The sequence below is a fragment of the Lagenorhynchus albirostris genome, chromosome 7 (genome assembly GCF_949774975.1).
Source record: "Lagenorhynchus albirostris chromosome 7, mLagAlb1.1, whole genome shotgun sequence".
Classification (NCBI taxonomy): Eukaryota; Metazoa; Chordata; class Mammalia; order Artiodactyla; family Delphinidae; genus Lagenorhynchus; species Lagenorhynchus albirostris.
The window spans coordinates 89,920,998-90,497,713 of NC_083101.1; the positions used below are offsets into that span (position 1 = coordinate 89,920,998).

Here is a 576,716-nt window from a genome sequence, read left to right on the forward strand (position 1 = left end):
TAAGGCAGTAGATTTGAAGCTTTCTCACCACACATACACACACAGAGGCACAAAAGGCAACTATGTGAGATAATGGATGTGTTAATGGTAATCTTTTTACAATGTGTATGTATATCAAATCATTGCATTGTACACTTTAGATATATACAATTTGACTTGTCAATTATACCTCAATAAAGCTGGAAAACAAAATGACTGAAAGGGGAGAGGATAGAGGTGTAAAAGGAGCAAGCTTTTTTTTTTTATGTTATTGCAGTTAAGATGGTATAAATTCAGATTAGAATGGTATAACTTTAGGATGTTAAATGTGATCCTCTGGTAAACTTAAAAGAAAATATCTATAGAATATACACAAAAGGAAATTAGAATGAAATTTAAAGATTTTACTACCAAAAAATCAACTAAACATAGAATAAGACAAAAACACAGAAAATGAAGACGAAAAGGTTATAGGGCATAAAAACAAGCAAACAAAAAACCGCAATGACAGAAGGAAGTCCCTCTTTAATTACTCATTAATTACACTTAATAAGTAATTAAGTGTAAATGGATTAAACTCTCCAATCAAAAGACAGATATTGGCAGAATGGATTTTTAAAATGATCTGACTATATGCTGTCTATGAACAACTCAATTGAGATCTAAAAACACAAAAAGAAAAGGATATATGCAACAACATAGGAGGATCTTGAAGTCATTATACTAAGTAAAATAAGCCAGTTACAAAACGATAAAAATACTCTATGATTCCGCTTACATGAGGTACTTAGGGTAATCAAAATCATAGAGATAGAAAGTAGAATGGTATTGCCAGGGGTTGGGAGGAGGGGGCAAAGGGAGTTATTGTTTAATGGGTACAAAGTTTAAGTTTTATGAGATGAAAAGAGTTCTGGAGATGGATGGTGTTGATGGTTGCAAAACATGAATGTACTTAATGCCTTTCTACTGTACACTTAAAAAAGGTTAAGATGGTGAATTTTAGGTTATGTGTATTTTACCACATTTTAAAAATTGGGGATAAAAAGATGCTCAACATCATTAATCTTGGGAAAATGCAACTCAAAACTACAGCGAGATACCATCTCATACCCATTATGATGCCTACTATCAAAAAAAAAGGAAAATAATGTATTGATAAGGATGTGGAGAAATTGGAACCCTTGTGCACAGTTGGTGGGAATGTAAAATGGTGTAGTCAATGAGAAAAACAGTACGGTGGATACTCAAAAAATTAAAAATGGAAATACCACATGATCCAGAAATTTCATTTCTGGGTGTGTATACTCAGAATAATTGAAAGCAATATCTTATGAAGATATTTGCACACCAATGTTCATAGCAACGTTATATTCGCAGTAGCTAAAATGTGGAAGCAACTCATGTCCCTTAATGGATGAATGGTTATGCAAAATGTGGTGTATGCGTACAATGGAATACTATTCAGCCTTAAAGGTAAGGACATTCTGACATGCTACAACATGGATGAAACTTAAGGACATTATACTAAGTGAAATAAGCCAATCATAAAAAGACACACACTGTATGATTCCACTTATGAGGTACTCAGAGGAATCAAAATCATAGAGACAGAAATAGAATGGTGGTTGCCAGGAGGCTGTGGGTTGGGAAGGATGGAGAATTCTTGTTTAATGGGTATAGAGTTTCAGTTTTACAAGATGAAAAGAGTTCTGGAGGTGGGTGATGGTGTGGTACATAACAATATACTTAATACCACTGAATTGTACAATTAAAAATAGTTAAGATAGTATATTTAATGTTATGTGTATCTTACCACAATAAACCACTTTCAGTAATTGAAAGAACAACTAGGCAGCTAATTGGAAAGGATAAAGAAGATTTGTACAACACTTATCAAGCAACTTGACCCTAGCTGACACTTATAAAACACCCAACTGTAGAGTACATATTCTTTTCAAGTATTCATGGAACATTCTTCAGCACAGTCCATTTTGAGACACAAAACAAGTGTTATAAGGTTGAAAAAGATAGAAATTATACAAGGTATGCTCTCTGACACAATAGTATTAAAGTAAAGGTCCATAATTGACAGTAATATGAGAAAGCTCAGAATATTTGGAAATCAAAAAACTCACTTCTTAATACTCTGTGTCCAAAGAAGAAATTAGAAGGAAATTTTAAAAATATTTCTAACTGAAAGAAAAGAAAAATGCAACAAATCAAAATATAGGAGATGCAGCTAAAGAAGTGCTTAGGGAAATGCTTTAAACACTTAAGTCAAAAAGAAAAAAACGTATGCCAAACTAACAATTGCTTAGGTTGTTAAGAAAGTATAAAAAGAAGTATAGAGAATTACCTGGAGATCCAGTGGTTAGGACTCTGTGCTTTCACTGACGTTCAATACCAGGTCGGGGTGACTAAGATCCCACGAGCTGCATGGCCAAAAACAAAAAAGTACATTTATCATAACGCAAATAGAATGAAGGAAATTATAAAGATAAAAAGCATAGGGAGAGAGCAAGATGGTGGAATACAAGGACATGGAGCTCACCTCCTTCCATAAATGCATCAAAAATATATCTACATGTGGAACAATTCTTGCAGAATACTGGATGCTGGCAGAACTCATACAACCAAAGCTGCAAGAAGGATCACCACATAACCAGGTAGAGCAAAAGAAAAAAAAAAGGAATCAGAAGGAGACCTGCACCCCTGGGAGGGAGCTGTGAAAGTGGAAACATTCCCTCACCCTGGGAACACCCTTCCCCTGCTGGGAGGTCAGCTGGGACAAAAAGGGAGCTTCAGAGGCTCAGAGGAGAGTGCAGCAACTGGCTTGTGGCAGGCAGAACAGAAAGAGACCAGCACAGATGGTCCTGGCCACCTGGCTGCACGCCCCAGCCTGAGACGTGCATCTGCTGTTGCATGCAGGGGCTGGTTCCTGAAACTCAGGCTTCAGCAGACAAACCTGGAGAAAAGACTGGAGTTGGCTGCATGGAGACAGCCTGAAGGGGCTGGAGTGTGACTCAGGCCATAACTGGGGGTGTGCACAGGATGAAGCCCAAATCCCCCATAGAAACCCCATTGTTGACACACATGAAGGGAGGGGCAGGACCCCACCATAGCAGTCTCATTTTCTGCGTGCTCACAGCAGGCACAGCTCCACCTCTCTGAGCTCTGGGAGCATGCCCATGGTTGCCCACACATGGAAGTGGGGCTGAAATCAACCGTGTCTGGTGGCTTTGCAACTTTGACTGATTTATGCTGCTGGTGCCTTTGTAAGCTCAGTGCCTGCAGGACATCTTAGCGAATTACTGGTGCCCCCACGGCTGTGGGAGGTCCAGAGTTAGCAGCTTCAGGCTTTGTGGGTGTACGCACGCAGAGGCGGGGCCAGGGTCTATGCTGATTCTGTAGCACCTGTGGTGGGTCCAGATGTGCGACTATGCATGACTACAGTGGGTCCCAGTGCCTGACTTCAGTTCTGCGCTGGTGGATTTAGGAGCACAGTGCCTGAGAGACATCTGGCCAATTGCCTGCATTCCCACGGCTGAGGCGGGGCCAAGGGCAGTGCCAAAAACAGTGTACTTTGTGCACGTGCACAATGGATAACAGATGACACAACAGAGCGCACTTCCCAGTGGAAACCTCCTGTGGAGGAATGCTCAGTGGCTTCTCTCCCAGCGGAAGTGCTCCAGTTCCACCTACTTCACACTGCAGCTCAGAAACAGATCTGTGGCTTCTACTCCAACAACTAGGGAGCAGACCCTGCTCCTGACAAGGCTATAACAGCCAAAGAGCAAAGAGGAGGCCCTACTCAACATCCAGTGCAAGCTCTATTCAACATAACACCAGTCACACCCCCTATCAAGGGGATAATGGCCAGCACACCCAGAGGAAAGATGTGGCAGGCAACCATACCTAAAACAGCCCTCACACCAAAAATGTTAGATTCATGCAGCCTACACAGGGACACTCCCACTTAAAAACAGCCCTTCAGGACCACAGTAGATAATTGTTTCTCCTAAACTCAGAGAATCAGAGAAATATAAGTAAAATGAAGAAGCAAAGGAGCCACTCCCAATTAAAAGAACAGGAGAAATCCCCTGAGAGAACAAAGAAAGAGACCTTTCCAGTCTACTAGATCCCAAGTTCAAAAAGGAAGTAATAAAAATACTGAAGGAATTAAGAAAGGCTATTGATAGAAATGTAGATCACTGTAAGAAGGAACTAGAAAGTATAAAGAGTAACTAAGTACAATTAGAAAACTCATTTGCCGAGATGAAAGCTGAGCTAAAGACAATAAATAGCAAAGTAATGTTGAAGAACGAATAAGTGATCTGGAAGATGGAATAATAGAAATCACCCAATCAGAACAGCAGACAGAAAGACAAATGAATAAAAAGAAAGAAAGCAATATACGAGATCTATGGTATAATATAAAGTGAGCCAATCTACGCATAATAGGGATCCCAGAAGAAGAAAGAGAATAGGGGATCAAAAAGTATTTGAAGAAATTATAGCTGAAAACTTCTCAAACCAAAGGAAGGAAATAGATATCTGGGTACTGGAAGCAGAGGGTCCCAAACAAGATGAACCCAAACAGACCTACACCAAAACATTATAATTAAAATGGCAAAAGTTTAAGATAAAGAAAGGATTCTAAAGGGAGCAAGAGAAAAACAAAGAGTCAGTTACAAGGGAACCCCCATAAAGCTATTAACTGATTTTGCTACAGAAATGTTGCAGGCCAGCAGGGAGTGGTGAGATATATTCAAAGTCCTGAAAAGGAAAAAACCTGCAATCTAGGATACTCTACAAAGCAAGATTATCATTAGAATAGAAAGGGAGATACAGAATTTCTCAGACAAGCAAAAACTAAAAGAATACAGCAGTACTAACCCTATCTTAAAAGATATATTGAAAAGTCTTCTCTAAACAGAAAAGAAGCCAGAATCTATAGGAAAGAGAAAATCACAACTGGAAAATAAATCACTTAAATAAGCCACTACATAGAATTTTAAAAAAATAAATTGTGAAAGCAATGATAACTACAGTGAACAGAAAAAGGATAAACATGAAGATGTAAAAGAGGACATTATAACAACAGAATGTGGGGGAGAGGCGTAAGAAAGTGTAGGTCTTTTTTAAAGAATGTGTTTGAGCCTATATGACTACCAGTCTAAAGCAAGTAGATATAGTAATTTGTTAATATACTCGAAAAACAGGGTCGCCACAAATCAAAAACATACAATAGACGTACAAAAACCAAAACTAAACAAGAGAACTCAAGCATAATACAAAAAGTAATCAAACACAAAAAGAAAAAAAGAAACAGGAACAGGAAAAAAAGAAAAGAAACAGAAAAAAGAAATACAAAATCAATTGGAAAACAAGGTTTAAAATGGCAATAAAACACATCTATCAATAATTATCTTAAATGTCAATGGTCTTAATGCTCGAGTCAAAAGACATAGAGTGGCAAATTGGACAATAAAACAAGAGCCTACATATGCTGCCTATAAGAGACCCACTTTAGGGCAAGGGACACACATAGACTGAAAGTGAGGGGATAGAAAAAAGATGTTTCATGCAAACGGAAATGACAAGAAAGCCGGGGTAACAATACTCATATCAGGCATAATAGACTTTTAAAAAAGAAGGCCATAAAGAAAGATAAAGAAGGACACTATATAATGATAAAAGGATCAAGAAGAGGATATTACACTCATTAACAGATGCAGCCAATATAGGAGCACCTAAATACATAAAACAAATAGTAACAGCCATAAAGGGAGAAGTTGACAGGAATACAATAATAGGAGACTTTAACACCCCACTGACCTCAATGGATATATCTTCCAGACAGAAAATCAGTAAGGCTAGAGATCCCAAATGAAACAATAGCATAATTGGACTTAATTGATATCTTCAGGACATTACATTTTAAAAAAACGAAAATACACATTCTTCTCAATGCACATGGAACATTCCCTAGGATAGACCACATACTAGGACACAAAAACAAGCCTCAACAAATTTAAGAGGATAGAAATTATTTCAAGCATCTTTTCTGACCACAATGGCATGAAACTAGAAATCAACCACAGAAAGAGAAACAAGAAAAAAAAATACTTATATGGAGGCTAAACAACATACTACTGAAAAACCAATAGGCCAATGATGAAATCAAAGAGGAAATTTAAAAATACCTTGAGACAAATGACAATGAAAACACAACCATACAAATTCTATGGGATGCAACAAAAGCAGTCTTAAGAGGGAAATTCATAGCCATACAGGCCTTCCTGAAAGAGCAAGAAAAATCTCAAATAACAATCTAACCTACCACCTAAAAGAATTAGGGAAAAAAAGCACAAACAAAAGTCAGCAGAAGAGAGGATATAGTAAAGATCGGAGAGGAAATAAATAAAATAGAGATTAAAAATAGAAAAAATTAATAAAACCAAGAGCTGATTTTTTGAAAGGGTAAACAAAATCAACAAACCTCTGGCCGGCCAGGTTCACCAAGAAGGAAAGAGAGAGGACCCAAATAGACAAAATAAGAAATGAAAGAGGAGAAATAACGACTGATACCACAGAAACACAAAAAAACCTTAAGAGAATACTATGAAAAATTATATGCCAACAAATTGCATAACCTAGAAGAAATGGAAGGGTTTCTAGAAACATATAGCCCACCAAAACTGAATCAAGAAGAAATAGATAATTCAAACAGACCAGTTACTAGAAGTGAAATCGAATCTGTAATTTAAAAAACTCCCTGCAAACAAAAGTCCAGGACCAGATGGCTTCACTGGGTAATTCTACCAAACATAACAAAGAAGAACTTATACCGATCTTTCTCAAACTCCTCCAAAAGATTGAAGAGGAGCGAACACTCCCAAAGCCATTCTCTGAAGCCACCATCACCTTTATACCAAAACCAGACAAAGACACTACAGAAAGAAAGAAGGAAGGAAGGAAGGAGGGAGGGAGAGAGGGAGGGAGGGAAGGAGGGAGGGAGGGAAGGAGGGAAGGAAGAAAGAAAGAAAGAAAGAAAGAAAGAAAGAAAGAAAGAAAGAAAGAAAGAAAGAAAGAAAGAAAGAAAGAAAGAAAGAAAGAAAGAAAGAAAGAAAGAAAGAAAGAGAAAGAAAGAAAGAAAGAAAGAAAGAAAGAAAGAAAGAAAGAAAGAAAAAGAAAGAAAGAAAGAAAGAGAAGAAAAAGAAAAAAAATAAATTACAGGCCAATATCTTAGATGCAAAAATTCTCAACAAAATATTAGGAAACCAAATCCAACAGCACATAAAAAGGATCATACACCATGATCAAGTTGGATTCACCCCAAGGTCACAGGGATAGTTCAACATATGCAAATCAATGTGATATGCCACATCAACAAAAGACAAAAACCATATGGTCATCTCAGTAGATACAGAAAAAGCATTTGATAAAATTCAACATCGATTCATGACAAAAACTGTTACCAAAGTGGGTATAAAGGGAACATATCTCAACATAATAAAAGCTATTTATGGCAAACTCACAGCCAACATAATACTCAATGGTGAAAAGCTGAAAGCCTTTCTGCTAAAATGTGAACAACACAAGGATACCCAGTCTCACCACTTCTCTTCAACATAGTATTGGAAATCCTAGCCACAGCAGTCAGACAAGAAAAAGAAATAAAAGGCATCCAAATTGGGAGGGAAGAGGTAAAATTGTCATTATATGCAGAATGACATGGTATTATATATAGAAAACCTAAAGACTCCACACAAAAATACTAGAACTGATAAGCAAGTTCAGCAAGGTAGCAGGATACAAGATTAACAGACAGAAAACTGTTGCATTTCTTTACACTAACAATGAAGTATCAGAAAGGGGAAGTAAAAAACAATCCCTTTTAAAAATTGCATCCAAAACAAAACAAAACAAAACTTTGGAATAAAACTGACCAAGAAGGTAAAAGACTTACATGCTGAGAACTATAAAATGTTGATAAAGGAAATTGAAAATGATTCAAAGAAATGGAAAGGTAGCCCATGCTCTTGGATTAGAAGAATTAATATTGCTAAAATGGCCATACTACTCAAAGCAATCTACAGACTTAATTCAATCCCTATCAAATTACCCATGACATTTTTTACAGAACTAGAACAAATAATCCTAAAATTATATGGAACCATAAAAGATCCAGAATTGCCAAAGCCATCCTGAGGAAAAAGAACAAAGCTGGAGGCATAACCCTCCCAGACTTCAGGCAATACTACAAAGCTACAGTAATCAAAACAGCATGGTATTGGCACAAAAACAGACATGGATCAATGGAACAGAATAGAGAGCTCAGAAATAAACCCACATACTCACCGTCAATTAATCTTCAACAAAGGAGGCAAGAATATACAATGGAGAAAACATAGTCTCTTCAGCAAGTAGTGCTGGGAAAGGTGGACAGCTGCATATAACTCAATGAGGTTAGAACAGTCCCTCACACCATACACAAAAATAAACTCAAAATGGCTTAAAGACTTAAGTATAAGACACGTCACTGTAAAACTAGAAGAGAACATAGGCAAAACATATTCTGACATAAATTGTACCAGTGTTTTCTCAGGTTATTTTCCCAAGGCAATGGAATAGAATAGAGAGTGCAGAAATAAAACCTCACATATATAGTTAAGTGATTTTTGACAAGAGTGCCAAAGATCTTTGATGGGAAAAAGACAGTATTTTCAACAAATTGTGCTGGGAAAACCCAGCACATGCAAAAGGATGAAGCTGGACCCTTACTAATGCCATATACAAAAATTAACTAGGAAGAGGATTCTGGGAAGATGGTAGAGTAGGAAGGACCAAGAATCTGTCTCCTCACCTGGACAACAGTTGCAGTGGCAGAATCTGTCTGATATTACTATATGGGACCTCTGAAGTCTGTTGAAGGATTGCAACTTCCAGGAGAAGGCTTAGATCATAAATTGCTATCAATTTCAGCTCTTAGCATATTAGCAGCTACCCATCAACCACCCACAGCCACATGGCAAGCAACTGTACATATGTTTCTAGAGCAGATTGCATACAGCATGTGGGAGCAAGGGTGGGTAAAAGAGACCCTGTCTTCCAAATACTGGAGATCTGTGTTCTGATTGCTGCTTCTGATCATAAACGTGCAAAGATGTGGGCAGCCATTGTTGTTCCATCTCCTCCCATTGTTGCAATTCCCTCCTCCTCTGGCTTAACTGACTTCCAGAGATTTAAAGGGCTAGCACTCTTCCTCCTGCCCCTTCTTTTTTTTTTTTTTTTTTCTTTTCCCCCTTTCAGGAACCAGACTTTCAAGACTAGGACATTCGAAAACAACTGCATATGTGAGGAAAATTACAATAAAAAGTGACTGTGCATGCCCAAGGAAAGGCTCAGAAAAGACCTAAAAAAACCCGTTAAGTTTACACCTCAGACTGATCCTCAGCACAGAGACAGCCTACAAGAATAAAAATAATAATAACAGAAAGTGGCAAACTCTGGGAGAGGGGGAAATCTCATTTAGCACATTTTTAGATTCAAATGTTCAGTGTTCAGCCAAAAAAAAATCACAAGATATACAATGAAACAGGAAAATATGACCCATTGAAGTAAAAAAAAAAATAATAAGTTAATAAGTCTGTTCCTGAAAAAGAATTAATGGTTGAGGGACTTCCCTGGTGGTCCAGTGGGTAAGACTCTGTGGTCCCAATGCAGGGGACCTGGGTTCATTCCCTGGTCGGAGAACTAGATCCCACATGTGTGCCACGACTGAGTCCACATGCTGCAACTAAAAAGGCCCCTCATGCCACAACTGAGACCCAGTGCAGCCTAAATAATAATTAAAAAATTTTTTTTTAATTTAAAGAAAGACATAATGGTTGATATTATAGGCAAAGACTTTAAAACAACTGTCTTAAAGGTGCTCAAAGAACTAAAGGAAGATGTGGAGAAAGTTTTAAAAAATGTGAACAAAATGGAATTATCAATAAAAAGATTTTAAAAACTGAAAAGAAACCTAAAAGAAATTCTGGAGCTAAGTGAAAAAGAAAAATTCACTAGAAGGATTCAAAGGCAGATTTGAACTGGCAGAAGGAAGAATCAGTGAACTTGAACATAGGACAATGCAAATTATTGAGACAGGAACAGAAAGAAAAAATGATTAAAGTGAACAGAACCTAAGGGAGTCCTGCAAATTGAAAGGACACTAGATAGCAACTCAAAGCAGTGTGGAGAAATAAAGTTCTCAATAAAGGTGAATACATGGGCAATTATAAAATCTAGTATTATTGTAACATGGTTTGTAACTATATTTCTTTTGTTCTACATGATTTAAGAGACTAATACATTTAAAGAAAATAAACAATTATTAGTGTAAAAGCTAGTATTACTGTAACTTTGGCTTGAAACTCCAAATCTTGTTTTCTAAATAATTAAGGAGACTAATGCATTTAAAAGAATTATTAGTTTATGTTTGGGCGCACACAATGTATACAGATGTAAATTGGTGATATCACAACTGAAAAGGATGGGGACAGAACTGTAAAGGAGCAGAATTTTGTATGTTATTTATGTTGCTATAAATTCAAATTAAAATGTTATAACTTTAGGATCTTATATGTAATCCCCATGGTGACCACAAAAAGAATAGCTAAGAAATATGCACAAAAGAAAATAAGAATGGAATTGAAACATTTCACTGCAAAAAAACAACTAAACACAAAAGAACACAGGATTACAGGAAATGAGAGACAAAAATAGCCATAGGACTATAGAAAACAGAGGTCTCTCCTTGTCAATAATTACTTTAAATGAAAAGGGATTAAACTTTCCAATCAAAAGATAGAGATTGGCAGAATTTATAAAAACACATGTTCCAACTATATGCTTCTATAAGAGACTCACTTGAGATCTAAAGACACAGACAGGATGGAATGTGAAAGAATGGGAAAGATATTACATGCAAATAGTAACCAAAAGAGAGCAGGAGTGATTATACCAATATCAGACACAATAGACTTTAAATCAAAAAAGATTACAAGAGACAAAAGAATCTTAACAAAATACTAACAAATATAATTCAGCAGTTTATTAAAAAATTTATACACCATGACCAAGTGAGATATATTCTTGGAATGTAAAGATGGTTCAACGTATGAAAACTGATGAATGTAATGCACCACATCAACAAAATGAAGGGGAAAAGCATGTGATATCTCATTGAAGAAAAAGCAATTGACAAAATTCAACATCATTTCATGATAAAAACACTCAAAAAATAGGAATATAAGGAAACTATCTCCACATCATAAAAGCCATATATGAAAAATCCACAGCAAACATAACACAATAGTGAAAAGTCTTTCCCTATAAGATCATAACAAGGCAACAATGCCTGCTTTTATTACTTCTATTCAATATAGTACTGGAAGTTCTAGCCAGAAATGTCAGGCAAGAAAAAGAAATAAAAGGCATTCAAATGGAAAGAAAGAAGTAAAATTATCTCTTTTTGCAGATGATATGAACTTATGTGCAGAAAATCCTAAAGAACCACAAAAAAGATCTGATAAACTGAGCAAAGTTTTAGGATACAAAATCAATGCACAAAAATCTGTTGCTTTTCTGTACAAGAACAATGAACAATCTGAAAACGAAATTACAAAAGCCATTTCATTTATAATAGCAACGAAGGAGGTAAAAGACTCCTTCATTGCTATTATAATTTAATGAAGGAGGTAAAAGACTTGAACAACAAAAACTACAAAACATTGCTGAAAGAAATTAAAGAAGACATAAATAAATGGAAACACATCCCATGTTTATGGATTGGAAAACTTAATATTGTTAAAATGTCAGTATTACCCAAATCAATCTACAGATTCAATGCAATCCCTATCAAAATCTCAATGATGTTTTTTGCAGAAATAGAAAAACCTACCCTAAAATTCATATGGGACTTTAAGGGACCCCAAATAGCCAAAACAATCTGGAAAAAGAAGAATAAATGTAAAACCTAAAACATTAAACTGTTAAAAGGAAACATAGGACAAAACTTCATGACATTGGATTTGGCAATGATTTCTTGGATATGACACCAAAGGCACAGGCAACAAAAGAAAAAATAGACAAATTGGATTTAATTTAAAATTTAAAAAAAAAAAATAAAAAAAAATAAAATAAAATAAAATAATAAAATAAAATAATTCTCCCAGAATGGGAGAAAATATTTACCAATCACATATCTGATAAAGGATTAACACCCAGAACATAAAAAGAACTCCTAAAACAAAAACAAAAAAGCAAACAACCCATTTGAAAAATGGAGAAAGGACTTGAGTAGACACTTCTCCAAAGAAGATTTTCCAATGGCCAATAAGCACATGAAAATATGCTCAACATCCCATCAGGGAAAAGCAAATCAATACTATGAGATACCAGCTCACACCCATTAGGATGGCTACTATCAAAAAACAGAAAAAAAAAAAAAACCACACAAGTGTTGGCAAGGCTGTGGAGAAATTGGAATCCTGTGCACTGTTGGTAGGCATATAAATGGTACAGCCACTGTGGAAAACAGAACGGAAAATGAAAAATTAAAAATAGAATTACCATATGACCAAGCAATTCTATTTCTGGGTATATATATCCATAGGATTTGAAAGCAGGTTCTCAAAGAGATATTTGTACACCCGTGTTCATAGCAGCATTATTCACAATGGCTGAAATGTGGAAGCAACCCAAGTGTCCACCACTGGATGAGAGGATAAACAAAATGTGGTATATACATATACTTAGCCTTAAAAAGAAAGGAAATTCTGACACATGCTTCAACATGGATGAACCATGAGGATGTTACTGAGTGAAACAAGCCAGAGACAAAAGGACAAATATTATGATTCCACTTATGTGAGGTACCTGGAGTGGTCAGATCATAGGGACAGAAAGTAGATAAGTGGTTGCCAGGGGCTGGAGCAGGGGAGAATGAGGAGTTATCACTTAATATGTACAGAGTTTCCCTTTCATAAGATTAAAAGAGTTATGGGGATGGATGGTGGTGATGGCTGCACAACAGTGTGAATGTGTTTAATACCATTGAATTGTACACTTAAAATGGTTAAGATGCTAAATTTTATATTGTGTGTATTTTTGCCATAATAATTTAAAAACTAAGAAAAGTTACGTTGAATCATATCGCTCCCGTCTAAAAATTCCTCCACAGTAGCGGGGTAGGTTGTGTGTGTCTGGAACACATATGGGAACACTGTACTTTCTGCTCAGTTTCTCTGTAAACCTAAAACTGCTCTAAAAAATAAAGCTTATTAATTAAAAAAAAATTCTTCCATGACTTCTTAGTGCATTTAAACAAAGACCCCGCCTCCTCATCCTGCCTTCCTTTGCCCTTCCCGCCTAACTTCAGTCCTGCTGGCCTTCGGTCCCCTGAGCAGGCTTCTCCCTGGATCACTTCTCACATCCCTACTGTCGATCTGATACCCCCCTCCCCCATTATAGCTCTCATTCCTCTCTACTCTGGGGTGACATGCACAATGCCCCACCATGGGCCTCAGACGAACCAGTGGTATTTTTCTTCCTGGGAATGTATATACAGTGGTCAGTCTCAGGAGGGCAATTTCCACCCAGGCGGCATTTGGCACTATTTGGAGACATTTTTGGTTTGGGGAGTGTGCTACTGCCCCCTATCATAATCCAGCTCTTTTTCATTACTGCCTACAAGCACTTGCATTATCCAGTGATTCAAGGAAGTTCCATTGTGCTTTGGATCTTCTCCCCAAGTCCCCAAAACCTCCTCCCTCACCGACCCCTGCAGGGGCTGGCTCTGGTGACCTGCCTGCTTCTTATACTATACTGGCGAGGCCTCCTGGGCATCTTCTGTTCCCCCCTTCAGTCTCTTGGGGACTTTGCTCTGTTCCTGCCCTTCACGCACCACTAGGTCAAGCTGAGTTCTGAACCCAAGTCTCGACTGTGTATGTTTTCTGACACCAGGGTTTCATCCTCACTGCTTCAAGCGTGGGTCTTCACTCCACCCTGGTCCACTGCTCTCTGGCCCAGGCGAGGGCCAGTTGCAATCCTGCTGAACCACAGGCAGGCTGAGCTGTTTCCTGACCTTCTCTCGGCTATAGAGTTGCTCACCAACAGGGCGCACTGGCAGGGAACACAAAGTCCAGGGCACCCTGCTGGGCACGTGAGGCTCTTCCCTCCTTCACTTTTGCTAAATCAGGTAAATCAGCCAACACCCTCAGCCCAGTCTGCAGGCCACCATGTATCCCCAAGGATGGCCTTTGGCTCTGCCTTTCACAGTACCCCCAGAACAGACACCACCTCCTTCTCCCGATCTTGTGCCATAGTCTTCTACCACGCTCATTCTCCTTGCTCATCACTTCTTAGTCACTGACTGCCTGGAGCACTCCTGAGAAACACCATGCACACTCGGCGTGGCAAAGCGGCAGTGCTACATGCATGTCCCAAGGGGAGAGAGAGAAGAGTTTGGTTTCATTTACTCATTCATTCATCCATTCACTGGACAGGTATTTATTGAGTGCTTACTGAGAGCTAGGCATGGCTGGACACTGGAACACACGGGCACCACAGTGGCTGGGCAGTTATGGGGTTAAAGTCCAGTGTAGGATGGCGGCAGACATTGAAGAAATATACAAACAGGGCTTCCCTGGTGGCGCAGTGGTTGAGAGTCCGCCTGCCGATGCAGGGGACACGGGTTCGTGCCACGGTCTGGGAGGATCCCATGTGCCGCGTGGCAGCTGGGCCCATGAGCCATGGCCGCTGATCCTGCGCGTCCAGAGCCTATGCTCCGCAACGTGAGAGGCCTGCGTACCACAAAAAAAAAAAAAGAAAGAAAGAAATATACAAACAAAAAATGAACTTGTGTGGTGGTAGATATATACATCCTCCCCATCCCCTGGTAACCACCGTTTTACTCTTTTTTTTTTTTTTACAGCTTTGATTTTTTTAAAATTTTATATTGGAGTATAGTTTATTAACAATGTTGTGTTAGTTTCATGTGTACAGCAAAGTGATTCAGTTATACATATACATGTATCTATTCTCTTTCAAATTCTTTTCCCACTTAGGTTATTACAGAATAACCAAGAAGGACCTACTGTGCTATACAGTAGGTCCTTGTTGGTTATCTATTTTAAATATAGCAGTGTGTATATGTCAATCCTAAACTCCCAATCTATCCCTCCCTCACCTTTCTGCCCTGGTAACTATAAGTTCATTCTCTAAGTCTGTGAGTCTGATTCTGTTTTGTAAATAAGTTCATTTGTATCATTTTAGATTCCACATATAAGCAATATCATATATTTGTCTTTCTCTGTCTAACTCCACTTAGTATGATAATCTCCAGGTCCATCCATCTTGCTGCAAATGACATTATTTCATTCTTTTTAATGGCTGAGTAATATTCCATTGTATATATTTACCACATCTTTGTTATCTATTCATCTGTCAATAGACATTTATGATTTTTTTTTTTTTTTTGCTTTTGCGGTACGCGGGGCTCCCACTGTTGTGGCCTCTCCCATTGCAGAGCAACAGGCTCCGGACACGCAGGCTCAGCGGCCATGGCTCACAGACCTAGCCTCTCCGCAGCATGTGGGATCTTCCCGGACCGGGGCACGAACCCGTGTCCCCTGCATAGGCAGGCGGACTCTCAACCACTGCACCACCAGGGAAGCCCGACATTTATGATTTTTTTAAAGATTCCACATACGAGTGATATCATATAGTACTTGTCTTTCTTTGCTTGATTTATCTCGCTTAGCATGATGTGATCAAAGTCCATCCATGTTGTTGCAAATGGAAGGATATTTTCCTTTCTCATGGCTGAATAATATTCCATTGTGTATATATATTATACCATATCTTTTTATCCATTCATCCGTTGATGGGCATTTGGGTTGTTGTCATATCTTGGCTATTGTGAATAATGTTGCAATAAACATGGGTGTGCATATATCTCATCGAAATTCTGTTTTCATTTCCTTTGAGTGTATACCCAGAAGTGGAATTGGTGGATCATATGGGAGATCTATTTTAATTTTTTGAGGAACCACCATACTGTTTTCCATAGTGGTTGGACTAATTTACCTTCCCACCAACAGTATACAAGGGTGCCCTTTTCACCACATCCTCTCCAGCACCTGTTGTCTCTTGTATTCTTGGGCATAGCCATTTTAACAGGTGTGAGGTGATATCTCATTATGGTTTTGATTTGCATTTCCCTGATGATTAGTGATGTTGTGCATCTTTTCATGTGCTTGTTGTCCATTTTTGCCCATTTTAAATTGGGTTTTTTGTTGTTGTTTTAGTTCTTTATGTATTTATATATATTTATGTATTTTGGATACTAACCCCTTATCTGATATTTGGTTTACAAAAATATTCTCCTATTCTGTAGGCTGCCATTTCATTTTGCTGATTGTTTTTCTTGCTGTGCAGAAGCTTTTGAGTTTGATGTAGTCCCATTTGGTGATTTTTGCTTTTGTTGTTTGGCATCATGTCCAAAAAATATCATTGCCAAGACCAATGTCAGTGAGTTTCTTTCCTTTTTTTAATGTTTTATTCTAAGAGTTTTACGGTATCAGGCCTTTGTTTCCATGTTTAAGTCTTTGATTCGTTTTGAGTTAATTTTTCTGAGTGACATGAGATAGGGGTTCAACATCATTGTTCTGCATATGTTTCTCCAGTTTTCCCAGCACAATTTGTTGAAGAGACTATCCTTCCCATATTGGGTGTTCTTGGATCCTTTGTCAAATATTAGTTGACCATAAATGCTGGGATTTAATTCTAGGCTCTTTATTCTGTTCCACTGGTCTATGTGGCTATTTTGTGCCAGGACTCTATTGTTTTTATTAGTGTCGCTTTGTAGTATAATTTGTAATCAGGAAGTATATTACCTCTGGCTTTGTTATTTTTCCTCAGGATTGCTTTAGCTATTTGTGATTGTCTGTGGTTCTACACAAATTTTAGCATTGTTTCTTCTATTTCTGTGAATGCATTTGTTATTTTGGTGGGAATTGTATTGAATCTGTAGATGGCTTTGGGTAATATAGTCACTTTAGCAATATTTATTCTTATGATCCATGAACACAGGCTGTCTTTCCACTTGTTTGTGTCTTTGATTTCTCTTTTCTTTTTAAAATATTTATTTATTTATTTAATTTATTTGGCTGCACTGGATCTTAGTTGCAGCATATAGGATCTTCCTTGTGGCATGTGAGCTCTTAGTTGTGGAATGTGGGATCTAGTTCCCTGACCAGGGATAGAACCTGGGCCCCCTGCACTGAGAGTGCAGAGTCTTAACCACTGTGCCACTGGGGAAGTCCCGTATCTTTGATTTCTTTCTGCAAAGTCTTGTACTTTTCATTGTATAGATCTTTCACTTCCTTGGTTAAATTTATTCCTAGGTATTTTTGATGCTGTTTGAATGGGATGGTTTTCTTTCTTTTCCTGATTTAGTGTAAAGAAATGTCACTGATTTCTGTAAGTTGACTTTGTAACCTGCCACTTTACTGAAATCATTGATTAATTCCAACAGGTTTTTCATTGACTTTTTTTGGATTTTATATATAAGATCATATCATCAGCAAACAGCAACAATTTTACTTCTTCCTGACTCACTTGGATGAATTTTATTTCTTTTTCTTGCCTAATTGCTCTATCTATGACTTCCAGTACTATATTGAATAGGAGTCGTAGGAGTGGGCAACCTTGTCTTGTACCTCATCTCAGAGGAAACCCTTTCAATTTTTCTTCATTGATTACAATGTTACCAGTGAGTTTATCATATATAGCCTTTATTATGTTAAAGTATGTTCCTTCTATACACAGTCTGTTAAGGGTTTTTATCATGAAAGAATGTTGTATTTTGTGAAATGCTTATTCTGCATCTATTGAGATGATCATGTGATTTTTAGCTTTCAGTCTATTAATGTGATGGATTACATTTATTCATTTGCCTATGTTGAATCCTCCTTGCATTCCAGTGATAAATCCTACTTGGTCATGGTGTGTAATCCTTTTTAATGTATTCTTGATTCTGTTTTCTAATATTTTGTTGAGAATTTTTACATCTATTTTCATCAGGGATATTGGTCTATATTCATCTGTATTCTTTTCTTGTGATATCCTTGTATGATTTTGTTATCAAGGTAATGCTGGCGTTGTAGAATGAGTTTGGAAATGTTCCCTCTTCCTCAGTATTTTGGAAGAGTTTGAGGAGGACTGGTATAAATTTTTCTGTACATGTTTGGTAGGATTTATTGGTAAGGTTGTCTGGTCCTTGAGTTTTTGGTTTCGGGAGTTTTTGTTTTTGTTTTTGTTTTTTTTACTGACTCAATCTCTTGACTCGTTATTGGTATGTTCTGATTTTCTATTTCTTCCTGATTCAGTCTTGGTAGGTTGTGTGTTCCTAAAATGAATCCTTTTCTTCTAGGTTGTGTAATTTGTTAGCATATTATTGTTCATAGTAGTCTCTTACAATTCTCTGTATTTCTATAATATCAGTTGTAATGTTTCCTCTTTCATTTCTTTGTTTTTTCATTTCTAATATTATTTATTTGAGTCTTCTCTCCTTTTTTCCTTAGTCTAGTGAAAGATATGTCAATTTTATATCTCTTTTAGAAGAACCAGTTTTTAGCTTTGTTGATGCTTTCTATTGTCTTTCTGGTCTCTATTTTATTTCCACTCTGATTTTTATTATTTCCTTCCTTCTACTAACTTTGGGATTAATTTGTTTTTTCTCCCTAGTTCCTTAAGGTTTAAGCATAGGTTATTTATTTGGGATCTTTCTAATTTCTTAATATATGCATTTTTTGCTATAAACTTTCCTCTCAGAAGTGCTTTTGCTGCATCCCACAAAATTTGATATGTTATATTTTTATTTTCATTTGTTTTGGGATAATTTTTTATTTCCCTTTTGATTTTTAAAATCTATTGGTTGTTTAGAAGTGTGTTGTTTAGTTTCCACATATTTGAATATCTACTCACCTTTCTCTTGTGTTGATTTCTAATTTCATGTGATTGTGGTCAGAGAAGATAGTTGGTATGATTTTAATCTTAGATTTGCTTAGTTTAGTTTTGTGGCCTATGATGTGATGTATCCTGGATTATGTTCCATGCACATTTGAAAAAAATGTGTATTCTTCTGCTGTTGGATAGAATGCTCTCTATATGTCTGCTGAGTCCATTTGTTCTAAAGTGTGGTTCAATCCCAATGTTTCCTTGTTTATTTTCTGTCTGGATGATCTATCCATTGCTGATAGTGAGGTATTAAAGTCCCCTACTTTTACTGTGTCATTGCCTATTTCTCCTTTAAGATCTGTTAGTATTGGCTTAATATCTTTTGGTGCTTAGATACTGGAGGAGTATATATTTATGGTTGTTATACCTTCTGAAATACTGACTCCTTTATCATTATATAACATTTTTAGCTTGAAGTCTATTTTGCCTAATATAAGTATCAGCTACACCTGCTTTCTTTTGGTTACCATTTGCTTGGAATATTATCTTCTGCCCCTTCACTTTGAGCCTGTTTGTCTTTGGAGCTGAAATGAGTGCCTTAAAGACAGCAGATAGTTGAGTCTTGTTTTTTAATCCATCCAGCCACTCTGTGCCCTTTGATTGGTAAGTTCAAACCATTTACATTTATGGTGATTGTTGATCTATGAGGACTTACTACTGCCATTTAATCTTTTGTTTTCTGGTTGTTTTGTATCTCTATTGTTTCTTTTTCCTTGTGCTTCTGTCTACCTTTTTAAGTTGGTGGTTTTCCATGATGATTTGCTCAGTTTCCCCTTTCTAAATGCTTCATGTTTTTTCTCTAGATTTTTGTTATGTGGTTACCATGAGGTTTGTATAAAATGTCTCATAGATAAAATAGTCCTTTTCTGCTGAAAGCAACTTGTCTTCATTTCCCCACACAAATTCCATTCTTTTTCCTCCTCCCACTTTATATTTTTATTATCACAAATTATTCCTTTTTATGCTGTGCCTTGCTTGCCAAATTGTAGTAGCTATAGCTATGTTTAATGCTTTTTTCTTTAATCTTTATGATATAATTAAGTGTTCAACACTCTATTCTAAAATAAAGTTACAATTTTCTGATCCTGTCTATTTACCACCTTACTCAAAGTTTTTTGTACTTTTGTCTTTTCATTTCAGGTAGAAGAGCTCCTTTCAAAATTTCTTGTAAGGCAGGTCTAGTGGTAATGAACTCTCTCAGCTTTTGTTTCTCTGGGAAAGCCTTTATTTCTCCTTCATATATGAATGATAACTTTGCTGGTTAGCGTATTCTTGGCTGGCAAATTCTCTCTTTCAGTACTTTGAGTGTATGGTTGCACCCTCTCTTGGCCTGGAGAGTTTCTGTTCAGAAGTCTGCTGATAGTCTAATGCGGGGCTCCTTGTAGGTTACTTTCTTTTTTCCCTGGCTGCTTTTAAAATTCTTTATTTATTATTGACTTTTGACAGTATCATTTTAATGTGTTTTGGAGGGCGTCTTTTTGCACTGAGATAGTAAGATGATCTTTTAGCTCCATGGACTTGTATGTCTAGTTCTTTTCCCAGGTTTGGGAAGTTCTTAGCTATTATTTCTTGAAATAATCTCTCTGCCCCCTTCTTTTCCTTCATGTATACCCATTAATCTTATGTTGGCTCTCCTAATGGAGTCTGATAACTCTCCTAGTGTTTCTTCACTTTTAAAAAGTCTTAGTTCTCTCTCCCCTTCCACCTGAATCATTTCTAGATTCCTATATTCCAGGTCACTTATTCCCTCTTCCATCTGATCTGCTCTATTTCCAATGCTTTCTAATGTAGTCTTCATCTCCTTTATTGACTTTTTCAGCCCCAGAATTTATTTGATTCTTTCTTTTTAGAATTTCAACACCTTCTGTTTATTAATTTTATTTCTAAGTTCACTGAATTGCTTTCTGAGTTTTCTAATCATTCATTGAATTTCTTCATAACAGCTATTTTGAAATCTCTATCAGGAAGATTCCAATCTTTTGTGACATTGACTTTGGTTGCTGGAAAATTGTCATTTTTCTTTTGTGATACCATATTATCATGATTTTTCACGGTGTTTGATGAAATATGCCTTTGCTGCCACATTTGAAGTATCAAACCCCTTTCTTATTTTGAAAAGATTTTGCTTACTTTGATTTTAACAGTTCAATGGGTTGGCAATTAGAGGCCTTTCTTTTGTTTTACAGCAGGTGGCACTATAGCAAAAGTTTTTGGTTTCTCTTACCTGTGCCGCCTCTTGGCTGTATTTGGAGCACATGTTCCACCTTCTACCTCTTCCGCAAGAGGGGTTGCTGGCACCCACATTGCTGCTTGACCACCAAGGTCACTAGTGACCTATCCAGTTCTGGAGTAGTTGGGGTTGCAGGCCCCCCACCACAGTGTCTCCGGGGATCTCAGGCATTGCTGCAGGGGAGGAGGGTTGTGGGGGCATTTAAAATTTTTTAAGTAACTTCCATTCTGATTTCCATAGTGGCTGCACCAGTTTACATTCCCACCAACAGTGTACAAGGGTTCCCTTTTCTCCACACCCTTCCCAGCATTTGTTATCTCTTGTCTTTTTGAGAATAGCCCTTTAACAGGTGGAGGTGATATCTCATAGTGGTTTTGAATTGCATTTCTCTGATAATTAGTGATGTTGAGCACTTTTTTGTGTAGCTGATGGCAATTATAATACCTTCTTTGGGAAGATGTCTATTCAGGTCCTTTGCCCATTTTTAAATTGGATTATTTGGTTATTTTGCTAATGAGTTGTGTATTTTGGATACTAACGCCTTATCAGATATAAGGTATTTTCTCCCATTCCAAAGGTTGCCTTTTCATTTTGTTGATTATTTCTTTTGCTGTTCAGAAGCTTTTTAGTTTAATGTAGTACCACATGTTAATTTTCGCTTTTTATTGCTGTGCTTTTGATGACATCCAAAAATCCATTTCCAAAGACCAGTGTCAAGGAGCTTTTTCCTTATGTTGTCTTGTAGGAGTTTTATGGTTTCAGGTCTTGTATTTAGTTTTAGATTATTGATTTTAGATTTAGATTATTGATTTTAGTTTTTTCTTTTTTCTGCTATATGCATTCACTGCTATAAATATGCATCTAAACATTGATTTCACTGCATCCCACAAATTTTGGTAAGTTGTATTTTCATTTTTTTCAAAATATTTAAAAAATTACTCTTGAGATGTCTTCTTTGATTCATGTGTTATTTAAAGTTTGTTTTTTAATCTTAGTTCACTCATGCTGCTATAACAAAAATACATAACAACAGAAATTTATTTCTCATAGTTCTGGGGGCTGGGAAAGCCAAGATGAAGGTGCCAGCAGATTCAGTGTCTGGTGAGAACCTGCTTTTTGCTGTGTTCTCACATGGGAGAGAGCTCACAAGGGAGCTCTCTGGGGCCTCTTTTTTAAAGGCACTACTCCCATTCATGAGAACTCTACCCTCGTGACTTAATTACTTCCCTAAGACCTTCACCTCCAAATGCCATCACGATATTCAGGATTAACTTTAAAATTATGAATTTGGAGGGTCACAAACTTTCAGTCTAAAGCAAATCTGCATGTATTTTGGGATTTTTCAGCTATCTCCTATTATTGAATCTAGTTAAATTTCACTGCGTCCTGAGAGTGTACATTGTATGATTTCTATTCTTTTAAATTTCTTAATGTGTTTTGGCACCCAGAATGTAGTCTATCTTGGTGAATGTTCCATGTGAGCTTCAGAAGAATATGTATTCTGATGTTGTTGGATGAAGTAGTCTACAGTTGTTAATTACACCCAGTAGATTGATGGTGCTGTTGAGTTCAACCATGTCCTTAATGATTTTTTACCTGCTGGATCTGTCCATTTCTGTTAGTAGGATGTTCAAGTCCCCAACTATAATAGTGAATTCATCTATTTCTTCTTGCAATTCTATCAGTTTTTGCCTCATATAGGCTGATACTCTGTTGTTAGGGGACTTCACATTAAAGACTGTTATAACTTCCTGGAAAATTGCCCCCTTTTTCATTATGTAATCACTTCTTTATCCCTGATAACTTTCCTTGCTCTGAAGTTTGCTGTGTCTGAAATTAATATAGCTATACTCACTTTTAATTAGCGTTAGCATGGTATCCCGTTACTTTCTCCATCCCTTTGTTGTTCTTTTAAATAATATAGAGATCAAAAAGTACAGTTACAAGAGACTGTTATAACAATATTAGATTTTAGAATTGCCCATGTATTTACCTTTATTGAGATCTTTATTTCTTCGTATGGCTTTGAGTTTTGTCTCCTGTTCTTTCCTTTCAATCTGCAGGACTCCCTTAAGCATTTCTTGTAGGACAGGTCTAGTGGTCATAAACTCCCTTAGCTTTTGTTTATCTGAGTGTCTTTTTTTATTGATTAAATTTTATTGTAAGGAATAAAAAACAATGTAATAAATATATCACCAATCATGTACATATACAGTAATATATACATAGTCATAATTCCTTTTTAACTAATATGTTTGATATAAATGATATTTCTACTGTGCTTAAAACCATCTTTTATAAGTTTAAAGTTTTTCTTTGCTGTCTTTTTCGTTTGTTGGGATTTTCTTTTTTAAATATATATATATTTAATAATCACAGTGTGCATGTGATTTTTAAATTTTTATTTATTATTTATTTTTGGCTGCTTTGGGTCTTTGTTGCTGCATGCGAGCTTTCTCTAGTTGCAGCGAGTGAGGGCTACTCTTTGTTGCAGTGCACTGTCTTCTTATTGCGGTGGCTTCTCTTGTTGTGGAGCATGGGCTCTAGGTGTGTGGGCTTCAGTAGTTGTGGCACGTGGGCTCATTAGTTGTAGTTCATGGTCTCTAGAGTGCAAGCTTTATAGTTGTGGTGCATGGGTTTAGTTGCTCCACAGCATGTGGGATCTTCCCGGACCAGAGCTTGAACCTGTGTCCCCTGCATTGGCAGGCAAATTCTTAACCACTGTGCCATGAGAAGTCCCTTAAATATTTTTTATACAATTTTTAAAGGTTACATTCCATTTACAGTTATTACAGATATTGGCTATATTCTCCGTGTTGTACAATACATCCTTGTAGCTCATCTTACACTCAATAATTTGTACCTCCCACTCCCCCAACCCTATATTGCCCCCTCCCACTGTAACCAGTGGTTTGTTCTCTATATCTGTGAATCTGCTTCTTTTTTGTTGAGTTCACTAGTTTGTTGTATTTTTTAGATTCCACATATAAGTGATATCATACAGTAATCTGTCTGACTTCTTTCACTTAGTGTAATGCCCTCCAAGTCCATACATGTTGCTGCATCTTCTTTATCCATTCATCCATCAGTGGACACTTCAGTTGCTTCCATATCTTTGCAATTGTAAATAATGCTGCTATGAACATTGAGGTTCATGTATCTTTTTGAATTAGTGTTTTTGTTTTTTAAGGATGTATATGCAGGAGTGGAATTGCTTGGTCATATGGTTCTATTTTTTGTTTTTTGAGAAACCTCTACACTTTTCCACAATGGCTGCACCAGTTTACATTCCCATATTCCCCAGTGTGTGAGGTTTTCCTTTTCTCCACATCCTTGCCAACGTTCATTTTTTGTATTCTTTTTAATGATAGCCATTCTCACAGGTGTGAGGTGATATCTCATTGTGGTTTTGATTTGCATTTCCCTGATGATTAAAGATGTTGAGGCTCTTTTCATGGCCTGTTGGCCATCTGCATTTCCACTTTGGAAAATTTCTGTTCAGTTTCATTTTTTACTTGGGTTGTTTGTTTTTGTGGTGTTGAGCTGTACAAGCTGTTTATATATGTTGGATATTAATCCCTTATTGGTCATATCATTTGTAAATATTTTCTCCCGCTCACTATGCTGTCTTTTCATTTTGTCAATGGTTTCCTTTGCTGTGCAAAAGCTTTTGAGTTTAATTAGGTCCCATTTGTTTGTTTTTGCTTATATTTCCTTTAGGAGACAGATCCAAAAAAATTGCTGCAATTTATGTCAAGGAGTGTTCTATGTTTTTCTCTAGGAGTTTTATAGTATTTAGTCTTACATTTAGGTCTTTAATCCATTTTCAGTTTGTTTTTGTATATGGTGCTAGAGAATGTTCTAATTTCATTCCTTTACATGTAGCAGTACAGTTTTCCCAGCACCACTTATTGAAAGATTGTCTTTTCTCCTTTGTATATTCTTGCCTCCTTTGTCATAGGTTAATTGATGATAAGTGCATGGGTTTATTTCTGGGCTCTCTATCGTGTTCCATTGATCTATGTGTCTGTTTTTGTGTCTGTGCCATATTGTTTTGATTACAGTAGTATAGTCTGAAGTCAGAGAGTATGACTCCTCCAGCTCTGCTCTTCTTTATCAAGATTGTTTTTGCTGTTCAGGGTCTTTTGTGTTTCCATACAAATGTTTAAATTATTTGTTCTAGTTCTGTGAAAAATGCCATTGGTATTTTGATAGGGATTGTATTGAATCTGTAGATCACCTGGAGTTGTATGGTCATTTAAACAATATTGATTCTTCCAATCCAAGAACACAGTATATCTTTCCATCCCTTTGTGTCTTCAGTTTTGTTCATCAGTGTCTTATAGTTTTCTGAGTACAGGCCTTTTGCCCCCTTAAGTAGGCTGATTCCTAGGTATTTTATTTTTTGATGCAATGGTAAGTGGGATTATTTCCTTACTTTCTCCTTCTGATAGTTCATTGTTAGTGTATAGAAATTCAGTAGATTTCTGTATATTAATTTAGTATCTGGCAACTTTACCAAATTCATTGACGAGATCTAGTAGTTTTCTGGTGGCATCTTTAGGAATTTCTATGTATAGTATCATGTCATCTGCAAACAGTGACAGTTTTACTTCTTCCTTTCCAATTTGAATTCCTTTTATTTCTCTTTCTTTTCTGATTGCTGTGGCTAAGACTTCCAAAACTCTGTTGAATAAAAGTGGCAAGAGTTGGCATCTTTGTGCTGTTCCTGATCTTAGAGGAAATGCTTCAGCTTTTCACGATTGAGTATGTTAGCTGTGGGGTTGTCATATATAGCCTTTATTATGTTGAGGTAGGTTCCCTCTATGCCCACTTTCTGGAGAGTTTTTTTCATAAGTGGATGCTGAATTTCATCAAAAGGTTACATCTATTGAGATGATCATATGGTTTTTATTCTTAAGTTTTATTCTTAATGTGGTATATCACACTGATTGATTTGCAGATATTGATATATCCTTGTATCCCTGGGATAAATCCCACTTTATCATGGTGTATGATCCTTTTAATGTATTGTTGGATTCTATTTGCTAGTATTTTGTTGAGGATTTTTACATCTATGTTCATCAGTGATATTGGCCTGTAATTTTCTTTTATTGTGGTATCTTCGTATGGTTTTGGTGTCAGGGTGATGGTGGCCTCATAGAATGAGTTTGGAAGTGTTCCTTCTTCTGCAATATTTTGGAATAGTTTCATAAGGATAGGTGTTAATTCTTCTCTAAGTGCATGATAGAATTTGCCTGTGAAGCCATCTGGTCCTGGACTTTTGCTTGTTAGGAGTTTTCTAATCACAGATTCAATTTCAGTACTTGTAACTGGTCTGTTCATATTTTCTATTGCTTCCTGGTTCAGTCTTGGGAGATTGTACCTTTCAAGAATTTAGCCATTTCATCTAGGTTATCCATCTTATTGGCATGTAGTTGCTTGTAGTAGTCTCTTATTGTCCTTTTTATTTCTGTGATGTCCATTGTAGCTTCTTTTTCATATCTAATTTTATTGATTGGGACCCTCTCTCTGTTTTTCTTGATGAGTCTAGTTAAAGGTTTATCAATTTTCTTTATCTTTTCAAAGAACAAGCTTTTAGTAGTTGATCTTTTCTATTTTTTCTTTTTTTAGTCTCTATTTCATTTATTTCTGCTCTGATCTTTATGATTTCTTTCCTTCTACGAACTTTGGGCTTTTTTTGTTCTTTAGTTGCTTTAGATATAAAGTTAGGTTGTTTATTTGAGATTTTTCTTGTTTCCTGAGGTAAGCTTTTTTAAAATTAATCTTGGGCTTCCCTGGTGGTGCAGTGGTTGAGAGTCCGCCTGCCGATGCAGGGGACATGGGTTCGTGCCCCAGTCCGGGAAGATCCCATATGCAGCAGAGCGGCTGGGTCCGTGAGCCATGGCCACTGAGCCTGCGTGTCTGGAGCCTGTGCTCTGCAAAGGGAGAGGCCACAATGGTGAGAGGTCCGCATACCACACACACACAAAAAAATTAATCTTAATTGGAGTATAGTTGATTTTCAATGTTGTGTTAGTTTCTGCTGTACAGCAAAGTGAATCAGTTATACATACACATACATCCACTCTTTTTTAGATTCTTTTCCCATACGGGTCATTAGAGAGTACTGAGTACAGTTCCATGTGCTATACAGTAGGTTCTTGTTAGTTATCTATTTTATATATAGTAGTGTGTATATATCAATCCTAATCTCCCAATTTATCCCTCCCCTGCTTCAGCCTTGGTAACCATAAGCTTGTTTTCTACATCTGTGACTTTATTTCTGTTTTGTAAATAAATTCATTTGTACCATATTTTTATGTTCCACATATAAACGATATCATATATTTGTCTTTCTCTGTCTGACTTACTTCACTCAGTATGACAATCTCTAGGTCCATCCATGTCACTGCAAATGGCATTATTTAGTTCTTTTTAATGGCTAAGTAATATTCCATTGCATATGTGTATCACATCTTCTTTATCCATTCATCCATCAATGGACATTTAGGTTGCTTCCATGTTTTGGCTATTGTAAATAGTGCCACAAAGAACATTGGGGTGCATGTATCTTTTCAAATTATGGCTGAGGTAAGCTTGTTTCGCTATAAACTTCCCTCTTAGAATTGCTTTTGCTATATCCCATAGGTTTTGGATCATCATGCTTTCGTTTTTATTTGTCTCCAGGTAGATATATATATATTTTTTAATTAAAAAAAATTTTTTTTTTTGGCGGTACGCAGGCCTCTCACTTCTGCGGCCTCTCCCGCTGCAGAGCACAGGCTCCGGACGCGCAGGCTCAGCAGCCATGGCTCATGGGCCCAGCCGCTCTGCGGCACATGGAATCCTCCCGGACCGGGGCACAAACCCGTGTCCCCTGCATTGGTAGGCAGACTCTCAACCACTGTGCGACCAGGGAAGCCCTCTCCAGGTATATTTTGATTTCCTCTTTGATTTCTTCCATTGGTTGTTTAGTATCATATTGTTTAGCCTCCACATGTTTGTGTTTTTTACAATTTTTTTTTGTAGTTGATTTCTAATCTCATAGTGTTGTGGTCAGAAAAAATACTTGATACAATTTCAATTTTTTTAAATTTAAAGAAGCATGTTTTGTGGCCCAGCATGTGATCTATCCTGGAGAATGTTCCATGTGCACTTGAAAAGAATGTCTATTCTGCTGCTTTCAGCTGGAATGCTCTATAAATATCAGTTAAGTCCATCTGCCCTAATGCCTCATTTGAGGCCTATGTTTCCTTACTGATTTTCCGTCTGGATGATATGTCCAGTGATGCAAGTGGCGTGTTAAAGTCTTCCATTATTATTGTCAATTTCTCCTTTTATGTCTGTTAACAATTAATTGCCTTATATATTGAGATGCTCCTATGTTGGGTGCATATATATTTACAGTTGTTTTATCTTCTTCTTGGATTGATCCCTTGATCATTATGTAGTGTCCTTCTTTGTCTCTTGTAATAGTCTTTATTTTAAAGTCTATTTTGTCTGATATTAGTATTGCTACACCAACTTTCTTTTGAATTCCATTTGTATGGAATACCTTTCTCCATCCCCTCACTTTCAGCCTGTCTGTGTCTCTAGATCTGAAGTGGGTCTCTTATGGACAGCACATATATGGGTCTTGTTTTTGTATCCATTCAGCCAGTCTGTGTCTTTTTAAAAATTATTTATTTATTTACTTATTTATCTGCATTGGGTCTTTGTTGCTGCGCATGGGCTTTCTCTAGTTGTGGCGAGTGGGGGCTACTCTTTGTTGTGGTGCATGGACTTCTCATTGTGGTGGATTCTTGTGTTGCAGAGCACAGGCTCTAGGCATGCAGGCTTCAGTAGTTGTGGCACGTGGGCTCAATAGTTATGGCATGGGCTCTAGGACTCATGGGCTTCAGTAGTTGTGGTGCGCGGGCTCAGTAGTTGTGGCTTGCGGGCTCTAGAGTGCAGGTTTCAGTAATTGTGTACACAGGCTTAGTTGTTCCACAGCATGTGGGATCTTCCCAGACTAGGATTAAACCCGTGTCCCCAGCATTGGCAGGCGGATTCTTAACCACTGTGGGAAGTCACAGTCTGTGTCTTTTGGTTGGAGCATTTAATCTGTTTACATAAGGTAATTATTAATATGTATGTTCTTATTGCCATTTTGTTAATCGTTTTGGATTTGGTTTTGTAGGTCTTTTTACTTCATTTCCTCTTTTGTTCTCTTGTGATTTGATAACTTTCTTTAGTGTTGTAGATTCCATTTTCTTATTTGTGTGTATATCTATTATAGATATTTGGTTTGTGGTTACCATGATTTTTTGATATAGCAGTCTATATATATATATACATAATTGTTTTAGGTTGCTGATCTCTTGGTTTCAAATACATTTCAAATATCCTGCATTTGTACTCTCCTCCTCTCATGATTATTGGTTTAAGATATCATATTTGTGTGTGGATAATTTCCTACCTTTACTGTATATTTGCCTTTGTTGGCAAGCTTTCCCATTTTGTAATTTCTTGTTTCTAGTTGTGGCCATTTCTTTTCCACCTAGAGAAGTTCCTATAGCATTTGTTGTAAAGATGGTTTGGTGGTGCTGAATTCTTTTAGCTTTTGCTTGTCTGTAAAGCTTTTGATTTTTCTGTTGAATCTGAACGAGAGCCTTGCTGGGTAGAGTATTCTTGGTTGTAGGTTTTTCCCTTTCATCACTTTAAATATATTGTGCCACTCCGTTCTGGCCTGCAGAGTTTCTGCTGAAACATCAGCTAATAACCTGATGGGGATTCCCTTGTATGTTATTTGTTGCTTTGCCTTTGTTGCTTTCAATATTTTCTCTTTATCTTTAATTTTTGTCAATTTGATTACTATGTTTCTCAGCATGTTCTTCCTTGGGATGATCCTGTGTGGTACTCTCTTTGCTTCCTGAACTTGGGTGACTGCTTCTTTTCCCATGTTAGTGAAGTTTTCAGCTATTATCTCTTCAAATATCTTCTCAGGCCCTTTCTCTCTCTCTTCTCCTTCTGGGACTCCTATAATGCGAATATTGGTGCATTTGACGCTGTCCATTTACATTTAAGGAAAATTTTTTTTTTTTTTTTTTTTTTTTTTGTATGCGGGCCTCTCACTGCTGTGGCCTCTCCTGCTGCGGAGCACAGGCTCCGGACGCGCAGGCTCAGTGGCCATGGCTCACGGGCCCAGCCGCTCCGCGGCATGTGGGATCTTCCCGGACCGGGGCACGAACCCGCGTCCCCTGCATTGGCAGGCGGAATCTCAACCACTGCGCCACCAGGGAAGCCCCTAAGGAAAATTTTTTAAAATATAGATTCCATTCTTTTTTTTTTAAAGTATTTATTTATTTATTTAACTTCTTTGGCTGTGTCACGTGTTAGTTTTGGCACACAGGTTCTTCGTTGTGGCATGCAGGCTCTCTAGTTGTGGTGCATGGGCTCCAGAGTGTGCAGGCTCAGTAGTTGTTGCACAAGGGCTCCAGAGCACATGGGCTCAGTAGTTATGGCACACAGGCTCTCTAGTTGTGGTATGTGGGCTCTAGAGTGTGCAGGCTCAGTAGTTGAGGCACGCAGGCTTAGTTGCCCTGCAGCATGTGGCATCTTAGTTCCCCGACCAGGGATTGAACCCACGTCCACTGCATTGGAAGGTGGATTCTTAACCACTGGACCACCAGAGAAGTCCCCATTTAAGGTAATTATCGATATGTATGTTCTTATTGCCATTTTATTAATTGTTTTGGATTTGTTTTTGTAGGTCTTTTTTCTCCCTTTCTTCTTCTTTCATTCTCTTGTGATTTGATGATTATCTTTGCTTTTATGTTTGGATTCCTTTTTCTTTTTTTTGTGTGTGTGTATATCTTTCACAGATTTTTGGTTTGCAGTTACCAAGTGGATTTTGTATAGCCATATATATATTAAGTTCTGATCTCTTAATTTCAAATGCATTTTAAAAACCCTGCATTAGTTCTCTCCTCCCTTCATGACTGCTTTCTATGTTATCATATTTTACATCTGATTGTTTTATGTATCCCTTAACAGCTTTTTGTGGATATATATGATTTTTCTACTTTTGTCTTTTCACCTCCCTACTAGCTTTAGTGTGGATGATTTCTTACCTTTACTGTATGCTTGCTTTTACCAATGAGCTTTTTCATTTTGCAATTTTCTTGTTTCTAGTTGTTGCCTTTTGCTTTTTGCCTAGAGGAGCTTCTTTAACATTTCTTGTAAAGCTGGTTTGGTGGTTCTGAACTCTTTTAGCTTTTGCTTGTCTATAAAGCTTTCGATTTATCCATCAAATCTGAATGAGAGCCTTGCTGTGTAGAGTTTTCTTGGTTATAGGTTTTCCCCTTTCATCACTTTAAATATATTGTGCCACTTCCTTCTGGCCTGCAGAGTTTCTGCTGAAAAGTCAGCTGATAGCTTTATGGGAGTTCCTTTGTATGCTATTTGCTGCTTTTCCCTTGCTGGTTTAATATTCTCTCTTTATCATTAATTTTTGTCGCTTTAATTACAATGTGTCTTGGCATGTTCCTGTTTAGGTTCATCTTGTATGGGACTCTCTGCGCTTCCTGGACTTGAGTGATTGTTGTTGTTGTTGTTTTCCCCCAGGTTAGGGAAGTTCTCTGCTATTATGTCTTCCAATATGTTCTCAGGCCCTTTCTCTCTTCTCCTTCTGGGACCCCCATAATGCAACTATTAGTGCATTTGATATTGTCCCAGAGGTCTCTTAAACTGTTCTCATTTCTTTTCATTCACTTTTCTGTTCAGCGGCAGTGATTTCCACTACTCTCTCTTCAATTCACTGCTTGTCCCAGAGTAAGGTCTGGCCTGCTGTGGGCACACTGGTTCTGCAGGCTGTGGGATTGTGGTTTTCTTGCATTTGGTGTCTGGCCCCTCGAGGGTGAGGCTGGTTTAGAGGCTAGTGCAAGCTTCCTGGAGAGCCAATGCCTGCCCCCTCATAGTGGAGCTGGGTCTTGGCCTGGTGGGCAGGGCAGTGTCTAGGGGCATGTCTAGAGGCACATGAGATTTTGTCTGTGCCCTTTAAGAATGAAGTCTGTATTTTCCCCAGTACTGTGGGGCTTCTGATAGTAAAGCCAAATGCTCTTGGGTCTTGTCTTCCTGGCACGTGATCCCAGGGCTGGGGAGCCTGACGTGGGGCTCAGAACTCTCACTCTTATGGGAGAATCTGTTCAATATAATTATTATCCAGTTTGTGGGTTGCCAACCTGGGGGTATGGGACTTGATTGTATCATGAGTCCACTGCTCCTACCTGTCTTGTTGTGGTTCCTTCTTTATGTCTTTGGTTGTAGAAGATCTTTTCTGGTAGGTTCTGTCTTTTTCATTAATGGTTGTTCTGCAGATAGCTGTGATTTTGGTGTGCTCCTGAGAGGAGATGAGCTCAGGGTCTTTCTACTCCACCATCTTGGCTGATCTGTATCAGAGAGTGTCTTAATTTCTCCCTCACTTTTGCAGGACAGCTTTGCTGGATATAGGACTTTTGGTTGACAAGTTTTTTTTTTTTTTCTATCACTTTGATATATTGGTCCATTGTCTTCTGGCATCCAGAGTTTCTGATAGCAAATTGGCTGATTTTGAGGATCGATTGTATGTGACAAATGACTTCTCTCTTGCTGCTTTCAAGATTCACTCTGTCTTTGTCATTTGACAGTTTGATTATGTGCCTTGGTGTGGGTTTGAGTTCATTTTACTTGGAGTTGGTCGAAATCTTTGGATATTTATGTTCATGTATTCCATCAAATTTGGAACATTTGCAGCCACAGTTTCTTCAGATATTCTCTGTGCCCCTTTTGCTCTCTTTTCTCCTTCTGGTACTCTCTCAATGCATATGTTGTTCTGGGAGATTGTATCCCACAGGTCCCTTAGGTTCTGTTCATTTTTCTTGAATCTTTTTTCTTTCTGTTTTTCAGCTTCAATAATTACCATTGTCTTGTGTTTAAGTTCACTGATTGATTCTATCTTCTGTCTGCTTCAATTCTGCTTAGTTTTTTCATTTCAATTATTGTAATTGAACTAAAATTATTTTAATTATTATAGTTGAACTAAAAGTTCTTGAATTGCTTTTTAGCTTCTCTATCTCTTTATTGTTCTTTCCATTTTATTCATACATCATTTTCTTGACTTTCTCTATGTCTTTCTTTAATTCTTTGAGCATTTTTAAGACAGTTGTTTTAAAGTCTTTTTTCAGAACAGTTTCTGTTGGTTTATTTTTTTCCTTTGAATGGGCCATACTTACTGTTTCCTTATATGATTTTGTCAAACACTGGACCTGTGAATCTAATAATGTGGTAACTCTGAAAATCAGATTCTCCCCCTTCCCAGGGTTTGCTTTGTTATTATTTTTGTTTTTTAGATTTTTGTAGGTCAGTTTTTGTGCTAAGAATTAGCCTGAGGTATAAACTTAAGGTCTTATCTCAGATTGTGTCTTTCCTTGGGCTTACACAGTGACTTTCTAATTTCCAGTATACACAGTTGCTATCGAATGTCCTAGTCTTTAATATGTTTCTCCCAAAAGGGCAAAAGAAAAAAATGAATGGGGTGGCACCATGCTTTTTACTCCCTTAAAAGTCATTTCAGCAGAAGGGGGAAGGGCTTACAATGAGGAGGTGTAAAAATAATGGCCACCTACCTCCTTGTACCTCTGTGATCAGAGGCAGCAATTAGTGATCAGAACACAGATCCCAAATATTTGGATGACATGGTCCTTATTGCCCAATCTGACTTTCTAGAACAAATGCATAGCTGTCTGCTATGAGTCAGGAGGCTGGGGGATGGGTAGCTACTACTGTGCTAAGAGCTGAAATTGACCAAAATTAACTGCAATTTACCATTCAAGTTTGCAATAGACTCTAAAGTTACCAGATAGTTACATCAAACAGATTCTGCTAGTGTAATTGTTGTTTGAGGGGAGATAGATTCCTGGTCCTTTCTACTCCCATCTTCCTAGAATCTTCTTTCTCTCCTTCACTTTTTTTTTTTTTTTTTTTTTTTTTTTTTTGCAGTATGCGGGCCTCTCACTGTTGTGGCCTCTCCTGTTGTGGAGCACAGGCTCTGGACATGCAGACTCAGTGGCCATGGCTCACGGGCCTAGCCGCTCCGTGGCATGTGGGATCTTCCCAGACTGGGGCATGAGCCCGTGTCCCCTGCATCAGCAGGCGGACTGTCAACCACTGCGCCACCAGGGAAGCCCTCTCCTTCACTTTTGAAGCTAATTTTTCAGAATACAGACTTCTTGGTTGATGGGGTTTTTCTCTCAACACCTTACATATTTCACTCCATTCACTTCTTGCATTGTTTCTGAGGAGGAGTCAGATATCAGTCTTACCTTTCCTCCTCTATAGGTAAGCAATTTTTCCCTCTGGTGTCTTTCAGGATTCTCTGTTTTTAATTCTCTGCAGTTGAATATCATATGCCTAGGTGTAGTTTTATTTTGGCATTTAACCTGGTTGGTGTCCTCTGAGCTTTCTGGATCTGTGGTTTGATATCTGACATTAATTTGGTGAAATTCTCAGTCATTACTGCTTCGACTTTTGCTTTTGTTCCTTTTGATCTTTCTTCACTTTCTGGTATTCCCATTATACATATGTTACACCTTTTGTAGTTGTCTTCTGTATTCTTTTTTTTTTTTCAGACTTTTTACTCTTCACTCTTCAGTTTTGGAATTTTATCTTGACATATCCTCATGCTTAGAGATTTTTTCATCAGCTGTATCCAGTCTACTAGTGAGTCAATCAAAGACATTCTTTCTCTGTTACAGTGTTTTTGATCTCTAGCATTTTCAAAATTCTTTCTTAGATTTTCCATCTCTCCATTTACTTTGTCTACTTTACCTATCTGTTCTTACATCTTGTCTACCTTTTTCATTAGTGCCTTTAGCATGTTAATCATTGTTATTTTAAATTCCTGGTCTGGTAATTCCAACATTCCTGCCATATCTAAGTCTGATTCTGATACTTGCTCTGTCTCTTCAGACTATGTTTTTGCCTTTATTATACCTTGTTTTTGTTGAAAGGCAGACATGGTGTACTGGGTAAAAGGAACTAAATAGGTCTTTAGTGGTATAATATAAAATGTGGAAGTGGGGGAAGTCTTCAACAGTCCTATGATTAGGTCTCAGTTTTTTGTGTGCATGTTGACCTGGGATCTGATCTTCATAAGTAGCTCTCAGTTTTTTCCCCAACTTAGGTGGGACAGGATGTTTGGAGCGGGTTGAGAGTGGGGTAGTTCCCTTCTCCACATGGAAAGCTAGAGGGGGTTGAATTTGCATATTACCCTTGCCCCAGGTTGGTTAGACTCTAATAGAACCCAAATAGGTTAGGCTCTGGTAAAACAGTTTCTCCTGAAGGCAGACCTTTTAGGAAGTACAGAATGCTCTGTGTGTTTCAAAATGATTACTTTTCTCTTCTTCCTGCTGGAAGCACAAGGGGATTTTTCTCCAACATTGGCTGTGAGAAACCTGCTAGTGCTCCTGGAGGTAAACTTACAAAAAGTGTGGAGGCCCCCAGTGAATGGGGCCTATGGAGTTTTTAATCTCTCATACTTGTCCACACTGAGCCTCCAGCAATTAGTCAATTACAATTCAGGTTTTCCTACCCAACATTGGTTCCTGCAGATGTCTCTGCCTGAGGGTTTCTATTCCAGTAAGCTGATTCTCTGTATCTGCCTGTCTCCCCAGTTTTTGTGGCAGTAATTTGCCCTGTGACCTCACTTCCTCAACAGAGCTAAGATTTGTTGATTTTCAGTTTGTTCAGCTGTTTACTTGTTAAGATAGAGTGACAGTTTCCAAGGTTTTTACAAGTCAGACCAGAAACCAGAAGTCCTATTTTTAATAGGCAGCACATACATATGTACAAAATTTAAAAAGGAAAAAAGGTTACACAGAGTATACAAGGAATTTTTTTTTTGCTAGCATCACATTTTACTCCTAGTATGTAACTGTTACCAATTTCTTGTATCCTTTCAGAGATACCCTATGCTCATAGAAATATTTGGCTGATTAGATATGTATGTTTGTGTTGTATATTTTTATATGAGTGGTATCATAATGTACACAGTATCTTAAAATTTACCTTTCTCATTTAACAACGTATCTTGGAGACATTCTTCCTTTGTAATAGCTGCATAGTATGTCTCTGATGGATAATTTAGATGTTTCCAACTTCCTTTTTTTTTTTTTTTAATCTGCTATGTGCATTGCAGTTTTGTGACTTTTGTTGTGCTGAGATTTTCTTTTTAGTGGTATTATGTACATTCATAATGTACATTCACCACCCTCCATCTCCGGAACTTTTTCCTCTACCCAAACTGAAACTCTGTAGCTTTTTAACACTAATTCCCTGTTACCCCTCCCCCCAGTCCCTCGAAACCACCATTCTATTTTTGTCTCCATGAGTTTGACTACTCTAGGTATTGATACCTCAAGATTTTAATTTTTAATGTAGACAAAGTTATCAATCTTTTGTTTGATGGATTGTACTTTTCTGCGTTGTCTAAGATGATAATGATGCCCTGGGATGCCCTTATTGGAAGGGTTGGGCCTCCTTAGTCATGCTGTGGCACCATCACCCTTTCCCCTGTACTTTCCTGGAGTGTAAAAGCTGGAGAAAGGAGAAGGTGGATGAGGAGCAGAAATTCTGGGCATCAGACCCCAGGAGAGTGACTAATTCATGTAATAGCATGCCCAACGTCATCATATCCCTGTGTGGAAAGAGGCCAAGTTCCCACCAAGGACTCTTTTTTTTTGGGGGGGCGGTATGCGGGCCTCTCACTGTTGTGGCCTCTCCCGTTGCGGAGCACGGGCTCCGGACGCGCAGGCTCAGCAGCCATGGCTCACGGGCCCAGCCGCTCTGCTGCATGTGGGATCTTCCCGGACTGGGGCACGAACCTGTGTCCCCTGCATCGGCAGGCGGGCTCTCAACCACTGCACCACCAGGGAAGCCCCCTCCAAGGACTCTTGACTCACCTTCCAGTCAGGATACCTTGGAGTTGGTGGGATTACCTGAGGTCAGCAGTTCAGGTGGCCTGAATATCCTGGAGTCCACCCTCAAGAACACCTGCCTAATTCTATGTAGTTGAGCATCCTGAGGCCACTGCATGCAGAGCTTTATTATTTTTTTCTAATTACAAAGATAACTTATACTTTGTATGCAAAATTCAAATGTTACAGACACATGTAGTGTAGTCAGTGCACATCACCTGTGGTCCCATCCCCAAAGAAAATCTCAGTACACAGCAAGGCACCTATTTCTTTTTTTTTTTTAGGTTTGTTTGTTTATTTATTTATTTTGGCTGTGCCAGGTATTAGTTGTGGTTTGTTTGTTTATTTATTTATTTATGTAGGCTGCGCCGGGTCTTAGTTGCAGCACGTGGGATCTTTGTTGCGGTATCTTTTAGTTGCTGCATGCGGGATCTTTAGTTGCAGCATGTGGGCTTCTTAGTTACAGTGTGCATATGGGATCTAGTTCCCTGTTGAGGGATCCAACACGGGCCCCCTGCATTGGGACTGCAGAGTCTTACTCACTGGACCACTAGGGAAGTCCCAGGCACCTATTTCTTGATCATTTTTCTTTTCCATTCAAAAACAAACACCTATTTCTGTATTAAACATACCATGGCCATCTTTCCATATTCATACATAGTGATAGATCTATCTAATTTAAAAAGTATTGAGAATGTATTCATTTAAATTTTTATTACAGAAGTGTTACATGAATACATACTCTGAGTCAACAACATACAAATATAAGAGGAAAGTGACATTCTTCTTTCGTTTCTCCTGCTCTCCTCTTCCCAGATGGGAAAATTTCCTTTCCCTTTTCTTTGCATTTACACACAGACACAACACATACACACACACACTTGTTTCACTTAACCATAGACCTTGAACATCTTTCATGTCAGTACAGATCTAACTCATTTCCTTACTGCCTGTATAATTTTCAAGTATACCATAATTCAGTGGTTCTGGGATTCATGTGGGGAAGTTGTTAGAACACGGGTTGCTAAGCCCCCCTGCAAGTCTTCTGCTGGGGTGGGCTGGTGCAGCCTGAGGCTGTCCTGAGGTGCCCACATTGGGAACCAAGTCCTGTCCATCACTCTTGTGTTTGTACAAACATCCTGTATATGTCTCTGAGCACTGAAGGGAGGGTTTTGTAGGGTAATTTGTAGGCATGGAAATGGATCAAACGGGATTAGCTATAGCTACAATACTTTTAATGACATGGCCAAACTGGGCTCCAACAATGCAGACCCTCTCCTCCACAGTGCACACATCCTGCCTGTGTATACCACCCATATCAAACACTGTGCAAAATTGCTTTTATTTTGCCAGTTTGATATATATTTTAAGATATATACTTATTTTAATTATTTAATTATGAAAGAAGCTGAACAATGAATGCCTTCCTTTTTGTGAACTTTTAATTTTGGATTTTAGATTTATAGAAATGTTGCAAGATAGTACCAAGTTCCCAAATGCCCTATCCCAATTTCCCTCCACGTTAACATACCTAACTATGGTACATTTCCCAGAACAAAGAAATTAACAGTGATCCATTACTAATAACTAAACTCCAGATTTTATTTGGATTTTACCAGTGTTCCCACCAATGTCCTTTTCTGTTCCAGCATCCCACATTGCATTTAGGTGTCTTGTCTCCTTAGGTTCCTCTGGTCTGTCCATGTCTCCTATGACCTGGGCAGTTACAAAGACTCTTGGTCAGTTATTCTGCCAAATGTCTCTCAATTTGGGTCTGTCTGATGTTTTTCTAATGATTAGACAGGGATTATAGCTTTAGGGGTGAGGGGAATACCACAGAGGTGAAGTGCCTTTCTCATCATGTCATGTCATGTCATATCAAGGGATACATGATATCGCATGCTTCCTTCAAAAATAAGAACTGTTTAGTAAGGAAAATTCCAGACACACATAAAAATAGGAAGAATAGAGTAAGTACTCATCACTGGGCTCCCAGTCACTAGTGTTTTGCCACTTTGGTTCTGGATGGCTGTTCAATGTGGTTGGAAGATGAGTTTCCCATCTCACCTTTCTTCCTTTTCTCTTCTCCTCTTTCCTTCCTTCCTCTCTCTCTCATTTCCTTTTTCAAACAGAAAGGTGACACTGATTAACTGTGGTGGGAATCTAGCTGGGACCTAGATGGAGGAGCATAAAACATCTAGGCAAAATGTCCTCATGTAGGAATCCCAGCTAATGATGGCCTTTTGGTCTTTGCTTCACTTCTAGCTTTTTCTTGAAGAGGTGACTGGTCCAGACTAGGGTACCCTTATTATTAGCTTGGACTCTAGGATCTGAGTGAAAGGAACCCAACTCAAATTGTTTAAGCAAAATACAGAATTCACTAGCTCAGAAAATTAAAATCAACTGAGTTGGACTCGATCCTCTGGCTCACTTTGTGTCCCCTTTCTTGCCACTTTCCAGCTGTTTCCCCTCTGTTGCTGCCACCTGTGGTGCCTGGATCACTGCTGACAGCATGTGGTGACCCCCCCAGCTTCTCAGCTGAGGTTGATTCTCCCCACAGTCATTTCAGTGCAAGCCAAAGGCGTGCGCTTGGTTGGACAAACCTGGATTACTTCCCTGCGCTTCCTGAACCAACCACTGGGAATGTAATTCTTGATTGCACAGCCTTGAGGCTAGAATCAAGTTCATTTAAGTCAGACCACACGGGTTAAATAAAGGAAAAGGTACTTCCCCTAATAAAAACTGGGTTGATGCTATAAAAAAGAAGGGAGTGTGGATCCAGGGTATGAAAAACAACTGATAAACCCTGTTTATCTGGGACCCCTTTCTCATGTCTTTCTTTTCCAGCCTTTCCTTCTCCCAACCCCTGCAGATGAGCCCACTCTCCTTTGTGTCCCTCACTGTTTAACCCACCATGATTCTTTCAGAGCATTTGTCCCTTTGATAAGGTGGGTGTGGTCCACCCTATGAGCATCTGTGGAGAATTTTTAAACAATCATAAAATCAAGATTTAATCTTTTAAATAACCATACACTAGTAATTCTAAACAGTGTCAGTGATAAAATGTTCCTTGAAAAAAAACCCCCAACAAACCAAGATACAGAACATTTCCAGCACCACAGAGGCTTCCTTAAGGAAATGGCTTTTTTTGTTGTTGTTTGTTTGTTTGTTTTTGCGGCACGCGGGCCTCGTGGAGCACAGGCTCCGGACGCGCAGGCTCAGCGGCCATGGCTCACGGGCCCAGCTGCTCCGCGGCATATGGGATCCTCCTGGACCGGGGCACGAACCTGTGTCCCATGCATCGGCAGGCGGACTCTCAACCACTGCACCACCAGGGAAGCCCAGGGAAATGTTTTGATACTTAACAATCTGATCCGAATTCTGCATTCACAGATGCTGAGAAAATCTCAGACATGTTTAGAGATGTCTGAGAAAATCTCAGACACCCCCACCTTGTGGGGGTGTAGGAAGGCCTTCTCACCCTTTGTGAGTGTCCCCCCCCACCCCCCCAAGTAATCCCCCAGTCCCCTTGGGGATTACTTACCTCCAGGAGTGGGCTGTTTCTGCCCCCATTTCTCGACCATCCCTGGAGTGGGGCCTGAGCCTACCTGCGCCAGTCCTTTGGGGCCCAGGGTGGGGGAGATGTTCAAAGCTATCAGCTCATTTTCCTGACTCACTAGCTTCATTTCACTACTATTCCCAAGGCCTTGCCAGGTGCTCTAAGCTGTTCTCAGAGTAGGGTCTGCAGGTCTCTCCTTGTTGAACCACATACCTGAGGCTGGGTTTTCTTCATATACTTCAACCCTAGCAATATATTGCAACAGATTCAATGCAGAAGCAGATGTGAGACTCCAGCTATCTTCTATGAAGCCAGACTTTAAAGAGATTTGCAAAAATGTGAAACATTTGCCACTCTTCTCTATATTTGGGGGAATTATAGCTACGTTTTAAAAAAGGGTAATGTTTATTTTAAAATGAAAATAATTTTTAAAAATGTTTTAATTTATAATATGGTAAACATAGAAAGATATAAGCCATATTAGCAAAAACTTTTTGAGGCCTTCAATCTGTTTTTTTTTCTTGGCCACACCACACAGCTTGAAGGATTTTAGTTACCTGACCAGGGATTGAACCTGGGCCCTTGGCAGTAAGAGCATGGAGTCCTAACCACTGCACTGCCAGGGAACTCCCGTCAATCATTTTTAAAAAGTATAAAATGGTTTTGAGAGTAGGAGTCTGAGAATCACTAATCTAATTTAATCCTCATAGCAGCTCTATAAGGTGGTATCATTAGTCCCACGTCAACAGTGAATAAATTGAGGCCCAGAGAAGGGAAGAGATCTGCCCTGCGCTTCACTGCCATTAAGTGGCAAGGGCAGAATTCAGACCTCCTGCTCAAGGTACATCCCTCAAGATTCAACGAAACCTACTCCTCCTGTAGGCAGATAGGGTAGGGGAGGTCCCCGGAAAAAGAAATCCAGGCATGGCTTTCTTTTTAATACATGGACTCCCGTATTTTTAAAAAAATTTTTATTTATTTATTTTTGGCTGTGTTGGGTCTTCGTTTCTGTGCGAGGGCTTGCTCTAGTTGCGGCAAGCGGGGTCCACTCCTCATCGCGGTGCGTGGGTCTCTCACTATCGCGGCCTCTCTTGTTGCGGAGCACAGGCTCCAGACACGCAGGCTCAGTAGTTGTGGCTCACGGGCCCATTTGCTCCGCGGCATGTGGGATCTTCCCAGACCAGGGCACAAACCCGTGTCCCCTGCATTGGCAGGCAGATTCTCAACCACTGCACCACCAGGGAATCCCCTGGGCATGGCTTTCTTGACATAAGAAAAGCCATTTTTGGCCTAAGTCATTTTAAGCCTGGCCACAACGCTTGCCCTTCAACAGGTCTCAGTAATGATCTTAAGAGAAAAAAAGAACAAACTATTATCAGGCAAGAGAAGTAACAATAGCAAAGATGATATATCAGTAGTAAAGACTCTCAATTCTGTTTCAATGGTAAAGAGTAGTCTGAAGTGCTCAACTACCAGATCAGCTGGGACCTAAGGGATGATGTAGACCTTTTCTGACCCTCATGACTTCATTCAACTAAAGCTTGGACTCTGACTGCCCAAGCCCTTTATGAATACACATGTTACCTTAGCTTAAAACTTCCTCAATTTTGCTCTTTGGGGAGACACTGCTTTGGGAAAAAGCCGCAGCATTCTCCTTACTTGTTCCAAGTAATAAATCCTTCCTTCTCCCACTCTTTGTCTTCTGGCTTGACACCCACCAAAAGGCAAAGCCAGTTTTTCAGGTAACACTCCGACAAGAGCGCCATTTAGGAGTCCGCTTGCCTCTTTGAGCTACGTATCCTCATTTGTAAGGTGTGGACCACAATGTTTCCACTTCCTGGGACTACTGGGGTGATTCTGCATCAGGTAAAGAGCAAACGAGGATATTAATAACCCGCTGAGTGAGAAATGTATCCCATTCTACAGAAAAGAAGGCTGAGGCCCCATGACTAAGCGGGCTCCAGCTCTAGGGACCACCCGCCCCCGGCCCGCCTGGACCATCCCCTTCCAAGCTCCCGACTTGCCTGGGCGTCCCCCGCCCCCAGCCCCACTGGGACCCCCTGGCTCCTAGAGCGCCAGTACCGCTCTAACCCCAGCCCGCCTAGACTCATGTTCCCCACCAGGCCAGTGCTGGTCGCCGGGTAGCAGACGGCTCCGCCCGCTTGCCTCACTTCCGGCGCCCAGGCCGGAAGCCTCTCTTCCGGTTCTCAAGATCGCGCTCCGGAAGTGAGTCACTCTGCCAGCACCTAAGATGGCCGCCAGTCCATCCACCACCGTGGTCAACAGAGGAGAAGCGGGAGCGAACCCGGAAGTTGCCCGGCTCGGCCATGGGAGATGTTGGGGGCGTGGCTTCCGGCGGCCAGCGCCTGCGAGTGCGGGCGGCTGGGTCTAGCTGAGGCGGCGGCTGACAGGAGCTCCTCCCCGGTCGGCTGCGGCTGGTTCCTAGGCGAACCCGCGGCCCTCAGCTCGTGGCCCCGCGAGGCTCCAGGGCCGCACCGTGGGATGGACGAGGGGAAGATGGACGAGAATGAATGGGGGTACCACGGTGAAGGCAACAAGAGCCTAGTGGTGGCCCACGCACAGGTGAGCGGTTCACTGTCGGCGCGGTTCAGGGCCCTTACCCTACTCCCGGTGGGTTCCGCGTCCCCCAAGCACCCCATCCGCTCAGGTCGGTTCTGCATCCCCTCAGGACCCATTACCCCCGGATCGGTTCCCCAGCAGCCCTCCTTCCGGTCGGTTGCGCGTTCCCCCAGTGTCACTGCCCCGCGATAAGTTTCGCGTCCCCCCAGCATCACCCCACCCCGTCGGGTCAGTTCCGCGTCCCGCTGGTATCACCGCCTTCCCCCAGATCAGTTCCGCGTCCCCCCAGCGCTCTCCTCCCCCTAGGTTGGTGCCATGTCTCCCCAGCACTCCCCTCCCTCCAGATCGGTTCACTGTTCCTCCAGTGTCACCTTTTCCCCCCGGGTTTGTTCCGCGTCCTTCCAACGCTCCCCATCCCGGCCTCACACGGTGCCGCCTGCGACTGCCCAGCTGCGGTGAGGCCGTCCCGAGTAACCTTAGGGAAGATACAGGGTACGGGCAAGGTCAGGAGAAAGAAGCAAAGTGCTTGGGGTGCTGTTACCTCCCTGAGATGCAGGGAATTGCTGTTCTCCTGCTGCTGTTGTTAATATTAGTGGAGCATTGTCTACAGGTTCTTCTCCAGAATCTTTTAGAATTGAAAGAATTTCCCTTTCTTAATTCAGTAAGGAAGAGAGTTTCAGAGAGTGCAGTGACGACTCCCAGTGAGTTGAATCCAGGAAGAGAAGCTTGTGGATTTGTGTGAAGGCCCAGATCTCTCTGACATCTTGCTGTCTAATGCAACCAGGCAGGAATGTGGTGGGCTGGGGGAGGAGTGATAGGTGTCACTGAGGGCTTAAGAGTATGGGAGTTGCAGTTACACAGAGCTGGGCAGAATCCCAGTTCTACCACTGCCTGGCTCAGGCTCAGTTTCTGCATTTTCAAAGTGGAGCTAGTAACAGAATCCCCTTTGCGGAATTGATAGAAAGATGAGGAGCTGGACAAGTTATGCAAGTGATAACTATCATCCACCTTGGACTTGGCGGTTAAAAGCGCTGACCCAGCCCAACAGCTCCCGTGGGGAGCTCATCTTCCAATGCCTCAGTAAGATTGCATGGTATATCATCATTTTATGTAAAGCTAATTAAGGCTTCTTTTGGCTAATGTACTGAGTTTCAAAAGTAGCCTCAGATGAAGTAGCAAGTTCCAGACTCAGCGTAAAAGAACACCAGGCCTTGGGCCCTCAGATGCCTTCTCCATTGTCCCTGACAAGCATGTGTCTACCCTTCAGGGCAACTGGCCCCTTCCCTTCCCTTGTTGCACAGCCCCAGGTGTTAGGGTCATGTTTCTTTTTCCTTTTTTTCCCCCCTTTTAAACTGAGTCATCAGGCTATCCTGTACCTGTTCTCTTCATTCTTTATTTAAAATCTAAATTTGCTTTACTATGCTCATTCCTGCTTGGTTGTTGTTAGCTCAACATTTGAATTTGAAGATTATCATCACGAGTAGTCTTGTAAGAAAAGGTTCCCACCAAGTGAAGGCGCTGAGTAAAGGGAGAACTCTGACCCTTGCGTGTGGAGAAACCTTTGTGCTTTGCCTGGGCCTTGAGGGAGGACAGAGCCCTGGAAGGCAGCTTTCAGGACCCTGCTGTGCCCAAGGAGAGGGTGTGTGTGTGTGAGTGGGATAGAAGAAGGTGGGTGAGCACCAAGTATTTCTGCTCCCATGGGTGGACTCTCCAGACCCACCTCGTTCATTCTGAAGTAGAGGGTGACCCTCACCAGGTTTCTTTCAGATCGGGAGACGGTCTCTTTCTCAGAGGGGGCATCATCTACTTTCAGAATTGAAAGGTCCTTAAAAAGTGATGAGTCTGTCCCCACTCCTTTCCAGTGTCAGAACCCGACATACCTTCAGCCAGCCAGTCCTGAGGCCTGGCATCTGCACTGAAGGAACATGGCATAAGACACAGACAGACAGCCTTCCAGGCTGGTGGGTTGGGAGGCTTCCAGGAGCACAGGACTTGTAGAAAATGGGGCCTGGATATGGAGGAGCTAAGTGCAGGCCGAAGGAGGCCATAGCGTGGTGTGTGCTCAGGGTTGGGCAGTAAGAGATGACAGTGTGAGGCCTGAACCATATGCCAGTTCTTGACAGGTTGCTGTCAGTTTTCCTGTGGCCCAGTGCTCAGCATCCTTGGGTCCAGCTGTGCAATTTAACCCTTTCCCAGGCACTGGCCCTTGGCCCTGGCACTGACCCTCTGAGGTGCTCTAAGGCTGTGGCCAACCTGACACTACTCTAGTGGGTGCCTGGAGTCCCCGGCACTGACCCTGTGGGGGGTCTTGGGCAAGGACACTTCCCTTGTGGGCATGTACTTTCCTTTCCTTACTGTAGCCCGAGGGTGCTGTCACTTGTTCTAGTGGCTGTGCCAGTTCATGCTGAGCTGTGGTCACGAAGCCTGGCGCTGCCCTCAGGTGCGCTGCTGCCAAGTGGGATTTCTCTCCGTGTGGTGGTGTTGCTTTTACATCTGCAGTGACTCTTCTTTACCTTGGTCTTGTTCGCTTTGGCTTGGCATCCTGTCCTGTGAAGGTCACTGTAAGTCTGGTTTGTCATTTGATCTCGTATGTGCCTTCAGTGTGGAGAGTCACCCAGGGCAGGCCAGGCAGACTCCTCCCCAGGCACTGAGCTGCCTTCCAGCTGCCCTCGCCTCTGGGGTGCAGGGCAAACAGGGGCCCACTCCCTTTATCACACTAAGCTGTTGTGATGTTTTCCTCCTGTTGACAGAGATAACATGAAAGACCCGCCAACCAAGATCTTTTATCAAAAGTTTGTTCCTGATCTTTCAGGTTTTATAGCCTTTCTAAGATTCTGATTGGGCTTCAGATCCTTTCTGCAATTGTTTTGATGCCCTGGGGTGTTTGTCCTGAAGATATGGGGTTCAGGCAGTCAGGAGCTGTGTGTTTCTCTTCTCTTGTGTTTTAGGATTTGTAGATCATACTTCTTAATGGAGCTGTTGGAAGCAAATGAGTTGTTCTCTCTTTTTTTTTTTCTTTCTTTCTTCTTTTAATGGCATATTCCCAAGTCCTGGGCTAAATTTTCTCCTGAATCTAGTATAAGGAGTCTTAACGTTCTGTTGCCTATAGTATTTTTTTTTAACAAGTAACTTATTCTGCATTTGAGAGTTTTAATGATATTCATACAGGTTGATACAGCTGATGTGACTTCTTGGTGATGTCTCATTGGAGAGCTGTGCATGTAGCCCTGTCTTTATTCCTGGGATCACCTGCAGTTGAAAGGTTAGGATTTGTTATTTCCAAAATATATTCCCTTTGGTGGTTTCCAGTCCTGGCCTTGGTGAGTGCTGAGCTCTGCCTTTCTAGCATGTAGGGGTCTGCTGGTCTAGGTCTGGTATCCTAAGGTGGCATGGTCACTTCCCCCGCCCTGACAATACCTTCTTCCTCCTCAGCAGAACTCAGGACAGCAGCTGCCCCTTTTACCAGGAAGGTAAGGAAGGTTTCTATGTCTGCTGCAGAAGGACGAGACCACAGCACTGGGTCACCTACCTCTTGGTTTGTTCGGACACCTGCTCTGTGGCCATTGTGTGGCCTTGGAGAACCTGGGGTCCTTGAAGGCTCCACTCTACGCACCCTCACTGTGCATTCCATGCATTTGTGGTGTGTCTTTATAAAACATTCTGATTCTCTTCTGACTGTTGGATTTTCCATCCTTTAGGGACCATCTGAACACCTCTTCTGCTGCAGCCCCTAAGTGTCCTTCCCCCAAATGTCACCTGGGCTTACACCTCCACTGTCCTGTCCCCTACCTCACAACTTGCATCCGTGTCTGCTTCAGTCCTGAGGCAGCTGTGGGTCCATACAGGCAGGTGAAACATGGGACGGAAAATGTCCTGCCCATTCCAGACACCTGCTGTCCCCACCTGTGGTCTCCACCTCCTGTCTGGCCTCCCTTTGGAGTCCTTGGCCCCCCTTTATGACAGGGGTTTCTAACCCCCGGGCTGTGGACCGGTATGGGTCCGAGGCCTGTTAGGAACCAGGCCGCACAGCAGGAGGTGAGTGACGGGCAAGCGAGCGAAGCTTCATCTGCTGCTCCCCATCGCTGACATTGCTGCCTGGACCACCCTCCCCGCCACCCCCCGGCCTCCGCCGTGGAAAAATTGTCTTCCACAAAACTGGTCCCTGGTGCCAAAAAGGTTGGGGACAGTTGCTGTATGAGATGTCTCGAGTCACCCTCCATCTGTTCTGTCTGAGGCTGTCAGCCCAACAATGCGTCCCACACCTTGTCCCTCTTATCCTTCTGTGGGCCCTGGGGTGTGTTTCTGGTTGTCTCTGGTCAGCAGAGGCAAGTGACTTGGCTTGGTATTCTGTCACGGGTATTCTGATGGAAGACCTGGGCTGTGCCCGAGTGGGGTGTCTGTGGGTGGTGGCCTCACTGAGAAGCAGGGCTGAGCCATTTTGGGATGCCTGGGGCAGCACCCTGCGGGTCGATTCCTTCTGCTGTTGTTGTGTTTATCTGTCTCCCTTTCCCTTGAAAGTTGCGTGATCTCTGCTTCCCTGGGGTCTTCTTGGGGTCCCATCCTGGGTTATATCCTCACTCTGGTGGAAGACCTGACTTGGGCTTGTCCTCCAGCAGTGAGGCTTCAGCGACTGATCACTTCACACCTGTCTTTGCCAAGAGGCCCTGGAGTCTTAATTCCACCCACAAGTTTCCTTCCTTGGGCTTCACATGGGCAGGTGACCCTTTTATATATTGTTTTTGTGGTCTTTTATTTTTATTTAATACCAATCATTTGTTCCTCTCTCTGCCCCAGAAAATACAGAAGGAAGAAAGTAAAAAGCATCCAATGTCTCCCTACTAAGAAAATAATTTTTGTTAACACTTGGTGCACTTCCTTGTATTATATGCTTTTATTGGGTACTTAAGCATCCTTATCTGTCTGTTTTTGTTTTCTGCTTTTTCACTCAACCCTACAGCATAAATATGTAGATAATTCTTCACACAAGTTTTCAAGGCTGCAGAGCACTTAGGCAGCCAGAGTTCCTGTGCTGTCAGACATTCACATTGTTGTGCTTTTAGAGCTGTTGTGAGCCAGGCTTTGCTGATGTCTTGGTGTTTTGAGGACTTGGGTGGGTTCTCAGAGGGGATCGAAGGAGCATCTCCTAGGCCTCGTGGCACATGACATGCCAGTACTCCCCCACCCCTGCCATGGCCTGGGACCCTCACAGCACTGAATGCTTTCTATTCCTTTTATAAGTGGCGTGTTGTACGTTTTGAGGTTGTTTAATGTGTATGTGTTTATATGTGTCATTTCTCCATTCACTGACTTTTTCAGTTTGTTAAAATCTTTGATTTTCATCTAGTGTTCCACGGTATGAGAGAGCACACCATGATTTTCTGTCCTCAAGGACAGAGAAGGTGTGGCCCCGGCCTAAGATTCCCTGTCCTGCTTTGGAACAGGGAAGAGCTGCTTCTGCCCCAGACTGTGCAGAAACTCTTGTTAAGCCCCTCTTCTTAGTCTCACCCCTTTCTCTTCGTTCTTAGCATTTTAGCCTAGACACTATGAAGAGGGTATGTTTTAAAATCTGGTTTCAGATATTTAGTTTAAAAGGAAAGGAGTTGTTTCCTTCACAACTGGTTAAGACCTTGTGAGCTTGCAGGGCCCTGGTGCTTACCAGATTATGTGTTGATTTCAGCTCCTTCGTGGGAATCTCCCTGTGGGTGGCTGGATCAGTCCCACTCCATGCCATGGGTGGCCCTTGGACTAACTGCGTCTTTGTGCCAACCAGGGCTGGTGAGGTTGATTTCTCACCTTTTCTCTGCTATCCACTTGAATAGGTGTTGTCTGGTCCCATGGCCAGCCTCGTGGCATGTAACAGGGCCACCAACCCAGCCCAGTCAGACCTTTACAAGGGGCAGTTAGCACTCGCCGTCCAGAATAGGTGTGCCCACTGAGTGCTTGAGTTTGTGGAGACTGGCCTTCAAGGCTGACACTGCGGCTCCTATGGGGCAGGTGGGCAGTTTCTGGCGACGGTTTTAAATGGGTCCCTAGAGAAAGCAGTTTTCCATGAAGCAGACACAACATGACACTCAGAATTTCTTAGCAGGTCTTGAGAAACAGTGAAGTCCAGGTGAGAAGTGAGTGTGCTTTTAGGGGGGCTGAGTTTCTGGAATGTTGCCTAGAATTAGGGTTTCTGCATATCAGCTTTTGTTTTTCCTTGAATTTTTTTTTTTTTTTTTTTGGTGGTACGCGGGCCTCTCACTGTTGTGGCCTCTCCCGTTGCGGAGCACAGGCTCCGGACATGCAGGCTCAGCAGCCATGGCTCACAGGCCCAGCCGCTGCGCGGCATGTGGGATCTTCCCGGACCGGGGCATGAACCTGTGTCCCCTGCATCAGCAGGCGGACTCTCAACCACTGCGCCACCAGGGAAGCCCTTTCCTTGAATTTTGATGGACTCCTTGGCCAGTTGATGCCCATGATCGAATATTGATGTCTGCCTGGATTTGGGAGGGGTTAGGCCCATGTGCACGTCCTCGACCTTTGCTTCCCCAAGTCTGAGCTTGGGGCTCAGGGAGATGATGGATGTCTGGGGTTTTGAGAAGAGTGTGCGTCATCTGAGTGGAGCAGGAAGGCCAGGGGGTCTGTGGGCTAGGGAAATGGATCTCGTCTCTATGGGCCTTCCTTGCTCTCAGCCATGTTTTGGGTTCTAAAGCTGCACTTTCTGAGCCTCTTCAATCACCAGCTCCTCCCACCCCACCTAGATCCCAGTGCTCCAGACAGTGCCCGAGCTCCTGCACCTCTGCTCTCCTTCTCCTGTTCACTGCTTCTCCCTGAGCACAGTCCAGGTTCCCGACCCAAGCCCTTCTGCCTGGAACTCCCTATCTCCATGGGAATGGTTTCCAAAGTTGTCCACATGGAATTATCTCCCCCATTACCAAGGCTCTACAACACATCCAGGTTATTTCCTTGGAGAATCGCCATTTCAAAGGCTGCACTAGTTTAAAAGGTTATTTTTTTCCATTTTTTAAACTTTTGTTTTTTAACATTTTTGTAATGTATGTTATATGAGCATTGTAAAAAATTGGAAAACCCAAATAAACAGAACTTTAAAAAATAAGTTCCCAGTTGGTGCTACCTGGACACGCGGTTACCTATTCAGAAGCCCTTTCAGACAGTTCATACAAACTCAGCATGCACATACTTTATTTAAAATTTTTTGTTTTACAAACTTTAAAAAATGAAGAGTAATAAATCTACAGAAAAGTGGTCAGATCATATGTGTATATACAGCTTGATTATGACAAAATACGTGGACCCGTATTCTCATGACCAGCCCCTTCTAGAGCCTTTCTTAGGGACCATCCCACCTGCCAGAGATCTTAGTCTTGTCTGTTTTTGAGCTTTACATAAATAGAACTATACCCATGCATCATTCTCTAATACATACACTCACAATACACACACACACACACACACACACACACACGTGTATGTACATATTTATATAAAGATAGGTTAATTCTATAAGCCCTATTCTGTAATCTTTTTCATTTATCAGTAGATGATGACTGTACCTTTGTGTCTGTAAATACGGATCTTCCTTATTTTCTTGTAAATGACGGCATAGTATTTCATGGTCTGGAATATGTCCCTCTGTATTTAACCATCCTACTATTGTTGGATGTTTAGGTTGTTTCCATTTTATTTGGAATTATAAACAGTACCTTTATATGCAGTAGCTAAAATCTTCTGTGCATCTTTAATTAAGATAAATTACTGGGAGTGGGCTGGCTAGGTCAGAGAGCACAGGTTTTCCTGGTTGCTCTGTGTCTCCAGACGTGTGGCCCAGTACTGGCCCCCACCTCCTCCCCGGGGCACTGGCTGCCTGTGGGGCTTCCAGCATCTGCACTGCTGAGGATGGCTCCTTATCCACAGCCACCCACCCTTATCCCCGGGCTTTGGGTGGGTACTAATCAGACTTTGTTTTATTTTCCAATAGCGTTGTGTGGTGCTTCGTTTTCTGAAGTTTCCTCCTAATAGGAAGAAGGTAAGATCAGTGGATTTGCCACCCAATCATTAAAATAATTATTTAAGAAAACTTTGATTTTTTTCTGATGCAGAAGTTTTAATGCTAACTTTAGAAATTTGAATATGATACAAGCATTCAATGCCGAAAGCAGTGTGTCCATCTTTTGTGCTGGATTCAGCACTTTGACCTGCTGGGGTCACTATGGGTCATCATGGTTAGTCCCTGGGTACTGAGCCAGGAGCCTCCCTGACTAGTTCAGAGAGCTCTGCTTGTGGCTGGGGAACCCAGGGCCAGGTCTTGGCTTTGCCTTGGCGATTTTCTTACACCCTGCTGCCTCAGTTTCCCCATCTGTGGAATTGTATCAATGAAAATGAAGTCTGTGATGCTGTGGTAGACAGTCAGTGTTACAAGTCACAACAGGCAGTTCAGATGGAGCCTTGTGTTTCTATTCACTGAGTCAACCAGGCAGAGTACCGTGGACACCCTCAGAAAGCCATTGTTGTTCTGTTGTATGCCTGCTGACCACTGAGTTGCAGTGTTTCTCTACATTGAGGTGGGATGTCATTGTGGTGTTTATCTAAGTGGTCGCAGCGGTCAATATGGCATAGCCCTGTGGGAGCCTTTACTCTTTCATGGTCTGGGGGGAAGGAGGGAGGTCCAGAGGGGCTAGGTGTGAGCATAGGCTCTTATCTTAAAAGGGGAGAAGAGGCAGGAGCTGCACGTCACACCCACACAGTGGGGGCAGGGCTGGTGGTTGTTGGGTGATGAGTAGAAATTGGGCTCAAGATCAGGGTGTAGGAGACATGAGTCACCACCTCACCTCGTTTGAGTTATGGAGAAACAGCCAGAAAAGAAGGTGAGGTGGATGGCTGATGGGTATCAATGGTGGCTGATTGTGCAAATGAAGGGCACACTTGCAGGTTAGCTTCATAGAAAGAAAAGTGGGGACTGTGGGAGAAAGCTGGGGGCTGCCATCACAGTGGGGCTGCAGTGAGATCTGGGGACAGTGTGGTTAGTGCAGAGAAAGATGGCACAGGATGGGAGGGTGCAGCTGCTGAAGAGAATTGTGCAGGGTGGTTCTGTTTCTGTGGAATCCAGGTGGAAACTAGAAACATCTCAGAGGCTGCCTCTAGCCCCCATCCCCTCCCCTCTATCCCCACTCAGGGTCTACAGAGCCTAGCCTCGGTGAAGGGCCAGCGTTCTCTGGATGCCTCTATTTTCAGTTTTTCCTGTTTACGTTTATTGAGGCAATGTCTTCCAAGGTAACAATTCGCCTTTCTTTATTATATAAATGGCACTGTGTGATGCCAGCTGCATTATTTGTGGGGAGTTGTGTGTGTTAATTCTGTCAATAAGAAGAGCTTTTTGTCAGAAGCCCTGTGTCCACAGCTCTACGTACGGAGCCACTGGGCGTGTTCTGGGGTTTTTTGACAGGCTTTGTTCTAATACAGTAGTCCCCCGGAATGCAGACTGTGGTCTGCCTGTTTTATGGTGCCTGGGTGGCAGCTCAGACTGAGACCTCCCCAGAGCCTGAGCCATGTGTCAGGCACCTCCCAGCCTGCGGTTGAAGAAGACAGCCCTCTCACTCCTGAGCGAGACCTGTGATCAACCCTTTGCACTTCTCACCTTGGGTCAGAGTGAGGGATACAGGAATGATTTCCTGTCTCACCTAAATCTCACAGCTTATTGATTCTTTAAGAACCTCTGAGGAGAAAATATTTTATTTCTACATCTAGAAGCTGAAGAATAAAATCTAAACACTGATTTTTGGATGGGACCGATTTTTAAAGTCGAATTCCTCAGAAGGTGTGCACGGGCCACTGGCGGGATCCACGTGTGTTCCTGGTGGGGAGGAAGGCAGGGGCACAGATATGGTTCTCAAACTTTGTTTCACAATCACATGGGGCCCTGAGTACAATGCAGAGGTGGGCCTGGGGGCCCTGTGGGACAGAAGCTCCAGTGAGTGTGGCAGTCTTCATGATGAGGCTTACCTTCCTCCAGGTCCAGGGCCACTGGTGGCTTTTTGTGGCCACATACATGGCAGCCCTGTATGTGACAGGGGCTTGTGGTGGTGTCAGAGTCTAGGAGGTCCCGGTTGTTGAGGTCTTCTTGTCCTTCTCTTTTGCAGACCTCAGAAGAAATATTTCAGCACCTACAGAACATAGTGGACTTTGGCAAAAATGTCATGAAAGAGTTTTTGGGAGAGAACTATGTTCATTGTGGGGTAAGTGATTTTTTTTTTTAATGTAGTCTAAATTCATGGGCCTGTTCTGTATCAAAGTACCAACTTCTCATTTATAGTTTGGAAGTTGCTTAATGATACCACCCCCCACCCCCCACCCGCACCCCCACTGTGTTAGTTACAAAGTTTCCAAGTGCTTTTCTCATTTGTTGCACTGTGAAATAGCAGAGCAGATAGTGTTATTCCCATTTTCTAGCATGAGGTTCAGAGATACTTTCACTTGCTGAGACTCCTGGTCTTCACCATCCTGCCCTCATGGAGGCATTCAGTTTGGTGAGAGCTCTCTAGTGAGGTCCAGGCAGCAACACTGACCTTCAGTGGGCACCTTTGAGCAAGTTAGGGAGAAAAGGGGATCCCCATGCTGGGAGGTGTGACCTGGTCTCGTGGGAGAACCTAGCTGAAGCCCATGTGGGGTGATGGCCTCCACCTACCTGCAGGTGGTCTGCGTTGCTGGCTTTTTCTGGTCTCAGCGACTGAGAGGAGTGCCTGTTACAGGCAAGGTCTGCTGTTCAGACACTCATGGAGAGGGCAGTGTAAGAAGCCACAGTGGACTGGCCCTGTGATCCTGGCAATCCTCAGAGCCAGTGGCCTTGGTCCATGCCTGGGACAGCCATTCTTCTGTCTCCACTTTGATCACTGCTGCTTCTCTGCTTACACTGGCCTGACTGCTTGTCTTAGATCAGAGCCCTGAACAGACTAGCAGGTTTGTCATTTTGAACAGAGAGAGCACTGCCTCTGTTTTGTAAATTCTGTACCTTGTGTCCATCCTGAGAAAAATGATACCAAGAAGGTTGAGTAAAAGTTTCTTTGAAGCTTCAGGATTGCCTAGCAAAGTAGAATTTAAATGGCTCCAATGACAAAACATCCTCCAAGGAGGGTCGTCCTTTGACAGCTTAGGAAGTACTGTGGATGGTGTTGCTTTGGGTCCCTTAGGGCTCTAGTCTAATCTGTAGGCTGGGACTAAGGATCCTCTTCCAGGGTGGCCCAGAGCCGTGGAGCTGGCAGTGTGGTGCTGACTGTTGACTGGGGGCCTCAGCACCTCCCAGTGTGGACTCTCTGAAGGGCTCTGAGCATCCTTGTGACTTGGCCCTGACTCCCCCAGTACACCATCTGAGGGATGACCTGTTTGGGAGTTGTGTCTGTCGTTTCCACAGCATCCTGGGGCCTTTAGGCGTCATCCCTAGGCAGAGTGGGACTACACAGGGGCAGAGGTCACTGGGGCCATCCTGGGGGCTAGCACCGCCCCTAGTGAGGTCCCCAGCTGTCCTGTTGAATTGTGAAAGGCTGAAACCCACCACCTGTGAGAGCCTGAGTCTCTGAGCTATCTGCGTGCTGGGTGCCACCTACTTCTTGGCCTGGACGGTGTGTGAGTGAATGCAGGTATGCCAACTACCAGTGTCCTTCTTGGGGAGAGAGCATGCTCATATGGCCAAGTGGGAGTATTTCTCTGTCTCACAGCACTTGGGGGCTCTAGACTTTTCTTCCAGGAGGGGCCAGCAGTGAAGGAGAATGGTGAAGAGCTTGGGGTTCCAGCCAGTGGCAGCCCGGCAGGTGGGAATAGCATTGGGGTGTCCCCCCAGGGCCCAGGGCATGCTCTAGCTCCAGGTTTGATTCTGTTTGTCCACAGTGCACAAGGCTCTGGGCATATGAGGTGAGCCCACCAGGTCACATTTCGGGAATATTCATCCCGTTGACATACCTCCTTCACGTGAAGACACTGCCAGAGTGAAACACAACCTGCTTTTCCTCCAGGTAGTTGTAGTATCAAGAGAGGACTGCCACTCAGGCCCAGCACTGTTGAAATGTGGGATACAGAGCACATCTCTGGCCTGAACAAGACCATGTTCAGGCAAAATCAGCATTTGTAAATGATGCTGTTTTCTCTGACTGATGGCATGAGCTAGGTTAAAGTGGAGCCCTGGGGAGAGTGTTTCCCTCTTCTGTGTCCTGGGATGAGACATAACTAGCACAGTGGTGAGAGAGCAAGGCTCAGACAGAGTGACAGACACACCCCTTGTACCCGTGCTGCCTCCGGCCCTGCCTGGCTGGTTTGGGGACTGGTCTAGGCCTGTCTTCATGTGAGCTGGAGGCTAGGTGGGACAGGGCATGATGGAGAAGTTGTGGCATGTAAGTGGACAGGATCCCAGCATTCTCATTCTAAGCAGGTATCTTGCGTCACCTTGGGATTCCTTTAGAAGTCAGAATTCTGCCACCCTGGAAACATGGGGAAGATGATGAGCAATGTGGATTAAATAGAAACTCTTAGTTTGGGAGACTGCAAGAAATAGTAGAGAGTAGTTGCTCCTTTGTTTTTGACCCAGAGCACCAAATATTGGCCATCCTGAGTCCTGTGGCTGATGGGTACCCAGGACATCTCACCCAGAGATTAATATTTGATCAGACCCTGTTCCTTGAGCTGCTTCTCAGATGGAAATGTGAGGAGCCTCAGGTTGTCTGAGGAGATAGCTGGTGAGGAACTTCTTGCAGGCAGAGAACTGCCTCAGGCCCCTGCTCTGCCGTCCACAGACGCTGAGAATGAGGATGAGGTCGCCGTGAGAACAGAGGAGCTGGGTGAGGAGCCCTCTGTGGAGACTGACTAGGTGACATGGGGCACACTTCTGGCCACCACCACTGTGGACACCAGCTGCTCTGAGGAGGGCCTGTTCCTCTTAGTGCACAGAAACTTTAGCCTGTCTGTTTAATCTGGACATGTCCTTAAAATAACAGAGCAGCTTTTATTCCTAAATCCCACATACTGAGTATTTTTTTTTAATGTGGTAACATATACATAACATAAAACTTACCATTTTAACCATTTTTAAGTGTGTGGTTCTGTGGCATTAAGTATGTTCACATTGTTGTGCATTCCACACCGAGTACTTCTTATTTGTTCCTACAGGAAGTTGTTCAGCTGCCTTTAGATTTTGTGAAACAGCTTTGTTTAAAGATACAGTGTGAAAGACCAGGTAAGGGTTTCTAACTTACGAATTTATAATATTCCATTTGAAATGTGTTTGACGTTATTACTCATCTTAGGTAGATATAGATATAGTTTTTAACTTTATTATCGGGGGTAGAAATCCTAGGAGCTCATGAATACAATTCTGGGCATCAGATTTGCAGATCACTGCAGGGAATATATGACCAAGAACAAATTAATAAAAATAAAAATGCATTTGGGAGCCAAGAGGGAGCTGAAGGAGTACAGGGAGACTTAGGGAAGGGAAGGTGGGCTCCAGGGGATGCCTGGAGGAGTCCAAAGGAAAACCGGGGTAGACCTGAGCCATGGAGGGTGGGCTAGGCCCTAGAGGGTGGCAGTTCTGCAAACCTTCTCCCAGAAGCTGGCACCACCCAGCCTGCTCATCCTCTTGAGGTAAGGTGAGAGACTTGAATTTTTTTACCTTCCCGCTTCACCTCATGTACTTCCCCACCATCACCATACATACCCCACCCCCCATCACCACACATGCTTTCCACCCATCACTACACATACCTTCCCCTAGTCACCTCCCAGACCTTTCCCAATCACCACAAATACGTTCCCCCATCATCTCCCAAACCTTCCCCCCATTACTTCCCATACCTTCCACTCATTACTGAACATACCCTCCCCCATTACCTCTCATATCTTCCCCCCATCACCACACATACTTTCCCCCGTCACCCCCCAAACCTTGCCCCCCTTTACCTCCCACACCTTTCCCACATCACCACACATACCCTCCCCCATCACCTTACATACCCTTCCCGCAGTCACCTCATGTACCGCCCCACGTCACCTCACGTATTTTCCCCTCAGTACCTCATGTACCTTCCCTACACTTGCTCGTGGCAATAATGACAGTAACCATGTCAAAGCTTTTCCTGTCACAGTCAGAGGCAAAGATGTAAAATCTGTGTTGTTGAGGAGTGAAATGTCTCCTCCTAAAGCACAGCCAGGCAGTCAGGGTGTGCAGTGAGTCAATATAAAATCCTTTTCATGTTTGATTAGGAAAATGAAAGAAAACAGGATGCTGTGCCCTGGAGCCCTCAGTTTGGGGAGCAGTGAGGAGCAGGGCTTCATGGATGGAGAGGACCAACGAAGGGGGAGGAGGCAGCAGCTTTGTTCAAAGCCTGGACTGTGTCTTGGCTCTGTTTTCCCCATCTAGACAAAGACAGACTGAGGCCTGCTGTGGTTCTGCCATCTAGTTACTAGTGCCACACAGTGTCATTCGTTTTATAATTGGCAGTTATACGACGTAACAGTAATAATGTTGTAATAATGACTCATAGTCAGCCTTGTTATGTGGAAGGAGGAAAGCTGACTTCTCCTGGGACCAAGAGGCCATATCTTATGTGACTGTCTACAATATAACTTCTAGCAGTCAGTGCTGAGGAAATATTGGTGTTTGCATATTCTGAAGGAAGCTTTAAAAGGAAGGTAGTGGCTGTTGCCTCCTTCTTCTCTGAGCTCCTGGGTTAAGAGAGTCACAGAATTGGGGAGCAGTTCCCAAGATCACCCTCACTCATGAGAGCTGCATGTTTGGGGGGTCCCCAGGACCAATCTCAGGTCTGATAATTTGCTAGAAGGACCCACAGAACTGTTATCCTCATCGTTATGGCTTATTACAGCTAAGGGACACAGATTAAAACCAGCTGAGATAAGAAGGGTTAGGGTTTTTGCTGGGGCTTGGGCATATAGACACAGCTGACCACCTGTGTGGCTGCCCTCAGCCTCCAGCCCCTCTGGAGGTCAAGCTGGTACTACAGGGCCCAAACTCCTACCACAGATCGCAGCATTATACTCATGTGCCTCTAGGTCCCCAGGTAAACTCCTCAGGCAAGACATCCCAAGGCTTAGAGGTGACCTCTCAAGAGTGGAGGCCAAGGCCAGCCCTCTCTTGGGCAAGGCTGATCCTTCCCCAACAGGAGTCCAAGTTGCCATGGAGTCATCTTGTCTCTCTTGCACTGATCCTCAGTTATTTTCCTTGCTCTGTTTTCCAGAATCTCGCTGTGACAAGGACCTGGACACTCTCAGTGGTTATGCTCTGTGCCTTCCCAATTTAGCCAGACTTCAGACCTACCATTTTGCAGAGCACCGGCCGATTCTGTGTGTAGAGATCAAGGTGAATTTCTGTCAAGGGGGAAATGGTGTGGGGGAAAAGGGAAAGGTGGGTCCAGACTGTAAATCCATGAGTCATCTGCCTGGAGTGCACTTTGCCCATGCTGGGCCCCATGACCTAGGCAGCCCCCCAACTCCCAGAGAGTAGGCTTACTTCTTTCTCCTTCTGTGCATGCCTCTTGCACCGTGCTATTCTGGTTCCTTACCCTGGCCAGACCTGAGGGGCATGGCTTCCCAGACCCCCAGGTTTAGGCTTGTTCTCAGGTGTCATAACAGGGAACTAGCCAGGGACAAGCCCTAGCTGATGGCCACCAGAAGGAAGCATGGGCTCCACTCTGCTTATTTTCCTTGGAGGGTGCAGCTTGCCAGGGCCTCTCTTGACCTCCTTCCCAGCTGTGCCTGCTTGGCTGCTTGGTGACACTGCATGCCATGCTCCAAGGGCTCAGCTTGAGGACCACCCTTTAGACTGGGTGACACTCTGTTCCTTTGCTTCTCAGGAGAATGCTCAGGAGAGACCTCCAGGAGGCATAGAAGCCTTTGTGTCTCTCAAGGCCCTGGTTTGTCGTGGCAGGGATCCTCAGGAGGAGGCGACAAAAGATGTCGCTTGTCTAGTGCAGGGCAGTGATTCCTGGATAAGGGCCAGGCCGCTGCTTCAGCTCTGTGGCTCAGTGTCCAGAGTGGCCACCTGAGTCTCCCTCAAGAAGCCTGCCAGATATCTTGTTATTTGTTTCCTTCCTCCAAACCTCTGGTGGCGACTTGTGGGTCATGCTCTTGGCCCTGAGCATTCACATCTGTGGGTGTTCAGTGTGGACTGATGTTCTGCTTCTCCAAGCAGAGGATGAGTGTCTCAGGCGTCACAAATGATGGACAGTGTGATCTTCAGTGCCCCGACGCTAGGCAGTGGTCTTTCATATTGTATGTGCCCAGAAGTCATGGCTTTTAAAAGGCAACTAGAGTTTCAGATGTTCTGGGAGCCCAGCAGCCACCATATGGGCACCTTCTCCTTCACACATTCTTATCAGAGGGACCAAGCGTTCTTCTTGGAGCTGGAGTGTGTGGCAGATCTGCACTCCTAGAGTCTTTCCCGTCTTGTTCCATGATGAAAACACAAAGCTACTCTTTGTTGTCAAGCTAGCAATTGAGGCATCACTGTTCTTCCCCAGTGAGAGTTCTGGCTTTGGATTCTCTAGTGGCAAAGAGATATTTATGTGATGCAGTGGGGGAGGCATCAATTCCCACCGGGGACTGAGGATAAAAGCAACTTTTGGGAATGTTTATATCTAACACTTGGTGATTCTCCTGGGAGCTGCACTTCATTATCCTGTAGTTATAGGTCTACCTAAAGGTATGTGTTTTCTCCCTAAGCTTTTTTTCTTCCTTACTTGTTTATTTTGCAGCCAAAATGTGGGTTTATTCCTTTCTCCAGTGATGTTACGCATGAGATGAAGCATAAGGTGTGTCGTTACTGCATGCACCAGCACCTCAAGGTGAGAAGAGTTGACCAGCTGGGTTCCCTCCCTGCACAGAGCCTTGTGATGAATGGCTGGGCCACCTAGAGTTTTCAGAGGAGTAAAATAAAACATAGATATTATTTACTTTTTATTTCAAAAGTACTTCATGTTCATCTTTTCCTTCTTAATTGAGATATTTGCATATCCTAAGATTTACACTTTTAAAATATATAATCCAGTGGATTTTAGTTTATTCATAAGGTTGTGCAACCATCACCACTATCTAATTCCAAAACATTTCATCACCTCGAAAAGAAGTCCTGTGCCCATTAGCAGTCACCCCCTGTCCTGCCAACCCCTGGCAACCACCTATCTCTGTGGATTTGCCTATTCCGGACATTTCCTATAAATGGAATCACACAAATTATGGCTTTTTGTGACTCTCTTCTTTTACTTAGCATAATATTTTTGAGGTTCATACACATTGTAGCATTTATCAGCACTTCATTTCTTTTATGGCTGAATAATACTCCATTGTATGGAAACATTTTGTTTATCCATTCATCTATTGATGGACATGTGGGTTTTTTCCTTTTGGCTATTGTGAATAATGTTGCTATAAATGTGCACGTACATGTACATGTTTGAGTCACTGTTTTCAGTTCTCTTGGGTATATTCCTAGCAGTGGCATTGCTGGTTCTTAGGGAAATTCTGTTTAACTTTTTGAGGAAATGGCAGATTGTTTTCTACAGCTATAGCACCATTCTATATTCCCACCAGCAATGTATGAGAGCTCCAGTTTCTCCACATCCTCGCTTGCACTTGTTATTGTCCCTGTTCGTGATTATAGTCATCCTAATGGATAGGAAGTAGTATCTCATGTGATTTTCATTTGCATTTCTCTAACAGTGATGTTGAGCATCTGTTCATGTGCTTATTGGCTATTTGTATATCTTCTTTGGAGAAATGTCTATTCAAATTCTTTACCTGTTTTTGAAATGAGTTGTTTGTTTTTTAGTTGTTTTAGGGGTTCTCTGTTTATTTTAGATGTTAATTTCTTTATCAGATATGTGATTTGCAAATATTTTCTCCCGTTCTGTTGGTTGCCTTTTTACTCTGTTGATAGTGTCCTTTGTTGCACAAAAGTTTTAAATTTTGATAAAGTCTAATTTGTCTTTTTTTTCTTTCATTGCCTATGCCTTTGGTGTCATATCCAAGAAATGTTTACCTAAACCAAGGACATGGTGCTTTTCCCATATGTTTTCTTCTAAGAGTTTTATAGTATTAGCTCTTATGTTTAGATCTTTGATCCATTTTGAGTTAGTTTATGTGTTTGATGTTAGGTAAGGGCCCAACTTCATGTGATATCCAGTTTTCCCAGGACCACTTGTGAAAAGACCATCATTTCTCCATTGAATGGTCTTGGCACCTTTATCTAAAATCTATTGGCCATATATGTGAGGGCTTATTTCTGGCCTTCTATTGGTCTGTATGTCTGTCCTTATGCCAGTACCACACTCTTGATTGCTGTAGTTTTGTAGTAAGTTTTGAAATCAGGAAGTGTTAGTCTTCTAGCTTTGTTCTTCTTTTTCAAGATTGATTGTTCATGATTGTTTTGGCTATTTGAGGCCCCTTAAAATTACATGTGAATTTGAGAATTGGATTTTTCACAACTGCCAAAAAAGACTTTGGAATTTTGACAGAAATTTCAGGAATCTATAGGTCACTTTGGGTAGTACTGCCATGTTAACAATACTAAGTCTTATAATCCATGAACACAAGCTCTCTTTCCACTTACTTAGGTTTTCTTTAATTTCCTTTCAGCAGTATTTTATAGTTTTCAGTGTACAAGTCTTTCACCACTTTGGTTAAATTTATTTCTAGGTATTTTATTATTTTGGAATATTGTAAATGTGGTTATAAGTAGGATTGCTTCCTTAATTTCCTTTTTGGTTTGTTTATTGCTAGGGTATAGAAACACAACTAATTTTTGTGTGTTGATCTGGTACCCTACAACTTTGCTGAATTCATTTATTAGCTCTGGTAGCATTCTTGTAGATTCTTTGGAATTTTCTATGTACAGGATCATGCCATCTGTGAATAGAGTTTTACTTCTTCTTTTCCAATTTAGATGTCTTTAAGCTTCACGATTTCCAAGACAGCAGCTGGGATTTTTGATAAGGATTCCAACGTATTGCAGATTAGTATGGGGAGTATTGCCACCTTAACAGTGTTAATACTCTGTGAACACAGGATGTTTTCCCATTTATTTAGGTCTTTAATTTCTTCCAGCGATGTGATAAAGTTTTCAGCCTATAAATCTATGTGTCTTTTGTTGAACTTATTCCTAAATTTTTTATTTTGGGGGATGCTATTGTAAATGGAATTTTTAGAAATTTCATTTTCAGATTGTTTATTGCATAGAAATACAACTGATTTTTTAATATATATATTTAATTGTGATGAAATACACATGACATAAAATTTACCATCTTACCCATTAAGTGTACAGTTCATTGACATTAAGTACATTTACATTGTTGTGCAACTGTCACCATCATCCATCTCCAGAACATTTTTCATCTTGTAAAACTGAAACTCTGCATCCATTAAACAACTCTACATTTCTTCCTTTCTCAAACCCCTGGCAACCACCATTGTAGTTTCTATCTCTATGAATTTGACTACTGTAGGGACCTCATATATGTGGAATCACACAGTATTTGTCCTTTTATGACTGGTTTATTTCACTTACCATAATGTCCTCAAGGTTCATCCATACTGTAGGTTGTGTGAGAATTTCCTTCCTTTCTAAGGCTGGATAATATACCATATTTTGTTTATCCATCCATCCATTGATGGGCACTTGGGCTGCTCCCATTTCTTGGCTATTGTGAATAACACTTCTGTGAACATGGGTGTACAAATATTTCTTTGAGACTCTGCTTTCAATTCTTTGGGGTATATACCCAGAAGTTGAACTGCTGGATCATATGGTAATTCTGTTTTTAATTATGAGTACAATATTGTATAGAAATAGTAAGAGTGAGCATCCTTATCTTGTTCCTGATATTAGGGGTAAACCTTTCAGAATTTCACTGTTGAATGTAATGTTCTCACTGTGAGTTTGTGAAAGATGTTCTTTTAGAGTTTTTTTGTTTTGTTTTTATTAATCATGAAAGAATGTTAGATTTTGTCAAATGCTTGTCCTGCATCTGTTGAGATGATCATGAGTTGTTTTCCTCTTTCTATTAATATGGTGTATTACATTGATTGATTTTCATATGTTGAACCACACATGTATTTGATTGATAAATCCCATTTGATGATAGGTGTGTAATCTCTTTAGTATGCTGCTAATGTGGTTTGTTAGTTTTTGTTGAGGATTTTTTCTTGAGGGATATTTGTCTGTAGTTTTCTTTTCTAGTGGTGCTTTTGTCTAGTTTTGGTACCAGGGTAATAACTGGCTTCATAGAATGAGTTAGGAAGTGTTTTCCATCTTTTACTCTTCAGTTTTTTGGAAGAGTTTGAGTATTGGTGTTGATTCTTCTTTAAACATTTGGTAGCATTCAGTAGCAAAGATGGACCAGATGGTCCTGGGGTTTTCTTTGTTGAAAGATTTTTTTTAAGTCTTTATTGAATTTGTTAGAATATTGCTTCTGTTTTTTATGTTTTGTTTTTTTGGCCCCAAGGCATGTGGGAATCTTAGCTCCCCGATCAGTGTTTGAACCCGCACCCCCTGCACTGGAAGGTGAAGTCTTAACCATTGGACTGCCAGGGAAGTCCCTGTTGAAAGATTTTTGATTACTGATTCAGCCTTTTGTTATGTCTGTTTAGATTCTCTATTTCTTCTTGAGTCAGTTTTGGTAGCTGTATGTTTCTAAGAATTTGTTCATTTCATCTAATTTGTTGGCATATAATTGTTCATAGCATTCCTCTAAAATTCTTTTTATTTCTGCAAGGTTGGTAGTAATGTCTTTTCTTTCATTCTTGGTTTTAGTCATTTGAGTCCTGTCTTTTTTTTTTCTTGATCTAGCCAAAGGATTGCCATATTTGTTGATCTTTTCAAAGAAACAACTTTTGGTTTTGTTTCTTTTCTCAAATTTTCCCTTTCTATACTCTGCTTCATCTATCTCTGCTCTAATCTACTACTTCTTTCTCTCTGTTTGCATTGGATTTAGTTTGGTCTCTAGTTTTTTAGGGTAGAAAATTAGGTTATTGATTTGAGATCTTTCTTCCTGTTAATATAGGTGTTTACAAGTATAAATTTCTCTCTAAACATTGCTTTCTCTGCCTCCTATAAATTTTGTTATGTTGTATTTTCATTTATCTCAATTTATTTTCTGACTGCTCTTTTGATTTCTTATTTGACTCATTGATGATTAGGAATGTGTTTAGTTTTCATGTATTTGTGAGTTTCTCAAATTTCCTTTTATTATTTGTTTCTAGTTTCATTCCACTGAGTTTGCAGAGTTGTATCTTTTTAAATTTATTGAGACTTGTTTTGTGGTTTAACATATGGTTTCTCCTTGAGAATGTTTCATGTTTACTTGATTAGAATATACTCTGCTGTTGTTGAGTGTTCTATAGATATTTGTTAAGTCTAGTTGGTTTATAATGTTGTACAAGTCTTCTACTTCCTTGTTGATATTCTGTCTAGTTGTTCTACCTATTGATTTAACATCTTAACCTAAACAATCTAACTCAATAACAATTCAACTTCAGCAGTATACATAAACTCTGCTTCTATATAGCTTTGTTGCCTTCCCGCTCTGTTGTGCTGTTATTGTCATACAAATTACATCGTTATGCATTGTATGCTTGTCAATACAGATTTGTAATAATTGCCTTATGCAGTTATAATAATTGCCTTATGCCATGCAGGGGACATTCTGTCTTTTGAACCAGGTAGAAGAAAAAAGTTACAAACAAAATATATTTATATTATCCTTTATACTTACCTATGTAGTTCCTTTACCCAGTGCCATTTATTTTTTCATGTGGATCTGAGTTACTGTCTAGTTCCCTTTTAGTTCAGCCTGAAGATTTCCCTTTAGTATTTCTTGTAGGGCAGGTTTTCTAGCAACACATTTTTTAAGTTATTGTTTATCTGGCAATGTCTTAATTATTGCTTCATTTGAAAGGATAATTTTATAGGCAAGACTTCTTGGTTGATAGTCTTTTCTTTCAGCACTGTGTATGCCATCCCAGTGCCTCTGGCCTCCATGGTTTTCAGTGAGAAATTAACAGTTAATCTTATGGAGGATCCTTTGTACATCATGAGTCACTTCTCTCTTCCTGCTTTCAAGATTCTCTCTCTCTTTGTCTTTGGACAGTTTTATTATGATGTGTCTAGGTGTGGAACTCTTGGACTTTATCCTAAAATCCACTGATTGTTTCTTCTGCCTACTCAGATCTGCTGTTGAGCCCTTGTGACTTTTTCATTTTAGTTATTGTATTTTTCAATGACAGAATTTCTATTTGGTTCCTTTTTATAATTTCTAGCCTTATTAATATCCCCTGTTTGTTAATACATTGTTTTCCTTGTCTCCTTCAGTTCTTTGTCCTTGGTTTCCTTTAGCTTAAAGCTTATTTAAAATAGTTGAGTTAAAGTCTTTGTCAAGTAAGTCCAATGTATGAATTTCTCAGGGACAGCCTATTGATTGTTTTTTTCCTGGGTGTGGACCATACGTTTTTGTTTCTTTGCATGTCTTGTAATGATTTGTTGAAAACAGGCATTTTAAGTAATATAACGTGACCACTCTGGAAATCAGTTTCTACAACCTTTCTAGGATTTGTTGTTGCTGCTTGTTGTAATTGTTATTGTTTTGTGATTTTTCTTTGCCAAGTTTGAGAAGTCTGTGCTTTGTTGTTTGTGGCCTCTGATGCTCCATTAGCTTAGGTGAGCAGCTAATGGTTTAACAGAGATTTCTTAAATGCCTGATACCATTAAGTCTCCCAGGCATTACTGAGGGGCTCTGTGTGTGTACTGGGGCCTGCCATCAACACTTAGCAGGGCGGTTGCAGCTCTGCCTTAGCCTTCACTTCTGCAGAGCCTCAGATCACCAGAAGGTGGTGGCCTTTTCAGGTCTTTCTGGAGCTTGTGCATGGCCTCCTAGATGCCCAGGATATACTGGAGCTTTTCAAAGCCCTGTGTACATGTCCTTCCTCTGCTTTTTCTTTTTAGTTTTAGGTTAGCCTATTGTTTGCTAGAACTGTTAACCAGTATCTCAGGAAGTCATGAAGTTAAACAGTTGCCTCTGAATATTTTTCACAAATGTCCCTGGGGGAAAATGCCCCCCCCCCTTTTTTTTTTTTTTGTGGTACGCGGGCCTCTCACTGTTGTGGCCTCTCCCATTGTGGAGCACAGGCTCTGGACACGCAGGCTCAGCGGCCTTGGCTCACGGGCCCAGCCGCTCCGCGGCATGTGGGATCTTCCCAGACCGGGGCACGAACCCGTGTCCCCTGCATCGGCAGGCGGACTCTCAACCACTGCGCCACCAGGGAAGCCCGAAAATGCCCCTTTTGTAGTTGGTTAGCTCTGAGTCAAGTAAGTGAAGACAGGAAACCAAGAGACAGGTCAAATAATGACCACTCTCTGGAAATGAGGCTTTGGAGAAGCTCCTACACCATTTAGCCTTCTCCAGTGGCTGCCACACTTCTGTTTTCACTGTGATTGGGGATGTTGGTTTTTAGGGTTCCCTTGGTGCTAGACAGAAGGGGTAAGAATAAGGCATTAAAAGTGCCACATAGCTCACTGTTCTTATTTAGATATGGCCATTTTTCTTGTATAATACTTTCCAGATTGTTGTAAGCCTTAGGTTAATTTTCTGGTTTCTGAAAATTTTGATCCTGACTGTTTTTGCCAGTTTTCCCCTTGTCCTTATGGGGGAGAGAATTTCTAGAGGTCCTTAGTCCATCTTTTCTTTGTGGGGTTATAACTTTCTAGGCTCTTAGGAAAAAGAAGGTATGTGAGCCATTCCCTTTAGGAGATGGTTTTCATTGTTACGATTCATTTTCAACATATATGATGGATTTTTAAGAACTGTTTTTTTTTTTGCTATGAAATAATACCTGCTTGTTTAATTGATAAAATATGTAATTTTATGAATTAGGTCTCCTGCCTTCCCAGAGGTAACTCACGTTGTCAGTTTGCATGTCCTTCCAGACTTCTTTCTGTGCCAACAAAAATATACGTGTTATTCAAGTGGAAGTGAGGTGATGCCTTTCCATACACATATTCTCATGTGTGCTCACACGTGCATGTGTGCACACATACACTTTTATAAAGCAAATATGGAGTCTTGCCATAAGTTATTGTTCTGCTAATTGCTTTTTTCACTTAAATAATCCTTGGAGATCGATTGTTGTGTATCCTTCAGGGCTTTTTCAATGCATATTTAGATACATGGCATGTATAGATGCACATATCCTTTTTTTTTTAAGCAAAAGTGATCTCATATGCATTGTTCTGCCAATTGCTTTTCCCTTGAATAAATATTGGTGATTTTGAGCTCTGCCTCTTTCTGTTAGTGGCTGCATATTATTTATTCATTCCTTCATTCAACATGTGACTTGCTGTGTCCTGGCCCATACGAGCAGATGTCCTTTGATTTATTTAGTTGTTTCTAGGTCTTGCTGTCACAGTTAGGTCGCATTGAATCCTTGACCCAGCGATTCCTCATACATTTGCCAAATCAGGGGGCACGCACATTTAAAATTTTGATGGAAACCAGCAAGTTGCCTTTCAAAAGGTTGTACCAATTTATCTCCTCGCTGACAACATGAACTTGCTAGTTGGGTGCACCCTCCCCTTCCTGGATATTATAATTGTAAAGATTTGTTCATCTGATTACCAAAATTCAGCCATGTCATCTTATAAAGGTGCTTGCTGCCGCTTCTCTGCTTATGTGGAGGGGCTGGCAGCTACGTGAGGCTCTCAGAGGAGGGCCGAAATTTCCTGGGGTCACAGTCAAGCCCCCTGCCCCAGCTAGTGATGTGCACTTGGAGATGGTGTCATCTGCTGGGCCCTTCAGCTGCCTTGGTCATCTCACAGTCACTTGGGCTGTTTTGTGTGTTAGAGTTGGAGTGCTCCCCCAGTCCACTCATTGATACCATGTGGTGATTTCTTAACAGGTAGCAACTGGGAAGTGGAAGCAGATAAGTAAATATTGTCCCCTTGATCTCTACTCAGGGTAAGTGAACGCTTCTCCTTTGTCCCTAGTGCTGACTTTCTTGGTGGGGGGTGGGAGTGGGCCGCATTCTGTGAGGTGGGGGCTACTTGACTGCAGATAGCCAGGGCCCTGAGCAGGGCCCAGGGTTCTTGCCTAGGGTCAGTGTTGCCTCCATAGGTTCCTACAGATTACCTGTGGGAGCCAGTGGCTGGGAACGTATTGCCAGAGGAAGGGGCAGAGAGCAGGGTGGGGATTAGGGGCAGGGATGGGGGTACCTCTGTGAGTAGGGCTGGGGAGAATACAGCTCCTTAATCTGCAAAGCTCAGAGACCTCGAGTGGCAGCTCTTGGGCATGTCCCCTGAGCCACGGGCAGGTGAATGCAAAGTCTGCTTCTGTCAATAATACTTTCTCTGCAAAGTGTGCTTTAATTCTGTCAATAATACTTTCTCTTTTTAGAAATAAACAGAGAATGTACTTTGCTTTGAAAAGCTTGTTACAGGAGGCACAGAACAACTTAAAGATCTTTAAGGTAAGAGCTGCTTCTGTCTTATGGCACTTTTAGGGTGGGGCCTGTTGGTGTCCGAACTGAGCTGGATGAACCCATGGTGCTTTGGTCCTTTACAGGGCTCTGTGACCTTGCAGACGAGGGCATCTGGGCTGGGGCTGGCTTAGCATGATACTTTGGGTCCTTTTTCCAAGCCTCATTTCATGGGCATGTCATCCTGGGACTCCTGGGATGTGTGCTGGTGACTCCTTGACCACTGGGTGGCCTCGGGCTCCTTTGACACATAGACCCTGACTCTGGTTCTTGGAGAAAGATGGCCCTGACTGCGTCCCAGGAGCCTGTGTGGTTGAGATGGGAACAGGAGCTGGTGCAGGGCATCCTAGAGGGTGGCCACACCTGTGCCTTTCCTCCCGAGTAACTTAGGGAGCTTATAATTTGGGGATCTCCTTGTCAACTAGTGAGTTCTCAGAGTCCTGCATCCTGATCGTGGGAACGGTTCTGCATGCAGAATATTCACCATCTGGCACTGGCACCTTCTGCTTCCTTATTGCCACCTGCTGCCGGCACCCTGACCAGACTTGCTGAGGCCCTGTGGTCCCCTGGCCTGCTGCTAGCGGGAGGAGGAGGAGAGACTGAGGGACAGGAGTGTGGAGAGAGGGGGTGCGGGGAGAGGGGAGGAGGGGCCCAGATCTGAAGGAGGGCTTGGTGTGGCCTGTGTTGGAAATGTGTCCCCTGGGATCCCCCTGGCCACCTCCTTTTCTGCTTACCACTGACTGCCCCCAGTCCTGGTTATCTTCTTATTAAGTATGACATATAAGCGAGAGTTTGTGACAGGCTCCAGGTTCACAGGCTCTGGATCTGTGTGGAGTAGCAGGGCTGTTGGGTGTGGACAGCCTTGTGCCCTCTGTGTCCTGCTCCGTGTGGATAGTGCTGTTCTGCACACTGGATGCCCCTCAGAAGTGGGCTCAGAGGAGTTGGGAGGGAAGCCTATTTTTGCCTTGCTTCCCCCCATGGTTCAAAAATCTGGTCAGAATGAATCAACTTTACCTTGTCTGCCTCCACCTTCCCAGATCTAGAAAAAGAGGACATTTTAAAATCAGTTTTTATTTCTAAATCTTATAAAGACTTCAGGAATTGTATATTTAAATCCTAAAGATAAGTTCCCTTTCATCTGGGGATTTATTTGGAACCTATAATGAGGCTGGCATTTTGTCCTAAATGGACCCTTTTCTGACTGCCCCCGCCTAGGCTGGCCCACACTTAAGCTGAGTGGTGAGTCTGCCTTGGCCCCTGGATGAGCTGACCTGTCCTGGGGCCTGGGACCTGGGACTGAGAACCCTGGCTATCTGCTATTTCTGTTGAACTCAGCTGGGGGAAGAAAATCCAGAGGTTGAGATAATAGTTTCAAAAGAGATGGATTAAAAGAAGTGATACGGAATGGCTTTTTAAAATAATCCCCGGAGCAAGTCAGTACATTATTGCAAGTGCCAGCATCCCTCAGGAGCAAGCTCTCTTGGTTCTGAAGCTCACGCCTTCCCTTGTTGTGAAATTCCACGTGGGCCACGGTCGGTGCTGCCACCGTGCTTTCTGTTGTTGGAGCCTTCTCCTTGTCTGTCTGAATGTTGTTCACAGACTCCAAGTCTGTGGCTCTGTCCACTAATACTGGACACTTGTGAGATGTGGGAGACATGCGGGGTTGTCACAGAGCCCAAGATGATAGCTCTCTGCCAAATGTCACATGAGGTGCTTGAGCAACCATATTTGTATATGTAAAATGCCCATCTACCTGGATTCCACACACTGGGGAGAAGAGACCTTCTATTGTCCAGGGGTCACTCAACTGCTTACGGGCCTGGAGGAGAGAGTTTCACGGTAGGCCAAGGCTGCCCTTGCACTGGACCGCAAACCAAACTCTGGCCCTACCTCCTGGTTGCAACCCATGTTGACTGGTTTTGGCTTGGTGCTCCATCTTGGCCTGCTTTCCTCCTGGGAGCTCCTGCTTTTCCTTTGCCTGGCGCACCCTCCTCCCTCTGTAAGGCCATCTCAAGGGTCAGCATGTCTTGTTGGTTTCCCCTGGTCCTTTGGCCAGCAGTGGCCACAGTGGTGTTCCCATCTCCCTGGACACCCACATCTGTGAACTCTGATGGTGCTAACCGGGGGCTCCCAGGGGAGGCATCATGCTGCTGAATCCTGGGAACTTGCTGAGGGAGGAATGTCCAGTCCACACTTCTAACTGGGTTGAATTGACCCCCCATCTGCCACCTGGGGGCAGAGCAGGGATCGTCCTCATCGTATTATCTACTACTGCATAACAGCCACTTATCATCTCAGTTTTTGTGGCCAGGAATTAAGGAGCAGCATAGCTGGTTCTGGCTCAGGGTCCCTCTTGAGGCTGCATCCCATATGAAGGCTCAGCTGGGGCCAGGGCTCTGCTCCTAGGATGGCGCCGCCACAGCCATTGGCAGAAGGCCTTAGTTCCTGGCCATGTGGGACTCCACGGGGCTGCTCAGTGCGGCTGCTGTGATCTGAGAAGAGAGTCATCAGGACAGAAGCCACAGCATCTTTTATAACTTAATCTTGCTGGGGGTATGCTATTGCTCTGCTCGTATTCTCAGTCACACAGCCCAAACCTCCACAGTGCAGAGAGGACTACAGAGTATGAGTGTCAAGGGATGGGGGCCATTGGGGACCTACCTGGAGGCTGCTGACCACGCTGTCTCACAGACAGGGAAACTAGGGGCAAGGGATTCATCACTCCCCTGGGATTGGCTGATGCTCAGGGTGTGGGGACCAGGATTTCCTTAGGGGTTTTCCTCCTAGATACCACAGACACCTGTAAAAGTCACAGGGTTGTACCCACTGAGCATCCTTTCATGTAGCCCTGGGAACATTGGTGCCATAAGGAATTTCTTTGCTGGACTTGGTTTTAGAAGGCAGGATGGCCTCAAAGATGAAGATTTCTACACTAGTGATGCTGTTGGCCTTACCCACCCTGGCTGGAGCCTGGCTTAGTCTTTCGCAGAGGACAGAAGCCCTCTGGGATGCTGGCGGCCGATGTCCACACTGGCCGAGAAGTTTGCTCAGGGTCAGATGACACCGTGTGTCCCTCAGTAGCACAGTAGTGTCACTTGGCCTCTTGCGTAACAGGCTAGGGCCTTTGGGAGTTTGTGCTTTGGGCCGAGTTTGCTTGAGCTTGCTAACATCCCAGGTGTTCTGGTCTGAAGGTTTATATCTCAGACCCAGGGCTCTGATCTTTGGTTCTTGAGAACTTTTCTCCTTTTTAATGTTCCAGTGGGATTTTTCTCTTGGTCAGTGACATGGTACATGAGGGTGGGTTTCCCCAGAGGGCTGCAGTATGCCGAGACCCCAAATGGGGGCATGTAAAATGTCCGGTCCTTTGGCCTGTTTAGTGGATGGGGACGGAGGTGTCTTCCTACTGGCCTGTTGGAGTTGACGTTTCCCTGTTTCTTTCCCTTCCTGAAGAATGGTGAGCTGATTTATGGTTGTAAAGATGCCCGCAGCCCTGTGGCTGACTGGAGTGAACTTGCACACCACCTGAAGCCATTCTTCTTCCCATCCAATGGCCTGGCCAGTGGGCCCCACTGCACAAGGGCCGTGATCCGGGAGCTGGTGCGTGTCATCACACGGGTGCTACTGAGTGGCTCGGACAAGGGCCGGGCGGGCGCCCTCAGGTCGGGGCCTGGGCTGCGGGGCCCACCCGTCTGTGAAGCCAGCCCTTTCAGCAGGAGCCTGCGCTGCCAAGGTAGGCCTGGTGGGTGGGCTGGGTGCAGGGGGAGCAGAGCCTGTGGCATGGCCTGCGAAGGTCCTGCCTGGCCTCACGGAGCTTCTGTGGGAGCAGCCTCAGTCTTGTCAGGGCTCCCCAAAGCTGGGCCTCCCTGTCTCTCAGCCCCAGGTGGGGTTACTGCCTTTCTCATCTCCTATCTGGGTTTATAAGTTGCAGCATACATTTGGGCTATAGGGTTTTCCCTAGATATCGTCCCACACATCTGTGCATCCTCTGTGGTTTGCTGAGTGTTTTCTCTACATTGTCCTGTTCCATCTCATTCCAACCCAGGGGATAGGTTTTCCTTGGCCTTTTTCTTAGATGGGAAGAATTGAGGCCCAGAATGTTGCAGTCCCACAGTGCAAGGCCCTTTAGGGCAGGTGGGTGGCCTCAGTGGGTGGCAGTTTGCAGACAAGTTGTGAACACAGACGTGAGGGACCTGTGGCTCTGGGTGCCTCCTTCTCAAGGCCCCATTCCTCACAGACTTGCTGTGGGCTGACTTTGACTCAGTGGGCATCCAGACTTCAGGGCGATCCGGTGACTGATTTGGGTTTTTGCCATGAATGTTCATGGCCTCCTCGTTTGCCACCTTTGTCGCCTGCTGGTGGCTCCACAACACACTCAAATATGTGGCATGCGGAGCCATAGCCAGAAGCTTATGTTGAGGGGCCAACCAGGAAGATTCAGATTATTCAGTTTTTGTGCTGATGATCCCTGTGGGTTCTCAGAGCCTCTGAGGATGGCCGTAGGGGTGTGACATAGGAAGATGGTAGCCCTGCTCCTGCGTGGATTTTAGGTGCTACTGTTTTGCCATACAGCTTCCTAAGCACAAATCACCCTTCTTCTGTCCCCCATTTCGCATTTTTCTTAGTACAAATGAATTTTGTGGGTATTTTTCTTGTTGCAAAAGTGATACCTAGTCATTTCAGACAATTTTGGTAAACTTATGCCCATATTTGGGTACTTAACTGCTAAGTAGATGGAACGTGTTTGGAAGGACACACAGATGGACACTGGTCTGAGGCATTGTTGACACCTGTGGACTTTTCTTCCAGACCTTCCCTGCGTATGTACACAGACATAAACCTGACCCATGGGATGTGCAATGTGTTCTACATACTATTTTGTAACCTGATATTTTTGCCTGATTAGTATAAATCTGTGTATCAGCAGTTGTATTTTTTGCAATTTTATTGACCATGAGGTAGATATTCCACTGTATGAATAGCCTATAATTTTAACAAATCCCTTCTAGTTGGGCCTATGCACTTTCACTCTGTCTTACATGACTGAGCATGTTTTGCCAGAGGTGGGGGAGGTCAGAGGTCAGAGTGTCAGAACTGCACATGGCCACAGCTGCTTCCTGTGACTTGGACCCATACTCATATATTTGTTTGTTCATAGGACATGGCTGTTTCTTTGAAGGGTGGGATAAATGGGCTGGGACTCTGTCTCCCCAGCCCTCGAGGTCCCCGGTGCATGGCAGGGGCCCGAGAATGCTCGAGTGTGGAATAGACCTTGTTTCCGCACCATCCCTGCCATGACAGCTCCCTGCTCAGTGTGGTCACTCGTCTCTCAGTACGGGCTGTGGCTCTGGGCTCCACAGATGCAGTCTTGCAGTTTTGGAGATGTCAACATGGTCGTTTTAAATTTTGTGTCTTGTCTTATTTAGACTGAGGGTCATCTCTCTAAATTCAGATCTGGGCTGGTGTGATGGAGGTTGAAGGATGTTGAGAGGAAGGAGAGGCACAGAGTGAGGTGTGGGTCACCTCCCTTTCTTTTGTGCCTGGTCCTGAACGTCTGCTTGTCCCAGCCCCAGCAGCTCCGTGAGGCAGGGTGCGGCCTGTGCCCGCCACCTTCTTTAGTCCTTGACAGTAAACCTCTCATTTTCCCCTGATGTTCTTGGTAGGAAAAAACACCCCGGAGCGCTCAGGGTTACCGAAGGGCTGTCTTCTGTACAAAACCCTCCAGGTGCAGATGTTGGACCTGCTGGACATCGAAGGCCTCTACCCTCTGTACCGGCGGGTTGAGCGGTACCTGGAGGAGTTTCCTGAGGAGAGGTGAGGCCCAGGTCCAGGGCTCCCCTGCCCTTTCTGGGCCCACATGGGGCCCCAGCAGCCCTGAGGGAAAGATGGGGATGAGGGGAGCAGGTCGGCCCAGTGGGAGGACAGCTTGGCCTCCCAGGAGGATGACTCACCCCAGCTACCTCCCCTCCCTGCCCCCAGATGCCAGGCTCGGCCCAGAGATTCAGTGCCATGTGAAGGAGGACCAGGGTCCTGCCAGATCAGTGGTCATTTGCCCATTTCTAGAAAGGAAAAGCACATCTTGTGAACCTGACAACCCTGCATTAAGCAGCTCCATGTCCTGAGTTGGGCTGAGCCTGCAGGGGGCAGTGCTGCTCCACAGCCAGTGAGCCGTGCTCACCCAGCCGCCGCTGGGCTTTGGCCTTCAGGCACTGCCTTGTCCATCTCCTGGCCATCTTGATGGGGGTTACTAGGGTCCACACCTGTGGCATGTGGTGGAGGCTGGGGCCATTGCCCAGGCCTGGCTTCGCTTCCTCCCTAGCACCCCTTCACTAGCATCTCTTACCTGGACACCATTTGTCATAAACAAGAGATGTTCAGCCTTGGCTCTCCTGGTTCTGGTCTTGCAAGACGCTTCATAACGAAGTTTAGCATCAGGAAGAGATGAATCCATTAATATTCTTTAAAACCAGATGTATGATTCTTAAACTGCTAACAGTTTAACAAACGATTTCCAGGCAGCTTTGTTATCCTGTTTTTTTGTGCTTTGTCCTTCAGAAAAACATTGCAAATAGATGGGCCTTATGATGAAGCATTTTACCAGAGGCTGCTTGATCTTTCCACCGAGGATGATGGCACAGTGGCTTTTGCACTGACAAAGGTGGGTAGATCCTTCCAGAAACACACTGCATGCTTCTTAGGCTCTTAACACTAACTCGGGGTTTTCCTAAGAAGTGTTTCCCAGTACCTACCCCTGATGGTTAAAGCAGAAAAATTGGGGATTAAAAGAACGTGGCTAAAGTTTCCCCCAGATGGACTGGGCCGGGTGGTAATAACGTTACTTAGTTTCTAGGAAGGATTTCCCTGTGTTCACTTGGCTCCAGGCCACCCAGGGCTCAGCCCTCTCTCCACCCTCCCTGTACTGGGGTCCAGGACCTGAGGCCACTGCTCTGTGCTTCCTTCTTAGCAGCCTTAGAACAGGCTAGCGCCAACCATTCCTCTCCTTACAGCCCTCAGTGGGACTCTAGGCCCGGACCCCGCCTGTGGTTGTGTGTGGCTGGCTTCCTTCCTCCCCATACCTCAGGCCAAGGGTCACCCTGGGAGAATCTCTTAGGAAAGAGGCCTCATCCCATTCTTTCCGGTTCTGTAAAATCGGAATTCAGGGGCTCCATGAACTTGGATAGGAAAAAAATTACATCTTTGTTTTCACTAACCACTGATTGAAATTAGTGTTTCCTTCCATTATGAATGTGGCAACAACCACTGTGTGGTCAGCAGGACCCCCAACTTTGCCATTTAGAGAAATCAGACGTTTTAATTTCACACTGTAGTTGCTACAGATATCTCATGATATCTTTATATTCTTCACTCCTGAGATTTTGTTATGTAATACTACATAATTGTTTTAAAAAATAGTTCGGTATTTGACATGGTCAAGCCTCTGTTTTTTATTTTCTGCATTTAAAAATGTTATTCTGAGAGGGATCCATAGGCTTCATTGGGCTGTCAAAGGTTTTGCTAAAATGGTTAAGGAACACTGTTCTAGTGGGAGCAAAGTGACAAAAAGGTAGGAACAAAACAGAATGACCTTCTCTACATCCTCTGGGCAGCTGCCCTGGAGCCCTTAGTTTAACTGTCCTGGTCCTGACAATGTGTCTGTGGTTCTCACTTTTAAGAGTCCTCACTCTTGTCCTTGGGTGGGTGCTCCCTCCCTCCCAGGTTGGGTGCTCCCTCTTCTGCAGCTGTTGGGCTTTTGAGGAGGTCCCCTCCAAAGCCAAGGGCCCTGAGGGAATTAGCTGAGGTGCTTGGGCATAGAGCTGTCCTCAAGGTGGGGAGAGACCCAAAAGGGGGCCTCTATCGGAATAGAGTGACGGACTGCCCTGCATTGTCTGCAACTTGGGTACATTGATTTAGTAATAAGTATCAGTATTCCATTTTTCAAGAGAAGAAGCATAGGACTTTACTTCCTTTTTTACACATTTCTATATTTTTCAAAATTGTAATAAATAAGCATGGATTACTTTTTAATTTTATTGCAATTTCTAAACCTCATATGTAAACATAATCTTGTAAGAGATTCAAGCAATCATTACACAACTATCAGAATGACTAAAATAGTAACATTGAAATAACACTGAATGCTGGTGCAGAGAAACTAGATTTGCAGAGCTAAACATGCATGTGCCCTATAACCCAGCACCTGCACTCCTGGGTATTTGTCACAGAGAAGGGAAGACTCAGGCTCACCCAAAACCCTGTACAGGAGTGTTCATAGCAGCTTTATTTGCGATAGCTAGAAGCTGGGCACAACTCAAGTGTCTGTCAACAGGTGGCCTACAACAGCTTACGTAAACTGGAACCGTTGAGCAGTAAAAAGGAACGAAATCTCAATACACACAACAACCTGGGTGAATCTTCAGAGAAATGTGCTGAGTGACAAAAGCCAGTCCCAAAAGATCACACACTATGATTCTGTTTAAATGACATTCTTGAAATGACAAAGATGAATGGTTGCTGTGGGATGGGGAGGAGGTGGAAGGAAGGGGGTGTGGTTATAAAAGGTCGACACAGAGGGATCTTCTGGTGATGGAACTGCTCTGTATTTTAACTGTGGTGGTAGATGCATCAACCTACCTGTGTGATAAAATACACATACACAACACACAGGACTACATGTAAAACTTGGGAGATTGGAATAAGATCATGGAGTGTATCAATGTCACTATCCTGGCTGTGATATTATACTGTATAGTTTTGCAAGATGTCACCATTGGGGGAGACTGGGTAAAGGGCACTCAGGATCACCTGCATGTGAACCTACAATTATCTCAAAACAAATAATTTAATGAAAAATATTCAAGCAGTGAGTATATTGTCCGGGAAGATCCCATAGGCCACGGAGCGTCTGGGCCCGTGAGCCATGGCCGCTGAGCCTGCGCATCCGGAGCCTGTGCTCTGCAACGGGAGAGGCCACAGCAGTGAGAGGCCCGCGTACTGCAAAAAAAAAAAAAAAAAAATGTGATGTTATTCCTGCCCAAGCAATAGGTGTCCACTGTTAACAGTATGTATCTTTTCAGAACTTCACACTAACACTCACACACACACTCACTCATACCATTTGGGGGATTATCCACATTATACGTGTTCTTCACTAGCTTGCATTTAACCTAACATGGCTTGAAGTCTGTCTGTGTTGGAATATAAGGGTCTGCCTCTTTTTTGTTTTAGGGATTTAGGTTCTGTTAGTTGGAATCTGAAGAAGGTGGAAGTGAAGCTGAAGCTGGGGGAGCAGGTTGAGAATATTCCTAGGCTACAGACTATTGAAAGTTCTTTCATGAATACTGTTTATCTAATTGAGCTTTGTACCTCTGATGAAATGAGAGAGGTGCGAATATTGTATTTATTTCGAAGCTCAGGAGACTGCAGCCCAGTGTACTTCTTGCTTTCTGACTATCGTTTAGTATTCTATAATGGGAGTCAGCAAACTTTTTCTATAAAGGGCCAGACACCACAGCTCTCATCCCAATCTAGAAAACTGATACTGGTGCACAATGGCTTGGAATGGGCTGCAAGGGCCCATACGGTGATTGCTATGGGCAAGGCACAGGAGTCTTATCTGGAAGGTAGAGGAGGGTGTATCCAGGGGGTCTGGTTTGGGGTTGACAAAATGTGTTTAGGGCTTCTTTCCAAGTTCTGCTTTTACATGATCTCTGGACCCCTAAACTGATGGTTCTCAGTCCTAGCAGATCCAACACTCTTTTTCTATAGCAAATACTGTAACTCCCCCTTTACTATCTTGAAATGAAATTCATAGATAATATAACCTACCTAAACACATCTTAACTGTAATATAGATTTTTTTTTTGTTTGTTTTTGTTTTTTTGCGGTACACAGGCCTCTCACTGTTGTGGCCTCTCCCGTTGCGGAGCACAGGCTCCAGACGCGCAGGCTCAGTGGCCATGGCTCACGGGCCCAGCCGCTCCGCGGCATGTGGGATCTTCCCGGACCGGGCACGAACCCCTGTCCCCTGCATCGGTAGGCGGACTCTCAACCACTGCACCACCAGGGAAGCCCCTGTAATATAGTTTTAACTGTAATATAAATGGGGAGGAAAAAAAAGGCAAGTATTTTGTCATAAAATAACATGTATTTAAATTAAAAAAAAAAAAAGGCAGGGGTGGCAGAGAGTAAATGCTTTAGGCTTTGGCCATCTGGTCTCTGTTGTAGCTACTTAGCTCTGCCATCATAGCTCAGAAGCAGCCAGAGACAAATATAAATGAGCATGGCTGCGTTCTAGTAAACCTTCATTTACAAAAACAGGTGGCAGGCTGGATTTTGCCCCTGGCCTGTAGTTTGCTGACTTCTGTTCACTTTTGCTTGTTAGTTTTTATATTCATTTTTTTCTCTGTTGGTTTGGGAGTTAGACATTCTGCTACTGTCATTTTTCTGGTTACTTGTTCAATTTGACCATGCATATTTAAAGACTAAAATTAATAATTTAACCCCCACTCCCTGCCACACAGACATATAATATTGGGTTGGCCAAAAAGTTCATCTGGGATACTTTAATTCCAGTTATCGCTCCCAATTTATATGCAGTTATTGTCATATAAGTTTTTGTCATATAACTTTTCTTGGGCGTATACCTAGGAGTGGAGCTGCTGGGTCAAGTGGTAACTTATGTTTAACTTTTTCAGGAACTGCCAGACTGTTTTCCAAAATGGCTGTACCATTTTACATTCCCACCAGCAGTGTATAGGATTCCAGTTTCTCCATATCTTTTACAGAACTTGTTACCTGACCTCTATTTGTCTTATTCTGTTTTTTTTTTAAAAAATCACAATTTACAGTATTATTTTTTACAGGTGTTTGTTTAGATCTACCACGTTTACCCATATCTTTGCTTAACATTCTTATATCTCAGATCTTTCCTCTTTTTCCTATAAAAGTTTTATTGTGATATGTTACATACCATACAATTTACCTGCTTAAAGTATGCAATTTGGTGGTTTTTACTATATTCACAGATATGTGTAAGCAGCATCACAGTCAATTTTAGAACATTTTCATCACCTAAAAAAAATTCTGTACCCTTTAGCCATCATCTCCTTATCTCCTCATCCCCAACAGCCCTAAGCAACTACTAATCTACTTAAAAAAATTAATTTATTTATTTTTGGCTGCATTGGGTCTTTGTTGCTGTGCACGGGCTTTCTCTAGTTGTGGTGAGTGGGGGCTACTCTTTGTTGTGGTGCACAGGCTTCTCATTGCGGTGGCTTCTCTTGCTGCGGATCACGGGCTCTAGGAGCGCAGGTTTCAGTATTTGTGGTGCGTGGGCTCAGTAGTTGTGGCTCGCAGGCTCTAGAGCACAGGCTCAGTAGTTGTGGCACACGGGCTTAGTTGCTTTGCAGCATGTGGGATCTTCCTGGACCAGGGCTAGAACCCATGTCCCCTGCATTGGCAGGTGAATTCTTAACCACTGCGCCACCAGGGAAGCCCCCTAATCTAATTTTTATCTCTATAGATTTGCCTATTCCAGATATTGCATATGAATGGAATCATTCAATAGGTGGTCCTTTATGACTGGCTTCTTGCACTTTAGCATAATATTTGCAGGGTTCATGTGTATTGTAGCAGGTATCAATACTTCATTTCTTTTTATGACTGAATAATATTCCATTGTATAGATATACTGTATTTTGTTTATCCATTCATCAGTTTGATGAGCATTTGGGTTGTTTTCACTTTTTGGCTGTTATGAATAATGTTGCTATAAATATGTGTATAAATTCTTCTGTGGACATATTTTTACTTTTCTTGGGCATATACCTAGGAGTGGAGCTCAGGAGCTCAGGAATTTCAGGAACTGCCAGACTGTTTTCCAAATGGCTGTACCATTTTACATTCCCACCAGCAGTGTACAGGTTTCCAGTTTCTCCATATCTTTGACAACACTTGTTACCTGCCCTTTTGTTTTTAGCCATCCTGGTGGGTATGAAATTGTATCTCATTGTGGTTTTGATTTGCATTTCCGTGAAGACTAAGAGCATTTTTTAATGTGCTTATTGCCCATTTGTATATTTTCTTTGGAGAAATACCTATTCAGGTCCTTTGATCACTTTTTAATTATGTTATTTGTTTCATTGTTGAGTTGTAGGGATTCTGTATATTGTGGATAGTAAGCCCTTAACAGATATATGATTTGCAAATATATTCTGTCAGAGACCTTTTCACTTTTTTGATAATGTTCTTTGTTGTAAAATATTTGCAATTTAAAAACTTAACTTGTTCATTTGAAATATAGTTGATGTACAATATTATGTTAGTTTCAGGTATACTACATAGTGATTTGACATTGCATACATTATGATATGATTACCATGATAAATCTAGTAACCATCTGTCCCCATACACAAAAAAGTTTTTAACTTTGATGAGGTCCAGTTTGTCTGTTTTCTCTTTTGTTGTTTGTGCTTTTGGTGTCATATCTAAGAATTCATTGCTAAATCCAAAGTCATGAATATTTTCCCCTGTTTCTTCAAAGAGTTTTAGCTCTTAAATTTAGTTCTTTGATCCATTTTGAGTTAATTTTTGTATATGATTTGAGGTAGAGATCCAACTTCATTCTTTGTATGTGGATATATAGTTGTCCCAGCACCATTTGTTGAAGAGACTATTTTTTCCCATAAATGTATGGGTTTATTTCTGGATAGTCAATTGTGTGCCATTGATATATATGTCTATACTTAATGCTTGTACCCTGCCTTGATTACTGTTGCTTTTTAGTAAGTTTTGAAATTGTTCTTTTGCAAGATTGTTCTGGCTATTAGGAGCCCCTTGTAATTTCATTATGAATTTTAGAATCAGCTTGCCAAGTGCTACAAGGAAGCCAGCAGAGATTGTGATAGGGATTGTTGTGAATCTGCAGATTGCTTGCATATGGCCATCTTTATAAGTCTTGTATAAGTCTTTATAAGTCTTGTATATCTTTATAAGTCTTTGTAAGTCTTCCAGTTCGTTAACATGGGATGCTGTTCCATTTATTCAGATCTTTGTTTTTCTTTCAACAGTCTTTTCAGAGATACATTTTGTACTTTGTTAAGTTTATCCCTGAGTGTTTTCTTTTTGCTGTTGTAAATGAAGTTTTCTTAATTCCATTTTTAGATTGATCATTGCAAGTGTATAGAAATACAATTTGTTTTTGTATATTGATCTTATAGCTTACAACCTTGCTGAATTTATTAGTTCTAATAGTTTTTTACTGAATTTCTTAGGATCTTCTCTATATAAGATCATTTAGAGATAGTTTTACTTCTTCCTTTCCAGTTTGGTTGCCTTTTATGTCTTTTTCTTGCATAACAGCCCTTGGCTAGAACCTTTAGTGCGATGCTAAAAGCAAGAACAGACCTGTCTGATTTGTTTCCGGTCTTATTGGGACAGCATTCAGTCTTTCATCATTATGTGTAATGTTAGCTTTGGGCTTTTCGTAGCTATCCTTTATTGGGTTGAAGAAGTTCCCTTCTTTTCTTAAATTGTTGAATGTTTTTATCATGAAAGGATGTTGGATTTTGTCAGATGTCTTTTCTGCATCGATTGATATTTATTATCATGTGTTTTGTTTTTCTATAGATATGACATATTAATTTATTTTTGGATGTTAAAACCAACCTTGCATTCCTGGGATAAACCCCACTTGGTCTATGATTCTTCTTATATATTGCTGGATTCAATTTGCTATAATATTGTTGAGGCTCTTTGTGTCCATTCTCCTAAGAGGTATTGGTCTGTAATACTGGCCTTGTCGAATGAGTTGGGAAGTATTTCAGCCTCTTTTTTTTGGCAAGGTTTGAGAAGGACTGATGGTAATTCTTCTTTAAATATTGATATTTGATAGAATTCACCAGTGAAGCCATCTGGGTCTGGGCTTTTCTTTGTAGGTAGTGTTTTGATACCCAGTTAAGTCTCTTTACTTGGTATAGAAAATTGTGCTATTTCTTCTTGAGTCAGTTTTTGTAGTTTGTACCTTTTTAGGAATTTTTCCATTTTATCTAAGTTGTCTAATTTATTGGCCTACAGGTGTTTACAGTTTTCCTCTTCTTCTTGAAGTATATCTTATAGAAGTTACTTTAGTGAATGTCTTTTGGTAAATTCTCTTTGTATCTGTTTATCTGGATATATTTATATTTTGTCATAGTTTTGAAAGGTAATTTTTTCTAGGTACAAAGAAGAGGTTGATTATTTTTTATTAGCATTTAACCATTTTATGCAACATTATCTGACTGTGGATGTTTCTGCTGAGATGTTTTCTGTCAGTCTAACTGTCCTTCCTCAGGAGGTGATTATTTTCTCTATGGTTGCTTTTAAAGTCTCCTCTTTTTAGATTTGACATTTTAGTGCAATGTGATTAGGTGTGGTGTACTTTTAATTTATTCTGCTTGGTGTATGTTGTGCTTTCTCTATTTGTGGATGTGTCTTTTATTAGTTCTGGAAAATCCTCAACCATTCTCTCTTCACATATTTTCTCTTCTCCATTACCCTATTCTCTTCTTCTGGGACTCTAATTAGATATATATATCAGACCTCATTTTTATCATTTTCTTCAGTTCTACCTTCCCATTCACTGATTCTTTCTTCACCTGTGTCTAATCTGTTCATTCATTTGTTCAATGAGTTTTCCACTTCATTAGTTATATTTTTAATTTCTCTCAAAGTTCCGTGTGGCTCATTTTCATATCTGTTTGGTATTTTTGATAGTTCCTTGTTGCTTGCCCTCTTTTAAATTCCATCTTTTATTTCTTTAAACAATTTATGAATAGTTGTTTTATATTTCTGTATCTAAGTTACAGTAAAATTTTGGAGGTAAAAAATCTCTTGTTATTTTACTGACTCATCCTTGCTGCTTTGTTTGCTTGGGTTTTTAATTATGTATGATTGTGAGCTCATATTTGTTTGATTTTGATCTATGAGAATCTCGGGGACCTAAATAGGGGATGCTTTCCTCCAGAGGAAATATGGATTCTTGACTTAAGGGAGAAGTCTCAGGTTTAGACCCTGTACTCCATGGCTTATTCCTAGAAACCATGCCTGCACTGACATTGCCTACAGGGCAGCTTAGCCTTCCAATTGCTCCTTGCTCAAAACTCTAGTTTCAGCTCCTGTGGGAGTGAGTGTGAGAAGAGGGGATTGGGTTGGGGATTTCCTTTACCTTCTGCAAGCCTAGCAGTGCATTAAAAGTGTTAACAGGGATATCATTGTTTTGTAGGAGGTGCCTTGGAAGTTCTCCATACACCTAAAAGTGTTGTTCTCCTTAATATGGTCATATAATTAATTGTCATTTATTTGGGTGTTATCTTTAATTTGTTACTGTTAAAAATGTTTACATTCACATTTTTGTACTTTAACCCTTGTGCACTTAAGCATATCTTCCAGAGTGATTCTTAGAAGTTAAATTGCTAGATTTATTTTTTATAGATTGTCATATTGTCCTCCTGAAAAGATTTTGCCAATTTATATTCCTTCTTGTAACAGTCGAGGGTCCTGTTTCCCACATGCCCTCTAAATTACTTGATATTTCTAGTATTTAAAAGTTTAATTTTCTAAGCTTTTGTTTCATTAACCATTTGTAATGTTGAAATACAGCACATATAGAAAAGTGCACAGAAAGAGGTAAAGCTCAATGATTTGTCATAAAGAAAACCCTTGGAGAACTACCAGTTAGGTCTGAATATGGAACACTGGCAGCTAATTAGAATCCCTGTTGGTTTCCTGTACAGTTATTCCTCTTGCCTTTCTCCCTCAAGTTAACTATTGTATTGACTTACATACCTATAGTTTAGTTGTTTTTGAACTTTATTATTACAGAATCATGCATATATCTCGTGTCTTGTTTTTTTTATGTTCTATATAACATGTATAAGATTTACTCATGTTATTGCATGCATTTCCATATTTTCAGTGCTTTGTAGTGATCTATTTAAATGGATATCACCCATTCTACTGTTGATGGATATTTGAGTTGCTCCCAGTTTTGACCATTATGAATAAAGTTTCTGCAAAACATTCTTGTACAGATCTCTTAGTGTACATGCACATATGTTTCTCTTGGGTATATTCCTAGGAGTGGAATTTCTGGGTCAGAGGTGTGAGCATTGAGCATATTTAGCTTTAGTAGGTACTATGAAATAGTTTTACCTGTTTATATTCCCTACAACAGGCTAGGGTAGTTCAACAGACTAGGGGGTTCCTGTGGCCCCATACCCTCTCTGCCACTGGGTTGTGGGTCTTTTAAATTTTAGCCATTCTAGTGAATGTGTAACGGTAGCTTATTGTGGTAATGAGATTCAACACCTTTTCATATGTTTATTGGCCATTTATATTTTCTTTTCCATGAGGGACCTATTTAAGTCTCTTGCCCAGTTTTTTGTATGGTTGTCTGTCTTTTTCTCATTAGTTTGAAGGAAATCTTTATGTATTCTGGATAGATGCTCATTGTCAGATATGTGTGCTACAGATATCTTCTTCCACTTGCCGTTTTACTCTCTTAATAAAGTCATTTTCAGAAGGGGAGGTCATAATTTTAAGGTCATTTAATTTACATCTTTTTCCTTCTTTAGCAGTCTTTAAGTTTTATCTACCTTAAAGTCACACAGATATTTTAGAAACTTTGTTTTGCCTTTCACATTTGGTGGGTACCTTCTGCAATTGATTTTTGGTATGGCATGAGGTAAGGTTTTATTTTCATATGCGGTTGTCCTAGAATCATAGGAATTGTCCTGATCACTCTAGAGTCATAATGAATCTTGATACCCAGTAGAGTAAATCCTTCTACTTTCTTCAGGAATGTCTTTCTTTTAATTAATGCCTTGGCTCTTCTTGACCTTTTGCTTATCTGTACAAATCTTAGAATCAACTTGTTCAAAAAAAGAAACAGACTCACAGATAACAGAGAATAAATGAGTGGTTATCACTGGGGAGAGGGATGAGGGAGAGGCAAGATAGGGGTTGGGGATTAAGAGGTACAAATTACTATGTATAAAATAAATAAGCTACAAGGGTATATTGTACAACACAGGGAATATAGCTAATAGTTAATAATAGTTATAAATGGTGTATAACTTTAAAAAGTTGCGACTCACTGTGTTGTACACCTGAAGCTTATATAATATTGTACATCAGTATACCTAAAAAAAAAATTTTTTTTTAAAGAATGAACTTTGTTCAGTTCTACAAGGAAAAGCAACAACAGACCTTTTGGGATTTTGATTGATTTGGCATTAAAATGATGACAAGAGTTGACATCCATACAATATTAAGGCTTCCAACATGGGCGTTTTCTTTTTATTAGGTGTTATTTAAAGTCTGATAAAACATTTTATGATTGTCTTTAGAGAGATCTTATATTTTATTAGATATATTCCTAGATATTTGATGGTTTTAGATATAGATGGTATCTATGTGGATATATAGGAATGTAATTGATTTTTCTACTTTGACCTCTTTATCTGTCAACCTTGTTGAAGTCACTTACTAATTCTAACAATCTATAGCTTCTGTTGGATTTTCATTATATATAATATATATATGATTATATACAATCATATTGTTTGTGAATTTGATTTTTTTTCTTTCCGATCCTTATACTTTTCACTTATCTATTTTGTTTTGCCTAACTGCATAGTTAATTTTTGTTCCCACTCTCAAAGAGAAAGTATTTACCATTAAGTAAATTGCTTGCTGTAGGTTGTTTTGGGTGTTGCTTAGTTTATTTTTAAAATAAATAACCATTATCAAATTAAGGAAGCTCCCTTCTATTCCTGATTTGTTAAGAGTTTTTATCAGGAGTGGGTGTTGAGTTTTTCAATGCTTTTTCTGTTTCTGTTGAGAAGATCATGTGACTTTTCTCCTATTTTCTTTTAATGTGATTACAGGTATACCTCAGAGATATTGTGGGTTTGGTTCCAGACCACCACAATAAAGCAAATATCTTAATAAAGCGAGTTACATGAATTTTTTGGTTTCCCAGTGCATATCAAAGTTATGTTTACACTATATTAAGTGCACAATAGTATTATGTCTTAAAAAATGTATATACATTAATTAAAAAATATTTCATTGCTAAAATATGCTGACCATCACCTGAGCCTTCAGCAAGTAATCTTTTTGCTGGCAGAGGGTCTTGCCTCGATGTTCATGGCTAATGACTGATCAGGGTAGTGGTCAGGGTGGTGGCTGCTGGAGGTTGGTGTGGCCATGGCAATTTCTTAAAATAAGATACCAGTGAAGTTTAACACATTGGTTAACTCTTCCTTCCATGAATGATTTATCTGAAGTATGAAATGCTCTTTGAAAGCACTTTACCCACAGCAGAACTTCTTTCAAAATTGGAGTCAGTCCTCTCAAACTCTGCTGCTGCTTTATCAACTAAGTTTACATCATATTCTCAATTCTCTGTCATTACAGCAATCTTAGCAGCATCTTCACTAGTAGATTCCATCTCAAGAAACCACTTTCTTTTTGCTCATCCAGAAGAAGCAAGTCCTCATCCAGTAAAATTTGCTCATAAGATTGCAGCAATTCAGTCACATCTTTGACTTCAGAGTTGAAACACCTGGGTTTGAGTCTAGCCTAGCAGTGCAGAGTGGACAGGTCATTCTATGTCTGTTTCCTTATCCATAAACTGGGACACTAGCAGTGCCTGCCTGTGGGGTTGCTGTGGGGATGAAGTGAGTTAACACACAGTTGGTGATCCCTCTGTTTGCAGTGTCATTCATGGAAGCTGCATGACATTCTAGTGTGCTATGTGATCTGGGGACACTTCGTTGCTCTAAGCAGGGCCTTGGTGTGTGTCTGTATGCCGGTATCTTGAGGTATAGAGTGATATGCTCAGTGCTTTCAGTGTGGCTAGCACATCAATAGCTGACGCCACTTACTGCTTTTTCTTCCAGGGTGGGCTGTGATTGTCTTGCCGAAGACAAGCCCTAGGTCCCAGGTTTTGGAATCAGGGTCCATACACTGCCTGCAGTGAGAGGTCAGAGGGCAGCACTGGCCTCTAATGAGCTCTTTGGGACTGGGTCTTCCTAACCTACCCCCAGGTCTGGGACCAGTTCTTGGACCTCTCCAGTGGGGAAGGGTGTGTGTGGCAATGCCATGGAGCTGACCTCTCCTTCCCCTGCAGGTTCAGCAGTACCGGGTCGCCATGACAGCGAAAGACTGCTCCATCATGATTGCACTCTCTCCTTGTCTGCAGGATGCAAGGTGAGGCACCTGCTACTGTGTCATGTGTCCTTGGTCTAGCAGGGTTTTGTGGATTGGCAAGAGAGTTGGTGTCCCTATATTTAGAGAGGCTCTGGCAGGATCATGTTTATTAACAGAGGCCAATTTCCAAGGCCTACTCGATATCATGGGGATTATTAACTCTTGCTCTTTAGAAGTTTGTAATACAGTCAAAAAGACATTATTGAGAATAATTTTAAAAGCTTGTTCATTCAAGTTTACTATTATTTTCTAAGACAATATCTCAAGGGCTTGGATACTGTGGTCCAAATTCCTTTCTCTCAAAGAAAACCCCAAGCTACCATCATGGCTCAGAGGCCCAAGAAGCTGTAGGTTCCTGTGGGCCTTATTTTTCCTCCTTTTACCAGGTCCTGATGTGCCGACCTTTATAGTCATTTCAAAGCCTTTAAAACAACATTCCATTGTTCTGCTTCCTCTTTGCAGCATCTTCTCCTGGACATCATTATCCAGTCCCCTCTCTGCCTTTTTTAGGAATTCAGGATGAACCTGATAATCTTCTCTCAGTGATTAGATGGCATCTTCAGCATTGATCTTCAGGGTGCCAAACCCCACACACAGTTTTGCAGAATGTTTCACAATCATCTGATGTGTGTTCCTGGGTCAAGATGATCTCGTCACTGGCTGCCAGCCACCCGTTTTTCCGATGCTTTTGAACTAAACATTCCCAGGAGTCCTGCTTCTTGGCAGGCACAGAATTGTCCACTTTCTGATAGGAAACACAGAGGGACATTTATAGGGCGTAACTGAAATATTTTAAAAAAAAAAGGTTGTTCTATTTAGTTGAAAACTCTCATTATCCCCTAAGAAAATGCCCCCAGTGGTTAGTGACAGGAATCCGTTTGGATTAAGCAGTGTTGTTAGATGAGAGAAAACCACACAGATGTGATTATCTATTGCCCTTCCTGAAGCAAGGATGCAGTCAGGATACAGAAATGTGAGGGGCTGAGGGCCAGGAGTCCTGACACCCTTGACCAGCTGCTCAGCAGAAACCGAAATGGTGGGAGCGGAGCGGGGACACGTGTCTAGAAACTTTTGAGCCGTGTGATCACCAGTGTCATCCCCAGGGCAGAGAAGCATTTCAGGTGTCAGGAACCTCAGGCCTGGGCTCACTGGAAGCTTGAGGTCAGCAAACGGTCAGACTCTCCTCAGCAGTGGCTCTTGGGCCATGCTCCCACCAGCCTCTGCGTGATGGACTCCTCTCTTTATTCATGTCATCTTATTGGGTGTTGGTTCTGATGTGATGTGAGGTATCCTATAAAATTGAGGGCCAGATGTTCACTGTCCCAGCCCCGCTGTGTGGAGCTTGGGTTTCAGGCCCTGAGACTGAGACTCAGAAGCAAGACCTTAATTTGTACCCATGTTCTCTGCTGTTCAGGAGGGAGTAGCTAAGACCCCAGCAAATGAGCCAGGGATTCGTTTTTCCTGTAAATAGTATTTCTGAGCAGGAATTGAGCTAGAGTCTAGGCCTTGATTAGGCTCATTAAATAGGAATGTTTTATCTGCCTTCCCTCTCCCAGGCAGGAGGTTTTGAAATTGGTATTTTGTTTGCTTGTTTTGTTTTTGTAATAATTTTGAAATCTAGAAGAGTAGTACACATGGAGAAACCCGGACTCCTGAGTACTTCTCTCGGGCTAAACTGAGCTCATATAATGTATCTAACCAGTCATCTGGATGCATACTATGTGTCAAGCACTCTGAGAGCTAAGTGATATATGTAGCAATCTTAGTACAAACTTCAGAATTAGCCTGAAAGTGTTTTTTAAGTACAAGTAATTGCTCATATTTCATTATAAGCATACAACTATTACAATATTTAGAAAGACCACAACTAAACCCTAAGAAACAAAACACCAAACACTGCAGATACAATTTGAGAATAAAACGTGAGACTAGATCTCTCTCTCCAAAAGTGAAAAAGTATAAAGGAGCAAGAGTTTCTCACCAGACGCTAAAGGACACGAAAAGAGAAGTCTGTCCTCAACATTTTATCCGTTTGGCTGTTGAATAGCCAGATCTACTTTCCCCATTTTCTTAGGTTTTGTAATACTTGGCTCATGATAAAGTAACTTTCTTAGCATTCGTTTATACTACTGGGATATGGTGAATATCAATCGAGTATTCTACATAATTGCTTTTCCATCTTTCTGCACATTAACTCTCTCTTGTCTGGTGTGCTGGCGGGTATCACAGTAGGTGCCTCTCTTGCAGAAGTTTCTAGCACTAGTACATACAGTTGGCATAGACAGAGATGGAATGCATATTGATGCACAGAATGGGTGCTCTTTGTGGGTTGGGTTGAGAGGATTTGGGAGGTTTGTGTATTCTGAAATTGTTCTTTTGCTTCCAGCTCCGATCAAAGGCCCATTGTCCCTTCATCGAGATCCAGGTTTGCCTTCTCCGTGTCTGTGCTGGATCTTGACCTCAAGCCCTATGAGAGCATTCCTCATCAGTATAAACTGGATGGCAAGATAGTCAACTACTATTTAAAGACTGTACATGCCAAAGACGCCACCGTGATGTCAACTAGGTTCAAGGAAAGCGAAGATTGCACATTAGTTCTCCATAAGGTCTAACTTTTTTCCTGTAGTGGTTTTGAAACTTGAACATAGAATGTGAAGGTTGAATGATAGAGTTTCTGTTGTGTTGGGTGACTTTTGGCTGTGAATGTTTTTGCTTTTCAACCCCTGTTCAGGTGGGACTGCCTCTGGGAGACACAGAATGGAAGAGCACTAGAGACATCTTCCAGGGCAAGGAATGTTGGACGTGAGCCCAGCAGTGTGCTGTGTCCAGGAGGCCCCTCTGGGCAGTTCTCCCTTTCCACGCAGGGCTCACGTCTAATCTCTAAAAAGCCTTATAAGACCCAAGGTTTGGATCTCCTACCACCAGAATCCTAACACAGAAAACTTGAATTGTCACATATACCTTAGAGTTTGGACTTTTAAGAAAACACAGATACTACTGGAACTTTCCCAGCTGAGTTACTTGGTCACTTTTCCAATGCAAGCCATGTGTCAGCACAGGTTTAGTGGTTCCCTGCTGTGGAGAGCAATAAGTTGTTGATATGGACATCAGTTTTGAGCAGTGGACTCAGAGTCCCTGTGGAGATGCCATACCCACCACTCTGCACAGGGTCAGCAGGGAGCGTGGCACTCAGGGCAGGGGTTGACACCACTCATGCGAGCACTGACTTTTTTTTTGTGCTGAATGATTTTATCCTCTTTAACTTCAGGGGAGACAAGGTGTTCTTTCCCACCTGAAATTGCTGCTGTGGGAGCTGGAAGCAGAGCTGCAACTCTGAGCTGCTGTGCCCAGCGTGGGTGTCATGGGGTGGCTGTGCTCCTGCCAGCTCTGGGTTCCTGGCATTTTTGGGTGTTTGGGAAACCTCAGCTACTTCTGCCAGAGCCAGCATCGAGTTTTCCCTCCTTCCCCATACCTGTTCCTCCCTTGGGTTTCACTAAGATGTGTGGTGTTAGTGGCCTTGAGTGGTGCTGGACCACCTCCCCATCGGGGCTGCCCAAAGCCCTGCTTCCGCAAGACTCCTGGCTGGCACTATGAGGGTTCTTGTTGGGGTCACCAAAAGTGTGCCCAGCTGCTATGAAAACTGTTGGGAATCTTGGCTTCAGTTTTTTATTCTATGGTAGGTTGTATAGATTATTTATATCATCATTTTGAGGGACTAATGAAGGCTTATTGTAATATAATATTAGTGAAACCATGGGATTGTATGAAAATACTACACAAAAAATAAGAATATTTTGCTGATTGTAAATTTTTGTGGGGAATTTTGTGATAAATTGAGAATTATGCTTATTAGAATCAAGCCAGCTCTTCCAGAATTTATTCTCCAATTCTGTCCTATCATTTACTTCTTACTACCATTTACCACTTACTACTTAATTTTACACTCAGAGGTTCAAAAACATATTCAAATGACACACATTTCTCATTCATGTGGTGTGTTGGGGTACAGGGGCTTTGGAGATTCCACTCATAGGGATGTGCATGGAGCCGCGTTCTCATGGGCAAGTTGCAGGCTCCAGAGTGTGTGGAAGTAGGCAGCTTCCAGAGTTGTTTTGGCCTGAGGTTCCTTGTTGCTGGCCTGGGGTGAGGATGGTCTTGGCCAGGGTGTGTAGAGGACCCTGAGTGCCTGTGTGCAGAGCTCTGGAACGCCAGCTCCTCAAGGAGGTGGGCTGGGTAGCCTCCTGTTGCCTGTCCTGGCTGGTCTGGACTGTCTGAAAACCATCACCCTCTACTTGGGAGGAAGAGGTGATAGATGAGTGTCCCCTGCTAGGGGGTCTTGACCCAACCCTTTGCTCTTCTCACACTCCACCACGGCCCCTGCTCTGAGGCTTTCATTTGATCGAAACAATGTTTTCACCCATTCTACTTTAAACTGGCAACTCAGGTCAGTGCAGCACTTAGACTCTGGGGGACATTAATGAAAACACTGTTTCTTCTGTGCAGAGGGACCAGGGGTGCTAAGGTCCTGTGTGAAGGGACAGTGCCGTATTTGCTGTCTTACTGTGTTTTTTATGCTAACTGCTCTACTTTTTTTGTGGAAGACCAAGAAGAGTGAATGTCAGAGGACTTGCTGCTGAGAGGTGCTGCGAAAGCCTCCAAGTGCTGCTTTCCAGAGCCAGGAGGCGAGGAGGGTGGTGTGGCTCCCCAGAGGTTTCTGAGGGATGTCTAAGAGATGAGGCTGCATTGGCAAGCCCTCCAAGAGTCCCTAGGTGGTGGGTGACAGGAGGAGGGCCGACCTTTGAGATGGGCTGGGGCCACCTCTGCCCTCATATTCATACCATGGGGGGCGCACAGTGGCTCCTCACATCCCAGGGTGGGCAGTCACTCCTGTACTTCCTCAGATGTTGAGTTTACTTTTAAAAATACACTATATGTGTCACTTATTTGGTATTTTGAATTTAAATAACTATTTATTTTTTATGTCCTGACAACTTATATATAATGTGCCATAACTGCATAAACATGTTCTAGAGGTAAGGTTTCTAAGTGGAAAAGAGCAAATTTTTATATTCAATAAAATCACATGCCTCCAGGTGCAGCATCTTACTTCTACGTGTAGTTTTTCACTGTTTGGGAACTAGTTGCTTGCCTCTGTGTGAAGTGATTTAATCAGACTTTCCAGAGTGGCTTCAATGCCCAGCACGCCCAGTAGGGTTCGGAAGCTGAGAGGAGCAGTTTCTATGACTCCGTTCTTGTCCAGTTCCAGGGCTGTAAAGAAAACAAACTGGGTGAGAAACTTCACCGAGACAATGCCCTCATTCTCTGCTGGCCACACTGAATGGGAAGGCAGGACGACTGAATCATGACCTTGAACAGAGCACTTACCCAAAGGCCTGCGGCAGAGACATTGAGCGCTCAGCCTAGGAGGGCCGTGGGGGAGCAATCCCCCTTGCCTGTGCTTTTTGAGTGATTATGGACAAAAATATTTTGAAAACTGATTTAAAAAGTACATTAATGAAATTTTTGACTTTGATTCTTGCCATATAAACCCAGATGAAATAAGTAGGTGTCTGTGTTGAGCATAGTGAGAAATCACCAGAACATCCCTACCTTGCAGCGGCACTTTGGTGAGAAGATCCAGCTTTGGCAAAACCTTTCCTTCTTCATCTATTTGTATCCTCCAAACAATTACTAGTTCAAACCTGAAAGAGGTAAGATGCATTGCTAAGTGCTCTTGAAATCAGACTAAACTGTATGCAGCACCTGCCTCTCTCTAGAGGAGAGGATGCCCACCCAGGCAGGAGTGCTGCTGTCCTCCCAACCATCCTGGGAGTTCCTGCCCTTCCCCAAGGCCGTGCTCAGACTCTCCTGATATTAAAGACCCACAGATGAAGAGAGAATATGGCCAGTGAAACATGAAAAGATGTTCAACATCATGAACAAACAGGAAAATGGGAACTAAGACCATAGTAAGATACTGTTTGTACCCACTGCATATTAGCGTGATCATACAAGTGAAGTACAGGATATAGAGCAATAAGAGCTTAAAAATTACTGGTGGGAAACATAAATTATACACTACTTTGAAAAGAATTTGGCAGTGATAGCTGAATCTGCCCTATGACCCAGGAATTTCACTTCTAGGTATATGCCTAAGAGAAGCTTGTGTACTTGTGTGCCAGAGGACATGAACAGGAATGTTAGAAATAGTGGAAAATGATGAATAACCCAAATGCCCAAGACCTGAAGAATGCAGAAATACATATATTCACCTAATGGAGTGTAAGCACTGAAAATGAATGAACTACAGCTACATGCACCATCAGAGGTGAATTTTGGAAATAATGTTGAATAAGGCAAGTTCCAGAAGCTTACATAGCTACAACACCATTTTAAGAAGCAAAACATCATTAGGCACAGGTCACAGAAGCACATCCTGTCCATGTGCACATAAAGGTGCCCATGGTGGGTGGAGGGAGACCCAGATGAGTTCTCCCCTCACTCAGTGCTTGCTGACTCCCCACATTTCTTGAAATAAGTTGGTGAAAATAGAGCTCCACCCCTCGTGGCCTCCCCTCCTTGGCCTCCTAAGGACCCCAGCAGTGAGACTGGCACCTTTTCCTTATAGACCCCGTCTGTGTTTAGAGTCCCCACATGGTCCCCCTTGTGCTCTCCTGCCATCGGCTGCTTATCTGTTATGACTCCACAGACATATCTCAAGATGTCAGTTAGGTGGTTTACATTTGTTTTCTATTTGTAATCCTCATTTTTAACAGGAAACAACCGTCTGGGTGTTGGGGAGGGACTTGGTGGGGCCTGTGCACTCACCCTGGTCGGCTGGGGTTCCTGATGCCCATGCAGCTGGAGGAGGCCCCCTCTGAAAGGTGCACAGCCTCTGGGTACTTTTCCTGTGGGGAGAAGAAATGGTTAGAGAAATCTGTGGGGCGCAGGGACGCTGTTCCAGGTGACTGAAAAGAAGCAAGAAACCCTTTTCAGGTGTGTCTCGCATTCCCTGAAAGTCTTTAATTTTCAGGTGTGCCATTTTCTCATCCAGGCATCATGGCGTCCTGGCCATGGCCGTCCCCACTCCTGCCTTCTGTGGTCATCAGCACTGCCTGTTCTAGATCTCCACTGACACACAGCCTCCAGGATTCCACACCATCAAGTGCCCAGTGTTAACAGGTTACAGAACTCCATTCTGATTTCACTGGCTTGTCTACCCAGGGCCCCACAGCGTTTGGCCGACCTGCTTCCTTTGTCTGTGTCTTGTGACCACATACAGCTTGAGGAGGCTGGTCAGGCATGCCGGCCAGCTGACCCACCAAGGTGATGGTGATCCTGATGACTGAAGTGAGGTGCTGTCTGCCAGGTTTCTCATTGTAAAGCAAATGTTTTTCTCTAGAGTGCTAGCATTTGGCCTTAAAAGCCTTTCAAACTGAGGCCTGTGGGCTGGTCCCCACCACAGTGGATGCTTCCACCATCTGTCCTCACACTTGCTGCCGAATGGCCCTAGCCTGCATATTGGTAACTGTGGGCACTTGGCTCCTGCACAGCCCGCACGGGGCCACCTGGACTCTCCCAGTGACCTGTGTGTCTCCCCCAGGCATGGTGTCTGGCTATTCTGGATAATAGGGTTTCAGGGAGCGTGCTCTGCTAAAAGTTAGCTTCATGATGAGATCGTGTACCATTTTAGAGTCAAAAGTATCCTCTGTAAAATGGAAATGAAGTCGAATTTCACGAGTTTCTAGGCTTGCAACTCTAAAGTAGGGTTGGCTTTTCCCTCCATGTAATGTAATAGTTCTGGAAATGTCTGCTTCTATTATTTGTAGGGGGCTCTGGGAACCTCTAGTATTAGACTTGACTTGTAGATCGTTAGAATAACAAAGCTTTGCAAGAATCTGAACAGAATGTTCACAACAAATAGAGTAATGAGTGGCCCCATCTTCTCAATTCTTGGAAAAACTTATTTTTGTTTGTTCTTGTGAGAACAGATTGCGGGGTTGGGGTGATATGATAGAGACTAAAAGTAGGCTCCACAGTAAGATTCTAAGTTCCAAAAGGGTCAGCTTTTGAAAGACACATTTTCTTTCCCTCTTCTCACAGCTCCTGCTGTAGAAACGGATACCTGGACTGATGCTGAAATCACATGTAAGCCCGGCCATGTCCCAAATCCAAACCCAAACCCAGCCACCGTGGCTGCCCCAAACCTCATGGAAGGAAAGTGAGGTGCGGCTTCCTCTGAGAAATGTCTGATCTAGCAGCCAGTCAGAGAAACCCCTCCTCCTGCAAGAGAAGGGGCAGGGCTGGAACTGTGGGTGAGCAGAACTTGCCTGCTTCAGAGGATGGGGCCTTCCTGAGGATGCAGGTACTTGATGGGCTGAAGAAAATCAGCTCCTGTCAAATGAGGTCTTGTGGGGACAAAGACGTGTCATAACCTTTAAAGGGCCAGCCACATATCAGTGAGTTTGTTGCCAGCGTGTGAGGCCAGTGTTCTCAGACCCCTGTGTGAGAAAGATGCTGATGGAGCAAGAACACGTCCAAACACCAAGCCATTCTGACCAAAGGCTGGGTTGGGCCTGGTTTAAACTTAGATGATTTCTAATTTCAGTGAAATAGTTTTTATGAGAAAATGTATACCTAAGTTTTTTAAATGGAAAGAGTGCTGGGTGATTTTTAAACCTCAGCCTCTTCTAAATTAATAACAGCTGTATGAGGAATGTAAAGGAGAACATGTGAATGTGGCAGTGTAACTTCCAGGCTGAGCTGGAAGCACATGGCCTGGGCCAGTTCCAGCCTGAGGCTCAAGGGCTTGGTCTGCTTCCAAGCAGACCTCACAGCCTCTCTAGGCCTTCTCCTCATGAGCAAAAAGGAGGGTTTAGATTAGAAACTTTCTCTAAAAAAAATAAAATTTACTCTCTTTAGTTTTTAAAATAAAAAACCAGAAGTAGAAACACTAATGTTAGGAAGAGATCAGGCATTTAGTATGTGTTTCTGGAGACCTTTTAGGGGCTTGTGTGGAAAGTTCCCTTTTATACAAGTTAATAATATTGCCCTGTTTATCCAGCTTCATTCACTTGTCTGGTGACCTCAAATATTCAAAGCTGACAGGAAGAAAGCAACTAAAGGCTGAAGAGTAGCCCAGAGACGCAACATAAATAGCACAGTCTAGATACCGTCAACGATAGTTAGAAATACAAAGGGTGGGTCTCGTCCACATGAGACATGTACAGGTGGCTTTGAGGGAGAAGACAGATAAGTTGTGAAATGTGATACAACTCTAAATGCAAAGTGGGCCTGAGGTCATAGCATAAGATCAGCATATTTCAATAGCGATTGAAAGTTCTACATATTACCATATTTGACATTGAGAAAAGCCAACTGAATCACCAAGAAAGGATTAAGATGATGTACTCTGATAAGGCAGCAATCTGGCCAATATATTTTAGAATATTTAACATGAAAAAATAGCTTCACACAAAAAAAGTTGACTGGAAAGTTATCAGCCTGACCTGGAAAGCACCTTAGATACTTCACATGCTGCCACTGGTGAAACTAAGGTCGAGGTCTTGTACATAAAGGGAGCAAATGGGAGGCCTGTGCTTCCCAGTGTTGTTGGGAAGGCTGGGAACAGGCTGCATGGTGCGGGTCCTTTGCACACACTGGGCCTGTCAGCCTTCCATAGGAAGCTTGTTCTAAGCGGTAGATTCAAAATGGATGTTTATTTAGCTGCTTGCCATATGCCTGGACTTTTCAGTCAAGAACTCTCCTGGTGTTTATGATAGAAAAAATGGTAGCTGTGAGAAAGTTGCCAATTTGTTATTCATCCCAGTTTTCTACCTGAGATCTACTCTGCTGTTGGAATGGCTGCTGGATGCTGGTCCAAAGGGAAGAGAATTTTAAACAGAACTTCAGAGAAAACCAGCCTTGTGTTACGGATCAGTCATACCATCCCGCTTCACCCCCCACCCCCACTTAAATGAATGGGAAACCTTGAGTCTTTAGTTTAAATGTACACTTGAGTGTCCATAGATATACTAATTCATCTTGACTTTAATATTTTCCCAAAGATTATGTCTGTCTGATTCAGTAATTTTTTTCCCTAAATTGAGGTATAATTCACATTAACAAAATTCACTCCTTTAAAGTGTATAATTCAGTGAGTTTTGGTATAGTCACAAGATTATGCAACCATCACCAGTTTCTAACTGCGGAACATTTTCATCCCCTCCTCCCCTGCCCCCGCCCCATAAAGAATCCCTGTTCCCTTTAGTTACTGTGCTGTTGGGGAGAGGTGGGCATGGGTAGGAAGATGTGGGACTCCCAACACAAGTCAGTCTGTGGAAGTGCCCATGAAGATGGCAGAGGTGGAGGCCAGGTGTGGGGCAGGGAGCACAGGCAAGGCTCAGGGAGGAGGGAGTGGTTGACTGTGGGGCTCCCTCTGTGGTGCTGGGACAAAGGTGTTGGTGGGGCCGTGAGGAATTGTGCTGGATTCTGGTGGATGAAGAAGAATCCAGGATGAGGAAGGACACAGACACAGGCTGTTCCACAAGGAGCGCTTGTTGCCAGGAGAAGCAGGGAAACAGTGGAGCTGCCAGTGAGGGATATGAGGTGCTGGAATTGGGTGTGTGCAGATGGGAATGGGTATAAAGGATGATGGCCAATCCTCAAATCATCATGGCATTGGGACAGACTTAGGTGGATGGTGGCAGAGGCAGCTGATAAAGTTAATTTGTAAATCAGGACCCATAAAATGGAAGTTACCCCTGAGGCCTGGCCCACGGCACACATCTAAAGCTAAGTCAGCCTGCATATCTGGACAACACCTAACCCCAATCACAGTCCTCCAATTCAGCTTTAATGAGCTCACTACACCCTAGAAAATGGGATCTCCTAGCCAATCCTGCCTTGTTTTTGTGTGGGCTCTTTAACAAGGCTATAAAACTCCCGTGGGAACAGTGTCCCCCTGCTTGTGAGGCCCTGGACTTCCCCAATTCATGGATTTTTTCATTTGAATAAAACACATCAAACTTGTTACTAAATTGTATTGCTTTTGTCACTTGACACAGTACACAGACTCCAAGTTGCTGGGTGTAGGAAAAGGAGGGAGAGCCCATCTGCCTGTAGGCCTGGGTTGGGGCATCACCTGTAGCAGCTCTAGGCTGGGGGCCTGTGCAGCTCTGGGAGGGTGTGCGGCCAGAGTCAAGATAGGCATCCACACTGTGCCCCACACCCAAAAATCCTGAGACAACTGTTCCAGTTGTTCCCAACATCAGAAGGCTTAGAAATGCCTACAACATCTGCACTTAGAAGACAATGTGCTCTTATTTTAAAGATGAAGCTAACAAACGTTAAGTGGTTCCTCTGTGCCAGTCACAGTTTCTTTTTTTTTTACATCTTTATTGGAGTATAGTTCCTTTACAATGGTGTGTTAGTTTCTGCTTTATAACAAAGTGAATCACCTATATGTATACATATATCCCCATATCCCCTCCCTCTTGTGTCTCCCTCCCACCCTCCCCATCCCACCCCTCTAAGTGGTCACAAAGCACTGAGCTGATCTCCCTGTGCTATGCAGCTGCTTCCCACTAGCTATCTATTTTACATTTGGTAGTATATATATGTCCATGCCACTCTCTCACTTTGTCACAGCTTACCCTTCCCCCTCCCTGTGTCCTCAAGTCCATTCTCTATGTTTGCGTCTTTATTCCTGTCCAGGTGCAGTTTCTTTACACACATTTTACATCTATATAATCACAGATGTCACATATGATGTTATGGAGTGAACAAGTGTACCATTTTGGGGCCTCTGAGGCCATTCTGCCCGGGTGGGACCCTCTGTTATCTCCCTGCAGGCTCACTCACAACCATTACACCCACAGTCAGTCGTCCGTTTCTAGAGCGAGCAGTAGATAAGATACCCATCACCCCTGGACACTCAGTGGGCATTTCCCCAAATGGGGCCATCTTCCTGCTTTACCAAAACATAACATTCCAACCAGAAAATTTCAGATGTCCCCAGCTCCCCTCTGTGCCCATCACAGCCCCTGCCCCCACCCCCCAGTCTCCAGTCGGTCCCTGCTTCAAGTCTTGGGGGTTTGGAGAGTGAGACGTCTTGGGCTGCAGATGGGCCTCAGCCCAGGTCTGACGTCGCCTCATGATGCTACATCAGGAGTGCCACAGAAATGCTGCTGTGCTTTTGGGGTGACCCAAAAGTCACCCTTTTCCCTCTGTAACTGGTATTTTCCAAGGGGACATCGTGAGACCAGGCCACTGTCTGGCTCCTCAGTCAGATGTCCACTCACCAGCCTGGGCCTGCTGCTGCCTCACAGCTGAGTCAACCACATGAGGGTTGCCAAAGGGTGACAGTCTGTCTCCATCATTCCTTCCACATTGACGAGAAGATTTCCACCAGAAGAACGAGCTTTTACTTCTCCCTTATTTATTTATTTTGTCAGTATTGACCCTAATTTATTCAACAGGTATCAGTGTTTCTCCAAGGAGCTAAGACCTGGGCTTATTGCTCCCGGGGCTTCAGTGCATCCAGGCCCTCTCAGGGGAAACAGCTTGGTAAGACAGGTTGGTGTGACACACGCACACACCATAGCCCCTTCAGAATCCTTCTGCACATGCATATTAACAAGCAGGCGATCACCCCAACACCTCGGTCCACCCCTCAGAATTCTCTAGCCTTCTTTCTTCTGTGGCTCTAAAATCACTCTATTCCCAGGAAGGAATAAAGTTTACACGTATAATCCTTCTACAACTTCCCTGTTTAGAATGGAAAGGGGAAGGTTAGACAAGCAAAATCAGTCATATATACAGCCAAGAAACATACACCATGCAATCAATCTGAAGGCAAGTGTACCCTTAAAAGATCAACCCCATTAAGATTACTAGACAGTAAACATCACTTCAGGTGGGGATACATGTCCAAACAGTAGTTCTGTTTTTAAGATTGTTTATTTCATTCTAAGCTAATTGGGTAGCAATTGTATGCTTTTAAATGTAGTCTGTTCCCTCCTAGACTGATAATTAAAAAGGCAAGCCAAGTTGGTTTCTTTTAAAATAGTCAGAAGTGATAATTAAGAAGCTGAACACACACACACATATAAACATAATCAATGCTAGAAACTCTTTAGAGGTAATTTCACAACTTTCTCTTCATAAAGTTTTTAATATGTAATTATGCAAGCAAAATAATGAAATGCAAGCAGATGATGAAAGTAATATTCCAGATATTCACTGGCAATTTTATCATTACTAAGGTTGAAACTCTCTCATTATTTCATAAATCTCAAAGTAATGTCCAAAGCATTGAAACTGATTATAATTTAAAGTAACTATGGTCTAATTAAAATTTTTTCATTGAATCACAGACTTTTTGAGTTTTTAAGGTGTTTAGTTTCTTTTTCAAAAGACAAATTACACACCCATACTGCCACACACAATTTATCGATCTCTTAACATTTGCAGGCCCTATGCACTTGACGTGCATTAGCTCATCAAATGTTCACAGCAGTCATATGAAACCATTGGTATAATGCCCATTTAAATGAAACTGAGGGGACTTCCCTGGTGGCACAGTGGTTAAGAATCCGCTTGCCAATGCAGGGGACACGGGTTCAAGCCCTGGTCAGGGAAGATCCCACATGCCGCGGAGCAACTAAGCCCGTGCGAAACAACTACTGAGCCTGCGCTCTAGAGCCCGCGAGCCACAACTACTGAGGTCTGCATGCCTAAAGCCCGTGCTCCCCAACAAGAGAAGCCACTATGCAATGAGAAGCCCGCGCACCGCAACGGAGAGTAGCCCCCACTCACTGCAACTAGAGAAAGCCTGCGCGCAGCAACGAAGACCCAACGGAGCCAAAAAAAAAAAGTAAATAAATAAATTTAAACAAATAAATAAATAAATGGAACTGAAGCTTGAAAAAATTAAGATACTTGCTCAAGATTGCACAACTAGTAAACTGATTCAAACCTAAGGAAATAGGTTTCCAAAACCTGAGCTCATAAAAATTCTACCATTTAACATTTCTAAATTCAAATATAGTTGTAATACACAGGTCAAGTGTGATTACAATCAACTTGTAACAGAATTCATGCTGGCAACTGATTTTGATGGTAGCAACAGAAACATTTTTGTTGGGAAACATAATAGCCCCTACAGGTTTGTTCATATATTCCATGTGGTATAAGACTTAAGTCCCCAACAGTAAAGGGCTCCTGATCTAGTGAAAGCAACTTGTTGTGTCTATTTTTTTTGAGGGGTGGGAGGGGGTGGCCCACACCATGTGGCTTGTGGATCTCAGTTCCCCAGCTAGGGACTGAACCCCGGCCACAGCAGTAAAAGCCCGGAATCCTAACCACTAGGCCACCAGCAAACACCCCTGTGCTTATTTTTATTAGAAGTCCACAGTTTTCTCTCCAGAGGAGTCAGGTTGCAGAGTCCAGGCCCTTTCTGGAGGTTCCTAGCTTTTTCACATAGGCCTTCTGTCAGGGTGAGGACGGACTGACTCTCATATAGACTTTCTACTAATTCTTCTCCTATCCATAGTCCCTCTATCAGAGCTTCCACAGAACAAATCAACTTCCTTCAAGGGTTAGGTCGCAGCTTTCTCTGGTCCTCATCAAACAACACACTGTTATCTGCTTCCTGTATGTTACTGCTGCCTTCCTCTGGCCTATTCTTCATCCTTGTGCAGTATGTCTTTTAAAACTCTCTACTGTCATTTCAGAAGGGTTTTAGCAGGGTGCCCAACAAAGGCAGTGTGTTTCAATTGTCCATTTTTGAGGCCTTTCATGTTTATATTTTCAATTTTCCCTCATACTTGATGAATAGTTTGGGTATAGAATTTAAGGTTTAAATAATATTTAAATTACATTTTATATATAGAGCTAATGATATATGTCCAAACTTGTATTCTAGAGTCCTATGTTAAAATGCCTTCAGTTTTTAAAAATGGGAAGAAAATATATGAACCATTGTCAACTCATGTCCGTAGAAACAGAGGAACCCCCCCCAACCAGGACAAAATAAAATAGGGCACAAATAATTTATGTAAATAAAATTTTAAATGGTTGAAATTTTGGGGGCTTCCCTGGTGGCTCAGTTGTTAAGAATCCGCCTGCCAATGCAGGGGACACGGGTTTGAGCCCTGGTCTGGGAAGATCCTACATGCCACGGAGCAACTAAGCCTGTGCGCCACATCTACTCAGCCTGCGCTCTAGAGCCCGTGAGCCACAACTACTGAGCTGGCGTGCCAAAACTACTGAAGCCCACTCGCCTAGAGCCCGTGCTCCGCAACAAGAGAAGCCACCACAATGAGAAGCCCGTGCACCGCAACGAAGAGTAGCCCCCGCTCGCCACAACTAGAGAAAGCCCACGCACAGCAACGAAGACCCAACACAGCCATAAATAAATAAATAAATGGTTGAAATTTTGTATTACATCAAATCCTGCTGGTTTAAAGAAAAATAAAATAAAATGAATATTAGGCATGAGAATTAAAATGTGAGAGGGAAAACAAACCTTGGTAAAATAGTCCAAAGGACGCTAATAATTTATTCTATTTGCACAATACTTCTAACTTTGCCAGGTCTTTACATATTTAATCACAGGATGACTTTATGAGGCAGGAATATAAAATTATGTCCATTTTAAAAATAAGAAAAAAAAAAGGCTCAGAGACTTGCAAGGCTGCTCCAATGACCCCAAGCTCAAAGTAAAGAAGCCAAGCTGAGCTGGCCTCCTGACCCCAATGCCTTTCTCCAAGCAAATTTCAGGTGACCCACTAAATTAGGAAATTTAGAAAATTTAGAAAATTCTAGGAAATTAGAATCTGTCCTTTGGCTATTTTATCTTTAAAAAAAAAAGCTTGACTTTGTTGGCCCACATCCTCTGTTTCCATTTTCTCTTATTGCTGGGCGCATAATCCACCTTGGACAGTTGTGCAAGCCTCTGGGGTCCTGGGGCCCGAGTTCCCCTCCAGTCCATCAACACGATGTCTCTCTATTCCCAAATAAAGCTAAAGTTTGTGCAGGTCTTTTCCATTTCTTTGGTCAGCCTCAGCCTCTGGTATCAGCTCAGTGCTGATCAGAGTGAGGGAGGTCAGAGTGAATTCACCCTAAAACCAATAAGGCTTATAGGCTTCAGGGACCAACACCCCCCTCCTCATACATGGGCTCCTTTCAAGACCCTCTACTGAATTTTTATTTTAAAAACAAACTTTAAAAAAAGAGTTTTAGACTGACAGAAAAATTGGGAAGATAGTACAGAGTTCCTATATCATTAACATCTAATATTGGTGTGGTATATTTGTTACAATTAATGAACCAATCTTGGGACATCACTTTTATAACTAAAGTCTACACTTTATTCAGCCAGCTTAGTTTTTACTTAATGTCCTTTTTCTCTTTCAGGATTCCCACCCAGGATCCCACATGACATTTGTGAGAGAGAGAGGAAAATTCACCTAGATTCTTACTCTATACACCTCCTTATGTCCTGCCATGGGTGTAAGTATTTTGCTTATTATTATTATTGTTTTTAATAAGGGGCTCCCATTTTTCCCTTAAAGACTCAAGAGAAAACGCATAGTTGTTTTTGGGGTCTTAGAATAACACACGTCTTGTCATCTGGCCACAAATGATATAAGCATCCCCTTCAGGACTGGGCAGTAGGAAGGGGCCAGCTGATCCTGGGCTTGACTTGAGACTCAAAACAGGTAACAGGAGAGTAGCAAACATGGAAAATGCTTTCATGTATGCATTTCTCTACAGACCATCCATGAACTGGCAAAACGCATTCTGTAACAGTTCAAATTTTCAGCATGGAATATCTCTTAAATTGATTGAGGGCAGAAGGATTTTTTTTGCTACCTTGTCCTGAAACTGCTTTATTCTCCTAGAGGAGCTCTTTATTTATTAGTTTTTTAAATGTTTGTTTATTTATTTAGGCTGCTCCGGTCTTAGTTGTGGCATGCGAACTCTTAGTTGTGGCATGCACATGGGATCTAGTTTCCTGACCAGGGGTCAAACCCGGGCCCCCTGGACCACCAGGGAAGTCCCTAGAGGGCCTCTTAAGTAAAAGTATTTCAAGTTCATCCTCTCATACATCATGAGGCCTACACACATGATGAACTTGGATTGACTAATTCATTCACTCAGAATGATTTGCAGAGTGTCTACTGTGTGGAGCTATTGTGGACTGTAGACCCGTTTTTCTTTGCCTGGCAAGCTTTCTTATTACCCCTCCTCTGGTAACAGACCTGTCCCTGTTCACAGGATTGGCTCAGGTCATCACAGACTGTCAGCTCCTCACAAACAGCATATGATGTGTCCTGGGCCAACTGACAGGTAGATGCTGGGAGGACAAAATCTTTTCCTACAGGGGTTGCTCAGCAGACAGCCTCTTCCAGGTTGTATGAGGCCCGTGTGTTGTCCAGAGAACCAGCAGAGAACCGTGCAGAGATGAGGGCCTCACAATGGCAGGGAAAATCCTCTTATCTTGGTGTGATCCCCAAACGCAGGCAACCTTTCTTTGATTGTCTGAACTACTCCAGCCCTCTACTACTACTGGAGTGACTAACTTTCCCTTTTTAAAAAAATATTTATTTATTTTTGGCTGTGTTGGGTCTTTGCTGCTGCATGCGGGCTTTCTCTAGTTGCGGCGAGTAGGGGCTACTCTTTGTTGTGGTGCGTGGGCTTCTCGTTGTGGTGTCTTCTCTTGTTGCAGAGCACGGGCTCTAGGCACGTGGGCTTCAGTAGCTGTGGCACGCCAGCCCAGTAGTTGTGGCTCACGGGCTCTAAAGCACAGTAGTTGTGGTGCACAGGCTTAGTTGCTCCGCAGCATGTGGGATCTTCCCGGGCTAGGGCTCCAACCTGTGTCCCCTGCATTGGCAGGCGGATTCTTAACCACTGCACCACCAGGGAAGTCCCTAAATTTCCTTTTTTGCTAAGCCAATGTGAGTTAAGATTCTGTCCCATCCTCTGTCACTTGCATTGAAAGAGCTCTAATAAAAACCACGGGCACTTTGTTAAATGCTGGGTATGTCCTGAACAAAATAACACTGAGCATCAGGAAAGTACAAATAAAAACCACACACCTGAATGGCTACAAACAACTGACAAAAGCAGTGTTGAAACTGAATTGAGCAACTGGAACCCTCACACCCTGCTGGTGAGAGTATAAATGGGCACAGTTACTTTGAAAAACTGTTTGGCAACACCTCAAAGCTGAACATACATCTACCCTAAGATTCAGCAACTCTACCCAACATAAACATGTACATGTGTCACCAAAAGACATGCACACAGCAGCACTATTTACAATTGCCAGGACCTGGAAGGGCCCAGGAACAGAATACTGGGTGAATGCTTTGTGGCTTACCCACAGGACGGAAGGCTACATGGCAACAAGGGGAATGATCACCAGTTATACTCCACATGGACGGACCTCATATGGACACCGTATGCAGTGACAGGTGCCAACCCCATCCTGTGGAGTCCTGTGGCAGGTAGGTGGGCCCTGGCCCTGGCGGTGTGGAAGAAATGACAGAAGGGAGCACAGGGGCTCTGGGGGCTGCTCTTTGCTCTGCTTCCTCTTCTGGCCAGTGGTTCTATGATTTTGAAAGAAATTATCCAACTGTATATTTATGATGTGTGCCCTTTTCTGTGTCTATATATTTCAACAAAAAGTTAAAATACAAAAGACAGCATCTCTGAGCCCATGAAGCATACGATCTAGTGGAGAAGACAGACATTAAACAAGTAAATACACGAATGCCTCCCCTCTGCCACTGCCATCCAGCATGGAGAATGCTTTGTTCTTTTCTTCATCTGGAAGCTCTGTTGCCATCAAGATTACTTTGCTGTCTCTTTTGCATCTTTTCCAACTGTCATGTCTGTCCTGAAGAGCAGTGACCATAAATGCATGAAATATTGTGTACAGATGTTCCAGGATTTGGGACAAAGAACATAAAATCTATTTTCTTTTACCTGATCTTCCTAAGTTAAGACTAGCAATCTGCAAGCCTTTCTTTTTTTTTTTTTTGGCGGTACGCAGACCTCTCACTGCTGTGGCCTCTCCTGTTGCGGAGCACAGGCTCCGGACGCGCAGGCTCAGCGGCCATGGCTCACGGGCCCAGCCGCTCCGCGGCATGTGGGATCTTCCCAGACCGGGGCATGAACCCATATCCCCTGCATCGGCAGGCGGACTCTCAACCACTGCGCCACCAGGGAAGCCCCCCTTTCTTGATGTAGAAGTATCTGAAATATTGTTTTGGGAAGCAGTCAGTATGCCTTTTCTTGGGTCACAATTAATAGCCAAGGGCACATCTTTTTGTTTTTTTTTGGTTGCTGCGCAGCATGTGGGACCTTAGTTCCCTGACCAGGGATTGAGCCCGCGCCCCCTGCAGTGGAAGCTCGGAGTCTTAACCACTGGACCACCGGGGAAGTCCCCAAGGGCAGGTCTTTTGATAAGTATTTTCTGGATTTTTTTTTTTCTTGAAGGTCTTATCTTATGCACAGTAAACTTTTATTACTCGTATGTGTGCTCTGGATAATGTTTTCAATGCATTCCCACCCTCTGGGTATTTCAATGTGTGGAAATGCTTAAAGTTGTCTGAAAATATGGAGATCTTACTGTTGACTCCCTCTTGGGTCATTTACACAGAAGTGCAATTGTTTAACACTTCTCTGTTCTGAAAATATGGTCACATGATTTTGTTCAACTGGAATTAGTTGAATCACATTTGAAATAAAGAAGGGCCAAAAGCTGCAGCTTAGAAATTTTTGTTACATGAAAATTTTACTTGTAAAGATATTTGTTTGAACGTTTATAAGCTTTCTACTTATCTTTCCTAATCTCCTTCTATTAAAGTTCAGCTAACTTGTACATTTAAATAATATTTGAAGAAACATACTAATTTCCAGAGGCTGAGGCTGACCAAAGAAATGGAAAAGGCCTGCACAAACTTTGGCTTTATTTGGGAATAGAGAGACATCGTGTTGATGGACTGGAGGGGAACTCGGGCCCCAGGACCCCAGAGGCTTGCACAACTGTCCAATGTGGATTATGCGCCCAGCAATAAGAGAAAATGGAAACAGAGGATGTGGGCCAACAAAGTCAAGCTTTTTTTTTTTAAAGATAAAATAGCCAAAGGACAGATTCTAATTTCCTAAAGGTCATACTTTAGCCTCAGACAAACACATATTCCATGCTGTTTTAAATATCAAAAGCTGTAAGCAGAGCATTTACACATTTGTAACAGGAAGAGGGTTCTTTATTTACAAGTGCCATAAGCACTGAATACTAACCAGATGTAGTTTACTGCCTCTTATAAAGAAGAAAACATACGAGACGAAACCAAAGTTTGAGCTTGAAAAAAATCTTAAAACAAGTGGTTAACAATTTGTTATACTAACAGAACTAGAGAATTTGAAAGCCCTTTGCTGAAGCATGCCTCCACTGACACGCTATTAGTGAACTTGCTTAAGCAGGGCCCTCTTGTTTCTTCCAAGAGCACTTGCAAATATATGGGCTTTTCTGCCCACACCTTTGTATGTGAAAGTGATGGTGTTCTGGTAGGATGTTCCTAAATGACTGGCCTGAAGACCCTGACTTATGCAAACATGGTTATGAATGTCTGAAATCATTTAATTAATTACAAGAGGAAGGTGATTACCTCAAGCATGCTTTTCCGAAGTAACCAATCTTCAAGTTCTTGAGGCAAAAAATATAATCAGCCTTTTCTTTTGGGGGGTGGGGTGGGCAGTGATGGTGATACTGTGCAGTTCGTGTTTATCAGAAAAATACACTATTTTAAACATGTTAAAAACACTGTAATCAAAGATTGGATAAAGACTAATAGAATCAGGAAATGTGAACATATGGTTATTTTCAATTTAAATTACAACTAGACTTTGTAAGATAAGGTAGTTTAGAAAGGCATTCAACAACAATTTGAACTATCATAAATAGCTTGAAGTAAAATAGTTCAGTGTGAAAAACAGATCTGCAGGATGCTTAGTTTGAAATATACCTTAAAACCATACAAAACCACTTCAGATCCACTAGAGTACCTATTATAAAAAAGACAGACAGTGGCAAGTGTTGGTGAGAATGGGGAAAGTGGAAACCTCAGGCATTGTTGGTGAGATGTAAAATGGCACAGCCACTTTGTAAAACAGTTTGACAGTTCCCTTTTTCCTCTTTTTAAAATGTCCTTTATAAATTCTGAGATGATATATTCACGTACAAAGTAAAGTTATAATTGTTCCTTTAAACGCAGTCCCTCTTTTCACACAGAATCCTGTCATTCAAATCTTTCTGCACTGGGACAAACAACTGAGGATATCTGACAAGGTAATAACATTCTTCTCTTTAAATATAGCATCTATTTCATTCTCTCTGTCTGGAACTCTTATTAGATTACACTGAACCACCTAATTCCATGCTTTTTAACTGAACTCATTTGTTTTCCATCTAATTATCTTTCTGTTCTTTGGGTGGTTTCTTCAAATAAATCCTCTAATGTTCTCTTTAGTAATATTTAACGTGTTGTTTGACTTATCCACTGGTTTCTAAATTTTTTAAATTCTAATCACGTTTTAAAAATTTAGAGTCAATTTGTTTCTTTTTCCAATAGGCTTTTGTAAAAAACTGTCCTATATTTTAAATTAGATCTATTTGTTTAGTTATTACTTTGATATCTTAAACCTTGTACTTTGTAGTTTTTGTCCAGATTGTTCTATAATTCTCACTTAACAGAAGTTTGTTTTATACAATTAATGTATAATTTAAAAATATTTTATTTATTTATTTATTTTTGAGCTGCGTTGTGTCTTAGCTGCGGCATGCAGGATCTTTTGTTGCGGAACCCAGGCTCTTTGATGTGGCACGTGGGCTTCTCTCTAGTCACAGCACGCAGGCTCTGTAGTTGCGGCGTGTGGGCTCTTTAATTGTGGTGCGCGGGCTCCAGAGCGCATGGGCTCAGTAGTTGTGGTGCACGGGCTTAGTTGCCCCGCGGCATGTGGGATTTTAGTTCCCCGACCAGGTATCGAACCTGCATCCCCTGCATTGGAAGGTGGATTCTTAACCACTGGACCACCAGGGAAGTCCCAATTAATGTATAGTTTTTTAATGTGCACTTGCTTCATCTGGGGTCATTTTTGTCTGTGACAGTTATGTATGTGTGAGAATTTCCCTCCAGGGAAGTTTCAGGGTGGCTTCTCTCAGAGCCTGGGGGAGTCCCTGTATCTACAATTTATATTCCTTTCCAGATTTGGGCTTCTACCTAGCCCACACGTAGGCAAGGTAAACTGAGACCTTGTATATATCTATGCCAGGGATCTGAAGAGGTGAGTTTCTCCACCTGCCAAGTTCCCTGCAGCTTCTTTGGGGTGGCTGGCACTCTTTCCTCTTCCTCTTTCAACTGACGGAAGTCTTTGAGGCCCCAAGCTCTGGGAGGAGGATCCACCCCAGCATCTGATGCAGCCCAGGTTGTCCTCCATCTCTGACCCAGGGCCCAGATCTGCTCTGAGATGCTGTGGGCTGGCCAAAACCAGCTCCTGCTCTCGCTTTGATTTTTCTCCTTATTTCTGGCTCTCAGGACATTTTTACTTCTTTCTTTTGAGCTTGACTATGTACTTAAAACATGTTGTACTTAATCCAGAATTTCTGTAAGATTAAAATGGCAGGGGAGGGTACATATGGCCATCTCGGCCTGCCGTATTTCTTTTTTTTGTTTTTTCTTTGGCCGTGCCATGAGGCATGAGTGATCTTAGTTCCCCGACCAGGGATCAAACCTGTGGCCCCTGCAGTGGGAGTGTGGAGTCTTAACCACTAGACCACCAGGGAAGTCCCTGCCGTATTTCTTTAAGTCTCCTCTTGCTTTCTTCTTGGTGAGAAATATCACATTTTCATTTCTCTTTAATTATACAAGTAATTAACAAATGCATTCTCACTTTAATAATTAAATGGTTAAAGCTAAGTTAAACTCTTCTTTGATGTAAGCCCAATTCTAGTCTCCATCCCTCTCTCCCCAGATGAGTATCTTGCAGATCTCTTCTCATATTACAGATCTCTATGGACCCACAGCAAATAGGAAAGTTACACCTCAATTAAAAATGCCTCAATAGAGAAAATTTAATAAATACAATCATACTACACCATATTGTTTTCGCATTTCTTTTTTCTTTTTTTTTTTTTTTTTGTGGTATGCGGGCCTCTCACTGTTGTGGCCTCTCCTGTTGTGGAGCACAGGCTCCGGACATGCAGGCTCAGCGACCATGGCTCACGGGCCCAGCCACTCCGCGGCATGTGGGATCTTCCTGGACCAGGGCATGAACCCGTGTCCCCTGCATCGGCAGGCAGACTCTCAACCTCTGCACCACCAGGGAAGCCCTGCATTTCTTTTCTTCACTCAACAATGTGTATTGAAGAGCTTTTCCTGTGAAGATAGAGCTGCTGTGTTCTTTTTGATGACTGTGTAGTATTCCACTGTGAATAATTTTCAAGGGTGTGTCAGCCTATGAGGGAAAAGTTCCTCAAAGGAAGGGGGTGGGGCTTCCCTGGTTGCGCAGTGGTTGAGAGTCCGCCTGACGATGCAGGGGACGTGGGTTTGTGCCCCGCTCCGGGACGATGCCACATGCCGCAGAGCAACTAAGCCCGTGCAACACAACTACTGAGCCTGCGCTCTAGGGCCCGCATGCCGCAACTACTGAGCCCGCATGCTGCAACTACTGAAGCCTGCACACCTAGAGCCGTGCTCAGCAACAAGAGAAGCCACCGCAATGAGGAACCCATGCACCTCAATGAAGAGTAGCCCCTGCTCGCCGCAACTAGAGAAAGCCTGCACGCAGCAACAAAGACCCAACGCAGCCAAAAATAAATTTTTTAGAAAATCTCAATAATCACTTATAAGTATTGTTATAAATGAAACAAACTAAAAAGAAATAATCAGTAAATATTTACTGACAGATTAATAGGCACAAAGCTTGCCTTAGGCTACACAATAGAGCACTCCAACAGTATAAAGATGTTCTCTTCAGGAAGTAAAGATAAATACATGCTGATTGAAGAAAGTTATATTAAATTTTAACAACTTTTCTCTTTCTTACAAAAGCTTTACCTGGGATTGTCTATGTGAAAATACTTTTGTTAAATATGTTTAACTCTGTACTATATTATATCACCAACACCCAGCCAAGCTTTTATGACCTGCACTTGCCCTAGAGATCATAGTTGATAGGACTAGGGGTGAACACATGACCCAAGCTGGCTAAATCAGGTTTTCTGGAAAAATCTGAAATTGAGGGCCATACCACCAATCTGGGAAGTTGCTTGAACTGAAGGTAAATAGGCTTGGGTTCTTTGAGATGGGCCATTGGCCACATTCCTGTCAACACAGTGGGAGCTGTCCTGCAGAAGGCAAGACCTGAGAGGAGAATGAAGTGAACATACAGAAAATGGTAGAGATGATTTAACTCAGAAGAAGAAAGCAAGATGAGAGTCCGTGAGGACTGCCTGGACCATGAGGGTGACCTCATTCCTGGTCCCAGGCCCTTGGGAATCCTTAATGCCCTTCAATAAGAGGGTATTCTCAGTGTCCTTTCAATACACCCATGTTGTACTTAGGCTTATTTGAAGTTTCTATTACTTGCAATCAAAATGTATTTACAAACAAAATGGTCATTTCAATTCCATTAGTGACAATAAAGAGTATGGGATGGATGAGGGAGATATTTTTGCAGAAAGACTATCTAGGTCATCATGAGTGAACATAGACATTAAAAGAGAGGCAGAATCAAGCTCTGAATTATTTGTTCTTTGCCTTTGGTCAGTCTCCTCAGTCCTGAAACAGTTCTTTTTACACAATTTTTCCAGCTTTACACTTATTTTCCTATGGAGAAGATTCAGTGACCTCTTCATTCTGCCATATTTGGAAGTTCTACCACAAATGACTTTTAAAATTTTATTTAAATTTTATCTCTTTGCCTCTTTTTGATTAGCTTTTAAAAATTTTGCTTTTTCCCATATATTAGTTGGGATGTCACATGCTCTATTTCTATATGTCAAATGGTTACCTTAGATATTTTATCATGCATACTCATCAAAGTCCAAATTAATCCATGTCTCAATCCTCCTCACGAACAAAGGACTTTACAGCATTTTAATTTCAGTCACACTTGTACTTTTGAATTCTAGCTTAAAAAAAAAAAGACTTCCCTTGACATTATTATGACTTTATTATATGGTCACTGTTTGCTGTATTTACCATATTCTTTGCTCCTATTGCTTCTTACATCTCAAACCTTCTTAGATCATTTTCCCTCTGCCTGAAGAATATCCTTTAATTCTAACATGAACATCTGTTAGAGGTGAATTCTCTCAGTTTCTAATTGTATGACTTTCACTTTTATTTTTTCCAAATTTTATCGAGATATAATTGACATATAAGACTGTATTAGCTTAAGGTGTACCATGATTTGATATATGTATATATTACAAACTGATCACTGCTGTGACATTTTTATGCATATTTCTGTATACACATGTGCACACATTTCTTTCGAATATATACCTAGGAGTATGTGTATCTTCAACTTTTACAGATAATATCAAAGTGTTGGTACCAATTTACCGTCAAACAGCAGTATATGAGAATAGCTATTGTTCCATATTCTAACAATTGGTACTATCAGTCTTTTTACTATTAATCATTTTGGTGGGTGTGCAATGGTATCTGATGGTGATTTAAAATAGATTTTCCCTCATTTGACTAGTGGAGTTGAACATGTACATGCATTTATTGGTCATTTGAATTTTGGGATCAGTCTGTTCAAATTGCTTGCCCATTTTTCCCTATCAGTTTTTGGAGTTCTTTACAAATACTGCCTGGGATATACCAAATTCTCAATAAGACACACTTGCCATATAAACTACTTATGATTGATTTTGCCATTTAATGTACCAAGATATATCCCATATCAGTAAACACAAATCTACTTTGTTATTTTTAAGGCAATAAGGCAAGCCATTGTATAGATATACAATATATTGTGACTTAACCAATTGTCTATTGATAATCTTTTAGGTTATTTGTAATTTTTCACTATTTTATATACTACAATGAATATCCTTCTAAGATATTTTTGTACATTTTTAGAAGCAGAATGGTTTAATGTTGAGTAAAGGCTGATAAAATGACCTATATAAAAAAATCTATCAATTTATATTTCTACCAACAATGTGTAAAAGTGCTTATTTTGGAAAGAGTTTGAAAATTCTCTTCTCTTAGTTCCTGTAATTCTTGTTTTGTTTATGGTTTCCTTTGCCGTGCAAAAGCTTAGAAGTTTGATTAAATCCCATTTGTTTATTTTTGCTTTTATTTCTATTGCCTTGGGAGACTGACCTAAGAAAACATTGCTATGATTTATGTCAGAGAATGCATCACCCAGATACCAAAACCAAAGATGCTACCAAAAAGAAAATTACAGGCCAATATCTCTAATGAATATAGATGCAAAAATTCCCAGCAAAATATTAGCAAACTGAATCCAACAACACATAAAAAAGGTCATACACTACAATCAAGTTGGACTCATCCCAGGGTCACAAGGATGGTTCAACATATGCAAATCAATCAATGCAATACACCATATCAACAAAGGAAAAGAAAAAAACACAAACGATCATCTCGATGCAGGAAAAGCATCTGATAAAATTCAACATCCATTCATTATAAAAAATCTTACCAAAGTGGATACAGAGGGAACATATCTCAACATAATAAAAGCTATTTATGACCAACCCACAGCCAACAAAATAGTGAACAGTGAAAAGCCTTCCCACTACAATCTGGAACAAGACAAGGATGCCCAATCTCACCACTTCTATTCAACATAGTATTGGAAGTCCTAGCCACAGCAATCAGACAAGAAAAAGAAATAAACCAATCCCTTTTAAAATCACATCAAAACAAAACAAAACAAAAAAACCACTTAGGAATAAACCTGACCAAGGAGGTGAAAGACTTATATACTGAGGAACTATAAAACATTATAAAGGAAACTGAAGATGATTCAAAGAAATGGAAAGATATCCCATGCTCTTGAATTGGAAGACTTAATATTGTTAAAATGGCTATCCTAACCAAAGTAATCTATAGATTTAATGCAATCCCTATCAAATTACCCATGACATTTTTCACAGAGCTAGAACAATTAATCCTAAAATTTATATGGAACCATAAAAGACCCAGAATTGCCAAAGCAATCCTGAGGAAAAAGAACAAAGTTGGAGGCATAACCCTCCTAGACTTCAGACAATATTACAAAGCTACAATAACCAAAACAGTGGTATTGGCACAAAAACAGACACATGGATCAATGGAACAGAATAGGGAGCCCAGAAGTAAACCCACACACCTACGGTCAATTAGTCTTCAACAAAGGAGGCAAGAATATAAAATGGGAAAAAGACAGTCTCTTCAACAAGTGGTGCTGGGAAAGTTGGACAGCTGCGTGTAAATCAATGATGTTATAACACACCCTCACACCATGCACAAGAATAAACTCAAAATGGCTTAAAGACTTAAACATAAGACATGTCACCAGGAATTCCCTGGTTGTCCAGTGTTTAGGACTCTGCACTTCCAATGCAGGGGGTGCGGGTTTGATCCCTGGTCAGGGAACTAAGGTCCCACATGCTGTGCAGCACAGCCAAAAAAAAAAAAAAAAAAAAGAGACCATAAAACTCCTAGAAGCAAACATTGGCAAAACATCCTCTAATTAGGTCTTGAAATCCCCCCTACCCTCATAGAGAAATCTTCTCCCTCTCTTGAATTATTGTAATCATTTCTTAAATGGAGCCCTGTCCCTAGAATTGATACTTCCACTCAATTCATAAGCCAAACTACAGAGTTATCCATCTATTGATAAAATGCCACACTGGTTATGCTCCTCTCCTGTGGCCTTTGGGTAAAGCTCCAAACCTCCAACATCCCTTTTAGAGCCTGTGGAGATCTGGCTGCTTCTCTCCTGCACTCAGTCCTCCACACCTCACAATCACTTTCGCTTCCCAAAAGATGCCAGTTTCATCAGGCCTTTCTCCTACACTATCCCCTCTGGCTAGAACATTCTCTCTTACCTTATCCCTCTGTATACAAACTCTTATTTAACTTTTAAGTTTCAGTTTAAATATGTCTATAGTCAAATTTAATCTTAGGTTTGAGATGACTCCTAGACATTGAAACAGATATGTCAAGAAAGCAGCTAGAAACTTCCAGCATACAGATGGTAATACAGATGATCAAACTCACCTGGAGAGAAATTATAGCTAGAGAAGAGGTTTCAGGCCTGAGATCAAGTCGATGAAGAGGAGGAATCAGCAAAGGAGATTATTAAGTGAGGCAAAGGAGTTGGGCTGTAAAAACCAAGAGATATGAGTGTTGGAAAGAGGGGAAGAATCATTTCTGCTGAATGTTGCTAAAAACTGCTCTGACAGCTCCAGATGGGTATCTCCTGCATATTTCCAATACCACCCCACAACCCAGCCACAGAAGTGATCATACTGTTTAATACCAAGGCAGCCATTTGTCTGATCCCTTAGTAGTAAGAACTGACTTTAATTGACTGTAAGTAAGAACTCTGTCAACCTTATTTATCGTTATAGATTTCAGCAGTGAGCTCAAGATGCACTCAGTAAAAAAAACTTGTTGAATGACTTAATCACCGGCACACATACGTGTAAGTCCTCAAGGAATTTACATACATTTGGGGAAAACATATGGAAACCACTATTTATAATACAAAGCAGGGTGTAATCAGTGCTGGCAAAGTAGTACAGCCAGCGTGCAATGGTTGAACTGTGGAACGGGAGAAAGCTTCCTGGAAAAGATGTTACTGAAGTTAGGGACTGAAGAAAAGAGCAGGCTATCAGAAAGTGGAGCCTTGAGGTTCTTTTTTTTTTTTTTTTAACATCTTTACTGGAGTATAATTGCTTTACAATGGTGTGTTAGTCTCCGCATTATAACAAAGTGAATCAGTTATACATATACATATGTCCCCATATCTCTGAGGCTTGAGTTTTTAAAACAATAAAAAATTGTTGTTAATTACCCAATTGTGGCAAGGCAGAGATTATTTACATATGTGCCTGTGAGTGGCAACACTCAAACTCTTCACTCTGGCAGAAATGTAGGATAAAGATGAGCATTGTATTTTAAAATACTATTATTTATGCATTAGTTATCTGAACAGGGTATGACCATGGATAATTTTAGTCTTCTTTACATTTTCTAGCAATTTCTAAATTTACTATTCTGCTATAATTTGCAGAGAGGGGTTTAGTTTTATTCTTTTTAAGACCAGAGTTTCATCTGGGCAAATTGAGAAAAGAACTTAATTCAAAAATGATATCTTTGTACATACACAAAAAAGTCAGTAATTTCCAGAATACTATTCATAAAAATTCCACAAATCTTAGAAGAGTTTGTAAACTGCATTCACAAATCTGGCAGAATTAAAATTAAATTTCTGTTTAAAAATGGAAATACAACATAATAAATGAAGTTAACATTAATTTTTTCCTACTCTTGGATGCTGAAAGATTCTAATGGAAATGAAAAAGATGAGATCACCCACCAGTAATGGGGAAAAAATGAGGCCATGGACAAACACACTATGTTTTGATTTATTAAACCACAAGCAAGCTTCACTTTATCCCCCATGAGTGATGGCTTAACCGGTTGCCAAAGTCTTCTTTTCCACTAAATACCTTTGTAAATATTGTGGTTACTCTGATTTATAGCCACCTCCTTCAGACAGTGTATCAGTAGAAAAGAATCCCTTTCCCAACAAATGTTAAAACTACCATCTGTGTAATCGTCTCACAAACCTCACGCTATGCATGGGTTTCAGGGTTTGCAGGAGGAAAATTATAGGAAAAGACCAGTTCTGGAGGCTCTGTCTGCGGTGATTCATCCCAAAGTGGGAACGCCATATCCAGAACGCCAGAGAGAAACACCTGAGTTGTCAACAGGGGACTTTTTTAAAGATAAGAACCTAGTTCCAGAGAAGGATGTGACTCACCCAGTCCTCCCTGGGAGGCAAGAGGCCAAGATGAATTCTGGCCCTGATGCCTCTGAAGTGATGTTTACCACGTCTGCTCTCCAAACACTCAGGCAATCTGGTTTTCATCTCGAAGGCGTCTGACTCCTATGGCTTTATGGGTGTGTGGAGCCATAATGGTGATGAGAGTCGGTTTCTGCTGATGTGGGCTGCAGAATATAGTTCTACCCATCCTTCCATTTCTGCTGGGGGAAGGAGCACTGCAGGGGCAAGCTGTAAAGTGACTCTAGCTTGACTGTTGTGGAAAGAAAGAAATAAGACTAACTTGAAGTCACTCTTAGTTCTCCCATTTCTCAGCAAGTCAGGCAAATCATTTAACTCTGTGAAGCTTTAGTTTCCTCATTTAGCCTCTGTAATACTTCAGCTTTCTTCCTCTGTAAACTGGAGGATAACAAGGTACATCATTGGGTTGAAGGATTTATTGAGCACTGTGTCCAGCAGAGAACTAGGCGTCTGGCACACAGTGGAACTAGTTAATGCTGCTGGTCCCTTTGTTTTTCTTCCATCCCCATCATGTATAGGAACAGGAGAGGACCTGATTCTGCCAATGCACATACTAAAAATGTCTATTCCTAGGTTATTTTGCAACTCTACAAAACTATCTAAGTGTTATAATAACATGCATTATATTTTTAGCTTTGAATGCACACTCTTACGGCAAAAAATGACTTACTGTAGTTTTTAAGAATGGAAATTAAACCATAAATACCAAATGTATTTTCTTTGCACAAAATTTCTCCTCTACAAAATTTAACCTAAACTCTCTTGAACTCTTGTCAGAATATTACAAGTGTTAAAACAGGTTAGTTTGGATAAGCAAAACAATATCCTGGCTATAGGGACATAATATAAACTCACATCTCCTTTCAAGCCTAAACTTAAATAAACATCTATAAAAAGCAGAGACAAAACCAAAATTTAAAACCTCTCTGAGCAGTAAAACCAGCAATTAGGTAAATCTTGCATTTCTGTATTTCCATGAGTTATTTACAATAAGGAATACAGTAGGAATAACAAATTTTGGAGGGTAGATAGTACATCTTGTTATTCTGGATGTGCTGATGCAATGTGTGGGAGAGATCTAAGCCAAGTTGAACAAATGGAAGTTGGCAATTTGAATATAAAGCTCAGGAAACAGTTTAGAGCTTAGAATAGATCTGTAGCTTATTGGTATATGTTAAAGCAATGTGACTACTGCTCATTTATGTTTGCTTAATGGATGAACAAGATCGTGAGGGAGAGTAAGGACAGATAGAGAAGAGGGCTATGGAGGATGGGGAACATCATTGTTTACAATGTGTAAGTGTGTGGGGTAAGGGCAGTAAAAGATGATGAGAAAGAAAGTAAGCAAGATAGAAGTAAGAACAGACTGACTTCCAAGAATAGGGCAATCAATAAGAAAATGACAAAAAAAAAAGAAGGCTGATTAGATAGCTTCTGAGGGCCACTGGACATTTGAGAGGACACTTTCACAACAACCATAAATGCCACAGCAGAATCGCAGTAGTAGCAGAATTTGTTAAGGAACAAATGGGAAGTTGAATACATGGAGGCATTTCCTGTAGATATTCTTTTAAGAAATTAAGGAGAAAATGAGAAGATAAAATAGATGGCAGTTTGAGGACAGCCAGACAGGATATAGTAAGATTCTTTCTGGCTTACAGAAGCTGAATATATTAGTAGGTGAAGAAGAACAAATTATGATTATGCAAAATGCCATGTTACTGATTCAAGGACACCAAGATTCCATTGAGACACAGTCACTGCCATCATTGAACACCTGGGCATGAATGTTACACTCTCGAGACAGTTGAGTCATTTAGGTTTAGGTCATGAATACAAAAGAATGGATACCTGGGAGGTGTGAATTCATACACAAGACCAGACTGGCAAATATTAAAGGTCTCCTCCCGATCCACAGATAAGTTTATAAAGATGCTGCCTTCAGTCATGTATGAGAACCTACTTGCTTCACACACATTTATTTGCTGTACTTTTTGTACCCAAATCAGATTATTTCAGAATAGTTTCCTTGATTTGTATTACACTACAGTAGCACTTCGCTTATCTCAAGAGCAAAGTACATTTAGAAACATACGATATCACAGAGGACATCATTTTTGGGAATTGTGGTGTATCACATAACCACTACACCTAAGTCCTTACCATATGATTTCTCCACTCAGAATATTTTCTTCTCTGAAAACTATGGTTTCCACTCATGATATTTCTTAGTTTGTAATCCTAGTCCCACACTTAGACCTGGGTGAGAGTGTATCTCTGGAGTCTCTGAAATGGGCTCCACATTGGTCTTCCTCTGGCTCTCCCCTTCCCACTAAGCAAGGGGCCCACATGCTTTCTTACAGCTAGCACCTCCCCCTCAAGATCATGCTGTGGGTATGCACCTAACACCCCAGAGTTTCCTGCCCTAGTGTCTCAGTTTTCAGGGCCCATGCAGGCCTCTTCCCTGGCTCTATCACCCTAAGGACATACCCAACTGCTAGTGTGAGCAACCCTAGGCCCAAAGGGTTTGCTTGTGTGCAGTTGAGGAGGAACTTGGAAGCATGGGCTGGGTGTCCACACAAGCAGGTCAAAACTTGGGGCAGAACATGACATGGGGTAGGAGGGAAATGGCCACCATCCTGCTCCTTCCTGAGCCACCATATTCTTGTGGAGGCAAATTCTGAGAAGTTCAGCTTTCCAGGTAGTTATAAAGGATGCTGGACAGGGTAAGAGAATGGAGCCCCAACATAATTTATTTAACTATTTCCTAGCTTGATTTATAATTTTGCACATTTGTAATATCATATATGAACCTTCACCCATACTCTTGCCTTAATCCCTTCATCCCTTCCAGCCTCCCCAAATGATTGTTCCTGCAGCACAATAGGAAATCAAACTAAGATGAAATGAAGAAATGATAGGCCCTAGGAACACTTGTTATATCAAATGTAATCTCTTACACTTTACTCAAATCTTAATACAAGGAACGGCACTAATTCATTAGATTTTTCCCTTATCAAGACTCAGCAGGGACTTCCCTGGTGGTCCGGTGGTAAAGAATCCACCTTACAATGCAGGGGACGCAGGTTCAATCCCTGGTCAGGGAACTAAGATCCCACATGCCGTGGGGCAACTAAGCTTGCGTGCCTCAACCAGAGCCCACGTGCCGCAAACTATAGAGCCCACGCGCTCTGGAACCCACGCACCACAACTACAGAGCCCACACGCCCTGGAGCCTGTGAGCCACAACTAGAGAAGAGAAAAGGCACATGCCACAACTAGAGAGAAGCCCGAGCACCACAATGAAGAGCCCGTGCACCACAGCGAAAGATCCTGCATGCTTCAGTGAGGATCCCACATGCCGCAACTAAGACCTGATGCAGCTCCAAATAAATAATAAAATAAATAGATAACAATCTTGAAAAAAAAAGACTCAGCACCCCAACATCCTCAAGTGGCATCATTCGTTCACTTGAGTTTGTCTCCACACCTAGAAGTAATGCAGAGAAACCCATCAATGTGTCCTCTGCCCGGTATGCTAAGCATGGGGTTGCAGGGTCTGTTCTAGAGATCTGGGAGTTCAAAGGAGGGATGCAGAATTAGTAGACTGGAGGACCCATGGACAGAGAATCTGACCTAGAACTTGCCTCTGTCCATGTCACCTGTTTTACTAAGAATGGCCTCTGATCAAACTCTGCTCAGGGAGTGAGGGAAGTTCCCAGAGACAGGTGGACCTCTATGGTCCCTGTGGTCTGACAATGCCATCTTAAGAAGGCAGAAGCAAAGACACATGGAACCTTAGCATTAAAATGATATCATCGAGTCCATGTATCCCTGGGATAAATCCCACTTGATCATGGTGTATGATTCTTTTAATGTATTGCTGGATTCAGATTGCTAGTATTTTGTTGAGGATTTTTGTGACTATGTTCATCAGTGATATTGGCCTGTAATTTTCTTTTTTTTGTGGTACCTTTTTCTGGTTTTGGTATCACAGTGATGGTGGCCTCATAGAATGAGTTTGGGAGTATTCCTTCCTCTGTGATTTTTTGGGAATAGTTTCAGAAGGATAGGTGTTAACTCTTCTCTAAACGTTTGATAGAATTCGCCTGTGAAGCCATCTGTTCCTGGACTTTTGTTGGCTGGGAGTTTTTTGTTTTTTTTTTTTTGCCGCACTGTACAGCATGCGGGATCTTAGTTCCCTGACTAGGGATCAAACCCGTGCCCCCTGCAGTGGAAGCATGAAGTCTTAACCACTGGACCACCAGGGAAGTCCCAGTTGGGAGTTTTTAAATCACAGTTTCAACTTCAGTACTTGTGACTGGTCTGTTCATATTTTCTATTTCTTCTTGATTCAGTCTTGGGAGATTGTATGTTTCTAAGAACTTGTCCATTTCTTCCAGGTTGTCCATTCTTTTGGCATATAGTTGCTTGTAGTTGTCTCTTATGATCCTTTGTATTTCTGTGGTGTCCACTGTAACTTATACTTTTCCATTTCTAATTTTATTGATTTGAGCCCTCTCCCTTTTTTCTGATGAGTCTGGCTAAAGGTTTATCAATTTTGTTTATCATTTCGAAGAACCAGCATTTAGTTTCATTGATCTTTCCTACTGTTTTCTTCATTTATATTTCATTTATTTCTGCTCTGATTTTGTGATTTCTTTCCTTCTACTAACTTTGGGTTTTGTTTGTTCTTCTTTCTCTCATTGCTTTGGGCATAAGGCTAGGTTGTTTATTTGTGATTTTTCTTGTTTCCTGAAGTAAGACTGTATTGCTATATACTCCCCTCAGAACTGCTTTTGCCACATGTCCCATAGATCATTGTGCTTTCGTTTTCATTTGTTGCTAGGTTATTTTTTGATTTCCTCAGTGATCCTGATCCATTGGTTGTTTAGTAGCATATTGTTTAGCCTCCACATGTTTGCGTTTTTTCAGTATTTTTTCTTGTAGTTGATTTCTAATCTCATAGAGTTGTGGTTGGAAAAGATGCTTGACATGATTTCAATTTCCTTAAATTTACTGAGGCTTGCTTTGTGGCCCAGCATGTGAACTCTCCTGGAGAATGTTCCATGTGCACTTGAGAAGAATGTGTAATCTGCTGCTTTTGGATGGGATGCTCTATAAATATCAGTTAAGTCCATCTGGTCTAACATGTCATTCAAGGCCTGAGTTTCCTTACTGATCTTCTGCCTGGATGATCTGTCCATTGATGAAAGTGGGGTGTTAAAATCCCCCACTACTATTGTGTTACTGTTGATTTCTCCTTTTATGTCTGTTAACATTTTCCTTATATACTGAAGTGCTCCTATGTTGGGTGCATATATATTTACAATTGTTATACCTTCTTCTTGGATTGATCCCTTGATCATTATGTAGTGTCCTTCTTTGGCTCTTGTAACAGTCTTTATTTTAAAGTCTATTTTGTCTGATACTAGTATTGCTACACCAACTTTCTTTTGATTTCCATCTGCATGGAATACCTTTCTCCATCTCCTTACTTTCAGCCTGTACGTGTCTCTAGATGTGAAGTGGGTTTCTTGTGGACAGCACATATATGGATCTAGTTTTCGAATCTTTCAACCAGTCTATGTCTTTTGGTTGGATAATTTAATCAGTTTACATAAGGTAATTGTTAATATGTTCTTATTGCCATTTCGTTGTTTTGGATTTGTTTTTGTAGGCTTTTTTTCCTTTCCTGTTTTGTTTTCTTGTGATTTGATAACATTCTTTAGTGTTGTGTTTGGATTCCTTTTATTTATTTGTGTGTATACCTATTAAAGATATTTGATTTGTGGTTGCTATGAGGTTTTGATATAGCAGTCTATATACATACATAATTGTTTTAGGTTGCTGATCTCTTAATTTCAAATGCATTTCCAATATCCTGAATTTGTGCTCTCCTCTTCTCAAAATTTCTGGTTTTGATATCATATTTGTGTGCAGATGATTTCCTACCTTTACTTTATGTTTGCCTTTACTGGTGAGCTTTTCCATTCGTAAATTTCTTGTTTCTAGTTTTTCAATATCCGTAAATCAATCAGTGTGATACATCACATCAACAAATTGAAGAATAAAAACCATGAGATCATCTTAATAGATGCAGAAAAAGATTTTGACAAAATTCAACACCAATTTATGACAAAAACTCTCCAGAAAGTAGGCATAGAGGGAACATATTTTAACATAATAAAGGTCATATATGGCAAACCTACAGCTAACATCATAATCAACAGGGAAAAGCTGAAAGCATTTCCTCTAAGATCAGGAATAAGACAAGGGATGTCCACTGTCACCACTTTTATTCGACATACTTTTGGAAGTCCTAGCCACAGCCATCAGAGAAGAAAAAGCAATAAAAGGAATCCAAATTGGAAAAGAATAAGTACAACTGTCACTGTTTGCAGATGACATGATACTATACATAGAAAATCCTAAAGATGCTATCAGAAAACTACTAGAGCTCATCAATGAATTCAATAAAGTTGCAGGATACAATATTAATACACAGAAATCTGTTGCATTTCTATACACTAACAACAAGAGATCAGAAAGAGAAATTAAAGAAACAATCCCACTTACTGTCACATCAAAAAGAATAAAATACCTAGGAATAAACGTACCTAAGGAGATAAAATACCTGTACTCCAAAAGCTATAAGACACTGATGAAAGAAATCAAAGATGACACAAACAGTTGGAAAGATATACCATGTTCTTAGATTGGAAGAATCAATATTGTCAAAATGACTAAACTACCCAATCTACAGATTCAATGCAATCCCTATCAAATTACCAATGGCATTTTTCACAGAACTAGAACAAAAAAATCTTAAAATTTGTATGGAGACACCAAAGACCCCCAAATAGCCATATCAATCTTGAGTAAGAAAAACGGAGCTGGAGGAATCAGGCTCCCTCACTTCAGACTATACGACAAAGCTACAGTCATCAAAACAGTATGGTATGGGCACAAAAACAGACATATAGATCAATGGAACAGGATAGAAAGCCAGGAATAAACCCACACACCTATGGTCAATTAATCTATGACAAAGGAGGCAAGACTATACAATGGAGGACAGACAGTGTCTTCAACAAATGGTGCTGGGAAAACCAGACATCTACACATAAAAAAATGAAATTAGAACATTCTTTAACACCATACACAAAATTAAACTCAAAATGGATTAAAGACCTAAATGCAAGACTGGATACTATAAAACTCTTAGCAGAAAACATCGGCAGAACACTCTGAGATAAATCGCAGCAACATCTTTTCTGAGCAGTCTCCTAGAGTAAAGGATATAAAAGCAAAAATAAATAAGTGATACCTAATTAAACTCAAAAGCTTTTGCACAGCAAAGGAAACCACTGACAAAATGAAAAGACAACCCACAGAATAGGAGAAAATATTTGCAAACAATGTGACCGATAAGGGATTTGCCTCCAAAATTTACAAAGAGCTCATGCGACTCAATATCCAAAAAACAAACAACCCAATCAAAAATGGGCAGAAGACCTAAATAGACATTTCTCCAAAGAAGATATACAGATTGCCAACAAACACTTGAAATGATGTTCAACATCACTAATCATTAGAGAAATGCAAATCAAAACTACAATGAGATATCACTTCACACCGGTCAGAATGGCCATCATCAAAACATCTACAAACAATAAATGCTGGAGAGGGTGTGGAGAAAAGGGAACACTCTTGCACTGTTGGTGGGAATGTAAATTGATACAGCCACTGTGGAGAACAGTATGGAGGTTCCTTAAAAAACTAAAAATAGAACTACCATATGACCCAGCAATCCCACTACTGGACATATACCATGAGAAAACCATAAATCAAAAAGAGACATGTACCACAATGTTCATTGCAGTACTATTTACAATAGCCAGGACATGGAAGCAACCTAAGTGTCCATCAACAGATGAATGGATGAAGAAGATGTGGCATATATATACAATGGAATACTACTCCGCCATAAAAAGAAATGAAATTGGGTTATTTGTAGTGAGGTGGATGGACCTAGAGTCTATCATACACAGTGAAGTAAGTCAGAAAGAGAAAAACAAATACCATATGCTAATACATATATATGGAATCTAAAAAAAAAAAAAAAGGTTCTGATGAACCTAGGGGCAGGACAGGAATAAAGACGCAGACGTAGAGAATGGACTTGAGGACACGGGGAGGGGGAAGGGTAAGCTGGGGTGAAGTAAGAGAGTAGCACTGACATATATACAGTACCAAATATAAAATAGATAGCTAGTGGGAAGCAGCTGCATAGCACAGGGAGATCAGTTTGGTGCTTTGTGACTACCAAAGGGGTGGGATAGGGAGGGTGGGAGGGAGATGCAAGAGGGAGGGGATATGGGGATGTATGTATGCATATAGCTGATTCACTTTGTTATACAGTAGAAACTAACACAACATTGTAAAGCAATTATACTCCAATAAAGATGTTTAAAAAATACAAAAATGGAAGTATTTAGAATTAAATATATTAAAAGATGTATACAGTCTCTCAAAGAAACTTATAGAACATTACTGAACACAACTGCTTACTTGAAGGAACACCGACAGGTTAAATTTTTGATAATTTGGGAACAAAATGAAAAATGACATAATGGATGGCATAAAAAAAAAGAATCCATGAGTTCATGCTGATAGCAAAAACATTCAAAAGGAGGGTGGGAAGGATGGAAAGCTCTTCTTCACAAAAGAATGCCACCAAATAAGAAATGAATGATGGAATTTCAAATCACTGTTTTGCAACCTCCATAGTAAGAACTGATCTGCAATGGATGCTAAAATCATTAGGTGAAAGATTATAGGGAACAGATTGTGTCATATAATGTCATCCAGTAGGTTATTTATTAATTTCAAAGGAAAAAGGTCCCTTTTCAAAGATGAGATTTGGCAGACATCACCTTAGTGAGGAGATCAAACTTAACATCAGGAATAATGAGACATCAGATCAAGTATGTTCTGAGGTCAGCACTGAACAGGGAACAGTACCTTTCATCCAATACATCTGCCAAAAACTTTAACCAAAATCTAATCATGAGGAAAGAATAACCTATCCAAGTTAAAGATTTACAAAACAATTTACAAAACGTTGTTCAAAAATGTCAATGTCATGAAAGACCAAAAAAGACCAAAAAAAGAAAAAAAGAGAGAGAGAGAGAGAACTGGAGAACTGCTGCTTTAGACTGATGAGACAAAACATGTCGGGACTTCCCTGGTGGCACAGTGGTTAAGAATTGGTGGGCTTCCCTGGTGGTGCAGTGGTTGAGAGTCTGCCTGCTGATGCAGGGGACACGGGTTCGTGCCCCGGTCCAAGAAGATCCCACATGCTGCGGAGCAACTAGGTGCCACAGCTGCTGAGCCTGTGCTCTGGCGCCTGCGAGCCACAACTGCTGAAGTCCGTGCGCCTAGAGCCTGGGCTCTGCAACAACAGAGGCCACTGCAATGAGAAGCCCACGCACCGCAATGCAGAGTGGACTCCGCTTGCTGAAACTAGAGAAAGCCTGCGCACAGCAACGAAGACCCAACGCAGCCAAAAATAAATAAACAAACAAATAAAGATACATGTCAACTAAATTAAAAAAAAATGGGCAGAAGACCTAAATAGACATTTCTCCAAAGACAACATACAGATGGCCAAGAGGCACATGAAAAGATGCTCAACATCACTAATTATTAGAGAAATGCAAATCAAAACTACAATGAGGTATCACCTCACAACTGTCACAATGGCCATCACCAAAAAATCTATACAATGAATGCTGGAGAGGGTGTGGAGAAAAGGGAACCCTCCTACATGGTTGGTGGGAATGTAGATTGGTACAGCCACGATGGAGAACAGTATGGAAGTTCCTTAAGAAGCTAAAAATAGGGCTTCCCTGGTGGCGCAGTGGTTGGGAGTCCGCCTGCCGACGCAGGCGACGCGGGTTTGTGCCCCAGTCCGGGAGGATACCGCATGCTGCGGAGCGGCTGAGCTTGTGAGCCGTGGCTGCTGGGCCTGCACGTCCGGAGCGTGTGCTCTGCAGCAGGAGAGGCCACAACAGTGAGAGGCCCGCGTACAGCAAAAAAAAAAAAAAAAAAAAGAAGAAGCTAAAAATAGAGTTACCAGATGATCCAGCAATCCTACTCCTGGGCATATGTCCAGAGAAATCCATGGTTCAAAAGGATACAGGCATGCCAATATTCATTGCAGTGCTGTTTACAATAGCCAAGACATGGAAGCTACCTAAATGTCCATTGACAGATGAATGAACAAAGACGATGTGGTACATATAAACAACAGAATATTACTCAGCCATTAAAAGAATGAAATAATGCCATTTGCAGCAACATGGATGGAACTGGAGATTATCGTACTAAGTGAAGTAAGTCAGACAGAGAAAGACAAATATCATGATATCACCTATGCGGAATCTAAAAAAAAATGATACAAATGAACTTATTTACATAACAGAAACAGACTCACAAACTTCGAGAACCAACTTATGGTTAGCAGGGGGGAAGGGTAGGGGAGGAGGGATAGATTGGGAGTTTGGGATTGACATGTACACACTGCTACATTTAAAACAGATAACCAACAAGGGCCTACTGTATAGCACAGGGAACAGTGCTCAATATTCTGTAATAACCTAGGGACTTGCGTGGTGGTCAGTGGTTAAGACTCCATGCTCCCAATGCAGGGGGCCCGGGTTTGATCCCTGGTCAGGGAACTAGATCTCACATACCGCAACTAAATATTCCACATGCCACAACTAAAGATCCTGCATGCAGCAATGAGGATCCTGTGTGCTGCAACTAAGACCCAGAGCAGCCTAAATAAATTCTGTAATAACCTAAATGGGAAAATAACTTGAAAATGAATAGATACATGTACAACTGAATAACTTTGCTGTACACCTGAAACTAACACAACATTGTTAATCAACTATGCTCCAATATAAAATAAAAATTAAAAAAAAAAGAAAATCCCTTAGCCCAGGAAAAAAATGATATCATCGAGTTCAGTGTCTGAGAATTACCTTCTGCAGCATTTCCAGTAGAATGTCATCTAGTTTCTACTAGAATCCTTTCAGTCTAGTGGACTTAGCATTTCAGTAGGCAGCTCAGTTGGACACTTCTAGTTATGAGAAAGGGCTTTTGTTTTTTAAACTCAGCCCAAATCAGCCTGTCTGTATCATCTGTCCATTGATTTTGGTTCTAGTCTCTGGAGCACAGCAGAACAAGTCCATGGCCTGTTTTAATATCTACAGTCTCTTCTGTCTTTGTTCCTCAGTCCCTCTAAATTCACCTGGCAGGGCCACTTCTCTCAAAAATCAAGTAGCCGAATGTGAATGAATTCTTGTGCTACTTTCTGTTCCATTGGTCTATTGATTTTCCTTGTGTTATTACCAAACTGTCTTAATTACTGTAGCTTCTTATAATAAGACTTGATATTTAGGACAGAAAGTCCTTTAGCCTTGTTCTTCTTCAAGAATGGCTTGGCTATTCTTTGGCCTTTGTATTTCCATGTACATTTTAGAATTTGTCTAGTTTAATAAAAACAAAAAAAATACATCTTTTTCTTTAATTCTCTAACCATAGAAAGACACAATTGATTTTTATTTATTAATTGTATATCTGGAAAACATGTTAGATGATTTAATAATTTTTCTGAAAGTTATTTCAGATTTTCTTTTTCTATTGAGGTAACATTGATTTTTAACATTATATAAGTCTCATGTGTACAACATTATATTTCTACTCCTGTATACCCTGCAATTTGCTCACCACAGAAAATTTATTTTCCGTCTGTCACCACACAGTTGAGCCCCTTTACTCATTTCACGGTCCCCAACCCCTTCCCGCCACCATTTCAGATTTTCTATGTATACAACGATTTTACCTGGGCTAATCAGAGATTTTTCCTTCTTTTACTTAATTTTCTTTTAAAATAAATTTATTTCTTTATTTGTTTTTGGCTGCATTGCTGTGCGCTGGCTTTCTCTAGTTGCGACGAGCAGGGGCTATTCTTTGTTGTGGTGCGTGGGCTTCTCATTGTGGTGTCTTCTCTTGTTGCGGAGCACAGGCTCTAGGCGTGCGAGCTTCAGTAGTTGTGGTGCGTGAGGTCAGTAGTTGTGGCTCGTGGGCTCGAGAGCACAGGCTCAGTAGTTGTGGCCCACGGGCTTAGTTGCTCTGCGGCATGTGGGATCTTCCTGGACCAGGGCTCGAACCGGTGTCCCCTGCACTGGCAGGTGGATTCTTAACCACTGTGCCACCAGGGAAGCCCTTGATTTTCTACTTATACATTTAAAACATTTTTTTCTTTTTCTTGCCTTACTGCACTGGCCAGGACCTTCAGTGAGCCTGCTTGTCTTATTCCCAGAAAGGGAAAACTTTCAATATTTCAACACTGAGTATTTTTTAATAATAGCTTTACTGAGATATAATTTATATATCATTAAATTCACCCTTTTAAAGTACACAATTTAGTGTTTTTAGTATTTTCATAGTTGGGAGCCATCACCACTACCTACTTTTGGAACATTTTGGTGACTCTATAAAGGAACCCTGTACCCATTAGCAGTCACTCCCCATTGTGCCATCCCAACTCTTACCCTCCTCACCCCAACAACCACTCATCTACTTTCTGCCTGTACGGATTTGCCTATTATGGACATTTCATATGAAAGAGCCATACAGGGCTTCCCTGGTGGCGCAGTGGTTGAGAGTCCGCCTGCCGATGCAGGGGACACGGGTTCGTGTCCCGGTCCGAGAAGATCCCACATGCTGCGGAGCAGCTAGGCCTGTGAGCCATGGCCGCTGAGCCTGCGCGTCCAGAGCCTGTGCTCCGCAACAGGAGAGGCCACAACAGTGAGAGGCCCGCGTACTGCAAAAAAAAAAAAAAAAAAAAGAGTCATACAATATGTGGCCTCTTGTGACCGGCTTCTTGCACTGAGCATAATCTGTTTGAGGTTCATCCATGTTGAACATGGATGCATCAGTGCTTCATTCCTTTTTATTGCTGAATAACATTCCATTGTAGAAACAGATCACACTTTATCCGTCCATCAGCTGATCGATATTTGAGTTGTTTCCACATTTTGGCTGTTATGAATAGTGTAGCTACACAATTCAAAATTCGTGTACAAGTTTCCATGTGGATTTATGTTTCCACTTCTCTTGGGTATATAGCTAGGAGTGGAAGTATGTTGTTTTTTTGTAGATAACTCTGACAGACTAAGGAGTTCCCTTCTATTTTAGTATGGTAACAGCTTTTTCTCTCTTCCTTCTTTAAACATTAAGGTGATAATATAATGTTTGGATTTTATCCTTAAATCAACCAGGTATTTCTTAAATAAACCTAGTGTAGTCATGATATATTATCCTATTTATATACTGCTAGATTTGGTTTGCTAATATTTTACTTTTTTTAAAATCTATGTTCACTAGTCAGACTGATTTATAATTTTCCTTTCTTGTAATGTCCTTGTCAGGTTGCAGTATGGTATGGTTATGCTGACCTTAAAGAATTGTTTGGTAGAATTTGTTGATTAATATAGGCCTATAGTATTCTTTGTGGGAAGGTTTGAATTTATGGTTTCAATAGTAGACAATTCAGATTTTCTATTTCTTCTTCTGACAGTTTTATTAAATTGTCTTTTTCTAGGAAGTATCCATACTGTCTAAATTTACTGGCATAAAGTTGTTTATAATATCCTCTGATTTTAACTGTTTTCACTCTGTAGTAATAGAAATTTTCCTATTCCTCATACTGGTGATCTGTGATTTTTCCCTTTCTCCTGCATCAGTCTTGCTACATATTTTATTAGTTTTGTTAAAAAAAATTTTTTTTTGGCAGTGTTGATCCTGTCTCCTGCATGAATTTTTCTATTTCATTGATATTTTTGCTTTTAATTTTTTTTTTTTTTTTTTTTTTTGCGGTACGCGGGCCTCTCACTGTTGTGGCCTCTCCCGTTGCGGAGCACAGGCTCCGGACGCGCAGGCTAAGCGGCCATGGCTCACGGGCCTAGCCGCTCCGCGGCATGTAGGATCTTCCCGAACCGGGGCACGACCCCGTGTCCCCTGCATCGGCAGGCAGACTCTTAACCACTGCACCACCAGGGAAGCCCTGCTTTTAATATTTTTGACAAACACCGCCAGGGCAAAAAGGTGCTCATGAACCCTCTCAGATCTAAACCCAGTGATTCCTTATGGTCTTTTTTTTAAATCTCATTGACGATTTTAAGATGTTTTTAAATAGTGATCCAGCGATCCAGTTTTTTAGTTGTCTTTGAAGGGAAGGTTGGTAGAATCATCTAATCCTCCAATATTGGATATAGAAAACTGAAAATTTTAACCGTGTATTTAAAAAATTTATGCTACTTATATATATTACCTATTCAAACATACAAAAATCATTTAAAAAATAAAGTGGCAGGTAAATGGACATTTTACATATTTCCGGTGGGAGTATACAAGAATGTTTTTGGAAAGCAATCTGGAAAAATGCACCAAAACTCAAAAAGGGGAAAAATCCAAATGTCCACTGATAGGGGAATGTATCATGGCATATTCATACATTAGTACTCCACTTAAATGTAAATATTCCTCTGAGAGGGTAAATTCAATGAAAGCAAATGAAGCACTGTCACACTTCAGCGTGAGTTAGCTGAAAAGGCATTTAACTATGGCACTAGCAAGGGATATAGAACAGGCCTGAAGCAAGATAAGACTCCCATTTCTGAGAGGGGAAATTTAGCTTTATCTGAGCAACTACACCCTTAAAAGAAAGACTAACTCATTGAAAATATTGAAAAGGTGACTTTACTCAAACACATGTTTTGGAGTTGGAACCCATGCTGGCTGTGCTTGTAGCCTGGGCACTCAGGGACCTGTTGACACCCTGTTTGGTGACCAACACCGAACTCTGCAGAGTGGCTGTCAGAGCCAAGCTTTAGAACATAGTTATGGCTGCAGTAATAAAAAGGAGGAGAGCACCAATACCAGCATTTCCCATGTACTACTGTGGTTAACATAGTTTCTGCAGGACTCATGTAACAGTCCATTAACCCACAAGATTTTAGAGCAGGGACCTCAGAAACTGTATAATCTGGTTCTCCGCAACTTTGCCAATCTTGGTATGATAATCTTGGCTATTCCTCTATGCTGCTATTTAAGTTTCTTCTTTTTCTGATTGTTTAAAGATTTTTTAAAAAAAGTTCTTTTTTTTCTGATCTGGTTATGAAAAGCTCAAAACATTATAAAAGTACAGAATTACATACTAAAATCCTCCCATAATTCCATCACCCAAAGATAACCACTAACAGTTTGTTGTTTATTTCTTCCAATTTGTTCTCTAGGAAGATGTTAAATTGTATACATTAAAAGAAGGGAACATAATAGCACGTGTACTATTTTAAAATTTCTTTCTTCCTCTTGGTATATTGTGGACAATTTTGCATGTCTATATAACAGTTACTTCGGTCTCTCTACGTAGCTTTATGGCAGCCTACTGTTCCCTATCAGTATATAACTGGTTAATTCCCCTCCCCCCTTGGGAACAATACTTCAAAGTACTTTCCTAGAGGCACACTTATGCAGAGAAAGATGTGTTTCTACAATGGATTCCTAGAAGTGATATGCTGGGACAGAGTATAGCTATTGTTAATTTGTCCTGTTTCTTATTTATTTATTTATTTCGCTCTGCTGGGTCTTAGTTGTGGCACATGGGATCTTTAGTTGCTGGCATGTGGGCACTTTTAGTTATGTGGGATCTAGTTCCCTGATGAGGGATCGAACCTGGGCCCCCTGCCTTGGGAGCGTGGAGTCTTAACCGCTGGACCACGAGGGAAGTCCCTATCCTGTTTCTTTTGAGGACAACTTAACAATAGGTATACTCAGTCCCAGCATTTCACTTCTAGGAATCCATTATAGAAGAGTTTCTCAGACTCACAAACTTAGAGAACAAACTTATGGTTATCATGGGGGAAGAGTGGGGGGAAGGGAGAGTTAGGGAGTTTGGGATTGATATGTATATACTGCTATATTTAAAATGGATAACCAAGAAGGACCTACTGCATAGCACGAGGAACTCTGCTCAATGTTATGTGGCAGCCTGGATGGGAGGGGAGTTTGGGGGAGAATGGATACAAGTATAGGTATGGCTGAGTCACTTTGCTGTGCACCTGAAACTATCACAACACTGTTAATGGCTATACTCCAATATAAAGCAAAACGTTTTTTTAAAAAAAATATGTTTCTGTTGCCCTAAGCAAGCAATGTGTCCAATACTGCATGTCATCCACATTGTTTTCCTCCCAAAACAATGCATAAATCAGGACACATTTTTTTTTTTTTTTTTTTTTTGCGGTACGTGGGCCTCTCACTGCCGTGGCCTCTCCCGCCGCGGAGCACAGGCTCCGGACGCGCAGGCCCAGTGGCCATGGCCCACGGGCCCAGCCAACCCGCGGCACGTGGGATCCTCCCGGACCGGGGCACGAACCCGCGTCCCCTGCATCGTCAGGTGGACTCTCAACCACTGTGCCACCAGGGAAGCCCCAGGCCACATTGTTTTTAAAGACTTTTTCTGTAGAGCAGTTTCAGATGCACAGAAAAATTGATAGGAAGGTTACAGAGGTTTCCCATATATCCCTAGTCCCCCCCATCACACAGCCTCCCCTATTATCAACATCCCCCACTAGAGTGGTGCATTTGTTATAACTGATGAACCTATACTGATGCATCATAATCACCCAAGTCTATAGTTTCATATGGTTCACTCTTGGTGTGTACATTCTATGAGTTTAGACAACAGTATAAACACGTGTATCCATCATTATGATATCATACAGAGTATTTCCACTGCCCTAAAAATCCTCTGTGTTCCACCTATTCATTCCTCCCACCACCAAACCCTGGCAACCACTGACCTTTTTACTGTCTTCATAGATTTGCCTTTTCCAGAATGTCACATAGCTGGAATCACATAGTACATAGCCATTTCCGAATTGCTTTTTTTTACTTAGTAATATGCATTTAAGGTTGCTCCATGTCTTTTCATGGCTTAATAGCCCATTTCTTTTTAGCACTGAATAATATTCCATTGTAGGATGCACCACAGTTTATCCTTTCACCTACTGAAGGACATCTTGGTTGCTTCCAAGTTTTGGCAACTATGAATAAAGCTGCTGTCAACATCTGTGTGCAGGCTTTTGTGTGGACATAAGTTTTCAACTTATTTGGGTAAATACCAAGGAGCATGACTGCTGAATTTTTCTAGGAAACCACCAAACTACCTTCCAAAGTGGCTGTACCATTTTGTACTCCCACAAGCAATGAATGAGAATTCCTGTTGCTTCACATTCTCACCCGCATTTGGTATTATCAGTGTTTTGGTTTTTGCAATTCAAATAGGTCTGTAGTGGCTTCTCATTCTTGATTAAATTTCCAAAGCTCTTTTCTGATTGTGGGTAGGTATTTTGGGGTGGAGATGAGGGGAACTCCTATCTCTAATGTTAGAATCTTTGCAAATGTTTGGTAATCTTGGGCTACCTGCATATGTTAAGAACACTGACCCAAAGCTCTGAATGTGTGGGTGGAGATAGTCAACTTTGTGCTTGTACTGGGTTGAGCTAGTCTGGATTCTGAAGATGGGGGTTCCCTTTTCTACTAGACACCCAGGGCCAAGTGGAAGAGAACATGGGTTCAATTTGGGGGTAAATGTCTAATACTTTGAACAAATGATGGAGACATCAGGAAGGTTGGGGTCATATGCCCTGCTTCTCTTGAGTACAGTTTCCCAACGAATCTCACCATTCCCAGGATCTGTAATTTCTAAACCTGCAACACCCTCAGAGTTACCCTGTCTCATACGTGTTTTGTTGTCGTCTGCCAGACAGAGCCTATGTACCTTCAGTTTTCAAGGAATTTCTCAACATTTCTTGTCTTCTAATAGTACTAATTATTTTGTAGTGCAGTGTTACATTTTTAAAAACAAACATAGTTTTTTTTATTTTTAGGAATTTGGGTGGCCCATGTGCTCAGTCCATCATCTTGATTTGATCTATCCAGGTCATGTTAAGATTTTGGAAAGACAAAAATGTATCTTCTCTCTGTCAAATAATTTAGACCCATGAGGTAAGTAAGAATTTTAAAAAATAGATATTATAATTATCTAGTCTACGACAGGCATTTTGTATGTGCTATTCATTCTATCTGCACAAAAATTTGAAAGATAGGTATTACCATCCCAGCTGTACAAAGAAAAAACTTTAGTCACAAACAGCAGTAACTCACCCAAGGTCCTCTATAAGCAGCACTGTGGGCCAGGAACCTTGATCTGTCTCTGACCTGCTTATTTGCAGATGAAGAAACTGAGGCTGAGGTAGATAATTAATTTGCCAGTTACCTTAATCAGAAGCCTCATAGCTCCCTTGAATATTTTCTTCTTATTGCTTAAGGTTGGAAGTTACATAATTTCAATGACATTAATATGTAACAGCTTTCTGTTTTGTTAACAATATTGTGTGTGAGACTGGTGTGGCAGGCAGAGAGCCGATGAGAGAGTTAAATAACATTAACCCAATTAAAGGCATTCCAGGAAGGCATAGTCCTCTAACTTGGAACGTTAAGATTTTTAATGTAATTAGTCTATGAAAATCACGCATTTCTTAATCAAGCTCCCCTTTTGTGCTTCCAACTCCGCCTTCTCAGCCTACAGACTAATGCTTTTCCCCCCCTCTGCTGCTTTCCACTTTTCCCATGATTTAGAACAAATATTTGCCTTGGTAACTATTTTCCCTGGTTACTCTCTTGGCTGATTTTCTGCACAAAGAACCGAAAGGCATGTATCCCCAAGGGAAGCAGTTATTTTAGATTTTGCAAAGAAGTCAGTTAACAATTTTCAACAATCCCTTCTTTGTTTTAAAGAAAGCTCTGGTTTTGTTTCATTTTCATCTGGAGACTTAAATGACACCAAGCAAAGCCTACTTAGTTTAGATTTCCAGGTAAAATGTTTTAAATTTTAAGTTTCTACTAAAGCATGTGGAATGGTTTTAATATTTGGCTGTTTTATGTTGCAAATATGTTTAACCCTTGAGGAAATAAGCTCTTACTAATAGATTTTAAAAGTTTAAAGTGTACATTATTTTGTTTACTTGTTTTTTTCAGGATGACTACTTCCGAAGTATTTAAAACTTTATGAAATTAGGATTCAATATATTTTTATATGTTTAAATAGAATTACATGCTCAATAGAAGTATAAGTTGGTTTGAAAATTTCATTCTTTTCTATTTTTAAGTCCTAAAAGAGCATAAAGGATTAATTAAAAATGTTTTTCATTATAAGCCTATAGAGTGAAGTTAAAAGGGATAATAGGCATCTCATGGCTTTGTGTAGAAGTTTAAAATTTAATTTAAACCCTTTTAAAGCTTACTTAAGACAGATGACGAAGAATTTTAATGGAAAAAAATAATAAGTTAACCAAGATTTACAGATGATATTTAATGTTGGGATAAACACAATAAATGCTAAAATGAAAGAAAATTTTACTTGATCAAAATAATACCTACAGTGATTAGACCTATTGTGTCATAAAAGTTTACCTCTAGAAACATATTCACTCAATTATAAAGTTGTTTTTGGAATAAATATTAAATAAATGTGAAATTCTATAAATCACTGAAAATAACAAAGGCCGAGGCATCAATGATAAAATTAGTATTGAGAGGCCATTTCATAAACATTATTTAAACATTTCAATTAGACTATTTAGATTCTGATTTTCTTAAAATTAAGATAGCTCTGTAAATTTATTTTTGTACATATCTATTTAGATTTCTGGATAAGTAAAAGTGAGCCAGTTTGGGAGGGGGGTGGAAGACAAAGAGGGATGGGGATAATGGGAGAAGGGTGAGCTTGGGCAATGCTCTGCTAAGTAAGAGGCTCAGGGACAACACAATGCCTGAGACACTCATGGAAGTTTATCTCCAGAGCCCTTAGATCCAGGGCCTGACTCCTCATAACTCTCACCTACCACAGGATGGAGAGTCACATATATGACTGTCAAAGCAAGAAAATCTCCATGTACAGATTTTATGTAGAGCACATTTTATGTAGAGCACATTTTATGTATGCTCTCTGTCAGAGCTCACTTCCCCCGCCACTCAGCAAATTCTACTTCTACCCTGTCTCACAGTGCAACTTTTCATATTGCTTTCCCCTGCTGCTGTTGCTATTTCTTCCCAACATATTACCTTGCTCTCTGAATGGGCTTTGACAATTTTAGCCACCAATCAGCTAGGGGATTTGCTCCTCCCTTTATTTTGCATGTTAGTTTTTCTAAAACTAATATAGATTATGAAAAGTTGTTCTAATATAGTTTCATTTCAGTGACCTACAGTAAAGGGTTTGAAATTACTGCAGTAATTAAAGTACCTATATACTGAAAAAGAGATTGCATGCTGAGGTTAGTTGACATGAAAATAACTTAGAGGCTGCTATTTGTTGAGCCAAGGGAAAATGGTGACAAGTCAGCATATGATCCAAGTACATCCTGACTACAGGAGGATAATTCTGGCAGATGAAGTTATAAAAAGAACTGAGATTCAAGAGGGCAAACTAAGCAGATATCACTCTTTTCCTCTTACCAAATACCTAGACATAAGAGAAGATATATTACAAACAAATACACACATGGATATATAGCTGCAGTAGGAAATAAGAAGGGGAGCTTCTGGTGAGACAGAAACTGTGAGGAATCCTTCAAATACAGAGAGAAGATGGGAATGAATTTAAAGAGAAAAACCATAGCCTTGAATAGGTATGGGAGAGAACTGTGTAAAAAGAGCTTGTGTGGAAAAGAAAGAAGTCATTAGAGTAAAAGATCCTAAGAAGGATACAATAAGGAAAAAAACAAAACCCGTACATTATAGTAGAACTTCTGAATATTAAAAATGAGTTCAAAATCTGAAAAAAAAACTTCTACAGAGAGAGGAAAAAAGACTTACTACAAAGAGATGAGAATCAGATTCAATTTAAACTTTTCATCAGTAACAGATATAAGAAACAAATGGAACAATAGCTATGAAGTATTGAAGGAAAATTATTCTAAAATCATAATTCTATTTCCAACTAAACAAAATGATATTTTCTGACATATATGAATTCAAAACTTTTACAACCCAAAACATTCTCTAAAAGAAAAATGATATATTTCAGGGAAATAAAACTAATCTGAGGGAACTCATGCTTCTTATAATGGCAGACTATGCAATTCAGACCATTCAGCCTACTGAGAATAATTAGAAAAAAATAGGAAAAAATAACAGGACCAATATTTGGGATAGGACTGGAATCCTAAGAGGTCTGGAACAGCTTTTCTTCTGGAGGCATCTGTGGAACCAAAAGAGGTGACTGAGAAGCTTAGTATAGCTTTAAAACAGCCTCTCAAGTCAAGACAGAAACAAAACTCAAGGAATGGGGCCAATCAAGCAGCAGGGGTGGCAGGCAAAAGTGATGCAGATGAAATCACCAGGTTTTGGTTTGGGACTTAAAGTATAATTATTAATTAGTTATAGTGAAACTCAGCTTCAAATCATTCAATTTATGATTGTTAGTGCCCTTAACCTCATGTCTGAATGTAAATCCTTTTAGGATAAATAATAAATATATCATTGTAGGCTTCAAAGTATATTCACAATTTTTCATATACAATGGTTGGCAATCAAATGCCATCAGGCATAGGAAGAAACAGAAGAAAATGGTTAAAAACCTAGAAAGAAATAACAGACAATAGAAATAGACATATAGAATGTCCTGAAATGGAGTTTTCAGACTCAGACTTAAATAAATGTGATTAATAAGTTCAAAACGTGAAAAACAAGATTGAAAATTTCAGTAGAGAAACAGAAACAATAAGAACCCACTGAAAAGCCGAAAAACTAAAAAAACACAATAATAGAAAAATAGAAGTCAATGGATGGATTTAATAGCAGATAAACCATAGCTGAACAGATAATTAGTGAATGGAAGGGAGGTTAGTGGAATAACCAGAATCAATCACAGGGTGAGAGAAGGATAAAAAATACAAGAGAGGGAAAGTGACATTAAAGACATAATGAGAAGGCTATCATACGTGTCACTGTAGTTTTGAAAAGAAAGAGGAGAGAGAAGTAGGAGAGTATTATTTGAAGACGTAAGGGCTAAGAAATTTCCAAATTTGATAAATATCAGTCCACAGATTCAAGAAGTGCTATGAATCCTATATAGGATAAAACCAAGTAAATCATATCTATGTACAACAGAGTAAAACAGCTGAAAACCAAAGCCAAAGAGAATATCTTAAAAGCAACAAAAAAAGTTACTTTTAAAGGAGAAATAATTAGATTGACAGATGACTACTCAACACAAAATATGGAAACAAGAAGATATTGGAATGAAATCTTCCAAATGCTGAAAGAAAACACTTGTCAATCTAGAATTCCATATTTAGCAAATACATCCTTTCAGAATGAACATAAGATATAAACATTTTCATATGACCAACAAACAAAAGAACTGGTCATCAGCAGTCCTGCACTAAGGCAATTACTAAAAGGTATTTTTTAGGAAGAAAATAATCCTGATAGAAGACTGGAGATACAGAAAGAAATAAGAAGAAAGAAAAAGGATAAATGTTTAGGAAGATCTAAATCAGTGGTTCTTAATTGGAGGCAGGCTGAATCCTTCCACCCCCAAGACACATCTGGTAATATATGAAGACATTTTTGGTTGTTATAACTGAGAGGAGGTATCTACTGGGTAGGAGCCAGGGATGCTACTAAATATACAAAGGCCAGCCCCCCACCACAACAAAGGAATTATCCAACCCAAATGTTAATAGTGCTAAGGTTGAGAGAGCCTGATCTAAATGAACTTTCAGCATAAAATAATAATAATCTTTTGAGGGTTTAACAAATATAAAGAATTAAAATATACGACAAAAGTAGTATATGTTCTAGGATGAGGTAAGTAAAGTTAAAGTCCAGAAAGAGGTAAAGGTACTAATTTATATTAGACTTGATAAGTTAAGGATGTATGCGGTAATCTCTACAAAGAACTTTATAGTGAAAAGGATACAATTACTAATGGAATAATAAAAACTAAGCAATCAATTAAAAAGAAAGCAAGCAAGAATGGAAAAAAAAACACACAAAGAACAGGCAGGACAAATAGAATGCAAATATTCAGAAAATATATTTAAATTCAAACATATCAAGTGTTACAGTAAATAAAAATAGACTTTCTATTCCGATTAGAAGATAAAAATTGTCATATTGAACTAAAAATGATACGCTAATAGAAAATATATTGAAAATATGAAAGGCTGAAAGTAAAATGATGCAAAAAATATATTAAGTAGACATTAATAAAAAGAAAGCAGCTACATTAATTAGACAAAGTAGATCTTTGTCTAGAGTTACAGACAGTTACAGTTACACACTACTAGAGTTACAGAAAGTACCTAATGATAAAAGCACCAGAAATATATAACAATTCTAAATGTGTATATACCTATACCATGGCCTCAAAATATATTAATAAATATGACCAAAGTGACTTATATTAAATTTCATCCAAAAATAAACCCAAGAGACAATATAGTTAAAAACAACAGAAAATCTATTATTACATTATTTATAAATTAAAAATTACAATTAAGAACATAAAAGTGCTCACTTTGGCAGCACATATACTAAAATTGGAACAATACAGAGAAGATTAGCATGGCCCCTGAACAAGGATGACATGCAAATTTGTGAAGCATTCCATATTTTTACATAGAGAACAGACTTGTGGTTGCCAAGGGGGAGGAGGGGAGGAGGGGAGGGAGAGGGATGGGCTGGGAGTTTGGGCTTGGTAGATGCAAACTATTATATTTAGAATGGATAAACAACAAGGCCCTAATGTATAGCACAGGGAACTATACTCAATATCCTGTGATAAACCATAATGGAAAAGAATATAAAAAAAGAATGTATATATGTTTATAATTGAGTCACATTGCTGTACAGCAGAGATGGGCACAACATTGTAAATCAACTATTCTTCAGTTTAAAAAAAAAAGAAAAAAGAACATTAAAAATATTTCCAGAAGATATATGCACAAGAGTGTTTTGTTTTGTTTCATTTTTTGGCCACGCCACGCAGCTTGTGGGATCCTAGTTCACTGACTACAGATTGAACTCGTGCCCTTGGCAGTGAATGCTCAGAGTCCTAACAACTGGACCAAAAGGGAATTTCCACAGGAGTGTTTACAACAGAGGAAAAGTGGAAAAAATTAAATATCCATCACCAAATTGTTTGTTACATAACTTATGAAAATAGAGTGCACAGACCAGATAGATTTACATACATTGACATATATGTCCATATGACCACAATTTATTACTGAATGGAAAGAAAACAGATTGCAGTATATCGAACAATTCCATTTATGTTTAAATATATATGTTCATATATGTTTAGAAGGTATCATGAAAGATACCCTTAAACTAGGGGATGGGAAACTATGGCCCATAGGCCAAATTCTGTTTTTCAAAGTGCCATCAGAATACAGTTGTGGCCATCCATTTACTTGTCTATGGCTATTTTTGGCTACAATAACAAAGTTGAATAGTTTTAACAGAGACTGTTGTCCTGCAAAGCTAAAAATATTTACTCTCTGGACCCTGAAGAAAAAGTAGGTCTACCGTTGTACTAAACTATGAATTATCGTTAAGGCAACTTGTTTTTTATGCCTGTGTATCATTTTGAGTTTTTAAAAATTATGTACTAGTTTTAGAAACTTAAACACATCTTAAAAAGCATTGATAAAAAAAGATTAAGAACTCAGGAGAAAGAAAACTGTGTGAACATGGCTTATCTTTAAATCTCTTATGGGCCATGATATGAACAACAAATTGTAGCTCAATCTAAGGAAGACTTTTCTGACAGAGCTGTCTGAACATGGAAGATAAAGAACTTCCCATTACTGGAAAAGCAGATGACTTCAAAGATTCATTCAAAATCTGAGTTCTATACAGTGAAGCACCATTATAAATGATATAGATTGCTAGGAAGCAAAAGCATCACCTGGCCACAATGAAAACACAAACTGAAAGTAGGATCATAAATCAATGAACATGCAACTCTGACTAAATAAGCATATAAGCATACCACAGAGATGTTGTGTGTTTGGTTACAGACAACCACAATAAAGCTAATACTGCAACACAGGGAATCACACAATTTTTTTTGGTTTCCCAGTGCATATAAAAGTTATGTTTACAGTATACTGTATTCTATTTAGTGTGCAATAGCATTATGTCTAAAAAGATAATCAATGTTCCTGTCTTAATTAAAAAATACTTTATTGCTAAAAAAATGCTAGCCATCATCTGAGCCTTCAGAGCATAATAATCTTTTTGCAACAGTAACATCAAAGATCACTGATCACAGATCACCATAACAAATATAGTAATTTGGTAATAATGAAAACGTTTAAAATATTGTGAGAATTACCAAAATGTGACAGCATGAAGTGAGCAAATGTTGTTGGAAAAAAGGTGCCAATAAACTTGCTTGATGCAGGGTTGCCTCAAACCTTCAATTTGTTAAAAAATGCAGTATCTGTGACGCATGATAAAGTGCAATAAAACGAAGTATGTCTGTACTGTCTCCACAGTTTTGTCTTTTCCAGAATGCCATGTAGTTGCAGTCACACTGTACTAGCCTTTTCAGATTGGCTTCTTCCACTTAGTAATAAGCATTTAAGATTCTTTCATGTCTTTTCATGGTTTGAGAGCTTTTCTTTTTAGTGCTGAATAATACTCCACTGTTTGGATGTAACAGTTTATTTATCCATTCACCTACTTAAGGATGTCTTGGTTGTTCCCAAGCTTTGGCAGTTATGAATATAGCTGCTGTAAACATCCATGTGCAGGTTTTGGTGTGGATATAAGTTTTCAGCTCATGTGGGTAAATATTAAGAAGCATGACTGCTGGATTGCAGGGTAAGAGTATGTTTAGTTTTGTAAGAAATTGCCAAACTGTCTTACAGAGTGGCTGTATGGTTTTGTATTCCCACCAGCAATAAATGAGAGTTCCTGTTGCTACACACCCTTACCTCACAATTTGTCAGTGTTTTTGATTTTGGCCATTCTAACAGGGTACAGTGCTATCTTGTTGTTTTAGCTTGTGATCTACTATTTTAAAAATCCAGATTTGGGAGAAGAAAGTAGAAATTCTGGATGATAACTGTGGATTTGTCTAGTTCTTGCAGCTATACCAGTTTTTTTCTTCATGTAATTTGAATCTGTACTGTTCAGTGTATAAAGGCTTAGAATTGTTACATCTTCATGAATAGATCCTTTTATCATTACATAATGGCTCTCTTTATTCTTCTTCATCTTATATTAATATAGCCATCCACTTTTTTTATTGAGTTAAATATGTCTTTTCTTAAAACTTTATTTTATTTATTTATTTTTTTGGCTGCATTGGGTCTTCATTGCTGCGCGTGGGCTTTCTCTAGTTGAGTCGAGCGGGCCTACTCTTCATTGCAGTGTACAGGCTTCTCACTGCGGTGGCTTCTCTTTTGTGGAGCACGGGCTCTAGGCATGTGGGTTTCAGTAGTTGTGGCACATGGGCTCAGTAGTTGTGGCTCGCAGGCTCTAGAGTGCAGGCTTAGTTGTGGCGCACCGGCTTAGTTGCTCCACAGCATGTGGGCTCTTCCCGGACCAGGGCTTGAACCTGTGTCCCCTGCATTGGCAGGCGGATTCTTGAGCACTGTGCCACCAGGGAAGCCCCCACTTTTCTTTTGATTAGTGTTACCAAAGTATATATTTTTCCATCCTTTTAATTTTAATCCATTTGTATCTTTATTTAGCATGAGTTTCTTATAGGCAGCATAGAGTTGGGATTTTATTTTATTTTGTTTTATTTTATTTTATTTTGTTGTGGTGGGTCTTAGTTGAGGCTGCAGGCTCCTTAGTTGTGGCATGTGAACTCTTAGTTGTGGTATGCATGTGGGATCTAGTTCCCTGGCCAGGGATTGAACCCAGGCCCCCTGCATTGGGAGCATGGAGTCTTAACCACTGGACCACCAGGGAAGTCCCTAGAGTTGGGTCTTAATTTTTAAAAATTCAATGTGGACAGTCTCTGTGGCAATTAATGAATTCACATTTAATATGATTTACATGTAATATGTTTTGGATTATTTCTATTACTCCACGTTATCACCTTTATTGGTTTATTAGCTATAACTCTTGTTTTTTTGGTGATTACCTTAGGGCTTATAGTATGCATCTTTAACTTATTACAATTATCTTCAGTTGATATTCCACTTTGCTTATAGTATTAGAACATAACAGTATATTTACACTTCCTCTTTCCTCCTTTCTGCTTCTGTTGTCATACATTTTACTTTCACTTAAGGTAGAAACCCCAAAATACAGTATTATTATATTAATCAACACAACTGTTAAACAGATGACTGTATTAAACTAGCATCTTTTAAAGAGATTTAAAAATAAAAAAGAGTATTTATCTACATATATGCCATTTCCTGTGATATTCATTCCTTTGTGTAGATCCATAATTCTATCTGATATAATTTTCCTTCTACTTTAGCATTTCTTACAGTGCAATTCTGCTGGTGATTAATTCCTTCAGCTTCTCTATGTCTGAAAAAGTCTTTATGTTGCCTGTGTTTCTGAAAGACATTATCACTGAGTATATAAGTTGATTTTTTTCAGTACCTGAAAGTCATTGTTCCACTGTCTTCTGGCTTGTACTGTTTTGAATGAGAAGTCTTTTATTCTATTCTTAACTTTGTGTCTTTTTCTCTGGTCACTTTTAAGATGTTCCCCTTATTACTGGTTTTAAAGCAATTTGATTATGATGAATATTTGACATAATTTTCTTCATATTTCTTATTTTGGGGGTTATTGATCTTGGATATGTGGGTTTATAGTTTTCATCAAATTTGGAAAATGACCAGTCTTTATTTCTTCAAATATTTTTGTGCCTCCCTAGTCCTTCAGGGACTGGAACTGGACATAAATTGATCTTCTTGAAGTTGTCCCATAGTTTGAAGATGCTCTGTTCATGTTTTTTACTGGTCATGTGTGTGTGTGTGTTTCATTTTGGATAATTTCTGTGACTATGTTTACAAGTTTACTAATTTTTTCCTGCAGTGTCTAATGTGCTATTCATCCCTTGCAGTATAGTTTTTCCTCTCTCACATTGTAGTTTACATCTTTAAAAGTTCAATTTGGATTTCTTTAAATATCTTTCCTCTATGTTCTTGAACACGCAGATTATGGTTTTAATAACTTTTAATGACCTACTTAATAATTATGTCAGCTGTGCTATGGATGGGTTTCAATAGATTGATTTTCCTCATCATGGGTCAACAATTCCTGTTTCTTTGTGTGCCTGGTAAATTTTTGCTGGATTTCCCAGTACTTGTTGGGTGCTCTGGGACATAGTTAAGTTGTTGCACACAGTTTGATCCTTTCTGGAGGCTTGCTATTCAGTGCTGTAAATGGGATCAGATCAGCCGTTAGTCTAGGGTAAATTGTTTTCTCTGATGTGCCGATGCCCTTCTGAGCACTCTGTCTGATGCCCTTTGCAGTACAGGTTCTCCACTATGACTGGTGGACACACAGAGTCTGCCCAGCCTTTTCTAGCCTAAAGGATGTTTTCTTTTTGTCCTTCATGGTAGTTCTTTCTCAAGTGTTGAGTAGTTTTCTCATACAAATGTGCTAATCATACTCGGTTGAAGACTTGATATCTTTGGAAGTCTTTTTCAGGGTAGCTCTCACCTCCCTGTGCTCTGCTCTGCAAACTCTTGCCTCTCTGGCATCCCCAGGACCCCAGGTTTTTCGGTTTCTTTTTTCAACTCAGGGAGATTGTTGGGCTCTGCCTGGGTCCTCACCCTGGTCTTCAGCCTCGGAAGGAACTCCCTCTAGGCAGTGAGCAGGAGCTCAACTTGGATTTTCCCCCTCTCAGGGATTTCTGTTCTGTGCTAATCCATGTTCAAGGTTTGAAAAAGTATTCATTTCTCAAATATGATTTTCAGCTTCACCATGTGCAGGGCCCTGTACTCCTCTTGAGACCAGCTGATTAAAAGTTACTCTTTGTCCCTCTTACCTCTTTATAACTGATAGTAGTTTGCTGTTTGCTGTTATTTTTATTTGGTGCAATTATGCTCTTTCCCCCCAACAAAGAAAATTAGAACAGTAGAGAATAAAATAATAAAATATAAGAGCTGGGAAAATGAATTGTGGATGATGTTAGTCACAGAATGACTTGGCAGAGAGGTGGAGAGAAACCTCCTGAGTAACCTCTGAAAACCTACAACACAGTGGTCCAGAGAGGGGTCGGCACACTATGGCCTGGGGGGTAAGTCTGACCCACTGCCTGTTTTGGAATTTGTGTACACAATTGTGCACATATAATGTACACAAACTGTGCACATATCACGTACACAAACTGTGTACATATCACATACACAAACTGTGTACATATTGTCCACCTTCATGTTACAAGGGTCGAGTGGAGTAGTTATGACAAAGACTGCATGGCCTGTAAAACCTAAAATGTTTACTATATGGTTCTTTATAGAAAAAGTTTGCTCATGTCTGGTCTAGCAATAAAGTACTAAAAATTATTTGATTCTGACAGAAAAATTCTAAATTCTGACTTGGCAGTAATACTATAGCATAGAGCCCATATATTATATGTGTTATATCTCACAGGCTTGCTGCTGAGGGATATAGGCAATTATAGGCCAATTTTCTGAGGTAAAAATTTAGTCACTAACTCTGAAATTCTGTTTCATTCTCATCCTAGGAATCAAATAGTGAAAAAGCAAGCATGAAGTTTTCAAGCTTGTATTGTTTTCTTCTGCTTCTCGTTATTCAAACTGACTTTGGACAAAATGAAGAAACTTCTAGGAAGGAAAGAAGGAAGATGTATTATAGAAGACAGAGAAAAAGTTCCTCGCCCATCCACAGATCCAGTAGACAGCTTGGAATTCAGCAAATGAGGATAGTTACACCAGCAGCAACACTTCCCGTGGTTAACTTGGATTATAGTACGGAGGAAAAGTTTGAATCCTTTTTAAGATTTCCCGGAGTAGAAGCAAGCTATAATGTGTTACCAGGTAAGAAAACAGTAGGAGAGAGGAAGAGAGAGAAACTCCAAAAAGAAAATTTTTTAAAAATTCAAGTTATTATATTATCTTTCGGTTTAATCTACAAAGATAAATTTTGAAATAATTTAAAAAACCATTCACAGAATATACTTATAATACAAATTATTGTAAAACAGAAAAAATATTACTTATCCTATAACTACATTTATAAAATCATAGTTACTATTTTGGTTTATTATTTCTAGTCTGTTTACTATGCCATGTATTTAAAATAGTTGTAATCATAATATAGTAATATACATGTCAAAACTGCTTTTTCATTTATCATGATAGATCATCTAGGATATAGAAATAAATGATTCAGATGAGTCTATGAACTCACGGCTATTAAATATTTTCAACCAAACATGAAGTTAAGCCACTGAATTTATTTTATATAGACCAAACTACTGAATTTTTAAAGTTTGAAAAGATTGGAAATTCTTCCGAAGATTTCAACTAGGCATTTTTAAACACTAATATTTAGTTGGTCCACATTTTTCCAGGTTTGGAAGGAAAAAGTAATTATATTATACATATGGTACCATTACATAAAACTTTCAAAAGAATGTATCACCACATAATGTTCTGTGACCAATACTTCATACATTGTCTCAAGAAAACCAAATGCTTCTAAATGATGTTATTTCCACGAAGTTAACAGAAATAACATACAATTACCATGAAAAGAGACAATTTAGGTCACATTTACAACATGATTGAGAGAAGAAAGAGCCTGGAGGCAGGGAATTTAAAATGATGATTATAGGGTACCCATAACTCTTAAAGAACGATGAGGTCAATTTCCCTAATTAAGTGGAAAGATATCCAAGCTATAATAATAGAAAATAAAAAGGTTGAAAAGTAGTATGCATAATGTGATCTCAAATCTGTTTTAAAAAATATGCAGCATAGGGTGATGTGCATTAAAAGGTATAGAAGATGTATACGAAAGATTTCTAAATTGTCCTAAAATGTTTTCCAGTGGTCTTACAGTACAATTTAAAAAAATTGTGGGTTTCCCTGGTGGCACAGTGGTTGGGAGTCCGCCTACTGATGCAGGGGACACGGGTTCGTGCCCCGGTCCGGGAAGATCCCACATGCTGTGGAGTGGCTAGGCCCGTGAGCCATGGCCGCTGAGCCTGCGCATCCGGAGCCTGTGCTCTGCAACGGGAGAGGCCGCAACAGTGAGAGGCCCGCGTACCGCAAAAAAAAAAGAAAAAAAAATTGTGGTAAAATACACATGACATAAAACTTATCATTTAACCATTTAAAAGTGTACAATTCAGTGGCATTAAGTATATTCACAATGTTGTGCAACCATCACCATTATCTTGTTCCTGAACACTTTCTTCACCCTAAAAGGGAACTACATATATATTAAGCACTTACTCCCCATTTTCTCCTCCCCGCAATCCCTGGCAACCACTGATCTTTCTGTCTCTATGAATTTGCCTATTCTGAATATTTAATATAAAAGGAGTCCTATAATATGTGGCCTTTGGTGTCTGACTTCTTTTACTTGGCATAATGTTTTCAAGGTTCACTCATGTTGTACAGTGTATCAGTACTTCATTCTTTTTTTATGCTGAATTATATCTCATTGCAGAGAAATACCATGTTTTGTTTATCCTTTCATCCATTGATGGATAATTGCGTTGTTTCCACCTTTTGGCTACTGTGAATAGCACAGCTACGAACATTTGTGTACAAGTTTCTATCTGAATTCCCGTTTTCAGTTCCCTTGGGTATATACCTAGAAGTGGAATATCAGGTACCTAGGAGCTGGGTCATGTGGTAATTATATGTTTAATTTATTGAGAAATTGCCAAATGTTCCCCAGAGAAGCTATATCATTTTATATACCCACCGGCAATATACAAAGACTCCAATTTCTCCACATCCTTGCCATTATTTTCCATTTAAAAAATAAAGCCATTCTTGTGGATGTGAAGTGGTTATCACATTGTGGTTTAATTTGTATTTCCCTAATGACTCTCAGCATCTCTTTATGTGCTTATTGTTCATTGTATATCTTCTTTGGAGAAAAGTCTATTCAAGTCCTTTGTCCATATTTTAATTGGGCTGGCTTTCTGTTGTTGAGTTATAAGAGTTCTTCATGTATATTCAAGATATTAGACCCTTACCAGATATGATTTGCAAATATTTTCTCTCATTGTGTACATTGTCCTTCGACTTTCTTGACAATGTTCTCCAATGGACCAAATTTTAAATTTTGATACAGTCCAATTCATCTATTTTTTCTTTTGTTGCTTGTGCTTTTGGAATCATATCTAAAAATCCATTGCGAAATCCAAGGTCATGCTTTATTTTATGAATATTATATTTTACATCTTATATTTAGGTTTTGATCCATTTTGAGTTAATTTTTATATTTGGCATGAGGTAGGGGGCAACTTCATTCTTTTGCATACGGATATACAGTTGTCCCAGCACCATTTGTTGAAGAGACAACTTTTTTCCCCATTGAATGGGCTTGGCACTTTTGTCAAAAATCAATTGGCCATAGATGTAATGGGTTTATTTCTGGACTCTCAATATTCCACTGGTCTATATGTTTATCCTTATGCCAGTACCATACTGGTATAAGCTGATTATTGTAGCTTTGTGGTAAGTTTTGAAGTCTGGAAGTGTGAGCCCTCAAAAAATTTTATTTTCTTTCAAGATTTTTTTTGGCTATTTGGGGCCCCTTATAATTCCTTATGAAATTAAGGATTAACTTTTCCATTTCTGCAAAAAAGGCTGTTGGAATTTTGATACACTATAGTACTTTTATAATCAGGAGACAACTCCTGATTATATCTATTTTTTTTTTCCAGGGGAGAAATTGGATGGGTGGGATTAGTTTACTGTAAGTATCCAAATGAGAGATGGGTAGGGCTTGAACAGGGTTGACACAGCAGTAAGGGAAAGAAGGGGACAAATGTGAGAGCTCATTTGCGGGGACAGTGGCTCAACAGATGGAAAAGAGTTATCAGGAATAACACTAGGATTGGAAGGAAAACATCCCCTCTAATATTCAAATTGACTGTCTAATGGCCTGCTTAGTTGACACACATATCCATGTATCTACAACACTCTATGTAGAGAAAACAATATACTAAAACCCACTGCACTGTGTACTTTAAAAGGGTATTTGAATTGTATTTCAATAACACAACTATTCTAAAAAATAAGAGATTGTTGCAATGTCTCATCGAGAATTCAACGTAAAAAGCACCACAAGCATACAGTCTTATTTCACCTCTCCATCTGCACATCAGGAAGGGTACAATGTGGGCTCATTCATCATTAGTGCTGTTCCAGCTCTCTGCTCTCTGGCATGTGATGGAACTATACTGCTTTTTCTCTTCTGAAGTTAGATGTAGCTGTATAATTTGCCTTGGTCAATATAATTAGACATGTTTAGAGCTTGTGTGTTATTTGCAACCTCACATTCCCACTGCTGTGCTGGTCATCAGGGCAGCCTGCTTGGAGATGAAGCCTATTTTTTATCCTGACAATATCTACATTGGACACATAGCAGGAACAAGAAATAACTGAGATTTGGGGGTTGTTTGTTGCTGTTGTATAACTTAGCCATCCTGACAGATGCAGGATGGAAGTACGATTCAGGCTCAAGTTACCATGAGGCGGTCACTCTCAGAGCCTAAGTAAGAGGGGTTGAGAATACAGCATGTGAAAAGCATTTCAGAGGGTTACACCTGTAAGATACTTTTATCCTCTGCATGAAAGAACATAGAATGTTATTCTTGTGTGGGTCTATCACATTGGGCTCACTTCCATTCACAAGTGCTAGTAATCATACAAGGAATTTAAATGTTACTGTTCTCTTCTAGGAAAGAAAGGACACTGTTTGGCAAATGGGATGATCATGTATAACAAAGCTGTATGGTCTCCTGAGCCCTGTACTACCTGCCTCTGCTCGAATGGAAGAGTCCTTTGTGATGAGACCAAGTGCCACCCTCAGATGTGCCCCCAAACAGTTACACCTGAAGGAGAATGCTGCCCCGTCTGCTCTGATACTGGTACAAATATTTAGCCCAAACAAAATATCACATGTGATTTAGTCTTTAACTTCCATTTGTTTTTATTTTGTCACTACCTTAAATTTTAAATTATGATAAACTAGTCATCAGGGTACTTAAAATATTGGCACAATGATGCTAAACATGGAAATTATTTGGGAAATTGCATGATAGGGGAGAGAAAAATAAAACATCTTGGCTTTAGAGTTCTAGCTCTATTAGAATGAGTAAACTCAGACCAGATCACATTCCACATTTGACTCGCAGCATTACAGATGTAGTGATAGAATTTACATAGCAAACAGCTCCCATGTTCTTAGTATGCGTGAAGAACTCTGCTTAGTTCCTTACATGCATTATCTCACTTAATTCAACTCAGTGTGTTTACAGTTATCAACCCAAATGAAGATGAAGAACTCATGGTGAACAAAGGGAGGAGTGGTTTGCATCTAGAGAAAATAAAGCCCAGTTTTCCCAGTCTATGTGCAGTCATTACTGCTCAGGTAATCCTAGGGAAATAAAGGGCAATGGCCCTGGAGCAGTGGCTTTCTGTTGTGGCACTGCTGTGCACAGAAAGATCACACTATGAGGTTTTGTTGGCTGCTCACTGTGCCTTATCTATGAGGCTGATGCAGTAGAGGACTCTAGGGAGGAAGCCTCAGGACTCCTGCAAGAAAAGCCTGGCCAATAGCTTATGAAATAAATAAATATGTGTTAAATAATTCGATGGGAAGGGATACAGATATTTTCTGTTGCCTATGATCAAGGTAGATTGTTTCCAAGCACACAGGATGATCACAGGGTGGTTACCTACAAAAGTCTCCTACCAGGAAGAACATCAGAACATTTAGGAACTGTATTTTGGTGTATACTACTAATTATTTTACTAAGCTATTATGACTTTAAAAAACGTTAGAAAATAAAAGTTTTTAATGAAACTGACTCCTTGGGATATGAAACGGAAGATTTATAAAGGCAAGATCCAGAAATTCTCAGACATTTTTCAAAGGACTTGAACTATTATTCTTGAAATGCTGTGGTTATTTTGGAAAAATAAACTTGGATATACAGAAAAGATTTTAAACGTTTCAATATGATAGTTTTAGTTTCATTTTGCTAATTTTTTCCTACTCTCCTTTTGCATGTTCTGTCAGAGATGTGAAAAAAATAACTCACAGACTTTATAATACATACTGACTTGAAATCTCAAGTAATTCCTTCACATAATTATATTTTGAGTTCTTTTTTGGGGGTGATTTATGTATGGCATTAAATAAAATCATAGAAATGATTAAGTAAATTTTTATATTTTGATGAAAGAAAATCTATGTACTGAGCTCACTTTTCCCTAAAACTCTTCATTCAGAGGGTGAGTCTAAAATCCGGTCTTTGTCAAGTCTTCCCCACTTTCTGCCAAAGATAATAACAGCTAAATACAAATGTAGATAAACATTCTACTATTATATATTATGCTATCATCATCATGGAATAATAAAAAGTACTCTTGTGCATATGTCTAGGTTAAAGAAACATCATCTAAATCCAGGACATCTTCTATAGGTCTCAAGAAGTAAAAATAATTTAAGTACAGAGTCTGGGAGGAAAACAGAAGAGAATTTTCTATAACTCTAAATTTCAGAGGATGCTCTTAGGCCCATGGAGCTGAAAGAAAATCAGACAGATATAATAAATCTATAAATAAAAGCCAATTTCACTACCATAAACAAGTAAAAGGTACATCTCTTTCACTTTTTTATGTCTGACAGTGTACAAATTCTTACATTATCAATAAGCCCAATTAACTGAACAGTATCTACTATAATGTACAAATTCTTACATTATCAATAAGCCCAATTAACTGAACAGTATCTACTATAAAGTTATCACATCTGATTATATTACAATCTCACAATAGGACTGCTTATGGTAAGCAATATATGGTAATATTATTCCCTCTTTAGTCACCAGATAGCATGATACTTTAGTAAAAATAAGTATTAAGGCTCACAAGGAAAAACAAGAATTGCCTATAAAGTCTTACAAAACAGAAATAAAGTTTATTTATTTCTACTAAAACTTCAAACAAAAATTTCAAGATACATTTCACATTTAAACTGCACTCATATACCTACAGGAAATGTTATTTACTAACCTAATTTTTACTATGATTTTTCCTTTCATTAATACCACAACTTGCCCCTGCTGTCTTCTCCTTATGTGGTCAGTAGCCTCCTATTTGCTACTCAGTAGTATAGCATTAAATGACAGAACTGAATTTTCTGGTGATTCTTCAGAACAAAGAGAACCTACCAGTTTACTTCATAAGCAACAGCCATCTCCTTGGGTGGAAATGCATCAAGCACTGAGAAAAGAGGAACTTCAATTTGAGGAGGAAGAAGAAATTAAACAAGATGAAGATAGGGAGCAAAAGGAAAAGATCCCTAGACCTGGAGATTGGGGGAGACCTCCCAATGAGCGACAGAGCAGAGAAGGGGGAGAGCAGAGACCTGGAGAGAAGGGGAGGCAGGCCCATCAACACAGAAACCCAGCAAGGGAGAATGAGAATGAGGATGAGGACGAGGATGAGGACGAGGACGAGGACGAGGATGATGATGACGCCGTCAGAGGAGATATGTTCAGGATGCCCTCTCAACTCCCAATCCCAGCTACCCCCAGGGGCATACCACCTCTGCCAAGCAGGTGCTCTCTGTCATACAAAACTATCTCCTGTATCAGCGCCGACCTCACACAAATACCACCGCTAACAGCACCAGAGATAACAAGTCTGGAGCTCATAGGTAAGAGATGTTGACGTTAAATTGATTTTGTGGTTAACTCCCATTGTCCTATGAATGTTATATTTTAATTTTATAATATAAGTTGACCCCAAACAGATTAATTTCACAATCTTCAAACATAAAAACTTTGCAGAAGAGATAGGTGTTTACTGCAGAATAGCACCATCAGGTATAAAGTAAATTCCTCCAAGTGAAACCATGATTTCCTATTGACTTTTTTCTAAAGCCAGGTTTAGAAGGTATAATTTATATATAGTAAAACATTATTAGCATGTTATTCTTTGAGGGTTTTTTTAAGATTTTTTTTTTTGATGTGGACCATTTTTAAAGTCTTTATTGAATTCGTTACAATATTGCTTCTGCTTTACGTTTTGTTTTTTTGGCCGCAAAGCATGTGGGATCTTAGCTCCCCAACCAGGGATCAAACCTGCAGCCCCTGCATTGGAAGGTGAAGTCTTAACCACTGGACGACCAGGGAAGTCCCTGTTATGCTTTGAGTTTTGACAAATGCTTACAGTCAATACCACAATCAAGATATAACATTTCCATCACCTCACCAAATTCTCTCATGTCCCTCCTTTCACCAGCCCTGATGTTTTCTGTCTCTAGAGTACCTTTTCTAGGATGTCATAGAAATGGAATCATACAGCATGTAGCCTTTTCAGCTGGACTTCTTTCATTTATCATAATGCTTCTGAGGGCTATGCAGGTTGTGGCGTTTATCAGTAGCTGGCTCCTCCTTACTTCTGAAAGGTGTTCTGTTGTTTGGACAGACCACAGGTCTCAGGTGAAGAACATCTGGATTATTTCCAGCTTGGGGCAATTATGCATACAGTTGCTATAAACATCCACATATGGATGTTTGTGCCGACCTAAGTTTTCTTTTTCCTAGGGTATATACCCAGGAGTGGGATTGCCGAGTGCTACAGTAAAAGCATGTTTAACTTTATAAGAAACTGCCAAACAGTTCCTTAAAATGGCTGTGACACTCCTTCCAGCAATATCAGAGAGTTCCTGTTGTTTTCCCCCCTTGTTTTAGCCATTGTGGTAGGCATGGAGTGGTCCAGACTTTTTGCCTACATTCTTATAGGGCCAGGAAGAGCTCTGAGTGAGGAATGGCAGGACAGATACGTGTGTGAGGCTGGCTGGTGGGGAGACTGGGACAGTGAATGAGTCTTGGCAATAAGGCCCATGCTGGGGATAGCTCTGAAGATGCAGGGGTGAGAGAATCTGAGTGGGGTTTCAGATGTGTCTTGGGGGAAGTAACAGAAATAAACTACCACAGAAATAATAAATGATCGTATAAATAAATACTCAATGGTCACAGCGTGACCCCTTTAATCAGGATAGCCAATCTGCAATAGGACATTTCTGGTGTTATGGCCTTCCTGATACCATGTTCACATGACCTCCTAAGGAATTCTTCTCATGCCCAGAGTGTCCTGCTCCAGCAATGCCCCCTCCTTCTGTAGCCTGCATGCCAGGTGTGCTCTGCCATTAAAACAAAACAAAACAAAACAAACTGTGAAAGTCTAAAGTCTTATGAAAGATGAATGACCTGTGCTCAGTCACAGTATCTTGGTTTTATAAGAAGGTCACCACATGATTTTTATAGTACTCACTATTTCTGATAAGCTCATTTTCTGGCTTTAAAAATCATTGACTACTGTACTTAATTAAATGTCAAACCAAAACCCCATAAATTAAAGCATGCAGGAACTTCTATAGATTGAAGTCACAGAATTATAACATAAGATCTGGAGGCAATCTGAGAGATTATCTCCCCAAGCTTCTTACTTAGAGGAAACTGATGCTCAAAGAAGGCAAGTCACATGCCCAGGGTTTCATTGTAAAACACAGTATATTTCTGGTCCAGGGTCTAGGAAATGTCAATAGGGAAATACAAAGAACTATAAAAATCAGTTTCTATAGCACCTTCCATAAACACATCTTTGTTGTAAAATGCATAATGTTAACAGAATTGTCTACCAAACCACATTCTGGCTGTTTTAAAGCAGCTTCATCTAAAACATGATGTACTAGAGCATGACAAGTCCTTAGAGTGAAAATTTTGACCATATGAAATAGTCTAGTCCCAGTCTTGTTTTTTTCCTAAACACTCATTTTCTTATTTAATACATATTGTCCTTGCTATAAGTATTGCTTTTCCTCCAGATAAAGCTCTCTTTTGCTATCTATGCATGTGCATGTATACATGTATTTATAGGCACATAGGCCTAAAACACAATTGCTACGTGTCCTAGGCAATTCTATCACCTCCATTCCGGATGAAGCATTTAATGGATTACCGAATTTGGAAAGGCTTGATCTGAGCAGAAATAATATCACCTCTTCAGGCATAGGTCCAAAAGCATTCAAGGTAAATAACATGCTCTGACTTCTAACAATCCACGTGGATGGCTTTTTCATAACTTGTACTGTCAGTGGGTGGAGATGGAGAAGGAAGGAAAAGTAAAATGTTTTACTGGAGTTTTCTCTGAAGAAAGTTTCTGATGTCCCTAAACTGTAGTCAAGTTTTATCTTGAATACAGTATATTGTTTTATAGGTTTCTAGCTGTTTTTCCTATGCTTTGTCCTTAAAGCACCCACAACAGCATGAATGACAAAACTAATGTTTTGAATTTATAGAGGAGTTTCTCCCTAAGTAGCAGAAAACATGTTGAAATATGGTCTCTTAGTACATGAGGTATTTCTGGGAAAAAAGGAGAGCTTATCTGGAAATTCTGTTAACATTTTCAGGCCAGCAATACAAAATTTCCTTATTTTGTGCTATCTGCAAAATCTGATAAAGGATACTTCAGCAGGAGGGGGTTCTAGAAAGACAAATGGGCTCAGATGAAAATTAACATGGGGATACGCTAGGGAAAGAGAAAAGCATAGAGTAAACCTTTGAAAGAATCAGATTTAAAATTTTTTTCTAAAAGGGAGAAAACAGAGTATCAAGGACTTTCAGAAAAACAAAGGCAGAAGAAAGGAGGGGTTTATGTGTGTAAACAAATACTCATAAATGTGTGCGCTTAAAGAAGCCCAAGTAAAACAAGTTACATGCCAGGAGGTCAAACTTTATCCCCTTGGGTGGTCTTCTGTCCACTCTTTGGACAAATCACTGGCCTCTTACAAGCTCAGTTCCTGGTTCTCATATAGATTCTGGACTGCAGACGAGAGAGCTCCAGACACTTGGTGTCCACGTTCATGTGAAAGACCTGGAGTCCTGCCTCATGCTAGTCGTCCTGATAGAACAACAGTTGGGACTTGTGCATTTCCTGTATTTGATCAAAAAAGAGGACACTGTAGGAAATTACCTTTTTCTTGTTTTGGGATTCTCTGTCCCATTTCCAAACTGCTGAAATTGACTCTGAGCACCACTGATGTAAATCATTCTGTAACTTTGGTAGTGTAGGTTAGTTTGGCTAACAAACAAAGGTGGATATGCACTCTCCAGACAGTCAAAACTGTTTGGGTACCATATAGAAACAGTTTGTCACATTTGTAGCATTTAATTTTGAAGAATTTCCACAATCGTTAGTGCTATTTTATGACTCTGTCTCTACTTAGTATAGATGGAAAACTGAGTTCACAAACACATTGAAAGGGTTCAAATTGCTGTCTTGTTAGCATCTATGACAGATTCAGATTATTGCATGTTTTAATTAACTTTGTGTCTACTGCTGAGAAGTTGAAAACCTAAGATCTAGGAAAATATGACTGGTCCAGTGGTGATAGGAGCGTTCTCTTGCTTTCTAAAGTCACCATAAAAATATGGGTGAGTGTGATGCAAAATCACCAAATGTAGTTTGCTGAAAATACCAGGGAATAAATGCTATTAACAGGACCAACATCTACGTGGCAGGGAGAATATGGGGATTCTTGTCTAAGCCTGAGCAACTGAAGGTTTGTGAAACTTTAGTAACTACCACAAACTGACCATTAAATGACATATATGACTGTACATCTGTGACAAGATAAAAAAGTAATTTTGAGATTTGCCTTTTAAGCTTCTAAAGAAGTTAATGCGCCTGAATATGGATGGAAACAATTTGGTAGCGATTCCTTCAGAACTACCATCTACATTAGAAGAACTTAAAATCAATGAGAACAATCTTCAGGTTATTGATGAAGAAAGTTTATCAGGTATTTAACATTTGACTTTATGATATGTGTCCATATAACCTTTCTTCTGTAGTTGTGTGGAAATTTTATTTGCAATATTGCTAAATGAATAGCTAGTAAAATTTTTTTAGGTCACGTTACCATTTTAAGTTGATAAAATTTATTTTAACTATTGACTGGTGAAACTTAAAAAAATGTATTTTAAACTCCCCGTTGTCTTAAAAATGCATTTTATAAATAAACTTTCACTGATTTCAGGTTTTCATCATTCACAATACAATAACTAAATTACAAATCCATAATATCCTAAGAGTTACACTAACATTCCCCACACAGCCAGGTGTTCTGGTGCTGTGTTTGTACCGATGTTCTTGGTATCAGTGGTGATAACACAGTATCATGGCTTGTTGAACGGGTCTCCTTAGATGCACAATACACTCCATACACAACTCCCACTGTCTCTGAACATTTTGCTATTTTTAACTTGACATGTTTTGGCAAATGAGAATTATGCATAAAATATAAGTAAATGAGCAACTATGTGAGGCTGAGGGGTAATCCTACAAACAAAGTACATAAACTTTAGCACATGTACTCTATATGGCAGTCACTTTGGCTTTGACAGTCTTGTTCCCTAGAGGGCTGCTCTGGCACTTGTCCATGAGACACATGCACCCCACAGGGCAAGACAAAATGATGCCCATGGGTGTGTGGTTGCCACGACAGCCTGGCTTTCCAATGGATGGGTTTTAGTGAAGGTGCCCCACATTCTGTACATTTGCTACAACTGGAATTTACTCTTAAGACTGTTTCTGGACTAGCTGGATAACTAAAGTTGTCATATTATGAACTCTGTATAAAAGAGGCAGTATTACATTTACCTTTCTGTGAATTCTAGCTATGTCTTTATATGCTTCTTTAAGACAAAAACTGCCTAATTTTTCTTTTTATCTTCCTAACAGTCTAGTGTAGTTCTTGAAGTATAGTGCTTAACATTTTTTATTTGATTTGAAATATATTTATTAGGTTAATGTTGATAACCAAGCCTTTAAAGGAATAAAACAATTCCATTATTTCCTTTCATTCCTCAAAAAACTTCATAAGGACAAAACACTTCTGGTGATGGGGAAAAAACAATAATGAGAACTGCCAAATCTGAGGATTACGGAGTTATGGAAATACTCTATTTCCAGATGGATTTCGGGGTACTTAACAAACAAAATTTGAAGGTCTTTTGTCATATGGAAAAGACATTAGAAAGTTCAATTTCTAACTGCTAGGTGAAACAGACCAAAGGAACTTGGTCTGTTTAGGACAAGTGTACTAATGGGTTATATGTGATCTACATGTGAGATGGTATTTCTAGCAGTGTTATCAAAATGACATGTTTTAAGTCCTTATTTGGAAGGTGCTCTCACACATTCCTACAACTGCTTCTCCACACGCACTTCCCCCTCGTGAAAAAATTTCCATATTCCCAGAGGGTTGACTGTGTTCCAGGGTGAACACTGGCCTCTTCCTTGATCCACCTCCCATCTCTACAGTCTGAGCACCTCACAGGCCTTGGCCCTGTGCAGGCGGCCAGTGAGGAGCCTCTGCAGTGTCACCTTGTCCAGAGAGGCCCCTGTAGTGTGTGGCCCAAAGGCCTGTGTCTTTAGTCCCGTTCCAGTGCTGGTCCCTCAGGTACTGAGTTCTTAGTTCTGCTCTAATGCTGGCCCCTCAGGTACTGGGTTTTCTCTTGACTGCTGTAGCCACTGGGGCCCCTCAACTCCTGTGAGTCCCACTGCAGTGGATGGTCAGGTTGGCTGGCAGTGAGCAAGGCAAGCCCAAGCACAGGCCACTGCCAGTGCTGTGACACTGCTTTTCTGGGTGGAAGCCCCTGGCTTGACCATCAGTGGTCTGTAGCACTTCTGTTAGCTCCCTCATGACCCTTCAGCTTTTATATATATAGTTCCAGAGAAGTGGGGAAGCAGGGCACTCCAGGGAGAGAAGCAGTATGTACAAAAGTGTGAAGAAACAAAACAATTTGGATGCTATGGGAAATCCAGTTTCATGGATCTTGGATGCAGTGTGTGATGGGGAGTGAAGAACAAAAGATGATGTGAAAAGGTAGGAAGGAACCACACAACAGACAGCTCTGCACATGCTATGCCAAGGTGCTGGGAGTTCATCCAGAATGCACTGAGAGATGTGCATACCCACTATAGAGAAAAGGAAGGTCTTAAAATTGAAGGGAAGGTGAAAAAATAGAAGGGAGGGATAACAGGAGAAAACTGGACATGCTAAAAAATGTTCCTGTCTTCATTAATGTTAAAAACAAAACAAAACCCATGATCATGGTGTCCTTTCTAGCAATGATGGTGGTGTGGCTATCCAGTCAGAATATCTATGAGATCAAGTTCTCACACAAGTCTACCCATGTCTATAACCTGTTATGTAGCTCCCCGCCCACAATGGGAAGGACTTCCTACCAACTTCCTGCTAATAAATCCTCTTTCTGCCACAGTCTAACCTACAAGAACCTTCTCTACCTCCATCCTGTTGCCTGTTACATATAGGAACGTACATACTATCTATGTATATACAATATATACATAAGCCAGAGAATAACCGTAAAGTAATGTATAATATTAATTTACATTGTTGTGTTTTGTTTCTCTTTCTTGTGAGGTCATGTAATGACCACCAGTCTACTTCTATTATCTATTTTCCTCTGAAAACTTGTATTACATTCCAAAACCTCAACTATGTACTAGATAATTATGCTGGATTCTCAGTATCTGTAGTTGTGGAAATTAAAGAGTTTTGGTTATATGAGGAAATAGAATCACTTATCATAATTTACTAGTTGGCCTCCATAATTCCTCTCTGTCCTTCAGCTGATGTTAAAAACACCAGCAGATTAATATTTTGTCATGCTGTTCCCTATCCAGAGGCTGCTTGTTGCCTAGAGAAGGAAAGTCAGACCTTATTTTCTGGTGCACAAAGGCCCTGCACAGCCCACCTCTGCCCTCTCAACAACCTTCATCCCCTCTTGCATATGGCTGGTCTCTTTCTTACTCCTGAGCACACCCATGTGGGTTCATGCTTCCATGAGTTCACCTGGCTGCCTCACCCTCCCATGTCTACCTACATCTTTCTGTCTTGAGAATCTAGCCCCACTCACACTTCCGTACCACTCAGGTATACACTGCCACCTCCTCCTTGTCATGTTCTAGAATCTATGATCTGTACTGCTGATGGTAGTATCTTTTGTTTATCCTTAGACTATGTTTTACTTCTCTGATATGCCTAAGAGTAGGATCTGAGTTGCACAGAGCATTTCAGTGCAGTATCCATGACTTGAGTTGAATATGAAAACATCCCCTATTCTGAAAATTTTGGCCACTGAACAAACTCCAAAGTTAAACCCTGAATGTCTGACTCAGATACCTCTGGGTATCTTCACTGCTGAGCTGTCCATTTTCCTTTAAGTTTCCAGTTGATTTGGTCATACCACTCCTGAGACCAGTAGAAACAATTTAGAAAAATCTTGTTTGTAAAAAGGCCTTTCTTGGTAGCTCAATCTGAATGTGTGGAGAATTTTTGATCATTCTCCTTTCAAAACGTCCATCTGGCTGCACTGTCTGCCAAGAGTGAACACTGTGATGGGAATTCACTGCTAAAACTCTCTTGTTCAGAGACTGAGGGTTTGCCAGGCAGAGAGTGCTCCTTCAGTGTCCTGGAAAAAGGAACCACCCATTGCATTACATTCCTCATACATCCTTGATTATGCTGCCATTTCATACCTGTCTGTCTTTGCAAATACTTCGAATGACCCTCTACAACCTTCTACTTCTCATCTGCCTGCGTTCCAAGTCACTGCTTGGCCATTGCTTCCTCTGTGGGGTGCCCTGGCCCCCCAACTCCCTCCTCTGGCTTCTGTTCCTTATACAAACTTTCCTTTCCATACTGTACATTCTTGACTTCCTTTGTCATAGATTAATTGACAATAAATGCATGGGTTTATTTCTGGGCTCTCTATTCTGTCCCATTGATCTATGGGTCTGTTTTTGTGCCAGTACCACACTGTTTCAATTACTGTAGGTTTGTATTATAGCTTGAAACCAGGGAGTGTGATATCTCCAGCTTTGTTCTTCTTTCTCAAGATTGTTTTGGCTATTTGGGGTCTTCTGCGTTTCCATACAAATTTTAGAATTATTTGTTCTAGTTCTGTGCAAAAGGGTATTTTGATAGGGATTGAACTGAATCTGTAGACTGCCTTAGGGAGTATGGTCATTTTAACAGTATTAATTCTTCCAGTCCATGTACAAGGTATATCTTTCCATTTGTTTGTGTTGCCTTCAATCAGTTTTTTTTCATGAATGTCTCTTGGTTTTCTGAGTACAGGTCTTTTATCTTCTTGTTTAGATTTAGTCCTAGGTTTTTATTCTTTTTGATGGAAATGGGATTGTTTTCTTAATTTCTCTTTCTGATAGTTTGTTGTTAGTGTATAGAAACTCTACAGATTTCTGTATATTAATTTTGTATCCTGAAACTTTACTAAATTCATGTACTAGTTCAATAGTTTTTTGGTGGCAGTCTCTAGGATTTTCTGTATATAGTATCATGTTGCCTGTAGTGGCAATTTTACTTCTTCCTTTCCAACTTGGATTCCTTTCACTTCTTTTCCTTGTCTGATTGCTGTGGCTAGAAATTCCAACACAATGTTGAATAAAAGTGGTGAGTTTGGGCATCCCTGTTTTATTCCTGATCTTAGAGGAAATGCTTTCAGCTTTTCACCATTCAGTATGAAACTGGCTGTAGGTTTGTCTTATATGTTGAAGTATGTTCCCTCTATACCCACTTTGTTGAGAGTTTTTATCACAAATGGATGTTAAATTTTGTCAAAAAAGCTTTTTCTGCATCTATAATAAAAGATCATTTGACATTTATTCTTCAATTTGTTAATGTGGTGTATCACATTGATTTTTATTGTGGATATTAAACCATCCTTGCATCCCGGGGATAAATCCCACTTGATCTTTTGAATTTGGTTTGCCAATATTTTGTTGAGGTTTTTTGCATATACATTCTTCAGTGATATTTGCCTATATTTTTTTCTTTTTTTTTGTGTGTGGTGTTTTGGTTTTTGTATGAGGGTTACAAACTTTCATCATACAGCACAACAGTGATTTCTCTACAGGTCTGCCTCTCCTAGACCATGCATTCAGCATTGAGTCCTGGCTGATCTGAGCATTTGGGATCTGCAAAGTACTAGGGAAAAGGCTCTAAGGGGGCAGGGGGTACAAATAAAGAAGCTACAACATCAGTCCTCCAAATAAACTGAACATTTCACATGATATTTTGAAAGCCTATAGAAATTACATGTTTTTTAGTTATCCTAATGTCCCAATAATTTTATTTTTTTATAGACTTAAATCAATTGGCCACCTTAGAATTGGAAGGAAACAGTCTCAGTGAAACTAATGTCAATTCTTTAGCTTTCAAACCTTTGAAGAGCCTATCCTACCTGCGTCTGGGAAGAAATAAATTTAGAATTATACCACAGGGTCTTCCTGCTTCTATTGAGGTACCAATATCTTACTTATAATATTTTATATTTTAAATACAGTACACTATGACAAAACAAACAATATATTTTAAAAGGTTATTGTGATGCATATTAAACTCAATAGTTTTGGTGCTATATACAGAATTTACTATAATCTGAGCACTGTTTTCAAACAATACAAAATTATGAGTCAAAATTATAACTACTAGTAGAAAATCTTGATAAAGTGAAAATTGGTTCTGCCGACGGCTCTTGGGGAGAGAACAGGGAAGATGAACTGAGTATTCAAACAGAAACTACAACTTGCAAAAAGTACCTTGACTTGCAAAACTGTCTCAAACTGGAACTGTGATATTCATCCCAGTCTGTTCCACCCAGAGTCCCACATGGACTAGCAGTGACCCTGTGAAGATGGACAAGATTTGCAGAGAAGGCTGCTGACTGTGCCAGCAGCACCCACCCCCACCCCCTTCCCACAGCTTACTAGTTCTAACTAGCTCCTACCAAGGGCCCAAGCACTGTCGTGTCTCCATCCCCTCTGGAGACACTCCCTGCTGCCCAAGTGTGTGGTCTCTCTTGCTACAACAAGGAACACACTTAACTAAGGGGGGACTCTGGGGGTCTTCCCTGCTGAGTGTACGCCCCAACTTCCTGCATTAAGAAAAGAGGCCTGCCTGGCAGATCCAGCTGACTCCTAGGCCACCTCCTCTGAGCTCTGTTTCTGCCGCATACACAATCAGACAGCAGGACGAAGCTTCCCACTGCTGTGGATGCAGTGAGCCAAGAGAGGGCCGTTAATCTCAATATGATACTGCTGCTACCACAGCCACCATGCTTCCTCTTCCTACTTCCAGATTAAGATAGACCTTTAGAATTTACCAAAATTGTAAAGATTGAGGTTCTATAACCTGGCTTTACCTCAGAATCACTTGGATTCTAAAGAAATACAGATTCCTGGACCTATCCCAGACATGCTAAATCAGGTTCTTTGGAGAATGGGGTCAACAATTCATATTTAAAAAATTAAAATTTTAAATAGATAATGCATGCACACAGTAAAACACACACACAACACTTGAATAGTGCAAAAGAGCAATGTGTCTGTATTCACCTCTGACCCTCTCATCCCTGGTTTCTCTTTTCAAAGACCCTCTCGCTAGCTTCTTGGGAGGTGCTGCCCATGCAAGTACATGTACTGTGAATCCTTCCAATGCACTGCTTCACAGCTGCAGTTTCAACGTATAAATGAGTGTGCTCTGATTTAGGTTGGAATTTATACTTTAAAAAGCTCATGAGTGATTCTAACATACAATCAAGTTTAGGAACCACTGATCTAGTTCACCCCTAAATATGTATGAAGGTAAAAGCAAAAAGCTAAAAATCACTTTACTCACTTCCAACAATACCAAAATTAAATGACAAAGAGGGGGAAATTACTACAACAGGAATAGAAAGTTGCTCTGAATATATATACCAATTGTACTTCTGAATTCCAACAAGATCCCTGAGTGAAAAATTCCTTGTAATGCCAAATGAATTTAACTTGAAGGCAGCTAGCTGTTGAAAACTTACTAATGGTTCTAGCAAACTTCACCCTGATGTTAAATGAAGGCTCTTAATTAACTGTTAATTAAAGTAATTATAATACAAACAAATCTAAAAAATGTGAGCCTAAAAAAATTACAGACAGCATGGACTGGTAGGAAGCAGGCTGACCTAAGCTGGGGCCAGCCAGCATGAGTTTCCCTCATGTATTAGCTGTGTAACCTTGCAAACATCTTGCCATCTCTCCAGGCCTGAGTTTCTCTACTGCTAAATGGTGATAATTTCTACTTATTTCCTACTTTCTAGGATCTTGAAGCCCAAATGAAATAATTTATGTGAATAAGTTTTGTAAATTAGAAAGCTTTATACAATTATTATGGTATGCTATATCATATATCATTTTATGGTTAAAAAATAATTAAATAAAATTCATTTATTCCATAACCATGACAGACAGTACATTTTATTTTACTAGTTAGAAAATCTGACAACTTAAAAATATAAACTCATTTTGAAGTGCTGCAAGACTCTTTAGCTAACACTAGTGACAACAGTCTATAACCTGATTTTAATTCTGTGAGATTGAATATATTTATCAACTAATATGAAAAAAATAAGTCTCTTCTCTTAATTATAGGAATTATACCTAGAAAATAACCAAATTGAAGAAATAACTGAAATTTCTTTTAATCATACCAGAAAGATCAATGTCATTGTACTACGTTATAATAAAATTGAAGAAAATAGAATTGCTTCTTTAGCCTGGATAAATCAAGAGTAAGTACATGCTACAATCTGACTTTCTTAGATGATTTCTTTCCTTTGCCATTATTAAACAGGGTATGAACATGGGCAAGTGAGGGAGGTGACAGCATTCTTTCTTAGTGAACCTCCCCCTACATAAAACTTGGCTATTTGCACAGACTTCAAACCACTCATGATATGACTGATGTTAGGATGGCCATGGTCACTGCTGCTGGGGACACCCTACAGTGTGCAAGTGCTAAGCCCAAGCAGTGTGACCTTAGGTCTGATCACTGTTCTGCTCTCTGCTGACCTCACAGGCAGTCATGAAGTTTAAGTGAGATAATCCCATAGTGAGGAAAGAAGCTGCCCTCCTCCCGCCTTCTCCCTCACCATTAGGTGGAAGCACCAGCATTCACTCTTCTATACCACACTGTCTTCACTCCTTCAAACTATTTCTCTATTTCAAGTGCTACAAAACAGACTAAAGAATGCCTGACCCAACAGCAGAAGCAAAAAGTAGAGCCCATCTTCCTGGAGAGGAATCAGTGGCCCCAGGCTGTAGCCTCAGTGAAGGGCAAAGTGTGGAGGCCTTGCTCATCAGGAAGGAGAGGATTAGCTACACAGGGAAGCAGCGTCAGGCCCTGGCAGCAGCTGCATCAGAGCAAATCTGGAGTCATGTGGTGAGGGAATGAGGGATCTGAGTGGCACCATGGGGACAGGCATCTTTCAGAAGCAGGAGAGAGATGAAAAGAGGCCTTGAGGGCCAATTAGGTTCAGCAGGATGTGGCAATGGCAGGGCAACTGAGTCTTCATCAGGTGAAAAGTCTTCATGGGGTGGGCAGAAGCCGCAGGTAAGGCTCTGAAAAAAGCCAGATAGTTTACCACATTTCCCAGATCTTCTGGCTTATTAACAACCTTTTCTAGATGCCTCATTCTCACCCCAAGTCCCAGATCCCAGGTCATCAGATCAAATGTGGAACAAGAATGCAAAAACCCCTCAACACTGCTACTTTCTTGCTGGAACCAGAGATGATTTTACGGTTTGATGTCAGCTTGGACTCGGGACTTCATTTCTGATACAAGTTTGACCTTAGAGATATTTGGGGGACCTCTTTGGGTCTCAGCATTACCCCTGGGATATGAGTTTTTCTCTCTGAACTCTGGTGCTCCTCTATTAGAGAAGAACTCAAGCAGCTGTGTGGTACCCGGGTAAGAGCACTAGCCTTGCAGCCAGACCACCATACAGCCACACTTGCACTGGGAATCATTACAGCACACTGAGTACTGGCAGGAAAATGGACAAGCATCTTGACTGGCTTGTCAAAACTTAGAGCTTACAGTCACTGCCCTGAAGTCCCCACTCTGTTTACTCTTTTCTAGAAATCTAGAATCAATTGACCTCTCCTACAACAAGCTCTACCACGTCCCCTCCTATCTACCCAAGTCGCTGCTGCACCTTGTGCTCATCGGCAACCAGATAGAGCGCATCCCTGGCTTTGTGTTTGGTCACATGGAACCAGGCCTGGAATACCTGTACCTGTCATTTAATAAACTTGTGGATGATGGCATAGACCAAGTTTCCTTCTATGGGGCTTATCATTCTCTGCGAGAGCTGTTTCTGGATCATAATGAATTAAAATCTATGCCACCTGGGGTACCAGAAATGAAAGCACTACATTTTCTGAGATTGAACAACAACAAGATACGGTAAATTCTGGCCTTTTCAAGTATCCATTTAAATTGTCATGGGTGACAAAATATAGGATTAAACAACAATGACATGATGTCTGGAATTTACTTTAAAGAAAAAAAGTGACAAGAGGTTGCATTAAACAAGATTGGCAAATGTTAATAATTGTTGAAGCTGGATGATAATAGGTATGTAAGGATTCACTATAGTGTTTTTTCTACTTTTCTATGTATGCAAACTTCCATAGTAAAAAAATGTAAAAATAGAGTATGATTATATAATACCTAGAACCTTAGAGGCATGTTCAAGTGAGGCTTCAATGCAGACTATGGTGCTAATCCCACCTCCATATGTAATTTCAAACACTGTAATCTGTAGAACACAAAACCTAAGTATATGCTAAAATTAAAATTGCTTCTATCAAGATTTTTCTGAAGACAAAATTCTGAATAAATTTATTGAGACTCAGCTCCCTCACTTCTGAGGATACATTTTTCTGTGTGTGTTCTGTCTGCTGACAGAGTCATCACCCCTGCCTAGAAAGTATGAATGTCTCAAGAATTAATCTGGAACGCTTTGTTAGTGCAGCCAACGAGGGAGGCAGATCCCAGAGCTCTGTGGGCCTGTCCTTGGAGATTATACCCCTTACTCTTTTACCTGTCTCTACATTTCCAAACACAAACTCCTGAAAAATAAAACAAAGAAAGAGTCAAAAGTTTATAGGGGAAGAGGTGGGGATGGGAAAGGCTTTAAAGATTCAGAGTCAAAATTTTTGGGCCAAAATAATTCCTAGGTCATGCTTATATGCTTCCTATTGCATTGCATCAGGAGGCATACAATATCTGTTCCATTCTGGTGGGATTTAGGCAGTCACGGCCTGATATCTCCATTATAACCTTTCTCCTCCACCACTGAACCAATGGTTTTTTCACTCACAGATGCTTATTGCTTGCATCTGTTATTTCCTTAGGGGTAATAAAATGGTGAATTTCTATTTTTGTCATTCTTTCCACATTTTATAGCTGGACTTCCTCTGTAAATAATATTCTCTTTTCAGTTAGGGCAACTTTGTTACTCTGAAAGGTAGGCTCAGTTCTTTTCTTTAAACTGCCTAGCAGAGTAAGAAGTTGGTTACATATTTGTAACTGTGTGAGGTGATGGATGTTACCTAAACTTACAGTGGTGATCATTTCAACCACATACACATACATCAAATCATTACGTTGTACACTTTAAACTAATACAATGTTATGCCAATCTTTATAAAACTGGAAAAAATTATATATATGCATTAAACATGAAGGAAAAGGACTATAAAATATATTAAAATTTTAACAGTGGCTGTCTCAGGATAAAAAAGAAATTGGTGCCTAAATATTTTTGCTTTATTAATTTGTTTTTGGCTTCCTCTCTTTCTCTGGAGAATCAATATGAACTTATGGCTTTATATATTAAGAATGTTTCAATCAACTGCAATCATTGTTCTTAAACTGTCCCATCTTTGGCCAATGGTAGCCCTTCGAGTTGGTTCCTGTGTCCTTGGATAGGCCTCTGTAGATCTTGAATGGCTCACTTTTATATTCCCCACTACAGCCCGATGCCAGCCTTCTTCCAAAGAGCCCTAGCTCCTCTCACTGGGGAATCGTGTTCAGAGGCCCCAATCTGGGCACCAGGCATCTTCCTTTCAAATGTGTTGTTACTGTTTCAAGGCCTTTCAGTGGACTGCCAGAAATATGTATTTTGTGAAGAAAAAAAATGAGTTCATACTGATATTCCCAAGTCAAATTTAATGTTATAGAGAAGTCCTTCTGTTTTAAACTTGCTTATCTTACACTGAAAATCTAGGTTCCCAACAATAACTTATATTTACTATAAACAATAGTTTCAAAATGATAATACCATTATTACAACTAACAACAAAAGTATTTAATTAAGTTTTTATGTTTTTAGTAGTTCTACTTGTCCTAAGAATATGTTCCATGAAGGATGTATAGCTTAAATACAGAAGTTTTCTCTGTAACAATAGGTCAGCAACTTAATATTCAGATAGGTCTTTAATTTGCTTTGGTTTTTAGGAATTGCTACTTTCTATATAATATTTTTTCTATGCCTGTCCCTTATACCATACTCCACCCTTTCCCATAGGTTAAGTTTTTTAAAATTTATTTTTGGCTGCACAGGGTCTTCATTGCTGTGCACGGGCTTTCTCTAGTTGCGGTGAGCGGGGGCTACTCTTTGTTGCAGTGCGCAGGCTTCTCATTGCAGTGGCTTTTCTTGTTGCGGAGCATGGGCTCTAGGCGCTTGGGCTTCAGTAGTTGTGGCATGCAGGCTCTAAAGCACAGGCTCAGCAGTTGTGGCGCACGGGCTTAGTTGCTCCGCGGCATGTGGGATCTTCCTGGACCAGGGCTCGAACCCATGTCCCCTGCATTAGCTAGCGGATTCTTAACCACTGCGCCACCAGGGAAGCCCCTAAACTTTTAAATTAATTTCCCATTGATGATCCCAGTGTTATTTTTTTAAAATATAAGCATACATACATGCATTCATATTCCCCACTGCCTCTCACAATTATTATACAAATTATTACACCAAACGATTATTATTTTTTTCTCTCTGGAAAGAGTGTATATTTTTCTGTTCTTCACTTTTAAAAATTGTCAGTATATCCTGGATAGCACTCCATATAAGTATGTAGAGAATTTCCTCAGTCCTTTTTACAGTTGAATAGTATTCCACTATATGGACATTTTATTCAACCAGTTCCTTATTGATAGACATTTGATTGTTTCCATTTTTTTATACTATAAATAATGCCACAACGTACAACTCTGTTCAAATGTAATTTTGTATTTTTCCAATCTAACTTTGGGATAGATCCCTAGAAGTGGGATTGCTGAGTGAAAGGTATAAAATACACGTGTAATTTTGCTAGATACTGCCAAATTCCTATCCGTGGGGCTGTACTGTTTTGAATTTCCTTCAGTGATGTTTGATCCTATAGAGCCTCATCATCAGAACATGTTAATGAACTTTTGGATTTTTCTGGGAGGGCGTTGGGCAAATCTGGTAAGTGAGAGTGGTATGACAGTATCATTTCAATTTACATCTTTCTTATCATGAATGAAATTAAGCATCATGTTTACATGCCATTTCATTTTCTCTTCTGTAAACTGGTTACCCAGGTATCTTTTTTTTATTTTCTCATTTCCCTCTCCTCCTAGGTTTTTAGGTCTTTGTATATTAGCCCTTTATCAGTAATATAAGTTGCAAATACTTTCTCCTAGTTTGTGATTTGTCTTTTAACTTTGCATTAAAAAAACAAACAAACCTGTAGTCAATTTATTAATCTTTTCTTTTAGTGCATCTGGTTTTTGAGTCACACATAGGAAGATTTTTCCCCCACTCCCAGGGTATGACCATGTTTTATTCTACTATTCTATGGCTTCATTTTTTCACATGTAGATCTTTGACATATTTGAAATTTTTTCAGGTGTATAAGAAAAGGATCCAATTTTATTTTAAAAACAAAAGAGATTTAAAACAAATGTAAAATTTAACTCCTAAATTATGAAGGCAGAATATTACTTGGATCATTTATGACTTGCATGTCTATTTTTCCTTAGGAATATTCTTCCAGAACAAATTTGCAATTCTGAAGAAGATGGTGATTCAACCCTGGAACATCTTCATCTTGAAAACAACTATATTAAAACAAGAGAAATATCACCCTACGCATTTTCATGCATAAGATCATATTCAAGTGTCGTTCTTAAACCACAAAATATCAAGTAATTCCACGTTTTTCTTTGTCATTTGTAAATTATACTCACATATCTGTTTCAGTAGCATCTTTCATCAATAAGAGAGATATAATGTCATGTTATACTTAGTATCATTATGCTAGCCAACCTGATTCGCCAATGCACATAAGAACAACCAAAGACATATCTACAAGGTTTAGTCTTCTAGCAGTTTTAGTGAAGGTTTCAGTTTTACACTCTAGAAAGAGGCCATCTCATTGCACAGTTTTCTCATGAGAATAGGATGTTGTGTGCTACTGAACTAGACTGGAAGAATCTGGAACAAAATAAGCATGTCCTTTACAACAGATCTTAGTATTGCTATTAGCTAAGAACTCCCTAAGTCCTTTTAAAAATTATGTATATTATGGTTCAAGACCAAGAAGTTGATAACAGGAAAAAATAATAGGTAGAATTTATGAACTAGTGTTCTGTTTATTATCCTACTGTTAAAGCAATAATTTATTAATTTTCTATAAGACCCTATGATACAATTACTGGTATAAATAAACTTAATTATTGTCTTAGCTTTAGTTCCTTTTATTAATTATATGTGTGGAATTGAAACACTACTATAAAGTTAATTTCCTGGTTTTGAGAATTGTACTATGGCTAAGTATGTGGTTATTAACATTAGGGGAAGCTGGGAGAAGTGTATATGTGAATTCTATATGATTTTTGTAATTTTTCTGTAAGTCTAAAATTTCTCTGTAAGTCTAAAAAGTTTAACAGTATTTTAAGATCACCCTCATTATTCTTTGCTCAAGATCAAAAGATTTTATGGGAAGCAGTGGAGTTTGCTTAAAATATATGTTAATTTTCCTTGACTAAACCTTGTAAATGTAAACCTAATGCATAAATTTAAAAAAATTTTTGCTCCTCTGGTCATTGTTAGTACCTCTTTTCTTTGCCCTAATTTGCTCAAATGTATCCTTTTACTCAGTTCAATTTAACATAAAGCTATTAGTATTCACTATGTACTAGACCCTAACAAAACCATATAATATATTAAAATTTTCATTATATAATGATCTTTTATCTTTATTTCTAAAGTAATTTGTAAAAGACACATACAGAAACCACGTTGACTTTTCTTGTCACTCTCAGTTTTGTACCTTGAAAAAACACCAGATTAGGAACTTAAGTTCTAGTCTTGGCCCCCTTGGGCAGGTTACTCTAATTTTTCAAACTTCAGTTATTCAGTCTTTTAATAGTTCTCTCACCATCCTCAGAACCTTCCAGCCCCACTTCACAGGGTCATTATGAGAACCAGAGAATAAAAAGCATCTAGGAAGTGTGGTATGCACGGTGAGTATACTTATAATTGCCAACATTTCATATAAAATTGACAGCAACCAGCATATTCAACCAAAGTTGATTATTATCTGGACAGCTTTCAAAATGTGTAAGTTTGATTTATCCCATTTAAGCTAATGTTATTTCTAAGCCCCTTTTCTTAATATCTAGGTTTTTGAGATTACAAAATGAACAAGAATAATAATATGATACAAACTGTTAGAATCAAGGGTCAAAGGCTTAAGCCAAGTTGCTAAGAAGAGAAATAAAATCCTATGGAACAAAAGTTGAGATTTATAACTAGTTTAGGAATGTAGAAGCATTGCTAATTTAAACTGGCCAAGTTGAATGTAAGAGACAGATGAAAACAAGAAGATATGGTTATTCATTTAATCAACAAGAACCCTTGTGCAATGCTTCTTGCTGTGTGAATATAAACGCATTGACATAAGTGGTTAAAGGCAACCTAAACAGTAAACAAAATTAGTGTCAGAGGGGACCCAAACTGAATAAGGTGAGTCAAAAGAATTAGCATCCTGGACAACACAGACGAATACTGAAACACTCCAGCATTCATTTCTCATTCTGACTTTAATCAGATGTGTCCCAGGTGCTGTTCTACAGAGACAGGGATGAATAGATCAGATGAGGTCCCTGCTCTCTGGCAATGCATACTGCGTTAGGGGCAATAAGCAGGAAATCAAATAGACAATCAAATCAACAGGCCAAGTGTAATGAAGTCAGCAGAACAGGGTGGTGATGCAATGAAGCATGCTGAGTTCCTGAGGCCCCTCTGCCTGGGCCTGGGGGTACTCCCAGATCGTGGGTTTCTAGAGTGTGCGAACGGCACAAGTTGCAGTAAGACACAGCAATCCCTGGAAGCCTTGGAGTAACACCAGGCCCAGGAACACACTAAGACCCTATTGTGCACTCAGGGACACCCTGTTGGGAGCAGAATCTCTAGAAAGGCTAAAAATCAGAATGACTGATGAAAGCTTTGTTTTTAAGTTGTAAGATGCTTTTATTTCTGATTTTATAATTTAAAATATAAAATATGTCTAGCATTGAACTTGTTTGCTTTGAAACTTCATCATACTCTGGATAGAAGCTTTAATTCCATTTTTAAAAATGTGATAAATGTCCATATAGCAAACATTGTTCATGATATATAATGTTTAAAATAAAGAGGTGTTCTGTTTTCCTTCAGAAATATGCTGTAATTACTAATACATATGTACACTAAGGAAATCCTGGCCCAGCTATGGTCTGAAAATATTAATCGTGTGTCATCTTTGCACATAAGTACGAGGAGTACTAACTAACTTTTCAATTTTGAGATTTGGCTTATTGTAGATTAAAATATCTCAAAAAGCACTAAAGATAAGATGTGGTTAAAGAAACATATAGCCTAGAATCATAAGGAAATAATTACACCAGGAATCAGGACACCTGGGTGCCCATCTTGGTCTCCAATAATTATGTAGTCATTTTACTTTTCTGAGATCACTTGATTCAATTATAAAATAGCATGCTGTGTGACTATAAATGCATTGATGAACACATCAGTGGTTTTCAAGCATGGCTCATTAGGAGTTCATGGTGCCCTGGGGTGGAAGTGTCCCTAAAGAGGAAGTACACAGACTCTCTTCAGACAAAACTGCTTTGCTACCATCAGGAAGGGTTAGCTGCCACTGTTCCTGCCTGCCTCCCTAACCACCCTTATTTCTTGAAACCAGTAGACAAGGTACTATATAAATGACACATCAAGTTTTAAGAATCATAAGGAATATTCAGCCAAAGTCCCTGGTCCTTATCCTCTGCTCAGCTCCTCCCACACTTTCAGAGAACTTCGCTGGAGAGCTCTGGTCTGAAGAAACGCTTCTCAGGTATGCAGATTACAGCTGCCTGGACACAGCCAACCTCTGAGTATGCCAGGGCAAGGAAGTTTAGTAGATGTGTCTGTTCCTTTGGAGCTCCTAGGGTGGGATCAGCCCTGAGCACTTCTGCCACAACCAAAGACTACTGACCTCCAACCTGAAACACCCTGAAAGGCAGTCAGCATGAGTACGTGTTCTGTAGGACAGGCACAACATGGCACAGTGCTGTAGCGTGCACAGACTGGGCTCACATCCTTGTCTCTGTCAGACTGTGTCACTCCCTATGGAGAAGGCAGGTCAGGATGACCCCAGCATCCTGAGGGTGAGTGTGTGGCGCTTGGGAATGACAGGGAGTAGGTGGCTGAGTCTGGACTTAACATGCATCTTCTGAATGAAGACCACAAAGTGGAAAGTCTGGACACCTGAGAGTGCGTATGGCACACCTCTAAATCTGAGGGTGCAGCACACCTGGTTTGGCAGGTGCTGCCAACAGGAGCGAGAAGATACAACAATCTCTCCTTGGGCTTGTATTGTCAAATGACTCTACACACATCCCTTAGGAGTCAGGCTTGTGAGGTTAAAGTTCACTACTCTTAGGGATGACTGCTTTTATTAACATGGAAAACACCACCCACTACACTAGTTAAAATCTGCTCCTGGTCTGCATGGACACCACTAAGAGCAGTGAGGATGACACCCCATTCACACAGAAGAATGTGATTATTCCAATAACTGTTCAAACTATGTAGTATAAACCTTTAAATTCATTGGGAAGTGTTAATAAATTATAATGCTTGTTTCAAGATAATTTTAGATTTGGTAAGTATGTGGAAATTTAAGCCAGAGATGATGGGTATATAGCTAAAGGATGAAATCCCAAATTTTTACTGGTGCCACACATTATGTTAAGCATAATGCTGTGTGCTATAGGCAAAAATGGCTTCCCTGACAAATTTAAATCAGGAGTAATAAAGGAAGCCTGTGGTATATATGATACGGGAAATAACGAGCACTGAGTTTGGAGAAGAAAAGATCAACAGGCTTGAGCTGGGCCTTGAAATAGGATTTGAATCAGTTGAGGGGGAAGGAATGACTGACTAAAAGAGGCATGAGCCAAGCATAGTTGAGGTTCACCAGTGGAGGAAAGATTATACAGGAAATAAGAGGCCTGGGATGGCTTGGAAGGCCAGCAAGAAGAGACCAGACTTACTGTGATGAGAAATGTAGTGCACCACCAAAAAACTCTGAAGGGAGGACTATGTCATGAAAGCAATGGTTTCAGGAAGGAAAAAAAGCCACCACTGTAATAATCTAGAAACAGAATAAGTGGGACCCACACAGCACAGGTGACAGGAAGAAGAAGCAGGAACAGGAATAGGTATGACAGAGAGTTTGAAAGAAAGAAAAAAATATCTACATTCTCATCGTGGAGATTAAGTCTGAGGGCAAGTTTGCCATAATTAGTGACCACCTGTGGTCTTCTGAGGGACTCAATCTCAGAAGGACATTATGAGCCATGAATAACTGAGAATATATTAAAAATAAAATGAACTGATTAAGTGTAAAAAGAAAGAAAGAGAATAAAAGAAAAGAAAAGAGAAGAACTATTAGTGGATAGTGATCTACCATGTAAGGGACACACACAAAGAGAAAAGGAGACAAAAAGGAGAACTGCTCTGAGTCTCACTGATACTGCTGAGAAGCTGTAAGAAAGGGACAGTTTGGGTGAGAATATGCTGAAGTTGGGCGGGGGGGGGTGGTCACCATGGAATTCAGGCAGGAGGGTGGGAATGCACTCAGCTGGAGTGGAATCCAAAGGAAAGGATACACATTGAGGGGCAGGTGAAGAGAAGGGCAGGGGAGCGGAACCCTAATGAGCACCGACTTCCAATTTGAAGGGGAGCAAGTACACCATAAGTCTCCATCTGACTTGAGCCATATGATCTGATCTCAAGGAGCTTCCAAGGCACAAGACAAGCTGTGCCTAGAAGCCCAGCTCCCTGGGAAGTGACCCCTCCCTTCGGCACTCGGCATCTGTTCCACCAACCTCATGAAAGACAGATCTGGTATTATGAGTTAGGTCTGCATTGATTATTTCTTTGCATGTGGGGTGTTGTACGGTAGATGGGTAGGAGGTGTATCTTGTTTTCCCCAAAAGATTGTAAAACTTAGAAGAAGAGAGACAATTCATTTCTTGGATCCCTGCATTCTGTGTACAAAGTAGGTACTAAAATGACTGTTGATTCCTCAGTCTAAACAATCAGCTCATGAGTTGTCCAAAGTTGATCTTAATACTACTCCTAAACAAAACAAAAAGAAATCTGCAAAATTTAAGGATTTTTAAAGGAAAAGCAATAAATATTTATAAAGGGTCATAAAATTAATAAGGAATAATTTCTCATTAATATTTCCTGACATGGACATTAGAAGACACAGAGTATATTTTATAAAAAATTAAGTCATGCTTTGACAACTGGTAATACTTAGTAATCAACTGATTGTTCTCCATAACAGCAACTTTGACAATGTTTTCCAAAGCCATCATTTAAACATGAATTACTAGGTTCATAGATGCTGACATAAAAGAATGAAATACTCATGTTCTGCTGTTTAAGTGAAACCTCAAAGGGCTGGGTAAAACCCTCTAGGATATCTATTCCATCTCTTTCCCTTATTTAGAAAACAGAAAGTTTCCTCATAGGAGAAGTACTTACAAATTGGTGATAAATGAATTATTCAACTGTCCATAGTTGAATTCAGACTCTCAGTCAAATTAAAATTCAAAAATATTAAAAATATTTACGAAAACAGAAGTTTCTGGCCAGCTCTAACATATACCAGATGACTCCAGGGGCCCTTAAACCCTAGAAGTCTGTGAAACAGGTGGTCCATCTCTTGAAATGAAAAAACAAGAACGAGTATCTTGGGTCTGAACTGGAATCCTTATTAGCTGTGGGCTTGGTCAAGTTACTTAGACTCTGATTTCCAGTTTCCTTGCCCATGAAATTGAGGAGAACATCTGCCTACCAAGGCTGCTGGGAAGGTTGAATAAGGTGATGTCCATGACAGTACTGAGCACAGGGTGGACGTCAGATGAGTGTCCATTCCTTCATGGATAGGCGTTGGGAAACCAGCAGGTAGGAAGGTTCAGTGACTTGCTCAAGGCTGCCAAGTCTCATAATATGGTAGATATTAATTATTAAAGGACATTGATTCCTTAGATTGTGATATACAGTGGAAAAAGGAGTGGGCCTATTACAGCAGGGCAGGAGTCAGCAAATGCTCTCTGTAGACGGCTGCACTCAAGTGGGACTCTGCAGTCATGTCAGCGTCTCTCTTGAGCTTGGCAGTCTTTGTGCTGTGTCACTGCATGCTCATATCCATCACACAGAACAGAATGAAACCAGCTTAGAACAAGGGCTAAGCAAGGGCTCAAGCCTTACCTGAGCAAGGGCTCTCTAAACACAGAGTAAAACCAGGACTCATAGAATCTAAACTACTTATTGTCATAGATATGGCAATAGTTTAGAAGCAGATTTAAAAAAAATCCTGATTATAGGAAACAAAAGTAATTCTAACTTATAAGTGTAATTCACTGTAAGAATATAACACCAAAAAGGGAGAAAAACTGTATGTAAAATAGCCAAACTAGAAGAATATTTGATCAGTAAACCTGTCCTGCAGATGGATTCCTACCTCAGAGATAACCCACAAGTGGGTCTACGGGGATACAGTAAGAGTCTGCCTGTAAGCCTTGGCCAGGTGCAGCATGCTCTGGGCAGATGGTTCTCCTGGGGAGTTTAAGTATTTACTGTCCTTGTAAACATCAGCTCTGATTAAACCTACTCCAACAGACCCAGAGGCATTTGTGAAAGATTTTCAGAGAAACTAAAATCTACTGTAAACAGTATAGATATGTGTATATAGATATCTATATATCTATATATCTATATATCTATATCTATCTATATCTATCTATCTATCTATATATAGATAGATATAGATACATTTCATCCTATATGTCTTAAACAACGCTTTGGCATATTAACGTATTACTCACATGTTGTTGCTTCAACATGCTGTACAGGAACAGTTGAAACTATAAGTCATGTTGGAATTTGGTCTGTCACACACTGTTATGTGCAAAGAGGTGAATGTTTCTAACTAGATTAATAGAGCTTAGTGATTACACAACTAAAAAATATAAAGGCATGATTTTCTTCTTTGACATTGTATTTCCCTTTCTACATGAAAATGGATTAAAAAATTTACAGTCTAGCATATTTTTCCCTTTGCACAAAATGTGAAGAATGTGAATCCACATAAGGGAAAGCAGACTGCATTAAAAATAACATATGATTGCACTAAACACATATTAGTTTGGAAAAGAAAAGGAATACATCATGTTATTAGAATGTCATGGTGTGTTTCTAAGTAACAGAATCTCTGTGGTCAAATAAACTTACATTGAACTATCAGCTGATATAAGCAAATCTTTTTATAAATTGGAATCTGCTGAAGGTTCATTTGCTTTACATAAGTTGAGAATTACATTCACAATTACCAAATTTATACATGAACTGTCTGAAATGCTGACTAGTATGTGATACTCAAAATAAAGAATGCATTATAAATTGTAAATCTACTCTAGGTCAGTAGTTCTTAACTATTTGAAGGATGGACCCCTCCCTTTGAGGATATGATAGAAGCTATGATGGACCTTCTATGCAGAAAAATACACATATACAAACACTCTGCATGTATCAAAAGGCTCATAAAACCCATCCTAAATCCTCTAGGGATCCTTGTACAATAGCTAAGAATCTGTAGGTAGAGTAACACCTTAATTAACTTCAAATAAATTTTACATGTAAATATTTCACTAGAGTTAAAGATAAATCAAAGAGTTAAAATTAATTTAAGGCAAATTGCCTTATTCCCCACAACTATTTAGCATTTATTTAGCAATATTTTTATGGCCATAGAAAAGTTGAAAGAAAAGAATACAGTGAACATCTACATATTCTTCACCTACATTCACCAATTAATATTTTGTCACCTTCATTTTATCTTTTTCACTCTTTCCATATCCCTGTCTATACATATATATGTATTTGTGGGGTACAGGGGCTGGACCATCTGAATGTAAGTTGCAGATATCATGTCACCCTAGTACTTCAGTATAAGTCTCCTAAGAACAAGGACATTGTCTTACATAACCATGAGACAATGATTACATTCTCTCACATTACCAAACCCCAGAAATTTAACATCGATTCAGTTTCAACATACAGTCCATATTCAGATTTTCCCAACTGTCCCAACAATGTCCTAAATTGCTGTGCGTGTGGTATGTGTATATGTGGCTCAAGATCTAATCAGAGTTCACTTGCCTTTAGTCTCCTATAATCTAGAGTAGAAATTCTCTGCCTATGTGTTTCACCCCTTCACTTTTTGAAGGGTCCAAGCCAGCTATCATGTAGAATGTCCCCTAATATGTATTTGTCTGATTGTTTCCTTACGATTAGATTTAGGTGAAACGTTTTTGCCAAGAATCCCACATAGGTGATGTCATGTACTTCCTTTTATATCATATCAGGAGGCAAAATGTCGGGCTGGCGTGTTATTGGTGATGCTGAGACATTGGTTAAGGTAGTGTCTTCATCTCCTTGTAATTAAGAAATATCCTGCAAGGTAAGACTTTAGGTCTGTGTGAATATCTTGCCATCCAATAACCTTTCACTTCGTGGTTTTAGCTCCCACCTTTGCCTAAATCAGTGACTATGTTGGAGGTTTCACAGTGGTGATTTTCTAACTCTGTGATTCCTTCTGTACTCATTAGTTGGCATTCCTCTACAGAAAAAGCTATGATCCTTTTGGCCCTCTTCCCTCTGTTATAAAAAGGATTTTGCATTTGATGTGCTATAATCCATTGCCATTCTTATTTGAGGTATTCAAACTATGCCTTCACCTAGCTTCTATGTTCTGTTCACAGTCCGCAGTAATCTCTGAGTGCTTTTGTGCCTGCTGGTATGATGAAATGTTTCAGGTTTACAGAATTCCTTTACAGATTCCCTGGCCCTGATCTATTACTTGACATTTTTCTAAAGGGCCTTGCTCCTTCTAATGAAAAATGGCCCTTAGAAACACAGATCTGGAAGTTAGATATGCTCACTGCTTTTAGGTCTTCTCAGTTAAAAGAGCCTGGAAATTTATTTAAAACAAAACCAGAGACTTCCGGGAAGATGGCGGAAGAGTAAGACGCGGAGATCACCTTCCTCTCCACAGATACACCAGAAATACATCTACGCGTGGAACAACTCCTCCGGAGCACCTACTGAACGCTGGCAGAAGACCTCAGACCTCCCAAAAGGCAAGGAACCCCCCACGTACCTGGTTAGGGCAAAAGAAAAAACTAAACAGAGACAAAAGGATAGGGACGGGTCCTGCACCAGCGGGAGAGAGCTGTGAAGGAGGAAAAGTGTCCACACACTAGGAAGCCCCTTCGCGGGTGGAGACTTCGGGAGGCGGAGTGGGGGAGCTTGGGAGCCGCGGAGGAGAGCACAGCAACAGGGGTGCGGAGGGCAAAGCGGACAGATTCCAGCGCAGAGGATCGGGGCCGACCGGCACTCACCAGCCGAGAGGCTTGTCTGCTCGCCCGCCGGGGCGGGTGAGGCTGGGAGCTGAGGCTCCGGCTTTTGTCGGAGCGCCGGGACAGGACTGAAGTTGGCGGCGTGAACACAGCCTGCAGGGCGTTGGTGCGCTGCGGCTGGCCGGGAGAGAGTCCGAGGAGGGGTCTGGACCTGCCGAAGAGGCAAGAGACTTTTACGTCCCTCTTTGTTTCCTGGTGCACGAGGAGAGGGGATTAAGAACGCTGCTTGAGAGAGCTCCAGGGACGGGCGCGAGCCGCGGCTAAGAGTGCGGAGCCCAGAGACGGACATGGGACGCTAAGGCCGCTGCTGCCGCAGCCAGGAGGCCTGTGTGCGAACACAGGTCACTAGCCACACGCCCTTCCGGGGAGCCTGTGCAGCCCGCCACTGCCAGGGTCCCGGGATCCGGGGACGGCTCCCCCGGGAGAGCGCTCGGCTCGCCTCAGGCTGCAGCGTCACGCCGGCCTCTGCCGCTGCAGGCCCGCCCCGCACTCCGTGACCCTCCCTACCCCCCGGCCTGGGTGAGCCAGAGCCTCCGAATCAGCGGCTCCTTTAACCCCGTCCTGTCTGAGCAAAGAACAGACGCCCTCCGGCGACCTACACGCACAGGCGGGGCCAAATCTAAAGCTGAGCCCCTGGGAACTGTGAGAACAAAGAAGAGAAAGGGAAATCTCTCCCAGCAGCCTCAGAAGCAGCGGATTAAAGCTCCACAATCAACTTGATATACCCTGCATCTGTGGAATACTTGAATAGACAACGAATCATCCCAAATTAAGGAGCCCTGTGGATGAAAGGCTCTTGGTGCTGCAGCCAGGAGTCAGTGCTGTGCCTCTGAGGTGGGAGAGCCAACTTCAGGACACTGGTCCACAAGAGGCCTCCCAGCTGCACATAATATCAAAAGCAAAAATCTCGGAGAGATCTCCATCTCAACGCCAGCACCCAGCTTCACTCAACGACCAGCAAGCTACAGTGCTGGACATCCTATGCCAAACAACTAGCAAGACAGGAACACAACCCCACCCATTAGCAGAGAGGCTGCCCAAAATCATAATAAGTCTACAGACACCCCAAAACACACCACCAGACGTGGACCTGCCCACCAGAAAGACAAGATCCAGCCTCATCCACCAGAACACAGGCACTAGTACCCTCCACCAGGAAGCCTACACAACCCACTGAACCAACCTTAGCCACTGGGGACAGACACAAAAAACAACAGGAACTACGAACCTTCAGCCTGCAAAAAAGGAGACCCCAAACACAGTAAGATAAGCAAAATGAAAAGACAGAAAAACACACAGCAGATGAAGGAGTAAGATAAAAACCCACCAGACCTAACAAATGAAGAGGAAATAGGCAGTCTACCTGAAAAAGAATTCAGAATAATGATAGTAAGGTTGATCCGAAATCTTGGAGATAGAATGGACAATAGAATGGACAAATTGCAAGAATCAGTTAACAAGGACCTAGAAGAACTAAAGATGAAACAAGCAACGATGAACAACACAATAAATGAAATTAAAAGTACTCTAGATGGGATCAATAGCAGAATAACTGAGGCAGAAGAACAGATAAGTGACCTGGAAGATAAAATAGTGGAAATAACTACTGCAGAGCAGAATAAAGAAAAAAGAATGAAAAGAACTGAGGACAGTCTCAGAGACCTCTGGGACAACATTAAACGCACCAACATTCGAATTATAGGGGTTCCAGAAGAAGAAGAGAAAAAGAAAGGGACTGAGAAAATATTTGAAGAGATTATAGTTGAAAACTTCCCTAATATGGGAAAGGAAATAGTTAATCAAGTCCAGGAAGCACAGAGAGTCCCATACAGGAAAAATCCAAGGAGAAATACGCCAAGACACATATTAATCAAACTGTCAAAAATTAAATACAAAGAAAACATATTAAAAGCAGCAAGGGAAAAACAACAAATAACACACAAGGGAATCCCCATAAGGTTAACAGCTGATCTTTCAGCAGAAACTCTGCAAGCCAGAAGGGAGTGGCAGGACATATTGAAAGTGATGAAGGAGAAAAACCTGCAACCAAGATTACTCTACCCAGCAAGGATCTCATTCAGATTTGATGGAGAAATTAAAACCTTTACAGACAAGCAAAAGCTGAGAGTTCAGCACCACCAAACCAGCTCTACAACAACTGCTAAAGGAACTTCTCTAGGCAAGGAACACAAAAGAAGGAAAGGACCTACAATAACGAACCCAAAACAATTAAGAAAATGGGAATAGGAACACACATATCGATAATTACCTTAAATGTAAATGGACTAAATGCTCCCACCAAAAGACACAGATTGGCTGAATGGATACAAAAACAAGACCCATATATTTGCTGTCTACAAGAGACCCACTTCAGACCTAGAGACACATACAGACTGAAAGTAAGGGGATGGAAAAAGGTATTTCATGCAAATGGAAACCAAAAGAAAGCTGGAGTAGCAATTCTCATATCAGACAAAATAGACTTTAAAACAAAGACTATTAGAAGAGACAAAGAAGGACACTACATAATGATCAAGGGATCGATCCAAGAGGAAGATATAACAATTGTAAATATTTATGCACCCAACATAGGTGCACCTCAATACATAAGGCAAATACTGACAACCATAAAAGGGGAAATCGACAGTAACACATTCATAGTAGGGGACTTTAACACCCCACTTTCACCAATGGACAGATCATCCAAAATGAAAATAAATAAGGAAACACAAGCTTTAAATGATACATTAAACGAGATGGAGTTAATTGATATTTATAGGACATTCCATCCAAAAACAACAGAATACACATTTTTCTCAAGTGCTCATGGAACATTCTCCAGGATAGATCATATCTTGGGCCACAAATCAAGCCTTGGTAAATTTAAGAAAATTGAAATTGTATCAAGTATCTTTTCTGACCACAACGCCATGAGACTAGATATCAATTACAGGAAAAGATCTGTAAAAAATACAAACACATGGAGGCTAAACAATACACTACTTAATAATGAAGTGATCACTGAAGAAATCAAAGAGGAAATCAAAAAATACCTAGAAACAAATGACAATGGAGACACAACGACCCAAAACCTGTGGGATGCAGCAAAAGCAGTTCTAAGGGGGAAGTTTATAGCAATACAAGCCCACCTTAAGAAGCAGGAAACATCTCGAATAAACAACCTAACCTTGCACCTCAAGCAATTGGAGAAAGAAGAACAAAAAAAAAAACCCCAAAGCTAGCAGAAGGAAAGAAATCATAAAAATCAGATCAGAAATAAATGAAAAAGAAATGAAGGAAACAATAGCAAAGATCAATAAAACTAAAAGCTGGTTCTTTGAGAAGATAAACAAAATAGATAAACCACTAGCCAGACTCATCAAGAAAAAAAGGGAGAAGACTCAAATCAATAGAATTAGAAATGAAAAAGGAGAGGTAACAACTGACACTGCAGAAATAAAAGAGATCATGAGAGATTACTACAAGCAACTCTATGCCAATAAAATGGACAATCTGGAAGAAATGGACAAATTCTTAGAAATGCACAACCTGCCAAGACTGAATCAGGAAGAAATAGAAAATATGAACAGACCAATCACAAGCACTGAAATTGAAACTGTGATTAAAAATCTTCCAACAAAGAAAAGCCCAGGACCAGATGGCTTCACAGGCGAATTCTATCAAACATTTAGAGAAGAGCTAACACCTATCCTTCTGAAACTCTTCCAAAATATAGCAGAGGGAGGAAAACTCCCAAACTCCTTCTACGAGGCCACCATCACCTTGATACCAAAACCAGACAAGGATCACAAAGAAAGAAAACTACAGGCCAATATCACTGATGAACATAGATGCAAAAATCCTCAACAAAATACTAGCAAACAGAATCCAACAGCACATTAAAAGGATCACACACCATGATCAAGTGGGGTTTATTCCAGGAATGCAAGGATTCTTCAATATACGCAAATCTATCAATGTGATAAACCATATTAACAAACTGAAGGAGAAAAACCATATGATCATCTCAATAGATGCAGAGAAAGCTTTTGACAAAATTCAACACCCATTTATGATAAAAATCCTGCAGAAAGTAGGCATAGAGAGAACTTTCCTCAACATAATAAAGGCCATATATGACAAGCCCACAGCAAACATCATCCTCAATGGTGAAAAACTGAAAGCATTTCCACTAAGATCAGGAACAAGACAAGGTTGCCCACTCTCACCACTCTTATTCAACATAGTTTTGGAAGTTTTAGCCACAGCAATCAGAGAAGAAAAGGAAATAAAAGGAATCCAAATCGGAAAAGAAGAAGTAAAGCTGTCACTGTTTGCAGATGACATGATCCTATACATAGAGAACCCTAAAGATGCTACCAGAAAACTACTAGAGCTAATCAATGAATTTGGTAAAGTGGCAGGATACAAAATTAATGCACAGAAATCTCTGGCATTCCTATATACTAATGATGAAAAATCTGAAAGTGAAATCAAGAAAACACTCCCATTTACCATTGCAACAAAAAGAATAAAATATCTAGGAATAAACCTACCTAAGGAGACAAAAGATCTGTATGCAGAAAATTATAAGACACTGATGAAAGAAATTAAAGATGATACAAATAGATGGAGAAATATACCATGTTCTTGGATTGGAAGAATCAACATTGTGAAAATGACTCTACTACCCAAAGCAATCTATAGATTCAATGCAATCCCTATCAAACTACCACTGGCATTTTTCACAGAACTAGAACAAAAAATTTCACAATTTGTATGGAAACACAAAAGACCCCGAATAGCCAAAGCAATCTTGAGAACGAAAGAAGGAACTGGAGGAATCAGGCTCCCAGACTTCAGACTATACTACAAAGCTACAGTTATCAAGACGGTATGGTACTGGCACAAAAACAGAAAGATAGATCAATGGAACAGGATAGAAAGCCCAGAGATAAACCCACGCACATATGGTCACCTTATCTTTGACAAAGGAGGCAGAAATGTACAGTGGAGAAAGGACAGCCTATTCAATAAGTGGTGCTGGGAAAACTGGACAGCTACATGTAAAAGTATGAGATTAGATCACTCCCTAACACCATACACAAAAATAAGCTCAAAATGGATTAAAGACCTAAATTTAAGGCCAGAAACTATCAAACTCTTAGAGGAAAACATAGGCAGAACACTCTATGACATAAATCACAGCAAGGTCCTTTTTGACCCACCTGCTAGAGAAATGGAAATAAAAACAAAAGTAAACAAATGGGACCTAATGAAACTTAAAAGCTTTTGCACAGCAAAGGAAACCATAAAGAAGACCAAAAGACAACCCTCAGAATGGGAGAAAATATTTGCAAATGAAGCAACGGACAAAGGATTAATCTCCAAAATTTATAAGCAGCTCATGCAGCTTAATAACAAAAAAACAAACAACCCAATCCAAAAATGGGCAGAAGACCTAAATAGACATTTCTCCAAAGAAGATATACAGAGTGCCAACAAACACATGAAAGAATGCTCAACATCACTAATCATTAGAGAAATGCAAATCAAAACTACAATGAGATATCATCTCACACCAGTCAGAATGGCCATCATCAAAAAATCTAGAAACAATAAATGCTGGAGAGGGTGTGGAGAAAAGGGAACCCTCTTACACTGTTGGTGGGAATGTAAATTGATACAGCCACTGTGGAGAACAGTATGGAGGTTCCTTAAAAAGCTACAAATAGAACTACCATATGACCCAGCAATCCCACTACTGGGCATATACCCTGAGAAAACCATAATTCAAAAAGAGTCATGTACCAAAATGTTCATTGCAGCTCTATTTACAATAGCCCAGAGATGGAAACAACCTAAGTGTCCATCATCGGATGAATGGATAAAGAAGATGTGGCACATATATACAATGGAATATTACTCAGCCATAAAAAGAGACGAAATTGAGCTATTTGTAATGAGGTGGATAGACCTAGAGTCTGTCATACAGAGTGAAGTAAGTCAGAAAGAGAGAGACAAATACCGTATGCTAACACATATATATGGAATTTAAAAAAAAATGTCATGAAAAACCTAGGGGTGAAACAGGAATAAAGACACAGACTCACTAGAGAATGGACTTGAGGCTATGGGGAGGGGGAAGGGTAAACGGTGACAAAGCGATAAAGAGGCATGGACATATATACACTACCAAAAGTAAGGTAGTTAGCTAGTGGGAAGCAGCCGCATAGCACAGGGAGATCAGCTCGGTGCTTTGTGACCGCCTGGAGGGGTGGGATAGGGAGGGTGGGAGGGAGGGAGACGCAAGCGGGAAGAGATATGGGAATATATGTATATATATAACTGATTCATTTTGTTGTGAAGCTGAAACTAACATACCATTGTAAAGCAATTATACTCCAATAAAGATGTTAAAAAAAAAAAAAAAAAAAACCATTACTTGCACCCATTCCTGAAAGCAAACTGACCTTTGAGGCATTACTTAAAAATATTTGATACCTACATTTTTATTATAAATTCAACTCAATCCATTTTAAATGACAATTTATGGCATTAATTCATCTTCAGAGCAAAACATCCAACAGGATGATGACAGGAGCTCAGCCTGCAAGTTGCAGAAGCAAGTCCTTACCAGCACAGGGTATAGAAGAATGGGAGCTGAGAGCCAGGAACCAGAAGCCCATTTGAAGAAGGTTGCTGCCATGAGCTCAGCCAATTGCTGGAACTGCACAGGAATTCAGGGCCAGTTTTGTCAAACTAGTTTTTAAGATATGGTAAATTTAGACTTTGATATAAAATTTCCTCATTTTTAAAAATACCATATGCTCCAAACAAACCATATCTGTGGGCTGAATACTGCCCATGGGTCATGATCTACTGTATAAAGTCAATTCTCATTATAAACCACAGAGCCTAGTCCACCATGAAGGATGCTTGAACATTCAAAACCACCCATAAAATCATATCAAACCCATGAATTCAGTTCTTTCAGAAGTTTTTGTGAATGCCTACTATATACAACCTCTGTTATGCATAAAGAGCATACATTATTTACATCCTAGGATTTGATGGTCTAGAACATTCTTGAACTAGGTATTTGAAAGGCACATCCCCTCATTCCCTCAACGTTTCGCTGACAATCCCCCATCCCATTTTGCTTTTCTTCATGGCACTTAACACCGTTCTTTGAATAAACGGATGGGCAAAATTTTCCTTGTAATTTCTACTATGAGAGACTAGTACACAATCCATTCCAATGTACTCAGAAGGTTAAGGTAAACAGGGGAGGAAGCACCAGATACCAGCTGACAAACATCATAAAACTCAATCGTCTTAGTGATACTTGAGCTCGGGAAGGTGTCTCATGTGACCACAGTCACCCCTACTCCTCACCCATTGGAGTTTTAATTTGCATGAGATGATTTCTAAGGTCCTTTCCAGTTCTCATTTGTTTGGGCTTTGACCACTGTTCTCCATTTCTACATTAGCAGAAGGTCAGGAAAGGGTCTTAAAAATTATATGCAAGCGTGGCTTAAGCAATTTATTTTTATTTTCATCATGATTGGAATATATTGGGCCATGCAAGAAATTTGTGTTGATGTTCCTTTTATGCAATCAATGTTTCTGTTCATAAAATGTCAGTAGAGCGAATATTACTTTTCTAATTTTGAAACTTATCTTGTTTAAAACATAATAATGTGCAGATTATTCATGATTCCCAAAGACACTGTTTGATATAGTAACACTAATTCTCCAGTATTTAGACCAAGGCCCAACGAGGCAAAAGCCAAACAATAAAAAACAAACATGTAGAAAAGAATTAGGTCCCCTTCATAGGACCCTTATAGGAACCAAAAAAGGAAGATTTTTTCCTCACAATACTCTAGGGAAGAGGAGGTACACTGATGTGTCTGGAATGACAACCCGCAAAGGTGTGGAGAAAAAACTCCAGTTTATATCCAAATGGTGTGTTTGTGCACGCTGGGCTATCTCTGCAGTTGTGAGGTAAAGCTTCCCACCTGCAGCTCCAAGACTGTGGGAGGGGTTTTGGGCCCTGGGCTGTACCTCTAGTCACAATGTCAGCAGAATAGGGTGAATAAGCCAGAAAGACCACCTGCATCTTGGCATTATACTCCAGGGCCCATTTCTTTCCCTAAGCCTTCTGACTAAAGAGCACAACAGCATGCTGGAGGAAGATAAGCTCAGGGCTCACAAGTGAGGAGAGGAGAGAGGCTGCAACACATCTTTAGAAAAACAATCTCACAGGAAGTGCCTCCCAGCTCTCTAGACAAGGTGGCAGAACCCTGCCTAGACGGGTGGTCGCGGGGCAGATGCCATGACTGAGAGGTGAGGAGAGGCTGGTAGAATGATGTGGGAGAGGAACACTGTGTGAGCACAGGCAAAGGTAGAGAGTGGGAGGCACACATCCCACTGAGAGGAGGCGCTGCCACTCAGCCCCAGCCAAGTGTTGCCATGCAAAAACAGGAGCCACCCAGTGGCAAGGATTTACTTATCAAGAGAAGTTGAAACTTCATAATTTTTTTTTTTTTTTTTTTTTTTGCGGTACACGGGCCTCTCACTGTTGTGGCCTCTCCCGTTGCGGAGCACAGGCTCCGGACGCGCAGGCTCAGCGGCCATGGTTCATGGGCCCAGCCGCTCCACGGCATGTGGGACCCTCCCAGACCAGGGCACAAACCCGTGTCCCCTGCATCGGCAGGCGGACTCTCAACCAGTGCGCCACCAGGGAGGCCCCATAATTAAAAAAAAATATTTTATTTATTTATTTTTTTTTTTTGGCTGCGTTGGGTCTTCATTGCTGCGTATGGGCTTTCTCTAGTTGCAGCAAGTGGGGGCTACTCTTCGTTGCGGTGCACGGGCTTCTCATTGCAGTGCCTTCTCTTGTTGCAGAGCACAGGCTCTAGGCGCGTGGGCTTTAGTAGTTGCAGCACGCGGGCTCAGCAGTTGTGGCTCACGGGCTCTAGAGCACAGGCTCAGTAGTTGTGGCGCATGGGTTCAGTTGCTCCACAGCATGTGGGATCTTCCCGGACCAGGGCTTGAACCCCTGTCCCCTGCATTGGCAGGCAGATTCTTAACCACTGAGCCACAAGGGAAACCCCACAATTTTTAAATATAGAGCAATTCTACCTGACAGAAACACATACACGAGCCTCAAATGACAGATCAATGAATGCTTAAAAGTTCATAGCTACACTCCAAATGGAAATTAACCCAGTTAAATGAATATATATATGAATATACATATAAAATATATAATTTCTGGCATATTCATACAGAAGAATGTTATATAATATGGGTATACCTTGGAGATATTGCAGGTTTTGTTCCAGACCACTGTGATAAAGTAAATATTTCAATAAAGTAAGTTACACGTACTTATGGGTTTCCCAGCGCACTATACTGTGATCTATTAAGTGTGCAATATCATTCTGTCTTAAAAAAAAAGAACAAAACTTAATTAAAAAGATTTTATTGCTAAAAATGCTAACCATCGCCTGAGGCTTCTGCAAGTTGTAGTAGTAATATCAAAGACCACTGATCATAGATCACCATAACAAATATAATAACAAAGGAAAAGTTTGAAATATTGCAAATTACCAAAATGTGACACAGAGACATGAAGTGAGCAGATGCTGTTGGAAAAATGGCACCAATAGATTTGCCCGACACAGGGTTGCCACAAACCTTCAGTTTGTCAAAAAACACAGTATCTGTGAAATGCAATAAAGTGAAGCGCAATACAAGAAGGTATGTTTATAATGAGAATGAACAAACTATTGCTAACCACAATGACCTGGATGGATCTCTAAAACATAACGCTGAATGAAGAAAGCCAGACTCAGAAGAGAATGCACTGTATATATAAAGTTCAGAAAGCTATGGTTTTTGAAGTCAGACAGCGGCCTCCTCTGAAGACAGAGTGATTCTGAGGGGTCCAGGAGTGCTGGGATTTCTTGATTAGGTGTTTGTGAAAATTAATTGAGCTGTACCATTACAATGTTTATTTTTTTGTAATGTATACTTCAGTTAAAAGTTAAAAAAACAAAACAAAACACTGTGAAGGACACAGATTTCTGCCCAAGGAGCTTCTCATTTATGGCCACTGCTTTGATGGAGCTCAGGTTAATAAAATCCAGTTCAACACTCACGATGTCCCAATTCATCAAGGTAACAGACAAATGTTTCGAACTAAACATAACTGAATAAATGGGAACATGAGCATTATAACCAAACAGGAGGCCTGCCAAACCTCAGGTGCTGCACCCGGGCAGGCCTAAAGCTCTGCAGAGGCCAGCATACGGGACTGTCTGATGTGAGGGCCACAGAAGTATATTTTATTTAAGTGGGGGCTGGGTGTCCTGCACATTGGAGGCACAGTACTTTTTCTATGGCTTGCTTCAACATGTGCCATTTCTCTGGGAATCAGGAACAAACAACAGTCAGATTCTTTGTGTCAGGAGAGACCAGACTCTGCTAAACTACTGGAAACACGCTTTGCAAACAGGCTGGCCCCCAAATCTGCACGTCATGAAGATGCTAGTTTGGTGTTACCTAGTACTTAGGTACCCAGACTTAGAAAAATGTCCTCTTGAAGGATGATGTCTTAATTGATGTGGGAATTGGGCATTCTCTCAGGCCTAATTGTGAATGTTGTCTTCCTGCTCCCATGTCCTCCCTAAATGCTATGTGGTCATAGGTGATATTCTCTTGAAAAGTGAAAGTCCAAGCAGGCTTCACCTGTATCCTTGCATCAATGTCTGTATCACAGCATATAGGTTGGGGCCAGAAGCATTATATAGGGCCTGGTCTGCAATTCCCCTGACATGCCTGTGGCAGGGCCAAAAGCTTTTAAAGAAATTCTTGAGACGTATGCTTGATGTAACAGCTTCAGTCATCAGAAGAAAATTAACAGCATGGCTCCTTTCTTAGGTACATCTGGAGATTGGATTTACATTTCAATAATGTACTCTTTCAGTATTCCTTCCTAAAACGATAAATATTAGTCTATATAGAGTGAGTGATTTTTAAATTTGTAACTTATAAGTATTCATTCATTTAAGAATTTCATATTTTTTTCAAATCAGGTATTTCTTGAATGGCTTTGACTGCACTTTCAATGGCCAGTTGCCATGAATTATTAAACTCTCTTTTTTTTCTTCAGAATCTTCCAGTAGACGTCTAGAGTTTAGCTAGAAGTCTTGGCTACGATACAAACAGTGATGGAAAACACATGAGCAGTAACAAGTTTTAATCTTGCTTCTCAGTACTAACATGGGCTAATCTGTGGAAGCAGCTTATTCCAGTGTCACCCAGGGTGCAGCCACACCAGGCTCTGCAGAAGACTGTTTTTCTTTTAAATGTAATATCTTTTCATATTTTCTTCTTAAATAGTAGCTGAGAACATTTACGTTATAGATAAGTAGTACATGGTGGAAAATTCTACTTTCAGGAGAACTTACTCTCTTCTTACAAGGTATGTTTTCATGTCTTTTTTTCATGTACTAGTGTACAATTGTTTTAGTCAATACTAAGAGGACATTAATGTTATTAACATAAATGCTTGTAAATTATATAATATAGTTTAAAGTTTATCTGTATAACGTCTTAAAAAATAGCACTTAAATACATATCTAAAATTACTCTAGCTTTTATGTTTTACATATAATGGATTTACTTTCAACATAATTGCGACTTTTTAAAATAGCTAAATGATAACCTGTCATTATACTTTACCATAAAAGTTAACAGGATTGATTTTTAAAATCATTTAAACAAATATCTTGTGAACATGTTCTTTTAAGAAAATAACATTACCTTAATAATGAATGATAAGAAAGTTTGGGGATATTACAAATACATTAAGTGAAAACAGTAAAAGATTTTTTCAAAATGTGAAACTATGATATTTTCTAAGGTATTTTAAAAATATATGAGTTATTCAAATGTTTTTACTTACATATTTGAATATTCATATTTTGCCTTGATAAATGTATTCCTTATTCTTATGTAACGAAATGACACTGGACAGTTAAAATGGAGATCCATATAACTCTAAGAAAGAATATTTATCAGCAATAGTTTAATTAGCCCTATATTCAATGTGAAAGATTAGAAACTTCTTTTCACAATATCCAGTCAGAGTGTAAAACAAAGATTTCCTTTGTCCCCTCCCAAAATAAATTTTTTATTTAATATTAGATTTTAACAAATTAAACAATGTATTTAATATTCTACTCCCTCTTTTATTTAATATTAGATTTTAACAAATTAAACAATGTATTTGATATTCTACTCCCTCATAATCTAATACAGCACAGCATTCTTTCTTGTTAACCTATTTGGAGGTGTGGCAGCCATAAACAGTAGCCACATGGTATAGAGGATTAAGTCACAAAGAATCTCAGGGGGTATATATCTCTCTAAAAATAAAGAATTAAAAAATCCCACCAAGAACCGAGTTGTTTAAAAAAAGAAATCATAAGCCCACACATGTGTAAAAGCATCTTGATGTTTTTAGTATTTAGCCATATAGGGTAGTGGTGGAAAGAATTGAGGATATGCAGTCTTCTGTTACAGCTACTTAATTAAAAAAGAATATTCAGATATCTGATCTGAGGTTTGAGACAAGAGATTAACTTTACAAGCACAAGTTTTAAGGAAGCATAGGAAACAATAGAAAAATGAAGAGGTAGGAGTTTTTAAAGACAGTAGCTAGGTTGCTAGATGCATTGAAAAACTGATGAAGGACAAAACATATAAAAGGAAAAGCAGCCAGCAAGTTCTTCAATCAGCTGCTATTTATACTTTCAAGGTAAAGTTAAGTATCTCTTTAAGGAAATCATAGGCTTTAAAAGTATCAGTTTCCATGACAAAAAGGTACTGTGAATAAGTTTCCAAAGTTTAACTTACTTGTCCATTTACAAGGCTGTGCCTTGACTACACCAGAATTTAGTCTGGATTCCTTCTGCGAATACACAGAGCATGTTATATCACATTTATATACTGAAAACTATTGTTGGTACTTGTGAATCGAGAGGAATTTCAGCCAAGCAGAACTTTAAGCATAGGATTTCAAAGCACAGTGATTTATTTTCCTAATGATAGTGTCTGAGAGGAAATACCATTTCACTTAGACAAATTTTCCATTCCAGTTTGTGGAACATTTAAGCAGAAAATAGGAGCTTATGTAAATTCAGAAAGACACTTCTCAAGCTACATTTCCAGTCCTAAGAACATGGCCAAGCCTCTCACCCCATCCTCTCTGAGGAGAGCCTGGTTACTGTCTGGAAGTCACTGTGGGAATAAGACCCATTTAGAGGAGGCCAAGCAGAAAGGTGGACAATGCAGCAGTGAGGAGGCCAGCTTCGGCTTCTTCTGCTATAAAAGAGGGCATGGTAGCAAAGTCTCAAAGGCCTCTCCTGGCTCTAATGTGCCATGGCTTAGTAATAACAGCAGTAGCACTGAAATAATATTTCAAATATTATTCAGAGTAAGAGAAATTTGAAACAAAATTTCAAAGTTTTCCATGAGTAAGAAACTCTGTCAAAACGTCTGTATCAGGGAAATACTGAGCTTTCTTGAGAACAAGACATAAACATTTTTAAAGGTTTTAAAAATAACAATCTAAATACTGCCAAAACTAAACGAATAAGAGCTTGACTCATATTAATAAACGCAAAATTTAAAAATAAAACAAACAACTAAGAGTCATCATTTAAATGAGAAACAATATTCTCTACACTCTCTGAATAATGGGGAAAAAACATTGCTATTTAGTGTTCCCTCTTGGACATTCCAATATTTTTCTACTGATAAAAAATTGCTTAACTAGAATAGGGCAAGGTTTGGGGTCTATAATCACTTGTTTTTTTAATCAAGCCTTTGCCATCTCAAATGAAGGGAATAAATGGTTAATTCCTCATGGAATCAAGGTTCTCCTGACTTCTCTTTTCAAGTAAACAGGATAAGAGAATGCAAAAAGATCAGGTTAATTTCATATAACTAACAGAAAACAGAAGTAGCACAGAGAGAAGAATGTGACAGAAGGCATTTTTGGTCTCAATATAAAGAATTTCCTGTCAACCACAGATGGACAGCAGTGGAACTGGATGCCTCTTGAGGAGGTGTGCTCCCTGAGTCCTCTCACTGGAGTCATGCAATCAGAGAGCAGACACACCATCTGGTCTACAATGTTCTGGAGGAAACTTCAACACTGGGAGGGAGTTTCAACTAAATGGCATTTCCTGCTTCCACATGTCTCCTCTCTCACTCACCAGGGAAGGGTCCAGAAGGGCATGACTGGTGGCTGCCCTCACCAGCCAGCAACTGGAAAGCTTGCCAACTACCATAGACAAGCCACTGCCTAACATAGCAGGCCAGAGTCACCATCTTATCTAAGGCAGGGAGGAACTCATGTAGCTTATCAGTGTAAGAAAGAAGAGAGAGGAAGGGAGGGACACTGGCTGATGCTCCTCCTGACCCCACAGGTAGGCTGACCAGCAGCCCTTTTGGAGGGAACATGTAAGAGAAATAAGTCCCCTCCCTCATGCTTGGCTTTCTTCCTCTCTTTCACCTGAGCACTGATCTTCTGTGTCTCCTCCCAGCTCTGCTCCTCATACCAGTGTCCCTCTAAGTCTGCCACAACTGCTCTGCTCCCCCTCATCCCAGCCTACACCCCACTCCAGGGATCTCCTACATCATAGGGCAACATGACTGCAGCAGGAAATGGGGTTTGCAGGAGTGAAGGCAAGTCCCTGGCCCTGCTGCCAGGCTACAGGGAAAGCCAAGGCATTGCGTCCTGGCTTCCCACTTTGGATCTCTAACATATTCCTCTTGTTATATGTATTTTTTAAAGTTTTACCATTTTCTTAGGTCTAATTATGCATTACATAGATTTTTCTGGTCTAGACGGGGAAGCTACAGCCTATTTATCTCTAAGTTTCTACAAAAATAATGAAACTCAAACAACCAACCAACTCAAAAATAACTTTTTATTAAAACTCTTTTATCTCCCATGGACCAGAGTAAATGGTGCTAGCCCTCAAGAAATTGTGGCTCCAGACTATTTTGAAGGTAGGCACTGCTGGTTGAATTCTGAGGGGGCAGTGTATGGGAAACCTTTAATTGTACTGTCTAATGTTTCTAGAAGTGGTAAGAAAAGGCAAAAGTATATGGAGGACCAGAGTAAAGACCATTTTCTTGCAGATTGCTATTTAAAATATTTAAAAAGCAAAATAATAATTTTAAAAATATGCACCATAGACAGGAAAATAATCCTTCACTCATAAGCCCACTATCCCTCTTATTAGGTTTGTGTATTCTATTTCAACCTTTTTTTCATGTATGTATATTTTATAGATGTCTTTATTTCTACTGGTCTCAAATAGTAAACTGAGATTTATGAGGAGTACACAATTTATGAGGAGTACACAAACTTATGGTGAAGAATTTTATTTTCAGAGTCTGGGGACCACACATCTGGAGATTATTCCAAAATGTTAGAGCCAGAGTGTACACAGCCAGCACTGACCACACACAGTTTAGTTCTATTTACTAACTTGAGCATTTGTTTTTTAGTTTTCCTATTAGCGTACCTGACATTCAAGTATTAACTTTTACAACAATCCCACACTTACCTGAGAGTAGCGGATTAGGAGCTGTGGTTGTGTTTTGAGCAAGGAAGCGTGGGAGAAGTGGATAGGGAGAAGCATGTCCATTGAACATCCAAACATGTTCTACTTCATGGATTATGTATCCTAACCCTGTGCCTGGTACACAGTGGGTACTTGATAAATGCCCAATGAAAAACTCCAGCAACCTCAAAGAAAGCCAGAGACATGACTTCAAATGACATTTAATTCACTAACTTCTCTACCAAGGTCAAATAAGGTCAGGGGCAGCTATGGTCCTAGAAGATAGAGCTGCGATGCAGAACAATCTTAAAGAATAAATTGGTACCAGAGACAATATTTGGTTTTGCTAAGGACCAAGAGCTAAATTAGCTCAAGAATGAGAATTGTGGAAGTCAAGGCAAGGCAGGGCACCAAGCATTAAGGAGCCAGGAACCACAAAGAAGCCTACGGTCAAGAAACATAATGGAGCATAGTTAGGCGGGCAGCTAAGAAGCAGAAATGATGTGCCAAAGTGATGCTGGAAATGAAGCCTAGTTGACCAAAACCAGGTGCCTGTGCCAGGATTCCAGGGTGACTGGAATAGTAACCTGCTTGTCCCCAGGGCCGGCTGACAGAAGCTGCTGGCCCGTGAGTTGCCAGCACAATCTCTCTCTGCACCATACAAATCTGACCACACAACCACTCCCATTTCCACCCTCCGAAAGCTGTGAGTGCACTCCTTTATGTACAGATGTACACAGGACAGCAACATGTGGACTGGCTGGAAAGGAAGAGATGATAGAGGCCACTAGATAAAAGAAGATAAAGGAGTGTGCTCCTGTGTGGGTTGCAGCAGAAGATGCAAAGAATGGGTTGGGACACATGAGCTCTAACTCAATTTCCACTTCAATTTGGTTATGTGGCCTTGGGGAAGCCACTGAAGCTCTTTACACCTCTCAGGCCTCCTGGTTAATGTGAGAGACGTATCTAGAATAAACTGAATTGACAATTCCACAGGCAGTGTAGAGATGGAAGGACAGAACTGGTTCTGAAGTGGGATTCAGAATAAGATTATAAAAATATAAAAATCTTTTCTGTTCTGTGTCCTGTAATCTCCCCTTTCCTAGCACAATTGAGTGTGAGTTCTCATAGGGAAACGTGATAAGGCTGGTCATGTCCAGCCGCCCAGAGGGCAAAATGTACTTGTCGCCATATAGATTTCTAAGCGTTAAATAATGTTAGTTATCAGGTTAATCACTGATGACAGTAGGGTTTTTTAAAAAACCTTTCTCTGATGATTAAAAGATATATAAATGAATATTTTAATTAAGTTAGTTAATTCATTTCTGATTCTTAAGTCCAAAAAAAAGCAAGGCTGTGGAGAGATATTAAAGCTGATTTCTGGGTTCTAGAAAACTGTAAGAAGCTGGCATAATTCAAGGATTTGGAGGGCCAGGTCTTCCTGAGGCTGGACCAATTCTGACTGACTCTAGAAGCCCTCTGTGGCTAAGGTGCTATCTGGTGCTCAGGCATAGCAGGACAGCTACACTGCTGGATGATCTGGCTGGGTGTGGACTCCCTCCTGCCAGGATACAGACTCACCAATGGGCATTATGTGAAGCTAACTGCATGCCCCAAAGGGAAGACAGGTATAAGTCTGTTTTAGATGATATCATAATGCTTTTAATTTTTGAAAAGTACAAAGAATGTATGTTTTACAGTTGATGGTTAAGAAACCATGATATGTAAACATACCTGTAGGAATATCCACCATCAGATGACAACAAATCTATTCTCAGAAGGTTCTCATTCATACATTCCAGTTTTGTGTGGGCTTTAAAAACTACAACTGAAAGCACCCCATGCCTTCCCCCTGCAAAAAAACTAAACAAAAGGAACTCAGTGGAAAGATCAGTAAAAAAGAATAGCCTGGACCAAAGATGCTTTGGATCAGGTATTAGATAATGGAACAGATTGAAAGGAAGAAATCCAATAACACTGTGGAAAAAGTAACCAACTCTGAGAGTGAGGCTGGGGAGGATGGTGGGAGAGAAGTTAAAAGAAAACTTCCAGATGTACTAAGGGGATATGAAGGATTTTACTTTAAAAGTGACATAGATATTAAGGCAATGGAAGGATTTTAGGAGTAAATAGTCAGGTATGATAATATGTTTTTGTTTTTAAAAGCATTTATTTGTTTCCTAAGTATAAATGTAGTTCTTATTGCTCAGTATAGAAATTAAAGAAAAAAAAAGACACAAGTAATTCATGACTCTACCATCCAGATATTATCATCAATTAGGTATATTTGTGCCAGGTTTTGTGTGTGTTTGTGTTTATAAGTATACTATGTATAGATTTTTTATATTTTCTTTTATTTCAAAAAACAGTTTTTCATATTTTTAAATATCTTTGCAAACATTTTGTGGGTTCCAAAGTATTTCATGGAATAAATATACCCTATTTTATTTTACTATTTCTCTTTAACCATTAGCATTATCTTTAATTTTTTTGCTATTATATATGATTCTCTGATGAACACCTTTATGCACATTAGAATTGTTTCCTGAGACTAGATGCCAAAAGTAGAACTGCTAGATGAAAAATAAAGATATTTATAAAGCTTCCAATGCATATTGCTGAACTGCTTTCCAAAAACTTTTAATAAACTTACTCTCACACTGGTAATAAATTAGAATGCCATTTCATTGTACTCTTGCCAGCTCTGAGAAATGTACAGCAGCAGGAACTGTATTTATTTAAACTTTAACTTAATCCTCAATGTCTACTTAGTTCTAGACCGGTCCCCTACACAGGACGACATGAAGGAGTATGTGCTCCTAGTGTTCTTGACTTTGTGCTCTGCCAAACCCTTATTTCACCCTTCGTACCTGACACTGAAGAATATGATGCTGAAGGACATGGAAGACGAAGGTGACAGTGATGCTAACAACTCTCTTTTCCCAACAAGAGAGCCAATTAACCCCTTCTTCCCATTCGATCTGTTTCCAACATGTCCGTTTGGATGCCAGTGCTACTCGAGAGTTGTACACTGTTCTGATCTAGGTAAGGACACATGTCAACTTGTTTTGTAGAATAATGTCGTTTTGACAAAATTTAAAGGATAAGGAAAGACCTCACTGAAATTTCAAAAATCAGCTGATTATAAAGGAATTTTTCACTTAAATTTTTGAAAAGTATAACAAACTCCAAAGTACATCCAAACTTATTTTTAAAATCCAGAAAATCAGAGGAAAACAATGGAAATTTCATATACAGAACATTTCCTTCTCTTCCCAAATTTGAATCAGTATTACATTTAAATTTCCTTTAAAGAGAATGGATGTCACTGTGGTTTCATCTTATAGAGTGTCAGCTGGTTGAAACTGTGCTTCCTAGCAAAATTCTACCATAACAAAATAAGTTGCCCATCCAGAACAATAAATAGGTTATAGAGTTTGTGAAATCTCTAATCTAGACATTTTAAAGAAAATACTCTATTTGTTTTGAATGTTTTGGGTTTAAAACTATCTAGAAAATAAATGGCTGAACTAAAAACCACTTTCTAAAGTCTCTTAAAAATGTGTAATTCTCTGCTGAGTATTTTATTCTTTTAATACTTCTAATGAAGGTGCTCTCAAATAGAAGGGCATACTCAGGGAGAGGTGTAACAGGAATGCACATCAACAATTGTTGTACTCAGCTATTTGTAAAAGAGGAGATGGCTCAGACCTGACCCACTGTGGGAAACCAAAAGTATGGCACACACTTCCCATTCTGGACCTGGAGGCCACTTAAGGCCACTTCCAGAGCGCATATGAGCAGACAGTGCCTCTGAAAGCTTTAGATTCATTTCCTACTGCCACAGCATTCGTGGCAATAGTCAAAGCTTGTTACAGTGAACTCCAGAGACTTTAAAAAAATGTGTTATTGGGTTTCCCTGGTGGCGCAGTGGTTGAGAGTCCGCTTGCCGATGCAGGGCAGACGGGTTCGTGCCCCGGTCCAGGAAGATCCCACATTCCACGGAGCGGCTGGGCCCGTGAGCCATGGCCACTGAGCCTGCGCATCCAGAGCCTGTGCTCCGCAACATGAGAGGCCACAACAGTGAGAGGCCCGCGTACCGCAAAAAAAAAAAAAAAAAAAAAAAGTGTTATTATGGGACATAATGAGAAAGGTGAACAAAAATCATCCCAAAACGAGGATATTATTATGAGCTAGAATCGCTGGTAAAGTCTTAATGGAATATACAGGCCAGGAAAAAATGGGTTTTAAGCTTTACCTTTGACATTCTTATGAGAAAGAGATGACAAGATGCAAACAACGTTTGCTGGTCTGGAAGCACAGGCAAGAATGACTGTGGGAAGAGCGGCAGGAAGGAGAAATGTAGAAGCTGAAACAGACCCTGGTGTGAGAAAAGGTTAGATTAGGGAGTATCGGAAGGTCTTTTTTTTTTTTTTTCTTTTGGTACTGTCGTTTTTAAGCTGCATCCCAGGCAGGAAGAAACTTCACTATCAATTTGTAGAGTTGAAGCCTGAGAAAACACTTTGCTAAACAAAGATCAGGATAAAAATGTATATATCTACTTTGATACTGCTGGATGTAAACTGGGTTTGTTCTGGGTAAAACTTTGACTAAGGAGATGTTCACCTTTAGCACACACCATCCTTGTGTGATGGCCTTCATGTTCACTCCAGCACAAAGTCTTCTACTTCAACTTAAAGACCTTGAAGGAAACACTGCATAGCTCTGCTCCAGTATGTGACTGTCTTCAAAGAACTGAGAAAAACCAAACTGCCTCATGACAGACAGTTGGTTGCAAATAGTGTTTTACTTACATGGTCTCTTGAATATTTAGCTTTGAAAAAAATCTAATAAAATTCACCCAAGAATATCTGTAATAGTATGACACATACCTTTAAAATGACACAGCACTGTTAGCAGCATATAGTGGTCCCCCATGACAACTGAAGTTGAGAAGGACACTTAAAAATCTTTTTCCCTCAGGAAATGAAATTTTTTTCAGAGCTTCCAAATTCATCAGGGGTAGGGTAGGGGAAGGTTTGTCAAAGTTTATGTTACTAGATCCTGTCTGCAGAACCTCTACCTTCCTATAAGAACTTCCACTTCATTTTCTAAAACCAAAGTAATCTCCTAACAAAACTGCTGTTACCTTGGTAACCCATCAAGTTACCCCTTTCCATCTATGTCAAACTTCTTAAAAGAATTGTCAATTTTAAAGTATAAAGGGCAAAGAATTGAGGGCTGTCAAGTGAAATGTTGATATTCACAGTATTTCAATATTGGATTCTTCTATTTGGGCCTATTAAATATACTACTACTTTTTAGGAGTAAGGATGGCTCCACTAGAAGTGTAGTAATATCTAAAACTCACTTTAAAATACATAAAAAAGATAAATTGATGGATGGACAGTAAGTACAGTATAGCAAAATGTTGATGGGAGAAAAAGGAATATGAATTTTCACTGTAAAATTGTTTAAACTTTTCTGTATGTTTGAACATTTCAAAAATAAAATGTTGGGGAACACCAAGAAAGCCCCATGCTCGTCAAGCATAAATACCATATGGAATGTCTGACAACAATCAGAGGTGCACATGTTCAGCCATTTAGGGAAAGCAAGGAAAGTAAGGAAGAAATGCGCCACATACAGCTCCTGGCAATTTTCTGCTTCTTTAAGAGAGGAAAAACACACTTAAGTCTTTAAATAATGTAATTAACATTTACTGAGTACCTACACAAAAAGGAAGATGCAGCTGCTGAGATGAGAGAAAAGAAAGCTATTACTAGAGTACACAGCTCGAAAAGAGCTAAGGCTGTGGGTGATAAATTCAGTAAAGGTATACTACACACCTAGATGTTAATTATATGTTATGGATGAATAAGTTTTCATAAATCAAATAATTTACGACTAATTAGAGGAGCTCATTATTAAAGGAAATGGGTAGTAAAGTCTTTGATAGTGTACACGAAAATAATTTATCTATTTTCTAAGCACAACTTTCTACATGTTGATGCTTCTTAAAATGATCAAAACCCACAGGCTCCAATTAGCACTACAACTGCCTGAAAATCTGCAAAGAATGTTAATATTCTTTAGTTAAAAGTACATCAGCAGAAGCTGTGCCTCAGCTGTAGATCTCCTCCTCGTAGTCATATTAGAACCCCCCAACTTAGCTCCATTTAATGTCACCTTGCAGCAGACTGAACGGTGATAGCTAGAACCAGCTAGACACCTTGTAAAAATAAAGTTACTTGATAAGATCTTTAGGCCTTTCCAAAGAACAATGTTTTTGTCATCTGTTACATGTTGAGTCATCTATTACTTAATGGTAACCATGAATTTTGAAAAAAAGCACATTTCTATCATATCAGCAATTTCATCTTTAGCATATAACATATATGCAACGTGTTTGTTTATTTCTCAGGTTTGTCCTCTGTCCCAAGCAATATTCCATTTGATACCCGAATGGTTGACCTTCAAAACAATAAAATTATGGAAATCAAAGAAAATGATTTTAAAGGACTCATCTCACTTTATGTAAGAATACATGCAAATATTTAAGTGATAATCTCTGTCACTGCTAAAATGATTGCTTGTATTTGTGTAAACAAGTCTTACTTTTCTGTGTATGATGAGTGACAAAATCCCCGTTATTCAGCAGTGGTCTAGTTAATGAAAAATTATAGATTTAATTCAATTAATAATTTAATTCAACTGATGTTTACTGAATAACAGCCAGGTGGAAAGGCAGCGGGCTAAGAATTCAAATAAGTGGTCCTTATGATCTATTTAGGTTCTATTTAGGTAATCATAGTCATTATACACTAAAATAATAAAACTGATTATTTTCAGGAACTCATTAGTGTACAATGTAAGAAAAGCAGTACCCAAACCCACAAAGCTCTAACAGCAGCATGTGCAATATAACATAATTGACTAAATATACTTGTATGGCTTTTTTTTCTAGATCTCAAAAGATGAAAAAGAACTTTTCCTTACTATACTCATTAATATTTTAATTTTCTAAGATTTATAAGATTCTTATTTTTCTATTTAGCATTTTGAGCCTCTAGATTTTAGCAGGTAAAATTTCTAATTCTATTTGAAATTGGGTTTGAGGGAGAGCCTGATTCCACACTGTCACAGACATGGAGTGTGCGGCACACACAGAAAGGAGTATATTTTACCAGTGGTAACAAGATGTATTTTAAATTCTTCTAGGCTTAACCTATCTCAGTTGAAATTGTTAAAAGTAGTGATGTATCTGAAAGGAAGGTAAGGGCTTCCCTGGTGGCGCAGTGGTTGAGAGTCCGCCTGCCGATGCAGGGGACACGGGTTCGTGCCCGGGTCCGGGAAGATCTCACATGCCGCGGAGCAGCTGGGCCCGTGAGCCATGGCCGCTGAGCCTGCGCTCCGCAACGGGAGAGGCCACAAAAAAAAAAAAAAAAAAAAAAAAAGTTCAGTGAAAGGAAGGTAAGAACAAGGAGACACTAAGGGCCTATGGTGAAACCAGTAAACATAATAAGTAAAGGGAGTTTAACTGCAGAAGTATTTGTATTTCTTCTGTGAAACAGCAACAATGTGAATAATACCAGAAAGGTGTATATTAAGTCATTCTGGAAACAATGGGAAGATTGCTGTAGAATGGAACCAGGGACAAAAATCATAAAAGGAAATAATCTAGAGCTGCTCCCTGAAAGAATGAGAGGATCCAGATTAGCAGAGAGGAATAAAAAGTCCTAGGAATGCCATTGCTCTTGTGAAACACTGAAAATTGTTTCTGCAAAATCTGGCACGTTTTGAAAATAGTTACTAGGTGAGTGGCAAGCCCTGATTACCAAGGATTTTCCCAGTTTTGGTTCTGAAGTTCCGCACCCCAGTAGCTCAAGATGGCTGCAGTCAGAACCCTCAACATGTCGCAAAGGGCTTGGCTGTGGGGAACAAAGATTCAGGCTGCATTAAGCTTTCACTCTCTGGGGTTGTGTCTTCTCTGAAGAGTGCTGCCGCGTTGCACTGAGAAACAGTCACAGAACTGAGAAGAGGTTGAGTCATTCTCCAGAAACTACTACCATTTCCCCATTGTCTAAAATATGCCAGAATGCTGAGGGCACTTTGTAAGAGTTTATTCTTTCAGGCCTCTGTTCTGGGGAAAATGGTAAACATTAGTAAACAAGACAGAGGTGAGGTTTTAAGAGTAGATAAAATCATGCAAAAACGTATTTGTTGTGTACCGAAGTTAATTTTGTGGAGTGAATAGCTTTTAAGATAAGATAAAGAGGGCTTCCCTGGTGGCGCAGTGGTTCAGAATCTGCCTGCCAATGCAGGGGGACATGGGTTCGAGCCCTGGTCCGGGAAGATCCCACATGCCGCGGAGCAACTAAGCCTGTGCGCCACAACTACTGAGCCTGCGCTCTGGAGGCTGCAAGCCACAACTACTGAAGCCTGTGCTCTAGACCCAGTGCTCCGCAACAAGAGAGGCCACCACAATGGGAGGCTCATGCGCCACAACGAAGAGTAGCCCCCACTCGCTGCAACTACAAAGAGCCCCCGCGCAGCAACGAAGACCCAATGCAGCCAAATAAATAAATAAATAAATTTTAAAAAAAGATAAGATAAAGATAATACTATCCATCACTTCCATGAAGAGAAATGGGAGAGGGGAGCCTTAAACACGTGTCACCTACTCAAAGACAAACCAAAGGTGTGAAACCAATCGTTAAAGCTTTGCACTGTTCCAACTCAGTAGTAAATTTTTCTTTTTTTAAGCTTAGATTGGGCTGGAGAATTATTTACATTGTTAATAAAGTATATGAATGACATAATTTGCATTGATTTCCATGAGTGACTAATCACTGTAGAATACTGGTAAATCACACCCACTTCCTGATATGGTGTAACTTTTTATGCTTTATCTAGGCTTTGATTCTGAACAACAACAAACTAACAAAGATTCACCCCAAAGCCTTTCAAACCACAAAGAAGTTGCGAAGGCTATATCTGTCCCACAATCAACTAAGTGAAATACCACTTAATCTTCCCAAATCGTTAGCAGAACTCAGAATTCATGACAATAAAGTTAAGAAAATACAAAAGGAGACATTCAAAGGAATGAATTCTTTACATGTGCTAGGTAAGTTTTTACAAATAAATGGAACATTTTAAAATTATAAGCAATATGCAGATGTAGAGATCTTTATCATCATTAACAACTTTAGGACTGATAATTTCCAAAATTAATTTTTTGAATCTAGTAAGCTGTACCTAGATAAGCCATTCATAAATCAGTGAAAGTATCAAACAAAATTTATAGCACTTAAAGAAATACACCTTTTACAATATAAATACACATGCACTCTGCACTCTCAAGAATCCCTTAGTGTGGTTTCTGTTTTCTGACTGCACTTAATTGGTTAAAATCTGTTATTCTTATTTAATTTAAAGGTATCATTTTAAATGTATTGTAAAAACTACTCAAGTACAACCTACAACATTAATTCAGATATTATTTGGAATGTACATCTAACTTTTCATTATCTGCTTTGAAGATTATTCATCTAAGGTGTTTTTACTGTATACTTCCAATTCTACACACTATTTTACTTCTAACACCCATGGTATAACCATGCCATCTTCCCCTACTATATCCATTCAAAATTCCTAACCAATATTCTCATTCATTTATTTACTCATTTAATTCAACCAAGTGCCTGGCACTTAGCCAAATAGCTTCACTTTCTGGCATTCCTCAGTTATATTTCTGTTAATCAAGTAATTTCTAATTGACTTACAATTTTAAAAGTTTAGGTGACAAATAAATAAATGTACAGTGGAAAACACAAAGGTTTTAAATTATACGAAGGATGGTCTTTTTTCCTATGTTACATTACTATAACGAAACCTTGATTATGATTACGGTTGGAAAAGAGTGATAAGTAAGTTACTGACTTAGTAATTCAAAGCAAAATAGTAAAGCTGTTATATATTCCAGCCTATGTAATACAAAGCAGTCTTTTTCTGAGACTGACAGAAAGGAGAGTAGATAGACACAGAAACAGATATACTGAGTGAAGGAGAGTGAACGATAATGCTCACACTTCTTAGAACTTTCTTGGGACGTGCATCTCTGCATTGTGAGTTTCCTTCACATACAACATATGTATGCTAAATTATATGATTTCCCCCCACAGAAATGAGTGCAAACCCTCTTGATAACAATGGGATTGAACCAGGGGCATTTGAAGGGGTAACAGTGTTTCATATCAGAATTGCAGAAGCAAAACTGACCTCAATTCCTAAAGGTTTGTATTTATACAGTATTTATTGAATTGTCATTTTAAAATGACCATTAAATGTAAGGTTGTAAAGTGTACACACTGTCAAAACCACACTGCAATTAGAATCCTTTTTACCAGTATATCTGGTCAGTGTAGTATGAAATTTAGTGTTTTCTCATGTACACATCAAGAGCCATATGTAATTCTTTTTTCTTTTTTTGACAGTATGAAACCAGAATCTTTTTTTCCCAGTACGAACAAACATTAAGAAGCAAAGGACTTTTTATTTTCTGTCTCTTTCCTAACATTTACTCATCTATACTTGTCATTCTGTGAAGTGTCTGTTAGAGGTGAGAATTCTGTAGAGAAGAAAGCAGAGGAAGAAGCACAGGGCCAGAGACCTTTCTCCCAGCCTTGCAGCAGTGGTTCAGGGTGGGGCTTGTGAGGAGGGATTGGGGCAGACGCTGGCTCTGGCAGGGATAGGTGTATACTCTGGGCAAGGCACTCTATACCTCATTTTTTTACACAGGGGTGCTGTGTAGATTAATGGGCTGATGCACAGAAAGGTCTGAAGACAATGTTGGGCACATAGTAAACGCTCTCTCCTGACATAACCAATAACAGAATGAGCACCGTGCTCTTCATCATATGAGCTGAAGCTGGTGCCTCAAAGTAAAATGCTTAAGTTTGCTACTGGACCAGTTTTCTAATGTATTACTTCTAAGCTCCCAGCCTGATGATTAACTAGATTGGATTTGCCTTTCTCCAAACCCATGCTCAAGGTCACACCTTCCTCTTCCCTGACAAGTTCTCTCTTCTATGCTAACACCTGGATCAGAAATAACCCCTATGATTAATAACATTTTCCTTTCAAACAGCCCTGTCTTTCAGTATCCACAGTAAAAGCAGTAATAACCTGTTTTCTTCTATTTTACCATAACCCCTTTTCTACTACTCAGATGATCCAGAAGATTAACAAGACAAATACATGCTGATAATTTAAAAGACCCAGCAAAGCTGCTGTTATTAATTAAGGAAAGCTGCTATTATTAATCTTTCATTTAGGAGGAAAATCGTCTAAAGTAAAAGTAGAAAGACAATTTCTTTCAGTATAGAAAAAATCAGTTTAATTCAGAACTACACAATTAAAAACAACCTTAATTTAGGTTTCAAGGAGATGGCTGTTTTTCTAAAAGAAACATAAAAATATTATATTTACCTTCTAATCTTTAGAACAACAACAAAAATACATACTGTACCTAACAAGTTAAATAAAATCCCTTTCATAAGCTGGAAGCTGACATAGAGTGAGGGGGAAGAGGAAGAGGACAGGACGGAGTAGAGGCAGAGAGGATAAGAGGATATACTGGAGCAGAAGAGTAGGGCGCCACCCCAGAGCTGTGGCTCTGAGGTCCTGCAGTTATCATCGCTCTTTATAGTTACATCAGCAGCTTCCTTATACTACAAAACATCCTGAGAGTAATTCTCTTCAAGTTTCAAAGTGTATCTTAAAAATGAAATTTTAACTCCTCGTGAAATTCTCAAGATTCTTCCAAAGTCTAAAGGAACATTTTATGTTTTTAGAAATTTAAATTTCAAATCTCCAAATTTACATAACTACTGCTTTAAGATCCTTATGACATTCGAAAGCCAGTTTTTTGTTTTTATGACTTATTTGCTCAAATGTTAAGGCTGACTGCCCAAATGTTATAATTCAATCATCACTACCCATTGTGACAGGATGAATTAGGCCGAGGTCCAGAGGGTTCTTACCAGACCTGACAAGTTAACATAAGAAGAGTGAAACTGTTTTCCTTCCTATTCATCTGGAAAATTCTGTTACATAATAGTATTGTGTTGAGGGGAGGAGAGACCTGTTTGAAGATAGAGTAGGTATAGAAATATCTGTATGAAAGTATACTATATTTGTTGGCAGTCACTGAACTACCCAAATCCATATGAGAGGACAGGCCCCTTAAATTCTACAAACCCTCTTCCAAGAAGTTTTCCTGACTCAACATGCACAGAGATCTCTCATCTTTGACTTGCTACAGCATATTCTAGAATAGACTGGCACACTCTAAAATATTTTTCTAGTAATTTTTGTATACATGATAGACTTGCTCAATTAGTGTTTAAGGTCTTTGAAGATAGAACTTACCTTCAACAGTCTTTACTACTAATAAAATAAGGAAATGTTTTAGCAAGAGTTGAAAAACAAATGCATTTCCTAGCTAGCTAACAAGAACTTTTGACTGAAAAATAGTATCTTATGTGTAGGATTAATAAAATGAGATCTGACTGAATTTTCTGGTTAGTCTCTTTCATTCCAGCTTCAGTTAATCTGGGGAGGGCTGGGGTCAGAATATGAAGGTGTGAGAAGAGAAGGTGCAAACATTCACAAGGTACCTGCCATGTGCCAGGTGGCACTGAAGATGCTTCCCTTAATTTATGCAGAAACTACTACTAATTGAAAAGAATAAATACTGCAGTGGATCAAACATATCAGGGAAAAAACCCATATGTTCATAATGATATAAAAAAATTCATTGGTCACCTCTGGGCATTGCACTAATTCATTACTTGAAAAAAAATCAAGCATTTATGCTGCTTTTTCTATAAAAACTGTATTATAAAGTAAATAATGAAAGAAAATTCTTTAGAGAACAATCTCACCTAATAAATGAATAACGAATGACAAAATCAGAAATCACCATTTTCCCATTCTGAATGAAATAATAAATCTAGGTAGCAGTAATCAATAAATGAGTGCAAAGACTGTCAGATGAAAGAGTGATTTGCTGAATCTAATCTGGTCTCTATATCTAACTACAGGTCATAAGAAATAAGGGGGCTAGAAACCCTGATAAACTATATTATGTGGAGGCCAACAGCCCAATCTACAAAGGAGTATCTCAAGCAAATTAATACCTGAAATGAATCAATAGAAGAGGAGAAAAAGGAAAGAGTAATAGAAGAAGAGATTTAAAGAGATATAAGACCCAAATATATCCTGTAAACTTTATTTGGACCCTGACCTGAACAAGTCAACTGTAAAACAATACATTTGAGATCATTAGGGAGAGGAATATTAGATGATTAAAGAATTGTTGCTAATTTTGTTAGATGTGATACTAACATGATGGTTATGTAAGGGGAGAAAAAGATGACCTTATGGGTTAGAGATGTCTAGTGAAGTCTTTACAGGTGAAATGACATTATGTGTGTGAAATTTGATTTTAAGTACTCCAGCAAAAAAATAAATGAATAAATAAAAACAAGTCAATAAACAAATCAATAATAAATAACTATTGGCGTAGATGAAACAAGATTGGAAAAATGGAGATAACTGTTGAAGATGGGCAAAAGCATGGTGTCTCATAATACTAGTTTCTATTTTTGTATGTTTGAAATTTTCCATAACAAAAAGTTAAAAAAAAAAGCAGATTCCCCCAAAACTGCCTAAGCCTATAATGTGAAACTTAACAAGTAAACAAATAATCAATAGGGCTTGGTCTTAACCTGATCTAACATACATATGTCTTTTCTTATCGCTAGAACTACCTTCAACTTTACTGGAGCTACATTTAGACTATAATAAAATTTCAACTGTGGAACTAGAGGATTTTAAACGATACAAAGATCTGCAAAGGTAAACATCCCCCAAATCCTAACTTGGAAGTGGTAGTCCATATGATGAAGATGTTAATGAAACTTCTTGGAGAATGTGTACAGGGACATAAAATTAAGGGAAAACTAGAAGGAACTGCTATCATTCTGTCTCAGTAATGGAAGAGGGACAGCAAGTGGAATGAGAAAAGGACACTTTCCAAATGTCCCTTTTGTTGCATATAGGTTAGACAGAAAATTTTCTGACAGTGGAGGAGAGGGCTGTTACATCCTGAAATAGGTTATTAAAGGAAACCATGAAATACCTTTCTCTGAACATATATACAAATATTTCTAACTCAGTTGTGGTGTTTGCAGCTAAGTGTATCATACCATCTGCTCAAGAGCTGATGCATTTTATGTCATTTTTAGGCTGGGTCTAGGAAACAACAGAATCACAGATATCGAAAATGGAAGTCTTGCTAACATACCACGTGTGAGAGAAATACACTTGGAAAACAATAAACTGAAAAAAATCCCTTCAGGATTACAAGAGTTGAAATACCTCCAGGTAAAATATTCTACTTGTGTTTTGCAGATATTAGTACTTTTCTTTGTTTTTATGAAACATATTAGTATCTGGAGCAAAGACCAATCAAGTAGCAATGGTAATCCACACCCTAAAGACCCTCCAGGTTGGCCGAGGTGTTTTATGCCAAGGAGAGCGTTAGAATACCAGTTTCTATTGAGATATCAGCTAAAACGTTCAGGTACCCATTTCCATCCCTCTGTTTCTTCTACTGAAACTGCTAAGGCCATTGTGGTGAAGGTACGGACACAGCTAATTTCAGGTTTCTGGGGTGGCAGTGGCTATGTAAAGGCAGGACCGGTCAGGAGGAAATCAAGTAAAATTATATAACCTTTCATTCTGGAAACATTTCACAAAGGCAGAGCATGTGGATGAAGTCCCAGGTATTTTCACTATCAATGTGGTGCCACATTAGAACTGTGCATGCTTTTTAAAAACTCAGGCCAGAATATATAATTAAAAGTCAGTATTTGGAGCATTAAGGGCGCACATTTCTTGTTCTTCATTACTAGAAAACTTTTCCTTCTAATCTGGCAACTCTTGACTAGCTGGGAGGGGCCACAGAATTGTTGGAAAATCTGATAAAGCTTTAGATACTCCCAAGAACAAAAATGAGACAATATTTTCACATAATTTTAGGAGTTTCACAGATCCTCCTGATTCCCATTTGTGGACCTCAAATTAAGAAACCCTACTTAATCTCATGTCACCTTAGTCCATTTCTCTCATGTGCTTTCCTTGATATACAATTCCTCATCTTCCAAGGAAAAACACATTGAGAACAAAACTGGGCCTTGAGCCATTTGCTTCTAGATTTCTTTCTAATTTTTCTTTAAACAAGTTTTGTTCACTACACAAATAGAAGCCTGTGAAATAGAAGCCATCAAAATGGATGTGCTATATAGGCAGATGCTCATTTCAAGATTATGACTTTTGCTTTGATTTTTTCAAATGCTGCGTTTAAATGTTTATTTAACCAGTGAGCATGACCAGAGTCTTTCCTCCCTCAAGCTGTCCAGTCTTTGAGTACTTTACTCCACAACGCTGATCCCAGCTTCTGGGTGTCTTAAATCTATCCATACTATTGCTAGCATTTTAAAAAATGAACAGAATTATAACACATAGTCATAAGGATACAATTCAACGGATGTCCACAAAGCAAATACACTCATGTCCAGCACTGTTCCCCATTCTCAATGAGGTCAATGCTGTGGTAAACTACATCTTGCACTGCTGCTGGGCTGCCAGGAAACCACATAATGCATCTGTCACAAAATCTCCAAGATTAATAGAGGGCGGCAGGGACTGCAACAGAAAACTAGAGGTTTTAGCAGTGCCTACAGTTCTCATGACTGGCTCAGATCAATCTCACCAAGGCAAAATCTAGAGGTAACATCGGCTAGAACTGGTATCTTAGCCTTGCCAGCAAAAGGCTCCTTCTTCCTAATATGCCGAAACACTGTTAATTAAGTAGATTGTTTTTACTTCCCAGAAATCTCAGTTGCCAAAAAAATCCAAGGAAGAAATTTAAAGGGCTATTAAAGGGAATGAAGGGAAGGTCCTATATTGTCCATTCTTTCTGAGTAATAATTTAATAAGACACATACACAGCCTATAAAATTGTATTTTATCCATTGGAGCAAATAAAAATTCAACTATTGATGTTGTATTACAGATACATATTTAAGATGTCGATAGACATATTTTTCTATAAAATTTACAAAAAAGCAGCTCTACACTTCTCCCTTTGATCACAGAAAATGCTGGCTAAAAATTCTTCACATTCATATTGAAAGTCATTCTTAGAGCATTAAATTTCATTCTTCTGCTCATTTCTAATACTTTTAAAACACATTATTGTAAATATGGCACTGAAGTAACCATACACACACACGCACGCACCTATACGTGTGTGCGTTGAGTGTGTGTGTGTGCGTGTGTGTGTATAGAGACAGAGAAACAGAGACAGAGAGAGACAGAGACAGAGGAGAGTGACATGTGCTGACCAGGCAGTGTGCCCTGGGCACTGGCATGAGTGCTACGCCACACTTCACACATAGAGCACTTTTGTATATAACACAGGAGCCTGCGTCCTTGTAATAAGTATTTAACAGGCATAAACGGGCACATATACTTTAAGCAAAATGTATTCAAATCAGTGTAAAATAAAGAGACAAACCCATGAACAAATGCTGACTATAAGCAGAATATCTTCTTTTTACATTTATCATGTATTTTTAATCCACTCTTTTCCCACTACAACAGATAATCTTCCTTCATTCTAATTCAATTACGAAAGTGGGAGTGAATGACTTCTGCCCCACAGTGCCAAAGATGAAGAAGTCTTTATACAGTGCAATAAGTTTATTCAACAACCCAGTGAAGTATTGGGAAGTACAACCTGCAACATTTCGTTGTGTTTTGAGCAGAATGAGTGTTCAGCTTGGGAACTTCAGAAAGTAATAATTAGTAATTAGTGATATCCATTTAATGTAAAATTCAAAAATTGTTACATTTGGAATACTTGAACTCTATTTAAAATGGTGGTATTATGCACATAAGCAAAAAATCTATTCCCATGTGGTAAGTCCACTGACTTACTGTACGACAAAAAATTTCAACAGAATTTTGCAAAAACTACAACAGGATTAAAGGAAATAAGTATCTGTCGCAGTTTCCTTTTACATATAAATGATTTTGCATAAATCTCATGCTTGAATGTTCTTTCTCAGTAACAAAAAATAAGACATTCAGTATTTAACACTTTGTTATCAAGTGCATTTAAAAAAGAACTGTACTGTAAATGGAATGCTTGACTTAACAAACTTTGTGCTCTTTCATTTGCTATTAGAAAAAGAAAATTGACAAGTACGGTTATATAAAGAGTATGTTATATTATCCTTATTCTGTCTTTAAAAACTTGGGTATTACTGTAATATTTCTAATAATGCTGAAGTATGGTTTGATATAATCTTATTCAAATTCTCATGCCTTAGAGCCTTACTGTCTTTATGTTTAAAACTCCTTATAATAAAGCCTTCACTAAGTGTTTATTACCAACTCAACAGATGCTATTCATAAACAGCTTTTTTCAAGCTGTAGCACATACTTTTCTTTTTAACTATTATTACCCGATTATAAAAGCTCTATAGAAATGCATAGTGAGTGTTTATATAAAATCTCACACTTTTTATTATCACAGTTATTATAAGCTTTTAACAGTGTGTCAATTGTTAGGTTATATAGCACTGTCACCTCAATGCTAAGGAATATTTTTGAGATGTCCCTTTGTAAGACCTTCGTTGGAAGAGAATGGATACTATCAACTCTACACCAAACTGTCTCCTTAAATATGCACAAACTGGATAACTCTGAAAAACACACCTGGTATAACCGAATAGGCAGAGCATTAAACAGAATGCACAGCTCTGTACAAAAATTAAGAGTACTTAACGTATATTTTTGTTGGTGTTCAACATAAGTAAAACTAGAAAATAAGGAAAACATTAAAATATTGGTTTGAAATAAAATATTTTGCTTTGGTTTAATTTTTCTCTCCCATTCAGGAACATAAACTATTTTTCATAAAACTCTTATATTTTTACTAAAACATTTTTAGTAAAGTGTTAATGTTTATTCTTAATAATAGTACCGAAATATCCCAAATTATACCTATGCCATGAAAGATAATCACCTTTACGGTAAACCACCTCAAAAATTAGACTTTAAATAACTTTGGGGAGAGCAGTACCTTACAGATATGTAAAATGGGGTGGAGGGTCTGGATATCCAGGTCAAGAATGGGTAAATAGGTCTTCTTCTTCATAGTGAGGTTCCCCAACTCTGGCACTGCTGACACTCTAGGTTGGATCATTCTCTGTGTGGAGTACTATCCTGTCCTTTGCGGAATGTCTGGCAGCTCCCTGGTCTCTACTCACTAGATGCCAGCAGCACTTGCACGCTGGCCCCACAGTGTGACAATCAACAATTTCTCCCCAAAACGCCAATGTCCCGGTGGAAGAGGTGGAGCCAAATTGCAGCTGGTTGAGAACTACTGCTTTATATAAAATTTACTTAATTTCTAAATTCTGACACAAATTTGGAAACCTGAAACAAAATAGTTCGTATTTTTGTTTGGTAAAACTGTAGGGGCAAGATTAAAGTGTGATTAAAATAATAGCACCAATAGTGATGTAACAGAAAGAGCCCAGGGATACAGAGCTCTGAGTTGGAAAAACATACACAGAAGTCCAGTTCCACTTATAGTCTTGGGCAAATCACAATCTCTCTGAACCTGTCTTCTCATCTATAAAGGGTAGGTATGAGAATACTGATCAAATAAGTTGCTATAAGAATTGAATAATAAAAGTATATGTGAAAATGCTTTGTAAACCATAAAGATTCATGAAACATGCATAACTGTTACACTGGACAATAATTCACTGCAAGAAAAATAAAAGATTAAGAAGTCCTTTAAAAACAGAAGAATACCTAACAATGATAATCATCCTAAAATTAAAATGTTCTAAAGTTCTAATAGTTTTAATAAATAAAATTCATTTTTCTTTCTTTTTTAAATTCATTTTTCTACAATATATCATAAAAATAAAATTGTGACATCATACCACTTATAAGAACATAAGTAGAAGTGAAATGTTCACTGAAATTGTAAGAATCCAGTTCTTGAAATTAAATTAAATTATAAGGTTAGTGCTAAGGTTAGAATCATCTAAACAAATAGATTAGTCTATGATCTGAATAGAGAAGCTTAAAGTAGCTAAATCAGCCTTTTCTAAAAAGAAAAGACAGCAAAATTTTTTAAATACTGGAAATGATTCCTGAAATCACTGCAATTAATTTCCTGTATTTAATGTTTGTGTTTTTCATCCCACAGCTGTTAACCATTTTTCGTTATATGTTTGCAAAAGACAAATCACTAATAAAAATCATAAGCAACCAAAACTGCATTAAAGCTTCTGCCACAATCCCATTTTATGGTAAATACAAAATACTACCCACTTGAAATCCATTGAAGTTTGGAAACAAATGAATTACTACAACTTACTGGGTTTATTAAGGACTTCAAGGTAGAAAAAAAGAATCTCAATGACCATCTATCCTTATTTCCTCTCAAATACTACAATAAAAATGATCACTGAATTCATGAAACAAATATAATACTTTTAGAAAATCACTTGAAGTCACTAAAACTAAAGCTTTTTTCCTAAATCAATTTTGTTCCTCCTTAAACTACCGCATTATTTTTCTTTCGTTTGTAATTCCATCTTTTGGGAAAAGAATTGTCTTACCTTGGCCTTAATTACTTCTCTACTCACATGGTCCTTTACCTACTGCAACTGACTTAATTCTCTTGAATTTATTTTCCCCAAATTGTACCATATGAGTAATACTTAATACTAATAGGTGGTATGTAAAGAACATTTTCAGACATTCTTCCAAAAGCCTTACTTGCATTTATTCATTTAATCCTCACAATAGCCCTATGAGGTAAAAAGGAACGAAATTGAGTTACTTGTAGTGAGATGGATGGACCTAGAGTCTGTCACACAGAGTGAAGCAAATCAGAAAGAAAAACAAATACCGTATGCTAACACATATATATGGAATCTCAAAAAAAAAAAAAAGGTTCTAAGGAACCTAGGGGCAGATGAAGAGAATGGACTTGAGGACACGGGGAGGGGGAAGGGTAAGCTGGGACGAAGTAAGAGAGTAGCAGTGATATATATACACTACAAAATGTAAAATAGATAGCTAGTGGGAAGCAGCTGCATAGCACAGGGAGATCAGCTTGGTGCTTTGTGACCACCTAGAGGGGTGGGATAGGGAGGGTGGGAGGGAGACGCAAGAGGGAGGAGATATGGGGATATATGTATATGTATAGCTGGTTCACTTTGTTATAAAGCAGAAACTAACACACCATTGTAAAGCAATAATACTCCAATAGAGATGTTAAAAAAATAAAATTAAGATATACAGTGTAAAAAAAAATAGCCCTTTGAGGGAGCTACATTTACTTATTCCTATTTTTTGGGGGTGTGAAAATTGGAAAACAAAGATTGGATACCTTGTGGCAGACCTAGGATTTGATCCCAGCAGTCTGGCTCCAGGCTTTTAACCACGATGACACACTACTTTTTTAGTCAGTGATCAATCTTATAAAAAGGTGGACAGTGCTTCCTCCTGGACATTCTTTGCTTACTTGGCTTCCACCTATCATGCCTTTCAGTTTGCTCTTTTTTTTTTTTTTAATAGTTAAGATGTACCATTGTACTTTATTTATTTATTTTTTAAATTTACTTATTTAATTTATTGATTTTTGGCTGCATTGGGTCTTTGTTGTTGCACGTGGGCTTTCTCTAGTTGCAGTGAGTGGGGGCTACTCTTCGTTGCAGTGCACGGACTTCTCATTGTGGTGGCTTCTCGTTGCAGAGCACGGGCTCTGGGCGCGTGGGCTTCAGGAGTTGTAGCACGCAGGCTCAGTAGTTGTGGCGCACGGGCTTAGCTGCTTCGTGGCAATATGGGATCTTCCCGGACCAGGGATCGAACCTGTGTCCCCTGTACTGGCAGGCGGATTCTTAACCACTGTGCCACCAGGGTTGCTCTTTAATGGCTAGTGTTCCCCAATATTGTTTTGGCCTCTTCACTTTGCCCCTGGTAATCTCACCCATTTCTAAACATTAGCCATAATGTCTCATGTGAAGGCCTCTGAAATCCATGTCTCAAAAGTGGATCTTAGGTATCACCTCACACCAGTCAGAATGGCCATCATCAAAAAATCTACAAACAATAAATGCTGGAGAGGGTTTGGAGAAAAGGCAACCCTCTTGCACTGTTGGTGGGAATGTAAATTGATACAGCCACTATGCAGAACAGTATGGAGGTTCCTTTAAAAACTAAAAATAGAACTACCATATAACCCAGCAATCCCACTATTGGGCATGTACCCTGAGAAAACCATAATTCAAAAAGAGTCATGTACCACAATGTTCATTGCAGCTCTATTTACAATAGCCAGGACATGGAAGCAACCTAAATGTCCATCAACAGATGAATGGATAAAGAAGATGTGGCACATATATACAATGGAATATTACTCAGCTATAAAAAGAAATGAAATTGAGTTATTTGTAGTGAGGTGGATGGACCTAGAGTCTGTCATACAGAGTGAACTAAGTCAGAAAGAAAAACAAATACCGTATGCTAACACATATATATGGAATCTAAAAAAAAAAAAAAGGTTATGAAGAACCTAGGGGCAGGACGGGAATAAAGACGCAGACCTACTAGAGAATGGACTTGAGGACGTGGGGAGGGGGAAGGGTAAGCTGTGACAAAGTGAGAGAGTGGCATGGACATGTATACACTACCAAAGGTAAAACCGATAGCTAGTGGGAAGCAGCCGCATAGCACAGGGAGATCAGCTCGGTGCTTTGTGGCCACCTAGAGGGGTGGGATAGGGAGGGCAGGAGGGAGGGAGATGCAGAGGGAAGAGATATGGTGATATATGTATATGTATAGCTGATTCACTTTGATATAAAGCAGAAGCTAACACACTATTATTGTAAAGCAATTATACTCCAATAAAGATGTTAAAAAAAAAAGCGGACCTTGCTGCAGAGTAACAAACTCTCAAAAGCAAGTCCAGGGCTTCCCTGGTGGCGCAGTGGTTAAGAATCCGCCTGCCAATGCAGGGGACAGAGGTTCGAGCCCTGGTCCGGGAAGATCCCACAGGCCGCAGAGCAGCTAAGCCCGTGCACCACAGCTACTGAGCCTGCACTCTGGAGCCTGCAAGTCACAATTACTGAAGCCCAAATGCCTAGAACCCGTGCTCCACAACAAGAGAAGCCACAACAATGAGAAGCCCACGCACCACAACTAGAGAAAAGCCCGTGCACAGCAACTAAGACCCAATGCAGCCAAAAATATATAATTATTTAAAAAAGTGCTTAACCCATCATTCAAGACTTCCATGATCTACATTTAAGTAATGCTTTCTGAGCTTTTTAGTTCATGTTTACATCTTTTTATACTCCAGCTGAAGATTACTTGTTATTTCTCAAATATACTCTGTATTTTCTGGCTTCTGTGTCTTTATTAATGCTGTCTTTTGCATCTATCAAAGTCTTATCCAACCTCAAATGTCTGTGTCAAAGGTCACCCATCTCAGTTCATCTTCCTGATTCTCCCATAAACGGATGTGGCTTCTCACACCCTACCCTCCAAATCTTCCCAGTATTTTGATGTGCTTCTCTTTTGTACTTATCAAAATCTAACTTATTATAGCTATTTATATATGGGTTTTTTTCTTCACATTCTCTAGAGGATTGTAGATATCTTGAGTGTAAGCACTTGATTGCAAAGTCATCTTTGCATCCCCTTTTTCTCCTCCCCCCCCACCAAAGCCTACCACACTTCATTGGCTCAAAGCATTCTTCTGGATTAAATCAGCAAAGGGTGCTTATCGAAGGGAAAGAAAAAGCCTTTATCCTCATTCTAACAAGGCAATGTGTTTTTATCCTACGTATCTTTCTTTCATCCTAGAAGCTCCCTCTCTGGCTCCAGTTCTCCCACAGACCCGATGCAGATGTACTGTGTGTTCCACATTACTATAAAGTAGGGGCAGGTGGCATTTTTTCCCAGTGCACATTTTTTCTCAATACAGTTTCTATCACAGGCTCTGGGAAGCTCTAAAACAGATCCGCCACCACGGGAATAAAGACGACCAGTACTGTAACAAGGTACATATTCCCAGCAGTGACATCTCTCCCTTGGTAAAATAACAGCATGAAAATAAAGATAACTGCTTTAAAACGAGCCCTTCCATAGTCAAAGGAAAGAGCTTACAGAGGGCCCTTTAAAACGAGACCTTCTAAAGAAAGGGGAAGAGCTTACTGAGGGACCTTTAAAACGAGCCCTTCCGTAGATAGGGGAAGAGGTTACAAAGGCTGCAAGGGGCAGAAACACAAGGACAAATTAGGCCAAGGGGCAAAAGCATGTGCCATGCCAGCTCTACATGGAAGGTGCAATCAGTCATATGAATTCCTAATATTAAAACTTGCAGTTTGAGTGCTGGAGATTTCCTTTTTTTAAAAAAAAAATTTTTAGTTTTTAACACTTTTATTGGAGTATAATTGCTTTACAATGTTGTGTTAGTTGCTGCTGTATAACAAACTGAATCAGCTATACGTATACATATATACCCATATCCCCTCCCTCTTGCGTCTCCTTCCCACCCTCCCTATCCCACCCCTCTAGGTGGTCACAAAGCACCGAGCTGATCTCCCTGTGCTATGTGGCTGCTTCCCACTAGCTATCTTGGCATGGACATATACATACACTACCAAATGTAAAAAAGAGATTTCCTTTTTATTAAGGAAAATTTTCAATAGAAGCAAAAGTAGACAAAACACTACAATGAACTTTCATCTATTTCTCACTCAGTTTTTAAAATTATCAACTTAAGCCAATTTTATTCATTTAAACTCCCACTGCTATTATTATTTTTAATAACAGCTTTATTGTGGATATAATTCACATACTGTACAATTTACCATTTAAAGTATACAGTTCAAAGGTTTTTAATATATTCAAGCTTAGCAGCCATCACCACAATCAGTTTCAGAACATTTTTATCACTCCAAAAAGAAACCCTGTCCTGATTAATGTCATTTACTCCCAGCCTTAGGTAACCACAAATCTACTGTTTCTATCAATTTGCCTATTCTGCACATTTCATATAAATGGAATCATATAATATGTGGTCTTTTGTGACTGGTTTCTTCCACTTATGTTTTCAAGGTTCATTCATGTCATAGCATGTGTCAGTACTTCACTCCTTTTTATTGCCAAGTAATATTCCATTGTATAGATGGACCACACTTATTCATCCATTCACCAACTGATCAACATATAAGTTGTTTCTACTTTCTGGCTGTTATAAATATGTGCATTCAAGTTTTTGTGTGAACATATGTCTTCACTTTTCCTGGGTATATACTTAGGAGTAAAACTGATGGGTCAAATGGCAACTTTATGTTTAACTTTCTGAGGAACTATAGATTGTTTTCCAAAGTGGCTGTGCCATTTTTATTTTTCATCAGCAATATATGTAGATTCCAAAATCTCCACATCCTCACCACTTGCAATTGTCCATATTTTTAATTTCAGCTATCCTAGAGAATGTGAAGTGGTACTTCATTGTGGCTCTGATTTGCATTTTCCTGATGACTAGTGATGTTGAGCATCTTTTCATGTGTTTGTGGACCATTTGTTATCTTTGAAGAAACATTTATTCAGATCCTTCACTCATTTTAATATTATTATTATTATTATTGAGTTGTACGAGTTCTTTATTTATTCTAGACACAAGTTCTTAAACAGATATATGATTTGCAAAATTTTTCTCCCATGTGTGGGTTTTTTTTTTTTCCACTTTCTTGATAGTATCTTTTGGCACAGAAAACAATTTAAATTTTAATGACATCCAATTTACCTATTTTTTCTTCTGATTCTTGCGCTTTTAGTGCCACATTTAAGAAACTGATGCCTAACCCAAGGTCATAATGACTAACATTATATTTTCTTCTAAAATTTAACCATATTAGCTCTAACACTTAGGTCTTTGTTCCATTTTCAGTAAATTTTTGCATGTGTTCCAGTTGTCTTAGCACCATTCGTTCAAAGCAGATCAAGATATAAAAGATTTCTATCACTCCAGAAGGTTCTTCTGTGCCCGTTCCCAGTTCATACTCCCACTTCATCCAGCAAACATCCATTCATTCACTCACTCCACCAAGCAGACATACCCATCCCAGAACCTTGCCAACCTCTCCTAAAAATTTCAGTATGTGTCAGTACTTCACTCCTGTATAACCCTCTCCTAAAAATTTCCTTAATAACTGTTAACTTGAGTAAACATAAGTAATAGGAATTCTGCTTCCTGGATCCACATGGCCTACCCTCTCCTTTAACAGAAAAGAAAATATTCCCATTAATTTGGCATTCCCATTAATTTGGCAAAGGGAAACACATCTTATCACCCTTTCCTGAGTCTGAAAACGCTATTGTTTTGTACTCAGTCCCAGCCAGTGAAAAAAAAAATTTAATGGATTATATAGACAACTACTTTTTAATTGTGTATATTATCTTGGAACTTTACTCTGTGAGGATGGAAAGTACTGGCTGCTCCATGAGCCTTTGAGTGCTTCCTTGCTCTCTCTTTGCCATCTGTGGCTGGTTGTATGCTGGTCTTTTTGCATTTTTCTCTCTATACCTCCTTATTTGATGAAGTTTCTATGATGTCTTCCAGTTTTGTTATCATGTGGCTTATTGATTTGAATTGTACTTTTATCTCATGTGGTTTACTTAGGAGTTAACCGGGAGAAACACAAAGCAACAGTCCAATTGTCTGAAGAGTAAAGATTTGCAAAATATCTTCTTGAAATAAGAGCTATCCTCTCAAAAACAATTAGAAAGAAGGTACAATATCATTTGCATATGATTCATATGCAAAACCCAAGAGAATCAACCTGAAAAACCCAAGAGAATCAACTGAAAAATGATGACAGTGTCACACATATAACAAAAAATGGGTATCCATAAACATATAAAAAACCCCTAAAAATAAATAAGAAAAAGACAAATAACACAACAGAAAAATGAGCAAAAACATTAACAGGCATACCTCAGAAGAGAAAATCCAAATGGCTGAAAAACATTTGAAAAAATGTTCAACCTCTTTAGTAATCAGGGAAATGGAAATTAAAATCACAAGTAATACCATCATATACCTAAAAATTGGGGGGAAAGTTAGATAATGTCAAGTATTAATGAGATCTAAAACAACCGTAGCCTTTCATTCCCACCACCTCCACTTGCTTATCTGTAACCTCCCTCCAGCTGTGAGACACCTGGCTCCCCCATTCACCACAGTTACATAACCATTCCTTTCCAGCATACATCACAGTAGTGTCAGAACTATTGACTTAAACCCCTGTGCTCATTCATTTTTACCCCTCTGCCTTGCTTTGTTCCTCTCCATTGCACTCCACACCACTTGATATGTTTATTTTCTCTCTTCCTCTTCAGTGATAATAGGGAATTTTACTGCTGGGTTCTCAGCACCTAAAACTGCCTTGAACAAAGTAGGTGCTCAACAAATATTAGCTGGATGAATAAATGAATTAAAAATCTTTATTATGGTTTATTACCATAATTACCAGTCTCAGTCAGACCTTTCCTAGCCAGCACTAGTTATCTGGCTCTGAGATAGTTTATCTACTTCAGTCAAATTATAATCATAGAATATAATTTAGACTTTCACCAATTCAACTGACTTCTCTCCCTAATTGCTACAATTATAATCACCAACTGAGGGAATTCCCTGGTGGCCCAGTGGTTAGGGCTCTGTGCTTTCACTGCCGAGGGTGAGGGTTCAGTCCCTGGTCAGGGAACTAAGATCCCGCAAGCAGTGCAGCACAGCCAAAAATAAATAAATAAAACTAAAAACAATTTTTAAATAAAATAAAATAACCACCAACTGAAACAGTGAACTATCACAATCACTTGCAGCTTCTAGTTTTCCTCTAAGGCCTGACTCAAACCACCCTTCCCACCCCCTGCCAAACCTAAACCTCCTAGACACCATCAACCTTATTTAAATTTCCTAGACACTTTCAACTCTGAGTGTTCTAGCTATATATTGATAAATATTTTCACATTTGTTAGGAACATGAACAACATAATCACTATCATAAGTTCAAATCACAGAGTTAAAAGAAGAATTTAATAAAAATTAAGCTGTTAATTTTACATTAACCTTCCAAAAGAACTGTGAGGGCATGTAGAATGATTTTTGGAAAAAGTACAGATTTGCTCTCTTCTCCTTAGCATGGAAGTCTGAGTTTTAAGAACAAACGCTAAAAGGAAACATATGGAAAAGATCAGTAACAAGATGAAATCTTGGCCCAAATATGGTCTGCCACGTTTTACATACCAGTGTCTCAAATAATAGATGAGATTTTTACAGTATTGCCAAAACATCTCTTGAAACACTGTACACTTTTTAAAAATCTGAAGTATAACAAAATAAATCTTGTGCATTCTTTATGAAAACCTAATGGAAAATACTATTTTGAGGAAACAAAAACAAATTCCAGGAATCACTTTACCTTATTAGTTTGTACAAGTTTGAAAGAATCTCCCAAAGAATGAACTCAAAGTTCACTGCCAAGAGATACAAGTTAACTCTGTTTAAAATATGAAAATATTGGTATAAAAATATAGCATTTAAGTAGTTAACTGCCACTCTTCAAGAGAGACAGCTCAGTGAAATTTGTAAATTTTCTACATCTGCAAAATAAAAGCAATAACAGCTGGTCAACAGAAGTTCCTAATTCCATCTTATTCAATACTATAAAATTATTTTTTTGTACTAGTAAAAACAGACAAATCAGAGATATACCTTCTGAGTGAATTCCATAACTAAGAGATTAATTTTATTTCAAAGGTTATTAGAACACATGCTAGTGGATGTATTTGGGAGGAAGGTGAGAAAGGGGATAGCTGATAGAAAAGAAGGTATACTTCTTTGTATGGAAAAGTGATATATTTAATCTGTGTCACTAATGACCATCTATTTCATTTTTAAAATAAACTAGATATGAAATGCTGTATGTTTCTCATCCTGGTTCCTTGTCTTAATAAAGGGAAGCACTGGTGTGAATACACGGTATCAGACAACCGAGGTCTCAAGCTGACTCTGAGTTCCACCTTAAAATGCCAAGACACTGAGCTCCATGTTACAGTGGACCTTACTTTGAAGAATTCTTTGGCATGAAAATGAAAATAAAACAGTAATCAGTACATGCTGTTTCATTTAGTTCTGTTTGCCTTTCATACTAGAGGAAATTCTTGCCATACCTCAAACCAAAATTAAGGGGAAAAGAAAGAAGTAAGCCACATAAATCTGACCAAGAACACAAGCATTTTAATTTGAGTCCACAAAGTTTTGGATAATGAAAAGAAATACATAATTTTAATTCAACCCAAGTATTTTCCAAGTAGATTATATTTGCTTAAATTGCTATAGCAATTCAAGGGACAGCCCTGCCTGGACACACAGTTACTGTGGATTTTTAAGAGATTCAGTTTAAGAATTTAGGAATTTCTGATTCATTTACAGGATTTGCAAATTCATCAGCCCCTGAAAACTAAAGCAAACTCAACAGGTATGATGATAAAATAATTTTCATTTTTTAAAGAAAATATTCCTACTGTTTAAAATATATTTGATTTAACATTAAAATAGATTATAGCCATCATAAATGCACATTTTTATAAGCAATATCTGGTAAAAGCTACATTAACATTTGATTAGCAAAAATATTCAGGGAAATAATATAGGGAATTTAATTTTCTAACTTAAGATTTACCCAATAAATGATTTTTGTTTAGATTTTTTTTTACTTTGAATGAAAGATTCTCACGTTAATGGAATAATTTTCTGTTTCTCTCTCCCTCTCCCTCTCTCTCTCTCTCAACTTTAAGTGACAAAAAAACAGCGAACGCCTTTGAGCCATACATCTGAGCAATGCTAGAGATTCTGGTTTTAGAGAAATGGGTATTTGTACAAATTTCACTAGAAATTTTCTCAAAATTTCTTTATTAACCAAATCTCTGATGTTACGATGTGTTTGCCTCTTCCTCAAAGAGAAAATACAAGTACTCTATCTAGCACTGAATGTTCTAGTTTCTTGGGTTTCAGTTAATTAAGATCCAAATGTATTATGGCTAAAAATAATTTTGAGACTTTCATATTTTTAATAGCAAAAGAGTTTTACTTCCTTAGGCCTTGTGTGTGACAGTGATGTATACAACTTTAATTTTACAGGGTTAAATTTAAAACTGCTTTGGAAAAAATTCTGAATCATATCCTAATACTTGGTTTCTTATATTTTAGTTTCTGTGGCATACCAACAAAACAATTAAGTTTTTAAAATAATAAAATGCTATGAAGCTTTCCAATTACTTTAAACTTTCCAGGACAAAGTTCCATCTCATTTTGATTAGTAAATTAACTTAGAACTTTCTTGATGAAAGCACAAGTGCTTTTTTCCAGGTAAGAGAAATGTTATGACATAGAAACTTTTTTAGCTATAATATGAAAAATTCATATTAATGAGTAATTTTAAAAACCTGGTAACATATTTCAGTTTGCCTTAAACTTTCTTTTTCACATTTGTGATTTTTCTACTAAACAAGGTAAGGAATACAGGTAGGAAAGTGAATATAGTATATTGTGACAGAAATATTCAATAGAAAATAGAATAGCCATGTTCTCTGTGAAAATGTTCATTTAGAGAAATCACTGTGGTGAAATAAATGCCTAGAAATAATCAACATTAGTAGCAATAAACATCACTAACAAGATGTAATCTATAACAAAAAATCAATCATGCATTCAACAAATCTGTGAGCACTTACAAACTGTGCATTGTACTAGAGTCTGTCAAAAATTAGAGGTTGAGAAATGAGATGATTGACAGTGAGTTATAATGTTTTGCTATGAGTTATGCTATAGGAGACAAGGCATAAATTGCCGAACATAAAAGGCAGAAGTAATAAAAGTATGCCTTGCAAATGGCTGGTAAAAGATTAGCTGAATGAAAAATTTGGATAAAAAGAAATAAGAGAGGACTATAACAGGGAAAATGATCAGGGGTGAAGTTGAGGAGTAAAAAAAATAGAAAATAATGGGTATATCAATGGAGATGGAATGGATTTTAGACCAGAAAACAGCACTTATTGAAAAGGGAGTGGGACAAGGTTGAGCTAGAGGGCCGAGGTCCTCAGTGGATGAGGACAATGATGATGAACTCAGATTTAGAAGAGAAAATGTCTTCAGGGAAAGACCTTTCTTCTTAGGCGGCCAAGAAGACCAAAAGCAGATAATACTAAGAATCCCTTTATTTTCAGAGAGGCCCTCATCATGAGGTCTTGATTCCTAGGCAAAGGTAAATGCTGAACCAAAAGTATCATCCAGGTCTCCTTTTTTCCCAACAATTTCTTGTAGTTGTTGAACAGTCATGACTTTAATTCTCAAATGTAAGATTACTAACTGATGATTACTGATGTTCTAACACAAGGTTAAAATTCAGAGTTCTGATGAGCAGTACTCTTTTCAAAGCTGACTGTGTATCAGTCAGCTTCTGAGACCCCCTACATGGCCTGACCCTGCACAGCTGCATGTCTCTGCCTCTGCTTCTACTTTCATCTCAACTCCATGGTGCAGTACTTTAAATGAAGTATGACAAGCACTTAAAAAAAAAGTTGATATGTTATAGTATAATGAGTATAAAATACTATAATTTTAATACATAAAATATTATCAACTAGAGAGTAATATGTATAGGGTGTTCTATACCCATTCCTGTGAATCTCCCGAAGTCTTGGCCAAATGATGTCTGCAAAGGTTTCCCTGTCTCCCGCAAGCAGGGTTAAGACACTGGTTCCCACAGCACTGGTATCTCTGCTGTAAACCATATTTCCCTCTGCCTGAGAATATGTCTACTAAATTGTATGCTCATGTCTTCATATTTTCTTCATTTCTGTATTTCCCACCAAGCACAGTGCCTCACCTCTAAAATTCGAGACAATCATCAAGTAACCCAATCAAACTAACTAAATCACTAGTAATATTTGCAAGGCTCTTTTCTAACCATGTCCACACACAACATCTAGTACAGGGTCACTAATTATAGCAGGTGAAAAAGCACTACTAATCATACCCACTGGGAGCTTCCCAGTGCCCTGTCTGGGTCAGCCAGCACTGAACACTGCCCTTTGGGATGAGACCATACTCTTTCACTTCTCCTCCCAGGACTCTATCTTACTTGATGCATGAACACTGCAGTGTGAAAATTATGGCTCAGCTATATTAATGAATTAAACTAGGTGTTCATTCCCAGAGTGCAAATTCCTGAGGTCACAATTTAGGCCTTTAGGTTCTGGTTGAGATTGGCTGTAACAGTCTTATTGTGCTCCTTCAACAGTTAACCACCACATCCCAAACATCTCACCCTTTGTTGCTTACATGTTTTTGCTCATCTCTTCTAGCTGCAAATCTTCCCTATTTCCCTCTGTGAGAACCCTCACATTCCTTCAAAGTCTAATGCAAATGCCATGTCCTCCATGAATCACATGGATAAAAAGGAACAATGGATGGAGTCTATTTAGATTTGCAAAAGGAAACTTTATGAATTTCAAAATCAAAATTGTTTAAAAGATGAAACCATTACCATTTTGGCATTTTATGTAGGAAGGGATAAGATTAAATAGAAGTCAATATATTAGGGTAAATGATTGTCTCTTCTATTTTCTTGGTGAAAAAAGAGGCAAAGTCATCATCTGATTCTCCACTAAGACCTAAACTCCTGGGAGACAGGACAGTGTGTTTTTAATATCTGTGTATCCAGAAATTAACTCCAAAATATCAGTGGAAAGAAAGAAGCTAGGAAGGTAATAGGAAAAATGTATAGAATAATCAATTAGAAACTAATTTTGTAGAATGTAAATGTTGTGTGTGTTTGTGATTTAAAGTAGTTATTCAAGTAGAGTCAGAGACAAAATAATTGGATTCTGCAAACTATTTCACAGGGAAAATTTGAAGTCACAGTTAGTCTTGGACAGAAAACACTAAGAGGAAACATGATAGTTATTTTTAGTATCTCAAGCTTTCACGTAAAATGGAGTGTTCTATGTTCTTCCAAAGAGCAGAAAAGAACATCAGCAAACAAAAGTTGCAGCGGGAAAATTTTGGTTAATATCAAGAATCTCCTAAGTAACTAAAACATAGAGTCTCTCTTCTCATAGGCAGTAAACATCACTGAAGGGGCCAAATAGTCAGTGAGAACATCCAGCATTTATATGGAAAGAGCACTTGGCTTTGGGGTGGAGAGATGTCATGCTATCATTGTAAATCTATAGTCTAGTAAACAAGACAAATCGAGATTCTCTTAAAAGATGGTTACTTAGTCTGGTTCAATGCAGTATGTGACTTTTTAAAAAATACCACCTTATACATTAATTTTGGTCTGAGCAGTACCCATTAATTCTGGACACTCTTTTATATATTTCAATACAGATATAGATATTATGCATTTTATATAACTGTCTATTTATATACAAATTATTCTAAGTTTACTCACTTTTCCCACAATATATTTCCTTTTTGCCTTGTAATAGGACAAAAAAAGGAACATGGGCTTTTCAAGTCCAGTGTGTGTCCTTTTCTTCTTTCTTGGAGTCAAAGTATATTGCCAGTATGAAAGTTATCAATGGAATGAAGATTATGACCAAGAACCAGATGATGTCTACCAACCAGAATTCCAATTTCATCAAAATGAAGATTATGGAGTTCCATTTCATCAGCATACTTTAGGTTGTGCCAGTGAATGCTTCTGTCCACCTAACTTTCCATCATCAATGTACTGTGATAATCGCAAACTCAAGACTATCCCAAATATTCCAGCATACATTCAGCAAGTTTATCTTCAGTTTAATGAAATTGAGGTTGTGACTGCAGATTCATTCATCAATGCCACTCATCTTAAAGAAATCAACCTCAGCCACAACAAAATTAAATCTCAAAATATTGATCATGGTGTGTTTGCCAAATTGTCAAATCTACTACAACTCCACCTACAGCATAACAATTTAGAAGACTTTCCATTTCCTCTTCCTAAGTCTTTGGAAAGGATTCTTCTTGGTTACAATCAGATCTCCAGACTGCAGACAAATGCTGTAAATGGGCTAGTAAACTTGACCATGCTTGATCTTTGTTACAATCAAATTGATGATTCTACATTACAAGAAAAAATCCTTGCGAAAATGGAAAAACTAATGCAGCTTAACCTATGTAATAACAGATTAGAATCAATGCCTCCTGGTTTGCCTTCTTCACTTATGTATCTGTCTTTAGAAAATAATTCAATATCTGCTATACCAGAAAATTACTTCAAAGAACTCCCAAAACTTCATGCTCTAAGAATGTCACACAATAAACTACAAGACATCCCTTATTATATTTTTAATCTTTCCAACCTTATAGAGCTCAATGTTGGACACAACAAACTGAAGCAAGCATTCTATATTCCAAGAAATTTAGAACACCTATACCTAGAAAATAATGAAATTGAAAGTATGTAAAATTTCATTTTTTTGTGTGTATTGTTTTTATTTTTATTAATTTAATTTTAATTTATTTACTTATTTAATTTTTATTTTATATTGGAGCATAGTTGATTAACAATGTTGTGTTAGTTTCAGGTGAACAGCAAAGTGATTTAGTTATACATATACATGTATCTATTCTTTTTCAAATTATTTTACCATTTAGGTTATTATAGAATATCGAGCAGTGATCCCTGTGCTATAGAGTATGTCCTTGTTGTACATGTCAATCCCAAACTCCAAATCTATTCCTCTCCCCCACTCTTCCCCCCTGGTAACTATAAGTTCATTCTCTCAGTCTGTGAGTTTGTTTCTGTTTTGTAAATAAGTTCATTTGTATCATTTTTTCTTAGATTCTGCATATAAGTGATATCATATGATATTTTTCTTTCTCTGACTTACTTTACTTAGTGTGATAATCTCCAGGTCCATCCATGTTGCTGCAAATGGCATTATTTCATTCTTTTTTAATGGCTGAGTAATATTCCATTGTATATATGTACCCTATCTTGTTTATCCATTCATCTGTCGATGGATATTTAGGTTGCTTCCATGTCTTGGCTATTGGAAACAGTGCTGCAATGACATTTGGGGTGCCTCTATCCTTTCGAACCATGGATTTCTCCAGATATATGCCCAGGAGTGGGATTGCTGGATCATATGGTAGCTGTATTTTTAGTTTCTTAAGGAACCTCCATACTGTTCTCCATAGTGGCTGTACCGATTTATATTCCCACCAACAATGTAGGAGGGTTCCCTTTTCTCCACACCCTCTCCATCATTTATTGTTTATAGATTGTTTGATGATGGCCATTCTGACTGGTGTGAGGTGATATCTCATTGTAGTTTTGATTTGCATTTCTCTAATAATTAGCGATGTTGAGCATCTTTTCATGTGCCTCTTGGCCATCTGTATATCGTCTTTAGAGAAATGTCTATTTAGGTCTCCTGACCATTTTTTGACTGAGTTGTTTGGTCTTTTGTTATGGAGTTGTATGAGCTCTTTATAAATGGAGACTAATTCCTTGTCGGTTGCATCGTTTGCAAATATTTTTTTCCATTTTGTAGGTTGTCTTTTCATTTTTTTTATGGTTTCTTTGCTGTGCAAAAGCTTTTGAGTTTAATGAGGTCCCATTTGTTTATTTATTTTTTTATTTCCATTACTCTAGGAGATGGCTTAGAAAAGATATTGCTGTGATTTATGTCAAAGAGTGTTCTGCCTAAGTTTTCCTCTAAGGGTTTTATAGTATCTGGTTTTACATTTAGGTCTTTAATCCATTTTGAGTTTAATTTGTATATGGTGTTAAAGAATGTTCTAATTTCATTGTTTTACATGTAGCTGTCCAGTTTTCCCAGCACCATTTACTGAACACACTGTCTTTCCTCCATTGTATAGTCTTGCCTCCTCTGTCGTAGATTAATTGACCATAGGTGTGCGGGTTTATTTCTGGGCTTTCTACCCTGTTCCATTGATCTATATGTCTGTTTCTGTGCCAGTACCACACCATTTTGATGACTGTAGCTTTGTAGTATAGTCTGAAGTCAGGGAGCCTGATTCCTCCAGCTTCATTTTTCTTTCTCAAGATTTCTTTGGCTATTCAGGGTCTTTTGTGTCTCCACATGAATTTTAAGATTTTTTTGGTTCTAGTTCTGTGAAAAATGCCATTTCATAGGGATTGCACTGAATCTGTAGATTGCCTTGGGTAGTATAGTCATTTTGACAATATCTCTTCTTCCAATCCAAGAACATGGTACATCTTTCCATCTGTTTGTATCATCTTCGATTTCTTTCATCAGCATCTTATAGTTTTTGGAGTACAGACAGGTCTTTTGTTTCCTTAGGTAGGTTTATTCCTAGTTATTTTATTCTTTTTGACGTGATGGTAAGTTGGAGTGTTTCTTTAATTTCTCTTTCTGATCTTTCATTGTTAGTGTATAGAAATGCAACAGATTTCTGTGTATTAATTTTGTATCCTGCAACTTTACTGAATTCATTAGGAGCATCATTGTCTTTTAAAGACAGAAAGAAGAGTATTTTGACCTTTTAAAGAACAAATCTTTAAAACCATATGCTTTACAAATTGCTGAAAATGGTTGCTTTGAAGCTGGCTAGGGAAATGGCAGAAATTGGCCCCAGAGAAAGGTGTACTCCAAGGTTTATAGTCTTTTCTATTAAATGTTATCACCTTGAACATTGAGAATTAGTACTGTAGAGTATACAAAGAAATATGAGATCCTGAGTAGTAGAACTATAGGTGATTTTCACTTTTTTCTTTTTGAGATTGTTTCTACTAAGAATTTATTACTTAAATAATTTATTTAATACTTAAATAATTACTTAATAGCCAATGAAGCCATCGTTTATTTTGATAATATAAAATTCACTTATAGTTTCATTTTCATTTTACTATTTGATTACTGTAAAAAATAATTCCACTTACAAGTATTTTAATTAATAAAACTATACCCCATAAACATTTTAATAAAATTCAATATAGGATTATGGATGTAATTCAGCAGGATTAATTTTTAATTTGTATTTTTCAGATATCAATGTCACATTGATGTGTCCATCTGTTGACCCACTACATTACCATCATTTAACATACATTCGTGTAGATCAAAATAAGCTAAAAGAGCCAATAAGCTCATACATTTTCCTCTGCTTCCCTCATATACACACTATTTATTATGGTGAACAAAGAAGCACTAATGGTCAAACAATACAACTGAAGACCCAGGTTTTCAGGAGATTTCAAGATGATGGTGACAGTGAAGATCACGATGATCACCATGAAGCCCAAGAAGAAGGAACAGAAGAAAATGTTGACCCTCACTATTATGGAAGTCAAGAATGGCAAGAAACTATATAGGTATACATTTATAACTTCACGAAATCTTATTATTCAGTATAAATTTAACTAAATATGCATAGCTCGTAGTAATATACCTGGAATTCTGTACTAGTATGAGATCAAATTGAATTTAGGTTGTTGACAACATTTGCATCATTACACAGGATTAGAACTTACTCAAAATGATATAAATCTTTAGAAATGTAAATTAGAATGATAAGTAGGAATCAAAAACTACACTTTGAATATTAAATTATCATCATGTTGAGAAAAAAAGCAAGTATGACCACTTCTATTAACAGTAATTTTTCTAATAATGATGTAAGAAGTAGTGTTAGAAGCTAAGAACTGTAAGCCATGTGCTTTAAATCACTATGAGCATAGTGTTTAAATGCCAGAAGGTTACATTAATGTAACAGCAGCTACTCATTTAAGGACTAGACTGTTTTTTTGACCTAATGTCCAGAAAAGCTTTCACACTTGTATTTGAATATCATCACCATGACAGCCACCCACTGGTCCTACCACTTAGAGCACAGAATGATATTCTTGATTTTCAAAAGAGGCTATCGTACTAAGGATCCAAGGCACACAGACTTATGAAATCAACTAGTCTTGTTTTTCTCTCAGAGCACGAAAGCAACAAATATTTAAACCCTGTATTTGGATACCTAAAAAACACCACATCATCTTATCACAATTCATATTTTAGCAAATTTCAGCAATTGTACAAAACAATCTTGACTGCGTTCCAGTGTTTCTATAGTAAATTCACTAGAGAAAGGTTTTATTTACATAAAGATTTGCTAATAAATAACTGCTCTGTTCACAAGGTTAAGTTAATGTTAGCACAAGAAAGTATATCAACATAATTAAACACTTTTATTTTCCTAACACAATATATTAGAAACATATATGTATATCAGCCAATGTTTATTTACATAGTGTTAAAGTTGAATAGAGTTCCTTTGAAATTTGAATGACAGGCTTTGATATCTTCTTTAAATCCTTAAAAATCATATATCATTTTGAAGCATTTTAAGTATGCCTTATAATGAAGTATAGCTTCTATGATGAACTTTCTTGATTTACCAGGCTAATATTTCACAGAATTCCTCAGATAAGGAATAAACACAAATCTGGAACTGCCTACACAGGAAACCCCTCAAACAAACAGTAACAATTTAAATAGTATGCAAAAAGACAAATTAAAACTGTATTTTAAAAGCAGTTGTCTAGTGGTGAGTCTATTTTTCTGGAGATGACAGTTTAAAATGAAGCCTCTAATGCTCTTTATATCTTTGAGTAGGTTATTAGCATGTAGCAGAAACAGAACACCCACATGTCCCCAGGGACAAGCTCAACAATCCAGAATGAACATGAACAACACTCCATTCATTCATTCATTTAATTAACATTCAGCAAGTCATTTGGTATGCAGGGCTTAGTAATGAGAGGTCAAACATAATACATATGTACACCTGTGACGCTATGAGACACAGGTGTGAGGGTAAAGGTAAGAGCAAAACGATAGTGATGTGGGTAGAGCACATTTTCCAAAGAGGTAAAAAACTTTAAGGACCATCTCCCCCTTTAATGAAATTTTTTAAAATAGGGTTATAAATTTAAACATTTATTATGAGCTAATATGTGGAAAATACTGTGGGTGTTTTAGGAGATCAGAAAGAGAAGACTATTTCTTACCCAGAACAATTTAAAATTTAATGAGGAGCCATCAGGAAAATGCAAATCAAAACCACAGCGAGATATTCCTTTACATTCACTGGATGGCTATAATCAAAAAGGCAGACAAATAATAAGTATTAATGAGGAGGTACAGAAAGTGGAATCCGCTGGTTATGCAGTCAAATGGTGCAGCTGCTTTGGAAAGCAGTCTGGCAGTTCTTCAAAAAGTTAGTTACCTATGATCCAACAATTCTACTCCTAGATATATACCTAAGAGAACTGAACACATATGTTCACACAAAAACATGTACACAAATGTTCATAGCAGCATTATTCATTAATAGCCAAAAAGTGGAAACCACTCAAATGTCCTTCAGCTGATGAAAGGATAAACAAAATGTGGTATATCCACACAATGGAAAATTATTCAGCCAAAAGAAGGAATGAAGTACTGATACATGTTACTACATGGATGAACCATGAAGACATTATGCTAGTGAAGTCAGTCACAGAAGACCACCTACTGTATGATTCCATTTATATAAAATGTCTAGAAGAGGCAAGTCTATAGAGACAGAAAGATTATTGGCTGCCTGGGGTTGGGGGGCAGGAGAATAAAGGGAAACTGGGGGATGACTGACAATGGATAGAGTCTTTCTTTTGGGGGTGATGAAAATATTCTGAAATTGATTACAGTGATGATTGTACAAGTTTGAAAATACTAAAAACTATTGAATTGTACACTTTAAAAAAGTGAATTGCATGAGATGTGAATTATTTCAATAAAGCTGTTATTTAAAAATTTAACAGAGACAATAAAATCTAATAACTCACTCTAACAAAAGGAAGAAAGAAATACAATGTGGCAGTAACTGAAACATGATGTGAACACAGATATGCCGACTTTATTTCTGGCCAGGATGTGAAGCAGTTGAAGGCTTCAAAGAGATGGTACTTTGATGTGTGAGTAGGGACTGACTGATTGGCAAGAGTGGAGAAAACAGGTCCTACGGTGATATTAATATAAAGATGTGGTAATTACTTATTTCACCTCTTGCACAGTTAAAACCCTCCAAATTTTCAGAATTCTGGAGCACCTATTTTTATCTCCTCCTAAATTGACAAATGAAAATACATTTTAATCTTCAATGAATAGGCTTAGTGAAGAAAAAACCTGCACAGTTTAGCAGTTCGTAACAAGGAACTTGAAATCAGATATACCTTGGTAGAAGCCTGACTTCACACTCGTAACTAAGCAAGATGACTCTGAGTAAGTTACTTCTTGAAGCCTCCCTTTCTGCATTTCTGTAAGGAAGGTGGTTCTCACAGGGCTGTTATAAGGACAAGTAGAGATAGTATACATACCAAAGCATTTAACAAACTGCATGCCAGTTACAGGTACCCTACAAGCAGTAATTACTGCAGTATGTCCAGCCCAGCAGCCCACTGGATATATGTGCCCCCAGCCATCAGCTGTGCTTCGCATGCCTTGGAGCTCTCTCGGGGAACCTCTAGAATGGAGTTAGCATCCTTCAGGTTCCTTGCAAGGTTCCACTTGTACAAAAGACTAGTAAACAAGACAGAATTTACTAAAGATTTCATTAGGGAGAGAGAGGAGGGAGCTTAAATCATATACCCACCACAAACATATTCCAAGTCATTATTTGATGGTTCAGCTTCCAAAGCACCTCTAGATGGCCTACAAGGGTGGGAAGCAGAGTTCCCTCCCTCCCTCAAAAGGCACTTGGCTGCCTGGCTCCTCTGGCTAGAGTAGTCAAACTCTTCCTGTCTATTAGGAAGAAGAGGTCACCTCTGCTCTCCCTTTAAAGGCATGTATATATAAACACGTCATAAAATGTCCTCCAGCTGCAGGGCCAAGTAAGGAGGCAGGTTAACAACCATCTTTTGTTACTCAAAAATGTCCAGAGGAACTCATGCCTACCCCAAGTATTTCTCATTAAAAAGAAAACAAAACAAATAACCACCAATGCTTTCCCTAGGAGGATGGAAGAATAAAGTTCTACCTCCTACCAGAGCTGCAAACAAAACCAGATGATATATTTATATCAGGAAAGAAAAAGATGAAAATTCATCAATTTTCTCATTACACTTCAAGGTATTAGCTATATTAGCTCTGAGGCTGAACTGTGTGTGTTTGTGACCACTAACAAATAAATCCAAATCATACCATGAACCCAAGCTTAATTAGCAAACATATTAGAAAGGAAATAAAAATAAAGGATATTTAATAAATTTGCTTATAATAATACTGGTTGAGAATGTTTAGCATGTGTTTAAATATTACCTGAAAACTATACATTTTTACTTTATTCCTCAAGTTGGAACCACTAACCCAAAATGCAGATGTATGCATATCACGTAACATACTAAACCAATTCCATGGGGAAAAAACAGAAGAAATGAACCTGTCTCTTTTGTATACTTTTACTATAGCAAAGGATTCATATGACCCATGGAAAGCTAGAACTAAAACCCCAATTTCCTGATTCCAAATACATCTTTTCTAAATCTTAGAAATAAAGAATAACAGCAGCTGGAAACAAAATTAAATCATAACCGCTAAAAATCCAAAGTTTCTTACGCATTCCAATTTCCTAAATAAGTATAACCTGGTATGCCTAGCAAGTAAATAGCACGGCATTTATGGATATGTCTGTCCTTACATGTTTAGGTTGCAAATTTATTATACCTAGACTTATGTACTACTCAGAAAAATTAAAATCACAAATACGATAAATTTTTAACATTAACCCTTCTTTATATTGAGTCATAATTCCCCTCCCTTTAAACTTAAGCCTTTAGTCCGGGAAGTACTTGGGTTCGCATCTTTATCTCATTTGACCAAACAACTACATCTTTATCTCATTTGACCAAACAACTAGGCTTCAGGCATAAGCAGAGACTTGAGACAGAGATTCAAATCATAGACTTCCCATAAAATCCTAGAATGTTCATTAGAAACAAGTCAGAGGTCATTCCCACACTGAAGGGGAGATGACTACACAAGGCAAAATTCTGGGACACCTTCAAAGATATAAAACCCTATAAAGATACCAAGGATAATGTGGCAGGGTCACCAAAAAGAACTCCACAGAGATAACCCTCTCAATTTTGGATAAATGCCTGCTCTTGAGCCTTAGCTTTCACCTTTTATTACTGTTCAGTGAAAGCTAAACAGCTTTCTACCAGGACACAATAGTTCTTTCTGGAGTAGAAAACAATCTAACTTTGAAACATATTTTATACTGGAAACTATGTAGTAAAGAATTTGACACCAAAGAGGGGTTTGGGCTTTGCTGTCAGCTTCTAGGAGGTAATCTCTATCTTTGTTTAGAATGCTGGTTAACACATCCAATCTTAGGGTGGGACGGGCCATACCAAATAGTCTTAGGTTGGCCATGCCAGAAAGACAACCATGTGATTTAGGATGTGTCATATAGTATCAGTCAACCTGGGGGCAGAGTTCAACCATGTGGGATACTCAATTGATCATGCATATGTAATGAAGCCCCAGTAAAAACTGAACTGTGAGGCTCAGTAGTGCTTTCCTGGTTGGCAATACCCATATTCCTTGTCATACACCAATACTGGGCGGGTAACGCATCCTAAGAACAATGGAAGCTCTGCACTTGGAACCCTCATAGACTCTGTCCAATGTGTCTCTTCCTCTGGCTGATGTTTATGTGTATCCTTTCCCTGTGATAAAACATAACCATGAATAGAATGGTTTTCAGTGAGTTCCATGAGTCCTAGAAAATTATCAAATGTGAGGGTAGTTTGGGGAACCCCCCAAACTTTCAGTTGGTATAAGAAATGAGGATGGTTTGGGAGACTGTGCTCTCAAACTTTGGCTAACTGTGGGTGGGAACATACATATTTTCCAGTGTAATTCTGAATACTTCTAGAATCTTGCCTTGTATAGTCATCTCCCCTTCAAGTGTGGATGTGACCTCTGACTTGCTTCTAACCAACACAATATTGCAAAGAGATGGCATATATATGATTATGGGTGCATGACTGCTACAAAGAAACTGTGAGATAATAAACGTGTGTTATTTTAGACCCTTAAACTTGTAATAGATAAGCAGTGATATTCTTCAGAAATGCAATATTAGAGGGATACTTCTAAAATGAAAATAGAATAATGTCACTCACTGGCTTAAAAATCTCTCAGTGGTCTCTCACTGGCTGCAAATAAAACTCAAACACCTCAGCAAGGTATAAAAGACTCTCCTTAATCTGACCTCTAGTCCCCTGTCTGATCTCTTAACATGAGCCACCCCCTCACCTCTTCTCTCTCCCTCCAAGCTCCAGCCGTATACAACTAATTATCCATTTCCTTAAGGATCTACCCTCCCCACCTGTGTGCTGCTCCCATTCCTAGAGCACTTCTCCCTCGGCCTGCCCCCCACCCCCGCCCCTCATTTTCTCTAGAGAAGTCAGTATGGTGCAGTCTCTGTGGCTTCACGCTTTCCCAGGCCACTGCAGAACTCTGTGCACATTTCTGTGTAGCAGGTCTCTCACTGTGCATTCTGTCGCTTGTTTGTTGCCCTTCTTGCTAACTTACAAACCCTTCCTTTTTTTTTTTTTTAACCCTTCCTTTTTGAGGGGAGAAAATGAACTTTGCTTGTCTGAGTTTATTTTTCTGTAGTACTGGCAGAGAAGTGGCACTCAATAAACTTCTACTAAATGAATGAATGCCAATAAAACTATATTTACTGGTCATAATTTTTCAAGAAAAAAATGTTATATCCACAAAATAATTTTCATTACTACGAAGTGTTAAACTGTGTATACCATTAGTAAACTATGAATCTCTAAGATTCTCTAAATTTATTTAACATCTATCCAGTTCATTTCTCAACATCCCATTAAACCTGCCACAAAACAGAAAACAAATCAATATCTGCTGTTTCATTATTAGATATTTTCAAAGACTTTAAAGCCATAAAATTGACAATTTATATCAACCAAAACCAGAGAATATCACAACTAAATTTAAAATAATTCACATTCAAATAAAAACATGAGTATTCAAGTCTTAGTTTATCCAAGCTTTAATTCGAAAAACTCTAAAGCCAATTTTGAATAGAAAAGGGAACAAATTAGTATTCTTTCATTTTCTACTTTTTAATAAAGTATTTATTCATATCCATATTTATTGAATTTTTAGCATAGAGGAGAAAGAAATGTTACCTTGACTGCTAAAAGTACCAAAGGGTGATAAAATTAAAACAAATCTTTAAAGATGTTCACATAGTTATCTAAATCCCACTTCAACTTAAAAAAAATCAAATTTAATATTAAAATAATTAAAACAGCTTCCTTCATTTAGCAAACAAAAATATATTTTACTATCAAACCCCAAATTATAAATAAAATTTATTTTTAAAAAGCTAATTCTGACACTTGAGTTTTTGTTATATGTAACAATATAAAGGGGGAGAGGGACCTCAAATGACTAAACTAAAAAATAATTTGTGCTAAAACTAATTTCTACACCGGAAACTTTTTGGCTATATACTAATTAAAGTACTAGAACAACATTTTTACTCTTCATAAAATTAAGAGCATAGATTATGCTTTAGTTTGGTGTTTTATTTCATTCAAAAAGCAGATGTTTTATCTACTGGGAAAGCACTAAAATGAAAAGAATGATTTTTAAACTATGTCATCTTCATAAACTAATATTCACAAAAACATGAGTATTTATTACACAAGGTAAAAATAACAAAATTATGGTGAACAGTAGAAACAATCTGAGTACAGCAGTTACAAATATTTTAAGCACAGTTCTCTAGTACAACACACTACATTTCACCCTAGAGAAAGAATGTTGGCAAAGATCTCTACCACATGGAAACTGCTTTGAAAGCTGTTGGGCCCTGAAATTCTATTCAGCAGTTTGAAATCAATCCACAGCTTTTCTCATTCACCCTCCCACTTGGGGCTAATGCAAGCCATGACCATCTACTGAGGAAAACCACAAAAAACTTCAAAACAACTACAACGGTAGGCTCTTTTTTCACATATTATTTTAAATATCGTTTGTTAAAATGTGACACCTAACAATCTTAGTAAATGTAAAGGCCATCTTTAATTTTTTTATGTTTCAGTTACTTTGAACAATTATTTTTTAACAAGCACTTAAGTATATCATTGCATAACTTTAATGTCCATGCAGGCAAGAACAAGGTGCTGCAAAAGTCACAAAACCATGTTATTCTTAATTTTCAACCATTGATTTTTGACAAACTGGTATCTACAATGCAGCACCAGGAACTATGAGTGATTCTGTCTGAAGTTACTTATGAAAAAGTGTAAAATGTGCACCACCAGATAAAATCCAGCGGTGAGCCTAAAAATCTTTCCCATTTCATTACCTCTAAATCTTTGATTAAAGTTCTATATTTTTTCTAGTCTGCAATACTATTTTTGCATTTTTCATGGTTTAAATTTTAGAAGAAATGCTATTAACTAAAAGAAATGATATCTATAAAAATTATAAAACTAAGAAAATTTAAATTATGGCTTTTCCCATATTCTGTACCACCTAAAAAAGTGTTAATGACTACTTTTCATAATGTTAAATTTAAAATTTAATTATAAAACTGTTCCTGGAACTTGTTTCTGCTCATACCAATACAAATCAAGAGTTCGTATAAAGGAGCAAAGTTGAAATATGATATTTTTTAACTCACATGAGACAGATCATGGGACTTCATTTTAACTGTTTATATTACAGGTATCCTAAGAAGACTTCAATTACAAACAAGTACCTTTGTTCAAGGCACCTAATTATTAAAAAACTGAAATTATCAACATTGCTTGGATTTTTGATAGAAAAGGAACTAAAACCATTTTCTGAAACTATTTTTCAGAATGTGGCTGATACATAAAAACTTTTAGCATCTAATTAAAGATCACTAAGGGTTAAATACTTGTTCTCTGGTCCCTACTGCGTATACCCTGCCAAAAAGTCCTCTAAGCTTTTAAATATTGCTTCAATGGTCTGCGTTTTTATTTCCAGGGTAAAAGAGAGTATTGTCCCACAGTCAGCAGGCCACTAGCTTATTAACTTCCAGTCACTTTCATTTTTGCTAAAATGAAGACTCTGAAATCTACACTTCTCCTGTTCCTGTTTGTGCCTCTGATAAAGCCAGCACCACCATCTCAGCAGGATTCACGCATTATCTATGATTATGGAACAGATAATTTTGAAGAAAGCTTATTTAGCCGAGATTATGAGGATAAATCCCTGGATGGAAAAAGTATTAAGGTATTTTATTTCTACTCTAAATTTAATTTCTAAAATGGTCGCCCATTTAAATGTATGTTTTTGTTTTTTCTGAATGTGTCTGATAAGGTAAGAGGAAAGGAAAAGCACATTAAATGCTTCAAAATAATTCAAAATAACTGTCCTCAGATGATATTTTTAAAGTATGCATGCTTCCCAAATTAATACATAGAATCCATAATAATCAAACAGTATCTATAGCAACCAAAACATAAGATTTAAGGAAAACTAAAATTTAAAACATAAAATTTAAGGAAAATTAAACTTTGAGAGGATCTCTGACCATTTGAGATTTATATGTTAAGTAATATTACATAATGTCCTCTATATGCATATTAAAATAAAATAGGAGAAGTGTGTATTAGGAGAAATAAAAATGAATCACCAGCTTAAGGTTTATTGTTTTAGGAAGAAGTGGTTCAAGGAAATAAAGAGTACTGCTTATTTTGTATCTACAGCATTTCACAATAATTCACATATGTCAAAAAATGAAAACTACTTAATATAGCTTAATTTTTAATCGGTTTTAACAATTCAGACTCCATCACTTTACCAAGTAACGGTAACTGTCATTGTCTACAGAGATGACTTTCACACCACATCTTCATATTCTACTTGTACGGGGGCTAAGTAATTACTTGTGGTTTTACTGGCACACAGAAATGAACACTGGGAAAGGAAAAAGTTAATACAGCACATAAGTATCTGTTGCCTGCCTACCGTGTGTCTGTATGTGTGTCTCTCTCTCCCTCTCTCTCTCTCTCACACACACACACACACACAAACACACACAAATGGAAAATGAGCAAAGCAGCCAAATATATAACAATGTTGATTGCTTCAAAAGTTCTCCACTATAAATAAGATGACAAAGATTTTAAGAGTGAACAGTTATAATTGCTTCTTTCTTTTTTTAGTACAGATGAGCAAATGTTAACTGTACAATTTCTTCCAATGGAGTTGGTTAATATGCTATTATTATTATTATCACATATATATAATATAGATATATATATATAGTTATAGCTTAGGGAATAAAAAGGCCCACTATAACAACAAGTTGTTGGCTCACATGGTTGATTTGAATCTATCAATCAGTTTAAAGAATACTTTCAAAAATCTACTGGTCCCTAAAAAGTAGTAAATAAAAAGTTCTCTGCTTCTTCTCTTTACATTGCTTTAGGATTCTCTCTATCTTAATATAAATGCAGAGACCAAGATATTTGTGAAGTGGAGTAGAATTCAACGACATTTAATAGACAAATGGAAAGGGGAGAGGCTGTTCAACCAGAACACTTACGGGAGAATGTTGTCTGTAATCCCTCAGTTTTACCGTCCAAATTGGTCCTTGTCACACCTGATAATAAATGTTTATTTTTTCAATAGGAAAAAGAAACTACGATAATAATACCCGATGAGAAAGGTTTTCAATTACAAAAAGATGAGAGTACAAAACCATTATCCCCCAAGAAAGAAAATGATGGTAAGTATGAATACTCTAGCATCAAATTTTTTAAAGGAGCTTTAAAAAATAGCTTATAATGGAACTTTATTCCTTATAGTAATCAAAAATTGCATCAGGATATAGTGGATCCAAACAGTGGAATTTTATCTCTAATGATAAAGTCAAACAGGTATATTGTGAGTTTTCATCATTTGCCATTCCACATTATGAGTGAGAAATGTGGAATAGGAACATTCAAGAACAAAGTTTAGTCTACGTTTAGCCTCTACAAAGTGTGTGCTTCTGTCTATATAAAATCAGTTCAAGAAATACTTGTTAAACACCAATTATTTTCAAATACTATGTAGCCTGAGGATAAAGTAAATAAAATATAATTCTTGCCTTTAAGAAACTCACAGAAGAGAGACATAGTTATATACATAAATAATTATAATGTACATTTCAATTAAAACAATAGAAAACTTATAAAATTACAAAGTCCTACTTATTAGTTTCTATTTGGTTTATTCTTGCTCTATCACAGAACATTACTTCACATGACAATATGAAAAAAAAATCACACACTAATCTCTATATTGCTACAATAAAATTAAAATGGACAAAACCAGGGCTTCCCTGGTGGCGCAGTGGTTGAGAGTCCACCTGCCGATGCAGGGGACACGGGTTTGTGCCCTGGTCCAGGAAGATCTCACATGCCGCGGAGCGGCTGGGCCCGTGAGCCATGGCCGCTGAGCCTGCGTGTCTGGAGCCTGTGCTCCGCAACGGGAGAGGCCACAACAGTGAGAGGCCCGCATACCACAAAAAAAAAAAAAAAAGGACAAAACCAGAAAATATATCTTAAGAAATTTGAGAAGTATCATAGTGAAAGTAGACTTGAAGAAATGGAAAGACATTCTTTGCTCTTCAGTAGGATGATTTAATATCACAAAGATGTCAGTGCTCCCTAAATTTACAACAATGAACTTCTTTAAAGAGCTGGTAAGGCTGATCTTCAAGTTCAGAAGGAAAATCAAACCTGCATGAAATCACCTATCAGAACATGCTTTAAAGCCTGCATACTTAAAATAAGTGTAATACTGGTGTATGAACGAAAGTCCACAGACAAAAAGAAATACATGTAGAAATTTAGTAAATAATAAAGGTAACATCTTTAATCACTGAAGCAAAGATGATATTTTAAAAAACTGGGGCTGGGACAACTAAGTAGTCAACTGACAAGGGATACAATTAGATCCCTATCTTACACAGAAAAACTCCAAATAAATTAGGGTCTAAATGCAAAAAGTGAAACCATACAAATAGTAGAAGATAACCTGGGTGTGGGGTATCTCAAACTCCAGAGACGATAATAGAAAAGATCAATAAATTTGACTCCATAAATGAAACATCTGCATGGCAAAAACCATCATAAACAAAGCCAAAGGCAACTGAAAACTGAGAAAAATATTCGTAATATATATCACTGATAAAGAGTTAATATCTCTAATTTCTAAAGAACAAGTAAAAATCCAGGAAAAAGAAACTGATCAAAACTCCACTGGAAAAATGGACAAAAGATATGAACAGACAATTCACAAAATGATATAAAAATGATGCTTAAACACATAAAAGGTGTTCAATCTCACATGTAAGTTTAAATTATGCCGAGATAAAATTTTTTAACCTATCTGACAAATATATTAATATATTCCATTGGCAAAACTGTAGGGTATCAGACACTGACATACGTTGCTGGTGGTAATACAAACTGGTAGAATGGACAGGAATTTGGTAATATCTAACGAAACCTAATACGCATTTACTTTCTGACACAGCAATTGACTTCTAGGAATTCACCCTAAAGATATACGTCCAAAAGTAAGAAAACACATATGCAAAATCTCTGAAGCATTGCTTGCATCTGCAAAATATTGGAAACAATCTAATTATCCATACATTCAAGAGTGGTTGAATAAAGTATGGTACATCCACCCAGGGGAATACTATGCAGTTGTAAAAGTGAATGAGGATGATCTCTATAACTAATATGGAGTGATTTTCAGAAGAGATTATGTGAAAAAAAAATGCAATAGAGTATCTACAGTATGCTGTCTTTCACCTAAGAATGAAGGGGGGCTTCCCTGGTGGCGCAGTGGTTGAGAGTCCGCCTGCCGATGCAGGGGACACGGGTTCGTGCCCTGGTCCGGGAAGATCCCACATGCCGCAGAGCGGCTGGGCCTGTGATCCATGGCCACTGGGCCTGCGCGTCCGGAGCCTGTGCTCCGCAACGGGAGAGGCCACAACAGTGAGAGGCCTGCGTACCGCAAAAAAAAAAAAAAAAAAAAAAATGAAGGGGATGTAAGAGAATATACATACATCAGCCCACTTTGTGAAAAGAAATTCAAGAAGGGTAACTAAAAAACTGAGACTAGTTACCTATGGGTTACAGATGGGACTAGGGGTAAAAAGGAGGGGGAGATGGTAACTAGGGGTACTAGGGGAAGGTGCTAGAACTTCTTGGAGTATACACTTGTTGTGCAGATTTGATTTTAGAATAATGTTATATTCAAATAAGCAAACAAACAAATACATTTATAAATAAAACCAACTAGGATAAGATAAAAAGAACCCAAATTGGCAAACAAACAGAAAAATAGAAACTTAATTGCATTTCAAATCAATAACATAACACACTACAGGGGGAAAAATCTAATCGAAGTAATCCTTAAACACAGTATTTTGACTGTATACTTTCAGGCTAAAGACAAAATAAAATAGGCAAATACTAAAATTCTAGTGGGTAGGTTTGTTTTCCATAGTATTATAGGTTATCAATAATGAAACTACTTAATGTGTGTTCTGGGACTGAGTAAAGTAAATGCACAGTGGATCACAAGAGCCAGGTTTCTCATTGTCAGAGAAGGGTGTTACAAATATGGTAAGGGGGAAGGCTAAAATGAACACTGTTGAGATGGAGTGGAATGAAAGATATCAGGATCAACTCCTGGTTTGTATACAGAGATACAGAAATAGATATATACATGTTTGCCTCCCTGTATGAGTGTGTATGTTAAAATATGCATATCATGTGCTTATGTTTTCGTATGAGCATATGACACATATTATATACATGTATATATGTATGTCTGCATGTGTGTACTTGTGTATTATGTCCATGTCCATATACCTATACTTGTGTGTATGTATGTGTATTATATATGAAGAGAGCGCCAAATAAAAATACATATATTTCCCAGGTCCCTTTGCTGAAAAAGCCCAGAAGCAATGAGATCCCAGTAGCAATGAGCACATCCACACCCAAATGTTGGTTTCTAAATACCATCCTCCACTAAAAGGGACCAGTACTCCTTGAAATAATAGCTGATTTCAGGCCTGGGGCAAGGAAAGGGCAAGATTGGTCTGGGACATCTTAGCATGCCAGAAAATAAGTAAGTTCTCAAAAAACAGTGGGGACATTTAATTTTTAAAATTAATCAAAATATAAAAAATACATAGGTATAAATGTGTAAAAGATGTACAAGACCTGCTCATTGAAATCCAGACAATATAAAGGGATCAATTGTTATTCATTAATATAAAAAATGTTTGCTCTTCTTTTTTTTTTTTTCTGGCCCCACCATGCGGCATGTGGAATCTTAGTTCCCCAACCAGGGATGGAACATGCACCCCCTGCAGTGGAAGCATGGAGTCTTAACCACTGGACTGCTGGGGAAGGCCCCAAATGTTTGCTCTTCAAAAGACATTGATAAGGAAATAAAAAGACAAGCCACAGACTGGAGGAAAATATTTGCAAAACATAAATCTGACAAATGATTTATATCTACAGAATATACTTTTATAATTCAAAAATAATAATACAAAAAACTATTTCAAAAAACAGGCAAAAGATATGAATAGACACTTCACCACAAAAAAAATATATGGATGGCAAATAAGTATATAAAAAGATGCTTAGCACATTAGTCATTAGGAAAATGTAAATTAAAACACGCGATACCACAACAAACCTTACTTGAAAGGCTAACATAAAAAAGTCCAACCATACATACCAAATGTTGACAAGAATGTAGAGCAACTGGAACTTTCACACACTGCTAATGAGAATGTAAAATGGCACAACCACTTTGGAAAACACTTTAGGACATTCTTCAAAAGGTAAAATACATACGTATAATAAGACCCAGCCATTCTACTCTTAGGTATTTATCCAAGAAAAATGAAAACATTAAGTCCATACATAAATGTTCATGGCAGCTTTCTTTGAAATAGCCAAAAACTGGAAACAACCCAAATGTCCGTAAGAGATGACAGTATAAATGGTGTTTATTGAGACAATGGAATAAATTGGAATGAACTCAGTAATAAATAGGAATGAATTACTGATACATACAAAATTATTTTGAGAAATAATTATGCAGAGTGAAAGAAGCCAGACAAAAGAGTGTATACTGCATGATTCTTTTGATATAAAAGTTTCAAAAATGCAAACTAACATATAATGACAGAAAGGAGATTAGTGGTTGCTGGGAGGGAGAAATTACCAAAGGGCATGAGGAAACTTTTGGAGTGATGGATGTGTTAATTATCTTGATTGTGGTGATGGTTTCATGGGCATATACACATGTCCAAACTTATAAATTATACAAATTAAATATGTGCAACTTACTGTATATCATGGAACCATAAAAAGGCTGTGGGAGGATAAACAGAGCTTAAGAGTTCTCACTGACTAATCTGTGACAATGTGATTATCAAAATAAATAAGACAGTAACGTATTACGGGATACCGTACCCATGGGATGAGGAATTCATAAGTTCATACTGACAGAAATAAACAAATAAGAAGGGAATGTTCCACCTTATATCAGAATGCCAACTAACAAATAAAGAAGAAATGATGGAATTAGAAAATAATTGGCAATTATCCTAGTGATAAATGATTCAAGTAAGAATCTTCAACAGATGATAAAACTAGAGGGTGAAAGTTTGATGACAAACCTGATGTTTAGAATCTCAAAGTACTCCTCTAGAAGGTACAAATTACAAAGTGAAAAACAGTAATTTTACAGAGTGAGAACGATGGCAGGTACTAACTGAACCAAGTGACCAAAGACAGCATCATAAGGAATGAGACAGATGCATAACACTAAGGATGTAACATTATTTCCATGGTATTCCTGCCAAAAAATGAGGAACTTCATATAAACCCTAATTGAAAGATATTCTGCAAAATAAGTGCCCTGAAAATAAAAGTTTTAAAAAATTCAAAAATTTCCAAAACAGTAAAAGGTATGAAAAACAAAGACTAAGGAACTGTTGCAGGTTGAAGGAGATGAAAGATGCATGACAAGTAAATGCAATGAATGAGGTAGGGTACAATAGGGATTCTAACATTACCCACGATGACTCCAATTTTTAAGTTAATAGTTTGCTTATTTAACTAAGTGGTTTCTAAACTCATTAGAAATGTGTTTGCACCACTCCAAGTGATAAATCAAGCTTATATTTACCTTAAGTCCTGCTTTATGATTTTTGATACTCCAATGAAGAAATGTAACTGTCAATCAATTCAGCAATTAAATGATCACTGCTAAAACAGATAGGAGAATAAAAGAGATTGTGGATTACAGAATTTAAAATAAAATTCTGGTGAGTTATCAGATACAATATAGATTACTAGCTATCATGGCCATAATGTCTTTCCTGTTATCATCCATAATTCTGTAAAGGATCTTTTCAAATTGGTAATAACATTCATGATAGCAAGAATTTTAACACTAGAGGTCAAATATTTTTAAACTACTGATTTTTATGATTTTTGTTTCCCAATTTAGAAATGCCCACATGCCTGCTATGTGTTTGTTTAAGTGGCTCTGTATACTGTGAAGAAGTTGACATCGATGCTGTACCACCCTTGCCAAAGGAATCAGCCTATCTTTATGCACGATTCAACAAAATTAAAAAGTTGACTGCCAAAGATTTTGCAGACATACGTAAGTTAATTTTAAATAAGATATTAGTGTTAACTCATGTTAGTATTTAACTCATATAAACACAAGTTTCTAGGTACCTGTGGCCTATCACGTGTACGGTAGTGACTGTTGAGGTATTTTAAGTATCCACCACACTTCACAAAAATCCACTGGTTTACTGGTGAATCTCCTTTCCATTCAGATGTTCCCTGTCATCTTTCTTTACTGGTGACTACGGAGTCTATGTTGACTGCCCATCTAACATATGGGCAACTATATCTTCTCAACCCCAATATTTCAAGATCCATTTGCCTCAGCCAGTCAGCAATACAAATATAATCAGGATATTTCTCCAATGACAATGTTTTATTTTCTACTTTCACTATAAAAACATAGAAACTGCTTTTTCTTACTTTAACTCATGGTTCTTAAATCTGGCTGCATATTAAAGTATTTTTGATACTAGGTTCTAGTCCCCAGAGATTCTAATATAGGTCTCTAAATTTAGAGGCCCAGGTGTTGTCATTAACCACAACCAAACTCTTCAGATGACTCTAATACAGAATTAATGCTGAGAGCAGTGCCATTTAACTCCTTCCCAGGTCATTAAAAATCCTGGACTTCTGGTGTCCAATCAAAGCTTACAACTGCCAGGAGAGTGTTGCCATGAGCACACCAAAATCCCCTACTTCTGCAGTATGAAGTCCAAGTCTGGATCACTAATCCCTCATAAATTTTCTAGATTCCAATGCTGTCAAGGGCTTCTGAAGAAAGTCACATCAAGAAATGCACACTGGCCCCACGTCAAGGGCTTCTGAAGAAAGTCACATCAAGAAATGCACACTGACTGCGCTACGCATTTACAAGATTAGCCATAACTAAATTCATGCTGTCACCAGTAGCTCCCAACTGACTGAATACAGTTGTTCCTCTTTTGTGGATTCCATGTTTTCAAACTCACCTACTTGATAAAATTCATTTGTAACCCAAAACATCAATACTTCTGGCACTTTCATGGTCATTCGTAGACATGTGCACAGTGGCAAAAAATTTGAGCCATCCAGGATAGGCTGAATGAGATGCTTGGCCTTTTGTTTCAGCTTTTATACTGTAAACAAGTATCCTCTTTACAGTCTACTTAGTGCCACATTTTTCACATTTTTGTGCTCTTTGCTGTTTAAAATGCTCCCTAAGTATAGTACTAAAATGCTGTCTAGTGTTCCTAACTGCAAGAAGGCTGTGATGTGCCTTACAGAGAAAACACGTTAGGTAATCTTTATTTAAGTGTGAGTTACAGCGTTGATTGGCTGTGAGTTCAATGTTAATGTATCAACAATATATACTAAGTAAGATGCCTTTAAAAAGAAACACACATAAAATTTTCCACTGATTGGTTGATGAAAATGTGTGATGAGAGGCTCTAACCCTGTATATTCCCTAGGAGCAATGGTTCCATATTCACTAATTCAGCATTTACACTGACTTTACAGACATGACCACCTTGAATAGTGAGAAGGGACCATATTTTCTAATCATCCCAGCTGGACAAAAGTGATGCACACATAAATACACACATTGAATTTCTCTATCTCTCAGTATGCACCACGGTAACAAATTAGGGAACATTTTTGCCTTTATTGTTGTCAAGCAATAAGGCATGGAGAGATTAAGATATCCTCAGTCACAATATAACAGGCTGGCAAAAAATCCAAAAATATTTACATGATTTTATTCAATCAGATGTAATGCTTACTTTCCATAATTTGCAACAAAAAGTTTCTTTCAAACTACTTGAGCATACTGAGAATTCAAACAAAAAAGGATGGAAGGACTCTATTAACTTTAAGTTCCCTTCCAAACCTGAGGTTTTAGAACTTCAGTGAGAAAGACCATCAGTGTCAAGCACAGAATAGATGCTCAGTGTTCAACAAAACTTACTGAGCTACTAATTGTAGACACTCTGCTAGGCACTAAAAATAAAAGATGTTTGAATGACCTGATAAACAAATGCTTTTCCTCAGTCCATAAAATTAAGAATTTAACTTCATATATTTTTTAAAAATTTCTTATTTTTTGTATATTTTTCCTTCAAGCTAACTTAAGGCGACTTGATTTTACGGGAAATTTGATTGAAGATATAGAAGATGGTACTTTTTCAAAACTTTCACTGTTAGAAGAACTTACACTAGCTGAAAATCAACTACTGAAACTTCCAGTTCTCCCTCCCAAGCTTACTTTATTTAATGCAAAATACAACAAAATCAAGAGTAGAGGAATCAAAGCAAATACTTTCAAAGTAAGTATTTTATAGTATGACTGAGCACAATATAAAAATATCGGTTATACAGCCAATAATAACATGAGAAAAGAAAAAGAAACTATGGTCTAGAATTTTGTTTTAAAACTATTTTAATGTAATAAATGAAGATATTATTTACATGATAAATAGTGATACTACTAGGCTTATTCAGTCTAGCTTATGCCTGTACCTCACTTAAAATACCTTTATCTTGTTTCATGGGACTACCTGGTGTCACATCTTTTTCCCTTGTTCACACAGCAATATTTATTTATACAGACAAAGTTTGCACCCTCGTGGCACCAACAGTCTGCAAAACCTCAAAATGGGAGTGTTCCTGTGTTTCTTTTTTCCTTACAATATTAGTAATTTACAAACACCAGAAAAAATCATGTTCTAAAGTAAACACTGAATTTTATTTTTAATACTTAAAAGTATTAGACCATAGACTTCTGTAGGTAGACATTCTTTTGAATTCCATGATGGCACCTAATACAAAATTCTGTATGTAGTAAAAATTACATATATTTCTTAATTTAGTAATACAAGAAAATAAATGCACATGAAAAGGGCAAGGTGAGTTCCTCTGATTTAGATAGCCAGGTTGTCTCAAAATGCAGAGCCTACAGGGAAGTAACCTCAGCCCAGGACTTCCATAGCTCTATGTACTCATTCCCAGTCCTGGAAGAAACCCCAGATAAAAGGATGAGACAATCACGCTACTGTTGGCAACAGAAGACCTCGTTCAAAAGGAAGGTTTGGGGCTTCCCTGGTGGCGCAGTGGTTGAGAGTCTGCCTGCTGATGCAGGGGACACGGGTTCGTGCCCCGGTCCAGGAAGATCCCACATGCCGTGGAGCGGCTGGGCCCGTGAGCCATGGCCGCTGACCCTGCGCGTCCGGAGACTGTGCTCCGCAACGGGAGAGGCCACAACAGTGAGAGGCCCGCGTACCGCCAAAAAACAAACAAACAAAACAAAAAGGAAGGTTTGTAGCTCCTTAGGACAACTCCTAGCAGTTCCTCAGAAGTTAAGGGACTCTTAGGGGACTTTTAAAAACTGGACTCATTTTAAAAACAAAAAAATGTTTGTAATTTGAAGATATGCAATTTGAGCAGGTAAACCTTTGAAAAACTGACATGTTAAAGACCTACAGGAGTAGGGACTTCCCGGGTGGCGCAGTGGTTAAGAATTCATCTGCCAACGCAGGGGACACGGGTTTGAACCCTGGTCCGGGAAGATCCCACATGCTGTGGAGCAACTAAGCCCATGCGCCACAACTACTGAGCCTGCATTCTAGAGCCAGTGAGCCACAACTGCTGAAGCCCGTGCATCTAGAGCCCGTGCTCTAGAAGAAAAGCCACCACAATGAGAAGCCCGCACACTGCAACGAAGAGTAGCCCCTGCTTGCTGCAACTAGAGGAAGACCAAGCACAGCAACAAAGACCCAATGCAGCCAAAAATAAATAAATAAATTTATAAAACAAAACAAAACAAACAAAAAAGACCCACAGGAGCTAATCAACATTTCACAAAAGGAATGTTTGAATATTTCGGATTTTACACGTGGATTACAGAAGGGATTCATGACAAGTTGGCATGAAAATGATAAACTCAGCTATTTTCTAGTTTTGCTTAATGCCCTAGGCTGCCAAAGCCACTGGTAAAATCAGGTTACTCTAATCCATGTTACTCTAATCCATGTTAAAGAGGCCCACTCCCACCAGGAGCTTGGTGCCCATATGGTGAATTGTAGGATGCTTAAGAAAGGATTAGGGCTTCCCTGGTGGTGCAGTGGTTGAGAGTCCACCTGCCGATGCAGGGGACACGGGTTCATGCCCCGGTCCGGGAGGATCCCACGTGTCGCAGAGCAGCTGGGCCCATGAGTCATGGCCGCTGAGCCTGTGCGTCCGGAGCCTGTGCTCCGCAACGGAGAGGCCACAGCAGTGAGAGGCCCGCGTACCGCAAAAAAAAAAAGAAAAAAACAAAGAAAGAAAGGATTAAAATAACAGCAAATTAATTCTAAAAAAAAAAAAAATATTACCAAATTCTGTCACAGGATGCATATCAAAGGTAAGGTAAAAGATTATTGTCAAGGGAAACTACATCTTGAGATCATATTATAAAATTATACACAATAATGGATTACTGATCATGAAGAGTAATCCAATGTAGAGTCCTTGGGGTGTAAAAAAGTCATACTTGTCTACGTATTTAATAAACTGCTTTGGGAGACATCTTACTAACAAGCATACACATCTCTTAGGAATATTCATTTTACTACAAATTGGTGGAGCTGAAATGGAAAGTTGTGAAGGTTCAAGAGAGGTTATGGCAGTACCAGGATGCAAATATAATCCTGCATAAGAATTAACCTTATTACCTGCTCCCAAGAGAAATTTAAAGGGCCCCAGAAATTGGCATGAGGGCTGAGGCTGAATATGATGGTATTCCGAAGTGAGATGAGTGGACAGAAATGTGGGGATGCATCAGGACTCTACTGCCCTTCGTAAAGGACCAAATATACTACTTGTAAAACCAAAAGCACCGAACAACAACAAAGCAAACAAAAAAATCCCACCAAACCTAAAACTACCATACCAATGATTAATAGTATTGATATGTGTCTATATCTATATCTAGGTATTTATACATATATGTGTGTATATAGCTTGAATCATGTGAAGAAATGCAATGAGCTCAATAACACTTAAGCAAAAGCACCTCTTCCTTACAGAAATTGAATAACCTCTCCTTCCTCTACTTGGACCACAATGCCCTGGAATCTGTGCCTCTTAATTTACCAGAAAGTCTGCGTGTAATTCATCTTCAGGTATGATTGCTCTTTTCACATTATCTGACTTTAATTCAAATTATTATGGGTCAATCTTACGATTCATTAGGAAGCTCACTTATTTACACGTAAATTTTGCCCATCAAAAGTATTAATATTTAGCCAAATGTTCTCTCCTGCCCAGAAGCCCTGGTTCTATCCAGAGCACAACCAAAGGACCAGTAACACTAGGTGGGAGGTCTGCTCTTATAGTAGGATTTGTCTCCAGGTGCGCACTTGGCATCTCCTAGTTAATCTGACATGTGGATTTGAAGTTAGGGGACACTAAGACCTGTGGTTTATGTTTCCTTCTCCAAATAGCAGTAAACACTTGGTTTTGGAGACTTCCCAGCTGACTTTATTGTCCAACATCAACTTAGGGTAATAGAAAAGTGAAAAGGGAATAAAAATAAACTAAAAGTGGTCTTTTACCATCACAAGAATTCCCATTTTTTCTTTTTATTTCTTTAAAGTATATTTAAGGAAACAGTACCCATTTTGAGTTGACACTCTAGAATAGGATACTTTATCCAGCTATTATAATCTTATTTATACTCAGAAATTTGTTATATGGGTTTTGCTCTTAGAAATAGCCAGTAGTCTGTTCTTCCAAAGTAATACTGTAGACTTTAAAAAGGACGGCTCAGATTGCTCAGCAAGGGTTTTTATTACCGTGAAGATATATACACAGTATGTACAGTATTTTAAAAATCACTTTTTAGATAAAATATTCTGTGAGATCTCATTACACAAAATACAAAAGGATGATTTCGGGTTTCTAAACAATTTTTCCCTTTTATTTTCTAGTTTAACAACATAACTTCAATTACAGATGATACATTCTGCAAGGCTAATGACACCAGTTATATTCGGGACCGCATTGAAGAGATACGCTTGGAGGGCAATCCCATCATCCTGGGAAAACATCCCAACAGTTTTATCTGCTTAAAAAGATTGCCTGTAGGGTCATACATTTAACCACTATCAATGCAGCACATAAGCTAAAGTACACACATACTTATAATCTGTCTCAACAATGTCTAAAGGAGCTTAAGTATTTAATATTAATTTTGTATCCTACTATGAAGGAACTTATGTTTTAAGCAAAGATGTTCAAAAAACCTTACATATAACAATGAGCAAAAAGTAACAGTGAATCTCTAAGTTCAAAACAAAGTAATGTGAAAATATTTGAACAGCATTACAAAATCCCTGCAGTTTATACTGGAGTACCATTTAAAAGGTATGTTTTTATATAAATACCCAAATTTAAGATGTATTACGAAGTGAAAGGATAAGTCCAAGAAACTTTCAACTGTTTGTCTTTCCTGGCTTCTACTGGATCCCTAAAGCATTTAAGGCATATGTTCCAAACACTTTGAAAAGCTAAATATTTCCAGGGACCTCTCACTTTTCTTTTATCATTCATACATTATTCATTATGAAGTAGGAACTCTGTTTTCTTTCTATTAAGGCAGCTACTATATTTTTACTTAGCCTCAGAAATAGGAATATAGTCTCATACCTAGGCAAAATTTTCCAAATAAAGCATAATTTTACTCTCTGATAAAGAGCTAATATAGTAATGTTCAGTTATTCTGCTTTGTGATCACACAATTAAAGGCTTTAGTAAAATAGTACAAAATTTTCTTTAATCTAAATATTAACATTCTAAGTCCACCATAAAACATTTTAGGAAGCCAAGCACATCAAAATTAGTATGCTTATAAAAAAACCTGAAAGTCCATCCTGTTTCTCAGAACATAGCCATAAAATTCTCCACTGTAAAGGCTTTCAATTATGATATATACTGCAAAATATTTTCTTTTTATACTATAGGAATGAGAATCTCATCAATAAATTTATCCAAATGTAAGACATGAAAACCAAGTGAATTCTGTGGTGTTACTACTACACACCACCTTCCCACCCACCCATACACATCCATGTTCTTGAGAATAGACCACACATTCACAAGAAAGCATCTCAGCAACATTTTCTAGAGACCCATAATTAATTGGTATGTTTAAAGATGAGAATTCATCTCCAATCTAATAGTGATGATAAAGTTCCTAAAATTACTTTCCTCTTGAGCAAACCCCACTCAAAAGTCTTAGTCTCCACACTGCTTTGGGGTTGCATATAAAATGATCAGTGCTTTAGAAACAAGAGTCTGAACTGTGTATATAAAAATTGCCGACATTGTTTCCAACATAAATTATGCATTAGAATCAAGTTGGTCTCTGTATACTATTCCCAGAACAAACACTATTGGTGGTTTTTCATTTGCTTCTGTTTTTTCCATACGTAGAATGACCTGTTTTTCAATTTTCCCATTTGTCAAGGTTGACCCCAAAATGAAATTTTTTCACTAAAACACTTGTGATGTCTTAACACCACAATAATTACTGCTACAACACTAACGCATTCACTGATTTTATTGTGGTAACTGGCAACAATAACTATTATACGGCTTTCTCATTTTGTGTGCGAGCCTCATTTCTCTGTGACTGAGAAAGCTCTCTGAGCACACTGAACACGTCCAATATTCCCTTTATACATTCAAAGTGCTAGCATAATAGTGTGCACATCTAAATTGAATATATAGTAAATAGTGCAAAATAAAATCCATTTAAACAGAAGGGCTCTGTTTTATTTGGAAAAATAGAATATTTAAACTACCACAATCTTGAATAAATCAACAGAAATAAACTGTAACTTTATCTGGAAAAACAAACTTAATAAAGGATTGCTGAGTGGTGGAACCAACACTGGGGAAAGGGGTCAGTACTTTCTTCCCATTTCCAGATGTCAGAATAATAATGTATTCCTATGTTCTTTATATTACTAAACTTAAAGGGGAAAAGCACCATAAAATAACTCTCAAATTTTAGAGAATTTAAAAGCCAGTGGTTTATATAAAATAGCAATTAGGAAAGAGCACTGGTTTAAAAGTCTGAATTATGGAATTATCTTAAAAAATAGCTTTGAGACTTCTAGATAAGAAGATATGAACCTAGGTACCTGACAACCTTATATATACCTTTAAGTCACAAATAAAATAATGAAGTAAAATATATGCTGATCCCCATTATCTTAAATAGATATTGCTTCATTCTTGACACTGATAATGAAACAGAGGATTAAAATTAAAAATATTTTACCCCTACAAACATTCCTGAAAGAAACTAAAGAAGATATGCATAAATGGGAAGACATCTTGTGTTCAAGAATGGAAGACTGAATAGTTAATATGTCAGCACTACCCAAAACAACTTCAAAATGATAGGAACAGAATAAAGGGACAAAGCAGGTGATTGAACAGTTAATCCCACTATGGGATTGTAAGTAAAGGAAAAGTATGGGAGACCCCTGTAAGTTAATGATCGCTCAAGAAAGCAGGTTTGCTTAACCACAAAGCCAAGCATGCCTGCTTAGCAACAAAACCATGCAACAGAAACATAAGACATGCCCCCAAACAATAAACAATGGTGGCATGAGACCCACATCCTGACCAGTGAGCTCAGTAAGTTAATGACCCCTAGGACATGCTCTCTGCACACATAAAAAACAATAATTTATGGAAAGGTGACATTTCAAAGTGAAAGACCCTCATTGTATGGAGACCTGAAATAATATTTCCACAGTGCCATGACAGTCCTGGCTTGACCACGTAGGGACAAGAAAACTCCCCTGTCCAACCTAGAGGAGGAGTTAATGATGGAAGCGTGATATCTACTCAAGAATGAGGAAGAAGGTGGTCTTTTCCTCCTCCCCACTTCTCCTTTGATTATAAAACTGTAGCCAACTAAGTTCTCAGGGCGCATCACCCCCTAGCCCACCTGCTTTTAAGCCTCACAAGCATCCTATTCTAATAAATCACTTCTTATCTATCACTTTGTCTCTTGCTGAATTCTTTCCACAATGAGACATAAAGGACTGTAGCTCCTTGGAACCCCTCCGAAACGCCACCTAGTGGTTTCAAAAGCAATCCCTATCAAACTCCCAACGACATTTTTTGAAGAACTGGAAAAACCCACCAAAATTCATATGGAATCTCAAGGGACTCCAAACACCAAAAAGAAATTTGAAAGGAAGAACAAAACTGGAGGATTCACACTTCCTCATTTCAAAATGTAACTATAAAGCTACAGTAAACAAAAGTGTGATACTGCCATAAGGACAGACGTACAGACCAATGGAATAGAATAATGAATCCAGAAACAAACCTTTGCATATATAGTCAAATGATTTTTGACAAAGGTGTCAAGACCACTCAATGAGGAAAGGACAGTCTCTTCAGCAAGCGATGCTAGGAAAACTGGATATCCATATGTATAAGAATGAAGTTGGACTGCTGGCTTACAGAATATATAAAAATTAACTCAAACTGGATTAAACACCTAAACTTAAGAGCTAAACTATAAAACTCTCAGGAAAAAATAAAGAGAAAATTCTTTATGATGTTGAATTTGGCAATGATTTCCTGGATATGACACCAAAAACACAGGCTACAAAAGAAAAGAAAATAAATTGGACTTCATCAAAATTAAAAATTTCTATGCATCAAAGGACACTATTGAGAGAATGAAGGAACGGCAAATTAGTGTTTAATGGGACAGATTTTTACTGGTGATGGTTGCACAACAATGTGATGTTTCTTTCCATTCTAGTAACCTTGTCACCAGCAAAGGACCAGCTCAAAGAAGCACTTTATCCTCTACAGGAAAAACACACCAATTATACTTCTACACTTGCCTTAAAAGCACCTAGAGGAAAATCAGTTTGAAACTGGGACTAGTGCTCACATTTCCCACAACCCATTCTAATGTATAAGGAAATGGCCGTATTAGGTGATTCATTACCATAACTGCCAGCAGACTCCTCAATCATTATTGTATTTTACCAATTCTGAAGAAGAGCTATTTAATTGTCCTGGTGCAAGAGCACCTGCAAGTAAACAACATAATCCTGAGCACTCCTCAAGGGACCACAGTACAGGTACAGTACAGGTACTGACATGTTTCATTTTAAAGAAAATCTTATGCTTGACAGATATTACTAGCTCAACCAAATAAAATGCAAATAATGATGATGATGATAAAAAAAAAAAAGAATCCAAAATAAATGAGAATTAGTACCAGTCATAAAAATAATAGGACTCAGGATTTTGAGGGAACCTGAACCTTGAGATATTATTTATGTTAACTCTTTCAGAACTGGTTTCTGTGTGCATCACTGCTGTCAATAATATGATACTATCTAACTAAGTAGGACCTGGGGAATTACAATGCAGCCAAATATAGTTCTAGTTATGACAGAAAACAAAGGGAATTAAAAAAAAGTCTCTGAATGTATATGTATCAGACCTAAGAAGCATTACTTTACAAGAATCAGACTCCAATATTTAAACTTGAAATATACAATAAATAAGAAGCTCAAAATACAGAGCGTGTCTCAGGAAGTAAAGATTACACTGTGACGTTACAAGGCTGCTATGCCTATGTCCTTCATTAGCATTTGGCATTTTACTTCACGTGTCCTTGACAGATTAATTTTTCAAAGTGTGTACTGTAAAATAAATATATATTTTATATATATATATAAGACTATATTCTTTCAATATAAATGGTTAACTGACTTGTACAGAAGCATTCCTCCTTCATTTATTCCAAATAACTGCAAATCTAGAAGTCAATAAAAACATTTTCTATTGTTTGAAAACTTTAAGAATGTTATCTTAAACCCGCAAATTAACATCAGCTTCACTTTCCATATACGTTTAAATTGAAAGACTTTAGACTCTACCTTGAAACGTTTAAATGTGCGCTTACGATAGTCACACCATTCCACAAAGAAGTGTAGGCTTCGGAAAAACATAAACAGATCTCTTCTTTCTTCTGCTCTGTAAAAATAAAAGGCTCTATGATTAATAAATATCGTTTATTATCGTTCATTTAAGTGCTCCATCTGGCTTTATATTATTATTGCTTTTTATAGATCTGAAACTAAAGCTAAAAAAGTACTTAATATATTTCTATACACTGAACTCTGCCCTTTGGAGTATGTGCCCCTGTGTGATTTCTCAGGCTGGAATTCCCTTTTCTCCATCTTCAAATGTTTAAATCCTACCCAGCTTTCAAGATATCACACAAATGCCACTTTCTCCTTGATATCTCATTTGATGACCTGTGGTATAATAAAGAATATATCTGGTCTTTGTCACTAGTTCCTAACAGAGCTTCAAACACTCTTGGAATTCCTGAGTGACAAGAGTGCCTTTTTTATGCTAATGAGGTGAATCAAGGTGGTCCCTAGGTAGCCTTAGGATGGGAACTGTTCACCAGAAAGACCAACCACATGATTAAAAAGTTGGAACTGTGGGCTCACCAGTTCTCCAGGGAAGAGAGGAGAGCTAGAGGAGTTTAATCACATGGCCAATCATGATGCCTATGTAAGGTAACCCAAATAAAACGTCTGGACAACAAAACTCAGTGGCACTTTCAGGTTGGTGAACATGTGGATGTGCTAGGAGGCTGATGTGCCCAGATTCCATGAAGAGAGGGCACAGAAGCTCTATGTCTATCCTCCTACCCCAGCCCCCACGGCACCCCACCCCACCCCTAGACCTTGGTCTATGAATTGTTTCCATTTGGCTGTTTCTGGGTTGTAACTTTTCCTGAAGTCTAGCAGTCTTATGGAGAACTCTGCCCTTAACCTGTGGGTCTCTGCTAAATCTGGGTAGTGTCAGAATTGAACTGAATTACAGGACACCCAGTTGGTGTCACAGAATTATTGTGTCTCACCACCACACCATATGTCCTATTCCAAAATAGCTAGAAATAATTTCATTCCTATGCCTATGAGCTCCCATAGGAATTTAGCTCAATTCTCTTAATACTATACCTATTGTTATATTGACACCTACAAACACTTCTGAGCAACTTATAGGCAAGATGCATGTGTTCATTTAATCATTCATTCAATAAATGATTGTGGGAGTAAAGTTCCCATTCTAGTCACGGTAGAGTAAGCACATTGAACCTGAATGTTCCCATTAATTACAATTTAGAAACATGGAAATAACACATAAAACAAATATTGGAAGATTCTGATATGTGGACAGAAGAAGCAAAACAGGTAGAGACTTCAGGAATTAAGGGAGGACCAGATAATGAGTTCCTTGGGGTTCATTTTTACCTCTTGTACATCCCAATCTGGATGCTAGAGCAGACTGAAATTAAAAAAACAAACAAAAAGGCCGGAAAGACTGCTCCTTCTAGCCAGCAGAAGTCATACAAGATGAGGAGTGAAGACACTGGTTTTAGTGATGATTATTTGGACTTGACACCAAAAGCTAAGGCAACAAGCAAAAATAAACACGGGACTACATCAAACTAAAAAGTCTCTGCACAGTAAAGGAAACCATCAACAAAATGAAAAGGCAACTTGGCGAATGGGACAAAGTACTTGCAAACCAAATATCTGATGGGGTTAATATGCAAAATATATAAAGAACTCACATAACCCAATAGCAAAAAATCCAAACAAGCAGATAAAACAGGCAGAGGATCTGAATATAAGCATACTTCAGAGATATTGCAGATTCAGTTCCAGACCACCACAAAAAAGCAAACATCGCAATAAAGCGAATCGTACAGATATTTTTAGTTTCCCGCATATTAAAGTTATGTTACACTATAGCTTCATGTCTAAAAAAATCAAGGTACAGGTCTTCCCCGGTGGCACAGTGGTTAAGAATCCACCTGCCAATGCAGGGGACCCGGGTTCGAGCCCTGGTCTGGGAAGATCCCACATGCCATACAGCAAATAAGCCCGTGTGCCGCAACTACTGAGCCTGTGCTCTAAAGCCCACGAGCCACAACTATGGAGCCCACGTGCCACATCTAGAGAAGCCCGTGCACTCTAGAGCCCATGCTCTGCTACAAGAGAAGCCACCGCAATGAGAAGCCCACACACCACAACGAAGAGTATCCCCCACTCGCCGCAACTAGAGAAAGCCCGTGTGCCACAATGAAGGCCCAACACAGCTAAAAATAATAAATAAAAATAAATTAATTAATTAAAAAAAACAAGGTACATATCTTAATTAAAAAATACTTTAGGAGTGGGGGAGAAATAGGTGCAGGGTACAAACGTCCAGTTATAAAATGAATAAGCCACAGAGATGTAATATACAGCATAAGGAATATGGTCAATAAAATTGTAACAACTTTGTGTGGGAATGGATGGTTACTAGACTTACCATGGGAAACATTTCATAATGTATGAAAATGTCAAAACACTATGTAGTACACCTGAAACTAACATAATATTGTATGTCTACTATATTTCAGCTTAAAACTAAGTTTCTATAAGATATAAATACACTTGTTATATATCTGGACCCAATCAGTCCATATCTGATTGAGGACTCCTGAATATTAAACTGATCTAATATTCAAAATAAAGAGGAAAAAGTTCACAAGAAAAAAAATCACTTTACTGCTAAAAACTGCTATCCATCATCTGAGCATTCAGCAAATCTTTTTGCTGGTGGAGGGTCTCTCCTCGGCATTGATGGATGCTGACTGATGAGGGATGTTTACTAAAAGTTGGCATGGCTGTGGCAACCACCACCCTTATTCTTCAAATAAGACGACAATGAAGCTTGATGCATCAAGTGACTCTCCCTTTCATGAACGATTTCTCTGTAACATGCAATGCTGTTTGATAGCATTTCACCCACAGAACTTCTTTCAAAACTGGTGTCAATACTCTCAAACCCTGCCACTGCTTTCTCAACTAGGTTTATGTCACAGTCTAAATCCTTTTTTGTCATTTCAACAATCTTCACAGCATCTTCACTAGGAGTAGATTCCATCTCAAGAAACCACTTTCTTTTTCTTCATCCATAAGAAGCAACTCCTCATCCATTAAAAGTTTTGTCATGAGACTGTAGCAATTCAGTCACATCTTCAGGCTCCACTTCTAATTCTAGGTCTCTTGCTATTTCCACCACACTTGCAGTTACTTCCTCCACTGAAGTCTTGAACCCCTCAAAATTATCCACGAAGGTTGGAATCAACTTCTTCCAAACTCCTGTTAATGTTGATCTTTTCACCTCTTCCAATGAATCATGAATGTTCTTTCTTTTTTCTTTTGGCTACGTAGGGTCTTAATTGCGGCATGTGGGATCTTTGTTGAGGCATGCGGGATCTTTCGTTGCAGCACACAGGATTCCCTCTAGCTGTTGCGTGGGGGTTTTCTCTTCTCTAGTTGTGGTGTGCAAGCTCCAGGGCACATAGGCTCTGTAGTTTGCCGCACGCGGGCTCTCTAGTTGAGGAGCGCACAAGCTCAGTAGTTGTGGCACGTGGGCTTAGCTGCCCCATGGCATGTGGGAGCCTAGTTCCCCAACCAGGGGTCAAACCCACGTCCTCTGCATTGGAAGGTGGATTCTTTACCACTTGACCACCAGGAAAGTCCCATGAATGTTCTTAATGGCATCCAGAATGGTGAATCCTTTCCAGGTTTTCAACTGACTTTGCCCAGATCCATCAGAAGAATTCACTACCTATGGCAGCTACAGCCTCACAAAATATATTTCTTAAATAATAAGACTTGAAAGTTGAAATGACGCCTTGATCCATGGGCTGCAGAATGGATGTTGTGTTAGCAGGCATGCAAACAACATTAATATCATTGTCCATCTCCATCAGAGCTCTTGGGTGGCCAAGTGCATTGTCAATGAGCAATAATATTTTGAAAGGAATCTTTTTTCTAGGCAGTAGGCCTCAACAATGGGCTTAAAATATTTAGTAAACCATGTTGTAAACAGACATGCTGTCATCCAGGCTTTCCATTTATAAAGCACAGGCAGAAGAGATTTAGTATAATTCTTAAGGGCCCTAGGAATTTTGGAATGGTAAATGAACACTGGCTTCAACTTAATGTTACCAGTGGCATTAGCCCCTAACAAGAGAGTCAGCCTGTCCTTTGAAGCTTTGAAGCCACCGATATGAGGCTGTTTTGTCTACAATGAAAATCTGTTGTTTAGTGTAGCCACCTTCATGGATTGTCTTAGCTATATCTTCTGGATAACTTGCTGCAGTGTCTACATCAGCCCTTGCTGCTTCACCTTGTACTTTTATATTATGGAGATGGCTTCTTTCCTTAAACCTCATGAACCAAACTCTGCTAGTTTCAAACTTTTCTTCTGTAGCTTCCTCACCTCTCTCATCCTTCATAGAATTGAAGAGATTTAGGGCCTTGATGTGGATTACACTTTGGCTTTAAGGAAATGTTGTGGCTGGTTTGATCTTCTATCCAGACCACTAAAACTTTCTCCATAAGTGCAATAAAGCTGTTTCACTTTCTTATTTGTGTGTTCACTAGAATATTACTCTTGATTTCCTCCAAGATAGACAGATAGATATACACACACAGGGAGATACATATCCCTATCTATCTATCTAATGGAATATTATTCATCCATAAGAAGAAGGAAATCCTGATATTTGTAACAACATGGCTAGACCTCGAGGACATTATGCTAAGTAAAATAAGACAGAGACAGAAAGATAAATACTGTATGATCTCACTAGTATGTGGAATCTAAAAAACAAACAAACAAAAAACAAACTCGGTTGCGGAGAACACATTGGTGGTTGCCAGAGGCAGGGGGTTATGAGGTCGGCAAAATGGGTGAGGGTGGTCTAAAGGTACCAACTCCTAGTTATAAAATAAGTAAGTCATGGGGATGTAATATACACCATGGTGACTGTAGTTAATAATACTGTATTGTATATTTGAAAGTTGCTAGAAGAGAAAATGTTAAAAGTTCTCATCAGAAAAAAAAAAAGTAACTATGTGGTTATACATGTTAACTAGAGTAATTGTAATGATCATTTCACAATTTATACATATATCTAGTCATTACATTGTACACCTGAAACTAATATAATGTTATATATCAACTATATCTCAATAGAAAAAAGCCAGTGTTCAAAATCATGCAATTTAATCTACTGGACATAATATTAATAAAGTTTCTTTTGTGGTTTATTACTTAATAGCAAGTTTTCAAAAATTAGGCAACAAAATTTTTGATGCAGTTAAAAAAAAGAAAAAAAAAAAGATGAGAAAAGGGAAACCATGCAGTACAGAACCCTAATGCCAAAGAGGAGCCATGTCCCTAATCCTCCCAATTAGGCAACTAGTACTGCTGGTAATAAGCAAAAGCATAAGCACATGGATAAAGGGAAGAGAATTGAGAGTCCAGAAATAAAATCATAGATCTACGGTCAACTGATTTTCAACAAGAGTGCCAAAACCATTCAATGGGGGTAAGAATAGTCTCTTCAAAAACTGGTACTGGGACAACCAGATATCCAAATACTAAAGAATGATGTGGCACCCTTACTTTGCACCATATGCTCTAAACTCTAAATGGATCAACGACCTAAATATAAAAGCTAAAACTATAAATTCTCAGAAGAAAACACAGAGGCAAATATCGACCTTAGATTTGGCTGTGGTTTCTCAAATGACAATAAAATCATGAACATCAAAATAAAATATAGATAATGTAGACATCATAAAAAGATCTCACATGCTGCAGAGCAGCTAAGCCCGTGCGCCACAGCTACTGAGCCTGCTCTCTAGAGCCCACGAGCCACAACTAATGAGCCCACGTGCCACAACTACTGAAGCCTGCGCGCCTAGAGCCTGTGCTCTGCAACAAGAGAAGCCACCTCAATGAGAAGCCCGCGCACTGCAACAAAGTGTAGCCCCCCTCACCGCAACTACAGAAAGTCCACGTGCAGCAACGAAGACCCAATGCAGCCAAAAAAAAAAAAGAAAAACACCTCATCTGAAGTGTTCCATAGCAGAATGGAGATGGCAGGGGAAAGAAACTTAAAGATAGACCAATAAAAAAAAAAAAGATAGACCAATAGAAATTATTCATACCAACAGAGAGAAAAAAGATTGGGGGAAAAAACGGTAAGAGACTCTCAGAGAGTTGTGAAATAATAACAAAAGGTTTAACCTTCATGTCATCAGCCTCAGAAGGAGAGGGGAAAGGGCCTGGGACTGAAAAAATATTTGAAGAAAAAAGGACTGAGTACTTCCTAAATTTGACTAAAAAAATATACCTACAGATTCCCAAAGATGTCTAAGCCCAGAGAAATGATGATCACATTTCTAAAAATGAAAGACAAAGAAAGTCCTTGAAAGCAGGCACAGAGAAATGAGGCATTACAAATAAGGGAACAATGGTTTGAATAACTGTCTATTTCTCATCAAAAACCATGGAGGCCAGAAAAAGTGGCACAACATTTTTTAAGTGTTGAAAGAACAGAACTGTCAAACTAGAATTCTATATCCAGAAAGAAGCTTCCTCAAGAATGAGAGTAAAGACATTCTCACATGAAGAAAATTAAGAAAATTTGCTGCCAGAGCCATCATTCACTCAGTTTCCTTTAACTCCTTGAGCATATTTAAAACAGTTTCTTTGTCTAATAAATCCAAAGTCTGGGCTTCCACAGGGACAGTTTCTATTGATTAATTACTTTTTTCCCTGTGCATGGGCCTTACTTTCTTATTTTGTTTTTCGTTCTGCCTGTTTTGTAATTTTTGTTGAAAACTGAACATTTTAAACACTATAGTGTGGCAATTCCTGGAATCAGATTCCCCCTCTCCCGAGGGTTTGCTGTTGTGCTTTTTGTTCCTTTTGTTGGTTTAGTGACTTTTCTGAACCAATCTGTAGAGTCTATTTTTTGTTGTGCGTGACTACGTAAGTCTCTGCTCAATTAGCTAATATTTGGACAGAGATTTACTTAAACACCTTGAATCCACGTCTCCAAGTCTTTGCCAAGGGGTTTTCTGTTGGGCATAGCTTCAATACTCAGCAAGGCAAAGCTTCCCTGGTGGCACAATGGTTGGGAGTCCGCCTGCCAATGAAGGGGACACGGGTTCGTGCCCCGGTCCGGGAAGATCCCACATGCCGCAGAGCGGCTGGGCCCGTGAGCCATGGCCGCTGAGCCTGCGCGTCCGGAGCCTGTGCTCCGCAATGGGAGAGGCCAGAACAGTGAGAGGCCCACGTACCGCAAACAAAACAAAACAAAACAAAACTCAGCAAGGCAAATGACAATACTACCTTAGCTTTCACTTCCTGCTTTTGCACAGCCTCACGGTCAGCCAGTAGTGAGAACTTAGGCCATCTCAGGTCTTCCCTGAGCATGCACACAACCCAGCCTTCTAGATTCCCAGGGATAGGTCAGAGATTTTTGAAGTCCCTAGCCATTGCATTCTACAGCTTTTCCTTTTAAGCTTTTTCATTAACCTATTAATTGCCCCAGCTGTTATCCACCGCCTCAGGCACTCATGAAGTTTAAAAATTGCCTCCAGGGCAACCCTGGCAGTCCAGTGGTTAGGACTCAGTGCTTTCACTGCTGGGGCTCAGGTTCGATCCCTGGTCAGGGAACTAAGATCCCACAAGCTTCATAGCATGGACCAAAAAAAAAAAAGCCTCCAAATATCTTCAACAAATTCTCCCAGAGAAAAACCTTTCACACTAGATTAGTTCTGAGTCAGGTCAAATAAATACAGCCTTCAAAGTGAGATCTTCCAGCGAATAAAGAAACAGGTCAAACAATGACAATTTACTGGGAATGTGGCTTTGAAGGAGTTTGAACCTATTCTGCTCCCTCTGGTGGCTGCCAGGCTTGCTGGTTATCACCAGGATTACAGGCTTTTTGTTGTCAAGGCTAACACAGAGCTGGTAAAGGAGAGATAGGTATAGGGCATTTAAAAAACACAAAGCTCACTCTTGTTATCAAGATTCTGCCATTTTTCCTGAATAAATGCTCCCTGGATTGCTACAACCCTTTGGTTCATTTCTAGAATTCCAAAAAATTTGATTCTGACAGTTTTGGCCAGTTGTTTTGTTGCTTTTACGGAGGAGAGAATCTTCAAAGGTACTTTACTCTGCTAGTTTCACTGACATCTATGCCTTGAATTTTAAAAGAACTCAGCCAGGGCTCTGTATTAATCATGTCTTTTATTTTCTGTATTCTGATGCTTTGACATCTGGGGCCTTGCTGACCCTGGAGAAACTGTGCCTCCCAAGGTTAGCCCATTCCTAGAGATAGTAAACAACTTGCTCCTGAATGCTTTTCTAACGTGATGCAACCAGTCCAGAACCCAGATCTCAACCACCTCCTTTATATTTGCTATTCCCGTATCCACTTGCTCAGGGCTAGGTACCAGAGGTATCTAGTGACAGCCCCTATGACCCACAGCCTCCTGAAATTATTCAAACTAGCCAACCTAAGCCTCCTCACACTGACTCACCTTTTCCTTACCTCAGAAACCACAGTAAAGGCTCTTGACCAGTTTCCCATTCTCCCTCTGTCTCCTGACCTACTCTAGTGCTTCTCCCTGCGGCCCCCAGTGGCATGATGTACCCCTCCCTCTTAGGAACCCACTAAGTAACAAACTACCTTTTCAATGGTAATCATCTTCCTGATCTGTTGGCCTTACCATACTCAAATAATTTTTTTAAAAACCTATTAAAATAGGTTCCCATGCACTTATTACTAACTTTTAAACATTAGCCATGTAGTATATATGAGCATAGATGTTTATTTCACATGTAAGCTGTTGGTTCCTGTAGATAGCAAAAAGACTACGCCAGAACACATACACAGTAGTGGTGAGGTTTATTCTCTCCATACTTGGTCACTCAGCCAAATGGTCCTGTAACCATGAGTTAATAAACTCATTGGAACTGCTTCTCAGAGGGACCTCACCAAACTAGTCTTCGTGGAAGCTATAGTGATATTTCTATGAAGGTGACTAATTTGGTGCAGCTCTTCACTGAGTAAATGGCCCTCTGAAGCTGCTTTGAAGCTAATCTTGGTGAACTTATCAGGACTTGGGATAGTAAGTAACTTGTGGAAGTCAGTAAGGGGATTAATTCAATTGTGATTCTTGGAAAATGACCTAAATTGCCTCAGACATACAAAAAACGAGCATGTCTGCATAATAATCATTCAGCTTACCTGTACAATGACTAATCTGAGGAGTAGTTTTGTCCTAAATCCCTTCCAGTTATAGCTTTTTATGCTTTTCTGTGCTTTTTTTTCCTTCAAAAATAACAACAAAAATAGTGAAGAAAGCATCTGGCATATAGAATTCATTCTCAAAGAATCCTTGTAACTCGATCAGTTGAGTATATTGTAAACAGTGGTGGGCATGTATTCTTACTGAAGGAGTTTAGGAATCTATGCCACAAGTAATATCACACAATAGGGAATCTGTAAGATGAAGTAATTCCATGTAGAGTGGGTGGCCCAGAGAAACAGTGCTTTGTAGATCCAGTTTTGCTGAGAAGCATTCCCCAAATATTGGCAATCACTCCATGTTGTAAAGGGGAGACCTAGCTCATGGATATTCTTCTAATAGCTCTATTATTCCAATTCCAATAAGTTGCATTATTTCTCAGAAATATTTTTATTCTTTGATTTGTTATTCTTCATATAAACTTTTGGAATGGGGCAGAAGCTTGCAAATACTTTTATCCAGTTTCTTCATTTTGAAGATAGAACTCCACAGAGTTTAAATATCTTTCCTAATTCAGTGGTTAGTCATTAGTTTAAAGGAAAAAACCCAACGAAATGTGTTATATGAAGGTACACTGTCCTTGTTATCACATATTTGTGATTTACACTAAGGATAAGATATGCATACTAAGTGATTATAATACAAGGAAAAATAGGATTCATTTTTAGAGAGTACCTAGAGTTGGTAACCAGCTGGGTACAATTAGGCAAGTTTAGCTCCCTGACTTACTCATAGTCACCCTCTCAGTGAGGCCTTCTCTGACCATACTATTTAAAAATGGATACCTCTCCCTCATCCTGTACATTCTCTATTTCCCATCCCACTTTATTTTCTCCCATACCATTTACCTCTACCTAATATATTATTCATTTTATATATCAGTTTATTTATTGCCTTTTCCTCTTCCTAGAAGATAAGTTTATGAGGGCAGAGATGTTTTGTTTTGTTCACTGCTACATACTAAGCACGTACAATGTTTGCCACGTAATAGGTATGCACTTACATTCCCATAGCATTTATCCCATCATCATTCACCACACGTTATTGGTTTTGCTCATTTACTAGTTTGTCAGCTTCATGAAGTCAGAAACTATGTATCTTTTGTTCAATTATATTCTTAGAGACTAATACAGTTCAAAGTACATAATATGCTTTCAACACGCATGTATTTATTTATTTTTAAATTTTCATCCTGGGGCAGGAGAGGTATATTTTAAGCCTGGAAAGTCTTTTTATCCCTGAATATAAGGAAGTGCTCAAAAATATGAAAAGAAGAGTAAAGAATTATAAACCTTTAAAAAAAAGAATGAATGATACCATATCTATAATAAATATATATGTACACATATACACATATATTGATACACAGGGGTGAAGGGAGATATATTTCTCAAGCACAAGGACTAATGCTTATTGAGAAATGTAAAGGGAAGTGCTGGAGTTGAAAAATCATCATTTTGCAACCACCACAGTAAAAAGTAGATCAGATATGAATCACCAGGGGTGCTAAATATAGGCAGAAATTTTAATGAAGAGTAGTATCTGCATGACCATAAAGTATCTCCCCATAGACTGTCTACTAGTTGTCAGGGAGGAAAAAAAGCAGTGATGATACAGTGGAGAATCACGCAGCAGTTTGACTGATGATCAAAATTAACATCACCTGTAAGGGACAGTTATCTGAGAAGGACAAAACATCACCTATACAGTATTTTGCCTGAGAATACATAACAGTAATTGATGATGAGAAAAAAAATCAAAGACTAAATTAAAAACATTCTATGAGTGGCAGGGAGGGGGAGGCGGAAGAACTGTATTTTTTAAAGATGGCAAAGTCATAAAAGGCTCTAGAATTGCTCTAGATTAAAGAAATCTATAAGACATGACAACTAAATGCAATACTTGACTCTAGCCTGGATCACGTACTGCAGAGGAAAAGAAAATACAATAAAGGACATTATTAGATCAAATAACCAAATTGGAATATGGATGGCAAAGTAGATAAAAGTATTATATCAATGTCAATTTATGGAGTCAATCACAGTACTATAAGAGAATACCTCTACTCAGATTGCACACCAAAGCATCTAGGAGAACACAGCCATGATATATGCATCAGGAAGAAAAACAGAAATGGTAAAAATCTGGGTAAATATAATAATCTATCACTCTTAAATTCTTTAAATTATGTATCATGGTTGAGGGTAAAAAACCATAACTGTCTGATGAGGTTTTCAGTGCATACATATGAATGTAATTCATATAAAAACTATAACATGAAGCAGGGAGAGAAAGGGATCTATACTGTTATAAGGATTCCCAGACTGTAAATGCAATGGTAAAGTATTAAATCTAAATAGACTGTTAAAAGTTAGCTTATGCAGTTGAAATCCCTCCAGCAGCCAATAATAATAATAATATAATAATAATAATATTTTTTTAACGTCTGACAGTGGAAATTACTCTCCAAAGAATATAGGTCCATAAAGAGCAGTAGTTACTTCATTAGTGTACAAGGCCAAAATGACAAGATGTTTTAATCTCCATTAAACAAGGGAGCAAAAAATAAGCTCTTAATCATGTGATGAGGGAGTGAGCCAAGAAATAAATCTTAAAAACTACAATGGCCAAAGTTTAAACACACACGCACACTACAGACACCCAGAGAAAGAAAGAAAAAGACTGTTCTCTTACATAACTTTTTTAAAATAACTGTATTTAAAAGTGGATTAAGTCACAATTCCTTCACCCCCATTCATATCTCCACAGTCTTCCATTATAGAAAGAAAGTGTGTGTGTGTGTATGTGTTTGTGACAGACAGAAAGAGACAGTGTGTGTGTGTGTGTGTGTGTGTGTGTGTGTATTGGCTCTTAGAGCTGTAAGAGTGATTGCAATTTATCTATTTTCCCAAGCATAGTTCAAACTTCACTGGATGTAAAACAGATGTTATGGATTTCCTTCACAAAATGTTGGCAGTGGCACATTTCCAATGCAACTAGAGGAATCAAAAAAGTAAAGTAACTCCAAATGTCTCTTTCTCAAGGATAAAGCAAAGCACAGAGAGAAATTTGGAATAACACTTTTAAACTTTTCTTTAAAAATTAAATTCCTAGGAATATTGGGTCTAAAATCAAATGATTATCAGAACTTAATTCACTAAAATATTATCAGTTACTCTCACACACTGCCAGTGGGGATGCAAAATGGTATGGTCACTCTGGTAAACAGTTTGGCAGTTTATTATAAATTTAAACATATTCTTATCATATGTCCCAGCAACCCCACTTCCGGTTATTACCCTAGAGAAAAGAAAATTTACATTCACATAAAAAACTCTATTGAGCAGCACTATTCATAATCACCAAAACTGGAAATAACCTGAATGTCCTCCAATAGGTGAATGGATAAAAAAACTATTATACAATAAAATGGAATACTACTCAGAAATGAAAAGATAGATGAATCTCAAAGGCATTATGCTAAGTAAAGAAGCCAATCTCAAAAGGTTACACACTGTGTGATTTCATTTATTTGACATTTTGTAAAGGAAAAATTCTAGTAATGAAGATCAGAGCAAGTACTGCCATGGGTTAAGAGTGGGGAGAGGGTATAAGGGCTTTTTGGCATTGATGGAACTGTTTAATACCCTGATTGTACTCGTGAATACACAGAAACGATCTAATCAGAATAACACAGAAGGAAAAAACTGAATTAAATGAATGGAGCCACAGGGACATGTCGGACAATACCAACGATTTTACATTCATGTCATCAGAGACCCAGAAGCAAAGAAGAAAAAGTGCTGAGTGAAAAGTATATTTGGAGAAATAATGTCTTAAAACTTGTCAAATTAGGTAAAAAGACATAAACTTACAAATTCAAGAAACTCAGAAAATCCTAGGGAGAATAAACTCAGAGAAATCCATGCTTAAACACATCATAATCGAACTACTGAAAATTAAAGAAAAAGAAAACTTCCTGAATCAGTAGAGGAAAACAAACACATATCATATAGAAGAACAAGGATTCCAAGACAGTGGATTTCTCAACAAAAACAATGGAGGCCAGAAGGAAGTAAAACAACATTTTTAAAGAACTGTCACCCAGAATTCAATATCCAGTGAAAATACCCAAACACATGGAGGCTAAACAATATGTTACCAAATAACCAAGAGATCACTGTAGAAATCAAAGAGGAAGACAAAAAATACCTAGAGACAAATTACAATGAAAACAAGATGATATAAAATTTATGGGATGCAGCAAAAGCAGTTCTAAGAGGGACGTTTATAGCAATACAAGCCTACCTCACGAAACAAGGAAAATCTCAAATAAACAACCTGACCTTACACCTAAAGGAACTAGAGAAAGAAGAACAAACAAAACCCAAAGTTAGTAGAAGGAAAGAAATCATAAAGATCAGAGCAGAAATAAATATAATAGAAACAAAGAAAACAATATCAAAGATCAATAAAATAAAAGCTGGTTCTTTGAGAAGATAAGCAAAATTGATAAATTGATAAATTTGAGGGAGAGGACTCAAATCAATAAAATTAGAAATGAAAAAGGAGAAGTTACAACAGACATGGCAGAAATACAAAGCATCCTATGAGACTACTACAAGCAACTCTATGCCAATAAAATGGACAACCTGGAAGAAATGGACAAATTCTTAGAAAGCTATAACCTTCCAACACTGAACCAGAAAGAAACAGAAAATATGAACAGACCAATCACAAGTAATGAAATTGAAACTGTGATTTAAAATCTTCCAACAAACAAAAGTCCAGGACCAGATGGCTTCACAGGTGAATTGTATCAAATATTTAGAGAAGAGCTAACACGCATTCTTCTCAAACTCTTCCAAAAAATTGCAGAGGAAGGAACACAGCCAAACTCATTCTATGAGGCCACCATCACCCTGATACCAAAACCAGATAAAGATACTACAAAAAAAAGAAAATTACAGACCAGTATCACTGATGAATATAGATGCAAAAACCCTCAACAAAATACTAGCAAGCAGAATCCAACAACACATTAAAAGGATTATACACCATGGTCAAGTGGGATTTATTCCAGGGATGCAAGGATTCTTCAATATATGCAAATCAATCAATGTGATACACCATACTAACAAACTGAAGAATAAAAACCACATGATCATCTCAATAGATGCAGAAAAAGCTTTTGACAAAATTCAACACCCATTTATGGTAAAAACTCTCCAGAAAGTGGGAATAGAGGGAACCTACCTCAACATTAATAAAGGCCATATACAACAAACCCACAGCAAACATCATTCTCAATGGTGAAAAACTGAAAGCATTTCCTCTAAAGCCACAGCAATCAGAGAAGAAAAAGAAATAAAAGGAATACAAATTGGAAAAGAAGAAGTAAAACTGTCACTGTTTGCAGATGACATGATACTATACATAGAGAATCCTAAAGATGCCACCAGAAAACTACTAGAGCTAATCAATGAATTTGGGAAAGTTGCAGGATACAAAATTAATGCACAGAAATCTTTTGCATTCCTATACACTAATGATGAAAAATCTGAAAGAGAAATTAAGGAAACACCCCCATTTACCATTGCAATAAAAAGAATAAAATACCTAGGAATAAACCTACTTAGGGAGACAAAAGACCTGTATGCAGAAAAGTATTAAGACACTGATGAAAGAAATTAAAGACGATACAAATGGAGATATATACCATTCTTGGATTGGAAGAATCAATATTGTGAAAATGACTCTACAACCAAAGCAATCTACAGATTCAATGCAATCCCTATCAAATTACCAATGGCATTTTTACAGAACTAGAACAAAAAATCTTAAAATTTGCATGGAGACACAAAAGACCCCAAATAGCCAAAGAAGTCTTGAGGGACAAAAACGGAGCTGGAGGAATCAGACTCCCTGACTTCAGACTATACTTCAAAGATACAGTAATCAAGACAATATGTTACTGGCATAAAAACAGACATATAGATCAATGGAACAGGACAGAAACCCAGAGACAAACCCACGCACCTATGGTCAACTAATCTATGACAAAGGAGGCAAGGATATAAACTGGAGAAAAGACAGTCTCTTCAATAAGTGGTGCTGGGAAAACTGGACAGCTACATGTAAAATAAAGAAATTAGAACACTCCCTAACACCATAAACAAAAGTAAACTCAAGGGCTTCCCTGGTGGAGCAGTGGTTGAGAGTCCACCTGCCGATGAAGGGGACACGGGTTCGTGCCCCGGTCTGGGAAGATCCCACATACCGCGGAGCGCCTGGGCCCGTGAGCCATGGCCACTGAGCCTGCGCGTCCGGAGCCTGTGCTCCGCAACGGGAGAGGCCACAACAGTAAGAGGCCCACATACCGCAAAAAAAAAAAGTAAACTCAAAATTGATTAGAGACCTAAATTTAAGACTGGACACTATAAAACTCTTAGAGGAAAACATAGGGAGAACACCGTTTGACATAAATCACAGCAAGATCTTTTTCAATTCACCTCCTAGAGTAATGGAAATAAAAACAAAAATAAACAAATGGGACCTAATGAAACTTAAAAGCTTTTGCAAAGCACAGGAAACTACAAACAAGGTGAAGAGACAACCCTCAGAATGGGAGAAAATATTTGCAAACGAATCAACGGACAAAGGATTAATCTCCAAAATATATAAGCAGCTCATGCAGCTCAATATTAAAAAAAACAAACAACCCAATCCAAAAATGGGCAGAAGACCTAAATAGACATTTTTGCAAAGAAGACATACAGATGGCCAAGAAGCACATGAGAAGCAGCTCAACATCACTAATTATTAGAGAAATGCAAATCAAAACTTCAATGAGGTGTCACCTCACACCATTTAGAATGGGCATCATCAGAAAATCTACAAACAGTAAATGCTGGAGAGGGTGTGGAGAAAAGGGAACCCTCTTGCACTGTTGGTGGGAATGTAAATTGATATAGCCACTATGGAGAACAGTATGGAGGTTCCTCAAAAAACTAAAAATAGAATTACCATATGATCCAGCAATCCCACTACTGGGCATATACCCAGAGAAATCCATAATTCAAAAAGACACATGCACCCCAATGTTCATTGCAGCACTATTTACAATAGCCAGGTCATGGAAGCAACCTAAATGCCCATCGACAGACGAATGGATAAAGAAGATGTGGTACATATATACAATGGAATAGTATTCAGCCATAAAAAGAAACAAAATTGGGTCATTTGTTGAGATGTGGATGGATCTAGAGACTGTCATACAGAGAGAAGTAAGTCAGAAAGAGAAAAACAAATACCGTATATTAATGCATATATGTGGAACCTAGAAAAATGGTACAGATGAACCGGTCTGTTGGGCAGAAATTGAGACACAGATGTAGAGAACAAACATATGGACACCAAGCAGGGAAAGCGGCAGGGTGGTGGGGGTGGGGGTGTGATGAATTGGGAGATTGGGATTGACATATATACACTCATGTGTATAAAATTGATGACTAATAAGAACCTGTTGTATAAAAAAAATTAAATTAAATTAAAAAATTGTTTTAAAAAAGAAAGAGAAATACCATTTGATATCACTTATATGTGGAATCTAAAAAATGGCACAAATGAACCCATCTACAAAACAGAAACAGAGTCATAGACATAGAGAACAGACTTGTGGTTGCCAAGGGGGAGGGGGAGAGGCAAAGGGATGGACTGGGAGTTTGGGGTTGGTAGATGCAAACTATTATATTTAGAATGGATAAGCAAGGTCCTAATGGATAGGACAAGGAACTGTATTCAATATCTTGTGATAAATCATAATGGAAAAGAATATAAGAAAAGAATATCTCTATGTGTATAACTGAGTCACTTTGCTGTACAGCACAGATTGGCACAACATTGTAAATCAACTATACTTCAGTAAAAAAAAAAAGACAATGGATAGGGGTTTAAGAGCAGATTATGGGAGACTGGGATTGACATATACACACTACTATATATAAAATAGATAACCAATTAGGACCTACTTTATAGCACAGGGAACCCTACTCAATACTCTGTAATGGCCTGTATGGGAAAAGAATCTAAAAAGAGAGATGATATATGTATATGTATAACTGATTAACTTTGCTGTACACCTGAAACTAACACAACGTTGTAAATCAACTATACTCCAATAAAAATTTAAAATAAATTTTTTTTAAAGAGCAGATTAGTCAGAAAATGAAGAAATAATTACTGAACTGAAATACAGATCTGAAGAACAATCAGGAATAAGCACAAAGATATGAAGAGATAGAAAATATAAAGAAAGGGTAATATGGATGCAGAAGATGAAAAAATAATATGCCCTAAATTCCAGAATGAGAATCAAAGAAAACCAAGATAGAGTTCCACTTCTACTTAAGATGTAAAAATCTGCAGAGAAGGTCACTCTCAACCTAACATCCTGGAAAATCTGAATAATCTATAAAATCATAAACTTTCTTGAGCCCATCAAAGACCTGAGGTTACAAGGCAATCAAATAAATTAAAATTTTTCTCCCTCTAAGGAGAAACAAGACACATAAACTATTCACCTTTGGTTAAACATAGGGGAGGGAAGCAGTTACCATACAAGTGGATAACAAGAAATCAGCTAAAATTTCAACAAATTCTTAAAGGACAAATGTGGGGTGGATGTCATTTTGGAACAGATGGGAACCCCACACACAAAGGGACTCCACCAGAAAGATCATGGCAGGAGCCCAGAGAGAGCTCCCCTCAGTGACACAGGCACAAAGAGGTGATCAGCTGCTGCTGGGGTACAAAATGAAGCCAGAACTTCTCTTTGGTAGGAAGCAAAAACCCTAAGCTGCTAAAGAAGCAGCAGCAAAGCAGTGCAAGAAAAAAAAAAAACCTTGCCTCCGAGGGAGGAGTAAAAGTCAAACCCATATGATTCTGGGAGAGGGGCAGAAAACACTCCTGCTATCAAGAGAAAGATCCATTGCTTTGGAAAAAGGGGCAGAAGCTTAAATCCCTCTGTTGCACGGGAGGGATACAAAACCCTTTGGGTGCATGATCCTACACCAAAAGCAAGCATAACCCTGGGGTGTGGGGGGAGGGGCAAGGAACTCTCCCCCCCCCCCGCAAGATCAACACCAGACCCAGGCTGAGTTTGGCTGCACTGGGGAAGAGGAGCACAAAAACGGGTGTTCTCAACCCCTGAGGTGCAGGTCTACAGGACCTGCCCAATACTAAGGATGGACCATGGAACACAGATCTCCCTTTGTTCCCACCATGAGCCTAGCACCAAGAAACAGGCATCACCACCTACTGCTGAGGGAGTGTCAAGTGCAGGGAGAAACATTCCCCACTGAGATGCAGATATACAGGGACTACTAAAAGTTGAGAGTGAAGCTGGAACACTGATGAAAACCCTCCAGCTCCCCAAACCCTATTCTAAGCATAAGGAAGAACTGAATTTGAAGTTGAGTTTGAATTCACTGCTGGAAGAATTTGAAGCCTTTGGTGCCTAAAAATAATGAAAGAAACAAAAATCCCAAACCCAGCTCAACTGCTGACTACCCTGAATTAAATCCCATACTAAGAGCCTGATAAAAGAAATGTACCCATTTCTGGGCATAACTACTATTTGTTTCAGACACTACTGTTTTCAACAGACAATGTCCATCAGTCAATAAAAAATTATGGAACACAAAAATTCAAGAAAAAACAAACTATTGTAGACTAATCACCAGAACTGAACTCAATGATGACTCAGATGTTGGTAATATCAGATATGGGCTTTAAAATAACTATGATTGGGCTTCCCTGGTGGCGCAGTGGTTAAGAATCTGCCTGCCAATGCAGGGGACGTGGGTTCGAGCCCTGCTCCGGGAAGATCCCATATGCCGTGGAGTGTGCCACAACTACTGAGCCTGCGCTCTAGAGCCCGGGAGCCACAACTACTGAAGCCCGCACACCTAGAGCCCGTGCTCCGCAACAGGAGAAGCCACTGCAATGAGAAGGCCGCGCACCGCAATGAAGAGTAGCCCCCGCTCGCCACAACTAAAGAAAGCCCGCGTGGAACAATGAAGACCCAACACAGCCAAAAATAAATAAATAAATAAACAAATAAATAAATTTAAAATGAAATAAAATAAAATAACTATGATTAAAAACCAGAGACAAATAAGAATGGTGGGGCTGGGCAGAGAAGAAAATGGGGAGCTACTGTTTAATGGGTATGGATTTTCAGTTCTATAAGATGAAAAGAGTCATGGAGATGGATGGTAGTGTTGCTTGTACAACATTATGAACGTATTTAATACCAATGAACTGTACATTTAAAAATGGTTAAAAAGGTAATATATATTATATATATTAATATATAGTGTTACACACACAAGTGCTTGGAAAACTGGTAAAATCTGCAAAAGCTCTCTGGATTTCACTAATATCAAATTTCTGGTTTTGATAGTATACTATAATTATGCAAGATGTTATCACTGTCAGAGGCTGGATGAAGTGATCTCCTTGTATATTGTTTTTATTGCAACTTCTTGTGAGTCTCTAATTATTTCCAAACTGAAAGTTTAAAATGTGTAAGAATAGATGAAATAAGATTGGAAAAATACTGATAACTGTTGAAGGTGCCTAATGGGTAGCTACAGGTTAATTATACTATTATTTTTACATATCCATGTATCCCCCCACTTTTCAAAAGTTTGATTCACACCACTTCACTTTTACGAAAGACCTACATTATTACCTCTTTTTGCTAATCGAAAGAAATCTGATGGAAGAATTTTCACTTTTACGAAAAAAGGCAAAAAATGAAAATAACATTCAGGGTTTGTTTTGGAGCGAGCCATCATAAAGACAACATGCACCCTGAGCAGTGAAAGTGGCACCACCAAGCTCCTTCCCCAGAAACTACATTCAGCATGTCAGCATCAAGCCACCATAGCTTTGAAATGTGTCTGTGAGCATTTGTGCTGTATCTTGATTTATTTTGTACATCTGTTAGCAAAATGTGTCCTGAGGTAACTGCTTCTTCACTTTACACCATTTTGGCTTACAAAAGGTTTCATAGGAATGCTCTATTTTCAGATGTGGGGGAACCTATATTTAAAATTTTCCATAATAAAACATTAAAGAAAAAAATAACTATGATTAATAAGTTAAAAGATCTAGTGAAAAAAGGTAGATAACATTCATGAAGAAATGGGGAATTTCAGCAGAGAGAGAAAAATTAAGAATCAAATGAAAACACTAGAAATAAAAAAACATTACTTTAGAGATGAAGAATTTCTTTAATGGGCTCATTGGCAGAATGGACTTCAGCTGAGGCAAGAATCTGTGAACTTTAAGATACAGTAATAGAAATTATCCAAAATGAAATGCAAAGAAAAAAAGAGTGAAAGAAATAGAACAGAGCATCCAAACACTGAGACAATATATCAAATGTTCTAACATATGGCTAATCAGAGTTGGAGAAGAAGAAAGAGAACAGGACAGAAAAAGTATCTGAAAAGATGTGGTTGAGAATTTTCACATAAACACACCTTAGAAATAGCACGCACTGTCAAAAAACAATATTAATAGAAACGTTTGAAAGCAGCCCAAAAAATGCATGCACAGACATAAACATTATAGCAGACTTCTTTTCACAACCCATGTACTCCAGTAAACACTGAAAGGATTGCTTTAAAGAAAGCAAACTGTGAAAGAAAGTGTCAATACAATTGTCAATGGTCAACAACACAGTCCTGGTTTTCCTCCCATCTCTCAGTTTTCTAATTTCTTTGCATTATCCTTTAATTCTATTCAGCAGGACATTTTAGAATTCCTCAAGGTTCAGTGGCAGTCTTTTTCCTATTTTCACTCTATATTCTCTCCATAGGCAGTCTCATTCCTGCTCAAAGTTTTAACTTTACCCACTGGCAGATAACCCCAGTGTTTATATCTCCTACCTACACCTCTTCTTAGCTTCCTACTTCTTATTTTTACTTCAGTGTTTCAAAGGCACTTAAGTTCAACATGTCCAAACTGAAGTCACCAACTCATCTGACATGGTCTTCTTCCAACTTTTCCTATCTCAACAAATGCAATCACCATCACCAAGGAGTTAGCACCTGTCAGTGACTCCTGACTCCTCTTATTTAACCAACACCATGCCTATTCAATTGTACTTCCTAAATATCCCCCAAATCCATTCAGCCCTCTATCTCAACCACCATTATTCTAGTCCAAACTACAAACTTCTGTTTCCCTGAACTGTTTTATAGGCTAGTCACTGACCCTCCTGTATCCAATTTTGCACCCCTTAAATCCCTTCTCCCTGCAACATCAAAAATAATTCTTTCTAGGATGTCACACTACGACACACATAGTTTGACTATGGTCAAACTCCTTATACCAAAATCCATAGTGTGGACCTTACATACGTTGCTAACCTCATCTTATACCATTCTCCCCTGCTCTTGCCCTCTCCCAGACACTCCGGCCTCCTGTTCCCCCCCAGCACAATGCCTGTGTATAAGCTATCCTATCTAGGACCTCTTTTGTTAGTGTATGCCTGCTCATTTTTCAGATATCAGCTCAAGTTTCAGGAAATTATTCTATGTTCTCCCTGAAAGTCAAATTCCTGATACATGCTTCAACAGCACTGTGCAACTCTTATTTGTAGCATTTGCCACAACGATAATTTTAGATTTATTTCTGCAATTATTTAATATAACTTCACTCTAGGCTATAAATTCCATGAGGATCAAGGATTATATCTGGTTTTGCTTACATTTTATTTTAATGCCTAGTACATGGTGAATGTACAATAAATTTTAATTGAGTGAATGAGAGACATAGAAAATATAGGCTTAAATATAAGCCACAATAATGGTGCTATACTTTCAGAGATATTTTGATATTTACTTATCAAGAAAAAAGAACAGGTAAACTTAAAATTGTAAACTGAAAGAAATTCCTAAGAAAAGAAAAGTAAAATATCTTACCTAGACACAAATTCACTTAATTCTGAATATTCGGTGGGTTCCATTATTATGCTGAGGTCAGTAATAACAGAAGATAAACTCTCCTCATTCTAAAATAGGAACAAAAAAACTTTTTTGTATTAAAGCACAGTCAACTTTTAAATAAAATTAAGAGACAAATCTACTTTCAAAATATGCAAAATGAAATGTCACCAAGTAATAGGAAAAAGTAACCAAGAAAAAGTACTGCAAATATGGGTTACTTTTTTAAAAAATTTTTATTGGAGTGTAGTTGATTTACAATGTTGTGTTAGTTTCAGGTGTACAGCAAAGTGAATCAGTTATACATATATAGATATGCACTCTTTTTTAGATTCTTTTCCCATATAGGTCATTACAGAGTATTGAGTAGAGTTCCCTGTGCTAAATGTCCTTATTAGTTATCTATTTTATATATAGTAGTCCGTATATGTCAGTCCCAATCTCCCAATTTATCTCTCCCCTCCCCTTTACCCCCAGTGACCGTTAGTTTGTTTTTTACTTCTGTGACTCTATTTCTGTTTTGTAAATAAGTTCATTTGTACCATTTTTTTAGATTTCACATATAAATAATATCATATGATATTTACCTTTCTCTGACTTACTTCACTTAGTATGACAATCTCTAGGTCCATCCATGTTGCTGCAAATGGCATTATTTCATTCTTTTTTTATGGCTGAGTAATATTCCATTGTATATACATACCACATCTTTATCCATTCCTCTGTTGATGGACATTTAGGTTGCTTCCATGTCCTGGCTATTGTAAATAGTGCTGCAATGAACACTGGGGTACATATATCTTTTTGAATTATGGTTTCCTCCAGATATATAACCAGGAGTGGGATTGTTGGATCATATGGTAGCTCTATTTTTAGTTTTTTAAGAAACCTCCAAACTGTTCTCCATAATGGTTGTACCAATTTATATTCCCACCAACAGTGTAGGAGGTTTCCCTTTTCTCCACACCCTCTCCAGCATTTATTGTTTGTAGATTTTTTGATGATTGCCATTCTGACTGATGTGAGGTGATATCTAAATAGTTTTGATTTGCATTTCTCTAATAGTGACGTTGAGCATCTTTTCATGTGCCTCTTGGCCATCTGTATGTTGTCTTTGGAGAAATGTCTATTTAGATCTTCTGGCCATTTTTTGATTGGGTTGTTTGTTTTTTGATATTGAGCTGCTTGAGCTGTTTGTACATTTTGGAGATTAATCCCTCGTCAGTCGGTTCGTTAGCAAATATTTTCTCCCATTCTCTGGGTTGTCTTTTTGTTTTGTTTATGGTTTCCTTTGCTGTGCAAATGGGTTACTTCTTAAAAGAGTGAAATCAGATCCTCACTCCATACCAAAAACCAAAATGAACTCCAAGTGAATTACTTACTTAAATGTTAACACTGAAACCATAAAGTATTAGGAGGGAATATAGACATGTAACTGATTACTGAGTAAGAAAGAACTTTCTAAGCAAACAATAACAACAAAAAAGCAAATATGATTACATAAAAACATAAACTATCGATATAAAATGGCTTTATAACTAAAAGAAAAGAAATAAACAGGAAAATTTGTACTATAAAAATGACAAGGAGATATGAAAACTTAAAAGAAAAAGGCACATAACATGCACTAAAAACTCAGAGGTAAAAGACAAGTTACATGGAAAAAAAATGTTTGCTCTGACAAGTAATAAGATAAATGTAAATTAACACAATGAGATGACACTTTTACCTATAACATTGTTTTGACAATACATAACTTAAAATGTTTATATTCTCTGTCTCAGCAATTTGAATTCTATGAATATATCATAAAGAAATGAAGACAAAGGCTAACAGCTTCTTATTACAAAAAGCCAAAAACAAGTCTATATTCAATAATGGGGATTGTTAAATAAACTGTTAAATACTTTGATCTGCAAAATCCAGGTTTTCTCCTTTACTCTAGTAAATTTTCTTCTATTATATATTTACCTATAATTTCTCTTTCATTTTTTCTTGTTTTTGGAAAAATCATATGAATCTTCATTGTCTTCCAGATTTTTCTTCTTTTCAATTGCACTTGTAGGTGATTTTTCTCAAGCCTATCCTCCATATTCTACTCCTAACTACTTCTAATTTATTTTTCAGCACTATAATCATTTTATTCTTCCTTTCTTTCTCCCAGCTCTTTTTCCCTCTTATTCAATTTTCTTTGAATGCTTTCATTTGAGAGTGCAGTTATAATATAGCATGTTCTTTTATTTCCTGGATTAATTATTTCAAAGAGAATTTATCTACATTTTCGAATTCCTTTCATGGCAAGGTTTCTAAATGATGACTAACAAATTCTGCACCATTTTTGTGTTCTGTACTCTGTGGATCTTTTTTGTTAACAGGAGTAGATCTAGCAATTTCTTCTATTTCCTAAGGATATAGAGTGAGTAGATAATGCTTGACTGTTTACCATTTGTCTGGGTAATATCTGACTTGTCTTTCTGTATTTTCAGCTGCTGGAGAAATGGATATTAATGGCTTATAATCACTGTTTAGTTTTTTCCGCTGCTCAAGAATATAGTGGGAATTGTTAGGAGCAGCTGTAGTCAAAGTAGACTGTTTGTGGGCATCTACCACCATATCTCATCAAAAAAAAATTCCAGGGCTTCCCTGGTGGCACAGTGGTTGAGAGTCCGCCTGCCGATGCAGGGGACGCGGGTTCGTGCCCCGGTCCGGGAAGATCCCACATGCTGTGGAGCGGCTGGGCCCGTGAGCCACGGCCGCAGAGCCTGCACGTCCGGAGCCTGTGCTCCGCAATGGGAGAGGCCACAACAGTGAGAGGCCCGCATACCGCAAAAAAAAAAACCAAACCAAACCAAAACAAAACAAAAACACAACAAATTCCAGAACATTCTTACAACTCAATAATGAAAAGACAAATAACCCACTTAAAAACTGGGCAATGGATCTCAACAGACATTTCACCAAAGATGATATACAAATGGCCAATAAGCTTATGAAAAGATGCTCAACATACTAATCATAATCTGGTACTTCCATCTGACCCAGTAATTCTCTACCTAGATTTATATAAGAAAAATGAAAACATAACGTCCACTTAAAAACTTATACATGAATATCTTCAGAAATGTCATCCATAACAGCCAAAAGGTGAAAACAAGCGAAATGTTTCTCAGCTGACAAATGAATAAACAAAATGTGATAGATCCTCATGATGCAGCCAAAAAAAAATTTTTAAAAGAATGAAGTAATGATATATGCTACAACATGAATGAACCCTGAAAACATTGTGCTAAGTGAAAGAAACCAGTCAAAAAATTTGTAATCATACAAATTATATGATTCCATTTCTATGAAATGCCAAGAATAGGCAAATCCATAGAGATAGAAGATAGATAAGTCAGGTCTGGGCAGAAGAAAGGCAAATGAGGGGTGATAAAGAGCATGGGGTTTCTCCTTGAGGTGATAAAAAAGTTCTAAAATTGATGTGGTGATGGTTGCACAAAGCTGAATAAATTAAAAACTGCTGAATGTATACTTTTAATGGATGAATTATATGGTATGTGAACTACATCTCAATAGAGCTGTTATAACAAAAAAAAAAGGGGAAAAGAAAAAAAATCTCAGAGAAATGCCTTGTCTTTTGTTTGAGTATGTGTAAGTGTTTTGGATTTTGGCCTTATACCCATTAGAATAGGCAAAGTACCCTGTCAGCATAAAGCCTATGATTTACTGGCCCCTCCATTTTTTATTCATTCATTCATTCATTTATTTTTGGTGTGTTGTGAATTCTTCAATATATTTTTTCTCCATCTCTCTCCTTGCCAGTCATACTGCTAACGAGGTCAACCCACCCCAGTTGGCAAACAAGGGAAGGACCTTGTAAACAACCTGACCTCAAAGACCCTGCATGAGTCTCAGCAGCACATTCCTTTCTACCACAGTCAATTTAAGCCCGCATTTCTCATTCTTCTCTACAACTTAAGGATTTGGGGTAAAGACATTCAAGAAAAGGGTCCTGTAATTTCACAAAATACCCTACATCAGATTTCAGTGTTTTCTTTCATTTGGGTTTGAATGTCATCACATCAGGTAAATTTTCTCTGGAGACTATGATATGGGACTGTATTCTTTTTTCTTTTTTTTGGATTGTATTCTTTTTAAAAAAATTTTTTTGAGATATAATTGACATATAACACTGTATTAGTTTCAGATGTACAAAATCATGATTACATATTTGTATATATTGTGAAATGATCACACAGTCAATATTCAACACCACACATAATTACAAAAATTGTTTCTTTGTGATGATTTGAAGATTTACTTTCTTAGCAACTTTAAAAAATGCAATAAAGTATTATTAACTATAGTTGCCATACTGTACATTAGATCCCCATGACTAATTTATTTTCTAACTGGAGGTCTGTACCTTTTGACCACCGTCACCCATTTCCCCCAACCCCCTCCCCTGGCAACCACCAATCTATCCTCTACATCTATAAGCTTGCTCTTCTTTTTGTTTATGCTGTTTCCTAGATTCCATATATAAGTGAGATCATACAGTACTTGTCTTTCTCTGTCTGAGTTCACTTAGCATAATGCCCTCAAGGTCCATCCATGTTGTCACAAATGGCAAGATTTCATTCATTTTATGGCTGAATAATATTCCATTTTATATACAGACCACATTTTCTTTATCCATTCGTCCATCGATGGACACTAAATTTGTTTCCCTGTCTTGGTTATTGTAAATAATGCTGCAATAAACATGGGGGTGCATGTATCTTTTTGAGTTAGTGTTTTTGTTTCCTTTGAATAAAATACCCAGAAGAACTGCTGGATCATGTAACAGTTATATTTTAACTTTCTGAGGAGCCTCCATATTGTTTTCCATAGTGGCTGCACCAATTTACATTGCAACCAACAGTGCACAAGAATTCCCATTTCCCTACATCCTCACCAACACTTGTTATTTCTTGTATTATTTACATTACACATTCTAACCAGTGTGAGGTTATAGCTAATTGTGGTTTTGATTTACATTTCCTTGATGAATAGTGTAATGTTGAACACCTTTGCATGTACCTGCTGGTCTTCTGTTTGTCTTCTCTGGAAAAATGTCTAATCAAATCCTCTGCCCATTTTTAATCAGACTGTTTTTTGCACTATTGAGTTTTATGAGTTCTTTACATGTTTTGGATATTAACACCTTATCAGACATGACTTGCAAATATTTTCTCCCATTCAGCCTTGTAATTTTGTTGATGGTTTCCTTTGCTGTGCAGAAACTTTTTAGGTTCATGTAGCTACTTGTTTATTTTTGCCTTTAGTGTCAAATCCAAAAAATCATCACCAGAATGATGTCAAGGGGCTTACCACCTATGTTTTTTCTAGGAGTCTTATGGTCTCAGGTCTTACATTCAAATCTTTAATCCATTTTGAGTTAGGTTTTATGTATGATGTAAGAGTGGTCCAGTTTCATCCTTTTGCATGTGGCTATCCAGTTTTCCCAACACCATTTATGGAAGAGACTATCCTTTCCCCTTTCTATAATCTTGGCTATTTTGACATAAATTAATTGACCGTATATGCATGGGTTTATTTCTTCGGTTCTCTATTCTGTTCCATTGACATATGTATCCATTTTATGCCAACACAATATTGTTTAGACCACTATAGTTTTGTAATGTAGTTTGAAATCAAGGTGCGTAATAGCTCCAGGTTTACTCTTCTTTCTCAAGATTGCTTAGGAGGGACTTGGTGGCACAGTGGTTGAGAATCCGCCTGCCAGGGACTTCCCTGATGGCACAGTGGTTAAGAAACCGCCTGCAAATGCAGGGGACACGGGTTCGAGCCCTGGTCCGGGAAGATCCCACATGCCGCGGAGCAAATAAGCCCGTGCACCACAGCTACTGAGTCTGCGCTCTAGAGCCCGCAAGCCACAACTACTGAGCCCGCATGCCACAACTACTGAAGCCTGTGCGCCTAGAGCCTGTGCTCTGCAACAAGAGAAGCCACCGCAATGAGAAGCCTGCGCACCACAACAAAGAGTAGCCCCTGCTCGCCACAACTAGAGAAAGTCTGCACACAGCAACAAAGACCCAACGCAACCAAAAATAAATAAATAAATAAATTTATAAAATTAAAAAAAAAAACGAATCCGCCTGCCAATGCAGGGGACACGAGTTCAATCCCTGGTCCAGGAATATCCAACATGCCGTGGAGCAACTAAGCCCATGCGCTACAACTACTGAGCCTTCTCTCTAGAGACCGCAAGCCACAACTACTGAAGCCCGCACGCCTAGAGCCCATGCTCCACAACAAGAGAAGCCACCGCAATAAGAAGACTGCACACCACAACGAAGAGTAGCCCCTGCTCACCGCAACTAGAGAAAGCCCGCATGCAGCAACAAAGACCCAATGCAGCCAAAAATAAATAAATAAATTTATTTAATAAAAAAAAGATTGCGTTGGCTATTTGGGATCTTTTGTGGTTCCAAACAAATTTTAAGAGTTTCTTCTATTTCTGTGAAAAACATCGTTGGAATTTTGGTAGGGATTGCACTGAATCTGTAGATAACTTTCATCAGTATGGACATTTTAACAATATTAATTCTTCCTATCTATGAGCATGGAGTATCTTTCTACTTATTTGTGTTATAAACTTCTTTCATCAATGTCAGACTTTTCAGTGCACAGCCCTTTCACCTCCTTGGTTAAACTTATTTGTAGGTATTTTATTCTTTTTGATGCTATTGTAAATGAAATTGTTTTCTTAATTTCTCTGATAGTTCATTATTAGGGTATAGAAATGCAACAGATTTATTGATTTTGTATTCTACAACTTAACTGAATTAGTTCATTTGTTCTAATAGTTTTTCTGGTTCTTTTTTTTTTTTTGGTGGAGCCTTTAGGGTTTTCTATAAATAATAACATGTCATCTATGAATAGTGACAGTATGACTTCTTTCTTTCCAATTTGGATGCCTTTTATTTCTTTTTTTTAATCTAACTGATCTGGCTAAAACTTCCAATACTGTGTTGGATAAACACGGTAAGAGAGGGCATCCTTTGTCTTATTCTAGATACTACAGGAAAAGCTTTCAGCTTTTCACTATTGAGTATGAAGTTAGATGTGAGCTCATCATACATGTCCTTTATTATTTTGAGGTATATTCCCTCCATACCCACTTTTTTAAACATTTTATAATAACTTTTATCTTTTTCTAACATCTTTATTGGAGTATAATTGTTTTACAATGTTGTGTTAGTTTCTGCTGTATAACAAAGTGAATCAGCTATACGTATACATATAACCTCATATCTCCTCCCTCTTGCATCTCCCTCCCACCTTCCCTATCCCACCCCTCTAGGTGGTCTCAAGGCATGGAGCTGATCTCCCTGTGCTATGTGGCTGCTTCCCACTAGCTATCTAGTTTATTTATTTATTTTAATTTTTTAAACATCTTTATTGGAGTATAATTGCTTTACAATGGTGTGTTAGTTCCTGCTGTATAGCAAAGTGAATCAGCTATACATATACATATATCCCCATATCCCCTCCCTCTTGTGTCTCCCTCCCACCCTCCCTATCCCACCCCTCTAGGTGGTCACAAAGCATCAAGCTGATCTCCCTGTGCTATGCGGCTGCTTCCCACTAGCTATCTATTTTACATTTGGTAGTGTATATATGTCAGTGCCACTCTCTCACTTCGTCCCAACTTACCCTTCTCCCTCCCCATGTCCTCAAGTCCATTCTCTATGTCTGAGTCTTTATTCCTGTTCTGCCCCTAGGTTCGTCAGAACCTTTTTTTTTTTTTAGATTCCATATATATGTGTTAGCATACGGTATTTTTCTCTTTCTGACTTACTTCACTCTGTATGACAGACTCTAGGTCCACCCACCTCACTACAAATAACTCAGTTTCGTTTCTTTTTATGGCTGAGTAATAGTCCACCCATCTGTCAATGGACATTTAGGTTGCTTCCATGTCCTGGCTATTGTAAATATTGTTTACAATATTTGTTTACAATAAAAAATTAATAAAAATAAAAAACTGTTTACAATATTTGTATTTCAATAATGTATTTCCCTATAACATTGTGGTACATGTCTCTCTTGGAATTATGGTTTTCTCAGGGTATATACCCAGTAGTGGGATTGCTGGGTCATACAGTAGTTCTATTTTTAGTCTTTAAAGGAACCTCCATACTGTTCTCCATAGTGGGTGTATTGATTTACATTCCCACCAACAGTGCAAGAGGGTTCCCTTTTCTCCACACCCTCTCCAGCATTTATTGTTTGTAGATTTTTTGATGATGGCCATTCTGACCGGTGTGAGGTGATACCTCATGGTAGTTTTGATTTGCATTTCTCTTATAATTAGTGATGTTGAGCAACCTTTCATGTGTTTGTTGGCAATCTGTATATCTTCTTTGGAGGAATGTCTATTTAGGACTTCTGCCCATTTTTGGATTGGGTTGTTTGTTTTTTTGATATTGAGCTACATGAGGTGCTTGTATATTTTGGAGGTTAGTCCTTTGTCAGTTGCTTTGGTTGCAAATATTTTCTCCCATTCTGAGGGTTGTCTTTTCATCTTGTTTATGGTTTCCTTTTCTGTGCAAAAGCTCTTCTATACCCACTTTGTTGAAGTTATTACCATAAATTGTTGCTGAATTTTATCAAATGCTTTTTCTGCATTTATTGAGATAATCATATGATGTTTTATCCTTCTTTTTTGTTCATGTGGTGTAGCACATCGATTGATTTGCAAATGTTGAACCATCCTTGCATCCCTGGAATAAGTTCCACTTGATCATTGTGAATGATCCTTTTAATGTATTGCTGAATTTAGTTTGCTAATATTTTGTTGAAGATTTTTACATCTATGTTCACCAGGGATATTGGCTTATAATTTTCTTTTCTGTGCCCTTGTCTATTTGGGGTATCAGAGTAAATTGGCTTTCTAAAGTAAGTTCAGAAGTGTTCCTCCTCTTTTTGGAAGAGTTTGAGACGCACTGGTATTAATTCCTCTTTATATGTTTGGTAGCAGTCATCAGTGAAGCCATCTGGTCCTGGATTTTAGTTGGGAGGTTTTAAATTACTGATTCAATCTCCCTATTAGTAACTGGCCTGTTCAGATTTTCTATTTCTTCCTGATTCAGTCTTGGAAGGTTGCTTTTAGGAGTTTATCCATTTGTTGGTGCATAATTGTTCACAGTAGTCTCTTATGATCCTTTGTATTCCTGTGGTAGCAGTTGTAATGACTCATCTTTCATTTCTGATTTTATTTGAGTCTTTTTTTTTTCTTGGTGAGTCTAGCTAAAGATTTATCAATTTTGATTATCCTTTCAAAGAATCTGCTCTTAGTTTCATTGATCTTTTCTAACGTCTTTTTAGTCTCTATTTCATTTGTTTCTGTTCTGATTTATGTTCATAGGTTTTTTTGTTTGCTTTGCTTTGTTTGTTTGTTTTTGGCCCCACCAAGTGGCTTGCAGGATCTTAGTTCCCCAACCAGGGATCAAACCCAGGCCCTCGGCAGTGATAGCACAGAGTCCCAACCACTGGAACACCAGGGAATTCCCTCTGATCTATGTTATTCCCTTCCTTCTGGTAACTTTGGGCTTCATTTGTTCTTCTTTATCTTTATACCTCAGTTCCTTGAGGTATCAAGTTAAGTGTTTTGAGATTTTTCTTGTTTCTTTAGATAGGCGTATATTGCCATGGTCTTCCCTTTCAGAACTGCTTTTACTGCAGTTCATAAGTTTTGGTATGTTGTATTTCCATTTTCATTAGCCTCAAGGTATTTCTTTATTTTGCTTCCATTTGTTTTTTGACCCATTGGTTGTTCAGTAGCATGTTTTTAATCTCCACATATTTGTGAAATTTCCAGTATTCTTCTTGTAATTGATTTCTAGCCATACCACTGCGGTTGGAAAAGATGCTTGACATCATTTCAACCTTCTTATATTTAAGACTTATAACATATAAGAATATATGGGGCTTCCCTGGTGGTGCAGTGGTTGAGAGTCCGCCTGCCGATGCAGGGGACATGGGTTCGTGCCCCGGTCCGGGAAGGTCCCACGTGCCGCGGAGCGGCTGGGCCCGTGAGCCATGGCCGCTGAGCCTGCGCGTCCGGAGCCTGTGCTCAGCAGCAATGGGAGAGGCCACAATAGTGAGAGGCCCGCGTACCGCAAAAAAAAAAAAAAGCATATATGTTCTATCCTGGAGAATGTTCCATATATACCTGAAAAGAATGTGTATGCTGTTGCTTTTGGAAGGAATGTTCTATATACATCTGTTAAGTCAACCTGGTCTAACGTGTTCTTTAAGGTCAATGTTTCCTTATTGATTTTCTCCCTGGATGATCTATCCATTGATGTGTGATCAATTTAAGGTCCCCTATTATTATTATATTGCTGTCAGTTTCTCCTTTAGGTCTGTCAATATCTGCTTTATATATGTAGGTGCTCCTCTGCTGGGTGCATAAATATTTATAAATCTTATATCCTCTTGTTGAATTGACCCCTTTATTATTATGTAGTGCCCTCCTGTCCCTTATTATCGCCTTTTTTAAAAGTTTATTTTGTCTGATATAAGTATACCTACCACAGATTTCTTCTGGTTTTCATTTGCATGGAATATATTTTTCTACCCCTTCACTTTCAGTCTGTGTGTGTCCTTATACCTGAAGTGAGTCTCTTGTAGGCAGTGTACAGAGGGGTCTTGTTTTTTATTTGTTTATCTACCCTATTTCTTTTGATGGGAGAATTTAGTCCATTTACATTTAAAGTAATTATTGATAGGTATGTACTTAATGCCACTTTGTTCATTATTTTCTAGTGTTTTGTAGTTTCTCTGTTCTTCTCTTGCTTTCTTCCTTTGTGGTTAAATGACCTTCTTTAGTGGTATGCTAATATTCCTTTCTCATTATCTTTTGTGTATCTACTACAGGTTTTGGCTTTATGGTTACCATGAGGCTTACAAATAACAACTTACATTTACAACAGTCTCTTTTAAGTTGATAACAACTTAAACACATTCCAAAGCTCTACATGTTTACTCTCCCCCTCAATGTTTTATGTTCTTGATTTTACATTTTACATATTTTTATCATGTATATCCCTTAAATAATTATTGTAGTTAGTTGTTTTTACTATTTTTGTCTTTTAACCTATGTATTAGCTTTATAAGTGATGAATTCACTACCTATACTACATATTTACATTTACCAGTGAGATTTATACTTTCATGTTTTCCTGTTACTAATTAGTGCCATTTCTTTTCAGCTTAAAGAAATCCCTTTAACATTTCTTTTAAGGCTGATTTAGTGGTGATGAACTCCTTTAGCTTTTGCTTATCTGCAAAATTCTTTTACCTCTTCTTCGATTCTGAATGATAACTTTGCCAGGTTGATAATTCTTGGTTGGAAATTTTTTTCTTTCAGCCCTTTGAATACTTATGCCACTCTCATCTGACCTGCAAAGTTTCCCCAGAAAAATCTGCTTAAGGTCTTTAGGGTGTTCCCTTGTACATAACAATTTTTTTTCTCTTGCTGCTTTTAAGAGTCTCTCCTTGTTTTCAAATTTTGGTATTTTAATTTTAATGTGTCGGTGTGGGGTTTTTGCGGTTCCTCTTATTTGGAACTCTCTGGGGTTCCTGGATCTGGAGAACTGTTTTCACAGTTTAGGGAAGTTTTCCACCATTACTTCTTCAAATATGTTTTCAGACCCTTTCTCTTCTCCTTCTGGAACTCCTTGTAATGTGAATGTTAGCACACTTCATGTTGTCCCATAAATCCCTTAAGCTATCTTCACTTTTTTTTCATTCTTTTTCGTTTTTGCTGCTTTGATTTGGTGAGTTCCTGTGCCCTGTCTTTGAGTTCACTGATCTTTTCTTCTGTTTCATGCTGTCTGCTATTAAAATCTCCAATGTATTTTTCAGTTCAGTTATTGTACTCTTTAGCTTGGGGACTTCTGTTTGGAACTTTCTTATATTTTCCATATTTTGTTGAAGTTCTCCGTGTGTTCATCCATTCTTCTCCTGAGTTTGGCTAGCATCTTTATGACCATTACTTTGAACTCTTTATCAGGTAAATTACTTATCTCTGTTTCGTTAAGGATTTTTCCTGAGGTTTAATCTTGTTCTTTCTTGTTTCACACATATTCCTCTGTTTCTTCGTTTTACTTGATTATCTATGTTGGTTTCTATGCATTACATGAAACAGTCACCTCTCCAGTCTTGAAGGGCTGGCCTTGTGTAGATGAACCTTACTGTTCAACCCTGCCCTAGTTCTTGGTTGTCTCTCAAACCTTTATGATTATCCAAGCTGCCAATTTTATTTTTTATAGCTCCCAGTAGTTGAAGTTGTGCCAGGACCAAATATTCTTTTAATTTAAAATTTTCCCTATTTTTGAATCTTTTTTTTCATTCCATTGCATTTCAGGGAGAGCAGTTATGAAAACATACTCAACTGTCACTTCCCCCAGAAACTGCCACCCATTTGACTTATTATGCTGCATGGACTGTGAATGCTGACACATGTTAATTATAATGTTCTTGCAACTCCTCACAAACAGTACATTAGCACTAACAACACCAGAGGGTAAATCTGGGGAAAAGAGTTATATGCTCCAACTGCATCTGACAATAATAGCTGTGCCAACATGGGTAATCATTCAAACATTCTGGGTGTATTTCCCTATAAGAGGGTTGACCTAGATAATCTATAAGGTCACTTTTGGTCCCAGCATTCTATTAATATGATTTTAGGTCACTTTGGTTTCTAACATTGTACTATCATGATTTTATTATAACAATATTCTACAAGTAAGATAATTTTATTGTTTAGGTTACTTTTTAATTTTCTGATAGTTAAATGTCTCCCTCTAGTGGAAATTTTGTTTTAAAAAGTGTTTTAGAACACAGAAGGTTGCTATTTATTTATGACTGTTTTTTTTCTATCAGTCTCAACTATAAAAATCTGCTCAACACGTAAAACGGTAAAATTATTTTAGAAGGCAGTTTGGTACTATCAATCAGAATTTACATGTAAATCTCCTTTAACCTGGCAATTCCATTAGAGATATAGTTCTAAAAATATACTTACCCAAGTAGGTCTAGAACATCTGAGGGTTTACCAATAAATAATAAAAATCATAAAACTGGAAAGGTGCAGAGAGAAAGGGAGTGTTCTTAACATAGCCTGGGACAGCATGCTCTTTTTGTAGCAAATTAGGTAAAACCAAGCAGTTGAAAAGCATCTACATACTTTGAAATGTATATAATGACAACTTATGTCCCTTTAGAGATTCAGCAATTACTGTGTTCTATGTCTTTCAAAGAATATAAATTGTTCCTCTCCTTATATATTTTTTTCCTGCATCCCCTAAAGCATGTGGGACAGAAACTGCTGGTAGTCCCCAATATTTGTACTTCTTTCTTGCTCCGATTTTTTCACTGGCTACATGGCCATGCATAATGAAGGCTAAATTTCCAGCCTCCCTTGCACTAATTTATTGGCCATTAGAATGTAGGTGAAAACGATGGGTGTTACAACTTCTGAGAAGTGTCCTTCAATGGAAAAGGTGAGCCCTGGTTTGCCCAGCCCTTTCCCGATGTCTGAAATGCTAAAGTGATAACTGCACTATGATTTGGAAGTCACATGGGTGATGGCAGAGCCTGATGATCATGAAACCACCATACTAGCCCTTGAAAACATATCCTGCAATTTTGTTTAAGCAATAGAGAAATAAACTAGTACTTTGAACCTTCCTTATTTTTAAGTTTTCTGTTATGTGCAGCTCAACTAATTCTAATTCATTCAACATGTGAGCTAACAGTATAACTTTAGGCCAATACTAAATGGTTACAAAGTTTTCAATCATGCTTTGGTGGTATGAGGATCAGAATATTAGCTTAAAAGGTGAGGTCTGGGCTGGTGCCACTGCTGCCTGGTAGGAGGTAGGGAGCATAGCCACTACAGCAGGGGTAGCAGGTCCTGTATGGTAGGGCCCACATGGCTCTGGTCCTGTCTATGTGGCTTCATGGTGGCCACCCAGGACCATCAAGCTAAGCTACTGTGGGAGCTGCCCAGTGCCAGTTCATGCTGGGAATGCCTCTGGTCAGGTAATAGCCATTCTTAAGAAGCACGTCGCATTATAAAAAATGCCCCCAAACTGAAACCTCATCCTTGATCTAACTCATGATGTGATCAAATTACCACTTGATGCTTTTCTTCAGAGGCTTAAGGTGACCAGAGTATGGAACTTCAACAAAATGAAATTAAAATATTCCAGGCTATTTTATCTCTCAGGCCAAAGTCCCACTAATGAGCACACTAATCAATCTGGCCACAACCTATCCTGGAATGTATAGCTCCACTGAGCAGCTCGTTCACCTCAACTTCAGAGGATGGTCTTTCTTTTCTCTGTTGGACTTGTGGACATCCTCCCAAGGATAAGCCTAATTTTGCTAGCAGTCTAACTTCTCTCCAGATAAGTCAGGAAGTGACTATAAAAAAGGTGAATGCCAACAGCAGAAAAAGCCTGTAGGACCCCAAGGCTACTAGGATGACCCTGAGCAGTTTCCTGGACAATGTATACACTGATAGTGCAGATGTTCTCAGACATGGAACTAGACCTCAAACCTCTGACTCTGCCAACCCGACACAGATTATAGGCCTGGCCATTAATGGAGGGCAGAATGCAGGTAAGCATTTGGTATCTCACCACTCTGAGCTTAGGAGCACATTAGCCATAAAGAAAGAAAAGGCAGTTGTCCAACTATGCAGCCTTATGCAACGAGACAACATCCAGGAATTTCTGGGCCACACAAAGGAGAAGTCTGGAGTCCTGGCATGGGCTTTTCATCCTAAACGAGATCAACCCATTTGGGTCCATATTCTGTTTTAGTCTTCAGCAGATGATGTTTGAGGTCATACAGAACTACAATATCAACTTGGTGACTCTGCATGGCTCTAAGGCCTGGTGCCAACCTGGGATCAGTTTACCTTCCCTAGGGACACTCATCACCCATGTCCATGACATCCTACTCAACCGGCTTTGGCATCCGGTTGGATGTGGATGTTCTTGGTCACTTTGACAGACTAAACGGGGATACTCTGAGGTGGGAGCAAGCTGGAAACTCTGCCATCAGATGAGAGGCCTAGATATCCCTCAGTCAGTTCTCAGCCTGCCGGGGTCTGTGGTGACAACCACGGACATAGACTGCAAAGAGTTCTCAAGAAGCAAAACCTCTGGCCCAGATACCTGGACCCAGTTACTCTTGACTAGTTGGGGACAGTTTCTGATATGTGACATCAACTCCCGTTGCATACAAAAAGGGACAACTTGAGGCTGTTTCTGTGGCTGAGGATAAGCATGAGGAACCCAGGCACATGACTGTGAATGCAAGCAAGCAGCAGATCCCTATGACTTGGTTGTGACAACTGGTCTACATCCACTTTAGTTATCTGACGAACTGAGGCCAAGGCAGTGTGCCTGCCCTTCCCTGTTCCTCTCCTCTACACATACTCCCTATAGGCCCAAACTCATAAAACCAACGGGTTAAAATTGCCTTCTGCTATCAAAGCATGTGCCCAGGATTGATCATTTCTCAAAATTACGCCTGGATCCCATTCTTCTTGGAGCCAGACTTTGAAGATGTCTGAGTCTTGTTCTGCCCTATCCTGGCCAGGGGCTGCACATTAATATTCTGTCTGCTTTCTGATTTTATGTGAAAATCCTACCAAGAGTATCTTCCTCCTATGTTGTGTCTCAGCAATCCTGTATAACTTGCTGGCATAACCGTGAACCACCTTGAAGTCTAACCCTCCAGCCCTGAGCAGTCTTCAGATTGTAGTGATCCCACATGGCCACAACTATAGGAGAGGCCCTGAGCAAGAACACCAACTGTGCTGCTCCCAAATACCTGAACCACAGAAAATGGTGAGATAATAAATGTGTTTTGTTGGTTTAAGCTGTTAAACTTGGGAGAAAATGTTAAGCAGCAATAGATAACTAATAGATAATAGATGACTGAGATATCAGCTGATGACTGAGGGCATCCAAGACTGTTTCCATGACCTCGGGGCTTGCACTGGAAGCCCAGGAATATCTTACTAACTGCCCTCCAATAAAGCACTATGCTCTCAGCAACAATCCTACTGCACGCAGTTGCTGGGGTATTCATACTTAAAATTTATTTTTAATGGTACCACTTTGCACAAATGTGCTACGAGGGGGCCCTAGCTCAAGAACGTCTCCTCAACTCAGCCACTGCTGAAGACTGGGGTGTGGGAGTTTTTATTTCATAGCAGCAGAATCTGTGTTATCTACCACATGTATTCTTAATTTACCTGGATTTCCAGAAGTTGAAATTCAAGTTGAAACGTAATCATGTGGCAATTTCCTGATAATCTGTGTCTCTGCAGAACTTTCTTTATACCTGTAAATCATAAAAATAAATATTTTTGTTTGAAAATAACAATTTCCTTTAAATATCTATTATTTAATTTTGTGTGGATACCTATAATATACGTGGGTATATGTGTGAGAGTGTATTTGCATCGAAAATACCTGGAAGAATGTGCACCAAATTGATGGCCTTTGCAAAATAAGATTAAAGACAACTTGTACTTTCTAGTTATTGATTATACCAAAGATTAAGGTAAGAAACAGAAATATGCTAGTATGACCCTAGACAAACTTGAATCATGATAACTGTTAGATATTTTTCATTTTTTCAACATTATCTAGACCTAGTTAGACAATAAATTAAATCCATGTATTTACCTCAGTTAACTCTCAAAACTTTACTAAAATGACAGCAAAAGTATTTTTTTAGGTATAACATGAATACTCAAATGCATAAAATGCCCTATTCTTAAGTATACATCATGATATATATATATGTGTGTATATATATATACATATATATATGTATATATTTACACGTGTTTCCCATGTAACCACCACTAAGATCAAGATACAGAAAGTTTAAAGTACCCCATAACGTTCCCTCATGCCCTTTCCAGGCTATACACTATGTCCCCCTCAAGAGAGAACGATTATTCTGACTTTATTACCATCTACTTTTGCTAATGAAGGTATTTTTAAATGAGCACAATTCTCTTTTTTTAATTTTTATTTAGTTTTTTTAAAAAGAAATTGATAGAGCTTCTTTTTTTCTTTTAATTTTATTTATTTTTGGCTGCGTTGGGTCTTTGTTGCTGCGCATGGGCTTTCTACAGTTGTGGTGAGTGGGGGCTACTCTTCGTTGCAGTGCGAGGGCTTCTCATTGTGGTGGCTTCTCTTGTTGCGGTTCATGGGCTCTAGGCATGCAGGCTCCAGTAGTTGCACCACGCAGGCTCAGTAGTTGCGGCATGTGAGTGCTAGAACGCGCGGGCTTCAGTAGTTGCAGCACATGGGCTCAGTAGTTGAGGCACGCGGGCTCAGTAGTTGTGGCTCGTGGGCTCTAAAGCACAGGCTCAGTAGTTGTGGCACATGGACTTAGCTGCTCCACGGCATGTGGGATCTTCCGGGACCAGGGCTCGAACCCATGTTCCATGCACTGGCAAGCAGATTCTTAACCAATGTGCCACCAGGGAAGTCCCCACAATTCTCTTTTTTTAAAAACTGAAGTATAGTTGCTGTACAATACACATACATTACACATGGACAATATAGTTATTCACAATTTTTAAAGGTTATAGTCCATTTCCAGTTATTATAAAATATTGGCTATATTCCCCATGTTGTATAATATATCCTCGTAGCTTGTTTTATATCTAATAATCTATACCTCTTAATCTACCCCTATATTGCCCCTTCCCCCAGAAGGGCACAATTTTACAAGGATAAAGAGAAAAAGATGAGAGTAACCTAATTTTAGAAGCTGAAAATCAGATGGATAAGCTAGATATTACATAAAAAAGTGGAACTAACCTGGCAGATCCAGGAAAATTAAAACCTAAGCCAGCAATGCGGAAAGCTCAGAATCAAGCCCATTCAAAGGCATTCTGAATGGGCACCACCAAGTACCTCTACAGATGGGGTAAACCTGGGGCTCAAAAAGAAAAAGTGAGACTTTTGTACAGTAAAATCTCACTCTCCATATTCTCTGTATTCCATCTATTCCTTTCAAGTACCTGAAGTGTCTAAATTTCATTTCTACATGTAATTCAAAGTTTCACTGAGGTGAGCTGCCCACCACCTTCTGAGGGTCACTCTTCCTCTCCCTGGTCATGAGGGTTATTTTGGTGGAAAAATCAGGAAGCATTTCCTAAAGTGATTCCTTCTTCTAAACCAAGTTCCCAACATCCAATCGCACAGCTGAATTAGCTTCCCCTTACTTGCTAGTGCATCACAGATCCTTGGTAATAAAACGTAAGTCATTGGGACCAGAAACCCTCCTCTGCCAAATGGTCCAGTTCTTGAAATATTTATCTTGGCCACAAGGCCATGCTCAATAGCAGCAGAGCACCACAGATGACACAGCTCTCATGTCAGTAGTGAACAACAGCTAAGATTTACAAATTAATGCTGCTACTGTTCTTAAAGTCGCTTATGGCTGTTACTTGACTGTTAAGTTACATAATGACAGACTGTGTCTTCTTTAATATCTACCTCAGGCAGCTTTTAAGAGTATTACACACACTGTGATATTGAATAGACACTTGACAAAACAAGTTTACCACAACCACACATTCAAATCATTATCTTGCAGAATTTTAATTCAGTGATAAGGCAACCAATTTCCTATGTATAATAAGGTAAACTTCAGTACCACTTCTAGATTAAAATGAATGCTTACTCTGGAAATTCCCTGGATGCGTAATGGTTAAGACTCAGCACTTACACTGCCGTGGGCCCAGATTCAATCCCTGGTCGGGAAACTAAGATGCCACACAGTGCAGCCAAAAAAAAAAAAAGAAAGAAAGAAACTAATGCTTACTCTTTTCTGTCATCTCAGTGCTCGTTAGGTCCTCTGTCTTCTTGGAGTAATGTCTTATACTGATGCCAGTAAGCGTACTTAGAAACTGAATTTCTGATTCTAAATGTCCAAGATGACTTCTCAGATCTTTTGACAATTCCCATCCTTCAGAATCTGCTTGGTATGTTTCTCGAAATGATTTTCTAAAAAGCAAATACCACAAATAATTACTTCAATTAAGAAACCACTAATAAGTGTTTCAACTAGTATTTATAAATTTCTTCAAACCATTCCCATTTTATCCTTCTTACTCTCTTCCCATTAAAACTAGTAAGATTTTTCTTAAAGCCAGTAAGATTTTTCTTAAAACCAATGTGGCTACTAACACTGCAATCATTAATCTCAATATAAAACAAACCTAACCAAGTTATAATACCATTTTCCTACATATTAGAAACAGATATAAAATAAATTATAACAGGAGTACTTTGTAAAATTAAAATGTCTGTTTAGGCTGGAATATTTAAAGTGTTCCAACCTAAATGTCTGATATCCCAAGATGCCTCAAACTATTTTAAAAGATATGATGAACCTAAAGACAAAATAAATCATCTAGCTTCAACTTCTAAAACAAGTGAAGTATCACAAAGCATTTTATACTCAGAAAGAGATTCTTGCGAAATTGAAGAGTATAGAGGTAAAAATTCCAAACAAATAACGAATAGCATAATCTCTAAACAACACTGTAATCAGATATTCTGCACTGAAAACATAGCTCTGTTTTCCTTGAAAAAAGTAAAATTTCAGCAAATAATCGCATTAAATGATATTTTATTTTTTGTAATCCTTTATTGCCATCATGCTATCAGCCACATTCTACACTGCTGACTTCCAGTATCTTAAACATGCTTTCCTTTCCTTCTGGGGCATGATTATCCTGATTCTCATTTTATACCTTGGGTCTTCCACTGTCCCTGCTTTTTGTCTCCTGTGTTAGAAGAAAACCCTAACACTCTTGCCTCTGCTCTTCTGAATATGCATTCTCTCATTCCAGAAGAATATCTGGTGATTAATCTCAGCTCTTTTATGCCAGTAACTCCTAAAACACACCTTTAATCATCTCTTCTTCCTGCAAGGTAGATTTAACTTGATAAAGCATCAAATGTTTTCTTCTTCAAATTAGTTTTTCCTTCAAATTTCCCTACTCTTGTTAATGATAAAATCTGTCCCCTGCTATAGCAGGTTCCATTTCTTGAGGGTCACCCTTGCTCTATTACTCCTCTCACATCTGGATCTGAGGTCATCTTTTCTGCCCCCCCACATAGCTATCCCTCCTTTTCTAATTCCACTACATTAGCCTATGTTCTTATGACCATATACCATGTCTATAAAGAATAACCTAACTGTATCTTCACACTCATATTTCAAAACTTGTATAAAGCCTGTAGAAATTTTTTAAACTTTGTTTTAATGCTAATTTAAAATATCACTATAAGTATATTCTATGTCATCTGAGAGACTACAACATGCTCTTTTGTATTTGCTTTTTGAAAATTAAATAGATAAAGCTAATGAACAAAAGAACAGAGATAATCTTTATATAAATGAGTTCCTTCCAAGTGAATACTAAACAATGACAGAGCAAACTACGGATGAAAATTTCAAGGTATTTCCAACAGAGCAAACTGATAAGAGAACTAAGTAATCACACTAAAGGACAGATATGCAGAACTCAAGAAAGAACTTGTGGCTGAGAAATGGAAAAATGGGGAGTTATTGTTTACTGGGTACAAAGTTTCTCTGTGGGACAATGAAATCATTTTAGAGATGGATAATGATGTGATGGTTGCACAACAATGTGAACTAAACTATATACTTTAAAAGGGTTAAAATGGTAAGTTTTATGTTATGTATATATTACCACAAAATAAAAAGATAACCTGTATATTCTCATTCATAGCAGTAATTTACTTTGAGCAAAACATCACTGGTCCATTACAATTAATGATGCTATTCTGAATGAATTGGGGATATGGGTTTTATGGTTTTGTAGTTTTATTTATTATTTGCAAATTTGTCTTAGTAGCATATTTTTTTTTGCCCAAAATTAGATGTTCACAAGAAGATTTTTTTCTTTAAAAGCAAATCTACACAAGACTTGAGTTTAAAACTCAATGATCTAGGATTCTATGAAGATGGCGGAGTAGGAAGCACCAGGAACCTATCTCCCCAACTAGGAAGCAATTGCAGTGGCGGAATCTGTCTGATATAACTTTTTTGGAACTCTGGAGACTGCTGAAGGCTTGCAACTTCATGGGGAAGGCTTAAACGTACGTTACAGTAAATCGTGGGCAATTTCAGCTCTTAGCACAGTAGTAGCTACCCACGCCCCCTCCAACAACATGGCAAGCAGCTGTGCACACGTTCTTGGAGCCACCTGCACACAGCTTAGGGGAGCAAGAGTGGGCAAAAAGGACTCTGTCCCCCAAATATTGAGTATCTGTGCTCCAGTTGCTGATTGCGGCTGCTGATCACAGAGAAGCAGACAAAGAGGAGGGTAGTCACTGCTGCAAGCCCCTACCCTCTGGCTGAGGTAGCATTAAGAATATTTAAAGAGCTGTTGCTTTTTGTTTCCCACCATCATTTTTGTCTTTTCTTTTTCAGGAGTCAGACATTAAAGACTAGGACATGAAAAATCAAACTAAATATGTGGGGAAAATTAGAAAATGATTGCACATACCCAAGTAAAAGCTCAGAAAAGACATAATTAGACATTAAGTTTACACTTCAGGCTGATCCTCAGCACACAGACAGCCTACAACAACAACAACAACAAAACAACCTAAAACAATAACAAAAAAGTGCAAACACTGGGGAAGAGGGGAGAGAAATCTGATTTCCAGAGTTACCACATTATTAAATTAAAATGTCCAGTGTTCAACAAAATATCACAAGGCGTACAAAAAACAGAAGAGCATGGTCCATTCAAAGAAAAAAAATATTCAAAAGAATCTGTCCCTGAAAAAGACTTAATGGCAGATATATCAGACAAAGACTTTAAAACAGAAGTCTTAAAGATGCTCAAAGAAATAAAGGAAGATGTAGAGAAAGTTAAGAAGACGATTTGTGAACAAAATGGAAACATCAGTATAAAGACAGAAAACCAAAAAAAATTCTGGACCTGAAAAGTACAATAACTAAAATGAAAAATTCACCAGAGGAATTCAAAGGCAGATTTGAGCAGACAGAATAATGAATCAGTGAACTTGAAGATAAGACACTAGAAACGGAGACTGAGGAACAGAAGGAAAAAACACTGAAGAAAAGCAAACAGAGCCTAAGGGACGAGTGGGACACAACCACAAGGACCAGTGTATGCATTGTGGGAGTACCAGTAGGAAAAGCAAGAGGAAAAGGGGAAGAAAGACTATTTGAAGAAATAATGGTAAAGGGCTGCCCTGGGGGGGGCGCAGTGGTTAAGAATCCACCTGGCAATGCAGGGGACACAGGTTTGAGCCCTGGTCCGGGAGGATCCTACATGCTGCAGAGCAACTAAGCCCACGTGCCACAACTACTGAGCCTGCGAGCCACAAATACTGAGCCCGCATGGCACAATTACTGAAGCCTGCGCACCTAGAGCCCGTGCTCCGCAACAAGAGAAGCCACTGCAATAAGAAGCCCGTGCACTGCAACAAAGAGTAGCTCCCGCTCGCCACAACTAGAGAAAGCCTGCATGCAGCAACGAAGACTCAATGCAGCCAAAAATTAAAAAAAAAAAAAAAAAAGAAAGAATGGTAAAAAGTGTCCCAAACTTGATGAGAGACATGAAGGCTAACATTCAAAAAGCTCAACTAATTCTAAATAAGATGAACTCAAAGAGGGTCACAATGAGACATAATCAAATTTTCAAAAACCAAGGGTAAAGAGAGATTTTGAAAGCAGCAAGAGAAAAGCAAATCATCACATATAATGGATCCTCAATAATATAAGAGCAAATTTCTCATCAGAAGTTTTGGAGGCCAGAAAACAGCGGGCCAATACATTCAAAGTGCTAAACGAAGAAAACCATCAACCAACAATCCTTCTGGCAAAATTTTCTTTCAAAAGTGAGGAAGTGGGACTTCCCTGGTGCTAAGACTCCGAGCTCCCAATGCAGGGGGCCTGGGTTTGATTCCTGGTCAGGGAACTAGATCCCACGTGCTGCAAATAAGAGTTCACATGCTGCAACTAAAGATCCTGTGCTCCGCAACTAAGACCCAGTGCAGCCAAATAAATAAATATTTTTTTAAAAAAAAGTGAGGAAGAAATCAACACATTTTCAAATAAACAAAAGCTGAGGAAGTTTGTTACCACTAGACATGACCTCCAAGAAATGCTCAAGGCAGTCCTGTAAAGTAAAATAAAAGTACACTAGACAATAACATGAAGCCATGTGGAGAAATAAAGATCTCAATAAAATTAGTATATGGGCATATAAAATCTACTAGTATGGTAACAATGGCTTGTAACTGAACTTCTTTTCCTACATGATTTAACATTTTAAAAAATTATTAGTCTGAAGGTACTATAACTTTCATCTGTAACTCCATGTTTTCTATAAAATTTAAGAGTGAATGCATTTAAAAGAATTATTAGTTTATGTTCAGGGGTACAAAAGTATTAAGATGTAATTCTGTGACATAAAAAAACAAAAACAGTGGGGATGGAGCTGTAAGCAGGCAGAATTTTTGTATGTTACTGAAATGAGGTGTGTATAAATTCAAATTAAGAGAGTTGTAACTTTAGCATATTATTTATAATCCCTCTGATAACCACAAAGAAAACAGCTAAAGAATGTTTATCAAAGCAAATGAGAAAGAAATTTAAGCACTTCTCAAAAGACAGAAATGCAGGAAATGAGGGACAAAAGAGCTTAAGGGCACACACAAGAAAAACAAAGAGCAAAATGACAGAAATAAATCTCTCCTTATAAGTACTTATTTAAATGTAAAGGGATTAAATCCTCCAAACAAAAGACTGAGTTTGGAAGAACTGATAAAACCACAGGCTTCAGCCATATGCTGTCTATAAGAGAATCACTTCAGATACAAAGACTAAAAGTGAAAGGATGGAAAACGATACTCCATGCAAAAAGGAACCGAAAGAGAGCAGGGCTGGGCATACTAATATCAAACAAAATAGAGTTTAAGTCAAAAGAGGTTATAAGAGACAAAGAAAAATATATATATATATTAATGAAAGGTTCAATACAGCAAGACATAAAAATTATAAACATTTACAAACCTAATGACAGATATCAAAATACAGTTTTCCTTCAGTATCTGTAGGGTATTGGTTCCTTGACTCACCACAAATACCAAAATCCATGGATGCAGAACCTGTGGATATGAAACCTGCAGATACAGAGCTGACTATATTTCAAAGCAAAAACTGAGACAGTTGAAGGGAGAAATAGTTCTACGTTCAAAGTGGCTACATAAGAGGATGATGAATTCACCCTCCTCCCATAGTCACACCAAATCTACACGTACATATGAAACAATTTTCTCTGAAAGAAACCCAAAAACTAGCTGAGCAGCTCCTACACATCAGGCAAATGAGAAAAAGCCTATGTTGAAATGGATAGTAGAGGCTGAGACACAATCCACATAAAAGCCACCTGTTGCACGGCAACCCACAATCAAGAGGGACTAACAACCCCGACCTGCTCCCTGAGGAGTGAAAGGTGTGAACAGCACAGCTGGCACCCCAAATTTTAAGACCAGCACCTGAGAGGCCCTAAAATAAGCCCCTAAAATATCTAGCTTTGAAAGCCAACAAGCCTTGGGTCCATGAGATTCACAAGGCTAAAGGGCAGCAGTCTCCAACCTTTTTGGCACCAGAGACCAGTTTCATGGAAGACAATTTTTTCACAGACCGGGGCGGGGATGGTTTCGGGAGGATTCAAGCACATTACATTTATTGTGCACTTTATTTCTATTATTATTACATTGTAATATGTAATGAAATAATTATACAACTTACCATAATGCTCATACGAGGTAGAGCTCAGGCGGTAATGTGACCTGTGGGGAGCAGCTGTAAATACAGATGAAGCTTCACTCACTCTGCCGCCACTCACCTCCTGCTGTGCAGCCCGGTTCCTAACAGGCCACAGACCGGTAGTGGTCCGTGGCCCAGGGGTTGGGGACCCCCACTATAGGGAACCGAGAAACAGTTCTTAAAGGGCTCATGCATGCAGACTCACCTACCCCGGAACCCAGCACAGAGGGAGCCAACAAAAAAGCAACCAGTGTTTCTGTTTAAGAGGCCTACTTCCTTACCTTAAAGCTTTGGCCTGAAGACTTCTAATTTAACATCATACGAGAGCCTACTTAAATACCTCCAAAGAAAGAGGCCAGAGCATCATCTTTGTACTCTCTCTGTCTTACTCCATATCACCAGTATCTCCTGGAAAGGAGTTTGTGCACTCTTTGGAACCCTGATTTTTGTGGCTGCTGCCCAGTTGGACACCTCTTATTCACTGGGCTCTGGCAGTCAACAGAACTTACAGCAGAACTTATTGTGGGTCCCGTAGCACTGTAACAAAAGGAGAAATAGTTCTTAAATGACTAATGGCCCCAGGGCACAGTGGAGATATAGCAGACTAAAATGCAGGCCTAATCTTACTGTGAAAGAGACAAATAAGCTTGTCTTCAGAACTGGAACCTGAGTGGCAGGCTTATCATTAAACACACATTCAGGGCCCAATTACAATCCTCTGCAGAGACTGAGGAGGCCAGAGGATGCTACCCTTCATGTTTTCCATCTGACCAGGCCCCAAGTCATCAGTGTCTCCAAGACAGGGGCTTGTGCACCCCAACTGTTGTGAATGCTGTCCAGAGGACACATCCCTTTATAGCCTGGCTCTGGTGGCCAGCAGGGCTTATGTTCACGATTTTGAAAGAAAAGTAACAAACAAAGAAACACTTCTTACCTGGCTATTACCAGGGCTCAGGGCAGAGGGAGCAGTCTTCCCTCGAGGTATATTTGTGTACTTTAAAAGCTCCTCCCTGGGGGCTTCCCTGGTGGCGCAGTGGTTCAGAGTCCGCCTGCCGATGCAGGGGACATGGGTTTGTGCCCCGGTCCGGGAGGATCCCACATGCCGCGGAGCGGCTGGGCCCGTGAGCCATGGCTGCTGAGCCTGCGCGTCCGAAGCCTGTGCTCCGCAACGGGAGAGGCCACAACAGTGAGAGGCCCACGTACTGCCAAAAAAAAAAAAAAAAAAAAGCTCCTCCCTGAGCTTCTTCTTGCCAATCAGCCTGAATCTACCTGCTGACTGAGAACCTCCCTTTTGCGACACTGACAAGTCTTGAGGTACCCTCAACTACTGGGAGCAGCTAAGAATAAATAGGCTGCTTGGACAACACCAAGGTTTGAGAGAAAACCAAGACAGAGTTGAACAATAAAGTTCATCTACTACACGAGGTCACTCTTCCAAGACTGCAAGAGAGGGCTGTTTTATCTAATACATAGAAACAAACACAGAGAGTCAAGGAAATGAAGAAACACAGGAATATGTTCCAAATGAAAGGACAAGATAAAGCCTCAAGAAAATACCTTAATCAAATGGAGGTAAGTGATTTACCTTATAAGAAGTTCAAAATAATGATCATAAAGATGTTCACAGAGCTCAGGAGAACAATGGATAAACAAAATGAGAATTTCAACAAAGAGAGAGAAACTATAAGAAAATACCAGGTAGGGGTCATAGACCTGAAGACTACAATAACTGAACTGAAAAATTCAATAGAGGGGTTCAACATCAGACTAGATGAAGCAGTAAAAAGGATCAGTGAACTTGAAATTATGGCAATGTAAGTTATCCAATCAGAACAGCAAAAAGGAAAAAGAATGAAAAAGAAAAAAAGCTAAAATAGCTTAAAAGACTTATGGGGCAACAACAAATGGACCAGCTTTCAAATTATAGGGGTCCTTGAAGGAGAGGAGAGAAAGGGGCAGAAAACTTATTTGAAGGAATAATTGCAGGAAACTTTCCTAACCTGGGAAAAGAAACAGACATCAGATCTAGGAAGCATAGAGAGTACCAAATAAGAGGAACCTAAAGAGACCCACATCAGACACATTAAAATTAAAATATCAAAAGTTAAAGACAAGGAGAGAATCTTAAAAGCAGCAAGGGAAAAACAACTTGTTATGTACCAGGGAACCCCAAAAGACTATCAGAGTTTTCAGCAGAAACTCTGCAGGCCAGAAGGAAGTGGCATGATATATCCAAAGGCTGACAGATAAAAACTGCCAACCAATAATACCCTACTGGCAGAGTGGTCCTTCAGAATTAAAGCAAAGATAGTCTTCCAGACAACCAAAAGCTAAAGGAGTTCATCACCACCAGATAGGCCCTACAAGAAATGTTAAAAGAACTTCTCTGACACAAAAGGTCAATATGTAGAAGCAGGAAACAAGAAAGTATAGTTCTCACTGGTAAAGGTGAATATATAGAAGAATTCAGAATAATCTAATGGTGCAATGGTGGTAGGTTAATCACCTAAAAGCTAATATGAAGGTTGAAAAACAAAAGTAGTAAAAACAACAATAAATACAACAATTTGTTATGGTATACACAATATAAGAAGACCTAAATTGTGACATCAAAAACATAAAACATTGGGGGAGGGAGTAAAAATGCAGAGATTTAGAATGTGTTAGAACTTAAGTTATTGTCAACTTAAAACAGACGTTATAAACATGTTTTATGTAACCCTCATGGTACCCACAGAGCAAAAAGCTACAGTAGACACAAAAAAGATAAAAAGGAATCTAAGCATACCACTATAGAAAATCACCGAATCACAAAAGGAGAGAGCTAGAGATGAAGAAAGGAGCAATGGAATTACAAAACTTCCAGAAAATAAAATGGCAATAAGCACACACCTATCATAAATTACTTTAAATACAAATGGACTAAATTCTTCAATCAAAAAGCACAGAGTGGCTGACTAGATTTAAAAACCAACAAAAGACCCATCATGCTGCTTACAAGATACTCACTTCAGATGTAAGGACATACACACTGAAAGTGAAGGGATGGAAAAAGATATTCCATCCAAATGGAAACTAAAAGGAAGCTAAAGTAGCATATTTACATCAGAAAAAAAAAGGCTTTAAGACAAAGTTGTAATAAGAGACAAAGGTGGTCATTATATAATCATAAAGGAGTTAATCCAACAAGAGGACACAGTGGTAAATATTTATGCACCCAATATAGGAGCACCTAAATATATAAAACAATATTAAGAGACCTTAAAGAGAGAAATAGACAGCAATACAATAGTAGGGGATTTTAGCACACCACTTACATCGACATGTAGATCATCCAAAGAGAAAATCAATAAAGAAACATTGGTCTTAAATGACACATTTAGACCTTAAGAACTTAACAGACATATACAGAATATTCCACTCAAAAGAAAGACTAAACATTCTTCCCAAGCACACAAGGATAAGCCATATGTCAAGCCACAAAACGAGTCTTAATAAATTTAAGAAGACTGAAATTATATCAAGCATCTTTTCCAACCACAATGATATTATACTAGAAATAAATTACAAGAAAACTAGAAAATTCACAAATATATGGAGATTAAACAACATCCTACCGAATGACTGAATGAGTCAAAAGAAAAATCAAAAGAGAAGTAAAAAAGTACCATGAGACAAATGAAAACAGAAATAAAACACACCAAACTGTGGGCTGTAGCAAAAGTCATTCTCAGAGGGAAGTTCATAGCAATAAAAAGCAGTAACAAAACATCTCAAATAAAAAACAAAAGAAGCCCAAAGTTAGTAGAGGGAAATATCAAAGATCAGAGAAGGAAAAGAATGAAATACAGCCTAAAAAGGTGATAGAAAAGATCAAGGAAACCAAGAGCTGGTTAGTCAAAAAGTAAAAAAATAGACAAAACTTTAGCTAGAATAATCAAAAAGAGAGAGAGAGAGAGAGAGAAGACACAAATAAAATCAAAATGAAAGAAGAGACATTACAACTGACACCACAGAAACACAAACGAAACCACTCACGTCATAACAAAGTATCAAAATTATATGCCAACAAACTGGACAATCCAGATAAAACAGAAAAACTTCTAGAAACATAGAACAAGACTGAATCATGAAGAAACAGAAAAACTGAGCAGACAATTAATAATAAGGAAATTGAATTAGTGTTTAAAATCCTACCTACAAATAAAAGTCCAGGACCAGATGGCTTCACTAGTGAATTCTACCAAATGTTTAAAGAAGCAAACCAATCCTTCTCAAACTCTTCCAAAAAACAGAAGAGAGGGAAAACTTACAAAATCATTTTATGAGGCCTTTACCCTGATACCAAACTCAGACATGAATACTACAAGAAAAGAAAATTATAAGGCCAATATCCCTGATGAACATAAACATAAGTCCTCAACAAACCATTAACAAAGCTAATTCAGCAATACGTTAAGCAACATACACCAGGAACAACTGGGATTTAGTCCAGGAATGCAAGAATGGTTCAAATCTGCAAATCAGTCTGATACACCCCATTAACAGAATGAAGGATAAAAACCATGTGATCATCTCAATAGATGCAGAAAAATGTCTGACAAAATTCAACATCCATTTATGATCAAAATTCTTAACAAAGTGGGTATAGAGGAAATTTACCTCAAAATAATAAAGGCCACATGACAAGTCCACAGCTAACATACTGAACAGTGAAAAGCAGAAAGTTTTTCCTCTGAGTTCAGGAACAAGACAAAGGATGCTCACTTTCACCACACTTATTCAAAATAGTAATGGCAGTCCTAGCCAGAACAGGTAGACAAGAACAAGAAATAAAAGGCACTCAAATCAGAAAGGAAGAAGTAACACTAAGTATTTGCAGATGACATGATATTATTTAGAGAAAACCCCAAAGACTCTACCGTAAAACTGTTAAAACTAGGAAACAAACTAGTAAAGTTGCAGGATACAAAACCAATACAAAAATCTGTTGTGTTTCTATACACTAATAACAAACTATCAGAAAAAGAAAATAAGAAACCAATCCCATATATAACTGCATCAAAAAGAATTAAATACCTAGGAATAAATTTAACAAAGGAGGTAAAAGACCTATACACTGAAAATTATAAGACACTGAAAAAAGAAACTGACAAAATACTAATATTTGAAAAGATATTCCATACTCATGGATAAGAAGAATATTGTTTAAATGTCCATACTACCCAATGCAATCACCAGATTCAATACAATTTCTAACAAAATTCCAATAGCATTTTTCACAGAAATAGGAAAAAATCCTACTGTTTGTATGGAACCACAAAAGACCTGGAATAGCTAAAGAATTCTTGAGAAAGAACAATCCTGGAGGCATCAAAAGTCTTGATTTCAAACTAGATTACAAAGCTATAGTAACGAAAGCAATATAGTATTGGCATAAAACAGACACATAGATCAACAGAAGAGAAAAAAAAGCCCAGAAATAAACCCATTCATATATGGTCAATTAATTTATGACAAAGAAGCCAAGAATACACAATGGGGAAAGGACAGTTTCTTCAATAAATGGGTTGGGAAAACTGTACAGCCAGAAGAAAAAGGAAGAAGGAACCACTATCTTACACCATACACAAAAGTTAACTTAAAATGGATTAAAGACCTGAAACTATAAAAATCCTAGAAGAAAACATAAGCAGTGAGCTCCTTGACATTGGTCCTGTCAATAATTTTTTGGATTTGCCACGAAATGTTAGGCCAGAAAAGCAAAAATAAACAACAAGTAGAAGTACATCAAATTAAAAAGCTTCTAGACAGCAAAGGAAACCATCAACAAAGTGAAAAGGAAACCTATGGAATGTAAGAAAATATATGCAACTTATTTATCCCCTAAGGAGTCAATATCCAAAATGTATAAGGAACTCATACAACTGAATAGCAAAAATCCACATACAATCTAAAATGAGCAAAGGATTTCAACAGACATTTTTCCAAAGAAGACATACAGAAGGCCATGAGGTACATGAAAAGGTGCTCAGCATCACTAATCATCAGGGAAATACAAATCAAAACAATAAAAAGACATAACCTCACACTTCTTAGAACGGTTATTATCAAAAATGCAAGAAACAACAGGTGTTGGTGAGGATGTGGAGAAATAAGAATACTTGTGCACTGTTGGTGGCAATTTAAATTTATGCAGCCACTACTGAAAACAGTATGGAGGGTCCTCAGAAAGTGAAAAATAGAACTACCAGGGAAATTGACGGTAACACAATAATAGTAGAGGACTTAAACACCCCACTTTCACCAACGGACAGGTCACCCAAAGTGAAAATAAAAAAGGAAACACAAGCTTTAAATGACACACTAAACAAGAGGGACTTCACTGATATTTATAGGACATTCCGTTCAAAAACAACAGAATACAATTTCTTCTCAAGTGCTCATGGAACATTCTCCAGGATAGACCATATCTTGGATCACAAATCAAGCCTTGGTAAATTAAAGAAAACTGAAATCATAACAAGTATCTTTTCCGACCACAATGCTATGAAACTAGACATTAATTACAGGAAACAACTGTAAAAAATACAAACACATGGAGGCTAAACAATACACTACTAAATAACCAAGAGATCACTGAAGAAATAAAAGAGGAAATCAAAAAATACCTAGAACAAATGACAATGAAAACACAACGACCCAAAACTTATGGGATGCAGCAAAAGCAGTTCTAAGAGGGAAGTTTACAGAAATACAATCCTACCTCAAGAAACAAGAAAAATCTCAAATAAACAACCTAAACTTACACCTAAAGCAATTAGAAAAAGAAGAACAAAAAAAAACCCAAAGTTAGCAGAAGGAAAGAAATTATAAAGATCAGATCAGAAATAAATGAAAAACAAATGAAAGAAACAATAGCAAAGATCAATAAAACTAAAAGCTGGTTCCTTGAAAAGATAAACAAAATTGATAAACCATTAGCCAGACTCATCAAGAACAAAAGGGAGAAGACTCAAATCAATAGAATTAGAAATGAAAAAGGAGAAGTAACAACTGACACTGCAGAAATACAAAAGATCATGAGAGATTACTACAAGCAACTCTATGCCAATAAAATGGACAACCTGGAAGAAATGGACAAATTTTAGAAATGCACAACCTGCCAAGACTGAATCAGGAAGAAATAGAAAATATGAACAGACGAATCACAAGCACTGAAATTGAAACTGTGATTAAAAATCTTCCAACAAACAAAAGCCCAGGACCAGATGGCTTCACAGGCGAATTCTATCAAACATTTAGGGAAGAGCTGACACCTATCCTTCTCAAACTCTTCCAAAATATAGCAGAGGGAGGAACACTCCCAAACTCATTCTATGAGGCCACCATCACCCTGATACCAAAACCAGAAAAGGATGTCAGAAAGAAAGAAAACTACAGGCCAATATCACTGATGAACATAGATGCAAAAATCCTCAACAGAATACTAGCAAACAGAATCCAACAGCACATTAAAAGGATCATACACCATGATCAAGTGGGGTTTATTCGAGGAATGCAAGGATTCTTCAATATACGCAAATCAATCAATGTGATACACCATATTAACAAACTGAAAGAGAAAAACCATATGGTCATCTCAATATATGCAGAGAAAGCTTTTGACAAAATTCAACACCCATTTATAATAAAAAGCCTCCAGAAAGTAGGCATAGAGGGTACTTTCCTCAACATAATAAAGGCCATATATGACAAACCCATAGCCAACATCGTCCTCAATGGTGAAAAACTGAAAGTATTTCCACTAAGATCAGGAACAAGACAAGGTTGCCCACTCTCACCACTCTTATTCAACATAGTTTTGGAAGTTTTAGCCACAGCAATCAGAGAAGAAAAGGAAATAAAAGGAATCCGAATAGGAAAAGAAGAAGTAAAGCTGTCACTGTTTGCAGATGACATGATACTATACATAGAGAAGCCTAAAGATGCTACCAGAAAACTACTAGAGCTAATCAATGAATTTGGTAAAGTAGCAGGATACAAAATTAATGCACAGAAATCTCTGGCATTCCTATACACTAATGATAAAAAATCTGAAAGTGAAATCAAGAAAACACTCCCATTTACCATTGCAACAAAAAGAATAAAATATCTAGGAATAAACCTACCTAAGGAGACAAAAGATCTGTATGCACAAAATTATAAGACACTGATGAAAGAAATTAAAATGATACAAATAGATGGAGAGATATACCATGTTCTTGGATTGGAAGAATCAACATTGTGAAAATGACTCTACTACTCACAGCAATCTACAGATTCAATGCAATCCCTATCAAACTACCACTGGCATTTTTCACACAACTAGAACAAAAAATTTCACAATTTGTATGGAAACACAAAAGACCCCGAATAGCCAATGCAATCTTGAGAACGAAAAACGAAGCTGGAGGAATCAGGCTCCCTGACTTCAGACAATACTACAAAGCTACAGTAATCAAGACAGTATGGTACTGGCACAAAAACAGAAAGATAGATCAATGGAACAGGATAGAAAGCCCAGAGATAAACCCATGCACATATGGTCACCTTATCTTTGATAAAGGGAGCAGGAATGTACAGTGGAGAAAGGACACTCTGTTCAATAAGTGGTGCTGGGAAAACTGGACAGGTACATGTAAAAGTATGAGATTAGAACATTCCCTAACACCATACACAAAAATAAGCTCAAAATGGATTAAGGACCTAAATGTAAGGCCAGACACTATCAAACTCTTAGAGGAAAGCATAGGCAGAACACTCTATGACTTAAATCACAGCAAGATCCTTTGTGACACACATCCTAGAGAAATGGAAATAAAAACAAAAATAAACAAATGGTACCTAATGAAAGTTAAAACTTTTGCACAGCAAAGGAAACCATAAACAAGACCAAAAGACAACCTTCAGAATGGGAGAAAATATTTGCAAATGAAGCAACTGACAAAGGATTCATCTCCAAAATTTACAAGCAGCTCATGCAGCTCAATAACAAAAAAACAACCCAATCCAAAAATGGGCAGAAGAGCTAAATAGACATTTCTCCAAAGAAGATATACATATTGCCAACAAACACATGAAAGAATGCTCAACGTCATTAATTATTAGAGAAATGCAAATCAAAGCTACAATGAGATATCATCTCACACCGGTCAGAATGGCCATCATCAAAAAATCTAGAAACAATAAATGCTGGAGAGAGTGTGGAGAAAAGGGAGCACTCTTGCACTGCTGGTGGGAATGTGAATTGGTACAGCCACTATGGAGAACAGTATGGAGGTTCCTTAAAAAACTACAAATAGAACTACCATATGACCCAGCAATCCCACTACTGGGCATAAACCCTGAGAAAACCATAATTCAAAAACAGTCATGTACCAAAATGTTCATTGCAGCTCTATTTACAATAGCCAGGAGATGGAAACAACCTAAGTGCCCATCATCAGATGAATGGATAAAGAAGATGTTGCACATATATACAATGGAATATTACTCAGCCATAAAAAGAAACAAAATTGAGTTATTTGTAGTGAGGTGGATGGACCTAGAGTCTTTCATACAGAGTGAAGTAAGTCAGAAAGGGAAAGACAAATACCGTATGCTAACACATATATATGGAATCTAAGAAAAAAAAATGTCGTGAAGAACCTAGTGGTAAGACAGGAATAAAGACAGAGACCTACTAGACAATGGACTTGAGGATATGGGGAGGGGGAAGGGTAAGCTGTGACAAAGTGAGAGAGTGTCATGGACATATATATACTACCAAACATAAAATAGATAGCTAGTGGGAAGCAGCCGCATAGCACAGGGAGATCAGCTCGGTGCTTTGTGACCACCTAGAGGGGTGGGATAGGGAGGGTGGGAGGGAGGGAGACACAAGAGGGAAGAGATATGGGAACATATGTATATGTATAGCTGATTCACTTTGTTATAAAGCAGAAACTAACACACCATTGTAAAGCAATTATACTCCAATAAAGATGTAAAAAAATGTAACAAATTAAAAAAAAAACTATATTAAATCCAAACACCTTGGACTCTTCCGACTTTCTCAACTTTATCATTGAGGAGACTCAGGTTACATGGATACTCTACATACTATCCTGACCCTTACTGTGGCCAAAAATAAGCTCAAAATGGATTAAAGACCTAAATGTAAGGCCAGATTTCCTTACTGGCCCCCTTATTGCGGCCAGTAAGGAAATCATCTTTCATCATGGTGCTTACTCAAACTTTCTGAAATGCATAAAATCATCAACGGTCTAGTTAAAAAGCAGATTCCGACTCAGTAGGTCAGGATTGGGCTGAAATCTGTATTTCTGTTCAACCCAAGTGATGCTAAAGCTTCCAATCTGTGGAGCAGCCCTGGAGTAGCAAGCATTCTGATACATTTACACACTCACTTGCAGAGGAACATATTTGTTCCCTGTTCACCTACTTCCCTCTCCCTTTTACTAGTTACAGCTTCCTCTACCTTCATGATCCCTTCCAACATGCCTGCAAACATTTTCTTTAGAACTCCTCCTTCCCAATTTCAACCAACTCTTGTCCAGTTAGTTCAGGAAAATCTTATTCTCTCTGCATCTATGTCAAATTAGAATTGACTAAAAAATGAAGAAAGTTTCTGCTTTTCAAGCAGCTTGCAAGCTTGAGACAACAGGTACATAATTAACTGTCATGGATCCCTTCTCTCCTTTTCCAGTAAGCAAAGTGCCTGGGCTTTGAAGTTTGATTTTTGGGTTCCAATCCAGCTCTAACACTTACCTTCTCTGAGACTTCAGGCAAGCAACTTAATTTCTCTGAGCCTCAGTTTCCTAACTCTAAAACGGTGTTAACAACAGCACCTAACTCAGAGGATTGTCGTAGGTATTAAAAAGAGATGATGCACATAAAGACGTTTGCATCTCTCAGTCTAGCACTTAGTAAGTAATTAACAGACCATGGCTATTGGTAGTAACAAAGACGTCATGATGCCATCCCTCTATGGTAGACGGCACTCTTCAGTTATTTCTATTAGTGCATATGGCTCTGTTCGCCTTTAAACAGGGAGTTCCCCCACTTGCTTTACAGGGATGCTTCCCCTCCTGCAGTATATGACAATCACCTTCGCAGCTTCTGCCAAATTCTCCTATAGACTACATTGCCTACTCTTCTTTATATCAACTTATTCTTTTACCTAAATTATTTCTCAAGGGAAATTTCGTATCACTACCGTAAGCGAAAAATCAGTATCACTTGCCACAGTTAGGTGACTCATAAAAACAAATACCATGAAACCAGAGTTTTTAAATTCCAACTAGATACTGCTGCCCACTAAAGGCAAGATTGCTAAGGAGATAAGCAAGACTTTCACCTTGATAGTTACGAGCATGAAAAGAGAACACCTTGAAATGAAATGAAACACCTTAAATGAAAACACCTTCCCCATGAGTGTGATTAAATCAGTTAATATATGGTAATATGTTTACAACGGGGTCCACGCGTGTACTCATCACTCTCAGCCCTGTTGGAAGAGACAGATAACGAGTTCCCGCCCACGTCTGGTGCTCGGGAAAAGTCTGTGGGGAGGTCCAGGGCGCCTGGAGTAGAGATCTTCACCCTTCCCACTGGGCCTGAGGAAGGCCACGTACCGAACTCGGGAGGTGTCTTCCCCGGGCGCCGGCGGCTCCACGCACGCCCGCCTCAGAGCGGTGATCTCGGCTTCCAAAGCGCGAGCCTCAACCAGCTGGGAATCCATAGGGCCGCGCTGACGGGAAGCTGCCTAACAGAAGCGCGCCACGTCCTGCTCTTCAAGCCTCGCGCGCTGCTGGCGTGAACCATCCCGGAACTCGGCGGGGGAGGCAGGGGAATGACGCGCGATTGTCGAGCTTATAACCGGCGCTCGCAAGCATCCCAGGCTCATTGTCATCCCTGCTTACTTTTCCACATTCGTCCCCCAGCAGTCCCTACGCTTCAAGAGAGTTCACCCCCTCGAACCCAAAGCCCGAGGGCATAACTACCCACCCCGACCTGGTGCCGCCTTGGAGCAACCAGGACGAATATGTCACATTAGAGGAGGTTCCGGGAGCACTTAAGGGGGGAGTCTCTTTATTTTTCTTCCCCTCCCTCACTTCCGCCGACCATATCCAGGAGAACACAAGGTGATAACCCTCTTAAGTATGAAGTAGGGAATTTTAGTTTGGGGTCTTTCGCGAACTTTGAGGCAGGGAACGGAGGCATTCCGGTCGCCCAGAAGCCTGGAAACGAAATAAAAAGCACTGGGGAACTGAGCGTGGTAGTGGAACCTTAGGATGCTGGGTTGGAAATCCAGTAGGAAGGAAGAGAGGCGACACTTGTTGGGACACGTGACCAGAAGTTACGGCCCTAAACTGCGCGGGATGTAAAAAACGAAGTGGTGAGGAGTCGGTTTGGGGCATGGGATGTGCCGAGGTCAACTGGCCTACCTTCTCCCTTCTCGTCTTTGAGTCTTCTCAGAGGAAGACGGCTAGGGTGGGTAGGTTGGGGGCGGAGGAAGCTACCAGGAAGATGTAGGCCGTGGCTCACGCCTAGATCAGGAGCGATGCTCAGGGCTTTTGGCGCTGTTTTGGGGTCGCGCGTGGGAGGAGTCTGGGAGCTGAGCGCTAGCCGGGTGCTAAACGAGATTAGAGATCTCATGAAAAGCTGCAAATCTCAGTACCTCTGGAAGAGTTTTCCTGAGTCCCTTCTAATCCAACAATCTCCCTAGTATAAAGAATTACAGTTTCTGAAATTAGATTTGGGTTATAATCTTGGCTTCACCGCTAATTCTCTGAATGGCTTTGGGAAAGTGACTTAACCTCTCCTGCTAATCTGAAAAAAGATGCTGCAAACTATTTTGTACAACGCTGGCACACAGTGTTTTTTAAAAAGTCTGTATTAGCCATGATATCAGTTGCTCTTTTTATGCCTGAACAGCACTTTGTAGATATTTCTGTTGTGACATAGTATTGTAATTGCAGCATCTGCTTACTTCTCATGTGACTGTGAGGAGCTTGAGGATTGAGAGCCTTTTATCTTTCCGTGTGCTAACCTGTCCCATCCCATTTCTGTCAGCATTTGTTAAAGTGAATGAATGAAGGGAAAACACCTAACAATATGGATAAGTAAAATCGGGAGGAGTAGAGTGTAATATTGTGGTCATTTAGAGGGAAAGTATGTGCCTGTACCTGTGTCTGTGTGTAGAGGTGCTGTTCCAAAATGCATTCACGAAGAAGTTTTGTTTTGTTTTGTTTAGATTTGAGAAGATTTAAGGGAAAGAGCTCTTCTCTGTAGATAATTATTTTTTCCACTAGAAATACTTGAGTGTATGCCCAGCCTTGATGAAAGCCAACAGAGAAACGAAGCGCCTTTTTGTGGGTGGCCTTGGCCAGAATATTTCTGAGGCAGACCTACAAAATCAGTTCAGCAGATTTGGAGAAGTTTCTGATGTGGAAATCATCACTCGGAAAGATGACCAAGGTAAATTTATAGTTCTTCATGGGTAGTTAAAGGCAAATATAACTGAAGTCAAGTATCACAAAATAAAGGAACCCAAGAGATGAATGTTAGCCCTGAACACTGAAAGTGATATGCATCTCATTACATGATACTGCTGTAGTAACCCCCCACCTCCCATCCCTCCCCCTCCTATGCTCTGTAGGTGTTATGTGTGACCTGGAACTTGCCCAGAATTACGTTTCTGAAATCAAAAATTTCTAAATTCCCAAATATCCGGTTTTTGTTTTTGTGGGGTTTTTTTTTTTGGCCGTACGGCTTGCTGGGATCTTAGTTCTCCAACCAGAGATTGAACCCAGACCCTCAGCAGTGAAAGCACAGAGTCCTAACCACTGGACTGCCAGGGAATTTCCAAACATCCAATTTCTGAAACATATAGCTTTCAGTTTTCAGAGCTAAAATTCTAATAATTAGTAGGGTCCTGTTAAGTAGAATATCACTAACATACAAACATGCAAAGTGTTTCCTTAACTGAGTACTTGACATTTTTCTCTTACGTATTTTCTTTTGGAATATTTAGATAATCATGCTTTAAAAAAAAATGCCATCTTTGTATCCAATGATAAATAAACAAGGTTTTCCTTTGAAAGAGTACGTTTCTAAGAGCTCTTTTTTAAATTTAGAAACTTAATAATGTTTACATTGTTCTCTGCATACGAATTTAATTTTTTTTTTTTTTTTTTAGGAAACCCACAGAAAGTCTTTGCATATGTCAACATCAGAGTAGCAGAAGCAGACCTGAAAAAATGTAATGAATGTTTTCTATACTATTTACCAGTCCATGTCACCATGTAATTTGGAATAACTTTTGTTCTAAATCTAAACATCCACCTTCAACTCATCCTGAGGGACAACCATGATCAAGAGAATTTCCATATCCTACAATTCAGGAGGTCTAGGTTCATTCCATAATGAATGACATATGGTAGCACATTGCCTGTGAGTTTGCTCAAAAATGGCATTCTCAAATAATTTGGATAAGGAACCACACTTTAATAGAAACTGCCTGTTACACATATCCCACTGGATATTATGAAATACCCACCTCCCCAGTGTGTTCATTTCTCAGGCAACTAATTCTTCTTATTGAGTGCTGTTAGGAGAGAGGTTTAGAATATGCCCTTATAAGATCATATCCTTGAAATTATGAAGTCTCCATCGATAAGTTTAGTAAAGCTAAGGGCCACCTGTGACCTTCAATGAATAAAGAGGGGGAGATAATTCATACTTCCACTGATGTAGTAATGCATTCTAATTATTTGGAGACTGAAAAGTCAAAAGACACTGAGCAGGAAACATGCTAATAGAGAAAGAGGGCCATTGACCTTTTGTAATTTCATTTGCAAAAAATTGATTCGTTCAGTTAGGAAATAGATATAACAAATATGTTGCAGTTAAGAACACATCAGTTCTGCTGTGTGACCTAGCAGTTTATTTAAACTAGAAGACCCGGTTTGCTTATCTGATGTATAACCAAGATACTGCTTATCTCATAATACTACTGTGAAGATTAAGTTGAATAATATCTTTGTGCTTAGCATAGTACCTACCTCATTGATATTTCTGTTAGTGGTAATTATTAAGGAAGCTAATAGCAGATGTTGAGAAAAATCAACTACCAGGGCACAGTAGTTTAAACACAGTTTAGTTGCTTGCAGCTAATATGTTTGCAAGTTTCACAGTGATAATTAGTATGAGGTGATAAATAAAAGTGAGGTGCTGCAGGATTCCAGTGTCCTCTGATTCACTCTAAGAAAATTACATGAATGTTTTATAGTTTTAGTGTGGGAAATAACAATGAAATGTTAAATAAATACCAGCCATTCGCCACAGATTCCTGACATTACTTTATAAACAAATGACAAATTTTGCTTTATGGTTTACACGTTTGCCTCATTCAAATCTTTCAATTACACGGGGAGGTAGGGAGTATAAAGATCTAATAAGTGGTCAAGATGAGAATGGGACCTAAGCCTTCTCCTTCCAGGTCTCATTTTCTTTATTCTATTTCCTCTGTGTCTTTGTGATAAGCAGGTTTTCTTTTTTTGGTACTAACTAATTAGTAAAAGCACATGCTGAAATATATTTTTGCATTGCCATGTACTTGGGTACTAATTCTTTGCTTTATAGGTATGTCTGTTTTAAATAAAACAAAATGGAAAGGTGGAACTCTACAAATTCAGCTAGCAAAGGAAAGTTTTTTGCACAGGTAAGATTTGCTCTCCGTGATTTGACCCAATGTTTTTTTATATTGTAAGTGGTTTTATATGTTCACTTAATTGATTTGAAACTATCAAATAATGTATTATTACAGTTTTAGCAAATATATGCATTACAAGTAGAGCTAAAATCCTTCTTAACTGTGACTCCCTGTGACCCCCAGACCCCACCAAAGAAGATAATGTAATGCTCCTGTATACGTATATTTTAACCCATAAAAATATATACTTATTTCAGCTTTTTAAACACAACCTTATATGATGATGTAGGTCTTCCCCCTTCTTATAATGAGTGTTTAGTACTATTTTAGAAAATGGCTGTGCCACAGTGTAGTCAGTCATCCCCCACTCATAGACATTTAGACCATTTCCACTTCCTCTTGATAAGATTCTTGAGGATGGTCCCTCTGGGGTTTATGTCAACAAAAGGAGTTGCTATGTCATATAGTTATGCACATTTAAAATTTTAATAGACAGTACCAAATTGCTTAAGTTGACTTTAGGCTGTTAATGAAAGTGTCATACAAAAACATAAAGATAATAGGAAATCCCTGTATGAGAGGCATAAGATTAATTATGCATGTGATTTAAGAACAAGGCAATGTAAAAACTTTTAAAGAATTTTAAATCCTAAAAGTATTCTTAGGGAGAAAAGATTGTATGAGATTGGGTGCTTCCAAAATAGGAGATATTTTAGGAATGTACACATGGAGTGACCCAGAGCGTTTTAAGATTGTTCTGGGCCAAAGAAATGCCACAAGGAAAAATAAGGTCTAAACCAAGTTTTGAGGGAGTGGTCTGGTGACGAAGATGAGAATTTGATTTTGTTCTTCAGCTGGGGGTCTATGTGAACAGGATAGTGATGAGATTTTCATTCAGCAGCACTTTGCTGCCTATTATATGCAGGAACCGGGGCCCTAGTCCTGAGCAGGTGAGCACACAGTGCTGCTGCCTTGGAGTGTCTATGCAGTTGTGCCTGGGGAGCATGAATCTTGGAAGTTGGAATGTAAGGGACACAGACCAGAGGCAAAGAGGCCAATGAGAATTGGTCAGCACAGTTGACCAGGCCTGTATAAGGTGGCGGAGTTTGAACTGGTAGGTTGAGTTGGCGTTCTGCATTCTCTTTGTTGTGAGAGTAGAAATATTCAAGACTTAGCATATTAGTCTCTGAAAGACACCTCTTCCTCATAAGAGTGAAAAGATTAAGGATAGATAAAATGCCAAAAGTACATAAGTTGAAAGGGAAAAACTGAGAGACCCTAAATGATCTCTATAAAGTTAAACAGCTTTACAGTATTAAAAAACAAAACAGAAGCACTGTTAATAGTGTGGTTCGTTATTTTAACTCTTATTTATATTTTCTGTTTGATTCAGATTGGCCCAGGAGAGAAAAGAAGCAAAAGCAAATAAAGGAAAATCAACAACAAGCAACACCAACTTGTTAGAAAAAATGGGAGTGGTGGATTTCCATGTGAAAGCTGTGCCAGGGACAGAAGTACCAGGGCACAAAGTGAGTCTCCTCTGGTAGCCTGAATAGCTCAGGAACCAATTCCTGACACCAGGTGACCATGAGCATCATGTTTTAAAGCAACTGCTTTTTTCTCTTGCTTTGAAGCAGTTAACATAGATAGTGCTTTATGGTCTTCAAGTGCATTTACAACTCTTGGGAAAGCACAGTTTTCCCCCATTTTAGAAAGAGAAATCAAAACCCAAGTGGAGGCAGGTCTCCCAGGGGGCATAGGTGGTGAAGAGTGCAGGCAGGTCCGACGTTTGCCTTTTTAATGGCTGTTATTTGTGTAGCATCCTACATGGTTTATATGGGATCAATAACTGCCCCAATTTTCCTTCTTTCTTTTTCCTTTCCTGATACACTTTTTTGAGCACTTGTGTTTCATTATCAGAAAACTAAACCCAACAGTAATCGTGGTCCACTATGAGTTCAAATATTTTTAAATGACATTTATTCAGTGTGGTTAATCTTTTCCATTTGTGACAAGTATAGTAAATGTATTCTTTTTTTTTTTTCTTTTAGAATTGGGTTGTGAGTAAATTTGGAAGAGTCTTACCTGTCCTTCACCTAAGGAATCAACATAAACGTAAAATATCCTTAGCAATTGGCCTTTCAGAGAAATTATTGTTTACTACGATGTGGATATTTGCAAAAGTTTACTTCATACCTTTAGAATTTCACTGCCTCTGTCAGTAAATCTTTAGATGTTTGTGTAACAGTTTTTATGTTCCCAATTTCTAAGTAAGGTAATACCCAGCTACCTACATGTATGAAACAATTAGTGGATAATGAGAGAATGTAATTAGGTTTTATGCAAGTGATGCAAATGATGATTGTTAAAGAAGCACGTTGACTTACTAATTTATACCTCATTCTTCTTGTTTGACATGGATTCAAAGCCATTGCCAGAGGAGCTAAAGAAGGACAAGGGAACACAGCACAATCATTAAAGAAGGCTTTAGAGGAAGTAGGATAAGTTTCACATTAATAGAAAAGAGATAGGAAGGAGTCTAGGAGAGAGGAAAATAGTAGGTAGAAATGTGTAGACAGGCAGAAGAATGGTGGATGGAGAAATAGTATGGAACCCAGTATGAGCAAATTCAGATGCCCATTCCCCTGAGGAAATGAGGTCAGATTGTCTAAGACCTTGAATTCCTAGTGTCATGGACTTCTGGGCAGAGGGTGTTTTTTGTATTCTTTTAGCTCTAACCCTGTGTGTCATGGGAAGCAGAAGCAATTTCAGGTATTTCAAACAGAGGTGTGTCCTCACTGTTCATGGCTATTGAGGCCCCTGGAGCCCTGGCCACAGCTGCTGGTTCTGCTGTCCCTGCCAGTGGCACTAAAGTCAGGGAAATACTTCTTTCTTCTTCACCTTCCAGCTTCCCACCAATGGTACCACTGACAGCAAAGAGGAGGATTTGGAAGGACAGTGTAAAGCCAAGAGGCAATAGACACTGTTTGGCATACCTCATATATAATTGTCCATGTATTCAGTAGTCACTAAATGAACAAAAGGACTTTTCAGTAGTGATAGATTAAAGCAACTTATACTTGTTTATTCATATGTTTTAGGAAATCAGCAAATGCCAGCTGTCACTACAGCACAGTGACATTAACTAGAATCTTTCTGGACAGTGTCAGCAACGAAGACCTGATAAAGAATTATTAGCCTTCTAAGAAAGACCTATAAAATGCAGAGAGCGAGTAAAATGTGAAATGGATGTCATTGAACTAAGAGAATCAGATCTAGGATGAGGCAGCATTGAGAAAACAGAAATGGCCAAAAAGTTTGAGAATCTTTGAGTCTCAAGTTTGAGATACCAACACTTAGTATAGTATCTAGCTGTGCCCGCTCTGGGTTCCTCTCTATACTCCGCTTTATGGTATTAGCTCAGTGGATAGACTTCTCAGATTTACAGAAAAGTCTTGTGGCCTCTTGTACCTAGAATATAATCTGAATCGGTTTGCTGTGATATACACATGCAGCCCAAGTAATTTCTGCCAATTAATAGTGATGGTTCTTGGTTTTCACTCTGGACATGCCATGGACATGTCAGTTCCAAAGACCCTGAGTCACCTAATTAAGTCCTTATTTTGTTTGATAGGAAACTGAGGGTAAAATGAGTCAATGACTTGCTCAAGATTAAACAGTATTCTTTTTGCTTTACCAGTTTGATAGGTTTTTCTAAAACCTAGTGCCTTTGTTTTCTTCCTTGACTGTTGGTGACATCATAAAGTATGATCCCTCAAAATACTGCCACAACCTAAAGAAAATAGGGGAGGATTTCACAAATGCTATCCCTATATCCAGCCTCACTTGGGAATTGGAAGGAGGGAATGATCCTGTGAGTAAGAAACGACGAGGAGAATTCTCTGACTTTCACAGCCCTGCCAAGAAGATAATAAAAGTGCAGAAGAACGAGGGTTCCACTGCATCTCTGGCTTTGAGACCAAAACCTAGTAGCATAATGGAGAGCCCACATTTAATACAACAACAGGCTGCACAAAATACACCTCATAATTCCATTACTCCTAAATCACCCTGTGTACCTGATTCTGATAGTCAGAAACTTAAAAACGTATTTTTTCAGACTTCTGACTTAGAAACTACCAAAAAGAGAAATAGCATGTCTGATGATGATATTGATTCTGAAGATGAATTAAGACTAATGATTGCAAGAGAGGAAAACCTAGAGAAAACTACATGGTCCTCAATAAATGGATCTGAAAATGATCCCTTTGAAGTTGTAAGAGATGATTTTAAATCACATTTTCACAAATTTCATACTTCAACAGGTTTAGGCATCAAAAATAATGTCTTTTGCCTCAGTAGTGAAGATAATGTTATGGGAAATGATTGTGACTCTGATTCAGGAGATACAGATGAAATCATTGCAATGAAGAAAAATTCTGATAAGATCAAACACAGTGTAGAACTTTCACAAACAGAAAAGTATATGCACAAGAAAACTTATTTGAAAAATAGAAAAAAGTGTGATCTTTCTGTTGATTGTATTAAAGTACAAAAAAGAAAAAATAAAGAGACAGCCCTCAGTCACAGAATTAAGCCTCTCAGTTGTGAATCTCCGATTGAGTCCAGTAGCAGTGAAGATGCTGATTCTGTATCAGAATCAACCGAGTCTGAAGGAGATAAGGAGTATAACACCATGATGAAAAACTGTCTCCATATGAATCTAACTTTAGCTGATCTGGAACAGTTGGCTGGCAGTAACCAGGAGGCGCCAAAAGAAGATACTGAGAGCAATGGCCGGAAAACCACTGCCAAGTCTGACAGGGCCTCCAAGAGCCACAAAACTCCAGGTGGCCTCCACAAAGGCCAACAGTGTATTCATCCTGAGGAGATTGTGGCTTCCCTTTTAGAAGGAAAAGAGAACACACATGGAAAACAGGAACCAAAGGAAAATACCTTAAAGCCAAAATTCCAGGCTTTCAAGGGAGTAGGCTGTCTCTATGGAAAGGAAACAGTGAAAAAATCCTTGAAAGAGAGTGTTGCCTCTAACAATATTAATAAAGATCATAAATCCTTGAAACTTGAGGATCCCAGGAGCATGTCCATGAAAAAATGGTCCTTGTATGCTAATAGCCCATCAAGTAAACTGACTCTTTTCCAACATGCAAAGAAGGCAAGTGACTCAAACCAAATTCAGCCTCAAAAGAGACAGTCTACTTTTAAGAGCCAGGCTCACAAGGTGGTTTTCCCTAGCAGTTCAGAAAAGGGAAATGGAAATCCTATTTCTAGTCTATTGCCACTAAAAGATAAGAAATCTTTGAGTCTTGGTGCCAAGACTCTCAGGAGAGGCTTTGATGAAGACTGTTGCCACAGGACTGGAAAGTCAGGAGAGAGCTCCAAAAAGAGGCCTGATCTGTGCAGCCACAAGGCCCCTGAGAAATCACCAGAGGTCTCCTCCAGGAGAGACCCTCAGGGAAGCAAAACTGACTTCCCACTTTCTGTTAATAGTTCATCAGATGTTAGTGCTAAGGATAAGCACGCTGAAGATAATCAGAAGCGTTTGGCAGCCTTAGAGGCAAGGCAGAAAGCAAAAGAAGTACAAAAGAAGTTGGTTCACAATGCTCTGGCAAATTTGGTGAGTATATTTTCAGTCTAGGGATTTAACAAGAACTTGTTTCCAAGTCCAACCTTTCTTTCCTACGAAGGTAAGCAGGCTCCTTGAGAGCTGAATGTTTGTGTTTTGTGTCCTTGTATCTTTAGTATATCCGGATATCGCTTTAGAAGCTGTAACTGATATAGTTAAGTGATATGTCCTAATATGTCTGAATTTACATATAAATCACTTGCCAAGTGATTCATATCTTACCAAGATTTACTGTAATGAGTCTTTATTCATTCTTTCAACAATTGTTAATTACCTATGAAATTCCAGGCCTTCACAGCAAGTGCTAGATTTACAGAGAGGATCACTGTTAGGTGGTTGGTATTGGCTTACAGTGTGGTGGACAGAAGGTCACAGTTCAGTTCCATGGGATGAGAAAGAAGTACGCCTGTGTGCTCTGACAGCACACTGATACTAATTTGTTGGCAGTGGTGGGGCAGAGGGGGGTGGGGAGCCGGCACTTCCTCAGCTGAACTGAATCTAGTGTGAAAGGATCAGTGGGAATTGGTCTGGCAGAGGTAAAAGGGTACAAAGAGAGAGGAAAGGCATTCCAAGATAAAGGAACAGTTTGTACAAAAGTGAATATTTGCAATCAGTGTGATCAAATGTATAGAGTACAAGATGGTGAGAAATGAGATGAGAGAGATAAGTAGGGGTGAGGTGTGAAGAGGCTACAGGGGTTGGACTTTATTCTCAAGGCTGTGAAAAGACTAAAGAACTTGAAGCAAGGGAATGGAGATTAGTTATGTATATATTGGAACAGGAGTTGGCAAACTAGAGCTCACAAGCCACTAGCCCATGGCGTATTTTGGAAGAGCCTCCAAGCTAAGAATGGTTTCTACATTTTTAAAGGGTTTAAAAAAGAAGAATACAGAACCAAAACTATATGTGGCTTGCAAAGCCTAAAATATTTACTCTCTGGCCCTTGACAGAAAAAGTTTGCCAACTTCTGTTTGGGAAAGATGGTTCAGGACATGATGAGAACAACAAATCAAATGGGACAGACAGCCTTTGGGAGGTCTTGAGCCAGAACCAAGGCAGTGACAGTGGGAATATATTTTTAAAATAGCAAGACGGTCCAACTGATGGGACTTGGTGATAAACTGGAAATGGAGAGAGAGAAGTTTCTATCTTAGGATGATGGCAGCATTCACTAGATAAGGAAATAGGGTCAGAAATAGACTTGCTAGGGGAAGGAGATAAGGGGTTGTCTTAAGGGTAATGCTTTTGATGCCCACTCTAGGATGGTTATTCAGAGGACAAGCCAACGCACATCATCTTTGGTTCCAACAGTGAAAGTGAAACAGAGGAGACATCCACTCAGGAGCATAACCATCCAGGAGAGGAACTAGTAAAAGTAAGAAATTTAGGGTGGGCATTCCTATACTTTTGCAGATCCATTTCTGCATGTTGCATACCAAGACTTGCATACAGCTGCTGGGCTCAACATAAAATCCTCTGGGAGCCACAATGAAACCCAGGGCTCCCCTGACCATCACGCATGGATACCACAGGGGCCTTAGAGATTTTCTCCCACATAAATCTATCCTCCACATCATCTGCAAAGTGACATCAATATTAGTGAAACCCTGCAGAAGGTGTTCACACATTTAATAACTCCCCCCCATTCCAGGCTGCATTAGGAGCCTCTGGATTTAGTGACCCAAGGGGCCAAGTAGATATCACTGAGTCAGAAGTTTCCATTCTAACCACCATCCAGTCTTTCCTGGGAGATGCATGTGGGTTGTTGTTGCATACATGTGAGGAGGAAGATTACGTAATGAAGGAAATGCTGTCTTGGTTATTAATAAACATTTCTGTCTTTACCTATGTAACAGGAGTCCATGGGTGGAGCCTCTGGGAAGCTCTTTGACAGCAGCGATGATGAGGAATCTGGTTCTGAAGATGACAGTAACAGGTTCAGAATTAAACCTCAGTTTGAGGGCAGAGCTGGACAGAAGGTTAGTGAAGACTGAAAATAATAAAACTTGCAACATGTCCTTATTTTTCGACATAGTCCTTAAATCTAGATTAGTGCAGGCAGACCTTGACCCACACTCCAGTGTTAAGGTGTTTATTTTGATAGTGAGTCCTCCATGACCCTCTCTGATTGGTTCATGAGTAGGTGAGTTTATGCAAATATTAATGTAGTGAATTTCATGGCATGGAGGTATACTTAGAAGGTCTTGTTTATAAGTAATTTCTTGGGAACATGGCTGTCAGTTGTCTTTGTGTTTTGTCTTATAGCTCATGGATTTGCAGTCTCACTTTGGCACTGATGACAGATTTCGCATGGACTCCCGATTTCTAGAAAGTGATAGTGAAGAGGAACAGGAAGGTAAATGCCTTATTGTCCAAACAAACAGTCCTGATGTCAGAGCTGGGGGACCTTGAGAAGTCATGTAGTCTAGCTTCTTCACTTAACACATAGAGAAACTCTGTACCCCAAGACACTGAATTGTGGAGCTTGTAATCCAATAGTTAGCTTACTCAATACTTCTTGAGTTTGTTTGTACATATTAATTTATTTATAAAATTTTAATTACCTGAAGCTGCCAGAAAAGACAGGAATAGTTAGCATCCACCAAAGGTGCCATCTTCTATCATCCTGTTCCTGGCATTAGAGAGAAGGCAAGGACCCTACCTGGCAGTAGATCAGGTCCTGGTGAGGCTGTGGAAGACAGTTACATCACGCTTGGCTTACTTGAAGTATTTATCTTCCAGCATGCATGCTGGGTGCAGGTTTTTAAAAACAATGTACCATTGAATGTCACTCTACGTAGATTCATCCCATGTGAATATATCTAACAGCAGTGATGCTACCAGAAGCATCCTGATTCTGCTCTTACTTCCTATACCATTTTCTACACCAGTGGTTCCAAACTTTCTCTACAAGATCTTCTACTCTTATCCTTTGCAAAAGACCTTACCTCCTACCATCCTCACTTGAGGATGGCCACCTCAAGTGAGCTCCCTGCTTTCCTTTCCAATCTCAGAACTACTCTGTCCTTAACTTTTTTCCTCTTCGTGAGTTAATCTAATCTGCATCTTAATCTTCCTCATTCATACCTCCTTTTAACCTCCTTTCTTATGCGCATCTTCATACTTTCCCTTTTTTCTATCTCTTCCCTCTTTCTACAGACATAGGTCTCATAGGTTCAAAAGCCATTTCTTCAACCCTGCCAGTTTTCAAGTTGCCACTCCCATCTTTTTTCAGTTCTAAACCTGAAATGAAAAAATAAATTGCACTAATTTAGAAGCAGTTGGCTTTTTATTGAAAATACAACCTCTGGAAATGATGCTCTTGATTCTTTGAAGTGATTATTGTGTATATTGTACATTTCTGAAAACAAGTGTTCAGAGAGTAAGTTCTCCAGGATCCACAGCAAATTATGTTTCAGAGCTTCTCACTCAAAATTCCATGTTGAAAACAGGAATGGACAGAACCTTGGGAATAGCCTAGAAGCTATACATAGAGTTTACTTTCTAACTTTTGCCACTTTTGTCTGTCTCTTTACAACTCTTCAGTATGCGTTCCCTGCACATACTATCTGGTTCACCAGATGCAGTGGCACCTTCCCAAGCTTCTTCAGCCTGCCCGTACCATTTGTCACTGTTAATCATCCTTCTTGAACTGTTCTCTTCCCTTAGCTTCCATTGCACTATAACTTCCTTATTTTCTTCTTAATTCTTGGTTCCTAATTTTCCCTTTGCCTTTAGATATGTAAAGGTTCTGTAAGTCCCTGTGGCTTTAACCTTCTTTTGTGCGTGAATATTTTCCAAATCTGGATCATCTTTGCTCCTGACTATCCTGCTGAGCTCCCAATTATTCTTTTCTCAATGCCTGATGGATATTTCTCACAGGCGTCCCTGAACGCGTGTTAAAACGCAGCAGATCCCAAACTGAATTTACTCTCTCTCAGGTGCTCTGGACCCTTCTGTTTCTGTTGATGGTACTTCCATTCTTAGGGCAGTCAGACACAGAATCTCTGTCTTTTGTTTCTTTCCTTCCCAACTTTTGAGACTGAATTTTTTGTGAGTTGCACAAAGACTGTCCTGCAGGTAAGCAGCCTACAAATACCTCGCAGCCAGTCTACAAATACCTTAAGCCCTTTCTAGCATTGTGTTCTTTTTCCTAATGGTCAGTATTAGGGTAAAATTGAAAGTACCATTTTTTGAAGTCAAAAATTGTTGAATATTAGCAGTTTCATATGGTTTAACCTAATGCAATGTAAACTCTTTGAACTTTCTTATTTCAATGTATGTGTTCATTTTTTCACTTGCCTGGCATGCACTCCTCCCTCCTCAGGGGATCTACCTGTCTTTCCTACCTTAGATTCCACCTGGTTTATAAAACGTTTCTTAATCCAATTGAACATAATCTTTACCTCTTTTGAACCCTTAGACACTTTGGGGTCATCTCTATAGAGAACTATTCAAATCAGCATTTTATTCTGTTTATTTCTGTTACTTGGTTGTTTATATCCTGCCATAATTTGAAAAGGTCTTTAAGGCTTACTTAGACTTCTTTTGTATTTCTATCTATAATCCAAACTAGCTGTTAAATGTTTAACTTTGTTCTCTGATATTTGTCTGTTTCTAGTAGCTAAGGATAACAAGCTTCTAGGCTTCCACAGTGCCCTGTGTGTAGGCTTTCTTCCTGCAATATTTAGTACTGAATCTAAAGGCTAAAGTAACTGTCTACTAACATCATATTAATAGTCAGTAAAATTGGCATCTTTCACTATTTTTCATGTTTAGATTTACATGTAATTTAGATTAATTTTTAGAAAGTTAAAAAAATCAAAGAATCTCTGATCACTTTAATTTTATAATTAGTATATTGCTCTATTACATTTGTCAATCTTTACCTTAAAAACTTTTAGACTTGCCACTGAAAGCCATTAAATTCAGGTTTCATTTGTATAATTACAAACAGAAGTGGGAATTTTGTTTGCTGGTCATGCAGTTTCTAGATTCACTATGACATTGGGGATCTTGGGGATAGGGAGGTTAGCAAAACAAGGTTTAACTTTTCTTCTTCCTATCTTAATGTGCTTTGCACATGTTTACGTGCTTGATAAATATTTGATCATTGAGACTTCTCAGGTTATGTTTGCCAAGAGATTACTAATTATCCTCTTCCCTCTAAGAAATAAATGAAAAGAAAACTGCTGAGGAAGAAGAGCTTGCTGCAGAAAAGTTGAAAGCCCTGAATGTTGTGCAGAGTGTTTTGCACATCAACTTAAGCAGTTCTACAAGCAAAGAATCAGTAGCTGCTAAGAAATTTAAGTATGGTTTATGTTTCATCCCATTCTGCCCTCTTTTCCTTTGCCATAAAATGAGGCCATTTTAAACTTCCTGGGGAGAGCAGTTAGCAACATGTATCAGACCCTTAAAATTGTACTTACCTCGACCTAGTGATTCACTTCAAGAAACTAATCTTAAATTATTTCTGTATTTATTATTAGTAAAAAAAAAATTGGACAACTGTTTAAATATTAATAAATGTAACTGTTTACTATGGAAAATTTCCAGCGTATAACTTAGAGAGACTAGTGTAATGAAACCCCTATGTACCATCACCCAGCTTCTACAATCACCAACATGTGACCAGTTTTCTCTTTGATACCTTTACTCACTTCCCCCTACTTGCCTCACTGAAATATTTTATGCAAATCCCAATAGCATATCATTGTATCCATATATATTTTAGTATGTTTAAAATAATATTAAACATTTTTAAAGATCCAGGACAAGAAGTCAAAACTAGATAATTTAAAATATGATTGCTTCTGAGGAGTTCCTAATACATTTCTTTGATATTATGTGCCTTTTTCTTGCTCAAAAAGTGGAATTGCCCTGGTATTGCATTATAATTTGCTATTAGTTTTTTGCATTAATATTCTGAATTGTCTCTTCCAACTTATCACTCTCCTTTCTTTAATAGGGACATCATACGTTATGATCCAACAAGGCATGACCATGCCACTTATGAAAGAAAAAGAGATGATAAACCAAAAGAAAGGTATATTAAGCTACTACTTTTAGTAGCAGGTTCATATGAATTAATCTCATTTCAGACAGTGAGAAAAGTAGATAGTAACCATTATCACATCCATTGGTCCCCATTGTATTTAGTTTAAGAACAGGGAAGGGAGAAAGAGAGCAATTATTGATGTGGTGGAGAGAGTCTTACTTTTGGCAAAGGAATCTTCATGCATAGAAATGATGATATGTGCCCCTTCTTTAGTCGGTGTCTTCTACCTACATTAGTTTCCTGTGGCTTCTGTAACAGATTGGTGACTTAAAAACACAAAAATTTTTCTCACAGTTCTGGAGGCTGGGAGTCTGAAATCCAGATTATTGGAAGAGCTGTGTTCCCTCTGGAGATTCAGGGGGAAAAAACTCCATTTCGTGCCTCTCTCTTAGCTTCAGGTGACTGCCAGCAATCTGGTATTCCTTGGCTTGTGACTATATTATTCCAGTCTCTGCCTCCATCTTCACGTGGGCTTCTCATTTCTATGTGTCTCTCATCTTTGTGTCTGTTATAAGGACACTTGTGATTCCATTTAGAGTCTGCCTGGATAATCTCTTCATTGCAAAATCCCTAACTTTATTACAAAGACCTTTTTTTCAAAATAAGGAAATATTCACACGTTCCAGGAATTAGGGCCCGGACATATCTTTCTGGAGGCAACTATTCTATCCACTGCACTACTCTAGTGTGGTAGGAGCGTCTATTTCTTATAGATATGCTGTGGCAAATATTTTTTTGATAAATATGGCAAATATATGGAGCAACCAGTAACTTTGCCTGATTTAATTTCTTGATTTCCTGCTATTTAAAATCACTAAAGGCACTGTGGTATCCTGAATTAGATCCTGGAACAAAAAAGACACTTGTAGAGAAACTGGTGAATTGGGAACAGAGTCTGTGTTTAGTTAATAGTAGTGTACCAGTGTTAATCTTTTAGTTTTGACAATTGTATCATATCTATGTAAGATGTTACCTTGAGGGGAAACTAGGTGAAGGTTATTTGGGAACACTGTTTCCAGTTTTTCTATAAATCTAAAATTATTCCAAAATTAAAGGTTTCTTTTAAAAAGAATCACATACCAGACCAAAGTAGAACTAATATAAACGTTCCCTGCAATGTAGGATTCTAGATTGCAATGTGATTCTGGGTAGTCTCTGGAGAGCTTGCAGTCAAAATGTTGCTTGGGGCTTCAGTCTCCAAAGGCCTGACTAATCCTCGCGATGTACTTCCAAGATGTCTCACTCACATAGCTGTTAGCCAGTTCCTCACCTTGTTGGCTTCTCCATTAGGCTGCTTAAGTGTTCTCATAACACTGACCCAAAAGAGAGATAGAAGGAGGAAGCCACAGTATATTTTATGACATAGTCTTAGAAGTCACACAGTGACACATCTGCCTTATTCAGTTTTCTTGAAATAAGTCACTAAATCCAACCCATACTTTCATAGGGGAAGGGGAGATTAAGCACTTCTTCCTGAAGAGAGAGGCACTGAGGAATTTGTGGACACATTTTAAACTACCACAACCTGTCCTCTGGTTGAAAATTGTTTTATATTCCTGCCATATGCAGAACATGCTCAACCCTGCTCTAGACTCCCCAGAAGTCTCACCTTTTTATAGTGTCAGTTCAAAATCTAGGATGTTGGGCTTCCCTAGTGGCGCAGTAGTTGAGAGTCCGCCTGCCGATGCAGGGGACGCGGGTTCGTGCCCCGGTCCGGGAAGATCCCACATGCCATGGAGCGGCTGGGCCTGTGAGCCATGGCCGCTGAGCCTGCGCGTCCAGAGCCTGTGCTCCGCAATGGGAGAGGCCACAACAGTGAGAGGCCCGCGTAACACCAAAAAAAAAAAAAAAGTTTCTCTCTGTAAGATAGTCTCCACCAATAAGATGATCATTTAGGACATTATTATTTTAGGTAATATAGTTAGAATATTTGGCCTAGTAAATAGAGCAGACTCTAATAGAAAAGAGGATTTTAATCTTTTACTAACTGAAAACTCAATATTGGAGACTGCCATATAACTCTGGTTTAAGATCAAAGAGAAAAACATATTCCTAAATATAGAGCAGGTTGATGGTAATAGAAAAATTTCATTCCCAAACAGACTAGATTTAGCACATTTATAAGGCGTTTCTAAAACAGAATTATGACTAAATCCTTTAATGCCAGTGTCATAAAACTCATAGAATTTTAGAATTTGAAAAAGTCTTATAAGTCATGTGGTTTAACATGGTTCATTTTACAAATGAGGATACTGAGGCCCATTGCAGTTAAGTGATTTTCTTACTCATAGCTAATATCTTAGACGTGACTTCTGAAATGTAGTTCAGAGGATAAGAGATAGGAGAATATGATTCTTGTTTAATACTTGGAGCTGTTTGAAATAGTTTTGTCTATAAAAAGCTTTTTGGTTAAGGTTCTGCCTTTATGAGTTTTATATGTAGATCCTCTTGGTTGTTGAAAGGATGAGACTAAAGTTATCCAAGGTGTTTTTTTCCTGATTTCTGGAAATTTTCCAAAAATTGGCTTTTTTTGTGATGCACATATCTCTATATATGTCAATGCAGTAAAGCAAAACGAAAGAAGAAAAGGGAGGAAGATGAGAAGCTACCTGAGGTATCTAAAGAAATGTATTATAACATTGCTATGGATTTAAAACAAATATTCCAAACTACAAAAGATACCATTGAAAAGGAAGACAACACACCTTGGAATGAGGACTCTGATGGAGAGAAAGCCGAAGTAGTCCAGGACCCTACAGCTCTGATGACTGGGGATGAACAGCCCAGCGGGTTCACATTCTCCTTTTTTGATTCACACACTAAAAATGTAAAGGAAGGTACTTTTTTTTTTTAAACGTTTTCATTTAAAGCGGTTTGAACTTAATTGATTGAATCTACTGTAACTGTAATGATTTAACATTAGCTGAAGAAAGGATTCTTTCTTCCATCTATATAAACAGTATTGCAGTCAGCATTACATGACCATAAATGTACTGTGCCTAGAGCTGTGTTTAACACACTAAGAAATTGTTCTTGCATTTGGAAGCAAACTTCTAGATAGCTGCCATATGAAGGGAAGCCAGAGAATAATGTGCAGCATCCCTTCTAATGTTGAGTAGAAATAGTCATGAAGAAGTATAAGAAGTCATATATTTAAAAAGCTTTGTATCTTAGATGCAGTTGGAGAAGCCATGACTTCAGGAAAACCAGTGCTATATGGTAGGGAAAGGGGAGAAATAGGTAACCCTGGCTCTATACAATTATGCTATGTCATCAATACACCAGTTGTTTCAAACTTTATCCTTGGAGATTTGCCAGAACCTAGAAAAAAGTATCAGCACCAGTATAGACAATTTGGCATTCCATTTCAGGAGGTTTACCTCTGAAGTCCTACATAGTCTAAAAGTTAAAAACACCTATTCCTTAGGAAGTTGCTCCTCACCTAGTGTTTAAGATGAAGTGTAGCTTTTCTGGAAGTTCATTGTAAAAAGCAAGATATACCTATACAGGAGAATACATGCACAGCTAACAATAAGCTCTACTTTAAAGATCAGCAGTTAAAGTAGTATCCATGTGTTTAGCAGGTGAGTATTAAATGCCGGCTTTGTAGTGCTCCAAAAGGAGGTATAGCAATTTAGTAGTTTTCCCAAAATTGTTCTAAATAAGACACAATATATCATTGCTCTGCTTACTTCATTCTCTTGCCTGTGTTGTCCATTTGAGTACCAAGGTCAGTCCTAAACTGTTGAACAGAGTTGATATGATATAGATACTGTCTTTAATTCTTCTAACTTTGAGAGCCAAGTGTGAGAAATTGGCCTTGAAGTGAGTACTAAGACACCTCAGCAACCTGGGAGATGTGTTTTGTGTACTTAGGAAATTATGAGGACTTGTGAGGAGATCACCCACATCTTATAGCAGAAGCTTTTTCAGAAGTTTTAGAAAGAGGCTTTGGGAATTGAAAATATAAAGATATGTTCCTTTTCTCATTTATGAATAAGCAGGAAGGCAACCTGGTTTCACTGCATCATGTTACAGTTTAGGCTTCTCATGCTAGCACAGGTGCCATGCTTTTTTTTTCCTTTTAAATAGCGTTGCTCATTTATACACCTTTAGTTTGTATATCTTTTTATAGTGTTGCTATATTCCTTATCAGATCACCCTAGCAATGCCCAAAAATATGATAATAGCTTCTCTCAATATTTGAAAATCTAAAAAGATACTACATATTTTGAATTAATGATTAAGGTATTTGAAATTTAGAAATATGAGTGCATGGTGAAAGTAAACAAATTAGTGTGTCCACAAATAATCGGTTGTTAGGTTACAATTCTGTCATCTTTCATTGTCATGACGATATAGAGACCTACAGAGTTGAGGCAGTGAAACCTGGGAAGATTGCCTGGCAGGGAGACCCTCGTTTCCAAGACAGCAGTTCAGAAGAGGAAGATGTTACTGAAGAAACAGATGACAAAAAGCCCAGCCCTGGGTAAGTAGTGTGTTTCTGTGCAGGTTTATTTCATAATTCATAAAATCTGAGTTAGACATGCTTTAGAAATGTTATAGAAGTATCTAAGCTTAGCTTCTCAAGACAATTTTCTTTTTTTGGCTCCTTTAGAGAGTTCTGTAGCCTTTTTGTAATTAGGAGCATGTTTCCTTTTCCTTGAAATTTGGATAAACTGGGTGGGGGATATGACGTGCATGGGGAAGAAAACTTGCCACTGAAGTCCTTGATCTGGAAAGAGTATGCTTCAGCTCGTTGGCTGCTACCACATGGGAAACACTGGCAAATTGGGTAGCAATGCTGGGGTGAGAATATCAACAATCAACACAGGGAAGATAAAGCATGTACTTAAGTAAGTCTTCGTTACCAAAGTTTCAGGTAGAAGAGAAGAATGTTGAATAGAGAAAGGGTGGTATCACTTTAACTCAGGAAAGAAAAATGAGCAAAACACAAAGCACATATATTTAAGGAATAGTTCATTTATACTTACAGTGTAAACATTTCTTAAATATTGAAATTAAGTGGCCAATTCTCTCTCTCTTTCTCTCTCACTTCAGAGAAGTATCATTACCCGAGAAAGAGACCACTAGATATTTCTTTTTCTCTAAGAATGATGAGAGACTTCATGGTAAGTCAATGTTTTGATTAAATGGTATAGAACAGGTAATAGTACAGCTCTCACCATAGCGCATTCTGATATACTAACATGCATCCAAGTAAGAACTGATTAGGAAAAATTCTGATCCTTTGCAATGTCATGTGCTTTAGCCCCCTCTGTTAGACAGATGCATGTTGACTTGCAAAGCTCTGGAAAACTGAAAGCTCCCACTCGCCACCTCCCTCACTTGTTCACTAACCTCAACAAGGGCTTGTTTTGTTCCAGGGGTTTGCTGAGATACTAGACGTACAAAACTCCTAAGTCTTTAGTACCCTAAAAAGTTCACATGAACTATCTCAATGTCTTGTAATAACCTATAATGGAAAAGAATCTGAAAAAGAATATATAACTGAATCACTTTGCTGTACACTTGAAACCAACACAACATTGTGAATTAACTATACTTCAGTAAAAAAAAAATAGAAAAAAATTTCACATGAAAACTCTGAGGCTGTTGATGAACTCATTTCTTTTTTTTTTTAAATATATTTTATTTATTTATTTTTGGCTGCATTGGGTCTTTGTTGTGCACGGGCTTTCTCTAGTTGCGGCGAGCGGGGGCTACTCTTCGTTGCAGTGCGCGGGCCTCTCATTGCAGTGGCTTCTCTTGTTGCAGAGCACTGGCTCTAGGCGCGCAGGCTTCAGTAGTTGTAGCATGTGGGCTCAGTAGTTGTGGCTCACAGGCTTCAGAGCACAGGCTTAGTAGTTGTGGTGCACAGGCTTAGTTTCTCCTTGGCATGTGGGATCTTCCCGTACCAGGGCTCGAACCTGTGTCCACTGCATTGGCAGGCAGATTCTTAACCACTGCGCCACCAGGGAAGGCCCAGTGAACTCATTTCTTAAGCCTAACACAAACAGAAGCCAAGTTACATAGTAGTAAATGGTTTATAAACAGTAAAATCCTTGCAGTTCTACATTTTCATTTTGTAAAGAAAACAAGATATTTTTGAAAATTAGCATAAATTGGCTGGGGGCGGTGGGGGAAATGGTCTTAACTAGAATTGAAGACCTTGATAATGCCAGCACTAGAATATTGTCTGTTTTAATATTAATGGGCTGTCTTGTCCTTCTTTATTTTCCCCTTTTAGGTTCTGACTTATTCTGGAGAGGAGTGGGAAGTAATATTAGCAGGAATTCTTGGGAGGCCAGAACAAACAGCTTGCGTATGGTGAGTAGTTGTATTTTCATATTAATTGTCTCCATATTAATTTAAAAGATATGGTGTTATCTTGTGTTAATATTTGCCTGGTGTAAGAATATAGGAGGGCATGAAACTTAAGATAACTGAGAACATGACTTAAATGCTCAGAATGATAGTGCTGGAACAGAAGTTTTAAGTTGTTTAATTCATTCAACCCATGGTGCAGTAAGGAGACTGAAGAGTGGCCCCATTGAGTGACTGGAACGAGTTCTGGCCATGCTTATTAAGTAGCAGGAAATCATAAGACTTTTGAAAGACTGAATTACAGTTTCCATTGTAAACACTTAAAGCCAAAAGTTTGAATATCCCCTGTACATTCCAAGTGAGCACTTCCAAAATGGCTTCTACAACCCTGACACTGAATAACCTAAATTTTACTTTATAGTTACTAAACACCTTGGAAAGTATTTACCACTATTTTTAACAAAGGCTTTTGGTTTTATGTTTTTCTAGGACTGTCGGAAGAAACATAAAGATGCCAAAAGGAGAGTGAAACCAAAATAATAAATGTCATCATTAGTTTTGATACTGAATGTGAACAAGGCTCACCTGTGGAAATTGGAGTGATCTAGAAAATAAGTTTAGCTGACAAAGAAGAATTCAGAGTGAAGGAATATTCAAAATCTTATCTGGTGGATATCATTCTGGTTGCTTTCTTTTCCTGTAGATTTCCTCTTCATTTGTTCCTAATTACTTCAAATAATTAACCTGAACATTTTTTTTTAATGAAGCACAAGATAGTCCCTCAAAATACTTTTCGTATATAATCTCTTTGCCCTCCATCTTCAATAACTAATGGCTATCTTCTGACACAAGGTTTATGGATCAGAGCACTTGTATTTTGGATCAGAGCACTTGTATTTTCCAAGTTACGTTTCGTGTGAATTATACTTGAAATATTTCTGATTGTATCAAATACACCTTACCTCCATCTTGTGGTTTTTGTTTAAGATGTTGAAAACAAATCAGCCTTGAGTTCTGTACTTGTGTCTTGATGAATAAGCTAACTGAAATGCAGGATATTTCAGACCGGCATCATGGGAGAGTTCTGTGAGGACCAGAAAAGGATGCCAAATGCAGCGTTTTCCTGTCCTTGGCCTCCATGAATTGAGGCCAAAATTCAAAATCTCAAAATTCTAATTAGACTACAGGCTTTTGAAAAATCCAAGTGTCTGAAAGATATGTAGTCACAGTTAGGAGTCAGGACCCTGGGTCCAGATAGGGAAGCAGACTTAATACCTCATTAAATCAATGTGGCTAGGATTCAAGACAGATAAGCCTCTATCAAACTGGGCTCTGTACAAAATTATGCTATATATAAAGTCCCAAGGGATTATCATTGAGCCATACTGTGTATATCTGAAATTAAGTATTTATTGATTTACATCTTGATCAAATATAAACTCTTTGAGGGCTGGGATATCACCTGGTTTGTTAATGGTTACGTCCACACTGCCTAGAACTATGTCTAGCACTAAGTGCGTGCTTAGTAAACAGAGTCCAAGGAACTAAGTAGTTGAAAAGTCATTCGAGATTCCTGTGTTTCCAAGACTTCAGACTTTGTGTAAAACAGAAAGCACCACTCAGGAGGATAAATAATCCAAATATTCCACCTTCTCTTGATGTTGATTATATTTATACCTTCTTATCTATTGCTGCATAGCAAGCCATCCCAGTAACAGTTGTTCATTTTCCTCACAAATAAGCAACTTGGTCAGGACTCAGTGGGGACTGCTCATCTCTACTCCGTGTAATATCATGTGAGTGGCCCAGCTGGGGCTAAAGGATCTGTTTCTAAAATGGACTGCTCACTCAGTGCCTGTCCATTGGTTTCCTCACAGCATGGCAAATAGGTTTCAGGAGTAGGAAGCAGATGCTGCCAGTCTCTTAAGGCCTAGTCCAGAAATTGGCTCAGTTGTTTCCACTGTATTCTACAGGTTAAAACACACTGAGCCCACCCAGACTCAAAATGAGGGGACATAGATCCTCACCTCTCAGTGAGAAGTCTCCAGAATTTTTGGCCATGTTTAAATTTGTTACACCCACCTTCTCCAGAGCAGACAAGTAACATCAAGCAGCCTTCTGCATCCCCAGTTTCTGCTCCCCAGATACAACCACATTCAAAACTTTGTTTCCTCTGATATTTATCACTGAATTTCTACCTAACATGCTTACGCTGTGATTTCTTGGTTTTTCAGTTTTAGACATTAAATTTAGACATCATTTTAAAATACTGGGCTGGCCAAAAAGTTCGTTCGGGTTTTTCCATAATGTCTCACGGAAGACTCAGATGAACTTTTTGGCCAACCCAATAATTAGACCTATCATCCCCACCTTTTTTTCCCCTGGACACATCTGTCTGGAAGCCCTCTGTCCTGCTCTAATCCTGGCTGGCTGGACAGATTATAAAAATGAACTGAACAGGTGGCAACTTGAAGAATGTGAAAATTAAAACACATTCCAAATACTTATAGTTAATAAGGTAAAGACACTACTAAATATATGTGTTCAAGTAAGTTAAGTTATTGGAGAGTCACCCCTTTGGGCAAGGACATAAAATCCCCTACTCTAATCCCTTTAGGGTGCTCCTAAACCATGTATGACTTGAATGAATGCTACACAGACTATCAAAGTGTTCTGAAACTTATCAAGGAATACCTTATACATATTCTCAGATAGATCAGTTTTTTTCTGTCCTTTTATTGGATACACTAAGAAGTTACATACAGAATTACTCTCAATTTGTCAAGGGCTAAAATTTCCGTCATAGTCTCTGGTGAGGTCTACTGTCCTTTGCATGGCTCTGGATTCCGTGGTTTTTAACCAGCAGATCCAAAAGGTGCTGGGCAGGCTCACAGCAGTGATAATAAATACATAAGTAAGCAGACTAATATGCAAATAATTTTGTTTTCAATACAGGAAACAATTATTCTAAAGCTGGTTGTCAGGCATTTCCTTCCTTTTTGTTATCTCTCTCCATATGGCTGTTACCATCATTTCTGCAGTAAAATTTATGAGACCTCTGCAGGTGGCACTGAAGGACACAAAAGGAGAGGCTTCTCTGAACACCACTGACCACCAGTGCTTCAGCTCCTCGCAGACCATGTTGTGGCCTCTGCATTTCCCCGAGAAACAGGAGGGTCTTTTCAGATAGGTGGGTCAAGAGTTTTAGTATACAACAGAATTATCCAGGATGCGTGTTAAGATGCGTATTTTTGTGACCCACCTCCAGAGACTCAGCAGGCCTAGTCTATGCCCTAGGACTCTGCATTTTTGCAGACTCCAAGGTGGTTTGGTGCAGGTCTCCACTACACCAGAAAACATAGTCCTAGTGCCTAGGGCTGCTTTCCTTAACAGTCATCTAGTAAAGCAGCCTTGAGACTGCGCACTCACGGCCCCGCAGTATAATTACTGAGGCTACTATCGTTGGATTTGGTTAACCCCTGGTGAAATGCATTTACGTCTTGTGAACAGTGAAGTGAACACCGACAAAGGCTGTGTAACAACGCCCAGTCAGGACGCACAACAGCCTCCTCTCTGTGCCCCTACCAGTCAGTCCCCACCCCGGAGGCCACAAAACAGTCGTGTCCACCACCATCGCCCTAGCTGCGTGAAGGACGCAGTGCGTCGCCGCCACGCCACGGAGTCGCACAGCCTGCCAAGGCACAGAGCAACGCCTGGTCGGGTGGTCGTGACTTGGAACGCACGCGGCCAATCGGCGTCCGGCTTGTTTACGGGTGTCAAACGGCGGGCGCTGATTGGCCGGTGCAAACCAGGCCACTTCCTCTTAGCCTCATGCTTTCGGGGCGTTGCATCACCTCTAGACTCTTGACCAAGGCGTAGACACGGCTCCTTCCGACGTACTCAGGCTCGGAGGCCCCTCAGGTACGCCTGGTACTGCTCGCGGAGGCCCCTCAGGTACTCCCCATCCTGCCCGCGGGGCCCCTCAGGTCAACCTGTCCTGCACACGGGCCCCTCAGGTACGCCCCTTACTGCCCACTGGGATCTACAGTCCCTCCGGTACACAAGATTTTTTTTTTTTAATGTTTATTTTGGGCTATGGGTTAGTTACGTGCATATCCGTTTCCAAGGAAAACATTGGGAGGAGGTCTAAGTGGGGCGAAAGAACTCAGAACCAGGTACCAATCCTTGCTTAGCTCTCGGGCCGAGGATTACAACCCTTGGAAGTTCCTCAGCTTCAGCCTGGTATCCTGGTAACACATGAACTGCTGGGTGGTTCTCAGAATTTGGTGTGATCGAGCTTACTGGAGTTCAGAAGGTGGACGAAATTACTTGAAAGTCTAGGTATTCATAAGAACAAATCAATAAATGCCCACGAATGGGCATTTATTGCTGGGTGCCTGGGATTAGAGGGAAGTCCCCGTCCTCGGCTCTTACACAGTCTAATAATACAGTATTCCAAGTGCACAGAGGAGGAAGACAGTTCCTAAGTGGGATTTCGAGGTGGGAGAAGGAGAAGGCTTCTCAGGAACTGCAGTGGGTTTGGAGCCTTGAAGATAAGTAGGAACTTGGGGATACGGTGCAAGGGACTGTAGTATAATGTATAGCAGGATTTTAAAGTGTGTGTGATTCAGGAGATGGGGAGTTGTTGTAGTCACTGCAGTTTCGTGTGAGGAACAAGTGGAAGATGATGCTTGGCTTCCAGCCTTATTGAATTTGTGGTTTCCTTCTTGAGTGAAGTGGTGTTTGAAGTGAATCCAGAAGGGAAGATAAGTTTTTTATTAGGTTTGACAGTATTACTTTTAGCATTCATTCAGGTGTTGCAGAGAAGTCAGGAAGAGTGAAACTAGGGGCAAAGCAATTGTTTTAGGGATTTCTAAGTAATACGATGAACTTTTACAAAGTAAATATCAGTAAAATGGTGGACAGTATGTCTTCTTCATAAGTGATTAGAGAGTGAATTATAGGGAAGAGAAGGCAGCTAAATGCAGATTGCACTCTTAAATGTTTTTGGAAAGATGATATAGTGACTGGGCAAAGGCAATAGAGTAGAATTTGTGGACAAAGTAGTAATGATAATAATTTCTGTAGATGACATGTGATTGCTCAGATAGCCATTATTTCACTTAACGTTAAATTAGCATTGTATTTACAAACTTTATTTTACAGGTGGCAGAATTGAGGTTTAAAGGTTGAGTAACTTTTCCTATAAGTCACATACTAAGTTGTGGCACCAAAACTGTCAAATTCCAAAGCCAACCCTCTTAACCATTATCCTTGCCAAGAGGAGCCCCCGGAGTGGGATATTTGAAAGGCAGGTGGGGGCACTATCACTGATGGAAACTAAGGATGCTGACAAAGGGATTTGTTCAAACTTTTTGAGCACTACCATGTGTAAGCACATGGTAAGACAGTAAGAGGTTAGACAGTAAAATGCTTTTGCCAGCAATAAGTTTACAATTGAGTTGGAGAGACAGGCATGCAATACAAATAAACCATAATGTGTAGAAGAGGAGCAGATTCCGGGCAGGGGGATATTAGTTTTGTAAAAAGGGGATTGGTAAATCCCCATAGAGCAGAGTACATTTAAGCTAAGCAGTGCTAGAGTATTTGGAAAAAGGGCCTGAACGCAAAGCAGTATGTCAGCAAAGCAGTTTTGTTTCTCAGCAGTGTCAAGAATGTGATGTAGTTGGAGCTTGAGTTTTGTAAGAGTAAAGGCCAGGAGTACTAACTGTGGGTAAGATCATGCTGCCCCACTGAAAAGTCTGTACAGAAACCATTGGGAGTGAGGAACCATTGCATTTTTCTTTTTTTAATACAGAAGTGATACTTTCAGAACTTTTCTATTAGGAAGGTGGTGTGTAGGCTGTATAGTATTTATTTTTCCCTTTATTTTTAAACTTTTTATGATAAAGTTAATACATACTCAAAAATAATCAAGACAGAGTAATGTGAAATAAATAAAAATCTGTTCTTTCACGCCTTCCTCATCTAATCCTATTCTCTGGTGGTAGCCATTGTTAAGTTTGGTGGGTAACCTTCTAAATTAAATACAGAATTACTTAAACATAGACTTAGTGTATTTTTAATCTCTTGAAAATATTATAATACACATAGTATAAATTGCTATAACTGTGACTTGCTGTTTTCTTTCTCAGTATGTATAAGGAATATATATATTTGATATATTATGATTTATTATCTTTAATGCCTGCATGGCATTGATGTACCATAATTTATTTTAGTCTATTATCTATTCATGGATATTTAAGTTTTCAGATATTTGTCTATAGAAATGCTTCAGTTGATATCTTTGTACATATTTTATACATTTGTGTAAGTAAATCTCTGGGTTATATGTTAATAGGATATAAGTAGTTTGTGAAAAGGCTGGAGATAGACCCACCTCTTGGGTTAAATTTGACTTAATGTAACAAGTTATGAAGACCTGAGAATGAGGAAGAGGGAATAGAGAAATAGACTTAGAAGTCAGACCCACATGACTTGGTGATCACCTGGATGTGGGGATCATCTGGTAGTATTAAGGGTAACTCAGAAATTTCAGGTAATGGGAAGGAATAGTGGAACTACTAGTACAGTGGAATTAAAAATGGGAGCAAGTGTGGCAAGGAAGATCATGAGGTTTATTTTAAACAAAAATGTTTTTGGTATGCTTTTCCAAGATCTGTGGAGGTAAATACAAGTAAAGGTGAAGGAGGGTATCTAGAAATTGCTGAACAGGAAGTTGAGGCTAAAGAGGTCTGCAGGAGTCATGGAGTAAGGAAGATAGTGGAGGCCTTGGATTATAGTTAAAGGGAAGAAGAGGAGGTTGCTTCCCTGAGCCTAACCTGGTAGGGTTAATCTCCCTCTTCTTTCTGCTCCCCCTTTCCCCCAAGAGCCCTGTGGTTACTGGATACTGTTGTGCAGGTACAGCTCTCCAGTGGATGTGAGGGGCCAGAGCAATCCTGTGATTTATGCATGGGGGCCGTTTCTCCTCAGCAGCCGCCATAGCCCGGTCACTGATACATGGCTCTTCCTGGAATAGTCTATACCATTACATGGATCTTTGGGTTTGGTCAATAATGCAGTGGTTCTTAATCTTTGGGGGGAGTAGAGGCTCTCTAGAAAATTTTATAAAAGTTAAAAGCCATCTTCACAGAAAGCTTAAATCTCATTTTCTCAAAAAAAAAAAGTTCAGATAGATATTCCAGAATAATTGTCAGAACAGTTTAAGAGAATGACTTAAATTTTGATGTGCATGCTCATCTTCTAGGATCTTGTTAAAAAGCAGGTTCAGATTCCTCAGTCCAAGGTGGGGCTGGTGAGTCTGCTCTAATCAACTTCCATAGATGCTGCCAATCATAGGACCAGCCTTGACAAGCATTAGGGGGTGACAGAAATAAGTATGTTGATATCTAAAGATCTGTTAGTCTTCAAATGTAACCCCTTAAGTTTCAATTGGCCTCTAGTAAGGTTGTCACTGAACCAGTAGGACTCCTACTAAATCAGTAAATGCACAGACTAACACCTCTCTCGATCCTTCAAAGGCTGGAAATTATAACAAGAACTCAAGATCCAAAATACTTTTCAACTTCTGTTTAATAACATTTAATGGAACACCCTAATCAGAAATGGATAGTTGAGTTAAATGGCCCACCTGTTCTTTCCTTATTTTTTTCCTATATAAAACTCAAAGGTACTCTCATATCTCAAAAATAAATGACAGGGGGACAAAAGGAAAGACACCGCTTGTAACAAACTTAAAAAAATGTTTTTTCTGATGTTAAAAATGTTTATTAAACAGATCACTCATTTCCATGTGTGACTCAGACCTCAGTGGCAAAATCTCATTTTTTATAGATTTTTCTCTTATGTGCAAAATCAATATCCTTTTAACTTTTTATCCCTTGTCTTGGCTGCTAGGAAGCTCACAGTCATATTTTGAATCAGTGTTGCTAATTGATAAAAGCATAGGAGCTGCATGATTTAAATTTTCCCTGATCCTGAATTTCCATATAATTTTTAGATTCCCTAATTTTATTTTTAATCAATGTGTGTATTTGCCATTTTATGGTTAATCTTTTGGTTAGTCTCTTCACATTCTCTGTCAAATAAAATAGAATAGAAATTAGTTAACATAGTAAGACTATATTTGTCTTTGAAATTCCATAATTTCTAGCATTGCTTTATATACATAAATTTATTTTTTATTTGTTTTTTATAAAAAAAAATTTTTTTTTGATGGCATGGGTCAATTACTGTACTTAGGCTTTGATGTTTTCAGAATTGGTTGAGGTATGTAAGTTTCTTTGCTCCTAGAGTCAGTTATCCCAGAGTGTTACAGTTCTTGTGTTCTTAAGGTTTTCCACCTACTCTGTTGTTTTCTCATTATTAGCAATTCTGTCCCCTTCTAATCTGATGTTGGCTTGGAAATCTGGTCACCAACCTTATTAGAATTATAAAGTGAGAATAAATAGGCTTTGAGGAGGAATGGGCTCGAGGATGCTCACTAGATAGTTAAGCCCCGACTGATCAAATGTTTCTGAAAGAAGTTATTAATAAACTTCTGAAAAAAAGATACTTTAAGACTTCTCTCACCAGGCACTAAATCAGAGAGATATAGAGTTTGTATTTTACAAAAATCATGAATAAACAACAAAAGTGATAAAATGTAAAATTAGAATGAACTAGGAATTATTTGAATGTGATTCTCATCTTTTTAGCTTTAAAATTTTTTTAGGTTTTGCCTGTTTCCCTCAGAAAGATTAGGTTGATTCAACAGAAGTGCTTTCTGTCCTGTGAATGTAGGTAAGAATTTTTACCTACTTTGAGATTTATTTTTTCAGATTAATGAATTTTTAGTATCACTAGACAGAATTGCCAAGATTTTCTTTTCTTTTTTTTTAAGTGTGTTGTCTGCAATTACTAAATGTTATACTGTAGTTGTAGAATAAGTGAAGAGTGTGAATTGGACACAGATTCTGAAATAAATTTAAAGGTACCATATATTTCTACTTCATACCATATACAGAAATAACTCAAGATGGATCAGTGGCCTAAATATAAGAGCTAAAACTTCACAACCTTGTTATCTGTAGTGGTCTCTTAGATATGACACCAAAAGTTGAAGTAGCGAAACCAATAAATAAACAGGACTTCACCAAAATTAAAAGTGTTTGTGCTTCAAAGAATATATACCATGACGAAAATAAGAAACAAGCCACGGAATGGGAAAAAATTTTTGCAAATCCTGTAACTGATAAGGGGATTTTATCTAGAATATAAAGAACTCTTACAACTCAGCAGTAAAAAGACAACCCAGTTAAACAATGGGCAAAGGATGAATAGACATTTCTCCAAAGAAGGTATGAAATGGCCAATAAGCTCAACATCACTAATCATTAGGGAAATGGAAATCAAAACCACAATGAGATACCATGTTATACCCACTAGGATTTCCTATAATCCAAAGATGGACGATAAGGAGTGAGGATGTAGAAAAACTGGAATCTCATTCTCTGCAGGGAGAATGTAAAATGACACAGCAGCTTTGGAAAACATTTTGGCAGTTTCTCAAAAAGTTAAACATAGTACCATATTACCCAGCAGTTGTACTCCTAGGTATTTACTTAAGAGAGCTGAAAACACATGTCCACATAAAAACTTATATATGAATGTTCATAGCAGCTCTGTCCAAAAGTGGAAACAATGCTAATGTCCATGAACTGATGAATGGATAAACAGAAAGTGGCATATCCATATGATGAAATATTATTCAGCCATAAAAAGCAATGAAGTATGAGTGCATATCACAACATGGATGAACCTCGAAAACATAATTCTGAGTGAAAGAAGCCAGACGCAATAGGCTGTATATACATAATTTCATTTATGTGAAATGTCCGGAATAGGAAAATCTAGAGAGGCAGAAAGCAGATTAATGGTCTCCAGGAGGCTGGGGAAGAGGAGAATAGAGAGTGACTGCTAATGTGTACAAGTTCTTGGAGGGCAGAAATGGGAGTAGTGAAGAAAATGTTCTGGAAGTAGTGAGTGGTGGTGGTTGCCCAACCTTGTGAATATACTTTAAAAAAAAAAAAAAGGTAAAAATGAATTGTACACTTTTTTTTTTTAATATTTATTTATTTATTTGGCTGCGCCAGGTCTTAGTTGCAGCATGCGGGACCTTCGTTGCGGCACGTGGGATCTTTTTTCAGTTGTGGCATGCGGGATCTAGTTCCCTGACCAGGGATCAAACCCAGACCCCCTGCATTGGGAGTGTGGTCTTAGCCACTGGACCACCAGGGAAGTTCCATATTATATACTTTAAAAGGGTGAACTTTATGGTATGTGAACTTTACCTTAAAAAAAGGGGAATTTTTTTTAAGTACCAAGTAGTATCATGGCTAGTGATAGGTACATCTATTTTAATGTATTGTACTCTGTTATTCCTAGACTTCTCTTTTGAGAATAATAAATTTGATTTCTCTTGCAGTAACAAAATGGTTCAACAAGTTCCAGAAAACATCAATTTTCCTGCTGAAGAAGAGAAAATCTTGCAGTTTTGGTCCGACTTTAATTGTTTTCAGGAATGCTTAAAGCAATCAAAACATAGGCCAAAGTACGTGGATTTCTTTGGTAGAGTCTTTAAGAATAAGAGGTCTTCCGAATAGAGTTTATATGTCACTCTCTTCCTTTCCACTTTTCTCATTATCGCTACCCTCATTTAAGCATTTAGACTAGTAGTGTAATAGCCTCCTATTGTGGTACTTCCTGCCTCTAGTCTTCATTCACCTAAAGACCAGTCCTTTCTTTAATTACTGTTTTCATCATGTGTCTCCTGTGCTCAAAAACTTTATCATAGGTGTTTGTTGCCCTATTTTATAGATAACTCAGGATCAGAGTGAATAATTTCCCTTATATCATGGAACTAATTAATGAAGGATGGATGGTCCAATACAGGTCTCTCCAACTCTGTCATAATTAGCTTTTTTAAAGGCAGGGCCTACAGTAGATATCTAATCAGTTATGTCTGATTTTCCTAGCCTCGCAGCTTTTCTTCTCCCCAAAGGCTCTACAGTTACAGGAGCTATCTATAGAAAAATGCTGTCCTAAATTTTTGCTATCTGTTTTAAAGTAACTTAACGTATTTTTATTACCTCTTAGATTTACCTTCTATGATGGGCCTCCTTTTGCAACTGGACTGCCTCACTATGGACATATACTTGCAGGGACAATTAAAGATATAGTTACAAGATATGCTCACCAGAGTGGGCTTCACGTTGACAGAAGATTTGGATGGGATTGTCATGGTTTACCTGTGGTATGTTTGAGTCACCAGCCTTATAATGTTTTGATTTTTTTAATAAGCATTAGATTTCATTATATAATATGTTAAAGTATGAATTTTTGCTATAATCAGACTTTCTTCATTTTTATAATACTATTTATAGTTCATTTTCTCTGTAGATTTTCTGAGAACTAATTTTTTTTAATCTGTTTTCTAGTTTTGTCGAATTGCATTTGCTTCATAGGGCAGGGATGTTAACAATCTTATTGCAAATTTTCAGGAATATGAAATTGATAAGACACTGGGAATCAGAGGACCAGAGGATGTAGCCAGATTGGGGATTGCAGAATATAACAGTCAGTGCCGAGCCATTGTGATGCGATATTCTACTGAGTGGAAGGTATTTTTGGTTATTTTAAGTAGAATTAAAAAAAACTCTAGCTTTTAAATGGGGGTTGAAATGTTTTATGGTTCCTTGTGCTTTTTATAATATGTGCCCAAAAAAGGGGTTGATAATCCTCTTTAAAGGAGTTTTTGGCTTCCATCTTCAACTCCATTACTTAAACTGTTAGCTTAAACTGAACCCTCTCCTTTCTGATTTCTATGTGCTTGATTGGTCTTCCATGTTTAATCTACCTACCCACAGTATATGACAGGAATCATGCTGTCCTAGCAAATAGATTAACTTGAATGTCGGCAATAAAAAAATTAAGATGTTAAAAACAATTCACATTTGTACCCATTGTTTTATATTGACTCCCATCTTGCCCACTGCTTCTCTTTGTAATAGAGCTCCCACAACTGGTACATTTTAGTAACCGTCTGGTGCCGGCAGAGCTCTTGTCCTCTCTTATTCTGATGTGCTTAGGAACAAAGGTCCTCAACTCCCCCATTCCTCAGTGGCTCTCAGATTAATATATATATATATATATATACACACACAATTTAAAAACATGTCTGGCTTTTATTTTTTTCCACCTTTACTATCTTACCACTTTGTCAAATTTGCTATTCTTCAGAATTCCCTCAGTCTTCCAGACTTCAAACTTTAATCATCATGATCGATTCAAATGTCAAATCCTATCAAGCCTTTCTTAGTATCTCTTATACTAAGTATCTTTTATACATTTCTTTTCATTCCTACAATCTAGTCTCTCACCCACCATTGTCTTTATTTCTATAAGAATCTACCAATTGGTCTCTTGCTCATGTTCCTTCCACTTAGCCTGCCAAGTTATTTCTCTCAAGACTGTTCATTGTACTCTTCCTGCTCAAAACTTATCTTCATTGTTGAATGAAATCTGATTTCATCAACCTAAAAATCAAAGCTCCTCAATTTTCTCCTAACCTAACTTTCTTTAATCTACCTTTCTTGCCTGGTCACCAGTAGGGGAAAATCCTGATGATTATAACATGCATATGGGCTCTTTTTTTTTTCTCCCCCCAAAATGGTATGAAGAGCCTCTATACCCATCACCCACTTCCCAAAAGCTAACACCTTTAATAACTATCGTATAATTATCAAAAGCAGGATTAACATTGATACAGTATTATACACCTTATTCAGATTGAACCAGTTGTCCCACTGATCTTTATTTTTGATGCAAGATCCAATCTAGGAGCATAGATTGCATTTAGTTGTCATACCTCCTCAGTCTCCTTCAATCTGGAACATTCCCTCAGTGTTTGTCTTTCATGACCTTGTCACTTTTAAAAGAATACAGACCAGTTATTTTGTAAGAAGTCCCTCAATGTCTGATGTTTCCTTATGATTCAGTTTAGGTTATACATTTTTGGCAAGAATTCCTCAGAAGTAACATCATCCCCTTCTCAGTCTATCATATAAGAAGGCCTATGATGCTGATAAGTCTCATTGGTGTTGTTCACTTTGTTCACTAAGGTGATTCTGTCAGGTTTCTCCATTGTAAAGTTGCAGTTTTTCCTTTGTAATTAGTAAGTACCCTGTTTCTTATCATACTATGACTCAGTAATTTTAGCAACCATTGATGATTCATGCCAGCAACAGTTAGACGTGTGTTTGCCAAATGGTAGTTTTGGTAGACTTTTATAAAAGAATGTTAATACTTGTAAATAACATTCCCTGCATATAGAATGAATGCCAAGAAAACTTGTTCTTAACCTTGCAAAATGTGTTGTTTACAGTATACATTTACTTGAACCATTGATCTGTTTTTCCAAAATCATCATATGTAGTGATAATAGAAGTAAAACAAATAGCTATACAATAACAAATACCATTGTCTAAAAACTCTAATATTCATATTTTTTAAGTCTACTATTACCAGACTTGGCCGATGGATTGACTTTGACAATGACTACAAAACTCTCTATCCACAATTCATGGAATCTGTCTGGTAAGTTTATTTGAAGTTGAAATATAATGACTATTTTGTTATATTAGTTAGTAGAGATGCTCTAGCATGAATCCACTTGTTTTCAGATCCACAATTATCTGAAATCTTTGGGGATGGATTTGTTTTGTTTCTGTTTTTAAAGACTTAATTTTGCTGTGAACCTAAAAATGCTCTAAAAATATAAAAGAGGAAGATATACAGATTTCCCATGTACGCTGTGCCTCCACACATACATAGCCTCCTCCATTATCAACATCCCCCACCAGAGTGGTACATTTGTTACAATTCATGCACCTACCTTGACAGATCATAATCACGCAAAGTCCAGAGTTTACATAAGAGTTCACTCTTGTTATGCATTCTATGGATTTGGACAGATGTGTGATGACATATATCCATAATTCTAGAATTATGCATTGCCGTAAAATTCCACTGTACTCCACCTATTCACCCCTTCCACCCCTAGGTTTATTTTTGAATTCAGTAAATTTTGGATTCTAGAAAGGTATTAGGTTATCCATATGTTCTGTAGTACTTAATGGCCCTAGCAGATTGAGCAGCAACTTCTAATCAATTTCATTAGTATTTCTATATCAGAACATATAACTCTTCACACTAAGTAAAATAAATGAAGAATATAAATGGCCTGATGTGAGTTCAAGGTTTTTTGGTCATATTAATTAGTACCAAATTTTAGGAAAATTAGGTTTCAGAAATGGGTTTGTTTGTTTGAAGGAATTAAGTCTAAGAGATGTGTACTTGAATTTTTTACTAAGAGAAGTTGTATATGCAGTCACTGTTTCATGAGTTTCAAAATGAATTTTGCTTCCTTTTACTATTATAAGACAACTGTTGCAATGCCAATCTTTTTTTTTTTTAATCTATTTTCTTTATTTTTGGCTGCATTGGGTCTTTGTTGCTGCGTATGGGCTTTGTCTAGTTGCAGTGAGTGGGGGCTACTCTTCGTTGTGGTGTGCAGGCTTCTCATTACTGTGGCGTCTCTTGTTGCAGAGCACAGGCTCTAGGCACGTGGGCTCAGTAGTTGTGGCACACGGGCTTAGTTGCTCCACGGCATGTGGGATCTTCCCGGACCAGGGCTCGAACCCATGTCCCCTGCATTGGCAGGCAGATTCTTTTTTTTTTTTTTTTTTTTTTGCAGTACACAGGCCTCTCACTGTTGTGGCCTCTCCCATTGCGGAGTACAGGCTCCGGACACATAGGCTTAGCTGCCATGGCTCACGGGCCCAGCCGCTCCGTGGCATGTGGGATCTTCCCAGACCGGGGCACAAACCCGTGTCCCCTGCATCGGCAGGCGGACTCTCAACCACTGCGCCACCAGGGAAGCCCGGCAGGCAGATTCTGAACCACTGCACTACCAGGGAAGCCCAATGCCAGTCTTGATAGGTGATTTAACCTGAGCCTCCTTCAATTGTCTGAGAATCATTATGTATCATTAATGGGCAAATAGTTATTATGGTTGCAAAATGACCTATGTATATAACTCAGGCCTTGAGGGAGTCCTACTTTTGTTAAATTATGCATGATTACAGGTGAGTTGCAAAGCTCTTTTGTAGGATACATATTTTTGTGCTGCACTGTAGGTGCTTGTGCCTCTTACTGTCGTCCTATCTACCTGATTACATTTCTTTTAGTCAAGATCTGTTGCACATGCTTGGCACGTGCCTTTGCCTTTGAGGAGCTAGATACCGTGGGACAGTTCTCAGACCCTCTGACTCTGATGTGCCCCTGTGGGTGCATCTCCAGACCCATGTACCCAAGGGTGAGAGCTGATTAAACTCTCTGACATGGCAGAAACTTTGGACAGGGAGGCTTCCCATTTCACTGAGTAGTTGGAGTTCTCATGATTAGGGCATTCTAAAAAGCAGGGTTTCTCTTAAACTTCTGGAAAAGAAGGTACTCTTTATGCTCTAGATCAGGACAGTTTAGCACTTAAATGTGGTTAGTATGACCAAGAAACTGAATTTCTAATTTTAATAAATTTAAATGAGCACATGTGGCTAGTGCTACCATGTTGGACAATATAGCTCTACATCAGACTTCTTAATTTACATAAAACATACTTGAATCGGGGGAAAACCATTTTGAAAGCCTCTTGCTATTAGAATGTTAGTTATTCCTGAGGAACGTGTTGGCATATAAATAAGGCATATAGACCTAGGGTGAATATTTAAAAAATAGTAGGAGATACATTTAAAATGATAACATTAATTTAATGGTGATAATTTAGATTGAGTTGGTGCTTTTGAGTATATAAAGTACTTCCACTTGAATTTTCTCAGATGATCCAGAAAGTCCTGTGGATTGGGTTAGGACCCACTTTGAGGTAAAGGCAAGTGGTTGTGACTTGCTTGAGATCACACAACTAATTATATGGCTCTTAGGCTTGAATCTTGGTCTTATGATGCAAATCTGACACTTTTCCTCTGGTCTCCGGTGAATGTCCTTGCATCAGAGTATATAATTTAAGATTGAGTTTAAACTTGGGAAATTTGTTAAAAGATGTCACCTTTTAGGCTTTATCCAAAGCCAAAGGAATACGATGAAAATACTTGCACAGTTTTACATAAAAATGTATTTTAACAAATGGGAGAGAATTTAATTCATTTATTGTGCCAAGTACATAGGAATCGAACTGTAAAAATGAGTTAAAGACAAGTAAGGATTCCTACCAAATGAATTCTGGCACCCAGTTGGGAAAGGTGAGTAGTCACCACAGGAGAACCTGGGATGACTGTTTTCCAGTGTCTTGCTACATTTAGCTTAGAGCAACATGTTTAAGTGTTTAATAAAAGTTTTTGACTGACTGTAGGAGAGATATCTCATCCTAATCCCAATGGTTTATACTTTTTAAATTGCCTCTGTAAAACTGTCCATTACAGTGAAATTTAAGCAGTATACCAGAAAACTATTAAGAAAAACAAGAAGTCTGGGCTTCTCTGGTGGTGCAGTGGTTGAGAATCCACCTGCCAATGCAGGGGACATGGGTTCGATCCCTGGTCCGGGAAGATCCCACATGCTGCGGAGCAGCTAAGCCCCTGCGCCACAACTACTGAGCCTGTGCGCCTAGAGCCCGTGCTCCGCAACAAGAGAAGCCACAGTAATGAGAATCCTGCACACCGCAACGAAGAGTAGACCCCGCTTGCTGCAACTAGAGAAAGTCTGTGCGTAGCAACAAAGACCCAACACAGCCAAAAATAAATAAATAAATAAGTAAATTAAAAATTTTTTTTTAAAAGTCTGAAATCCCAACCATAGTTAACATATTGGTGAAAATCTACTTTTTTAGCACCTCTAAAAATGTAAATGTGTATACTGATACATAGTTTTACATAATTGGTACCTCATTGTACAGTATGGTGTCAATTGCTTTTCTCAATCAACATCAAGTCATTAACACCTTTCCATGTCAACAGTTATTTGCACTTTTAATGTCTACATAATATCTCATTATACTGAGCTGTTGTAATTTACCAGCTATTCACCAGTTGAGAGACATTGTGTTTCCACTTCTTTGGCTGTGAGAAACTCTACAGACAGAAACTGGCATAAATGTTTGCATTTGGGAAAATAGAATTATGGTTATGTAATTGTAAAATTCTGTCTCTTTACTTGCCAGGTGGGTCTTCAAACAGCTCTATGATAAAGGCCTTGTTTATAGAGGAGTGAAAGTCATGCCCTTTTCCACTGCATGCAATACTCCACTTTCCAACTTTGAATCTCACCAGAATTACAGGGTATGTGAGATGTCATTGGTGTTAAGTTATGTACTCAGAAGATAAATGGCTGTGGTGATCATGGTAACTTAGTCCCAGTGTGGAATGTTAGCCGGGGGAGTGATGTGAATGATGTGTCTTAATGTGATAGGTTTTGCTTGTTTTAACCATATTTTTATGCCTCTCTTTGTTTAATAAGTCCAGCTCTGCTCTATTTTCCTCCAGTCACTGTTTCATAAGGGTTACAGCTTAGGGTGTTTTTGTGCCTCATCTGAGGCTTTGTAATATCATTTATTTGTTAAAAGTATTTGGAGGAAGATCTGATTTGCAATTGGTGGTGTGTTATGATCGTTGATGAATGGAATAACTTGCTGTCGTTGGTATAAGAGTTTAGACGTGTCTGTTGTTTACAAAGTGTACTGCTTTACCTTATCCAGGGAGATAGTAAAGACTGTAAGTCTTCAGGAATAAGAACTATCTGTTCTCATGTGTGTATATTCAAGGGGTGTTTTATTTCTGAGTTTATCTAACCCTCTTTGTTTTTAAAGGATGTTGATTTGTTTGGAATTCCATCTCACGGCTAAGGTTTGGAAAAGAGAAATGTGCTGTAAATAAACAAACTGTGTATTTACCTGCATGTCATTATTATTAACACTTGCATTTCAAAAGCACTTTTCATCTTGCAGAATGCTTTCAACATCCCATTGGATCGTTGCATATCCTTGTGAGGTAGGCATGATGATGCCTGCCTGTTGTCCCCTAAATACCCTTCTATGGCGGTGCTCATGTTATTATGTTTTTTTAATAAAATATTTTAAGCACATAAAAGTGTAGAGAATAATATACTAACTATTGAGTACCAAAGACTTAAGTTTTGTCAAATCTTAATATATTGCTGTATTTGCTTACTTTTTAAAAACACTTTAACATGGAGAATTTCAAGCATATACAAAAGTAGACAGAATAATTAATTAACAGAATAATTAACTCCCATGTCCTATTGTGTATCCCCTACAATCTCTGGTCAATCCTGCCCCATCTACACACTCCACTTACTTCTCCCAGACCCTTTTTCCAAAGCAAATTTTAGACATATCATTTTATCAATAAGTAATTCATTATATATCTTCACTAGATAAGAAATATTTCTTTAACATTACCAGAGTACCATTATCACACCTTAAGAAGTCATCATCAATCATTTTTAATGTTCTTAATATTAAATATTCTGTAGTTGTTTAACTCCTGGATATCATCAGTGTTCACATTTCTATTTGTCTCATAAACAGCATCCTTTTTTTCCCTCAGGTTATTTCTAGTTGTTTTTTTTGGTTTGTGTTTTCTTGTTTTATTTTAATCGAGACATAAGGAAGGTTCATACACGGTAACAGTTGTCTTTTAGGTCTGTTTTAATGTGTAGGGCTCCATTTCTCTTTCTATGTTTTTCTTTTTCTTTTTTTTTCCCCCTTGCAAATTGTTGTTTGGGAAACAGATATTATCTTGTAGTTTCCCACAATCTGAGTTTTGATGATTACATCTCCATAATCTAACATTTTCTCTGTCCTCTGCATTTTATAGAAATAAGTACTTCTTTTTTTTTTTTTTTTTTTGCGGTATGCGGGCCTCTCACTGTTGTGGCCTCTCCCGTTGAGGAGTACAGGCTCTTTTGGGGAAGGAACTAAGGTCGCGCAAGCCTCGTGGCGTGGCCAAAAAATTAAAAAACAAAACATGGGTTTCACTGAATGCATCCGTTGTTGATTTCAAATACATCAAATGTCACAGATAGCAGTTGATTAGTTTTGTCTGGTTCTGTACTTTGAAGAAATGGAAAGATCCACTATGTATTCTTCTGTTTCTGGCTTTACTCACTCAGCATTATGTTTGTGATAGTCATCCATGTTATGTGTAGTTTTGGGTCTTTTGTTCTAATTTCTGTGTAGGTGAATATACCACAGTTTGTTTATTTACAGCACATTTCTCTTTTCCATTTCCTTCTTCACATCCTGATAGGTAACCACTATGCTGAATTTGGTGTTTCTTTTTCATGCATATTTTTATTATCTATATAAGTATCCGTAAGCAGTATTTAGTGTTGTTCACAAGTTTTTAAATCTCATTCATTGTATTTATTCTGCATTTTTCTTATTATTTCTATTTATTCTTGCCTTTTATACTAAACATTGTTTTAAATTTTCTTCATATTGATACATGTAGCTTTAAGTTTATTTTTAACTGCTGTATAGTGTTTCATATAACAGATTACAATTTATTTATTCATTCTTTTGATAGATATTTGAGGTGTTCAGAGGGCACAGCCTTTTTTTCTTTTTAAATGGTAACAATTGGTGTTGCTCCAAATGTTTTGTAATATAAATCCTGTGTACTATGCTGGAATTTTGTTTGGTAACTAAATTTTTACATGTTAGAGTCCCATTATAGCTTGTTAGGTCCTAGGGTTTTCAAAGTGTATACTCTTCTATAAGTAAATAAATACATTCTCTTATTGGGAAAGAGCAAGCTGTATGGAACTAAATTGAGTTACAGAAGAAAGTCCTTCCAACTTTTCCAAAGGTAAACCAACTTGTGGTATATAAAAATATTTATTTTTTATATTGTCTAAATTTTTAGTTTTTAGAAGTCTGGTTGATGTGATTATTTATGAGGCTTATGCTCATTGTGGAAAATTTAGAAGCCATAAAAGATATAAAGAAGAGGGAAAAAAATTATAATCTCAGTACCCAAAGGAAATCACTATTAATGTTTTATTTAGAGTTCTCTTCAGTGGCTTTTTAATTTTTTTATGTTTATTACTATACATACTAAAATTAATAATTTTTATATCTTAGTACCTATTTCCTGGTTTAATAAGACAACATTTTTTTGCTCCTCCATTTACTTACTCTGTTCCATATACTGGCACAAAATGAATGTGAAGCCAACACCCAGATAAAGTTAAAGAAGAACCTTGTCAAGCAACCTGTGAAAAGCTCTCCCTTCTCATGGTCCCTTCAGTTTAGCATGTATCCCCCCACTCCTCTATAGCAACCACTGTCCTCACTTCCAACCTCATTGTTTGCTGATTCTGTACTAAATATAAATGGAATTGTACACTTTGTTCTTTTTTTGCATCTGGCTTCTCTTGCTCAAGATTATGTTTGTGAAAGTCATCCATGTTGTGTGTAGTTGTAGATCATCATTTTAATGACTGTCTAGTATTTAACTTATCCATTCTATTGTCGATGGACATTTGGGTAATATCCAATTTTTGGCTCTTATCAGTAGTACTACCGTGAGCATTCTGGAACTTGTCTTTTGGGGAGCATATATACACATTCCCAGGAGTGGGATTATTGAGTCATAACGTATACTTACATTTAGCCCTAGTACAAGAGTTGGCAAACTTTGTAAAGGCTAGATAGTAAATATTTTAGACTTTGTTGGCCAGATCTTTCAGTCCTGTCAAAACCATTCTTAGGTCTTGGGCTCTATAAAAACAGGTAACGGCCAGATTTGACCCATGCATGGACAATGGTTCATTGCCTCCCACTCTAACCCCAAAGGGATTATACTTCCACTAGACAGTTCTGATGACACTGCATCCTTGTCAGCACTTAGTATTTTCTGTCTTTTTTCACTTTGGCCATACTATGAGTGTGTACTAAGGATTGTGTTTGTTTTTAATTTTTGGCATAATTTCAGACTTCCTGAAAAGTTGAAAAGAATTCTCATATACCCTTCAATTCAAATAAAGAATAACACTGTTTTCCAAAATCGTCATTTTATTGACCTAATTCTTTATGGACTTGTTATAAAATAGATCATTGTAATAGTGAAACCTCATTTATGTATCCCACTTGCTACACTATAAATGTTTTATTTGTGACTACTAAGGTAATTATTAAAGCATTTTCTTTATATAAAAAATGTATTTGGAATTTCTCTCTTTGTATTTTCTTTTTACAAATATGGCAGATTTTTTTAAAGCTCAGTTTATTCTGAAAATAAAAGTTTATTTTATTCTTTAGGATCAGTTCGTTTTTCTTCCATGTCTACTATTATGGAATCTGTAAAAGAATACTTTATTTCATTTTATTTCAGGATGTTCAAGATCCTTCAATATTTGTAACTTTCCCTTTGGAGGAAGATGAAAGTATATCTTTGGTTGCCTGGACAACTACTCCCTGGACTCTACCTAGTAACCTTGCCCTGTGTGTTAATCCAGATATGCAGTATGTGAAGATTAAAGGTAAGTGTGAGCCTGGTTACTTATGATCAATATGAATAAAATAATTTTAATGAATTTTGGGAAAGAATGAAAGCTTACATTTCTTCCCTTTTTTTTTTTTACTTTTTTAATTGAGGTATAATTGACATACATTATGTTAATTTTAGGTTTACAATAAAATAAACATTTGTGTACCTCATGAAATGAACACCATAGTAAGTCTAGTTAACATTCATCACCATACATATTTACAGAATTTTTTTCTTGTGGTGAGACCTTTTAAGATCTACTCTCTCAGTAACTTTCAAATATGTAATACAGTATTATTATTTTTTTTTTTTTTTTTTTCCCGATATGCGGGCCTCTCACTGTTGTGGCCTCTCCCGTTGCAGAGCACAGGCTCTGGATGCGCAGGCTCAGCGGCCATAGCTCATGGGCCCAGCCACTCCGCGGCATGTGGGGTCTTCCTGGACCGGGGCATGAACCCGTGTCCCCTGCATCGGCAGGTGGACTCTCAACCACTGCGCCACCAGGGAAGCCCTGTAATACAGTATTATTAACTATAGTTGCCATGCTATAAATTATATCCCCACGCCTTATTTTATAATTGGAAGTTTGTACCTTTTAACTCCCTTTACCCATTCCACCCCACACATACACATACACACCCCTGCTTCTGACAACCACCAGTCTGTTCTCTGTATCCATGAGGTTTATTTTTGTTGCTTTGATTTCATTCTTATTCCACATATAAGTGAGATAATATATTATGTGTCTTTCTTTGACTTATTTCACTTAGCCTAATGCCCTCAAGGTCCATCCATGATGGGGTGTTTTTTGTTTGTTTGTTTTTGCGGTATGCGGGCCTCTCACTGTTGTGGCCTCTCCCGTTGTGGACCACATGCTCTGGACGCGCAGGCTCAGCGGCCATGGCTTACAGGCCCAGCCGCTCCGCGGCATGTGGGATCTTCCCGGACCAGGGTACGAACCCGTGTCCCCTGCATCGGCAGGCGGACTCTCAACCACTGCGCCACCAGGGAAGCCCCATCCATGATGTTTTAAGCAGCAAAATTTCAGTTTTTCTTACAGCCAAATAGCATTCCATTGTACATATACATACCATATTTTCTTCATCAATCCATCCATTGATGGACACAGGTTGTTTCCATAATTTGACTATCATAATTAATGCTGTGATGAACATGGGGTGCAGATATCTTTTCAAGTTATTGTATTCATTTTCTTTGCATAAATACCCAGAAGTAAAATTACTGGATCATATGTAGTTGTATTTTTAATTTTTTGAGGAACCTCCCATACTGTTTTCCATGGTGGCTACGCCAGCTTACATTCCCATCATCAGTGCAGAGATTCTCTCTTCTCCACATCCTTGCCCACACTTGCTGTCTCTTGTCTTTTTGAAAACAGCCACTCTAACAGGTGTGAGGTGATACCTTATTGGGGTTTTGATTTGCATTTCCCTTATATAACTGGTATTGAGCATCTTTTCATGTACCTGATGGATATCTGATTGGAAAAATGTCTATTCAGATCTTCTACCCATTTTTTAAATTGGTTTGGTAGGTTTTTCTTGTTTGTTTGTTTGTTTGTTTTGCTGTCAAGTTGTATCAGTTCTTTATATATTTTGGATATTAGCCCCATATCAGCTGTATGATTTGCAGATATTTTCTCCCATTCAGATGGTTGCCTTTTCATTTCGTTGATTACTTTTGCTGTGCAGAAGCTTTAGTGTAATATAGTCCCACATTTTTTTTTGTTTGTTTTTATTTTTGCTTCTGTTTCCTTTGCTTTTGTTGTCAGAGCCAAAAAAAAAAAAAAAAAGACATTGCCAAGACCAATGTCAAGAAGTTTATCAACTATGTTTTCATCTAGGAATCTTATGGTTTCAGGTCTTATGTTAAAGTCTTTTATCCATTTGGTTAATTTCTGTGTATGGCATAAGAGAGTGGTCCAGTTCTCCCAACACCATTTATTGAAGAGATTCTCCTTTCCCCATTGTATATTCTTGGCTCCTTTGTTGTAAATTAATTGTCTTATGTGTGAGTTTCTTTCTGGGCTCTCTGTTCTGTTCCGTTGATCTATGTGTCTGTTTTTATGCCAGTACCATACTGTTTTGCTTACTAGAACTTTGTAATATAGTTTGAAATCAAGGAGTGTTGTGCCTCCAGCTTTGTTCTTCTTTCTCAAGATTGCATGGACTATTCAGGGTCTTTTGTGGGTCCACATAAATTTTAAGATTGTTTATTCTATTTCTGTGAAAAATGCCATTGAAATTTTGATAGGAATTGCACTGAATCTGTAGATTTCCTTCAGTAGTATGGACGTTTTAACAATATTAATTCTTTGAATCCATGATCATGGAACACTTTTCCATTTATTTGTGTCTTCCATTTCTTTCATCAATGTTTTAAACTTTTCAGTGCCTAGGTCCTTCATTTCCTCTGCTAAGCTTATTCCTACATATTTTATTCTTTCTGATGCAATTGTAAATGCAATTGTTTTCTTAATTTCTCTTTCTGGTAGTTCATTATTTGTGTATAGAAATGCAACAGCTTTCAGTATATTGATTTTGTATGCTGCAACTTTACTGCATTTATTTATTTTTATTTTTTAAAATAAATTTATTTTTATTTATTTTTGGCTGCATTGGGTCTTCGTTGCTGTGCGTGGGCTTTCTCTAGTTATGGCAAGCAGGGGCTACTCTTCGTTGTGGTGCACGGACTTCTCATTGCAGTGGCTTCTTTTGTTGCAGAGCACGGGCTCTAGGTGCATGGCCTTCAGTAGTTGTGGCACACAGGCACAGTAGTTGTGGCTCGCGGCCTCTAGAGCGCAGGCTCAGTGGTTGTGGCACACGGGCTTAGTTGCTCTGCGGCACGTGGGATCTTCCCGGACCAAGGATCAAACCTGTGTCCCCTGCATTGGCAGGAAGATTATTAACGACTGTGCCACCAGGGAAGTCCCTCCATTTATTTTTTAGTTCTGAGATTTTGGTGGAGTCTTGAGTTTTCTATATGTACTATCATATTATCTGCAAATACTGAGTTTTACTTCTTCCTTTCCAATTTAGATACCTTTTATTTCTTTTTCCTGCCCAATTGTTCCGGCTAGGACTTCTAATACTATGTTGAATAAAAGTGGCAAGAATGGACATCCTTATCTTGTTCTTGATATTAGAGGAAAAGCTTTCAGTTTTTCACCAGAGTATGATATTAGCTGTGGGCTTGTCATATATGGCCTTTATTATGTTGAAGTACATTCCCTTTAAAAGAGGCATTTTTAGTAGAAGTTGTTCAAGTAATTTTATCTAGCTACAAAGAGATTATCAGGATAAACTTGGGGTTTTTTTGTTTGTTTGCTTGTTTGTTTGTTTTTGGCCACACCACACAGCTTATGAGATCTTAGTTCCCCAACCAGGGATCGAACCCAGGCCCCCGGCAGTGGAAGCATGGAGTCCTAACCGCTGGACCGCCAGGGAATTCCCAAGGATGTTGTTATTATCAAGTAACGGAAAAATCTCTTAACTCCCTGGGTTTGTGTGAAGGCAGGGCCTGGATATGTATTGTTTAGGGCTATGCCCTTATAACCCATTACCTAGAACAAAATAAGTATTCAATAAATATCAATTAAATGAATGAATGCTTAAAAAGTCTTATCATGATAGATAGGAGGAAATAAATAGACAATAGATGGGTCACACTAGAAATAGAACACAATTCATTAAGGAAAACTGAGTTGGATACAATATTAGAGAACATCTAAAATTTTCTCAGAAAGTTGCTTAAGTCATGCTTAATTATTATTTTAAAAATATTCTTTATTTTGATTTTTAAATAGACATCAGTATTAGTAATCAGGACATAGTTTATACTTATAACTTAATAAACTTATTACAAATTATACAAAAAATAAATGTATTTACTAGAATCAGTAAAGCCGTTGGGGCTGGGAGGTAGCATGAACTCTCTGGTCACATGTCTTATGATTTATTGTTTGGGAATCTGTTCTTAGGTATGTCATAATCACTCATATGTGCTAATAACCCTGGGGAAATTTGCCTTTTATTAAAATTTCTTAGAAACCCAGAAAACCTCTACTAAATAATTTTCTAGTAGTGAATACATAGGTATGGTGTTATGTAGCAGGATATGTTTTGGAGGGAGAAATCTGATAATGAGTTTCAAACAGCACAGCAAAGCCAGTTAGCTTCCAGTGTACTTCTAAAGCTGGAAATAATCCAACTGTTTGCGCCTCCTGAAAGGATAACCATGCCTGTTTCATGTTGGTGAATTCCAAGGCTTGAGGCAAGGGATCCAGAAAGGAAGCCATAAGAAGTGGACAGAGTGAAGGTCAAGAGTATATTTTCAGGAGTTTAGAGGAAAATAATATAAGAAAACATGTGGAACACATCTTAGTTTACTGATTCCTACTCCCCTCTTTTACATGTCCAAGCAACTAGTTTATCTACTTATTTCCCTTGGCCTAGGAAAAGGACTATTTTTTTACCCAGAATTTCCTTCTTGGTCCAGTGTAGAAGTAAATACTACTTTTTTTTTTTTTTTTTAGTTTTTTATTTAATTTTTCTTTTGTATTAGACTATAGTTGATTTACAATATTGTGTTAGTTTCAGGTGTACAGCAAAGTGATTCAGTTATACATACACATATCTATTCTTCTTCAGATTATTTTCCCATATAGGTTATTATGGAGTATTGACTAGAGTTCCCTGTGCTATACAGTAGGTCCTTGTTGATTATTTTATATATAATAGTATGTATATATGAATCCCAATCTCCTAATTTATCCCTCCCCCCAACCTTCCCCTTTGGTAACCATAAGTTTGTTTTCTAAGTCTGTGAGTCTTTTTCTGTTTTGTAAATAAGTTCATTTGTATCATTTTTCAGATTCCACATATAAGTGATAACCATATGATATTTGTCTTCCTCTAACTTACTTCGCTTAGTATGATAATCTGTAGATCCATCCATGTTGCTGCAAATGGCATTGTTTCATTCTTTTTTGTGGCTGAATAATACTCCATTGTTTGGTTTTTTTTGATGTAGAGCTGCATGAACTATTTTTTATATTTTGGAGATTAATCCCCTGGCGGTTTCTTCATTTGCAAATATTTTCTCGCATTCTGTGAGTTGTGTTTTCCTTTTGTTTGTGGTTTCCTTTGCTGTGCAAAAGCTTTTAAGTTTAATTAGGTCCCATTTGTTTGTTTTTGTTTTTATATTCATTACTTTGGGAAGTAGATCCAGGTATTGCTGTGATTTATGTCAAAGAGTGTTCTGCCTATGTTTTCCTCTAAGAGTTTTATAGTATCTGGCCTTACATTTAGGTCTTTAATCCATTTTGGGGTTTTTTTTCTGTATGGTGTTAAGGAGTGTTCTAATTTCATTTTTTTACACGTAGCAGTCCAGTTTTCCCAGCACCACTTAGGAAGAGACTGTCTTTTCTCCATTGCATATTCTTGCCTCCTCTGTCATAGATTAATTGACCATAGGTGCGTGGATTTATGTCTGGGCTTTCTATCCTGTTCCATTGATCTATATGTCTGTTTTTATGCCAGTAACATACTGTCTTGATTACTGTATCTTTGAAGTATAGTCTGAAGTCAGGGAGCCTGATTCCTCCAGCTCCATTTTTGTTTCTCAAGATTGCTTTGGCTATTCGAGATCTTTTGTGTTTCCACACAAATTTTAAGATTTTTTTTTCTAGATCTGCAAAAAGTGCCACTAGTAATTTGATAGGGATTGCATTGAATCTGTAGATTGCCTTGGGTAGTATAGTCATTTTGACCATATTGATTCTTCCACTCCCAGAATGTGGTGTATCTTTCCATCTGTGTCACCTTTGATTTCTTTCACCAGCATCTTATAGTTTTCTGAGTACAGGTCTTTTGCCTCCTTAGGTAGGTTTATTCCTAGGCATTTTATCCTATTTGATGCAATGGTTAAAAAGAAAAAAAATTACATTTCTTTTCTTCTTTTAATTAATTAATTAATTTATTTTTGGCTTTATTGGGTCTTCGTTGCTGCGCGTGGGCTTTCTGTAGTCGTGGTGAGCCAGGGCTACTCTTCATTGCAGTGTGTGGGCTTCTCATTGCGGTGGCTTCTCTTGTTTCAGAGCACAGGCTCTAGGCATGCGGGCTTCAGTAGTTGTGGCACACGGGCTCAGTAGTCGTGGCTCGTGGGCTCTAGAGCGCAGGCTCAGTAGTTGTGGCGCACAGACTTAGTTGCTCCATGGCAGGTGGCATCTTCCTGGACCAGGGCTTGTGTGCCCTGCATTGGCAGGCGAATTCTTAACCACTGCACCACCAGGGAAGTCCTACATTTCTTTGTGGAGTAAAAATAGAAGTTTTTGAAAAAGTATTAGATTTAATCAGAAAAATAACCTCTAAGAGCATTTTCATTTCTGATTGAAAAATTAACACAAAACATTAAAATTAACACAAAAAAATTAACGTTGTACAGAGATATAAAAAGTAAAAATTTCATATACTTTTCAGATTATAATACTTTCATACATCATGCTCCTATTACAGATGAAGAACCTGAGATTCAAAGGGGGTGGCGTATCATTGCTATTAGGAATCTCCAGTATGTGTTTTCTCAACACCGCCAAGCAAGTAAATCAATTCAAGCACTAGCTATCTGGAGCTTGAGTCAGATATCACAGGTCAAGAGCTTAGTCCTACAAGACTTCCCCCTGCCACTGCAACCCCCCCGCCCCCTTTCAGATGTCAGTCACAAGTTCCGGTTGTCACCTGGGCTTCTCACCAACCCATGACGCCCTCCTTGGGTCCGAAGAGCAACTCACAGAACTCAGAAACATTGTACTTACTAGATTACTGGTTTATTATAAAAGGAGATTGTAATGGATACACATGAACTGCCAGATGAAGAAGTGCATAGGGTGAGATCTGGAAGGGTCGCAAGCACAGGAACTTCTCTCCCCAGAACTGGGGTGGGCTACTCTCATAGCATGTGGATACGTTCACTAACCTGGAAACTCTCCAAACCCCATCCTTTTGGGTTTTTATGGAGGCTTTGTTACATGGGCACAATTGATTAAATCATTGGCCATTGGAGATTGAACTCAATCTCTGACCCCTCTCTCCTCTCCAGAGGGGGCTGGAGGTGGAGTATGAAAGTTCCAACCCTGTAGCCATGTGCTTGGTTCACCATCCTTAGGTTACCTAGGGGTTTTACAAAAGTCACTCCATTAACGTAACAAAAGACACCTTCCCACCACTTAGGAAATTCCAAGGGTTTTAAGAGCTCTGCCAGAACAGGGATTAAGACCAAATATATATTTCTTACTCTATATCATAGTATCATAGAATTGGTACCAGAACTTGAGAACTTTGTACCTTTCAAATATTTCCTGGTGGTCAAGTTAACCATAGTCTTGATGAGGCCCTTTCCATAGAGATTTATATGAAAAAAGAAGGTTGGTACCTTCAGGTTTCTATAGTTTATGGGGAGCAGGGGGAAGTCAGGGAAAGAAAAGAAAAACTCATAGCCAGAAAAAGAATCCGTCTTACAAGACAGTTAACTTGATTCACAATAGCTTGTGCTATCAAGGGAAGAATATTGAGAAAGGAATGGAAAAGTGTTGGGCGTCAGATATTTTTATCATTGTTTAGCTGTGCCTTAGGAGTAGCTAAGACCAAGGGTTGGTTTCTAGCGATATCAACTGGGAAGGAGCTGTTTCCACATAGAGCCTGGCTCTGGTGTCTACTGCTGCTTCTCCCTGCAAGTGCATTTCTGTCTGTTATAAGTTTCCTGAGTTGCCTGTGGATCATGGCCATTCCGTAGTAAGCCTGACAGCCATAAAGGCCATCTGGCTGAGATTTCAATCATGTCATTCATCTGCCTGCATACAACTCTTTTACTTCTTGTGTTCTTGTGTACCATGTGTTCTGTGTTTTATTCAGAAAATATAGACTCCACTTATAATGAAGTTCCTGTGAGGTCAGAACTGGTGGATGGCAACATTATTTGTGGTAGTTTTTCAGTGAATTGCAAAGGCCTTCACAAGGATCCATAGATACTCATTTTTCTTACAGACTTAGTATATTCTTAGGTATAGCTTTAGTATATTCTTGGGTATGTCATACTTTACATGTGGGCGTTTAGCCTAAATTTTTGTAAGGCAATTTGTCAGTATCTATTAAATTTTATATGTTTATGCATTTGTTTCAGCTTTTCTCTTCCTAGGATAGTATCCTTCAGAAATGTTTCCAATATGGGTACAAAGACATGTATAAGAATATTCATTATCCCAGTGTTCATAGCAGTAGCAATTTGAAAACAGTTTAATTGTCTAGCATTAATTGATATGTTAAAAATAACTTGTACCTCCATAAGATGGAATACTATAGAAGCTATTTAAAAGAATGAGAGAATCTATATGTGCTAACATATGAGAAAATGTTCACAATGTATTATGTGAAAACAAATTACAAAACTGTATTGAGTTATATCCCATAATTATTAAGTTACATGTTTACATAATATGTATGTTGATATATACGTAGAAAAACACCTGGAGGAATAGACACTGAAACGATAGTGTCGAGGCGGGGGCGGGGTGGGGTGGGGAGTATGAGATTATGGGAAACTTTTACTTTGTGATCTCTTCTTGGTTTGCTAATGTTACGGATTTTAAGCACTCATATATGTTACTTTTGGTAGGAGAAAAGATTAATTTACTTAAAATGAATAGAGGTGCAGTTAGCAACAACTGATGAGCTGCCTTAACAGCATTTGATGTTTTTGTCTTTTTCGTATTTGGAAAGCACGTGTGCCCTAGCGTTCTTTGTGGTGTTCCTCTGTCAGTGCTGAGCACATTGGATGCAGGTGATATAGGAGCCCCTGGAGGGAAAAATATGCAGATGCATGTCTTTAGCGTAAGCCAAAGCCTGAATATCATTGAAGTCCACTTTTTCCCTTGCTCTCATAGATGCTGTCAGAGGAAAATTATACATTTTAATGGAAGCCAGATTATCAGCCCTCTATAAATTGGAGAGTGACTATGAGATCCTTGAAAGGTGAATATACACCTCATTGATTTGTATGTGTGTGTGTGTGCACGTGCATGTGTGTCTTTAGCTTTAAAAAGTGAGATACTTTATTGCCCAAAAGCTATATTATGCAAGTTTAGTTTTAAGTACTAATACCAAGTACATTCAGGTCACACGTTCCAGCACTCATGATTTAGGAACAAGGAAACCAGAAGGGAATGATAACTTGATGTGGCTGTAGCCTCATTTCTTTGATAATTTTAATTGTGAGTTTGCCTTTCTCTTTTTTCTAGATTGCCTGGTGCCTATCTCAAAGGCAAGAAATACAGACCGCTGTTTGACTATTTTATAAAGGTGAGCTTAGAGACTTCTACCACAGGAGCTGTCCACAACCCAAGTATTTGATAACTGGAGCGGTATTTATATTGTCTTATTGTTATATTGTTTGTACAAGTGTGCCTAAATCCAAAAATCTGTTTTAGTATTACAAAAATTAAATTCTGTTTGTATTGCCTTCTTGCTTTAATAATTAAAATCCTATAGGAATTTTTAAATACTTTTCTCAGATTACATAAGGAATCAGTTACTTTGATAAGATTTAATGTGTGTATATTTGTATTGTTTATAGTCCACACATCACCCAGGCAAGTCGTTGAGGTGTTTTTTGTTTTTTGAGTTTTGTTTTTACAAACTTAAGGTAGTGCTTTTACAAAACTGTGTGTGTAAAAGTAAACAGAGTTCATTTCCAGGAATTGATGAGGTGGGTGCTTTAAGCTCAGACATTTAGTAACTTAGTTCTTATAAGAGTCACAAAGCTATTTTATGTGGTTTTCCATTTTCTGGCAACAGAATCCACAGCTGTAGCTGTAAACCCCACCACCAACAACAAAAGAATAAAGTCAGCAGGAATTTCCTGTTGGTTCTTATTTATAGGTCTTGGAGTGAAATAATGAGCAACACTCTCAGACCCGGTTTTACACATTATGTGGAAATTATTTCAGTTGGACGTAGCATTAGCCAACAAAACCTTACACCATAGCCCATGATAAAATATTTGCTTACCTCTGTTCTGGTTCAGTGTAGGGATAGAGTTTGGCTAATGCAGGTGATCTCTGCCATTTGGGCTCTGTCCACAACGTCACATCTGCCTCTACAGTTTTGTGCACCTGAGTGTTTTCCCATGTTTTTTATCTCCTAACTAATGGCATTCCTCCTCATTCCATGTTGCTGCTGATGGATTTCCAAACACTTTACCTGGTCTGGTCCCTCCCTTGAGCCTGTAGTCATTTGCCAGCACATTCCTCAATGGGTATTCTCCAGTTGACACAAGGCAGTCCTACTCCCTAACCACATTCCCTAATGTTGATTTAAACATATCCTTTGCTTCCATCACACTGGCCCTTTCTTTTCCTCCCTCTCTGCCTTTGTTTTTATTGTCTTCCTCCTCTTTTTTAAAAAACCCTCACCTTGCTTTAACGTCATATCAGCTTGACACTCTTCAAGGCTAAACTCAGGTGCCATCTGAAAAAAAAGCAATTTTTGAAATGCTTCTTTGGTTTCTCCCTCTGAAAAATATCATTCCTGCATTCTTCTCTTCTGTATCATAACATGTTTTATTTTTTCTTGTATTTGTTTTTATTTGTCTTAAAACCTCTTACACTAGATCCCTTTGAGAACCTAAGGAAAGTTCAGCCCTCTCAGAAAATGCACATGAGCACAATAGATAGGAACTTTAGGTTAAATCAGAAGTCTGTCTGGAATATGCACTCAGTTCATACTGATCTAAGTTATTTAAGAACAACAACTATCCATTCAGTTAGCTTCCTGAAATTTCTAGAACGTTTGGTGAGTTTTAGAAAGATGCTGCAAATTCTTTGAAGACAAAAATCATCTGGTGTATACCTAAAATACACATGTTCTGAAATATTAAGTGAGAGCTATGAGAGTAGATGCTGTCTTTGAAGGACAGCACTATAACTCTCTGTGTGAATGCTGACCCAGTTCATCCTTGGCAGGGGAAGGATCTAAAACTGGACTTCGAGAGATAGGAATGCAATGTAGGGTTTCTTTGTTAGAAACCCTCTACAGTTAGAAACAGTAAGATACCTTTGTATTCCCTATTCTTACATCTGATTCTAAGAACCCACATATTATCTCTCCATGTTTAAACTATTGAAGACACACCTTTTAGCACCTATCATACCACACCAAAAATATTTCCAGGTGACTTGGGTTATAGCAATTAAAAATTCATAGTTATTTTTCAAGTTTAGTTTTAAGTGAATGCCAGAGAATTAAAGAGTTGTGATATAGTTGAAAATAAAATTGCGTTTGGAACCAGAAGACCTTCTTTCAGGTCATTACTAGTTGTATGATTTGGGCAAACCATTTCATCTTTGTTCAGAGTTTGTTCATCTGTGAAATTCAAATACAACCAGAATATTTTTAAAACATGAGACTGCTGATGCCTTTTTCACAGGATTATAGGATTAAATGTGAAAATAATTTCTGAAAGTACTTTTTGCAAAGGCAGAGAGGTAAGAAAGCAAAGAAAAGAAATATTAAGAGATAAAGGTAGAAGAAGTAGGTCTGTAGTGTTTGTGTATGAACCTGACTTTATTGTTGTTACAAAGAAAATCAAACTGAGAACATTTCCCTTCATGTTACAGTAGGTGGAGTACCTGTAACTAGAACTTGTAACTCAGCTCCCATACCGATTCTTCCAAGGTTTGCCTTTTATTACTGAATAACCTGAGCTGGACTGAAAGGAAAAGGAGCAGCAAAGCATATGCAGTGATTGAAAATATACCCGGAAGTGAATGGTTAAGGAAGCACATCGTCTGAGACATTTTCACGAAAAACTGCATTCTAGGGCAGGGGTGAGGTTGGAAGAACTGATGAAAAAGCACAGTTTTGTGGCAAAGGAAGTTAGAAATTTTTCTCTGCAAGTCTTCAAATAATTATTTCATTTATAAGTGATGACCTGTTATTCATGGAAACGATGTATTGAATTAGCATGTTTCTTCCCAATCTGAATTATTCTGTCTTTTCTATTTCTGAAAATAATTTTGCATGTTAAAAGATTTTTCAGGCTCTTACCAAAAACTGTTATTAAATTAATATTATGGTATGGTATTATTTTACTCTTTAAGCCTGATAACCTTTCTTTTCCAGTGTAAAGAGAATGGTGCTTTTACTGTGCTTGTTGACAACTATGTGAAGGAGGAAGAAGGCACTGGGGTTGTACACCAAGCTCCTTACTTTGGTGCTGTGAGTAGTATATGTCTTGCAAATGCATTTATGAGAAATAAACGTCAGTGGCCACTGAGTTGTGTGTGTGTATGTGACAGGGAGAGAGAAGAGAGATGTTTCTCACTGTTTTTCACACTATGGAGTTAACCTCTTTTCAGGCTCACTGCCCCCAGAGATAACCTTATAAAACTTGCATCTGTAATTCCTTTTCACCCTGAGCTGATTTTTGAAAACGGTGTGCTAAATCCTGAATGTTGCTGGGCATTTAGTCTTTCTAAAAGGCATGCTGTGTTTTCATTCATTCACTATTTACTTGCTGTACACTTTGCCATTTATGATATGCAGTTCTGGGAGTTTTGACAAGGGCATAGAGTCATACAGTCCCCACAACCATCAAAACTCTGAAAGGTTCCATCACCTTTGCTGTATTCTTGACTAAATAAATACTATATGATCAGAAGGGAGAATTTGACCTCTTTCCTCAAAGCTATGCAGTGTGGTTAATTTTAAGTTTTTCCCAGAGTAATTTTTCCAAAAATGTAATCCTTTTAATGTAATTTGTATATGAGTAAAACAAGAGCATAGGGTTTAAGGACACATATTTAGAACCAGACCTCACCTTAGGTCACAGCTCTGCCACTAACAGGCCATCTCTGGGTAAGTTACTTAGCCTGTCTGGACTTCCTTTTCCTCCTCTGTGACATGGAATGATAGTACCTGCCCGTCTGGGAAACTACAGGGATTAAGTGGAGTCATCCATATAGAGCGTTTAGCACAGTGCCTGACACTCTAAGAGTGTGTACTGCTGGGGGTGTAGCACCCACTGGGGACCTACAAATTCCTCTTGGCTTGATCATTTTGTCAGAGAGGCAGTGAAGCTAGTCTGTCTCCGTTGGTCTTTTTTTTTTTCATACTTAATCTCTGCAGGGATTTTTATTATGGAAGTCTTCAAACATACACAGAAGTAAAGAAAATATAATATTCCTTATGTTCACATTATCCAGCTGCTTTAATTATTAATTTGGAATTTCTGTTATATCTGTCTCGTTCCCTGTCCCCTTCCCCAACACCTTTTTTATTTTGGCTGGAGGGTTTTGTAGCAAATCCTCAACATCATATCTTTCATCTGCAAATACTTCTGTATGCATCTCTGACTGATAAGGACTTTTATTTTTAACATAGCCACCATGCCATTATACCCAATAAAATTAACAATTGCTTAATATCACCTAATACCTGGTCAGTATTCAAATTAGATGGAAAGTAAGCATTCTTGATAATACTATTATTGATTTTTAGTAATTAGTCAAATTTCAGCTATTCATTATAATTTTAGGGTCAACTGGTGTCATTGTTCCACTGTTAATAAATAATGAAAAGGTAACTTCTTGGTGTGTATCTGTCCTGAATGCCAGGCAGGTTAATGTTATAGAAGATCAGATCTTTAAATTTTAGCCTTTAACCCCACTTGGTAGACGTTTTCCAAGAGACCTTCCATGTTGTGGTTTTGCCAGACAATGTGCTATGTGATCTCTCCACAGAGTCTATGCACTTCTACATGACCGTGTTGAACATTACCTGTTACTCTGGCTCCATTCAGGAATGCTGCTCTTAGCTAGTCGAATCGAGTAGGGCTGTTTGCTCTATACTAAATGGTTCAAATTGCTGGACTTTGGGGCTTGTCCTGTCTGTGTTGCTTACTGTTTTTTTTTTCAGGGTCTTCCTTCATGGCCAGGCTGTCATTGCCCTTGGCTGTCATGTGCCACATGCACATGTCGCATCACGCTAGGCAGCCTCTCAGCATAGCGAGAGTTGAACATAGGCCCAGGTGGAACCATACTGGCTTTCCAGTTTATCTTGGAGTCAAACCAGGGTTTGGTTTCACTATTTAGTCCAAGACAGTCCCTTTAATTTTATATTCAAACAGCATAGCAAAGAGGTAAAGACCTTGGACTCTGGAGCCAGGCTATTTGGTTCTGAATGTGAGCATTGCCACTTTGCAGCTGAGTTATTTCTTTGTGCCTCAGCTTCTTCATCCGTAAAATGGAGATACTTGCTGGTTTGTCTGAGGGGAACACATGATGAAAACCTAGTACATCTATCTGCCTTCCTCACAGGATCATTGTAAAGGTTAAATGAGCTAATATAATGTAGTCATGTTCAGAGCACTGTTTGATATAGCACTTTATAATCAGTTTGCCCTTATTATTGTTAACATTGCTCAAAATGTATTCCTGAAGCATTGTGGTGAACCCAGCCTGCCTGGGGCCCATATTACTTATTTGTAAAGTGAATAGTTTGGGGTTTGTTTGTTTGTTTTATTTATTATTATTTTTAAATTATTTATGCACGCCACACCACGCGGCCTGTGGGATCTTAGTTCACTGACAAGGGATTGATCCCAGGCCCTGGCAGTGAAAGCGCCAAGTTCTAACCACTGGACCACCAGGGAATTCCCGTAAAATGAGTAATTTGGATTTAGATCACTGTTGCCATCCTTTCAGGCACTCTTTGACAGGATGCAAATCCATATGCACATCAAGCATTGTGCAGTACTAAATGGTTCATGCCTTACACGTGTATGTTCTTCTGCTTTGTGCATACATGTATGTGTATACATGCTGCTGTTATAAATCAAATTTGATTTTGTTCTAATGTATTCATATGTTTCTTCTTACTTAGTGGATACTCAGCTATATTAGGGGTTTGTGAAGTAATGGCTGGGAAGACTGATCTAATCCCCTAACCCTGCTATAGCGCTCTGGATTCTCTGAATAATCCTTGAGTTAACTTCAGTTGAGAGGATAATGAAAGTTGGATACATTTATATGTCAGAATACTGAAAAATTTTCCTCTAAATTTATTGCCTCATATGCTCCTCTCTTGCCACACCCACACTTAACTGTTTTATTCTTCCCTTCTTCTACCTTTCTCCTTTTCCCCAGGATGACTATCGGGTCTGTATGGATTTCAATATCATTCAGAAAGATTCTGTCCCTGTTTGCCCTGTGGATGCTTCAGGCTGTTTCACAGGGGAAGTGGCAGATTTTGCAGGACAGTATGTGAAGGTCTGTATCTCTATGGCTTAGAAAGGTGTCGGTTTCATCGTACTTCTTTCATTAATCAGTTTTTTGTTAAATAGCTTCCATATGTGGGATTTTTTCCCCCCAGGAAGTAGATTTTGTTTTGTTTTGTTTTGTTTGAGCACATAAAATCAGAAAAAAATAGACATATTATCAGCTGCATTCCAAGGGTCTAGTATCTTCAGAGGAAGCATGCTGTAATTTCAAAGGTAAAAATCAGAAAAAGTGGGCTCTGGTTTGTGACTCCGGAAACGGCTTTGTGACCTTGGGGTAATCATTGCTGATTGAAAATTTCACTGCCTTAAGTGGTCTGGAACGTACTTTAAAAGTACTTAAAGTTACACAGTGGCTGAAATGTGAACCAAGTATTTTTATAGTACATTTGTTATTTGTGCCTTTTATTCATAGTAAAGGTATCAAAATAACAAAGTTTAGTAATATACTTAATTATATTGTATTACTAAGTATTGTAGGATATTTTAATGGCTAGATTTAAAATTTTTTTTAAATAGGATGCTGACAAAAATATTATCAGGACCCTAAAGGAACAAGGTCGACTTCTTGCTGCCAGCACCTTCACCCACAGCTACCCTTTCTGCTGGAGGTGAGATGAAATGTAGCTCAAGCTTCAGCTTTGTGGATACATTTGATATGTGTGCCCATTCCATCAGTTCATGGTTCCCATCTCATTTGTATCCTTTAGAGTTAGTGTTTGAAAACTTCATTCTTGTTTTAAGGAGAATTTTATGAATTCATATATTAAGTTATTTCGTTCCTTAGGTGTAAGAAACAGGCATATGCCAATATGTATTGTGTTGGGATCACAGTTCTCTAGGATGAGATATAACTCTAAAACTTTCTAATGGAATTTAGTGAGAAATATAATGTGCAAATTTTTTTTTGGCTGCATTGGGTCTTTGTTGCTGTGCATGGGCTCCTCATTGTGGTGGCTTCTCTCGTTGCGGAGCACGGGCTCTAGGCATGCAGGCTTCAGTAGTTGTGGTGCGTGGGCTCAGTAGTTATGGCTCATGGGTTCTAGAGCACAGGCTCAGTAGTTGTGGCGCATGGGCTTAGTTACTCTGCAGCATGTGGGATCTTCCAGGACCAGGGATCGAACCCATGTCCTCTGCATTGGCAGGCGGATTCTTACCCACTATGCCATCAGGGAAGTCCCTGTGATGCAAGTTTTAATATAACATCATACTATAAAGATGTGGGTGAAAATGGAATGTTCAGTGGCATCACGTTTTGTTCCCGTGTTTCCTCTTTGCTGAGGTTGACATCATTTCTTAGTCAACTGTCACACAGCAGAACTATATTTTTTCTTGTTCTCTTATTAGCTTTCACCTTCTTGTGAGAGATGGAGGGAGATGACATAGACATTAGTATTTGCAATAGAAATAAATATCAGTAGAAGGCCTAATAGTTGGTGATGATATCAGTAAGAAACTAAAGGTCAGTCTTACCCTTTGCCCCTGCATACCTCAGTCTGCCCAGCCACATTCTGCATTTTTGCTTCCACAGGTCAGACACTCCCCTCATTTACAAAGCAGTGCCTAGCTGGTTCGTTCGGGTGGAGCATATGGTAGACCGGCTGCTGAGGAACAATGACCTATGTTACTGGTGAGCAATAAGATGTGTGTCTTCATAATGTCCTTTGTCATGTAGTTAGTACTGGTTTATACTTCCCTCAAGTTATAGTAATTTTAAAAGCCATCTTTTATTGTATATTGTAATAATAGCTATTTTTCTGTTTATTCAGGAACACAAAATAATTTAAATAATATAACAGAAGAAACAGCCCTCTTATGACAGGACATATAGGGGAACATTTTTCTTTTTTAAACCCAATGGAAATGAGAAGTTGCCATTTATTTGATTTAAAGAATGGAATGACTTTGGAAAACTGGCTGTACTCTCAGAGTCCATTAGCTTTAAATAGTAGTCATTTTCAGGATATACATTTATTTTTGGATATACCTACAAAAGCCATTTACACTTACTACTTTTGACACTTGTTGAGTTCCTAAAATATGACAATGTCTTGTGTACACTGGTTTCATGGATAAACACTGCAGGAACAGAAGCCTTTCTCTCCTCAGCTAATATCTAAACTGCAGAGAGGTGTTACAGTAGTTCCTCCATTTTTCCGTAGCGGGTATGTTCCAAGACCCCCAGTGGATGCCTGAAAACGCAGATAGTACCAAACCCTACACTGTATAGACTGTGTTTTTCCTATATCTACATACCTATGATGAAGTTTAATGTATAAATTAAGCACGGTAAGAGAATATCCAAATTGCCAGCATCACTGCTTTTGCCCTTTGGGGCCAATTTTTAAGTAAAAATAAGGGTTATTTCCACACAGGCACTGAGATAATCAACAGCTGATGTGGTAGCCGAGATGGCTGCTAAGTAACTAGTGGGCGGGTAACATATACAGCCTGGATATGCTAGACAAAGGGATAGTTCATTTCCCAGGCAGGATGGAGTGCAAGGGCGCAACACTTCATCATGCCACCCAGAACAACGTGCAGTTTAAAACTTATGAACTTTTTACTCCTGGAATTTTCCTTTTAATATTTTTGGACCACGGTTGACTGTGGGTAACTGAGACCATATGAAACCACAGATAAAGGGGGACTACTGTACTTCAACCTGTAGGTGCAAGAATGATACAAAACTAAATCTGTGTATTCCAGAAGAATGTTTTTCCCTGAGAGTTTTGAGGGTAATAACGATTTCTTATTTTCCCCAAGAATCCAGCTTGACTTTAAGTTGTGTTCTCTGGGGAAGTAAGAAATAGTGCATTTGATTTTGGAAGAATGGGGAGAATCTCAGGGCAGTAAAAGAAAACTATAGCTTTCTATATTTCTTAGCAAAGTGAATTTCTCAAGAGCAAAATGTTTTTTCATTTTTATACCTAGGAAGCTCTTTAGTTTCCTGGTAGAGCACTGAGTATAGAATATTCGTGTGGCTGCCTCATTGAGGGGGGGTGGTGACAGGTGTGCAGGCCTATAAACTGACCTAGGATGGTAACTGCAGCACCTGAGAAGACAAAATGTTTTGGAGCCTAGGTGTGCCCTAACTCAGCCTTGAGCTTGACAGCGTTTCCTACAAAGCTGAACCTTAAAGAATAAGGAGTCATTTACCAGTCAGAAGCTATAAGAGCCTTGGGTAGGGGGGTGGCTGAGGGAAGGAGGGTGGCGGGGTGAACGTTATCGAAGTAGAGGGATGGCATGGACAGAGGCAGTGAGGTAAGAAGCTGCATTCTAAGGAACTTGCCTTATTGCTAGAGCCTACAGTGCAGTGGCGGGACTGCAGGTGAGCCTGGAGAGGCAGCTTCTCACCAGCTACACATAACCCCTCCTATTCAGACTCTTACTTTGTAGGTGATTAAGAGCCCTTGCTAATGAGTTTCAGTAAAAGCGCTATTGTATGGATGACCTGAAGACTAGATCTAAGTAAGATCAGGCTAGCTGTCGTCATGGTGATTGGTTAAAGGATTGTGGCAGTCCTGCAGTTGGAGAACAGGACAGAGCTTGTGTGCTGTGGGGTTTCATATTACAGAGCATCTTCCTGGGATGGATTCATAGCAGAAACAGGCTCTGTGGGTCTTCTGGTGCTGTCCATTTGGAAGACATTCTCGTAGGAGTGAGCTCAGCATTTCCAGAATGTTAGGTTCACAAAGGCTTATGCAGATCTAATTTACAAATTTACTTACTAATGTTTTTATGTGATTGGTTATCTGATCTGTTTATTGCAGGGTCCCAGAGTTTGTGCGAGAAAAGCGATTTGGAAATTGGCTGAAAGATGCACGTGACTGGGCAATTTCCAGAAACAGATACTGGGGCACTCCTATCCCACTGTGGGTCAGCGATGACTTCGAGGAGGTGAGGCAGGGCAGTGTTTACTTGTGTTGATTTTTGCTAAAGCATTTCATTCATGCATCTCAGTATGGGGTAAAAGAATATGGTTTCTTTTTTTCTTTGCCCCTTTCTTATTGCATCAGGTTTTTTCTTTGTTCCTTCCTAGAATCATGACATAAATAAGAATATGTTTTTAAGATTTTAATTTATTTTTACTTTAATTAAATATAGTTTTAAATTTCCCTCTGTGTAGGGCTTCCCTGGTGGCGCAGTGGTTGAGAGTCCGCCTGCCGATGCAGGGGACACGGGTTCGTGCCCTGGTCCGGGAAGATCCCACATGCCGCGGAGCGGCTGGGCCCGTGAGCCATGGCCGCTGAGCCTGCGCGTCCGGAGCCTGTGCTCCGCGATGGGAGAGGCCACAACAGTGAGAGGCCCACGTACCGCAAAAAAAAAAAAAAAAATTTCCCTCTGTGTAAAAGTGAAAAATGTAATTTGTATTTTTCTCGGGAAACTCCTCACATTGTTTATCTTGTGTTGCTCAGAACTCTTTTTCTCCTTTTGAGTTTCTGATGAACAGAATAGAGACTCCACCCGCTGCACTAAGTCACAGCATATTAAAACGGCCCTATTAGTGATAAAAAAGGATGACTTAAAAGAATTACCAAAGTGGGCTTCCCTGGTGGCGCAGTGGTTGAGAGTCTGCCTGCCGATGCAGGGCACACGGGTTCGTGCCCCGGTCCGGGATGATCCCACATGCTGTGGAGTGGCTGGGCCTGTGAGCCATGGCTGCTGAGCCTGCGCGTCCGAGCCTGTGCTCTGCAACAGGAGAGGCCACAGCAGTGAGAGGCCCGTGTACCGCAAAAAAAAAAAAATAATAATAATAATAATAAAAATTACCAAAACATTGCAGACCTTTAATTTAAAATCAAATTGTGTGTGTGTGTCTCTAAATAAATACATACATAGGTATATAGATGTATTCCCTCTGTCCAATGCTGACAGCATTAGAACAGTCATGAGCAGCAGCAGCAGCCCAGGGACCTCAGTAAATCTCCAGTAGGGACCTGAAAGGCAACAGTGAAGTAGCTGAATCAGAGGACTTTACAGGACTGAGCAGGAAGTGCAGAGAAACAGGCTGTGGGTATTCATTAGGTAGTAGATGACCTCTGGGTGTGAACCCACAGCAGCTCCTGCTGGTGTAGCCCGGCTACACGGCCCCTGTTAGATGACTCACCCTGTTCTGAATGCCCCTGCTGGGCCCATCTCCCAGTCTCCTTACATGAGTATAATCCTAATGTCTTGCAATCTGACTATTTGGTCCAGTTCATGCACAATAAATTAGTCCCAGCTTTGACTTGAGAAGGTTTCAGATTAAAGAGCCAAGTTCAAGTGCCAGGAGCAAACTAAGATGCCTTAGAGTAACAGTCTAGGCATTTCACTTATGCTAGTTATTTTTGTCAGAGATTTGGACATAGTAGACCCTCAAGAAATACTCGTTGAGATGATGGCTGTGGAATTCTCTCCTTGTTGGGAATCCCTCTGATATAGGGGTAGATAGCAAAGAAGTGAGGTCTGCTCACCAATTCAGTCAGTGACCTATAGTTTTTCATGAGGTAAGCCACCTTGATGATAACTCATGAAGATCAAAGGTTTCTAAACCTAAACATGAATGTTACATAAATTAACTCTGTTTGATCTTCGGCTCTGAGGCCTTTTAACTTTGTTTTGACAGGTGGTGTGTGTTGGGTCAATGATAGAACTGGAAGAACTGTCAGGAGCAAAGATCTCAGATCTCCACAGAGAGAGGTCAGTTTCTGAATGTTTGATTCACTTCAGTTCATATCGGGCTAGGTAGCCTGTTTAGACATGGTCTCTGTATCAGATCACAGAGCTACATGTAGAAATCAGACACTAGTTTGCTGAATTACTTCGTTGTTGATGATTCATGTCATATTGAGGAAAGGTGGCCTCTTGTCCTTGAGTTAGATGTCAGGAGACTTTGGTATATAACCTTCCAGATGGAGCCCTGATGGTGCCCTCTGAAAGCCTGTGATAACTGCCTATATTTCTGTTTGCAGATGCATATGAAAGAGCTGTGAGGGCATTGTGTTTCCTCTTGGCAATTAAACTGTAATTTCTGTTTTGCTTAAAATTAATAGAAGTGGCTACTTCTTTGTTTACTAGCATTGACCATCTGACCATTCCTTCACGCTGTGGGAAGGGATTGTTGCATCGCATCTCTGAAGTGTTTGACTGTTGGTTCGAGAGTGGCAGCATGCCCTATGCTCAAATTCATTATCCATTTGAAAACAAGAGGGAGTTTGAGGATGCATTTCCTGCAGATTTCATTGCTGAAGGCATTGACCAAACCAGAGGATGGTATGTTTCTTGTTCTTTAAAGCGTATTTATTTATTTATTTTTGGCTGCGTTGGGTCTTTGTTGCTGCACGTGGTCTTTCTCTAGTTGCAGCGAGCGGGGACTATTTGTTGCGGTGCGCGGGCTTCTCATTTAGAGGGCTTCTCTTGTTGCAGAGCATGGGCTCTGGGCACGCGGGCTTCAGTAGTTGTGACGCACGGGCTTAGTTGCTCCGTGGCATGTGAGATCTTCCTGGGGCCAGGGATCGAACCTGTGTCCCCCGCATTGGCAGGCAGATTCTTAACCACTGTGCCACCAGGGAAGTCCCTCTTTAAAGTGTTTTACTGATTTGATTTAACAGGTATTTTACTGAGCATTTAGCATTTATCAGCTGGGTGCTGGGGAGATTGTGTCAAACAAGACAGGCTTGGGCTTCCCTGGTGGCACAGTGGTTGAGAGTCCGCCTGCCAGTGCAGGGGACACGGGTTCGTGCCCCAGTCCGGGAAGATCCCACATGCCACGGAGCGGGTAGGCCCGTGAGCCATGGCCGCTGAGCCTGCGCTTCCGGAGCCTGTGCTCCACGACGGGAGAGGCCACAACAGTGAGAGGCCCGCATACCACAAAAAAAAAAAAACAAAAAAAACAAGACAGGCTCTGCTCCTGCCCTCTGCCCCTCACCACTAAACATACTATAAAAGTGTCTTTTGAGCAGGAATCTCACACTCTATTAGGGCTGTAGTTTTAGAGTTTGAATTGTTTCTTTCACATTTTGGAATACAGAGATTTTGGTGTATGGAAAGGTTAAGTGATACAAAACTATTAATGTGTCCTTAGTTTGTTTACTTCAAATCATTTACACAAGTGTTTAGTGGGTATTTACATAGAATTGACTGGAGTGGGTGCTACAAATTGGAGGGTTAGTTGAAAATGTACTAAGATGTTAAGGCTGGCCTCATAACATTCTAAAAAATCCAGGTTTAAAATTCTTAAAAAAGAAAAAAAAAACATGGTGGGGAGGACTTTGGCATTGGTTTTATCTGATGCCTTATCTAAAGCAGTACCCTCATCCTCTTAATTAGAAAAAGATGAATTACCTTCTCTTCATGCATGAGCTTGGCTGACCCAGGTTCTAATTATACTTTCATTAGTAATGTTTCTGCAGGAGTGTTAAAAGAATGTTGGTATCATTTTCTCTTTACAATTTGTAGTCATCACAAACTGATGGAATTCCAGACTTAATGTTCTTAATGTTTTCAGCTTCCAATCCATTTTTCTGTAGAAACAGCTACCATATACAAACTCCTCTTCTTAGGGAGGGCCAGATGACTCACCAATAAGTTGTTTCTCTGAGGAGTTGCCATGTCTGACAACTGTTAAAAGCCCTCACGTGGGTCCCCATGTGCACATTGCCTCCCTCGCCTTCTGTCAGGTATGGGCTGCCTCTCATAGGAACCAGGGTCCTCCTGACCTGTCTGATTTCCGTCCTCATTAGTTGTGTCTGGTGATGTTCTTGGGATGCAAAATCAGGTCGGAGATGACACAAGTGCATTACTTACTGGGACAGCTTACATGAATGTGATAGAGTTCTTTTAGGGAACAATCTAGGTAGCATATAAACATGCATGATATCTGATAGAATAAAAACATTTTCTATGTTCATATAGACTAGCTTTTAACTTTTGGATGAGAGTGCTTTTTTCATCTTTTGTCGTCAGACTGTCCCATATGACCTTGTGCTAAAGGCAACATATCTCTGGATTTCCAGCCTGGCATTTCTGGGAGGTCCTGAGAGGCCACCCAGTGCTGCCCTGCTCTGCCTTGTGGCTGTCCAACTAGCTCCCCAAGGAAGATGATAGTACTGTCCCCAGCAGGGGGTCAGTACCTCATTCTAGGGCTTTATTTGCTTTAAATAAAGTTCATTTTAGTTTTTCTAGTGAGAAGCTGTAATATGACTGGTCTGCAGTGGGTCCTGTGCCTAATTTTTCAGCACTCCCCAGATGATTCTGATGTATCCAGGATCAAGAACCATTGCTTTGTGATTATCAAGAAGTGTAACTTACCTAAAATAGAAATTCAGTCCAATAAGTAAACACAGTTTTTTATTTCCTATGCTTGAATTCCTTTTCTTATTTTATTGAACTCTTTGTTTGTGGGTTTTTTTCCAGGTTTTATACCCTGTTGGTGCTGGCCACAGCTCTCTTTGGACGGCCGCCATTCAAAAATGTGATTGTGAATGGGCTCGTCCTGGCAAGGCAGGTGCACTCCCTTGTGTAATAATGAGTTGCAGTTCCTGACCTCCTTTATTCTTTCAGCATGTTCTGGTTGGATCTAACCATTCTCTGTTTAAAAGGGATTCAGGAATGCCCCAGCTCTGTTCCTATTCTCTTCCTTCCTTCTGCCTTTATACTTCTTCCTGCTCTCCCTTTTCATCCAACTCCTGCCTTGTGCTCTTCTCAACCTGTAACATTCTGTCTCTACATATTCCTCTCTTAGGAGAAGGACTGCATTAAGAGCTAAGCCTAATGGAGGAGGACAGAGGGGAGGACATGTGTCCCATGATACTACTAGTGATAAAATAACATTTGTCATTTAGAATTTTATAAAGTACTTTTGCTTATAGCTCTTATTAAATCTGTACACTGGTCCTTTAATATAGATTTTTGTTGTCCTGTTTTTAATATATAAGGAAGCTATTGGTTCTAGAGGCTTATTATAGAGGAGTCTTATTTTTTCCTTCTACTGCCTCTAGTCATTAAAAATAAAAACAAATAAAAAGAAGAAAATGAAATTTTTATACCTAGATACCTTGCTTCATGTGCTGTTCAAGGCGGGGGATGACACCTGGCACTGTACCAGGCTCTGTTTTGCACATTTACACATCTTCACTCATTTATCCCCAGAACTATTTGAAATGGGTCCTTTCATTGTCCATTTTGACATTTGAGGAATTTGAAGTGCAGAAAAATTAAGGTCATACAGCAAAAGAGTGTGAAATTCTAGTTCTATATCCAGGCAGTCTGGCTCTATAGTCTGTACTTTTTTTTTATAATTGAAAATCTTACTGAATTATAGTTGTAAAAATTAATAGAGACCCCTCGTGTGCTTTGCCTGGTTCCCCCAACGGTCGTTGTTGAAACTGTAGCACATTGTCACAATCAGGATGTTGATTGAATCCACCAGGCTTACTCAGATTTCCCCAGTTTTACTCATTTGCTATTGCATGCAATATTATCTCATATATGGGTTCCTGTATCCACCAGCACAGTCAAGATACTTGGCCTGTTTCAACATCACAGGATGCCTCTGTTGCCCTTTTATAACCATACCCACCCCACCCCTTCACACTCCTCCCACCTCAGCCTTTAGTCCTAATCCCCATCCCCTGGCAACCACTCATCTATTCCCCATCTCTGTAATTTTGTCATTTCAAGTATGTTATATAAATGGATTCATATCATATATAACCTTTTGTGATTGGCTTTTTTTGCTTACTGTAATTCCCTGGAGATACCTCAGGTGGTTTTATGGATCCGTAGTTCTTTCTCATTGCTGAGCAGTGTTCCATGGTGACCCACAGTTTGACTTTTCACCTGCTGAGAGACATTGAGGTTGTTTCCAGTGTTTGCTGACTATGAATAAAGCTGTGAACTTTCTAAGGTTTTGTGTGAATATAAGTTTCCGTTTCTCTGGGATAAATGCCAAGGCTGTGTTTTTTCACTTTTACACTCTGGCATCTTCCTGCTGCCATTTATCCCGAAACTTCTCCATTGACTCGCTACAGTATTCAAAAACAAGCTTTAACAACCTATTGTTGTGCCTTAGTAGTAGCTTGTGTCCCATTTGCACTTACGTATTCCAATTAGTAGATAATCTGTAACCATATATAAACTGTGATGTTGACTTATTTATTTGGTGTTTCCCTTCTATTTTTCAAGTGATGGCCAAAAAATGAGCAAACGCAAAAAGAATTATCCAGATCCACTTTCAGTCATTCAAAAATATGGTGCTGATGCCCTCAGGTACAAACCAGTGCTCTGCCTTGTGTGTATTTGTCATTTCTTATTAAGCATCTTACATTCTGTTAATCATGTTTTCAGTGATATTAATCATTCTATTAATTTGGTTTATAATTAACTTTTTTAAAAAAATGCACATCTGTTACATGGAGAATTATATCGGTATGGTGTTGACTTTAATCCCCCAAGGTGGTTTTCTAAATAGTAAAGATGTTTCTATATCTATAGGTCTTTTGGAAGAGGAGGCTGTGTGTTGGATTTTATTAAGCAGCACACGTACTCCCAGGCTAGTTGCTGGTGCCTTTCCCTCATTCCTTCTATAGGTTCCCTGTCTTATTGATATTAGAATTCTCTTATATCATTTATTTCAATTTTACACTTACTCCTCAAATAGCCGTATGAGGTACAATTTATGCTAGAGCAAATAAAAATACTGAAAAGTTTTGAGAGAAATGTGAGATACTGCTTGAAATAGTCATAAACGTTGAGTGCTCAGGTTAAAAGGCACCAAAGAGATCTTATTCAGCATCTTCCTGTTACGAACACAGAGACCCACACCCAGGGGCAGTGGGCAAGCCCGTTCACGGTTGCCATGTTGCCCAGGAGCAGTTAGTGCGGTGTCCTGCAACCCCCAGTTATCTGTTAGACTCACCTTGGCATAGCTGACAACTTGGGCCTCTTAATTCTTTGTGTTGAAGGGAACATCCTGTAGGATGTTTAACAACATCCCTGGTCTCTGCCCCCTGCGTCCCTCTGTGCTGGCAGAGCACATGTGGCTGTTCCTTGTGAATCCCTGATGCCTGCACATATGTCCTGGAAGGAGGGCCTGGCTTCTTCCTCTTAGTGTTGCCATACTGCCTGAGGCCTGTGCTGGGACCAGCGCAGGGCATGCTTCTAGGTTAGTTCAGTGCCATATTTTGGTGTGGCACTTTTGGTCTCCCCTTTATAATTTGCTAGGTCTCTTACACAAAATAAGAATTTTGTCGGTTTTAAATTGACTGTTAGAAGCGTATTTATAATTCCCCACTTTTGTAGAAAAAGGGCTGATTTGGGTATTGCCCTGTCAACATGTCAGTAATATTTGGTTTACTGTCTACATCTCTTTTCCATGTAATTTTTCTCCTCTTCCAGATTATACCTGATTAACTCCCCTGTGGTGAGAGCAGAAAACCTCCGCTTTAAGGAGGAGGGTGTTCGAGATGTCCTGAAGGATGTGCTGCTACCTTGGTACAATGCCTATCGCTTCTTCATCCAGAACGTCCTGAGGCTACAGAAGGTGTGGGTTGCAGTGCTGTGGGGTAGGGTCTGCCCCACGGAGCTGGGTTGAGCTGGGTTTGCGAAAGATGGTCAGGGGTCAGCTGTGAAACAGAGCTCCATGGGAGACAGGAGCTAACAGGCCCGGTGGGTGGGGGCTCAGAGCCACTGGGAAGGCCATAGATGAAAGTGTGACAGGTGTCTGGGGTCCATGCTGGGCCAAGAGCACAGGACTGGAACTTCACCATTTGGATAGATGCTCACCTCTGCAAGACACAGAAGCCTCACCTGTTGAAGAAGAGTTGCATTGGATATTCATTTAGCCAGCCAAATTGGTACTGGGGACTTAGTGATAGGGGAGCCAGTAAAGAGTCAGCTACTATCAGAGTGAGCGCCTAGTAAAGGCTGCTGCAGATGGGTGGTCAGGGAAGGCCACTTGATGAGTGCATTTGGGCTGAAACTCTGAAAGTGAGAGAAGTTCTCACTGGGTTGCTGGGATGAAAAATAGTGGTTCTGATATATAAGAAAGTGCCTCAGAGCAGTTACGTGCTGGCCTGGGAGGCATCCTCTGAGAAGCCCCTTCCCTTGCCCCTACTAACTGCTCTCAGGCCAGCAGGCTTCATTGCACATGTGCCTGTGCATGCTTCCTAGACTCCATTTGGGGTCAGGGCTCAGGTACCACTCATCTTTTTATCTCCAACACATTAAAAGTAGAATTCCTTAGTAAACTACTTCTGACTAAACGTGATATTATTCCTTCCTGAGAAACTCGTTGGAGAGCTAAGCTTTGAGCATTGCATTCCAGCAGGCTGGTCACTTCTTGCTGCCTCTGGCTCATCTCATTCTGCTAATGAACCCTCCCAAGAAGAACAAGGCTTTGGGAACAACATCCCTAGTGTTCCTATCTTTTGGATCCCACCACCTCTCAGGCCAGCAGTGCTAACGTGGGTCTACTTTGCAGGCCTCTGCTGGTGTGGGATTCAGGAACACAGGCTGGTTCAAACCACTCATAGTTGGGGCTCATCTGGGCATGGCAGAAAGATGCAGGCTCCAGCATCAGAGCAAGAGTCAGCATGGTCACTGCCTTGCCATCCTGATGGTGATGCCGTTGAGTAGGGACAGGTAAAGTAGGCCTTCAGGATCGAGGAGGATTTGCAAAGGAAAAAGCAGGGGTGGAATAGAGCATTCTCGGTAAAATAATTTAAGCAAAGACATTAATTCCTAGTACTCATTTTCAACTTACAGACAGTTGTCCAGTCCTAGCCAGTTTTGCTGTCCTTCCTTCCTCAGATTCAAAGTAACTAAACCGCCTACTTAACAAGATGTTGGAATATTTCTTAATTCATAATTACTCTTTGGTGCATAGGAATCATTTTTTCCTAAATTCTCTTTAGTTCACTCAAAAATGTAATTCATTAATTGAGGACTTAATGTTCCAAGTTCAGAGTTTACTTGGAAAATATCGCTAAGAATCAGAAATTTAGATTGCCAACAGGGTCTGGGTTTTTGTGGTGTTTTTTTGATTTGTTTGGATACTTCTTTCAGTTTAAATAATTTAAAAAATTCATTTCTCTACAGTAGTTTCCCCCAGGCATGCAGAATGTTTCAATAATTGTCACTTCCTAGGAGGAAGAAATGGAATTCCTTTACAACGAGAACATGGTTAAAGAAAGTACCAACATCACAGACCGGTGGGTCCTGTCCTTTATGCAGTCGCTCGTTGGGTTCTTTGAGACTGAAATGGCAGGTGTGTCTCTCTTGGGCCTTCTCTCAGGAATAAGGAGTCTTCTCTTTGTAATTGTCCTTTTGATATTTAACTGTTTTTCTTTATAAACATAGAGGAAATTTTTTTTTTGAAGTATAGTTGATTTACAATGTTGCGTTAGTTTTTGGTGTAGAGCACAGTGATTCAGAAATATAAATGTGTATATATATATATTTTTTTCATATTCTTTTCCACTGTAGGTTATTATATGATATTGAATATAGTTCTCTGTGCTATACAGTAGGACCTTGTTGTTTATTTTATTTATAGTAGTTTGCATCTGTTAATCCCAAACTCCTAATTTATCCTTCCCCCACCCCCTTTCCCCTGTGGTAACCATAAGTTTGTTTTTTATGTCTGTGAGTCTGTTTCTGTTTTGTAAATAAGTGCATTTGTATCATATTTTAGATTCCACATATAAGTGATACCATATGGTATTTGTCTTTCTCTTTCTGACTTACTTCACTTAGTATGATAATCTCTAGGTCTATCCATGTTGCTGCAAATGGCATTATTCTTTTTTATGGCTGAGTGGTATTCCATTGTATATGTATGTGTGTGTGTGTGTGTGTGTGTGTGTGTATAAGTACCATATTTTCTTTATCTATTCATCTGTCAGTGGCCATTTAGATTGCTTCCATGTCTTAGCTATTGTAAATAGTGCTGCAGTGAACATTGGGGTGCATGTATCTTTTCTAGTTCTCTCCAGGTATATGCCCAGGAGTGGGGTTGCTGGATCATATGGCAACTCTAGTCTTAGTTTTTTAAGGAACCTCCATACTGTTTTCCATAGTGGCTGCACCAATTTACATTCCCACCAACAGTGTAGGGGAGGGTTCCCTTTTCTCTACATCCTATCCAACATTTTTTATTTGTAGACTTTTTAATGATGGCCATTCTGAAAGGTGTGAGTGATACCTCATTGTAATTTTGATTTTCATTTCTCTAATAATTAGCGATGTTGAGCATCTTTTCATGTGCCTCTTGGCCATCTGTATGTCTTCTTTGGAAAACTGTCTGTTTAGGTTTTCTGCCCATTTTTTGATTGGGTTTTCTTTTTGGTATTGAGTTGTATGACCTGTTTACATATTTTGGAAATTAAGCGCTATCAGCCGCATTGTTTGCGAATATTTTCTCCTAGTCCATAGGTTGTCATTTCATTTTGTTTATAGTTTCCTTTGCTGTGCAAAAGCTTATGTTCGATTAGGTCCCATTTGTTTATTTTTGCTTTTATTTCTGTTGCCTTGAGAGACTGACCTAAGAAAACATTGGTATGATTTATGTCAGAGAATGTTTTGCCTGTGTTCTCTTCTAGGAGTTTTACGGTGTCATGTCTTATAAGTCTTCAAGCCATTTTGAGTTTATTTTCGTGTATGGTGTGAAGGAGTGTTCTAATTTCATTGATTTACATGTGGCTATCCAGCTTTCCCAACACTACTTGCTGAAGAGATTGTCTTTTCTCCATTGTATATTCTTGCCTCCTTTGTGGAAGATTAATTGACTGTAGGTGTGTGGGTTTATTTCTGGGCTCTCTAAACATAGAGGAAATTTTATAGAAATTTTGAGAGATACAGAACAATAGATAAATAAATATTTCTCTTTACCTCTCAAATATAATTTTAAGGCTTGTTAGTTGTAGAAATGTGTTGTTCCAAGGCCTTAGAGATTGTCTTGGGGGGATGTCTAGTGACCTCACCCCTCCACAGATACCACACAGGCCCATGGAATCACAGGCTTCAGTAGTGGATGCCCATGAGTTCAAAACCCAACTGCACCACTTGTTCCCTGGGGGAAACGTTACCTAATCTATGAGCCTCAATTTCTTTCTCCGAAAAATGCCTGGTAAGAGTTAATATGAGGCTCAGATGGAGATTATGTACATACAGTAGCTAGCAGATAATAGGTACTTAATAAGTAGTAGTTGTTATTAATATGTTTTTAATTTATTTTTAGGTCTACTTTATTAAATAAGTAGTCCCCGTTCAGCCTGCAAAAATTAGGAAATACAGAAAAACAATAATGAAGTTGACATTTCCCCACATTTCTCTTACCTAACAACAACGAATTTGGTTTTAGACAGGGTTGGAAAAGTAGGTTATGTGGGTTTCCTAGAAGTTGGAGATGGAATAACCGTAAGTCAAGGCAAGAAATTCCAGAAACTGTTAACCTGGATACCTGAGATGGGTCTGATAAAGTCTGTGGGCAGGGGAGAAAAGATGGCATCCCTGTGTGCACCCTTGTGACATAAACCAGCCTCCCCCAGCGTCCTGTGGTTGCCAGGTGCTGTTGTTCAGCTACTGCACTCCAGTGGATTCAAGGGGCCAGAGCAATCTGGTTCATACAGGGTTCTTCCATTCCTCAGCTGGTACATAGCTCTTTGTGGAATAGTTGGTGCCTCTGTACTTGGCACAATAGGATGGTTAGTCCAGGAAATTTTGAATGTTTTATCAGTCATCCTGAAGGACTACACCCACTCTATTAAACATATGTAATAAGGGTCGTATGACTGTCAAACTATTGGACAGATTGACATAAGTGAAGATGGAAATGAGTGTGCAAAGCAGACATCAGCAGTTGGGTTCTCACCACACTCCCTGGGATACCTACTCGTAGCTGTGTCCAGTTTTCCCTCCTGAGTGATATAAATGAATGGGATTGTTGCCTGGGGGCCCTTGCCATCTTTAGACAGCAACGGCTGTGACCTGAGAATGTATATCCTGGCTGGGACCTGGTCTGCCTGGGAACTAGAGGTTTGGCAGCAGTTGTACACACAGCCGAGTGGTAAGGGCCAGGTGCAGGAGGCTAGGTGGTGCACGTTGAACCGATGAGAGGGGCTCCAGACCCAGATTGCCGTGCAGTTCCCACTCCACCAACCTGTCAGCTTTATGCCCTTGCCTCCCTCATCAAAATAGAATTCTGAGAACTAAATAGGTAGCATCGTTGAAGAGTCTGCAGTTGGTATTAGTGATTTCAGTGGTAGCTACTGCTCCCTTTTATTATATATGGGCTTAGTTTTCCTTATAAGAGTTGCAACTCTTGAACACTCTAGCTTCCTAGAAGGTGAAAAGTGTAGTGAACCCTAGAAGTAACTTAGATGGGCCTCTGTCTTTACAGAACAAGCCTCTGATCACAAAAATTGCCTCTCTAGAAATGTATGACCAGCGAGTGCCTCTGGCCTGGGGTCCAGGTGTTGGTCTAGCAGCACCTCAGTGCTAGTCTTTTTGAACTGCAACAGAGAGCAACTCTGCCCTTGGCAACTTAACCACTGTGTTAGCTTAGACTAGGAACCTCATTAACAGTCACTGAACTCTTAATATAAATTGTGGTGTGTTTTTATGATTTTTGGTCTTACTCTCCTTGTTTTTCATGTTTGTTTTTGTGCAACAGAGAGTATCAGTTAAAGGGGAGGTGAATGGCAAAAATCCTGAAAATAAGTCTGGGTCTCAAACAAAGTTGGCTAGATGCCCTTAACTTCCTGCTTGCCCTCTGAGTTCCTCAGGGGAGCCTTCAAATTTTTCTGATTCTTCAAGGTTCTTCTCTCCTTCCAATACCTCCTTTAGCTTTCTTTCCTTGACTATTTTAACCTTTAGAAACCCTGTTCTATTTTATGCACAGCCCCTGCCTGAGTTTCTCAGTGGCAGCACTGCTGACAGTTTGAGCTGGGTCATTCTTTGTGGTGGAGGCTGGCCTGTGCATTGTAGGTTGTTGAGCAGCATCCCTGGAGTCCACCCACCAGATGCCAAGAGTGCCCACCTCCCCAGTTTGACAACCAGCATGTCTCTCTAGACATTGTCAGTGTCTCCTGCAGAGCAAAATTGCTCTGGTTGAGAAGCCCTTATCTGTGCTCTGCCTCTTAGGATCTAATTAAAGCTTTTTGCTTTTTATGTGTCTGTCTTAGTTGAGGTCAAGGTAGCACAGTGGAAGAAGTCAGGCTTTTGTGGTATTACCACCTGATACAGTTCCAGATAAATGGTGCCTCATGGAGTCATCTGGCGGGCAGCCTCGGCCCCTCAGCCACACATACGGGGTTTCCTGTTTTCTCACTGACACTGGGAGTTTGCATGTAGCTCACAGGGTGGTTTGTGCATGCCTCTAGACACCTTGACAGCTATATAGTACGTCCTCAGTTTTGATTGTTTCACTTTGGTACTTCTGCCTCCTTGACAGGTGTGACAGCCCTTGGATAGCAGGGGCTGCTTGCTCTTTCTTATATCCAGCCCTGTCCTAAGCACCCAAGATGCTTACGTGTTCTCACTGCCTGATTGGTTGTTACTTTTAGCTTACAGACTCTATACTGTGGTTCCTCGCCTGGTCAAGTTTGTGGATGTTCTGACTAATTGGTATGTCAGGATGAACCGTAGAAGATTAAAGGTAAGTGCAGGCTGCTGCTGGGAAGAGCAGAAAGTGTAGGAAGTATGAGAGTTGAGGAAAAATGAGAACAGCCAAAACGAAAAAGAGCATTTTCAAATGCTCTGACTTTTTTAAGCTATCTTTTTCCTTTTAATTGCATATTAACTGTATTACCATTTGTTGGTTGGGGAACGCATAAGTTTAGAAGACATCTTGCATATTTTCAAAGCACAATTATGGACATTCATATTAGAGGGAAAGTCTCAGGCCAAACAGGACTGTACTGAGCAGACCTCTTAAAATCTGAAATAAATTCATGCAGATATTTTGCAGATGTTTCTAGGTAGAGCTGTGATATTGAGAGGGACACCTCCTCACTTCTACCTCTAGAGGGACAGTTACTTATTGACAAGACTCGTCTTTAAGCCTGTTGGGGATATAGGGTGAGTGAAGCATGGATCCTGTCCCAGGACTTAAGCTGTACATAAGCAACAATGGTAGAAAACAAGGAGTGAGGGATGCCCAGACCACTGTCCATCAGTACTGCCTTCAAATGTGTTAATGATAAAATCCCGTAACAAAACAATAATCTTGTTTTTGTTAAATTATATTACACACACATGTACATGTATGTGTGTATATGTACATATATCTAGGACATACACTAAAATGTTTAAAGTAGTTATCTCTGGGTAACCTTATTATGGTTGAGTTTTCCCCTTTTTATTCTTTTTTTTCTTACAATGAACTATTGGTTTTAACAGTTTAATGTGTGTTTTTTATTCACTAGGGTGAAAATGGGATAGAAGATTGTGTTATGGCTCTGGAGACCTTGTTTAGTGTTCTGCTTTCTCTGTGCAGACTTATGGTAAGATGCTAGCCCTGTGGGCTGCTTGTGGTGCCCGGTTGTTGCACTGTCCTCCGTCTGTATCTATTCTGTATTTGTTCACTAAAAATAGAAATAGAAGTGTTAAAATAACCTAAATTTCTAGTTTCTTTTCAGAAATCTCGTTAGCTTATGTATGTCAAATAACGGCTAAAAAACATTAGCTTTAAAAGCTGGATTCTTTCTTTTCACCCTTGGCAGTACATTTCAGGTCAAGGTCCTTGCATCTAGACTCAAGAGCGGCATACCTCATCTTAATGTAGATTCCTGTAATTGTCTGTGAGTAGTGGAGAAGTTCTTGAACTAATAGCTAACCAAACAAAAATATGTTGCAAACAGTATTTTACTTGAGACATGTTCCTATCAATTGAAATAAATGACATACAAGTAAAAATTCCAGTTTTAATTTCCTGTATCTTATTTCTGCTATTCCAGTTTAATGTTATAAGGCTTCTATTTATTTCCTAAACGTACATGGAATGAAAACCTGCTTTGTACCAGGTCCCCTGCCTGGTGTCTCATGTCTGACCTCATTCCCCTTCATCCTGTGAAGCAGGTGGTGTTTCCCCAGTTTACAGAGGTTTAGGGACATTCATTCCTCTGCATGTTGACTTGACTGGCATGTGGTCAGGGACTCCTGTTTTTATTATAGACATCCTCAAGAATGTTTTAGGCACTTCTGGCTGTTAGTCCTGCTGCTGTGTTTCATGAGTGTCTAGCTCGCCAAGTTCAAAATGACGTCATTTCTCTTTCATAGGGCATGTTTTGTAACCTCATGTTCATTTCTGTGCATATTCCCATATCATTTCTCTAAAATGTTTATGTAGTTGCTTCTCACCCTGAGATCAGTTAATGATGGCTACGTATGAATGACCCGATGTCTTCTGTCCTTACACAGGCCCCCTATACCCCTTTTCTTACTGAATTGATGTACCAGAATCTGAAGACACTGATTGACCCTGTTTCTGTCCGGGACAAGGACACATTCAGTATCCACTACCTCATGCTGCCCCATGTTCGGTAAGAATCAAATATACATAAGCCTCTCCTGGGCCAGGGGAAGGAGAGTTGCCAGAGATGCACTCAAGTGGGGCCCCCAGCTCCCTGCTCCAGCCCCTTCATGCCCTGCCTCCCCCCTGAGCTGCTTCTCAGGCTACGGAATGGATAGGAGGGATGCTTAGTGTGGAATCCCCAGTAGAGCTATGGCAGGTAGGGGTGGGTAGGCCTGTTGGGATCGCTTTGGGGAGCTGCTAGGCACTAAGCAGCAGGCTCAGGCTTGCTGCCTGCTTCTCAGTGTGTGCCCCAAAGGCAGGCATGTGCTGTCCTTCCCAAGAGCCTACCCGGAAAGCCTAGCTACACCATCACATCTCTAGCCTGACCCTGTTCCTCACGTAAGCATGCCTATTCTTTGGAATTTTCTCCTTTTGAATCTAATCTCTTTCAAATCCCTACCTCTACCAACCAGAGAGGAATTGATTGACAAGAAAACCGAGAGTGCAGTATCTAGAATGCAGTCTGTGATTGAACTCGGGCGAGTGATTCGAGACCGCAAAACTATTCCAATAAAGGTTTGAGATTTTATATCTGTTTTGCATTGCACATACCTAGATAATTATGTTTTAGAGTATTTTCTTAATATAAAGAGCTGCCAGCAATGGCATAAATTTCTTTTCTGCAATAAGGGTGTGAATGACTTAGTACTAGTTATGCCTGCTTAGTCTGGAGCTTGAGATTCAGATAAAACATTTAACATTCATTTTTCTGCAGTTTAGAGGACTGGATGCTTATGAACTTTCCCTTCCATTTTCTTTCTAGTATCCTTTGAAAGAAATTGTAGTTATTCATCAGGATCCAGAAGCTCTTAATGAAATTAAGTCATTGGAGAAGTATATCATTGAGGTAAGACAGTTGATTTGTTTGATTTGGTCCAAACAAACTTCTTGCCTTGGGAAGATTATTTTGGTTAGTATTCTTTAGGCAACTACACTTTGAGTGTATCATTTGTCCTTTTCCTTTTTATATCAGTATATACATAAATTTAACCATCCATGGAATTTTACACTTTGCTTTTAGATGCATCATGACTTTTTACAATGTAATTGTAATTCTTTAACAGTGATTTTCAATGTCCATGAATTTTACACCTTTGTTGGATCATTTATCCTTTCATCCACTTCTCTTCCCCAAAGTACTTTTTGATAACTAACACCAAAAAAATCTTTGTTCCTTCAAATTATACAAGTATCAAGTAAACACACACTGGTTGTAAATAAGCACTAGCATCGAGTACAAAGCAAGTCTCCTTTTACCCTGGCCACTCCCTGGTGTCTCATCACCCACTTGTTCACTAGGTTATCTCCTGCTGGGTTGTTCCTAGCATTTTACATACGTGTACACACATATACACACATGCACACATCATTGGTTTTATTTGTGAATCGGGAGGATCATATATGTAGTTTTTAACTTATTTTTTTCACTTTATAGTATTTCTTAAACAGCATCCCGTGTTAAAACATAGAGATCTAATTTATTCTTTTTGTTCACTTCCTGACTGCATCATAATTTATTTAATTACTCTTATATTGTTGGAAATTTAGGTTTCTGATTACAGACGAAAGGAGTGTGTGTGTGTGTGTGTGTGTGTGTGTGTGTGTGTGTACATGTGCAAATATGTCACAGTGTGGATGTTGGATAGGTTCCTAGAAGTGGAGTTTTGGGGTCAGAAGTTTAAACTGTCATGTCAGTTATCCTCCCAAAAAGCCTTTACCCTGTAATGTTTTAAAAAGAAATATATTTCAAATTTCATTTTTATTCCTTTCACAGGTAGTATTTAAATCTTTATGATAGAAAATAATTAATTTCTATATTTGGTTTTGAATTGCTTGAGAATTCCAGACAAATATTAGAAACCAAGGAGTTTATAACTGTTTAGAAACTTAGAGTTTATAACTAAAGAGCTATAAATTCTATAATCAATGCTTAAGATATGGATAAAAATAGAATTATTTAAATAGAATATCTTAATCACTCTGAGAGCAAATAATATAATAATGTATAATAGCAAAACCAGAAATTTCCCTATAATTTGCTTCAGTTGACAGTTCCATGATATCTCATTTTCATATTTCCTACCGTGCAGTCACCATTTCCTGCTACATTAGTAATCCTTAACTAACTAGTATGATGGAGGCATGAAATGTTAAGATTTTTTCCAAAAATACTTATTTATTTATTTATTTGGCTGCATCAGGTCTTAGTTGCGGCACACGGGATCTTCAGTGTGGCGTGCAGGATCTTTTGTTGCAGTGTGTGGGCTCTTCGTTGTGGCACGCAGGCTTCTCTCTAGTTGTGGCACGCAGGCTTAGTTGCCCCGCAGCATGTGGGATCTTAGTTCCCCAACCAGGGATTGAACCCACAGCCCCTGCATTGGAAGGCAGATTCTTAACCACTGGACCACCAGTGAAGTCCCGAAATGTTTTGATTAACTGATTCTTCTAGTTAATTGATATTTGTGGTGCTTTGAAATTTCTTGAGCATAGGTCACCCTTAAACATGAAGTCCATATTTCTAAGGCTACAGTCCTTGTTAGTTGCGTTAGGCTCAACTTGATTGATCTGGACAGATTTTTTTCATACCATACAATTATTTATTAGTATTATTTATAGAGCTGTGCAGCCATCACCACAGTTTCATAGCATTTTCATCATCCCAAAAAGAAACCCAGTATCCATTAGCATTCATGTACCCTTTTCCCCTCAATATCCCACCATCCTCTGGCAAACACAAATCTATTTTCTGCCTCTGGATATGCCCACTCTGGACATTTTCTATAAATGGAATCATACAATATGTGGTCTTGTGTGTCTGGCTTCTGTGACTTAGCACTAAGGGTCAGTCATGTTATAGCATGTATGCGTGCTCCATTTCTTTATATTGCTAAATAATAGTCCATTATATGGATATACCACATTTTGTTTATTCATTCACAATTGATCAACATTTGGGTTATTTCCACTTTTTGGTTGTTGTGAATAATGTTGCTATGAATGTTTGTGTGCAAGTTTTTGTGGACATGTTTTCATTTCTTTTTTATTTCATCTTGTCTACCAAATATAGGAATTGAATGTTAGAAAAGTTACATTATCTACAGATAAAAACAAGTATGGCATTCGCCTAAGGGCAGAACCAGATCACATGGTCCTGGGGAAGCGTCTGAAGGGAGCCTTCAAGATGGTGATGACATCCATCAAGCAGCTGAGCAGTGAGGAGCTAGAGCAGTTCCAGGAGAGTGGTGGGTATCTGTTTTATTGGGGCCACGGTTTGTGTCCTCAACCTGATGGGTGTCTCATACTTAGGCTCTTCTTTGATTTCTACTGTCACAGCCTTTTCTTAAATAAGAACTTTTTTTTTCTGTTCATAAAAATATTTATTATGAATAATTCTGATAATTTAGAAAAAAGTAAAACAAGTAAAGAGAATAAAAATGACCCATAACTGATCACCCATCCATTTAATGTAGATTGAGTGCCTACTGTCTGGTATTTGTTATGTTAGGTGCTGGGGTGCTATTAAAATTCTGATTTATATAATTACAGCTTTACAAAATGGAAATCACATAATTTTAAATTTCACATTTTTCATTCATATATTTTTACATTTTATGTTATTTTGTTTTTATTTATATTTTTAGTCTGTATTTTCACTTTACATTATAAACATTTTTGTGGGTTATTAGTCTTTAAAATGCTGTTTCAGTAAGTGCTGAAAATATTTTCCTTCCTGTGGATACCGGATAGTGTCTGTTTTTTTGTTTTGTTTTTTTTTTTGTGGTACGCGGGCCTCTCACTGCTGTGGCCTCTCCTGTTGCGGAGCACAGGCTCCGGACGCACAGGCTCAGCGGCCATGGCTCCCGGGCCTAGCTGCTCCGCGGCATGTGGGATCTTCCCGGACCGGGGCACGAACCCGCGTCCCCTGCATTGGCAGGCGGACTCTCAACCACTGCGCCACCAGGGAAGCCCCAGATAGTGTCTTTAAAGTTGGTGCTTTAGGTTGTTTCCATTCTTTTAATAGTACAACTAATATTTCAGTGAATATTTTCACATATAAGTGTTCTGTGGAATTGATTCCTTTTGGCTAGATTTCTAGATAGAAATTACTGAGTCAGAGGGGTGGACCTTAAGTTACCATTGAACTCTATAAATGCTAATGTGGGCCTAGAAAAATCTACCCTAGTGAGAGAGCAGAACCCCCTGAGATTCACCAGCCAGTGGTATAGAGTGTTATTGTTATCAGATGTTGCTTGTAGAGAAAAAGATGGTGACTTTTTAGAGGTGCCAGAATGAAAACTAGAAGATACTCAAAAGAAAAAAGTTATGTTTTAATTTTAATTCAAAATTTAAATTTAAAATTTAAAATACTTAAGTATTTTTAGAGAAAGGGATTTAGCATTGAGGTTTGGGGCTTCTTGTGAAGGAGGACTGGGTCAGAACTTATTATAGTTTCTCTAAAATATCTAGAATACATATGTTGGTCTCAATTGAGCAAGACTGGAGTCATTCATTCAGCAAATATTTTTTAAGGCCCTTCTGTTTGGTTGGCACTGGGAACATAGAGTTAAATAAGGTAGACATTGTCCTTACCCTCATGGTGCTGGCAGACACTAAAGATTTATGGACATAATCATAGTTTTGATAAGTACACTGAAGGAAATCTTTAGGGAGCTTTTCCAGGTGCCCAGGAGTTCCCAGCTCTGCCATGATTAGAATCATATGTGGTCTAATTATGGCCACTTGACATCCTGTAGCAATCCTAGGGCATGAGTTGTTTGATTGTTAGGGTTCCCTCTGAAGTTGAAAAATCATAAGCATGGAAGTGTCATGAGGAAAGATTTAAAGATTCAGAAATCAGATGGGTAGTTATGGAAATTGGGGAAAATGTCCCTAAGATTCCCCGAATTTTTAGGTAAAATTTGTAAAACATAAGAGGCTAGCAACTAAAAGTTGAGTCAGTACTAATTTAATTTGATTTGTTAAATTAACAAAATTAAAGGATCAGCCTTCAAGTCACAAATCTTAAGTTGTTTCACCAGTTAGCCAAAATATTAAAAATTCCTCAAATAAACCTTATTTGAAATGGAAAGCCTACAGTTTCTAAGCTACAGTTTCTGAATGGACTGTTCTGCATTGATGGAAAGCAAAGTAGTTTTCAGAATGCAGTGACATAAAGTGAAAATGATAGCCAGTTGCTCAAAGACCAAGAAGATCATTTGTGAGTTACCATAGTAGGCTTTCCTTATGATGGGAACTGCCATCCTTAGCTGTTTATACATTCTGCCTACCATGAATAGGCATGATGCTCAGAACTTCACACTGTCTACCTTTTTTCACCCTCACTGCACTCTGATAGGCAGGTAATAGAACACCAGGGTCCTACAATCAATGAGTGGTGGGCCTAAGTCCAGTTTGACTCTACAGACTGTGCTTTCTTCATTATAGCATGCTTTCTCCATCATAAACATGCTTGCTCATGTTTATGGTGGAGATTCGTTGCCTTCTGGCACATGTCTTTGGACCTGGGAGCTTATATACAACAGTAGATATCAATGGTGATTTAAGTGTCCTCAGGATAGCATGGTGCAGTCTAAAGAAAGTTTGTCTCATCCTTGACCTCAACAATGACGTGAGTCCAGAGGACATATCTCTTGAAGACTGTGTAGCTTGATTATATGAAGGTTTTATTAAAGAGTGGCAAAATATATTGGTAGCAGGGCAGCTTGAGGAGTGGGGTACTGATTGAGTAACAGTGGCAGTTGTTTCCCCAATAGGGACCATTGTTGTGGAAGGCCATGAATTGCATGAAGAAGATATCCGCCTCATGTACACCTTTGATCAGGCAACAGGTGGAACGACACAGTTTGAAGCACACTCAGATGCTCAGGTATTTTTCTGTTCCCTAGAATATTTCTTTACCAAAAGATAAGAACATAAGAGGAGAAAACATTTACCTATGCCTCTCCTGACAGTATTGGCAGCTTGTCTCAGGGTAAAATAAACCAGTTATTTATTTTAGATTGGCCTTATTAAACTCCTCTATTATAACTTCTTGACATATGCATTTCTTTAATGAATACATAAATTGATATCTTGTGACTTTATGCATGCAGTTGTCCTAAGTGTTGAGTCATACAAAAATGAGTAAGATGTAATCCCACCTTTCAAGGAATGAGTCTGTCGTGGAGATAGAAAAGTAAGTCAATTCTTATTACTGTACTTGATAAGTTATCTAGTAGAAATAAGTGCTCCTATTTGAAGTCTGGGGTAGCAGTGGGGGTGGTTAGAGAGCACCCCTTGAAGAGGATGTACAAGCAGTTTTGCATTCTGGGGTCTGTCTTTTTTTGTTGTAATGGATCACAGCATCTCTCTTCACTCTTGACCAGACTTCTCCAGGCAGATAGGTTGTAAGGTCTCCATTGTGAGAGTGAGGGACCTGCTGGAGTCCCTCTGTGCTTAATATGCCACATACAGGGGAAGATGCCTTGTATGAGGCAAGCCAACCTCCTCCAGCCTTTACACAGGGTTTGTTTGTTTGGTTGGTTGGTTTTTTTGGCATGCCATGTGGCTTACGGGATCTTAATTCCCCGACCAGGGATTGAACCCAGATCCCCAGGAGTGAAAGCACCGAGTCCTAACCACTGGACCACCAGGGGATTCCCATACACAGAGTCTTAAATATGATGTAGACAGAACTCCATGTGGGCAGACAGTGGTAAGGAGCCAAAGGTGAGGAAACTAGGAAAGAAGGAATTGGGGCCAGGGAAAGAGATTTGTAAACAGTGAGAGGGTGCAGCCCTTTCTGACTACAGCCAAATGAGAGAGTCCTGAAGTCGTCTATACTTAAGGAAGTGTTGTCTGTGATGCTTCTGAGTTTCTTGACATGATTTGTGTATTGTGGGCCATGGTTGCCCTGCCATGACACATTATCCATTTCCAGTTTGCCTCCTGTGCCTTCATGAAGTGGAGCAAGTTTGTTAACTTCTCTCATTGAGTGTCCTCAAAAACGTAAATGGGGATGATGCCTAACTTACACGTATGTTCCCCTCTATAATAGAAGTGACAGTCATTATTATCACATCATCATTGACAGCCTTTATGACCAATGAGATAAAAAAGTAGTTAAAGTTGACAAGAAGGTGGCAATTTAAACTAAACCATATAAAAAAGTATGGTGGCCCATCGTAGAAATTGTGTCTTGAATCACACCAACAAACCAAAGAATAGAGTCATGGTTAAAGAAAACAACAGAGATGGCGGCTTTGAGATCTTCAGTCCACTTGTTTGTGGTGGATGCATTGTGAAAAGTCGTGCTGCTGTAAGAGCTTCATGATTGGTGATTTTATTTATTAGAAAAGTTGATATTATTCATTAGATAGACAAAAAGCAGAGTTACATGAGAGAGACTCTTGAAAGTCGGTCTCAGGACATCTCCTGTGAGCAGCACCCTACAGAAGAAAAATGAGAAGTCTCACCTTTCTTCAGAGATGAAGGAATAGCTGTTTACAAAGGAGGACCCACACATAAAGAAACCACGTTAATTTTGTCTTTGGCTCAGGTGTGTGACTAAATAGTGCTGCATTATAGACTGCTGAGAATTTAAACACCATTTTGCTGAGTTTGAAAGAACTGTTTTTCTATATTTGATTGTCATGGTGTACACCGTTCATTCCTACAGGCTTTGGTTCTCTTAGACGTCACCCCTGACCAGTCAATGGTGGATGAAGGAGTGGCTCGGGAAGTCATCAATCGTATCCAGAAACTTCGAAAAAAGGTCAGCTTGTCAGATTAAGAACAAGCTACTGTTTTGGAGTTTTGTTTTGGTTTTTTTGGTATTTGTTTTGGTTTTGGGGGAGGAGAGGAGAGGCAAGTAATATAAACCATAGTAATTCATTAATGATGATTAGTCACTGATCTGTGGTCCATTCAGATTGTACAGTTAGGAGAGGTAGGCCACTTCCTTTCTCTCCTGTTCACTCCCAAGCTGGATGTGGCTCTTTTGTTTCTCTGATCAGAAGCTTTCAGCTAACATGTGCTCCTTGTCCTTCTTTTTCAGTTCTTTACGGCTTCCACAAAACCATCTTCTGGATAGATAGTCCTCCTGACTGACACATAAGGTTGTCAGAGCTGACAGCAAATGTCTCTGAGGAAGAGCAGAGATGCAGTCAGTGTGGAAGGACTCCTAGCTCAGGGAGAGATTGTTGGATCTGGACAGAGTGAGGTGGTTCTTCCTCATTCAGAAGTTGGGAGCCAGGACAGGTGCACAGAACATTTGCCTGCCCCTACTGGGTGAGAGAGCCAGGGAACTTCTGTCCCAAGGAGGGCTCCCACAAGTCTTCCTCCTCTGGCCAGGTTCCTGAGACCTGTAGTTCAGGGTCTGAGGTGGCCACTCCAGCAGATAATGGGGTACTTGTAACGTCTGTCTCAGTTCAGAGCTTTATGAGTTGTTACTTGATCACTCCTTTTTTCAGAGAATTGGTCAGGATACTGTACCCTTCCATAATGATTCAGTGTGGGATCATCAGCCCTGTTTAACAGCGCCTTACATTTTAATTGACAAATGTGCTTCCCTTTTAAATTTTCTCTATGTGCTTTCAGTGCAATCTGGTTCCAACTGATGAAATAACAGTTTATTATAAAGCAAAATCTGAAGGAAAGTATCTGAATAATGTTATCAAAAGCCACACAGAGTTCATATTTGCCACCATAAAGTCTCCTTTAAAACCATATCCAGTTCCTACATCAGATGAAATCCTTATTCAAGAAAAAATGCAGGTGAGTTCTGAGTTCTGTTGAACATTAAGAGATTTAGGATTAGATTTTATGTTAAGCTTATGTAGTTATATCTCGATGTTCTGTCCCCCGGTAGCAATTAGTATAGTACTCAGTCCTGAAGTATTGCTCTGGGGAATAGTGAGTAGAGTCCAGAAGAGAAAAAAGGGAAATTAGAGCCGTTCTCTTTGGGAAGGTAACTAGGATATACATAAGAATTGCCAGGTTAGATGACTGTATGGTGCTGTTATCTAAAACTATAGAAGTCAGTATTGTGGATTCTGGTGCTTACTGTTAAACATAAAGAGCAATTGACTTGAAAAGCAGTTTACTTTTATGGTAGTAGGTTATACATAAAAATATAATTTCATTTCCTGTTCATACATTTTAGATGTAACTCTGAAAGTCTGACCAAGACGTGAAAGGTATTGGTCAATAATTCAGAAGTATGTCTGATAAAAATTCTTTTCTATATCAGTTAGTCATTTATTCAGTCATATGTTCCTTGTCTTTTTCTACTTTGTATGGGAAAAATGGAATAGAAAAGCAGGACCTGAATGTGGCTGTCTTTTCAGTGGCACAAGTTACAAGATGGTTTCATTTTCTATTTTGCATGTTTTCTAAGGAACAAGGAAAAAAGAGGGGAAAAATTGTAGCTCTTCACTGTTTTAGTGTTGAGATTGAATATGCTCTCAGAGTTGTATAGAGCTCTTATTTGACACTATGGTCAGATGCTACAGGTAGCCGCTCACATATTCTCATGTGCTTAGTTAAAAGGGTCAGACCTGGAAATTACACTCACCAGAGGATCTTCCATGCCTGGCCCTGCTTGTGCGTATGTCAATCTTAACATTTGTACAGATGGCAGTGAGCAAGGTAAGAGTGACCTCCATTGTTTGTATTTTATTTTTTAATTAAGCCTATGAATGTTTTTAAGGCTATTACAAGAGAATTGGTAAAATTAGGTAACCTTTTTCTTTCTAATTGTCATCAAAATGAATCCACAAAAGTAAGTGATTGAACTAACACTTCTAGAAAGATGGAGTAGACATACTTTTCCCTATTCCTCCCACAAAGTACAGCTAAACACCCCAGACATGATATATAAAAACAAGCATAAGAAGACTCTTAATGGTAGAGGGAAGAAGGCAGACCAACTAGGGATCTTGGGAACAAGTAAGAAAACAGTGGAGAGTTCCCTGGGTTTTCTTTTTGCTTCATGTATCCCAGGCTTGGAGCTGAAGACGCTGGCAATCTGGAAATGCCAATGGGCATGGACGTAAATACCCCAACAAAATCCTGCTCTCTGCAGGTGGGACCAGGAGAGTGGCAACCAAGCAAGACAAAAAAACTTCCAGACAGTAACTGCTCTACTCCACCCAAACAAGACAGAGGAAACTAGGCTCTACTACCATTCACACCACCCAGAGCCAAGTGGGGAGCCTAGACCTTTCCCAGGCTGAGGACCCTCAAGCCCTCACTGCCATGGTGGTATCAGAGAAGACCAAGCAGTGAGCTGGGACTTTCATCCTACCTGGGTGATAACGAGCTCTTCTGTCCAGTAGTGTCATTGTAGACCATGTGGAGAGCCTAAACTTCTATCCCCATCAGGCAATAACAAGGCATCCCTTCCCCTTACCACTGCCCAGCAGTAGTGAGGCCACATATCCCTCCACCCTGTCAAGATGTCAGTGAAGGCCACATGGGGAGCAGTAAGGAGGCATTCCTACTCTTTGTGACCAGGGGAAGTATTAGTGGAGGTCTAGAGGAGAACAGGAACTCCTTTCTTGCATCACCTTACCCTCACCACCACCCCACCACCCCCGCCCCAGAAGTAACAAGGAGTCCTGACCTCAGTGTCAATGCAAGCTAAATAGGGAACCCGGACTTCTCTCACTAATCAGAGATGAAGCAGTATTCCCTTTCCCTCGCCAGTGTAATGTCAAACAAAGTCAACTAAAATAGAGGATGTAAATAAGAACCAGAATCTCATAATGCCTAACATGTCCAGGTTTTAATTGAAAATTACTCATTATACCAAGAACTGGGAGATCTTAAACTGAATGAAAAAAGTCAGTCAGTACATAGGAACACCAAGATGACAGAAACGTTGACATTATCTGACAGAATGTAAAGCAGCCTTAACAAAAATGCTTCACAGAGCAGTTACACAATAGAAACAAGTGAAAAATAGCCTCAGTAAACAAGTAAAAGATACAAAGAATAGAATTAAAATATTAGAACTGGTAAATACAATAATTAAAATAAACAAACTCAGTGGATGGGCTCAACAACAGAATAGAAGAGATAGGAAAGAATCCATAAACAGGAAGAAATAACAATAGAAATTACCCATTCTGAATAACAGAGTTAAAAACAAAAAAGCTTAAAAAACTGAACAGAGCCTGAAGGATCTGTGGGATAATAACAAAAGTTTAATATTCTTGTCACTGCATTCTGGAAGGAAGAGAAGATAGGACAGGACTGAAAAAGTGTTCAAAGAAATAATGTATGAAAACTTCCTAAATTTGGCAAAACACATAAACCTACAGATTCAAGAAGCTAAGAAAACACCATACAGGATAAATCCAAAAGAATTCGCATCAGACATAACATAGTAAAACTTCTGAAAACTTAAGGCCAAGAAAACATCTTGAAAGCAGTGACAGATGTTGCAATACCTAACTTCTAGGGGAAAAACAATTTGAATCATACTGGATTTCTCATCAGAAATCAGTAGAGGTCAGAAGATGAAAGGACAACATTTCTCAAATGCTAAAAGATGAGTATTGTCAACCCACAATTTTATATCAAGCAAAAATATCTTTCAAGGTAAAGGGATAATCAAGACATTCTCAAATGAAGGAAAACTAAAAGAATTTGTTACTAGCAAGACTTACTAAAAGAATAGCTAGAGGAAATTCTTAAAACAGAAAATGATAAAAGAGGAAATCTAGGGAACAGAGGGGAAAAAAATTGAAAGAGTCAAAATATAGATAAATTCAACAGACTTTTCTTCTTGAATTTTTAAAATTTATGTTTGATGGTTGCAACAAAAACGAAAACCTCTAAATGCATATGCAAGGAATATTCAAGATAGTTATAAATGGGGAAGAGCAAAGGGATGTAAAGGGAGTTAAGATTTCTACACTTATCTCAGACTGGTAAAATGTCAACACCAGTGGTTATGTATGTATAGTGTACCACCTAATGCAACCACTGTAAAAGCCTACACTAAAAGTTATATACAAAAACACTAAACAAATAAAAATGGAATTCTGGAATATGTTCAAGTATCCTACAGGAAGCATGGAAAAAGAAAGTAGAACAAATACAAAGCAGAAAATAAAATGGAAGGCTTAAACTTAACATTAGTAATTATGCTAAATGTAAATACATCAATTAATAGAGATTGGCAGAGTGATAAAAACACATTATCCAGCCTTTTGCTGTGTACAAGAAAGTCCTTAAATATAACAAAATAGGTAGGTTGAGAGTAAAAGGCTAAAATAGGGTATACCATACAGCATTATTCAAAGAGAGCAGGGTGTCTATGTTCATTTCAGTGAGTACACTTTATAGCAAAGAAAATTACCAATGATACTAAATAATGATATAATGTCAACCCAAAGGAAAATATAATGATCCTAAATGTATATGTACCTAACAACAGAGCTGCTTAAACACATAAAACAAAAACTGTTAGACCTTGAACGAGAACAAAAAAATCCGTAATTATAGTTTGAGAGAACAGTTAGACAGAAAATCAGAATCTAATCAGTATTTGTGGAACACCCCACCTAACAGCAGCAGACTACACATACTGTTCAAGTTCCCATTTACCAAGGTATATTATAGCCTAGGCCATAAAATAAGCCTCATCACATTAAAGAGTTGAAATCATATAGAGTATGTTCTCTGACCACAATGGAATCAAACTATAAATCAATAACAGAAAGGTAAAAGCAAAATCTCAGCACATTTGAAAGCTAAAAAACGTACTTCTAAATAATCCATGATCAGGGAAAAAGTGTTAAGGAAAAACAAATGTGTAAAACTCAATGAAAAGGAAAATACAGTATCAAAATATGTGGATTACAGCTAATTTATACCTCTGAAGACTAACATTAGAAAAGAAGAAAGTTTCGATCAATAATCTAAGTTCCAACCTCAAGAATCTAAAAAAGAAAGTAAGCAGAAAGAAGGAAAGTAAAAATAACAGAAATCAAAGCAATTGAAAATAGAGCAATAAAGATAATAAAACAAAAAATGTGGTTCTTTGAAAAAATTAATAAAATCAATAAACCTCTAGCGAGACTGACATAGAACCAAAGAAAACACTAATTACCAATATCAAGAATAAAATAGTAAAAGTTTACTGTACATCAAAAAAAAGAAAAAAGAATAAAATAGGACATGAATACAGACTGCAGAAATCGAAAAGATAAGTAAATACTGTGAATAACTCTCTACACATAAATTTGACAACTTGGATGAAATGAACCAGTTTCTCAAAAAGCACAAACTGCCTCAACTCACTCATATGAAATAGATAATTTCAGTAGCCCTATAGCTATTAAGGAGATTGAACTCATAATTTAAAAACTCCCTAGAAACTTTGATTGTAAATTTGATTTTCTAGTTGAGTTTAATGCCATCACTGATGGTGTTGCACAATACAGATGTCCATCAAAAAGGGACATAGACATATTCATAATGTCGGTTCCTCATACCAGTTAAAAGTAATGAAATGTATCTCTATGTATAAATTTTTCTATATTTAAAAAACATTTTCAATGAAAAAAGCAAGTTTCACAATTAAATATACAATAGCGAGCATTCATGTAAATTTTAAAAATACATCATCACACATTGTTTATGAACATATAGAATTACGAAATACGAGAACATGGACTTGAAAAACAAAGTTCATAATAAGTCTTGGGAAAGGGAGGAAGGGAAACTGAGGAAAAAAGTAAAAGAGATGGCAATTTTTAAAAAGTAATGAAACTCTCAAGAAATCTCCAGATCCAAATGGTTTTGCTAGAGAATTCAACCAGACTTTAAAAGAATAAACACCAGTTCTACACAGATCTTCCAGAAAATAGAAAACGAAGGAACACTCCCTAACTCACTTTATTCCATAATAAAGTATTGACACCAAAACCAGATACAAACAATACCAAAAAAAGAAAACTACAAATATCTCTCATGCATATAAATGTACAATTCTTAACAAAAAATCATGAAATTGAATATAGCAGTGTATATAAAGAATTATGTATCATGACAGGTGAGGTTTATTCCAAGGTTACAAGGCTGGTTCAGTATTCAAAAACCAATCGGTATAATCTACCATATTAACAGACTAAAAGCTTATAAGACTATACCAGTTAGAAAAAGCATTTGACAAAATTCAGTGTTCATTCATGATAAAAAAAAAAAACTGTCAGAAAAATAGGGAGAGGAACTTCATCAACTTGATAATGAGCATCTGTAAAAAACCTATAGTTAACATTATACTTAATTGGAAGAGATTGAATGTCTTCTGTGTAAGATCAGAACCAAGGCAAGGATACCTGTTCTCATTACTCTTATTCAGCATTGCATTAGAAGTTCTTGCCAGTAGAATGAGGCAAGAAAAGAAAAGCCATGCAGGTCAGAAGGGAAGCAATAAAACTGTTTCTATTTGAAGGTGACATGATTGTCTACATAGAAAATTGCAAGGAATCTACAGACTGAGATGTATACTGGGACCCCTCTGTTGCTTTGCCCACCAGCACTGTTACCAGCCATTCCCAGGATGTTTGTGTATCCATTTGGACCTGTGATGATACCTCGGGCAATACGTGGTCCTCTACACTGCTGCACAAGTTCAGTGATGTGTAGCATGTGAGCTGGTCCATCACTGCCAACATTCTGCCTGTCTTAGGTGGAGACAGGTGATCCTGTGGAAGGAATTAGTCGCAGGAGCAGAGGATGTGCATAAGAAATGTCAACAGGGCCAGCATTTTTTGTCAGCTTTAGTCACAGAAGGTCAGCAGAATGAGCAGTGACAAAACAGATGGGGCCTAGCTCCCCCATCTGCTGACTTCAATACTGCTTTCTGGACCAACTGACCAAACAACTAGGAAGAGCTCACAACTCCAACAAGATTATTTTCCCAGGATGGATTTCAAATGCAACCACAATTTATCATCTGCATCAACATGATGTGATATGGTTTATAATTTACTGTCTGACTGAAAGCATTCATGTTATGAGGAAAAACTACAGATGATCTTTATATTATTTTAAAGTATTTTGGCTAGTTTTATATACCATTTGGGTTTAAGCTTTAATTGGGAGGGTTTGTTTCCAAAGTAATTGAATAAAATCTATTACTTTTTAAAAAATCATATTGCTTATAAAAAGAAAAAGGTTTTCATCAAATTGACAGGATATAAGATAAATGTACAAAAATTAATTTTTATAATCTAGCAATGAACACATGGAGAATGAAATTTAAAATGTAATACCATTTACAATTGCTCAAAAGAGAGATACTTCGGTATAAATCTAATAAAACAGGTACAGGACTTTTATGTCAAAAACTACAAAATAATGATGAAAAAATCAAAGATCAAAATAAATGGAGAGAGACTTCCCTGGTGGCGCAGTGGTTAAGAATCTGCCTGCCAATGCAGGGGACACAGGCTCGAGCCCTGGTCTGGGAAGATCCCACATGCCGCGGAGCAGCTAAACCCACGCGCCACAACTACTGAGCCTGCGCTCTAGAGCCCATGAGCCACAACTACTGGGCCCACCTGCCACAACTACTGAAGCCCACGTGCCTAGAGCCCATGCTCCACAACAAGAGAAGCCACCACAATGAGAAGCCCACACACTGCAACGAAGAGTAGCGCCCTCTCGCCACAACTAGAGAAAGCCTGTGTGCAGCAACGAGGACCCAACGCGGCCATGAATAAATAAATAAGTTTCAATAAGTAAATGAATGGAGAGACATGCCATAATCATGGGTTGGAAAATTCAATATAATAAACGTGTCAGTTCTCCCCCAGTTAATATATAAATTTAACTCAGTCCTGTCAAATCTCAGCAGTATTTTGTTGTAGATATAGCCAAATTTGCTTGAAAGAGAAGAAAAATAAAGTAGTTAAAACACTTTTGAAAAATAAGAATATAGTGGGAGAAATCACCCTGCCCAACTTCAAGACTTATCTGAAGACTTGTGTGGCATGAGCATTGAATAGACACAAAAATCATTGTCACAGATACAGAATACAGAAGTAGACTCACAATAGATCACAAAATGTGGCCAGATGATTTTTGAGAAAGGAGCAAAAACAACTTAATTGAGTAGTCTTCATTATATGGTACTAGGCAGTTAGATATCCACATGCAAAAAAATGTCCTAGACCTAAGTCTTACACCTTATACAAAAACTAACTTAAAATGGATCACAGACTTGCTTCCCTGGTGGCTCAGTGGTTAAGAATCTGCCTGCTAATGCAGGGGACATGGGTTCGAGCCCTGGTCCGGGAAGATCCCACATGCCGCAGAGCAGCCAAGCCCGTGCACCACAACTACTGAAGCCCTTGCGCCTAGAGCCTGTGCTCTGCAACAAGAGAAGCCACCTCAATGAGAAGCCTGCATACCGCAACGAAGAGTAGCCCCCATTCCCGCAACTAGAGAAAGCCCGCGCACAGCAACGAAGACCTAACACAGTCAGAAATAAATAAATTTATTTTTAAAAAAAATAAAACATTTAGGAAAAAACCAAAATTTTTAGAATTCAGGATTAGGCAGAGTTTTTAAGACTTTATACCAGAAGTCCAATCCATAAAAAGAAAAACTGATAAATTGAACTTCTTCAAAATTTTAAATTCTTTGTGAAAGATCCTGTGAAAAGGATGAAAAAACAAGCTACAGACTAGGAGAAGATCTTTGCAAACTGCATATCCAACAAAGGATGTATCTAGAATATATGAAGAAGTCTCAAAACTCAACAGTTTCTTTTAGATCTAATTAGAAAATGGGAAAAGACGTGAATAGACATTTACCAAAGAAAATATACAAATGATGTGTTCCCCTTGACTTTTTATTCAAATTTAACTTTTTTTTTCTTCTGTTTCACTTATATTTTTGGCTTTTTAGGTGGAGTACTACTTCTGGAAAATCCAAAAGGAGATAATAGGTTGGACCTTCTAAAGCTGAAGAGTGTTGTTACTAGCGTTTTTGGTGTAAAAAATAGAGAGCTGGCTGTCTTCCATGGTGAAACAGGTGTGTAGAAAGTCAAAAGATATTCATCTATGTCCTTTGACATGAGATTGATCATTAAGGATCTTAATTTGGTAACATAACCTTTGCCTTTTTCCTGACTCTGAGTCAGGGCCAGCCTCTACAGTAGTGCCTGCCTGCAAGTGTCTCTTTATGCTTTCTTTGTGTGATATGGCTGAAAGAACACTGGACTCACTAGGAGATGAAGGTTCTAATCCTACCCTTTACTGTTAGCCATGTGATGCATTCTAGGCTTCAGAGACTTCCCTGTTGTGTTTTAACTTTATTAAACATAGTGTTTGCGTCTTGCTAAATCCAGCGTCTTGCTAAATCCAGATTCTCAATGAGACAAGCCTAAATAAAATTTTAAAGAATTATAAGTGCATTTCCTCCCACTGTCATGGGTTGAATTGTGACATCACCACCAAATCCCCCACCTCTACCCCAAGATGGGTTGAAGTCCTTATGTTTACCCCCAGTACCATCTAATGTGACCTTCTTTGGAAATAGGTTCATTGCAGATATAATTAGTTAAGGTAATACTGGAGTAGTGTGGGCACTACTCCAGTATGACTGGTGTCCTTATAAGAAGAGGGCCATGTGAAGACATAAACAGGGAGAAGGCTATGTGGTGACAAAGGCAGAAATTAGAATTAGGCAAACCTGCAAGCCAAGAAACACCAAAGATTGTTGGGAACCTCCAGAAGCTAGGAAGAGGAAAAGAAGGATTCCCTTACAGGCTTCAGAGGGAGCATGGCCCTACTGACACCTTGATTTTGGACTTCTCACCTGCAGAGACTGTGAGACAATAAATTTCTGTTGTTTTAAGCCGTCCCACCCACCCCACCCCACCTCCTTCCCCAGTTTGTGATTCTTACAGCAGACAAAGGAAACTAATACACTCACTTAACAAACCTGAATGTTCATTTTCAGAAACTTTTAAATATCAGTAGCTTAAAAGAAGAAATCTAAATGGCCAATAAATAAAGGGAAAACTGCTGAACCTCAATAGGAAAAACCACAATGAGGTACTATCACATGTAACCGAATTGGCAAAAGCTAGAAGAATTTCACAATATCAGATGTCAGGGATATTATGTAATAGGATTTGTCATTCCCTGTTGGATTGTAAATTGATAGAAGCACTGTGGACAGCCATTTGCTAAGGCTGGATAAGGGAAGCAAACATGATGTGGGGAAACTGAGGAAGTTAAGGTCTGGAAGACAGATGGTTCAATGGGGGCTCTGAGAAAAATCTCTCACCAGGATCCACCAAGGGGAGCTGGTGAGTAAGTCAGTGGACAGCTTGGGTCTCTATCTCAAGTCATTGTAGAATAAGAAGCAAGGACATACTGGAACTCACATCTGTCTAGCTCACTGTCCCCTCTGACCCAGCAGGCGGAAGCCTGTGAAAGCTGAGTAATGCCTGAGCCCCACCTTAACCTTTAGTGGCATAGTGGCTGTAACCAATCTTCTACCCTAAGCAATGTTTAATTGTATATAAGTGAAATTATACTATGTGTGTTCTGTGTGTCTTGCTCTTTTCCACATATGTTCATTAGTCAGCTTATCTTCTGATCATAATTATCTTTTTTTAATATAAGCCGCCTTTTCATGGTAAAGTTTAGGATTCTGATATAAGAGGAAATTTTAAGAGGAGCTATAATATGGAGGAAAAATACTAAAAGGGGAAAAAACAATTTGCCTTATAAGTTATGAATATTATGCTATTTTGCAACATTAAGATTTCCTACTATTTGCATGTCATTAAAGCCTAATTTTATAGAAAAGACAGTATCCTTTGATAAATAGAAATAAAGTGGAAAGCATCACTGTAAAGATACATGATAGTTTAATAATTAAATAGGAAAAAGTGAATGACTTCAACTCTGAACTTTCCCCCTGAAAGAATGATTTTTTTGTTGTTATTTTTAGAAATAAAAAAGCAAACCAACTTACTGAGTCTTAGTGGAAAAACACTTTGTGTGGCTGCAGGATCAACTCCCTCTATGGGCAACAGTCCTAGTACTCTTCTCTGTCAGTATATCAACCTACAGCTCTTGAATGCAGACCCACAAGGTGCGTGCCTCCCCCAGCTGTGAACACCCTCAGCAGGCAGGTTATGGTGTGCTAGATGTTAAGATTTCCTTTAATGTTCAATCTGTCTGATTTATATGGATTTTTTAAGTCAGCTTCAACTTAGTAATTTAAAATGTAGACTCCAACACTTCTTTGGGGAATACTCACAGCTTGTTTCTTTTGGTGTATTTATGTAGAAACACCCCTCCATCTGATATGGTCAGGAAATGAGGTAAATTGGTTAGGTAAAAATTACAGCTAAACGAAGCTGAACTGTTTAAATGTCAGAACATTGTAGTCTTAAATTTTGCCTTCTTTTTTTCTTGGAAAATGTTCTGAGGACTGTTGTACATATCCATGCCTTAATCAACAGACTAGATCGATACTTATTTTTCCTTGATATTTTGGGGTCCTCATTGTGCACATTTATTACTGTCTTCAGGCTCTTCATTTGACTGTTTACTGAATATCTCTTCCCTAAACTACTGGGCTTTTATACTAGTTGTTTTTTCTTCTTCTCTTTCTCCTTTCCCCCTGTGAAATATTTAAGACTGTTTCTGCAGACTGTACAATTAATCCCACTCTTGCTCTTGTACCCACTGCTGGCTTTCAAAGCCAGCACTACTATCTACTCACTACCTCCATTAGGGATCCACTAGCTAGAGGGTGAACTCTCAGGATTTAATCCATTTTGGGTTTTTTTTTTTTTCTGTAGAGTGTTTAATGGGAACAGTAGGCACTCTCCTGCTTGAAAATCCACTTGGGCAGAATGGGCTGACCCACCAAGGTCTTCTGTATGAAACAGCCAAGGTGTTTGGCCTTCGGAGCAGGAAGCTAAAACTGTTTTTGAATGAGGCTCAAACAGAAGGTGAGGAGATTATAGAACGTGCTAATTGTTTTTCATTTTTGTTTTTATTTTATTGAAAATAGATTGTGATGCCATCAATTATATGTGTAAGAGATAGTACTATTGTTATACTTTTTTTCTTTTTTTTGCTCTTTCTCCAGAAATTTGCCATACTATAAATGTTAAAATAATAATTAAAAGGATGATATGTATAAAATAGATAATAAGAAAAATATAATTAAAAGGATGATCCTTTTTGCTTTGGAAATAATCTAAAAATTATATTGGTATATTAAAATACATGCTTCTAGGTAAATTAGCTTATTTGCTGATCCTAAAATTGTCCTCTTCCCCGAGAATCAAAATGTTCACTGTATTTTAAAATAACAGCTTGAAGGAAACATAACTGACATTGTACTTCCTCCTTAACAACTTACAAAGCATACCTTTTCTTGGTGAGCTGCATAAAAATGTGAAGAGCTAGGTCATTAGTTGACATATTCCCCATTCCATAATTCAGAAAACAGAGAGTCAGGATAAGGCACAGGCTAGTGTCTTCGAGGGTATGTTTTCTCTTTCTCCCACTTATATCATCCACTTCTGTGATTTCACCTTCTGTGGCTGTTCTGACAACTTCTCTAGTGACATCTTAGCCCTCCCCCGAGTTCTGTTCTATATTCGATTCCCTATTACACATGGGTGTTCATTTTAGTGCTGCTGCCACTGGAATCATTTCCTTAAACAGCTTCCGCTGATGGGATCTGGGTTTTTCTGTTTATAGCCATCCTTCTTGTCATCCCAACTCAAAACCTTTTACCATTTCATCCTTTTATTTATTCAGCCGTACAGCCTGGGATTTATTGGACTTTCTGAGTCAAGATTTGTGTCTCCTAGCACTGGTGGAAAGTTGCTAGGCATTATCTTTTCCAAAGGTAGTCTTTTGATTTTCTGCAGTTTGAATATGCTGTGCCTGGGTATAACTTTTTTGGTATAATGCATTATTCATTTCTGTTACAGAGTTTTGATTTCTAGCATTTCCTTTTAATTCTTAGAATTTCCATCTTTCTGCTTACATTACCCATCTGTTCTTGTATATTGTCCACCCTTTCTATTAGTGTCCTTAACATTAATCCCAGTTATTTTCAATTCCCAATCTGATAATTTCAAAATCTCTGCCATACCTGAGTCTGGTTGTGTTGCTTGCTTCATCTCTTCCTATTGTGTTTTTTCCTTTTTAGAATGTTTTGTAGTATTTGGTCGATAGCAGTACATGATGTACTGGGGAAAAGGAACTGAGGTAAATAGGCCTTTATTGTAAGGTTTTATGTTTATCTGGCTAGGAGTTAGGCTGTGTTTATTGTTTACTGTTGCTGTAGGTTCCAGAGGCTCAAATTTCCTTCTTCTGTCTTATGGTTTCCCTAGAGATTCCTTTTTAAATATGGTCAGAGCTTTGCCCATTCTTTCAGCTGTAATGCCCTGTTGTCATACAGGAGCCCATATGATGTTGTAGTAAAGTATGGGGGGAGGAGAAGTGGGGGAAGTGTTCTATAATTTTATGATTAGTTCTCAGTCTTTAGTAAGCCTGTGCCTCTGGGCTGTGCCCCTCACAGGTGTTACTCAGCTTTAAAATTTTTCCTCTTTAGGTAAGAAAGGAAGGTAAAGGGGGCTAGAGGTGGGTATTTCCCTTTCCCCGGGTCAGTTAGGCTTTGGTTAAAAAGAAAAAAAATAGTTACTCATAAGGAAGAACTTCCGCCATTTTACTGGGAATTTTTTTCAAGAAGCCTTGTACCTTTTTTGTTCTCATTTCCTCCATTACTGCCACCTTTTGTGTTCAGTTCATTTTTTGCAGTTTACTGTTTTCTTTTTTTACTTCCTCTTGTGTGTGTGTGTTTTTTAAGATATTAGTGTTTACCATAGGGATTACAATTAACATCCTAAATTTATAACAATTTAACTCTTGATACCAGTTTGACTTTAATAACATACAAAAACTCTGCTTCTATACAGCTCTGCCCCCGTTTATATTCTTGTCAGAAATTATATCTTCATAATTATGTTCCCCAAAACATAGGTTCTTAACTGTGTTTTGTGGTTTTTTTTTTTTTTGTGGTTTTTTTGCGGTACGTGGGCCTCTCACTGCTGCGGCCTCTCCCGTTGCGGAGCACAGGCTCCGGACGCGCAGGCTCAGCGGCCATGGCTCACGGGCCTAGCCGCTCCGCGGCATGTGGGATCTTCCCGGACCGGGGCACGAACCCGTGTCCCCTGCATCGGCAGGCGGACTCTCAACCACTGCGCCACCAGGGAAGCCCCTTAACTGTGTTTTATGTATTTACTTTTAAATCATGTAGAAAACAAAAAGTGGAGTTAAAAATAAAAAATACAACAACAATATGGCTTTGACTTACTGTCTAGCATCCTTTCATTTCAACCTGAAGGATCCCTTTAGCATTTCTTGGAGGGCAGTTGTAGCAGTAATGAACTCCCTCAACTTTCTGTTTATTTTGGAATGTCTTAATTGCTCCTTAATTTGTGAAGAAAAATTAAGAAGAAAAAATCTGTTTTGCAAAATGGAGAATTCTTTGTTGATAGTTTTTTCTTTCAGCACTTTAAGTATGTTTTCCCACTGCCTTCTGGCTCTCATGGTTTCTGATTAGAAATTAATCTTCTAATCTTATTGAATATCCTGGTGTTTTGCTTCTCTCTTGCTACATTCAAGATTTGGTCATTATTTCTTCAAATATTCTTTATAGTCTTTTCTTCCTGAAATTCCCGTAGTGTGTATGTTGGTCCACTTGGTCTGTGTCTCAGACGCCCCTTAGGCTCTGTCCACTTTTCTTCATTCTCTTTTCTTCCTTCTCCTTCAGACTGGATGATTTCAAATGTCCTATCTTCGAGTTCACTGTTTGTTCTGTATGCTAAATTATGCTGTTAAGCTTCTCTAGTGACTTCTTAATTTCAGTTATTGTACTTCGGCTCCAGAATTTCTGTTTAGTTCCTTTTATAATTTCTCTGTTGATATTCTCATTTTGTTGATACATTGTTTTCTTGGCTTGTTCTTTGTATGTGGTTTCCATTGACCTTTCCATTAGTCAGTTATTTTCCATTTAAGACAGTTGATTTAGAGTCTGTCTAATAAGTCCAAGTATCTGCGCTTCCTCAGGGACAGATTGTGTTAATTATTTTTTCCTGTGAATGGGCCGTACTTTCCTATATCTTTGTATGCCCTGTAATTTTTTTTTCTCTTTGAAAACTGGATATTTGAATTTGGTGACTCTGGAAATCAGGTTCTCTTCCCCAGGGTTTGCCGTGTTTGATGGTTGAAGGCTACAGTCGTCTGTTTGTTTATGACTTTTCCAAACTATTTTTACAAAGACTATTCCTGGTTGTATGTAGTCCCTGAAGTCTCTGTTCCTTTAGCTTATGTTCAGCTATTATTTTGACAGAGATTTCCTTGACCTCCAGGAACTAAAAATTTAAAAACAAAATACCTACCTCTCCCAGTCTTTTAAGATTGTCTCTTTCTGGTCCACTCCTTCAGCTCCACCAGGCTGTTTACAGTTCTGCCTCAGGCTTCTCTTCCTGTTCACTGAGCCCTGAAGATCAGCCACATTTGGCCAAAAAAGCTTTTTACCTTTATCAGAATCAAATGCTTAGGGTCTTCTCAGATCTTTCTGTATATGCATACTGCCCTGGGCATGAATGTGGCTTTCTAAATTATTCAGCATACAGAGGCACTTTTTAATGCCCTAATTGCCCAAACTTTTCCTCCCAGGCCTTAAGCAATCCATTGCCTGTCTCATCCATAATCTTTTGCCTCAGGCAGCCGTGGGTTTTTTGTTTGCCTTTGGTTTTCATGCAGTGCCCACCACTTTTCCACCCTGAGTGAGTTCCAAGTAGGCAAAACAGAGACAAGCACCTTATGTAAGCCCTTCAAGTAGCTCCCAGACAGGTTAGAACAAACGCAATACTTTTGCTCCATTCCTCCTGGAACTAGGAGCCAGGGTCCCACACTGGAAACAGGGGCTACTGTCTTCAAGCCCACCACCAAGCTAGGAAGGAGCTGGTAAAGCACAAGTAAAAACACAGTTCTTTCCTGCCATTTTCAAGTTGCCTTTTCTCTGATTCAACATTCACTTGGTTGCTGTAAACGTTTGATTGCTTTCTAGAGTTCTGACGAAGTTGATTCTTGCTGGCTGTTTTGTGATGTTTCAGTTGATGTCCACTTTAAGGGAACATTTCTTTAATTCTTTGGGGGCACTGTCTACCCTTGCCCACTTTAAACTCAATTATTTTGGGCCACAGAGAGTGTTTAGAAAGTTCTGGCCCCAGTCACGCAAGGGGCCAGAATTCTCATGGGGACATGTTCTGTCTCTCTATCTCCCCAAACCAAGGCTAAGTGGGGCAAGTCTCTATATTGGTTTACTGTTACTGGTGTAATAAATTACCAAAAACTGGGTGGCCTGAGACAACAGAAATGTATTCTGTCACGGATCTGGAGGCCAGAAGTCTGAAATCGGTGTGAGCAGGACTGTATTCTCTAGGGGAGAATTTGTTCTTTGCCTCTTCCAGCTACTGGTGGTTCCAAGCATCCTTGTGGCTACATCACTTTGATCTCTGCCTCATTGCCACCTCTTATGTCTGTTTCTCCTTTTTCCAAAAAAGGTCAGTCACAGTTTCCAGGAATTAAAGCATGGTCATATCTTTTGGAAGGCCATTATTAAACCCATAACGTTCTCTTAACTGTTTTTCTCTGTGGTGAAGGATCTTTTTGAAATTTATCCTTTTTCCATGGGCTCCTTATTTGAGGTCTCAGTTTTTTGTTTTTTAATTTTTATTTATTTATTTTTATTGGAGTATAATTGCTTTACAATGGTGTGCTAGTTTCTGCTTCACAACAAAATGAATCAGTTATATATATACATATGTTCCCATATCTCTTCCCACTTGCGTGTCCCTCCCTCCCACCCCTCCAGGCAGTCACAAAGCACCGAGCTGATCTCCCTGTGCTATGTGGCTGCTTCCCACTAGCTATCCACCTTACGTTTGGTAGTGTATATATGTCCATGCCTCTCTCTCGCTTTGTCACAGCTTACCCTTCCCCCTCCTCCTATCCTCAAGTCCATTCTCTAGTAAGTCTGTGTCTTTATTCCTGTTTTACCCCTAGGTTCTTCATGACATTTTTTTTTTCTTAAATTCCATATATATGTGTTAGCATACAGTATTTGTCTCGCTCTTTCTGACTTACTTCACTCTGTATGACAGACTCTGGGGTCTCAGTTTTTTGAGGGGGGTTTCATTGGACTCCCCAGTTTGTGTAGACCCTAGGATTTTTCTTCTCTCACTTTCATAGCCTATTAGTGCCAGGTCTTTAAGCCTCCAGGCCCACCAGAAAATCTTAATGTTCAGCTACCTCTTGGGATTCATGATATTTTGGGCTCTGTGGATTTCTCTCATTTTCTTCCCTTGCTCAGCTATTTTTTTTTTAATTTAAAAAAAATTTTTTTAATTAATATTTTATATTATACTTTGACATTTTCTGCTACATCATTAAAAGGGAAAGCCTTCTTTTCCACTTACATTTCTCTCTTCAGTGAAGCACAATTATTTTGCTTGAGATTTATTTTCAATAACTCTCCTTTGTCTCTTTACCCCTCACTAGTTTTAGGGCCTCATCATCTAATGAGACAGCCTGTCTGCAGGCTGTATTCTTCCACCAAGATTGTCTTCATGCACATTCCTCCCTTGATGATGTTCCCCTGCTCGGATCCCCCAAGGCTCACTATTATCTAATGCTTCAGAATCTTTAGCTTGACACATAAAATCCTTCCTGTTCTGGTCCTTATTTGTCTTTCCAGTTATGTCCATGAAGCTTTCATTCTATCAGAAGGCTTTTTTCACTCTCCTTCCAACACACTTGGCTCTTTCATGATGGTTTGGTAGTCAGCATCAACAAGTAGGTGTAGCTTCCTGTTTTGAAACCTTGTGTGAAACTTCAAAGATATTCTTAACTTCTTTTTCTTCAAAGATATTCTTAACTTCTTTTTCTTAGCCCTCAAATCCATTGGTCACCAAGTGCAGTTGAGCAGTGAAAATGAAGAAGTGTCATCATTTTTACTTGTTGTATGCAAGTGTAGGTACCTGGTTGAAACTGATCAAGGATAGAATCACATCCATGTGAATTAGATATTAGTACTACTACCTATGATTCACAAACCAGATCTTACCTATAATATCTTATTACCTTCTTTTTGCTCTTTAAGGTTGACTGGGCAAGTTTAGTAGGTAAAAGCTTGAAAGTTAACTTATTCACCCAAGATTATCAAGAAACGTGGTATTCTTTCCAATCCAGTATCTTTTCCCAATCTGATATCTCTTGCCTCATTTTCACTGTATTCTTCCTCTCAAGATTATCTTTCATAAAATATTAATAATTTGGTAAATTAGAAGGATCTCATAAGGCTTACAGTTTTAGAAACTCACTGATGCCTTCTTGCTTGTTCCACTAGACTCTAAATATCTTCTCCAGCTCCTGTAGTTATCTATTAAGGAGGCAGCTTTTGAAAGCATTTTCTTATCCAGGGTTCCTGTTAGGACAGGAGCCATTTTTAGAGAAAGTTGGTCCTTCCCTTTGAATTCAGATCTGGCTAGACGCAAAATGCCCCACAGTAGGCATAGAACTTTTAAAAATTTTCTCCTTCCTTCCTTCCTCCCTCCCTCTTTCTTTCCTTTCTCTTTCCTTCCTCCCTTCCTTCCTTCCTTCCTTCCTTTCCCTTCTTCTTCTCCCACCACTGCCCCACTCTTTTTCTGAGCTTTAATATATTCAGTGTGTTTTGATCTATAGTATTTGTGTTATGCTTTTGGATGCTCAGTTTTTTCTTTTATCTTCAGCTGTATTGGCTCCTGTATTTTTTGACCTGAGTCTTTAGTCTTTGATAAGTTCTTGCTTTCTGACATTGCAAGCTGTCCTAGGTTTATCATGTGTACTCTTTCTTCCCCAAACATGGAAACGACTTGCTGTTTTTCCTGTTATAGGGTGTTAATATTTAGGAACCACAAATCTGAGCTGCTTGCTTAGCATTGCTTCTAGGCCTTTTCTGAAGACATAGGAAATATTGTTCGTGTGGGATTGTGGGGACATCTTGGGCAGTACTCAGAGTTAGTTAGGTTAAGGGCACAGTCCTCCAGAAGTCTGCCCAAAACTTCTAACCCCAAGTATAAGGAGTTAGGCTCCAACTACAAGCTCAGACAAAAGAGTTCACACAAGACCATTGTCACTTCTGGCACCAACTGCAAGTTCAGAGGGTTTCCAAAAATCACCCTCAGGTCTGATAATTTGCTAGCAGGATTCACAGAACTTGTGGAAGCTATTGTACTCATGACTACATTTATTATAGGGAAAGGATAAAAACTAGAACCAGGTAAAGAGAAGAGATGCACAGGGCCAAATCTGGGAGGGGGTCCAAATATGTAACTTCAGATTATCTCTCTGCAAGGAGGCATGGACAGTGTTACCTCCTAGCCTGAATACATGACAGTAGTACGTACAGTGTATTACCAACCAGGGAAGCTCACCTGAGCCTTGGTGTCTAGAGTTTGTATTGAGGCTTCATTACATACGTATGATTGCTTGTATGGTTGGTCTTTCTGGTGTAGCCAGCTCCACCCTGAGTCATCTCATTAGCATAAACCATCAGGTGTGTTCAGGGGCCTACAATAAATAACAAAAGATGCTCCTATCACTCAGGAAATCCCAGGGTTTCAGAACTACCCCCAGTAGCTGGGACAAAGTTTAGGTTTCTCTTAAGGTGAGGCTGAATTTCTTACTACCCAGGCAGTTAACATTTTTTTAATATTCATCCAGAATAGGTAGAAAAATGATTTCTTTAAAACTTCTTCTTTCCATTCTAGAAATTACAGAAGAAATCCCCATGAAGACTTTGAACACGAAGACTGTGTATGTTTCTGTATTGCCGACTACAGCAGACTTCTAACATTCAGTTATCTGTGTGGTTCAGTCAACCTTTCCCTGGCATATACCTCTTCTCCCCTCCCCCCAACCCCGGACACACACACGGACACAGACATGTTGATATTTCCTTCAGGTGCATGTATAATATACTGCCTTTGGTCTAAAATTGAAATGGAATTGATCAAGTGACTTGAGGCTTCACAGTAATAGTCGCACTTAACCGTAAACACCTATGTAGTCATGTTGAGGAAAAGTTACAGTGTTACCTCAGCACTACAGAGTATATTTCTATACTTGAATTTTTAAGTATAGAACATAGTTGTTTAAATGGTATTGTGTGTGTGTGTGTGTGCGCACGTGTATATATATATCTCTGTTATCTGTCTATCTATATATATATCATTCTGTGGCCTTTTAAAACTTATTTGAAATCTATTGAAGGAATGGACAGTGTTATATATTTTTGCTACCTGGATTTTCCTGGGTAATTTGATGGAATATTTTAAGTTTTAGTAAATTAGGACAATAAACTTTCTCACAGATAATAAACATGTTAGAAGTAATTCATTCTCCCATAGTTCAGTGAAACTTGGAATTTGCAATCTTTAAAGAACAAAAAAACTTAATAGTGACTTCCATATTAAGACACTAGACCAAATATCTAATTTCACTTCTTCCCAAAATCCTGTGTCAAAGAAGCATATGCCAAGACAAAATTAGATGGGCAAGAATTTATTGGGGGAAGCATACATGAAAGATAAAGGAGAGAGAATAAAGGCAAAGGTAGAGAGAGCCTTCAGGCAGAAATGACCTGACTTTGGACCCATGCCTTGCTCAGTCAGTGGCTGGGAGCAGCTGAGGGGGTCCATGGCCTCAGCACAGATGGATCCATCGATCTGAAAATGTAGTAGCTAGAAGCTGTCAACAAACTATACTCCCTACATCAGATTCTCCTGAAAGGAGTTCTGAATGGTGCATCTTTAGCTGCTAGAATAAATGCATTCAAATCCATACCCACAAAGTTGGAGGAAACCACACAAGATAACAAGTGTTGGTAAGGATCAGCGAAACTGGAACCCTTGTGCACTGTTGGTGGGAATGTAAGATGTTGCAGTCACTATGGGAAACAGTATAGAGGTTCCTCAAAAATTAGAAGTAGAACTACCATATGATCCAACAGTCAACTTCTGTTTACATATCCAAAAGAATTGAAAGCAGGGCCTTGAAAAGATATTTGCACACCCAGGTTCATTGCAGCATTATTCACAACAGCCAAGAGATGGGGCAACCCAGATGTCCACTGAGGGATAAATGGATAAAGAAAATGTAATCTGTACATACAATAGAATATTATTCAGTCTTAAGAAAGAAGGATGAACCTTGAGGACATTAAGCAAAGTGAAATAAGCCAGTCACAAAAAGACAAATACTGTGTGATTCCACTTGTATGAGGTACCTAAAGTAGTCAAATTCATTGAAACAAAATGCAATGGTGGTTGCCACGTGTTGCAGGGAAGGAGAAATGGTGAGCTGTCCAATGGGAATAGTTTTAGTTTTGCAAGTTTTGAAGAGTTCTAGAGGTCTTTTGCACAAAAATGTGAACATAGTTAACATACTAAACTTGATCCTTAAAAATAGCTAAGTTGGTACATTTTATGTATCTTTTACCACAATTTAAAAAATTTTTTGAATGTCAGAGGGACAGAAGCCAACCTGAAAGAGCTCCCAGTGGCCAAAGCTGGAACAGTTTGAACAAACATATAATGTAATATTGAATTAAAATCCAAAATATAAAATAAATATCAATGAGTACATGCTGATATAAATGATTGAATAAATAAATGAGAGAGGTGAGGCAAATCTATATAAAATTCCAAATAATGTATATACATACTCTTTCACAAGGTGGTGTACCTTAACTCCCCACACCTTGAGAGAGGGCTGTACTTTGTGACTTCAAAAGAGTGGAGTATGTGAAGGGGGCAAAAAGTAACTTCACAGTTTAGAAAACTGACAAACACTACCTCAGACAGGTTAACATCATCAGGCATGATAGCATATACTCTTTTTTTTTTTATAATTTTTTTATTGATGTGTAGTTGATTTACAATGTTGTGTTAGTTTCTGCTGTACAGCAAAGAGATTCAGTTATATATGCATATATTATTTTTCATATTCTTTTCCATTATGGTTTGTCATAGAATATTGAATATAGTTCCCTATGCCCTGACCATTTTTTTTAATAACATCTTTAATGGAGTATAATTGCTTTACAGTGTTGTGTTAGTTTCTGCTGTATAACTAAGTGAATCACCTATATGGATACATATATCCCCATATCCCCTCTCTCTTGCACCTCCTTCCCACCCTCCCTATCCCACCCATCTAGGTGGTCACAAAGTACCGAGCTGCTCTCCCTGTGCTATGCAGCTGCTTACCACTAGTTATCCATTTTACATTTGGTAGTGTATATATGTCAGTGCTACTCTCTCACTTCATCCCAGCTCCATTCTCTACATCTGCATCATTATTCCTGTCCTGCCCCTAGGTTCATGAGAACCATTTTATTTTTAGATTGCATATATGTGTGTTAGCATATGGTATTTGTTTTCCTCCGTCTGACTTCACTCTGTGACCAACTTTAGGTCCATCCACCTCACTACAAATGACTCAATTTCGTTTCTTTTTATGGCTGAGTAATATTCCATTGTATATATGTGCCACATCTTCTTTATCCATTCATCTGTTGATGGACACTTAGGTTGCTTCCATGTCCTGGCTATTGTAAATAGAGCTGCAATGAACATTTTGGTACATGACTCTTTTTGAATTATGGGTTTCTCAGGGTATATGCCCAGTAGTGGGATTACTGGGTCGTATGGTCTTTCTATTGGTATTTTTTTAAGGAACCACCATACTGTTCTCCATAGTGGCTGCATCAATTTACATTCCCACCAACAGTGCAAGAGGGTTCCCTTATCTCCACACCCTCTCCAGCATTTATTGTTTGTAGATTTTTTGATGATGGCCATTCTAACCACTGTGAGGTGATACCTCATTGTGGTTTTGATTTGCATTTCTTTAATGATTAGTGATGTTGAGCATCCCTTCATGTGTTAGTTGGCAATCTGTATCTTCTTTGGAGAAATGTCTGTTTAGGTCTTCCACCCATTTTTAGATTGGGTTGTTTGTTTTGTTTTTTTGTTTGTTTTTGCGGTATGCAGACCTCTCACTGTTGTGGCCTCTCCCGTTGCAGAGCACAGGCTCTGGACACGCAGGCTCAGCGGCCATGGCTCACGGGCCCAGCTGCTCCACGGCATGTGGGATCTTCTCGGACCGGGGCACAAACCCGTGTCCCCTGCATCGGCAGGCAGACTCTCAACCACTGCACCACCAGGGAAGCCGTGGGTTGTTTGTTTTTTTGATATTTGGCTGCATGAGCTGCTTGTATATTTTGGAGATCAATCCTTTGTCAGTTGCTTTGTTTGCAAATATTTTCTTCCATTCTGAGGGTTGTTTTTTCATCTTGTTTATGGTTTCCTTTGCTGTGCAAAAGCTTTTAAGTTTCCTTAGGCCCCATTTGTTTATTTTTGGTTTTATTTCCATTTCTCTAGGATGTGGGTCAAAAAGGATCTTGCTATGATTTATGCCATAAAGTGTTCTGCCTATGTTTTCCTCTAAGACTTTTAAAGTGACTGGCCTTAAATTTAGGTCTTTAATCCATTTTGAGTTTATTTTTGTGTATGGTGTTAGGAAGTGTTCTAATTCCATTCTTTTCCATGTAGCTGTCCAATTTCTAGCACCACTTATTAAAGAGACTGCCTTTACTCCATTGTATATTCTTGCCTCCTTTATCAAAGATAAGGTGACCATATGTGTGTGGGTTTATCTCTGGGCTTTCTATCCTGTTCCATTGATCTATCTTTCTGTTTTTGTGCCAGGACCATACTGCCTTGATTACTGTAGCTTTGTAGTATAGTCTGAAGTCCAGGAACCTGATTCCTCCAGCTCCGTTTTTCTTTCTCAAGATTGCTTTGGCTATTCAGGGTCTTTTGTGTTTCCATACAAATGGTAAAATTTTTTGTTCTAGTTCTGTGAAAAATGCCATTGATAGTTTGATAGGGATTGCATTGAATCTGTAGATTGCTTTGGGTAGTATAGTCATTTTCACAGTGTTGATTCTTCCAATCTAAGAACATGGTATGTCTCTCCATCTGTATTGTCTTAGATTTCTTCCATCAGTGTCTTATAGCTTTCTGCATACAGGTCTTTTGCCTCCTTAGGTAGGTTTATTACTAGTTATTTTATTCTTTCTGTTGCAGTGGTAAATAGGAGTGTTTCCTTAATTTCTCTTTCAGGTTTTTCATCGTTAGTGTATAGGAATGCAAGAGATTACTGTGCATTAATTTTGTATCCTGATACTTTACCAAATTCATTGATTAGCTCTAATAGTTCTCTGGTAGCATCTTTAGGATTCTCTATGTATACTATCATGTCATCTGCAAACAGTGACAGTTTTACTTCTTCTTTTCCAATTTGTATTCCTTTTATTTCTTTTTCTTCTCTGATTGCCATGGCTAGGACTTCCAAAACTATGTTAAATAATAGTAGTGAGAGTGCACAACCTTGTCTTGTTCCTGATTTTTGAGGAAATGGTTTCAGTTTTTCACCATTGAGAATGATGTTGGTTGTAGGTTTGTCATATATGGCCTTTTTTATGTTGAGGTAGGTTCCCTCTATGCCCACTTTCTGGAGAGTTTTTATCATAAATGGGTGTTGAATTTTGTCAGAAGCTTTTTCTGCATCTATTGAGATTGTCATATGGGTTTTGTGGGTTTTTTTAATTTATTTTATTTATTTTTTGGCTGCATTGGGTCTTAGTTGCTGCACGGGCTTTCTGTATCTGTGGCAAGCAGGGCCTTCTCTTCGTTGCGGTGCATGGGCTTCTCATTGTGCTGGGTTCTCTTGTTGCAGAGCACAGGCTCTAGGTGCACGGGCTTCAGTAGTCGTAGCATGCGGGCTCAGTAGTTGTGGTGCACAGGCTTAGTTGCTCTGCTGCATGTGGGATCTTCCCAAGCCAGGGCTCAAATCCGTGTCCCCTGCATTGGCAGGAGGCTTCTTAACCACTGCGCCACCAAGGAAGCCCCTATCATATGGTTTTTCTCCTTCAATTTGTTAATATGGTGTATCACATTCATTGATCTGTCTATATTGAAGAATCCTTGCATTCCTGGTATAAACCGCACTTGGACCATGGTGTATGATCCTTTTAATGTGTTGTTGGATTCTGTTTGCTAGTATTTTGTTGAGAATTTTTGCGTGTATGTTCTTCAGTGATACTGGCCTGTAATTTTCTATTTTTGTGACATCTTTGTCAGGTTTTGTTATCAGGGTGATGGTGGCCTCGTAGAATGAGTTTGGGAATGTTCCTCCCTCTGCTATATTTTGAAAGAGTTTAGAAGGATAGGTGTTAGCTCTTCTCTAAATGTTTGAGAGAATTCACCTGTGAATTCATCTGGTCCTGGGCTTTTGTTTGTTGGAAGATTTTAAATCACAGTTTCAATTTCAGTGCTTGTGATTGGTCTGTTCATAGTTTCTATTTCTTCCAGGTTCAGTCTTGGAAGGTTGTGCTTTTCTAAGAATTTGTCCATTTCTTCCAGATTGTCCGTTTTATTGGCATACTGTTGCTGGTAGTAGTCTCTCATGATCCTTTGTATTTCTGCAGTGTCAGTTGTTACTTCTCCTTTTTCATTTCCAATTCTATTGATTTGAGTCTTCTCCCATTTTTTCTTGATGCGTCTGGCCAGTGATTTATCACTTTCGTTTATCTTCTCAAAGAACCAGCTATTACTTCTATTGTCCTTTGCTGTTGTGTCCTTCTTTTTTTTTTTTTCATTTATTTCTGCTCTGATCTTCATGATTTCTTTCCCTCTGCTAAGTTTAGGGGTTTTTTTGTTCTTCTTTCTCTAATTACATGTAATGTTAGGTTGTTTATTTTAGATTTTTCTTGTTTCTTGAGGTAGGATTGTATTGCTATAAACTTCCCTCTTAGAATTGCTTTTGCTGCATCCCATAGGTTTTGGGTCATCGTGTTTTCATTGTCATTTGTTTCTAGACATTTTTTGATTCCCTCTTTGATTTCTTCAGTGATCTCTTGTTTATTTAGTAGCGTATTGTTTAGTCTCCATGTGTTTGTATTTTTTATAGTTTTTTTCCTGTAATTGATATCTAGTCTCATAGCATTGTGGGCTGCAAAGATACTTGATACGATTTTAGTTTTCTTAAATTTACCAAGGCTTGATTTGTAACTCAAGATATGATCTACCCTGAATAATGTTCCATGAGCACTTGAGAAGAAAGTGTGTTGTGTTGTTTCTGGATGGAATGTCCTATAAATATCAATTAAGTCCATATTGTTTAATGTGTCATTTAAAGCTTGTGTTTCCTTATTTATTTTCATTTTGGATGATCTGTTCATTGGTGAAAGTGGGGTGTTAAAGTCCCCACTATTATTGTGTTACTGTCAATTTGTGTTAACATTTGCCTTATGTATTGAGGTGCTCCTAAGTTGGGTGCCTAAATATTTACAATTGTTATATCTTCTTCTTGGATTGGTCCCTTGATCGTTATGTAGTATCCTTCTTTCTCTCTTGTAATAGTTTTTATTTTAAAGTCTATTTTGTCTGATACGAGAACTGCTACTCCAGCTTTCTTTTGATTTCCATTTGCATGGAATATCTTTTTCCATCCCCTCACTTTCATTCTGTGTGTGTCCCTAGCTCTGAAGTGGGTCTCTTGTAGACAACATATATACAGGTCTTGTTTTTGTATCCATTCAGCCAGTCTGTGTCTTTTGGTTGGAGCACTGAATCCATTTACTTTTAAGGTAATTATCAATATATATATTCCTATTGCCATTTTCTTAATTGTTTGGGGTTTGTTTTGTAGGTCTTTTCCTTCTTTGTCTTTCCTGCCTAGAGAAGTTCCTTTAGCGTTTGTTGAAGCTCATTTGGTGCTGCTGAATTCTCTTAACTTTTGCCTGTGTGTAAAGGTTTTAATTTCCCTGTCAAACCTGAATGAGATCCTTGCTGGGTATAGTAATCTTGGTTGTAGGTTTTTCCCTTTCATCACTTTAAATATGTCCTGCCACTCCCTTCTGGCTTGCAGAGTTTCTGCTGAAAGATCAGCTGTTAACCTTATGGGGATTCCCTTGTATGCTGTTTATTGCTTTTCCCTTGCTGCTTTTAATATTTTTTCTTTGTATTTGATTTTTGATAGTTTGATTAATATGTGTCTTGGCATGTTTCTCTTTGGATTTATCCTGTATGGGACTCTGCACTTCCTGGACCTGATTGACTATATCCTTTCCCATGTTAGGGAAGTTTTCAACTATAATCTCTTCACATATTTTCTCAGACCCTTTCTTTTTCTCTTCTTCTTCTGGGACCCCTATAATTCGAATGTTGGTGCGTTTAATGTTGTCCCAGAAATCTCTGAGATTGTCCTCAATTCTTTTCATTCTTTTTTCTTTATTCTGCTCTACGGCAGTTATTTCCACTATTTTATCTTCCAGATCACTTATCCGTTCTTCTGCCTCAGTTATTCTGCTATTGATTCCTTCTAGAGTATTTTTAATTTCATTTATTGTGTTGTTCATGATTGTTTGTTTGCTCTTTAGTTCTTCTAGTTCCTTGTTAAACGTTTTTTGTATTTTCTCCATTTTATTTCTGAGATTTTGGATTATCTTTACTATCATTTACTCTGAATTCTTTTTTCAGGTAGACTGCCTATTTCCTCTTCATTTGTTTGATCTGGTGGATTTTTTTTCCTTGCTCCTTCATCTACTGCATATTTGTCTTCTCACTTTGTTGAACTTACTGTGTTTGTGGTCTCCTTTTCACAGGCTGCAGGTTCGTAGCTCCTCTTATTTCTGGTTTCTGCCCCTGGTGGGTGAGGTTGGTTCAGTAGCTTGTGTAGGCTTCCTGGTGGAGGGGAGTGGTGCCTGTACTCTGATGGGTTGGGCTGGATCTTGTCCTTCTGGTGGGCAGGGCCACGTCCAGTGTTGTGATTTGGGGTTTCTGTGAACTTAGTATGTATGACTTTAGGCAGCCTCTCTGCTAATGGGTGGGGTTGTGTTCCCCTCTTGCTAGCTGTTTGCCATGGGGCTTCCAGCACTGGAGCTTCCAGGCCATTGGGTGGAGCTGGGTCTTAGTGTTGAGACAGAGATCTCTGGGAGAGCTCTTGCTGATAGATATTACATGGGGCTGGGAGGTCTCTGGTGGCCTAGTGTCCTGGACTCGGCTCTCCCCAATCAGAGGCTCAGGCACAACACCCAGCCAGAGCACCAAGACCCTGCCAGCCACACGGCTTGGAAGGAAAGGAAGAAAATTTAAAAAACGAACAGATAGAACCCCAAACCAAATGGTAAAAACAAACCTAAACAGACAAAATCACACAAAGGAACATACACATACTCACCAAAAGAGAAAAAGTGAAAAATATATTAAAAATTTAAAAATAATAATATAATTTTTTAAAAAAAGAAGAGAGCAACCAAACCAGTAAACAAATCCACCCATGATAACAAGCACTAAAAACTAAAGATAAACATAAAACCAAAAACAAATCAGATGCAGAAAGCAAACCCCAAGTCTGCAGTTGCTCCCTAGGTCCACCACCTCAGTGTTGGGAACATTTGTTGTCTATTTAGGTATTCCACAGATGCAGGGTTTATCAAGTTGATTGCGGGGATTTAATCCTCTGCTCCTGAGGATGCTCAGAGAAATTTCCCTGTTTTCTTCTTTGTTCGCACAGCTCCTGGGGTTCAGCTTTGGTTTTGGCCCTGCTTCTGCATGTAGACTCCCCTCAGGCACCTGTTCCCCACCCAGGCAGGAGGGAGTTAAAGCAGCAGCTGATTAGGGCTCTCTTGCTCACTCAGGCCAGGGAGAGGGAGGGGTACGGCAGTCATAAGTGGAATGCGAGGCGAGCCTGCAGCGGCAGAGGCCAGCATGACATTGCAACATCCTGAGGCTCACCGAGTGTTCTCCCAGGGAAGTTGTCCCTGGATCACGGGACCCTGGCAGTGGCATGCTGCACAGGCTCCCCGAGGGATGTGGGTAGTGACCTGCACTTGCACACAGAATTCTTGGTGTCAGCAGCGGCAACATTAGCAGTTCATGCCCATCTCTGGGGTCCATGCTGATAACCGCAGCTTGCGCCTATCTCCAGAGCCCACTTAGATGGTGCTCTGCCTCTTGTGGGCACACACAGCAGGAATCCCCTCTCCTTGTGCACCCCAAAAACGATGGTCTTTTGCCTCTCCAGCAGGTCCAGACTCCCTCCCAGCTATCTGTGGCACACTAGCCCCCTTCAGGCTGTGTTCATGCAGCCAACCCCAGTCGTCTTCCTGGGGTCTGACCTCCAAAGCCCGAGCCTCAGCTCCCAGCCCCAACCTGCCCCAGCGGGTGAGCGGACAAGTGTCTCAGATTGGTGAGTGCTGGTTCACACTGATCCTCTGTGTGGGAATCTCTCCACTTTGCCCTCTGCACTCCTGTTGCTGTGCTCTCCTCCATGGCTCCAAAGCTTCCCCCCACCCACTCACCCACCATCTCTACCAGTGAAGGGGCTTCCTAGTGTGTGGAAACTTCTCCTCCTTCACAGCTGCCTCCCAGAGTTGTAGGTCCCATCCTATCCTTTTGTCTCTGTTTTTTCTTTTTTCTTTTGCCCTACCCATGTACGTGGGGATTTTCTTGCCTTTTGGGAAGTCTGAGGTCTTCTGCCAGCATTCAGTAAGTTTTCTGTAGGAGTTTTTCCACATGTAGATGTATTTTTGATGTATTTGTGGGGAGGAAGGTGATCTCCATGTCTTACTCCTCTGCCATCTTGAAGGTCTACCTGCATATAATCTTGATAGGACTTGATGAGATTAGCACTTCACTTCTGTTTTCCCAAGAACTTATAACCCCAGTCTAACCATGAGGAAAACATAAGACAAACCCAAATTGAGAGACATTCTACCAATACATGACTCTTCAAAACTCTCAAGGTCATCAAAAACAAGGAATGTGTGAGAAACTCACAGACAAGAGGATACAAATAAAGTATGGGGTTTAGTTAACAGTACTGTTTTATTGTTTGTTCAATAATTGCAAAAAATGTACCACGATAATGCAAGGTGTTAGTTAGCAATAGGATAGACTGGGTGTGGAGTATATGGAAACTCTGTACTATCTTTTCTATAAGTCTGAAACTATTCTAAAATAGAAAGTTTATTTTTAATAAGTGGAAGAAGGTGAAATTTAAAATTATTTCTAATAGCATCAAAAAATATGAAATACTCAGGGATAAATTTGACCAAAGATGTGCAGTACCTATACCCTGAAAATTATAAAATATTGCTTAGAGATAATAAAGCCCATATAATTAAAAGAGATATGGTCATATTAGTCAGCTAGGGCTGTCATAACAAAATACCACAGACAGGGTGGCTTAAACAAGAGAAATTTATTTTCTCACTGTTCTGGAGGCTAGGAGTCCAATATCACCAAGTCTGCAGGTTTGATTTCTCCTGAGGGCTTTTACCTTCTCACTGTGTCCTCACATGACCTCTTTATGTGTGTGAACTCCTGGTGTCTTCTTGTCAGGACACTAGTCCTATTGGATTAGGCCCCCACCCCCATGACCTCATTTAACCTTAATTACCTTTATAAAGGCTCTATCCCCAAATACAGTCACATGGGCATTAGAACTTCAACATTTGAATTTTGAGGAAACAACTCAGTTTATAACAATTTTCATGGATCCAGCGACAGTATTGTTAAGCTGACAGTTCTCCCAAATTGATCTATAGATTCTATGTAATCCCAGTCAAAACCCCAGCAGGATTTTTTTTTATAACATTAACTAGCTAGTTTTATATTTTATATGGAAATGCAGAGGATTCAAGAACCAAATAAATTTTCAAAGAGAAGTACAAAGTTGGAGGATTTAATTAACCTGATTACACGATTTATGAAACTAATTAAGACTATGGAATTGGCATAAAGATAACAAATAGATCATTAGGGCAAAATAGAGAATCCAGAAATAATACCCATACGTGTATTTTCTTTTTTTTTCTTTTTTTTTTTTTTGCGGTACGCGGGCCTCTCACTGTTGTGGCTTCTCCCGTTGCGGAGCACAGGCTCCAGACGCACAGGCTCATTGGCCATGGCTCACGGGCCCAGCTGCTTCGCAGCACGTGGGATCTTCCCAGACCGGGGCACGAACCCGTGTCCCCTGCATCGGCAGGCGGACTCTCAACCACTGCGCCACCAGGGAAGCCCCATGCATTTATTTTCAATTGATTTTTGTTTGTTTTTTTTTTGATGATGCCAAGGACGTCAATGGGAAAAGGGTCATCTTTTCCCCAAAATGGTGCTGGAATAAGTGGATTGCCATAGACATACACACCCAGAACCTTGGCCTATACCTCTCCATAAACAAAAGGACTCAAAACTATCAAATATAAACATAAATACAATAAACATAAAATATGACAAAATATATTTTACCACAATAAATGTATATTTAACAGAACTAAATGTAAGAACTAAAATTATAGAACTTCTAGAAGAAAACAAGAAAATCTTAGTGACCTTGTATGGTAGGTAAAATAGTCCCCCAAAGATGCCCACATCTTAATCTCTGGAACCTATATATATGTTACATGCTAAAGATCTTTGCAGCTGTGATAAAGGTTATAGGCTTTAAGATTAAAGAGATTATCCTGGTTTATCTGAGTGGGCCCAATCTAATCACAGGAGCCTTTAAAAGCAGAGAACTTTCTCTGTCTGGAGGCAAGAGAAATTGGCAGAAGGGGAGGTAATAAATTCCAAACATGAGTATTTGCTCTACTGTTGCTGGCTCTGTGATGTCGGGACCCATGTGCAAGAACTGGAGAAGGGCCTCTAGGAGCTAAGGTCAACCCCAGATGACAGCAAGGAGACCTCAGTCCTACAACAGAAAGGAACTAGAAACTGCCAGGATCCTGACTGACCTTAGAAATGGATTCTTTCCAGAAGTTTCTGATAAGAGCCAAGCAAGTCAACACCTTCACTTTGGTCTTGGGCAAAGAAATCATCTAAATTCACCAGACTTCTGATTTACCAACTTATGTGGAACAATAAATTTGTGTTGTTTTAACCTGCTAAGTTTGTGATAATTTAATAGAGCATAATACACTCTGAGCTAGGCGAAGATTTCTTAAGTAGGTTACAAAAAGCAGAACTATAAAAGAAAATATAAGTAAACTGAACTTAGAAAATTAAAGACTTCACTTCTTCAAAAGATACTGTATAGATAATAAAAAGGCAACCAACAGACTGAGAGGAAATATTTGCAAAACATATCTGGCAAAGGACTTGTATCTAGAATATATAGGGAGCTCTTACATCTCAATGATAAGAGAAACCACCCAGTTTTTTTAATCTGGCAAAAGATTTGAACAGATGTTTCACCAAAGAAGGTATACAAATGGCAAATAAGCACATGAATGATGTTCAGCATCATTAGTCATTAGGGAAATGGAAATTAAAGCCACAATGAGAATCATTACACACCCACTAGAATGACTAAAAGTTAAAAGTCTGACCATATCATGTGTTGACAAGGATGTGAGAGCACCTGGACCTCTCATAACACTGCTGTTGGGAATATAAAACAAGACCATTAATTTGGAAAACAGTTTAGCAGTTTCTTAAAAAGTTAAGCATAGACTTCAGGTCCATACAAGAGCACAGACCTGTTTTTCTTGCTTCTCTGGATAAAAACAACTAAAAGCCATGGAAATAACTAAGCAGGCAACCAAAGGAGAATTCTGAAAAGTGTTAAGAGGGAGGTGAACTGGTTTGGAACGTCGTGACTGGAAAAACAAGACAAGTGGTAGGATGTCATAAAGTTCCCCACCCAACAAAAGACGGTGACCCAACCTAGCAACAAAAGAGAGCCCAGGTAGTTCATTCCTCCCACAGAGCAAACAGAAGTCCCTCAAACTACACCGGGTAAACCCAGTGCCATCAACAAGGGAGCTCTGCTAACAATAAGCAGTAAACAATAAGCCCCACTTCCTACCAGAGACCTGGCATTACAGGAGACAACCAGCAGGGGGCATCCTGCCATAAGCACCCAGACAAGGCAGCCTCTTGTCTTCATTGGCCTGAGACTCCCCTCTCCTGCCTAGAGACACCAGGGTGGCTAGGGTAACTGGTGTGTGGAAGAGGAGAGAGAGGACCAGGGGGTGGGGGAGAAGAAAGCCTCCCCATAACAAGCATGTGACCTCTAGTGCAAAGATAGGGGATATCCCCCAACAAACTCTGGGACAGAGAAGCCTCTTAGTTCCTTGAGGCCAGAAAACCCCTCATCCCGGGGAGAGACCCAGCATCCAAGCCTGGGAAGAATCCTCAGGCAGCACCAGCAGGGAGCCCCAGTGGCACTTAGTTAAAGCAGACCAAAATGGTACCACAAAGCTGCTAAAAGCTGCTAAAACTGTCAGTGGAACCACTATCCACAAAAGGAGGTTAAGACCTGCATACTAAACAGAGCAGGATACCTACCTGCTAAAATGAAAGATTAAATAGGAACCTAAGCCTCCTAACAATAGAAAATCACCCTTTACTTTAAGAACCAAAAAAATCACAATTCAAATGAGAAAAGAATCAACCGACACTAACACCAGTGTCTAGATCCAATCAATGAATTCAGTAAAGTTACAGGATTCAAAATTATCATACGGGGCTGCCCTGGTGGTGCAGTGGTTGAGAGTCCGCCTGCCAATGCAGGGGACACGGGTTTGTGCACCAGCCCAGGAGGATCCCACATGCCGCGGAGCGACTGGGCCCATGAGCCATGGCCACTGAGCCTGTGCGTCCGGAGCCTGTGCTCCGCAACGGGAGAGGCCACAACGGTGAGAGGCCCGCGTACCGCAAAAAAAAAAAAAAAAAAATTATCATACAAAAAATGGTAGCATTTCTGTACACTAATGATGAATTATATGAAAACGAAATAAAGAAAATGACCCTATTTACAATAGTATCAAAACCAATAAAATATTTAAGAATAAATTTAACCAAGGAGTTGAAAGAAATAAACTCATACTCCCTACTGAGTCTTCTGCAACACCATCCCAGTGAGTAGGGAGTGGGGATGATTGGGAATACTTCGTTATAACAAAGTACTTGAGGGTAGAAATCTGGACTTTGCTGGTGTGCTGGGATGCAGCCACAGTGTATTTTATGGTATTTTGCTGGAGTAGAGAGGTTATTCTCTAAAAGTTTTCTGTCTTGTTAGACTTTTCTGGCCCTTTTGTTGCAGGAAGGGAGCCCCTTCCAGGGCCTGAGAGTGGGCTCTTGTCTAACACTCAGAAATGAATTGTCCGAGGAGACATACGTGCTGACAAAGCAAAACACTTTATTGGGAAGGGGCACCCAGGTGGAGAGCAGCAGGGTAAGGGAACCCAGGAGAACTGCCCTGCCACATGGCTCGTGGCTCACAGTCTTGGGATTTATGGTAATTGGGTTAGTTTCCAGGTTGTCTCTGGCCAATCATTGTGACTCAGGGTCATTCCTTGTGGCGTGTGCATCACTCAGCAAAGATGGATTCCAGTGAGAAGGATTCTGGGAGGTTGGTAGGACATATGGACTGGAATCTCCTCTCTCCTTTTGACCTTTCCTGAATTCTTCTGGTTGGTGGTAGCTTGTTAGTTCCTCATTCCTTACCAGGATCTCCTGTTGTAAGATAACTCATGCAAGTGGTTACTATGGTGCTTGGCCAGGGTGGGCGGTTTCAGTCAGTGGTTCCCCTAACATTTTCTTTTTTAACATCTTTATTGGATGCTTTACAATGGTGTGTTAGTTTCTCCTTTATAACAAAGGGAAACAGTTATACATATATATATATCCACATATCTCTTCCCTCTTACGTCTCCCTCCCTCCCACCCTCCCTATCCCACCACTCTAGGTGGTCACAAAGCACCAAGCTGATCTCCCTGTGCTATGCGGCTGCTTCCCACTAGCTATCTGTTTTACATTTGACAGTGTATATATGTCCATGCCACTCTCTCACTTTGTCCCAGCTTACCCTTCCCCCTCCCCGTATCCTCAAGCCCATTCTCTACTAGGCCTGCTTCTTTATTCCCATCTTGCCCCTAGGTCCTTCATGACCATTTTTTTGTTTGTTTTTTAGATTCCATATATACGTGTTAGCATACGGTATTTGTTTTTCTCTTTCTGACTTACTTCACTCTGTATGACAGACTCTAGATCCATCCACCTCACGACAAACAACTCAATTTAGTTTCTTTTTATGGCTGAGTAATATTCCATTGTATATATGTGCCACATCTTCTTTATCCATTCATCCGATGATGGACACTTAGGTTGCTTCCATGTCCTGGCTATTGCAAATAGTGCTGCAATGAACATTGTGGTACATGACTCTTTTTTAATTATGCTTTTCTCAGGGTATATGCCCAGTAGTGGGATTGCTGAGTCTATGGTAGTTCTATTTTTAGTTTTTTAAGGGACATCCATACTGTTCTCCATAGTGGCTGTATCAATTTACATTCCCACCAACAGTGCAAGAGGGTTCCCTTTTCTCCACACCCTCTCCAGCATTTATTGTTTGTAGATTTTTTGATTATGGCCATTCTGACTGGTGTGAGATGATATCTCATTGTAGTTTTGATATGCATTTCTCTAATGATTAATGATGTTGAGCATTCTTTCATGTGTTTGTTGGCAATCTGTATATCTTCTTTGGAGAAATGTCTATTTAGGTCTTCTGCCCATTTTTGGATTGGGTTGTTTGTTTTTCTGCTATTGAGCTGCATGAGTTGCTTGTAAATTTTACAGATTAATCCTTTGTCAAGTAGCTTCATTTGCAAATATTTACTCCCATTCTGAGGGTTGTCTTTTTGTCTTGTTTATGGTTCCCTTTGCTGTGCAAAAGCTTTTAAGTTTCATTCGGTCCCATTTGTTTATTTTTGTTTTTATTTCCATTTCTCTAGGAGGTGGGTCAAAAAGGATCTTTCTGTGATTTATGTCATAGAGTGTTCTGCCTATGTTTTCCTCTAAGAGTTTGATAGTTTCTGGCCTTACATTTAGATCTTTAATCCACTTTGAGTTTATTTTTGTGTATGGTGTTAGAGAGTGTTCTAATTTCATTCTTTTATATGTAGCTGTCCAGTTTTCCCAGCACCACTTTTTGAAGAGGCTGTCTTTTCTCCACTCTGTTCTTGCCTCCTTTGTCAAAGATAAGGTGACCATATGTGCATGGGTTTATCTCTGGGCTTTCTATCCTGTTCCATTGATCTATATTTCTGTTTTTGTGCCAGTACCATACTGTCTTGATTACTGTAGCTTTGTAGTGTAGTCTGAAGTCAGGGAGCCTGAATCCTCCAGCTCCGTTTTTCTTTCTCAACATTGCTTTGGCTATTCAGGGTCTTTTGTGTTTCCATACAAATTGTGTAATTTTTTGTTCTAGTTCTATGAAAAATGCCAGTGGTAGCTTGATAGGGATTGCATTGAATCTGTAGATTGCTTTGGGTAGTATAGTCATTTTCACAATATTGAATCTTCCAATCCAAGAACATGAAATATCTCTCCATCTGTCTGTGTCATTTTTAATTTCTTTCAACAGTGTCTTATAGTTGTCTGCATACAGGTCTTTTGTATCCCTAGGTAGGTTTATTCCTAGGTATTTTATTCTTTTTGTTGCAATGGTAAATGGGAGTGTTTCTTTCATTTCACTTTCAGATTTTTCATCATTAGTGTACAGGAATGCAAGAGATTTCTGTGCATTAATTTTATATCTTGCTACTTTACCAGATTCATTGATTAACTCTAGTAGTTTTCTGGTAGCATCTTTAGGATTCTCTATGTATAGTATCATGTCATCTTCAAACAGTGACAGCTTTACTTCTTCTTTTCCGATTTGGATTCCTTTTATTTCTTTTCCTTCTCAGATTGCTGTGGCTAAAACTTCCAAAACTATGTTGAATAAGAGTGGTGAGAGTGGGAAACCTTGTTTTGTTCCTGATCTTAGTGGAAGTGGTTTCAGTTTCTCACCATTGAGGATGATGTTGGCTGTGAGTTTGTCATATATGGCCTTTGTTATGTTGAGGTAAGTTCCCTCTATGCCTACTTTCTGGAGGGTTTTTGTCATAAATGGGTGTCGAATTTTGTCGAAAGCTTTCTCTGCTTCTATTGAGTTAATCTTATGATTTTTCTCCTTCAATTTGTTAATATGGTTTATCACATTGATTTGCGTATATTGAAGAATCGTTGCATTCCTGGGTTAAGCCCCACTTGATAATGGTATATGATCCTTTTAATGTGCTCTTGGATTCTGTTTGGTAGTATTTTCTTGAGGATTTTTGCATCTATGTTCATCAGTGATATTGGCCTGTAGTTTTCTCTCTTTGTGACATCTTTGGTTTTGGTATCAGGGTGATGGTGGCCTCGTAGAATGAGTTTGGGAGTGTTCCTCCCTCTGCTATATTTTGGAAGAGTTTGAGAAGGATAGGTGTTAGCTTTTCTCTAAATGTTTGATAAAATTCGCCTGTGAAGCCATCTGGTCCTGGGCTTTTGTTTGTTACAAGATTTTTAATCACAGTTTCAATTTCAGTGCTTGTGATTGGTCTGTTCATATTTTCTACTTCTTCCTGACTCAGTCTTGGCAGGTTGCTCATTTCTAAGAAGTTGTGCCTTTCTTCCAGGTTGTCCATTTTTTGGCCTATAGTTGCTGGTAGTAGTCTCTCATGATCCTTTGTATTTCTGCAGTGTCAGTTGTTACTTCTCCATTTTCATTTCTAATTCTACAGATTTGAGTCTTCTCCCTTTTTTTTTTGATGAGTCTGGCTAATGGTTTATCAATTTTGTTTATCTTCTCAAAGAACCAGCTTTTAGTTTTATTGATCTTTGCTATCGTTTCCTTCATTTCTTTTTCATTTATTTCTGATCTGATATTTATGATTTCTTTCCTTCTGCTATGTTTGAGGTTTTTTTGTTCTTCTTTCTCTAATTGCTTTAGGTGTAAGGTTAGGGTTTTTTTTTGAGATTTTTCTTGTTTCTTGAGGTAGAAATGTATTGCTATAGACTTCCCTCTTAGAACTGCTTTTTCTGCACCCCATAGGTTTTGGGTCATCGTGTTTTCATTGTCATTTGTTTCTAGATATTTTTTTATTTCCTCCTTGATTTCTTCACTGATATCTTGGCTATTTAGTAGTGTATTGTTTAGCCTCCATGTGTATGTATTTTTTACAGATCTTTTTCCTGGAATTGATATCTAGTCTCATAGTATTGTGGTTGGAAAAGATACTTGATATGATTTTATGCTTCTATGTTGGGTACATAAATATTTACAATTGTTTTATCTTTTTCTTGGATTGATCCCTTGATCATTATGTAGTGTCCTTCTTTGTCTCTTGTAATAGTCTTTGTTTTAATGTCTATTTTGTCTGTTATGAGAATTGCTGCTCCAGCTTTCTTTTGATATCCATTTGCATGGAATATATTTTTCCTTCCCCTCACCTTCAGTCTGTATGTGTCCGTACGCATGAAGTGGGTCTCTTGTAGACAGCATATATACAGGTCTTGTTTTTGTATCCATGCAGCCATTCTATTTCTTTTGGTTGGAGCATTTAATCCATTTACATTTATGGTAATTATCAATATGTATGTTCCTATTACCATTTTCTTAATTGTTTTGGGTTTGTTATTGTAGGTCTTTTACTTCTCTTGTGTTTCCTGCCTAGAGAAGTTCCTTTAGCAGTTGTTGTAAAGCTGATTTGGTGGTGCTGAATTCTTTTAGCTTTTGCTTGTCTGTAAAGGTTTTAATTTCTCCATCAAATCTGAATGAGATCTTTGCTTGGTAGAATAATCTTGGTTGTAGGTTTTTCCCTTTCATCACTTTAAATATGTCCTGCCACTCCCTTCTGGCTTGCAGAGTTTCTGCTGAAAGATCAGCTGTTAACCTTATGGGGATTCCCTTGTGTGTTATTTGTTGTTTTTCCCTTGCTGCTTTTAATATTTTTTCTTTGTATTTAATTTTTGATAATTTGATTAATATGTGTCTTGGCATGTTTCTCCTTGGATTTATCCTGTGTGGGACTCTCTGTGCTTCCTGGAGGTGATTAACTATTTCCTTTCCCATATTAGGCAAGTTTTCAACTGTAATCTCTTCATATATTTTCACAGTCCCTTTCTTTTGCTCTTCATCTTCTGGGACCCCTGTAATTCGAATGTTGGTACATTTAATGTTGTCCCAGAGGTCTCTCAGACTGTCCTCAATTCTTTTCTTTTTTTTTCTTTATTCTGCTCTGCAGTAGTTATTTCCACTATTTTATTTTCCAGGTCACTTTTGTGTTCTTCTGCCTCAGTTATTCTGCTATTGATCCCTTGTAGGGAATTTTTAATTTCATTTATTGTGTTGTTCATCACTGTTTGTTTGCTCTTTAGTTCTCTTAGGTCCTTGTTACATGTTTCTTGTCTTTTCTCCATTCTATTTCCAAGATTTTGGGTCATCTTTACTATCATTATTCTGAATTCTTCTTCAGGTAGACTGCCTATTTCCTCTTAATTTGTTAGGTCTGGTGGGTTTTTACCTTGCTCCTTCATCTGCTATGTGTTTTTCTGTCTTCTCATTTTGCTTAACTTACTGTGTTTGGGGTCTCCTTTTCACAGGCTGCAGGTTCGTAGTTCCTGTTGTTTTTGGTGTCTGTCCCCAGTGGCTAAGGTTTGTTTAGTGGGTTGTGCAGGCTTCCTGGTGGAGTGGATTTGTGCCTGTGTTCTGGTGGATGAGGCTCGATCTTGTCTTTCTGGTGGGCAACTCCATGTCTGGTGGTGTGTTTTGGGGTGTCTGTGGCCTTATTATGATTTTAGGCTGCCTCTCTGCTAATGGGTGGGGTTGTGTTCCTGTTTTGCTAGTTGTTTGGCATAGGGTGTCCAGCACTGGAGCTTGCTGGTTGTTCAGTGGAGCTGGGTCTTGGCATTGACATGGAGATCTCTGGGAGATTTTTGCTGTTTGATATTACATGGAGCTGGGAGGTCTCTTGTGGACCAGTGTCCTGAACTTGGCTCTCCCACCTCAGAGGCACAGCCCTGACGCCTGACTGGAGCACCAAGAGCCTGTCATCCGCATATCTCAGAATCAAAGGGAGAAATAAAAAAGAAAGAAAGAAAGAAGAAGATCAAATAAAGTGATTAAAATAAAAATTTAAAAATAATTATTGAAAAATATTTTTAAAGTAATTAAAACAGAAAGAAAGAAGAGAGCAACCAAACCAAAAAACAAATCCACCAATGATAACAAGCGCTAAAAAGTATACTAAAAAAACAAAAACACTGATAGACAGAACCCTAGGACAAATAGTAAAAGCAAAGCTATACAGACAAAATCACACACAGAATCGTACACATACACACTCACATAAAGAGAAAAAGGGGAAAATATATATATATCGTTGCTCCCACAGTCCACCTCCTCAATTTGGGATGATTCGTTGTCTATTCAGTTATTCCACAGATGTAGGGTACATCAAGTTGACTGTGGAGATTTAATCCACTGCTCCTGAGGCTGCTGGGAGAGATTTCCCTTTCTCTTCTTTGTTCGCACAGCTCCCGGTGTTCAGCTTTGGATTTGGCCCCGCCTCTGCACGTAGGTCGCCTGAGGGTTCGCTCAGATAGGACGGAGTTAAAGGAGCAGCTGATTCAGGGGCTCTGGCTCACTCAGGCTGCGGGGAGGGAGGGGCAAGCCTACGGTGGCAGAGCCGGGCGTGACATTGCAACAGCCTGAGGCACGCCGCGTGTTCTCCTGGGGCAGTTGTGCCTGGATCACGGCACCCTGGCAGTGGCGGGCTGCACAGGCTCTCGAAGGGAAGGTGTGGATAGTGACCTATGCTCGCACACAGGCTTTTTGGTGGCGGCAGCAGCAGCCTTAGCATCTCATGCCCATCTCTGGGGTCCGCGCTGATAGCCACAGCTCGCACCCGTCTCTGGAGCTCCTTTAAATGGCCCTCTCCTCGCGTACCAGGGAACAAAGAGGCTAGAAAAATTCTCTTGCCTCTTCGGCAGTTCCAGACTTTTTCCCAGACTCCCTTCCGGCTAGCTGTGGTGCACTTGCCCCCTTCAGGCTGTTTCATCCAGCCAACTCCAGTCCTCTCCCTGGGGTCTGAGCTCTGAAGCCTGAAGCCCGAGCCTCAGCTCCCAGCCCCCACCCGCCCCAGCAGGCAAGCAGACAACCTCTTGGGCTGGTGAGTGCTGGTCGGCACCGATCCTCTCTGCGGGAATCTCTACGCTTTGCCCTCTGCACCCCTGTTGCTGTGCTCTCCTCCGTGGCTCTGAAGTCTCTCCCCTCCGCCACCCGCAGTCTCCACCCGTGAAGGGGCTTCTAGTGTGTGGAAACCTTTCCTCCTTCACAGCTCCCTCCCACTGGTGCAGGTCCCGTCCCTATCCTTTTGTCTCTGTTTATTCTTTTTTCTTTTGCCCTACCCAGGTGCGTGGGAAGTTCTTGCCTTTTGGGAGGTCTCCTGTCTTCTGCCAGCATTCAATAGGTGTTCTTTAGGAGTTGTTCCACATGTAGATGTATTTCTGATGTATTTGTGGGGAGGAAGGTGATCTCCACGTCTTACTCTTCCGCCATCTTGAAGCTCCCCCTAGCATTTTGACTAGAGATTTGGGGGGGCTTTTTTTTTTTTGTCTGCACCCTGTGGCATTCCTGAATTGTTGGCTTCTTCAGCTCTAAGTCTAGGATATACAAGGCAAAAAGAAAACCCAAAGAACTGACCAGCATTTTGTTCCTTGGGTCCTGTGATATTGTGATTTATAATGAACATATATTTAGTCTTTGTCCCTATTTCTGGCACAGAGCTCCTAAAATCCTTGTAATTTCCTGTAATGAAAGATAAAGGTGTCTCTTGTTATGTTTGGACAATGGCTAAGGATGAGGACTGGTTGCCAGGAGAACCAACCATGTGATTAGAGGGTTGGAATTTTCAGTCCCACCCCCACCTCCCCAACTTCCAGGGAGTGGAGAGGGGCTGGAGATTGAGTTCAATCACCAGTGGCCAGTGATTTAATCAATCATGCCCATGTAACGAGGCCTCCATAACAGCCCAAAGGGCAAGGTTCAGAGAGCTTCTGGGATGGTGAACACTCGGAGATATGAGGAGAGTGGCACACCTAGAGAGGGCATGGAGGCTCCTTATTTGTCCCCCATACCTTGCCCTATGCATCTCTTCCATCTGGCTGTTCCTGAATTATATCCTTTTATAATAACCTGGTAATCCAATAAATAAAATGTTTCTCTTGAATTCTGTGAGCAGCTCTAGCAAATTTATCAAACCCAAGGAAGGGGTCATTGGAATCTATATCCTATCAGAAGCCCAGGTGACAACTTGGACTTGAGATTGGCATCTGAAGTGAAGGGATCAGTCTTGTGGATCTGAGCCATTAACATGTGGAATCTAGTGCTATCTCCAGGTAAACAGTGTCAGAATTGAGTTGAATTGTAGGACACCCAGCTGGTGTCCAAGAATTCCATGATGGGGGACTTCCCTGGTGGCCCAGTGGTTAAGAATCCGCCTGCCGTGCAGGGGACACGGGTTCAAGCCCTGGTCCGGGAAGATCCCACATGCTACAGAGCAACTGAACCCGTGCACCACAACTGCTAAGCCTGCATTCTGGAGCCCGCAAGCCACGACTACTGAGCCCACATGCTGCAACTACTGAAGCCTGCGTGCCTAGAGCCCGTACTCTGCATCAAGAGAAGCCACCACAGTGAGAAGCCCACACACTGCAACGAAGAGTAGCTCCTGCTCGCCAACTAGAGAAAGCCCGCACGCAGCAATGAAGACCCAACACAGCCCCAAATTAATTAATTAATTACCAAAAAAAACCCACGAATTGCATAATGGTGTGGGGAAACCCCACCTCCCACACACTGAAAGTAAGTGCAGACTCCTTAAGTCCCAAGAACCGTTGTCTTTTTGCCTTCTTCTCTCCACATTTCAGAGCCTTCTTATGTTTGATTTATTTGTAATTTCCAGGGATTTAGTTGTACTTAGAGGAATGAACAGGGAAAAAGTGCATCTACTCCATCTTTCCAGAAAAATAGAATTGTTCTGAGAATTATGTGAGGCAGTGATTCTCAACTAGAGGTGATAATGCCCCCCAGGGAAGGGAGCATTTGGCAGTCTGGAGACTTTTTTGGTTGTCACAACTGGTCGGTGGGGGTGCTGCTCACATCTAAGTGAGTAGAGGCTAGGGATGCTGCTAAACATCCTACAGTGCACAGGATGGCTCCCACAACAAAGAATTATCTAGCCCCAAATATTAATAGTACCAAGTTTTAGAAGCCCTGCTGTGACTTTGTGAAAGGACATTGTGAACTACTAGACACCATTTATCATTACCATCATGAGAGAAAAACATGTTTATGTGCATTTGAGCAAGCTGCCTCCACAGATCAAAGGTTTTTTCCCTGTTGTTTTACATCAGTATATGACAAGAATCTGGACATTTAAAGCTTCTACGCTATAGGCTAAGAGATTTTAAGCTTCTATACTGTAAGCAGAGAGCACCAAACACAGCACACTGCACACACTAGGCAGTTTATAAATGCCTACTATCCAGCACACAACAGAGCTTTTCAATCTAGAGAGGTCTGTGGATCTTCCAAAGAGCAAACCTTAAGGAGAATAAGAAGATGACATTAATATAAGCTTCCAAGCAGGTACATTAAAAATGAATATTCTAAATACAGCTATCAGGCATCAGCAACATTTTCCCGTTGCTGGCCTGAGGAGGATTCAAAGGAAAGAAAGATCCAGGTGGCAGATACCAAACTACTAATGAAGCTCAGGTTTCCATTTTAAATGCCTCTGTCTCCCAACTCCAAATGTTGTTCCTAATAACCTTAATAATCTCTTTACACTATAAAGGATAAGTATCAAGGGGTCTGTGGAGGGCAGTAAAAGCAGATAAGAGTAGAAGATAATGGGGTGAAGTTGGGAATATAGAAATCATATCACAAATTTGTAGCATAGGCAAGAGAAGTGGAAATTTCAGTGCCTGACAAAACCAAAAAACTGCAAATCAGGGTTAGACAGCCACCTTGGGAACACAACTCAGATGGGTGGAGGATGGATGGATGGATGGGACAGTTTATCCAGCCTAGACCTGACTCTACTGATATTAAACCAAAAATGCTCAATTAACTTCTCACATATCTTCATTTTCTTGCATGACATATTAAGGACTTACTACTTACCAAAACCTTTCTTCCCTTCTTGAGCTGGCAAGTATCAATTTATGTCTTCTGTATTTCAGGAAGTACCCTTTCTTCCCTTCTTGAGCTGGTAAGTATCAATTTATGTCTTCTATATTTTAGGAAGTATCCCCACATTCTAAAGTACTAGTGTTAAATAGTCTCTTTTCCTTACATGTACACACACACAGGGAGACAGCCCAGTCCACTGGCTTTGGAGTACCTGGGTTTAAATTTATGGGTTCAAATTCAGCTCCTTGCCAGGTATCTGACCAAAGGTTGTTATTTATAACTCTCTCAGTGCTTGATTACCCTCTTTTTTTGGTTTTGTTTTGTTTTTTTGGCTACACCATGTGGCTTACAGAAACTTAGTTCCCCAACCAGGGATTGAACCCTGGCGCCACGGCGGTGAAAACACCGAGTCCTAACGCCTGGACAGCCAGGGAATTCCTGGCTTACCGTCATTTTCTAATAGCAAGAATATTGTAAGGAATAAATGAAAAATGTCTGCTAAAGTTTCTACCACAGTTCCTAGCATTTTGATCCATGAAGGATAACTGTTGGTATAATAATATTTATATTATATATAATGTATTAATATAAAATATTATTATTGGCCTTCCACACCCTTCTCAATCTCTTCAACTGACAAGCACTCACCTAACCACTCTGTCTTTATCCATTCCTGTTGGCATATTTTCTAGCTTCCACTTCTGTGCCAATGAGATCTACATTCAGAATTCCAAGTCTGAAGTATCCTGGCTTTATACCTGTGTAGGATAATCTTTATTTGGTTTCTATATCAGTCAACAATTGCCACACTAATCCTGTATAATGAAACACCCCAAAACTCAGTAGCTTAACAGAACCATCATTTATTCTCATTCTTAAGTCTATAGGTTGGCTGGGAGTCAGCTGGTCCAGGCTCGACTGGATCCAAGCGCAAATTACATATAGGTCTTTTCCACGTGTCTCTCTCATCCTCCCTAGACCACAGGGCTACCCAAGACAATTTCTTATCATAGTGATGACAGAAGCTTCTGAAGGGGCAGTAGAAACACATGACTGTTAAGCTTAGTCTCAGGGCTGGTACACTGTCACTTGTGCCTACCTCATTGGCAAGAGCAAGTCATATGACTATGCCCAACATCAGTGGGGCAGAGAAATAGACTATACCTTCAGTGGAAGCATATGGAAAGTCACACAGCAAAGAGCAGAGATATGGAGAGGGTTGAAGAATTGGCAACAATAATGCAATTGAGCATAGTTTCCTATACTCCTCTTGCTGATCCTCAATTTCTTGTTGGCCCATTATGTGCCTCAGCCTCACACTTCAGAGCCCAGGCTTGAGTAACATTGTTTTCTTTCCTGCATCAGAGTGATTGACCAGAACCCATTGTTCATTTACCAAACAATAAACAAGGCATAATGGGGGAAACAATCATGTGTGAAGCCTGGTTCCTGCTCTCAAGGTATTCCCAGACTGGTGTAGAAGGTAGAACAAAAGAATAAATAATTCTACTAGAAAGCAGAATGTGGGGGGCACCCTAAAATATAAATGTGATAAATTTACCATATGACCCCACAATTCCACTCCTAGGTATCTGTATGCAGTAAATGAAAATATCTACCCACAAAAAAAACTTGTACATGAACGTTTACAGTATTATTATTTATAAATGTCAGTAAGTGAAAACAACACAAATGTTCATTAACTAATGAATGGACAAGGAAAATGTGGTATATTCATACAATGGAATATTATTTGGTAATTAAAAATAATGATGTACTGGTACATGCTAAAGCATGGATGAATCTCAAAAACATTATGATAAGTGAAAGAAGCCAGACACAGAAGACCCCACATATTGTAGAACTGCATTTGTATGAAAAGTCCAGACATCAAATCAATTGAGACAGAAAGTAGATTAGTTGTTGTCAGGGCCTGCAAGTGGGCAAGGGGATCTTGTTGGGCTTATCGAAATGTTCTAAAACTGAATTGTGGTAATGGCTGCACAATTTGTTATAGTTACTAAAATTCATTGAATTGGGTGAATTGAAATGGGTGAATTTTGGGCTTCCCTGGTGGTGCAGTGGTTGAGAGTCCGCCTGCCGATGCAGGGGACGCAGGTTCGTGCCCCTGTCCGGGAGGATCCCACATGCCGCGGAGCGGCTGGGCCCATGAGCCATGGCCGCTGAGCCTGCGCGTCCGGAGCCTGTGCTCTGCAGCGGGAGAGGCCACAGCAGTGAGAGGCCCGCGTACCGCCAAAAAAATAAAATAAAATAAAGAAATGGGTGAATTTCATGACGTAAATATTACCTCAAAAAAGTTGTTTTTTTTTAAAAAAGGAAAAATTTGTGCAGCCAATGTACAATGGCAACTATTAGATGTCTTAGGAAGTTAAATGTTACTACATATGTTGGCTTTTGTGATTTTTTTAAAATGTTTAACTTGTGGTTTTCTAAATATTTCAATTTTGTACCTATTTCTGGATTCTTGAAAGATGGACCCCAAATGATATATGCTTCAGATTTTAAAAACCCAGATTCATGACAGTCTGATGGTTAATAACAGACATAAATGCTTTAAAAATTCAAGTTAAGATTTTGAATACTAAATTAAGATTTAACAATTCATTCAATGACAGTGAAAGTTGAGAGAGAAGAACATTTTTATTTTCCATGTACATATGTCACCAAAATGAATGGAGAGACATGGCATTAGATACACTAATACAAAGAAATAAAGCAGGAATGCTCTCTCACTCATGCTCTACCTGTTCAGGAGGGACTGTGGTCCAGGGATCCCCAGGTCCAGCCATGTGATAGAGGGGGCCCCAAACTTAGTCATCTTGGATCCCTTTGGTCAGGATTCTTCACAAATGCTTTGTGTTGCCCAAAGTTGAGAAGAGACTGGAGAAAATGTATATTTGAGGCTGAAGTTTGACAGCCTATGTGAACTGTGCTGTGGCTGAGGAGAAATAAAAAGACAATTTAACATGGGGAGGGGGAAGGGTAAGCTGGGACGAAGTGAGAGAGTGGCATAGACTTATATATACTACCAAACGTAAAATAGATAGCTAGTGGGAAGCAGCCGCATAGCACAGGGAGATCAGCTCGGTGCTTTGTGACCACCTAGAGGGGTGGGATAGGGAGGGTGGAAGGGAGGTGCAAGAGGGAGGGGATATGGGGATATATGTATACATATAGCTGATTCACTTTGTTATACAGTAGAAACTAACACACCATTGTAAAGCAATTGTACTCCAATAAAGATGTTTAAAAAAAAAAGACAATTTAATAAATGATGGCTGAAAATGTGGTTTTTAAAATTTAATAGTAGATATTTGTATTTATTAGGTACCATTAAGTTAGGGATACTATATTCATTGGTTTGTTCATTCATTGCATTTATGTATAAAATTTATTTTAGCTAAAAACAAAAAACAAAAACAGTTTACCTCCCACCCCCTGCCTCCAATTTGTTCTCTGTATCTATTAGCTTGGTGTTTGGTGTGTGTGTGTTTGTGTGTTTATATTTATTTTATAGTCTACATATAAGAGAGATCATACAGTATTTGTCTTTCTCTGTCTGACTTATTTCACCTAACATAATGCCCTTGAAGTCCATTCATGTTGTTGCAGATGACAAGATTTCATTCTTTTTATGGCTGAAAAATTGAGACATGCATAGATATAGATATATGTATATATTCATTCATCCATCAACGGACACCAATGTTGTTTCCATATCTTGGCTATTGTGAATAATGCTGCAATGAACATGAGGGTGCAGTTATCTCTTTGAATTACTGTTTTCATTTTCTTTAAATAAATACCCAGAAGTGGGATTGCTGGATCCTTAGTTCTATTTTTAAGTTTTTGTGTAACCTATCCAGTATTATCTGTAGTGGGTAAAGCTATTTACATTGCCACCAGCAGTGCACAGGGATTCCCTTTGCTGCACATCGTCAAGGAAAATCCTTGTGCACTGTTGGTGGGAATGTAAATTTTTGCAGCCACTATGGAGAACAGCATGGAGTTTCCTCAAAAAATTAAAAATAGAAATACCATGTAATCCAGCAATTCCACTTCTGGGTATTTATCCTAAGAAAATTAAACACTAACTTGAAAAGATATCTACGCCCCTGTGTTCATTGCAGCATTTATTTACAATAGCCAAAATGTGGAGAAGTTCTATGTGTCTGCTGATAATGAGTGGATAAAGAAAATGTGATATACACAATGGAAAATTATTCAGCCATAAAAAGAAAGAAATCCTGCCCTTTTTGCCAACAAGGATGCACCCTAAGGGCATTATGTTAAGTGAAATAAGTCAGAGAAAGGTACTGTATGATCTCACTTATACCTGGAATCTAAAAACAAAAAAATGGAAGTCATATATACAGAGAACAGTTTGGTCGTTGCCAGAGGAGAGGGTGGGTGGGTAAAATGAGTGAAGGATGTCATAAGGTGCAAAATTCCAGTTATAAAATAAATGTCATATAGTGTACAGCATGATAACTATAGTAAATAACACTATTGTATATTTGAAAGTAACTAAGAGAGTAGATCTTAAAATTTCTCATCACAAGAAAAAAATTTTTGTAGCTATGTGTGGTGACAGATGTTACCTAGACTTATTGTGGTGATCACTTTGCAATATGTATAATTATCAAATCATTATGTTGTACACCTAAAACTAATACAATTTTATATGTTTATTATATCTCAATTTAAAAATAAAAAACAACTTATTATAGTATAGAGGTTAAGTGTTTCGAAGTCAAGCTGACATTTTCCCTTTCTCAAGTTACATTGTAAGTTATATAACCTTAATTTCCTCATCAATAAAATGGGTTTACTATTAAAAAAAGAATTGTACGTACTCCAGAGAAGAAAATAATTATTGTCAGAATCACATTAAATTTACATAAGAAATTCCCTGCATCATGATAGTTAGTTTTATATAATGTATTCAGCAGCATAAACACTACATTATTTGGAACCATCCATATATGAAGTTGGTTACTGTGTAGTTCCATTTGTTTTCACTTTCCCAAGCTTCATACTCCACAGTGAACACAATTGTGATTTTAAATTGCTTTCCTTCGTTTTCCATAAAAATTTTGGAATTACATGCCTAACAAGAATTTCTATAAAAATGCTTTCAAAATATATCAACATAATAGCTTCCTCTTTGTACGAATTTTCTAGTTTAAGAAGACCTCAGCCATATTGTTCACTGTTCCACATTCAGTAAATTTATAGGTTTTTCTCCCTTGTGGGAGTTCTATAATGTGTAATTAGCTCTCACTGCCATGCAAGAGCCATCCTGTGTTAAGTACAGGTTTTCCCTACATTGAATCCTCTTATGTATGAGTTCTGGCTTTTCAGTCTTTTCCATATTAATTGCTTTAATGAGGTTTTTCACTAGTATGAATTAAATGATCCTTAACAAATTGTGCATCACAGGAAAAGACTTTTCAACATCCAGTATGTTCAGACGGATTTTCTTCAGCACAAATATTCTTCTGTCTAATGAGTTATTCCTTCCTAATGAAGTGTCTCCCATAATTATATTCATGGTGCTTCTCACCACCATGTATTAATGAGGTATGATTGCTGAGAGAAGGCTTTCCAACTTTCATTACACTCATGGGGTTTCTCTTCAGAATGAATCCTCTGACATCGGATGAGTTTTGATTTCCTGCTGAAGGCTTTCCAATATTCAATACATTCATGGGGCTTTTCCCCAGTATGACTTTTCTGATGTGTCTTAGGACCTGCCTTACAAGATAAGGCTTTTCTACATTCTGCACATTCATGGGGTATCTCCCCAGTATGAATCTTCTGATGAATAGTAAGTTCTGTTTTACTTCTGAAGGGTCTTCTACACTATTTACAATCGTGGTTTTTCACCAGTATGAATTAACTGATGCTTAATGAGGTGTCCTTTCTGGGAGAAGGCTTTCTCCTCAGAATGAACCTTCTGATGTCTGATGAGTTCTGGCTTCAATCTGAAAGCTTTCCCACATTCATTACTTTCAAAGGGTTTTTTCCGGTATGAATTTTCTGATGCCTGATGAGGGGTGCTTTTAGGGAGAAAGTTTTTCTACATTTGGTACATTCATAGCGTTTCTCTCCAGTATGAATTGTCCAGGGCTTGCAGAGATCTAGGTTACATAAGTTTTTCCCACACTCAGCACATTCATAGGACTTCTCCCAAGTGTGAATTTTCTGATGTGTCTTGAGATCTACCTTATGAGAAAAGCCTTTTCCACATTCTGTACATTCATTGGCTTTATCTCCCATATTTATTTCCCTCTGATGTATAATGAATGTTGTCTTACTTCTGAAGGCTTTCTCACATCTTTTGCTGTCATAAGGTTTCTCACCAATATGAATTAACAGATGTCTTACAAGATGAGTTTCTGAGAGAACACTTTCAAACATTTAGAACACTCATAAGGTTTTAACTGAGTATAATTTCTCTGATGGATACTAAGTTCTGAATTACCACCTCTAAGTTGACTTAAAATTTGCCTTGATTTGCCACAATTTGTTAATTTTCTAAAATGGAGCAAAGCAAAGCATCCCTTGTGAAATGATCCAACTTCTCAAAAGGGAAGAAATATTCTTCAGAAATTCCCACTTTCTGAAGAATATTGTGGTTTCAAATCTAAATTCTTCATCTGAAAGGAGAAGGAAGATAAAATTGGCTCAACAAGACATATAAAATCAGACAGAAACCAAGCTATGCAGCCCACAATCAGATGTATTACTCTTCTGATTGCTGGTCTGGGGCTTTGCACATAGTTGGTGCTTCATAAGCAATTGTGAAAAACATCAGTGTCTTATCCTATTATAGCTCCTGTTCTCCGAATTTGTATTGATCATTACTTCCTTCCCCTATTGTCTTCATCCCTAGATACTTCTTTTCTTGCCTCTGAAACCACATTTCCCTTTAACTCTAATATTAAATCTTGACACTTAAGGCTTCCACTTACTGTGACTATTATAAACTTAGGCTTTTCTCAAATTTTATTCTCATTTCCTCAAAACAAACCAACCAGTAATAACCTAACTAGACTGTGCTGCCAAAATATTCAACTTATATACATAATTCCTGTGCTCAAAGCCCATCTGTAACACTCTTAAGCCAACAAATCCAATTATCTACAATATTTCACTAGTACCCACAAATATATTCTGCTCCAATAGGATCAGAATACTAATTATTCTGTACAAAGTCAGGTTTATTGCAAGTTTGTGTATATACAAATGCCCCTCTGCACCACTTAGCTTGCTTTTCCTCTTCTTGACTACTTATTCAAAACATGTGTGTGAGGGTATGTAACCAAGAGAAATTAGTGTACCATGCTCTGAAATAATAATTTTTCCTAACTTTTTCATACTACCTTCAAAGGTCTTTTTTCTGTGAATTCCTAACAATAACACTGATTTTGACAGTTTCATATTCTCGAAGATATTTATTCTGAGCTGCTCCAACCTGCAGTGAAAGCTCTCTAGAACTCCTGCAAAACTGTGGCCACGGGATCTACCTCCTCCTTCTTGCCTTGGATTCCCTCACTTATGTTGTTTGCTGGATCCTGATACTTTGATTCCATGTTTTCTTTTTCCAGTAGTTTCCTGATAGAATTGTGAATAGGAGATAAATTCTTTTGAGACCATGCATGTCTGAAAATGTTGGTATTGTATACCAAAACATAATTAATAGTTTTGTATGGTAGAAAAATTCTAGGTTGGAAATAATTTTCCCACAAATTTTTGGAGGTATTACTCTATTATATTCTAGGTTCCATTATTGCTGTTGAAGTCTAAAGCCAATTTGGTTGCAGGTCTCTTATTTATGTTCTTTTCTCTTCCTCTTAGGAAGCTTTACAGATATTCTTCTGTAATTAGCATTTAGAAATTTTATGATCTGGATTAATGTCAGTTTACTTTCATCCACTTTGCTAGCCATCATTCAGTGGACACTTTCAGTGAGAAAATTTCTTAAATTATTTTGTAACAGTTTTCTTCCTCCATTTTCTCTCTTCTCTCCGTTCATGAAATTTCAAAATGCTAATTACATTACTTATGGACATTTCAGATGATTACATTTTTGATGATTATGAATAAAGCTGCTGTAAACATTCTTGTTCAAGTCTTTTCGTGGACATAAGATTCCTTTCTCTTGGGAATATAGGAATGGAATTGCTGGAATCATGAGGGAGGCTTATATTTAATTTACCAAAGTCTGCCAGACAGATTTTAAGATATCTGTGTATGCAACTCCCGCCAGTTATATATGAGCATTCCAGTTGTTCCTCACCCTTGCCAACACTTGGTTTGTTGATCTTTTTTTAGCTATCCTGGTAGGTGTGCAGTAGAATCTCATGGTGATTTTACTTTGCATTTTCCTGATGACTAATAAGGTTGAGCATCACTTGATGAGCTTACTGACATTTGTATATCTTGGTATGAGTGCTCATTCAAGTCTTTCACAAAATTTTTGGATTATCTTTTTAATTATTTCTGACTTGAAGGAATCAGTTTTATTCTGGATACAAATTCTTTGTCAGTTTTATTCTGGATACAAAAAATATTGAAAATATTTTTTCCAGTCTGTAATTTGACTTTTCATTTAAACATGTTTGACGAGCAAAAATTTTTAATTTTGAGGAATCCCAATTTATTTGTTTTTCTTTCATGACTAATGTTTTTTATGTTCTCATTAATAGATCTGTTCTCTCTCTAAGATTGTGAAGATTTTCTTCTAGAAATTTTATAGTTTTAGCTTTCACATTTAGATTTGTCAATCTTGAATTAATTATCATATGTACTGTGATGTAGAAACCATTGAGTTTTTTTTAACTTAAAAAATTTAATACATGTTTAAAGTAGTTCCTTTGTGTGTGTGTGTGTGTGTGTGTGTGTGTGTGTGTGTGTGATATAAATGAAATAAACACTTTTTCTGAAGGTCTGAAAGTCAGGGTTTCTTTCTTAGATGGTTTGGAAGAAGTCTGTGCTGGGTTCTATTTATTCTTTTGTTTGCTTAATTTTATGATCTGGATTAATGCCAGTTTACTTTCATCCACTTTTCTAGCCATCATTCAGTGGACACTTTCAGTGAGAGAATTTTCTTAAATTATTTTTAACAGTTTTCTTCCTCCATTTTCTCTCTTTCCTCTGTCTTCCATGTGTCTGACTCATACTCACCTGAGCAGAGATCACTTGGAATTTTCCCTTCAAACATTCCTAGATCTTCTCCTTGCTCCAACTTGAAGATCATATATGATTTAGGAACTGAAGATCCTGTTGATGAGAAACCACCTCAGACATGGTGTTAAGGATCATATAGTAATGTTTCCACTTTGCATGTTAGCAAGATAAAAAAAAGTTTACCAGTGAGAGAGAAATATAAATTCAGTATCCAAAGGGAGACTGTGAAATTGAGAACTTAAGGACAAAGTCAATATGCACTTCATAAGTTCTCTGCCCCTATTCCCTTGCCCCCATTTAGTGTCAGCAAGAGAAAGCAAAGGCATCAGTCAGCGAGGCACAGTCAAGCCTACACAGGACAGTGACACTCACCCACAGATGCTAGGTAGCTATAATTCTCAAGCATCATGTCCCTGTACAGTGTCCTCTACAGGGGTGTCAGGCGCTGCCATTCCTCCCAGAAGAAACCCACAATCACGTTCCTGAAAGACATTGATCCTTGTAATAGAAAAACTCACTTTAATCTGAGGTTGTCTGCATTGGGTGATGACAAAGGGAGGTACCAAAAATGAATTTGATTCTTTTTCACCATGATTCATTACATAGGAGTGGTTTTCATTTTACTTTGCAGGACAAAACCAAGATCTGGGTATTAGGTATGAACTTTGTTACTGATGTGTCGTTGAATTTAGGCTTTTTTAATAAACGGAGCTAGAAATTAAAAATTTCCAAACATTAACAGTTCCAATTTAAATTTAACACAGTTTTTCCCCTTAATCTTTCAAATGTTTTATGTCTTTTTTTCACTCTTAGATTTAAAATCATATCTGCTAATATTACTAATATATTTACTTATATGCTTTCTAAACCAAATACATATAATAGCTTCAGAGTTATAGTACCAAATTACTAATGGTGGACTTAATAGATGAAGTTTAATACTTCTTTGAAGTTCTTTTTTGTCCAGAGAGCATATTCTCCTAAAGATGTACAGTCAAGTTACTATACTCAAAAGCCACTTGAATATTCATTTACTAATCTGGTATCTATTAAGTTCAAAAACTCCAAGCAGGAAAAACACAAAAAAATGAAAAAAAAGCATACTGAGACACATGACAGTCAAATTACTAAAAAGTAAGCAGGAAGAAAGAGAAGGAAGACGAGAGGAAAGGAGGAAAAGAGAGGGACGGAAGGACGAAGGAAGAAGGAAGGAATAGAAAAAATCTTTTAAAGAAAACAGGGAGTAGAAGTGTGACACATATAAGATTCAGAGAAACAACAATGAGAATGATGGCTGGGTAGTGGGATCCAGAGCACAACACAATGACATCTTTGAAATGTTGAAAGAATAGAACTGTCAACCTATAATTATATAAGCAGAAAAAATATCCTTCAAAAATTATGGTGATAGTTAAGACAATTTTGAAGAAGAAAGTTGTAGGATGTATACCCCCAGATTTCAAGCCTTGAAATTTCAAGATTTATATAGCAATCTTACATGGTGTTGCATTAATATAGATAGAAAAATAGAGCAATGGAATATAATAGAATCTAGAAATAGACCTATGCAAATAAGGTCAACAGATTTTTGTCAAAGGTGAAAATGAAATTGAATAGGCTCCTAATTCAAAAGACCTTTATTTTCAATAAACGATGCTGGAGCAACTAAATATCTGTTTAAAAAGAAAAACACCAAACTCTCACCTTGAAGGCCACATTAAGCAAACAAAAGAATAAATAGAACCCAGCACAGACTTCTTCCAAACCATCTAAGAAAGAAACCCTGACTTTCAGACCTTCTGAAAAAGTGTTTATTTCATTTATATCACACACACACACACACAAAGGAACAACTACTTTAAACATGTATTAAATTTTTTAAGTTAAAAAAAACTCAATGGTTTCTACATCACAGTACATATGAAAATTAATTCAAGATTGATATAAATCTAAATGTGAAAGCTAAAACTATAAAATTTCTAGAAGAAAATAGAGAAGAAAATCTTCACAATCTTAGAGGACAGATCTATTAATAAGGACATAAAAAGCATTAGTCATGAAAGAAAAATAAATAAATTGGGATTCCTCAAAATTAAAATTACTCATCAAACACAATGTTAATTAAATGAAAAGGCAAATCACAGACCGGAAAAAATATTTTCAATATTTTTTGTATCCAGAATAAAACTGACAACTTGTATCCAGAATAAAACTGATTCCTTCAAGTCAGAAATAATTAAAAAGATAATCCAAAAATTTTGTGAAAGACTTGAATGAGTACTCATACCAAGATATACAAATGTCTGTAAGCTCATCAAGTGATGCTCAACCTTATTAGTCATCAGAAAAATGCAAAGTAAAATCACCATGAGATTCTACTGCACAACCACCGGGATAGCTAAAAAAAGATCAACAAACCAAGTGTTGATAAGGGTGTAGAACAACTGGAATGCTCACATATAGCTGGCGGGAGTTGCATACACAGATACCTTAAAATCTGTCTGGCAGATTTTCATAAATTAAATATAAACCTCCCCTATGATTCCAGCAATTCCATTCCTATATTCCCAAGAGAAAGGAATCTTATGTCCACGAAAAGGCTTGAACAAGAATGTTTATAGCAGCTTTATTCATAATCATCAAAAATGTAATTATCTGAAATATCCATCAACAAAATGAACAAATTATAGTATACAAGTAACATGGAATTCTACTCTTAAGAAAAGAATAATTGATGTGTATAACAATATGGATAAGTGTTAAAAACGTTATGTGCAGTGAAAGAAGCCAAACACAAAAGAGAATCACACGGTAAGTACTATGTTCATGTACATTTCACTGCATGTAACTTACACTCAATTTCTAAAAATGTAAAATGTGGGTAAATATAAAAGACATCTGGCTATCTAAAACAAAAATAACACAGTATTATGGGGTTTATTATGTATATAGAAGTAAAATATTTGAAAACAACATAAAGATCAGAAGGTTAAATGGAATTATACTATTGGAAGATTTTTATGTTGTTTGTGAAATAGTATGTTGTTAATTAAAAGTCGACTGTTACAAATTAAAGATGCATACTGTATTCCCTGGGACAATTTTCAAAAGGGAGAACCACTTGAAAAGTCAATGCTTGATTAAGAAAAAGAAAGCAGAAAAAGAGGAACGAAGAACAGATCAGACAAATAGAATGAGATTGCAAGTTGGTGAACTTGAATCATATCAGTAATTATATGAAATGAAAATGAATTAAACAATGCCATTAAAAGACAGTTATTATAAAACAACATTTTTTAAAAACCTACATAAATATTTAAATCTTTTGTGCATCAAAAGACACAATAAAGTGAAAAGGCAACTGATGAAAGGGGAAAAAATATCTTCAAATCATGTCTGATAAGGGATTAATATCCAAAATATATAAAGAACTCATGTAATTCAACAACCAAAAAACCCATCTGATTAAAAAATGGGCAAAGGACTTGAATAGACACTTCTCCAAAAGATATACAAATGCAATAAGGATACGAAAAGATGCTTAATATTCCTAATCACTAGAGAACTGCAAATCAAAACCACAGTTAGATACCCCCGCACATCCATTAGGATAGCTACCATCAAAAACACAGAAAATAAGTGTTGGTGAGGATGTAGAGAAATTGAAACCCTGTACATTGTTGGTGAGAATATAAAATGTTACAGCTGCTATGGAAAATAATATGGCAGTTCCTCAAAAAATTAAAAATAGAATTATTATATTACCATATAGCAATTCCACTTCTGGATATATACACAGAAAACTGACAACAAGGTTTTGAAGAGATACATGTATATGTTCATAGCAGAATTCTTCGCAATAGCCAAAAGGTGGAAACAACCGAGGTGTGCAACTACAGGTGAATGGATAAACAAAATGTGGTATGTACCTACAATGGAATGTATTTCAGTCTTAAAAAAGAAGAAAATTCTGACACATGCTACAACACAGATGAACGTTGAGAACATTAGGCTAAGTGAAATAAGCCATCATAAAAAGACAAATATTGTATGATTCCACTGATGTGAAATATCTAGCGTAGTCAGAGTCATAGAGACAGAAAGGAGAATGGTGGTTTCCAGGGGCTGGGAAAAGGGGGAATGAGACATTATTTTTCAATGGATACAGAGTTTTAGTTCTGCGAAATTAAAAGAATTCTAGAGATGAATGGTGGTAATTGTTGCACAAAAATGTCAATGTACCTATTACCGCTTAACTTAAAATTGGTTAAGATGGAACATTTTGTGTTATGTGTATCTAACCACAATTTTTAAAAAGACTCAACTGTATGCTGACTACAAGAAACATATTTTGAACTCAAGGACAGCTATGTTGAAAGTAAAAGGATGCAAAAACATATACCATGCAAACACTAATTATAAGACCAGTACGACTATGTTAATAGAGATAAAGTAGGTATCAAGACATAAGTATTTCTAGCAAAGAGGGAAATTTCAAATGACAAAATGGTAATGTCATCTGGATGATATAAAATCCTAAATGTATATGCAACAAATGTCACTTCAAAATTGACAGAACAAAAAGCAAAGTAGGCAAATCTATAATCACAGTTAGAAATTTTCATACTACTCTCTTGTCTGTTTGATCAAACAAACAAAAAGTCAGTAAAGATACTGAACACTATCAAGCAATTTAACCGAATTGACATTTATAGAACATTACAACTAATACTCAGGTAATGCACATTCTTTTCAGAATGTATGAAATATTTATGAAAATAGACCATACGCTGTATCATAAAATATGTCTCAATAAATTTTAAAGAATTGAAGTAATGCAAACTATGTTTTCTAATGATAAAGATACAACAGAAATCAACAATGAAAATATGACTAGAAAATACCAAAATATTTAGAAATTAAACAAGACACTTCTATATATCACATGGAGCAAAAAATCCTAAATGGAAGGGAAATATTTTGAGGTGAATTATAAAAACACAACGTATTGAAGTTGATAAGATGCAGCTAAAGCAGTAGTTAGAGAAAAATTTAGAGGTTTGAATACATGTATATTAGAAAATACGATTTAAACAAATGTACAATCGATAAAAAGAAAGCCAGTAGTTGATTCCTTCAAGTGATTAAATTGATAAACCCTGAACAAACCTAAACAAATGAAAAATATACAAATTACAAAAAATAGAAAAAAAATAAGGATTACCACTAACGATTATACACAGATTAAAAAATAATAAAAGGACATCAAGAACAACTTTCTGGCAATAAATTTGACAATTTAGAGAAAATGACAGTTTCTTAAAAGAAATTACTGAGTTACTAAAACTGACACAAAAATAATCTTAGTGACTAATATCTACTGAAGAAAATGAATCTGAATAAAAGCTTTCCCACAAATAAAATACCAGGCCCTGATGCCCTAATAGTAAATTTCATTAAAATATTTAGAGAATCTTACACAAACTTTTTAAAAGAATTAGTAAATAATGAGCCCTTCCCAATTCATGTTGAAGCTAGCATTACCTACCAAAATCTGACAAGTGCATTTAAAAAAGTACGGACAAAAATACCTCGTGATCATAGATGCAAAACTTCTTAACAAAATATTAGCAATTTGGATCCAGCCATGTACAAAAAATAGAATTACACACCACGACCAAGTAAGTTTTATCCCAGCAATGCAAAAAAAAATCAATCAATACAATCTACCAAATTAACAAAATAATGGAGAAAATTTATAATTATTGCAGTAGACGTAAGAAAAGCATTTGACATCACAGTTAAGGGTTAAATAGCTCCTAAGGTAGGGTGCAAGGCCAACATGTCTACTTTCACTGCTCAATTCAACATTTACCAGAGGTCCTAGCTACTACACTACAGCAAGAAATATAAATAAAATATGTAAAGATAAGAAGGAAGAAATAAAACTGGCTTTATTTGCAGATGATATAATTGTGAATGCAAAAATATCCAAAAGAATTTACAAATGAACTACCAAAGAAAATTTCCAAGACTGTAGAATAAAGTCAATATAAAAAATTGATTATTGTTCTATATACTATCAACATCCATTAAACTGAAATTAAAAAGCAATACTTTTTAGAAAAGTGTCAAAAAATATTTTGATATACTGAGAAATAAACTTAACCAAAGATACAAAAAACCTGCACACCAAAAATTAAAAATTACTGAGATATATCAAAGAAGACCTAAATAAATAGAGAGGTATGTCAGCTAATGAATTAAAGACTCATTATCACTGAAGTCAAGTCTCCCAAAATTTATCCATAGGTAAAATGCAATCTCAATCAAAATCCAAACACCCTTTTTGTACTAAATGGGAGACAATATCTGCAAACAATATATCTAAGGGGGTGTTATCCTTTTGTATATACTATATATTTTTATATAAAGAATTCATAGAACATAATATCAAAACAACTTGATTAAAAAATGGGCAGAGGATGGGACTTCCCTGGTGATGCAGTTGTTAAGAATCCACCTGCCATGCAGCAGACACAGGTTCGAGCCCTGGTCTGGTAAGATCCCACATATGGGAGCAACTAAGCCTGTGCACCACAACTACTGAGCCTGTGCTCTAGAGCTGGTGAGTCACACTACTGAGCCTGCGTGCCTAGAGTCCATGCTCTGCAACAAGAGAAGCCACCACAATGAGAAGCCCATGCACTGCAACCAAGAGTAGCCTCCACTTGATGTAACTATAAAAAGACCGAGCACAGCAACGAAAACCCAGTGCAGCCAAAAAATAAGTAAATAAACTTTAAAAATGGGCAGAGGACCTGAACATATTTTTCAGAGAAGACATACAGATGGCCAACAAGTGCATGAAAAGATGCTCAGCCTCACTAATCATCAGGGAAATGCAAGTCAAAAACACAATGAGCTATCACTTCACAATTATCAGAATGGCTATTATCAAAAAGACAACAAATAACAAGTATTGGCAAAGATGTGGAGAAAAGGGAACCTTCGTGCACTGTTGGTGGGAATGTAAATTGATGCAACTACTATGAAAAACAGTATGGAGATTCCTCAAAAAATTAAAAATAGAACTACCACACGACCCAGCAATTCCATTCCTGGGTATTTATCTAAAGAAAACAAAAACACTAATTAGAAAAGATATGTACCCTGTGTTGATTGCAGCATTATTTGCAATAGCTAATATATGTAAGCAACCTAAGTGCCCATCAATAGACAAATAAAGAAGATGTGATATATACGTGCACGCGTGTGTGTGTGTGTGTGTGTGTGTGTGTGTGTGTGTGTATACTGAGTCATGAAAAAGTATGAAATCTTGCCATTTGACACAACATGGATGGATGGACCTGGAGATGATTTTGCTAAGTGAAATAAGGCAGACAGAGAAAGACAAATACCATATGATTTCACTTATATGTGGAAAACAAAACAAATGAACAAACAACATAAACAAAACTGAAAATAAAACAAATGAACAAACATAACAAAATAGAAACAGAGTTATAGATACAGAGAACAAACAGGTGGCTGACAGAGGGAGGGGTGTTGGGGAAGAAAGAAATAGGTGAGGGAGGTTAAAAGGTACAAACTTCCAGCTGCAAAATAAATATCACAGGTATGAAATGTACAGTATAGGGAATATAGTCAGTAACGGTGCAATATCTATGTATGGTTACATATCATAAGTAGAATTATCATGGTGATCATTTTGAAGTGCATAGGAATATTGAATTACTATGTTGTGTAACAGGAACAAACATAGTGTTGTAGGTCAATTACTGTATTCTTAAAAAACGAACTCATAGAAAAAGAGATCAGATTTGTGGTTACAGATGCAGAGTCAGGGGAGGGGAAATTGGATGAAAGCAGTCAAAATGTACAAAATTCCAGTTATAAACAACTGCTAGGGTTGTAATGTACAACATCATAAGTACAGTTAACAATGCTGTATGTTATATATGAAAGTTGTTAAGTTAGTAAATCCTAAGAGGATTTACCACAGGAATAAAAAAACTTTTTTTCTTATTTCTTTACTTTTGTATCTATGTGTGATAATGGATAGTCACTAAATTTTTTGTGATAATCATTTCATAATTTATATGTCAAATCATTATTTTGTACACCTTAAACTTTTACAGTGCTGTATGTCAATTATATCTCAATAAAACTGAAAGAAAAAAGCCAATTTGGAAATTTATATGGAAATTCAAAAGACTTAGAACAGCTAAAATAATCTTGAAGAGGAACAAAGTTGGAAGACTTATGCTATTTAATCTAAATCATTACTATAAAGTAACAGTAATTAAAGAAGTGAATTTTCGACATAACAAAACAACAGATTATTGGAATAGAACAGAGAAATCAACTCACAATTATATGATCAATTGATTGTTTTAAAAGACACCAATGCAATTGAATAGGGAAAGAAAAGCCATCTCAAATATGGTGCCAGAACAACTAGATATCAGTATGGGGGGGACGGAATATAAGCCTCAACTCCTACTATATAACTGTTGTGACTTTATTAAATTAGTATTTGTTAAGTAGAACCCCAGGATGTCTGAATAGTGAGCTGTGGTTCAACAAAAGACAAGGAAATCAAAATAGAAGTTTATTACTCACAGGTTCTGGAGGAAGTACTCACATGCCTGAGGGGTCACACTTCAAGGTCAAAGCAGAGTGTGGGCAGAGAAAGCCTGACACTACCTAGTACATGCCTTTATTAGGATCTTTGGGTGAAATGTTTTGAGGTTCCCAGATTAAGCCAGATTGGTCAACTCAATCCCCCAAAAGAGCAAAGGTTTCGTATGTTCCTTGAGGTTCGTATCTAAGGGGAAGGGCCTGGGAGGCGAGGAGACTGATTATCACAAGAGCCATCGGGGAGTTCTATCATCAACTTACATTTAACTCTGTGAGCTGTTTTCTAGGACATGTGATGGAGGGAGGAGCTAGTGTCAGTTCAAGGTCTCTGCAGGCTGTGTGGCCACACAAAATGGATGCTGAGGCAGCAATATTATGGAGTAGTTTAACTAAACTGTCAACATACAGAGGAAGGTGGACAAGATGGCAGTGTTGGAAGACCCTGAGTTCACCTCCTCCCATGGTGCACCAAAATTACAACTATTTACAGAGCAAATATCGATGAGAACTACCTGAAGACTAGCAGGAAATATTTTCTGGAACTAAAGATATAAAGAAAGAACCATAACAAGATGGGTAGGAGAGGTGGAGACATAGTATAGTCAAGTCCCATACCCCTGGGTAGGAGATCCACAAACGGGAAAATAATTAAAATTGCAGAGGTTCCCTTCAAGGAATGAGAGGTCTGAGCTACATATTGGACTCCTCAGCTCAGGGGTCCTGCATGGGGAAGATGAGCCCCCAGAACATTTGGCTTTGAAGGCCAGTGGGGTGACTTTGGGAAGTGCTGTGGGAAATAGAGACTCCACTCTTAAAGGGTGCACACACAATCTCACGTGCTCCAGCACTCAGGACAGAAGCAGTAATCTGAAAGGAGCCTGGGTCAGACCCACTTGCTGATCTTGGAGAGTCTCCTGGAGAGATTAGAAGCAAGTGGGACTCATCCTGGGGACACAGACGCTGGCAGCAGCCATTTTGGGAAGCTTGTTCTACCATGTGGACACTAGTGCTAGCAATTGCATTTTGGCATCCTCCCTCCAACTTATTAGGGCCAGGACCCAACCCTGCACACCAGCCCATGGCACCAGTCCTGGGATGCCACAGACCAAGAGCTAGCTGAGCAGGAACACAGCCCCATCCACCAGGAGACAAGCTGCTGTAGGACCTCCTGAGCCTTCACCCACCCCAGAACCGAGCCCTGACTACTGGAATGTTGGTATCAGCCCTAGGATGCAGCCTCACTCAAAAGGGGATGGGTACCAGCCCAGGAACCCCCTGGACACTGGTCCTGCCCACCTGTGGGCCAACACCAGCTCTGGGACCCCACTCCCATAGCCAGAGTCCCCAGGCTCTGACCCTACCCCCCTGTGGGCCAGCACTAGCTTTTGAAGCACCTGGGGTTCTGTAGCCAACCACCTTGTGACCTGGCTCTGTCCACCAGCAGGCTGGCATCAGGATCAGGACTCTCTTCCTTTACAGTTGGCCATGCAGCCAGCTGTGCCATGACCTGGCCCCATCTACCAGTGGCCAGCAGTCACTGCACAAGGCAGAGCCTGGAAACCAACCAGACCATGGGCCAGGCATGCCTACCAGCACACCCACAGCAGTCGGCCTGCCTCAACAGAAGGGCCCATGCAGCCCACAGAGAGAACATCCCTAGAACATATAGCTCTGGTGAACAGAGGGGAATGCACTGGTGGATAACATAGGATGTTTCCTACATAAGCCCACTTCTCCAAGATCAGAAAATGTAACCAATTTACTAAATACATAGAAATAAAAACAGCAAACTAGGCAAAATGAGGCAACAGAAGAATATGTTCCAAATGAAGGAACAAGATAAAGCCCCAGAAGAAGAACTAAGTGAAATGGAGACAAGCAATCTACCCAATAAAGAGTTTAAGATAATGATAATAGAGATGCTCAAAGAACTTGGGAGAAGAATGGATAAAGAGAGTGAGAACTTAAATGTTTTAACAGAGTTAGAAAATATAAAGAAGAACCAAACAGAGATGAAGAATACAATAAGTGAAATACAAAACACACTAGAAGAAATCAATGTAGATTAGATGATACAGAGGAAGAGATCAGGGAACTGAAAGACAGAGTAGTGGAAATCACTGAAGCTGAACAGGAAAAAGAATTTTAAAAAATGAAGATACTTAAGAGACCTCTGAGACACCATCAAGCATACTAACATTCACATTATAGGGGTACCAGAAAGAGCAGAGAGAGAGAAAGGGGCATGGACATAGCTGAAGGATAGCTGAAAAATTCCCTAACCTGGGAAAGGAAACAAACATCCAGGTCCAGGAAGCACAGAGAGTTCCAAACAGGATCAACCCAGAGAGGACCACCCCAAGACACATTATAATTAAAATGTCAAAAATTAAAGATAAAGAGAGAATATTAAAAGCAGCAAGGGAAAAGCAACAAGTTATGTACAAGGGAACTCCCATAAGGCTATCAACTGACTTTTCAGCAGAAACGCTGCAGGGCAGAAGGGAGTGGCATGATATATTTAAAGTGATGAAAGGCAAAAGCCTACAACCAAGAATACTCTACCCAGCCTATGACAAAGAATACTCTACTTTCATTAAGATTTGAAGGAGAGATCAAAAGTTTTACAAGCAAGCAAAAGCTAAAAGAGTTCAGCATTACAAAACATCTTTTCTCTAAGTGAAAAAGAAAAGGCCACAACTAGAAATATGAAGAGTTCAAAAGGAAAAATGTCATTGGAAAAGGCAAAAACAGTAGTCAATCAACCACTTATAAAGCTAGTATGAAGGTTAAAATACAAAAGTAGTGATATCACCTATTTCCACAATAAGTAGTTAAGAGATACACAAAACAAAAGCATGTAAAATATGATGTCAAAAACAGTAAAACAAAGTGGGGGGGAGGAGTAAAAATGTGGGGTTGTTAAATGCATTTCAAATTAAGTTCAGCAACTTAAAATAATCATGTATATGTATAGATTGCTATGTATAAACCTCATGGTAATACATACACAAACCAAAAATTATAGAAGATACACACACAAAAAAGAGAAAGGAATCCAAATATAACACTAAAGATAGTCATCAAATCATAAGCAAAGAGAGCAAAAGAAGAAGAAAAGAACAAAAAAGATAAATCAACTATACTTCAATTGAAAAAATTGAAAAAAAGTGATTGCATATATAGTTGGACAAAAAAAAAAAACTACAAAAACAACCCAAAACAAAGAATAAAATGTCAATAAGTACATACCTATCAATGATTAAATGTAAATGGACTAAATGCTCCAATTGAAAGACAGAGTATCTGGATGTATAAAAAAAATAAGACCCATATATATGCTGTATGGAATATTAGCCATAAAAAAGAATGAAATCTTGCCATTTACGACAACATGGATGGACTTAGAGGGTAATATTTAAGTGAAATAAGTCAGACAGAGAAAGACAAGTACTGTACAGTGTGAGTAATATAGTCAATAATTATGTAATGTCTTTGTATGGTGACATATGACAACTAGTCTTATTATGGTGACCATTTTGAAATGTAGAGAAATATTGAATCACTATGTTGTGTACCAGAAATTAACACAGTGTTGTAGGTCAATTATACTTCAAAAATAAATAAACAAACAAACTCATAGAAAAAGAGATCAGATTTATGGATAGCAGAGGCAGGGCATAGTGGGAGGGGGTATTGAATGAAGGTAGTCAAAATGTACAAACTTCCAGTTATAAAATAAATAAGTACTATGGATGTAATGTACAACATGATAAACTTAATTACCACTGCTGTATGTTATATATAAAAAGTTGTTAAGAAAGTAAATCCTAAGAGTGCTCAACACAAGGAAAAAAATTTTTTTTCTGTTTCTTTAATGTTAATATATGAGATGTTGGATGTTCAATAAACAACTTACTGTGATAATTGTTTCATGATGTATTTAAGTCAAATCATATTTACAGCTTAAAATTATACATGTCAGTTATATCTAAATAAAACTGGAATAAAAAATAACTATAACACAAACAAAAATTAATTCAAGATGTAAACTAATGTGTTTAAAAGTATAAAGCTTCTAGAGAAAAAAAGATAATTTGTTAGTAAACCTTGGGTAGGCAAAGATCATCATCATTATAGTTAACATAGCAGCCTAATTACAGTTAACAGTGAAATGTTAAAAACATTCCCTATAAAATGTGAAAGTAGACAAGGATGGCCATAATCTCCATGGCTACAGAACATGGTATTGAAGGTGCTAGACTTCATAGTAAGATTTTTAAAAAATAGAAATTAAAAAGGTCTGCAAAGGAAGAAATAAACACTCAAAATTCACAGAAATAAAGGTCTACACAGAGTGAACAGATGATTACACTTAACAAGAGAGTTTAGCAAGGTTGCTAGATGTCAAATTGATATACAAAAATCCATTGAGTTCTGTATACCAACAATAGTGAAAAAGATTAAAGACAACCCAACTTAAATTCAAACTCTCTATAAAATAAAATAACTACCTAGGAGAAAACATCTGGAACTCACTCAAAATAAGGAGGGCTGGTGGCTATTCAAGATATGTAAGTGCTTTTATCACTCAATAAAAATAAACAACACAAAACAATGGGCTGCTAAAATCCAGTCAATAGAAACAAAAATACAAAATGGTTAACAAATACATACAAAACAGGCTCAAACTCAAAAGTCATTAAGAAATACAAATTAAAATGAGACATAACCCTTTAGATTGGTCAAATTCTTGAAATTAATTCATCTTTTTGAATAATATATGCATAGAAAAACATATAAACACACAAGCATACCCACAAAATTTACAAAGTAGAAAAGGGTACAGAAAAAAATAAGCTGTTTCTCCCGCCTCTAGGCCCCATTTGTTGGTACCTGTGATCAGAACAATAACTCTTACCACTTTCTTATATATTCTGACAGGGACAGTTCGAGTATATAATAGCATATATGAACACTCCCCTTTCAACACAATGGCTAGTATCATAGGCACAGTTTCTCATACTGTTAATGGGAAGTCAGGTTGACTTCCACTGGCATCTTGAAAACACTTCAATGCCATAATCTTGCTGCCAGAACCAACCCTAAAATCTATTTGCCTCCTGACTGTATACATGTGTATGAGGAAGTTCCTTATTTCACTGCTCGGAACTGCCAACAATGTAAACCATTGAATGTGCCTCTGCAGACGTGGTTATCTAATTTTGTGGGGGAAATTGTACCCAGAAAAGGACAATCACACAGTTGACAATGGTTGAAGATGGATAATGATACACAGAGGTTCCTGTTACTGTTCAACTTTTGTGTATGTTTGAAATTTTCCATTACAAAGTTAAAGAACAATTAAGCCCCTTCATTCTCTGTCCTTTCTCGGAATTAGTGTAAAGTTGCAATGCAATCTGATTTTATTTAAAAAGATAAACTTTGTTTCATTATCTCCAGTTAATTTTTCAAAATTAAGTCTCATAAAAAGTTTCCCGCACAATTTCCTAGGAGATTTTGGTCTTTCCTTTGAGTTGATGTTCTCTAAACACACCTTTTCTGTACCACTTACTCCCCAATCACAAGACCTCCTGTTTTTGCCTTTCCCTTGCATGGAACTGCAAAAACTTCCTGAAATCCATTTGCAAGCAAAGAGTGGTAGGTGTGGATGTGTAAATACAAAGCTTAACTCACCTGAGTCTGGGTCATCCTCTGCAATCTGGAGGAATGGTGGGCACTATGGCCTCTGAGTGAGGGTATCTTCCTGGGCTTTCCCTGGTCCTTACCCTATCTGATCCTCTACTGTGGACCTTGAGACAAGGGAAGCCACCAGCACCCAGGCTGAATCCCTGGTACTCTAAAGGAGAAGAGGCTTCATGAGGGGCTGTGCCTGACCCAGGTACTCTGAAGGAACAATCACATAACAGAGGCAGGCATGCTGCAGGTCACTAAACAAAAAGAACACCATCAAACCAATTCTGGAGTCAGGCAGATGGGATCCAAGAGACGCCAGAAGATAAGGACCTACAGGCCGGGAGAACAGGAAGATGAGCTTATAAGGCCCTTGTGAGAGTTTGTGAGGCCCTCAGCACAGCATCTGGCAAAGGGCACACCCTCTGTATGATGGGGTATGATGCATCTCATTTAATCCCAAAACAGCCTGACTTAGAGATTGTCCATGTCACAGGTGACCCACATAGCTTAACATGCAATCAGCGCTCCTGATACTTCAAGCCCTATTAAGGCAAATGTAGCCTCTTCCAGTGCCTGACCCTGCCCCAGATGGGCCTGCCACCTGCCTCATGTGTAGGGCAGAGATGTTAATGCAGGCTCCCACAAGTGGGGCTGATAGCACATAGGGATGAAATGAAATAAAATTTTACTGTTGAAACATGTCTCCAGACCTGAAAAAGAAACAATGACCTGGCCCAAGGATCCAGTTTCCCAGGCCCCAGAAGCTCCTGATAAGCATCACTTGTCCTGGGACCTGGGGTCTCTAAAGGTACAGGGCCACTGTGTCCTGAAGTCACCTACTATGATTCCATGCCAGAGAAAAACACAGGTAGGGGTTGAAACTGCACTGGGAAATTTGTGAACATTCTACCCCATGACTCCAGCAGGGCTTGCCTGCTTTAGCTCTGACTGCATTTTTTTCCCTATAATGTTCTTCATGTTATTTTTTAACATCAATTATTTGGCACATAGGCCATAATAAAGTCCCCAGGACCCTTTTCTCCACCCTATCCCTTAGTCCCCGGCACCCAGAGTGGTTTTAAAAATTGAAACAGATCTCTTCAATCCCTACTTTAACACCCTCCCGTGGCTTCCCACAATCACAGTCAATGCTGTTATGTCATTTTCCTCACTGCACTTAACACTACATGAAGTCACCTTCCTCATCTGTTTGTATATATATGTACTGCCTGTCATCCCTACCATAACATGAATATTGTTACCTGGATCACTGGTTCTTTTTTTTTTCAAGTTAATTGCATTTTATTATTGTGCTATGATGTGGTTTGTCTATCCTTAAGCAGAGCAGCATAATGTAAAGTATAAGGTGAATATTGCCAAACTTTTATGTATGTCTACTTTATTTTGGCCTGTGAATTCATTTATTTATTCAAGTAGAGTTGATTCACAATATTATATTAGTTTCAGATATACAGCATAATGATTCAGTATTTTTGCAGATTATATTCCATTAAAAGTTATTACAAGCTAGTGGCTATAACTCCCTGTGCTATACAATATATCATTGTTGCTTATCTATTTTATAGATAGTAGTTTGTATCTTTTAATCCCACACCCATAATTTGTCTCTCCTTACTTCAGTAAACACTAGTTCATTTTCTAATCTATGAGTCTGTTTCTGTTTTGCATATACATTCATTTGTATTATTTTTTAGATTCCACATATGAATGATATCATACAGTATTTACCTTTCTCTATCTGACTTATTTCACTAAGCATAATATTCTCTAGGTCTATCCATGTTGTTGTAAATGGAAGAATTTCATTCTTTTTTATGGCTGAGTAACATTCCATTAAATAAATAAATATATATATATACATATATATATATTCACATCTTCTTTATCCATTCGTCTATTGATGGGCACTTGGGTTGCTTCCATGTCTTGGCTCTTGTAAATAGTGCTACTATGAACATTGGGGTGCATGTATCTTTTTGAATTAGTGTTTTCATTTTCTTCAGATATATACCTAGGAGTGGAATTTCTGGCTCATGTGGTAGTTCTATTTTCAGTTTTTTGAGGAACCTCCATACTGTTTTCCATAGTGACTACATGAATTTACATTCCTACCAACAGTGTACAAGGATTTCCTTTTCTCCACGTCCTCTCCAACATTTATTATTCGTAGACTTTTTTTTTTTTTTTTGCGGTACGCAGACCTCTCACTGTTGTGGCCTCTCCCATTGCAGAGCACAGGCTCCGGATGCGCAGGCTCAGCGGCCATGGCTCACGGGCCCAGCCGCTCCGCGGCATGTAGGATCGTCCCGGACCGGGGCACGAACCCATGTCCCCTGCATCGGCAGGTGGACTCTCAACAACTGCGCCACCAGGGAAGCCCTATTTGTAGACTTTTTGATGATAGCCCTTCTGACATGTATGAGGTGATATCTCATTGTGGCTTTGATTTGCATTTCTCTAATAATTTGCAATGTTGAGGATGTTTTTCATGTGCCTGTTAGCCATCTGTAAGTCTTTGGAAAAATGTCTATTCAGGTCTTCTGCCCATTTTTTAAATTGGATTGTTTGGGTTTTTTTTTGATATTGAGTTGTATGAGCTGTTTATATATTTTGGATATTAACCACTTGTAAGTCACATCATTTGCAAGTATTTTCTCCCATTCTGTAAGCTGTCTTTTCATTTTGATGATGGCTTCCTTTGCTGTGCAAATGCTTTTAAGTTTAATTATATCCCATTTGTTTATTTTTGCTTTTATTTCTTTTGCCTTAGGAGACAGATCCAAAAAATATTTCTACAATGTATGTCAAAGAGTGTTCTGTCTATGTTCACCTCTAGGAGTTTTATGGTTTCAGGTCTTACATTTAGATCTCTAATCCATTTTGAGTTTATTTTTGTATATATTGTGAGAGAATGTTCTAATCTCATTGTTTTACATGTAGCTGTCCAGTTTTTCCAGCACTACTTGTTAAAGAGACTGTCCTTTCTCCATTCTTGTCTCCTTTGATGTAGATTAATTGACCATAGGTGCATGGGTTGATTTCTGTGCTCTCTATTCTGTTCCATTGATCTACATGTCTGTTTTTGTGCCAGTACCATGGTGTTTTGATTACTGTAGCTTTGTAGTATAGTCTAAAGTCTGGGAGGATGATACCTCAGCTTTCTTCTTTTTTGTCAAAATTGCTTTGGCAATTCGGGAACCATTTGGTTCCATATGAATTTTAGGGATCACTGGTTCTTGATTCACATAGGTGCACAATAAATATTTTCTAAATAGAGGAGTTTGAGCAAAGGACTGCAAGGAAGGCAAATATTCCTGTTCATTGACTTAAGTGAAGCTGCCATGTACCTTCTGCTGCAGATTCAGCTCATAATCCATTCAGTCATCAACATGGGAAATAAAGTGATCAAATTCTCATAAGTTAATTAACATAAAAGTTGACATTTCAGTTCAGTAAATAGTGGATGATGTTACAAAAATTACCATCTGTGAGAAAGAAAATAAAATAGGAGAAGGTATATTAGCTTAATAGCTAACATTTGTTGAGCAGTTATTCTATGCCACACACATGTATTAACTCATTTAATTCTCTCAGTGGAGATGCAGAGAGTTAAAGAAAACTGCCCAAGGTCACAAAGGTCATAAAGGGTGGAGCCAAGATCTAAAAAATTCATGAGGCAACTTGAATGTGGTGATGGTTACACAAAACGCATAAATACTACACCAAAAAGAGCTGATTTTATTGAATGTAAATTAAAAATAACTTTGAAAAATTCATAGGTGGTAATTATGAAAAAAATGGAGATGAGTTAAAGGGAGACAAATAACTTAGCACTAAGCACATGAATGCACTGTACTAATAACTATTAAAATCTATACTTGTGACCAGGGTATCAAGAAAGTCTCTACCAACTGACCCTGTTAATGACTACCCCCAATCAGTCAGCCATTCACTGACCTCACCTGATCCTCATCACTGAACCCATGGACCCTCCTCACTAAATTTCACTGACCCCAGTTATTACAGCCACTAATCTCTCATTACTGAACTCAATGAAAGCCATCACCAATCGCACAGACTCTCCTCACTAATGCCCCCAAACCAGTGTTACTGTCCCATAAAGCCCACATTCCTGGCCTGACATCCATGCCATCAGCGAGCAGGAAGCCCCACATTAGTGTCCCCACATCGTGAAGCCCACACATCCCTGTCACTCACATCACAGACGCCTGAATCACTGGGGACACAGTCATCCTTAGTGAGCGTACATTGACCTCACAGGTGTTGCATCAGTGACCTGGACACCATCAGTCAATGCACTCAAGAGGGAGACCAGTCATTCTGATTTGCATGGGATTAGCTATGTTCATGGCTCCACCTGGGAGTTCTGGGCTAACCAAGACAAATCGGTTAGCCTGGAACCAAAATTTGCCACCCCATCAGCGAGCACAGAGCACCCTCAGTGACTCCCAAACTCAACCATCTCTGCCTGACCATCACTGAGTGTGACCATCACACTCTCTGGACCACAGATTTCTGTGCTTACACTGATCCCAGCGATAACAAACACGGAATTCCAAAATGACTCTCACTTTTGGAACCTCTCTCCTCTGTCAGAACGAGCCTGAAGCTGTGCACTGATCAGTGGGACCACAGGACTCCTTGCCAACAGTAACAAACATGCCCCCCACCCGCACCCCCACAGCCCTCCTTCGTTGCTGCTTGTGTCCAGGAACAAGACGGCAGTGCCCAACTCATAGTTTTTGCTTTGAGACAGTAATATTGGTAAGGCCCTTCTTCCATACGGAGTAGGTGCCTTCCGGGGACCTCAAGGATTCTCTCTGGAGGGAGGAAAATGAGAGGCGGGTAGATTCGGGTCCAGAATCGTTCAGGAGAAAGTTTGGGATTAAGATCTGGAAAAGAAAATCTCTCACCTGGAAAAGTCAGACAGGTGGCAGTATGGTGGGCTCTGTAGCAACACAAGCTAGGGGCTGGGGACCAGTCCAGATGGGAGCCCCAGGTAACAGGGCCCGTATGCAGCACTTCCCATATGTGACTCATTTCTCACATAAGAAAAACTGACTATCAGAAAGGTTTCCAAGTCCAGCAATTAATCCACCTGGTTAACTCTCCTCTGTGTTGTATTCATTACATTGTATTCATTGTGTTGTATTCATTCATTGTATTCAAGGAATCCTTGCATTCCTGGAATAAACCCCACTTGATCATGGTGTATGATCCTTTTAATGTGCTGTTGGATTCTGTTTGGTAGTATTTTGTTGAGGAGTTTTGCATCTATGTTCATCAGTGATATTGGCCTGTAGTTTTCTTTTTTTGTGACATCTTTGGTTTTGGTATCAAGGTGAAGGTTGCCTCGTAGAATGAGTTTGGGAGTGTTCCTCCCTCTGTTATATTTTGGAAGAGTTTGAGAAGGATAGGTGACAGCTCTTCTCTAAATGTTTGATAAAATTCGCCTGTGAAGCCATCTGGTCTTGGGCTTTTGTTTGTTGGAAGATTTTAAATCACAGTTTCAATTTCAGTGCTTGTGATTGGTCTGTTCATATTTTCTATTTCTTCCTGATTCAGTCTTGGCAAGTTGTGCATTTTTAAGAATTTGTCCATTTCTTCCAGGTTGTCCATTTTTTTGGCATAGAGTTGCTTGTAGTAATCTCTCATTATCTTTTGTAGTTCTGCAGTGTCAATTGTTACTTCTCCTTTTTCATTTCTAATTCTATTGATTTGAGTCTTCTCCCTTTTTTTCTTGATGAGTCTGGCTAATGGTTTATCAAGTTTGTTTTTTTCTCAAAGAACCAGCTTTTACTTTTATTGATCTTTGCTATCGTTTCCTTCATTTCTTATTCATTTATTTCTCATCTGATCTTTATGATTTCTCTCCTTCTGCTAACTTTGGGGTTTTTTGTTCTTCTTTCTCTAATTGCTTTAGGTGCAATGTTAGGTTGTTTATTTGAGATGTTTCCTGTTTCTTAAGGTAGGATTGTATTGCTATAAACTTCCCTCCTAGAACTGCTTTTGCTGCATCCCATAGATTTGGGGTTGTCATGTCTCCATTGTCATTTGTTTCTAGGTATTTTTTGATTTCCTGTTTGATTTCTTTTGTGATCACTTGGTTATTAAGTAGTGTATTGTTTAGCCCCCATGTGTTTGTATTTTTTAAAGATCTTTTCCTGTAATTGATATCTAGTCTCATAGCATTGTGGTCAGAAAAGATACTTGATATGATTTCAATTTTCTTAAATTTACCAGGGCTTGATTTGTGACCCAAGGTATGATCTATCCTGGAGAATGTTCCATGAGCACTTGAGAAAAATGTCAAATTATTTTAAAATTTTCTCCTAAGACTTTTTTTTTTTCTAAGACTTTTTTGATGCATGTGTTATTTAGCAGTGTATTGCAGAGTCTCCAAAAATTTTGGGATATTTCAGCTCCTTTTTTGTTGCTGATTTCTTGTTTAATTCCACTGTTGTCTGAGAACATACTTTATTTAATTTGTATTCCTGTAAATTTGGTAAGACCTGTTTAATGGCCTAGAATGTGATCTATCTTGGTGAATGTTCCATGTGAGCTTGAGTTCAATGTGTGTTCTGCTGTTGTTTGATGAATTTTTTATAAATGTCTATTATGTCCAGTGGATTGATGGTGCTGGTGAGTTCAAATATGTCATTACTGATTTTATGCCTATAGGATCTTTCAATTAGTGATAGAGGAATACTGAAGTCTCCAATAGTAACAGTGAATTTGACTTCTTCTCTTTTCAGTTCTACCAGTTTTTTTTTCCAGTTTCATTGAGAAATAATTGACACACATCACTGTATAAGTAAGTTTAAGGTGTACAGTATGGTGGTTTGATTTATATATATTGTGAAATGATTACCACAATAAGGTATAGTTAACATCTATCATCTCACATAGATACATAAATAGAAAAGAAAAAAGCAATCTTTAAATTTATAAATATTATGAGATGAAAATTTAATACCTCCTCCTGTCATTCCTCATCTTCTATCCAAAAATTTTATCATACTTTAAATTATATCATAATTACTGTTTGCATCTTTATAACAATGTAAATATAGCTCACTGCAGAACCATTTAGAATACCATGATTATATATCCTTTTAAAAAAATCGAAGTATAATTGACCTACAGCACTGTATTAGTTCCAGGTACACACCTCAGTGATTCAATATTTCTGTACATTACAAAATGATCACCACAGTAAGTCTAGCTACCATCGGTGACCATACAAAGTTATTACAATATTATTGACTATATTCCCAAAGCTGTACATTCCATTCCCATGACTCAATTATTTTGTTACTAGAAGTTTGTACCTCTTAATCTCCTTCACCTATTTCACTCAACCCCCCATCCTCCTCTCCTCTGGCAACCATCTGTTTGTTCTCTGTATCTATGAGTCTTTCTGGTTTGTTTTGTTGTTGTTGTTCATTTGTTTCAGATTCCACATATAAGTGAAATCATACAGTATTTGTCTTTGTCTGATGTATTTCACTTAGCATAATACCCTCAAGGCCCATCCATGTTGTTACAAATGGCAAGATTTCATTCTTTTTTATGGCTGAGTAGTATTCCATTGTATGTATATGTGTCTGTGTGAATATATAGATATTCATACGTCTTCTTTATCCATTCAATCTATTGATGGACACTTAGGTTGCATCCATATCTTGGCTATTGTAAATAATGCTGCTATGAACATTGGGGTACATGTATCTTTTTGAATTAAGTTTTTTTGTTTTCTTCAGATTTGTACCCAAAAGTAGAATTGCTGGATCATATGGTAGCTTTTTTTAAAAAATAAATTTATTTATTTTATTTATTTATTTTTGGCTGTTGGGTCTTCATTGCTGGGCATGGGCTTTCTCTAATTGTGGTAGGCGGGGGCTACTCTTTGTTGCAGAGCAGGGGCTCTAGGTGCGTGGGCTTCAGTAGTTGTGGTACGTGGGCTCAGTAGTTGTGGCTTGTGGGCTCTAGAGCACAGGCTCAGTAGTAGTGGCACATTGGCTTACTTGCGCTGTGGCACATGGGATCTTCCTGGACCAGGGCTTGAACCTGCATCCCCTGCATTGGCAGGCAGATTCTTAACCACTGTGCCACCAGGGAAGCCCCATATGGTAGTTTTATTTTTAGTTTTTTGAGGAACCTCCATACTGTTTTCCTCAGTGGCTGCCCCAATTTACATTCCTACCAACAGTGTACAAGTGTTCCTTTTTTCTCCATATCTTTGCCAACATTTGTTATTTGTGTTCTTTTTGATCGTAGCCATTCTGACAGGTGTGAGGTGCTATGTTATTGCAATTTTGATTTGTATTTGTCTGATGATTAGTGATGTTGAACATCTTTTCTTGTTAGCCATCTGTAAGTCTTCTTTGGAAAAATGTCTATTCATATCTTCTGCCCCCTCCTCCCTTTTATTTTTTGGCCATGCCACATGGCTTACATGATCTTAGTTCCCCAACCAGGGACTGGACCCTGGCCTAAGGCAGTGAAAGCACCAAGGCCTAACGACTGGACCACCAGGGAATTTCCCTCTGCCCATTTTTAGATTGGGTTGTTTGTTTGTTTGTTTTTTGATAGTGAGTTTTATATATTTTAGATATTAACCCCTTATCAGCAATATCATTTGCAAATATATTCACCTATTCAGTAGGTTGTCTTTTAATTTTTTAAAAAAGATTTTTTTTATGTGGACCATTTTTAAAGTTTTTATTGAATTTGTTAAAATATTGCTTCTGTTTTATGTTTTGTTGTTTTGGTCATGAGACATGTGAGATCTTAGCTCCCCGACGAGAGATCAAACCTGCACCTCAGCACTGGAAGGCAAAATCTTAACTGCTGGACCACCAGGGAAGTCCCCTCTTTTCATTTTTTTGATGATTTCCTTTGCTGTGCAAAACCTCTAGCTTTATTTTGATTAATGTTAGCATGCTATATCTTTCTCTATTACTTTAATTTGATCTATTTGTGTCTTAAAATATTTTTTGTTTAGTTTGAATCCACAGCTTTATTTAGAAATAATTAATATATAACATTATGTAAACTTTAGCTGTACCGTGTAATGATTTGATACACATATATATTAGAAAATGATTACCACACAAGATTAGTTAATACATCCATCATCTCACACAATTACAGTTTTTTATTGTGATATAATGGACATACAACATATCAGTTTCAGGTGTACAACATAATGATTTGATATATATGTATACATACATACATATATATATAACAAAATGATCATTATTATAAGTCTAATTATATCCATTACCACACAGTAACAATGTTTTTCTTGTAATGAGAACTTTTAATATCTACCCTCAGCAACTCTCAAATATACAGTACACTATTATTAACTATTTTCACCATACTGTACATTATGTCCCCAGGACTCATTTATTTTATAATTGGAAGTTTGTACCTTTTTTAAAAATAAATGTAGGTATGTATGTATGTATCTATTTATGGCTGCATTTGGTCTTTGTTGCTGTTCACGGGCTTTCTGTAGTTGTGGCTAGCAGGGGTTACTCTTCATGGCGGTGCAGGGGCTTCTCATTGCAATGACTTCTCTTGTTGTGGAGCACGGGCTCTAGGCATGTGGGCATCAGTAGTTGTGGCACACGGGCTCAGTAGTTGTGGCTCGCGGACTCTAGAGTGCAGGCTCAGTAGCTGTGGCTCACGGGTTTAGTTGCTCTGTGGCATGTGAGATCTTCCTGGACCAGGGCTCAAACCCATGTCCCCTGCACTGGCAGGCAGATTCTTAACCACTGTGCCATGAGGGAAGTCCCAGAAGTTTGTACCTTTTGACTCCCTTCACCTCATTCAACCACCCCCACCCCCATGGCTGGCAACCACCAATTTGTCTGAGTTCAATTTTTTCCTTCTTTCTTTTTAAAATTTTCAAATATAAGTGAAATCATACAGTATTTGTCTTTCTCTGTTTGACTTATTTCACTTAGCATAATGCCCTCAAGGTCCATCCATGATATTGCAAATGACAGGGTTTCCTTCTTTTTATGGCTTAATAATTTTCCATTATATATACATATGAAGGTCTATACAGATCCTTTTCCCATTATTTAATTGAATTATGTCTTTTTGCTATTGAGTTGTATGAGTTCTTTATATATTTTGGATATTAACCCCTTGTCAGAAATAATTGATATATAACATTGTGTAAGTTTAAAGTGTACGTTTCTCTCTACCTGGAGATAGTAGTGGATTTCACAGGTTAAATGCTCCTGCCTGTGCTGCCCCCGTACTTCCTCCCAGACTTTAGATTCCAATGGTAACTAAGGTTTTGTTACATGTACTTCTGACCAACTGGCTATAAATCAGAGGTTCCTGTGATTTCCTCCTTAGTTTCCATTAATTTGCTAGAGTGGATCACAGAACTCAGAGAGACATTTTACTTACTAGATTACCAGTTTATTATAAAAGGGAAAGGTATGGGGAATAGGCACTGCACTTCCATGTCTTCTCTGAGAGCGTTACTCTTCCCAAATCTCCATGCGTTCACCAATTCAGAAACTCTCTGAACTTTTGGATTTTTACGGAGGTGTCATTTCATACACATGATTGATTAAATTGTTGGCCACTGGTGCTTGATTCAGACTCTCTCCCCTCCCTGGAGGTCAGTGGGGTGAGACTGAAAGTTAGGTAGGAGGTCAGGGGCCCCTGGTTAGCTCCCCTGATAACTAGCCCCCATCCTTAGGTGGTTTCCCAAAGTCACCTCATTAACATAACAAAAGACAACTTTTTCTTTCTTATCACTCAGGAAATTCCAAATGTTTTAGTAGCTTTGTGCCAGGAGTGGGGGGACAAAGACCAAATATATATATTTCTTTTTATAAATCACAATATCACAACTTCCGATCCATTTGTTGTGTTACCGAGTCTAAGCTTGTACTGCTTGCCCACAATAGGCCAATATGTCGAGAGACAAGTTATTGGGGCAAGGAATAGTGACTTTATTTGGAAAGTCAGAAAAGTGAGAAGATGGCTGGCTAATGTCCTAAAGAACCATCTTAACTTGGAATAGAATTCAGGCTTCTTTTATGTTAAGGGAAAGGGGAAGCAGGAGGATTCAAGATTAAAGCGTAAAAGTGGAGTGCAGACTTCTTGGAGCCACCTGGCCTTCAAGGGAAGCATAACATTTCTTTGTCCTTCTGCTTGCTCATGTAGGCTGGATCACAAGCCCCCTGTAAAAACTTAAAATTGTTAGCAGTTATTTTTACTCTACCGTTCTTATCTCTGCTTATTAGCAAGATTTCTGGGCTGAAAGCGAACTTACCTACAAGTAGTAGCCATAACTATCTTGGGACCAGGGGATGGAAACTTTCCTCAGGGAACTTAATGAGCTATTTGGGCACAAGCAATATTTCTCTAATATTTAACTCTTTATGCACAGGACTAGAGTAATAGAGTATAAGCTAAAAAATGAGGGAGGCTGTTCCAACATGGTGTTAGTCCTGTTCTTCCTCTGTTACAGTTGGAAAGACTATCCTGCCATTGAATTGCTTTTGCACCTTTGTCAAAAATAAGTTGGCTGTACTTGTGTACTATTTCTGGGTTCCCAATTCTTTTTCTTTGAACTGTCTGTCTCTTTGCTAATATCAAACTGTCTTGATACTGTAGCTATATAATAAGTCTAAAACATGAGTAGAATGATTTCCACTTTATTTTGTCTCAAAATTATTTTATTGAGCTAGCTGGGTCTTCCAGGGCTAGGTAGAATTAGAGTGGTGAGAACAAACATATTTGCCTTATTCCCAAACTTAGGGGGAAAGCATTCAGTCTTTCATAATTTAATTTGATATTAGCTATAGTTTCCCCCCCTAACTTATGAAGTTAGGAAGTTCATCTCTACTCTTAATTCCTGACAGTTAAAAGAAAACAAGAAATGACTGTTCAATTTTGTCAAATGCCTTTTCTGCATCAATTGATATGATCATGTACTATCTTTAATTTTATCCTGTTAATATGATGGATTACAATGATTGATTACATTGGTTTAATTTATTCCATGACTTAATAAACACCACTTGGTAATAGTGTATGATTATTTTTATATATTTGTTAAAAACATAATAACAGGCCCCAAATGGAGTCACTTATGCTAAACCTCATGTCACCAAACCGACACATACCTTAATTACAGTTTCAGCTCTCCAACAAATAAAATCTTAAACCAGTCAATACGGAATCACCTGATCAGCACTTGTTAGGTAATCTGCCTGATAGAACCCTGTCATTCCCTAAAGGAAAGTAATCTTGCAATAACCAATCTGCTTTCTGCCTGATAGAAATAACTTCCTTGTTCCTGCTCTCTTCTGCCCATAAAAAAATTTCATTTTGCACAGCTTCTCAGAGCTCCTTTCTATCTGCTATGTTGGATGCTGCCAGGCTCATGAATCGTTGAATAAAGCCAATGAGATCTTTAAAATTTACTCAGTTGAATTTTATTTTTAATATATTTAAAAATTCTATTTGCTAATACTTTGTTAAGGATTTTTTCCTTATCAACATTCATGAAGTATATTGATCTGTATTCTTTTTTATTTTTGGTACTGTCCTTCATTTTGGTATCAGGGCAATACTGGCCTCATGAAGTTAGTTGGAATGTGTTCCTTTTAATTGTTTATTCTGAAAGAGATTGTGTAGAATTTGTGTTAATCTTTAAATGTTTGTTAGAAATCTCCAGTCTCCAACATCTGGGCCTGAAGATTTCATTTTCAGATGTTTAAATTTTGACTTCAATTATAGAGCTACTCAACATATTTATTTCTTGCTGTGAAAGTTGTTGGAGTTTGTGCTTTTATGGGCAATTGGTGTATTTTTCTAAGTTGTCAAATTTATGTGTGTAGAATGGTTTTGGGTATCCTCTTTTCTTTTTAACGTCTTTATTGGAGTATAATTGCTTTACAATGGTGTGTTAGTTTCTGCTTTATAATGAAGTGAATCAGCTATACATATACATGTATCCCCATATCCCCTCCCTCTTGCATCTCCCTCTCACCCTCCCTATCCCACCCCTCTAAGTGGTCACAAAGTCCCAAGCTGATCTCCCTGTGCTATGTAGCTGGTTCCCACTAGCTATCGATTTTACATTTGGTACTGTATATATGTCCATGCCACTCTCTCACTTTGTCCCAGCTTCCCCTTCCCCTTCTCCGTGTCCTCAAGTCCATTTTCTAGTAAGTCTGTGTCTTTATTCCCATCCTGCCCCTAAGTTCTTCATGACCTTTTTTTTTTTTTAGATTCCATATATATGTGTTAGCATACGGCATTTGTTTTTCTCTTTCTGACTTACTTCACTCTGTATGACAAACTCTAGGTCCATCCACCTCACTACAAATAACTCAATTTCGTTTCTTTTTATGGCTAATAGTCCATTGTATATACGTGCCACATCTTCTTTATCCATTCATCTGTCAATGGACACTTAGGTTGCTTCCATGTCCTGGCTACTGTAAATAGAGCTGCAATGAACATTTTGGTACATGACTCTTTTTGAATTATGGTTTTCTTAGGGTATATGCCCAGTAGTGGGATTGCTGGGTCATATGATAGTTCTATTGGTATTCTCTTTTTATTCTTTTGTTATCTGTAGGATCTACAGTGGTATCTTACATTTCATTCTTGTTTTTGGTAACTTATGTCTCCTCTAGAGGCTTGTCGATTTTATCACACTTCCCATGGAACTAGCTTATTGTTTTGTTTTCTGTATTGTTTATTCTTTTTTATTGTTTTTTGCTCATATTTTTATTATTTACTTCCTTCTTGTTTTTTTTTTTTTTTTTTTGCTCTTCCTCTTCTAGTTTATTAATGTGGGAACTTAGGTTATTGATTTGAGAATTTTCTTCTTTTCTAATGTAAACATTTAGCAGTATAAAATTCCTCTCACCACTACTTTACTTGTCAACTACAAATTTTGATACATTTCATTTCCACTTTCATTCATTTCAATATATTTAAAAAATTTCATTGAGGGCTTCCCTGGTGGTGCAGTGGTTGAGAGTCTGCCTGCCGATGAAGGGTCACGGGCTCTTGCCCCGGTCCAGGAGGATCCCACAAGCCGCGGAGCGGCTGGGCCCGTGAGCCATGGCTTCTGGGCCTGCGTGTCCAGAGCCTGTGCTCCGCAACGGGAGAGGCCACAACAGTGAGAGGCCCGCATACCGCAAAAAAAAAAAAAATTTCCTTGAGTCTTCTCTTTTGACCCATGGATTATTTAGAATTGTGTTGTTTAATTTACAAGTGTTAATTTCCCATTGTCTTTCTGTTACTGGTTTCTTGTTTGATTCTATTGTGTCCAGAGAACATACTCTTGATGGAGAAAATTTTCACATACTGAGGTATGGAGAAGTCATTTTGGCTTATACATGGTTCATCCTGAACTTTGGGTGAACTAAAGCAGCCTGACTCATGGCCTGTCAAGTACACACAGTGCATCTGCTTTAACCATTAAGGTAAATAATGTCTGTTTCAAAGGTAAGGATAAATAACTCCCTTCCTATAGCTTCCAATGTTAACACTCCCTCAAAGATAAAGTTCCCTTTCCAGACACCAGGGTCTTTCTGTCTCACTGTATATGTAATAAATCTGTCTCTTTTGAAAGCTTGAAGGAATATACCCCTGTCATGTTTGATGTATGCTCTTTGTTCTGATAAGGTTTAAGCTTATGCTAAAAACCATGCTTCAGGGGAGTGGTTCCTCAGAGCTATCTGAGAAGCTGTCTCCTGGGCTACAGTTCTCAGTTTGGCTCAAATAAAACTCTTTTATTTTCCTATCTTAGATTGTTTACTTATTATTTCCATCAATACTCTCTAAGATTTCAGTTCTATTAAATTTGATAAGATTTGTTTTACAGTCCAGCTTATGGTATCCCTTGGTAAATGCTCCATAGGTGCTTGCATAGAATGTTTATTCTACTGTTTGGGGGTGGAGTGTTTAATAATTGCTGATTAGATATTATTGTTTGATGGTGTTTGAAGCCACAGGAGTTGGGGAAAGGCCTGGGGCTGCTTGGGGTGACCGACTCTGGTCACCCAGAGCTCTGGGTTGTTCCTGGCTTAATTCCAGTATACATACCTCTGGTCCACCTTTCCTCCTGACGACTCTTAACTACACGCAAGTCTACGTCACTTCAACATGGCCGCCCACAGGGCTGAGTGACTACAGGGGCGCCGCCATAATGACTTCAAATTTAAGACATTTAAAGAGGGGCGGGGTTCAGCAGAGCGCCATGTTGGATACTGGCAAGTTTTGGCAAAGAAGTCGCTACTGAGCATGCGCACACCCAGGAGGCGCCTAAGGAATTCCGCAAGGACAGGGAGAGATCCAGAAAAAGGAAGCGGGTGCTGTTGTTCCAGTGATTAAATGACCACTGTCTTGAAAGAGCGTGGGTGAGGGGCTGGTGAGTGCAGGGAGTTTCCGAGGGCTGAGTGAAGAGGTGTCTCTGATGTCCGTGAAGAACAATCGGGTCAGTGATGGAAGCGGTCAGTGGATGGAATAATAGGGGTCGGTGTGGTCTTGATGGTGGCTTCCCGGCGGATTGATAGTGGGGTCTTTAATGGTGGATCCGCGGAGACATGGGGTGGGAGTGATGGGGTCTATGATGGTGGATTCCCAGGCGGAGTGATGGGGTCTGTGGGATCTTTGATGTTGGATCAGTGGACGGATTCCCGGAGTCTGTGGGGGGTGGGGAGGATAACTGTGGGGGCCTGAGTAATGAAGGCTCTGAGGGGGAAGGATGCTAGATCTTCATTGATTTCCTCTCTTTTTTCTGCTTACTGGTTTGTTTCTATTTCTGATATTTTAAAAGTTGTCGATGGAAATAATAAATAATCATAGCAGGAGTAGAAAAGAGTTTTATTTGAGCCAAACTGAGGACTGTAGCGCAGGAGATAGCGTCTCAGAAGGCTCTGAGGAACCTCTGGGTTGAAGCATGATTTTTAGCATAGTCTTATACCTTATCAGAACAAAAATCATACATCAAACATGACAGGGATATATTCCTTCAAGGTTTTAAGAGCACCAGATTTAGTACATGTAAAGTGAGAGAGCAGGACCTTGGTGTCTAGGAAGGGGATGCCATGGGAAGGGAGTTATTTATTTTTATCTTCGAAACAGACTTCTTTCCTTTAATGGTTAAAGCAGATGTGCTGTGTGTGTTCACACAAGTTCAGGCAGAACCATGTATAAGCCAGAATGAATTCCCCATACCTCTGTATGTGAAAATTTTCTTTATTGTTATCATGGTACACTTTGCTAGAGACTTTTTGATCCCTTCCGTATCCAGATTAGTAGCTACTGTGTCATTCCTAATATTTATGTATCATTTTTCTTTCCCTTTTTTATTATCAATCATCTCAAGGTTTACTTTATTGGTCATTTTGAAGTACCGATTGTGTTTATACTCTCTTCTGTTTTTATATTAATTTTATCTTTTTATTTTTAGATAGTTTCGCTTTTATCTCCATTTTATGTAAATTGCCATTCTTTCCCTTATTTTCCCAGTTTTATACTGGATACGTTTAGGGGTATAAAGTTTCTTTTATATACATCTTTATCTTTGAAATGTGTAAGTTCAGTTTGATGTTCCACTTTGATCCTGAGTTATTGGAGTTTCTTCATTCCCAAATTGTTGATATGTTTTGTTTATTTTAAATTTTATTATATTGTCATAAACTGTAGACTACAAAGTCTCAACTTTTAAAAATTTGTCAAGCTTTTCCTTGAAAACAAGTTACACAAGTTACATTGAACTTTGTTCAATGGCTATAGGAGAAAGTATATTTTCTGTTTGTGTGGTACAAACTTCTCTTAATGTATATTAAATATAACCTGTTAGTATTTTTCAAGTTTTTTTCTTTCCTATTTTTGGTCTACTTGATTCATCATATTCTGAAAAAGATATAAAAATAATCTCTCACTAATAATTCACTTTGTAGTTTTATATGCTTTTTTGCTAGCTTTATTTGTGTGTGTTTGGGGGAGACACACATAAACCTAATGGTTAATGCATTTTGTATCATTTTTTTTCATTTATTGGATGCTATTATTACAGGATACCTCTTTTCAACAAAAAGCAATTTCAATTTTGAATTTCACTTTGGTATTTATATTGCTATCCTTGTTTTCACTTTCATTTCATTTGGATGATTTATCTTTGCCCAGGTCTTTATTTTATATTTCTATTTGTCTCATTGTTTAGGTTAACTACTTATAATAGATACATTTTAGTTTTCTCAAATCCAACCTATAACCTAGTCTTTGTTTGTCAATAGGATAATTTTACCTTTTCAGTTTAGTGTAATAATGATTTACCTGATTTTCATACCTTCTGTTTTAATGTTTACTATTTATTTTAACTCATTTTCTTTTCCTTTTTCATACTTTTATTGGATTGATGAAATTTCTGTTCATTGTTTCCATTCTACACCCCAGATAACTCCTGTTTTTTTCCTGAGATAGTTAAAAATGTTTTGTCATAGGATAGTTTTATTAATTTTCTGTTTAATGGCCTCCTTATCACATAATCATCTTTTTAAATAATTATATATCTCTTGCAAAAATTATTGCTGAACAATTTTTCTACTTGCTGTTTCTCATCTGATTTATTTTACATTTGTTTGGAATACTTTTTGTGGGTATTTTCCTCAGGTAATGATAAGAGACATTCTTCAAGTGCTTTTATTTCTGAAAATGTCTTTGACCCTAACAGAAGTGGTCCTTTAGATGCTACTTCTGATGTCAGTTAGCTTTCATTACTGCAGATGGGGCATCTTGATTTTCTTAATTCTTTTTCTGTAAATAATCTGTTCTTTCACACATGATTTAGATGTGTTTTAGATTTTAAAGTTTACCTTTAAAATTCAAGAATATTCCTAGATTTGTTCACTGATTGAGCTCCAACTGGTGTGTGTGTTTGTGTGTAAATTTGTTGGAAAGGCTAATGGTGCAGGCCTAGTGAGTGGTGTGGATAGTGGTAGGAGTCCTTGGGTGATTTCTCAGAGTCCATCACAGGTGCAGGTATGTCTGGAATTGGAGTCTTGGGATCACTGATGGAGATGCATTATGGGTAGTGTGGACAAAGAACACTGCCTGCCATTTCAGTAACCAAAGTATGGTGTGGCTATCAAGCCATCAGCCACTGCAGCCACCCCCAACTGTGCATCCTGAGGGGAATCCAGAATGGGGAAAAGCAGGATATTGGCCCTAGATAGTTAGATGCATGTCAAAGGAATGATTTCAGTGAGCCCAGACTCTTGCATCTCCCATATATAGGAAAGTGCTAAATTTATTAACTTGAGATGTCTGGATTTTCTTTAATTGACAGTAATCTTTTGATGTTCCAATTAGATGGTTTTGGTTTTGTTTTGTTTTGCAAAAACTCATATATATTCTGGCTCCTCCCTTACCTCTTTGGAACAGTCCCTCAGAGCTATCTGAGGGGCTGTATCCTGGCTTAAGTCCTCAGTGAGTCTGCTGAATAAATAATAATCCTCACCTTTTAGGCTGTGCATTTTTTTTTCAGTCGACAGTAGTGATAACAGTGTGGAGGCCAGTTATTGGTACATGTGGTATTGTGATATAATAAGAAATATATATTTTGGTTTTCATCCACAGTTCCCAGCACATAGCTCCTAACACCTTTATTATTTCCTAAGTGATAAGGGCTATAGGGGCTTCTTTTGTTCCTGTGTCTTGAAATAGCATCAAAGGGCTAGGGTGAAATTAGTGGGGGTTTTTTGCTATAAAACGTTCCTTTCAACCACACCTGAAGTGATGTTTGGAAAGGCCCTAGTGAATTGCTGGATGGGGGCTGGTTGCCAGGGGAACCAAGCAAATTATTAGCATTTTAGAACTTGAAACCCACTCTCTGGCTGGAGGTTGAATCAGTTGCCAATGGCCAGTTATTTAATCAATCATTTGTACATTGTGAAGCCTCCATAAAAACCCAGAAGTGTGGGGTTTGGAGAGTTTCTGGATTGAACATGTTGAGATTCTGGGAGAGAGATGCACTGCTTCCGACGTATCTTGCCATAACCATCTCTTCTATTCTACCTGGCTGTTTCTGAGTTATATTCTTTTATAATAAATTGGTAATCTAATAAGTAAAATATTTTCTTGACTTCTATGAGCTGCTCTAGCAAATTAATGGAGACTGAGGAGGAGGTCGTGGGAACCTCTGATTATAACCGGTTGGTCAGAGCACAAGTAACAACCTGAACTTGTGATTGGCACCTGAAGTTGGGGTGGGGACAGTCTCGTAGGACTAAGCCCTTAACCTGTGTGATCTAGTTCTAACTCTTAAGTAGATGGTGTCAGAACTGAGTTAAATTGTAGGACACCCAGCTGGTGTTGTAGAATTGCTTGGTTTGCGGCCCCCTTCTCCCAACACACACAACACACACACACACACACACATTTGGTGGCCAGAAGTGTTGAGAATAGAGGAAAAATACACAGGAGGAGTTTTTCCTTTTCAGGGCGTGATTGATGTAGAACCAGGACCATGAGATAGAGATGTTGGAGGTTCTGTGATCAGGGACTGTAGAATGAGTGATTGTGATCTCGTGGAGAGAGCAGTGAGTGGTGGCTTGAAGCGAGATCTTAGTTCCATGCCCAAGAATTGGACCTGGGTAGCCTGGCTGAAAACCAAGAATCCTAGCCCCTAGACCAGCAAGGGCAAAGTTTCCCTGGCTCTTGCCCCGTTTGAAAGCACGAATGTTTCAAGGAGGCAGAAACCGTAAACACAGGTACAAAGTTTATTATTAGAGACACAGCACAACATGTGGGAGAGACATAGAGAAACAGTTTGTGTAGTTAAGACAGAAGCAAGGCAGAGATACACACCCGGAGAGAGAGAGTATGGGCATCCTCCCTAAGGAGGAGGAGTGAAGTAAAGAGGTGGTTAAATCATTTATGTAAGGCATTTTGTCTGGGTCTTTGCTTATCTTTAACCAGTTATCTCACTTCTTTTCCCACACCTGACCTATCCTAGGTCCCTCCCTCACATGTATGCACATCTTTTTGCCAAGATGGATTCCAGGGCAGAAGCCTGTGGGAAGGTTGACACCACCTATTATGGGGTGGCACCCCCTCCCTTTTTTGACCCCTGAGGAGCCTTTCTATGCATGTGTAGTTGGGGAGGTCTCCTTGACCTCAAACATGAGAAATATGTGGTCTCTTCATCGTTTATCTGGGCAGGACTCAGCTCCTGTCTGCCCCTGCCATTACTGTTATCTTAAAGTGTCCACTGGAGGCAAAGTGCAGCTGTTTACCCTGTTCCTGTGTTCTTTCTATCTGGAAGTGTAAACAGGAAGCTGGCTGTAAATGTCTAACCTGGAGCCCATCTATTTCTTGCCTCAAGAAATATAAACAGAGGATGGTTGTAAATGTCTAGCCTGGAACCCATCTATCTTCTGCCTCAATTGCAGCCTGTGGGAAGCAGGACAAGGGAACCAGTGATTCTCATGTGTGAGTAATGGCTGCTGGGGTGAGGTCAGTGTGCAGCAGTTGACAGTTGTAGTAAGCAGATTGAGGAGTGGGAGTGAGGAATTGAGTGTCAGGGTTGGTGATGACTTGAGGGGCTGGTGAAGTCAGATAATGTTTGATACAGTAATTGCATTCTATGTGGATTACTGATCTTGTAATAATAGCAGTAATTAATATATAACAAGCAGGTATGTGCCACACATGGACTGAGTGCTTTTTAAGTATTATAAAATTGGTTTATCTTAAAAGTATAAGGATGAGGAAACTGAGACTGAAGTAAGTTCTTCAGATTGTCACAGCTAGAAGATGGAAGACCTGGGATTCAAATGTACATTGATTTGGCTCCACACCTCATATATTTCCCCTGTGCCACCCTGTTCCATACTGTTTGATGCACTCTTGCGAGGACAGCTGAGAGGCTGTCACTGAGTGGCACTCTCTCTGTCAGGATCCCTTTGTGTTTCCACAGAGCCCTGAGGTCAGACCACTTAGTTGAACCTTCAGGATCATTTTTTCAGACTCCAGCCCAACTTGGCCCGATAATCACTGGCAGTCTTTGGACCCTCACTCAACTTAGGGCTCCTGGGAAGACTGGAGTTCTAAGGAAACAGAGGTGAAGCTCATTGTGAACATGCCAGCCAAAAAGAGCTTGTCTCATAGATCCCATATCCAGTTCAAATCCTGGCTTGGCAGGAATATGACAGTTCCTGTGAGTGGGGAGGGGGAAGCCCAGAAGCACGAATCTTCTCAGAGGTGGACTTGCTGAAACAAAGCATGATCCTTTGCAATGTGAACAATGCATGGCCCATGTCATGTACTCAAAGGCTGTTCCCTGTAGTGGGAGAGGATTTATTTTTTTAAGTTTTTATTATAGAAAATTTCAAACATACAGGAAAGTAGAGAAAATGTTATAATGAACCTACAAATGCCCTCATCACCCAGTCTCAATAATTATCAACTATTTGCCAGTGTTGTTTCACCTATCTCTTCTCACTTGCTTTGTTCTAGTTAGAATATCTTAAAACAAATCTTGGATACCATGTCATTTCACCCACAAATACTTTAGCATGCAAATCCAACTGATGTGGACTTTTTTCTCCCACATAACCCCCAGGCCATTACTCACCTAACAAAAGTTACAGTAGCTCCTTAATATCATCTGCTATTCAATCTATAGTCAGAGTTCTCTGATTATTTTGGACAAAGAAAGTTGTCATCTGCTGTATCAGTAAACAAAGGAAGTTGTGGTCAACAATCCATCAGCCACTGCACTCGCCCCCACTGTGCACCCTGAGTGGATTCAGTATGGAAAAAACCCAGGATACTGGCCCTAGATATTTAAGGTGCATATCAAAGCCATGATTTAATGAGCCCAGACTCTCGAATCTTCCCATACATAGAGAACTGCTAAATTCATTAACTTGAGATGTCTGGATTTTCTTTTTCTTTTCTTTTTTAAAAATTTTTATTGGATATAGTTGATTTACAATGTTGTGTTAGTTTCAGGTGTACAGCAAAGTGAATCAGTTATACTTATGCATATATCCACTTTTTTTTAGATTCTTTTCCCATATAGACTATTATAGTGGATTTTCTTTAACAGTAATCTTTTCATGTTCCAGCTACCTAATTTTTTTTTTTTTTTGTAAAAACTCCTATATATCCTGGCTCCTCCCTTACCTTTTTGGAACAGTCTCTCAGAGCTATCTGAGAGGCTGCCTCCTGGGCTTAAGTTCTCAGCAATTCCGCCGAATAAAACATAATTTTCACCTTTTAGGTTGTGCATTTTTTTCAGCTGATGTTATCTAAAAAATGACTTTTTAAACTTTTCCTATGAAAATTTAAAAAATACAAATGTAGAGAAACTAGTATAAAGAAGCTTCATTTAGGGGACTTCCCTGGTGGTCCAGTGGTAAAGAATTCGCCTTCCAATGCAGGGGATGTGGGTTCAATCCCTGGTCAGGGAACTAGGATCCCACATGCCACGGGTCAACTAAGCCTGTGCACCACAGCTACTGAGCTTGTACGCCTCAACTAGAGAGCCCATGTGCCACAAACTACAGAGCCCATGCGCTCTGGAGCCCGTGTGCCAAAACTAGAGAAGAGAAAAACCCCACGCCACAACTAGAGAGAAGCCCTCGTGCCGCAATTACCCATCAATTTTCACAATTATCAACTCATGCCCAGTCATTTGTCGTCTATCCCTTCCTCCAATATTTCTTTTCTTCTGCTGGATTATTTTGAAGCAAATCTCAAAGATTTTGTCATTTTATCCATAAATATTTCAATATGTAAAATTCCTTTAATAAAAATAGCCACAGTGATATTATCACACCTTAAAAAATTACAATACATTTTAAAGTATCATTTTATGTGGATTGGATTGGTAAGATTTAGAGGCTTGATCAGATTCAGATTCCTTTTTTTGTTTTTGTCTTTTGGGGAGCAAGACTACTTCTCATGTGATATACTTGATCAGGAGGCACATAATGTCTGGTTATCTGTTTTGTGATGTGAGCAGCCATTGATGATTGTTTCTTAGATCCATATTTCATTATGTGTGCAAAATGGACATTTCTATTTCTACCATTCTTTTACTTTGTTGACTTATAAAAATGCATAATGTGAGAGTTGAGAGTTGTCTTATTTGGGGCAAAATGAGGACTATAGCCCAGGAGACTGTTTTATATAGCTCTGAGAAACTGCTCTGAGAGCTAGCGGGGAGGGTCAGTATTATATATGATTCAGGTGAAGGGGGTGGTACGTACAGTCAAGCACACATTTTGGCAAAGTCTTGCTGCTAGTCCTGCGAAGGTTGCTGCTAGTCACAAGGAGCAGATGTCTCTGTTAATGATTTTAATGCCTTTCTAGATATGAGGAGATGCAAGAATTTGGGCTCATAAAATATTCTCCTGAAAATATCTTACTATCTGCAGGGCTGTTCTGCCAGTTTTTGCCAGAGCATCAAGTGCCTCATTCCTGATCTCCACCCTGAACTCCTTTCAGGATGTGTTGAAGGTCAGCAGCTGCAGTGGCTAGTGACTTAACCCTTGTAGAGGCAGATGGCAAGTGCCAATTTTTAGTTGGCAACTTGTAGCTGGAATAAGTATATAAGCAGAAAAAGAAATTCCTTCATGAAGTGTTTGGTTATGCTTGACTGAATCTTTTGCTTTTTGACAAGTTTCAAAAATAATGGTTTGATTCCCTAATACTTTCCAAAGGTGCTAGAAATGTTCTCTCTCTTGATCTGGATGGCAGATGTGAAAAATAGGGGAAAGTGATGTATACTTAATATTAATGTACTTTACATAAGTTATACCACACAAAAAAATTAGCAAAGAAGTAACCAAAATGTTGTTTATATTAGAAAGTGTATGTTAGAAGCAAAAATGTTAAAAGTCCATCATAAAAAGATAATGGGGAGGATAGGTCTAGGGTAAAAGGGACACAGTCCCCAATGTATGAGTCTCGATTGGAACATGCTTTCAACAAAACAGCAAGAAAAGGTTTTTCTGGTGTCATTGGGAATTTTGAATATGAGCTGAATATTAAAGTGTTATAGAATTGCTAATAATTTTCTCAGGCATGATAATAATCTTTTAGGAGATTGATGTTATGAATTTAGGCATGAAGTGTCATGACATCTGCAACTTTCAAATGGTTCAGCCAAAAAAACCCTATATACACTAGTATACTCATATATATGTATGCATTTACATGTAACTATATGTGTATGTAGAAAGATTAAACAAATATGGCAAAATACTAATTGTTGAAACTAGATGGAAGGTATATGTGTATTTCTTGTACTAATAATTCAACTCTTTATGTTAGAAAACTCAATAAAAAAATTAGAGGGGCTTCCCTGGTGGCGCAGTGGTTGAGAGTCCGCCTGCCGATGTAGGGGACATGGGTTCGTGCCCCGGTCCGGGAAGATCCCACATGTAGCAGAACGGCTGGGCCCGGAGCGGCTGAGCCTGCGTGTCCGGAGCCTGTGCTCCGCAACGGGAGAGGCCACAACAGTGAGAGGCCCGCGTACCACACACACACAAAAAAAATTAGAAAACAGTGGCTTCAGTTAGTAGGTGACTTAGGTCTTAAGGTTTATTAACTAGAACCAAATCCACTTACTATGTTGTAGTTAAGACAAAGTTTCCATTGACAGTTCCCTTTTAAGAATGGGAAGTGGGAATTCCCTGGTGGCTCAGTGGTTAGGACTCAGCACTTTCACTGCTGGGTCCTGGTTCAATTCCTGTTCTGGTAGCTAAGATCCCGCAAGCCGCGGGGTGTGGCCCCCCCAAAAAGAACTGTAAGCAAAGAACAGTGAAAAAGCTAGCAGTCGCCCTTTTTTTGGTCTTACTTATGGATGTTCTCACTACTTGTGAGGGGCTGGTCACAGAAGCTCAGAGCAAAATCATTAAAAAGTTACTTTGCTTTTTACTAGCAAATAAGAAAAATATAAACATTCAAATTACTTATAATTTTACCATCACCCAAATATTATATCTGTTAACATATAGTTCCTTCCAGATAATTTTCTCTATGTGCATGAATTCATTCATGTATGTGTGTATGTACACACATATTATTCAATGAAAATGGACTCATACTGTTTGGTACATATTTTTACTTAGCATTTTAACACATTTTTCTACAGTAGTTTAATTTTACATGACATTATGTCTATATTATGCCCTATAAAGTATTTAAAGCTGTCCACAATTATTGTTATCAAGATGTTTCTAAACTTTTTTTTTTGGTATTAGCTGTGGTAAAACTCCTGGATTTAAATCTTTGTGCAACACAGGATGATTTTTTTATAATGTAATTCTAGGAGTAAGTTTTTGGGTCAGTTGCATGGACACTAAATGATGTATATGTCCATGTGTGCCATTGACACACTTCCTTCTCTCATCGGTCCCTCTATCAATCTGTTTTTTCAGATCTCTGCCCCTTTCCCAGAAGAACCAGAAATGACCAAGTCCCTGGTGAGTTCTTATTTGTTCATGTATTTATTTGTTGCTTTCTTTATTTTTTAGTGGATTTTAGGAGGCATCTATTAACCCATATAGTAAATGTGTAAGTATAAATAAATGAAAACTAAGATCAGAGAAAGTAAAGAAGAGATTATCAACTCCAAGTCAAGCTTGGATTATAGGTATATGTGAGTTGTGTGGCTTCACACAGTTATGAACTTTGAACTGTAAAATTGTCTCTGATCTTCCTGAAAGACATAGCAATGATGGAAGTGAAATACATGGTTTATATTGTTGAAAAGTAATTTATTTCATCTATAGTAACTATTTCCTGGTTTTTGATGTTTGAGAAAATTTTTGATAGATCTTCAGATGAATGGAGATAGGACAGTGTCTTTAACAACCCTGTTAGAAGTTCACTAACAGGTTTTCTATAGTGACTTACAAAGCAGTGCGTTTCACACTGGCACATGACTTCAGATTCTGATTTAATAGGACTGGGATTCCCACAGGATGTTAGTGCTGCTGGTGCAAGGACCACCTTGTGAGGCAAAGTTTTGAGTGAATGGATGCTGAGTTTTGTCAGTTGCTTTTTCTGCATCAGTTGACATGGTCAGGTGATTTTCCTTTTTAGCTTATTGCTGCCGTAGATTACCTTGATTGATTTTCACATATTGAGCAGGCTTGCAACCTCTGAATAATTTCCAGTTGGTCATGACATACTTCTTTTTATATATCTGTATTTGCTAGTATATTTTTTAAGGATTTTTGTATCATGTTTAGGAGGGATATTGTTCTATTTTTTTCTTTCATTACTACTATGCATGGATGAAAGTCCCAAAACTCCACTTGGCTTTTTTCTTTTTCCATACCACTCCATTGGAGTGTGATGGGGCCCCTCTGTTCAACCAGGTAAGAGTGGGAATCTAAGCTACCCACTGGGTCTTTGCTGATGGGCATGGGATCAGGCCCAGAGTTTTCTGTTTATTTATTATGTTTGGCTGGAGCATGTTTTGCCTAAACGTTTTCTGTTTCTAGATTGCCCCTTTCCTGGTCTTTTAGCTAGAGAGAGCAGACTTTTCTGTGAGTTTTTTTGTTGTGCCTTTGTTGGTATTTCTGGGTTGTAGGCTTTTCTAGTACTTGCTCAGGGCTGTATGAGTCAATAGACTTCAGGAAACTCATGCTGTGTAGTTCCTTGGTTCCTGAGGTCCCTAGACAGTTTGCTTTTTTTTCTTTAAGCTTTCAGTCTTCTTATGTTTGCTTTATGGATAATGTCTATGGTTACTAGAGGTACTTAGTGGGTGAATAGGGACAAGTGCGTCTACTCTGTTCTTCCAGGGGTTGAAGTCAGTTCATTGATTTTTTTTTTTTAAAGGAGGAGTTATTTATATATTAAGCATGGTCTTTTTTTTTTCAATTTTTTTACATGTTTGTTCTTTGCATTTTAACTTTTAAAAGTAAATATTTAATTTTGAATATTATTAAGGTTATAGATATGTTTACTCAATCAAATAGTTTTTTGAAGCTTCATTTAAAAAAAAACAAACCACCTGTTAGCTGCTCTCTTATCCCTCAAATTGCAGCTTCTTAAAGGTAATCACATCACTCTGAACTCAATTGAACTAATTTTTTTAGTATTTATGTTCCCATGTCTAAATAACATGTTTATATTGGTACCTTTTGGTTTTCAGTTTTAGGCAGTTTCTACTGACTTAGCACAATGGAAAATAGGAATTTAACTCTCTTTCAGACACTTAAGGCTTCAACACTTATACGAACATTTCTTCTTCCCCTCCTTCTAATATAGGTATATCATAATTTTGGGTAAATCAATAGGCTGTATTTATTAATATGATTATTTTAATTATATTCACAGCTGAACCATTTATTTTACCTTTTATGCACTATTTTTTGTTTTACCTGGAATTTATTATTGTTTGGTTTAATCATGTTTCATTTTACATATTTGGATCACTAATTCAACTTCACATTCTTCCCAGGTATATAAATATCTTCTCAATATGTTAAAATATATTAGATAATAACAGTAATCACAAACATTAATATAGGCTTACTATATGCTAGGCACTATAAACATTCTCTATTAACTGATTTAATCATAACCCCTTTGAGGTATCTATAATCATTATCCTCATTTTACAGAGAAGGAAACAGATCCACAGAGAAGTAACTTGCCCTGGGTCACACTGCTAGTAAGTGGTGAAGCCAGAAGTAAAACCCAAGCAATTTGGCTCCAGAATATAGGTATTTATTTCAGCTGTTGAAAGAAGCTTCCCTTAGAGTCTTTGACCTGCTTGAAGTTGCTCTCTATTTGATACTCATCTACTGACTTGGGGGTCTCCCTTTGGCATGATACTAGGAATTCCTTTCATGTCTCTCAAGTATTGGAGCTCTTGTTTTCTGGCTGTTTCCTGATTTATGCTTTCATTTTTAGAGAATATTATCCAGTAGCTCTCTAGAAAGTATTGTGTGGAAAGTAAATTTTTTGAGACCTTGCATGTCTGGAAATATTTTTATTTTACCCTCAGTAATTTCATAGCTAATTCTAGATTGTAAGTCATTTTTACTCAGAAATTTTAAGCCACTCTTTTTACTTTTACTATCCCATCTTTTCTTACTGGGTGTGATAGGCAGAATAATAACCCCCAAAGGTATCCACATCCTGATTCCTGAAACCCGTGAATATGTTACTTCACATGACAATAGGGACTTTGAAGATGTGATTAAGTTAAGGATTTTGAGATGGGGTGATTATTCTGGGTTATCTGGGAGGGCCCAGTGTAATCACAGTTCCTTATAAGTGAAAGAGGGAGGCAGAAGGGTCAGAGTCAAGGGGAGATTTGAAGATGCTACTCTGCTGGCTTTGAAGATAGAGGAAGGGACCACGAGCCTCTTAGAAGTCATATAAGACAAGGAAATGGATTCTTCCTTATAGCCTCCAGAAGGAGTGCATCCAACACACTGATTTTAGCCCAGTAAGACCTATTTTCAACTTCTGACCTCCAGAACTGTAAGATAATAAATTTGTGTTTTAAGTTTGTGGCAATTTGTTGCAGCAGCAATAGGAAACCATTACAGATTTTGGTACCTGGAAGTGGAATGATGCTGTAACAAATACCCAAAAATGTCAAATGGCTTCGGAATTTGGTAATAGAAACTGTAAAAATTTTGAAGAGTATAATAGCAAGAGCCTAGATTTCCTCGAACAGATTGATAATAGAAATATGAATGTTAACTCTGCTAGAGGACTCAGAATGAAGTGAGGAGCACACTAGGAAAAAAGCTATATTGTTTTAGAGAATATTTCAATTATTATAAACAGACTATTGATAGAAATATGGGTGTTAATGGTGCCGCTGCCGAAGACTCAGAAGGAAATGAGGAACATGTTACTGGAAACTAGAGGAAAAGGACATCTCTGTTATACAGTGGCAGAAAGCTTAGCTGAATTTTGTCCTGTAGTTATGTGAAAAGCAGATTTGTCAATGATGAACTTGTATTTTTCTCAGAGGAGATTTTCAAGCAAAAGGTTGAAGATCTAGCCTGGTTTCTTCTTCTTGCTTATAGTAAAATATGAATGTTAAGAGACAGATTGAAGGAAGAACTGTTGAGCAAAAAGGAACTAGATTTGATGTTTTGGGAAATTTGGGGGCTATCAAGATTCCAAAAGATGCTAAAATTAGTTTCACTGTAGGAAAGTATGCTCTTGAGAGAAAGTCAAGGGTGTGGAAAGATGCTTGTATATATTTCTAGGTTTTTAGAAAAAAACCTAGGTATTTAGCAGGATGAATAGGGTGGAATGCATTTAACTTTTTTTTTTTTTTGAACTGGAAGTCTCAATCTTTGCTGTTAATTTGATTGTTTAATTTATTTATATTTAATGCAATTACTGATATACTTGAATTTATATCCAGGTTTTTTTTTCTTTATTTCTTTATTTCTTTTTAAATTAATTAATTAATTATTTTGGCTGCGTTGGGTCTTTGTTGCCGGGCACGGGCTCTCTCTAGTTGTGGCGAGCGGGAGCTACTCTTTGTTGTGGTACCCGGGCTTCTCATTGTGGTGGCTTCTTTGTTGGGGAGCATGGGCTCTAGGCACACGGGCTTCAGTAGTTGTGGCATGCGGGCTCAGTAGTTGTAGTGTGAGGGCTTAGTTGCTCCGCAGTATGTGGGATCTTCCTGGACCAAGGCTCGAACCCGTGTCCCCTGTATTGGCAGGCAGATTCTTAATCACTATGTCACCAGGGAAGTCCTATATCCAGTTTTATTAGTTTTATGTTTGAACTGTCTGTTTAATATTATTTTTACATTCCTTTCTTGACTTTCTTTTAGATTAGTCAAAATTTTAATTTTGTTAACTTGCTTGTTATACATTCTTTCATTTGTTTCCCTAGATATTACAATATCCATTTTTAACTCATTATTCCCTTGCCCCCTTCTCAGTAGATACTAAAACCCCTTAATTCCATTTGCTGCATTTAAATTCTACACATATTTTAAACTTCACAAGATATTACTGTTACTGTTTTTGCATAGTCAGTATTTACAGTATTGTAAAGTGGGATTGAGAAACTTCATGAATCTTTGAGTTGCTGTCATTCACCATTACTTTTTCAAATTTTGCTTCTGCCTCATATTCTCCCTCTTTATCTTCTCAGACTACAATATGTTATTCCTTTTCACTGTGTTGTACATGTGATACGTCACATGCACTTGTGTTTATTTTATTAAAAAAAACCTCTGTGGTCTGGTTTGTATATTTTCTGTTTGCTTGTCTTCCATTTCAGTAATTCTGTATTCTGCTATTAAACCTCTCTCAGTTCTTAATTTTAGACACTGAATTTTTCTGTTTTCATTTGATATCTTTATTATAAGTCCCATTTTCTCTAATGAAATTCTCCATCTTTTCTTCTAACTCCAAAGTGCTGTAGGACTGTTTCTTTTGAATTTTTTTCCTCTGGTTTTGGATATTTGGCCCTGTTTTCTGATAGGCATAGGATTTCTTTTATTGTATCAAAACATGTATAAAGCATTGTAGAAGATCTAGATTATGATATCTTTCTCAATAGTGGATTCATCTTTCCCTGAGCAGATAGAGTAGAAGATGAACATCTTTATCCAGTCAGGCACAGTGTTATGTTGAATCAAGGCTGAGTTTAAGCCCTAATAATAGTCTACCTTTGGTTCACTCTGGCCATCTAAGATTTTCAGCTGAGAGCCTGGTTTGTCTTCTGTGGACCCTCCTCCTTACAGATGCCAACTCTGTCTTCTTACCAGACTACTAAAATTTTGCTTTGCTTTTCAGAGGTTATTCTGCTTAAGTTTTTAGTCTTCTGCCCATACAACCCTAGAATTTGACAGATGTCCTGAGAGGAAGATTGGCCATGTGTTTGAGTTCTGGTCTCCTTCACATACCATATATATTGCCCATTTAAAGTGTGCATTCAGTGGGTTTTAGTATATTCATGGAGTTGTGCACCCTTTTTCACAGTTTTAGAACATTTTCTTTCTTTCCCTCCCTACTCCAACTCATACCTTTTAGCTGTCACACCCCCCCCCCAACATCCTTCCATTCCCCCCTAGCCCTGGGCAACCAGTAGTCTTCTTTCTGTCTCAATAGGTTTGCCTGTTCTGGACATCTCATATAAATAGAATCATATAATATGTGGTCTTTTGTGACTGGCTTTTTTCACTTAGCATAGTATTTTCAAGATTCATCCATATTGTAGCATAAATCAGTACTTCATTTCTTGTTATGGCTGAATAATCTCTTGTATGGATATACCACATTTTAAAATTCATCATTAGTTGGCAGACGTTGCATTGGTTTTATTTTTGACTATTAAGAATAATGCTACTATGAACATTCCTATACAAGTTTCATGTGGATAAGTGTTTTTATTTCTATTGGATATGTACCTAGAAGTGGAACCGTTGGGTCATATTATTCCTTTTGAGGAAGTATCAGACTGTTTTACAAAGTGACTGCACCATTTTACATTCCCACCTTTACTGTATGAGGGTTCCAGTTTCTCCACTTCCTCACTAACACTTGTTATTATGTGTCTTTTTTTTTATTCATTATAGCCATCCTAATGGGTGCATTTTTCTGATGACTAATGACTAATGATATAAGTAGTTTTTTAAATGTCAGAATGAAAATTTTAATGTCATTTATTATTTTGCTACAAAATAATAAAAATACAAATAGGCACAAACAGCATTTTTTAAATTATAATCATCTTAGTGAATTTGAAGGGGTATCTCTTTGATTTGAATTTCAATATCCCTTATGACTAAAGATATTGAGACTCTCTCATGTGCTTTTTTGGCCATTTGTATATCTTCTTTGGAGTTATGTATATTCAGATTCTTGATCCATTTTTAATTGGATCATTTATCTTTTTATTGAGTTGTAAGAGTTCTTTATTATTCTATACACAAGTACCTTATCAGATATATAATTGCAAACATTTTCTCTCAGTCTTTGGGTTGTCTTTTCACTCTCTTTTTTTAAAAGTACACCTTTTATATATTTGTTTGTTTTGGCTGCGCCACAGGGCATGTGAGATCTCAGTTCCCCAACCAGAGATCAAACCCATGCCCCCTGCAGTGGAAGTGCAGTGACCTAACCACTGGACCACCAGAGAATTCTCCCTGTATTTTCACTTTCTTGATGGTATCCTTTTAAACACAAAGTTTTTAATTTTGATAAAGTCCAATTTATCTATTTTTTTCTTTGGTTGCTTGTGCTTTTGATTTTATATCTAAGCATTGACATATATATGCTACCAAATGTAAAATAGTTATCTAGTGGGAAGTAGCAGCATAGCACAGGGAGGTCAGCTGGGTGCTTTGTGATGACCTAGAGGGGTGGGATAGGGAGGGTGGGAGGGAGGCTCAAGAGGAAGGGGATATGGGGATATATGTATACATATAGCTGATTCACTTTGTTGTACAACAGAAACTACAACAGAAACTAATACAGTATTGTGAAGCAATTAGTCTCCAATAAAGATCTATTAAAAAAAAAAAGAAATCATTGCCAAATCCAATGTCACAAAGATATACCCTTCTTAGCTAAAACTTAAGAACATTTAGGTCTTTTGATCCATTTTGAGTTTATTTTTTTAATATGGCATGAGGTAGGAGTCCAACCTCATTTTTTTGCATGTGGATGTCCACTTGTCCTAGCACCATTTGTTGAAAAGACTATTTTTCCCCTTTTAAATTGTTTTGACACCTGTGTTGAATTATCAGTTTACCCTAAATATGAGGGTTTATTTCTGGATTCTTCGTTACATTCCATTGAATTCTATCATCTATACTTATACCAATACCACACAGTTTATTGGAAAAAGAAGCCTATTTTATTCATCTTTTTTAAAGAAAGAATTGACTTAGTAGATTGATGAGTGCAAAGTGAAAAGCAGAAGATATATTCTAAGTGAAGTGTTAATGAAATATGGCATACATAGAAAAGAATGCACAAATCATGTATGCAGATTGATGAGTTTTCACAGCTTATTCTTTTGTAACCAGCACACAGATAAAAACAAAACAAAATACAACTCCAGAATATTATCAGAACCATAGAAAGAATGGCATGATACTTTTAATATTTATTTTTTCCTTGAAATAATAATGTAAAATTTAGGTATTTAGTCGGAATCTTATATGTCATATCATGTTAAAAATTATTAAAAATAAGTTTCTAAATATCTTGTTCCTGTCCTGCAATCCTGATCCTTTACATTGAATAAGCATGTGTTTTTCCAGGGATCAGTGTCTTTCAAGGATGTAACTGTAGACTTCAGCAGGGAGGAGTGGCAACAGTTGGACCTTGCTCAGAAAAGTCTATACAGGGATGTAATGCTGGAAAACTATTTCAACTTGATCTCAGTGGGTAAGCACAGCTCTGCTGGGTAAGGCTGTACCTAATTGAGTGTATTTTCTTTCTCAGTGGAATTTCTGAAATCTGTGAGATTTCTGAGGTATGTGGGACTTTTAAAGACTGCAGGACATCTGAAGTATGTAATAGTTTTGTCCTTATTTTTTGTCCTGTGTTCTTAACAATATTATGAATATACTTCTGTTCCCCATGAACTTTTCTGGAAAGTAAATGGAATATTTCATTGTATGACCTCTGAAATCAAGTATTTTATCATTTCCTGTTATTAGGGTGTCAAGTTCCCAAACCAGAAGTCATTTTCAACTTGGAGTGGGGAGAACAGCCATGTATGTTGGATGGTGAAATCTCAAGCCAGAGCTATCTAGGTGAGTAGGGAACAAAAAGCATAAGAGATAGCACAATCGAACTGCAGTTGTACTGGCAGAGGCTGACAACTTTGAAGTGCTATTGTTATGATGTTTCTCAACATTCTGAACTTTTGGAACTGCATGGATAGAGTTGATATTGGCCCCTTGGACATCTAAATGCCATCCCCACTTCAGGCCCCTTCCAATATCAGTGTCTTTGTTGCTTGACTTTTTTTTTTTTTTTTTAGCAGAGTTCCCTGTGCTATTCAGTAAGTCCTTGCTGGTTGTCTATTTAATTAAATTAATTAATTAATTTAAAAAGCATCTTTATTGGAGTATAATTGCTTTACAATGGTGTGTTAGTTTCTGCTTTATAACAAAGTGAATCAGCTATACATATACATATATCCCCATATCTCCTCCCTCTTCGTCTTCCTCCCACCCTCCCTATTCCACCCCTCTAGGTGGTCACAAAGCACTGAGCTGATCTTCCTGTGCTATGTGGCTGCTTCCCACTAGCTATCTGTTTTACATTTGCTAGTGTATATATGTCCATGCCACTCTCTTCATCCCACTTTGCTTGACTTTTTAGGAGGGATGTGCTACAACTACTGGTATGTTGGATTTAAGATACTGCCTTTTTGCTTTTCCTCCCTTTTTATAGCATTTTTTTATTCTTTTTACCTCCATCAAGGTCTTAAATCATTTTCTTACACATTCAGGGGCTCATAGAGTTGCTTTTTAAAAAAATTACTGTGGGTCACACTCCTGCTGATTTCTTTTCATTGTTTTTCTTTTCCCTTAGTGCTTCAGAATTGTCACCTAGAGATGGCCTTATTATATCTTCTCCCATGCCTCTCCTCCAACTGTTGACTTTGAGGGTACCATTACCTACAATTGGGGACAGTTTTTTATTGTATGTGATATTAGTAATTATGCTTCCTGACATTTTCTTCCTACCTGGCTAGTGTAACACAACACTCACTAGGTCTTTCTGATTAATTTATTAATTTTGATATTTTAGAAAAAGTTTCTGTACCTTGTGTGCAGGAAATCGAGTAAACCGCAGTCCTCAGTTTGTAGTCAATATATTCATCACTCTGTTTAAGCTCCCCTTCTTATTTTATTTCTTTCATAACTTTTTTCTTTTTTTTTGCCACACCCTGCAGCATGCAGGATCTTAGTTCTCTGACCAGGATCGAACCGTGCCCCCCTGCAGTGGAAGCTCAGAGTCCTAACCACTGGACGGCCAGGGAATTCCCTATTTTACAATTTAAAAAAAATTTTATTTTATTTCTTTACTTATCCCTTTTAATCCTCACTCCCTGTTTGTTTTTATTCTTCCCAGAGGCAACTGCTCTATTATATTTGATATGTTTGCAATCTATCCTTGTATTTGTGGGGTATTTATAAAATTTAAATTCTTGGTCATTTTAATTTATAGAAATGGTACTGTGCTGTATGTCCTACTCAGTTTCTTATTTTTTTCTCTCAGAACTAAATTGGTTCATGTTACAATGTGTTTTTCTAGTTCATTTCTTCTAATTGACGCATACATTTCATAGTGTGTATATATACCATATTTACTTGTCCAGCTTTCTAGCTACTACAACTAGTACTGTAATAAATTTCTTCATGAACTATTCTTATCGGAAATGAGAATTTCTTGAGGAAGAGTAGTGGGATTGTTTTATTACTGAGTATACTAATACTTTATTTAACTAAGTATAAACATGTTGTTTTCTAGATTGGATGTATTAGTCTGCAATCCCCTGAACATACAAGGGCATCAGTTTCTCCACATCTCTGCCCATATTTTTAATAATTTCACATAATGTGGCTAATCTGATGGATTTTAATTTCTAACTATTGTTTTAATTTGTGTTTCTCTAATAACAAAATATTTTGAACATCTTATCATGTACCTTGTAGTAGATTCTGACTTCATTTTTGGTATTTGACTGCTGACACCTTCTAAACTTCACCACTGTCTCTTCACCTTCTGCCGCACATCTGGGCAAACTTACAAGAAAGTCTAGGTGCTCTCTCCCTTGGTACTAGTGGGAAGTTGCACTCTATCAGTCAGCTTAGCCCCATATCCCAACCACCATAAAAAACCCAAGCAAGTTTCCTTTTCTTGCTCTCTTAAGTCACTTTTGGACCTGCTTGGGAGCGCTCCCTTTAAAAGCCTCATTGTGTGAGTAATGAACCTTTTCACACCTTATTGGTATGTGTGTCAAATCATCACTCTTGAGATTTGAACCAAATTTGGGGTGGGAGTCCATTCCTCCTCCGCAGGTGACTTAACAGTTGGTATGTAGTAAACAGGATCTTTAGGCGATGACCACCACCAGGGGGTCTTTCTTCTCTTGTTCTGTGGCTTTACTGCTCTCTGGTGAGTATACACTTTGAGCTGTGTTACTTTATGCTACATTTGCTGAGTCCCACAAGTCTCTGTCATATTTTTTTTTTCTCTGTGGGTGGGTGAGGATATATTTATTCTCTCAGAGTATAATTAATAAGTGGAAATAAGAATCAGAGTAAATAATCACATTTATATGTATATTTTGTAGGCTGATTAGCAATAAGTGAAATTGAAATAAAAATGACAAACATAAAAACATCAAAAAACAAATAACAGTTAAAACAATGATGGCAGGTACATTGAGAAACCAGGTACAATGCTGAAAGCTCTGTAAGTTTAGCCAAATCTTTCTGGAAAGAACTCTGGAAACATATAATAAGTGATATTAAACTGAACATTCTTCCTGCCCTGGAAATTCTACTTTGGGGACATACTCCAAGGAAGTAAGCAAAAGAAAAGTCAAGAAGTTGACACAAAGATTTTTATGGCTACACTATGTATGAGGATAAACTAAACATCCCAAATGGTCCAAACAGAGGAAAAACTACCATAACTATAAAAAAAAAATTATAAGTATAGGAAGTACTAATATACAGAAATGTACTATGAAATGTTATGTGAAAGAAGCAAAAACAAATAACACAGAGTTTAAATACATGTAATGTACACACAGACCTTAGCAGGGTTTATAAGATTTTAAACAATATAAATAAATTATAATGCTCTGTCATATTTTTAACCAATTGAAGTTGGAAGTTATTGGCATTATGGGACATATGTAAAGGACAATGCCTTCGTTAAAGTGGCCTAGACCTATCTGTGTGTCTCAGATTGAATCATGTGTCTCAATTCTGGCATAAGCCTTTCAGGGGAACAACTGATACCTTACACATATAAGGGCCCATCAGGTGGCTGCTTGTGTGGAGGAAGAGCAGTTACAGTGCAGCATGCTAACAGCAGATGGTACACCTTTCAAAATTTTGTCATATTTTATTGTGCTTTTTGCTTTTCCCTGTGACTCATCGTCTCAAATAATTCTTTATGCTTTCTACTAATTTTTCTCTTTTATAAAATATCAGTTAGATGCCCTCCTCCTTTTACTTTCCAGTGATATCACCAAAACCATGTCTGTATTTACTTATGCCTGGATTATTCTAACCCTATTTGGATGTACTGTTCCTTTTTTTTTTTTAACTTTTTTTCTTAGATGCTGATTAAAATATTCTGCTTATCTTGTCATAGCTATATGGTACAAAATATTATCTAACATTTGACAAATTCCTCTCTCAATGGGTTTATAAACTAAAGGAAGAACATGCCTCATATTTGCAATTCACATTTATCTCTGTTTAGTTTCCATAATCATGTTTACTTTGTTTTAACACTTTCTTTAATGATACCCCTGCGTCTGACCCTTTATTTTCTGGCTTATCTGCCTATTCAGATAATCCACATACTTATGCTTTGCTCTCAGGTTTCACTTACTCCTTGAATTGGACCTAACTATTACAGCATACATTGCTTTTCCCTTTTCTAATTCTCCAACCCCCAGAAATTCAGAGAAAACAACATTAATTTGTGTGATAACTGAGTCTTTTACCTCTTTTTTAAAATGTTTCCTTAGAGAATAGTTAGTGAAATTAACTTCTTTAATTTATGTGATAGGCAGAGGAGGTTATTTTGTGTTATTTCAGAGGGATTTGAAAATTTTTCTGCTAGGAGTAATTCAAAGGGCCAATAATTGTAATTAGAAAGGGAAGATAACTGCAAGAAATGTTTAAAATTTCAGGCTTTGAGCATTAAGCATTTGTTATTGTGCAAATCTATGCCGATTAAATATGAGTATGAAAGGCTCAGAAATATCTGTGTTTGGTTTTAAATTAAAAGAAAAGAGAGTCTTCCTAGAGTTGTGCTGAGATTTGAGATTCATTTTCAGAGCATAGAACCCTAAATGATCCACGAAGAAAATGAATTTTGAATAGGAACAGAGGACCAGAAAAAGGAAGCTTAATGGGGAAAAGGAAAAGAATATATGTTTGGATTCAGTAATAAAATAGATCTTAGTGACTGGTGGAAAGATAGCTTGCATACATTCATTTTATTGGCCTGAATTATGACTCTGTATTTTATTGAATGAGTAATTCAATGTGTGACAGAGGAATTATGGATAAACTTTTTACCACAGGAGTAAACTTTTTACATTGAACATTGTTGGTAATAATGTAAATGTTGTCAGGTGTAGCAATGGGTTTATAAGCTAAGGAAAGTGAAAGGTTGCAAAAGATGAAAATCCATGTTTAGAAATCAGTATTAGAGGTCCTCAGGATTAATGAAAGCCATTAATGTGTGTGAGTAAAAATGTAATATAAAAAATAAAGAATGTGTTTGGGGACATTACAAGGCCTTAGAGATAGAATGAAATGGATATGAGGTTAGACTGTGTCTATATTCAAGAATAATCTAATTTTTACTTAAATATTTACTGAGAGTCTTGTCTTACACACTATTCCAGGATTTGGAATATTAGTGATTCTTATTCTGGGCAAGAATGGTATATTGGAGTAAAACTAAGCCCCTGTCACTGAGAGACCCCCAAGAAACAGTGACTTAGAGAATATAAACATTGACCCATCACATGACAGTTCCAAAGTGAGTGGTCCAGGTCTGCCAGGCCACTCTGCTTCCAATGACTATTTAGGGACAGAGTTTCTAGAAAGTCATTGCACCATCACCTCCTAGAGCAGGGGTCGGCAAATATTTTCTGTAAAGACCCAGAAGTAAATATTTTAGGCTTTGTGAGGCATGTGATTGCTGTCATAATTACTCAATTTTGTTTTGAAGCCCCAAAGCATCTATAGACAATACATCAATGAATGGATGTGGTTGTGTTCCAATAACAACTTTATGGACATGGAAATTTGAATTGTATATAGTTTTCATGTACCATGAAGTATTACTCTTCTTTTGTTTTTTCAACCATTCAAAACTGTAAAATCTTTTCTTAGCTTTTGGGTAGAGGCCTGGATTTAGCCTGAGGCTGTAGTTTTCTGATCTCTGCCTTGGGCATTGCCAGCTGCAAGATAGCCAATGGGAAGAGGAGATGGTTTTGGGAGACACACCCACTTCCTTAAGACCTTGGCCTGATTACAACAAATATAATTTTTACTCCCATTTGATTGGTGATAACTGAATTACTTGGCTTTACCTAATGACAAATGAGGCTGCACAGACCTATTGTTTTTTTGTTGTTTTTAGACCTATTGTTTTGAGGCAGACACATGCTTGGCTACAAGCTTAATACTGTTGAAGGAAGGGGACAGATGGACAACTTTCAGTCTCTGCTTCAGAGTTGGCCCTTTTTGCTGTTATATTCTTCCTATTAGATGCATGTATGTGCACCCCAAACAGGACATAAAGAATTGAATCATATACATACATTTATTGTTTGTAATGGTAAAGCTAATTCAGGATGACTGAGGCTACAATAGTTTTCTAAACATAAATAAGTTGGTATTTAGGGCACAGTGGTTAATAGGGAAAAGAGAAAGCAGGGAGATTAAGATTTATAGATGAAGGATAGTAAGAAGCTAGACTCAGAAACACTTCTTTTTAGCCACTTAGTTTGTCACTTTGTTTTTCTGACCCCTTACTGTGTAGTTCTGCTACATGCACAGAACTGATGTACTTCAGTTTGAATCTCATCTTCCCCAATTACTAAACATTTGATTTGGACACACTACTTAACTCTTCTGTGGCTCAGTTTCCTCATCTTTAAAATAGGGATAATAATAACACCAATATCAAAAGGTTGTGATGATGTTTAAATGAGTTAGAAAAATGCCTGGCAAATCTAAATGCTATTGTTTATCAGACAGCAAATGTAATGTAAATACTTATTTTATTATTGCATATTATTATATATAAAGAGATTACTACACATATATTTATTCATATTTTATATATTTATCTATATTTAGTATTATGTTTATATAAATCTCTTCCATTTCTCTGTGTTCACCGTGTATCCACTCTATGTATCATCCCTTCTGTGTTCTGCTAACTGTTCTTTGTGTGTTTTATTTTATTTTATTTTTTAGATCAGGGTATTGGTTTTGAAACGTCACAACAGGGAATGTCTGAAGAAGTTTCAATCCAGTTTGAGAGAATTAATCTCTTCACAAGAGATGACCTGTATTCCATTTTAGAAGAATTGTGGCAAGATGATGAACAGACAGGGAGATGTGAGGAAAACCAGAACAAACATTTAAGTCATGTTGCCTTCATCAACAAGGATACACTAGCTAATGAGAGAGACTGTGAATATAATAAAGACATTAGGAAAATGTTTCGTGTAAACACATACCGTGTTCCTTCAAGAAAAAGACTCCATAACTGTGACTCATTTCAAAAGAGTTTGAAGCCTATTGTAAGCCTATGTAATTATAATAGAAACAATGTAACAGAAAATTTTGATAAGATTATTGGATATGGTAATATCTTTACTCATATGAATTCTCATACAGAAATGAATGCTTGTGGATATAATCAGTGTAAGAAACTTCTGAGTCATAAGCAAACTCTCATTCAACATCAAAAATTGCATGGGGAGAACCTCTATTTATTTTCTGATTGTGTAAAACTTTCCACCCATAAGTCACACCTTTTTGCACATCAAAGGATTTATACTGAAGAGAAACATCATGAGTGCAGCAAATGTGAAACAGTCTTCACTCGGAAGTCCCAATTTGCTGTACCTCAGGTTTATACAAGAGAGAAACCTTATATATGCACTGAATATGGGAAGGACTTTTCCCTCAACTCAAACCATGAGAAAACTCCTCACACTGAGGAGACTGATTGTAAATTCAGTCCACATGGAAAAGCCTTTATCCAGAAGTCAGATCTGTTCAGACACCAGAGAATTCATCCTGGAGGGAAAAAACCCTATAATTATAATGAATGTGGGAAAAATGTCTCTCAGAATTCAAACCTCAATATACATAAGAAAGTTCATACTGGTGAGAAACACTTTGAATGTACTGAATGTGGAAAAGCTTTCACAAGGAAATCAACACTAAGTATGCATCAGAAAATTCATACAGGAGAAAAACCCTATGTATGTACTGAATGTGGGAAAGCCTTTATCCGGAAGTCACATTTTATTACACATGAGAGAATTCATACTGGAGAGAAACCTTATGAATGCAGTGACTGTGGGAAGTCCTTTATAAAGAAGTCACAGCTCCATGTGCACCAGCGAATTCACACAGGGGAGAATCCCTTTATATGTTCAGAATGTGGGAAGGTCTTCACCCACAAGACAAATCTCATTATACACCAGAAAATTCATACTGGTGAGAGACCCTATATATGTACTGAATGTGAGAAGGCCTTTACTGACAGGTCAAATCTCATTAAACACCAAAAAATTCATACTGGAGAGAAACCCTATAAATGCAGTGACTGTGGAAAATCATTCACCTGGAAGTCACGGCTCAGGATACATCAGAAATGTCATACTGGAGAGAGACATTATGAATGCAGTGAATGTGGGAAAGCATTTATTCAGAAGTCAACACTGAGTATGCACCAGAGAATTCATAAAGGAGAAAAACCCTATGTTTGCACTGAATGTGGGAAGGCCTTCTTCCATAAGTCACATTTTATTACACATGAGAGAATTCATACTGGAGAGAAACCTTACGAATGCAGTGATTGTGGGAAATCCTTCACGAAGAAGTCACAGCTTCATGTACATCAGCAAATTCACACAGGAGAGAAACCCTACAGATGTGCTGAATGTGGAAAGGCTTTTACTGACAGATCAAATCTCTTTACACACCAGAAAATTCATACTGGTGAGAAACCCTATAAATGTAATGACTGTGGAAAAGCTTTCACTCGGAAATCAGGCCTCCATATACATCAGCAGTCTCATACTGGAGAAAGACATTATGAGTGCAGTGAATGTGGGAAAGCCTTTGCAAGAAAATCAACACTAATTATGCATCAGAGAATTCATACAGGAGAGAAACCTTATATTTGTACTGAATGTGGGAAGTCCTTCATCCAGAAGTCACACTTAAATCGACATCGGAGAATTCATACTGGAGAGAAGCCCTATGAATGCAGTGACTGTGGGAAGGCCTTTATTAAGAAGACACAACTCCTTGAACACCATCGAATTCACACAGGAGAGAAACCATATATGTGTGCTGAATGTGGAAAGGCCTTCACCATCAGATCAAATCTTATTAAACACCAGAAAATTCATACTAAACAGAAACCCTATAAATGTAGTGACTTTAGGAAAGCCTTCAACTGGAAAGTACAACTCAGTATACATCAGAAATCTGATACTGGGGAAGTAGAATGCTCAGTGCCACAATCATGGTGTGGGGATAAAAGTTTTGAGGAGCTATAGCTTGACTAAGAAGCAAGAGGTAACCAAAGTTACTTTATCTAGTCAGAAGTATGAATATCTGGATCTCATAGCTGACGTCCAGTTTTATACATATGGGGAGACACTCTGGAGAAAGTGTTTAAGCAGTGCTTAATGGCCATGCTTGGTTACTTGGGATTGTCAAGCCCCTGCAAATAATAGTACATTTGGAAGGAGATAACTTGGCAATCTTTCTTGTTTCACATTTTGGATAAGGAGCTTTATAAATCAGGGCTGTTGAGTTTTTCATGCCCTGCATAGCAAAAATATTCAATATTGACCAAAGGAATTTCTTAAGGAACAGTGTTCTAAGAAAAATTTTCATTGTCCAAGCACCCTAAGGACACTGAAATCAAGGCAACAGTATAGACAATTCAGGTCTATAATGAAGAAAAGCTAGACGTTTTTGTGAAAATTGACATTAAACGCACAAAGAAGGACTCTACATTTTTTCCTTTGGGAAGTCAGTATTATTTATTGTTTATAATGTTTACTAGTGTGTGGAAATTTGGATTCGTAAATTTAAAATTAACAATTTGACTTTGAGATTGGCAAATCAGAACCACAGACTTACCTGAATATTCACAGGCATCTTTAGGTAACCAATGTGTTCCCTCATTTACTAATTCCCTGCCATGGCAGCAGGTAACTCATGGCCAAGAGGTATAAAGTGCTCCCAGCCTGTATCCCAAAAGTGATCAATGATGTAAGCAGCACCCCATAGACTACCTGTCACACTAGAACTAGCCCTGAGATCATGGAATTTAGCTGCAGGTTACAGATTTAGTACTCTGGATTCTCAGCATCTTTCACAGAAACCCCTACTTTTTACTGATTTCTGTTTGAAAAAGAGACAAATTAAGAAAATGAGTTTTAAAACCTAGAATTCTTTCCTTTGAATTTCGTTAATGCATTCTCTACATATTTATTATTACATACTAGGTTATTATGAGGCAATTATCTTGCATTTGAGCTTGTATTCTTAGAAGATAGCTGCACATTTGGAAGAGTACTATTTCCTTTCAATCTCTACAAATTAATCAATTGTTTTCAAATCCTCTATATTCTCAAATTCTTAATCCTCTATATTGTATCAGATACTAAAAGAATGTGTGTACTAATCTCCCAGAATAATTGTGAATTTGTCTCTCTTTTAGAGCTACCAGTTTTTGTTTTACATATTTTAAGTCTATGTCTTTACATATATTCATATTTAGAATTGTTATACTCTTTCTGGTTAGTTGAAACAATCATTATAAAATGTCTGTTTTTTATCTCTGGTGGTGCTTTTTGTCTCAAAATTTACTATGTAAGATATTAATATAATATGCATACTTTACTTATTAAAGGCTAATGTAAATGAGTACACCACTTTCTGTATAAGGTGAAGAGTTAGAACATTAACTTTATTTCCTTCTTGACTTGTATTGGTAGCATGCATTTTAATTCTGAATGTAGTTGAAACACTCAATCATTACTGTTTCAGAGTCAATATGCATTTAAATTAATCCATATATTTACCCTTTTTGTTACTTTTTTCCCTTCTTCTTGAATTTTCCTTCTAGAATCATTTTTTTTTTTCTGACTGAAGGACACCTTTTAGTATTTCTTTTAGTGTATGTTTGCTAGTGACAAATTGTTTTCATTTGTTGGAAAATGTCTTAATTTTGCCTTCATTTTTAAAGGATGTTTTTACTGAGTATAGAATTCTAAGTTGGCAGTTATTTTCTATTAGTATTTTGAGATATTTTGTTTTGATTTGTATTTCATTGTTTTGTTGAAAAGTAAGCTTTCAATCCAGTTACCTTTGAAGGTTATGTTTTTTTTTAATTATTCTTTTCTCTCACTCCTTTAAAATCTATGTCTTTGTCTTAGGCTGTCAACAGTTGGACAGTGATATGCTTAGGTATGATATTCTATGTATTTATCCTGCTTGGGGTTTGCAGTGTTTTTTAAAATCTGGAGCTTAATGGTTTTTTTCTTTGGGTTTTTTCCTCTTTTTTTGCACATCTGGGGAAATTTCTAGCTATTATTTATTCAAATTATGCATTTACTTCATTATGTTCCTCTTCTTCTCCTAGTGATGACCCCATTGTCTAGATAGTATTTTTCTGTTGACTATTGTTTCTCTTGGGTTTTGGTGATGTCTTGTCTTCTCATATACCTGGTGATTTTAAGTGAACTGCTTAGACATTATATATTAAAAATTGTAGATATGATTAGATGGCCTGGATATCTTTCAGAGAGGATTTCCTTTGCTTCTAACAGGTGACCAGCCTAGGAACATGAGCAATCCCTGATTGCCTTCATCCAATCATGTACTGAGATTATTCGAAACTGGGCTGCAGTCCCTGTGAGGGCTTGTCTATTTTTTTTCACTCTTATTCTTAGGGGATACCCTCAAGACTTAGGACTTTGGGAGATTTATCAGGATGCTCCTCCTTAGAGGGAACTTAATTCTACTATATGTCCCTTTAGTCCCATAAGTTTGTCAAAAAACTGTCTTAAGTTTCTCTTGCTCAGTATTTGCTTTAAGAATTAGCAAACAACTCTTTTTAATAAATAGTTCCAAATTCCAGAGGTTATGTCTTTAATCTTATTCTTGCAGTTTCTCATTTCCTTGGTAGCTCTCCAGTGCTGTCACAAAGCTAAACGTTTTTAATATTTTCTTCCACCTTTTTTAGTTCTCAGGGAGTACTGGTACAGGCCACCTACATTGCCATTAACAGAAGTTTTTAATTCACTGAGATAGCTGTTGCTACTTAAGGAATGCAGAGTCCAGAAATATATGTTTTTAATTACCAAAACTCTCCAAACTTTCCAAAATATGAAAGTGCTCTGATTTGCAACATGACTTTATTCCCAATTTTTGCTGCTAAAAGTTAAGGCATTCACTCTTTTGTTAAACACTTTATAAACTTTGATACATATGAGAAAATTACTTCTGGTGGTGTCAAATTTTATTACGGTAGCTGCCAAACTTTAGCAAAAGGAGGAGATTGACTAAGAGCCTCTCAGATTCTTTCTTTGATAGTATGCCCCCCCCACCCACTGGATAATTACTAGAAAGTTGAGTTAATGAAAACTGGTGGCAAGAGCCCATCAATTTGATTCTAAACTTTTTTTTTCTATGTTGGGGGTAGGAGTTTATTAATTTATTTATTTATTTTTGCTGTGTTGGGTCTTCGTTTCTGTGTGAGGGCTTTCTCTAGTTTTGGCAAGCGGGGGCCACTCTTCATCACAGTGCTCGGGCCTCTCACTATCGTGGCCTCTCTTGTTACGGATCACAGGCTCCAGACACGCAGGCTCAGTAGTTGTGGCTCACGGGGCTAGTTGCTCCATGGCATGTGGGATCCTCCCAGACCAGGGCGCAAACCCATGTCCCCTGCATTAGCAGGCAGATTCTCAACCACTGCGCCACCAGGGAAGCCCCTCAACTTTTTTATTCTCAGGTATATTTTAAAAAATACAATTCTACATTACCAAGCCAAAAAAACAAAAAAGATACTTTACCTTTCGTAAACACACAATTAATCTCTAGGAGAAAGGAAGAGTGTTTTGTGGGCCTCCATGTATCTCAAGGGATACTTGGGAATTGATTGAGGAATGGATGATGGAAAATTATCAGTGGAATATGAGAGCTAAATCTTAAGTAGGTAAACCCCAAGGTCAGTATAAATTGATTGGGGGAAATGTGGAGTATAGACTTGACTTGGGAAAGTAGTGTGAGTTAGCCATATCTTTTTTTTTTTTTAACGTCTTTATTGGAGTATAATTGTTTACAATGGTGTGTTAGTTTCTGCTATATAACAAAGTGAATCAGCTATACATATACATATATCCCCATATCTCCTCTCTTGCCTCTCCCTCCCCACTCCCTATCCCACTCCTCTAGGTGGACACAAAGCACTGAGCCGATCTCCCTGTGCTATGTGGCTGCTTTCCACTAGCTATCTATTTTACATTTGGTAGTGTATATATGTCCATGCCACTCTCTCACTTCATCCCAGCTTACCCTTCCTTCCCCCTCCTCATGTCTTCAAGTCCATTCTCCACAGCTGTATCTTTTTATGACAGCACTATAATACAGTTCACTTGTATTTACAGCAAAACTGTTTTAAGGCAGTTTTACAATAGAAATTTTTAAATTAAAAATACACTTTATATTAATTTTTCAAAAAGGAATCTTGTTCTGTGAATTCAGTAAATGTAAGGAAATGGTCACTTGGACCAGTATTTAATTATACATCAGGTAATTCGTAGGGGAGAGTACTTTGATTAAATGTGGGTAGGGCTGCATTCACAAATCATACTTCATTACAGAAATTCATTTTGGAGAGAAAAACCTATAAAAGCAGTGACTAGAAAACACTACACCTGGAAGTTATCAGAAAATTTCTGCTAGAGGAAGACAAATGCACTAAATATGGGAATAGCTTCATTCAGAAATCAGTTTTCAGTATTATGTATTATACACAAGTAAAATTGTGTATTTCTTAAAAGTGAGAAAGTATTCTTACACAAGTCAGAATTATAAATTATTAATTACAAGTTATTCATACTACAGAGAGGCCCTATGATATTGTATATTGTATGTTATATGTCAAAAAGTCTTTGTCCATGAGTTACACCTTACTGGACATCAGATAAATAATTGAGAAAAATAAGTCTTCTAAGAATACATCATTTTCTTAAAATGTCACAAAATTCATAGTGGGAGGAAACTATATATTTGATACAGTGGAAGAAGCCTTCCTATAGAAGCAAATTCCTCAAGAAATATGATTCATCTTGTTTATTGCTTTAATTTCATGCCCATGTCTCTAGAACCAGTGGGGACAAATAGGTCAGTCGGAAAATCTCCTTTCTTTTCATTAAAAAAAATATTTAAAGACACACATGTGCACACACATAAAACTTTGTATAAATGTGACATAATATATTTTATCTCTTGAATTTTGTACTTTCTCCATTCTCAGCAACTCCAGACATCAACAGTCTGTCAACAGATAAGCAATGCTGATGAACTTCTTTTATTTTTCTTTATACTCATAACCATATGTGGACACATTAATATGTTATCTGTGCACACATATATGAGTGTGTGTTTCAATTGTCTTAATATGGGATTATACACACATTTTTGCATCTTTTGCACTCAACAGTACTTTAACCAGCTGAAGACTCCATGGTGTGGAATGCCATAATTTGTTCAACCACTTTGCCACTGTTTATTGACATTTTTGTCACTAGGAAAAATGATCTGATAAACATCTTCCAGAGCTGACATAGCATAATAGGTTAGTGGACAAGCATAATCATGCCCTTACCTACTGGAGCTTTTTTTCCCCCCTGTAAGAGTGAGATTGATGGATTGAATTGTGTTTTCTTATTTTAATAGATGTTGCCAGATTTCTCTAGAATAAGACTAACATTTCATATTTCTAACATTAGTATAAAAATATGCCCTTCCCCTGTATTACAAGTAGCTGTTACTCTTTAACCTTGAGGAATTTTATTATTTCAAAGTGATAACTAGTTTTATTTTAATTGACGTTAATATACCTCTTTAAAAGTTCCTTCGCCACTTTGCTAATCTGCAAAGTTGCCTTTATAAACCATCCTAAATTTTTCTTTTTGGATTGTCTTGTCAATTTGTAACAGCTTTTTATGTTCTAAAGGTAGTAACTCCTTTAAAAAAATAGCCTATTGTTTGTGTCTTGACTTTGTATATGATATTTTCCCATTCACATTTTGTTTTTTACGTTTTTTTTTTTTTTTTTTTTTTTGCGGTACACTGGCCTCTCACTGTTATGGCTTCTCCTGTTGTGGAGCACAGGCTCCGGACACACAGGCTCAGTGGCCATGGCTCACAGGCCCAGCCGCTCCACGGCATGTGGGATCCTCCTGGACCGGGGCACGAACCCGTGTCCCCTGCATCAGCAGGCGGACTCTCAACCACTGCGCCACCAGGGAAGCCCTTTTTACATGTTTAAATGTGCCCATCAATTCTTCCGCAGCTTCTGAATTTCTAGTCTTAGTTAATCTTCACATATTATAAGATTTTTAGATGTTTGTGGGGTTTTTTGTATACTTTGTATATCTTTTTTCTTGGATATGGATAGTCACTTTCACAGTTGTAGACACTGTTGGTTTGCTGAGCAATTCCAATACTCCTCTCTCACTGCTTACTCCATTAGCACCTTTTGAAGCTTGTAGTGGCCAAGTGAACTGACTCAGGCCAGGAGAAGCAAAACACTGGTAGTTCTGGGAAAACCTTTGCTTTCCTAAAGAAAAGGACGGACTTAGCTACTGTCATCAATTTATGCTTTCTTCCTTTTACATGATGCCTGGGGCAGAGGCAACATTTTCTCAACCATAGGGGAGAGGCCAAAAGAATCAGAGACATGTCCTGACATATTTAATCAACACTAGCAGCAAGTTACCTCCTGGCTTTTGCTATGTGATAAAAATAGACCTGCTTTATATAAACCATTCTATTTTAGATTTCTCTTGCATGGGAAAGTATGCCTGAATTTATTCAGACACCAAATTTATAAAGTAGTCCATCTTTTCTCTATTAAAATAAATAGAAAAGACTTTTTAAAACCCCAGTAAACTAGATACCCCACAGAAACCGAAATGAAGTAGACAGATAGCAAAATTAAACAAGATGTGTAATAAGTAAAAACAACCACAGATACTGGGTCAATCAATAGGACCAGAAGAGAATACTACCAAGAGCAAATGATTTCCTAGCAAGACATAATTGATCAAAATTGAAAAAGAAAAAACTGAAAACAGTCAACAATCATAAAAAATTGTAAATGTCATTATAGAGCAACCATTTAAAATGTACCGGGACCATAGGAAAATACTTCTTAGATTGGACACACAAATAATGAACTATAAAAGAAAAAATGTTAAGTTTGACTTTTCAGAATTAAAAACTTGTCCTTTGAAAGGCACTGTTAAGAAAATGAAATGGCAAGATACAGAATGGGAGAGAATATTTGCAGTAGACATCTGACAAAAGATTTGTATTCTGAAAATATAAAGAAATTTACAACCCAATTGTAAAAAGCCAGATAACCGCCCCCCGCAAAGTGGCAACAAATTCAAATAGAGATCATACATGAAAAAAAGATATGAAATAGCCAATAAGAACAAGAAAGGATTTTCAACGTTAGCCATCAGGGAAATACAAATTAAAATCACGAGACACATCTATACACTCATTAAAAAACACTAAAAAGGATTGACATCATGTGTTGAAAGGTGTGAAGCAACTGGAACTCATACATGGCAAATGGGAATATAAAATGACACAAACACTGTAAAATAGTTTGGCAAATTCTTAACAGTTAAACATACAACTACTATACAACACAGCCACCACATTCCTATATTTAATCCAAGAGAAATAAAAACTTATGTCCATACAAAGACTTGTACATGAATGTTGATATCAGTTTTATTAATAATAGCTTCAAACTGGAAATAACCCATATGTCCATCATCAAGTGAATGGATAGTCAAAATGTGGTATGTTCATAAATGAATACTACAATACGATTCAGCAATGAAAAGGAATGGACTACTGATATATGTAACAACATAAATGAATTTCAAAGTCATTCTGAGTAAAAGAAGCAGACACAAACGAGTATTATATACTGAATGGTTGCATTTATATGAAATTCTAGAAATGAAAACTAATATACAGTGAAGTGACAAAAATCACATCAGTGGTTGCCTGGGGCTAGGGGCAGAGGGAGGGATGACCAGAAAATGGGTACAAGGAACATTTTGGGGATGATGAAAATGTTCTGTATTTTTATTGTGTTGGTGTATGCAACTGTCAAAATGCATTGAATTCAACACAATGGGTGCAGTTTATTGTATGTAAATTATATCAATAAAGTTGATTTTAAAAAATAACATGAAAAGATGGACTTATATATGAATTTAGCTCACGTTTAAACACGAGATAATTTTATTCAAATCTTCCAAGTCCTAGAGAAAGATAGTGTTTCCCAGTACATTTTACTATTTTCATTGCACCATTTGTGGTTTAAAAATATGCTGTCACTATACAGCCATCATAGTAAATACAATACAAAAATAATTATTGACTCGTGTTATGTATGACTACACATACATTTTAGCAAATAGAATCTTGCAGTATATAAAATGAAAATTAGTAGTGATTTTAACTCTAAAACTCAACAGTGATGGAATATCAAGAAATTAGAATAAGTAATTAAATTAAAAGAGAAAAGCAATATGTTGATATCAATATTTACTGAAAAGGTATTAGTTCATCATTCTTTACTAATAGGCATAGTAGAAAACTACTTAAATGTAGTTATTCTCTAATAGCAACAACAAATATTTTAAGTGGAAATAAATAGTTGAATTAAAATCAGTAATTAGAGATTTCCACTGGTACCATTATTGTTTAACATACTATTAGAAAATATGACATATGAAATAAGATGAAAAATGCAAGTATGATACAAACATTGGAAACAGAATTAAGAATAGATTTTAGTGGCAGGAGGGTTTTAAAACAGCAGACATGGCATTTAATTCTATGAGAAAATGTGATTCATTTTTTATTATTGATAATATATGCACCAGCCTGAAATATTTAAAACATTACAAAAGAAAGTGCAGGTAAATGCTACCTCCACTATTTCATGGTCCGCACATTCCTCTGCCAATTATAATGTAAGCAGAAAGTAGGCATGGCTTGTTAATTAGTCTAAATATTAGAACCTGTATATCTTTATCACTTATTTTTAAAATTTTACTTGTATATATCCTATATATACATTAATAATGGGTGTACCATTATTATTTACCCCATCACATTCTGATGGGCATTTGTTTGTATCTAGTATTTTTATATGTCAGAAAGTGTATAGTTTTTAATGAAGAGAATTTCCAGGTTGGGGATATTTTAAACTTATACATCATAGAAGTTAAAAGATTGTCAAATTTTTCTGACAGCTTGATAAGTGAAAAAGGTAACTATATATTTTTAAATTATATTTTCATATGAATGTGGTAGAATTTTGTGTGTTTAGAAGCCATTTTTTTCTTTTACTATGAACTGCCTACTTATTTTCTTTGCCCATTGTTTTACTTTCTTATTGTTTCTTTGTTGGCTCCATACACTTAGGAAATGATGCCTTTGTCATATACCATGCATATGGTTCTTACTAATCTGTCATTTCTCTATTGATTTTGCTTGTGATACATTCAGCTATGCATCAAATTTTATTTTGATATAATTTCAGATTTAAAGAAAATTTGAAAAAACATTACAAAATTCTCATATATGCTTTACCCAGATTCACCGAATGTTAATATTTAACTACATTTACTTCAACTCTTTCCCCATTAAAATATGCATACGTCCACAAAAACACAGAGACACACGTCATTTTTTGAAACTTTGAGAGTATATTGAAGATATCATTCCTCTTTATCCCAAATTTTCAATTTTTATTTTCTAAAAACAAGGACCTTCTCTTATATAATCACAGCACAATTACCAAAACAGGAATTAATACAGATTCAATGCTATTACCTAATGAACAGACTTTATTCAGATTTTACTACTTCATCAAATAACATACTTAATTGCTAAAAAATCCTAGATTATGTTTCACATTGTTATCATGTCTTTTAGTCTCCTTAAATCTACAACAGCTCCTCAGTCTTTTTGTGCTCTTCATGACATTTTTTTTAACATCTTTATTGGAGTATAATTGCTTTACAATGGTGTGTTAGTTTCTGCTTTATAACAAAATGAATCAGTTACACAGATATCCCCATATCTCTTCCCTCTTGCATCTCCCTCCCTCCCACCCTCCCTATCCCACCCCTCTAGGTGGTCACAAAGCACCGAGCTGATCTCCCTGTGCTATGTGGCTGCTTCCCACTAGCTATGTGTTTTACATTTGGTAGTGTATATATGTCCATGCCACTCTCTCACTTTGTCCCAGCTTACCCTTCCCCCTCCCCATATCCTCAAGTCCATTCTCTTGAAGGTCTGCATCTTTATTCCCGTCTTGCCCCTAGGTTCTTCATGACTTTTTTTTTTTTTTTTAGATTCCATATATACATATGTTAGCTTACGGTATTTGTTTTTCTCTTTCTGACTTACTTCACTCTGTATGACAGACTCTAGGTCCATCCACCTCACTACAAATAACTCAATTTCGTTTATTTTTATGGCTGAGTAATATTCCATTGTATATATGTGCCACATCTTCTTTATCCATTCATCTGTCAATGGACACTTAGGTTGCTTCCATGTCCTGGCTATTGTAAATAGAGCTGCAATGAACACTGTGGTACATGACTCTTTTTAAATTATGGTTTTCTCAGGGTATATGCCCATTAGTGGGAATGCTCGGTTGTATGGTAGTTCTATTCTTAGTTTTTTAAGGAACTTCCATACTGTTCTCCATAGTAGCTGTATCAATTTACATTCCCACCAACAGTGCAAGAAGGTTCCCTTTTCTCCACACCCTCTCCAGCATTTATTGTTTCTAGATTTTTTGATGATGGCCATTCTGACTGGTATGAGATGATATCTCATTGTAGTTTTGATTTGCATTTCTCTAATGATTAATGATGCTGAGCATTCCTTCATACATTTGTTGGCAATCTGTATATCTTTTTGGAGAAATGTCTATTTAGGTCTTCTGCCCATTTTTGGATTGGGTTGTTTCTTTTTTTGATATTGAGGTGCATGAGCTGCTTGTAAAGTTTGGAGATTAATCCTCTGTCAGTTGCTTTGCTTGCAAATATTTTCTCCCATTCTGAGGGTTGTCTTTTGGTCTTGTTTATGGTTTCTTTGCTGTGCAAAAGCTTTTAAGTTTCATTCGGTCCCATTTGTTTATTTTTGTTTTTATTTCCATTTCTCTAGGAGGTGGGTGAAAAAGGATCTTGCTGTGATTTATGTCATGGAGTGTTCTGCCTATGTTTTCCTCTAAGAGGTTAATAGTGTCTGGCCTTAATTTAGGTCTTTAATCCATTTTGAGTTTTTGTGTATGTTGTTAAAGAATGTTCTAATTTCATTCTTTTACATGTAGCTGTCGAGTTTTCCCAGCACCACTTATTGACGAGGCTGTCTGTTCTCCACTGTATATTCTTGCCTCCTTTATCAAAGATAAGGTGACCATATATGCATGGGTTTATCTCTGAGCTTTCTATCCTGTTCCATTGATCTATATTTCTGTTTTTGTGCCAGTACCATACTTGATTACTCTAGCTTTGTAGTATAGTCTGAAGTCAGGGAGCCTGATTCCTCCAGCTCCTTTTTTCGTTCTCAAGATTGCTTTGGCTATTCAGGGTCTTTTGTGTTTCCATACAAATTGTGAGATTTCTTGTTCTAGTTCTGTGAAAAATGCCAGTGGTAGTCTGATAGGGATTGCATTGAATCTGCAGATTGCTTTGGGTAGTAGAGTCATTTTCACAATGTTGATTCTTCCAATCCAAGAACATGGTATATCTCTCCATCTATCTGTATCATCTTTAATTTCTTTCATCAGTGTCTTATAATTTTGTGCATACAGGTCTTTTGTCTCCTTAGGTAGGTTTATTCCTAGATATTTTATTCTTTTTGTTGCAATGGTAAATGGGAGTCTTTTCTTGATTTCACTTTCAGATTTTTCATCATTAGTATAGAGGAATGCAAGAGATTTCAGTGCACAAATTTTATATCCTGCTACATTACCAGATTCATTGATTAGCTCTAGTAGTTTTCTGGTAGCATCTTTAGGATTCTCTATGTATAGTGTCATGTCATCTTCAAACAGAGACAGCTTTACTTCTTCTTTTCTGATTTGGATTCCTTTTATTTCTTTTTCTTCTCTCATTGCTGTGGCTAAAACTTCCAAAACTATGTTGAATAAGAGTGGTGAGAGTGGGCAACCTTGTCTTGTTCCTGATCTTAGTGGAAATGTTTTCAGTTTGTCACCATTGAGAATGATGTTGGCTGTGGGTTTGTCATATATGGCCTTTATTATGTTGAGGTAAATTCTTTCTATACCTACTTTATGCAGAGTTTTTATCATAAATCGGTGTTGAATTTTTTCGAAAGCTTTCTCTGCATCGATTGAGATGATCATTTGTTTTTTCTCTTTCAATTTGTTCATATGGTGTCTCACATTGATTGATTTGGGTATACTGAAGAATCCTTGCAATCCTGGAATAAACCCCTCTTGATCATGGTGTATGATCCTTTTAATGTGCTGTTGGATTCTGTTTGCCAGTATTTTTTAGAGGATTTTTGCATCTATGTTCATCAGTGATATTGGCCTGTAGTTTTCTTTCTTTGTGACATCCTTGTCTGGTTTTGGTATCAAGGTGATGGTGGCCTCGTAGAATGAGTTTGGGAGTGTTCCTCCCTCTGCTATATTTTGGAAGAGTTTGAGAAGGATAGGTGTTATGTCTTCTCTAAATGTCTGAGAGAATTCGCCTGTGAAGCCATCTGATCCTGGGCTTTTGTTTGTTGGAAGAATTTTAATCACAGTTTCAATTTCAGTGCTTGTGATTGGTCTGTTCATATTTTCTATTTCTTCCTGATTCAGTCTTGGAAGATTGTGCATTTCTAAGAATTTGTGCATTTCTTCAGGTTGTTCATTTTATTGGCATAGAGTTCCTTGTTGTAACCTCTCATGATCCTTTGTATTTCTGCAGTGTCAGTTGTTACTTCTCCTTTTCCATTTCTAATTCTATAGATTTGAGTCTTCTCCCTTTTTTTCTTGATGAGTCTGGCTAATGGTCTCTCAATTTTGTTTATCTTCTCAAAGAACCAGCTTTTAGTTTTATTGATATCTGCTGTCGTTTCCTTCATTTCTTTTTCATTTATTTCTGATGTGATCTTTATGATTTCTTACCTCCTGCTAATTTTGGTTTTTTTTTTCTTCTTCTTTCTCTAATTGCTTTAGGTGTAATGTTAGGTTGTTTATTTGAGATGTTTCCTGTTTCTTAAGGTAGGATTGTATTGCTATAAACTTCCCTCTTAGAACTGCTTTTGCTGCATCCCATAGGTTTTGGGTCATTGTGTTTTCATTGTCATTTGTTTCTAGGTTTTTTTTTATTTCTTCAGCGATCTCTTGGTTATTAAGTAGCGTATTGTTTAGCCTCCATGTATTTGTATTTTTTACAGGTTTTTTCCTGTAATTGATATCTAGTCTCATAGTGTTGTGGTAGGAAAAGATACTTGATACGATTTTAGTTTTCGTAAATTTACCAAGGCTTGATTTGTGACCCAAGATATGATCTATCCTTGAGACTGTTCCATGAGCTGTTGAGAAGAACGTGTATTCTGTTGTTTTTGGATGGAATGTCCTATAAATATCAATTAAGTCCATCTTGTTTAATATATCATGTAAAGCTTGTTTTCTTATTTATTCTCATTTTGGATGATCTGTCCATTGGTGAAAGTGGGGTGTTAAAGTCCACTGCTCTGATTGTGTTACTGTCAGTTTCCCCTTTTATGGCTGTTAGTATTTGCCTTATGTATTGAGGTGCTCCTACATTGGGTGCATAAATATTTACAATTGTTATCTTCTTCTTGGATTGATCCCTTGATCATTATGTAGTGTCCTTCTTTGTCTCTTGTTATAGTCTTTGTTTTAAAGTCTATTTTGGGCTTCCCTGGTGGCGCAGTGGTTGAGAGTCCGCCTGCCGATGCAGGGGACACGGGTTCGTGCCCCGGTTTGGGAAGATCCCACATGCCGCGGAGCGGCTGGGCCTGTGAGCCATGGCTGCTGAGCCTGCGCGTCCAGAGCCTGTGCTCCACAACGGGAGAGGGCACAACAGTGAGAGGCCTGCATACCGCAAAAAAAAAAAAAAAAAAGTCTTTTTTCTGATATGAAAATTGCTAACCCAGCTTTCTTTTGATTTCCATTTGCATGGAATATCTTTTTCCATCCCCTCACTTTCAGTCTGTATCTGTCTCTAGGTCTGAAGTGGGTCTCTTGTAGACTGCATATATATGGGTTTTATTTTTGTATCTATTCAACCAGTCTTTGTCTTTTGGTTGGAGCATTTAATCCATTTACATTTAAGGTAATTATCGATATGTATGTTCCTATTACCATTTTCTTAACTGTTTTGTGTTTGTTATTGTAGGTCTTTTCCTTCTCTTGTGTGTCCTGCCTAGAGAAGTTCCATTAGTATTTGTTGTAAAGGTGGTTTCGTGGTGCTGAATTCTCTTAGCTTTTGCCTGTCTGTAAAAGTTTTAATTTCTGCGTCAAATCTGAATGAGATCCTTGCTGGGTAGAGTAATCTTGGTTGTAGCTTTTTCCCCTTTAAATATGTCCTGCCACTCCCTTCTGGCTTGCACAGTTTCTGCTTAAAGCACAACTGTTCACCTTAAGGGGATTCCCTTGTATGTTATTTTTTGTTTTTCCATTGCTGCTTTTAATATTTTTTCTTTGTATTTAATTTTTGATGATTTGATTAATATGTGTTTTGGAGTGTTTCTCTTTGGGTTTAACGTACGTGGGGCTCTCTGTGCTTCCTGGACTTAACTATTTCCTTTCCCATATTAGGGAAGTTTTCAACTGTAATCTCTTCAAATATTTTCTCAGTCCCTTTCTTTTTCTCTTCTTCTGGCACCCCTATAATTCAAATGTTGGTTCCTTTAATGTTGTCCCAGAGGCCTCTGAGAGTGTCCTTAATTCTTTCATTGTTTTTTCTTTATTCTGCTCTGCAGTAGTTATTTCCATTATTTTATCTTGCAGGTCACTTATCCGTTCTTCTGCCTCAGTTATTCTGCTATTTATCCCTTCTAGAGAATTTTTAATTTCATTTATTGTGTTGTTCATCACTGTTTGTTTGCTCTTTAATTGTTTTAGTTCCATGTTAAACGTTTCTTGTATTTTCTCCATTCTATTTCCAAGAGTTTGGATCATCTTTATTATCATTAGTGTGAATTCTTTTTCAGGTAGACTGCCTATTTCCTCTTCATTTGTTAGGTCTGGTGGGTTTTATCTTGCTCCTTCATCTGCTGTGTGTTTCTCTGTCTTCTCATTTTGCTTAACTTACTGTGTTTGGCGTCTCCTTTTCTCAAGCTCCAGGTTCGTAGTTCCTATTGTTTTTGGTGTCTGCCCCCAGTGAGTAAAATTGATTCAGTGGGTTATGTAGGCTTCCTGGTGGAGGGGACTGTTGCCTGTGTTCTGGTGGATGAGGCTGGATCTTGTCTTTCTGGTGGGCAGGTCCACGACTGGTGGTGTGTTTTGGTGTGTCTGTGGCCTTATTATGATTTTAGGCAGCCTCTCTGCTAATGGGTGTGGTTTTGTTTCTGTATTGCTAGTTGTTTGGCATAGCGTGTCCAGCACTGGGGTTTGCTGGTCATTGAGTGAAGTTGGGTCTTGGCATTGAGATGGAGCTCTCTGGGAGATTTTCATCATTTGATATTACCTGGAGCTGGGAGGTCTCTTGTGGACCAATGTCCTGAACTTGGCTCTCCCACCTCATAGGCACAGCCCTGATGCCTGGCTGGAGGACCAAGAGCCTGTCATCCACACAGCTCAGAATAAAATGGAGAAAAAAATTAAGAAAGAAAGAAGATAAAGTGAAATAAAGTTATTAAAATAAAAATTAATTATTAAAAAGAAAAATTTGAAAATAGAAAGAAAAAGAAAGAAAGAAGAGAGCAACCAAACCAAAACAGAAATCCACCAATGATAACCAGCACTTAAAACTATACTAAAAAACCCCAAAAAACGGACAGACAGAACCCTAGGACAAATGGTAAAAGCAAAGCTATACAGACAAAATCACAGAGAGAAGCGGACACATACACACAAAAAAAGAAAAAGGCAAAAAAATGTATATCGTTGCTCCCAAAGTCCACCTCCTCAGTTTGGGATGATTCGTTTTCTATTCAGGTATTCCACAAATGCAGGGTACATCAAGTTGGTTGTGGAGATTTTATCTGCTGCTCCTGAGGCTGCTGGGAGAGATTTCCCTTTATCTTCTTTGTTCACACAGCTCCTGGCGTTCAGCTTTGGATTTGGCCTTGCCTCTGTGTGTCGGTCGCCTGAAGGCGTCTGTTCTTCGCTCAGACAGGATGGGGTTAAAGAAGCATCTGATGCGGGTGCTCTGGCTCACTCAGGCCACGGGGAGGGAGGGGTTTGGAGTTCAGGGTGAGCCTGTGGCAGCAGAGGCTGGCATGACATTGCACCAGCCTGAGGTGCACCGTGTGTTCTCCCAGGGATATTGTCCCTGAATCATGCGACCCTGTCAGCGGCAGGCTGCACAGACTCCCAGGAGGGAAGGTGTGGATAGTGACCTTTGCTTGCATGCAGCCTTCTTGATGGCTGCAGCAGCAGCCTTAGCATCTCATGCCCGTCTCTGGGGTATGCGCTGATAGCCGCACCTCATGCCCGTCTCTGGAGCTCCTTTAAGCGGCGCTGTTAATCCCCTCTCCTCACGCACCATGAAACAGAGGCAAGAAAAAGTCTCTTGCCTCTTCGGCAGGTCCAGACTTTTTCCCGGACTCCCTCCCGTCTAGCTGTGGTGCACTAACCCCCTTTAGGCTGTGTTCACACATCCAATCCCAGTCCTCTCCCCGGGATCCTACCAAAGCTGGAGCCTCAGCTCCCAGTCCCCGCCTGCCCTGGCTGGTGAGCAGACAAGCCTCTCCGGCTAGTGAGTGCTGGTCGGCACCAATCCTCTGTGTGGGGATCTCTCTGCTTTGCCCTCCGCACCCGTGTTGCTAAGCTCTCCTCCGTGGCTCCAAAGCTTCCCCCTTCCGCCACCAGCAGTCTCTGCCCACAAAGGGGCTTCCTAGTATGTGGAAACCTTTCCTCCTTCACAACTCCCTCCCACTGGTGCAGGTCCCGTTCCTATTCTTTTATATCTGTTTTTTTCTTTTGCCCTACCCAGGTACGTGGGGAATTTCTTGCCTTTTAGGAGGTCTGAGGTCTTTTGCCTGTGTTCAGTATGTGTTCTGTAGGGGTTGTTCCACATGTAGATGTATTTCTGATGTATTTGTGGGGAGGAAGGTGATCTCTGCGTCTTACTCTTCTGCCATCTTGAAGCTTCTCCTCTTCATGACATTTTAAATGAAGAGTATGGACCAGTTATTTTGTAGACTGTCTCTGTCTGATGTTTCCTTATAATTAGATTCTGATAATTTTCGTTCAAAAAACCATAGAAATGACTTTGTATTGTAAGTTCATCATATCAGAACTCATATGATATTGATTTACTTCATTACCAGTTATATTAACTTTGGTCATTTAAGGTTGCTGTCTATCAGGTTTCTCCCCTGTCAAGGTTCTGTTTTCCATTAATATTAATAAGTTCCCTGGATGGGGGAATCTTTGAGACTATGTAAATATCTTTTAACTCCTCATCGATTCATCCACTACACTACTGATGCTTCTTGCATGAATCTATTATTCTGATGGCTGCAAAATAATAAATTTTTAATTCCATACTTTTTATATGTGTATTAGAAGACTTTCTATTTTTAAAAATTCATATTTTTATTTTTACAGCTTCATTGAGACATAATTGATATATAATGTGTAAATTTAAGGTGTACAACGTGATGACTGTATACACATTTATTGTAAAATGATTACTAAAATAAGGTCAGTTAACACTTCAATTGTCTCACATAATTACCTTTTTTTGTGTGATGAGAACATTTAAGATCTACTCTCTTAGCAACTTTCAAGTATATAATACAGTATTGTTAACTATAGTTACCATGAGGTACATTAGATCCCAATAACTTATTCAATATTAAACTAGAAGTGTGTATCCTTTGACAAACTCTCACTTCCCTTGGCCCCCAGCCCCGGCAACAACCACCACTATACTCTCTCTGTTTCTATGAGATTGGTTTTATTAGATTCCACATATAAGTGAGATCATCCAGTATTTGCCTTTGTCTGGCTTATTTCACTTAGGATAATACCCTAAAGAGCCATCCACGTTGCCTCAAATGGCAGGATTTCCTTCTTTCTTATGTGTGAATAATATTCTATTGTGTGTGCATTTGTGTGTGTGTGTGTATGTATGTGTGTATAATGTTTTCTTTATCATTGATGGACACTTAGGTTGTTTCCATACTTTGGCTATTGAGAATAATGCTGCAATGAACATGAGAGTGCAAATATCTCTTTGAGATACTCATTTCATTACCTTTGGATACAGACACAGGAGTGGAATTGCTGGGTCATATCTTAGTTCTATTTTTAATTTTTTGAGGAATCTCCGTATGGTTTTCCATAGTGGCTGTACCAATTTACATTTCTACCAACAGTGCACAAGAGTTCCCTTTTCTTCCCATCCTTAAAAACACTTGTTATCTCTTGTTTCTTTTTGTTTTTTGTAATAGCCATTCTAACAGTTGTGAGGTAATATCTTGTGGTTTTGATTTGCATTTCCCTTATGATAAGTGATGTTGAGCATCTTTTCATGTACATGTTGGCCATTTGGATATCTTCTTTGGGAAAATGTCTATTCAGATTCTCTGCCCATTTTTTAAAATGGATTGTTTCTTTTTTCTGCTACTAAGTTGTATGAGTTCTTTCTATATTTTGAATATTAACTCCTTATCCTAGGTATGATTAGCAGATATTTTCTCCCATTCTTTAGGTTTCCTTTTCATTTTGTTAATTATTTATTTTGTTATGTAGAAGTTTTTAGTTTTATGTAGTGCCACTTATTGACTTTTGCTTTTGTTGCTTGTGATTTTAGTGTCATAAAAAAAATCATTGCCAACATCTATGTCAAGAGCTTCTTCCCTCTGTTATTTTCTAGAAGTTTTATGATATAAGGTCTTATCTTTAGTCTTTACTTCCATTTTGAGTTAATTTTTGTGAGTGGTGTGAGGGAGGGGTCCAATTTTATTTTTCTGCATGTGGTTATATAGTTTTCCCAACACCATGTGTTGAAGACTGTTCTCTCCCCATTGAGTATTCTTGCCTCCCTTGTCAAATATTATTTGACTTAATATGCATGGGCTAATTTCCATGTTTTCTATTTTGTTCCATTGATCAATGTGTCTCCTTTATGCTAATACTATACTGTTTTGATTACTGTGGATTTGAAATACACTTTGAAATCAGGGAGCATTATGCCTCCAGCTTTGTTCTTTCCTAAGATTGTTTTGGCTACTTGGGGTCTTTTGTGGTTCCATGCAAATTTTAGAATTGTTTTATCTATTTCTGTGAAAAATACAACTGGAAGTTTTATAGGGATTGCATTGAATCTATAGATGGCATTGGGCAGTATGGATATTTAAACAATATTAATCCTTCTGATCCATGGATATGGGACGTCTTTCTGTTTATTTGTGTGTTCTTCAATTTCTTTCATCAATGTCTTACAGTTTGTTTGGTTTTGTTTTTTTGGCTACACTGTGTGACTTGTGAGATCTTAGTTCCCTGACCAGGGACCAAACCTGGGCCCATGGCAGTGAAAGCACAGAGTCCTAACCACTGGGCCACCAGGGAATTCCCTGTCTTACAGTTTTTATTGTACAGATCTTTCACCTTCTTGGTTAAATTTATTCCTAAGTATTATATTGTTTTTGATACTATTGTAAATAGGATTCATTTTTTAATTTTTTTCAGATTGATCATTTGTTAGTGTATAGAAGTGCAACTGATTTTTGTATGTTGATTTTACATTATCCTGAAACTTTACTGAATTCATTTATTAGTTCTAATAGTTTTTAGCAGAGTCTTTAGGATTATTTTTACATAAGGTCATCTGAAAACAGAGACAGTTTTACTTCTTTATTTCTGATTTAGATGCCTATTATTTCATTTTCTTGACTAATTGCTCTGGCTAGGACATCTAGTACTGTCTTGAATAAGAGTGGTAAGAGTGGGCATGCCTGTCTTATTTCTAATCTTAGAGGAAAAGCTTTCAACCTTTCACCACTGGGTAAGATGTTAGCTGTGTGCTCATCATATATGGCCTTTATTATGTTGAGGTACATTCTTTCTATACTCAATTTGTTGAGAATCTTTATCATGAAAGGATATTAATTTTTCAGATGCTTTTTCTACATCTATTGAGAGGATTGTGTGATTTTTATCTTTAATTTATTAATGTGATGTATCACATTTATTGATTGTGTATGTTGAATTATCCTTGTATCCCAGGGATATAGCCCTCTTCATCATGGTGTATGATTCTTTTAATGTGTTAATTGAATTTGGTTTGCTAATATTTCGTGAGTTTTTTTCCATCTATATTCACTAGGGATGTAGTTTTCTTTTCTTGTAGTGGCTTTGGTATCAGAGTAATGCTGGTTTTGTAAAATGAGTTTGGGAGTGTTCTCTTCATCTGTAGTTTTGGGGGAAGAATTTGAGAAGAAGTGGCATTAATTCTTCTTTAAATGTTTATTAAAATTCACCAGTGACACCATCTGCTCATGGACTTTGTTGGGAGGTTTTTAAATTACTGTTTCAATGTTATTGATATTGATTTGTGCAGATTTTCTTTCTTGATGATTCAGTCTTGATATGTTGCATGTTCCTAGGAATTTTCCATTTCCTCTAGGTTATCCAATTTGTTGATTTATAATTGTTAGAGTAACCTCTTGTGATTCTTTGTATTTCTGTGTTGTCAGTTGTAATGTCTCTTTCAGTTGGAATGTCTCCTCTTTTATTTCTGGTATTATTTATTTAGTCTTCTTTTTCCTTTGTTAAAATGTTTATCAATTTTCTGTATCTTTTCAAAAATTAGCTCTTAGATTTCTTGATATTTTCTATTGTTTTTCTGGTATCTACTTCATTTATGTCTGCTCTGATGTTTCTTTCCTTCTGCTAAAGTTGGGCTTTGTTCTTCTTTTTCTAGTTCTTTGAGGTGTAAAGTTAGGTTATTTATTTGAGTTCTTTCTTTTCTCTTAATGTAGGCTAAAACTTTCCTCTTAGAACTTCTTTTGCTTCATCTCAGAAGTTTTGGTATGTTGTATTTTTGGTTTTGTTTGTTTCAAGATATTTTCTGATTCCTTTTGATATCTTCTTTGACTCATTGCTTGTTCAGGAGCAGGCTGTTTAATTTCCACATCTTTGTGAATTTTACAGATTTCCTCCTGTTAATAATTTCTAGCTTTGTATCACTGTGGTCAGAAAAGATACTTGGTATGATTTCAATCATCTTAAGTTTGCTAAGACTTCTTTTGTCATCTAACATATCATCTATTCTGGAGAATGTTCTTTGTATGCTTGAGTAGAATGTGTATTCTGGTTTTATAATATGTAATGTTCTGTTATATGTGTGTTAGGCCCATTTGGTCTAAAGTGTAATTCAAGTCCACTGCTTCCACTCTCTGGATAATCTATCCATTGTTAAAGGTGGGGTATTGAAAAAAAAAAGTGGGGTATTGAAATCTGCAACTATTATTGTATTGTCTATTTCTCCCCTCAGATCTGTTAGTATTTACTTAATATATTTAGGTACTATGTTGTTGGGCACATTTAAATTTACAATTTGTTTATCCTCTTGATAAATTTACCCCTTTATCATTATACGATAACGTTTTTTGTCTCTTGTTACAGTTTTTGGCTTAAAGTCTGTTTTGTCTGATGTAAGTGTTGCACTCCCTGCTTCCTTTTGGTTTCCATTTGCACAGAATATCTTTTTCCATCCCTTTACTTTGAGCCTTATATATGTCCCTAAAACTGAAATGAGTTGTAGGCAGCATATCCTTGGTTCTTGTTGTTTAAATCCATTCAGCCACTATATGCTTTTGAATTGGAGAATTGAAGCCATTTACATTTAAAGTACTTATTCATAGGGAAGCACCTATTAATGCAATCTTACTGTTTCTGGCTTTTTTTGTTGTTTGCTTTTTCTTTTCCATTGTCTTCCTTGTGTATTGATGATTTTCCATAGTGATATACTTTGATTCCCTTCTCTTTATCTTTTGTGTATCTACTATATGTTTTTTCTTTGTGGTTACCATGAGGCTTACATAAAACGTAGTATACGTGTAACCATCTATTTAACACTGATAACAACTTAACTTCAATCATATGCAAAAACTCTTTTCTTTTACTCCCCTTCACATTTTTTGCTTTTGATGTCACAATTTACCTCTTTTTTTTAATCTCTTTTTATATTGTGTATCCATTAACAAATTGTTGTAGCTATAGTTAGTTTTAATACTTTTGTTCTTTAACCTTAACACTAGCACCAAGAGGTTAGCACACTACCATATTATAGTATTAGAATATTCTGAATTTGAAGTATACTTACCTTTGGCAGTGTGGCTTTTATTTTAATATGGTTTCATGTTACTAATTAGGGCCCTTTGTTTCACATTGAAGAATGCTCCAACACTTCCTATAAGGCAGGTCTAGTGGTGATGAGCTGCCACAGCTTTGGTTTGTTTGGGAGAGTCTTTATCTCTACTTCATTTCTGAAGGACAGCTTTTCCAGGTAAAGTATAATTCTTTGACAGTTTTTTTTCCCTTTCAGCATGTTGAATATATTATCCCACTGTACTGGCCTGCAAGGTTTCTCCTGAAAAATCAGTTGATAGCTTAACTGAAGTTTCCTTGTATGTAAAAAAAATTTTCTCTCTTCTTTTAAAATTCTCTCTTTGTCTTTGATTTTAGACAGTTTTGTTATAATGTGTCTTGGAGAAGATCATTTGGGGTTTAAATTTTGAAGGGACCTATGAATTTCATGAACTTAGATGTCTAAATCTCTCCCCAGATTTGGGTAGTCCTCGGCTATTGCTTTTTCTAAAAAATAAATTTATTTATTTATTCATTTTTGGCTGCGTTGGGTCTACATTGCTGCATGCTTTCTCTAGTTGTGTCAAAGGGGGCTACTCTTGTGGTGTGTGGGCTTCTCATTGCAGTGGCTTCTCTTGTTGCAGAGCACAGGCTCTAGGCACACAGGCTTCAGTAGTTGTGGCACACAGGCTCAGTAGTTGTAGCTTGTGGGCTCTAGAGTGCAGGTTCTGTAGTTGTGGTCATGGTCAGTTTCCCTGTGGCATGTGGGATCTTCCCGGACCAGGGCTCAAACCCATGTCCCCTGCATTGGCAGGTGGATTCTTAACTACTGTACCACCAGGGAGGCCCTCAGCTATTACTTCTTTAAATAAACTTTCTACCCCTTTCTCCCTGTCTCCTCCTTCTGGGACTCCAATAGTGCATAGATTGCTTCTCTTAATTTTATCCCATAGTTCACACAGGCTTTCTTCATTCTTTTTCATTCTTTTTTCTTTGTTTTCTGACTGGATAATTTCAAGAAACCTGTCTTCTACTATACAGATTCTTCTGTTTGATCCTCTCTCTCATTGATTTTCTCTATTTTTTGTTTGTTTTATGCATTATGCTCTTTGGCCCGAGATGTTCTTTTTTATTATTTCTATCTCTCTGTTAAACTGAAAAGTTTTTGTTTGTGTGTTGTTTTCCTAATTTTGTTGAATAGTTTTTCTGTGTTTCCTTGTATCTCCCTGAGTTTCCTTAAAACAACTATTTTGAATTCTTTCTCAGGCAAATTTCAGATCTCCATTTCTTTTGGTTTGATTATTGGAAAATTATTGTGTTCCTTCAGTGACGTACTGTTTCCTTGATTTTTCATGTTCCTTGAAGTCTTGCATTGTTATCTTTGTATTGAAGAGGATGTGACATCTTCCCATCTTTACTGACTAACTTTGGGAGAGAAATATCTTCCATCAGCCCTGTTAGGGATTCTGAGGTTTTCTCAGACCTTTTCTATGGATATGCTGGTGCCACACTTCTTGTTACCTCTTGTGGGAGAAACAATAAGATTGTATGCCTTCTATCAATACTGCAAAGCCAGGTTGGGTGTGGACAACCTCCCGTTTGCTTTCCATAAGGTGGTGCTGAATGCCTACGTTTATCAGGTTTCTCCTGATTCTGCAGTTGTGCCAGCTTCCTATGCAAGCTCACTAGGCCTCCACACAGGCTCACTCTCACCATTCTGTGGGGGGGGGGCATGCACAGGGAGATGGTCACAATGTGTGAGGGTATGTGTGAGTGAGGCATATGAAGCATTGGGTCAGTTGGGAAGATCTGTAGGCAAGGCATTACCAGCAGTCATGGGTGGGCTCCCTGATGGAATCTGTAACGCAGTTAATAGGATCCACATCTCTTTGATGCCCTCTGAGAGACGTAGCTACTCTTCTCCCAGTCATTCCCTGTACTCATCTCACTGCACACCTCAGTATTCTGGGTGGGGTGAAAAAGAAGTAGGTCTGTTTTTTAGCATCTTGCAGAGCTGAAGAAGCTGGGTGCTCATTCATATGCTTGCTTTTCCCCATGGGAGAAAACATGGCCAAGAAATTCCCTCTTGGTACTGAGCTAAACTGCCTTGGGGGAGGGTTGATGCAGGTAATGTTAAACTGTTCATCTTCCTTATTTAATGCATCAACTCTCAGATTTTTCTTTTTTTGTTCCAATGCTGTGCTAGAACTGTCCTCCTGGACATCCACAAATGTCTCTTATCCATTGTTAATTGTCTAAATATGTTTTCTTTTGGGGGGAAGATGGTAGAAACTCTTATCCTGCCATGTTGATGATGTCAATTCTTCTAGATGATTTCTAGTATAAGAAAGATATTTCCTTTCTCTGTCTTTAATTTTTAAAATTAACCCATGCTTTCCTTTACTCTTTTGTTATATGCATAAGGAATCCTGGATTCTTATTTTATTCACCTTAATGTCATTATTTATTATTTTTTACATCTTTATGAGAGTATAATGGCTTTACAATGATGTGTTAGTTTCTGCTTTATAACAAAGTGAATCAGTTATACACATACATATGACCCATATCTCTTCCCTCTTGCGTTTCCCTCCCTCCCACCCTCCCTATACCAACCCTCCAGGCAGTCACAAAGCACAGAGCTGATCTCCCTGTGCTATGTGGTTGCTTCCCACTAGCTATCTACCTTACATTTGGTAGTGTATATATGTCCATGCCTCTCTCTAAGCTTTGTCACAGCTTACCCTTCCCCCTCCCCATATCCTCAAGTCCATTCTCTAGGTCTGTGTCTTTATTCTTGTCTTACCCCTAGGTTCTTCATAACACTGTTTTTTTCTTAAATTCCATATATATGTGTTAGCATACGGTATTTGTCTTTCTCTTTCTGACTTACTTCACACTGTATGACTTACTCTAGGTCTATCCACCTCACCACAAATAGCTCAATTTCGTTTCTTTTTATGGCTGAGTAATATTCCATTGTATATATGTGCCACATCTTCTTTATCCTTTCATCCGATGATGGACATTTAGATTGTTTCCATCTCTGGGCTATTGTAAATAGAGCTGCAATGAATATTTTGGTACATGACTCTTTTTGAATTATGGTTTTCTCAGGGTATATGTCAAGTAGTGGGATTTCTGTGTTGTATGATAGTTCTATTTTTAGTTTTTTAAGGAACCTCCATACTGTTCTCCATAGTGGCTGTATCAATTTACATTCCCACCAACAGTGCAAGAGGGTTCGCTTTTCTCCACAACCTCTCCAGCATTTATTTTTTGTAGATTTTTTGATGATAGCCATTCTGAATGGTGTGAGATGATATCTCATTGTAGTTTTGATTTGCATTTCTCTAATGATTAATGATGTTGAGCATTCTTTCATGTGTTTGTTGGCAGTCTGTATATCTTCTTTGGAGAAATTTCTATTTAGGTCTTCTGCCCATTTTTGGATTGGGTTTTTTGTTTTTTTGTTATTGAGCTGCATGAGCTACTTGTAAATTTTGGAGATGTATCCTTTGTCAGTTGCTTCATTTGCAAATACTTTCTCCCATTCTGAGGGTTGTCTTTTTGTCTTGTTTATGGTTTCCTTTGTTGTGCAAAAGCTTTGAAGTTTCATTAGGTCCCATTTGTTTATTTTTGTTTTTATTTCCATTTCTCTGGGAGGTGGGTCAAAAAGGATCTTGCTGTGATTTATGTCATAGAGTGTTCTGCCTATGTTTTCCTCTAAGAGTTTGATAGTTTCTGGCCTTACATTTAGGTCTTTAACCTATTTTGAGCTTATTTTTGTGTATGGTGTTAGGAAGTGATCTAATCTCATACTTTTACATGTACCTGTCAAGTTTACACAGCACCACTTATTAAAGAGGCTCTCCTTTCTCCACTGTACATTCCTGCCTCCTTTATCAAAGATAAGGTGACCATATGTGCGTGGGTTTATCTCTGGGCTTTCTATCCTGTTCCATTGATCTATATTTCTGTTTTTGTGCCAGTACCATACTGTCTTGATTACTGTAGCTTTGTAGTATAGTCTGAAGTCAGGGAGCCTGATTCCTCCAGCTCCATTTTTCATTCTCAAGATTGCTTTGGCTATTCGGGGTCTTTTGTGTTTCCATACAAATTGTGAAATTTTTTGTTCTAGTTCTGTGAAAAATGCCAGTGGTAGTTTGATAGGGATTGCATTGAATCTGTAGATTGCTTTGGGTAGTAGACTCATTTTCACAATGTTGATTCTTCCAATCCAAGAACATGGTATATCTCTCCATCTACCTGTACCATCTTTAATGTCTTTCATCAGTGCCTTATAACTTTCTGCATACAGGTTTCTTGTCTCCTTACGTAGGTTTATTCCTAGATATTTTATTCTTTTTGTTGCAGTGGTAAATGGGAGTGTTTTCTTGATTTCACTTTCAGATTTTTCATCATTAGTGTATAGGAATGCCAGAGATTTCTGTGCATTCATCTTGTATCCTGCTACTTTACCAAATTCATTATTAGCTCTAGTAGTTTTCTGGTAGCATCTTTAGGATTCTCTATGTATAGTATCATGTCATCTGCAAACAGTGACAGCTTTACTTCTTCTTTTCCGATTTTGATTCCTTTTATTTCCTTTTCTTCTCTGATTGCTGTAGCTAAAACTTCCAAAACTATGTTGAATAAGAGTGGTAAGTGTGGGCAACCTTGTCTTCTTCCTGATCTTAGTGGAAATGCTTTCAGTTTTTCACCATTGAGAATGATGTTGGCTGTGGGTTTGTCATATATGGCCTTTATTATGTTGAGGAAAGTTCCCTCTATGCCTACTTTCTGCAGGGTTTTTATCATAAATTGGTGTTGAATTTAGTCGAAAGCTTTCTCTGCATCTATTGAGATGATCATATGTTTTTTCCCTTTCAATTTGTTCATATGGTATATTACATTGATTGATTTGCATATATTGAAGAATCCTTGCATTCCTGGGATAAACCCCACTTGATCATGGTATATGATCCTTTTAATGTGCAGTTGGATTCTGTTTGCTAGTATTTTGTTGAGGATTTTTGCATGTTTGTTCATCAGTGATATTGGCCTGTAGTTTTATTTCTTTGTGACATCCTTGTCTGGTTTTGGTATCAAGGTGATGGTGCCTCGTAGAATGAGTTTGGGAGTGTTCCTCCCTCTGCTATATTTTGGAAGAGTTTGAGAAGGATAGGTGTTAGCTCTTCTCTAAATGTTTGATAGAATTAGCCTGTGAAGCCAACTGGTCTTGGGCTTTTGTTTGTTGGAATATTTTTAATCACAGTTTCAACTTCAGTGCTTGTGATTGATCTGTTCATATTTTCTATTTCTTCCTGATTCAGTCTTGGCAGGTTGTGCCTTTTTAAGAATTTAGAAATTCTTGCTGCATCCCATAGCTTTTGGGTCATCCTGTCTCCATTGTCATTTGTTTCTAGGTATTTTTTTATTTCCTCTTTGATTTCTTCAGTGATCACTTCGTTATTAATAGTGTATTGTTTAGCGTCCATGTGTATGTATTTTTTACAGATCTTTTCCTGTAATTGATATCTAGTCTCAGAGCGTTGTGGTCAGAAAAGATACTTGATACAATTTCAATTTTCTTAAATTTATCAAGGCTTGATTTGTGACCCAAGATATGATCTATCCTGGAGAATGTTCCATGAGCACTTGAGAAAAATGTGTATTCTGTTGTTTTTGGATGGAGTGTCCTATAAATATCAATTAAGTCCATCTTGTTTAATGTATCATTTAAAGCTTGTGTTTCCTTATTTATTTTCATTTTGGATGATCTGTCCATGGGTGAAAGTGGGGTGTTAAAGTCCCCTACTATGAATGTGTTACTGTCGATTTCCCCTTTTATGGCTGTTAGTATTTGCCTTATGTATTGAGGTGCTCCTATGTTGGGTGCATAAATATTTACAATTGTTATATAGTCTTCTTGGATTGATCCCTTCATCATTGTGTAGTGTCCTTCTTTGTCTCTTCTAATAATCCTTATTTTAAAGTCTATTTTGTCTGATATGAGAATTGCTACTCCAGCTTTCTTTTGGTTTCCATTTGCATGGAATATCTTTTTCCAACCCCTTACTTTCTGTCTGTATGTGTCTCTAAGTCTGAAGTGGGTCTCTTGTAGACAGCATATATAAGGGTCTTGTTTTTGTATCCATTCAGCCAATCTGTGTCTTTTGGTGGGAGCATTTAGTCCATTTACATTTAAGGTAATTTTTATATGTATGTTCGTGTTCCCATTTTCTTAATTGTTTTGGGTTCGTTATTATAGGTCTTTCCCTTGTCTTGTGTATCTTGCCTAGAGAAGTTCCTTTAGCATTTATTGTAAAGCTGGTTTTGTGGTGCTGAACTCTCTCAGCTTTTGCTTATCTGTAAAGGTTTTAATTTCTCCGTCAAATCTGAATGAGATCCTTGCTGGGTAGAGGAATCTTGGTTGCAGGTTTTTCTCCTTCATCATTTTAAATATGTCCTGCCACTCCCTTCTGGCTTGCAGAGTTTCTGCTGAAAGATCAGCTGTTAACCTTATGGGGATTCCCTTGTGTATTATTTGTTGTTTTTCCCTTGCTGCTTTTAATATGTTTTCTTTGTATTTAATTTTTGACAGTTTGATTAATATGTGTCTTGGCGTATTTCTCTTTGGATTTATCCTGTATGGGACTCTCTGTGCTTCCTGGACTTGTTTAAATTTCCTTTCCCATATTAGGGAAGTTTTCAACTATAATCTCTTCAAATATTTTCTCAGTCCCTTTCTTTTTCTCTTCATCTTCTGGAACCCCTATAATTCGAATGTTGGTGCATTTAATGTTGTCCCAGAGGTCTCTGAGACTGTCCTCAGTTCTTTTCATTCTTTTTTCTTTATTCTGCTCTGCAGTAGTTATTTCCATTATTTTATCTTGCAGGTCACTTATCCGTTCTTCTGCCTCAGTTATTCTGCTATTGATCCCATCTAGAGTATTTTTAATTTCACTTATTGTGTTGTTCATCATTGTTTGTTTCATCTTTAGTTCTTCTAGGTCCTTGCTAAATGTTTCTTGCATTTCGTCTATTCTATTTCCAAGATTTTGGGTAATCTTTACTATCATTATTCTGAATTCTTTTTCAGGTAGACTGCCCATTTCCTCTTCATTTGTTAGGTCTGGTGGGTTTTTATCTTGCTCCTTCATCTGCTGTGTGTTTTTCTGTCTTCTAGTTTTGCTTATCTTACTGTGTTTGGGGTCTCCTTTTTGCAGGCTGCAGGTTCGTAGTTCCCATTGTTTTTGGTGTCTGTCCCCAGTGGCTAAGGTTGCTTGAGTGGGTTGTGTAGGCTTCCTAGTGGAGGGGACTAGTGCCTGTGTTCTGGTGGTTGAGGCTGGATCTTGTCTTTCTGGTGGGCAGGTCCACGACTGGTGGTGTGTTTTGGGGTGTCTGTGGACTTATTAAGATTTTAGGCAGACTCTGTTAATGGGTGGTGTTGTGTTGCTATCTTGCTAATTGTTTGGCATAGGGTGTCCAGCACTGTATCTTGCTGGTCGTTGAGTGAATTGGGTACTGGTGTTGAGATGGAGATCTCTGGGAGATTTTTGCCATTTGATATTATGTGGAGCTGGGAGGTCTCTTGTGGACCAGCGTCCTGAAGGTGGCTCTCCCACATTAGGGGCACAGCACTGACTCCTGGCTGCAGCACCAAGAGACTTTCATTCACACGGCTAAGAATAAAAGGGAGAAAAAGTAGAAAGAAAGAATTAGTAGAAGTAGAAAGAAAAATGAAAGAAAGAAAGAAAGGAGGAGGGAGGGAGGGAAGGAGGGAGGGGGGGAGGAAGGAAGGAAGGAATGAGGGAAGGAAGGGGAAAAAAGAAAGAAGATGAAGTAAAATAAAGTAAAATAAAATATAATAATGTTATTAAAATAGAAAATAATTATTAAGAAAAAATTTTTAAAAAAAACCCCGGACTGATAGAACCCTAGGACAAATGGTGGAAGCAAAGCTATACAGGCAAAATCTCATGCAGAAGCATACACATACACACTCACAAAAAGTGGAAAAGGGGGAAAAATCATAAATCTTGCTCTCGAAGTCCATCTTCTCAATTTGGGATGATTTGTTGTCTAAAGGAGGGAAGGAAGGAAAGAAAATGAAAGAAAGAAAGAAAGAAAGAAAGAAAGAAAGAAAGAAAGAAAGAAAGAAAGAAAGAAAGAAAGAAAGAAAAAGAAAGAAGATAAAGTAAAATAAAGTTATTAAAATAAAAAATAATTATTAAGAAAAAAATTTTAAAAAACAAAAAAAAAACTGGACGGATAGAACCCTAGGACAAATGGTGGAAGCAAAGCTATACAGACAAAATCTCACACAGAAGCATACACATACACACTCACAAAAAGAAGAAAAGGGAAACAAATCATAAATCTTGCTCTTAAAGTCCACCTCCTCAATTTGGGATGATTGGTTGTCTATTCATGTATTCCACAGATGCTGGGTACATCAAGTTGATTGTGGAGGTTTAATCTGCTGCTTCTGAGGCTGCTGGGAGAGATTTCCCTCTCTCTTCTTTGTTCTCACAGCTCCTGGGGCTCACCTTTGGATTTGGCCCCACCTCTGCGTGTAGGTCGCTGGAGGGAGTCTGTTCTTCGCTCAGACAGGACGGGATTAAAGGAGCAGCTGCTTCAGGATCTCTGGCTCACTCAGGCCGGGGGGGGGGGGGGAAGGAGGGGCACGGAGTGCAGGGCGGGCCTGCGGCGGCAGAGGCCGGCGTAACGTTGCACCAGTCTGAGGCGCGCCATGCGTTCTCCCGGGGAAGTTGTACCTGGATCCTGGGAACCTGGCAGTGGCGGGCTGCACAGGCTCCCCGGAAGGGAGTTGTGGATAGTGACCTGTGCTCGCACACAGGCTTCTTGTTGGTGGTAGCAACAGCTTTAGCGTCTCATGCATGTCTCTGCTGTCTGCGCTTTTAGCCGCGGCTCGCGCCCGTCTCTGGAGCTCCTTTAAGCAGCGCTTTTAATCCTCTCTCCTTGTGCACCAGGAAACAAAGAGGGAAGAAAATGTCTCTTGCCTCTTCGGCCGGTCCAGACTTTTCCCCGGATTCCCTCCCCGCTAGACATGATGCACTAACCCCCTGAAGGCTGTGTTCACGCCGCCAACACCAGTCCTCTCCCTGCGCTCTGACCGAAGCCCTAGCCTCAGCTCCCAGCCCCACCCACCCCGGCGGGTGAGCAGACAAGCCTTTCGGGCTGGTGAGTGACGGTCGGCACCGTTCCTCTGTGCGGGAATCTCTCCGCTTTGCCCTCCGCACGCCTGTGGCTGCGCTCTCCTCCGCGACTCTGAAGCTTCCCCCTCTGCCACCTGCAGTCTCCACCCACCAAGGGGCTTCCTAGTGTGTGGAAACTTTTCCTCCTTCACATCTCCCTCCCACTGGTGCAGGTCCCGTCCCTATCCTTTTGTCTCTGTTTATTCTTTTTTCTTTTGCCCTACCCAGGTACGTGGGGAGTTTCTTGTCTTTTGGGAGGTCTGAGGTCTTCTGCCAGCATTCAGTAGGTGTTCTGTAGGAGTTGTTCCACGTGTAGATGTATTTCTGTTGTATCTGTGGGGAGGAAGGTGATCTCCACGTCTTACTCTTCCGCCATCTTCCCTTCATCCCCCATTATTTATTTTGATGCTCAAATTATCCCATATTAGACAACTGGGCATCCCTTCAGGCTAACGCCTATGTCCTTTGGATGTATTCCCATTTTTTTTTGAGTACTTCTTATTTTCTGCCACAAGGTGTTCCAAGTTCATTTTCCTTTTCCTAGCCCCAAGTTAGTACTGTCATAAAGGATACATGAAGATGAGGATAATATAATAGAAGAATATAATATCATATTTATTTATAGAAGAGGATAATATTAGAAACCAAGATCTGGGTGCTGTGTATACATTGCTATTGAAATATTATAATTTCTTGTCTGTATCAGGGAAAGAACTAATAAATAAGTGAATAACTATACATACATTCCCATAAACATTCAAAATATCATGTACATGCACATGTGATCTGTTTCAGTATCTATATATTTAAAAACATGAGTTCATTTTAATACCCCCAATTCATATCCAAAATGAAAATGTTTATGCTCACTTCCCTTTCCATATTTGTAACTCCCTTTTCTGACAGTGAGAAACACAGCTCCCATTATCCACAATATATTTCCATATTCTCTCTCTAGAATACATAGGAAGTACAGAATGGCTAATCTACTCTTCTGCAAAATAAGAAACTATAGTTCAGTATTTGTTTATAGCTCTTCCTGTCTCTAAACAGAGGACGTACAGCACAAAATGGTGTTCTAAGTTACTTGGGGACTCAGCCATATGATCAAGGTTAACATTAACAATGATAAATCATGTTAATGATATGTACTAAAGATTTGATGTAATGAGTAGCACGTTCCTCTATGGCCTTCCTCCTCAAAACACATAACACCAGTCCAATCATGAGAAAACCATTAGAAAAAGCTCAATTCAGGGATATCCTACAAAATACCTCTCTAGTACTCCTTAAACCTGTCAAGGTCATCAAAAATGAAGTGTGTCACAGCCAGAAGGAAACATGATGACCAAATGTAATCCTGGATGGGTTCCTGGAACACAAAAAAGAACATACAAAAAAGTAGATTCTGAATGAGGTTAGTAATAATGTGTCAGTATTGATACATTACTTGTGACAAACACCATACTAATGTAAGATGTAAATAGTAGAGAGTACTAGGTGTGGGGTACATGGAAACTCTGTACTATTTTTCATAAGTTTTTGCTAAATCTAAAATGTTTACTTAAAAAATTGCATGGGGAGATGAGCTGAGGGAGGTCAAAATGACTAGCATTCCAGGACACAGAACCAGGCAGGAGAGAGCTGCACACACACACACACACACACACACACACACACACACACACCACTCACACTGCACAGGGATGGAAATTGTTCCTGTTCTGGCCACCCACAGTGGAAAGTCTCATAATTTGTGGGGCACTGGGTAAGGTACTCAGATAGATACGTTTTGCCTCACTAGTGGGGCAATTTAGCCCTATACCAAATGCTGCTCTGATCCTGTCTAACAAACTTTAGACGAAAGACCCAATGGATCAAATGTTTCCAAGTAACTAAACTGCATTTAAGAACAAATCTCAAAAATATTAGTGGAAACATGAAAATATTCAGCATACAACAATTCACAGTGTCTGGCATACAATTATAAATTATCAGGCATGAAAATAAAGAGGTAAATATAACCCAGAAGGAGGAGAAAAATGAATTAGAAATAAACCCAGAAATGACATGATTGAATTAGTAGGCAAGAACATTACAGTACAGTTATAACTGTATTAAAAATGATCAAGGAGATAGAGGGAAGATTAAATGAATTAAATAGATATGGAAGGTATAAAAAAGACATGATTCAAACTTCATAATAAGAAAACCACTATGCTTGAGATTAAAAGTACACTGTATTGGATTAATATTAGGTTACATTGAGGAAGAAATACTGAACTAAAAATCATAGCAATGGAAACTTTCCAAAAGTAATCTCAGAAAATGGACACAAAAAATAGACACCAGAGCATCAGTGAGCAGCAAGACAGTTTCAGGCATCCTTAACATACAAATATTTAGCATCCCCAAAGGGGGGGACAAGCAAAAATATTTAAAGAAATAATGGTCAAATTTCCCCCAATTTGGTGAACTCTATATACCCATAGATTCAAGAACCTCACAAACCTGAAGAAGAAGAAAATATGCCAAAACATATCATAACTACATTTCTTAAAACTAGTGACAATAGAAACTCTGAAAAGTTGACTAAGGAAAAAAGACACCTTATGTACACAGGAACAAACAAAAAACAACAGCAGAGGCTTTCTGTTTTTGATCTGGCATGTAAAGAGTTTGGAAGTCATCACTTTGTCCTAATAATAAATAAAAAGCTGAACATACTGAATAATAAAAACTATTATTGGATCTTCCAGAGAAATGAGGTCACAGGGCAAACCATTATCCCCCAAATTGAAGAGACAGACAGGCAATTGGAGAAACAAATTATCACAACTTACCAGAGCAGAAACCCACAAGGAGAAACTTCTATGGGAACCAGTACACATGTAGGAAAACCTAAACTATAATTGATGAATTGCTGGAAATGCAGTATGGACAAGTTTGAGAGTTAAAAAATCCAGTGGGACTCAGTCAAAAGGAGACTCCCACAAATTTGTGAGTTTATCTCCAGAAACCTAACCAAATTCTCACAATACATATCAGAGAAAAAGCCCCTCATCCTTCTAGTAGGAGAAGGGAAAAGGAACAATTTTGAAACTTGCCAGAGCATTTTGTTCTTCTTAACAAGGCCTGCCCTCCAGAGAAACTCTTAGCACAGCCTAAATGGTATTTTTTCAGAGCTTAACCACATCAGGGGATAGCAAATACCAACCTCAGCCCTCTCTACCCTTCCACATGAGGAAAGAAAATACCCAACTCCCGTCCACACTAGCCATCCTTTCCCATCTAAGGGAAGAAAAACTGAGAAACATTTGTAAAGTTCACAGTCAAAGGGCACAGGGTCACTAAAAGACTGAGACCTAATTATAACACTACAGAATGCTTTCCATTCCCCACACGTTGCCACCACATTATTAACGGCTTATTTACCACACTTCCTTTTACTCAGTACATGATGTTCAGCTATCAAGAAAAAGGTACAAATTATACTAAAAGGGAGAAAACAGTTTGAAGAGAAAAAGCAAGCATGAGAACCAGACTCAGATGTGGCAGGGATGTTGGCACTATCAGACCTGAAATTTAAAATAACTATGATTAGGGGGGACCTTCAAGATGGTGGAGGGGCTTCCCTGGTGGTGCAGTGGTTGAGAGTCCACCTGCTGATGCAGGGGACACGGGTTCATGCCCCAGTCTGGGAAGATCCCACATGCCGTGGAGTGGCTGGGCCTGTGAGCCATGGCCACTGAGCCTACACGTCCGGAGCCTGTGCTCTGCAATGGGAGAGGCCACAACAGTGAGAGGCCCGTGTACCAAAAAATAAAAAATAATGAGATGGTGGAGGAGTAAGATGTGGAGATCACCTTCCTCCCTACAAATACATCAAAAATACATCTACATGTGGAACAACTCGTACAGAACACCTACTGAATGCTGGCAGAAAACCTCAGATTTCCCCAAAGGCAAGAAACTCCCCCACATACTGGGGTAAGCCAAAAGAAAAAACAGAGACAAAAGAATAGGGATGGGACCTGCATCTCTGGGAGGGAGATGTGAAGGATGAAATGTTTCCACATACTAGGAAGCCCCTTCACTGGTGGAGACAGGGGGTGGACCGGGGGAAGCTTCAGAGCCATGGATGACAGCATAGCAAGAGGGGTGCAGAGAGAAAAGTGGAGAGATTCCCACACAGAGGATCGGTGCTGACCAGCAATCACCAGCCTGAGAGTCTGCTCCCCTGCCAGGGTGGGTGGAGGCTGGGAGCTGAGGCTCGGGCTTCAGAGGTCAGATCCCAGGGAGAGGACTGGGGTTGGCTGGGTGAACACAGCCTGAAGAGGGCTAGTGCACCACAGCTAGCCAGGAGGGAGTTGGGGGTAAAAGTCTGGACCTGCTAGAGAGGCAAGAGACCATTGTTTCAGGGTGTGTGAGGAGAAGAGATTCAGAGCACTGCCTAAATTAGCTTCAGAGAGAGACATGAGCCACAGCTATCAGCGTGGACACTGGAGACTGGCATGAAACACTAAGGCTGCTGCTGCAGACACCAAGAAGCCTGTGTGCAAGTGCAGGTCACTATCCACACTTCCCCTCCCAGGAACCTGTGCAGCCTGCCATGGCCAGGGTCCTGGGTCCAGGGACAACTTCCCCAGGAGAAAACACAGTGCACCTCAGGCTGTTGCAACGTCACGCTGGCCTCTGCTGTCGCAGGATCGCTCTGCATTCCGTACCCCTTCCTCCCTCCGGCCTGAGTGACCCAGAGCCCCCTAATTAGCTGCTACTTTAACCCCGTACTGTCTGAGAGGGGAACACATGCCCTCATGTGACCTACACAGAGAGGCAAGGCCAAATCCAAAGCTGAAACACAGGAGCTGTGCAAACAAAGAAGAGAAAGGGAAATTTCTCCCAGCAGCCTCAGGAGCAGTGGATTAAATCTCCACAATCAACTTGATGTACTCAGCATCTATGGAATACCTGAATAGAAAATGAATCATCCCAAAATTGAGATGGTGGACTTTGGGAGCAACTGTAGACTTGGGGTTTGCTTTCTGCATCTAATTTGTTTCTGGTTTTATATTTATCTTAGTTTAGTATTTAGAGCTTATTATCATTGTTAGGTTTGTTTATTGATTTGGTTGCTCTCTTCCTAAATATATATATATATATATATATACACACACATATTTTTCCTTTTCTCTTTTTGTGAGTGTGTGTGTGTATATGCTTCTCTGAGAGATTTTGTCTGTACAGCTTTGCTTTTACCATTTCTCCTAGGGTTCTGTCTGTCTGGTTTTTCTTCTTTTTTAAGTACAGATTTTAGCACTTGTTATACTTGGTGGATGTGTTTTTTTGGTTTGGCTGCTCTCTTTCTTCTTACTTTCTTTTTTTATTACTTTCTAATTTTTTAATTTTTAATACTTTTTAATTTCAATAACTTTATTGTATTTTATTTATTTATTTCTTCTTTCTTTCTTTTATTTTCCCTCTATTTTCTTATAAGCCATGTGGCTGACAGAGTCTTGGTGCCCCAGCCAGGTGTCAGGCCTGAGCCTGATAGGTGGAAGAGCCGAGTTCAGGACACTGGTCCACCACAGACCTCCCAGCCCCCCATAATATCAAGTGGCAAAAGCTCTCCCAGAGATCTCCATCTCAACACTAAGACCCAGCTCCACTCAACGACCAGCAAGCTACAGTGCTGGACACCCCATGCCAAACAACTAGCAACATAGGAACACAACACCACCCATTAGAAGAGATGCTGCCTAAAATCATATTAAGTTCACAGACACCCCAAAACACACCACAAGATGTGGTCCTGCCCACCAGAAGGAAAAGATACAGCCTCATCCACCAGAAGACAGGCACCAGTCCCCTCCACCAGGAAGCTTACACAACCCACTGAACCAGTTTTACTCACTGGGGGCAGACACCAAAAACAGTGGGAACTACAAACCTGCAGCAGGAGACCCCAAACGCAGTAAGTTAAACAAATTTAACCAGACTTCCCTGGTGACACAGTGCTTGAGCGTCCGCCTGCTGATGCAAGGGACACGGGTTTGTGCCCCGGTCTGGGAAGATCCCACATGCCACGGAGCAGCTGGGCCCATGAGCCATGGCCGCTGAGCCTGTGTGTCCAGAGCCTGTGCTCCACAATGGGAGAGGCCACAACAGTGAGAGGCCCGCATTCCGCAAAAAAACAAAAAGAAAAAAACACACAAAAAAAAACAAACTGAGAAGAAACAAATACACAGCAGATGAAGGAGCAAAGTATAAACCCAACAGACCAAACAAATGAGGAGGAAATAGGCAGTCTACCTGAAAAAGAATTCAGAGTAATGATAGTAAAGATGATCCAAAATCTTGGATATAGAATGCAGAAAATACAAGAAATGTTTAACAAGGACCTAGAAGAAATAAAGAGCAAACAAACAATGAAGAACAATACAATAAATGAAATTTAAAATTCTCTAGATGAATCAATAGCACAATACCTGATGCAGAAGAATGGATAAGTGACCTGGAATATACAATTGTGGAAATAAGTACCACAGAGCAGAATAAAGAAAAAAGAATGAAAATAATTGAGGACAGTCTCAGAGACCTCTGGGACAACATTAAACACACCAACATTCGAATTATAGAGGTGCCAGAAGAAGAAGAGAAAAAGAGAAGGACTGAGAAAATATTTGAAGAGATTGTAATTGAAAACTTCCTTAATATGGGAAAGGAAATAGTCAATTAAGTCCAGGAAGTGCAGAGAGTCCCATACAGGGTAAATCCAAGGAGAAACATGCCAAGAGACATATTAATCAAGCTATTAAATCAAATACAAAGAAAAAATATTAAAAGCAGCAAGGGAAAATCAATAAATAACATACAAGGGAATTCCCATAAGGTTAACAGCTGATCTTTCAGCAGAAACTCTGCACGCCAGAAGAGAGTGGCAGGACATATTTAAAGTGACAAAAGGTAAGAACCTACAACCAAGATTACTCTACCAGGCAAGGATCTCATTCAGATTCAATGGAGAAATTAAAACATTTAAATACAAGCAAAAGGTAAGAGAATTCAGCACCAATCAACCAGCTTTACAACAAATTCTAAAGGAACTTCTCTAGGTAGGAAAAACAAGAGAAGGAAAAGACAAACCCAAAACGATTAAGAAAATGGTAATAGCAACATGCATATCGATAATTACCTTAAATGAAGTGGATTAAATGCTCCAAACAAAAGAAATAGACTGGCTGAATGGATACAAAAACAAGACCAAAGAAACCCACTTCAGACCTAGGGACACATACAGACTGAAAGTGAGGGAATCAAAAAAGATATTCCATGCAAGTGGAAATCAAAAGAAAGATGGAGTAGCAGTTCTCATATCAGACAAAATAGACTTTAAAATAAAGACTATTGCAAGAGACAAAGAAGGACACTAAATAATGATCAAGACATTAATCCAAGAAGAAGATATAACAATTGTAAATATTTATGAACCCAACATAAGAGCACCTCAATACAAAGACAAATGCTAATAGCCATAAAAGGGGAAGCTGACAGTAACAAAATAATAGTAGGAGAACTTAACACCCCATTTTCACCAAATAGATCATCCAAAATGAAAATAAATAAGGAAACATAAGCTTTAAATGATACATTAAACAAGATGGACTTAATTGATATTTATAGGACAGTCCATCCAAAACTAACAGAATACACTTTCTTCTCAAGTGCTCATGGAACATTCTCCAGGATAGATCATATCTTGGGTCACAAATCAATCCTGGATAAATATAAGAAAATTGAAATTGCATCAAGTATTTTTCCAACCTCAATGCTATGAGACTGGATATCAATAACAGGAAAAAATCTGTAAAAAATACAAACATATGAAATGGTAAAAAAAAATCTGTAAAAAATACAAACATACAAACAATACATTACTAAATAACCAAGAAATCACTGAAGAAATCAAAGAGGAAATAAAAAAATACGTAGAAACAAATGTCAATGAAAACATGACGACCCAAAACCTGTGAGATGCAGCAAAAGCAGTTCTAAGAGGGAAGTTTATAGCAATACAATCCTACCTCAAGAAACAAGAAACATCTCAAATAAACAACCTAACCTTACACCTAAAGAAATTAGAGAAAGAAGAACAAAAAAACTGCAAAGTTAGTGGAAGGAAAGAAATCATAAAGATCAGTTCAGAAATAAATGAAAAAGAAATGAAGGAAATGATAGCAAAGATCAATAAAACTAAAAGCTGGTACTTTGAGAAGATAGACAAAATTGATAAACCATTAGCCAGACTCATCAAGAGTCCATATATATGGAATCTAATTAAAAAAATGGTCCTGAAGAACCTAGGGGCAGGAATAAAGATGGAGCCATAGAGAATGGACTTGAGGGCATATGGAGGGAGAAGGCTAAGCTGGGATGAAGTGAGAGTGGCATGGACATATATACACTACCAAATGTAAAATAGATTGCTAGTGGGAAGCAGCCACATAGCACAGGGAGATCAGCTCGGTGCTTTGTGTCCAACTAGAGGGGTGGCATAGGGAGGTGGGAGGGGGGCGAAAGAGGGTTGAGATATGGGGATATATGTATATGTATAGCTGATTCATTTTGTTATACAGCAGGAACACACCATTGTAAAGCAATTATACTCCAATAAAGATGCTAAAAAAATTTAAATATAAAATATAATGTCTATGATCTTATGCCACGGTTCTAATGGAAAAAGTAGACTGCATGAAAGAACAGATGGGCCATGTAAGTAGAGATATAGACATTCTATGAATGAAAAAGTATGCTAAAGATTAAAAAACCACAGTAACAGAAATGAAAAATGCTTTTGATGGCCTCATTAGTAGGCTGGGCATGACTGAGGAAATAATCTCTGAGCTAGAGGATATCTTATTAGAAACTTCCAAAATGCAAAAGCATAGAGAAAAGAGACAAAGAAGAGCAAAGTATCTATGGACTGTGTGACTACTGCTAAAAAGGAACATATATGTAATGGGAATACCAGAAAAAGAAGAAAGAGAGAAAAGAACAGAAGCTATATGTGAAGCAATAATGACCAAGAATTTTCCCAAGTTAATGTCAGACATCATACCCAGATCCACGAATCTCAGAGAACCTCAAGCAGGAAAATGCCAAAAAACTACCCCTAAACATTTCATATTAAAACTGCAGAAAATCAAATATGAAGGAAAATCTTCTAAAAAGTCAGAGGAAGACAACTTATATATAGAGAAGGAAAGAAGAGAATTTCATCTGAATTCTCTTCAGTAATCATACAAGAAGAGAGTGGAGTGAAATATTTAAATGTTGAGAGAACCCACTAACCTAGAATTCTGTACCCTGTGAAATGATCCTTGAAAAGTGAAGGAGAAATCATTTTCAGAAAAGCAAAAATTGAGGTAATTTGTCACAAGTAGACCTACCTTGCAAGAAATGTTTTAGAAGGAAAAAAAATGAAATTCAGAACTAAGATCTATATAAAGAAAAGAGAGTGTTAGAGAAAGGAAAAATAAAAGTAAAATAAAATCTTGTATTTTTTATCCATAATTAACCTAACAGTTTGTTTAATATAATAATAGCTTAAGTATGCTTATATGTGTTTAAGTGTATGTGTGTCATATATAATTTTGTATGTGTAAGAGAAATAAATAACAGCAATAAAACTAGGGACAGGAAGGGAGAATAAGATATGTTTGTTAGTATAAAGTATTTGTACTACTTGCGAAGCAGTATAGTGTTATTTGAAGGTAGACTCTTGTTAGTTGTAAATGTATATTGAAAGCTCTAAGGAAACCACTCAAAAAAGTTTTAAAAAATATATAATACATATCATAAGAAAGGAGAGAAAATGGAATAATATACAATGCTCAATTAAAACCACAAAGTGAAGAAAAACGTGAAGGACAATAATAAGACCAAAGAAGAAGAGCAATGAATAGAAAACGTAAAAAAAAAAAAGTTAGATATTAATCCAAATATATCAATAATCACTTTAAAAATCAATGGTATAGATACACCAATTAAAAATAGACATTGTCAGGGGCTTCCCTGGTGGCACAGTGGTTGAGAGTCCGCCTGCCAATGCAGGGGACATGGGTTCGTGCCCCGGTCCGGGAAGATCCCACATGCCGTGGAGCGGCTGGGCCCGTGAGCCATGGCTGCTGAGCCCGCGCGTCCGGAGCCTGTGCTCCACAACGGGAGAGGCCACAAGAGTGAGAGGCCTGCGTACCGCAAAAAAAAAAAAAAAAAAAAAAAAAATAGACATTGTCAGAGTGGATAAAAAATCAAGACCCATGTTTTCTAAAATAAACCTACTTTAAATATTGACACATATTAAAAATAAAAAGAATGGAGAAAGATAAATCATTGTAACAGTAATCAACAAAAGGCAGAGAAGATTGGGAAGATGGGAGAGTAGAAAATATCAGAAATCTGTCTCCCCACATAAACATTTACAATGGCAAAATCTGTCAGATGTAATTATACTAGAGTCTACTGAAGGTTTGAAACTTCCAATGGAAGATTTGTATGGTAAATTGCAATTAACTTCCATCAATTTCACCTCTGAACACAGTAGCAGTTACCCATTTCTCATTCCCAGCCGTGGGGCAGGCAAGCTGTGCACATGTTTTTGGGTTGCCTTGAACATAGCTTGTGGGAACCAGATTAGGCAAAGAGGATGCTGTCCTCCAAATATTGGGATCTGTGCTCTGATCACTTATTGTTGCTTCTGATAACAGAGATGCAGAAAATGAGGTGGTGCCATTATCATCGAACCTCTTCCCATTGTTATAAGCATCTATTTCTCTAGCTGGAGTGGCTTCCTGGAGATTTAAGGAGCTAGCGCCCTTTTTTTCCTCTTCATTTCCCTCCTCCTTTTGGGAGCCAGACATCAAAGACCAGGACATTAAAAACCAACTGCATATATAGGGGAGTTTGCCCAAGGGAAAGTACAGCTCAGAAAAGACCCAAGAAGATTAATTTTCACCTCAGACTTATCCTCAGCACAGAGACAGTCTACAACAATGAAAACAATAAAAACAGGACAAAAATAAAACAGCAAACTCTTGGGAAAGGGGAAAATTGAATCTCCAGAATTAACAAATTTTTATATCCAAACGTCCAGTTTTCAAAAACAACAAAGAAATCACAAGGCATAAAAAGAAAGAAAAGTATGGTGCATTCAAAGGAAAAAATAAACCAAGAAACTGGTTTATTATTCAGATTCTGTTATTGATCCAGACCTGAGGGTGGACGACTAGAAAAAAATTAAAACAACTATCTTAATGATGATCAAAGAAATAAATAATGACATGGAGAAAATCAAGAAAAAGATGTGTGAAGAAAATGATAATATCAGTAAAAAGACAGAAAACCTAAAAAGTATCTAAAATGAAGTTCTGGAGCTGAAAAGTATAATAACTGAAATTAAAAATATGCTACAGGGATTCAAAGACATATTTGAGCTGGCAGAAAAAAGAATCAGTGAATTTAAAATTATCAAGTCTGAGGAACAGAAAGATGAAAGAATGAAGCAAATTGAACAGAGTTGAGGGACGTATGGGACACCATCAAGAAGATCAACATACCATTGTGGGACTTCAGAAGAGGAGAGAGACAACAGGGCAGAGAGAATATTTGAAGAAATAATGGCCAAAACCTTCCCAAATTTGATAAAAGATATGAATATAACCATCCAAGAAGCCCAACAAACTCCAAGTAAAATGAACTCAAAGAGACCCACCCTAGACACATAGCAGCATTATTTACAACAGCTAAAATGTGGTAGTAATGCAAGTGTCCACTGACAGATGAATGGATAAGCAAAATGTTTTATCTATATATACATATAGATAAGCAAAATGTATATATATATATATATATATAAAACAATATTATTCAGCCTTAAAATGGAAGGAAATCCTGACATACACGACAACATAGGTAAACCTTGAGGACATTATGCTAAGTAAACCAGTCACAAAAAGACAAATACTTCAGAGATTGGCTCAAGATGGTGGAGTAGAAGGACATGCGCTCACTCTCTCTTGAGAGAGCACCAGAATCACAACTAACTGCTGAACACTCATCAAGACGAAGACACTGGAACTCACCAAAAAGGATACCCCACATCCAAAACAAAGGAGAAGCCAGAGTGAGATGGTAGGAGGGGGTGCAATCACAATAAAATCAAATCCCATAACCACTGAGTGGGAGACTCACAAACTGGAGAACACTTATACCACAGAAGTCCAACCACTGGAGTGAAGGTTCTGAGCCCCCCATCAGGCTTCCCAAACTGGGGGTCTGGCAACAGAAGGAGGAATTCCCAGAGAATCAGACTTTGAAGGTTGGCAGGATTTGATTGCAGGACTTCGACAGGACTCGGGGAGACAGAGACTCCATTCTTGGAGAGCGCACACAGAGTAGTGTGTGAACCAGGACCCAGGGGGAAGGAGCAGTGACCCCACAGAAGACTGAACCAGAACTACCTGCTAGTTTTCGAGGGTCTCCTGCAGAGGTGAGGGGTAGCTGTGGCTCACTGCAGGGACAAGGACACTGGCAGCAGAAGTTCAGGGAGTACTCCTTGGCGTGAGCCCTCACGGAGTCCACTATTAGCCCCACCAAAGACACTGAAGGCTCCAGTGCTGTGTCACCTCAAGCCAAACAACCAACAGGGAGGGAACTCAGACCATGCATCAGCAGACAAGTGTATTAACGTTTTACTGAGCTCTGCCCACCAGAGCAACACCCAGCTCTACCCACCACCAGTCCCTCCCATCAGGATGCTTGCACAAGCCTCTTAGATAGCCTCATCCACCAGAGGGGAAGACAGCAGAAGCAGAATAAACTACAATCCTGCAGCTTGTGGAATGAAAACCACATTCAAAAAAGACAGACAAACTGAAAAGGCAGAGGACTATATACCACATGAAGGAGCAAGATAAAACACCAGAAGAACAACTAAATGAAGTAGAGAGAGACAATCTTCCAGAAAAAGAATTCAGAATAATGGTAGTGAAGACAATCCAGGACCTCGGATAAAGAATGGAGGCAAAGATGGAGAAGATGTAAGAAATGTTTAACAAAGACCTAGAAGAATTAAAGAACAAACACCTAGAAGAATTCAAGAACAAACAAACAATGAGATAATAATACAATAACTAAAATGAAAAATACACTAGAGGGAATTAATAGCAGAATAACTGAGGCAGAAGAACGGATAAGTGACCTGGAAGACAGAATGGTGGAAAACACTGTCACAGAACAGAATAAAGAAAAAAGAATGAGAAGAAATGAAGACAGACTAAGAGACCTCTGGAACAACAATAAACGCACCAATATTTGCATTATAGTGGTTCCAGAAGGAGAAGAGACAGAGAAGAGACCCGAGAAAATATTTGAAGAGACTATAGTCGAGAACTTCCCTAAAATGGGAAAGGAAATAGCCACCAAGTCCAGGAAGTGCAGAGAGTCCCAGGCAGGATAAACCCAAGGATAAATATGCCTAGAAACATAGTAATCAAATTGACAAGAATTGAAAGCAAAGAAAATTATTAAAAGTAACAAGGGGAAAACAACAAATAACAGGGAACTCCCATAAGGGAACTCCCATAAAGTTAACAGCTGATTTCTCAGTAGCAATTCTACAAGCCAGAAGGGAGTGGCACAATATATTTAAAGTGATGAAAGGGAAGAACCCCAAAACCAAGATTACTCTACCTGGCAAGTATCTCATTCAACTTTGACAGAGAAATAAAAAACTTTACAGACAAGCAAAAGCTAAGAGAATTCAGCAACACCAAAGCAGCTCTAGAACAAATGCTAAAGGAACTTCTCTAAGTGGGAAACACAACAGAAGAAAAGGGTCTACAAAAACAAACCCAAAACAATTAAGAAAATGGTAATAGGAACATACATATCGATAATTACGTTAAATGTGAATGGATTAAATGCTCCAAACAAAAGACACAGGCTTGCTGAAAGGATACAGAACAAGACCCATATATATGCTGTCTACAAGAGAAAGTGAGGGGATGGAAAAAGATATTCCATGAAAATATAAATCAAAAGAAAGCTGGAGTAGCAATACTCATATCAGATAAAATAGACTAAAATAATGTTACAAGAGACTAGGAAGGACACTACATAATGATCAAGGAATCAATCCAAGAGGAAGATGTAACAATTATATATATTTGCACCCACATATATATATGCACCCAACATAGGAGCACCACAATACATAAGGCAAATGCTAACAGCTATAAAAGAGGAAATTGACTGTAATGCAATAATAGTGGGGGAATTTAACACCTCACTTACACCAATGGACAGATCATCCAGACAGAAAATTAATAAGGAAACACAAGCTTTAAATGACACAATAGACCAGGTAGATTTAATTAATATTTATAGAACATTCCATCCCAAAACAGCAGGTTACACTTTCTTCTCAAGTGCATGCGGAACATTCTCCAGGATAGATCACATCTTGGGTCACAAATCAAGCCTGGGTAAATTTAAGAAAAATTGAAATCATATCAGGTATCTTTTCCAACCACAACACTATGAGATTAGGGAAAACAACATAAAAAACACAAACACATGGAGGCTAATCAATACGCTACTAAATAACCAAGAGATCACTGAAGAAATCAAAGAGGAAATCAAAAAATACCTAGAGGCAAATGACAATGAAAACACGACGATCCAAAACCTATGGGATGCAGCAAAAGCAGTTTTACGAGGGAAGTTTATAGCTATACAAGCCTACCTCAAGAAACAAGACAAATCTCAAATAAACAATCTAACCTTACACCTAAAGGAACTAGAGAAAGAAGAGCAAACAAAACCCAAAGTTAGCAGAAGGAAAGAAATCATAAAGATCAGAGCAGAAATAAATGAAATAGAAACAAATAAAACAATAGCAAAGATCAATAAAACTAAAAGCTGGTTCTTTGAGAAGATAAAAATTGATAAACCTTTAGCCAGACTCATCAAGAAACAGAGGGAGAGGACTCAAATCAATAAAATTGGAAATGAAAAAGGAGAAGTTAAAACAGACACCACAGAAATACAAAGCATTCTAAGAAACTACTACAAGCAACTCTATGCCAATAAAATGGACAATCTGGAAGAAATGGACAAGTTCTTAGAAAGGTATAACCTTCCAAGACTGAATCAGGAAGAAATAGAAAATATGAACAGACCAATCACAAGTAATGAAATTGAAACTGTGATTTAAAATATTCCAACAAACAAAAGTCCAGAACCAGATGGCTTCACAGGTGAATTCTATCAAACATTTAGAGGAGAGCTAACACCCATCCTTTTCAAACTCTTCCAAAAAATTGCAGAGGAAGGAACACTCCCAAACTCATTCTATGAGACCACCATCAGCTAGATACCAAAACCAGACAAAGATACTACAAAAAAAAAATTACAGAACAATATCACTGATGAATATAGATGCAAAAATCCTCAACAGAATACTAGCAAACAGAATCGAGCAACACATTAAAAGGATCATACACCATGATCAAGTGGGATTTATCCCAGGGATGCAAGGATTCTTCAATATACGCAAATCAATCAATGTGATAAACCAGATTAACAAATTGAAGAATAAAAACCATATGATCATCTCAATAGATGCAGAAAAAGCTTCTGACAAAATTCAACACCCATTTATGATAAAAACTCTCCAGAAAGTGGGCATAGAGGGAACATACCTCAACATAATAAAGGCCATATATGACAAACCCACAGCAAACATCATTCTCAATGGTGAAAAACTGAAAGCATTTCCTCTAAGATCAGGAACGAGACAAGGATGTCCACTCTCACCACTCTTATTCAACATAGTTTTAGAAGTCTTAGCCATGGCAATCAGAGAAGAAAAAGAAATAAAAGGAAAAGAAGAAGTAAAACTGTCACTGTTTGCAGATGACATGATACTATACATAGAGAATCCTAAAAATGCCACCAGAAAACTACTAGAGCTAATCAATGAATGTGGTAAAATTGCAGGATACAAAATTAATGAACAGAAATCTTTTGCGTTCCTATACAGTAATGATGAAAAATATGAAAGAGAAATTAAGGAAACACTCCCCTTTACCATTGCAACAAAAAGAATAAAATACCTAGGAATAAACTACCTAGGGAGACAAAAAAAAAAAAAAGTAAAGGGATGGAGAAAACTACATTAAAACTAATCGAAAGAAATCTAGTGTAGTGATATTAATTTTGTTTAAAGCAGACTCCAGAACAAGGAAAATTAACAGGGATAATTACATAATGATAAAGGGGTCATTTCTCCAAGAAGGCATAACAATCCTTAATGTGTAAGAATCTAAAAACAGGTTCAGAAGACTTGAAGCAAAAATTGATAGAACTTGAAGAAAAAAATAAAGAAATCCGATACTATAGTTGGAGACTTCAATACCTCTATAATCAGTAAGGACATACTTCATCTGAATAACACCATCAATCAACTGGATCTAGTTGACATTATAAAATACTTCTTCCAAGAACAGCAAAAGTCTATTGCTTTCCTACGTACCAGCAATGAATAATTGGAATCTGGAATGAAAATACAAGGCCATTTACATTAGAACAGGGGTCCCCAACCCCCTGGCTGTGGACCATTAGCAGTTCACAGCCTATTAGGACCTGAGCTGCACAGCAGGAGGTGAGCAGCAGGCGAGGGAGTGAAGCTTCATCTGCCATTCCCCATCACTCCCCATCGCTCGCATTACCGCCTGCATCATCACTCACAGTACCACCTGAATCATCCCCCACCATCGTCCATGTAAAAAGTGTCTTCCACGAAACCAGTCCCTGGTGCCAAAAAGGTCGGGGACCACTATATTAGAATCAACAAAATGAAGCCCTTAGGAATCTAAGAAATATGTTCAAAATTTGTATAAGGAAAACTACAAAACTCTGATAAAAAACTCAAGGAATATCTGAATAAATGTAAGATATTCAACATTCATGAACAGGAAGACTCAAGATTGACAAGATGTCAGTTCTTCACTATTTGATCTACAGATTCAGTGCAATCCCAACCAAAATACCAGCCAGCTATTTTGTGAATACTGAAAAATTGATTCTAAAGTATATATGGAAAGCAAAAGACTGGAAGAGCCAACACAATATTGAAGCAGAAGAACAAAGGCAGAAGACTGATTTCAGGACTTACTATAAATCTACAATAATCAAGACATTGTGGAAGAGGGATTTATCCCAGGGATGCAAGGATCTTTCAATATCCACAAATCAAACAATGTGATACACCACATTAACAAATTGAAAAATGAAAACCATATGATCATCTCAATAGATGCAGTAAAAGCTTTTGATGAAATTCCACATCAATTTATGATAAAAAAAACTCTTCAGCAAGTGGGCATAGAGGGAAAATACCTCAACATAATAAAGGCCATATATGACAAACCCACAGATAACATCATACCCAATGGTGAAAAGCTGAAAGTATTTCCTCTAAGATCAGGAACAAGACAAGGATGCCTATTCTTGCCACTTTTATGCAACATAGTTTTGGAAGTCATAGGCACAGCAGTCAGAGAAGAAAAATAATAAAAGAAATCTAAATTGGAAAAGAAGAAATAAAACTGTCTTTTTTTGCAGATGACATGATGCTACACACAGAAAATCCTAAAGATGCTACCAGACAACTACTAGAGCTCATCAATGATTTTGGTAAAGTTGAAGGATACAAAATTAATATACAGAAATCTGTTGCATTGCTATACACTAACAATGAAATATCAGAAAGAGAAATTAAGGAAACAATCCCATTTACCATTACATCAAAAACAATAAATTACATAGGAATAAACCTACCTAAGAAGTCAAAAACTCTATACTCCAAAATCTATAAGATGCTTATGAAAAAAAACTGGAGTTGACACAAACAGATGGAAAGATATACCATGTTCTTGGATTGGAGGAATCTGTCTATCTATCTATCTATCTATCTATCTATCTATCTATCTATCTATCTATAGTTTTTTGGCTGTGCCACGTGGCTTGTGGGATCTTAGTTCCCCAACCAGAGATCGAACCTGGGCCTCTGGCAGTGAAAGTGCAGAGTCCCAACAACTGGAGCACTGGGGAATTCCTGAATAAATATTGTCAAAATGACCATACTACCCAAGGCAATCTACAGATTCAAAGCAATCTCTATCAAATTACAAATGGCATTTTTCACAGAACTAGAACAAAATTTTTAAAAATTTGTATGGAAACACAAAAAACCCAGAATTGCCAAAATAATCTTAAGAAAGAAGAACAGAGCTGGAAGAATCACACTCCCTGACTTCAGACTACACTACAAAGCAGTAGTATGGTACTGGCACAAAACAGTATGGTACTGGCACAAAAACAGACATATAGATCAATAGAACAGGATAGAAATCCCAGAAGTAAACCCATGCACCTATGGTCAATTAATCTACAACAAAGGAGGCAAGACTATACAAGGCAGGAAAAACAGCATCTTCAATAAATGGTGCTGGGAAATATGGACAGCTACATATAAAAGAAATGAATTTAGAACATTCTTTAACACCATACACAAAAATAAACTCAAAATGGATTAAAGACCTAAATATAAGACTAGATACTCTAAAATTCCTAGAGTAAAATATAGACAGAACACTCTTTGACATAAATTGTAGCAATATATTTTGAACCTGTCACCTAGAGTAATGGAAATAAAAACAAATATAAACCAATGGGACTTAATTAAACTTAAAAGATTTTGCACAGCAAAGGAAACCTGAAACCAAATGAAAAGACAACTAAGGACTGGGAGAAAATATTTGCAAATGATGCTGCTGACAAAGGATTAATTTCCAAAGTATACTAACAGCTCATACAGCTTAATATCGAAAAACAACCCAATCAGAAGATGGGCAGAAGACCTAAACAGACATTTCTCCAAAGAAGTACAGATCACCAACAGGCACAAAAAAAGATGCTCAATATTGTTAATTGCTAGAGGAATGCAAATCAAAACTGTGATGAGGGCTTCCCTGGTGGTGCAGTGGTTGAGAGTCCGCCTGCTGATGCAGGAGACATGGGATCATGCCCTGGTCCGGGAAGATCCCACATGCCGCGGAGTGGCTGGGCCCGTGAGCCATGGCCGCTGAGCCTGCACGTCCGGAGCCTGTGCTCCGCAACGGGAGAGGCCACAACAGTGAGAGGCCCATGTACTGCAAAAAAAAAAAAAAAAAAAACTGCAATGAGATGGCCATCTTTAAAAAGTGTACAAATAATAAATCCTGGAGCAGGTTTGGAGAAAAAGAACCCTTGAGTACAGTATGGATGTTCCTTAAAAAACTAAAAATATTGTAACCATATGACGCTGCACTTCCACTCCTAGACGTATATCTGAAGAAAACTCTAATTGAAAAATATACATGCACCCCAATATTCATAGCAGCACTATTTACAATAGCCAAGACATGGAAGCCACCTAAATGTCCATTGACAGATGAATGGATAAAGAAGATGTGGTATATATATATATATATATATATATATATATACATATATATACATACATACACAATGAAATATTACTCGGCCATAAAAAATAATGAAATAATGCCATTTGCATCAACATGGATGAATCTAAAGTTTATCTTTTTGAGTGAAGTAAGTCAAAGACAAATATCATGATACCACTTATATGTGGAATCTAAAACTAAAATGATACAAATGAACTTATTTACAGAACAGAAATAGACTCACAGACGTAGAAAACAAACTTATGCTTACCAAGGCATAGCGTGTGTGAGGGATAAATTAGGAGATGGGGATTAACATACACACACTGCTGTATATAAAATAGGTAAACAAAAAGGACATACTGTATAGCACAGGGATTTACATTCAGTATTTTGTAATAACCCATAATGGAAAAGAATCTGAAAAAGAATATATATACATATATGCATAACTGAATCACTTTGCTGTATACTTGAAAGTAACACAACATTGTAAATTAACTACAATTTTTAAAAAAGACATTGTATTAACACAACATTGTAAATCTACTATACTTCAATAAAATTTTTAAAAAGGACATGATATCGTTGAAAGAATAGATAGATTAATGAAACAGGATGCAGAGCCCAGAAATAGGCCCACATGGATATAATCAACTGATCTTTGACAAAGGATAGGCAATTCAATGGAGAAAGCATAGACTTTTAAACAAATGGTGTTGGTACAACTGGACATATACATGCCAAATAATGAACCTAGAAACTGTTCTTATACCTTCCACAAGAATTAACTCAAAATATATCATAGATATAAATATTAGATGCTATAAGCTATTAAACTCCTGGAAGATAACAAAAGAAAATCTAACAGTCTTTGGTTTGGTGAGAAGTTTTTAGTTACAACAACAAAAGCACAATCCTTGGGGAAAAACATTGATAAGTTAGACTTCATTAAAATTTAAAACTTCTGATTTGTGACAATACTAATAAGAGAATGAAAGACAAGGTATACACTGGAAGAAAATATCTGCAAGACATATATATGATAAAAGACTCGTATCCAGAATATACGAAGAACTCTTAAAATTCAACCATAAGAAAACAAACAATTCAATTTTAAAATGGGCAAAATATCTGGAGAGACACCTCCACAAAGAAGATAAACAGATGGCAATAGCATGTGAAAAAAATGCTTAACATCAAGTCTTTAGAGGACTGCTTAATGACAATGTTAAAATAATGAGATATCACTATACATCTATCAAAATGGGTAAAATTTATCATGTGACAGTACAAAAACGCTGGTGAGGATGTGGAGCATCAAGAACTTACTCATTGCTGGTGGGAATGCAAAAGGATGAAGACATTTTGGAATACAGTTTGGCAGTTTCATACAAAGCTAAACATAGTTGCACCATATGATCCAATGGTTGTTATTCTTTTTTTTTTAACATCTTTATTGGGGTATAATTGCTTTACAATGGTGTGTTAGTTTCTGCTTTATAACAAAGTGAATCAGTTATACATATACATATGTTCCCATATGTCCTCCCTCTTGCGTCTCCCTCCCTCCCACCCTCCCCATCCCACCCCTCCAGGCTGTCACAAAGCACCGAGCCAATATCCCTGTGCCATGCGCTGCTTCCCACTAGCTATCTACCTTACGTTTGTTAGTGTGTATATGTCCATGACTCTCTCTCGCCCTGTCACAGCTCACCCTTCCCCCTCCCCATATCCTCAAGTCCATTCTCCAGTAGGTCTGCGTCTTTATTCCTGTCTTACCCCTAGGTTCTTCATGACATTTTTTTTCTTAAATTCCATATATATGTGTTAGCATACGGTATTTGTCTTTTTCTTTCTGACTTACTTCACTCTGTATGATAGACTCTAGGTCTATCCACCTCACTACAAATAGCTCAATTTCGTTTCCTTTTATGGCTGAGTAATATTCCATTGTATATATGTGCCACATCTTCTTTATCCATTCATCAGTCGATGGACACTTAGGTTGCTTCCATATCCTGGCTCTTGGAAACAGAGCTGCAATGAACATTGTGGTACATGACTCTTTTTGAATTATGGTTTTCTCAGGGTATGTGCCCAGTAGTGGGATTGCTAAGTCGTATGGTAGTTCTCTTTTTAGACTTTTAAGGAACCTCCATACTGTTCTCCATAGTGACTGTATCAATTTACATTCCCACCAACAGTGCAAGAGGTTCCCTTTTCTCCACACCCTCTCTAGCATTTACTGTTTGTAGATTTTTTGATGATGGCCATTCTGACTGGTATGAGGTGATACCTCATTGCAGTTTTGATTTGCATTTCTCTAATGATTAGTGACGTTGAGCATCCTTTCATGTGTTTGCTGGCCATTTGTATATCTTCTTTGAAGAAATGTCTATTTAGGTCTGCCCATTTTGGGATTGGGTTGTTGTTGTTGTGTTTTTTTTTTGATATTGAGTTGCATGAGCTGCTTGAAAATTTTGGAGATAAATCCTTTATCAGCTGCTTCATTTGCAAATATTTTCTCCCATTCTGAGGGCTCTTTTTTCGTCTCCTTTATGGTTTCCTTTGCTGTGCAAAAGCTTTGAAGTTTCATTAGGTCCCATTTGTTTATTTTTGTTTTTATTTCCCTTTCTCCAGGAGGTGGGTCAAAAAGGATCTTGCTGTGATTTATGTCCAAGAGTGTTCTTGCTATGTTTTCCTCTAAGAGTTTTATGCTGTCTGGACTTACATTTAGGTCTTTAATCCATTTTGAGTTTATTTTTGTGTATGGTGCTAGGTAGTGTTCTAACTTCACTCTTTTACACGTAGCTATCCAGTTTTCCCAGCACCACTTATTGAAGAGGCTGTCTTTTCTCCACTGTATATTCTTGCCTCCTTTATCAAAAATAAAGTGACCATATGTGTGTGAGTTTATCTTTGGACTTTCTATCCTGCTCCATTGATCTATATTTCTGTTTTTGTGCCAGTACCATACTGTCTTGATTACTGTAGCTTTGTAGTATTGTCTGATGTTAGGGAGCCTGATTCCTCCAGCTTCATTTTTCTTTATCAAGATAGCTTTGGCTATTTGGGGTCTTTTGTGTTTCCATACAAATCTGAAATTTTTGCTCTAGTTCTGTGAAAAATGCCACTGGTAGTTTGATAGAGATTGCACTGAATCTGTAGATTGCTTTGGGTAGTATAGTCATTTTCACAATGTTGATTCTTCCAATCCAAGAACATGGTATATCTCTCCATCTGTTTGTATCATCTTTAATATCTTTCATCAGTGTCTTATAGTTTTCTGCATACAGGTCTTTTGTCTCCTTTATGATTTCTTTCCTTCTGCTAACTTTGGGTTTTTTTTTTTTTTCGTTCTTCTATCTCTAATTGCTTTAGGTGCAAGGTTAGGTTGTTTATTTGAGATGTTTCTTGTTTCTTGAGGTAGGATTGTACTGCTATAAACTTCCCTCTTAGAACTGCTTTTGCTGCATCCGATAGGTTTTGGGTCATCGTGTTTTCATTGTCATTTGTTTCTGGGTATTTTTTTAATTTCCTCTTTGATTTCTTCATTGATATCTTGGTTATTTAGTAGTGTGTTGTTTAGCTTCCAACTGTTTGTATTTTTTACAGTTTTTTTCCTGTAATTGGTATCTAGTATCATAGCTTTGTGGTTGGAAAAGATACTTGATATGTCAATTTTCTTAAATTTACCAAGGCTTGATTTGTAACCCAAGATATGATCTATCCTGGAGATTTTTCCATAAGCACTTGAAAAGAAAATATATTCTGTTTTTTTTTGGATGGGATGTCCTGTAAATATCAATTAAGTCCATCTTGTTTCATGTGTCATTTAAAGCTTGTGTTTCCTTATTTACTTTCATTTAGGTTGATCTGTCCATTGGTGAAAGTGGGATGTTAAAGTCCCTTAATATTATTGTGTTACTGTGATTTCCCCTTTTATGGCTGTTAGCATTTGCCTTATGTATTGAAGTACTCCTATGTTGGGTGCATAAATATTTTAAATTGTTATATCTTCTTCTTGGATTGATCCCTTGATCATTATGTAGTGTCCTTCTTTGTCTCTTGTGATAATCTTTGTTTTAAAGTCTATTTTGTCTGATATGAGAATTGCTACTACAGCTTTCTTTTGATTTCCATTTGCATGGAATATCTTTTTCCATCCCCTCATTTTCATTCTGTATGTGTCCCTAGGTCTGAAATGTCTCTCCAGTATACAGCATATATATGGGTCTTGTTTCTGTATCCATTCAGCCAGTCTATGTCGTTTGGTTGGAACATTTAATCCATTTACATTTATGGTAATTATCAATATGTATGTTCCTATTACCATTTTCTTAATTGTTTTGGGTTTGTTATTGTAGGTCTTTTCCTTCTCTTGTGTTTCCTGCCTAGAGAAGTTCCTTTAGCATTTGTTGTAAAGCTGGTTTGGTGGTGCTGAGCTCTCTTAGCTTTTGCTTGTCTGTAAACGTTTTTAATTTCTCTGTCAAATCTGAATGAGATCCTTGCTGGGTAGAGTAATCTTGGTTGCAGGTTTTTCTCCTTCATCACTTTAAATATGTCCTGCCAGTCCCTTCTGGCTTGCAGAGTTTCTGCTGAAAGATCAGCTGTTAACCTTATGGTCATTCCCTTGTGTGTTATTTGTTGTTTTTCCCTTGCTGTTTTTTTCTTTGTACTAAATTTTTGATAGTTTGATTAATATGTGCCTTAGCATGTTTCTCCCTGGGTTTATCCTGTATGAGACTCTCTGTGCTTTCTGGACTTGATTGACTATTTCCTTTCCCATATTAGGTAAGTTTTCAACTATAATCTCTTCAAATATTTTCTGAGTCCCTTTCTTTTTCTCTTCTTCTGGGACGCCTGTAATTCAAGTGTTAATGCATTTAATGTTGTCCCAGAGGTCTCTGAGACTGTCCTAAATTGTTTTCCTTCTTTTTTCTTTTTTCTGCTCTGTTTTATCTTCTAGATCATTTATTCGTTCTTCTGCCTCAGTTATTCCACTATTGATTCCTTCTAGAAAATTTTAAATTTCATTTATTGTGTTGTTCATCATTGTTTGTTTGCTCTTCAGTTCTTCTAGGTCCTTGTTAAACGTTTCTTGTATTTTCTCCATTGTATTTCCAAGATTTTGTATCATCTTTACTCTCATTACTCTGAATTCTTTTTCAGGTACACTGCTTATTTCCTCTTCATTTGTTTGGTCTGGTGGGTTTTTACCTTACTCCTTCATCTGCTGTGTGTTTCTCTGTCTTTGCATTTTGTTTAATTTACTGTATTTGGTGTCTCCTTTTCACAACCTGCAGGTTCGTAGTTCCTGTTGTTTTTGGTGTCTGCCCCCAGTGGCTTAGGTTGGTTTAGTGGGTTGTGTAGGCTTCCTGGTGGAGGGGACTAGTGCCTGTGTTCTGGTGGATGAGGCTGGATCTTGTCTTTCTGGTGGGCAGGACCACATCTGGTAGTGTTTGGGGGTGTCTGTGACCTTATTATGATTTTAGGTAGCCTCTCTGCTGATGCGTGGGGTTGTGTTCCTGTCACTAGTTGGAGCTGGGAGGTCTCTTGTGGACCAATGTCCTGAACTCAGCTCTCCCACCTCAGAGGCACAGGCCTGACACCCAGCCAGAGCGCCAAAACCCATCAGCCACATGGCTCAGAAGAAAAGGGAGAAAAAAAGAAAAAAGAAAGAAAAAAATAAGTGAAAAAGTTATTAAAATAAAAATTATTAAAAAGTAATAAAAAAGAAAGAGTGCAACCAAACCAAACAACAAATCCACCAATGATAACAAGGGCTAAAAACTATACAAAAAAAATGGACAGACAGAACCCTAGGACAAATGGTAAGAGCAAAGCTATACAGACAAAATCACACAAAGAAGCATACACATACACACTCACAAAAAGAGAAAAAGGAAAAAAAATAGGTATCTTTTGGGAAGTCTGAGGTCTTCTGTCAGTGTTCAGTAGGTGTCCTGTAGGAGTTGTTCCACATGTAGATGGGTTTTTTTTTTTTTTTTTTTTGCAGTACTCAGGCCTCTCACTGTTGTGGCCTCTCCCGTTGCGGAGCACAGGCTCCGGACGCGCAGGCTCAGCGGCCATGGCTCACGGGCCCAGCCGCTTTGCGGCATGTGGGATCTTCCTGGACCGGGGCACGAACCCGTGTCCCCTGCATCGGCAGGCGGATTCTCAACCACTGCGCCACCAGGGAAGCCCTAGATGTATTTTTGATGTGTTTGTGGGGAGGAAGGTGATCTCCACATCTTACTCATCTGCCATCTTGAAGGTCTCCCTGTAGAACTACTTTTTAAGGTAGGCATTGTTGAATCTCATTTAACAATTAAGGAAAATGAGGTACAGAGGCTGAATAGCTTAGTTAAATCAGCATAAGTCAGCAACTGAGAATTTTAGCTGAGGACTCAACCTCTTAGTTGAATGCTTTGAAATGTGGTGCGTTAAAATAGAGGCTTGTTCAAAATAGTGAAGATAGAGTTACTAAGGCAAAAGCACAAGTAGAGATGCTAGGGCCCAGGGAAATCAGAAAACTATTGTGCTTGCCTACAGTGTCCTTGAAGTGGAAGCTCATGGGAAAATCGGAGATGCCTCCACATCTGGCCACCAAAGAGTAAAATGGTACTTGCAGAGAAGTCTGAAAATCTACCATTTCTGGTCATCCAAGCCGCAAAATAGGAGCTGAAAGAGATGTCTGAGACGCCATCATGAGTACGAAGTTTCAATAATCTCCTGAGAATAACAGCCTTTCTTTCTCTGTACCTTCCAAGTATTGTTCAAATACCTATCATTGGAAAATCCTAACTCATAACTATCTTTTAAAGAAATCTTGTTCAAATATGCTTCTTGAAAGCAGAGAAAACCTTAGAAAAGAGTGACAGCAGTGCAAAGTTGACAACCAAAATCCAGCCCAACTACTTTTTTTTAGGGAAAAGTCAGCCCTGGGACCATTGGGACTATATGTGTCCCTGTAATTATAGAATGACACTTGACCTTAATCACACTAGCATATTACATTTCTCCCTATTGAGTTGATGTTCCAAGTAAGGTATAAGAACCCTTCCAGAATTTCCCCTATTATCATGATACGTCTTCCTAAAAAGTTACCTATCCATGGATATATGGTTACCATTGAGTTCAGCATATGTTTAAAAGTTATTCTTGCTATATTTTATACAGTGAAGCTCTCTTTCACATTCACGCTTATATTCTGGAGCCTATGAAATACAAAAATAATTTATTAATGGTACTAGAATAT

The 576,716-nt window shown here is 38.6% G+C and overlaps 9 protein-coding genes, 1 long non-coding RNA gene, 2 other non-coding genes and 1 pseudogene across 33 annotated transcripts; 11 read left to right on the forward strand and 2 right to left on the reverse strand.

Moving 5' to 3' along the window:
* Window positions 1-41,790: 41,790 nt before the first annotated feature.
* Window positions 41,791-43,018, reverse strand: LOC132522986 (uncharacterized). Of its 2 annotated transcripts, none has more exons than XR_009541398.1 (3): window positions 42,955-43,018; window positions 42,494-42,691; window positions 41,791-42,181 (listed from the first exon to the last, which is right to left on the reverse strand). It is a non-coding gene; the product is annotated as an uncharacterized LOC132522986 (long non-coding RNA). The 2 variants fall into 2 exon arrangements; XR_009541397.1 differs by having other exon boundaries at window positions 42,917-42,981.
* A 192-nt stretch (window positions 43,019-43,210) lies between these two features.
* On the forward strand, window positions 43,211-93,286 carry IPPK (inositol-pentakisphosphate 2-kinase). Of its 3 annotated transcripts, XM_060155476.1 has the most exons (14): window positions 43,343-43,417; window positions 51,396-51,443; window positions 52,590-52,687; window positions 53,554-53,649; window positions 56,567-56,633; window positions 58,651-58,772; window positions 60,166-60,255; window positions 68,357-68,415; window positions 68,851-68,923; window positions 72,383-72,662; window positions 74,593-74,743; window positions 75,485-75,587; window positions 88,101-88,180; window positions 90,567-93,286. In XM_060155476.1, exons 3-14 carry the CDS (start codon window positions 52,676-52,678, stop codon window positions 90,790-90,792), a joined length of 1,359 nt encoding a protein of 452 aa, XP_060011459.1. In that variant the 5' UTR covers window positions 43,343-43,417; window positions 51,396-51,443; window positions 52,590-52,675; the 3' UTR covers window positions 90,793-93,286. The 3 variants fall into 3 exon arrangements, with proteins under 3 accessions (XP_060011458.1, XP_060011460.1, XP_060011459.1); XM_060155475.1 differs by lacking the exon at window positions 52,590-52,687 and having other exon boundaries at window positions 43,211-43,417; XM_060155477.1 differs by lacking the exon at window positions 52,590-52,687 and having other exon boundaries at window positions 43,226-43,417; window positions 88,643-90,710.
* CENPP (centromere protein P) lies at window positions 92,047-321,659 on the reverse strand. Of its 3 annotated transcripts, XM_060155478.1 has the most exons (9): window positions 321,283-321,659; window positions 303,587-303,768; window positions 300,990-301,078; window positions 284,615-284,703; window positions 262,299-262,395; window positions 95,009-95,088; window positions 93,791-93,882; window positions 93,330-93,448; window positions 92,047-92,468 (listed from the first exon to the last, which is right to left on the reverse strand). In XM_060155478.1, exons 1-9 carry the CDS (start codon window positions 321,387-321,389, stop codon window positions 92,397-92,399), a joined length of 927 nt encoding a protein of 308 aa, XP_060011461.1. In that variant the 5' UTR covers window positions 321,390-321,659; the 3' UTR covers window positions 92,047-92,396. The 3 variants fall into 3 exon arrangements, with proteins under 3 accessions (XP_060011461.1, XP_060011463.1, XP_060011462.1); XM_060155479.1 differs by lacking the exon at window positions 92,047-92,468 and having other exon boundaries at window positions 93,318-93,448; XM_060155480.1 differs by lacking the exons at window positions 262,299-262,395; window positions 284,615-284,703.
* On the forward strand, window positions 137,214-175,368 carry ECM2 (extracellular matrix protein 2). Of its 2 annotated transcripts, none has more exons than XM_060155473.1 (10): window positions 137,214-137,334; window positions 148,206-148,518; window positions 152,409-152,597; window positions 154,823-155,395; window positions 157,660-157,775; window positions 159,412-159,547; window positions 164,941-165,098; window positions 167,263-167,402; window positions 168,753-169,079; window positions 172,686-175,368. In XM_060155473.1, the coding sequence occupies exons 2-10, from the start codon at window positions 148,230-148,232 to the stop codon at window positions 172,852-172,854; spliced, it is 2,097 nt and encodes a 698-aa protein (XP_060011456.1). In that variant the 5' UTR covers window positions 137,214-137,334; window positions 148,206-148,229; the 3' UTR covers window positions 172,855-175,368. The 2 variants fall into 2 exon arrangements, with proteins under 2 accessions (XP_060011456.1, XP_060011457.1); XM_060155474.1 differs by having other exon boundaries at window positions 154,892-155,395.
* Window positions 142,039-142,145, forward strand: LOC132523973 (U6 spliceosomal RNA). Its single transcript, XR_009541738.1, has one exon. It is a non-coding gene; the product is annotated as a U6 spliceosomal RNA (small nuclear RNA).
* On the forward strand, window positions 193,959-216,345 carry ASPN (asporin). Of its 2 annotated transcripts, XM_060153558.1 has the most exons (9): window positions 193,959-194,184; window positions 197,734-197,783; window positions 201,116-201,388; window positions 204,768-204,880; window positions 207,260-207,473; window positions 208,531-208,641; window positions 212,176-212,269; window positions 212,659-212,797; window positions 215,081-216,345. In XM_060153558.1, exons 1-9 carry the CDS (start codon window positions 194,138-194,140, stop codon window positions 215,276-215,278), a joined length of 1,239 nt encoding a protein of 412 aa, XP_060009541.1. In that variant the 5' UTR covers window positions 193,959-194,137; the 3' UTR covers window positions 215,279-216,345. The 2 variants fall into 2 exon arrangements, with proteins under 2 accessions (XP_060009541.1, XP_060009542.1); XM_060153559.1 differs by lacking the exon at window positions 197,734-197,783 and having other exon boundaries at window positions 193,961-194,184.
* Window positions 231,095-235,220, forward strand: OMD (osteomodulin). The gene is made up of 2 exons (XM_060153560.1): window positions 231,095-232,034; window positions 234,614-235,220. The coding sequence occupies exons 1-2, from the start codon at window positions 231,095-231,097 to the stop codon at window positions 234,937-234,939; spliced, it is 1,266 nt and encodes a 421-aa protein (XP_060009543.1). The 3' UTR covers window positions 234,940-235,220.
* OGN (osteoglycin) lies at window positions 242,489-260,386 on the forward strand. The gene is made up of 7 exons (XM_060155482.1): window positions 242,489-242,640; window positions 243,659-243,907; window positions 245,312-245,408; window positions 251,225-251,383; window positions 253,456-253,658; window positions 256,395-256,490; window positions 257,298-260,386. The coding sequence occupies exons 2-7, from the start codon at window positions 243,734-243,736 to the stop codon at window positions 257,466-257,468; spliced, it is 900 nt and encodes a 299-aa protein (XP_060011465.1). The 5' UTR covers window positions 242,489-242,640; window positions 243,659-243,733; the 3' UTR covers window positions 257,469-260,386.
* Window positions 321,660-322,019: 360 nt separating the features above from the next.
* On the forward strand, window positions 322,020-345,039 carry NOL8 (nucleolar protein 8). Of its 6 annotated transcripts, none has more exons than XM_060155485.1 (17): window positions 322,020-322,145; window positions 322,963-323,128; window positions 323,850-323,912; window positions 325,295-325,373; window positions 326,758-326,893; window positions 327,416-327,484; window positions 329,122-330,999; window positions 332,270-332,383; window positions 332,865-332,987; window positions 333,274-333,364; window positions 336,180-336,318; window positions 336,977-337,054; window positions 339,632-339,903; window positions 341,429-341,555; window positions 342,128-342,198; window positions 343,317-343,396; window positions 343,883-345,039. In XM_060155485.1, exons 2-17 carry the CDS (start codon window positions 322,990-322,992, stop codon window positions 343,931-343,933), a joined length of 3,510 nt encoding a protein of 1,169 aa, XP_060011468.1. In that variant the 5' UTR covers window positions 322,020-322,145; window positions 322,963-322,989; the 3' UTR covers window positions 343,934-345,039. The 6 variants fall into 6 exon arrangements, 3 of the variants coding, with proteins under 3 accessions (XP_060011468.1, XP_060011466.1, XP_060011467.1); XM_060155483.1 differs by having other exon boundaries at window positions 322,026-322,141; XM_060155484.1 differs by having other exon boundaries at window positions 322,034-322,141; window positions 322,905-323,128.
* Window positions 345,040-347,224: 2,185 nt separating this feature from the next.
* IARS1 (isoleucyl-tRNA synthetase 1) lies at window positions 347,225-428,101 on the forward strand. 3 transcript variants are annotated; one of them, XM_060155486.1, is made up of 34 exons: window positions 347,225-347,314; window positions 353,883-354,008; window positions 354,554-354,710; window positions 354,958-355,077; window positions 356,970-357,052; window positions 360,690-360,807; window positions 364,885-365,032; window positions 374,000-374,087; window positions 374,354-374,414; window positions 377,235-377,330; window positions 380,258-380,380; window positions 380,908-380,999; window positions 381,920-382,018; window positions 384,162-384,288; window positions 385,997-386,070; window positions 386,449-386,643; window positions 388,786-388,872; window positions 390,556-390,639; window positions 391,768-391,912; window positions 393,517-393,637; window positions 397,935-398,026; window positions 398,796-398,873; window positions 399,790-399,911; window positions 400,357-400,459; window positions 400,707-400,790; window positions 403,011-403,185; window positions 405,718-405,830; window positions 407,622-407,717; window positions 408,542-408,718; window positions 409,486-409,591; window positions 416,873-416,998; window positions 418,931-419,074; window positions 419,790-419,942; window positions 427,830-428,101. In XM_060155486.1, the coding sequence occupies exons 2-34, from the start codon at window positions 353,890-353,892 to the stop codon at window positions 427,910-427,912; spliced, it is 3,789 nt and encodes a 1,262-aa protein (XP_060011469.1). In that variant the 5' UTR covers window positions 347,225-347,314; window positions 353,883-353,889; the 3' UTR covers window positions 427,913-428,101. The 3 variants fall into 3 exon arrangements, with proteins under 3 accessions (XP_060011469.1, XP_060011471.1, XP_060011470.1); XM_060155488.1 differs by lacking the exon at window positions 427,830-428,101 and adding an exon at window positions 419,272-419,306 and having other exon boundaries at window positions 419,790-419,933; XM_060155487.1 differs by lacking the exon at window positions 388,786-388,872.
* LOC132523970 (small nucleolar RNA SNORA84) lies at window positions 350,288-350,420 on the forward strand. Its single transcript, XR_009541735.1, has one exon. It is a non-coding gene; the product is annotated as a small nucleolar RNA SNORA84 (small nucleolar RNA).
* A 63,040-nt stretch (window positions 428,102-491,141) lies between the features above and the next one.
* On the forward strand, window positions 491,142-518,805 carry ZNF484 (zinc finger protein 484). Of its 8 annotated transcripts, none has more exons than XM_060155489.1 (6): window positions 491,159-491,340; window positions 501,289-501,333; window positions 503,485-503,534; window positions 509,121-509,247; window positions 509,523-509,618; window positions 516,063-518,805. In XM_060155489.1, exons 1-6 carry the CDS (start codon window positions 491,304-491,306, stop codon window positions 518,387-518,389), a joined length of 2,682 nt encoding a protein of 893 aa, XP_060011472.1. In that variant the 5' UTR covers window positions 491,159-491,303; the 3' UTR covers window positions 518,390-518,805. The 8 variants fall into 8 exon arrangements, with proteins under 8 accessions (XP_060011475.1, XP_060011472.1, XP_060011473.1 ...); XM_060155495.1 differs by having other exon boundaries at window positions 491,231-491,258; XM_060155497.1 differs by lacking the exon at window positions 509,121-509,247 and adding an exon at window positions 509,305-509,371 and having other exon boundaries at window positions 491,252-491,324; window positions 503,485-503,586.
* LOC132523810 (protein archease-like) lies at window positions 518,477-518,947 on the forward strand (annotated as a pseudogene).
* Window positions 518,948-576,716: the final 57,769 nt, after the last annotated feature.

Bases quoted from the DNA above. Each gene is read 5' to 3' on its own strand.
- IPPK (XM_060155475.1), top strand. From the start codon at position 43,337: ATGGACGAGGGGAAGATGGACGAGAATGAATGGGGGTACCACGGTGAA. The intron at 51,444-53,553 runs GTAAGATCAGTG...TCTCTTTTGCAG, and splicing joins TTCCTCCTAATAGGAAGAAG to ACCTCAGAAGAAATATTTCA. The intron at 75,588-88,100 runs GTGGGTAGATCC...CTTCCCCTGCAG, and splicing joins TGGCTTTTGCACTGACAAAG to GTTCAGCAGTACCGGGTCGC.
- ECM2 (XM_060155473.1), top strand. From the start codon at position 148,230: ATGAAGTTTTCAAGCTTGTATTGTTTTCTTCTGCTTCTCGTTATTCAA. The intron at 155,396-157,659 runs GTAAGAGATGTT...TACGTGTCCTAG, and splicing joins AACAAGTCTGGAGCTCATAG to GCAATTCTATCACCTCCATT. The intron at 169,080-172,685 runs GTAAATTCTGGC...ATTTTTCCTTAG, and splicing joins TTGAACAACAACAAGATACG to GAATATTCTTCCAGAACAAA.
- ASPN (XM_060153558.1), top strand. From the start codon at position 194,138: ATGGTGGAAAATTCTACTTTCAGGAGAACTTACTCTCTTCTTACAAG. The intron at 194,185-197,733 runs GTATGTTTTCAT...CCCATGGACCAG, and splicing joins ACTTACTCTCTTCTTACAAG to AGTAAATGGTGCTAGCCCTC. The intron at 197,784-201,115 runs GTAGGCACTGCT...ATGTCTACTTAG, and splicing joins GGCTCCAGACTATTTTGAAG to TTCTAGACCGGTCCCCTACA.
- OMD (XM_060153560.1), top strand. From the start codon at position 231,095: ATGGGCTTTTCAAGTCCAGTGTGTGTCCTTTTCTTCTTTCTTGGAGTC. The intron at 232,035-234,613 runs GTATGTAAAATT...TGTATTTTTCAG, and splicing joins AGAAAATAATGAAATTGAAA to ATATCAATGTCACATTGATG.
- OGN (XM_060155482.1), top strand. From the start codon at position 243,734: ATGAAGACTCTGAAATCTACACTTCTCCTGTTCCTGTTTGTGCCTCTG. The intron at 245,409-251,224 runs GTAAGTATGAAT...TTCCCAATTTAG, and splicing joins CCCCAAGAAAGAAAATGATG to AAATGCCCACATGCCTGCTA. The intron at 256,491-257,297 runs GTATGATTGCTC...TTTATTTTCTAG, and splicing joins TGCGTGTAATTCATCTTCAG to TTTAACAACATAACTTCAAT.
- CENPP (XM_060155478.1), bottom strand. From the start codon at position 321,389: ATGGATTCCCAGCTGGTTGAGGCTCGCGCTTTGGAAGCCGAGATCACC. The intron at 262,396-284,614 runs GTAAGATATTTT...TTATTTTTACAG, and splicing joins TTAAGTGAATTTGTGTCTAG to AGCAGAAGAAAGAAGAGATC. The intron at 95,089-262,298 runs GTAGAGTCTAAA...TTCTCCCCACAG, and splicing joins GCACATTTAAACGTTTCAAG to GAAAAGTACCCAGAGGCTGT.
- NOL8 (XM_060155483.1), top strand. From the start codon at position 322,067: ATGGGATGTGCCGAGGTCAACTGGCCTACCTTCTCCCTTCTCGTCTTT. The intron at 327,485-329,121 runs ATATCCTTAGCA...ACTGTTGGTGAC, and splicing joins GGAATCAACATAAACGTAAA to ATCATAAAGTATGATCCCTC. The intron at 331,000-332,269 runs GTGAGTATATTT...TGCCCACTCTAG, and splicing joins ACAATGCTCTGGCAAATTTG to GATGGTTATTCAGAGGACAA.
- IARS1 (XM_060155486.1), top strand. From the start codon at position 353,890: ATGGTTCAACAAGTTCCAGAAAACATCAATTTTCCTGCTGAAGAAGAG. The intron at 388,873-390,555 runs GCAGGTGCACTC...CTATTTTTCAAG, and splicing joins AATGGGCTCGTCCTGGCAAG to TGATGGCCAAAAAATGAGCA. The intron at 399,912-400,356 runs GTAAGAATCAAA...TCTACCAACCAG, and splicing joins CTCATGCTGCCCCATGTTCG to AGAGGAATTGATTGACAAGA.
- ZNF484 (XM_060155489.1), top strand. From the start codon at position 491,304: ATGTCCGTGAAGAACAATCGGGTCAGTGATGGAAGCG. The intron at 491,341-501,288 runs GTCAGTGGATGG...CTGTTTTTTCAG, and splicing joins TCGGGTCAGTGATGGAAGCG to ATCTCTGCCCCTTTCCCAGA. The intron at 501,334-503,484 runs GTGAGTTCTTAT...CTCATTTTACAG, and splicing joins CAGAAATGACCAAGTCCCTG to AGAAGGAAACAGATCCACAG.